This window comes from Antechinus flavipes, chromosome X (genome assembly GCF_016432865.1).
Source record: "Antechinus flavipes isolate AdamAnt ecotype Samford, QLD, Australia chromosome X, AdamAnt_v2, whole genome shotgun sequence".
Classification (NCBI taxonomy): domain Eukaryota; kingdom Metazoa; phylum Chordata; class Mammalia; order Dasyuromorphia; family Dasyuridae; genus Antechinus; species Antechinus flavipes.
The window spans coordinates 10,424,327-11,001,042 of NC_067404.1; the positions used below are offsets into that span (position 1 = coordinate 10,424,327).

General features: G+C 41.9%; 5 protein-coding genes across 13 annotated transcripts in view; all 5 read left to right on the forward strand.

Moving 5' to 3' along the window:
* The first annotated feature begins 45,868 nt into the window (after positions 1-45,868).
* ASB12 (ankyrin repeat and SOCS box containing 12) lies at positions 45,869-50,304 on the forward strand. Of its 3 annotated transcripts, XM_051968440.1 has the most exons (5): positions 45,869-45,887; positions 45,983-46,028; positions 46,569-46,756; positions 48,176-49,018; positions 50,011-50,304. In XM_051968440.1, exons 4-5 carry the CDS (start codon positions 48,199-48,201, stop codon positions 50,142-50,144), a joined length of 954 nt encoding a protein of 317 aa, XP_051824400.1. In that variant the 5' UTR covers positions 45,869-45,887; positions 45,983-46,028; positions 46,569-46,756; positions 48,176-48,198; the 3' UTR covers positions 50,145-50,304. The 3 variants fall into 3 exon arrangements, with proteins under 3 accessions (XP_051824400.1, XP_051824397.1, XP_051824399.1); XM_051968437.1 differs by lacking the exon at positions 45,869-45,887 and having other exon boundaries at positions 45,915-46,028; XM_051968439.1 differs by lacking the exons at positions 45,869-45,887; positions 45,983-46,028 and adding an exon at positions 46,038-46,166.
* Positions 50,305-54,122: 3,818 nt separating this feature from the next.
* AMER1 (APC membrane recruitment protein 1) lies at positions 54,123-77,780 on the forward strand. Its single transcript, XM_051968108.1, has 2 exons — positions 54,123-54,215; positions 71,043-77,780. Exon 2 carries the CDS (start codon positions 71,124-71,126, stop codon positions 74,190-74,192), a length of 3,069 nt encoding a protein of 1,022 aa, XP_051824068.1. The 5' UTR covers positions 54,123-54,215; positions 71,043-71,123; the 3' UTR covers positions 74,193-77,780.
* Positions 77,781-155,982: 78,202 nt separating this feature from the next.
* On the forward strand, positions 155,983-157,207 carry LOC127542563 (V-type proton ATPase 16 kDa proteolipid subunit c-like). Its single transcript, XM_051968275.1, is given in 2 exon segments — positions 155,983-156,446; positions 156,449-157,207. Coding segments are annotated over 2 exon segments (456 nt in total). The 5' UTR covers positions 155,983-156,103; the 3' UTR covers positions 156,562-157,207.
* Positions 157,208-204,144: 46,937 nt separating this feature from the next.
* ARHGEF9 (Cdc42 guanine nucleotide exchange factor 9) lies at positions 204,145-448,277 on the forward strand. Of its 7 annotated transcripts, XM_051969023.1 has the most exons (13): positions 204,182-204,685; positions 218,833-218,896; positions 238,204-238,345; positions 245,281-245,390; positions 363,400-363,579; positions 396,380-396,571; positions 401,370-401,549; positions 406,072-406,304; positions 412,433-412,562; positions 422,600-422,731; positions 432,419-432,662; positions 434,414-434,482; positions 444,460-448,277. In XM_051969023.1, exons 3-13 carry the CDS (start codon positions 238,297-238,299, stop codon positions 444,639-444,641), a joined length of 1,701 nt encoding a protein of 566 aa, XP_051824983.1. In that variant the 5' UTR covers positions 204,182-204,685; positions 218,833-218,896; positions 238,204-238,296; the 3' UTR covers positions 444,642-448,277. The 7 variants fall into 7 exon arrangements, with proteins under 7 accessions (XP_051824982.1, XP_051824983.1, XP_051824981.1 ...); XM_051969021.1 differs by lacking the exons at positions 204,182-204,685; positions 218,833-218,896 and adding an exon at positions 230,296-230,490; XM_051969025.1 differs by lacking the exons at positions 204,182-204,685; positions 218,833-218,896; positions 238,204-238,345; positions 245,281-245,390 and adding an exon at positions 308,023-308,123.
* Positions 448,278-575,016: 126,739 nt separating this feature from the next.
* Positions 575,017-576,716, forward strand: part of LOC127543051 (vascular endothelial growth factor receptor kdr-like) — a 194,835-nt gene continuing 193,135 nt past the window's right edge. Inside the window, exon 1 of the mRNA XM_051969017.1 lies at positions 575,017-575,260. Within this exon, the coding sequence (XP_051824977.1) occupies positions 575,194-575,260 (67 nt within the window). The 5' untranslated portion in view covers positions 575,017-575,193. The remainder of the gene's footprint in view (positions 575,261-576,716) is intronic.

The window sequence follows — 576,716 nt, forward strand, 5'->3', positions numbered from 1 at the left end:
TTCTGTTTCTGAAAAGAGAGTCATAAGGCTACAGTTGGTCTTTCCCCACCCCTCAGCCTCATGGGACATGTTTCTTTTCTTGGGAAAAATTACTTGATTTCTTCAAAGTGCTGGATGTTGCTGATAGGACAGTCCCTGAGCTGATGGATCATGGGCCTTGAGCCTGGGCCTATTTTTCTCTCTTGCCTATTTTTCCCATTCTCAGTGCCTGGATCCACACCCAAAGCAGAGTCACAAGGCCACAGGTAGCTCTTCCCCAACCCTCAACTTCATGGGACTTGAGTCATTTCTTGAGTCATTGTTTTCTCTCAAATGTGGGAGGATGCTGATGAGAGAATCCCTTAACAGAGGGGCTTATGACCATGGCCACCCAAACAAGGGACTCTTTTCCTAGAAAAAATGAGTGGAACAAGGAGGGAGAAGAGATTTGCAACTCCCAGGAATGAGTCTGAAGGCAAATGTCTACTGTAAAATTTAAGCTCCTTGAGGACAGGCACTGTATTTTTGTCTTTCTGTCTGCACTCTTAGCACAATGCCTGGTTCATAGTAGGATCTTAGAAATGATGAATGTGGAGAGAATGTGTGAAGATTCATATATAGGAATAGAGAGAGAGAATGAGCACTCATATATGAAAAGAAAGAATATATGAATTATATAAATGGATACATGGAAAGAATGTGAGTGCTCATATATAGGAATATATAAAGAGAATCTGTGAGTCCATATATATGAATATAGAGGGCAAATATTGTACTATAAGTATTACATAAATATATATAAAATACATAAGCATATGCAAATATAGAGATAATATGTGAGTACTTATATGTGAATATATCCTCTATATTCATGTGTATATGTTTAGTTAAATATATTCATTTAATCTCTTTGTGAATGTGAATATTTATGAATTCTTTCTATATACAGGGTTATAGAGGCAATAAATGAGTACTCTAAACTTAAATATATGGAAAGAATATATGAGTACTCATTCTTATGAATCTGAAGAGGCAGCTAGGTGACTCAGTTGATATGGTAACAGTCTGTAGGATCTGAATTCAAATTAGGTCTGTAGGACCTAAGACACTTACCTGGGCAAGTATCTCCATGATACTTGGGCAAATCACTTCATCCTGTCTGCCTCAGTTTCCTCATCTGTCAAATGAGCTGGAGAAGGAAATGGCAAACCACTCCAGTATCTCTGACAAGAACATCTCAAATGGAGTCATGGAGAGTTGAGCATGACTGAAAAATAGCAACAAGAGAGAAACAATGTGAGCAATCATGAGTAAGAATATGAAAAGTCAAACCAGTTTTATTAATGGCACAGAGGAATGGGCATATGGGGGCATCAGGCTTCTCTCAGGTTCTACTTGCTCCCTCTCTATGATTCCAGGAATGGCAGCAGTTAGATAAACCCACTGCAGGCCCCTTAGGGAGTGTAAAATGAGACCCAGAAGGTCATATGAGGGCAGGGGAGCTGACCCATGATCCAGATATAATTGGAGCAGGGTAGCCAGATTTGGGATTCCTGACTCACAAAAGTGGATGCCAGAGTCACTGCCTGTCTCTCAGCAGGGGATCCACCTTGTCCAGACTCAGCTCTGCTTGGCCTGTGGCTCTCTGAGTACTTCCAAGGTCTGAAAAAGGATATCTGGCCAGGGAGAGGGGCGGTGCTAGAGATGCCTGGGGAACAAGAGATGGCCGAGGACCTATCTAATGCCCACCTGAGGCTCAAGTGCCTCAGTAGGGGCCACAAGTAGCCACAAGTCACACACTAGAGCTCCCCTAACCATTACCCAGGGAAGGGAAATGGTCCACAACTAGTCACTACTGGACCTTAACTTTCCAGACCACTGGACCCTGAAAATGTTCTGTCCAATGGGAGGTGAGAGGCACCTCTGTCCTTGTAGGCAGGTTCAGAAAGACCTATGGATTTTATTCCAGACTTTAGGGTTAGACCACCAGCAGGACTTGCTAATTGGGGGCTTCCTTAAATGAAAGCATTAGGCTAGTTTTCTCTTCTGGATGGAATAATTGGATGGAAGTGAAGTCTGAATGGGCTAGTAGACTTTTATAGGATGAAAGGATACAAGAAACCACAAAGGTCATCTGGTTCAACTTTCTTATTTGGGAAAAAGGATAACTGTGATCAAGAAGATGAGAGGAATACAAAAAGCCCTTCTAGAAGAAGATTCAGATGGCATTTAGCTTTCTTTTACCCATAAGCTTTTCAGTGGTAGAAGCACAAATATTCCATGGAGTTGGATCATTCCTTGGCCCAGCCAGAAAGTAAATCAGATTTTATATAATTACATGAAACATAAATGTCACTTAGAAGCTAACTGCAATTTGAATGCACCAGACAAGACAAATCCTTTCTTGGATTGGCCTTTTCATGAGTGCTACCCCATGTATGGGACATGACATGTGAATTGCTAATTAATTTATGGAATAATTAGTGGTGACTAAAAGAATGGAACTACAAGGGGGTCCCTCGGGGTCAAGTGGGAGACAAACAGGCTGGGTTCTTTTGATACTCTCTAGGAAAGACCACAATGACAGCAAGAGGAAAGTAATGCCAGAATCACTAAGGTACTAAAGGTACATAGACAAAGGGCTTGGGGTGTCGGAAGGCAGAAGGGATGGAGATGGGAGATGGGAGTGGGGCATGATGCAATAAACACAGGTAGTCTGTGAGGAGAAGAGAATGGGAAAGGGGAGAGTCACATTACAATGGACTGGAGTTGGAAGCATATGGCAGCATGGTGCAGGGTGAGGTCTCATTTTTATAAGGTTTTGGTGGGGGACAGACTAATTGTTATCTATACCACCTTAGGGCTAATTTATTAACACAGCTTCATCCTATCAAAGCTGTCAGCAGCATTTAGTGTTCTGCTGGTCTAACTGTGGGGGTCTGGAGCTTATCCGAGACTTACAAACCATGGGCAATTAACAGGACCAAGGAGTCCTTGTAGCAAGGCCTAGGGACTTCTCTTGATTTAGCACAAAGTCTCAGGATCTGATGTTAGTTCATTGATGAGACAGTTTGCGTGTAACCATTATGCTCCTTTGATCTGTGAGACAGTATGTGACTTTTAGATTCTCCTTTGAAATCTTTCTGTTATTGCTATATACTGGCTATTTATAAACTTATTCTATGAACTAAAAGGCAAGAAGGTCTAGAACAAGATAGCTTTGACACAATATGTATATGAAAGATGCAAAAACATATAGGTACCATGAGTAGGCAACATTTTTTCAGAGTCAGGGTAAATTTCAAATATCTGTTTTGATTGCAATATAATTTCTATATTCACCATTAAAGATTTTGATGTAACTTGCATTTATTATAATCATTGAGTACTTACAGATTATATTATTTTTTTAAAATTTGGATCTTATAACTATTAAATTTCAGAAAGCTCTGCCATTGTTTATTGCTCATTTTACTCCAAGCACATAAAATAATAAAATATTTGAATTGTTTTAAAAAAAATGAGGAGGGCAGGGACATGTCCAAGACACAGCCAGAAAAGGACAGAGCCAGGCCTAGATCCCTGGTCTCTCCGGCCTGCCACACTAGCTGGCTTCCATTTTGGCCTCTCCCTCCTCTGACAGCCAGGCTTCATGGACTGAAAGTCCCTGGGAAGATGCACCCCAGAAATAAATTATCACCTTCACTGAGACTTGGGCAAATTACCCACAAAGGTAGGGGTTCTGGAAGTTTTCAGTTATCACCATGGGGACTAAAGGACAAAAAACCATAAGCCTCTGGCTTTAGGCCAGCCTTGGATACACAGTTAGCAAAATGAGTTTGAACAAATCTCATACCCTCCCTGTGTGAGTTTTTTTCCCATTTGTGAAATAAGGGAGATAACCCTCACCAGCTCCACTTATAACTCTCCCTATTTAAACATTTTTCTAGGACTCAGAGGTGGAAGTCTAGGCAGGGTTCTTGTCTCCTCCCTTGAAAAATCAGTCTAGTGGGGGAAGAAAAGAGTGCCTTTGACATGGTAAATATGGTAGTGGTGACAAAGAATTGGGCAGAAGAGAGAACTTTGTGACAAAGGGATCAGAAGTCTCATGGAAGGGAGCAAAGTGGAGCTTCCAATGATGGAAAAGAAAGTGGAAATTGTTGACAGTACAAAGATGGGGATTTTAGGCAGAGCAGAGGACCCAAGTTGGTATGCAGGGCTTCAAGGGAGTCCAAATAGCCCCTTGACCGGAGTCCATGTGCCCTTTCTTCTCCCACTCTGGACAGGTCTATCAAGTTTTATCATCCAAGAGGAGAAGGGTTCTTGCCCAGTCTGTAGAGATTTCAATCACAAAATGTATCTCCTTTCTGCAAACAGACTGAAGAGGAAGAAGATGAAGCCAGAAGTTAATCCAGTTGTTTGTCAAAACAGAAATATAGAACAGCTTCTCTATTCACCGGGAATGATACAAGCACTCCAGCAACAGCTCCAGCTCCTAGATAATTATATCCTTATTAGAGAAAAGAATGATATTAATCTAAAGATAAAAGAAAGCAAAACAGAGGGAAATGTGGCCTACAATAGAACCTCTCCAATCTACCTATTCCCATCTGGAATTAATGATTGAAAAGGGGGTTGTGTTGAAGAAAAAAACACACACACATCCAATACATTAATTTCATATAGAATTTTAACTGAGAATTTCTCATAGTAGGGGGGTTAAAGGAGGTTTCAAAAGTGCCTTAGCAACATTTGACTGACTTATTAAGGGGAGAGACCTGGCTCCAAGGGCCAAATAAATTTAGAACAGAAACTTACTAGTAACATCTCATGCCAAATTAAGGTGGGGTATTGGGATTTAGATTTTTATAGATGAATATTCACATATTCTTTCTATATATGTTCACATATATAATATTCATGTTTATTCTACATATATATGCATACTCATATGTTGATATATATTCATAAATATGAGGACTCATATGTTCTCTCACATGGAAAGAAACAGCCTAGAATTTAAGGAGAGTTCAGAAATATCCAATGGGAGGCAGAGCCAAAATGGCAGAGTAAAGGCAAGAGCTCAGAGCTCCAACTAAATGAAATTGCCCTAAGAGTATAGAAGGGACCAGCTTGGAAAGAGGATGACAAAGAGCTGAAGAAGAGAAGAACTGTTCAAATTTTGCTAGAATCCTGGTCTAGGATAGCAGTACTCTAGCAAAGTCATTTTCTCTTTCAGAGAAGGCTTTTAGTTCTTGAGATGGATTTTTAAATTTAACAAGCCATTGTTCTAAGATTGGGGTCCAAAAGGCCAAAAATCATTGTGGCCCTCAGGGACTTCAAATTTATGTTTTCATATGATCTTGGCCACCATACTTGCACTTTGCAAGCTCATTTAAAGCAGAAGCTCCAATTCTCTTCTCACTCCCTCTTGCAATTCTTCTTCTCTTAGAGGGAATCTTTTCCAGATATGGGAATGCAAGAGAACCTAACTTCTTCCTTTATAAAGGTAGACACACCAATATTTGTTCCAGAGAGGAAGGAGGCTTTTGGATAACCCCTTAGAGGAAGAACTATAGGAATCCAGGGAAGTAATCTACACCACCCACTTCCCCATTAAAAGTGAGTTCTACCAGCTACACCCAGGGAAAGAACTCTGGGAGATGACTATGAACCACTACAAAGAATTCCCAATCCCTCTATTTTTGTCCGCCTGCATTTTTTATTTCTTTCACAGGCTAATTGTACACTATTTCAAAATCCGACTCTTTTTGTACAGCAAAATAACTGTTTGGACATGTATACTTATATTGTATTTAATTTATACTTTAACATATTTAACATGTATTGATCATTTTGCCATCTAGGGGAGGGGGTGGGGGGAAGGAGGGGAAAAGTTGGAACAAAAGGATTTGCAACTGTCAATGCTGAAAAATTACCTATGCATATATCTTATAAATAAAAAGCTATAATAAAAAAGTGACTTCTATATAAGTCTTGATAATTAATTTAATGTTAGAACTCTGGAATCAGTAGATTTCTATCGGCTGGCAGATTCATAATGTTTTTTATTCTATTTAAACAGATCCAGACTAAGTTCTTTTCAGTTGCCATGCCCCCTTCTGATCTTGTGCTAAGCTTATTATCTACTGAAAGCCTCAAGCCTTACTCACATGGATTGGTATTGAGCCACAGCTCCCTCACTCTCTACTTGTCAAGATAATTTTCCTCTATTCTATATCATTCTAAACTTGGATTGAATACCTGAAACTGCTTAGAATTCTGTTTAAAAAGGTGAACCCAGTAGGGAAGACAAACTTCCCATAGGGACCATCCCACCTCCAGGAAGCAAACACAGAGTTCGGTAAGTTGTTCTAATAAAAGTTAGAGGAGCTCTAATAGGGCCTCAAATGGGCCTCTTGTAATTCATCCTCTCTAGCTATATCATGTTCTCCTCTATCCTCTTTTGCCAAGATAGGAGATGCAATCCAGCAGTTCTGCTTGGGATGCCTCCCTCTGTCAAAAAATGGAACCTCCAACACACAGGAAAAGGAATGAGAACAGCCAGCCTGTCATCCTGAGGGATAAGGTCACTAACATTTGTTGACTTTCATCTTCCCCCGCTCCCCAAACAACCACAAAGAAAGAGCCAGTTAAAATATTAGGAGACACGATGTTTTCCAGAGCTAAGACTCAATAAGAAGGTTATGCCTTCAGCTTGGCATAACAACAATCCTTTGAGCTCACTCTCTGAATGATCTCAGTCATAGCAACGAGATTTTTTCACACCAGCACCAGGTGGCCTCTGAACTTGGACAGCATCTATAGTACCCATGTTCCAGTCATGAAGCCCTACTATAAATCAAACCTGTGTCATTGTTGCCATTTCCCTTCATTGTCAGGACCACAGGCATAGGAACATAGCAGTCTCTGCCCTCTAGGAGCTCAAATTCTACCTGTGACATTAGCCCCAGAATTCTCCTTGAGCTATTTCATTCAGGGGCTGCAATTCTCGTCTTACTCTAATTCCAGTCATACCTTTTGAGAAAATATTCTCTAGTTAAGGAGTCCAAAGCCACATATCCCATTAGTTCAAAGAGTACCCTATCAGGAACCTTCAATACTCTGCTGCAAAAATGAATCTTTCCCAAGAAATAGAACAAACCCCATGAAGAAAGACCAAATATGACCTTGTGATATTCTTCACAGGAGTTGTGTTGGTGAATCCAACCACAGTTCCACCAAACCCCATAGTTTATTGAGATCCATGAATGCAGTCAGCAGGATCTACTTTTATTTCACTTATTTTTAAACATTATTTCATTTTTATCAATATCCTTTTTTGCCATCACATTCATTTCTGAAAATATGGCTCCAACTTTCCCCACCCAACAAGGCTTTGTTACAAATATTGAAAAAAGTGACTCAGTTCAGTTTAGTTCCTATGGTATTTGGTTGTATAGCTCTCTAATGTGCTTATCATATAATAATGGGGTTTTGAGTTATATTTGACTTATCCTCCCACTAGGCCACAAATACTATGAGGTCAGGGACCTTTTTCTAAACTTTCTATTTCCCACAATACCTAAGATGATGGTTCTGCAAAGGACCAGTACTTAACATTTATTTAGGCCTAGCCATTTGGTATTGGACTAAAAACGTAGCCAAAAATGGGTATACCCTTAGTGGATAGTATATATAGGTAAGAAAAACTGGTTCATGTATCTGGTATCCCAAAGTATAGCTTTAAGCTCTTAAACCTTTAGAAGTTTAAAGTTTGGGGTATATTTCAAATATTCATGTGATGTTTGGTCATTTTTTCAGTAGTGTCTGACTCTTTGTGATGTCTTTTGGCAAAGTTACTAGAGTTGTTTACCATTTCCTTCTCCTGATCATTTTACAGATGAGGAAACAGAGGTCAACAGAATTAAGTGACTTGTCCAGGATCACACAGCTAGTAAATGTCTGAAGCTGGATTTGAAATCAATAAGAAGAGTCTTCCTGACTCCAAATCCAGCACTATAGCTACTGAGTCACCTATCTGCCCCCGCAAAAAATACTCATATTAATACTTTTTTGAAGTAAAGAAGTAGAAACAGAATAGAGTCCTGTTGATTGGATGGATGAATGATAGGAAAAAGCATTTATTCAGTGCCTTTTATGGCCTAGCATATAATAAGTACATAACAAATATTTATTATTGATTACTATATGTCAGCATTGTGCTAAGCACTTTAGAGATATTATTTCATTTAGTATTCCAAAATAAATGCTATTATAATTCTTATTTTACAGCTGAAGAAACTGAGGTTAAATAACTTGCTCTGAAGGTCACATAGCATACACTCACACAGTAAATACCTGAGAACAGACTTGGACTCAGGGTTTCCTGACTCCAGGCTTAAGGCTCTATCCACTACACTATGTAGCTGCCTTATGAAATCTGATTGCAATAGAATATTGTCATGCGTAAGAAATGACAATATTCTATTGCAATCAGATTTCATAAGAATATTGTCATGTGTAAGAAATGACAAGTGTGAAGAGTTCAGAGAAACTTAGTAAACTTTACAGAATAAAATAATCAGAATCAAGAAAATAATATGAATCCTGACTGCAAAAATCTAAATGGAAAGGAAAAAAGTAAACCTTACATGTTGTATCATTTAATAACCAAGCTTGGTCCTGAAAAACGTTAAGAAAATACACCTCTCTCCATTTGGAGGGGAGGGATTGTGAGTGATGAATACTGCATTAAATGTCATACTTTTTTTTTTTTGCTTTTTTCCCCATTTTTAATGAAGAATGACTTTGTTGGATAAGGATTGGTGGGTAGCAGTTCTTTTTGAAGTGATCAACGTGGACTTAGTTTTGTGTGACTATATATATTTGTTACAAGAGCTTTGTTATTTTTATTTTTTCAATAGTTGAGGATATGAGGAAAGGAGATTTTTTTTTTCTTAATTGAAAAAATAAAATTTAATTTTTAAAATATCATTTACCTTTGAATTGTATGTTTGGGACTAAGTGAATTAATTTGGGACATGGAAAATTATTTGTGCCCTCCCTTTGTTCATTCTCTAAGTCCTCAAATAAACAACCAGCTGTGGGGCTACTCTAATTTGAAATAGGGATTGTTTTCAGAGAATAAACAATGCATTTGGTGGTTAGAAGAGGCCCAAACCACATATTTTGATTTTCTCTCTATTTGGGCCTTAAAATTCAAGGAATTGAGAAGGCATGGTTCATATTGCAGAACTCTCACAGTTTCATCGCCATCAAACAGATGTACTGAGGTAGTAGTAATGACCACATTGGTCAGATAATTGTTTAGCACCTATGTTGTGGGGAAGTAAGCAATTCCAATAGCTGAAATTCCATTTCTGTGTGTCTGTAACATTGGAGGGAAATGTACTCAAGCCACCTGCCACTGGCTTAACTACTGACCGGCCTCTTCATGCTTGTTACTCATGTAGAGTTTTAATGAGATTTTACCAGGGCCTACTACAAACCCAAAGGAAGTCTGAAAATCTAGGAATTGGTCTCATTCCACTAAGGAAGTCTAAGACATCATTGGGATTGAAACTTTTCCCAGCGTGTACATTCATCTTTCCTTCCCTACTTTTAAAGAGAAAGAGAGAATCAGTGTAAGATGAGAAAGTATCAAAGAATTGCTTTGCAAGCAAACTCATAGAGACTGAAGCTCAGCTTGGATTTGTCAGCGTTAACTAAAGGGCTTGTTTCTCAAGTCTTTGTCACAGACTGGTTTTCAGAAAAAGTGACTTTAAGGGCAGCTAGGTGTTGCTGCAGTGGATAAAACACCGGCTCTGGAGTGGGGAGGACCTGAGTTCAAATCCAGATTTAGACACTTAAGACTTCCTAGTTGTGTGACCCTGGGCAAGTCACTTAATCCCAATTGCCTCACAAGAAAATAAAAAGGAAAAAGTGGCTTTGCCTAGATAGCTAGACTCCAATCTAGAATTGGTAAATTTGTGTAAAGTGTTTTCTAAGGAAGGTGGAGTTTTTAATGATTATTTGGGGAAAGCAAAAGATACCCTCAGGGAAAGGAGTACTTCATGTTACTTTAAGATGTTACTTTGTACTCCCTTAAAGTGAGTGACTGGTGTCTCTTTGTACTTTCACCTCTCTACTCTCCCTCATTCTATTTTATGAGTAGATACTATTTCAACAAATTGGGTTTCTTTTCTGAAGCATTAGATATGCAGCTGGCTTTGGATGTAACCATTTGAGAACAAAGCAGACATGGAGAAAGCCAAAATGTCTTTGAGCAATTTGTACAGAATAGCCTGTTAAGCTGTTAACAGCCTGTTAATCTCTGTACAGAGAAACTTCTCCCACCTCATTAAAAAGTGGGAGGGGAAAAGTGGAAAAGGGAAGGGGTAGGATAAATAGAAGGGAATACAGAAATTGAAAGGGAAAGGCTTAAGAAAAGGGGAGGGACTCTAAGAGGGAGGGAGGGATCCTAAAAAGGGAGGGCTGCGTGGTGCTCATAAGTTTAATACTGGGGAGGGGAATAATGGGAAAAGGAAAGAGAAAAGCATAATCTGGGGTTAACAAAATGGCAGGAAATACAGAATTAGTAATCTTAACCATAAATATGAATGGGGTAAACTCCTCCCAAAGTAGAGGCAGATAGCAAACATAGCAGACATAAAGACCTCAAATTCAAATGCAAAAAGGCAGAAATAGTAAATACATCCTTTTCAGATCACGATGCAATAAAAATTACATTCAATAAAAAGCCAGGGGAAAATAGACTAAAAAGTAATTGGAAACTAATAATCTCATTTTAAAGAATGAATGAGTGAAACAGCAAATCATAGACACAATTAATAATTTCACCCAAGAGAATGATAATAATGAGATGACATACCAATTTTATATCTCTTGAAACCTACTTGCATAAAATAGAGAAAGAGAAAATCAATGAATTAGGCTTGCAATTAGAAAAGCTAGAAAAAGAGCAAATTAAAAACCCCAATCAAAAACTAAACTTGAAATTCTAAAAATAAAAGGAGAGATTAATAAAATTGAAAGTAAAAAAAAACTATTGAATTAATAAAGAAATCTCTGTACAGCTGAGAATTAAGTGACTAGAGAAGACAAGGGAAGACATTTCATAGTGTTTGAGATGGAGAATGGAAGGGAACATCTTCTCAGACTCTTTAGATCACTTCTTTATTTTGCAGATGAAAAAATGGGACTTCCGGCCAAGATGGCGGAGAGGAGGCACATAGCTGTGTAGCTCCACGTTTTCTCTCACTATCCATTCCATTACAAGCCTCTGAATTAATGCTTGACTGAAAAAAAAAAAAAACCACAAATAGTTACCAAGAGAAGCCATCCTTGAGATTCACCAAGTAAGGTCTGTTTTTGCGCGAGGGTGGGACGGTTTTAGATCGGGCACAGGCGGCGGGCAGTGGCAGTGAGAGCACAGCAGGCAGCTCACAGCCAAGCAGAGTGGAGCAGGGGTGGGGTGTGATCGCAGCCATCTCTGCAGAGAGAGCTTTGCTACAGGATTAGATACTTTGCCCCGGCAGCAAGCCAGCAGCCCAGCAGAGAAGCTAAAAACACGAGGGGGGGCGGGAGTGAAGAATACAACCCCAAACAGCTGGAGTCTCTCGGGACCTGGACACCCCTCCCCCACAGTGTCTCAGCATGCTCTCGGAGTCTCAGAGCGCAGGCGCAGCACAGCCCTACTAGTGCCTCGCTAGTGCCTCGCTGCTGCCCCCGCAGTCTGTAGAGGAAGCTCGGTAACACCACCCAGCCCCTCCCCCCCAAAAAAGCAGACTCCATTTAGGGGTTTTTCTTTTTTTCTTTTTGCTAGTTTGTCTTTAATTCTTCTCTGACAAAATGAGCAAAAAATTGAAGAGGACTTTAACCCTTGACAGCTTCTATATGGATAGAGAGCAGACTCTAAACCCTGAGGAGACTAAAAACAGATTGTCTCCAGGTGAATCCCCAAAGGAGGAGATCATCTGTTCCTCAGCACAGATGAACCTTGTAGAAGAAATTAAAAAGACTCTCACAAGAGAGCTAGAAGAAAAATGGGAAAAGGAGAGGGAGGTTTGGCAAGAGAGCCTGGAGAAATCATCCCACTCAGTTAAAGAGAGAATGGATAAAGAAATAAAATCCTTGAAAAATAGGATTAGTGAACTGGAAACAGAAAATAGCTCTCTAAAAAATAAAATTGGCGAAATGGAAAAAAATTCCATAGAACAAAAGAACTCAATGGGACAATTAGAAAAAGATATTTAAAAAGTGAGTGAAGAAAATACTTCACTGAAAATCAGAATTGAACAATTGGAATTGAATGACTCAAGGAGACAAGAAGAATCAGTCAAGCAAATCCAAAAAAATCAAACAATGGAAAAGAATGTGAAATACCTTCTGGGGAAAACAACAGACTTGGAAAACAGATCCAGGAGAGACAATCTGAGAATCATTGGATTCCCAGAAAAGCATGATGAAAAAAAGAGCCTGGACACTATTTTCCAGGAAATTTTCAAAGAGAACTGCCCAGAAGTCATAGAAACAGAGGGTAAAATAGACATTGAAAGAATTCATCGATCACTTACTGAAAGGGATCCTAAAATCAAAACACCAAGAAATATAGTGGCCAAATGCCAGAACCTTCAGACGAAGGAAAAAATATTGCAAGCAGCTAGAAAAAACCAATTCAAGTATCGAGGAGCCATAATAAGGATCACCCAGATCTAGCAACATCCACATTAAAGGATCGAAGGGCCTGGAATATGATATTCCGAAAGGCTAAGGAATTTGGTATGCAACCAAAAATAACTTACCCAGCGAGAATGAGCATCTTTTTCCTGGGAAGAAGATGGACATTCAACGAAGTAAGCGAATTTCATCTATTTTTGATGAAAAAAACAGAACTTAACAAAAAGTTTGATTTACAAATATAGAACTCAAGAGAAACCTAAAAAGGTAAAAATAAATCTTGGGAACTATATTTCTGCTATAAAGATACATAAAGAACACATGTATAATTTGTTCTAGAGACTAGAGGTGGAAAGGACATTGTACCAGGAAAAGGGTAAAGTGGGGGTACTACATCTCATGAAGAGGCAAAGGAAACCTATTATATCTGAGAGAAATAATGTAGGGGGGTGAATATAGTGGGTATCTTACTGCCTTCAGAATTGGCTTTAAGAGAAAAATTTTAGACATATTCAATTTATGGTGAAACTTCTCCCACCTCATTGAAAAGTGAGAAGGGAAAAGTGAAAAGGGAAGGAATAAGCTAAGTGGAAGGGAATACAGAAACTAGGAGGGAAAGGGGTAAGATAGGGGGAGGAACTCTAAGGGGGGGGGGGAGATACTAAAAAAGGAGGGCTGTGAGAAGCAAGTGGTGCTCACAAACTTAATAGTGGGAAGGGGGGGAAGGGGGAAAGAAGGGAGAAAAGCATAAACAGGGGTTAACAAGATGGCAAACAGATGAAAAATGGAGACTGAGGTTGTGACTTGCCCCAAATTGTTTAGTCATGTTCAACTCTTCATGACCCTATGGCACCATAGTACACCAAATTGGCCAATTGGCCATTGGCAAGGATACTGGAGTGGTGTGCCATTTCCTTCTCCAGCTCATTTTACAGATGGAAACTGAGACAAACAGGATTAAGTGACTTGCCCAGGATCACACAGCTAGGAAGTGTCTGAGACTAGATTTTGAACTCAGGTTTCCTGATTCCAGACCCAGCATTCCATCCACTGAGCAGCACCAAATTACTCAAATGTAAGCATTAGAGACAGGATTTAGAGGCAGGATTTAAAGGCAGCCTTTCTGTCTCTAGGCCATTATTTATTCCCACTCCACATTACTGCCTTGGGGCAATGGGCTTCTGATTGGTTGATGCCAGCTTGTTTGATTTGGTTTGGTTGCAATTGTGATTTTTAAATGCTTAGAACAGCCTTTCCAAGACTAAACTTCAAGGCATTTCAGAGTAAAGCATGGCATGCCCCAAGAACTCTGTACTCTTCAGACCTCAGGACTGATGAGAGCCTGTGCCTTCCCTGGCTTTTCCTTGGTCACAACAAGGTGTGGCTCCTTCAGGTATCAGTGCACCTAGAGATGGTATATGACATGCTTAGAGTGTATCCTAAGATTTTCCAAGGATTGATATGCCTTTGATGTTTATTGGGAGATGAATCAGAAAGAATTTTTGAAGAGCCTGTTCTGTGCTTCAACGATACAAAGACAAAAGCAAATATTCAAAAAGCATCCATTCTAAGTTGGGGCTGAGGTGAATGAAGATATGGAACCCATAGGGTGCCAAATAAATGTAAAGGTAAGTGGGGAGGAAGGGCAGGAAAGGCCTCATGTAGGGGTTGTCCTTTGGCTGGGCTTTGAAGGGCAGGAGTCTATTTCAGGTTTGGTGACAAATCATATCAGAGATGAAATGCCATTGGGTGCCAAGAAGACCATTCTAGCTGACCATAAATTATGTTTTAAAAAAAGATGAACAGATAAGTAATCTAGAAAGATAGTTTGGACACAGGTTGTGATCTAGTACTCATCCCTCCTCCATATGACAGTTTTCAAACACTTGCATTCTGCTGGATGGAACCTTCTGGGCCTTTGACAGCAGATCACCATCTCCAAGTCCTTCAAGTCATCTTCATGTGGCAGGAATTCAAGCCTCCTGATCATCCAGGTAGTGCTGCTCTAGACTGTCTATTGTTTTTCTGTCTTGATAATAAGCACCCAGAATGGTCCATGTTCTTACAGATGTGGACTGAACAGGGCATATTACATTGGGATGATTACCTTTCTAATCTTAAATAATAGGATTGTTAAAACCAAATTCTTTGGTTTGGGAGTTTTTGTTTTAGGGTGTATGTGTGTGTTTTGTGAAGGGGGTGGGTATGAGGGGAAGGAGGAGTGGGTGTAAAGTGTTGATGCAACTTTGAGTTTGCATTCCACTTGAAACTCCAAATATTTTTGGATGAACTATTACTTAGCCACATTCCCCCTAAACTGGTTCTTGGACAGATGGTTTTGGGAAACCAACTGTAACAAGAACAGGCCAATAGGTCAAGCACTTGGTGCTAATCTTAACAAGACAAGAAATTCTCTGTGATCAAAGTTTGATTTCTACCTTTATTTTAGCTTCTTAAGAAAGCTATTTGTTTTTGATCTGCTTCTCACATCCGAAAGGAGGCAAGGATGAAAAGGGTTTTTAGACTAGAGAAATGCTTTCCTCGTTGCACTAGAGAAACTAAAAATAATTGGTTTGGAAGTAATTCTGGTAAGCTTTGATGATCTGAGAAGAATAATCAAAAGGTGGGGAAGAGAACTACACTGGGAAGGGGATAGAAAAATAGAGGAAGTATATAGAAAATTATCTCATATAAATGGGGTACACAAGTAGAAATCTATACAAGGAAAAGACTAGGAGGGAATGGGTGACTCTTGAACCTCACTCTCATCTACTATAGTCAAAGGAAGAAAGAATGCACATACATACACTGTTGAGTATAGAAATACATTTTATTCAGGAGGAAAAAAGATTAAGGGGAAAGAGTTAGAAGGGGGAAGAGGAATGAGGGAGAGATTAGTCTGAAACAAAGCAAACTTTTAAACAGGAAATGGGAAAAGAGAGAAGGAAACTATGAAAAAATATCATGTCTGATTTTTTTTTGTGTAGCATGATAATTATGGAAATATGTGTGGAAGAATTGTACATATTTAACATATATTGGATTACTTGCTTCTAGGGGAAGGTGGAGGAAAGAAACAGAGAAAAAATTTGGAACACAAGATTTTGCAAGGGTGAATGTTAAACTATCTTTGCATATATTTTGAAAATAAAAAGCTATTATCTTAAAAAAAATAAAGAAAATGTTCATCAATTAAAAAAAGAAGAATATCATGAAAGGAAATACATGGTTAACAATAATAACTGTGATTGTTAATGGGATGAACCCACCTATAAAAAGGAAGAGAATAGCAAAACGACTTAGAATCTAATTTCAACAATACATTATGTTTTAGAAATACATTTGAAAGACAAAGATACACACATGATTTAGATGAAATCCTGGAGCAGAAATTATTATGATCTGCAGGCTTCCCTTTGTTCTTGGGCTTTGCCTAGTTATTCCATTACAGACTTCCATCCTGGACTGGAGGCTAGAACCAAAGATTAAAGACATAGAATTACTATCTGCTTCTGAACTTGTTCTTTGTTCAATACACAGATCAGGCCTGCTAGTGACAGCTTTTGAACAAGGTAGTAGTGTCAGAGCTGCCAGATAGTACTCTACACCATAGTTCCTGGACCATGCAGTAGTTTAGGAATCCCTTGGGATCTCTTTTTGCCCCAGTGGAATACATAGTGCATGTGCATAGCCAATTTACCATTATAGAGGCTAATCAATATTGCAGAAACCTGAATTAGAATTATACTTCTCAATGCTGACGATCAAACTTTATTTACTAAAAGCATGCAAACAGTAGTTTAGATCAACTATTAGACAATAAAAACATAAACCCTAGTAGAAACAAACCACAAACCTGATTTCTTAGTGCTCAGTAGAAGGTGTATCTCCTACCAGTGCTCAAGGATAAGGACTCATATGGATATTCTTCTCAGGCAGAGGCCATGTTGCTCCCTCTGAGGTGACTGGCTACCAAGTAGGCAAATCTTTATCAGCCAGTCAATATATCCTATAAACATGGGGTGGGAGTGGGTAATGACTTGAGTCTCAAGTGTGGGGAGCAAAGGAGCCATAACCTACAAGTGGCTTGACCTTAGAGCAAGTTAAAATTCAGAGACTCCAGTTGGTTTCTTATAAGTCTAGTTATGAACATTAGTTAATTATACCCAAGTTCTCATTAATGGCTACAAACTCAGTTTGTTTACTAATTAATTTGATAGCTGTCTGATGATGAAAGCTAATAGTGTAGTTTATCAGATTTTCCCATTGGATGTCTGCCCTATCAATCAATCAATCAACGTGTATAAAGCACCTACTACATACCAGGCACTGTGTTAAGCACAGGGAATACAAAAAAAGAGACAAAAAATTATATAAGATATATAATTATATAAGATAAATAAGGAATAATTCATGGAGGAAATAATAGAATTAAACAGGGTGGTTGGCAAAGACTTCCTGTGGGAGATGGAATTTTCTTTAGATTTAAAGGAATCCAGGTAATCTAGTAGGTAGAGATGAAAGGGGAGAGTTTCCAGACATGGGGTTTAGAGAAAATGTTCAGAACTGAGAGATGAAAATTTTTGTTCATGGAATAGTAAGGAGGCTAGGCTATTTCAAAGAATACATGTTGAAGAGAAAGGTATAAGAAGACTAGGAAAGGAAGAGGAGTCTAGATTATGAAGGATTTGGGATGCCAGAGAATTTTGTTTTTGATCCTGAAGGTGCTAGGAAGTCATCGGAGTCTATTGATTAGGAGGGTGATATGGTTGGGCCTGAAAATCACTTTAGTGACTGAATGGAGCATGCGTTGGAGTGAGGAAAGACTCACAGCAGGCTACTCCAATAGTCCAGGCAAGAGGTGATGATGGCCTGCACCAGAGTGGAGATATGTCAAAGAAGAAAAGGAAGAATATTCCAAAGATGTTTCATGCTTATCAGCTACTTATAAACACACACTTATTATTTGCCAACTTATACAACAATATGTTTATCTTAATAGTGAAAGATAAGACATGAAAAACAAACATCAAAACACTTCAATACAAAATGGTGGGTTAATAGTGAGTTATATTAAGGTAATAAATATATTCTCACTACATTCTATCCTCCAATTGCTGATTATCCCTACAGCCTTTAGAATGGTCCATAAATAGCATTATAATTATCACTGATACAATCCAAATAGCAACCTCTCTTATGATTAGAACATATGGTACACACAAGCAATAATATTATGCTTAGTATTAACATAATTTAAAATATGTTTTTAGTATGTTTTGATCCTAGGTCTTCCTATTTGTCTCATGATATTTCATGGCAAGCCCTCTATAGATCAAATCAAGAACTGATATAAGAGAATGTTACAAAATCTCTTCATCTCTTCCCATCTCAGTTGATGCCCTGATACTTTGTGTTTGGTCATTTCTGTCATGTTCCTCCTCATTTATCTTTCTCTATGCCAAGCATAGCTAAAGTCTTTGATTGTCTGCATCACCACTTGGTGATACTTAAGCAATACTGTTGTATCTTGGTGAGGTTTTCTTGTGTCTCTAGCCAGCCCAAAGATTGTATGTAACCCCTCTATTTCCAATGGAGTATCTAAGTAGGTGACATTGCCCACTGACATATTGGCGATATTTTATACTTTTGTGTATCTTGCTTCTCATGACTATGATTTACAGAAATGGTTGGATATCAGACAAACATGAATGAAGCCATTCTTGGTTGCAAAGGGCTGCAAGAAAGTGCCATGAGGTGCCACACAAGATAGGATATATGAGGAGATATTAAAGAAAAGCAGCAGTAGAGTCAAGAAGTCACTGATGATGAAATCATAACATTTACACATTTGTTACAAAGAAAAAAAAAGAACTTGGCAGATCTTTCTATGGAAATTTGGCTTCAAAGGACCAGAAATCATTTATCAGGGCCAGCCTGCATTATACTTCTCCACTCCAGTGGTTTCTACTAGCATGAGCTTCTGGACTTTGCTTAGGGTGGGGAATTGGAGGGAGAAGGGTATTCTACCACATTCTGACTCTTTCTGTAAGAATTTATTCCTTCTTTTTCAAATCATCAAGAGATGAAACAATGATTTTAAACTCATCTTCCAATCCAGCATGTTTTCCCTTTAACCTGTTATTCAACTAACTCAGTTTTTCTAAAGACTGTTTTCTAACTGGTAACCTTTGTATGCCCTAAGATTTGATTCACTTGAGTCTTAAGCATTTTTCTATCACCTATACAGCCTGGGAATTATAAGATAGGTGGAAGTTCCACATAATGGCCTGAGTTTTCATCCAGTCCTTAACTATATGTACTGTGAAATATGATCTGTGATTACTCTCAATCATTACTGTCTGAATATAAGAAACAACAGTGCTAGCCCTTCAAGAGGGGAGTCTATCTTTGCCCTGTATGTGTACAGATTGCAATATTTTTTGTGGAGCTTATTAGTGGGTAGGCTAAAATAATCTATGTGTTATACTGTCCTAGGAATTCAGTTGTTGGTAAGAATTTCAGTAAAGGCCTAGGCATTTTTGCCCTTCTGTCAGATGGGTCAAAAACTGCCTTTCCTATCTTTAGTCCCAGTTTATTATCAGTCTAATATTTGAGGGGACTAAAGACCCTTCCAAAGAAATTTAACCTGTTTGAGTATTGTCCTTCTCTGATAGCTTAGAAGGTATGTCAATGGGATCTTCTAAAAATGGCTTACCCATATATCCTTGTCACTGGCTCTATTGAGTTTAAGTCATTTGCACTTCAGCACCAACTGGTACAGAAAGGTACCATCTATTAAGCAACTTCCTATCCCCTACTAGTTGTGTGTGTGTGTGTGTGTGTGTGTGTGTTTTGTTGTTTTTTTTTTTTTTTTTTTTGCTGAGGCAATTAGGGTTAAGTGACTTGCCCAGGGTCATACAGCTAGGAAGTGTTAAGTATCTGAGGTGGGATTTCAACTCAGGTCCTCCTGACTTCAAGGCCAGTACTCTATCCACTGTACCATCTAGCTGCCCCTAGTTAATATTTTCTATGACATTTAATACTTTGTTTTTTTAAATCACATCTCCTAACTAATGTGTTATCTGTATCAGAGCTTCTTAAATTTTTTCCACTCTTGACTCCTTTTTGCCTGAGAAATTTTTATACAACCTTGGGTATATAGATATATAAAATAGGTATGCAAACCAAACATTTACTGATAATGAATCATAAAGAAATTTATTTTAAAACAATCCTTTACTATACATATAATTTTACCACTTATTAAAGATGAAAGAAAATTTGCTAACTAATGAGATTGGTGTGCTTATTTATTTTTACATAAAGAATTAAATTTTGGCTGAATATTTGATAACTTTTACTATTGCCACATTTTTTGCAACCCTCCACTTTCAGTTATGCATAGGTAGCAACCTACAATTTAAGAAACTATAAAATCATGCATATCCTTTGACATAACAATTTAAGAAGCTATAAAATCATGCATATCCTTTGACATAACCACTACTAGGCATGAATCCCAAGAGATAATTAAAAAAAAAAAAGGAAAATGTCCTATATGTATAAAAATATTTATAGCAGCTCTTTTCTAGGGCAGAGAATTGGAAATTGAGGAGATGTCTTTCAATTAGGGAATGGTTGAATAAATTGTGGTATGTGATTATGATGAAATATTATTGTTTTGTAAGAAATGATGAGTAATATGCTCTCAGAAAAACTTGGTAAAATCTACATGAGCTCAAGCTAAGAAATGTACTGCATACAAAGTAATAGTAATGTGGGATGATCAACTGTAAATGACTTTGCTCTTCTCAGCAATACAATGATCCAAGACTACTATGAAAGGGACTTATGATTAAAATGTTATTTACATCCAGAGAAAGAACTGATTGTGTCTAAATATAGACTGAAGCATACTTTTTTAAAACTTTCTTTTCTTGAGGGTTTTTTTTTGGGGGGAGGAGGATCTATGTTTTCTTCCACAACATGACTTTTATGGGGCAAAAGAAGCTTTGGTCTATATAATGCTGCCTATATAAGGAGACTATATCAATTGTATCTATGTTTTGTCTGCACAGATTATGATAGAATGCTGGTTTTTACATTTCAAACTATTCTTAACTTGCAGAACAGATAAAAACCTTGAATGGGCTGGAATGAGTCTTCAGGGCTCTCATATGAATCCTTGGTATGGACTTCCTTTGGGGTAATATAAACATTAATCCCACTAGGAATAAAGCATAAATCTTATTTCTGGGCTTGCCAATAAGCAAACCTCAAACCGATACTCAACAACAAGGTTCCTTCCCTGACCAGAGAGAATTCATCTGTCTCCTTGACTGAGTTGGTTGGCTGGCAAGTTGTCAAATACATATTGGTCAATCAGCACTGTCTTCAAGCAAACGTGGAGTGGGTGCTCAAGTTTCAGGTGTTGGTAACATAGAAGTCAGGCTGAGTTCTGATTCCAGAGCAGCCTGAAGACAAGGGCTTTCAGTGGGGTTCTTAAGAGTTTATCTATGAGCATTACCTGGTCACACCCAACTTCTGACTGGTTTACCAATTAGCTGGTTTACCAATCAATTTCATTAATATCTGATAACAAACTAGTTATCTCTGTCATTTTGATTCCCCCTCTTTGAAATACTTCTAATTAACATTTTGCATACTATACTGAAAACACTGAAAAAAAAAAACTATTAAACACTACAGTAAGCAGACAGCACATTAATTAATTAATTAAGAACTCAAACTTCTCCTTCTTCTGGATTGACCACTTGGAAAGGCAGAGTTGTTTTGTCTCTTTCGGGGTCTGGTGTTTGAAATATTTCAGGAAGTGGACTTGGAGGAAGAGAGCTCATATATTGTGGAATGAGTTGCTGGGAATAGGCTATCCTGAGGAAAATGTTCATGGCGATGTTTATTTGATGTAGCCATCAAATGAGCCTAGGCATCTGAAGGATGATTCTGTGATAGGCCATAAAGTAAGAATGAATAAAACGTTTGAAAAAGAGTGTCTATCTTCTGAGAAGGCTTTCATGGCACTGGGCTGGATGAGTACAGAAACGGTCTTGTTCTCATAATCCAAGAGGATTTCCCCACAGACGGACCAATGAAATAGAAAGCTGTGAAAGTACAACTTGCATTAAAAAAAAAAAAAAAAGACTCCTTCTATGTTTCTGGTATATTGCATTATCTCTTGGGTTGATATTTCATCCACTGTTAATGATAAGCTTTTTCAAATTCTTCACTTGACTATTTAGAGCTAGACATCTTTCTTTTACCTCTTGGTATTGTTTGCTTATTTCTTCTTAACTTCTGTGAGTATAGTTTTCTAATGGTATAGTCAGTCTTAACACAATGATTTCTCTGTTGAGAACAGAAGCAATTCTTTTAACTTCTATATTCTCAGGAAAGAGATATTTGGCCAGAGCAGAGTCCCTCTGGAGTTCTCTTTTTTTCATAGCCAGCTCTTCCTTTTTCTCTTGGAGAGAATTTGTATTGCTCAAGACTACTTTCACAATGCAACATAGATTTGTGTTTGGTGTCTACTTCTGACCTGGAACCCCAAAGCAAGAGCTCCCCCCTCGTTTAACTTAACCTTTCCCCACCTATGGATCGCTCCCTAGTTTTCTTCCCTCATCCTTTGCTTCCCCCTCCATCCATCCCTCTCCCTTTATTTCTTTATATATATTGAAGGGTATTATATTCTTCATGGTATATATGTAGTGTTTGTTGCCTATTGAACCCATTCCCGATATGAGTAGGTTTTCGGAACTACATTCTTTGGACTAGAGGAAGCATTTTTTACTTCAGTATCATCCTCTGAAGATGAACCCCAGTCTTCCCTGTTCCCATAGTAACTTTCTTACTTTTTTAATGAGAAGTATTTAGTGTAAGCACCTCTAATCATGGGGTGGAGGATGGTGCCTCTAGCTTCACTTCAGCTCTCCCCCCTAATGTGGAACGCCAAATCAAGAGTTCCCCCTTCTTTCAAGTGCCCACAGCCAACAGCAGTCTTCCTGCCCCACAGCCTCTGTTGTGTGCAGGCAGCACAGCTGAGCCTGGCATTTCTAATCAGCAGAGGTTCCCTCAATCTGCTCAGACTCAGATCCCTGACTCTTCTCACAGTCCAGAAGATGAAAGTTTCCCTGATTTCTGCTCAGGCTCCAGTCACCCAGCTAGCCCCAGGGGACCCCATTTGGTATTTGTGCAGAGCTAGCCTAGAGGTTATTTCACATGGGTTAATCCCAGCCTGGGGGCTTTCTTTAGATCTTCTAGGGTTGTATCAGGAGGATTCCTGTTCTGCCCACAAATCAAGCCTTCTTGACTTTTCACCAGTCTGTATTTTCCCTGAGATGCTAATTTGTTCTATTTGTGGGGGAAATCTGAAGAGCTTGAAATTTACCAACCTACTCGGCCATGTTCCCAGAATCCTCCTCCAAGGTATTTTACTAAATTTGAAACTTGATAATGTTTCAATTTAAACTCTACTTATCTATTCAGTATCTATTTTCAGTTATCTTCAATTCATCTCTCTCTTTTAAGCTTTCACCTTTTCCTCAGCCTACTTCATCTCTCCTTTAATTTCTTGAGCTTCAGCTTCAAGAATTGAGAGCTCTATTGAATGGTTTTCTTTCTTTCTTCCTCAAGATCTTTCATTTCTGAAGTGTTATTTATTACTTAAATTTTTATTTCTTTTAAACATTAATAATGTCAATAGCTTCTTGGTTTTTCCTGACATCCTTATCATATAAACATACATGTTAGTGAAATGCTGACAACTGTACTATTTTATTTCTTTTCTTTCTTTTCATTTCTTTCTCTAAGTTACTTATTTCAATTTCCACATTACACAAATAAGTAAATCTCAACTTTTTACAAAAGGACTGGCAACCATCAAATACTTCATCACCACAGGCAGTTAAAATTTTGCTGCAGTTCTTGAGGAGTCCCTGAACCTACATCAGTATATAAGTCAAAGAGTTACTTTTTTTTTAATTCATATGTCTTTTTATTTTATTTTTTAATTAAAGCTTTTTATTTACAAAGCATGGGTAATTTTTCCAACATTAACTCTCGCATAACTCCTTCCCCATCTGGCAGGTAGTCCAATATATGTTAAATATGTTGAAATACATGTTAGATACATCCAGCCATTCTGGAGAGCAATTTGGAACTATGCTCAGAAAGTTATCAAACTGTGCATACCCTTTGATCCAGCAGTGTTTCTACTGGGCTTATACCCCAAAGAGATACTAAAGAAGGGAAAGGGACCTGTATGTGCCAAAATGTTTGTGGCAGCCCTGTTTGTAGTGGCTAGAAGCTGGAAATTGAATGGATGCCCATCAATTGGAGAATGGTTGGGTAAATTGTGGTATATGAATGTTATGGAATATTATTGTTCGGTAAGAAATGACCAGCATAATGAATACAGAGAGGCCTGGAGAGACTTACATGGATTGACGCAGAGTGAAATGAGCAGAACCAGGAGATCAATGTATACCTCAACAACGATACTGTATGAGGATGTATTCTGATGGAAGTGGATTTCTTTGACAAAGAGAAGATCTAACTCAGTTTCAATTGATCAGGATGGACAGAAGCAGCTACACCCAAAGAAAGAACACTGGGAAATGAATGTAAACTGCTTGCATTTTAGTTTTTCTTCCTGGGTTATATATACCTTCTGAATCCAATTCTCCCTATGCAACAAGAGAACTGTTCGGTTCTGCAAACATATATTGTATCTAGGATATACTGTAACCTATTCAACATGTAAAGGACTGCTTGCCATCTGGGCAAGGGGGTGGAGGGAGGGAGGGGAAAAATCGGAACAGAAGTGAGTGCAAGGGATAATGTTGTAAAAAATTATCCTGGCATGGGTTCTGTCAATAAAAAGTTATTTAAAAAAAAAGAAATACATGTTAGATCCAATATGTATGCATATTTATACAGTTATCTGCTTGCACAAAAAAAAAATCAGATCAGGAAGGAAGAAAAAGAAAAACTGAGAAGAAAACAAAACAAAATGCAAGAAAATAAGAACAGAGAGAGTGAGAATGCTATGTTGTGTTTCACTCTCTGTTCCCATGGTTCGCTCTCTGGGTATAGATGATTCTCTTCATCACTGCCCAAGTGGAACTGGTTTGAATCATCTCAGTGTTAAAGAGAGCCACTTTCATCAGAATTGATCATCATATAGTCTTGTTTCTGAGTATAATGATCTCCTGGTTCTGCTCATTTTACTTTGCATCAGTTCATGTAAGTCTCTCCAGGCCTCGCTGAAATTATCCTGCTGATCATTTCTTACAGAACAATAATATTCCATAACATTCATATACCATAATTTATCCAGTCATTCTCCAATTGATGGGCATCCATTCATTTTCGAGTTTCCTGCCACTACAAACAGAGCTGCCACAAACATTTTTGCACATATGGGTCCTTTTCCTTCTTTTAAGATCTCTTTGGTGTATAATCCCAATAGAAACACTGCTGGATCAAAGGATATGCACAGTTTGATAACTTATCAAGAATAGTTCCAAATTACTCTCCAGAATGGTTGGATCCATTCACAGTTCCACCAACAATGTATCCCATCCCAGTTTTCCCATATCCCCTCCAACATTTGTCATTATCTTTTCCTGTAATCTTAGCCAATCTGAGAGGTGTGTAGTGATATCTCAGAGTTGTCTTAATTTTCATTTCTCTGATCAATAGTGATTTGGAGCACCTTTTCATGTGGCTACAAATAGTTTCAATTTCTCTATCTGAAAATTGCCTGTTCATATCCTTTGACCATTTATGAACTGGAGAATGCCTTGAACTATTATAAATTTGAGTCAATTTTCTATATATTTTAGAAATGAGGGCTTTATCAAATCCTTTGGATGTAAAAATGTTTCCCCAGTTTACTGCTTCCCTTCTAATCTTGTCTGAATTAGTTTTGTTTGTACAAAAACTTTTTAACTTGATATAATCAAAATTATTTATTTTATGATCAATAATGATCTCTAGTTCTTCTTTGGTCACAAATCCCTTTCTCCTCCACAAATCTGAGAGGTAAACTATCTTATGTTCTTCTAAGTTGTTTATAGTATCATTCTTTATGTCTAGATCATGAACCCATTTTGACCTTATCTTGGTATATGGTGTTGGGTGTGGGTGTATGCCTGCTTTCTGCCATACTAGTTTCCAATTTTCCCAGCAGTTTTTGTCAAATAGTGAATTCTTATTCCAAAAGGGGGGCTTTTCTGTTTGTCAAATACTAGATTGTTATAGTCATTGGCTATTTTGTTCTGTGAGCTTAATCTATTCTACTGATCAACTAGTCTGTTTCTTAGCCAGTACCAAATGGTTTTGGTGACCGCTGCTTTATAACATAGTTTTAGATCTGGTATAGCTAGGCCACCTTCATTTGATTTTTTTTTCATTAGTTCTCTTGAAATTCTTGACCTTTTGTTCTTCCAGATGAATTTTGTTGTTATTTTTTTCCTAGGTCAGTAAAATAGTTTCTTGGGAGTTTGATTGGTATAGCACTAAATAAATAAATTAGTTTAGGGAGTATTGTCATGTTTATTATATTTTCTGCACCTATCCACGAGCACTTGATATTTTTCCAATTGCTTAGATCTGACTTTATTTGTGTGTAAAGTGTTTTGTAGTTTTGCTTATATAGTTCCTGACTTACCCTTGGCAGATAAATTTCCAAATATTTTATATTATCAACAATCATTTTAAATGGAATTTCTCTTTGTATCTCTTGCTGTTGGATTTTGTTAGTGATGTATAAGAATGCTGATGATTTATGTGGTTTTATTTTGTATCCTGCAATTTTGCTAACGTTGTAGATTATTTCTAATAGCTTTTTAGTTGATTCTCTGGGTGGGCTTCTCTAAGCATATCATTATATCGTCTGCAAAGAGTGATAATTTGGTTTCCTCATTACCTACACTAATTCCTTTAATCTCTTTCTTGACTCTTATTGCCAAAACTAGCCTTTCTAATACAATACTAAACAGTAGTGGTGATAGTGGGCAACCTTGTTTCATCCCTGCTCTTATTGGGAATGATTCCAATTTATTTCCATTACATATGATGTTTGCTGATGGTTTTAAATAGATGCTACTGACTATTTTAAGGAAAAATCCATTTATTCCTATACTCGCTAGTGTTTTTAATAGGAATGGATGTTGGATTTTGTCGAATGCTTTTTATGCATCTATTGAGATAATCATATGGGTTTTGTTAATTTGGTCATTGATATAGTCAATTATGCTAATAGTTTTCCTAATATTGAACCAGCCCTGCATTCCTGGTATAAATCCTATTTGGTTTTGGTGTATTATCCTGGGGATGATTTTCTGTAATCTCTTTGCTAATATTTTGTTTAAGACTTTTGCATCAATATTCATTAGGAAAGTTGGTCTATAATTTTCTTTCTCTGTTTTTGTCCTACCTGGTTTAGGTATCAGTACCATGTCTGTGTCATAAAAGGAATTTGATAGGAGTCCTTCATTCCCTATTTTTCCAAATCGTTTATATAGTATGGAGTTAATTGTTCTTTAAATGTTTGGTAGAATTCACATGTAAATCCATCTGGTCCTGGGGATTTTTTCCTAGGGAGTTGATTAATAGCTTGATCTATTTCTTTTCCTAAAATGAGACTGTTTAAGTAATTTATTTCCTCTTCTGTTAATCTGGGCAACCTATATTTTTGTAGTTATTCCTTTATTTCACTTAGGTTGTCAAATTTATTGGCATAAAGTTGGGCAAAATAACTCTTGATAATTACTCTAGCTTCCTCTTCATTGGTGGAAAGTTCTCCCTTTTCATTTTTGAGACTAACAATTTGCTTTTCCTCTTTCCTTTTTCTAATCAAATTAACTAAAGATTTATCTATTTTGTTGTTTTTATCATAAATCCAACTCTTAGTTTTAGTTGTTAATTCAATAGTGTTTTTTAATTTCAATTTTATTAATCTCTCCTTTTATTTTTAGAATTTCAAGTTTGGTATTTGATTGGGGGCTTTTAATTTACTCTTTTTCTAACTTTTTTAGTAGCAAGCCCAATTTATTGATCTTTTTCTCTATTTTATGCAAGTAAGGCTCTAGAGAGAGAAAATTTCCCCTTGTTACTGCTTTGGCTGCATCCCACAAATTTTGGTATGTTGTCTCATTATTGTCATTCTCTTGGATGAAATTATTGATTGTATCTATAATTTGATGTTTCACCCATTCATTCCTTAGGATGAGATTATTTAATTTCCAACGACTTTTTGGTCTATTTACCCCTAGCTTTTTATTGAATGTAATTTTTATTGCATCGTGATCTGAGAAAAATGCATTTACTATTTCTGCCTTTCTGCATTTGATTTTGAGGTCTTTATGTAAAGATTCCATGAACTGCCAAGAAGAAAAGTGTATTCCTTTCTGTCTCCATTCACTTTTCTCCAAAGATCTATCATATCTAGTTTTTCTAGTATTCTATTTACCTCTTTAACTTCTTTCTTATTTATTTTGTGGATTGATTTATCTAGTTCTGAGAGAGCAAGGTTTTTAAGGTTTGTAAAGCACTTTACACATATTTCTTCATTTGATCTCCCAACAACCTTCAGAGATCTCCCACTATTATAGTTTTGCTGTCTGTTTCTTTTTGCAACTCTCTTAACTTCTCCTCTAGGAATCTAAATGCTATGCCACTTTGTGCATATATGTTTAGTATTGATATTGCTTCATTATCTACGGTACCCATTAGCAAGATATCAAAGAGTTACTTTTAATAAGCATCACTGACTCTATGACCCTCCTATCAATGAAAATATTGGCCATTATTGCATCATCTATTTCTAAAGCTGTGAGAACTGTTGGAAATTCCAGGTGACAGGCCACTCTGTGACCTCATATACCTCATAACAAACACTGATATGATTATCTGTGATGGTAGAGAGTCTGATGTATAAAACCTTTTCATCAGCCCCTGAAGAACTTGCTCAACATTGTGGATATCACCCAAAAAGGCAAGAAACAGGCCCCTTAAGCAGTATTCAATAACCAAGGAAGATTTAAAGTCACAGAGATGAATGCAAGCTCCTAGTGTACTTATAGAATTGAGAGTAAAGTGCCTTTGTCTAGAGGTTTCTGCTACTGCTTCAAGAAAAGCCAGAATCTGGGATTCAAATCCTTGTAACTGCTCAGATTTAGTCTTCCCATTGGTTTAGCTGTCTTGTTCCTCATGCAATATTTGCGCCATTTTTCTTTCCTAATTTGAAAATGTTCTTCATCAGGTAATTGAATGTAATTGTTCTATAAGAAATGATGAGCAGACCAGTTTCAGAAAAGCCTGGAAAGATCTACATGAACTATTGCTGAGTGAAGTGAGCAGAACCAGGAGAACATTGTATACAGTAGCAACAAGATTATATGATGATCAACTGTGATGGACTTGGTTCTTCTCAACAATGCAGTGATTCAAGACAATTCCCATTTCCCAATCCCAAAATCAATCAATTTCCATCCCAAGTCCCACCATTGTACTTACAGTACCTAACATTATACCTGAGAAATAGTAGGCACCTCATTAATGCTCAATCACTGACAACTCTAATGACTAAGAGATATATTTGATTCAGCCCTCCACCTCTCTAACTAGAATTCTCATCCCATGGCTTTAGGGTCAGTGGACATGACTGTGAAATCCACGTCAAATTTTTATTATGTTATTATTATTGCATTCATCTCTGTGACTTTGAATCTTCCTTGGTTATTGAGTCCTGCTTAAGGGGCCTGTTTCTTGCCTTTCTTGGTGATATCCACAATAATATTATTATTATTCAGAAAGTCCCTATCCTTTCCAGGTCTCTTTATTCATATGTAAAACGCCAAACACCCATACAAAACAAGAGCAGAGTTGAATTGAGGCAAGCGTTACTCTATGGGAATCCTTCCCACTGGGTAGATCTCAGCAGTTGAAGTTTGTAAACACAGCTCGGGCTATTTCAGTAATCTGGTCAATTTTTTTTGTCCGAAGGTACTTGCCAAGAGATGATTTTTTTTTTAACAATCGGGTTAAAAATAGTCTTCTGTCTTATCTTGGGCTTATCCCAATGGCTGTATATGTACACATAACCTAGGAGAGTTGGCAGCCTGCCAGATGTTTAGGATTGTTGTGGAGAGCCTGGTCTTCTCCCATGATTGTGCAGTCTGAATGCAGTTAGTTGTTCCCATTTCTTTGTGGTTTAAATAAAAATCATTACATTTTTTTGTGGTAAACATTTGTGTGTGTCTGGGTGTATGTCTATGTCTGTGTCATTGTATGCTGGTGGTGATTTCTGTGTGTGGTCCTGCATTTTCTTGGCTAATTCTCTCAGATCTCAGAATTATTCTGAATGTGTTCTCCAGCATAATGAAGTGAGAAGCGTGTTAGACCAAGGAATAAGAAGGCAGGGATTCAAAGGTCCTCTCTGACACGTCCAAGCTGAATGGCTTAGATAATGCCCCTTCACTCTGAGCCTCATTTTCCCCACTATAACATGGGAATGAGTTCATCTCTTTGCCCATTTCTCATAATGGTTGTGTAAAGCTCTGTACAAATAGAAAGGATTATCATCATTCTCATTTAAAAATACAATAGACTTTTTGCATTCAAATAGTAATAGCTATCATATATATGTATATGTTTATGTGTGTATATATGTATATATATTTTAAGGTTTGTAAAGCACTTTATACATATTTCTTCATCTGATCTCCCAACAACCCTCAGAGATTTTGTTATTATTGTTCAGCTGTATCCAACTCTTCATGACTCCATGGAGGGTTTTCTTGGCATACTAGATACTAGAGTGGTTTGCTATTTTCTCCTTCAGCTCATTTTACAGATGAGAAAACTGAGGCTGTTAAGGACCATGCCTAGGTGAAGGGGCAGGAGCCTCCACAGCTGTAAATAATGAACACTTGAAGGAGTTGCAAAGCAATCTTTAACACAGAGATTCCTTGTGGATTGGGAATGAAATATATTGGAGGCAAGAGGGAAGAGGAGAGAGGTCAGAGAACGCAATTGCCTCTCAGTCTCCTTGCATCATCATCATCCTCTCACATGTAGAGATCCATTCTACAGGTCTGAGTTAGACCTCCAGCAGCCACTGGCAGGTGGCTCCCATATCACAACATGAGGCAAACAGGGTTAAATGACTTGTTCAGAGTCTTACAACTAGCAAGTATCTATGGCCAGAATTGAACTCAGGAAGATGCTTCCTCACTCTCAACCCAGTGCTATGAGCCATCTAGGTACCTCTTAGAAATAGTAGTTGTTAGGTATTATTCAATTCACCATAAACTTTTTCAAACCTCCTTTCAAATTAGCTACAAAACCAATATTAAGGCCCATACAACTGCAGAGGAAATGGCATGACCTTGTTTAACCACCTATGGAAAAAAAGTTTTCTATAAAGATTGAGGGTAAAATGATCCAGTAAAAATCCTATCCAAGCCTAGAATCCATCCACTAGATAATCTACAAACACTTTTCTGCTATTTGTGGCACTAGAGGCCAAAGATAGCACAAGGGGAAAGGCTCATTTTCTTCATAGGAAAATAAGAAACATTTTTAATTTCACAGGGCTGCTGCCAATCTTAATGCATTGGAGACTTGTAGATAGCCATATCTGTACACCTAAATATTTATATGTCTCTATATGCATAAATATATAATACATATGTCTGTATTACAGACATATGTATACGTGCACATAATACACTCAAAGACATATACATGCATATAACTATACATATAATGTGCACATGCATGCACATATACACAAACACAGATGTGTACATGTGTACATATAGAACATAGAGTCATGGGCAAATACATGTGCACATAAATGTATGGATACATGTAGCATGCATGTGTGGCACATGTGTACGTGCCCACATGTGAACCATGATTCTGCATATGAGCACACTATGCACATTCATGGACATAAACATATAGACCTATAAAGTGCATGCACACATAAGTATGCCTATAACACATACATATACATATATACACATACATAGAGATGTATAAGAATACATGTGCCCATAAACATACAAATATGTGTAACATGCACACACATGTACATGCATATACCCACACATAAACACCTGCATGTAAATGTATCCACATATAAAGATATATACAAATACACATGAATATACATAGAGCATGCACACATACAGACATATAAAATACACATGCACATCAATACAAATATATCTATAGCATTCACATGCATATACATATACACATACATAGACCTACACATAAACACACAAATGTGTACGTGTATACACATACACACATTCACATGCAGAGGCTTCTATAAATACAATGCAGATAAACATATGTACATGTAACCTACACACCTAAACACACAGACATGTGTTCATGTATACACATACACTGTGTTGTAGAGATGTATACAAATACATTTGCACATATACTTCTAACACAATGCATATACATGTACATATACATATACTAGCACATGAGGAAGACAGAGAGCAGCATGACCAGGGGAGTCAAATGACTGGTATCACATCACCTACTCACTATAGGTAGATGCAGACAGAGATAGCTCAGACCTTCCTCCCAAGATCCCCAGGAATAGCAATACCACCCCAGTACCCTCCAGGACAATGGCTCTGCTTCCAAGCTGATCCCTGCAACCATCATCCCAGTAGTAGTAGTGTCCCCCAAACCACCAATCCTTGAACTCATTGACCTAACATCTACTGCCATAAGTGCTACAGTCACCTGCCTCCTGAGGAGACATAGCTCCTGAAGGCCCAGAAAAGAAAGTTCTCATCTGTGAAATGGCTCAATATCAGAAATGGATATGGTTTTCCCACTGCAAATGTTAGCTCCCATGGATTTAACGACCAAATCACTATGCAGGTAAACCTCAGGTCTATTTTTCCAGCCCTAATGTCTACTATGACCTCCAGTCTTGAATCTCCAGCTACATATTGGACATCTCCAAGAGGATGTATTCAACATGTCCAAAATATTGAACTCATTATTTCTCCCCTCCCCACCAAACACTCCCCCCTTCAATTCAATAGGGAATGTCAATTCCCTGTTATTGTGGAGTTTGCCACCATCCTGCCAGTCAACCATAGTTCTAATCTGGGTGTCACTTTTGACCCCTCGTTCTCTCTCACCCATCCCCGCCCCCATATGTAATTCCTGCCAAAATTGGTCATTTGTACCTTCCTCCTCTCTCTCATCTAATCTTCCTGTCCTCAGATACTGCCACCAACTTGGTGTGGCATCCTCTATACCTTGTGGGTAAAATATTACACTAACCTGCTGGTTGTTCTCCCTGCCTCAAGTTTCTCCTCCACTTTAGCTATCAAAATATTCTTCTCAAGGTTAGGTCTGATCATGTTAATGCAGCCTACCTCACTCAATAAACGCCAGAGTTGCCCATTACCTCCAAGATCAACTATAAAATCTTGTTCGGTATTCAAAAACCTTCATCACTCCCTCCTACCTTTCCATTCTTCTTATACTTGCTCCCCAATAGTACTCATCAATCCAGACACATTCTCTTGGCTCCAGACTTTTCTCTGGCTGTCCCAAAGTCGGGAACATCTCTCTCTCCTCACCCCTGCCTATGGATTCCTCTGAGTTCCTTTAAGTACCAACTAAAATCCCATCATTTACAAGAATCCTTTCCCACACCACCCAACCCCCTGCTGTCTTAATTCCTTCCCTCTGTTAATGAGCTCCTCCTATTTATCCCTTATAGAGCTTGTTTGTACAATTTTCCCTTCCACATCTAAACTTTCCCCATAGAGATTTCAATATATCACATAAGAAATTAAATGAGAATTTAATTTAATAAAAGGGGAGTTTTATGGAAGCCACAGACAACTCACAAAGGCTAGTAAAAGACACAGAAAAGTTTAGAAATTCAAGAATATATAAAATACATGTATGGTATTATGTAATATCAATCCAAATTATACAGTTAGATACTGTAAACACCCCATGAAAGAAAAAGAAAAAAAAAATCAGACTTCTTCTTTGGTACAAAGGGAGGGTTAAAAAATTTTACAAGGATTTTTCAGATCAAGTGACCACCATGCTTCTAACCCCTGAGATGAGGAAGGGATAACTGCATATATTTGTCTGCACATCTTCTCCCCCATTAAATTGTGAACTTCTTGAGGGTAAAGGCTGTCTTTTGCCCCTTTTTGTATCCCCAGTTCCTGTCACATAGTAGGTACTTTACATGTATTTATTTATTGATCATTCTTGACTGAATAAAGAGGATGGATCACCTGTGCCCTATAAACCACTAGAAATTTCTTTGACTTTCTGAGATACCTCCTTTTTGTATTTTGTCCCTATGAAAATATTGAGAGTAAGAACCATGAGGCTTTTCTATTTGTATCCTCAATGTTAGCGCAGTGCTTTACACACAGTAAATGTTGAAAAGGTTTTTCATTCATTCATCCACTCCTCCATTCATCCATTCATATGTTGCTGTTGATTTTTTACATCTGCAGGTAATCTTAACCATTACAGCTATAGTTGCACGGAAGAGTCTATTGGATCCAGGTCTCTGTGTCAGAGGCCCACCTCAGTTTCCATCACTTATTCTAGGACTGTGTGACCTTGAGCAGAATGGGGATCATAATCTTTGCACTCTGGGGCTATTGTGAAGAAAAGCTTTTGCAAATCTCAAAACACATTATTGATGATATATTACATATAAATGTGTAATATATTTATTACATAAATATATCTGATGCTTTCTGCAAGATAAAAACAACTTTCCCATCCTGCTTTCTCTATAAAACTGTAGGAGGGCTAAAAGAGAGGAAAGATGTTTTGAAAATCAAAACCTTCCAAGAGACTCCTCTTATCCTATTCAGTCTTCTCTGCTACCAAATCTACCAGAACAGTTGACTAACAAAATAAAGGGAAAATGATGGATGGACATTAGTTTTCTGTTCATGTCTATCCCCTAAATAGCAACACTAGAGCTGGGAAAAACTAGAGTCATCTACCTGCTCAATGACTTTCCTATTGGGTTCACACTTTAACAAAATAATCCTCAGTTACATGTGTCTGTGGGACTGCCAGAAGGCAATGTGGAGTAGTCTCCCCTTGCTGAGCCTCAGTTTTTCTCTCCTATAAAATGAAAGGATTGAACTAGATGATCTTGAGACCTTCTAGCTCTGTATCTGCATTGAGGTGGGATTAGACTTGATAGCTAAATTATCTGCCACCAAATTTATCTACGCACATGTTAGCCTTTGCCTTTCTTCTTCTTCTTTTCAATATACAATTTAAGCTGCTCATTTTTAGTATCTTATCTGTTTCAAGTTTTAGATATGAAAAGTAAGTCTGAGAAACTTGAGATGACTTCCTCAGTCGTACAGTCAGGAAGTGGCAAAGCTGAAATTCTTTGCTTCCACTGGAATTTAAATGGAACACTGTAGTTCAACATGTTGGAGTCCAGCTCCTGTAGTGACTTTTACCAGAGCCAGGAGGAGAGAGTCTTAATTATAGACTCATCAAAGTTTATTGATCAGAGAGACAAATATATATATATATATCTCAAATGCTCATAGACTTGATACAAAGTACACTCTTTGACATTCCTATAGTTTTCTCTAACAATCATGATCTAATGAAATGCAAATGATTAAGCCCTGGATCTTGGTTAATTAGACAGATGCAAATAGTTGGGATACACATCAGGGTAAAATTTATCATACCATTGTCTTAAGTATCTTTCTCCTATACCTTTAGTCTCTACTGTGGGCTCTTTTTCCTGTCCTAAATTCAAAGGTTTGCCTTTAATCCAAAGAGTAGTGTTTGCATTTTGCTTCAGTCGCTAGATTATTCGTTCATTACATTGACAAGCAGTCTCTGCTATTTCAATAAGGGAATTTTGGTGAACCAAGTTACTGTAAGACTCAAAATTTGGAACCGCAGTCTTACTTTTGGCCCTCTACAATTCTTCCCTTTTTAAATTAAAAATGAAGTCTATGGACTTCAGTTCTCATAGTTGAGAATGATTGCAGAACATTCCTGACAGCACAAGGGGCTAAAGCCAATCAGTAGCAAAATTAAACATGCAAGAGGAACAAAATGCAAAAGCATAGAGATCAGCTTGTTTACAGGATTTATTTTTTTAACCATTCAAATATTTGGTTAGCTACACTATCAGGATCAATTCCATGAACACGGCTTCTTGCCATGTTTTTTGCTAAAAAGTTAGCTGTCATTGAGATTCCAAATTGCTCACATAATTCCCTAACCATATTAATGATTGTTCCACTAAGTTTAATTCTTGTTTTAACTCATAATCTATATTAATTTGTTCTAAAAAGCTCATGATATACTTTTTGCTGATTTCTGCAAATTGAGCAGTCTGAACAGTTTTTGTAAGAGCTGTGGCTGAAACAGCAAGTGTTGTAATAGTTGATATATCTGCTAGAATTCCATCAGTGAGTAATCCCACAAATCTCTTCTACTACTATTATTTTCTAATTTTCTTTGATGTTGTCTCAAACCTGTTCACCTGCTGATTTATACCAATTGTGATTAATCTTATTAGACATTATCACATAGGATGGATGTTTCATAATAACAACCATAGGTATGGAATGTGACAAACATTTGAATAGAAGTAAGACATTGGAATAAAATACAATTGTAACATTTTACAATATATCCTTCTAACACATTCATGATTCAGATTCTAGTGCCATTCCTTAAAACAGTATCTGCAGTTAGAAATATCTGTGGTTATTTTTAAATATGCCGTACAGTATATCTCTCAGGGGCTTGAAAACATCATGGACTCCTCTATCTGAAATGTGAAAAGTTGGGCCACAAATACATTGAACAGAAGACCCATCCAGAGACTAGATAATTTGGGGATCCATTTACCACTCAATTCCAATTCTCCCCTTTTTAAACAAATGGGGCTCAAAGTCCTCTGGGAGCCAGGGGGATGGTCTCATCTTCTGAAACTGCTTCCTACTGAGAATGGGAGTAGATTTAAGTCACTTGCAGGGTCCCATCGTTTTATGGAGGGGGTGGCAAGTAGGAACTGACTGAAGTGTCCAAAGGTTGATTTAATTCCTTGAAGCTGGGCAATGCAGCTGTAACTGACCAAAATCTAGACTACAAAACAATTCTAACAAATACAGGGTAGGATGATCTGAGATAAAAAGACAAGTCCACAAGAACTTCTATAAGAAGTATATTGAGCAGCAATTTTTAGGTAATGAAATATTTTTGTTACACAGGACATACAGTATATATCAGTCTTTAAGATGTTTCAATTTTAGTTTTAAATAAACCATAAAATAACAGTTCATTCTCATGGACAATCATCTTAATTGTTCTTACATTAGTTTGGAAACCTATAAAGAATTTATTTCACCAAACATTTATATATATAAAACAAATAGATGACTAGGCCAAATACTCATTCATCAAATTATTTAGGATATACTGACTACATATTTTCATATTGAAAACAACAAGATATTATATACTTGAATTTGTGTTGACCATTTGCTCTTATCATAGGAATTTGTCATAAAAGGAAAATATAAAGGTATGATAATACCATCAAAACTGATTCTTCAGTGTTGGAGGGGATGCAGGAAAACTGGGACACTGATACATTATTGATGCAGTTATGAACGGATCCAACCATTCTGGAGAGCAATCTGGAATTATGCCCAAAAAGTTATCAAACTATGCATATCCTCTGATCTAGCAGTGTTACTTCTGGGCTTATATCCCAAAGAAATACTAAAGAAGGGAAAGGGACCTGTATGTGCCAAAATGTTTGTGGCAGCCCTGTTTGTAGTGGCTAGAAGCTGCAAAATGAAAGGATGTCCATCCATTGGAGAATGGCTGGGTAAATTGTGGTATATGAATGTTATGGAATATTATCATTCTGCAAGAAATGACCAGCAGGATGAATACAGAGAGGACTGGCGAGACTTACATGAACTGATGCTAAGTGAAATGAGCAGAACCAGGAGATCATTATACACTTCAACAACGATACTGTATGAGGATGTATTCTGATGGAAGTGGATTTCTTTGACAAAGAGAAGATCTAACTCAGCTTCAATTGATCAAGGATGGACAGAAGCAGCTACACCCAAAGAAAGAACACTGGGAAATGAATGTAAACTATTTGCATTTTTGTTTTTCTTCCCGGGTTATTTTTACCTTCTGAATCCAATTCTCCCTGTGCAACAAGAGAACTGTTCGGTTCTGCAAACAGATATTGTATCTAGGATATACTGCAACATATTTAACCTATATAGGACTGCTTGCCATCTGGGGGAGGGGGTGGAGGGAAGGAGGGAGAAAATCGGAACAGAAGCTAGTGCAAGGGATAATGTTGTAAAAAAAAAATTGCCCTGGCATGGGTTCTGTCAATAAAAAGTTATTATAAAATTTAAAAAAGAAAAATAAAATAAAATAAACCCATACAAATAAAAAAAAAAAACTGATTCTTCAGGTCTCAGCCTGAGAGCACACACATGACAAAATAAAACTTCCTTAGTTTAGATTGATAGCCAATTCTAATAGTTTCATTTTATCAGACTCAGGAATGATCACGTATGAAACAAAGAAACAGAATTGAGAAACTGAGTCAAAAGGCTCTCACTTTGAGCAAACGCTCCCAACTCTTATCCTATCAGAAACTCCTATTTGTTCAGGGTCACATTTCTCTAAGTAGCTTATGAATTTTTTCTCAAGTGATGGGTGACTGACTTAATGATCAGGCAATTTAATTCAAAATTCAAAAATAATATATCAATTGCTGTCCCAAGAGGTTTCATCTCCAATATCAAATTCTCCTAACTGCAACTTAAGGCTAGATAAATTATCTCTTTTCCCAAAGTTCACCAAAAGTTTACCAAATTCAAACACATAAAAGATTGTTTAACTTGTTTTATATGTTAAACTCATCCTAGTGTAAAGGATTGATCATTAAATGAACTTACAGAATTTTTGTATATAATTTCCTTATTATATATGTTACTACATCTCTTAAAACAAGCTCTTCTCTCAGGGCTGATGCCCTTACCTATCCTTAAAGTTTAAGAAAACTGACAAATTTAGAATTAAAAGGTTGGGCAGGGGCCCCAGGAAAGGACTTGAGCTGTTTGTTACCCAATCCCCACCCTTCACCTTGTTTTGATGGGCTATGCTGTATACAGTAATTATCAGATTTAGATTTAACATGATGACAATAGTTCCAAATAACTTAGTTAACAATTTTTTTTTATTTTTTCCTGATAATAACCGAATAGTTTTGTTGTAATTTTTCTATTAATTTTGTAGTGGCAGTGAAACATACCAAATTCCTTAATTTACATTTTAAAAATAATTTGAGATAGGATGAACAAGGTTAAATAGACTTTTCATCTTCTTAATAGTTGCCACATCTATTCTGTCTCCAAACTGCTGAGCTGAGAAGTTCTCAGAGATGATTTTCGTTGCCTTAAATAATTACTTTTTTATTTAGAGAGAAGGCAAGGCAATGTATGTGTATATACATATACATATATATGTAGATATACACCTACACACACACACACACACACACACACACACACATTTTGTTATTATTGTTGTTATTCTTGTTGTTGAGCCAAAACAGATTTTTGAGATTTATATGACTTTAATTCATGAAATTTCCTAAATATCAAATATTCCTGACAAACTGAATTTCCATTTTGAATATTTTCCAATTTTACACAAATCATTTTTCCTTGGTGAGCCAGGAAAGAGTTAAGATGTAATGTGTGTGTGTGTGTGTGTGTGTGTCTGGGCTCTGAGAAGTCTTATTCTAGATAACTCAAAAGCAGGCTGATTTTTTGACAGTTTTTAAGTTAGCTGTGAACTGCTTTTCTGTTTTCCTAAATTTAATGCAAATAGATTACAATTTATATATTCTTATAATGGGCTTTGATTAAAGTTCCTTTAAACCACTTTTATCACCATATCTCAAATAACAAATCATATTGCATTATGCCTATTTTCTTTTTCTCCCTCTTATCCCTTCTTCAGGTCAGGGAAGGAAAAAGAAAAGAGAAAAAGATTCTATACACTATCCTCCTAGGCCTAGTGAGGTCCTCATTGAATTTGCTTAATGTAATTTACACACCCAAAAATTGTATCTCTCAACATTAGCATTGCCTATTGGTCACATCTAAAAACCCATAGAGTTATCAAAATATGAAGCAATTTAACATTCATATAGCATTTGTTTTTGTTAATATTAGTTGTCTTTACAAATCAAAAAATTGGTCAGATATAAATTAATTTGCCAGAGATTACGTAGCGAGTCCCTTCCTGTAATTGAAATAAAGAATGGAGAAATTACCAAAAAAGAAAAGATGTTCCGTGTCTTACACACTCCACCACGCTGCCATGCTGAGTGCTGCCAGGGGCATCCAGATTCTTCTCAAGCAATTGATGGACAGAAGCTGATGAAGCTGAGGTGGCTGGAGACAGGATTCAGAGAATGGTGGAGTTTGACCCCCACCCCATCTGCATTCCTCCGACCTTGCTTGGGCAGGGATTTTTTTGCAAGATTTTTAGTCTACAGCTATTAAGGCTTTTTCTGCAATACTCTAACATATGAGAGAAGTTAGGAAATAATGATAAGGATGACAGCAATCCCTCCAGAATCTCACTCCCACCTGGAGTGGGAGATTACTCCAGACAAGATTAGATTCAAAGAAAACTTAGTAAAAACTGCTATTTTCCTAATTGTTGTTTTTGACTAATTTCCAAATTCCATAATCAATTTTCTCAAAATTTTGAGACTTTACTAGGGCATTTTGCTCACAAAACTTTTGAGAATCTGTAAGATATTATTTTAATTTTATTTTCTAATCACTTTTTCTGTGCATTTTTTCAACCTTTGGCCAGAGTTTTTTAATTCACAGAAAAAAGATTAGACCCTTTTTCAGGAAATTTTTCGGCATACAAACTACAGCACAGAGGTTTTTTCTGGCTGGTTGCCTATGACTCTTTTCAGGTAACAAAATCTAGCTTTACACACACATATGACATGGATGTTCTGCCCAGAAACAAACATAGACACAAACAAAAATGACATGGAAAAGAATTGTCCCAACTTTGTATAACGCCATAAACTTGAAAAATAAAAAACATCTTATCCAGTTATTATCACTTGCGCACCAGCATCACCTATTCTTTTACACACTCACACACAAAAAACATTACTATTAAGAAATCTTTTAACCAGCAGACTCTTCAGGACTTGGGCTATTTCAAAAAAACAGAAAATTTGCTATCTGAAAAATATTAAGAAGATCTTGAGTGATATACAGTGTAGTAATAATTGCATATAACTCCTGCTGTGTATTTTCAATCGAGGTATTAAAAAAACATATTTAGTAATAGTGTTCAAAGACAAGGGTAGGGAAACAGAGATCTTGAATGAGGTTTTCATTGCTATTTTTATTGCTAAGGAGGGTTTTTACAGAAAAAGAGACAAGGGTCTTTTTAGATAAGCAAAAAAGTTTTGGTATTGCTGGGTCATCTTAAGTTTAACGATTTTTTTTTTAAACCCATTTTTCCAGGGGATTTAAAGCATTACATTTAAGGATTTACAATCCACATAAATGGAATACACAAACAAAAAGGCTAACTTTTGTTAGTTATGGAAATATCCATTGATGCCTAATCAGGAATTGTAATTAGTAGCTAAAAAATATTATCGATTAGACTTTAGTACCTATTCAATAGAACTTGCTGATCATTAAAGCTCTTTGAATCAATATCACCACCAATTGAGGACAAACAGAAAAGCCCTTCTGAGACTGTTTAGCCAAATACGTTCATGCTGTCCAAGTAACAAGAATTTATTGCTCTTCCCACTGCTTGCAACTATCCTAGCTTTCTTGGTAAGATTTCTTTTAGAATTTGGATTAGGAGATCTTTGTAAAATTTGAAATAATTTTGTCAATTCATGTGTTCCCAATTTCAAATACAGTTTTATAATGTCCGGGCTAGCTTTCTGGAGGTCCTCTGAAAGGGCTTTGGTCTCAGCAGGATAGACACCACGAGAATAGACAAGGATAGAGTCCAAAGTCTTTATTGTCTCTTACACAGTCTGTGTCTGTCATAGTCTGACCCAGTCTCAGTCTGACCCAGTCTCAACCAGTTGCCGTCTGAGTCTGACTTTGTCCCCAGTTTAAATACCCTATTACAATGACATCATTACCGCGTACTGAGTATAAGCCAATCTAGAGTGATTATATCATTATAGCGTACTAGATATATGTGAACTAGAGAACCATTATCTCATAATGATGAGTTAACTCTTGTTTCTGAGTTAACACCTTGTTTCTTCAGAGTTCCAGCCCTTTACACAGTTTTATTCAATTACTATCCCTCACTAATTCCTGAAAATCATTTAGAATAACCAAATTATCCCCTCTAATTTCCATTTTAGAATTGGCGTAAAACCAGCGATAGATTGCATCCAGAATACCTCCTTTCCTGTGTTCCCCAAAACCTTCACCATTCTGATTTTTTTATTTTTTATATACATATTTTTAAAATTTTATCTTTGTGCTTTTCCTATTTTTGTAAGGTATTCATAATAGTGTACTGTTTTTCTTCCCCTATGAATTTAAGAAAAATGACCATGGTGAGAAGTGGTATAGAAAAGAATACATATTTTCTTAAAAATTCAAAATAACCTTAAACCTTGGCAATGTTTGTAAACTGCACCTTAAAATAAGACCTAGCATATCTAGAAGGAAGTGGACTCGAGTGGGTCTCTAGTGGGAAGAAAATATGTTCTCTGTTCATAATTAATGTATCTATGAGAATTTGAAAAAAATTTAAATATTAAGTTTTTCTGATTTTTAAGCAGTCCCTTGAAAGGTGGAAATAAGATATTTTGATTTATAATTTCTCCTTAAATTAGCATTAGCATTTTTTAAAGGCAGGTTGTTTCAATGGAGTGTTAAATCATATCTCTTTACTGATAAAAAAAACTGGCTAGCATCTTTAATTTAAGTTGGATTATTTAGATCAAGAGCTAGAAAGACTATTAATATTTCAAAAGGAATAGCCCTTTCTCTTTCTTTTCGCTCCCTTAAAGTGTTTCCTGAACTAGTTCCGTAGGTATAAGAATTTGACTTTTCTTCGGGTCTGTGTCTATGAGAGAGATTCCAATAGGAAGCCTAATGGAGGGGAGAAGGCACTACTTCTTCCCCTCTTCCATCATTTAGATTTCACAATCTCTGCCCTCCTGTCTTCCTCCGAGGTACTGATAAAAGAATTTACTTTAAGGATTTAAGGGAACTGTCTCTGAGGGTTGGAGAAATACACCAAAATAGAGAATACAGGAATTGGAAGATCTCCCAGTTTTTTTTCTTGTAATTAATTAATACTTTCAGATACTATTCTCAGTCCCTGCTATCTGATTGATTTTGCTTTATTCCAAATTTAATATGTATACTGTATTAATAACAACTGGACAATAAATAATCTCATAAATTTTATCTTGTATATATTCTTATGTGAGATCTGATATCTTATATTCTATATTTATTTGATATTTGATACCTTTCCCCCGCGTCAGCCTGGTGATAAAACATTTCTAATGCTAAATTATTTCCACTGATAAAGTGCCTGTTGGTGATCACCTTTTTTCCCCCACTTTATCCTCACTTTTTGTTATTTAATTCCCCACTTACTTGAATTGTTCACACGTGTCTAAGTGGGCATCCTTCCACGGAAGCTCTGTCCACGTTCCATTCCTGGTTCAGCCACCACTGTTGGAGTCCAGCTCCTGTAGTGAGATGAAAGATGTGACAACATACCAGGGCTGGGCAGAGAAGTCCTGTTTTTGGACTCTTCGAAGTTTATTGATCAGAGAGACAAATACATATACCTCAAATGCTCATCGGTTTGATACAAGTACACTCTTTTAAAATTCCTATAGCCTAACAAAATTCTGCTATGCAGGACCAGGAGATCATTCTATACTTCAACAACAATACCATATGATGATCAATTCTGATGGACCTGGCCCTCTTCAACAATGAGATGAACCAAATCCGTTCCAATGGAGCAGGAATGAACTGAACCAACTACACCCAGCGAAAGAACTCTGGGAGATGAGTAGGAACCACTACACTGAATTCCCAATCCCTCTATTTTTGCCCGCCTGCATTTTGGATTTCCTTCACAGGCTAATTGGACACTATTTCAGAGTCTGATTCTTTCTGTACAGCAAAATAACGGTTTGGTCATGTATACTTATATTGTATTTAATTTATACTTTAATATATTTAACATCTACTGGTCATCCTGCCATCTAGGGGAGGGGGTGGGGGGAAGGAGGGGAAAAATTGGAACAAAAGGTTTGGCAACTGTCAATGCTGTAAAATTACCCATGCCTATAACTTGTGAATAAAAAGCTATTTTTTTAAAAAGTCTGCTATGATGTAAGTGATTAAAACCCCTTAAGTCACGGATCTTGGTTACTTAGACAAAGATGTAAATAGTTGAGATCCACATCAGAGTCAAGTTGTCTCAGGTATCTTTCTCCCAAATACCTTTAGTCTCCTAGTGGACATTCTTTCCTGTCCTAAATTCAAAGCTTTTAATCCAAAGAGTAGTGTTTGCATTTTGCTTCAATCATTAGATGATTAATTTATTATATTGACAAGCAATCTCTGCTTACAGTAGTAAAACTCCAAACCTGGACATCAAAACTTCCAGCTATTTTGGTTGTTCCTTAACAGGACTTTAGTAACATATCAACAAATGAGGGAACTAAAAGACTGGAAGATCCTAGATTTAGCCAGGACAAAGTGCCCGACTTGTTAGGTTAGGACTAGAATTGTGATTCCTTCATCCTTTCATTGGTGTCCCCGTGAGTTTTGCTCAGTCGTAATGACCAGAGGAGAACACGAGAGATTTTTGTGAGCTTTCAAGCAGCTTGGGCCAACACAGTCTGTACTTTAGAAGAATAGAATCCTAGCGCTTTAATTTAGATCCTAAATGTCATCTACCATGGACAGGTGTGAAGAGGAGAGAAGCAGCCCAGGGCACTGAGTTGTCCTGTCTGACTCACCCTACCGTCCTGTGGGATTTTCTTGGCGAAGATGCTAAAGTTATTTGCCATTTTCTTCCCCAGTGGACTAAGGCAAACAGATTAAGTGACGTCCACAGTGACAGTTACACCGCTAGTGTTTGAGGCTGAATTTGAACTCGGGTCTTCCCTGATTCTCGGTTCAGTATTCATGGAGCTATCCAGCTGCCTTTCTGGGACATGTGGAGAGCCATTCATATGTGTCAGATCCTTGGGACTCCTGAGGGAGGACAGAAAGTTGGCAACTTTCCATCTCTCCATTTCTCCATCAAAGTCGGGAGGAAGGGCTAGCGTCCCGTTCAGGTTGAGGGTTGAGGTCACCAGCGAGAGTTGAATGGGACCTAATCACTTCCTCTCTGAGCGGTTGACTCCTGGTGGGATCCAACGCCCCCTAGGAGGGTGGGAGGTCATCAGGAGGCTGTGAAGGTAGCCGTTTTCCAGCTGACGGAGCGGGATAGTGAAGCCCCTTGCTGGCTTTCTCGGGGTGTGTATGAGTTAAGAGACTTTTTAGGTGTGTTTTTAATGGTTTTCTGACTTTGGATCAAACGGACCAGGGCTGCCTCGGCCCCCCATTTCTGCTTTTCTTGATATCCAGAACTTTAGGCGAGGCGCTGAGGTGGGGGGGGGGGGTTGGGCTCGGCTTGAAGAGGGGGGGGGGGGCGGGGAGGAGGCGAGAGGCAGCCAACTGTCCCAGGCGCCTTTGAAGTTAGGAAGGAACCTGATCAGATTGGGGGTGGGGGATGCCGACCCCAAGCTGAGCTCGCGAGTTGATCGGATTTTATTGGGTACACAGAGGAACGGACGCGTGGAAGGCGGCGGAGGCGTCGGGCACCTGTCACGATCCCACTGCTCCTTCAGATGTCCCGCTCAGGGAATCTCAGGAGTAAAATAAGCCAGCGGGCTGCCAGGCCACGGGGAGGGAGGGGGAGAGGGCGAGGGGGCAGCTAAAATTAGCCCCGGAGGGCGCGTGGGGGAGGGGTGGGGCTCGGAGCAGACAGGCAGCCCGACGGTGAGTGGGACATGGGGGAGGGCGGGTGAGGGGCTACTGCCTCACAAAGGTGGACGCCGACGTCACTGACCGTTTGCACTACACTGTTTCCACAGTGGGGTCGGCCTTGCCGGGACTCTACTCTCCTTGGCTTGCGGCTCCGTGAGTACTCTTGGGACTGGGGAGAGGTTCTCGGACAGGATCGTGGCGGGGTACCCGACCCCGACACGAGTCTCGAGCTGCGGGGACCGTTAGCAGCCGCCCGACGGCCGTCCCGAGAGCCCCAGACCCGCGCCAACGGTGGAGAAACGGGACCTTTCAGACCCTACGGGACTTCACGGTCCACCTCTGAGACCGGAAGAGGGGAGCGGGGTGCCTCGGGCTCCGGGAGGGGGAGGGATGCCCCCAAAGATCCATGGGTTTTATTGAAAAGTTTGGGGCTCTAGCACTTCCTTTGAGGGGAATTCCGGGAAGGAGAGCGTTAGAATGGTTTTCCCCGAGGGACGTCGGGAGTGGGAGAGGGGTGGGAACGGGACTGGTAGGCTTTTAGAGGGTGGCGGGCTGAAAGAAACCTCGGAGGTCATTGGATCCAACTCCCTTGTCTTACAGAAAGGGAAACTGAGGCCCAGGGAAGAAGAGGGACTGGAGCGAGTCCCCATAGCCAGGGAGTGGTAGAACTGAGGCTTCTTTCTTTCCTGCCAGGCTAAGTACTGTCTTCACTACGTCCCGAGACATGACCACACTGAAAGGCTTGTGACCTAGCTGTAGCTTTTACTGTTTGCCTTATCCTGTGACCTCGGAGGGAGCTAGTGAAAGCTCGTTTTCATCTGACCATCTCCCTCTTCTGCCAGCTGAGGTTCATGTGCTGAAGATTTCCCCTTTCCCCACAGGTACTCCCCAGAAGGAAGTCACAGGTCCATGGAAATTTGGGTAGGGGTTGGGGAGAGTAGGGCTACAGTTATGACCCTGGGAGATAAGTGGAAGGCAAGGCTTTGAGCCAGACTGGGATGCCTACTTCCCAAGGTGAGCCTGAGCAAATTATCCGCTCTCCTTTGAATGGGTTTATGCCATTTGTGAAATAAGGGAGAGGCCCCCCGATGAGGTCCCGGATAACTAGGTGGGGTTGGCAGAGAAAGCCTGAAAAGTACTGAAAGGTTATTCCCTGAGGCTGGCAGGGAAGGGTGCTGACAGGGATCGGTTTAGCCTTACAATCCCACCCCTGTGGAGATCACCACCCCCATCTTCCTGTATCCAATCAGAAAACCAAGTAATGGTGTCAAAGCTCCGAAGTTAAATTTCCCCTATAGATCTGCCCAAGATCTGTGCCATCTTTGCTGAATCCCTTTTGGGTTAACCTACCACGGTATTCTGCCTCTTGGTCTTTCATCCCATCCCCTCCCTCATGCCTCATAGTGTTTTTTTCCTTGTCATAAGTAACTAACTTTTTTAAGGTGCTCAACTTCTCTATGGTTTTAGCCTACCAGTCAATGGCATACTCCCACCTCATGGTGTATTCCCTTTCTCCCGCTTAAATGAACTTGTCTTTTCCCTTGTCGTTTCCTTGCTTATATAGTTACCATGCTCTTCCAAACCGATTTCATATTTACCACTCCTGGGGCCTATTTTATCATTTTATTTCGCCTGTAACCTCTTAGAAATGTCCCTTTTGGCAAGAAGAAAGTTCTCGTGAGTTCTTCACATGTAAATTGCTACTGAACCCCAACATTTGGTGCCAAACTGCATCATTTGTACCCATCTCAATCTCATCGACCCCTCCCTATTGTCATGATCATCCTATTTGAATACTTAATTGGGACTTGGAGGTGAAAGCCAAGGAAGGTCCTTGTTTCCTCAGGAAGCTCACAGCCTAATGGGGACAAGAACCACGTGCATATGGCTGGCATCTGTGGTGGCCGAGAGCCGGACACAAGAGAGAGCCCTTGTGATGGCGATGTAAAAGAGGCTTGGGGGAGGGGAGCAGCATCAGAGTTGGGTTTTCCAGAATAGGAAAGAAGGTAGAAATTTGTAGAGGGCCAATAGTGAATAAGTCCATACACAGGAAGACTCTGGTCCAGGTATTACTTAAGACCTGCTCTCTAAGGACTGCTCAGATCTCCCCCTCCTGGTTCCAAAATATGAAATCCATAACCACGCTCTCAATATTCATTGGAGCTGGACTCCCACAGAAATTGTCAACAGAAAGGAGATGGGAATTTGGAGGCAGAGCAGCCCAGCCTGGACTGCAGAAGGAAGCCCGAATAACCCCTTGACCAGAGTTCATGTTCCCTTTCCTCTCCCACCTTGAGCAGGTCTCGCGTATCCTGACACCAAGATGAGAGGGGTGGTTTTTCAACCTGCAGAGATGAGCCTCATGGACATCACTAAGATATTCTCCCTGCTGCAACAACCTGACGAGGAAGACAATGCTACCGAGAAGCAAGAGCTGAGTCAAATCGTTTGTAACAACGACGCCAGGACCTTAGACCAGCTCCTTCACCATCAGCGCTACAAGCGCTTCATCAATAGCCGCAGTGGCTGGGGTGTGCCGGGTACCCCACTACGCCTGGCTGCCTCTCAAGGCCACCTTAGCTGCCTGAAAGTTCTCCTGGCTCATGGGGCAGAAGTGGATAGTCTGGATGTTAAGGCCCAGACACCCCTGTTCACTGCAGTCATTCACGGGCATTTGGATTGCGTTCGGGTCCTGCTGGAAGCCGGTGCCAGTCCTGGGGGGAGCATCTATAACAACAGTTCCCCAGTCCTCACAGCTGCTAAAGATGGTGCCAGTGAGATTCTAAGGGAGCTCCTGGTTCATGGAGCAGAAGTCAATGTCAAGGCTAGGGTACCAGATTGGGCTTCTAACATTGCCTCCTGCTCCGGGCCTCTTTACCTTTCAGCTGTCTATGGTCACCTGGAGTGCTTCCGTCTTCTTCTGTTGTATGGAGCTGACCCAGACTACAACTGCACAGATAGACAGCTACTTTCACGGATACCCAAGCCACGCACACTGCTAGAATTCTGCCTACAGCATAACTGCCCCCTTGAGTACATCCAGCTGCTTGTGGACTTTGGGGCCAATGTCTATCTCCCATCTCTCCCACTGGAGAAGACAGACCCCGATGGGGAAGGTGTGGCTCTACTGATGAGAGAAAGAAGTGAGTGAGAAGGGGAAAGAAAGGGTTCCCAGGGCTAGTCTTAGGCACTGTTGGAATGGGAGACCACCACCCTCCAGTTAGGGCCCCTGGGACATGTCCCCAAGCTGAGACTCTGTTACTTGCCAGAACTTCCCTGGGAACCACAACAACTCAGAATCCATTCCAAGGGAACATGTGCCGATTTTTCAGCCCCCTTTTCCTCTAAGTGGTTAAATCTTGAATCCAACTCTTACTACTTTTGTGATCTCTGGAAAGTCATGTAGAAATCTTTCTGGGCCCCCGTTTGATCTACTGTAAAATGAGACAGTTTGACGTGATGATCTCAAAGGTCCCTTTAAACTTTAAGATTTCTAGGAATTAGAGCAAAGCTTCTTAAACTTTTTCTACTTCCACCCCTTTAAGACCAAAAGTTTTCACATGTTCCCGGATATATAGGTATATAAAATACTATACAAATCAAACATCGACTGATAATAAATCATAAAGAAATTTATTTTTAAACAATTTTTGATAGCTATATATAATTTTACTATTTATAAAGACAAAAGATATGCTTGTTTATTTTTACATGAAGAATGACATCTTGGCAGAATATTTGATACCTTTTAACTGTTGCCAAATTTTTTACAACCCCCACATTCAGTTATATGACTTACAGTTTAAGAAGCTTTGGTTTAGACGATTTAGTCCTGAAAGAGACCACAGACACCACCTGGTTCCCAGCTCCCTTATCGTATGAGGAAAGAGGTTAAATGATTTGCTTATGGTCATTAACTAGATCATGTCAGAATCAGTAATAGAATACTGGATTCTTGAACCCCAAATCCAGGGCTTTCTTTACCTTTTTTTTTTTTTTAAACTCCTCTTTACTTTAAAAAAAAAAGTAGCTTGGGATTAAGATAGGTAGAAAGCTGACAAAGGGAGTGAATTGAAGAATGTAATAAGGATGTGGGAAAACTGTCTTTCCTCAGCTCTGTTATCTTTTTCTTCAGCTCAACCCAAATCCCTGATGTCACAGGCTCGTCTTGCAGTCCGAAAAGCTCTTCAGTGCTCTTTTCAGGTCAATCTCATCGACCAGCTAGATATCCCACCTGTGTTGATTAATTATCTCAAGCACCAGTCTTAAGGCGAGTGGGCTGTGGCTGATTTGGGAAAGCAGAAGCCCGGGGCTCACATATTCATAAGCCTATCCACCCTGAAAAGGAACACCTGTCATCTACCTGGAGCTGATAACATTCACTTCACTTTTTCTGTGTCAATAAAGGTGCTAAAAGGTAGACTCGAAATGGATGTATACTTTCCTTACCCCCTCCCCTGCTAACTCCATGGCTAAGAAAAAATCCTGCCACTATTGAGTTGGAAGCAAGAACTCCCAAAATCCACACAGACCATCTCCCTTTTCGAGATATCTTAACTCTGGTTTGGTAAAGTGCCTCCTCCCCCAACCACCCATCAAGTGCACTATTGGTCCACAGTAGATGTGTGCATATTGATTTTGCTCAGATTTCAGAAACTCTGGAACCCATCATCCACAGGCCTTGTTGCCTAGTTTCAAGGGGAAGCCTCCCCTGAAAATAATGGCTTTTATTGTTATAGCTCTTTCCTCATTATGAGTGTGATGGGAGGTAGCCGATGACATTCCTCTCTCCCTTTCACAGATAAAAAGTTTCACTCCCAAGAAAGTTGTTGTGATTTGCCCAAACTTCGTTTTCAAGGCAATATGTTGTATATAGATGAGTTCTAGATTATCTTTTCAGAACACAGGTTAAAACCCCTTCCTGGCCATTTCTCACCTTGGGAACATCAGGCAAGGCCTGTCCACTTTCCAGGCTTCAATTTCTTCTGTAAAATGAGGGAATTGGATTAGATGGTCTCTCCATCAGATCCTAAATGTCATAACCAAGGCTTGAGTCCATGTCTACGATCCCCCTCCCCATTCAATATAGACTTCAGGGGAGTCCAAAACTATAAACTCCTTCCTCCACGGGCATCCCCCTCAGGTTGATGGGCCCTTGCAGTCAGAACAGATGTGACTATCCCAGCTGTAGTTCCCCTCCACAAACTCAAGTGAAGTTTACCAAAAGGAAAGCTGGGAGGATCACCAAAGATCCTGGATAGTCCATTCCCTGCCTCAAAGCACTATGGGAGCTATTTTTATTATTTATGACTATTGTTGGCAACCGTAGTGTCTGGTCTAGCGCCTAGGTCTGATTTCCATCTCTGGTCTTATTCAAAAAGATCACAAAGCCACTGTGCTTGGCCTAGTATTTTCTTTTTCCAAATATACATATAATTTTTAACATTCATTTTTGTGAAACTTTGTGTTCTGAATTTTTCTTCCTTCCTTCCTTATCTTCCCCCTCCCCATGACAGCAAGCAATCTAATATAGATTAAATATGTGCAATCCTTTTAAAAGTATTTTTACATTTGTCATGTTGTGAAAGAAAAATCAGACCAAAAGGGGGAAAAAACCCAAGAGGAACAAACAAACAAACAAAAAGGTGAAAATCCTATGTTGAGAGACATATTCGGCCTCCATAGTCCTCTCTCTGGATGTGGATGGCATTTTCAATCCCAAGTCTACTAGAATTGCCTTGAATTACTGAATTGTTGACAACGGCCACATTCTTAACAGTTGATCATCACATAATCTTGTTATTGTGTATGATGTCCTGGTTCTGCTCACTTAACTCGGCATCAGTTCACGTAGGTCTAACCCCCTCCACCCTGGCAAAGGAACCTCATAACCCAAATAAAGAAATGTGTGGTACGGGGTCTAAGACCTCAGAGTTTTGAATGAGTGTTGGAGTGTGGCCACATGGAGTCACCGGCAGCCTAAATGGGCCTGTCTCATGCCTTAAGTCATTCACCAACATAGGTCCGGTACTTTTGCTCCCAATTTCTAGGATGAATGCCTAGGATTTCAATGGATCCTTCTTTTCCTTCCTTGGCCTCGCACCTGGGCAAATCTTTGACTCAATGGCCCCTCTTGGGCTGCCTTTGGAAAAATACGCAGCCCCTTTGCTTTCAGTGGAGGACGTTGATAGGAGGGGAGATGTCCCTGGGGCTAGATAATGTAGGCACAAATCCTGGTTGGGTTACTAACCTTCTCTACCCAGCCTGCAGTTGTAATCAGTTTAGTCATAGTACTAATCCTGGCCACCAGGGGCCAGAGTTATAGTTTTGTTTTTTTCAGGAACAGAAACTCACTAGTATTTTATATATATATATATATATATATATATATATATATATATATATATATAGAGAGAGAGAGAGAGAGAGAAGAGAGAGAGAGAGAGAGAGAGAGAGAGAGAGAGACAGAGAGAGAGAGAGCGAGCTTTTTATTTACAAGTTATATGCACAGGTAATTTTACAGCCAATTTTTCCCATCCTTCCCCTCACCCTCTCCCCCAGATGACAGGTTGACCAATACATAGAAACTCACTAGTATTAAGGAAGGCTGGGGGAGGCGATGCTCTTTTTCAGGAGAAAATCGTTTTTTATGTGCTTAGCTTATGATGTTGCCAAAGGAGAGAGAACCAGACTCACTGTTGGGGGATAATTTGAAGAGTGGCGACCACTTTCACGGGTCCCACTTCCTAAAGAATGCTGGGAAGGAACAAGAAGGAGAGAAAGGGAAACAAAGTCAATTTGTAAACTGAGGTCAACAAAGGAAGTTTTCGGATCCACTGGACTGGTCTTCTTGGCCTAGGTAGTAATTGCTGAGCCTTGATTATTGTTCCCTTCCTGCTTCCACTGACCATTCAGACTATCTAGAAGATATTCTAGCACAACTGGGGAGCTAGGTGGCCAGAACCACCCCCTCTTTCCGAGTTCAAATCTGGCCTCAGACACTTTAACTGTGTCACCTTTTTCAAGGCGCTTTACCCTGTTCACCTGAGTTTCTTTATTTGGAAAATAAGCCGGAAAAGGAAATGGCAAACCATTGAAGTACCTTTGCCCAGAAAATCTCAAACGGGGCCATAGAGTAGGACACAACTGAACTGCGAAGCAGTTTCCTCCAGTTGAGGAGTAGCCCTGGGAGAGCCCTTGGGGCTCGTTGAATCCACCGGCTTCATTTTACAAAGGAGGAAACTGAGGCCGGGACAGAGGCGAAGTAGCTCGACCCCTTCTCGACACTCACTCTAGCTACCCCCCCCCCCCCCGGGTTCAGAGTTTGCACACTCAAGCTCAGCGCTTGTTGGACTGGTCACCGAGGTGTCTTCCCACCTAGGGCCTCCTAAACAACCGGCTCAAGATCACAGGGGTAGGGGGCGCCCGGTGGGGCCTAAGGATGCCGAACAGAGTGAGGTTCAAGAAGGGATGCTGAAACAAATGCAGGAGCGGAGGACGGGCAGGGACTGGCCTTCGGATGGAAATCTGGGGGACTCGGGACCCCGGGGGCACCCTCTCATCTCGACGTAGTCGAAGACAGGTCCTGGGAGGCAGCCTGGCGGGGGAGGGGAGGGGACCCGTGCAGGGACCTGGGCCCGAAGAGGGGGAGCTAGCCGCAGGGTGTAGGGAAAGAACCGGGGCCGAGGCGGGTGCCCGCCCGGCGACCGACAGGCGCGGGACACACAGCACTCCGCCGAGCGATCGAGTGGCCGGCTCGGGCCCAATTGCCGGCCGGGGCCGGGAAGGGAGCTGGGAAGGAGCGAAAAAGTGAGGGGCGCTACCAGAAGGCCGCACGTCCGGCAGTTGGCCGGGCAGGTCAGGGCGGAGGGGGAGGGGGGCCAACTAGCCGGCTTTGGTTCCCCCCACCCCCCAACTCTTGCTGATTTGCATTTAAAGAGACACACACGGAGGCTAATAGAGGACAGGCGGAGGTTCGTCTAGCTGCAGAGCCCATTGGTCCCGGCGCCCGCCGGTCGGAAGGAGGGGAGGGGAGGGGAGAAGACGCTAGACGAGGGGAGAGGAGGGGAGGAGACGGGAAGGGAGGGGAGGAAACGGGAGGGGGGAGGAGAGAGGTCCCACCCAGCGACTGTGGCGCCGCGGAGCTGAGCGCTGGGAGCTGGGGGCGGGGAAGCTGGCCCGAGCCGCTGGGGGAGGAGAGGAGAGGAGAGGAGAGGAGAAGGGAGGGGAGGGGAGGGGAGGGGCGGGGCGGGGCGGGGGCCAGTGCCGGAGGTGACGGGAGCTTCGGCGGCGGCGGCGCGGGAGACAATGCCCGGGCGGGGAGGCGGCGTCTGCGGCCCGGTAAGTAGGTTTCTCGGGAGGGCAGCGGGGAGGCTTGGCCGCACCTGGGGGCGGGGGCAGAGGTGTGGGGAGATCGGGACCCCACGGGACTGCCGCGGAAGAAGGGAGCATTCCGGGAAAGGGAGGCACACCCACCTTCCCTCTTTTGCTTGGCCACGGAGAGCCTGAAGGCCCGGGACACGCGCGCACACACGAGCATGCACACATACATGCGTGCACACGCACACACACGCGTGTACACCCACCCACGGGAGCACACACTCAGGGACACACCCACTGTGACCTGAGGCAGAAGGCACACATGCTGACATGAAGGAACCAAGAGACACATGCACTTCTCGGCATAGATGGATACGAGCGCGCGGGCGCGCGCGCACACACTCACACACACACACACACACGCACACACACGCACACACGACGGCTGTAGAGACAGAGTCACTGATTTGCTCGGAGGAATTCCCCCCTCCCCAGACAGTGGAAGGACAGACATTCAGCCGGCACAGGCACTGAGAGAGGCACAGACCTGGAGACAGAAGCATATACACACACTCAGTCAAAAGGCTGCTGTTCCCTGGACAGATTCTCCAAGTCTGAGGAGGTGCACTCTGGGAAGCGGTTGGGAGCCCAGAAGGACAGTGACACCCCCCCCCACTGGGACAGGTGCACCCTTCCCTGCCCCCCCCAAAGCCAAGGGCCCTGGAACTAGAGCAGGGACCCTGAGCTCTCCTGGCCTCTTAACCTTTTGTGAATACCGTCGTGCAGCTTTGTCCTAAGTGACTTGCTGGAGAAGCTGCTGAGGCTTCTCTGGCTTCCACCACACCCTTCCCTAATCCCTGGCATATGTATCTCCCTGCCCCCTTCTATAGCTGACTGAAGCCACCCCTCGAGCAGGGTGGGATGGGAGGGGGAGTGCTCCCAATTGATCTCTCGTCGAGGCAGAATGCTCCTTAGATTGCTGTTGGCCCCTCAGGTACAAATCTAGGGGGAGGTGGGGGAGGGAAAGAAGCTAAGTGAGAGGTAGAGAGAAAGGGATCCCTTCTCTATGAAAAAGGAAGAGAGCAGAGTTTTCTAAATGTAGTGAAGACATCCCCCAGTACACATGTCTACTGGGGGATATCTTCACTCTTGAGATTCCCCTGGACTTTTCCTTCAGCCTCCTTTTTCAGGGTCAACTGTCTGCCTCTTTGTCACCTCAATTCCTGCTGGAGTCTTCAGTTAATTGAGGTTCCCCCTTCTCGAGAGATTTACCTTGGCTTGGGATAAGGCACATCTGTTGGAGGAGCGGCCTGCTTTTTGTAGTAGCCCAGAATGTTGGAGCTGGAGGATTGCTTAGAGATCACCTAGTCTTGTTTTAAAGATGGGAAAACTGAGAACAGGACTCATCCAAGGTCACTGAGTGGAGTAAATTGCAGACTTGGGATCGGAACCTATTGTCTCAGACACCACTAGTCCCGCCCTCTTTTCTGTGTGCCACAATCCTGCCTGTATATAACTTCCATTGAAATAGGAGAGCTGGCCTTGAGAAGGGAAGAGAGGGGAGGGGCTAAGGAGGCTGCCCTTTTTTTTTTGCCTCCCAAGTTTCAGGGAGGTGTGCCGTAGACCTCGCTCCAGACGCAGGGCCTGGTGGGACAGAAGTGTGAGTACCCCTTTGTTCTTGGTGGGTACTGGCCGGTGCTTGATCTGGGAGCAGCTTTTGAAGGTGGATAGCCCAGGTACGTGCTAAGGACAGAAGAGGGCAAATAATGCTCCGTGAACTAAGACTGAACTTGGCTTCACACCTTGGAGTGATCTAGAGTCTTGAGACACCAAGTGATGATGGAAATGGCATTCACTCCCCTTGGATCGGGAGTAATGCTCATTGGTTCGTATATTCTGGAACCATCATAGCAGACTGTGGCCTCTTCCAGGCCCCAGAAGACTAAAGCCTAGAATATTTAACTTCTATCATATTGCTTGCTGTCTTGGGGAAGGAGAGGTAAGGGACAGGGGGAGGGAGAAAAAATGAATGTTGAAAACTATCTTTATGTGTATTTGGACAAATAAAATACCATCGAGGGGGAAAAAAGACCGAAGCCTAGAGCAGGGACCCGCGGTCCTCAGCAACTCCTTGCCACCTGACAACAATTCTTGTATTAAGCAACTCTTGTGTATGGTGTATGTGGCAAAGATAGGGTTCCCATATTCTAGGAGGTGATGTTGTAAACAGGTGGTTACAAGCGTAGGTCCGGAGAGGGATGTTCCATATTCCAAGTGCGTTATTAGGAACCAGAACAGAATGCCCTGTGAGGTCTGAGGGGCAATGGCATTACTGATAGGCTGGATGAAGAGGGCTTCTTAAAGAAGCTGGCCTCGGGATTGAGGTTGGAATAGCAGAAGAGGACTTAAGTAGGGAAGGGACAAGTGCCTATTGTGGAGAGCGGAGTATATGATCACCTATGATAGCACACCAGTCCAGTGGAGTGGCCGACTGCCCGTGGCGGAGGCCGATAATGCCAGAATCGGACATCAAGGAACCGACAATGGTTCAGACAGCCATACTAGAGGCTGGATTGGAGGCTCCTGTCCATGGGAAGACTGTTAGATCATTGCTATCCTTCAGGTGTGTAAGTTACACTGAACCCTGTTAGGCTTCTCTAATTGATCACACTCTAGAGAGTGTGATCCGATAGAGAGGCAGAGGATGATGGTTCCTTTCCCTGTGCCTCTGTTTCCCCTCACCCCCAGTAGGATGAAGGGGTTAGACCAGATGACCTATGAAGTTCTGGCTTCAGATCTAGGAACCTAGAATCCTAAATCACTCTATGGGACGACCTACGTCCCATGTAGCGGTTAGGAGAAAACTCTGGCCAGTGTATTAGGGTCAGCCTTCAATGGGCCTTGGCACCATGCCGCCCATAACAGGTACTCAATTAAAAACTGAATTGAATATCTCCTTTAGGATATTGGAAAAACTGAGCGGACAGTTAGGACCCTCCCTGAGATAGGTAGCCTGAGTATTCTTGTGCTATTCAATAAGCCAGTTTCCTTAGGCTCAGGCAGGAGGCTCCCTGCCTCAAGTCACACAGCTACTCTGTTCCGACCTTGAAGCAGGGCCCTTTTGAATAAGCTCCCCTGTCTTGTTTGGAAGGTCACTAAAATGCTGACTGAGAGCAGTACAGCTGTGCTGAGTTAGACAGATGTTGTTTCACAAACACATCATGGTGGACAGAATTTGAGGCCTCCAGGAAAATGCTGCTCTCTCAGATCATTGCTAGTTTGTGTCTCTCCCTAGTACCGGAGAGCTTCTGCCCCACGTGGGAGCCTGAACTTCTCCCAAATAAGGGCTTTCTTTTATCACCGACGTTGGGGAACTTTGGACCAATCAAAGTGGGGGAGGGGAGCCAAATTACATCTCCTAGGACTTCTTGGGAAACTATCCTAAGTGTCACTATTGAGTGACCTGCCTGCCCCCCCACCCTCACATTCTTTGAACTTGCCCCCTCTTTACTAGACAATTAGCTCCAGGTATCCTCAGTTAATGAGGGAGGGGGAGAAGAAAATAGTTAGAAGCTCCCACCTTCTGGTGCAAGAATTGTGTAGCAGTGTCTAAGAAAGAACAAGCTGTTTCATTGGTAGCATTGGATCATTGGATCGGGATTCTCTCTGAGCCTCGGTTTATTCAAATGAGGATTTTGGCCTAGGCACTCTCACCGAACACCCTTCTGGCATTAGCGTGACCTTGAAAAGCAGGGAAGTGACCCAGATTACCTGGCAGACTCTTCAGTGTTCCAGGTGCTTCCAACTGTTAGTATGACATTCTGAAAGTGTGAGCTACTGAAACTCAATGGGATGATCATGAAAGTGGGAGTCATGAAAGCCCAGAGGTCATTTTGTCCATTCCCCTGCATTGGGCCCTAAAAACCAGAGCTGCCAGGTGAAGGTAGGTGTGAGCTATTGGAAGCCATGTGGGCAGTTTAGTTTCCTTCCGACATCAGGAAAGCTTCTGACACTCAGTCCCTTGTCCTGTGGTTTAAAAATGAATTTGTTCTTTAGGGCAGATGGAGACAAACTGTTCACTGTGTTGATCTAGCACTTCTCCAGAGTAAGTCATAGAAATGGACTTTTAAATTTTCATTCATTTATTTTTTGAGATGGACCTTTTTAGAGCTGGGAAAGGATCTTGGTGATGAGACAGCAAAGGCAGAACCCTGGGTTTGGGGTCAAGGACTGGCCTCCGCACCTTGGGCAACTCATGTGTCAAACCCCGACCTGAACAACGAAGGGGTCGGCTCCGCCCCCCCGACCCTAAGGGTCTGGTCTAGCTCTAGCTATCCTTTCAGCTCCACAGATCACTTAAGTCTCAGGCTCTCCTTTTACAGAACACGTCGCAGGCCCAGAGACCACGAGCAGTTTTGCCCACAGTCACACAGCCACCGAATGGTGGAGCCGGCCACAACTAGAATTATTCAGCTCAGAATCTCAAAACTTTTTATCTGTACTTGAATGTCTTATTTTTCTGACCAGTGACTTAGGAATAAAGGAATTTCTAGTAGGGAGAAATCAGATCTCTAGGCTGGAGAGAGAAGGAAGCAGAATGCTAAAAAGAGAATCTGGAAAGTGTTGGGGGTTCTTTTTGTAGGAAGAGGGCAAGCTTCTCAGCTGCCAGTCTTCTGTTTCCAGAGCAGGGTTCAGGCTGCAAGTTTTTCACTTGGAGGGGCAGCAGCTTCAGAACAGGCAGGGATCTCCAAGGTCATCTTAATCTCCTTTATTTTCATGGAGGAAGAATTCTGAAATCCCAAGAAGGAAGGTTATATGGTGACCGTGTCTTGAAGCGGGTCTGAGGAAACAACATGATACAGTCAGGAAAAAAAAAAGCTAGCATTGATGGCCCTCCATTCCTGCCTCCTCTCTGTGTGACCTGTTGAGCCTCAGAGACCTCCTCTTTACCTAAAGGAGGGGCTCGAACTCAATTTGGGGGCTTCTGTCAGCTCAAGGATCCTGGGCCACCACATTCAAACGCTTTTTCCTCAGCCCCAAGCTCCCTGTGATATGAGGAAGTTTGAAAAATGACAAAATGACTTGTTTGGACTGGTGGTGAGGAAGGAAGAATCCACTTGGCAGGAGAAGGTCGATTTCTATGGCTGGGACTCCCTCGGGTCTCCAGTGGCCACGTACTATGATCTGCAATCCCTTTTCATCTCTTGAGGGTTGGCTTTGCGGGGAACTGTGTGGATGTGTGTGTGTGCGCACGCGTGTGCGTGCGTGTAGGTGAGGAAAGGTGGTGGTGTCATTCAGTTATGTCCCCCCATTTGAGGTTTTCTTTGCAAAGGTATTAGATGTTCTGCCATTTCCATCTCCAGCTCATTTTACAGATGAGCAAAATGAAACAAACAGAATAAAGTGACTTGCCCAGGATCATACAGCTAATGAGTGTCTAAGGCCTCATTTGAATGGAGGGGATCGGGTCTTTTTGACTCCAGACCCAGAGCTCGATCCCCTTGCTCTCCCAAGGGAAAAGCGGGTGGGTGTATAAGTGGGTGGGTGTTATGAGTGTGGGGTAAGTATCGATGGGAGATTGTGGGGGCCGTGTAAGTGGGGCGTGGATGAGTAGGGGGTGTGGATGTGGAAGCCGTATGTATGGTGACGTGTGGCTATATTTGGGGGGGGGTGTATGAGAGGGTCTGTAAGCACATAGGTGGCTGCATAGGTGAAAGTACATGTACGTATGTGGGTGAGGCCGGGACAGTGTCCCACTCTGCTTCTAGGCATTAGTTGCCTCAGCCCCTCCAACTTCTTGAGGCCTTCTTTCTTTACTGAAAAATCCATCTTTCTTTGCTTTTTTAAATAGTATTTTATTTTTCCTAACAGATGCAAAGACAGTTTTCAACAGAATCCATCTGACAGCCAGCAGGGGGGGCAGGAGAGGGCTGTCCTGCTTGAGGACCCCTCCTGTGGGTTACCCATAGGTGGTCTTTAGAGCCTAGGAGACAGGGGAAAGCAGCTGGCCTAGCCACAGGGATGCCAGGACTTCAGAAGGGTTGCTGTTGCTTAGTAGCTGTGCTACGGACTCTGGGAAAGATGCTTCTCTATCTGATGTTCAGTTTCCCCTTATGTTAAATAAAGGCATTGGCCAAGCCAAGCTCCAGGTATAGCTTCTTCTTGCTGTAGAAGGAAGTGGCCCCACTGCCTCAGGAGAGAAAGAGATTGGGAATAAACCAACCCAAAAGTGAGGGGCAACTGAACTGATAGAGTCTGCCCTGGGGAGGGGAGGGGCGGGGGCTCATGCCAGACCGCCAATGTCAAGGCCATTCATACTTAAAGTACAAACACATAGGCAGGAACCAAAATGCCAGGGATGCACCGAGTTGTTTCCAGTGGCAATCATAGCCCTCCTGGATCCATTTCTTTACTCAGTAAGCACTTATTAAGCATCTGCTGTGTGCTGGGCACCGTGCTGGACTCGAGCGATGCAGAGACAACAGTGAGACAATCACGGTCCTCACTGGGAGCTGCCACGTGCTCACAGACAGATAAATAAAGATGGGGGATGGGGAGGCCATCGAAAACTAGGAAGATGACGAAAGGCCTGTCAAAGGACTTGAGGTGGAAGACTGAAAGAGGACAGTGAGGGCAGGGAGAATTCTCTTGGGAGAGGTTGAATTTGAGACGCCCATAGGAAGGTCAGTTGGAGATGCCCATAAAGCCATTGGTGATAGATGCCATTTTTAGGACCATTTTTGGCCTTCTCAGCCAAGCCTGGTTGTCTGGGCCTACACTCCCTAGAGGCCCAGTAATATTGCAGTGAAACTCCTGCTAAGATGAAGTCAGTCCAGTAGCCTATTTTGACACCAAGTGAAACTGAAGGCCAAAAAGCTCTTCTTTTTTAAAATGATTTTTATTTTATTAAATATTTCCCTATTTTATTTTAACAGGCATTAAAAAAAATTCTGATTCTCTCTCTTCCTCCCAGTCCTCCTCACTTCTCAAGAAGACAAACACATTGAATTCAATAGTACACGTGAACATATGCCAAACACATTTCTGTATTAGGTATGTCGCAAAAGAAAACAAAACAAAACAATAAAGTTTATTTAAAAAAAAAAAAAAAAGCAAGGCACATCCCTTCCACTCTCCAGCCTTGGGTTACCCCATCTTTCAAATGGGAACAGTAACCCTAGCCTGTCCTGCCTGCAGATGACATGGGTGGAAAGCATTCTTGAAAATGCATATGGCCTCCGTGCACAGCTCAGTCTAGCTGCTCGGGTGCCCCTGAGCGTTGGATTTCAAACGTGAGCACCGCTCCAAAGCCCAGGTAGGTGGGACTCACCTGGACTTCAGTGCCAATCCCCAGTAGCACGAGATAGATATCTGCCTTTGGTGTTTCCTGAGAAGTTAAGCCACAGACCCATGAGCCCATCCTGCCTCTGCCAAGTAGTAGCTGTCCCTTTTCATCTGTGGGCCTCAAGATTCTGCCTCTTTAGAAGGAAGGACATGGACTAGCTTACCAGAGGCCACTTTGACCCTGAAAGTAACTACCACCTGGTTGTCTGGGCCTACACTCCCTAGAGGCCCAGTAATATTGCAGTGAAACTCCTGGTAAGATGAAGTCAGTCCAGTAGCCTATTTTGACACCAAGTGAAACTGAAGGCCAAAGACATTTGGTGTTTTGCCCAGCCCCAAACAGCAAGTCAGGACAGGGCCAGGATTAGCCCAGCCTACCTTCCAGGCCCAAGGTTGCTTCTTGCTTCCGTGTCAAACTAAGGTTGCAAACTGGGTTAGAGATTTTGCTACCTCTTTGGAGACGAGCCGAGGCCAGATTTAGCCAAGTTTGGCGGGCCTCTGTAGAATTGCTAAAAGAATGGTGGTAACTGGTAGACGGTCCACCATCTCCTCAGAAACCATAGCAGGTGAATTTAGAGAAGACGGGAGAAAGAACTGGCTGAAGGTGCCATTCAGCACGGGGGCCGGTGACCAAGGAACACTGCCAAAGAGATGGTTTGAGAGCAAGCTTGTCTGGAGGTGGCTGGGTGAGATGATCAGGGAGGAAAGTGTCCAGATTTGGTGATTCTGGTTCTGTGGAAACTATATATAGACAACCTCAGGCCTGCCCAAAGAGCCAGGAGCTCTCAGAGCAGGCTCCAAAGCTGAGTGCCAAAGGATAGAAAGGGCTCCAATCTGTTGTGGCCACATCCTGGCTCTGCTGCCTGCATTGTGAGCCTCCCCCCCAATCCAGGGCAGGACACCTCCCTCTTTGAATTTCATTTCCTCCTTTGCAAAATGAAAGGATTGGGCTACACCTTTTCTGAGGGCCTTTTCAGCTGGAAAATAGAGGATTCTGGGATGTGCAGGAAATCCACAGCTGGGATCACTGCCAAGATAGGATGTGCTAGTGTACTGGGGGCTGTGCCCAGCCAGCACAGAGCCAGCTCAGGGTAGGTGAAGGAGAGGCTTTGGCCTCCTCCCTCTGTCCCTCCCTTCCTTCCTTCTCTCCCTCCTTTCCTTCTCTTCCTCCTTTCCTTCTCTCCCTTCCTTCCTTCCTTCCTTCCTTCCTTCCTTCCTTCCTTCCTTCCTTCCTTCCTTCCTTCCTTCCTTCTTCCCTTCCTCCTTCTTTCTCTTTGTGGACCCCAGCCAGCTTTCCCCCCTTCCCCATCTCCCTTGTGGCCCCTGCTCCCCTAGAGTCAGCAAAATTCAAATTTAAATCTAACCTCTGACACCTGCTAGCTGTGTGACCCTGCACAAGTCACTTCACCTTATCTAATTTTGCTCATCTATAAAATGGGAATAATCATAGGAACTACCTTCGAAGGTTGTAAGGATCAAATGAGACAGCCTGTCAAATGCTTGGCAAACCTGATAGCACTATTTAAACACTAGCTGGTATGGTTACTAGTTAACAACTCTAGTCTAACTCCCTAATTTTCAGATGAGAAAATTAAGGCACTTAACTTTGCTCGAGGTTATCCAGTCTAAGAGTAGAATTTGAACCCAGGCCATCTGACTCAAAGTCCAACACTCTACAGTGCCCCGGTTTCCCCCATTTCCCCCTCTGGCTCAAAGACCATCTGATTTATTATTAATATCCTCTAGGATCTACAGAGCACTTTAAAGTTGGCAAAGCACTTTATATAAGTTATGTCACTTCATCCAAGAATTCCAGGAGGTAAGTGCTGTTACTCTCCCATTTTACAGATGAGGAAACTGAGGTACTCTATCCACTGAGACACCTAGCTGCCTGCTACTACCGTAACATTGGTAAAGTGTTTTTTAGGTTGGCATCTGGGCCTCTTCAAGCTTTGACTAATCAGCCACAGTAACTATGCTAGAGTATCCCCCTACTGTGAGAAACTTTGGTCTTTGGTCCCTCTTGAGTGTACACATGGAGAATCCATCAATATGGCCTTTGCATTTTTCAGCCTCTTGGAGGGAAGAAGGTCATGGATGATTTTAGGCCTGAGAAAGGCCCCGTCCGTATTGTCTCCAAGCGTATGAGCCCATTGTATACAGAGACCCATGTGAAGTACACTTGCTTTGACAGGTCTGGAAGCTCATCTGGCTAGGCACTCTGCTGGTAGAGATTGCAACCCTTCCCCCGCAACTCATTTTCTACAATCTTTGTCTCTGTCTATCCACCTCAGCAGGGTGCTGGCTCACCCCTGGAGTGGCTTAGTCTGTTTAGATATGTGCAACCCAGAGTCTGAATTTCCACAACTCTAACCTGCAAAATGTTAAAGCGAGTCAAGCAACATTTGAGGTTTATTGGCCCCCCTCCCGCCGTGTCTGCCTGATTCTCCTACAAGTACGTGCAGCCAGAGCCCTCCTCCTAGCAAATGGTAGAGCCTAGCCTTGTTTTGGGTGGTGGCGTTGGGGAGAAAGAAATGAATGAAACCATGCCCTACGACTAGCTCTAGTTCTCCTTTCCTTGTGCCAGCCTCATCAGACCAATTAGGCTTGTTTCGATCCCAGCAGCTGGACTAGAACCTGGACTTCGTCCAGGGACGGCGATGGCGTTCCTCTTCCTCTCTCCCCCAAAATTGGTTTGAGTGCTTTTTCTTTGAACCGAATGCCAGTCAGCATGCTTGCGCCTGTCTCCCGTTTGGGAGAGGCGAGGCCGTCCCGATCTGCCTGATTTTCCTGCAAGTAAGGCCTGCACGGCCAAATCCCTCCTTCCAGCAAGTGACAGAGCAGAGCATTTCTTTGAGGGGGGAAAGGACGACAAGCTCTGATATTGCTTGACTTTTATTTAAAATTTCGTTTTTCCCATTTTTTTAACATTTGTTTTTAAAACTTTGAGTTCGAGTCTCTCCTCCCTACTTCCCTTTTTCTTCCCCTTCCTCCCTCCACCCCCCCCCCATTGAGAAGAAGCATGTAAAGTTATGCAAAACAATCCAGTATACTCTACATAGAAACTTTGATTATGTTGATGAATGTGGTTGTGGTTCCCTTGGCCTGTATAACTAATCCAACAGCCTTAGAGTGAAAAGTGGCTATGGATCCTAATTCTTCTAACTTGCTGTGGGACTTTGAGGAAGGCCTTTCCCTAACTAGGATCTCATGAACCCTGAGCTTAGATCTAGTGTGGGAAAGACCACCGAGTCCTTCATTTTACAAAGAAGGTCCAGGGAGGAAGTAATATGAAGTCAAGATTCAAACTTGAGTCTTGATTCCAGATCTAATGCTTTATGCTACTTAAGTACTCACACCCGATGTTTCTGAAATGAAGGAATTCTCAAAGGGTCACTGTAAAAGACAGATCTAATACCCCCTTCCTGCTGAAAATTCTGTTCCTAGTTAAATGTGGGAGTCTTATCACCTTGGCAACTGACCATAGGCCTATCACTGCCTATCACTAGGAGCACGACTTTGTCTCCCTCTTAGAGCAGTTCGCCCTTCCCCTCCCCCAGATTTCTGGGTTTACACTGTCCCCAGAGATCTAGGACAGCAAAGGAGTCCTCAAGGGAAACGTGTTGCTTGGCTGTGTAGCCCATTGAAAGAATCTGGCTCCAGAAATGCAGGAAATGATCGGTCCTCCTCCTCTACTTCCCTTATAATCCTTGGATGGCTCCAGATTGTTTGGAATGGACCGGGAGGGAAGTGATAGGGTAATTTTCTAATAGTTAAGGGTCTCAGAAATAGTGTGAGATAATCTGCAGGTTGGGGGAGGGTAAATTGCCACTTGAACAACACAGCCTCAGGACACCATTCCAGAGGTAGCCAACATTTATGTACGTGGAGAACCATGCCGTTCTTTCCTCAGAGCTTAGATGGAGGATAGACATTATAAATAATTTTAATTGATAATGTTTTTCTCTGTCATATTGTAATATTTACATTCTCCTCAAATCACCTGCATCAGTTCTTAGAGATCTTCCTCTGAAGTTGTCCATTTTGTCATTAATACTACATTCACGTGACATCATTTGTGTAGCCATTGCCACTAGGCCAGCCCCTTAGTTTTCAATTTTTGGTGACCGCGAAAAGAACTACTAAAAACATTTTTGTATATATAGATTCTTTTCCTTTTTGATCTCTTTAAAGAATTTGCCTAGCAGTGGCATTTCCGGGTCAAAGGCCAGGCACAGTTTGGGAACTTTCTGGGCATAATTCCAAATTACTTTCACAAAGTGGCCAGACCAATTCACACCTCTACCAACAGTGTACTAAAATTTTGTCACCTTTGCTCATCTGATGGATGTGAGGTAGAACCTCAAAGTTGCTTTCATTTTCATTTCTCTAATTATTAGTGATTTGGAACATTTTTGATTTGTTGATGGTTCAGATGACTTCCTTTGGAAATTGCTGGTTCATAGCCTTTGATCATTTATCTCTTGGGGAATATCTTAGGCTTATAATTTGAATCAGTCCCATATATATGTCCCTGTGTATATCTTAGCTATGAGACTTTTTATCAAACAAACTTTTTGCAAAGATTTCTTCCCCCATTTGTCATTTTCCCTTCTAATTTTAGCTGTAGTATATTTGTTTATACAAAAACTCTTTAAGTTTTGTATATTTCAAAATTGTTTATAATTTAAAATTTTTGACCTTAATAAACAGTTCCTAGACAAGCATTTCCACATACTAAGGAAAACACCAAAAAAGGATTGTATATGAAACTGAAATTTCTTCTCCATACCTCTAGCTTTTTAAATACATATATCTGTATATATATACAGATATATTTATATTATAGTTTTTTATTGACAAAACATATGCATGGGTAATTTTTCAACATTGACCCTTGCAAAAACTTCTGTTCCTACTTTTCTTCTCCTTCCCTCCACCCCCTCCCCTAGATGGCAGGTAGTCCCATACATGTTAAATATGTTAAAGTATACGTTAAATACAATCTATGTATACATATTTATACAGTTATCTTGTTGCACAAGAAAAATCGGATTTAGAAAGAAGTTAAAAATAACCTGAGAAGAAAAAACAACAAGCAAGCAAACAATAACAGAAAAGAGTATAAATGCTATGTTGTGGTCCACACTCATTTCCCAGTGTATTTTCAATGGGCGTAGCTGGTTCTGTTCATCACTGATAAATTGGAACTGATTTGGATCCTCTCATTGTTGAAGAGAGTGACATCCATCAGAATTGATCCTTATATAGTATTGTTAAAGTATATAATGATGTAGTTCTGCTCATTTCACTCAGCATAAGTTCGTGTAAGTCTCTCCAGGCCTCTCTGTATTCATCCTGCTGGTTATTTCTTACACAACAATAATATTTCATAACATTTATATACCACAATTTACTTGGCCATTCTCCAATTGATGGGCATCCATTCAATTTCCAGTTTCTAACCACTATGAAAAGGACTGCCACAAACATAAATATATATATATATACACACACACATACACATATACATACATATATATATATATATTGAAAAATTAAATCTGTTAGTTTCAGAGCTGTCTTGCTTATCTATTCAATCACCTTGAATCTCTGCACTTTGGAAAAAAGAAAAAACTACCTTTGTAACCAATAAACAGAGCCAAACAAAGCAAAGTCACAGTGACTGTGTCCACACGTTTACTTCTACACCTCGAATTTGTCACCTCTGTGTCAGGAAGTGAGTATCATGCTTCATCATAAATCCTCTAGAAGCATGGTTTATCACTGCATCCATCAGAGATCTTGACTCTTTCAAAATTGTTTACTGTTAAGGACCATGCCTAGGTGAAGGGGCAGGAGCCTCCACAGCTATGAATCATAACACTTGAAGGAGTTGCAAAGCAGCTTTTACTAATGCAGGTGTTCCTTGTGGATTGGGAATGAAATAAATTGGAGGCAAGAGGGAAGAGGAGAGAGGTCAGAGAACGCAATTGCCTCTCAGTCTCCTTACATCATCATCTTCCTCCTCCTCCTCCTCCTCCTCCTCCTCCTCTCACATGAAGAGATCCATTCTACAGGTCTGAGTTAGACCTCCAGCAGCCACTGGCAGGTGGCTCCCATATCACAACACTTTATCTTTTCTATTATGTTATTATTGTATAAATATTGTCCTGGTTTTCCCATTTAAATTTATACTTCTCCAGGACTCCCTGAAATAATCTTTCCTCATTTCTTGTGGTGGCATTGTATTCTGTTTATATACCATGATTGATTCGGCCTTTTCCCAAGTGACAGGCACTCCCCCCCCCCCCTTAGATTCTCGTTCTTTCTTTTTCATTTTCCCTCCCTTTGGGATCAAGACATTTGTTTTGCTTCTTGTTATTCTCTGCTTTGATATTTGGTATTAGCTGCTCCATTGCCATCTCTGTCTTGTTACCTGTTGAGTTTTGTTTATTTCTTACCAAACTTGTATATGTGTTCAACCCTTCTTTATCAGTTTCAGATAACAGTGAGCTTTTGATGCATTCTCTCTTCTTCTATGTTTGTGTACTTCTTGTGTACTCCAGTGATAGAAATAGTTAAATTCTACCCCTTTCTTTCTCCTTCTCATACTGGTGTACTCCCTTTACCTTCCCTCTACATCATCCTCTTAAATCCCTTGGGACAGAACCAATATATTCTCCAATTTTCTGCTTTTCCTATTTGGTCTCTTTCATATCCTTTGAAGAGGTTCTGGAGAGAGATCCATTTCTACTCCATTAGCATTGCAACATCATACACCTTATTCCAGTGTTTCAAATACATTTTTATTTCTAGCCCTCTCTTGATCCTTATGTTGGCATTTCAAAGTTCTCATTCAGCTCTGGTCTTTTAATCAGAGATGCTTGAAAGTCCATAATTCCCATAAAAGTCTACTTTTTCCCCCAGAGGATTATACTCGCTTTGCAAGATAAAGTGTTCTTGTGCATAAGCCTACATCTTTTGCCTATCTCCTCTCATTTATAGTAAAAGCTTTCAAGTCTTGTGTGTCATTTCCGTAATTCCTGGATACTTAAACACTTTCTTTCTAGCTATTTAAAGTACTTCTTTGCCATAAGAAGCTTTGGATTTTTGCTCTGACGTTCCTAGTATTTTTCCTGTGGAGAATTTTTTTCAGGAAGTAATAGGTGAATACTTTCTTTACTTTGCCCTATAATCCAAATAAATCTGGATTTTTTCATTTATAATTTCTTGAAATAAAGGGTCCAGGGATTTTTTTTTTTTTAAGATATCTCACTTTGACCTGTTTTCTAGTTAGTCATTTATATCTTACATTTTTTTCAGTATTTTGATTTTTTTACCTTAATATATTCTTGGCATTTTTAAAAACAATATTTTATCTTTTCTACTTACATTTCTAGTATTTTTCCTGTGGGGAATTTTTTTTCAGGAAGTAATAGGTGAATACTTTCTTTACTTTGCCCTGTAATCCAAATAAATCTGGATGTTTTCATTTATGATTTCTTGAAATAAAGGGTCCAGGGATCTTTTTTTTTAATATCTCACTTTGACCTGTTTTCTAGTTAGTCATTTATATCTTACTTTTTTTTTTCAGTATTTTGATTTTTTTACCTTAATATATTCTTGGCATTCTTAAAAACAGTATTTTATCTTTTCTAATTACATGTCTAGTATTTTTCCTGTGGAGAATTTTTTTTCAGGAAGTAATAGGTGAATACTTTCTTTACTTTGCCCTGTAGTCCAAATAAATCTGGATGGTTTTCATTTATGATTTCTTGAAATAAAGGGTCCAGGGATCTTTTTTTTTTTTTTAGAAATCTCACTTCGACCTGTTTTCTAGTTAGTCATTTATAATATATCTTACTTTTTTTTTCCCAGTATTTTGATTTTTTAACCTTAATATATTCTTGGCATTTTTAAAAATAGCATTTTATCTTTTCTAATTACATGTAAAGATGGTTTCATTTTCAATAAGATTTTGAGTTTCAGATTTCCCTTCCTCCCCCTCTACCAAACAGCAAGCAGTCATAGGTTATCCATGTGCAATCATCTAAACGTATTTCCACATTAGTCATGTTGTAAAAGAAGAAGGAAAACAAAAAGGGAAAGCCACAAAATTTTTTTTTAAAAAACAGTGAAAATAGCATGTTTCAATCTGCAATCAGATTCCATAATTCTTTCTCTGGATGTGGATAGCATTTTCTACCAGGAGGCTTAATATTTCTTATGACTTTGTGGAGTGATTGATTTCTAATTTTCAGAAAGTACATTACTCATCTAAAGTTTACCTGTTACGTTCCAAGATGTTTATTTTCTTTCTAATTCTTTGTTCCAAAATTTTGATTTCACAATCCATGGTCATCACAGCTCAGGAAATCTAGGGTGAAGATGATTCCATTTAAGATGAGCTACTAAACCCAGCCCAGACCAAATCTGGGAAGGCTTCACAAAAGAGGCAAAAGCTTTTTGGGGTTTGTTCAGTTGAGACGAACTCTTCATGAACCCATGGACCAAAGGGTCTATGGGGTTTTCTTGGCAAAGAGACTGGAGTGGTGCCATTTCCCGCCCCAGTTTTACGCAGGCGGGGCTTAAGTGACTGGCTCAGAGTCACACAGCTAAAAAGTAGTGGAGGCTTCATCTAAATTCTGCTCTTTCTGATTCCACTGAAACACCTCTCTAATTTTCTCCCTCCCAACCAGGAAAGCTGGTATATAGGCTAACCTGGAACCAATCAGTAAACTAGCATTTATTAAACACCTTCTATGTGCCAGGGATACAAATACCAAAAATACAAAAACCCTGTCCTTGGAGCTTACATTGTATCTGGGGAAAAAAAGATTGTGTTGATAAGAAAATACAAAACACACACTGAAGTAATTGGGGGGACTAGGGAGATACTAGCAACCGGGAGGATTCTGGAAAGGCCTCGTGTAAGAGGTAGTGCTTGAGAAGAGGGTGCCGAGGTCAGGCCTGCACTTCAGGAAAATTCCTTTGGCAGCTGTGTGGAAGGTGGACTGGAGAGGAAACAGCAGTTAGCCCGGAGGAAGCTATTACAATAGTCCAGGTGAAAGGTGATAGGGGCCTGAACTGGGTTGGTTATGAGAATGGAGAGAAGGCAGATGGAGGAGATACTACGGAGGTTGATTTGATAAAACTTGGAGAACAATTGCCCTGTTGGAGCCTAATAAAGACAAGACTCTGGTTTTTCCAGGTGCTGTGCCCTTCAGTGATTACTCCAGCAGCCAGTCAGGCCACAGGGATGGCCTTGATGGAAGGGAGGGGAGGAAGATTGCGGTGGGAGTGTAGGAGGCACAGCTGCCTGCGGCTCGGTGTAGAATTTCACTGCTTTGGGGCCTAGAAGGGGAGAGACAAGAAGGAAAAAAGTGTAGAGTAAATGAAGGTTTTCCCTAACATTGTGCTTAATTTTGCTCAAGCTGAGACCACAGAGCCTGGACGCTTTCTCACTACTGTCTCTGTCTCTCTATCTCTTGCCTGTTCCAGAGCCCTCCATGAGATGTCCTAACCAGCGGCCCGGGCCCAATTCCAAGGTCCCCGTTTCACACCTCATTGGTCCCTGTCACCATGGAAACATACAAGGATGCCCATTCCGAGGAACTCACCAAGACGAAAGGAAAAGCAGCTGGTAGGGAGCAGCAGGGCAAAGGAGCAGAAAGCAGAGCTCTTGGGCAAACACCTGAGCTTGAAGGCCCTGGTTCTGAACTGCCCCTAGCGGGGCCAGGCAAATTCAAGAAGACGGCACTGAAGCTTTTTGGTGGCAAAAGAAGCATCTGTACTCTTCCCAGCTTTTTGGGGGGTGGCCGAAGCAAAGGACCAGGGAAAGGAGCTGCAAAGAAGGGGCTGAGCAAGAGTAAGACCCACGATGGCCTACAAGAGGCCTGCCAGGAGTCAGACCCACCATCTGTCAAAGGAGCTAACCACAATTCACCCCTGGCTTCGTCCCCCCACTTGCTCCCTAGCTCCCTGAACTCCCATGGAGCCCTAGAGACAGAAACTGTACTCAAGAAATCCCTACCCAGTGGGCCTGAGAAGCCCAGACCAGAGAGGCCTTCAGCTGCACCCCGGCCAAAGAAAGGATTGAAAGGGTTATTCAGTAGTATTCGCCGCCACCGTAAGTCCAAGGCCCTCGAGCCTGCGCAAAGTTTTTCAGACAAAGAGGGACTGGGGCCACCCAAAGAAGGATCTGGGGAGCCTCTGGGCTCAGCCCCTCAGCCCATCACCAAGGATGAGTGCTCGCCTCTCCTGCCAACAAAAGCTAAAACCGTTGAAGTCCAAGGCCCAGAACTAGACCCTCTTCCACCGGTCACCACAGAGCTGTTCCAGGAGAACCCAGAGCAACTCTTGTCTGCCTCCAGCTCTGTGCCTCTGCCACTTGAAACTAATCCTGAACCTAGTGGGCCGGGAGATTCCCCCGGCCTGGAGGTGAGGGGAGATGAAGACGAGGGAGAGACACCCTTAAGCCTCTCTGGGGACCAGCTGAACCTCCTATTTGGGGATGTCACATCCCTAAAAAGTTTTGATTCCTTGACAGGCTGTGGAGACATTATTGCAGAGCAGGACGTAGACAGCATCAGTGAGAGCGTCGTCTCTGCAGAGCGAGGACCTGGGCGAGAGTCTGCCAAGCGGAGCTCCTGCTTAGTCACCTACCAAGGAGGTGGTGAAGAGATGGCCATGCCTGAGGAAATGGAAGAGGAGGAGGAGGAAGAGGAAGAGGAGGAAGACGAAACCATGAGACATTTGTCTGAGAGGGCTGATTCGGCACAGGAAGAGACCGCCATGTATTGCCTCACCAGAGAGTTGGTCCCCCACAGCTGCTATCTATTTGAGGGGGCCCAGCCATATGCTAATCCTGAGCCTGCGGAGCTCCTGACTCCCCAGAGTGATCAGCAAGAGTCTGCCCCTAATAGCGATGAAGGTTACTATGACTCAAACACCCCAGGACCAGAAGATGATTGTGGTGACGGCCTGGGCCCTACAAAGAAAGATCGCTTGCCACGGGACAGCTACAGCGGGGATGCCCTCTATGAGTTCTTTGAGCCTTGTGACAGCCTCACAGACTCCCCGCCAGGGGATGAAGGCCTGTTCGATCCTCCGGGCCCTGGTCACGAACTTTTTGGCAATTTCTTGTCTTTTGAACATTTTCCCCCCAACAAAGAGCTGGACCCATTTCTGGGCACTATGGAGACAGAGGAGGAAAGGTTGGTGGCCATTCAAAGGCAGCTGCTTTACTGGGAGCTCCGGAGGAAGAGACAGGAGCCCCAAGAGCCCTATCCCCAGCGGGAAAAGCCCGATGAAGAGCATCACAAGAGGCTCCCGGGCCCTTGCAGGAAGGGTCCAGGGGGGCCACCCCTTGCCGGCCGGAACCTCAACTCAGTCTTACCCGTTGCCCCGGTTTGGAGGGATTTCTCCCCTCCAGAAGAATGTTATGAGTGGAAAGACCAAAGCAGCTGCCTGCTTCAGCTCTGCCCAGGTGACCAAGTATTTGAGTCGGGTCCAGAGGAGACTGGCTTTGAGGGCAGGTCCCCAAATAGGACCTATCATGCCTACTTGCCCGTGGAAAGCCCAGAAGTAGATCCAGAGGAGCGGGAGGAAGATCCTGCCATGAGCTTCTCCCAGGCCCTGGTAGAGTTCACGAGTAATGGGACCCTGTTCTCCAGTCTTTCCGGCAGCTCTGATTCCGATTCTTCTTTCGCCCAGAATCTCCCAGTGCTTCCGCCCATGGTGACCTTTGACATTGCCGATGTGGAGCGGGAAGGAGAAGGGGAGTGTGAGGGCCCCCCCGAGTTCCCTACCAATGAAGAGGACTTTGACGTAGGCTACATTCCCAAGGAGGCCTTGGACGACTTGGACGATCGCTTCTTTTTTAGTTCTTTCCGAGGCTTCCCGTGGGGAGTGGGCAGCCTCCCCAGGCACCTGGGTCTGCCTGGCCTGAGCCCTCCCCCCCTTCCACCTCCCGTGACCCTCAACAGGAGGAGCCGCTCCCTGGACACAGAGACCCTGGAACTGGAATTGACTGGCTCTCAGCTAGCCCCGACTTACATGGAATCTGCAAAGCTGGCAGAGTCTAGGGAGGGAAGGTGGGAATGGGAAAGCCCTTTTGGCTCCTGCCTAGAGCCCCCAGAAGCATATGACTGGCCAGCCTGGACCCACTGTTCCCCATCAACGGGGCCTGAGCATAACTGGCAGCAGTCAGATGTGGCTAGAACCCCATTTGGGTCCCCGGCCTGCTATGGCTCCCTCCAGGGGCTAGCGCCAAGAGACTCCTGGAATCCGGGGCCCCAAGTTCGGCAGCAGGCCGTCCGTCCTTCTCACCTGGACTTGGAGGGGGGCCCGTTCTGGAATCCTCAAGCACATTATACCCAGGCTGAGGCCAAGAAACAGGCATTCGTGATGCCCCTAGAATCCAAAGGGCCTACCAGAGGCTTCTCCTCTAGTCTTTCAGCCAAGTGCAAATCTGTGGGTGTCATCCAAGGGGTACCCCTCTCCCCTCAGGGCTGGGAAGAATACCCCAAATGGTACTCCTCCCAGTCTCGGGGTACCACTACTAATCAGCCCAAAGGAAGGGGCAACCATGGCGTTCCTTTTCCTCCCAGTAACCCATCCAGTGCCATGAATGTGAGCACAACCAAATAGCACCTGCTGCAGCTGCTGGGGCCTAAGCCTCTAGTGCTAGGCCCAGAACATAAGAGGTGCTTGCCGTTGAACTCAAAGAGTATTTTACCCCACGAAAGCTATTTTAAGTTGTAAAAGTTCTTTCCTCCATTGGCTGTATCATACGGAATATATATATCCCCATCAGAAAACAGATGCGCCCCTATCTTTTTCTTTGTCCTTTTTTTTGTTTTTTTAAGATCCATTCAGGGTTTTGGCTGCCATGCCTTCATACCCACAATGCCTACCAAGTCAGTGATGTTGCTTTCTTTGAACCTGCCACGGCACTGATTACCAGCAAGGGACCAGCCCCTCTCCTTCCCCCAACACTACCTATTTGATGTGGTTTCTCAACGGGAAATTATGGTGCAATTCTCCCCCTAATTCAGCATATTTGCTACCTTTGGCTCAAGGGTGAGAATATCCCCACTGATCTCTGACCCCAGTGTCCTTCGAGGGTAGGAAGCTGGTTTCTAAGTACTGTTCCCCTAGGTACAAGGGAGTCCACCTTGTAACCTGGGCTGTGGAGTGACTTGGAGTGGACAAAATCCCCATTCCCTGGTGGGGGGATTGGACTCTTCAAGATGAAAACAGGAAACGAGTCTCTTGCAGGCATCACCCATAGAAGCCTTTTCCCTTCAATAAGCTAAATGTTGGGGTCTAGCTAAGTTCCTTTCAACATTTTCTCCTGTTTTCCTCAGAAGAAAGTTTTCATAGTCTCCTCACAAAGAACATACTCTCCCAATTAGAGTATGGGATCGTGAGATGGCCTAAATTAGACTTTGCTGGACTTTGAGGTGTTTTTCAGTGGTGGTCATGTCATCATGTGGTCATGTTTTTCAGTGGTTGGTTGGTTGTCATGTCGTCATAGGGTAGTTCAGTTTGGTTTGGTTTTTTAGGAGAGTGGAAGGAGAGCTAAAGATTTGTCCAAGGCCTCGTTAAAGAAGAAAGGCCCCTTGAGAGGTGGGAGGTGCAGTCCCTTGGGTCCAGCTTCCTGGTATGTTGTCCTGCAAGCTTCACTCCGGTCAGAAGCCAAAATCATGCCCTGTGAGGACCTGTTGTTATTTAGCCGGCTGGCACCAAACTCTGCCCTTGCGTTGGCTACCAAAAGCATCTCTGGCTTCTTCGTGTCAGAAGAGCTTTTATTTGCCAATTCGTTTGGCCTCAGCATCACCAAAGACCATGTGTCTCTCTCCCTCCCCCCTCCCCATTTCTTCCATGCTGCTGCACCAAGAATTGCATGAGTTCCACTTTTCAAACCAATCGGTTCCCCCTCCCCTCTTGTTTCTGATCATTTTTTAACATCTAACTAAGTTATAAGTGATGGCGGGAGCTCCCTGGCACAAGCCCATTAAGGGAGTCTTCTTGGTGCTGCAGTGGGGGAAAAGAAGGGTTTGAAGTCAGAGCTTCTGATTTTGAAGCCCGTCTGCCACTTCACTTAGCTATGTGACTCTGGGCAAGTCACTTCCCCTCTCGGTCTCAGTTTCCTCATCTGTAAAATGAGGGGGTTGGATTGGTGGTTGGTTTGTGATTCTCTGAAACCCCATGCTGAGCCTCTCATTATTCATGGGAATAGGGCTCTGAGTAATTCTGCTTGAGTTTCTTTTGAATTGCATGCAAGATATTAGTCTTCTGGGTGTGTAATGACCCAAATTCTGACTTATTTCCCCCTCCCCCTACTTGGATCTGGAAGGATAAAGTTACCGGAGCTTTCTATTTGGAGAAGGCTGCCTGCACAGTTGTTGCAGGATGCCAAAGGGCCCGGGACTGCCATAGCCTGCATCATCGAGCTTGGAAGTAGTCATTGGTCGAGGATCTGGTCACTTCCCTTTTGCCGTTCGGGTGTTCTTGGATGGATTTAGCCAGTTGAAGGATCATGCCTTTCGATGGCAACAAGCGAAACTAGTGCTAGCTGATGGTTTGTGCCGCCAGGGCCTTTCCTTCTTCTTAGTGAAGGCCCCACCCCTGTTAGGAGGCCTTGCATTCCAGAAAAATGTGCCCACATTCCTCTTCCCTGGCCTCCGCCCAGTGCTTGTCCGGGGAGGCGGGAGCTGAAATACGTCTGGCTGGTCTGGCAGGAAGTCACCAGTCTCGGCCCACTCGGGCCCTGGCTTTTCCTCCAGGGCAGCCGAAGTTTCTGTCTGCTCATTTGAACCCGGTTACCTCGGGCTCCTCAGCCCATGCCAGTGAAAGGCAAGCAGCCAGCATGGGAAAAGAAGAGAGGAACTGGGTGGGAAGTCCTTTGGAGGATTGCCAACAGAGAAAGAGCTGGGAGCCCAACATACAGCGCCAGTCACTTGGGATGAGTCAGTGCTATCCTTAAAGACAGTTGGGACTCCAGCTGAGACCTCTTTTCTTTGCTTGGGCCTGAGACGAGACTGGAAACAGGAAGAATCCTATGCAGGAAAGAGCAGAAAGCCCACCTTTGGACTGCATGATTGAATGGAAGCCAAAACAACCAGTTATGTTAAATGCACATGCTCAGCCCATCCTCCTTTAGGATCTGTGGCTGCTCATTGTCCTTGCCAGACACATTTGAGCCGTTAGAGGCTCACTCTTCATCCAAATGGTCTGTGCTAAAAGGGCAGAAGAGGAGCCGGTACCTTGGGCCAGCTCAGGTCTGAGAAATGAATCCCCTAAGAGCCCTGTTCAAGTAGATCACGCTTGGTAAAGTAGGGGCCACAGGACAACTGGAGGAGTCGATTCCAGACTGTTGGTACTGTGACAAATGATTAATCCTGAGATTTGAGACCATAGAATTTAGTGTTGGAAAGGGCCCTTTGGGTAATCTAGTCTACCCTTGTTTTCTACGTGAGGAAACTGAGTGCATACGGTGACTTGCCCACGTTGCAGAGCCCCAAATACAAATCTTTTCACACTGCCTCAAGCTTTGACGGATAAGGAGGAAGACATCGGAATAGAAAGTGCTTGCCCAGAAAAGTGAAGGAAGGTCATGTTTTCTTTGCTGGCTCTCCCCAATCCATTTCGGAACATCCAGCTAGACTTCCTGCTCCAGGTACCCTCCAGGTACCAAAAGTCCAAAGCATCGCATTTCGAATCAGAAGACCTGTGTTTGAATTTGCACTCTGGTACTTAATAGTTGGGCAAGTTCCTTTCTCTCTGGGCCTCAGTTTTCCTTTTCTGTAAAATAGCAAGTTAGGCTAAATGATCCCTAAGCATCCTTTCAGCTCTAATAGTATGATTTCATTATGGCTTTGCTTCCCTTTCCAGTCTGTATAAGGCATCCTGCCTTAGCACCCACTTGGAGTTTTCCCATCCCCATTCCCCAAACCTGAAGGACATCTCAGCCGGCCATCTTTTGCCCTATGGAAAATGAGCTTCTTGGCTCTTTTCCAGGAGCCAGGCAAAGTGGCCAGTCTGCCCACATCTACACCTCAAATCAAGTAGAAAGCCAAGAGCTTGCTCTGAACTGGGGTCTCTAAAACACTCAGGTGTTTTGGAACGGGGGGGAGGGAAGAAAGGGCTTGGAGGGCGTCCACTTCACCTTATCCGGGGGTATGTTACATCCAAGTTGCTTTTAATATATATATAAAAGGCCAATTTTATCTATTTTTATATTGTTTGCATTTTATATTCATGGGAAATGTTTATCGACGGTTCTTTTCTTATATATTTTATTTTTAAGCATTGCTGTTTACAATTTAAAGACAAAGTCAGCAGACATTTCTGCTTGTACAAAGAGGGTGTCTCAATTGCCTTCAATCCCCACTTTGCTTTCCCTGGGCTTCTCTTTCCCAATCTGTGAAATGATCCAGATAGACTAGAATTGACCTTTAAGTCTTACTTGGCTCATGATTCTGTGACTAGTGTTGTATCCCCCTAGCCCCTGTCCCCACTATAGCATGCTGATCCCCTTGTGATTCCAGCAGGGAATGCCCAGGCACAAGGTACCTGTGTGGTACCTGAGGAGGGGTGGTGGTCTAATTTGGTGGAGAGATTTTGTTTTTTCATTTCTGATTTTCTATTGTTATGGTGTGTGTGTGTGTGTGTGTGTGTGTGTGTGTGTGTGTGTGTGTGTGTGTGTGTATGTGTGTTTGTTGTAGTAGTAGTAGTAGTAATAGTAGTAGTCCAGGAAATTTTCTGACCTCCATGCCCCTGTCCCCCGCTTCCCCTTGGTCTTATGAGCTAGAATGCCCAGGACACACTTACTTGGTGAATCCCTAAAACATGTGTTAGCATTGGTTTTGGTTTTGGTTTTCTGCCATTCTCAGAGGGCATGGGCTTCCCGCCTTAAGATGGCTTTTCTGGATCAGATATCTGCTCTCTCACCAAAGGGGCAGGAATTGGGGAGATGCTTCCTCCCACACCCCTCCTCCTTTTCCGGGAGTTGGCTCTGAAAAATCCATCTTGTTTTTTGGTGTCGGCTCTTACCCCACAGCCCACATGGGAACGAGATTTGGGGACCAGTCACCACCTGCTTGCATTTTCCCTGTTTCCCTTGGTCCCTTCCCCGTCCCTCCCTGCTGCAGCTTGATTATGGGGTGGAGAGAGTGAGAGTTCTGAAATGAATGTTCTTATTTCAGTGTTCAGATTTTCCCTGTTTCACCCAGGGGATGGGAGGGAAGTTGATTGGGAAGGGCTGACGGAATACAAGTGTATATTGGAGGGAAAGAAAGGAAACTTAAATAGAGTCTCCTGCCTGGACCCCTTACCCCTACCTTACCTCCTAACCCAGTCACTGGACTTAGGTTCTGTGAGCTCACAGTGAGCCTGCTGCTTTGTCTGAGGCTTTTAGGTGGGTTGGGTTGAAACCTGAAATAAAGAGATTTGACCATCTTAAGCTTCCACCCTCTCCCAAACAACCCCCCCGCTTAAAGTGCTCCATCTTTAACACGGCTTCTGAAATCAATTCCTTGACTTTAGGTGCTCTGCTTAAGGGCCTCTCCTCCCCAACGAACTTTCCCCAGCTTGATTTCTTTTACTCTTGCTCCATCTTTTAAACTTTCTGACTTTTCATAATGAATGTTCATTTTGCAGATTCTAATAAACTTGTGGGTTTTAGAGAGACCGCTGAGTTGTTGGTATGCCTTCCTGTCACTCCCACGGGTCGACATTCTGGGCAGAACTTTTGGAGAAGGCTGCAGAGTCCATCTGAGTAGCTTTGGGACTGTAAGAAAGGCACTGAACTTCAACTCCTGCCTGTGTTTAATGCCACCTGCTGGCAGTATCATGATGGCTGGGAAACTTGGAGGGGGCAACACAGGAGAGTAGGCTTTGGGCGCTGTCTTGGAGATCAACTTTGAATCTCAGCTCTATCCCTTTCGTGAACATGTGACCTTAAGCGAGTCACTTCCTTCCCTGGGCTCAGGACTCTTCTGGCTCAAGCTAGAATCCTATGTTTAACTACCTAACTACCCGTTTCCTCACTGATATCATAGGAGTACCGGGGTACTACCGGAGTACCAGGTCTTTAAGAGGCCAACCTTCAAACTATCTGCTTCACCACTCTAGGCCTCAGTTTCCTCATCTTTAAAATAGAGATAACACTCCTTGCTCTATCTTCTTTGTCATAGGGAAAGAGCATCAAAAACCGTGAAGTGACATGGAAACGTGCCATCTTCGTTATTTTAAAGGAGCAGGCGAAGAGGACAGCACGTGGCCACAGCACAGGGAGTCAGGACTGGGCCGGGCCAGATTGTCCAACGGGGAGATGGCTGGGAAGTAGCATGGCACAGGGGAAACTGTTAAATGGGATTCAGGGAACCTGGGTTGAAATGGTGACTTGGCTATATTCTAGGTGATTCTGGGCAAGTCACTTAACTTTACTCAGCCTTTGTTTTCCTTAGCCAAAAAGGAAAGGAGTTGAGTCATTTGGCCTGTAAGGCCCCTTTGAGCTTTAGATTGAAGATTTGGGGCCCTCTGGGTTCATTTCAACAATCATGAGGTACTCTGGTTGCTGCCTGAGAGTGGAGCTAGTCAAGGGCAGGCAGACTAACACTGACAATTTTGAGCTGTCTACCAGCTATTAGAAACAGATGTGGAAACAGCCAACACCTCCTCAAGACATTTTCCTGTTTCCAAAAACACTTGTTCCTCTGGCTAATTTCCTCCATCTTGTCCCCAACTTCTACCTTCTACACTCTTATCCATCTTCATCACTTCTTTGTTGTGATAGCATTCCCCCACACATATGGATTTATGTGCATCTCAGCAAAACAGCTGGGAGACAAAGCTTCACAAATAAATCAGAATGGTGATTCACAGCTACACGAAGATGGTGTTACACAAATTTTATCTGTGTCCTTTTTAGCTAGATTTCTGCAAGGAGATATAAGGTGAGGGAACTGTAATTGCCACAGATTATTCTCACCCTTGCCACTAGAAAGTCCTGGACCAGTGCCTGCTAAAATGCCAACTCCCACAGTCAGAAGCAGGTGGAGGGAAAGACCTCCACAGTCAGTGATCTGCCCAGAACACTTCAGCAAGAGCAATAAACCCCCAACTTGGGATAAAGGATTCTTGGAGTATAAGAAAAATTGAGGATTTGAGGTACCAACTGAAGGACCAGGTCTTTCAGCCACCGAGCAGCTGCCTCTGCTCTCTGAATGAGTCCCAGCCCCAACTGAAGGCTGCCACATCCTGCAGTGAAAGAGAACGGCCTGGCCTCTATGCCTTTCCCTCTTGTGCCCAGGAACAGGAGGGGTGCTGAGCTGGGAGGGTAGCTGTCTTGAGCCCTCCTGGCCTAGTAGATGCTAACCTGGAGCCCGTGGGGGTGGCCCATTCTTGGAACCTTCCTTATTCTTCACTGGCACTGCATAAGCTCTGACCACTTTCTAAGGTCTAGGAATAAAGTGGGTTTGAGGAATGGTCAAATTTATGGTTTATGCTACTCAATGGAAATCCCTTCACTGTTTTCAAAGAAAAAGCAATGAATATCAGGAAGTCAAAGAAGCATAGGAAAACTTCCATGCACTGAGGGGAAATGAAGTGAGAATAACTAGGGAACAAGATGGGATCATCAACTCATAGATTTAGGACCAGAAGGAGCCCCCGAGACTATCAAGTCAGATGCCCTTATTTTTAGTCATGAAGAAATTTAAGTGATTTGCCCAAGATAAATGACTGAGAGAGAATTTGAATCCAGATCTTATTCTAGTTCTCTATTAGACTATACTGCCCTTAGACCACACCCACTACAATAGTGTTGAGTGTAAAGTACTAAAAACATAAAACAAAAACAAACCACATAAAACTAGACAGAAGACCTTGTTTTTGTTTTGTTTTGTTTTAAGGATTTGATCATGCTTATATGATTCATAACTTCCCCAAATTATGATGACACATTTTTATAACGCTTTTAATAAGTGGTAGCATATTTTATAAGGTTTTTTCCTTTAATATTAAAGATAGTTTTCAACATTTGCCTTTGCAAAACCTTGTATTCCAAATTTTTCTCCCTCTCTTCCCTTCTCCCCACCCAAGACAACGAGCAATCCCATATAAGTTAAATATGTGCAATTCTCCTAAACATAATTCCATATTTGTCGTGCTAAGCAAGAAAAATCAGACTTTTAAAAGGGGGGAAAAACAGGAAAAAAAAATCCAAGCAAACAACAATGGAAAAAAAGCTGATCCACATTTAGTCTCCATAGTTCTTTCTGGATGCAGATGGCTGTTTCCATCACAAATCTGAGGATCTTGTTCTTGGAGCAGCCTAGAGGTTAATTTCACTGGGTAGAAGAGTATGTGTAGGAGAGTTAGCGGTAAAACTGGAAAGGGAAGAGGGGGCTGAATGATAAAGGACATATTGTATTTGCTCCTAGAGATCTTAGGATTCAATAGAGTTTATTAAGTAGGATAATGACATGGTGGGCTCTGTACCTTAGGAAAAATCATTTTAGTGTCTGAATGGAGAACATATTGGAGGGAGAAGAGACAAACAGGCAGACCCTCCAGTAGCTATTGCAGTAGTTCAGGTGTTAGGTGATGAGAGCCTATATCAGAGTGGTGGCAGGAGTGTCAGGGGAGAAAGGGGGAGAGTATTAGAAAGATGTTTTGAAAACTAGATTTGGGCAACAGAACCAGATATGGAAGGTAGAACATAGCCTCAGAGTCAGCAATACCACTAGCGGACGTACTCCAAAGAGATCAAAGAAAGGAAAAGGACTCATAACATATAAACATATTTATAGCAGCTCTATTTCTAATAGCAAAAATATCCTGGAAATTAAAGAGCTATGCTATTGAGGAATGGTGAAATAATATGAATGTAATGCAATATTAAAATAGTATCATAAGAAAATAGAGTTTCAGAAAAGTGTGAGAAGATATAGATAACCTGGTGCAGAATGAAGCAAGCAGGACCAAAAGAACAAATTATATAGTGGTGACACCATTTAAAGACAATCCATTCTGAAAGATGATTCTTCTGATTGATGCAATGCCTGACCATGCTTCCAGAGCTCTAGTCCTCAACCATACTCCCCTCTCCTGAAAAAGGGAAGGGATGAACTCATGCTGCCCATTGAGCCATGAATATGATCAAGACAGTTTCTTTCCCTAAATTCTAATTTGAAATAGAGCTACTATTTTCTTTTTCTTTTAATTGTTGGTCATGGGTGAAGGAAGTGGGAAAAGAGAAAGAAAATTAGTATTGATTCCAGATATAATAAAAGTATATGAAAAAGAAAATGGAATAACAGAACCAAAAAGATGTGACCCCACCTTAGCTATACTCCTTTAGCAAATAATCTTTTAAATTACATTCTTTTTATTTTTTTTCTGGGAAAAGTGAATGCTTTGAGAGAATGGAGAAAATGGCTAATTAAAAAATCTAACAGAAAAAAGAGAGAGGGAATGTCGGAGCTTTTTAGTATCCTTATGTAAACAATCAATCTAGGGGAAAACATACCTACCAATCACAATGAATACTCTAGCACTTACACTTCTAAACATCTAAATGGCCAAAAATTAAGCTCTATTAAAGCAAATGCAGTCTCTGGGCTGAGCAGACAGATGTGTTTGGGGGGGGGGGGGAGTTTGATTTTTAATGGCACTGAATTATGAAACTTTGGTTAAATGAAATCTACCTCTCCTAAAAAAGGGAAGGTAGGAAGAAAGGAAAAAAGGAAGGAAGGAAGGAAGGAAGGAAGGAAGGAAGGAAGGAAGGAAGGAAGGAAGGAAGGAAGGAAGGAAGGAAGGAAGGAAGGAAGGATGGATTATAACACAGATCTTCCTGATTCCAGGTCCCCATACATTATGTCCCATTCCAGGTTCCTATCTATCACACTACACTGCCTTTCATATGCAATGACAATAGCAATGTAACTGGAAAGAATAAAAAGTTGTTAGGTGATGAGAACCTATATCTGCTTAATTGTATTAATGTATAGGCTTATCCTATAAGGAGAGAAAACAAAATGTACAGTCAGTCAACCCAATAAGGCACAGGTGTTTATGAAGCACCTACTCTCTGGAGAATATCTTGTTCCTTTCTTCATGAAGGTGAGGAACTTGGGCTTGGAACCGGGGTGTCAGCTCATTTCACAGAGACAGGAGGCTAATGATCAGAAATGTTTTTTTGTAAAAATAACAAAATATTACAAGGAAATTTTTAAAATTAATACTATATATGTGGAGGGGCGGAGCCAAGATGGCAGAGAGGACACATGCTTCTTTCTGAACTCGCAGGACCCTCAACTAATTAGCAAATCCAGCCTCTGAATTAGTTCTGGACTGGCAGAATCCACGAATATTAGGAGTGCAGCACACTACCAGCAGAAGATAATTTCAAAGATCGTCAGAAAAGGTCTTTTTTGGTTGGGCATGTGTTGGCATATAAGATCCTTTTTAATTTCTTCTAGGAGGTTCTTGTGTGGGGACCAATTTATATCACCCTTTGGTGCTTTGTTTGGAGATAATCTGCTTTTATTTTCCTCCAGGTTTGAAATCTTTTTTTCTCTTTCACCATTAAAAACTATCTATGGTTAGAGTTCTCTTTACCTTTTTACTCATTATCAAAGAAAATAAACTAACAAAAAAACAAGTGCAGTCTGCTTTTTTGGGGGGAAGGGGGGCTGGATGGTATTACCAAGTTTCCTCTACAGACTGCAGGGGGTAACAGTGAGGCACTAGCAGGACAGCAATGGTTGTACTGCATCTGCAATCTGAGACTCTGAGAGCATGCTGAGACACTCCAGGTGGGTGTGGCCAGGTCCTGAGAGATCGTAGCTTTTTGGGGTTATAGTCTTTACCCCCTGTGTTTATAACTTCTCTGCTGATATACTGGCTTGCTGCCAAGGCAAAATAGCCACACTGTGGTAAAGTTCTTTCCACAGAAAAGGCTGAGATCACACCCCCACCCCGCCTCTGGTCTGCTCAGTGTGAACTGCCTGCTGTACTCTCACTGCCTGCCCTCAGTCTGCATCTGATCTGACCATCCCTGCCTGAAAGCAAAAACAGACCTTTTCTGGTGAATTTTGAGGATATCTTCTGTTGGTAATTATTTGTGGGGTGTTTTCAGTCAAGCACTAATTCTGAGGCCTTGTCATGAAATAAATTCTGAGAGCAAAGATGGAGTTTAAGTAGATGTGTGTGTACTTTCCTCCATCTTGGCTGGAAGTCCGATCCAACTTTTTTTTTTTAATGAGTAAAAAGGCAAAGAGAACTCTAACCATAGATAGTTTTTATGGTGAAAGAGAAAAAAAAAAAAGATTTCAAACCTGGGAGAAAATAAAAGCAGATTGTCTCCAGACAAAGCCCCAAAATGTGATATAAATTGGCCCCCACACAAGGACATCCTAGAAGAAATTAAAAAGAATCTTTAAAAAGAGCTAGAAGAAAAATGGGGAAAGGAAAGGAAAACTTTGCAAGAGGGTTTGGAAAAGGCATATAACTCATTAAAAGATAGATTTGATAAAATATAAAAAGAAAACAACTCTAGAGGGGAAAAATTGTGAAATGGAAAAGGAAAATAACTCCTTAAAAAACAGAATTTGTGAAATGGAAAAAAAAAATTCCATAGAACAAAACAACTCATTTTAAAACTCAATTGGACATATACAAAAAGAACTTTTAAAAAAAGTAAATGAAGGAAATAATTCACTAAAAATCAGAACTGAACAAATGGAAATGAATGACTCGATGAGACAACAAGAATCAGTCAAGCAAAACCAAAAAAATGAAAAAATAGAAAAAATGTAAAACACCTACTTGGGAAGACAACAGACCTGGAAAATAGATCTAGGAGAGGCAATCTAAGGATTATTGGACTCCTTGGAAACCATGATGAAAAAAAGAGCCTACGCACTACTTTGCAGAAAATCATCAAAGAGAACTGCCCTGATATCATAGAATCAGAAGGTAAAATAACCATTGAAAGAATTCACCGAACAGCTCCTGAAAGAGAACCCAAAATTAAAACTCCAAGGAATATCGTGGCTAAATTTCAGAACTATCAGACCAAGGTAAAAATATTACAAGCAGCCAGAAAAAAAACAATTCAAATACTGAGGAGCCACAATAAGGATCACCCAGATCTAGCAGCTTCTACTTTAAAGGGCCTAGAATCTGATATTCTGAAAGGCAAAGGAACTTGGAATGTAGCCAAGAATAAACTACCCAGCTAAACTGAGCATTTTCTTCCAGAGAAGATGGGCATTCAATGAAACAGATGAATTCCATTTATTTCTGATAAAAAAGAACAGAGCTAAACAAAAAATTTGACTTCCAAATATAGGATTTAAGAGAAGCATAAAAAGATAAAAAGAACTCTTGAGAACTGTATACATAGAGAGTGCATGTATAATTTGAATTTGTTGTTATAATATAAAAAGGAACTAGATATGGAAAGGGGATTGTAACAGAAAAAGGGAAAAGTGGAGGTAAAATGATGGAAATTACATACCAGGAAGGGGCAAATAAAACCTATTATAATGGAGGGAAAGAAAGGAGGGGAATGAACATTGTGTGAATCTTACTTTCATCAAATTTGATTCAAAGAGAAAATATTAGACATATTTGGTTTGCAGAGAAACTTCCCTCATAGGAAAATGGAAGGGGAAAGGGGGAAAGGGAAGGGGTAGGCTAAACAGAAGGGAAAACAGAAATAGTAGGAAAAAGGTATAAGAAAGAGGGAGGGACTCTAAAGAGGGAGGGCTTCTAAAGGGGAAGGGCTGCTTGAGACAAGGGGTGCTCATAAGTTAAATACTGGGGAGGAGGAAAAGGGGAAAAGGAAAGAGAAAAGTGTAATCTGGGGATAATAAGATGGCAGGAAATACAGAATTAGTAGTTTTAACCATAAATGTGAATAGGGTGAACTCTCCCATAAAGCAAAAGCGAATAGCAGACAGGATTAAAAGCCAGAATCCTACAATATGTTGTTTACAAGAAACACATTTAAAGCAGAGTGATACATACAGAAAAAAAGTAAAAGGCTGGAGCAGAATCTATTATGCTTCAGGTGAAGTTAAAAAAAAAAAAAGCAGGAGTAGCCATCCTGATCTCAGATCAAGCAAAAGCAAAAATGGATCAAATTAAAAGAGATCAGGAAGGAAACTATATCTTGCTAAAGGGTATCATAGATAATGAAGCAATATCAATACTAAACATATATGCACCAAGTGATATAGCATGGAAATTCCTAAAGGAGAAGTTAAGAGAGTTGCAAGAAGAAACAGACAGGAAAACTATAATAGTGGGAGAGCTCAACCTTGCTCTCTCAGAACTAGATAAATCAAACCAATAAATAGAATAAATAGAATATTAGAAAAGTCAGGTATGATAGATCTGTGGAGAAAATTGAATGAAGACAGAAAGGAGTACACTTTCTTCTCCATAGTTCATGGAACCTATACAAAAACTATTTATGTATTAGGACATAAAGATCTCAAATTCAAATGCAGAAAGGCAGAAATAGTAAAAGCATTTTTTCAGATCATGATGCAATAAAAATTATATTCAATAAAAGGCCAGGAGAAAGTAGACCAAAAATTCATTGGAAATTAAATACTCTCATCCTAAAGAATGAATGGGTGAAAGAGCAAATCATAGACACAATCAATAATTTCATCCAAGAGAATGACAATAAGGAGACAACATACCAAAATTTGTGGGATGAAGCCAAAGTGGTAATAAGGGGAAATTTTATTTCTCTAGATGCATACTTGCATAAAATAGAGAAAGAGAAGATCAATGAATTGGGCTTCCAACTAAAAAACTTAGAAAAAGAGCAAATTTAAAACCCCCAATCAAATACCAAACTTGAAATTCTAAAAAATAAAAGGACAGATTAATAAAATTGAAAGTTAAAAAAGTATTGAATTAATAAATAAAACTAAGAGTTGGTTCTATGAAAAAAACAACAAAATAAATAAACCTTTAGTAAATTTGATTAGAAAAAGGAAATAGGAAAAATCAAATTGTTAGTATTAAAAATGAAAAGGGAGAACTTTCCTCTAATGAAGAAGAAATTAGAGCAGTAATTAGGAGTTACTTTGCCCAACTTTATGCCAATAAATTTGATAATCTAAGTGAAATGGAAGAAGACCTACAAAAATATAAATTGCCCAGATTAACAGAGGAGGAAGTAAATTGGTTAAACAGTCCCATTTTAGAAAAAGAAATAGAAGAAGCTATTAATCACTTCCCTAAGAAAAAATTCCCAGGACCAGATGGATTTACATGTGAATTCTACCAAACATTTAAAGAACAATTAACTCAAATGCTATATAAACTATTTGAAAAAAATAGGGAATGAAGGACTCCTACCAAATTCCTTTTATGACATAAAAATGGTACCTATACCTAAACCAAGTAGGACAAAAACAGAGAAAGAAAATTATAGACCAATCTCCCTAATGAATATTGATGCAAAAATCTTAAATAAAATATTAGCAAAGAGATTACAGAAAATCATCCCCAGGATAATACACCATGACCAAGTAGGATTTATACCAGGAATTCAAGGAGTTCAATATTAGGAAAACTATTAGCATAAGTGACTATGACAATAACCAAATTAACAAAAATCATATGATCATCTCCATAGATGCAGAAAAAGTGCATTTATTTTAACATATTTAGCATGTATTAGACTACTTGCCATCTAAGGGAGGGGGTGGGGCGAAGGAGGAGAAAATTTGGAACGGAAGGTTTTGCAAGGGTCAATGTTGAAAAAATTACCGATGCATATGTTTTGTAAATAAAAAGCTCTAATAAAAAAATTAATACTATATATGTGATATTAATCTAGACAATCTCCAAGGACCTGTTCAGCTCTAGTGGCTCAGTTCTTCAGATGCTGTCACCTACCTCCAGGCATAAAAATATACAAATCTTCTCCTTCTCCCTCTTCTTTTCCTTCTTCCTCTTTTCCTTTTCACTTTTTCCCCTCTTCTTCCTCTCCCTTTTTCTTCCTTCTCCTGTCCCTTTCTGTCTTTTCCCTCTCCCTCTTTCCTTTTTCTCCTCTCTGCCCCACCCCCACTTCTTCATTCTGGGCCTGTGTTAACCAAGTCTAGCATTCTCAGACACATGAGGTCAAAGCTGCTGCTGCCAAGGCAACCTGGTTAAAAGCAGCCTAGGAAAGATCTTGAAAAGCACAGTGATTCAATAAAGTAAAGCTCTTACTTGGCCAGGAGCCCATGGTGTCCCTTAACAGCATTTGTAGAGAAAGACTAAATGGTCCTGAGGACCCCCATCATTGAAAATCCAAGTGTAACCTTTGAGAAAGTCATATGACAACATATTGTGGAGACACAACTGGCATCAGTGGAAAGAACCCTGGTCTGGTAGTTGCTCTGTGGTCTTGGGAAAATTACTTTCTCTGGATTTCAGTTTTCTTCTCTGTAAAATGGGCATCATCCAACCATGACCTGGAAAGGATGTCAGAGCATCTTGATTAGAATTCTAGATCATTAGTGACAGAAGAGAAAGTCTATTTCAACCCCCTCATTTTATAGAGCAGAGTAAAAGAGCTAATTATGATTTTAAATCTCTAGAATTGCTGGAAAGTTGTTTCTTTCCTCAGTCTCCAATCTCATTCTCTGGATCTCTTTCTCTTATTCTTATTGCATCTAATTCTGCCTTCAAGTATCAAGTGGATTGTCAAAAATTCCTTGATAGCTTTGAAGACCCATATTATAGTCTTATTTAAGTCATCTTTTCAGGCTCACCTTTCCCTTTTGCTTTGAGTTATTTTCTATGCAATTGATATTACATTTAGCACTATAGTTATCCCTCCACATTTCAAGAGTTAGGGTTTTGGTACCTCATCAATCTGGAAAATATGCATAAAATTTTCAGCCCTCCCTTCGTACCAGAGAAGAAGTCAAAATGATTTCTTTTACTTTTATGGAGTGTTTACAATACCTTATTGTGAAAGTTGGGTTAACAATTCCAATTGTTCAGTGATGAAGATAGTCATCCACATCCAAAGAGAGAACTGTGGGAGCTGAGTGTGGACCACAATATAGCATTCTCCACTCTTTCTGTTGTTGTCTGTTTATATTTTGTTTTCTTTCCCAGTTTTTTTCCTTTTTGATCCAATTTTTCTTGTGCAGCAAGATAACTGTATAAATATGTATACATATATTAGATTTAACATATATTTTAATATAGTTAACATGTAATGGACTATCTGCCATCTAGGGGAGGGGGTGGGGGAAGGAGGAGAAAATTTGGAACAGAAGGCTTTGCAAGTGTCAATTTTTATTTATGAAAAATTACCCATGCACATGTTTAGTAAATAAAAAGCTTTAATTTTTAAAAAATAATAATAATAAAAAGAAAGTTCGGTTAAGTATTTGGTCATAGACTCTGTGTTATCTGCCATGTTTTCTGGGACTTCCACAAAACTCCCACTCAATTTCTTATGTCAATCTGCAATATATTGAAATCTTGATGAGGAAAATTGTAATGTGCAAGGAATAACTTTAAGTTCCATCCTGTTACATTCAGCCCATCACAATTTTTTCCTACTGGGCAGGCAGGTCATCGTGCCTGGAAAATAACAGAAGGAAGCAATTACCATGGGGCCCACTCCAGCAGGGGTCCAAGCCAGTGTGCTAAACTGATTCAACTCCAGATTTGGAAAAAAGTTGTTCAGATTTCCAGTTGAAAAACTTGATTTGTATCAAGGAAAAAAATTCTTTTTTGTACAATGAAGGGGTTGGGGAAAGTGATTTCTAAACCCTGTCTTCCCACCTCCAGCTCTAAAATCTCTCATGATCCTTTTTGAATCTTCCCCTTTCCTGCTCCCTCCCTTCTCATATTACTGTGTTTTCACTCATCTACCTTGAGAAAGGTGTTAACTTTTTTCTGTTAATGATCTCTCTTTGGAAGTCTAGTGAAGCAAACGGATCTTTCTCAAAAAACGTGTTTTTAAATAAGTGAAGGAAATGCTAGATTTTAGTAAATAGTGAGTTGAAAGCAAAGTTATGGGTTTGGGGTTTTGTTGTTGTTGTTGTTGTTTTGCCCATCCAAGTTCATGGAGCTCCCTGAAACCCATCCATGTACAGGAACCAGGTTAAGAGCCTTGAAAGTAGAATTATGTGGATTTTGGAAGATGAAGAAACTATGGGAAAGGAAGGTTGGGGTAGATGAGAGCCTGAAAGAAGAAGTGGGGGAGAAAATATTAATTGGTTAACTTGATAATTCTGGGCTGAGGAGAGTTGGTTCTGTATAACCACTTTCCCCTGCCCTCTTTGGACTTCTTGAATGTGTGAATCAGAATGTCTGAGCCGAAAGGAAACTACCACCATCATCATTTACATTTGCACCATACATACATTAATTCTGTTTGATCCCCTTAGATTATAAGCTCCTTGAGGGAAAGAACTGTCTCATTTTTGGTCATGATCAGGGCTTAATAAATCTTTTTAATACATTCTTAGACTGATTTTTCTTACACTTTTTCCATCTCTTTTGGGTCCCATAAATTTGGTTCTCCACAGAAGGCGCTACATCCAGAGTATTCTCTCTGCAGTAGAATAGGAATGCTTGGCAATTAGTTCAAGAAAAGACTTCAGTGTCTGGTGTCTTATTCTGCCAGGTGACCTTCAGAATCTTCCTAATACAATTCAAATGGAAGCGATTCAGTTTCCTAGCATGGCACTGATATACTGTCCAGGTTTCACAGGCATACAACAATGAAATTGGTTTGCTAGCCAGTTTAATAACTCTTTTCTCCTACATTTTCCTTTGGAACCTCCCAAACACTGAACTAGCTCTGGAAATGTGTGTCAATTCCATTATCACTGTGGCCATCCCTGGAAAGTGTACTGCCAAAGTAAGTGAACTTACCTACAGTATTTGAAACTTCATTTGCTGTAACTCATGGTTCCACACATCCATGGTATGGTGCTGGCTGGTGGAAGACTTGTTTTCTTGATGTAACTGTTAAGCCAAAATTGGCACAAGCAGCAGATAATCAATCCATACTTTGTTGCATCTGAGCTTCAGAGGTAGCACTGACAGCTACACCTATCAAAAAAAACACTGGGAAATGAATATGGACAACAACATAGCATTTCCACTCTTTCTGTTATTATTTACTTGCATTTTTGTTTTTCTTCCCAGGTTATCTTTACCTTCTTTCTAAATCCGACCTTTCTTGTGCAGCAAGATAACTGTATAAATATGTATACATATATTGTATTTAACATATACTTTAACATATTTAACACATATGAAACTACCTGCCATCTAGGGGAGGGGATGGGGGGAGGGAGGAGAAAAGTTGGAACAGAAGTTTTTTTAAAGGTCATTGTTGAAAAATTGCCATGCATATATTTTGTAAATAAAAAGCTATAATAACAAAATAAAATTTAAAAAGGTAGCATTGAGTGCACAATCATCTACAAACAAACAAAAAATCATGCACACAACTATAATAGTACAATAATTATTTTTGTACATATGGATCCTTTTTCTTTTTCTTTGAACTCTTTGGAGTGGAAGCTTAATAATGTTATTGATTGGTCAAGGGGCATGCACATTTTGGAAACTGGGGAGGAACATGGTTCCAAATTGCATTCCAGAATGACCATACCAATTGACAGCTACATCAAGAGGGATTAATGTCTTTTTTTTTGCCCATAGCCCCTCCAACATTTGTGGTTTTCTTTTTTAGTCATCTTTACTGATTGGATGGTATGAGGTAGACTCTAGGTTGCTTTAATTTGCATTTCTCTATTAAGCATTTGGAGGATTTTTTTTAATCAGGCTGTTCAATAGCTTGGATTTCTTCCTTTGAAAAGTGCCTGTTCATCAAATTGTGCATACTCTTTGATCCAGAAAAAGACACACATGTACAAAAATGTTCATGGCAGCCTTTCTGTAGTGGCAAAGAACTGGAAACTGAGTGGATGTCCAACAGCTGGGAAATGGCTGAATAAAGTATGGTATATGAATGTTATGGAATATTATTGTTCCATAAGAAATGATCAGCAGAATGATTTCAGAGAGGCCTGGACAAACTTACATGAACTGATGCTAAGTGAAGTGAGCAGAAAAACATGGTACACAGCAACAAGATTATGTGATGATCAACTATGGTGGATTTGGCTCTTTTCTTTTCTTTTTTTTTTTTTTTACACTTTTTTTTATTAAAGCTTTTTATTTTTCAAAACATATGCATAGATAATTCTGCAACATTAGCTCTTGCAAAACCTTGTGATCCAGTTTTCCCCCTTTCCCCCCATGCCCTCCTCTGTATGGCAAGTAGTCCAATATATGTTAAACATGGTAGAAATATGTGTTAAATCTAATATGTTAGATTTAACTGTACAAGAATATATTAGATTTAGCTGTACAAGAAAAATAAAATCAAACAAGAAAAGAAAATGAGGAAGAAAATAAAATGCAAACAACAAAACAAAAAGAGTGAGAATGTTATGTTATGAACCACATTCAGTTCCCACAGTCCTCTCTATAGGTATAAATGGCTCTTTTGATCACAAGACCATTAAAATAAAAATAAATAAAATTTTAAGCAAAAAAAAAGAGAGAAAAATGAACTCTTTATCAGAGATATAAATTTGATAATAAATTATTAAATATATAAAATTGATATAAATTTCCTCCTCACGTTCCTGCTTTGATTCTAATTTTTGCTGCATTGGGTTTTTGCCTTTCCAAAAACTTTGACTTCATGCACACAAAATTATCCATTTCACTTCCTTTAACCTTCTCCATCTCTTGTTTGGTCATAAATTCTTCCTGTACCCCAATCTGATAAGTAATTTTTCCACACTTCCCTAATTTACTTATTATATTACACTCTATGTCTAAATCATGTACTCATTTTGACATTATCTTAGTATACAATGTGTCATGTTGGTCTAGGCCTAATTTGTGCCAGGCTGCTTTCTAGTTTTCCAAGTCATTTTTGGCATATAGATTTCTTGCCCCTGAAGTTTGGATCTTTGATTTTATCATACACAAAGATATTATAGTCATTTATTACTGTGTTTTATGTACTTAATCTAATTGATCCACCCCTATTTCTTTGCCAGGACCAGATTGTTTTGATGATTACCTCTTTATCATATAGTTTGAAAACTGGTACTACTAGGCTGCCAATTTTACAATATATTTTTTTCATAGATTCCTTTGATATTCTTGAATTTTTTTCTCCCAGCTGAAATTCACTGATTTTTTTTTTTTGATTCTAGAAAATATTTTTGGTTTTATTGATAGGGCACTGCAAATTGGTAGATTAGTTTAGGTAGAATTGCCATTTTTATCATAGTGGCTCAGCCTACTCATGAGTGACTGGTAATTTCTTCAATTATTTGAATCTATCTTTATTTGTGTAAAAATATAATTGTATTCATATGGTCCCTGGGTTTATCTTGGTGGATAGAATCCCAAGTATTTTATATTATCTACATTTACTTTAAATAAAATTTCTCTTTCTATCCCTTAAAAAATAAAATAAAAAGCTATTGTTTTTTTTAAGTGCCTTTTCACATCTTTTCATCATTTATCAACTGGAGAATGGCTCTTATTCTTATCGATATGAACAATAATCCTTTATATATCTTGGAAATGAGCTCTTTATGAGAGAAACTTGCTGTAAAGATATTTTTCCCATTTACTCATTTCCTTCTAATTTTAACTGCATTGGTTTTGTTTTTGCAAAACCCTTTAAATTTCATATAATCAAAATTTTCCATTTGTAATGATCAGTCTTTCTAACTTCCCAACCCAAAAGGCTAGAAACACTTCCAGAGTGGCTTACAAAGCATTAGTGTCTGTGTAAAGTTAGAGGGCTTATCATAGCAGGGTAGATAGAGGAAGATCAAAGGTATCTGGAATCAAAGGAACATGACTGGGAGGGGCTGAGGACTTGAGAGAGAAAACAAGGCTACCTCCCACATTCCCTCCTCCACTTAAGGCAACTATACTCTTGCTCTTTTCCCAGCCAAGTCCCCATCCCACTGACTACCAAAAAGTCTCTCTTTCAATGTAAATAAAATAAATAAACTTAGATTCTGCAAGCATTGCTTAGTAAACTTCAAAAGAGCTAAGCTTCTGAAATGAGGCCTCTCCTTTTGGAGAGGAAAACCTATTGCAATCAAGCCTCTGAGAACTAATAGACTCTTGTTATGAGGAGAAAAATAGCTGAAAGTTTCTCACTAGCCCGATAACTGGCTGTGAGAAGGTTACAGTCTTATAACAGAGTTATAATTTAAGGTTTTAAGATAAAATAGTAATAACAGAACCTACTCTTATGGGGAAGAGGTGGCACCTTATCTGATAACTACATGGCATTGTGTCCAATGGAGGCTCCTCTGGTAGCAATCTGTATCGATCATGAATTCAGTGGCACTCTATCAAAGCATAGCTTTGTGAAAGCCTCAAGAAAACAATCGTAGAGAGTACATACCACATAGAGACCAAAGATATCAATAACCCAAGTTGTGAGTTATCTTCCAATGAGAAGAGTGGAGGAGTCGAGGTGGAAGGGCCCCCACAAGAGACACATGTAGCCAGAGTACAATACATGGACAGGCATCTTAAGTCATTGAGGGCCACTGATGGCTCTTGTATTTGTGAGAGTATGTCCTAGGCTTAGAGAGGAAATGTTTTTATTGTTGTTTTTCTTACTATACCATTCCATTACTGCTTTAATCATTTAAGCATTTCATTAATACTTTAAGGCATCACTGCTTTCAATTAATTGTGTTCTGGCAGATGAATTAAAGTTAATCCTCCGGTGGACTCATGCAGACCCACAGAATACCTTGAATCTGAAATCTGGCACCTAAAGGAGAATGTCTCAACAATTAGAGTCATTCTTAAGGTAAATGGGTTCCATAGTAATGAGATACCATTTCTGAAAGTTTTTACTCAGAGCCCTATGAGCTCTTATTAGGGATGTTGTAGAAGGCTAAGGATTAATCTAGCTGATATCTGAGGTTGCTTCCAGCTCTGAGATTGTGTGATTGCTTCAATTCAATGAATGCTGGAGCTGGAACTAGACCACACATTTCCTGACTGTTAGTACGTTTACCTTTCTCCTGTGCTATGTGCCCTTCAAGCTTCGTTCATTGTTATTTATTCTTTCATTAAAAACAGATTAACTACCTACTGAATAAATAGCTCCTTTGGGGGAGGTAGACAATTTTGGCTCCTAAATGATGCTTGTTTTCTCATAGTTCACAGTGCACTAGATAGATAGGACACAAGCAAACACGTGTCACGGTTGTGCATGAACACATGATATGATAAATGCATTTGAAAGCTTTAAAACAAAGTATCCTGTGAGCTCTCAAGAGGTAGCATCAGGGCAGGTTTCCCAAGGAGTTGGCATTAGAACTGGGCTCTCAAGGCAGAGATTCTACAGCTAAGGAAAGGGAGCAAGGAAATTCCAGGCAGAAAGCTTATGTGAGGAAAGCATGAATGTGGGAAAGTACAATGTGTTTTTAATGACAAAAAGGAGTACCTTTGATGGAACACAGAGAATATAGCAGGGAATGAGTGATAGGAGCTAAGTCTGGAAAGTAAGTACACATCCAATTGAAGAGGCCTGGAAATTCCAGGTAGAAGAGCTTAATTGTTAGCCAGTTTCCTGCAATTAAGTCCTGCAACAGGCCTCTTTCTATTTCTGGCTGGGGGACTCCCATCTGAGGAAGCCTCTGGATAAGATCTGGGATAACTTCCAACCAGCTGTTAACATCATCAGCAGTTCAATTTCCCTGAGTATGAATATTTCCTGGTCTTGTGACAGATGAGAATGTCTAACAGGGACTTACGGCCTCTTCCTTTAGAGCTGGAATAGATCTGTGAGAATCTTCTTTTTCATTCCCACAACTGCTTGGGCTGGGGGATTGGAAGTAAAGATTGCTTTCCCTATTCTTCAGCTGGGGAAACTGAGGTTTGCAGTGAGTTGATGATGGACAGAGAATTCTTTTGAGTTGGTGAGAAAACAGAGACATGAAGGAATAGGAAGAATCAACATGAGAGTCAGTGTAGTGGAGAGAACATTGGATGACTGGATTCTAATCCAAGTTCTGCTATCAGCTAGCCAAGTTTGTTTCCTATTTCTGGATTTGGTGTCCTAGACAATGATGAGGATGAGTAAAATAATCCAAAAGTTTCCTTTCAGCTTTGAATCCTTTATAGGACTGTTCGTTCCCAAGTGGAAAAGAATGGAGCAAACTAAGAATTCTTTATAGCCAGTTTTCAGGGGGGGCTGATGAACTGATTCACCCTGCTGAGGTAAAAAGTGCTGGTGTCTAAAAGGTTCCTCTCTTGCACAAAGAGCACAGAGAACATGGACAAACCTCACCTCCCTTTATTGCCGCCACCACCATCATCATCAAGCATTTTTAAATTTACCTACTGTGTGCCGGGCACTGTGCTTAATGCTGAGGATACAAAGACAGGCAGAAAATAGTCCTTTCCCCCAAGGAGTTCACATTCTACTGGTAAAGACAACATGGTAACAATAATGAACAAACAAAATATAGATGAGATAAATGGGAGGTAATCTCAGAGGGAAGGCTCCAGCAATCCCAACTGGAGATTTGACTGGGAATGTACTTTTATGAAAGATTCCAACAAGGGAACTCGACCTCTCTTTCTTTCTTTCTTTTTTTTTTTTTTTTTTACCAACCACAAGGTCTAAAGATAAGTCTCTGAACTCCAAATAGCTGGCATGAGCATGTCCTCCTGAGTAAGACCCTATCTGGGATTGGCCTATTATTCCTTCGAATAGGGATTTATGGGGTCTCAAAAAGTAAAAGAACCCCCAGAGGTGCAATAACCTAGCTTGAGAAGGAGAGAGCCCTAAGATGATGTGCCCCCAAAGAGCAACTTTTTCATTGGTTACACGCAGCAGCCAGAAGTGCATTCAGTGATCCCCAAGGATAGAATTCAAGAGGGGAGAGAATGCCTCAGTTTGAAGGGACTTTTGATACTTCAAATCTTCCTATATTTTCCAGTAAGTATCTAAAAGTTAATTGATGTTACTTAATTGGGTAAATGATATCAAGAAGATGTCACCAGATAATAATAATAACATTATTAATATTTGCATATCGCCTACTCTGTGCTAGGCACTGGTGCTAAGTGCTTTACAATTATTATTTCATTTGATCCCCACCACAACTGTGGGAAACTATTATTATCCCCATTTATAGAGGGGAAAACTGAGGCAGACAGAGGTTAAGGGACTTTCATAGGATCACACAGCTAATAAGCAGCTAAGATTGGATTTTCTTTCAGGTCTTCCTGACTCCAGGCCTGGACTAATAGCTGTCCTAATAATTGATGTAATTGATATTAGGACAATAAGAAGCAGAAATTGATATCAGGTCTGGGCTGGGTCTGACTTAGGCCCATCCCCTCATAATTTATGTTTGATATTGAAATTATATGAGGAAGAGAGAAAAATTTGGAACACAAGGTTTTGCAAGTGAATGTTAAAAACCATCTTTACATGTATTTTGAAAAATCAAACCCCAAAACAAAACACATATATATACACACACAAAACACTCCCACACACAAATTACACCTACATAAATAATAGTAATAAAAACAAAACTATCAGTAAAAAAAAAAAAAAAGAAAGAAAAGAAATTAAATGAGACACTCACTTAGCAATTAACAAAGGGAGATTTATCTAGCCAGAGCAGGAGAAAGATTTTCATCAAGAGTAGGCACTAAGGATACACCGAGTTGATTCCACTGAGTGAAGATCCCCAGTGTTTTGAATTACCCATCATGGTCTATCAGCCAAGGATCAAAGATGACTAGTAAATGATGTCAACAACATGAGTCTAGTATCTTCTGAGTCCATCAGATCTTGATATGTTGGAGAATTAGCTAACTTGCATAGGATAGGGATGGAAGTTTAAGTTATTATTGTTCTCATGGTATATTAGGGAGGAACACTGGGTTGGGGGTTCAAGCAGAAAGCGATTGAAGAACTCCATTACCTCTTGGGGTATCTCTAGAACCTTGAGGTAAGGGATATAACTAGACTGGTTACCTGAGGTAAAGCTATAACTACCTGGTCTGAAGAATGAGCCCAGAGCCTGTTTTGGGGGCTACAAGTTGGGACTTATCTGAAATCTTATAACCCAACTTTTAACTGCCTTCAGAGCTGGTGTGCCTTGGTTAGCTCAGCCTACCTGTGGTACAGAGTCTCCCAACTCTGCTACTTACTACTCATATGACATTAAGCAAGTCATTTACTCTTTTTAAGCCTCAGCTTCTTCCTCTATAAAATAATAGTAAAAACAATACCACCACCACCTATATAATAGTGCTTACTGTGTGCCAGGCACTATGCTAAGATCTTTACAATCATTGTCTCACTATATATATTCTCATGAGAAGTCTGGGAGGTAGGTGCTATTATAATCCTTATTTTACAGATAAGGAAAACTGAGACAGAGATTAATAATAATAATAAGAGATACCATTTATGTGGAGCAGTGAGGTGATGCAATGTCTAGAGTGCCAGGCCTGGAGTCAGGAAGACTCATCTTCCTGAATTCAAGTCCAGTTTCAGATATTTAACTAGCTGTGTGACTTTGAACAAACCACGTCACCCTATTTACCTCAGTTTCTTCATCTGTAAAATGAGCTGGAGAAGAAAATGGCAAATCACTTTGCCATTTAGTATCTTTGCCAAGAAAACTCCAAATGGAGTCGCAAAAAAGTTGAATGTAACTGAAATGACTGAAGACAACATTTATATAGATAGCATTTACTATATGCCAAATACAGTATTAAGTGCTTTATGATTATTATTTCATTTGATTCTCACAACAACTCAGGGAAGTAGTTACTATTATCATGCTCATTTTACAGATAAGAAAACAGAGACAGTCAGAGATGACTTGGCCAGGATGACCCAGCTAGTAAATGTCTGAGGCAGGATTTGAGCTCACATGTTCCTGTTTCCAAGTTCAAGGCTCTATCCACCACACCACTTAGCTGCCCAAAAATGAGGACTGAAATTGGGCTGAAATTCTAGTAGTCCTTCCAGCTCTAATATTCTCTGTCTAACTGATTACCTATAAACAAATGGATGGATAGTGACGGTTCCTCCTCTGATATCTGGGAAAGAATATAGAGACAAACCTGATGTGGTAGAAAGAGCCTTGGATTTAGAACCAAAGAACCAGCTTCTGTCTCCTTGGCATCTGTATGAACATACGTAGGTTCCTTCACATCTCTTTAATCTCTAAAATGAAGTGAGTTGGATGAAATAAACTCTCCAAGGTCCCTTGTAAATAGAAATTCTCTGATAGTTACAGGATATAGTAAGGGGGAGAAGGGGAGGGAATAGTCAACCAGGTTGGTGAACTTTTCTGTATGGCTACTAGTGCCAGGGTCTGATCACACTATTGCCACACTGGAGTCCATAGTGCTAATCAAAGAAGGGGAGCAGGGAATGTATAAGAAATGGTGAGCAGGTTAATTGCAGAAAAGCCTGGAAAGATTTACATGAATTGATGCTGAGTGAAGTGAGCATTGGACGCAGTAACAGTAACACTGTTTCTGTGATGGTTTTATGTTAGAATTCTTACAAAGTGCTAAGTCACTGGAATTGCTAGAGACAAGAATTATCTTTTTTTTTAAATACCTTTTTATTGACAGAACCCATGCCAGGGTAATTTTTTACAGCATTATCCCTTGCACTCATTTCTGTTCCAATTTTTCCCCTCCTTCCCTCCACCCCCTCCCCCAGATGGCAAACAGTCCTATACATGTTAACTAGGTTACAGTATATCCTAGATACAATATATGTGTGCAGAACCGAACAGTTCTCTTGTTGCACAGGGAGAATTGGATTCAGAAGGTAAAAATAACTGGGAAGAAAAACAAAAATGCAAGCAGTTTATATTCATTTCCCAATGTTCTTTCTTTGGGTGGAGACAAGAATTATCTAATTTATCATGGTACTTAACAGTTCTCTAGTTCACTAATGAACTTAGTACTTAATAGAGTTCACACCTTTAAGAGAGAATATATAAGCTAGGAGCTTCAACCAGGATTGAGTTCAGGAGATTCAGAAGTCAGAAAGCACAAGGCCACTCTTGGAGGCGGAGTCAGATTCATTCCAACTTCCACCTTTGTGCTGGCTGGAGACATTCGGAAGGAGCTAGAGGCAGAAGAAGCAGAGGCAAAGGACTAAAGGTAAGATCCGAAAGGCCTCCAGAAAACTAGCCGAGCCCCAAGTGAAGGAGAAAAGACTCTGAAGGAGACAATAAAGGATTTAGACTTTAATAGCTGGCTGCACTTGTGGTGATTATTACTCTGAAGTGAAATGAAGGCTGCTCCCAGAAGCCCCCCAAGAAACTTGCTCCCAGAGAACTTTATATTTTAGAGAAGAGAACATTATAGTTTTAGCTTTTCTCATCAATACAGTGATCCAAGACAATTCCAACAGACTTGAGATATAAAACGCCATCCCCATCCAGAGAAAGAACTATGGAGTCTGAATGCAGAACAAAGTAGACCATTTTAACTTTTTTTTTTTTGGGGGGGGGTTATGTCTTTTCTCTTTTGTTCTATTTCTTCTTTGTTAATATGACTAATGTAGATATATATTTAATATAATTGCATATGTATAATCTATATCAGACCGTCTTAGAGAGGAAGGAAAGGGATGAGAGAGAAAATTTGATACTTAGCATCTTATGAAAAATGAATGCTAATAACTATCTTTACATGTAATTAGGAAAATTACTAAAAAAAAATAACCAGCATGGAGGAAATTGGAAGTATACCAGTCAACACTAAGAAATGGGCAGTCAGATGAGCTAGAGAGGGCATCAAATATGAAAGCAGGGCAAAAAACAGAAGTTTCCAACTAAATCTAGGGGTTGAGATAGCCAAAGGTATGATTCTAACCTTAAAATACAAGGATTCTATATCAGGTAAGATAGGGAACTAGCTTCTAGTGGTGGAGAGTAGGAAGGGGATCAGGGAAGACAGGGTAGGAAGCAGTTTTGAAGTAAATTAAGGGATTTTAAAAGTTGGGAGGGGAGGAAAGGAGGGAGTGCATTCTAGGCCAGTAGAGATAGCCTTTGCAAAAGCACAGAGTTGAGAAATCTAGTGTAGGATTTAAGAAATAGCAAGGAAGACAATTTGGAATTAGTCTCTAAATGCCAAAGAGAAGCCCATATTTGATCCTAGGAACAATAGGGAGCCCCTGGAGTTTATTGAGCAAAGGAATGGTGTGATTAGACTGTTGAGGACTACCATTTTGGCAGCTATGATATATATGCCAATATTATGATAGGAACTTGAGGCACAAAAACCAGTTAGGAAGCCCTGACCTGGGATGGGGAAAAGGCTGTGTAAGTGAAGAAGACACATATCAGAAAGTTGTTATAAATAATCCTGATGTGGGCTTCTCTCCTTCTGAGACTGCCTGTAACCGGTTTATAAAAGCAGGGCAAATTCATGCATTGGGAATCACTATTATTAAATTGGTATTTCTGTGGCCAAGCTGATGATGTTGACAGAAGGGAGAACCAGAGAGCCAGGTGAAACTTTTTAGCAGAACAATGAGTTTCTGGGAAGTTTGGTGACCCAGATAGCTTTTCCTGGGTTTTGCTTTTAGTTTCTCTGTGTCTTATGTGTCCCTAGGGATAGTCTTGCATGTGGAGATTGTCAAGTGAACCAGAATAGGCCTCTAACCTGTGGGTAATCAGAGTTGAACAGAACGGGTCAGAGATAGGAGAGTCAGGAATCTAACAACTTTAATGTCAGAGTGAGGAAAATGGCTTGCAAACAAGGACATATGTGCCAGAGCCCTTCTCCTAGTGGGGAGGGGGGCACTTTAGTGTGGCCAAATCTCAATACTTATACCTATGGCTACCTAGTGAGCTAGAACCCTGACAATGAGGGGTAACAGCAACATGACAGGTTTGATTCATAGCAGAGCTTCATGACCAGAAGCAATTCTGAGATTTTGATGTTGCTGAGATCACCCAGGGGGTGAGTGGAAAGGACTGTTGTTATGCCAAACTCAGGGCAAGCCAATACTTGTTGGGCTTTAGCTCTGGAAAACAGGGTATCTCCTATTATCTTGACATTTTCCTCTTTTGGCCAAATAGAGAGGATCTGAAAAAAATCCTCCCCTTATGGCCAATAAAGGAGAGGCAGGTATAAATCAAGATGCCATGAGATGCCAGTTGAACAAGGATTAGATTTTGCTTTGGGTGTTAGTTCCTTGAGATGAGCTATTGGGGAAGTACATCCCAGGTATTCTTGTTAAACACTGTTTGCTTACAAGCAGAAAAAGTGGGGGCAAGAATGTAAGGAAGGAAAATGCCAACACACACTTGAAACAGAACCTTGGATATTGGGCACATAACAAAAGAAAAAAGAAAGGAATAAAAAAATGAGAACAATATACTCAGCCCTTGCCTGGAATCTTGGGACAGCTGTCTCATCTGGATGTTGGCTGCTTCAGGGTCCATACTAGATGAACTTTGAAGTCCCTGAAGGGTTCTGCCATCCACTCAGGGGCAGGGGCTTTCTTTAGATGATGGAGGAGTTCACATGCACAAGTTTGACAGCTGTGGGAGTAGTCAGAAGAATTTGGTAAGGGCCTTTGGAAGACATAATGAGTTAACAATTGTGAGAAAACTTCTTTTATCAGTCTTTGAATCTGAGTTCCGGGTCAGCATAATTTAGGTCTTCAGTTAAGAGTCTCTAAATCCAGCCACACAGGGCTAGGTTCAAACAATGCAATAAAGTTTTTCTCACAATTCCCATAATTGCTTAATTACATGAAATCATGTAGAAATCAAACTACTTTGAAAGCTCACAATGGATTGAGAAGAGATGTTTACAAGTCCCAAAGGTAACTTAAAAAACTTAAACATAAGCACCTTAAAACAAAAGACCAAAGCAATACAATAATTATCACCAAAAGTAATTAACATCAAAGCTCCTAGTATCCCACCCAGTAACCCATTCTCAACATCCATTTAACTAGTACATTCTGAGTCCCAAATGTCTCATGTAATTATCTGGGCCCTATATATCTTTTCTTGTTCTCAGTTCCAAATCTAGAAGTTCCTAGGTAATTCTGTTAGTAATACCATCACTTAAATTTGGTTCTTCAATCTTGAAACCTCAGAAAATTTCAGTTTTTATACCACTTGCTGTTTCTATCCTTTTGTAAATCTTTAAAACTTTTATGAGGGTCCAATTGCAAAATGACTTGTTTTGCCTTTTAAAATTATCAGGTACTTTAATAATAGGGAAATAATTTCACTTTCTTTACTATTGTCAATACAATTTATGTGTAAAATCCTTAATCCAACCTTGAGAACTTATTACTAAAAAAAGGCTGAATTTCCATGATAGGTAAATTTGGAAGCCAGTCAGATACATGTATATGGAGTTCTATTGCTTCTCCATATTTACTATTCCATTTAATTAGAACATTGTTTACATCTTTGTCTTGTTTAGTTTGTCTAATCATTTCTCCCTTAGGATGATATCATTTCAATATTATAATTTGGCCACAAATATATGTTAAAATTGTAAGATGTTCATACTCATGTTCCATTACAGTAACTCAGAGATGTTCCGGTGCTTACAAAACTTCTTGATTATGGAAATTTGCTATAAAGAAAAAGAAGAGACATAGTTATAAAATGTCATATATCAAAAAGGGGAAATCTCCCTTATCGCTGATTCCAGGCATGAGTCATATTTAACAGCCAATCATGTAGCCAGTGTATCTAAAGCAAGCCTCAGGATTAACCACGTGGCAATTTTTCTCTTCAGAAAAGAAATAGCACAATGGAGAAATAGAGTTAGGAGGATCCTACCTAAGCTGTGTCCAGACCATCCCCAAAACTTTTTTTTCTTTTTTTTATTATTATAGTTTTTTATTTACAAGATATATGCATAGGTAATTTTTCAGCATTGACAGTTGCAAATCCTTTTGTTCTAACTTTTTCCCTCCTTCCCCCCACCCCTTTCCCCAGATGGCAGGTTGACTAATATATGTTAAATATGTTAAAGTATAAATCAAATACAACATAAGTATATATGTCCTAACTGTTATTTTGCTGCACAAGAAGAATCAGACTTGGAAATAGTGTACCATTAGCCTGTGAAGGAAATCAAAAATGCAGGCGGACAAAAATAGAGGGATTGGGAATTCTACATAGTGGTTCATGGTCATCTCCCAGAGTTCTTTCTCTGGGTGTAGCTGGTTCAATTCATTACTGCTCTATTGGAACTGATTTGGTTCATCTCATCGTTGAAGAGAGCCACGTCCATCAGAATTGATCATCATATAGTATAGTTGTTGAAGTATATAATGATCTCCTGGTCCTGCTCATTTCACTCGGCATCAGTTCCTGTAAGTCTCTCCAGGCCTTTCTGAAATGCTCCTGCTGGTCATTCCTTACAGAACAATAATATTCCATAACATTCATATACCACAATTTACCCAGCCATTCTCCAATGGATGGGCATCCACTCAGTTTCCAGTCTCTGGCCATCACAAACAGGGCTGCCACAAACATTTTGGCACATACAGGTCCCTTTCCCTTCTTTAGTATCTCTTTGGGGTATAAGCCCAGTAGTAACACTGCTGGATCAAAGGGTATGCACAGTTTGATAACTTTTTGAGCATAGTTCCAAATTTTTTCTCCAGAATGGCTGGATGTGTTCACAATTCTACTAACAATGTATCAGTGTCCCTGTTTTCCCACATCCCCTCCAACATTCCGCATTATCTTTCCCTGTCATTGTAGGCAGTCTGACAGGTGTGTAGTGGTATCCCCAAAACTTTTCCCAGTCACAGACCTTTAGTGTTTCCAGAGTGCAATACATGCCATTTTCTACTATTGGCTTCACAACAATTCAGACAACTATCCTTGTAATCAAAACTCAAAACAATATTAAATTACAGTCCCCAAAATTTTTACCTTAAATAGCAAAATTTCACTAACTGCAATTTGGGGCTTGAATATCTTTCCTGATGTTTTCATAACAGTTAACATTTCATTTATCCTTTACTTATAAATTAAAACTACCCATGTTCTGGGGCAGGGGTCCTCAAATTTTTTAAATAGGGGGCTAGTTCACTGTCCCTCAGACTGTCAGAGGGCCGGACTATAGTCAAAACAAAAACTTTGCTTTGTGGGCCTTTAAATAAAGAAACTTCATAGCCCTGGGTGAGGGGGATAAACGTCCTCAGCTGCTGCATCTGGCCCGCGGGCCGTAATTTGAGGACCCCTGTTCTGGGGTTTCAAACACACACACAGCAAAACCTTATAGTTGATTCCTCATTAATATGTTGAAGCTACATCTTTAAGCCATCCTATATACTTTTATAATAGACAATAATTTTGAATGAAAATTTGGTATTTTATATTATTATCTGCTTTATAACAAAATATACTTCACTAAATATTTCAGTTTTCAAACATCTGTTTTTTATTACATCCTTTTAAAAGTTCAATTCAGTTGCAACAGCATCCAGATTAAAAAGTTGTTTTACCTAATAGCATTTCTATTACAATGGTACCTCATATTTCCCAATATAAGAATTTAGAAATACAATAATAACACAAACAATAAACTTCAGATGAAATCAATTACATTTTTAAATATCCCATATAAAAATCATTAATCTTATTGCCTTTGTCCTTTTAAAAACACTTCAGTTATTAGATATAGAACAATTAAATGTAATTAATGAAAGAAATCATATTATTTTTATCTTCACAAAAACCCTGGGAGGTTGTTACCATTATTATTTTTCTCTTTATACATCAGGAAACTGAGACAGAGATAAAATAACATGCTTAGATTACACAGCTAATAAATTTCTGTGACCAGAACAAAGGGTGGGCTTACCAAGGTTAGAAGCTGCCTACTTCTCCCCCAACTTGAACTGCCATGCTAGGTGCTTTCAGCGGCACCAGGACCTGCCCAAGCAGCAATTGGCAGGATCTGCTGAGGACTGATACTGCACTGCAGACATTGAGCTTTTTTTGGGGGGGTGGCAGAGGGCACTGGCTACAGAATGGGAATCCCAGAAGCTGGGGTGGCTGGTGCCAGGAACTTTCCAATGGTGGTAATTCCTGGTGCCAGAGCAAAGTGGATGCTGGCCATAGGGCTTTTGGATTAAGTGCTGCTGGAGCTAGAACCATTTGCAGCTGTAGAGTGATCAGAAGATATTACACCTGGGTGATGCTCCCAGCCTTGACTAGAGGGGCCAACTGTAGGGTGCCTAAGGGTATAGGGCCACTGGGGCTACTGCCAGTGGGGGAATGCTACTGCAGCTGATGACCTCCCTTCACCAGATGAGCCCTGCACAGCTGGAGGGACAGAATGTGATTTAAGTTTTGCTGCATTTTTTCCAGCATTTTTTAACACCTGTATTTAGAAATCTGATCTGAAATGAGAGGAGTTAATGGGAAGAGGAAGAGGGTCTTTGAACTGGAGGAGTTACAAGAGATCTCGGATTTAAACAACTGTTTGAAGAAGGGATTAACAAGAGGTTGCTATAAAGTACAAAAAAAATTTGCAGCTTTTTTATAATAACCTTTTGTTTTTCCAAATACATGCAAAGATAGTTTTCAATATTCACCTTTGCAAGACTTTGTGTTTCACATTTTTTCTCCCTTTCTCCTCCCTTTCCCCTCCTTAAGACAGCAAGCTAATCAATATAGGTTAAATATGTGCAATTCTTCTAAACATATTTCCATATTCATCATGCTGCACAAGAAAAATCAGATTAAAAGAGAAAAAAAAAACACAAGAAAGAAAAAAAAACAAGCCCAAGCAAACAAATAACTACAATGAAAGATGAAAATACTATGCTTTTATTGACATTTAGTCTCCATAATCCTCTCTCTGGATGTGGATGGCTCTGTCCATGATAAGTTTATTGGTATTGCCTTGAATCACCTCATTGTTGAAAAGAACCAGGTCCATCACAATTGATCATTACATAATCGTGTTGTTGCTATGTACAATGTTCTCCTGGTTCTGCTCACTTCATTTAGCATCAGTTCATGTAAGTCTCTCTAGGCTTTTCTGAAATTGTCCTGCTGATTATTCCATTACATTCATATACCATAACTTATTCAGCCATTCTCCAACTGATGGCAAGTTCCTTGCCACTACAAAAAGGGCTGCTACAAACATTTTTGCATATGTGGGTCTTTTTTCCTTTTTTATAAATTCTTTGGGATACAGACCCCTAGGGACACTGCTGGATCAAAGGATATGTATAGTTATAGCCCTTTGGGCATAGTTCCAAATTGCTCTCCAGTGCTGGGACAAGGCATCCTCTACCCTGGAAGCAGAGCCCTACTTTAACAAACAGTTAAAAGTCAAGTAATAGACTGAAAAATTGAGCAAACAATACCAAAAAAAAAATTCTGACCATAGAAAGTTACTATGGTGACAAGAAATGTCAAAACATACTGAGAAGAAGATAACAAATACAAAGTTCCTACACCCAAGTCTCCAAGAAAAAATCTGAATTGGTCTCAAGCCATAGGAGAGCTCAAAAAGGATTCTAAAAATTAAGAGAGGTAGGAGGGGAAATGAGAAGGAAAATTAGAGTAATATAAGAAAATAATGAAAAACAAGTCAACAGCTTGGTCAAGGAGACAAACCACATATGCACACACATGCATGCATAAAACACCTTAAAAATAGACTAGGTCAAATGGTAAATAAAGTACAAAAAGTCAATAAGGAGAAGAATACCTTAAAAAGTAGAATTGATCAAATGGAAATAGTACAAAAGTTCACTGAAGAAAATAATTCATTAAAAATAAGATTTGGGCAAATGAAAGTTGATTACTTTATGAAGAATCAAGAAACAATAAAACAAAACCAAAAGAATGACAAAATAGAAGACAATGTGAAATATCTCCTTGGAAAAACAACTGACTTGGAAAATAGATCCAGGAGAAGTAATTTTAAAATTATTGGACTACTTGAAAGCAATGATCAAAGAAAAAAAAAGCCAAACATAATTTTTCAAGAAATTATCAAGGAAAACTGCCCTGATAATCTAGAATAGAGTGTAAAATAGAAATTTAAAGATCCACTGATCACTTCCTGAAAGAGATCTCAAAATAAAAATTCCAAGGAATATTATAACCAAATTTCAGAGCTCCTAGGTCAAGGAGAAACTATTACAGCAGTCAGAAAGAAGAAAATTCAAATATCATGGAACACATCAGGAAAACACAAGGCTTAGCAGCTTTTACATTAAAGGACTGGAGCTCTTGGAATATGATATTCCAGAGGGTAAGGGTGATAGGATTATAACCAAGAATCATCTACCCAGAAAAACTGAGTATAATCCGTCAGGGGAAAAATGGATATTCAATGAAACAGAGGACTTTCAATCATTCTAGATGAAAAGACCAGGGCTAAATAGAAAATTTGACTTTAAAATATAAGACTCAAGAGAAGAATAAAAAGGTAAAGAAGAAAGAGAACTTATAAGGGACTTAATACTGTTTATATTCCTGCGATGGTACTTGTAACTCATAAGAACTTTCTCATTATTAGGACAATTAGAAGGAGTTATATGTAGACAGAAGGCATAGTGTTAGTTGAATGTGAAGGGTTGATATTGAAAAAAAAATGAAAGGAGTAAGAGAGGAACATACTAGGAAAAATGGAAAGTAAGAGGTAGAATGGGGTAAATTATCTTACATAAAAGAGTCAAGAAAAAAACTTTTACAGTGGAAAGGAAGAGGGGTCAGGGAAGGGGAGTAAGTAAACTTTGCTCTCATCAGAACTATCTCAAAGAGGGGATAACATACACACTCAGTTTGGTATAGAACTCTTTTACTCTACAGGAAAGTAGGAGGGGAAGGGGATGAGAAAGGGAGGGCAGTAATAGAAGGGAGGGGAGATTGGGGGATGGAGTAGTTGGAAATAAAACACTTTTAGAAGAAACAGAATGAAAGGAGACAGAAAATCAAGGAAACAGGAGGAAAACAGCAATAATAATTGTGAAAAAAATGAAGAAAAGTCCTCTGATAAAGTCTTCATTTCTCAAATATATAGAGAACTGAGTCAAATTTACAAAAATAAGCTATTCTTTAATTGATAAATGATCAAGAGATATGAACAGTTTTCAGATAAAGTAATCAAAGATATCTATAGTCATGTGAAAAAATATTCTAACTCACTACTGATTGGAGAAATGCAAATTAGCACAATTCTAAGCTTCTATCTCATACCTATTAGATTGGCTGATAGGATAGAAAAAGAAAATGACAAATGTTGAAGGGCATGTGGAAAAAATGAGACATTAATTCATTTTGATAGAATTGCGAACTGATTCAACCATTCTGTAGAGCAATTTGGAATTATGTACAAAGGGCTGTAAAACCATGCCTTTGACCTAGGTCTGTGCCCCAAAAGAGATTTTTTAAAAAGAAAAAGGACTACATGTACAAATATATATATATATATATATATATATATATATATATATATATATATATATATATATATATATATATATAATAGTCTTTTTTCCAGGGATGCACATCAGTTGGGGAATGGCTGAACAATTTGTATACCACTAATTGTGGTTATGATGGAATATTATTGTGCTAGAAGAACTGATGAGCAGGATGCCCTCAGAAAAGCTGGAAAGAAATGCAAACTGATGCAAAGTGAAATGTACTGTGTACAACAGTAAGATGATCAACTGTGAACGACAGCTATTCTCAGCAATTCGATGATCCAAGACAACTCTGTAGGAATTTTGATGATAAATGATATCCATACCAGAGAAAGAACTGATGATATCTGAGTACAGATTGAAGCATACTTTTTAATATTTTCTTTATCTTTCCCCAGGTTTTTTTCTTGGTGTATGAAGTTTCATATTTAAAGTAATTGTCTCAGTAATTGGGACTAGATTAAATTACAAGAAGAGAAAAAAAAAATAAATGAAAAAAAATACTGACATGTTTCAGAAGGGAGTGAGTTCCTGGAATTCTCCCAGAATTCTTAGGAGTTCTTCCCTGTAATCTTCAAATAATTAATCTTCAAAACTCCCAAATATGCTAAAATGTTTTTAGCAGTTCTACAAATTTTGATTATTTGAATTTATTTCCTCAATTCTAACATAACCTAAGTTGAAATGACAGAAGGAAAAGTATCTAATCTAGTCTTGCTTACTGGGACAATTGCTTTAAAAATGAAAGTTCATTCATCTTTCCCAGTGTTCTAAACTCTTTGGCTACAGCCTTTAGAAGTTTTTCAGGCTGGCTGAACTTTAAATCTTTCAAGGTAACCAAATGTAGTTCACAACACAGACGTGACACAGATATTTTACTTTTTACAAAGATTCAAACACAGACAAAAAAAATAGGACAGAAACAAACACAAAGAATTCTAACAAAGCACACAATTACAATTTTAAGTTTAAGCAACTGATCTGAGGCAAACAGTAGTGAAGCATGCATACAATTGAAAATTTAACAGGAGATGATGTAAAGGAACAGGGGCAAGCAGAGAGGACAATTAAGAAGAAGTGTGTAGTTTAAAAATGATATTCTTCTCAGAGTGATCCAGAATGAATTTGAATGGGACTGATGGGATGAAGTTTTCTCAAGTTTGAGACTAGACCTAAGTCACATGATACCAATTCCCAGGCCTTGAACCCAAGGATGCAAGAAGTTAGTGAAGTTACAGGAAGTACTGTGACCCAAGAAGCAGACAACATTGGTGACCAGAATGGTTACATCCTTTTGGTCTATCCAATGAAAAGGCTTGGGTATTTTCCTATTTAACCAGCTGTTCCACTTCTGGCTGACCAGGTTCAGGAGCACATGGTCAGAGCTAGGATGCTCCTGAGTGTGCTGGGCCTCTCCCTGCAGGGACTAAATAAATGCTTTCTCGTTGTTCCTGAAGATGTCTCTGATTAGTTAATTTGGGAAAGGGGTCTAGCACCTGTCCCACACAAATTGAACTAAGGGAAGGGCCCTGGAGTTTTACTCACGAAGAATGTTGAGCTCAACCAAGATGGTGCTTGGAGGGCTAGAAAAGGGACAAGGGCAGAGGATTCACCAGCCAAGATGGGGTTGGATCCCAAAGAAATAAATCTCTGGTGGTACCTAGTCCATTCTCACTGGCACTAGAGAGTCTAATGGTCTGGTTTTGTCTCTAATCCCAATTCTGACACCAGTTAACGTCAACTGGATCAGAGCTAACCTTTAACTTGTGGGTAGACAGAGCCAAAAAGAGCAAGCTAGAAACAGGAGAGTCGGGGATCAAACAAAAGTTTAATTTTAAAATGAGGGAAATGGCTTATAACCAAGGACATATGGTCCAGGACCTTGCCCCACAGAGGAGTGGGAATCTGCTTTAATGTGGGGAGTTCTCAATACTTAATACCTATAGCTATATAGTGAGCTGTAACCCTGACAGTGAGAGGTAAATGGGACTGATTGGATGAAGTTTTCTCAGTCTGAGTCTAGGCCTAAGTCATATGATCCCTATTCCCAGAGCTGGAAGGTCAGACCCTAAACCAGTGACAGGAAGTTACAGAAAGCAATGTGACCCACAGGAAGCAGATGACATTGGTGACCATTGATCAAGGATGGTTACTTCCTTTTAGGCTTGGGTCTTTTGCTATTTAAATCCTGACAAGCGATTGGCTAAAGTGACAGGGAAAGACAATGCGGAATGTTGGAGGGAATGTGGGAAAACAGGGAAACTGATACATTGTTGGTGGAATTGTGAACACATCCAGCCATTCCGGAGAGCAATTTGGAACTAGGCTCAAAAAGTTATCCAACTGTGCATACCCTTTGTTCCAGCAGTGTTTCTATTGGGCTTGTATCCCAAAGAGAAACTAAAGAATCAAAAGGGACCTGTATGTGCCAAAATGTGTGTGGCTGCCCTGTTTGTAGTGGCTAGAAGCTGGAAAATGAATGGATGCCCATCCATTGGAGAATGGTTGAGTAAATTGTGGTATATGAATGTTATGGAATATTATTGTTCTGTAAGGAATGACCAGCAGGATGAATACAGAGAGGCTTGGAGAGACTTACATGAACTGATGCTGAGTGAAATGAGCAGGACCAGGAGATCATTATACACAGCAACAATGATACTGTATGAGGATGTATTCTGATGGAAGTGGATTTCTTTGACAAAGACTCAATTTCAATTGATAAATGATGAACAGAAGCAGCTACACCCAAAGAAAGAACACTGGGAAACGAACATAAACTATCTGCATTTTTGTTTTTCTTTCTGAGTTATTTTTACCTTCTGAATCCAATTCTCCCTGTGCAACAAGAGAACTGCTCGGTTCTGCACACACATATTGTATCTAGGATATACTGCAACATATTTAACATATATAGGACTGCTTGCCATCTAGGGGAGGGGGTGGAGGGAGGGAGGGGAAAAATCGGAACAGAGGAGAGTACAAGGGATAATGTTGTAAAAAAAAATTACCCTGGCATGGGTTCTGTCAATATAAAGTTATTATAAAATAAAATATTAAAAAAACGAAAAGAAAAGAAATGACCAGCGGGATGAATACAGAGAGGTTTGGAGAGATTTACATGAGCTGATGCTGAGTGAAATGAGCAAACCAGGAGATCATTATATACTTCAACAACAGTACTATATGAAGATATATTCTGATGGAAGTGGATTTCTTTGATAAAGAGACCTAACTGAGTTTCAATTGATAAATAATGGACAGAAGCAGCTACACCCAAAGAAAGAACACTGGGAAACGAATGTGAACTATCTGCATTTTTGTTTTTCTTCTTGGGTTATTTTTACCTTCTGAATCCAGTTCTCCCTGTGCAACAAGAGAACTGTTCGGTTCTGCACACATAGATTGTATCTAGGATATACTGCAACATATTTAACATGTAAAGGACTGCTTGCCATCTGGGGAAGGGGGTGGAGGGAGGGAGGGGAAAAATCGGAACAGAAGTGAATACAAGGGATAATGCTGTAAAAAATTACCCTGGCATGGGTTCTGTCAATAAAAAGTTATTTTAAAAAATCCTGACAAGCTTGTAAGGTTCCACAAACACATGGTGGGAGCTGGGATGGCTCCCAGGTGTGTGTCTGGGCCTCTCCCTGCAGGGACTAAATAAATGCTTTCTCTTTGTACCTGAAGATGTCTCTGATTAGTTAATTTGAGGAAGGGGGTCTAGCACCTGTCCCACACAGAGGTAACAGCGACAATGTGACATGTTTGCTTTATACTAGAGTTTTGTGACCAGAAACAAATCTTGGATTTTGATATTACTGAGATCATCCAGAGAGTGAGCTCAAAGGATTGTTGTTATGCCAAGCTCAAGGCATAGCCTTCTTATTGGGCCTTAGCTCTGGAAAAAAAGGGTGTCTCCTAATATCCTGACAAGGTGTGAGTTTTAGGCACAATTTACACCAAGAAATTGGGCAGTACTGACTCCCTGTCCCAAGGTCAGCAGCAACAGCTGGCCCTTCAAAACACTCTCTGAGTTTTTTCTGATTTTCTCAAATGTGTCCAGGTCAGAGGCTAGGGGATTGTGTAAATCCTTGGCAATCCAAAGTGACAAAAAGTGATGTGAGTTCGAATCCTGGCCACATGGCAGCTGGTCTTACTCTCCTCAACTCCTGTCCTATCAGTTGACAAGTTATCTCTGTCACTACTGCTTTCACTCACCTCCATGGAATTTATAGGAAAGGAAATGGATTCTAAGAGGCTAAGTGTTTGGTTTGCCGTGTTTCACTTTTTCCTTCTCCTCATGATCACGGAGTTCTGGCAGTGTGCTTGGCAGTCAGGACTTCCTGTGCCTTTCCTAGATATCTCATGTGGTCTGAAATCAGACTCTTTTGATTTCTAGAAGGACATCTAAGGAAAAGTCTAAGTGGCAACAGTATGAGCTCATGTGGCCCATACTGAATTAGATTCACCCCCTTCTTGTCCCCTCTGGTCTCCAGGTGCATGCACCTTTGCTAGGATCCTTGCTTCCTGAGGTCAACAGAAAAGATCTTCTCTCTCTCTTTTTTAAATATATTCTTTTGTTCAGGTTTTTCTTTTTTATAAGGCCCAGGGTCACACAGCTAGGAAACATTAAGTGTCCAAGGCCAGATTGAAAGTCGGGTTCTCCTGACTCCAGGGCCAGTGTTCTATCTACTGTGCCTCAAAGACTCTCTCTTTAGCAAGATCTACTATTCTTCCTGGATTGGGATTTCCTTTCATTTAGCTAGAAAGACCTTTCATGGATTTTTATGTGTTCATTGATTGCCATCTGGTGTCCAATGTGCATTACCACATCCCTCAAGTTTATGTAAAATGCAGTAAATGCTCCCCCAGGTCAGATCATCCTAAAGGATCAGAGAATATTGGCACAGAAGGGAATTTTACAGACCAACTACTCCAAACCCCTAATTTTACAGATGAGGAAACTGAGGCCAGAAAGAGGAAGAGACTTATTCACAATAACATAGTCAAAATTTAAACTTAGGTCTTCCAATTTGTCACTTTGCTTCTCACTTGAAGATAGACTCTTCAAAGAATTAAAAAAAGACCAACACTTGAAGGGCCCTTGGAGACCATCGTAGCCAAATTCCTACCCAGTGTAACCTCCTTAAGAGAGGACTACATAATTATAATATCTCTGGGAAGAGCCTTGGAGTCCTTTAGTGTGAGTCCTTGTTTCTGAAGAATTAGCCTCTTGATAATAACCACTTAATAAATGGTTATCCTGCCTCTGCTCTATCATGAAGTCCCCTGCCTCTGGAGCCGAGCAGTTTTCTTGGAGAAAACTCTTGGAGAAAATGGGGTCTTCTGAGAGACTTGCATTTTAGTTTTCAGTCACAATCTCCCACCCTTGACTTCCCAAGGTCCTGGGCCTCAGTCTTTGCCCTGGGGCTTTCCCAGTCCCCTCACTAGTCCAAGATCCTATACACTCACACCAGCTTTTGGGGGGAAATTTCTTTCTAGTCACTTTTTCTGGACTCATTTCTCAATGGTTAGCATATTCCCACCATTTCAATGATTCCCCCAGATGAGAGATTTCCCAGCCCTTATTTTCCACTTCCTTACTAGGTGGCATTTAGGTGGTAAAGTGAATAGAGCTTCTAGCCTGGAACCAGGAAGTTCACCTCCAAAAAACACATCTTTTCACATTACTCACACATCTTTCCCCTCTTCATGCTATCCCTCTTCAATGCCATCTCGCAGGAAATAAATGGCCTGTTCTTTGCTCGTAGCACCACCTTGCCCCCAACATAAACCATTGATTCTACTCTAGCATTCTTGTTCTCCCTCTCTCTTCCTTTTAATGTCTTCCTGGATCTTTCCTCCTTGCAAGATGGTGAGAGTTTCCCACTGAGAGCAGACAGAAGCTACCAGAAGGTTGCGGCCACTGAACTTCTTCATGATCTCCCTTTTTCTCTGGGAGATGGCCCCAGGAGGGCCAGGTGCTCCTGGCTTAGCATGGTACGACCCTTCCTTTCTACTTCCAGCTCCTCAGAGTCTCTCTTCTATTCTAATATGGCTGCCTCTTCCAGCACATAAATCATCCCCTAAATGAAATGATTTCATTCTCTCTTAGCTAACCTCCTTTCCATCCACAAGTTGCAGAGAAGGTGCCAACCTGCCTTTTAAAAGGGAATTTTCTCACCTGAGAGTTCCGTATTCCAACAATATCACAGTTCTACTCCTGTGCTCCTCCCACCATAGTTATACCCACACTCTGTAGAGAGTTTGTGAAGCTCTATTAGAAGGTTCCCACAGTTCTCTTGGTCTTTTAGCCTGGTCGGAGAAATGAAATTGTCTTTAGTTGTTTGTTTGTTTGTTTGTTGGGGGGGGGGTGTTTTTTAATTTAATTTTTTCCAGGCTGGTTCTGTTTCTGGCTTCCTCTTTCTGGGAACAGAAAGTGCTGCCTGAGGAGAAAGTGCTGCCAACCTTTTACTTGAGGTCACTCACTCTAGTCAGTTTCACTCTCCCTGCGGGTTTTACTTTCTCTTTAGGTTAATCTTCAATTTCCTAGAAGGAGGAGCAATGGGCCAGATCCCTTGCGTTGGAAAGTGCCAGCCTCCTAGGAAACTTCTTGAGAGCAGAGTCTTTAAGTTCCTATCTTTTTATGTCTCCCTGTGAATTCAGTACCTGGCAAACAGTAGATATTTCAGAAATGCTTGTTGAGTTGAGATTGCGTGGAATCTCTGTCTCTGTTTTTCTCAGTCTCTGTCTTTTTCTGTCTCTCTGTGTGTCTATTTCTCTGTCTTTGTGTCTCTGCCTCTGTTATCTCAGTCCTCTGTCTGTGTGTCTATGTGTCTCTCTGTCTCAGTTCTTTGTCTCTCTCTGTTGTATCTTTGTGTAATATCTCTTTTTTTCTCTGTCTCTGTGTATCTGTTTATATCTATTTCAGCGTCTCTCTTTCTGTGCCTTTGTCTCTTCGTGTTTCTGTTTCTGTGTGTGTCTCTTTGTCTCTGTATCTTTGTTAGTCTCTGTGTGTTTGTCTCTCTTTTGTCTTTGTCTCTATGTCTTTCTCTTTATGTCTCTGTGTTTCTCTTTTTATATCTCTATGTCTGTCTTTGTTTCTTGCTATCTCTGTCTTTTTCTTTCTCTGTGACTGTGTCTCTGTCTCAGTTCTTTGTGTGTATCTCTGTGTCTTTCTGTTCCTATGTATACATGCCTCTCTATCTCTGTGTGTCTCTGTTTCTGGTCTGTTTTCTCTGTCTCTGTGTAGTCTCTCTGGCTTTGTGTTTCTGTTTCTCTGTGTATGTGTGTCTCTTTGTTAGACTCTGTGTGTTTGTCTCTCTCCTATCTTTGTGTCTTTCTCTGTCTGTGTCTCTGCCTTTTGCTTTCTCTGTCTCCGTCTGTCCGTCTCTTGTTGTTTCTGTGTCTCAGTCTCTCTTTGTCTTTGTTATCTGTTTCTCTCTGTGTGCCTTTTTCTGTCTGTGGAGTTGTCTCTTTTTGTCTCTGTGTTTCTCTCTTTATGTCTGTGTCTTTCTTTGTTTCTGTCTCTGTCTCTGTGTTTCTCTTTCTCTGTCTTTGTCTCTATCTCTCTCTTCTCTCTGTGTATGTTTCTCTCTTTGTGTCTCAGTCTCTATCTCTTTCTTTTTCTATTTTTGTGTCTCTGTCTTTCTGTGTGTGTCTGTCTCTTTGTCTCTGTGTGTATCTGTCTCTGTTTCTATCTCCCTGTGTCTCTGTCTCTGTCTCTGACTTTCTGGGGTTTTTTTGTGTCTCTATCTTTGTGTTTCTTCCTGTATGTACGTGTGTATCTGTGTGTGTGCGTGTATCTCTCTGTGTGTCTTTGTCTCGTGTTTGTCTTTCTCTGTCTCTCTGTTTCTGTCTTTGTCTTTGTCTGTCTGTGTATCAGTCTGTTTCTGTGTTTGCCTCTCTTTGTCTTTCTGTGTATTTGTCTATCTGTTTCTCTCTGACTCTTTTTGTTCCTGTGTGTCTTTGTGTGTTTTTCTGTCTGTGTGTTTGTCTCTGTTCTTCTCTGTCTCTGCCTTTGTTCTCTGTCTCTTTCTGAGTTTCTGTGTCTCTGTCTCTGTCTCTATCTCAGCGTGTCACTCTTAGAGGGTGTTTTTCGGTGTCTCTGTGTGTCTCTGCATCTCTCTCTCTCTCTCTCTCTCTTTCACACACACACACACACACACACACACACACACACACACATTATTAAAGTTCCATCATAATATTCCATCACCCAGCCATTGTTTCCTAATCTCTAAAGTAGAAGGGCAGAATTGGACTAAGGTCCCTTCTGGCCTAAGTCCTGCAAAAATAGCAAATGAAAAGGGGAGGGGGAGGAGCGGTAAAGAACTCGTCTGTCTGCAAACAAATGTTTCCTGTTTGTCTTCAAATTCTCTTTCCAGTTCTTTGAATGTGCCCCTCGTGCTGACGACCAGAGACATAGAGGCTCAGCACAGGAACTGCAAAGTCCGACTGGAGAAACGGAAAAGAGCATTACGTTCCTTTCCGGAAAGAAAGGAGCTCCCGTGCTCCTGAGTGTCCGTGCTCCCGAGGAGCGCCCGTGCTCCTGAGTGTCCGTGCTCCCGAGGAGCGCCCGTGCTCCTGAGTGTCCGTGCTCCCGAGGAGCGCCCGTGCTCCTGGTGAGCGCCCCACCCCTTGGCCCACAAACACACAAACACAGAAAGAGGAACATGCACCATGCGCACATACGCAAACGTGACATACATTTACGTGCAGCCACACTCCCTCATATATACACTCAGAAACACATTCACACATACATCTACATATTCACACACATGCACTCACACATGTACATACACACACACACACACACGTAGGGCTGTGCTAAGGAAGTGGCCAATGTCCTGGAAGCCTCTCCCCTGAGTGTTGGGTTTGTAGTCAGCCGTCTGGGTTGCAACCTTTCTAGGTCCGTTTCATGCTCTGTAAAAATGAATGTTGTCTGACTCCGAGTTACAAAGAAAGGGCCAAGATACAGAGAAAGGAGTTTCCTGACCTGCAAGTTCCCTCTGCCATTGCCGTTACAGTCAACCCCACCCGATCGTAAAAACAAACTCCCCCCAAAATCCTCGCATGTAGAAAAAGGTTTCCAAAGCAGAACACTCGGTTATCCGACTGCTTAGTGATTTTTATTGGCTTGGGTTTGGGGAGGGGAGGAACTGCTCTTACTTTAAATTTTTCTTTCAATTTTCTTTCTTTCTCCTCAGAGTTCCCTTTCGCTCTAAGTCAATATCCCTAGGAGGTGGGGAAAGGGAAAAAGGGAAAGTACTCAGTCAAGAAAAGAGGGTGATTTCAAGTATTATTGATGTAATATGATTTTGTGGTCCCCTGATTTTCGGGGGGCTTCTGTTGTGGCAATAAGTCAGCGGTTCTCTATCTTCTAGCTTTGGAGTCCGCCTCAGGAAAGTCCCACCCCCTATCCGACCGATTCTGACCATCCCTCAGTCAGACAGCTTCTGGCCTCAGGATAGTCCCACAGATCAAACTCCCACAGCGAGTAGAGCACTCTTCACTTCATTGCTGACTGGCCATCTTGTCAGAGAGAACCAAATTCCAGACTCATACAATGAACATATCTATGATAAAAAGCTCGATAAATGTCTCTTTGCTTCTGTTGCGCTGCTAATTTTTTTTAGAGATTCAGCCCTATTTTGTAGCGGCCTTACAATTACAATAAACTTTGCCCCTTGACTAGGAGATGGGTTCAAGCCTGAAAATTCTGAAAACTCAGTTTCCCCATAGGGGGCTTCCTCTGAGACGTCTCAAAACACTGGTCTGTGACCCCAAACTTTTGGGTCCCCTTTCCCAACCTCAGCATTATAACCACCCCAAGAGCTTCTGTTTCTTTAATGCCTTCGAGGTTGTTTTATAAAGTGTGTTAGCCTAAGGCAGCATCTTAAAAAGAAAAGGTCCAACTCAACTCCACAGAATCCTCCCAAGGTCCCTTTGGGGACCAAGGCTCTATAGTCCTGATTCAAATGCAAATAAGCCTGGGGGAGGTAGTGTCTATCTCTCTCACACTCACCGATTCTTTCGGGTCTGTAAACATTCATTAGATACTTAACTGGACTCTGGGCCTCCTGTTCAGCCTCAGGGAAGTACAAAGGTAAATATTAACACTAGTGACTCCTTTGTTCTAGCACTTAAAAATTTACAAAGCATTATCCTCAAAGTAACCCCGGGAAGCTGCGGTATGAACATTATCCAGGTATTCTACCAGCTCAGACTCAGGGCAGCAAAATGGATTACTCAAAAAGGAGAGGGAGGGAAAGGAGGATTCATTGGTTCTGAGATCCAGAACCCTCAAAGGCAGGCTAGCCCCCTTCCTCCTACTTGACAGATGGGGAAACTGAGACTAACAGATTAAGTGACTTGTACAAGGTCACTTAGTATCTAAGGTGAATTTTGAACCTGAGACTTTCTGTCTCCAGGTCTACCATCCTTTCAACTGTGTTAGGAAATATCCAAGTTTTGGAGTAGCTAGATGGCATGGTGGAAAGATAGAGCATCTGGAGTCAGAAGAACCTGACTAAAACGCAACCTCAAACACTAGATGTGTGACCCTGGGCAAGTCACTTGCCTTGCAAAAAAGAAAAAAAAAAGGAATTATCCAAATTGGAATATGAACCTAGGTCTCCTGATGCCAGGGTCAGCTCCCATTCCATTATATTATTCTGTCTTTAAAAAGTCACAGGGCCCTGCTCACCATGATTGAGGTTTGCTAAATTCTAGTCAAGTCGATTTAGTTGACTTATTGCAGGTGTGTTTGCCTAAATTTATTTTGGTCAGCTTGTTATAATGTTTGCAAATGCTTGCTTGAGCTGATATGAGCTCTCTAGTGTAATGTTTGTACAAAGCATTTCATTTTTCCCAAACCCATCAGACCTTCATAAATTAAAATTTAGATTCTAGGTTCAAATCTACCTTAGTTAATGATTTTATGAAAAACCACATATTCCCTCACAATAAGGAGATTTAGAGGTAAGTAATCAATTAAGCCAGAAGGGGTTAAAGGTTTCTAAAATAACTAAGGAGACTTGGTTTACCTCAGGCTTTCTCAATCAATAAATAGAGATAGCTGGTTTGGACACTTCTTGGATATCTCTAGGCCATTAAATTATTAGTCAGGTGCTTCTCTAAGCAGTTGAGTAAAGGTCAAGGGGTTATCTCTTAGATGTTTTCTGCTGGAAGAGCAAGAGACTTAATGATTAACAGATCTTTGGTGCTAAGTCTTGAATTACCCAAGGTAAACTCTGAGAAGTCCTCAGTTTCCTGTTGCGCTCAAGTGGATCAATTCACAACTCCATCAACAATGCATTAGTGTCCCAATTTTCCCAAGAAAAGGGGAAAGGACCTACTTGTTGTTTTGTTTTGTTTTGTTTTAGGACCTACTTGTACAAAAATATGTATAGCAGCTCTTTTTGTGGTAGCAAAGAACTGGAAATCGAGGGAATTCCCATCCATTAGGAAATGGCTGAACAAGTTGTGGTGTATGATTACAATGGAATACTATTGTATTATAAGAAATGACAAGCAAGTTGCTCTCAGAAAACCCTGGAAAGACTTACATGAACTGGGGCAAAGTGAAGTGAGCAGAACTAGGAGGACATTGGACAGTGTCACAACAATATTACAGGATGATCAACTGTGAACGATTTCTCAATGAATTCTCAACAATACAATGATTTGAAGGAAATCCCAAAGGTCTCATAATGAAAAATGCTATCCACTTTAAGAGAAAGAACTGCTGGCATTTGAAGGTACATTCAAGCATTCTTTGTAAACCCTATTTTTCTATTATTAATTTCATTATATATTTGGTGTAGGATAAGATGGAGTCTAAAGTTCTTTCCAGCTCTGGATTTAGAGTTCTGAAATCCCTTCTGTAAGCCTCAGTTTCTCCCTGTGTAAAATGAGATTGATAAAATGGCTCTAGGTTTAGAGTCCCTTCCACTTGCCAGGCTTCAATTACCTCTGTAAAGGACGGAGGTGATTTAAATGGCTTTTGAGGTCTCTTTCAGCTTGGGATTTAAGGAACTATGTGTGACCTTGGGAAGTCTTTTCAACTCCCTGCACCTCAGTTTCCTTCCGTATAAAATGGGGAGTTGGATTAAGTGATTTCTGAGAGCCCTCCCAGGTCTAGGTTTTGTTCTATGTGTAATGTGGGGGAAATGATTTACTATTTTGTTTGGGAAAAATTATTATAGTGTTGAAATCCGGTGTTATGTGATTCAGTCTTATCCACAGTCAGAATATGTCCTCGTATCACTAATATTCTAGGAATACTGGAGAGAACTACAAGGCATTGTGAGTTCCCTGGAACCTTGGATGCACCCCAAGCCTTCTTATTTAGGGTTACCATGTCCAAGATGATGGTCCCCCCAAGCTTGTGTTTGGGGCTCCCCCAGGCTTTGGAGCTACCCCAAGCCTTCTTGTTTAAGGTTATCATGTTTAATACTTATGATGGGTGGTCCCAAGCTTGTGTCTGGGGTTTCTCTAGGCCTTGGATGCACCCCAAGCCTTCTTGTTTGGTATTACCATGTTCAATACTTATGATGGGTCCTATGTGGGCACCTTGTCTAAATTGTCTAGAATGTAAACCTTCCAGAGCCTGGGCAAGAGGGACCCATAGCTCCTCTCCAGCTTGCTCTGTTCTACCAAATGACCTAATGCATTTCTTTCTAAAACAATTTCCCATGTAGGATCTTGTTCTCATGATCTTAGATGAGTCCCTCCCCACCTCAGGGACTCAGCTTCTTCCTCTAAAAAAGTAGGGGATTGGATTAAATGGCCTCTGAGTTTCCTTCTAGCTCTGGACTTAGAATCTTTGAGACTTTAGCCAAGTCATTTTTCTTGCTTTCACTTCAGTTTTTCTCCACTGCATAAAGAGGAAAATAGATTAATGTTCTCAGAGGTCTCTTTTGAATCTTGATTTAGGGTCCTATGTATGATCTTGGCCAAGTTATTTCTTCTCTCTAGGTTTCAGTTTCCAGCTTTGTTAAAAAAAAGTTCAGACTGGCTGACCCCTGAATTCCCTTCCAGCTTTAGAATTCAGGTCTCACTTTAAGTGAGTCCTTCTGTTCCTTGGGCCTCCTCTAAAATAGAGGAGTTGGCCTCTGACCTCTCTTCAAACTCTCGATTCAGGGTCCCATGTGAGGACAAGTTCCTTTACTTTCCCAAACCTCACTTTTCTCCCCTAAACAACAAAGCAATTGGATTGAGTGGGTTCTAGATTAGGATACCATGAATGACTCTAACCAAGTCCTTTCTACTCTCTAGACCCCAGTCTCCTCCTCTAATTAAAGGAAGTTTTTCCATTAGCTGGCTTCTGCATTCCCTTTCCACTTTAGATTTCAGGTCCTATGTGTAACCTTGGATATGTCCTTAGCCCTCTCTAGGCCTCAGTTTCTTCCTCTGTAAAATGATAGCTTGTATTAAGTGACCTCAGAGTTCTAGATTCAGGATTTTATATTTGATCTTGAACAAGTTTCTTCAATTCCTTGGGCCTCAGTTTCTTCGTCTGTGAAATCAGAGAGTTGGATCTCAGAGGTCCCTCTGAATCTCAGTTTATGTGTTAATTTAAACTAGCCCTTTTCCCTCTTGGTTTCTAGTGTCCCATGAATAACTTTGACAAGTCCCTTCTTCCCCTCTTCTCCTCCATCCTGGAGGATTTTCGCAAACCCTGTAGGATGATGGATTTGAATGAAATGGTCTCTGAGGTCCCCTCCAGCTCTTACATTGTTTTCAGAATGCCTCTGGCTCTGATGTGCACTCAACTTCTAGACATATAACTTCATGGTTTGCAGGCACATTTGCTCTGCCTCGCGTACCAAATTTCCTCTGATCATTGTAAATCCTGTGAAGGGATCCAGGATAAAGGCTGAGTGCAGAAGGTGCCTTCTAGGGCTCAATGAAGAGGCACGTTCCATCCATGGCCTCCCTGGGGGTCTCAAGATGCAGCTTGCCAAATCTCATCTTCCCTATAATGACTATAAATGGATGAGGCTGACTGAGCACTCCACCTCACTTAAATAACACAGCCTACCCTTATTACCCTTACCAGACGAGAATATATTTTTTAAAATTTTTCCACGGAATTTTAGTTTTCCAAATACATGTAAAGATAGTTTTAAAATATTCATTTTTGTAAGACTTTGTGTCCAAAATGTTCTCCCTTCCTCCCTTACCTCCCCTCTCCCCAAGAAGCAAGTAATATGATATAGGTTAAATATGTGCAAGTCTTTTAAACATTATTTCCATATTTTTCATGTTGTGCAAGGAAAATTACACCAAAAAGTTTAAAACCATGAGAAACAAACAAAAAGGTGAAAACACTATGCTTCTCTCCATATTTGGTCTTCATATTCTCTGTCTGGTTGTAGATGGCATTTTTCATCCCAAGTCTATTGGAATTGCCTTGAATCACTGTATTGTCGAGAAAAGGCAAGTCCACCACAATGGATCATCATATAATCTTGCTGTTACTGTGTAGAATATTTTTTTGGTTATGCTCACCTTACTCAGCATCAGTTCATGAACATCTTTCCAGGCTTTTCTAAAATCAGTCTGCCCATTATTTCGTTTAGAGCAATAATATTCCATTACATTCATATACCATAACTTATTCAGCCATCCCCCAACTGATGGGCATCGGCTCAGTTTCCAGTTCCTTGCCACTACAAAAAGGACTGCCACAAATAGAGAATACCTTTTTTCCAATGAATCAGTCACAGGCATGAAGGTAACATATAGAGTCAAAATCTATGGTCTATATGTGTGGAAAGGTGAAGAACTTAAAGATTAATCACATATAGATCAGAGACTGTTAGCTAGAAGTAGAGCAAGCCTATAGGCCCCGGTCACGTGATTTTTAGATAAGGCCTGGACTGCGTTCCATTGTCCAAAGAGGGGAATAAAGGTTTATGTGACCAATCACAACATACAGAGGGTGGGATTTTGGGGGTTATTTGTCTAAAATGTATAAAAGCTGTGAACATTTTCAAGGGAGTGGCCCTCTCCTGCTGTGAATTTGGCTCATAGACCCAGGCTGGGGTCCGCTTCTCGAGATTCTAATAAATAATTCTGCTTTCTATGAGTGATCTCTGTAGTAGTCAATTTGGGTAGGTCTTTTTGTCCCAAACATAGATACTATCAAGTCAGTGTGGTCAGATTCTCTGGAATTTGAATGTCCAAACCTTGTAAACCTCAGAGGGTGGGCAACTGATATGCTTCTTCATGTCCCAGTAATGGCTGGCAGAAGTGTCTACTTAGGAACCAAGGACCAGACACATTGATGACAGGTAGTCTAATGATTCTATAAGGTATTAACCTAGTCAACACTGACTCCCTACAGAAGGGCGGGCCTCTTGAGGACTAGTAAAATCATTTCCTGTAGCCATAAGGTATCTTTCTAAGCTCAGGTCTCCTTCCAGATTCTTTATGAATTTGTGAAAGAATACTTTTTTTCTCTTCTGTGAGAAATGAATATTTCTCTCTTATATTTAATAATCAAGTATTGAATCAGACCAAGGTTTTTCCCCCGCTTCTCTACTTCTTCATCCAGGAACCAGCCAGTAAATCTCTTTTGAGATTTACTGAGATCAAGATCTAAATGAACAGTAAAAGAAAGTTTGGGTTAATTGGTGTATTCCCACTCTTTGCATTTGCTCAGACAGATTTGGGGAAAGCTTGATTGTCTCTATTATCAAGACAGGTGATATGCAAATTAATGTCTCTTTGACCAATATTTGAGAGACCTAAATCACATGCCCCAAGATAGTCCACCTCCCATTTGATTAACCAATCAGAGTTGACTAGACACTCCTCAGGAACTCCTTAATCTTCAAAGGATAAATAAACTGTGAGCACATCAATATTAGAGGCCTTTGGTCTAAGAGAGATGACCAAATGACCATCCTTTTATTAATAACATTCTGGCTTTATTAATAAAATTATTAAATTACCCAGAAACTATGTCTCTCAGTTTTTAAAAATTATTACTCTTCCATGAAGGAAGAAGTAGCAGTGACTTTCTTTTCCCCAACAAGTTAGTTCTAATAAGGAATGGAAAAATAGCTAGAGAGCTCATTCGAAAGAGAAAGAATACTGGATTTCAAATCAAAAAGACATAGATTTGAATTCAAGGTCACTTTCTTCTCTGGACTTTGGTTTCTTCCTTTATAAAATGAGGCAGCTGAACTTGAAGGTCTCTAAGGTACCCCTTCTAAAGCTATGCATCTATGACCCCATGACAACTTTGCCCCTTGCTTTGCTCTATCTTGATCTCCACTTCAATTTGCTTCCCCCTTGACTAGCTCATTGACTGCACTACTTAAGGACCTCCATAGCTTCCCATTTCTACTGGAGCCACGGAGTCATCTCATGGGCAAATCTCGATTCAGAAAAGACATCTATTCATTCCATTTCTCCTTCTTGCTTACTCCAAAGTTAGGATCTTCATTTTCTACTCATCCCCTTCCCCTCCCCCAATTCTTTTCATATTGTAAAGCTTTTGGAATGAATTTGATCCAAGACAGGGAACCCATGTTTCCCACAAGTGAGCACAGTAGAAAATGACCTAATATATGATGAGTATTAAAATACATTTTTAAAAATTCTAATGCAATACTTTTTGCATCAGAAAACAACTGGAAGGAAATTGATTCCTCATCTTTTAGGGAATGGTTGAACAAATTATGGTATATGAGGGTAATGTTATAATATTAGATCATAAGAAACAATCAATAAACACTTATTACATGCCTACTATATGCCAAGCACTGTGCTAACCAATGGGTTAGAGAGAAAAAACAATCCTTGTCCTCAAGGAGCTTATGATCGATTGGAGGAGACAACAAGCAAACAGATGTGTACAAATAAGCGAAATACAGGATAAATAGGAGATAATTACTAGAAAAATGGAACTGGAATTAAGAGGGGTTGGTTACAATGAACATGAAGAATTTGAAGAAATCAGAAAGACTTGTACGAATTGATATAACTTGAAGTAAACAAAACCAGAACAATTTATACAATGACTTTGGTCATATAAAAGAAAGCAGCATCACATAATGAAGGACTGGCCAAAATCCCAGAACTTATGGACCTGAACAGAGTGTGTTACTTTACTTGGATGATGCAATTTCCCATGTGGAAGAAGCTGAGGAGCTGACTTCCATGTAAGGAAAATGCTGTAAGGAGACTTTGGATCATGTATAAACATTTAGGAAGTAGTTCTGATCTGCTACCCCTGGGCAGATAGAACCCTCATTCATTGACCATAGCTGTGGAAACTTCATGAGTTTTAAGTCAAACCCAACCATACATCTCTGCTCTTGGTTTGACTCCTTCCCTGACGGCATCTGATGAAAGATAATGTTGACGATTGCAGATTAGAGGCAGCAACTCAGCTGAATTCCCAACATTCCTCTCCAAATGACTTTAAAATCACACCTCTATAGGAGTCCAGCTCCAGTGAATAGGAAGAGTGTGGATATGAAGATACATGAGTTAAGCATGATCTGTCTAAATAGTACGTTCATTGATCTGAGAGGCAGAATTTATTATATACTCTTTAAGCTCATGCTCCATTAATTAATACCAGGATTAAGCCAGTATTGCATTAACATCAGAATTAAGCCAGTATTGCATTAACACCAGCTACCTCCAGGTGACACTATGTACATTCCAGGATTAATGTATAGCTTCATTACTTCAACATTTCAATTTGACAGGAACTTTAAATAGTAAGTAGCGGTAACAATAGCAGTCATAAATAGCAGCAACTAGCAGTAACAATGTACTATCATAACAGAGTCATAAATAACATAGTTTGTGATGTCTTGTTTCTGTAACATGCATTCTTCACCAAGATTAACCTAAATTTATCTTGAACATGTCTTTCATTCACTGCTGTGAGAAATGGTGTGAGACAATGCTTTGAATTGTGTGCTCTTACAAAGAGCAGGTCTCAAGTAATACCTGGACTGGGCTCTTCCTGTACATGAAAAAAAAACTTGACTGGTCCTCTGCACACCTCAAATCAAATTTTGGAGTGGCAGAGCCAATAAAGGGTGAGGATGAGACATTTTTCTGCCTTAAAGAACTTTAAGAAGTTGGCAGAAAAGATCTATGGCATCAGGATGGAGGCCTGTCTGGAGCATATAATCTGCAGCAACAACAGTGGCCACAGAAACAGCAGCAACTTCAGAAACTCAGACCAGAGATGATAAGGGGAATCAGACAAGTCATAAAGGGATGACTTTGCTGGCACTGGGTATAGCTGATACTGACTGGCAACTCCATTGCCCATACACAGTTCTGGATCACAGTTCTATAGTGGAAAGAAGTACTTGTGGTCAGTCACAAGGAAACAGAACCCTTGGTCTCAGTTTCAGGGCCAAAAGGAGCACCAGCACTTTTTTTTTTTATTTTATTTTATTTTATTTTTTCAGGGGCCTTTCTTTGATAAAAAACCAGAGCATAGACCAGGAGAAAAGTGAGCACATCTCTCCTCAGATGACACCATCTTTAAAATACCAGAACTTTCAGATGCCCAGAAGTAACTTTGAAAACAGCAGTATGAAAAAAGCCTAACACTTCAGACAGTGCCCCTCCACTTCCAAGTGACTAGAGCCCAACTTGAATATAAATTTCAAAGTCAGGCTGGAAAAACAAACAAATAGCAAAAAATGCTAATTAAACCCAAGTCCATCGAGAATTCCTGGAAAACAAGAAAATATTTTATTGATCTAGAAAAAATAACAACAAAATTCATATGGAACAATAAAAAGTCGAGAATCTCAAGGGAATTAATGAAAAAAAAATCAAATGAAGGTTGCCTAGCTGTACCTGATCTAAAATTATATTATAAAGCAGCAGTCACCAAAACCATTTGGTATTGGCTAAGAAATAGATTAGTGTATCAGTGGAATAGGTTAGGTTCACAAGACAGAATAGTCAACTATAGCAATCTAGTGTTTGACAAACCCAAAGAATCTAACTTTTGGGAAAAGAATTCATTATTTGATAAAAACTGCTGGGATAATTGGAAATTAGTACGGCAGAAATTAGGCATGGACCTACACTTAACACCATATACCAAGATAAGATCAAAATGGGTCCATGACCTAGGCATAAAGAACGAGATTATAAAGAAATTAGAGGAACATAGAAAAGTTTATCTCTCAGACTTGTGGAGGAGAAAGAAATTTGTGACCAAAGATGAACTAGAGACCATTACTGATCACAAAATAGAAAATTTTGATTACATCAAATTAAAAAGCCTTTGTACAAATAAAACTAATGCAAACAAGATTAGAAGGGAAGCAACAAACTGGGAAAACATTTTCACAGTTAAAGGTTCTGATAAAGGCCTCATTTCCAAAATATATAGAGAACTGACTCAAATTTATAAGAAATCAAGCCATTCTCCAATTGACAAATGGTCAAAGGATATGAACAGACAATTTTCAGAGGATGAAATTGAAACTATTACCACTCATATGAAAGAGTGTTCCAAATCATTATTGATCAGAGAAATGCAAATTAAGACAACTCTGAGATACCACTACACACCTGTCAGATTGGCTAAGATGACAGGAAAAAATAATGATGAATGTTGGAGGGGATGCGGGAAAACTGGGACACTAATGCATTGTTGGTGGAGTTGTGAACGAATCCAACCATTCTGGAGAGCAATCTGGAATTATGCCCAAAAAATTATCAAATTGTGCATACCCTTTGATCCAGCAATGTTTCTATTGGGCTTATATCCCAAAGAAATACTAAAGAAGGGAAAGGGACCTGTATGTGCCAAAATGTTTGTAGCAGCCCTGTTTGTAGTGGCTAGAAACTGGAAAATGAATGGATGCCCATCAATTGGAGAATGGCTGGGTAAATTGTGGTATATGAATGTTATGGAATATTATTGTTCTGTAAGAAATGACCAGCAGGATGAATACAGAGAGGACTGGCGAGACTTACATGAACTGATGCTAAGTGAAATGAGCAGAACCAGGAGATCATTATACACTTCGACAACGATATTGTATAAGGACATATTTTGATGCAAGTGGATTTCTTTGACAAAGAGACCTGAGTTTCAATTGATAAATGACGGACAAAAGCAGCTACACCCAAAGAAAGAACACTGGGAAACGAATGTGAACTATCTGCATTTTTGTTTTTCTTCCCGGGTTATTTATACCTTCTGAATCCAATTCTCCCTATGCAACAAGAGAACTGTTCGGTTCTGCAAACATATATTGTATCTAGGATATACTGCAACATATCCAACATATAACGGACTGCTTGCCATCTAGGGGAGGGGGTGGAGGGAGGGAGGGAAAAAAAATCGGAACAGAAACGAGTGTCAATATAAAGTAATTATTAAATAAAAATTTAAAAAAAAAAAAAAGAGAATTCCTGGAAAAGTTAAAGAAAGAAATGAGTGGTAGAGTAATTATTGGAAAAAATATTGAGGAAAATAACATCTTAAAAACCAGAATTAGACAAATGGGGAAAGATACAAAACTCACTGGAGAAAATAATTGCTTAAAAATTAGATTTGGGCAAGTGGAAGCTAATGACTCCATGAGACATCAAGAAATAAAGTCATAAGTATGAAAACATAAAAGAAAATGTGAACTATCTCATTGGAAAAACAATTGACCTAGAAAATAAATCAAGGAAAGATAATTTAAGAATTATTGAAGTACAAGAAAATTATGATCAAAAAAAGATACTAGACATTATATTTCAAAAAATTATCAAGAAAAACTGTCTTAGTATCTTAGACAAAGAGGTTTAAATAAAAATTGAAAGAATTCACTGATGACTTCCCGAAAGAGATATCAAAAAGAAAACTCTCAAGAATACGATAGCCAAGAAACTGGAAAATGAAAGGATGTCCATCAATTGGAGAATGGTTGAGTAAATTGTGGTATATGAATGTTATGGAATATTATTGTTCTGTAAGGAATGACCAGCAGGATGAATACAGAGAGGACTGGCGAGACTTACATGAACTGATGCTGAGTGAAATGAGCAGAATCAGGAGATAATTATATACCTCAACAACGATACTGTTTGAGGATGTATTCTGATGGAAGTGGACCTCTTCGATAAAGAGAGCCTTAATTGATCAAAGATGGACAGAAGCAGCTACACCCAGAGAAAGAACACTGGGAAATGAATATAAACTGCTTGCATCTTTGTTTTTCTTCCCAGGTTATTTATACCTTCTGAATTCAATTTTCCCTGTGCAACAAGAAAACTGTTCAGTTCTGCACACATATATTGTATCTAGGATATACTGCAACCCATTCAACATGTAAAGGACTGCTTGCCATCTGGGGGAAGGGGTGGAGGGAGGGAGGGGAAAAATCGGAACAGAAGTGAATGCAAGGGATAATGCTGTAAAAAATTACCCTGGCATGCGTTCTATCAATAAAAAGTTATTTTTAAAAAAAAAAAGAATATGATAGCCAAACTTCAGAGCTCCCAGGTCAAGGAAAGCCAGAAAGAAACAATTCAAATATTGTGGAGTCATAGTAAGCATCACAGAGGATTTAGAGATATCCACATTAAAGGAAAGTGGTGGTGGAATATGATATTCTGGAGGGCAAAGGAGTTAGGATTATAACAAAGAATCACCTATCCAGAAAAACTGGGCATAATTATTTGGGGAAGGAAGGAAATAGATATTTAATGAAATAGAGGACTTTCAAGCATTTCTGATGAAAAGATCAGAGCTGAATAGAAAATCTGACATTAAAATACAAGATTCTTTGAGAAGCACAACAAGATAAACATGAAAGTATATCATAACAGATTCAAAAGATTAAATATGTAACTCACGCAAGATTTACCATGATTAGAGCAAGCTACAATCAGAATTACACAAGACCTTAGCAGCCACTACACAAAAAGATCATAGATCTTAGAACATTACATTTAAAAGGGCAAAAGAACTGAAGTTGCAGCCAAAAAATAATTCACTCAGCAAAGTTTAGTATAATCCTGAAAAAAAATAGACATTTAATTAGGTGAAAGACTTTCAGGTTTTTGTGGCCAAAACAAAAACAAAAATAGAACATCATAGGAAAATTCAACATATAAGTTCCAAGAGAAATTTGATAAACATTAAAGGTCAAACTTCTTATATGTGAAAATGTATTAAGATTGTCTAGTACTTGTGTAGTTTAAAAGAAAGGTTGGAATTGAGTTGAGTATGATTGGGTAATTCTACAAAAGAAAATTGAACAGGAAAAGGTAAAAGGGAATAATTATCTCATGCAAATGAAGTGTGAGAGGAAGAACTGATACAGAGGGAACAGGTAAGGGTGGAGGGCTTGTAGTACTGGAACTTACTTTCATCAGATCTGGGTTAAAAATGAAGCAATATATACATCTAGAATGTTATAAGAATAGCAGAATGGATTAAAAAATCAAAATGGAAACATAGCAGAGTAGATTAAAAGTCAGAATCTCTCATCTGCCAGGCTGTATCTTGGGCACTAAAGTCATGGATATACTGAAGACAAGGTAGAACTAGAATGCAACAGTATTGCTTCTGGCTTCCATTCTCAAAAGGTACACCCAAAATACAACGAGGAACTTGAGATATTATACAAGGAACTACAAATGAAATGGAAAAGTTAATATCAACTACTAAAGGAATTTGTAACCTAGAAAATTATTATCGTGTAAATGGAAATTATCAAACACTTCTTTTCCATACTTGGACCATGACCTATTTGTATGCAGTTTCCCATAAGCTTTCAGAAATGTACAAATAAGAAATACTCCTTAAAGTCATCATTGGTAAAGAGCTATGAGAAAATCAGGATCTCATGTTAAGCTACTTGTCTATGCAGTTGTATCAGCCCAATATTGAGAATAGCAGGCTTGATAGAGGAAAACATGCTATTTGAAACTAGACATTGAGCATTATTTTTCCAAAATCATTTCATTTTTAATCCCAAATTCCCAATACCAGAAATGAACCTTTTTTTCCAGGTCTTATGATAGAAGCTTGTTTTGACTTCATGCATTTTCTTCCAGGGTCACTATTCTACTTCTTTTCTCAGTTGCAGAATGAATTGCTTCAATTTCACCTTATGAATCTTTTATCACCACTCTGGTAGTAATTTTCAAAGTTGATGTTAGTCATCCATTCAGAACTTAATGTTAAAACCATGACCCTCCTTATTTGACAAAAAACTATTAGGAAAACTGATCATATATTTGGCAGAAAAAAATGTTTAGATTAGCACTTATTCCACAACAAATTCCAAATAGATTCTCAATCTTCTGTTTTTTAAAAATATTATAGCTTTTTATTTACAAGATATATGCATGGGTATTTTTTCAGCATCGACAATTGCCAAACCTTTTGTTCCAACTTTTCCCCTCCTTCCCCCCACCCTTTCCCCCAGAAGGCAGGTTGACCAATACATGTTAAATATGTTGAAGTATACGTTAAATACAATATATGTATACATGTCCAAACGGTTATTTTGCTGTACAAAAAGAATCGGACTTTGAAATAGTGTACAATTAGCCTGTGAAGGAAATTAAAAAATGAGGCGGGCAAAAATAGAGGGATTGGGAATTCTATGTAATGGTTCAATGTCATCTCCCAGAGTTCATTCCCTGGGTGTAGCTGGTTCAATTCATTACTGCTCTATTGGAACTGATTTGGTTCATTTCCTTGTTGAAGACAGACACATCCCAATCTTCTGTTTAAAAAAAAATAACATCCACACAATGAGGTGAAATCAGGAGAATGAAATTGTGCCTTTCACAATTATAAAGAAAATTCTAAACCAAAGGATAGAGGTATTCAAAAAAAGAAAATAGATATTGAATTACATAAAATTAAAACACAGCACAAACAAAACCAAGAGAAACTAGATTGGGAAAAATAGTTTAATCAAATAACAGAATAAAATCTGCTATAGGAAATTGATTTTTAAAAAATAACCATTTCCTACCTAAGTGTTCAAAAGATATGAACAAATGATCTTCAGAATTAAGAAAGGCAATTAACAAACAACATATTCCATTAACATGGTTGTAGCAATATACTGGTTTCACCTTATATTAAATTGGCAAACGTGGGGAAAAAACCCCCACAAAAGAGCAATGCTGAATGAGCTAAGAGGGAACTCCTCTTCATACATATTGGTGATAGAGCTTTGCACTGGTCCAATCATTCCAACAATTTTTGAGAGAAGTCACTAAACTATTTGAACCTTTTGATCCAGCTGTCTATTTTCTACAAGGTATATAACAAAATGAGGTGAAAGAGGGATGAATTGAGGGAGAGTCCCATATTACTAACAGCATTTTTTGTGTGTGGAAGAAACAACAAATGTGAGTTATTCAGAGAAACTAGTGAAGATTTGTGTGAACTACTGCAGAGTGAAGAAAGCAGAATCAAGAGACATGTTTCATGGAAATAAAAATACTAAAAATTAAAAATTCAGATTAAGATAAATAACTAATATTAATCAGAAAACTGACAAAATGTGTTTTTTTTCTTTCAAGAGAAGGTTAATGAGTCTTATGGAATGTGGAAGAATATGTCAACAATGTACTAGTTTTACTTGCTTAACTGTTTTTGTTACAAAGGGGGTCAGAGCAGAGATAAATATCTAAATGCTGGGTTTTTTTTAAATCAATAAATTAAAAATCAGAATCCAACAATATGTTGCTAATGAGACACACAATTGAAATAAAGCGTTAGAGTAGAATTTGTTATGCTTCAGCTGATGCAAAAAAAATAAAACCAGGATAGCAATAATGACCTCAAATTTAAAGCTAAAATAGATTTAATTTAAAGAGATAAACAGAGAAGCTATATTATGATAAAATGTACCATAAACAATGAAGCGATATCAATACTAAGCCTATATGCACTTCTATGGCCATCTAAATTTTAAAAAGAAATGTTCAATGAATTAAAAGTCGTTAATGTTAAATGAATTAAAGGAAATAGTAGTACTGTAATAGTGGGTCACTTTAATCTTCCCCTCTCAGAACTAAATAAATTTAACAAAAATAAATTAGAAAAAAGTCAAGGAAGTGAATAGAATTTTAGATAAACTAGATATGATAGATATCTGGAAAGAGTTGAATGGAAATAGAAAAATACAACTTTTTCTCAGTAGCATGTGGTACATTTACAAAAGTTGATCATATAGTAGGGTATAAAAATTTTATAGTTAAAAGTTAGAAATATTAAGTGCTTCCTTTCCAGATCAAAATTCAATAAAAATTATATTTAACAAGGGACTGTGGAAATATAACCCAAAAACTAATTGGAGACTAAACAATCTAATCTTAAACACTGAGTAAATTAAAGAACAAAGTATTGAAACAATAATTTTATTAAAGAGAATGATAATGAGATAACATATCAAAACCTATGGGATATAGCAAAAGCAGTAATCAGAGAATAATTTCCTTTAAATGCTTTACATTAATAAAATAGAGAAAGAACAGACCAATGAATCCACTATGCAATTTTAAAAAACTAGAAAAAGAACAAATTAAAAATGTATAGTTAAATACTAAATTGGACATCCTAAAAATTAAAGGCGAAATTAATAAAATTGAACATTAAAAAAACTATCGAATTAATAAATATTACCGGAAGTTGCATTATGAAAAAACAATAATATAAATAAACCATCAGTTTAAATGATTTTTAAAAGAAAGACGAAAACCAAATCACTAGTATTAAAAATGAAAAGGGTAAATAAACCACTAATGAAAGTGAAATCAAAGCAATTATAAGTTATTTGCCCAATTATATGCCAAAAAATTAACAATTTAAATGAAATAGAATATTTACAAAATTATAAACTATCTAGATTAGCAGGAAAGGAAATAGAATATCTAAATAGACCTATTTAAAAAAAAAACCATTGAGCAGGTCATAAATGAGCTTCCTTAGAAAAAAGCACCAAGATCAGATTTATTCACAAGTGAATTCTATTAAACATTTAAAGACCAACTAAGTCCAATATTGAATAATTATTTAGAATAATAGGTAAAGCAGATCTACCAAATTTTTTATGAAATAAATGATAATGATACCTAAGTTAAGAAAAGTAAAAACAGAGAAAGAAAATTATAGACCAATTTAACTAATGAATATAGATGCAAAAATCCTTAAAGGAAACACTGGCTAAAAGATGACAACAATATATTACAAAGATTATACATTATGATGAAATGGGATTTGTACCAGGAATGCAGGAATTTTTTAACAAAAGGAAAACTATTAACATCATTGATTATATCAATAATAAAAGTAACAAAAACCATATTTTATACCAATTGATTCAGAGGAATTATTTGATAAAGTATAACACTCATTTTTATTAAAAATACTTGAACATTTAGGTATAAATGGTATAAATTAAATTGAGAAGAAGCATTTACCGCCCCCCCCAAAAAAATCAGCAAGCATTATTTGTAATGGGGTAAGCTGGAAGCCTTCCCAGTAAGATCAGTTGCAAAACAAAGATTTCCATTGTCACCAATGTTATTCAATGTTGTATTGGGAATCTTACCAATAGCAATAAGAGAAGAAAAATAAATGAAAGAAATCAGAATAAAAAATGAGGTAATAGAGCTATCTCTTTGCAGATGATATAATGATATACTTGGAAAATCCTAAAGACGCAACTAAAATGTCAATTGAAATAATAATTCTAACAAAGTAGGAGGATATAAAATAAACCCACATAAATTACTAACATTCTTATATATCACCAACGGGACCCTGCAGGAAGAGAAAGTTAGAGATACCTCATTTAAAATAATTCTAAACAGCATAAAATACCTGAGAATAATACATGCCAAGACAAACCCAGAAACTATATGAACAAAATCATTTTTAAATGCTTTTTATATAAATAAAATCAGATTTAAATAATGAAGAAATATTAATTGTTTATGTACTCAAGGACAATATAATTTAAAATAACGATTTTATCTAAGTTAATCTATATCTTCAATGCCATCCCAATTTAATGATGAAAAAATATTTTGCTAAGTTAGAAAAAAATAATAACAAAATTCATTTAGAACAAATGGTCAAGAATATCAAAGAAAGAAATATCTAGTAAAGAGGTTTAGTAATACCAGATCTTAAACTATATTATAAGACAATTATTATCTTTTTTTTTAAATTATAATCTAGGTCTTTTTTTATTATTATTTTTAAATAACTTTTTATTGACAGAACCCATGCCAGGGTAATTTTTTACAACATTATCCCTTGTACTCACTTCTGTTCCGATTTTTCCTCTCCCTCCCTTCATCCCCTCTCCCAGATGGCAAGCAGTCCTTTAGGTTACAGTATATCCTAGATACAATATATGTGTGCAGAACCAAACAGTTCTCTTGTTGCACAGGGAGAATTGGATTCAGAAGGTAAAAATAACCCGGGAAGAAAAACAAAAGTGCAAGCAGTTTATATTCATTTCCCAGTGTTCTTTCTTTGGGTGTAGCTGCTTCTGTCCATCCTTGATCAATTGAAACTGAATTAGATCTCTTTATCGAAGCGATCCACTTCCATCAGAATACATCCTCATACAGTATCGTTGTTGAAGTATATAATGATCTCCTGGTTCTGCTCATTTCACTTAGCATCAGTTCATGTAAGTCTCGCCAGTCCTCTCTGTATTCATCCTGCTGGTCATTTCTTACAGAAAAATAATATTCCATAACATTCATATACCACAATTTACTCAACCATTCTCCAATTGATGGGCATCCATTCATTTTCCAGCTTCTAGCCACTACAAACAGGGCTGCCACAAACATTTTGGCACATACAGAAGACAACAATTATCAAAGCTATCTGTACAGGCTAAGAAAAAGAAAGGTAGATCAGTAGAATAAGGTAGCCATACAATTTACAACAATTAATATGGTAACCTAGTGTTTGACAAATATCAAACTTAATATCAGACTTAAGTGCTCAGGACAAGAGTTTATTATTTGGTTAAAAAAATCATTGGATATTGTATCTAGGATATACTGCAACATATCCAACATATAAAGGACTGCTTGCCATCTAGGGGAGGGGGTGGAGGGAGGGAGGGGAAAAAAATCGGAACAGAAACGAGTGCAAAGGATAATGTTGTAAAAAAAAATTACCCTGGCATGGATTCTGTCAATATAAAGTAATTATTAAATAAAAATTTAAAAAAAATTATTGGGAAAGCTGGAAAGCAATCAGGCAGAAATGGGGCATTAGAAAAATATCATATGCTATTTCTCTAGATAAAATCAAAATAGACACATGGCCCAAATGTAAAGGGAGATGTTGCAAGAAAATTTGAAGAACACGGAACATATTACCTATCAAATTTGTGTATAAGTGAGCAATTTATGAACAAGAGATAGAGAGCAGTGTAAAATGTAAACTGGATAATTTTTTCTAATATTTTATTTTATTTAATAATAACTTTATATTGACAGAATCTATGCCAGGGTAATTTTTTTACAACATTATCCCTTGCACTCGTTTCTGTTCCGATTTTTCCCCTCCCTCCCTCCACCCCCTCCCCTAGATGGCAAGCAGTCCTATATATGTTAGATATGTTGCAGTATATCCTAGATACAGTATATGTTTGCAGAACCGAACAGTTCTCTTGTTACACAGGGAGAATTGGATTCAGAAGGTAAAAATAACCCGGGAAGAAAAACAAAAATGCAAATAGTTTACATTCATTTCCCAGTGTTCTTTCTTTGGGTGTAGCTACTTCTGTCCATCATTGATCAATTGAAACTGAGTTAGGTGTCTTTGTCAAAGAAATCCACTTCCATCAGAATACATCTTCATACAGTATCGTTGTTGAGGTATATAATGATCTCCTGGTTCTGCTCATTTCACTCAGCATCATGTTCATGTAAGTCTCTCCAAGCCTGCTGGTCATTTCTTACAAAACAATAATATTCCATAACATTCATATACCACAATTTACCCAGCCATTCTCCAATTGATGGGCATCCATTCAATTTCCAGTTTCTAGCCCCTACAAACAGGGCTGCCACAAACATTTTGGCACATACAGGTCCCTTTCCCTTCTTTAATATCTCTTTGGGGTATAAGCCCAGTAGTAGCACTGCTGGATCAAAGGGTATGCACAGTTTGATAACTTTTGGGGCATAATTCCAGATTGCTCTCCAGAATGGTTGGATTCGTTCACAACTCCACCAACAATGCATCAGTGTCTAAACTGGATAATTTTGATTAATCAAATTAAAAAAGATTTTTTTACAAAAAAAAAAAAAAAACCAGTGTAGCCAAGATCAAAAGGAAAGTAGAAAACTACCCAAAAAATTTTATAGTCTGTTCCTCAGAGAAAGGTTTCGTATATCAAATATATAAAGGACCCCATCAAATCTATAAAAATATAAGTCGTTCCCTAATTGATAAATGATCAAAGGATATAAACAAGCAGTTTTTGTATAAAAAATCAAAACAATTTAGTCATATGAAAAAATGCTCTAAATCATGATTGATTAGAGAAATGAAAATTAAAACACCCTTGAGATATGCTATAAATATCATATTGATTAAAATGATAGAAAGCAAAAGCAAGAAATGTTGGAGAGGCTGTGAGAATTGGGGACATTGATTCATTGTTGATGGATCTGTGAATTGATCTAACCATTTTGGAAAACGATCTGTAATTATGGCCACAGAGTTATTAAACTACCTGTACAATTTGACTCAATAATACTACTATTAGATCTGTTTCCCAAAATGATTAGGGAAAGAGGGGGAAAAAACCTATGTTCTTTTTTTAAGTAAAGCTTTTATTTACAAAATATATGCATGGGTGATTTTTCAATATTGACCCTTGCAAAACCTTCTGTTCCAAATTATGCCTGCTTTCCCCTACCTCCTCCCCTAGATGGCAAGTAGTCCAATACATGTTAAATATGTTAAAATATATGTTAAATCTGATATATGTGTATGTATTTATACAGTTATCTTGCTACATAAGAAAAATCGAATCAAATCAAAAAGAAAAAAATAAGAAAGAAAATAAAATGCAAGCAAACAATAATAAGGGGAGTGAGAATGCTATGTTTGTGGTCCACATTCAGTTCCTACAGTCCTCTCTTTGAGGGTAAATGGTTCTCTTCATCACTGAACAAGTGGAACTGGTTGGGATCATCTCATTGTTGAAGAGAGCCACGTCCATCAGAATTGATCGTCACATAATCTTGTTGCCGTGTATAATGATCTCTGCTGATTTCACTTAGCATCAGTAATCATATAAGTCTCTCCAGGCCTCTTACATGAACTGATGCTAAATGAAATGAGCAGAACCAGGAGATCATTATATACCTCAACAATGATGCTGTTTGAGGATGTATTCTGATGGAAGTGGATCTCTTCGATAAAGAGAGCTAATTCAGTTTCAATTGATCAAAGATGGACAGAAGCAGCTACACCCAAAGAAAGAACACTGGGAAATGAATATAAACTACTTGCATTTTTGTTTTTCTTCCCGGGTTATTTCTACCTTCTGAAGCCAATTCTCCCTTTGCAACAAGAGAACTGTTTGGTTCTGCACACATATATTGTATCTAGGATATACTGTAACCTATTCAACGTGTAAAGGACTGCTTGCCATCTGGGGGAGGGGGTGAAGGGAGGGAGGGAAAAATCGGAACAGAAGTGAATGCAAGGGATAATGCTGTAAAAAATTACCCTGGCATGGGTTCTATCAATAAAAAGTTATTTAAAAAAAAAGAAAGAAAACAACTACCAAAACTTTTCCCACAAATAAGAGTCATATCTAAACAATTTGAAAAATCACAATTGTTCATGGATTGACTGAGCTAATATAATTAAAAAATGATAAATCTGCCTAAAAAAAAAGTCTCTCCAGGCCTTTCTGAAATGATCTTGCTGGTCGATTCTTACAGAACAATAATATTCCATAACATTAATATACCATAATTTTTTCAGCCACTCTCCAATTGATGGGCATCCATTCAGTTTCCAGTTTCTAGGCACTATAAAAAGGCTGCTACAAACATTTTTGCACATGTTCTCTCGTTTAAGATTTCTCTGGGATTTAAGCCCAGTAGAATCACTGCTGAGTAAAAGGGTATGGTTGGATTCATTCACACTTCCACCAACAATGCATCAGTGTCCCAGTTTTCCCACATCCCCTCCCACATTTGTCATTATCTTTTCCTGTCATCTTAGAAAATCTGAGAGGTGTGTAGTGGTATCTGACAGTTGTCTTAATTTGCATTTCTCTGATCAATAGATAACTTGTTTTTATTATTATAGCTTTTTATTTATAAAACATATGCATGGGTAATTTCTCAACATTGACCCTTGCAAAACCTTCTGTTCCAACTTTTTCCCTCCTTCCTTCCATCCCCTCCACTAGATGGCAGGAAGCCCAATACATGTTAAATATGTTAACGTATATTTTAAATCCAATATATGTATATATATTTGTACAGTTATTTTGCTGCACAAGAAAAATCAGATCTAGAAATAAAGAAAAAAACCTGAGAAGGAAAACAAAAATGTAAACAAAATATAACAGAAAGAGGGGAAATATTATGTTATGGCCAACACTCATTTCCCATAGTTCTCTCTCTGGGTGTAGCTGATTGTCTTCTTTACTGAACAGAGTCATCTCATTGTTGAAGAGAGCAACATCCATCAGAACTGATGATCGTATAATCTTGGTGTTGTCGTGTATAATGATCTCCTGGTTCTTCTGCTTATTTCACTTAGCATCAGTTCATGTAAGTCTCTCCAAGCTTATCTGAAATTATCCTGCTGGTCGTTTTTTACAGAATAATATTCCATGACATTCATACACCACAATTTGTTTAACCATTCTCCAATTGATGGGCATCCATCCAATTTCCAGTTTCTATCCACTAAAAAAAGGGCTGCCACCAACATTTTTGCACATAGGGGTCCCTTCCCCTTCTTCAATATCTCTTTGGGATGTAAGCCCAGTAGAAACACTGCTGGATCAAAGGGTATGCACAGTTTGATAACTTTTTGAACATAGTTCCAAATTGCTCTCCAGAATGGTTGGATTTGTTCACACTTCCACCAACAATGTATCAGTGTCCCAGTTTTCCCACATCCCCTCCAACATTTGTCATTATCTTTTCCTGTCATCTTAGACAATCTGAGAGATGTGTAGTGGTATCTTAGAGTTGTCTTAATTTGCATTTCTCTGATCAATAGATAAAAAAAATGAAACAGCTTTTCCTATGGATACAAATAGTTTCAATATCTTCACGTGAAAATTGTCTGTTCATATCCTTTGACTATTTATCAATTGGAAAATGGCTTGAATTCTTATAAATCTGAGTCAATCCTCTCTATATTTTAGAAATGAGGCCTTTATGGGAACCTTTGAATGTAAAAATGATTTATTGCATCCCTTCTAATCTTGTCTGCATTAATTTTGTTTGTACAAAAACTTTTTAACTTAATGTAATCAAAATTATCTATTTTGTGATCAATAATGATCTCTAGTTCTTCTTTGGTCATAAATTCCTTCCTTATCCTATGATCTTCAAATTTGTTTATAATATCTTTCTTTGGGTAAAAATTGGTGAAATGGAAAAAAATTCCATAGAACAAAAAAACTCAATTGGATGATAAGAAAAAGATATTTAAAAAGTGAGTGAAGAAAATACTTCATTGAAAATCAGAATCGAACAAATGGAATTGAATGACTCAAGGAGACAAGAAGAATCAGTCAAGCAAAACCAAAAAAATCAAACAATGGAAAAGAATGTGAAATACCTTCTTGGGAAAACAACAGACCTGGAAAATAGATCCAGGAGAGACAATCTAAGGCTTTGGCACAAAATAAGAATGGAAAGGCAGCATGACTCCAGATTGTGAAGGGCCTTGAGTGTTAGGCAAAGAAGTTTGAACTTTGCTCAAGAGGCCATAGGGAGATACTAAAGGCTTCAGTGAAGAGAAATGACATGCCCAGATCTATGGATAAGAAAGATTAGCTTGTAAAGAATGGGATGTAGTCTGTGATGGACTCAGCTCTTCTCATCAAGGTGGTGATTCAAGGCAATCCCAACAGACTTGTGATGGGAAGTACCATCTGCATCCAGAGAGAGAACTATGGAGACTGAATGTGGATCAAATCATAGTATTTTCACCTTTTTCATCATTGTTGCTGTTGAGTGTTTTTCCTTTCTTCTATTTTTTCCTCTTTTGATCTGATTTTTTTCTTTTTTTTGCACATGATGAATATGGAAATATGTTAAGAATTGCACATTTAACCTTTATATATTTCAAGACTGACTACCAGAAGGAAGGATGCACCAGCATTTGGGCCATGATAGTCCCCTTGCCTATGTAAAAGGGGCCCCGAGGGGTTTCAGAGCAGAGTACCCAGGAGACACACCAGAGCAAACATGATCTAAAGCAAAGGGGAGCAAAATGAAGTAGTGCCCAATGGTATTAGTGATTTTTGACCTTTCTCTCAGAGTTGCTCTAAGAATCAAAAGAGAATTGTAAAGTGCTAAGCATAGTTTCTGGCACACAAGGTAGGTGTTTAATAAATGCTTGTTTCCTTCTCTTTTGTCTCTTTCTACTTCTAGAGGGGAGGCCCCAGCTGCAGGGGAGAAAAACTGGAACCCTGTCCTAGAAGATGATGAACTTTGAATACCACATGTCCACTAATTGTTCCTCGCTATCCTTGAGTAGGGCTAGAGCCAATGCCATCACCCTGTAGACACGGGGCTCAAAAAAGCTCCTCAGTGGTTAGAAGTTAAGAACTGCTGCCACATACATCTATTTAGTACCAGCTTTCCATGCCTCTTCATGGGCCTCTCACTCCCCTTGAGAAGGAAGTTTTCAGAGCTAGGCTAAGGCCAGGCTGGACAAAGGTACCTAGATAGCTCCTGTTCAGAAGTGGGTTAAAAACCTGTACAACTTTTTCCCTTCTGTGTCCCACACATCCAGAACATATTCTTTTGGTCTTCTGAGACAGCTCTGTGGGCCTGGTAGCTATTAACCAAGAGTCTAAGAACAGCTGTCTCCTGCTATTCTTTCTGTCTTCCAGATTTCCCTATCTTATAGATAGGCAAATCCAGGAAAGGAGCAATGGAGTGTAATAGAAACAAGATTATGTAAGTGGCCATTCGAGAATTACAGAATTGTAGAGTTGAATGGACCCTCAGAACCCATTCATTTGAGCTCCTACATAACAGTGTCCTTGTTGGTAGCCCATTCCACTCTAGGATTCTTCTTTATTATAAAGTTTCTCCTGACAGAAGATGAAATTGGGCCTTCTGCCCTTCTGCCCCTCATTCCTGGTTCTGCCTTCTGAACCAAAATAGCACAGGGTTAATGTCTCCTCTACATGAGAGGAGATATCTTCAAATACTTAAAAACATCTATCACATCACCCTCCCTTCAAATCTTACATGTCCTTCATTGACAGATCATATAAGGCCCTAGATGTACAGTTGGAAAGGACTGCAGAGTTCATCTAGGCTGAGATGAAAGAAGAGAAAGCTAAGTTAAGTAACTTGCCTAAGGTCATACACATAGTAAATAGCAGAGGTAGAGTTCAAATCCAGCTCATCTACCTCTACAGTCAAGAGTCTTTCTATTCTGCTTTTCATGAATGATTGCAGATCCCAGGACTTGCTCATACTCTTGATATCTAATAAACACACATACTCCCAATTCTACTTCATCAGAGCCACCAAGAAGTTGAAAGTCAGAAAGGCACCATGGATCAAAGTTTCTTAAACTGAGTCTCAATATTATTTTGATAGCTTTTCATTTTTCCAAATCCATGCAAAGATAGTTTTCAACATTCATCTTTGCAAAACCTTGTGTTCCAAATTTTTCTCCCTCTCTCCCTTCTTCCCCCAAGATAGCCAGAAATCCAATATAGGCTAAATATGTGCAATTCTTCCATACATATTTCCATATTTGCCATGTTGCACAAGAAAAATCAGATCAAAGGGGAAGAAAAGAGAAAAAAACAACTCAAGAAAATAAACAACAACAAAAAGGCATATTTCAGTCTCCATAGTTCTCTCTCTGAATGCTAATGTCTCTTTCCATCACAAATCTATTGGAGTTGCTTTGAATCTGGATCTCAGTATTGCATAAGATCACATAACTAGATGTAGGGGTCATGAAAAATTTGGCAAACGTAAAAGGTTTCTGAACACAACCACCAAAAATTGATTCAAAATCAAATGCATAATGAATCCAAGGTGTTTCTGGCAGTACTTGCCATGTTGTATCATGTGACTTCACTGCAGTCTTGGTTCTGAACATACAACATCTGTGCTTTGCACTGTGTATGCACAAATGCTGCCAGAAATACTTTGGGTCAGATTTGAGACAAGGTTATCTAAAAATTTCTCAGGTGAAAAAGGGTGGCAAGTGGAAAAATTAAGAATCCCTGCTATAGGCAACTTCATTCTTTTCTTATCTTCAAGTGACCAGTGACCACCACCAAATATTGCACTTCCTTCATTTTAGTGGCAGATTTGACCTGTTCAGGTGCCAAAACGTGGTGTTTTTGTTCTTCTTTAAAATATAATAAATAATGGTTTTCTCTGGGGGAGTGAGCAGGTTTCTCGGGGAGGTTTTCTGGAAGCAGTCTTAGTTTCAGTTGACAGTAATAATCACCCAAATGCAGCCAGCTGGTAAAAATGCAAACGTTTATTTTCTCCTTCCAAAATAGCCCAGTTAGTTGAGGCCTGTCTCTCTGCTTGGTTCCAAGAGCTCTTGCAGCTTTGTCCTTTGCTTCAGCCTCCAGAGCCAACACCAAGTTGAATCTGTCTTGCTTCTGAGAGAGGGCTTCTGGCTCTCAATCTCCCAGAGTGCTCCTCTCCGATCCCAGTCAATGTTCTGAAGTAAAACTCCTCACTCAGAGAGGGCTTCTGGCTGAACTCACTTGATGCTCCTCTCTCAATCTAAATTCAGCGGAACTCCCGACTGAGTCCACTTCTTATATATCATCTCCCAAAGGTTGACTCCTCCTTCTGAAGGCACACCTGAGGGAGGTGTGAATTCACAAAGTTACAAAGTTTGCTTTGTGAATCTCCCATACTTATGAACTCTAATGAGTACTGAACACAAGCATTGTGTTCTACTTAGCACCTTGTTTCAGGTTCTGGACCAAAACATCTCCTTGTAAGATCAGATCAATGATACTGAACCATGCTAAATTAGAGAATTATTGTCTCTATCAACTCTAATGACTTAACAATTTGTAAAGATTCCAACAGGTAACAATGCTCTCATTATGGGGACCAGCCAACACAACACAGGTCAGGGCTAATTATTTGAGAGGTTTGCCTAGTCGCGAATTTGGATGCCATACTTCTTAGGCAGCCTCATGGCTGCATTCTTGTTCTTGTTCGGCTCAATCAGTATGTCCATGGTGGAGCCTCTACAAACTTGGCCACATAATAGTGGCTGCTGGTCTCCTGGGATACACAGAGAGAATATGGATCTGGGTGGAGTTGAGCCTGATAGAGCCAAAGAAGTACTGGGTTGCAAGTAGTGGTACCTTTGTGGTTGCCCCCATATAAAAAAACAGGAAAAGATAAAGAATGAAGTCTTCAGCCCATGTCCTCAGATTCCTCTCTGTCTTCTCATCTTTAGACAATCAGCAAAATCATCAATCAAGGTCCAATTTGTAGCATTTGTCAATTTCCAAAATATAAATGCCCACGTTAAAAATTTATCAATCGAAGCAGCTACACCCAAAGAAAGAACACTGGGAAATGAATATAAACTGCTTGCATTTTTGTTTTTCTTCCCGGGTTATTTCTATTTTCTGAATCCAATTCTCCCCATGCAACAAGAGAACTGTTTGGTTCTGCACACATATATTGTATCTAGGATATACTGTAACCTATTCAACATGTAAAGGACTGCTTGCCATCTGGGGGAGGGGAAAAATCGGAACAGAAGTGAGTGCAAGGGATAATGCTGTAAAAAATTACCTTGGCATGGGTTCTATCAATAAAAAGTTATTTTAAAAAATTTATCAATCTACTTTTCTTAGCAAACTTGTTTAAGCTAGTTCCAACACATCCCTGGGAGCATTCTTCATCTAGAAGCATGGATCGATGCCTTTATTTTTTTATCACTGATAACAGTAATAACTGCAAGTAACATTGATAACAGCACAGAACACTGAGGCACTCCACTATGATCTCACCATCATATAGTTTGAGTATGATTGAAGCCCTATAATGATTTGCCATTCTGTGGGTGCTTTCCAACTTACCAATAGCTTCCCCAAAATATAGCTTCCAGAAGTGCATCTAATCATCCAGGAGTGCTAAGATAAGAAGAAGGGATGGGAGACCATCATCTCCTTCATCTAGATGCTCTAAATCTCCTAGTTCAATCTTAGATGGAATTTGCTTTTTCTGCACTATTATTGAATTATTAGCTCCCACTGAGCTTTTGGCCCAGGTCTTTTTCAGTGATGTTGTTTAGCTACAGAACCCCATTTTGGACTTGAAAGAGTGATTTATTGTTTATCCCTATTCAATTTCATCTTAATAGATTTCACCTTATGTTCTAGGCCTAGACATCAGAACTTCTTGGGATTCAGTCTCTTCTAGAAAACCACCTGACTATACTCTCCAGTTTTATGTCATCCACAAATCTGGTAAACATTTCATCTCTTTATTCTTTTCTTAAAAACCTAGAAGTTTTTTTCAGAAGTTTTCAGAACTAGGCTAAGGCCAGGCTGGACAAAGGTACCTAGGTAGCTCCTGTTCAGAAGTGGGATAAATGATAATGAAGAAATATTCATGTTCTGTTCTTTCCCCCTTCCCCACTCCCCCTGATCTACATCAACCCCCATTGAGAAGCAAAAAAGAAAACCCAAATGTTTGTGATACATATGCCAAGTCACGTAAAATCAATTCCTATATTGGCCCTGTCAATAGTCTGTCTTGAGGCAACTAGGTGGCATTGAAGTGGATAGAGCACCAGCCCTGGAGTCAAGAGGCTCTGAGTTCAAATTTGGCTTCAGACACTTAATACTCCCTAGCTGTGTGATCCTGGGTAAATCACTTAACCCCAATTGTCTCACCCCCCCAAAAAAAAAAGTCTGTCTCATTTTGCTCTCTGCCTAGGAGGTAGGTCATATGTAGTAGGAGTACACTAGCATATGTTTAACAACCAGCTAGCTTAGAATTCATGGCTCACTTTTACATTATTAGCATTTTCTCCATCACGTCTAGAGAATCAGCAAAACCATTGATCAAGATCTGATTTGTAGCATTTGCCAATTTCAAAAATGTAAAAGCTCGTACTAAAAATTTAATAATCTACTTTTTTCAGCAAACTTGTTTAAGTTGGTTTCAATACACCTCTAGGAGCATGCTTCACCTAGAATCATGCATTTGTCCCTTTATTTTTATTATTGATAACAATAATAGCCGCAAGTAAAAATTGATGACAGCATAGAACACTGAGGCACTCTACTGAGGGCTTCTTTCTAAGGTGATCAAAACTGTTTTTGAGAACAGTAACTTGACTGTTAGTTAAGGTGTTTTTCAGTTGTATTTGACTCTCTATGACCACATTTGTGGTTTTCTTGGAAAAGATTTTGGAGTGGTTTGTCATTTCCTTCTCCATATAATTTTACAGATGAGAAAACTGAGACAGAGTATAAAGGAAAAATGCTTAACCCTGGGCAGTCACGTCATTTGCCAATGCCCTAGTCCTATTCTGCACTCCTTTACATTGCCAGTCTCTCCTAATTCCCAGGGCTTCAGAGAATCCTCTGGCCACTGACTTTTGCAGTGTAAACCAACTTTAACCCAGCTTACCTCATTCTGAGGTCTTCAGAGATCTCTGGCTACAGTTTCACAAACCGCAGTTTTAAACCAGTACCACACTCAAGAACAGCCACGTGCAAACTTAAAGTCTTTTTATTATACTTGCTCACATATTGCCCTGACCCTTTGTTGACTCCCACGTGGACACCAGGTCTGTGAGACCACGTGTTCACTACCCGCTTCTTTCCTCTCAGCTATCCATCCTCTCAGCTATTCGAGGAAAAAGAGGCTGACCTCTTCCTATACTGAGCTTAAGTAGAGTCTGTGAGGTCAATGCACAACCAGAGAGGGAGACGTCTCCCATTATGAAGCTATCTCAGTATGACCAGGGTCCTTTGACCCTAACAACAGAGTAAAGTGACTTGCCCAAAGTAATACAGCTAGAAAGTGTCTGAGGCTGGATTTGAACTCAGGGAGATGAGTTTTCCTGATTCCAAGCCCAGCACTCTATACACTATACCACCTAGCTGCCTGGAGTAATATGCATAAAAAAGATTAGGATAGGTAAAAAGATATGGGAAGATCCATTAAGGGATTACATGTTAGGAAACTCCTCATTTCCCCTCTATACCTCCAAATTCACTTACATCTCCATAATTCTCTCCTTCTTTCCCTCAAACTCAAAGGAGGCTTTGATCCCATTTTCACTGCCAATATCCTTCAGGGGCTTGCTTCACTAGTTCACTCTTTCTCTTTCCCTCCCTCTCTCTTCTCCTCTCCTCTCTCTCGGTCTCTCTCTTTTTCTCTATCTCTGTGTCTCTGTTTTTCTCTTTGTTTCTGTCTCTCTGTCTCCATCTCTGTCTGTCTCTGTCTCTTTCTCTGTCTCTGTCTCTTTCTCTGTCTCTACATGTCTGTGTCTCTGTTTTTCTCTTTGTTTCTGTGTCTGTGTCTATGTCTGTATCTCTCTCTCTCTCTCTCTCTCTCTCTCTCTCTCTCTCTCTCTCTCTCATGAGTGCACGCATTCTTCTTCCCCTTCCCCTTTCCTCTTCAGAGTGCATTTAAATGCATGTATGATGTGACTCCACTGCAATACAAAATCATATCTATATTTAAGTATACAGCCATGCCAAAGTTATTTTAAAACAACTGGTCTAACCTGTAAAGGAAATTCATAGAAAAGACTGGCTGTCAACTATGACTAAAGGCAGAATTATTTTTAAAAAAAATATATTTTGATGGCTGTCTTTTTTTTATATCTTTTAGATTTCTCCCACATCCCCCTCTTCCCAGAGAGCCATCTATTATAACAAAGGATATTTTTAAAGAAAAAGAGGAAGAGAGAAATAATTTAGCAAAGCTGATCAATTCATTAAAAAAAATAGCTAACATTGTACAATATTCCACATCTGGCAGTATTCCCATAAGGGGAGAATTTGTAATTAATCAAAGTATAGAGGTAATCCTCAAGGATAAAATAGAAAATTTTAATTACATAAAATTGAAATGCAGCTAGAATTAGAAGACACACAGTTAATAAAAGAAAATCTTTACAATAAATATCTCTAGAAGTTTGATATCTAAGATATACAAGGAATTACTACAAGTATATGAGAACAACAACCATTTCCCAATAGATAAATGGTTAAAAGACATTTTTAAAAGAAAACAAAACCATATGCAGAATTTAATCCAAACATATAATAATTTGAGGACTGCAAATTTAATTGATTTTAAGGTGAAATTCCTGCTTACACCCATCAAATTGTCTAAGGTGACGAAAAAGAAAATGGCCATTGTTAATGGATCCATGGGAGGACAGGCTCCTTTGAATGACAAACAATGAATTTGTCTAGCCAGTCTGAAAAATGATGTGGAATTATACCCAAATACCTTTTGTTCCAGGAAGTGAAATGCAGAAAGGGCCCATATGAAGGAAAAAGTTTCAAAGCAGCCCCTTTTGTGTTAGCAAAAGACTAGAAGCAAAATTGATGCCCATAGATTGGGGAAACAGCTAAACAAATGGCAGTACACAAATGGAAGAAAATTTACAGTTCTTGCTTAATATAATAATTAATGCAACTAATATAACTAGTTATATAATTTATAATTATATGATATGATTAATTAATATACTATAATAATTATTATAATTATGCAAATTTGACTTTTCATTAAAAATTTGGAAAGAAATGTGTGTTCCAAAAATCCACCTATGTTAACACTACTGCCCAGAATTGTGTGCTCTCTCTCTCTCCATTCCTGTTCCGTGGCTCCATGTTCTGAAGCCTCCCACCCTTTCCTAAGACACACACAAACACACACGCACATGAAACCAAAGAATCCTCCAAGTGAAAGCAGAAAAACTGATGCTCAGAGAGCCCACTACCACTGGCTGCCTCTTCTACTGGCTTGGCTTGAGACTTTCAGTATTGAGAAGGGACCTTTGTTCCCTCCTGTCTACCCTGTCTGACCCCAGAATGTGTGTCTACCATCGTCACTCTGGTGCCACCTGTCTTCTCCTGTCTGTGTATGTGAGGCCCCCACATGTCTATCCAATCCCTCCTCCTTCCCTCACACACTGAATTCTTCTTATCAATTCCAGCCAAGTCCCTATATGGCTGGCCCCAACACCCATGTCTTCTTCCTCTTGCTCTCGCTTCTCTGTCCCTGAGCCTCATGTGTCCATTGACCATGAGAAAGCACCTTCCTCCACAGTTTATAGTCCCCTTTCTCTCTTCCTCCCTCATTCCCTCCCTTCTCTAAGTGCATCAGCAAATTCACATTACTCTGAACAGTTCATTTATGTAAAGCAAGAACTGTCCATGTAACTGTGCTGTAAGAAATGATGAAGAAGGCAGTAGTTGCCAGCTACGGCCATTGTCAACAATATTCCCTTTCTCATGAGAAAAATAGGCTTTGCCTTATTCTTTTAGTGTAAAGTCCTGATGCTTTCCACTGATTTTTGGATTTTTTTGAGAAGTCTTTACATTTTATTCTAATAAGGCTTAAAATACATAAGACTTTTGGGACATCGTGTGTGTGTGTGTGTGTGTGTGTGTGTGTGTGTGTGTGTGTGTGTGTGTTTTTCTTAAAGCAGGAAGGAACTGTTTTCTTTACTATAAGTTGTGGTCCCTTTAAGAAACTATTTCCTTTGATCTGTGATCCCTTTCAGAGTCTCTAGCCATTCCTGGGGAAGGCATATCCCCCCTCAGATAAGTTATCTTTCGGGGATGCCACAGCCTCTGATTCAATTAGAAATCCTAGTCAAAAAGCACCCCTTTGCAGTATTGTTCATTCCAATAGGAGATCCGGGCTGAAAACTGCTAAGAATCTAAGCCTGGAACCTCGGCCCCACTAAGATACCCCACTAAGATACCCAATATAACAGCTTCACTCAACCACGGTCTTTGCAGATGACCTAAGCACTTTGCCAGGACCCTTCTGCCCACTGAGAAAGCATTCTCAGTGCCAAAACTCCATTTCGTTAATAGATCTCTGTCACTATAGAAGTCAGCCCCTTAGCAAACTGATTTCTATCCAACAATAAACTTTCATTTTGCAACTAATATTTGGGAATGAGTGAATTCTTTCACTCCTAAACCTGCGGCTGAATTAAAGGGGATTCTTAACAACTCTCTTATTGTTACTAATCTCTTGACTACCAGGAATTGAGACCGCTCAAACCGCATCATTCTTATCAAAGAGATCCAGTGGAATCACAGATCATAGTTATATATTTCTCTACATAGGTAACTCTCCTTTTAAAAAAAATGAGAGAGATTCTTGTATATATATATGAATATGTAAAATAGGTACGTAGGTAGGTATCCTCAGCTATGGTTTGCACTTTGATTGTTATAAGAGTCCTCAAATTCTGCCCTTGACTCCAACCCCCAATCAGGAAGTCTAAAAGGGGCTGCAGCTGGTTTCTATATTAAATAGTCTTTTACTGACCTTACCCTATTCAGAGAACAGATGGTGAGGAAGTGAGACACCCCCCTTTCCTTTCCTCCCCCCTCCTCAAGCATCCTCAACAGCCCAAAGCAAGATACAGTAGCCTTAGGCTGGGGATCATCTTCACCTCAAGGAACTCAGAGCAGAGGCCCCTTGATACAATTCAACAAAGACCACATTCCTGCTCAGCAGCCTCCCTGGAAGCCGGGTATGAGTTTTTCCTGGCTGGCTTGGCAGTCCTGAGCAAAACAATGTTTTAGTATGAGAGAGCCCAGGTCCACATGCTTAAAATTAGCTGGAATCATTTGCTAGAGGCAATGCTAGCCATTCTTCTATAAGAAAGCAGCATTGTCGTACAATGGGAAGTGTCCTGGATTTGGAGTCAGAAAGAATCGGGATTTGAATTTCAACTTTACCATTTACTTTACCTGAGTGATCATGGTCAAGGTATTTCACTTTTCTGGGTCTCAGTTTTCCCCTCTGTCAAATAAAGAAGTTAAACTAGATGATTCTTGTTATGAGCCAGAACTCTGAAACAAGGATTTTTACAAGGTGTTAAGTCAGTGGGATTGATAAAGACAATGCTTATCTAGTTTAGTGTGGCACTTAATAGTTCTCTAAATTCAGTATGATTGATTTAATCTTACAACAAATAATGGTTTCCTAGTGATAGAATGATTGGTTTATACTCAGTGTGGAGCATATAAGCTGAGACAAACTCAACCAAGGGAGGCAGAGACAGATTCATTCCATCATCCACCTTTGTGGTGGCTGGAGGCTGAAGCAGAAACCCTTGGACTCAGACTCACTTCATCTCACACCACCTTGGTGGCTTGTCCTGCATTTTCTCCACTGAAACCAGGTCCCCTCTGAAGGCCACAAGAAAGTTAGCTGAGCACCGGGTGAAGGAGACAATAAAGGATTTGGACGTTAACACCTGACTATTCTTGTGGTGATTACTGAAAAGAAGGCTGCCCCATAGACCTCAAGAAAACCATCACAGATTCTAAGATACCTTCCAGCTCTGAATATACAGGACTTTGAGTAAGTCACCCCACATATACAGTGGAGAATCACTGAAGAAGGAGCATTGGCTTAAGGGTCAGAGACTCTGCCTTCCTCTTTTAGTGTAAAGTCCGGATGTGGAAGTAAAAGCCTTTTTTTAATTTTTAATTTTTTAATTACTATTTTTAAATTATTTTAATTATTCCTTTTTTATTTATTTTTAATTTTTAATTATTTTATTTTTAAATTATTATTAAAGCTTTTTATTTTTAAAAATATGCATAGATAATTTTCAACATTCACCCTTGCAAAACCTAGTGTTCCAAATGTTTTCCCTCTCTTCCCTCCACTCCTTCTCCTAGACAGCAAGTAATCCAATATATGCTAAACATAGGCAATTCTTCTATACACAATTATCATGTTGCACAAGAAAAATCAGATCAAAAAGAAAAAAAATGAGAAAGAAAACACAATGCAAGCAAGCAATAACAAAAAGAGTGAAAATGCTATGTTCTGATTCACGCTCTCTTCATCACAAGACCATCGGAACAGGTCTGAATCATCTTCAGATGATTCACGTCCATCAGAAATGATCATCGTATAGTCTTATTGTTGCCATGTGTAATATTCTTCTCTAAAATTTAATGTTGTCTGGGAGCAGGTTTCTTGGAGGGCTTTTGGAGGCAGCCTTAGTTTCAGTTCAGTGTAATCACCCCAAATGCAGCCAGCTGTTAAAGTCCAGATCCTTTATTGACTCCTTCAAAGTTTTGTCTTTTTTCCAGGGCCCGCTTAGCTTTCTTAGAGGCCTATCTCTTTCCTTGGTTCCAAGAGCTCCTGCCACTAGTCCTTTGCTTCTGCCAGCTTCTGCCTCTAGCTCCCTCCAAATGCAAAAGTTGGTACTTCAGTCTCCAGCCAGCACAAAGGTGGAAGATGGAATGAATCTGTCTCCTCCTCTGAGAGCTTCTAGTGGGCTTCTGTGTCTGACCCTGAGAGCTTCTTTCTTATATGCTCCACATTGAGTATACACCAATCATTATATCACTAGGACACCATTATTTGTTGTAGTATTAAATCAATGCTAAACTAGATTTAATCATTGTCTCCTCAATTCCACTTACTCAGCACTTTGTAAGAATCCTAACAGCCATGTACAATGATCTCCTGGTTCTGCTCACTTCACTCAGCCTCAGTTCATTTGAGTCTTTCCAGGAATCTCTGAAATCATCCTGCTGATCATATCTTATAGAACAATAATATTTCATAACATTCATATACCATAACTTATTTAGCCATTCTCTAACTGATGGGCATTCACTCAGTTTCCAGTTTTTTGTCACTACAAAAAGGGCTGCCACAAACATTTTTGTACATGTGGATCCCTTTCCCACCTTCATGAACTCTTTGGGATACTGGCCCGGTAGAGACACTGCTGAATTAAAGAGTATGCACAGTTTGATAGCTCTTTGGGCTTAATTCCAAATCGCTCTCCAGAATAGCTGAATCAATTCCCAACTCCACCAACAATATATTAGTGTCCCAGTTTTCCCACATCCCCTCCAACATTCATTATTATCTTTTTCTGTCATTTTAGCCAATCTGAGAGGTGTGTAGTAGTACCTCAGAGTTGTCTTCATTTGCATTTCTCTAATCAATAATGATTTAGAGAACCTTTACATGTAATGGCTTTAATTCTTATAAATTTGAGTCAATTCTCTATATATTTTAAAGATGAAATATTTATCAGAATCCTTGAATGTAAAAATCTTACTAAAGAAGGGAAAGGGACCCACATGTGCCAAAATGTTTGTGGCAGCCCTGTTTGTAGTGGCTAGAAGCTGGAAAATGAATGGATGCCCATCCATTGGAGAATGGTTGGGTAAATTGTGGTATATGAATGTTATGGAATATTATTGTTCTGTAAGAAATGACCAGCAGGATGAATACAGAGAGGCCTGGAGAGACTGACATGAACTGATGCTGAGAGAAATGAGCAGAACCAGGAGATCATTATGTACCTCAACAATGATACTGTTTGAGGATGTATTCTGGGCCTCTCGATTTCACGCCGTCCCACCCTCCTGCCCACCCTCCAGTCCTTTACCCACTACCCAACCCCGTGCCCTTGCTTCTCTCCCTTTGCCCCATCTACCTTCCGGCCTACCGACCCCGCGCAGACATGTCTGAGAGTCCGGAATACGCGTCCTTCTTCGCTGTCATGGGCGCTTCGGCCGCCATGGTCTTCAGCGCTCTTGGTGCAGCTTATGGTACAGCAAAAAGTGGAACAGGTATTGCAGCCATGTCAGTTATGCGACCTGAGCTGATCATGAAGTCAATCATTCCCGTCGTCATGGCTGGTATCATCGCTATCTATGGTCTGGTGGTGGCTGTTCTCATCGCCAACTCTCTGACACCAGGAATCACCCTGTTCAAGAGCTTCCTTCAGCTGGGAGCAGGCCTCAGCGTGGGCCTGAGTGGGCTGGCAGCTGGCTTTGCCATTGGCATTGTAGGTGATGCTGGTGTTCGGGGACAGCACAGCAGCCCCGACTATTCGTGGGGATGATCCTGATTCTGATCTTCGCTGAGGTGCTCGGCCTGTACGGCCTGATTGTGGCCCTCATTCTCTCTACAAAGTAGATCCTGTTTTCCCATTCTTCCCAGTGCCCTACCCTACTCCCACTTCCCTGCAGCCACAGAGTATGATGTAAAGACCTGTCTTGAACCACCCCATCCCTCCCAATTCGCTCCAGAACGAATGGCCTGACACTTGGTGCAGTTGTCCAGTCGGTAGTTGGTCTTGTAAATGCGCAATGTCTTAGTGACTCTTCTGTCTATGTCGCACCGCACCAGGTTGGATGGCACCTGGACTGGGCCTGCCTGAGGCTGAGGCCTCCTGGGTTCCACCAGGCAGCCGTTCAATCTCCCTTACCCATTTGCTGTTAGTACTCTGTGTATAAAGATGAATTAGAATTGTCATTTTTCTCTTCACTGGATGTTTATTTATAAAGATTTGACATGTTCATAACGTTTATGGAGCAAGAATTTTCAATTTCCCATGCTATATATTAATCTTAAATATAGGTAGATTATTGCACTGTGGGGTTAAATGTCAAGTGCTGAGAATTCCTTGGATGTGATAATTTGAAATTCACAATTGCTGTAGTGTCCTGGTATTAGTAAAAACTGTATGACTTGGGAACATGTTGACCATATGTTTCCAGCGGTGCTGTGTAGCACGGGGTCAGGGCTCACAGTGATGTTTCCAAATAAAAATCTGACTGGAGGGGCAAAAAAAAAAAAAAAAGAGGATGTATTCTGATGGAAGTGGATCTCTTCGATAAAGAGAGCTCATTCAGTTTCAATTGATCAAGGATGGACAGAAGCAGCTACACCCAAAGAAAGAACACTGGGAAATGAATATAAACTGCTTGCATTTTTGTTTTTCTTCCCAGGTTATTTCTACCTTCTGAATCCAATTCTCCCTGTGCAACAAGAAAACTGCTCGGTTCTGCACACATATATTGTATCTAGGATATACTGTAACCTATTCAACATGTAAAGGACTGCTTGCCATCTGGGGGAGGGGGTGGAGGGAGGGAGGGGAAAAATTGGAACAGAAGTGAGTACAAGGGATAATGCTGTAAAAAATTACCCTAGCATGGATTCTGTCAATAAAAAGTTATTTTTTTAAAAAATGAGAATTTCAGGAAAAAGAAAAAAAAAGAATGTAAAAATCTTTTCCCAGTTTATTGCTTCCTTTCTAATCTTGCCTGCTTTGGTTTTGTTTGCACAAAAACTTTTTAACTTAATATAATAAAATTATTCATTTTGCATTCCATAATGTACATCAATTCTTCTTTGGCCACAAATTCCTTCTTTCTCCACAGATTTGAGAGGTAGACTATCCTTTGTTCTTTTAATTTGTTTATAGTATCATTCCATTTCTAAATTATAAATACAGGGGCAGCTAAGTGGCAAAGTGGATAGAGCACCAGCCCTAAAGTCAGGAAGACCTAAGTTCAAATTTGTTCTCAGACACTTAACATGTCCTAGCTGTGTGACCCTGGGCAAGTCATTTAGCCCCAACTGCCTCAGGGGAAAAAAAAGAAAAGAAAAATAAATCATAAACATATTTCAACCTTATCAACCAAGGTATAAGGTGTTAGGTGGGGATCAACGCCTAGTTTCTGCCATATTATTTTCCAACTTTTCCAGCAATTTTTGTCAAATAGTGAGTTCTTTTCCCAAAAGCTGGGGTGTTTGGGTTTATCAAATGCTAGATTACTATAGTCATTGCTTATTGCGTCGTGTGAACCTAACCTATTCCACTGATTGACTACTCTAATTCTTAGCCAGTATCAAATGGTTTTTGATGATTGCTGCTTTATAATATAGTTTTAGGTCTGGTACTGCTAGGGTACCTTCATTTGCATTTTTTTCATTAAACTTTGGTTCTTCTAGATGAACATTATTATTTTTTTCTAGCTCTGTAAAATAATTTCTTGGGAGTTTGATATGGCACTGAATAAGTAGATTAATTTAGGTAAAATTGTTGTTTTTATTATAATATCTCGGCCTGCCCATGAGCATTTGATATTTTTCCAGTTGATTAGATCTGACTTTATTTATGGGAAAATGTTTTGTAATTGTGTTCATATAATTCCTGACTTTGCCTTGTACCCTTTAGTTTTATGTATAAGGCCTTTTGCCTCTAGCAGGAGATCTTTTTTTTTTCTCCAAGCTCTTTAGATCATTGAATAGAAGCATCCTAGCTAGTTATCTGGTCTTCTCTGCTCTAATCTCAGATATATCACTCACTACCTATTGTAACTTTGGGTAAAATGAAGGAGTTGGCTTCTAAGAATTCTTCCCATTTCAAATCTAGGATGCTGTGATCCTATAACCTCACTGGATCTCAAACCTCTGAGGATCCTTTGAGTTCTTAATCTATGGTCTTTCGAATCAGAGATTTTCCTATAGATAGTGAAGGTCTTTGCCCAGATCTCAGAAATGCAGATGTTTTGAAATTGGAATCCAACCCAGAAATGTTAAATTCACAGCAAATGAGCAGTGCCAAGAAAGGCCTAGGGTTTGAGAATGTCCCTGAAATGTTATGCAGTTTTATCTCTGACTTGGAGTGAACAACTGGAACAAGTTTTCAGATGACACCAAACTGAAACAGTAAAGAAAAGGACAGAGAAGGTGGGATCTATCCTATGGAGATCTTGATGAGTAGAAACAATGAGACAAGTCCAAGAAGATGAAACTTAACAAGAATAAATGGTAGTTCTCCATAATGAATGAGATGGACACCATCTAGAGGAAAGTGTTTGGTTTTGATAAGTTGAAACACATCCAGAGGAAGGGTATCAGGAAAGAAGAGGGCTCCAGACAATGCTGTCAGTTGAAGGAACTAGGAATGTTTATTTTTTTTTATTCTGAACATAATAAACACTAGATAAAATGAGCATTTCCATATAGAAGAGTAGACAATGAGGATTATAGAGCAGATAATGAAGATTATACACAAAACTGAGAATTTGTTACATATAGTTTGTTGTTTGGTTGTGTCCAACTATTCATGACACCATCTGGGATTTCTTTTTTTTAATAAAGCTTTTTATTTTCAAAACATATGCACAGATAATTTGATAGCATTGATCCTTGCATAGCCTTGTGTTTCAGATTTTCTCCTCCTTTCCCCCCACCCCCCTCCCCTAGATGACAGGCAATCCAGTATATGTTAAACTTGTTAAAATATATGTTAAATCCAATATGTATAAACATATTTATACAATTCTCTTGCTGCACAGATCAAAAAAAGAAAGTAAATGAGTAAGAAAACAAAATTCAAGCAAACAATAGCAAAAAGAGTGAGAATGTTATGTTGTGATCCACATTCAGTTCCCACAGTCCTCTCTCTGGGTGTAGATGGCTCTCTTTATCGCAAGATCATTGGAACTGGCATCAATCATCTCATTGTTGGAAAGAGTCATGTTCATCAGAATTGATTGTCAATATTATACATATTATAATTATATATTATATATGATTATATATTATAATATAATTATATGTCATATATAATGTTATATTATAATATAATAAATATACATATAATTGATCAATATTATACATATTGATGTTGCCATGTACAATGATTGCCTGGTTCTGCTCATTTCACTTAGCATCAGTTCATGTCTCTCCAGCCTCTCTAAAATAATCCTCCTTATCATTTCTTATAGAGCAATAATATTCCATGACATTCATATACCATAATTTATTCAGTCATTCTCCAAATTATGGGCATCTATCAGTTTCCAGTTTCTTGCCACTACAAAGTGGGCTACCACAAACTTTTTTGCACATGTAAGTCCCTTTCCTCTCTTTAAGATCTCTTTGGGATACAGGCCCAATAGAACACTGTTGCATTAAAGGGTATGCATAGTTGGATAACTTTTTGAGCATAGTTCCAAATTGCTCTCCAGAATGGTTGTATCAGTTCACAGTTCCACCAACAATGTATCAGTGTCCCAGTTTTCCCACATCCCCTCCAACATTCGTCATTATCTTTTCCTGTCATCTTGGCCAATCTGAGAGGTGTAGTGGTATCTCAGAGTTGTCTTAATTTGCATTTCTCTGATTAATAATGATTTGGAACACCTATGATTAGAAATACTTTTAATTTCTTTATCTAAAAATTAACTGTTCATATCCTTTGACCATTTATCAATTGGAGAATGGTTGAATTTTTATGAATTTGAGCTAATTCTCTATATATTTTAGAAATGAAACCTTTATCAGAACCCTTAAATGTACAAATGATTTCCCAATTTATTGCATCCCCTCTGATCTTGTCTGCATTAGTTTTATTGAACAAAAACTTTTTAACTTAATATAATCAAAATTATCTATCTGGTGTTCAATTATGAGTTCCAGTTCTTCTTTGGACACAAATCCTTTCCTCCATACATCTGAGAGGTAAACTATCCTTTGTTCTTCTAATTTGCTTATAATATCACTCTTTATGTCTAAATCATGAACCCATTTTGATCTTATCTTGGTATGTGGTGTTAGGTGTGGGTTGAGCTCTAATCTCTTCCATACTAGTTTCCAATTTTCCCAGAAGTTTTTGTCAAATAGTGAATTCTTATCCCAAAAGCTTGGGTCTTTGGTTTTGTTAAATACTAGATTGCCATAGTCATTGACTATTTTGTCCTGTGAACCTAACCTATTGTACTGATTGACTACTCTATTTCTTAGCCAGGACCAAATGGTTTTGATGATTGCTGCTTTATAATATAGTTTCAATTCTGGCACAGCTAAGCCACCTTCATGAGCATTTTTTAAATTAATTCCCTTGAAATTCTTGACCTTTTGTTTTTTTCAGATGAACTTTGTTATTTTTTTTTCTAGATCTGTAAAATAATTTCTTGGGAGTTTGATTGGTATGGCAATAATAAGTAGATTAATTTAGGTAGTATTGTCATTTTTATTCTATTTGCTTGGCCTACGCATGAGCACTTGATATTTTTCCAACTGATGAGATCTGATTTCATTTGTGTGGAAAGTGTTTTATAGTCAAGGTCTTCTTAACTCCACTCCTGACACTCTATTCATTGTGCCACCTAGCTGACTACATACAGTTTATTTTTCCTTTTAAGTAACTAAAAAATTCAATATGTAACTTCCAAAGCAGTCCTGCTTATCTGTGTTTATATTCTTGTTTGAGAATTTTTGAAAATGCTTCAATGACCCTCTTTTCATTTTCTTTTCTTTTTTCTATCAACCTTATTGCTAACCTTCCTCTCCCTTCTACTCTTCTCTCCACCAAATAAAATAAAAGTAAACCTCAGTAACAAATATGCAGTTAAACAAAACAAAATCCCACATTGACTGTGTCTGAAAATGTAGGGTTCTTCATTCTGAGTCCATCGCCTGTCCTTCAGAAGGTGGGTAGTATGATTCATCATTTGTCCTTTGGAATTTTGGTTAGTCATTGTACTCTTCAGAGTTCTTAAGCTTTTCAAAGTTATGTATCATAACAATGAAGTTGCCATTTTATAAATTGTTCCCCTGATTCTGCTTACTTCACTCTGAACCAATTTATAGCTTCTCAAATTTCTCTGAACCCACAAATTGTGGGTGTTTAGATTAAGAAAAACACTTTGAGGAGATTTTTGAGTTATCTTCAAATATTCAAGGGCTGTCATGTAAAAGGGTATTTAACTTATTCTGTTTAGCCCTAAAGGCAGAACTGGGGACCAACAGATGGAACCCCCAGAGAAGCAAATATAGGCTTGATGTCAAGTTTTCAAACAAACAATCCTTGCTGTTCACAAGTAGAATATTCTGCACTAAGAGTGGGATCAACCATTTGTTGGAGATGTTATGAAGAAGATTCTTGGTATGTAAGGTCTCTTGTTTCAAGTAGTGGTTCAGGGAGGAGGATCAGGATGATTTAAGTGAGTAGAGATAGAAGGACCATCTAAGATGTTTTGAGTCCAGTGAAAAGTAGTAAGATAGACAAAAGATCTTTATCTCCCCACCATAACACTAATCCTGGAATTGAGTCTCCTAGAGATGGTATAAGAGCACTCTAAGGGGATATTAGAGGGCCAACAGTGAAGTTATCTAATGATGACTGTGATTTCTATGAACACAAGAAGCTGGCTTCCATCTCTGTCATCATCCAACCATTCTGTCTTCCCAGTCACACTAAATATCACATAATCATCATATCGTGGGCATACATATGGAAGGAATATGAGAGGTTATTTATACCAAACAATCTAATCATTTTGCAAAGGAGGAAACTGAGGCCAACGAAGGGAATTGACTTGTCCAAGATTTCCATTTGGAGGCTGAATGGCCATATGAGGATTCTGAAGAACCAATTCTTGCAGTGGGTGGGAGATTTGACTTAATTTCCACCAAAGTTTCTTCCAATCTTGAGATGTATGACTGTGTGATTTTATACAGGGTAAGTAGCTGTTTACCAATTGCTTGAGGCCTTTAGGTGGAAGCTAATTCTATACAAACAGAATTTCTGCATTGGGAAAAAGAGAGAAAATCTCTTCTAGCTTCAAGATCTTAGGGTTCAATTTTTGAACCTTGCCCATCAGATTTGGCTCAAAGAGGAAATAGCATACACACTCAGTTGGGCATAGAAATTTATCTTACCCCATAGGGAAGTAGGAGAGGAAAGAGGGAAGAAAAGGTAAAGGGGTTATAGAAAGGAGGGTAGACTGAGTGAGTAGGTGGTTAGAAACAAAACTTTAATAAGGAGGGCCAGGGTGAAAGGAGAGAGAAAAGTATAAACAGGGAAAAATAGGATGGAGGGAAATACACAGTAATCATAACTATGAATATGATAAACTGGAAACAGCAGAGTGAATTAAAAACCAGAATCCTACAATTTCTTGTTTACAAAAAGCACATTTGATGGTCTCAGAGGATATGAACCGACAATTTTCAGATGAAATTAAAACCATTTCTAATCATGTGAAAAAAAACGTTCTAAATCAATGCAAATTAAGACAAGTCTGAGGGTACCACTTCACATCTTTCAAATTGGCTAAGATGACGTAAAAAGATAATGATAAATGTTGGTGGGGATGTGGGAAAACTGGGACACTAATACATTGTTGATGGAGTTGTGAATTGATCCAAACATTCTGAAGAGCAATTTGGAACTATACTCAAAGGTTGATCAAACTGTGCATATCCTTTGATTCGGCAGTGTCTCTACTGGGTCTGTATCCCAAAGAGATCAGAAAAAAAGGTAAAAAGACCCATATGTGCAAAAGTGGTTGTAGCAGCCCTTTTTTGTAGTGGCAAGAAACTAGAAACTGAAATTCCCCATAAATTGGGGAATAGCTGAATAAGTTATGGTATATGAATACTATGGAATATTATTGTTCCATAAGAAATGATCAGCAGGATGATTTCAGAAAAGCCTGGAGAGACTTATATGAACTCATGCTAAGTGAAATGAGTAGAACCAAAAGAACATTGTATACAACAACAAGATTTTGTAATGATCAACTGTGATAGACTTGGCTCTTTTCAACAATAAGGTGATTCAGATCAATTCCAATAGTCTTGTGATGAAGAGAGCCATCTGCATCCAAAGAGAGGACTATGGGAACTGAATGTGCATTGCAACAAAGTATTTTCACCTCTTTGTTGTTGTGTGCTTGCTTGTTTTTTCTTTTTCTCTCATTTTTTTCCTTTTGGATCTGATTTTTCTTGTGCAGCATGATAAATGTGGAAATAAGTTTAGAAGAATTGCACATGTTTGACCTATATTGGATTACTTGTCTAGGGGAGGAGGGAAAGGGAGTGAGAAAAATATGGAACACAACATTTTGCAAGGGTGAATGTTGAAAATTATATTTGCATTTATTTTGAAAAAAAAGCTATTATTAAAAACATTTTTAAAGCACATTTGAAACAGAAAGATACATACAGAGTAAAGGTAAAAGTGTGGAGCAGAATATATTTTACTTCAGCTGAAGTAAAAAACAAAGCAGGGATAACAATCCTGATCTCAGACAAAGCAAGGGCAAAACTATATCTAAACATTTATGCACCAAATACTAGAACATCCAAATTCTTAGAAAAGAAGCTAAGTGAGTTACAAGAATAAATAGCAAAACTATACTAGTGAAGGACTGCAACATCCCCTTTTATCAAAACTAGATAAATCTACACACACACACACACACACACACACACACACACACACACACACACGAAGAAAGAAGTTAAGAAAGTGAATAGAATTTTAGAAAAGTTAGATAAGATAGACAGTTGAAGAAAATTGAGTGGAACTATAATAAAGGAATATACCTTTTTTCCAGCAGTACATGGCACCTACCCAAAAATTGACCATGTTTTAGGACATAAAAAGCTCATAATCAAATGCAGAAAGACAAATATTAAATGCTTCCTCTTCAGATCATGATACATAGAAATTATGATAATAAAGGATCATGGAAAGATAGACTAAAAATTAATTGGAGACTAAATAATCCTAAAGAATGGGTTGAACAACAAATCATAGAAACATTCAATAATTTCATTAAAGAGAATTACAATGATGAGACAACATACCAAAATGTATGAGATGCAGTCAAAACAATTCTTAGGAGAAATTTTACATCCCTAAATGCTGGCATGAATAAAATACAGAAAGAGATCAATGAAATGGGCATGCAACTAAAAAAGATAGAAAAAGAACAAATTAAAATTTGTTTTTAAACAAATTTAAACAAAAAAATACAAATAAAAAATTTTGAAAATCAACAGATTAATAAAATTGAAAGTAAGAAAACTATTGAACTAATAAAACTAAATAAAATAATAAAAATTGTGAAGAATAATGAAAATGAATTAAAAATAAGTAGGAGCTAGTTTTATGAAGAAAAAAACCAATAAAATAGATAAATCTTTGGTTAATTCCATTTTTAAAAAAAGAAAGGAAAAAAAAAACAAATTTCCAGTATCAAAAATGAAAAAGGTGAATTCATCACAAATGAAGAGGAAATTAAAACAATAATTGGAAGCTATTTCCCCAACCATATATCAATAAATATGATAATCTAAGCGAAATGGGTATTTACAAAAATATAAATTGCCCAGATTAACAGGAGAAAAAATAAAATACTTAATCCCATTTTAGAAAAAGAAATTAAATGATCCATCAATGAACTTGCTAAGAAAAAATCTCCAGGACCAAATGGATTTATAAGTGATTTCTACCAAACATTTAAACAATTTATTCCAATAAAAATAGACAAAGAAGGGATCCTATCAAATTCTTTTTATGACACAAATATGATGTTAATATCTAAACCAAGAAGAATCAAAACAGAGGAAGAAAATTATAGAGCAGTTTCCCTCATGAATATTGAAGCAAAAATTTAAAGCAAAATATTAGCAAAGAGGTTACAGCAACCTATCACAAGTATAAATCACTGTGGCCAGGGGGAAGCAGGGTTGGTTCAATATTAGGAAAACTATCAACATAATTGACCATATCAATAACAATGGGATACAGACCCAGAGAGACACTGCCGAATCAAAGGGTATGCACAGTTTGATCCACCTTTGCTCCAAGTTGCTCTTCAGAATGTTTGGATCAATTCACAACTCCATCAGCAATGTATTAGTGTCCCAGTTTTCCCACATCCCCACCAACATTTATCATTATCTTTTTATGTCATCTTAGCCAATTTGAAAGATGTGAAATGGTACCCTCAGACTTGTCTTAATTTGCATTTCTCTAATCAATAGTGATTTAGAAAGTTTTTTTTACATGATTAGAAATGGTTTTAATTCCATCTGAAAATTGTCGGTTCATATCCTCTGAGACCATCAAATGTGCTTTTTGTAAACAAAAAATTGTAAGATTCTGGTTTTTAATTCACTCTGCTGTTTTCAGTTTATGGTAGCCTTCATTCCATATAACAAAACTAACAGAAATCATATGATTATCTCAAGAATGCAGAAAAACTTTGGACAAAATACAGCACCCATTCCTATTAAAAATACTAGAGAGCATACAGATAAATGAAGTTTTTGTTATAGTGATAAGTCGTAACTGTATAAAACCAGCATCAAGCATTATCAGTAATGGAGACTAGATAGAAGCATTCCCAATAAGAGCAGGGATGAAACATGGATGCCTATTATTACCTATTATTCAATATTGTACTTGAAATGTTAACTTTAGCAATAAGATGAAAAAAATGAAATTGAAGGAATTAGAATACTATTGGCAATGAGGAAACAAAACTATCACACTTGGCAGATATGATGGCATATTTAGAGAATACTAAAGAATCAATTAAAAAACTACTTGAACTAGCTGTGTGATCTTGGGCAAGTCACTTAATCCTAATTGCTTCAGGAAAACAGACAAACAAACAAACAAACAAAAAACATTTGAAATAATCATCAGCATTTCTTTATATGATCAACAAAGCCCAGCAGCAAGATTAGAAAGAGAAAGTCCATGTAAATAACTGTAGACAACATAAACTATTTGATAGTCTAACAAAGCCAGGAACTAAATAAACACAATTACAAAATTACTTTTCACATAAAGTCAGATCTAAACAAATGGAAAAATATCAATTATTCATGGGTAGACCAAGGCAATATAATAAAATAAAAAGGACAATTCTAACTGAATCTTTTTATTCAGTGCCATGCCAATTAAATTACCAAAAGTATTTTATAGAGCTAGAAAAAAATAATAAAATTCATCTGGAAGAACAAAAGATCAAGAATATCAAAGGAATTAATAAAAAATGCAAAGGAAGGTGTCCTAGCTGTACCAGATCTAAAACTATATTGTAAAGCAGTAATCATCAAAACTATTTGGTACTGGCTAAGAAATAGAGTGGTGCATCGGTGGAATAGGTTAGGTACACAAGACATAGCAATCAATGACTATAGTAATCTATTGTTTGATAAACCAAAAAACTCCAGCTTCTGAGATAAGAACTACTATTTGACAAAAAACTGCTGAGAAAATTAGAAATTGTATGGCAAAAACTAAGCACAGACCAACATCTCGCACTCTATACCAAGATAAAGTTGAAATGAGTACATGATTTAGACATAAAGGATATTATAATAAGCAAGTTAGGAGAGCAAGGAATAGTTTACCTGTCAGATCTATGGAGAAGGGAAGAATTTATGACCAAATATGAGATAGAGAACATTATGAAATGCATTACATTATACATTTTGATTACATTAAATTAAAAAGGTTTTATACCAACAAAACCATTGCATCTAGGATTAGAAAGAAAGAAGGTGGTGCAGTAGATAGAATACCAGCCCTGAAGTCAGGAGGACCCGAGTTCAAATCTGGTCTCAGACACGAAACACTTCCTAGCTGTGTGACCCTGGGCAAGTCACTTAACCCCAATTGCCTCAAGTGGGGAAAAAAGACAGAAAGAAAAAGAAGAAAATTGGGAATCAATTTTACAGTTAGTGTTTCTAATAAAGGTCTCATTTCTAAAATATATAGAAAACTGAGTCATATTTATAAGAATTCTCCAATTAATAAATGGTCAAAGAATATAAATAGGCAGTTTTTAAATTAAAGAAGCTAGCTATAGTCATATAAAAAAGTGCTCTAAATCAGTACTGATTAGAGAAATGCAAAGTAAAACTACTCCGAGGTACCACCTCACACCTATCAGATTGGTTAATATTTTCAAAAAGGAAAATAATAAATGTTGGAGAAGATGTGGGAAAATTGGAACAATAATGCATTATTGGTGACAAAGGGGAAAAGGAGTCACATTGACAAAGATTTTTGTAGTAGTTCTTTTTCTGGTGGCAAAAAACTGGAATACTCATCAATTAGGAAATGGTTGAACAATGGAATGCTACTGTTCTTTAAGACATGATGAGAAGGTGGATTTCGGAAAAACCTGGAAAGACTTACATGAACTGATGCCAAGTTAAGTGAGCTGAACCAGGAAAACATTGTATAGCAACATTGTACAATGATCACACATGATGAATTTAGTTATTCTCATCAATACAGTGATCTAAGACAATTCCAATGGACTTGTCATGGAAAAATACTATCCACATTCAGAGAAAAAACTATGGAGTCTAAATGCACATTGAAGCATACTATTTTCTTTTTGTTGTTGTTGTTCTTTTTTTTCTCATGGTTTTTCCCTTTTGTTCTGATTCTTCTTTCACAAGTTCACATGATTAATGTGGAAATATGCTTAACATGATTGTACATGTGTATCCTTTATCAGATTGCTTGCTATCTTGGGGAGTAGGGAAGAATGGGAAGGGAGAGATTAAAAAATCAGAACTCAGAATTATACAAAAATGAATGTTGAAAACTATCTGTACAAGTATTGGAGGGAAAATAATATGAAGTGTAAAAAAATGAAATAAAAAGATTTTTTAAAATTCTAGGGCTCACATCTCATAGGTACCTTGGAAATGATTTTGTCTCATTTCTTAATTTTACAAAGAAACTTGAAAGGAATAAGAGGTTGATAGATTGGTAAATGAGTAACTGTAGGCTTGTATCACCGACCTTGTCAGCCCTCTCCTTTTCCATTCACAGCAGGAAAAAAAATTGAGTCCCAGGTAATGACTGGAGGATATAGAGAAGCTGGCAATCTTCCCTGTCATTTCTTAGCTTCAAAAGGAGAGAGGACAAGAGAGAGAAAAGGTCAGGGGAGGCAGCCTATTAACCATCATGGCTGGGTAAGCAGGTATCTGGGATCCCTTCCCATCATACTCCACCCCATCTATGAGCTTACTTCATACAAGGAAATGTTTGTTTGTTTGGTGGGTGACTCACCACTGGAGCTGTGAGAAAAGGAACTCCCTGAGCAAGGGGAATGGGCAGAGCCCCAAGTCATGGAGCCCAGGCCCTTTGCAGAAACTCAGTGCAATAGAGTGATCCAAGATAGGAAAGGATGATAAGGTCGTTTTTCCCCTCACCACAGCCCACCTCCAGCAGCTAAACGTGCCCAAGTGGGCTTTTCCTCTCTCCCTGGGGGTCATACTTCTGACTTGGGAATGAGTGGGACCAGACAGAACTTCTCTGTCCAGTGTTTGCCTTTTGGCGGCAGCCCTTCTAGCAGAGCATCTAAAACACAGGTAAAGACTCTCCCCTCCTAAGCTGACTGACACATACATTCCTATACCACGCTAACTCTGTTGAGCAGACCTTTTGGTCTTCTCACATCAAATACTGAGGAAAAGGAAGGAAAATACAAAATTACAGAAGCTTGAAATGCAAAGAGACCTAAGAGATCATCTAGCTTAACTTGAGAATCATGTCTATACCACTTACAACCTGAGCAAATCAAGGAAACTTTTTGTGTCTCAATATCCTCCTTTGTAAATTTAAGGGGTTGAATTGATTAGATGACTTCTGGGATTTCATCCAGTTTTAGATCCATGATGCTATGAGTAGCTATGAGCAAGCTCCTTAACCTCTCTGAGCCCTGGTTTCTTCTAGAAATGAGGTGACTAAACTAGATGGCTCCTAAGGTAAAGCGATACCCCTATGAGCCCATTAACTTTAACTTAAAGTCTCTGCTTTAAATTGATTTCTATTGCTGTCTCCCCTGGCATTTCATCCCTTTTTTTGGACAGCTCCAATGGTTAAGAAGTTTTTCCTGAGTCAAATCCAAAATGGAAACTTTGTTCCTCATGTTTCCCTCTGGGATCATGTAGAGCTGATCTAACCCTCCTTCACGTGACAGCTGTTCAAATACTTGAAGGTAACCATCATGGTACCCCTAAATCACATCTCCCTTAAAACTGAAATCTTCCTCAGTCATCACCCCCAAAACCAACCAAATTAAAAAAACAACTCACAGGAGTTTCTGTACTTTCCATATTGAAAATGGCAGATTTTAAGAGAGGAGACATAATAAAGGGTACATACACTCTCTTCTTAATAAGAATGAATTGAGTACTGATGTGGCAATGATGGATATCTTGGCAGGAAGTGACCCTTCCATCTTGGAACCTATGATAAAATAGAGGAAAGCTGGGTATCAGCACCCATTAGTTGAGAGTGGACTTCATCTAAAAAGATAGGTAGCATTTATGGACAGATGCATTAAGGTTAAAATCACCTAGCTCAGGACACGAAGGAGGTCATAAGAATGAAATTTTGTCAAGTAATTTTTTGTTTATTTATTTATGGGAGGTGATTGGGATTAAGTGACTTGCCCAGGATCATACTAGTAAGGTTCTGGGACCAGATTGGAACTCAGGTTCTCCAGACTCCAGGGCTGGTGCTCCAACCAGTACGTCAGAGGTTCTCAAACTACAGCCTGCCGTCCAGATGCGGCAGCTGAGGATGTTTATCCTCCTCCCCTAGGGCTATGAAGTTTCTTTATTTAAAGGCCCACAAAACAAAGTTTTTGTTTTGACTCTAGTCCGGCCCTCCAACAGTCTGAGAGACAGTGAACTGACCCCCTATTTAAAAAGTTTGAGGACCTCTGCGTGACTATGTCATCTAGCTGCCCTATTTTGTTAATTAAGAAATCTTCATTTCTTTTAAAAATATTATGTTTGCATTTATAGCTTTTACTTTTATATCAAATTTACATCTATCCATATCTAGCTTGCAAGCTATATATCACAAGTCAGTTTGGAGGCTTAAAAAAATTCTTTCCATTTACATTAACATTATTATTGAGTATGCTGCTTACCTAGTACTGCTTAAGTCCTTTGGTATCAGTTCATGTTTCTTTGAATTCTTTTGGGGTGATAGACATATCACACATACACACACACACACACATATAAAATATAAAGAATGAAATTTTGATAACACAAACATCCTTTTTCATAAGGTAGCAGTGATAGGTCTAAAGAGGCTTAATGTATCTGGAAAAGGAACTCATCAAACAATTTGATTTTGAAAAGATATACTGAAGATGAGTGCTGGAGAAAGTAACAGAAGTTGATTCCAAATAGACAGGTAAATGAGAGCGATGTCAGGCACAATCAAATGAGCTTAGGTTGTGGAGAAACAACAAAGGTCAAGAAAAGGAAATTGGCAGAAAGTGCTTGAATTGGATTTGTTGTGGTTGGGGTTTTTTTTATTTGAATTTTAATTTTTTATTATTATAGCTTTTTATTTACAAGATATATGCATGGGTAATTTTTCAGCATTGACCCTTGCAAAACATTCCGTTCCAACTTTGTGGTTGGGTTTTTGCTTTTAGCCACATTATTTAGTGCATTTCTCTGCCAAGGAGAATAATCTTTGGATTCAAAAGGATGGTTCAGAAATGGTCAACAGGAAATTGAAACTGGTAATGAGATTCTTGGGTCATCATCAATGAGCTTTGACTGATTGGAAAGCATGAAAGAAATTCTCTAGGACTGAAGAAAAGCAAATATTTTCTTGATTTTCAAATGTAAACCCGCTTTGTTCACCAGCTAGTGGTGGTGGTGGAGGTCCTGCATTCTCAAAGAGGACTATTGACATCCAAAAAGGTGATGTTTTTAAAAGGGAGGTGGAGTTGTGAAAAACTGTCAGCCTCACTTTCTTCACCAAAGTCATCAAAGTCCAGTGGCAAAGCAAAGGTCAAAATGACTGACATTGGGAGGAGTATTCTGGGAAGATGGCAGAGTAGGTTAGTAAATTTTAAGCTCTCCCGAGTTCCCCCAAATTTGTGCCTTAGGGTGAACATAGACTGGTTAAAAATCAAGAAAACTTGAAGCAGAACAGGGGTCTTCGGATATAACCCAAGAAGATCTGAAGAAAGACCCCAGGGCTGGAGATTGGCCTGTCTGAAGTGCAAACACCTCCAGTCTAGCTCCATAGAAGTTTCAAATGGGGACCCCTCAAGCTAGGTGGGTGTGGCTGGAGCCTCAGCAGGAACCAGAGACTTTCCCCTCTTGGACTGTTTATTGAATAGGAGTTTGAGTGCCAGAAGATGAAGTGAACCTCAGCTGATTAGGAATGCCAGGTCCAGCTGTGCTGCCGAGATGCAGCTTGGGGTGAGAAGGAACCAGCACACAGGGGTGCAAGGGCAGGGGGCCAGGGGTACTACTGGCTATGGGCACTTGCAGGAGGATGGAGCTCTTGGTTTGAGGTTCCAGATCAGAGTGGAGAGCTGAAGTGAGCTTGAGACACCATCCCCCTACTTCATAATTAGAAGTGTTTACACTAACACCTCTTATTTTTAAAAATGAACTGGCAAAGAAGAACCCCACTATTGAAACATATATGGGAACAGGGAAGACCAGGGTTCATCTTCAGAGGAGGACACTTTCCTAAAAATAAGCTTCTATTCCAAAGAGTAATATGAAATGGCTCCCTGCCCAGAAATAATTTATAGAAGAACTCAAAAAAGAATTTAAAAATCAAATGAGAGTATTGGTCAACCTGCCATCTGGGGGAAGGGGTGGGGGGAAGGAGGGGAAAAGTTGGAACAAAAGGTTTTGCAACTGTCAATGCTGAAAAATTACCCATGCATATATCTTGCAAATAAAAAGCTATAATAAAAAAAATCTAAATCAAATAAGAGACACTGAGGAAAAACTAAAAATAAAAAATAAAAACCATCCAAGAAAAACAAGATTTTTGGGGGGGAAAAATTAACCAACTGAAAAAGGAGGTAGAGAGTCTCAAAGACGAAAATAATTCTTTGAAAATTAGAATTGGATACGGAGAAGCCAGTGAACCTATGAGAGATCAAGAAATAACAAAACAGATGATAAAGTATGAGAAAATAAAACAGAATGTGAAACATTTTATAAGAAAAATGACAGATCTAGAAAACAGATCAAGAAAAGAAATATGAGAATAATTGGACTTCCAGAAAGCTGTGACTAAAAAGAACCTTGACACAATAATGCAGGAAATAATCCAAGAAAATTGTCCTAAAGTGATAGAACATGAGGGGAAAGTAGAAATAGAAAAAAAAATCCACTGATCACTACCTCAGAGATGCTTTGTGGAGAACACACAGAAATATTACTGCCAAATTTTGAAAATCCCAGATTAAATAGAAAATTTTGCAAGAAACAAGAAAAAAACAATTCAAATATGCTGGAGCTACAATTAGAATTATACAGGACTTATCAGCAGCCACAATAAAGGACCACAGGTCCTAGAATTATATCTACCAACAAGCAAAAGAACTAGGCTTGTGGCCAAAAATCATAACTAGCAAAATTATCTATAATATTGAATGAAAAAATGGACATTCAATGAACTTGCAGATTTTCAGGACTTTCTATCAACCAAACCTGAACTTAATAAAAAATTTAACTTATAACTTTAACATATTTAACATGTATAGGTCTGCTTGCCATCTAGGGAAGGGGGTGGGGGGAAGGAGGGGAAAAGTTGAAAAAGAGGGTTTTGCAAGGGTTGATGCTGAAAAATTACCCATGCTTATATCTTGTAAATAAAAAGCTATAATAAAAAAAGAAAATTTAACATATAAGAGCCAATATCAAATAACAATTTCAAGCAACTCAACATGGACAAAGTTCTTGTTTGTTTGTTTGTTTCACATGGGAAATGTATACCATATGTTTAAGATTGACATCAACAATAAGGTAAATCAAAAGAAAGATTGAGGCAGAGTTAGGGCAAAAATAGTAAATATGTTATATAAATGAGGTACAGAGGAAGAATAGGCAACAGAAGCATTAGAAGGGGAGGAGGACTTGTAGTTCTGAAAAACTACTCACATGGGGTTCAATAGGCAACACTACCTATATAGCATAAAGTATATAGCATATATATAAAGTATATAGCACCCTCCAAAATCTATAAAGAAATAAGGGGGGTGGACAAAAGGGGAAGCAAAGGGTGAGGGAAGATACCATCCAAGGAAGGGTATCCTTGGATGGGGGGAGGTTAAGTAATAGCAAGGCAAGTTCAGGAACAGAATTAAAGTAAAAGGTCAGCAGGTATAAACATGATATGTATGTGAGTATGTGGGGTGTGTGTATGTGTGTGTGCGTGCACACACATGCACTGTGCACGTGTGTATATGGATATATCTACATATGTATACATAAATATATCTTAAGTATAACTTGCTTGGCGGGGGAGGGGGGGGAAAGGGAGGGGCAAATAAAGTAAAAAAAGGTGAGCAGCAGAGAACCAAAGAACAATTTACAAGGAAGAAAAGAAAAGATGGACACTCATGAATATAATTTCTTCTACTAATATATATATATATATATATATATGTATACTTTCTTGAAGTGGTGATTTATTGTTACAAATTTTGTAACTGTAACTTTTTTGTAAATTTTGTAACAACTTATGTTCTGCTGGGCACATGACAATGTTCTCTTTTGTTTTGTTTTAATATTTTTTTTATTCCTTTTCTGTTTTTCTTATTCTGTTTTAAAAGAAAAAAGAAAAAAAATCAATTTTGCAGCTCTGAGAAGAATGGTCTGGAAAGGGAAGAGATTGTGAGATAAGGAGACCAGTTGGGTTGCTATTAATCTAGCCCAGGTGAGAGCTGGTTATGTCAGGAATTAAGGAGGTGGATGTATGAGTAGAGAGAAAGGAACAAATACAAGATATTTTGTGGTGATAAAATTGACAAGATTTAGCAATTGTTGTTGTCTGTTCTTCATTCTTGAAAAGGACCAATAGCATCAGGTAGATGATGCCATGACATGCAAGTGAATTGGATTAAAGTGAGGGAGGGTTGTGCAAGGTTACCTGCCTCACTTTCCCCTCCAGAGTCATCCAGGTCCAGTGGCCAGATATAGATCAGGACAACTAAAGATGGCCTGGATGCAGTGGGAGACCTTGGCCTTTTTAAACTAGTCTTTCCCAGGTCTGTATCTCAAAGAAAAAGAGGGAAAAGGACCCACATGTGCAAAAAATGTTTGTAGCAGCCCTTTTTGTAGTGGCAAGGAACTAGAAATTAAATGGATGCCCATCAGTTGAGAATGACTGAATAAGTTATTCTATATGGATGGAATGGACTATTATTGTTCTATAAGAAATGATGAGCAGGCTGATTTCAGAAAAGCCTACAAAGACTCACAAAGATGCTGAATGAAATGAGCAGAACCAAGAGAATATTGTACATAATAACAACAAGATTATGTAATGATCCACTGTGATAGACTTGGCTCTTTTCAACAATGCAGTGACTCAAAACAATTCCAACAGACTTGTGATGGAAAGTGCCATCTGCACCCAGAAAGAAAACTATGGAGACTGAATGTGGATCAAAGCAAAATATAGCATAATATTTTCACCTTTTTGTTGTTTGTTTGCTCACTTCTTTTTTCTTTCTCATGTTCTTTTTTCCTTTTAATCTGATTTTTCTTGTGCAGCATGATGCATATGGAAATATGTTTAGAAAAATTGCACATATTTAACCTATATTAGATTGCTTGATGTTTTGGGGAGGGGAGAGGAGGGAAAGAGGGGAAAAGTTGGAACCATAATGTTTTGCAAAGGTGAATGTTGAATACTATCTTTGCATGTATTAGAAAAAAATAAAATATTTTTAAAAGACTTGGTAAAAATTGAGGCAAAAAGATGGACTAGTTTGATTTCCAAAAGAATCAATCTGGACAGGAAAGATCCTCAGAGTTTCTGGCCAGAACATAAATAATTGAATATTTACAGGGAAGTCAGGAAGAACTGAAGGTTTGGAGCAAAAGATGTTGGGCTCTGTTTTCTACAGGATGAGTTCAAAATATCCACAGAACAACCACTTAGATATATCCAACAGGCAGTTGGTGATTGAGAACTGTAGGTCAGGAGAAAGAATAAGGGCTGCATACGTGCAATAAGGAGTCATTTGCATAGAGATGACAGTTAAATCCACTGAGAATTAAAAATACCCCTAAAACAACAGATGAAGCTGAGCTGATCATTTATACATGGGGGCAAAATCTAGATGATGACCCAAAAAGGGGCCTGAGAAGTAGTCAGAGAGTTAAGGAGAACCAGGGGAACAAAAAACTAGGGAGAAAGACTGCCCAGGATCGTCCAGAGATAAAACTTTAAGTTCTGTGGCCCATTAGGTAATAAAAGGCAGAAATTATGTTCTGCAGATGTTCAACAGTGTTGGAATATTTCAAAGAAGTTAAGAAGCATGGAGACCAAAAAGGCCATTGGTCTTCACAATTAAGAGATAATTAGAAACTTTAGAGAAAGCAGTTTCAATTGAGTATTGGGCTAGTAGTTGCACTGCAAGGGACTGAAAAGTGAATGGAATGTGAAGGAGAGGAATCAAAAAGTGCAGACAATCTTTTTAGGGGTTTGAATATGAAAGGGAGAAGTATAGGACAGTAGCTTGAAGGGATGGCAAGGTCAAGTGAAAGATTTTTAAGGATTAGGGAGATAATAGATGTGTTTGTGGGGGGTCAAGAAAGAAGCCAGCCCACAAGGAGATATCAAAAATGAAAGAAAAAGAGAACAATTGGGGGGCAAGCTCAAGTAATTCTTGGCCAAAGAAAGCCCATCATTTTCTCTGAGACCAAAATGAAAGAGGAAACGGTGAAAGATGATGACGAAGGAATTTAAGGTACAGACTGGGAGAGAAGGAACTTGAAATGAATTGCCTCTTATTTTCCCAGTAAAGTAGGAAGCTAGATCCTCTGATTCTGATCCGAGAGGGATAGTATAGTAGAAGAGGTCTGAAGTTTGGAACAGATACTATGGAGAACATGATCGAAAGCCACTAAGGGTGTAAAAAAGGATTTTCATGCAGCAATGACTCAAAATTAGATTAACATACATTAGTAGAGAACCTAATGGGCGTAATTGCATGGTCTTCTCCAGGTAGCATCTGAGCAGGAACAGTAGGCAGATAGTAGGGATAGTTAAGGGTTGGGATTTGGTGAGAAGGAAGGGAAAAGAAGCCAGAGTAGGAGCAGTTGGAAGTTCTGGAAGAACAGAAAGAAGGCCTGGAGGGATGAGGGCATCACAGTGAGGAAGAATAGGAAAAGTGAAACTAAAGAGAACTTGAAGAACAACAAGTTATTTTTAGAGAGAAAAATTTCAGAGTTCTAGATCATGGAGATAAAAAAATTAGAAGTGTGCAAGGGTTGGCATAATCATGCCTGTGAGTAACTAAGGTAGAATAAAGATGAAAGTCCTGGGAGTGGAGGACACTGTTGAACTGAGAGGCCATGGTGAAGTCTCCAAATATAAAAATTAGGATTGAGGTAGAAAGGAAGAGTGTGGGCTTGGAACTCAGCTTCTTCACAAAGTAGAGAATAATCTGGAAGTTAGTGGATGACGTTGACAAGGAATAAGAGCAGATGATAAAAGCTGAGCAGCGTGAACCTCGGGAGAAGAGAACTTTCTGAATGATGGTGACAAAAAAACCATCTAGAAGTGGGATTGAAAAGCCTTGAGTTCATCTCCTCCTCCTTTTGGTCTTGTGCTTGAGGGAAGGAGGATAGAAGAGAAGGAACACCCGTACTGGAAAGGTGGCTAGGGATACAGTCTGCTGGGGAAAACTGGAGAATGGTAAAGGAAGATGAGAGCTCCAGGATTGGGGAGGGTCTTTTAATGATATAGTCCATATTCTGGAGGGTTCAGTGAGAAAGGATCATAAAAATTATACAGAGGGAGGAGGGCTGAAGAGGGTTGAAAATGCAAGAGCCATAGATTAGAAGAGGATTTGCATCTCAGCAAAAAAAAACATGGGCTGCTAAGTGATGAAGCAGATAGAGCTCTGGGTCTGGAATAAGGAAGATCTGAGTTCAAGTCCAGCTCAGACAGCTGTGTGACTCTAGGCAAGTCACTTCACCCTGTTTGCTTCAGTTTCCTCATCTATAAATGAGTGGGAGAAGGAGAAGCAAATTACTCCAGTATCTCTGCCAAGAAAAGCCCAGATAGGGTCATGGAAAGTCAGATATAACTGAAGAAAACTTAATTACAACTGCTAAACAACAACAAAAAAGCACAAGGATAAGGGCCATGGACATTGGAAAGCTCCCTAGGGTAGGAAAGGAGCCGGCGGTCCTGCAGGATCCTGTGATAACTGGGGGCCTTTTCACCTTCCTTTCTACCTCTATTTTCATACCTTTTCCTCAGTACTGGACGGTCCAAATCCAGACACTTCTACTTTCAGCTTCTGGTCTCAGTGTTTCTAGTTACATGACATTAACTTCTCTGAACCTTATACTCTTCTTTTTCAAAATAAGGCTAGCTTCTTTTGCACTCATTTGTTCCCATGTTTGTCATAAGGAAGATCTCTTGCATCATAATTTTAGGGGGAAAAACCAGTGGTTTTGGAGCCAAGGACCTGGAGTAGAATTCTGCCTCTATTGTTGATTTTCAACGTACCCCTAAGTGTGAAGTGATAGGAAAAGGTTGGATTCGGAATTAGGAGACACTTAGCAGCAATATGGTCTCTCTCTGAGCCTCAACCTCATCTGGCAAGTGGGAATAATTCTCTTTTACATAGAATTCTTATCTTTGTAAATATGAAAGCATGATAGAAATGTGAATTGTGTCACTGCTTCTCTGAGCCTCAGTTTCCCCATCTGTAAAGTGAGGTTGATTTCTAAGATCTTTTTCCAGTTCTGAAGCTAAACTCTGTAAGAGTGGGAACTAAAATGATTATATTCTCTTAGTGTCACCGGCCCATCTCATTGACACTGAACCCACTCTGTACTTTCCTGGGTCTCCATCATCTTCTTCAGATAAATATATGCATGTCTACAATGAAATCTCTTTCTCTTGGCCCCAGGCTCAAGAATTCCTATCTACAGTGATGCTTGGTGGGATAGGGGATGGCTGGGGGAAGATTCTGACCAGCATAGGCATAAATGAACACTTAGCAAATCATCCCCCAAAGGCCCTTAATCTAAATCCTCTTGGAGATAACAAACAGATGGGTATACAAATGGGAAAAACAAAGCTTGTTTCCCCCCCCTATCTTTTGGCTTGTGGACCACTCTCAGGATTCTGTCTAGACAGAGCTGTCCATAAGTGAGCTATGACTGAAGCATCATTGTTGCTATTGCTATGATTATTATGACTGATTTGCAACATACTTACTTTGTGCCAGGCCTTGTAGAGGAAAGTCCTGAGGCACGGCCCGACCACACTGCAACTGAGGACATTTTCAGAGTGCTGTTCTATCTGGTCAAGGACTGAATTGAAATATTTACTAAAAGGAGCAATATGACATCACCTGTGCTGCAGTAGATAGGCTAGCCACAAGGCCAGGTGAAGGGCAGCTAATGAACTTTATAGGTCAAGACTGGAAAAGAAAAGATGGGCAACTTGGGGAGGGGGAAATGTTAAAGTACTTGAAGAGCCATTGCTCAGGAGGGAGCTTTGATTTGTGTGGCTTGGCCCAGGAGAGCAGAGCGGAAGCAGTGGGGAGAAGAGATGGTGTTTGTAGTCCCAGCTGTTAGGGATTGCTGTTAGGATAGTCTAAAAGAAACACCTGAACAAGACAAAAGTAGGTCAGTTGTGCTATGTTTAAGAGTAGGCAGAGAGGCCTAGAATTCAAGGAGGTACCTAGGCCTTGAAGAATGGCTGAACAAGTTGTGGCATATGATTGTGATGGAATACTACGGTGCTATTTAAAAAATTGATGAGCAGGATGCTCTCAGAAAAATCTGAGAAGACTTATATGAACTAATGCAAAGTGAAATGAATAATACCAGGAAAACATTGTACACTATAGCAACAATATTATAACAATTATAACAACCAGATGTGAATGGCTTAGCTATTCTCAGCAATACAATGATCCAATACAGTCTCCAAGGGCTTAAAATAAAAACACTATTCACCTCCAGAGAGACAACTAATGAACACATTGTAGATTGAAGAATAATTTTTTCATTTTCTTCGTTTTCCTGTTTTTGGTTGAGACATGGTTACTATGGAAATAGGTTTTGCATGATTTCACATGTGTAAAGTGATATATTGCGTGCCTTTGCAGTGGTGGGAGAGGGGCAAGAAAGAGGGAAAATTTGGAATTCAAGTTTTTTGATAAAAGAATGTTAAAAAATAAATAAAAATTTTACAAAGAGTAGACATAGAAAGAGATTTCCCCAGGATCCTTTCCTGGGGAACAGGAAAGGACAGAAAGATCCTTTCCAAAGAGTAATCTAGGGAAGGGCCAAAGCCAGGTCAGTGTGCCCATGGCTAGTGATTGGATCAGGAGTTAGAGACAGTCAAGACTGGGTTCATTCAAGTCTGCTTGTGAGCTTCCACTTTTGCCTCTGAAGCTCTCTTTTCCACCAGACAGAATTGGACCAGATGATCAGTGCCTAGTTGAGCCCGTCAGTTGCGGGTACCACCCAGCACCAGAGAGCATTCTGGGATAACCACCAGGCTCTTAGAGAAATGATCACCACGCTCTCATTGGCTCTATCTCTTTGTTGTCAGTTTCATTTTTCTTCCAATGGTTTACATAAATTATCTAATCAGAGAAATAGCCTAAAATCCACATTTTAACCATGGGCACTTTCCTTTTTGTCCTATTTTATCTTCACTATAATTACTCGGGCTTCTATGTATGTGTAGAACAAATATTTAGTTGTATTAATGAAAACATAGTCAAACAGAAAGTTCAGCAGGTTCAGCATCAACTCTCATTCACTAGTCCATCCAACCACAAGCTTTAATCTTCCAATTTGTCAGAGAAAATATAGCTGTTAAACATTTTTTTCTTTTTTAATAGTTTTTATTTTTCCAAATAGATGCAAAGTTTTCATCATCCACCTTTGCAAAACATTGGGTTCCAAATTTTTCTCCTTCTCTTCTCCTTTCCCCCCTACACAAGACAGCAAGTAATCAATATAGGTTAAACATATGCAACTCTTCTAAATGCATTTTCATATTTGTCATGCTACACAAGAAAAATCAGATCAAAGGGGGAAAAAAAACAAGAAAGAAAAAAAATAAGCAAACAAAAAACAACAACAAAAGGTGAAAATATTATGCTTTGATCCACATTCAGTCTCCATAGTTCTCTCTCTGGATATGAATGACACTCACCATCACAAGTCTTTTGGAATTATGTTGCATCACTGCATTATTGAAAAAAGTCAAATACATCATAGTTGATCACTTAATCTTGTCGTTACTGTGTACAATGTTCTCTTGATTCTGCTTATTTCATTCAGCATTAGTTCATGCAAGTCTTTCTAGGCTTTTCTGAAATCAGTCTGCTCATCATTTCTTATAGAATAATAATATTCCATTCCATTCATATACCATCACTTATTCAGCCATTCCCCAACTGATGGTCATCCGCTCGGTTTCCAGTTCCTTGCCACTACAAAAAAGGCGTCTACAAACATTTTTGCACATGTGAGTCCTTTTCCCTCTTTTAAGATCTCTTTGGGATACAGACTCAGTAGTAGCTAAACATTCAGAGACCCACTTTGCCTCTAGCTGCAGAAGAGACAATATTTGCATGGTCAGGAAATCCCTTAATGTCGTCTCAGAAACCCAGTTCGTTGTGGCTTCTGATCCCATCTACTTCAAAGGCAGCAGTACCAAGCACTGCTTTCCAAGTCAGTCAGCCCCCCAGTTTGTTTCTCACTGCTCTGCAACTAAACTTGAATCTGGTCCAAGTATCCAAGGGCTAGGGAAGTCTTAGCACACATAATAAATAACTGGAGGACATGATAATTTGATTCTGTCCCTATGTGGTACATCTTACTTCTATTCTGTCTTCCTCTTCAGAACAACTGCAGCCTCTCTCAATACTTTCTTCCTTCATCCTAAGCCCACCTCTGACTTCAAACCAAGCAGGTGAATCTGATATCAACATAGCAGGAGAACCAGAGGGACAGATACATCAGCATTGCAAGATTTTCCTTAAAACAAAACATAAGATCCATCAGGAGAGGAGGAAGAAGCAGATGCTCTTACCTTTGCTTCCCAAGAAAGAGACACACAGAGAGAAAAATAGAAAAGGAGAGACACAGAGACAGAGGTGAGGACAAAAAAGACATAGACAGAGAAAGAATTGGAGAGACAGAGACAAAGAAATAGAGAGACAGAGAAAAATGGAGACAGGAAGAGAGGGAGACAGAAAGACAAAAAGAAAAAGAAAGACAGAGACAAAGACTGAGACAGACAAAAAGATAGACAGAAAGAGAGATGGACACAGAGACAAGAGAGACAGTGACAAAAGTAAATAGATGAAGACCCACAAAGCAGAGAAAAACAGAAGCAAAAAAAGACAAATATACAGAGAGACAGAGAAAGACAGACATTCAGAGAAAAACAGAGACAGAAAGAAAGGGAGAAAGAGAAAGACAGAAAGAGAAAGACAAACAGAGACACAGAGGGAGACAGAGACAGAGAAATACAGAGAGAGAGACAGAAACAGAAAAAGAGACCGAGACAAAAAGAAAGACAGAGAGAAAAAAAATACAGACAGAAAGAGAGGCAGAGACAGAGAAACAGAGAGAGAGAGAGAGAGAGAGAGAGAGAGAGAGAGAGAGAGAGAGAAGGAGAAAAGACAGAGACTGAGTGAGAGAGAGAGAGAAAAGAGACGAAAAGAAAAAGTAAGAGACAGAGAGACAGAGACAGAGAAAAGACCAGTCAGAGACAGAAACAGAGACAAAGAAAAAGATAGAAACAGAAAGACAGTGAAAGAGAGAGAGAGAATGGGAAAGAATGAAATAATAGAATGACAAAGAGAAGTCAAGACAGATAGACAGAAAGACTGACAGATAGAGAGACAGACAGACAGAGACAGATAGAGACAGAGAGACAAAGAGAGAAAAAGACAGAGAGACCAGAGAGAAAAACAGAGACAGAAAGACAGAGAAAGAAAGTAGTGATAGAGATGGATAGATAGACAAAGATGAGAAAAAAAAACAGAAACAAAGAGAGACAGAGAAAAGAGACAGAGACAGACACACATAGAGACAGAGAGAGAGAAACAGACAAGATAAGGTTGAAATGAGTTCATGATTTAGATATAAAGGGTGATACTATAAGCAAATTAGGAGAACAAGGGATAGTCTACCTCTCAGATCTATAAAGAAGGAAAGAATTTGTGGCTAAAGAAGAACTAAAGAACATTATGAAATGCAAAATGGATAATTTTGATTATATTAAATTAAAAAGGTTTTGTACAAACAAAACCAATGCAGATAATATTAGAATAGAAGCAAGAAACTGGGAGAAAAAATTAACATGCAAGGGTTCTGATAAAGGCTTCATTTCTAAAATATACAGAAAATTGACTAAATTTATAAGAAAAAGCCATTCAACAATTGATAAATGGCCATAGGATAGAAACAGACAATTTTCAGATGAAGAAATTAAAACATTTCTAGTCATAAGAAAAAAAAATGCTCTAAGTCACTATTGATCAGAGATATCCAAATTAAAACATCTCTGAGGTTCCACTATATACTTCTTAGATTCGCTAAGATGACAGGAAAAGATAATGACGAATATTGGAGGGGATGTGGGAAAACTGGGACACTGATACATTGTTGGTGGAATTGTGAACTGATACAACCATTCGGGAGAGGAATTTGGAATTATGCCCAAAGGCCCATCAAACCGTGCATAACTTTTGATTCAGCAATGTCCCTACTGGGTCTGTATCCCAAAGAGAGCATAAAAAAGGTAAAATGATCCCCATGTGCAAAAATGTTTGTGGCAGCCCTTTTTGTAGTAGCAAGGAACTGGAAACTGAGCAGATGTCCATAAGTTGGAGAATGGCTGAATAAGTCACGGTATATGAATGTTGTGGAATATTGTTGTTCTATAAAAATAAATAAATAAATAAATAAATAAATAAACGACCAGCAGGATGATTTCAGAGAGGCTTGGAGAGACTTACATGAACTGATGCTAAGTGAAGTGAGTGGAAACAGAACATTGTACACAGCAACAAGATTATGTGATGATCAACTCTTGATGGACATGTCCCTTTTCAGCAATGAGGTGATTAGGGTCCATTCCAATAGACATGATGGAGAGAGCCATCTGCATCCAGGAAAAGGATTGTGGGGACTGAATATAGATCACAACATAGTATTTTCAACTTTTTCTGTTATTTTTTTGCTTTTTTTCTTTCTCTTTTTTCCCTTTTTGATCAGATTTTTCTTGTACAGCATGATAAATGTGGAAATTTGTAAAGAAGAATTGCACATGTTTAACATATATTGGATTATTTGTTGTCTGGGGTAGGAATTGGGAGGAAGGAAAGAAGAAAAGTTTGGAACACAAGGTTTGGAAGGGTGAATGTTGAAAACTATCTTTACACACATTTTCAAAATAAAAAGCTATTAGTAAAAAAAAGAAAAGAAAAGAAACAGCCTTGTTTCCTAGGCTGACAATTTGGCAGGGGACCCCTTATGTTTGGTCTCTCTCACAGCAACGGGTTGCCCTACTTGATGTCTCCAAGAAACAACATGGTTTCCCAGATTAGCAATTTGCCAGGGGCCCCTAATGCTTTGTGTCTTACTCAAGACAAGGGGTAGCTCTACCTGCTCTCTCCATGAAATAGGTTATTTTCCCAGGTTGTATTTGTCAGGGGCCTCTTGTGTTTGGTATCTTTCTCAGAGCAGGAGGTAGCCTTACCTGCTCATTCCAGGAAAGAGCCTGATTTCCCAGGCTGGCAATTTATTGGGTCTACTTTGTTTTTCATGTTTTGCTTGCAGCAGGGTGTAGCTCTTCCTGCTGTCTCTAAGAAAACATCTGGTTCACCAAGGTGGCAATTTGCCAGGGGCCCCTTGTGTTTGGTGTCTTGCTCTCAGCAGAAGGTAGTCCTATCTGCTCTCTCCAGACAACAGTCTGGTTTTCTGGGCTGGCAATTTGCCTTTTGTGCTGGGATTGGAGGATGCTCCATTGGTCTGCTCTTCTACTGAGCCAGGACCTAGGGTCTCAGTTGTTCATCTGCTGTAATTAAGACCCTCCCATTGGCTTTCCTGAACACCATCTGAGCTGGGTTGAACACCCCTTTCACCCCAATAAGACTTACCTTTCTTAAAATCCTTCCAGTCTGCTTGAGCTGGAGAGTGGTTTTGTTCCATCAGATTCTGTTCAGAGGCTTGGTTTCATGTAGTTTCCAAGGGAAATCGGAAAAGCTCGAGAAGCTTCTTAGCTTAACTCTGCCATCTTGGAGTAACCATGGCATGTTCATCCATGAAATGTTCTATAGAGATAGGGATTAGATGGGTGATCTAATGCCTAGAAAATTCCCAGATAAAGTCCCTTTTTAATGCAGAGTGGCACCTGCTCTGCCATTGAGAATTTAGTCACCTCAAGCAGTGGTGCTAAACTCAGATGGAAACAGGGCCACCAAGCCTGCATACAAAATGATTGACTTAGAAAACCACATATTGATATTATCTGTATTTTACTGTACTTTTATTTATTTTGTTGACTATTTCCCAATTACATTTGAATCCGGTTTGGGTGCAGTAACAGTGTTACAAGTTTCATGACCTAGAGCAACTTGTCCAGGCTCACACAGCCAGAAGTGAAACTCAAGACTTCCTACCTTGGAGGTCAACTCTCCATCCCTTCCATTAAGCTCCTCTCATTAGTGATCATCTATATAACTAATAATATTCATAGTAATGAGATAAGAAGCAAACTCTCTTTTCAATTCAAAGTTTCTCAAAACATGGTGTCATTGCTGATATTGCTACTCATCATTATTTTTTGATCACTAAGTGAGCTTGAGATTTTGTTTTTACATCTACCAAAGAAAACCCAATTTCCCCCAAATAAAGTATAAAGAATGGTAATACAATTCACATCGTTTTATGGACAAACTAAAAAAATCCCTCCCTTCACCCTAGACAAAACATAATATTGTCATTCATATAACAAGTCTATTAATAATTTTTGTTAATAACAGCTATAGGGCTCAACTGAATAGAGCTCTGAGATTGGAGTCAGGAAGACCTGAATTCAAATTCAGTTTCAAATATGTTCCTAGCTGTGTGAGCCTAGACAAGTCACTTCACCTTCATCTGCCTCAGTTTCTTTAACTGTAAAATGGGGCTCATAGTAGCATTTACCTCCCACGATTGTTGTGAGAATCAAACGAGGTAATATTTGTAAAACGTTTAGAACAGTGCCTGACACGTAGGCGGTATATAAATGCTTGTTCCTTTTCTCTTCTTCAGATGGAATAATATATAATTGTAATAATACAATGTAACATAATAAATAATATAACATTGTAATTATGCTATATAATTACATATAGTTATAGTTATATAAACATATTACATAATAATAGAACATGTTCATCCATAGCAAATAGGTTCCCTATTCATTCATGCTTAGAAAGGTATTAAAATGTATTAAAATAATGTATTAAAAATAAAATTAAAATGGCTTCAGTAAAACAGTCAAGTGACTAATAAATAAATCTTTATTTTTATTTCATTTAGAGAACAAGTAATTTTTTTAATTTAAAAATATTTTTTAAAATATATAATCATTCTGAGTTTTTCATAAATGTGATCATTAAGTATTTTGTTCAGTTTTTCAAAAACTTCCACCAAATAATGCAAGCATTTATTAAGCACCTACTATATACAATATTTATTTTTGAGAGTACTGTGGACAGCATGGAGGATCAAATCAGTCAATACTTAAAGAAATTAATTCAGATTATTCTTTGGACCTGGAGTCAGGAGTTCTCTTCCTGAGTTCAAATCCAGCATCAGACTTACTAGCTGTGTGACTCTGAGAAAGTCACTTTACTCTGCCTCAGTTTCCTCATCTGTAAAATGAGCTGGAGAAGGAAATGGTAAACCACCCCAATATCTGTGCCAAGAAAACATCAAATAGGGTCATGAAGAGTTGGACACAACTGAACAACAATTCTTTGGAAAGACAAATATGGAAGCTGAAGCTTAAAAACTTTGGTTACATCCTGGTAACTGGGACTCATTGGAAAATACCATGATGCTAGGAAAGATTGAAGGCAAAAGGAAAAGGGGATAGTAGAGGATAAGATGGCTAGAGAGTGTCATGAAAACAATGAACATGAGCTTAGATAGACTTTGAGAGACAGTGGAGGATAGAAGGGCCTGATGTGCTATGGTCCATGGGGTTATAAAGAGTCAGACACAACTGAATGTCTGAGCAAGAAAATGTACAATATTGAGAGGTAGTGTGGTATATGGGATAAAGAATCGACCTTAAAGACAGGAAGCCCGGAATTCACTTCTTGCCCCTTCTGGCTGTGTGTCCCTCGGCAAGACATTTAATTTCTCAGTGACCTCAGACAGCTCTCTAGGATAATAAGTTGCAGATAAAGTGTCAGTTTGAATTGAAAGGAAAAAGTGGATGTTATGGAAAATTATTGTTTCCTAAGAAATGATCAGCAGGATGCTTTCAGAGAGGCCTGGAGAAACTTACATGAACTGATGCTAAGTGAAGTGAGTAGAACCAGAAAAACATTGTACAGAGCAACAAGATGATCTGATGATCAACTGTGGACTTGGCTTTTTTCAATAATGAGATAATTAAGGCCCATTCCAAAAGAATTGTACAGCAACATTATATAATAATCAACCATGATAGATTCAACTCTTCTCAGCAATATATAGTGATCAAAGACAATTCCAGGATATTTGTGGTGGACATCCAGAGAAAGAACTATAGTATCTGAATGCAGATTGAAGCATACTATTTTCACTTTTTTTTGTTCTTTATTTTTTCTCTCATAGTTTTTCCCTTTTGTTCTGATTCTTCTTTCATAACATGACTAATGTGGAAATATGTTTGACAAGATTGTACATGGATAACCCATATTAGATTGTTTGCTGTCAACAAAGCCCAAATGATTAATAATAAGAAAAATGCAAAAATAGAACTCAGAGGTTCCAATTTACAACTGTTAAATTGGCAAAAGTAGCAAAAATAAGGATTAAGAAATGTTGGTTGGGCTTTGGGAGGACAAGTACCTTAATAAAATGCCAGTAGTATTCACTGTGAATTGGTCCGACCATTTTGGAAAAAAATGTGGAACTTTACCTACAAACCCACTAAAATGTATAATTGATTCCCAATTTCATTAGTAGATTTGTACGTATCCCAAAGAGATCAAAGACATTGGGAAAAGATCCATATGTACAAAAATAAATTATAATAATTTTGACTTTTTTCTGGCCAAGGCCTCAAAACCAAGGTGATATCCATCAATTGGGGAATGACCGAACAATTATAAAATATAAATATATTTATTGATCTACAAGAAATTACAAAATTGGTGGCACTGGAAAAACCCGAGAGGACTTGCATGAAATGATGTGGAGTAAAGTGAACTGAGCCTAGAGAACTATTTATAAAACATCACCAACATTATAAAGAAAAACAACTGGGAAAGATGTAAGAGTTATGATCAATGCAATAACGATTCCAAAAGACTGATGATAAATTATGCTTCACACTTCTTAGCAGAGAAGTTATTTACAAGTTTTATTACAAACAAGGCTTTTCTCTTCCTTCCTCCCTCCCTCCCTCCCTCCCTTCCTCTTTCTTTCTTTCTTTCTTTTTTCTTTCTTTCTTTCTTTCTTTTTTCCTTCTTCCTTTCTCCCTTTCTCCCTCCCTCCCTCCCTTCCTTCCTTCCCTCCTTCTTTCTTTCCTTCCTTCCTTCCTTCCTTCCTTTCCTTCTTTCTTTTTTTTCTTACTCTCCTCCTCTTCCCCCGGTCTTCCTTTCTTTCATGGGATACTATTGGGGTTGGGGGAGAATGCATTATTTATGATGGTAACCAAAAAAAAAAAAAAAAAGACAAGATATCAGTGACGCACATAGAGAAGAAAGTTCACTATGATTAAAAGGTTGCTATGGAAACTACTGCATTAAATTTAATATTCACTTAAAAAAAACAAGCCATACAATTCTCTTTTCTAGTTCTTTGTATAAGGAAATATTTATGTTTAAACTCATAAGAAAGAATTTTTTTTTAAAGAAGCAGCAACTCTGAAGACAGAAACTTAGCTTCAGATCTGATGCTAACTACCTGTGTGCTCATGGGCAAATCTCTTCCCCTTCATGGGGATGGAAGTTTCCTCCTCAGTAACAGAAAGGGATGAGGTCTGTTTCTGCCAGCCCTGTCAGGTCTAGTCTTAGGTGGCAATAAATGAGATGAAGGCCTTGACAGCTATGAATGCTAGGAGTAATCTCATACCAGTCATTTTAGCTTTATAGAACTCAATTTCTGCCTAGGTTTTAAAAATGGGTATGATTTTATGGCTTTTGAGGATCCTGCCACTTTTAAGTCTAGAATCCTCAGCCTAATCTAGAACCAGTTATTTTGACTCTCTAGGCCTTAGGTTCAGCCTCAGTCATTGGAGGAGTTTGGACTACAAGGCCTCTGAGTGCCTTGACAGCTATGAATTTAGCTTTCTATCATGATCCTATAACATTGAATTTAGCTCTTTTGGCCTCTACTGCTCCATAACAGGAGAGGACCAGACTCATTGGCCTCTGAGGTTCTCAGGTATGAGTCTAGGCTCCTATGTGTGCTATCACACCAGTCCCTTCAGTTCTCCGGCCTCCATTTCCTCCTCAGTAAAACAGAAAGAAGTTGGACTCCTTACCTCTGAGGGTCTTGTAGGCTATGAATCTAGGATCCTAGATGTGATCTTACATTAGTTACCTCAACTCACTAGCCTTCATTTTCCTCCTTAGTAACAGAAAAAAGATTGATTCCAAGGCTTTTAAAGGTCCTACTACCTCAAGGTCCAAACAACTAGTTTCTTTATCTCTCTAGCCCTCAGTTTCCTCCTCAGTAACATGAAGGGGCTGGACTTCAGGTCCCTGGCGATTCTAAATGTAGAAGTCAATGAATGATCTCACATCAGTCTCTTCAGCTTTCTAGGCCTCAATTTTGTTGTTTGAATATTTGCATGATTGTTTCTTTTTTGAAATAAATTTAAAATATTAGCCTACCAAAAAAATTATGATTAAAGTTGTGGTTAGTAAGGTTAGGGTGAGTTTGAACAGCCTTGTCATTTCAGCTATTTATGATTTCTCCTGAATAACTTCAAGGGGTTGAACTCTGGCCTTTAAGAGCCAGGTTGGCTCCATATCTAGGATTCTAGGAGTGATTTCATACCAGTCTCTTCAGCTCTCTAGGCTAATTTTTTTGGGGGGAGGAGGTAAGGGTGATGGCATATTTGCAAGCTAATTCCTGCTTTGGCAGGATGAATACAGAGAGGACTGTCGAGACTTGCATGAACTGATGCTAAGTGAAATGAGCAGAACCAGGAGATCATTATATACCTCAACAACGATACTGTATGAGGATGTATTCTGATGGAAGTGGATCTCTTCGATAAAGAGAGCTCATTCAGTTTCAATTGATCAAAGATGGGCAGAAGCAGCTACACCCAAAGAAAGAACACTGGGAGATGAATATAAACTGCTTGCATTTTTGTTTTTCTTCCCGGGTTATTTCTACCTTCTGAATCCAATTCTCCCTGTGCAACAAGAAAACTGTTCGGTTCTGCACACATATATTGTATCCAGGATATACTGTAATCTATTCAACATGCAAAGGATTGCTTGCCATCTGGGGGAGGGGGTGGAGGGAGGGAGGGGAAAAATCGGAACAGAAGTGGAATGCAAGGGATAATGTTGTAAAAAATTACCCTGGCATGAGTTCTGTCAATAAAAAGTTATTAAAAAAAAAAAAAAGAAGAAGTTTAGTGAATTGCTAGGGGTCAAACCAAGCCAGGAACCAAAATAATTTACTGTAATTGTGTTTGCAGACTGAACCTAGGCCCATTCAGCCAAATTCTGCCTTATTGTAATTACTATAAAAAGGGCCTTTATTTCATAAAGTGTTTTCATTTAAGTTTTTTAAAGATATTGAAGTCAGTTGCTTAAGTTTCTGATCAAATTCATGAAGACAGACAATGTCTCATGCATGTCCAAGGATTATCCCAAATAGTTTTCAAAACATTTTACTCCTTAGGAAGGGAGAAACCAACTATTTCCTCCCTCTTAGCTAAATTGATCAGGAGACTGAACTGAGGTCAATTAGACCTTCTGAGACCTTCTGATGGATGATCTGACATAAATATCATTCCAGGGGCTAATTTCAGTCAAATAATGAGATCTGCTATCATTAAAGTTGAAATTATAATAGAAAAAAAAAGATAATTCCTGCTTTGGGAATATCATAGCCAAGTTTCAGAGTTTCCAAATATTAGAAAAAACAAGAAAAAATTAAATATCATGGAGCTACAATAAGAATTATACAACTTAGCAGTTATTATGTTGAAGGGCTATAGGTCTTAGAATACAGTATTCTATGGAGCAAAAGAGATGGGGTTAAGACCAAGGATAACTTAAATATAGTCCTGAATAGAAAAGAAAATGTATATTTAATAAATTAAAAGACTTTCCGGTTTTTGTGACAAAAACTTAAGGGAAAATTCAACATAGAACATCCAGGAGAATTATATGGTAAATGTCAAAGAGCAACTGGGCGGGGGGTGTATTTTTGCTTTGAAGTAAATTTTAAAACATGACATGAAAAAAGGTTCTAAATCCCTATTGCTTAGTTAACTGCAAATTAAGATAATTCTGAGGTACTACAGAAAAATATAATGATAAAGGCTGGAGAGGATGTGGGAAAATTGGGTTGGTGGCATTATGAAATGATCCAACCATTCTGGAGAACAATTTGAAACTATGCCCAAAGGGCTATCAAACTGTACATACCCTTTGATCCAAAGTGTCTCTACTGGGTCTGTATCCCAAAGAGATCATAAAAAAGGGGAAAGGACCCACCTGTGCAAAAGTGTTTGGAGCAGCTCTCTTTGTGGTAGCAAGGAATTGGAATTTGTGGACGCTCATCTGTTGTAAAATGGCTAAATAAGTTGAATATAAGAAATGAGGAGCAGGTGGATTTCAGAAAAACTTAAGACTTACATGAACTGATGCCAAGTGAAGTGAGCAGAAGCAGAACATTGTGATGGAAATTTATGATGGAAAATGCCATCCACATCCAGAAAAAGAACTATGGAGATTGAATGAGGATCGAAGCACAGTATTTTCATCTATTTTTTGGGTGTTTTTATTTTTTTTTCTTTCTCATGATTTTCCCTTTTGGTGTGATTTTTCTTGCGTACCATGACAAATATGGAAATATGTTTAAAAGGATTGCATATGTTTAGCCTATATCAGATTGCTTATTATCTTGGGGGAAAAAAGAGGTAAGGAAGGGAGGGTTAAAAAATTGGAACACAAAGTCTTACAAAAATGAACGTTGTGATATTTGTGGAAATATGTATAGGAGGATTGCACATGTTTACCGTATACTGGATTACTTGCCATCTAGGGGAGGGAGTGGGGGTTGGGGGAAGGGAGGGAAAAAATTTGGAACATGAGGTTTTGCAAGGGTGAATGTTCAACATTATCCTTGTATATGTTTTCAAAATATAAAACTTTAATAAAAAAATAAATTAAAAAAAAACAAAAATGAATGTTGAAAACAATCTACCTGTAATTAGAAAAATTTAAAATATTATTGAGAAAAATATAAAACTAAAAAAATAAACAAAACACTCAATGTCAAGATAAAAAAAAATGAATTTTAAAGAACATGAGCTGATTAGCCTCCCCAAAAAAATTCAGTTAGGTTTCAAGCAGTCTCATTATTTTGGCTATCTATGGCTAAATTCTCTGAGTAACAGCAGGAAGGTTAGACTCCAGGACCTCTGACAGCACTGCCACTTCTTTCGTCCAGAATCCTAGGCCCAATCTCCCATCAGTCACGTTGACTTCGTAGGCCTCAGTTTCTGCTGGAGAAACAAGAGGAGGCTGGCCTCCAAGGTTTCAGATCTTAGAGGAATTTAGGATTCTGTGGTTTATTTCATACTAATCACTTCAGCTGCCTAAGCCCCCATTTTCTTTTTTTTAACACACAGGGACTGAAGACCTTGCCACTGTGAATCTTGGATTCTATGGGTAATCTTATACTAGTCTTTTTAGCTCTTTAACCCTCAAAAAAAACTTTTTGGGGAGGTGCTGAAGCATTTGCAAGATTATTTTTACTTTAAAATCAATTTTAAAGGTATGCTCTATAAATACAGAAGACTGATTAGCCTAGTAAAACATTTAGAGTTCCTGTGAGGGCCAGAGTGAGGTTTAGGATTGGGATTATTTGAAATAGCCTCTTCATTTAAGCTCTTTACCTCTGAATTCTCCCGAGTAAATCTCAATTTTTGCCTAAATTACAGTGAGTCCATGGCTTCTCATAGCCCTGCCACCTCCGAGCCCAGGATCCTAGGCCTAATCTCTCACCAGTCATTTCAGCTGACTAGCCCTCAGCTTCTCCAGAATTAATTTCAGGTACTCGGTCACCAATATCAGAGAGGGCCCTTCCTGCTTGGATATGCTTGGATAATAGTACACAATTTATATCAACTTTCTAGGCCTTGATTTCCTTTTCAGTAACCACGGGGCAAAGGATTTCTTTATTTGAGAGTGAACCGCCAGCCTATTTCTGACCTCATACTGAGGTGATCATTTTCCCTTTCAGTCATTTAGCCTCTAAAATGTGAGAGGGACCTCCCAGGCAGGGTGTGGGTAATCTCACAAATGTCATCTCAACTTTCAAGGCTTCACTTCCATCAGTAAACTTCATGTTTTAGACATTAATATCAAAGTGGGCATTAAATATGTTAGAGGGCCCTCCCCGCTAAGACATGGGTAATCCCACAACAGTCATGTCAAACTTCTAGGCCTCAGTTTCACATTCAGTATCAGCAGGGTATATAAACTCCATTATAGAGAAAAGAGAGTCATCACAATAGAGGGGTGATATCACCCCACTCACTTCAGCTTTCTAGGCCTCAACTTTTCTATCAGTAAGTTCAGGTATTTAGCCTCTAAAATGTGAGAGGGCCCTCCCAAGCAGGGTATGAGTGATCTCACAGATGTCACCTCAGCATTCAGGATTTCAATTGTTCTATCAGCAAACGTATTGTTTTAAACAATTGAATTGGACAATTTGACAAATTTAGACAATTCGAATATCAGAGAGGGCCCTCCCTGCCAAGACATGGTGATCTCACCATAGTCACTTCCAATTTCTAGGGTTCAGTTTCATGTTTAGTATCAGCAGGGGATATAACTCCATTATATAAGAGGACCTTGCCACAAAGGAGTGATATCATACCAGCCACCTCAGTTTTCCAGGCCTCAGTTTCCTTTAGGTATATTCAGGTGCCTAGAAACCAAGGCCTGAGAAGACCCTCACTGTCAGCAAATGGATATTCTCATACCAGTCATCTAAGTTTTATAGACCTCAGTTTCCCTTTTGGGAAAATCAGGGGATATGACTCCATTATTTGAGAGGACCCCGCCAGCCTATGAGTGATCTCTTCACTTCAGCTCTCTAGCCTTCAATTTCTTTTTTTGATTGTTGTAGTTTGAATTTGCATGATTGTTGCTTTTTAAAAATCAATTTAAAATACCCCAGTTATTTATAAAAAAATTATTAATAGAAAAGACTGATTAGTTTACCAAAGAAATTCAGGGTTACTTCTGGAATGACGTGGTACAGTCTTGTCATTTCATTTCTCCCTGTTTGAATTCTTCTAAAGAACTGTAGGGGGCTGGGCTCTATCACGTTTGGGGGTCTTCATGGGTGATGTCACACAAACCTCTCTCGGTTGATCAAGACTAATGAGGAGTAAAATCTGCCTCTAGCTTTTCCACCAAGAAGGAGCTGGACAAGAATCTAAAGTGCATTAAGCTTCCTCTGCACTTTCCAAGAGATGAAAAGCCTGGCCACAAGGCCGTAGAGGTGGTGGCTGCTCAAACAGAGCCAAAAAGTGAAACCAGCTCTCCCCATAAACAAGTCGTGGCCAGGTCCTCCCTTATCATCTGTCCTGGGTCTGTCACACACAAACACACACACACACACACACACACACACACACACACACACACACACGGACTGGCAGTAGGGATCAAGGCACAGGGCTGGGGGGGAAGGGTTTCATGGTTCCTGTTGACATTTCCTACCTCAAACCAATTACTCGCTCCCCTAAGTCCCCTCTCTTTGGTCACAGTAGTGGAAATGCCATGTGTGGTTTAGCCACAGAAAGATCTGATTCAAGATGGGGAATGGGAACATGCTAAGAAGTGACCCCCAGAGGTTACTGCAGTTATCTCCACGGTAGGGCAGCCCTCCCAGGGGGCTATAGTCATTCCAAAAGACCCAAAAGTAAAACATAACCTGGGATGGTGAATGTACTGCCAAAGTGCTGCCAAAATATGTCTGTGGTCTAATATCCCAACAATCTGTCTCTTAGATCCTGTTATTTATCCTTTAAGCATAACTGCAGCATCCTTTTTTGTTCTGTTTTGTTTTCTGTAAATAAAGACGTGGGGTGCAGGAACAAAAAGAGACAGATTCTTGGTAACCTTGCCAGAGCATTTTCTGCTAAATGACCAGATTACAAAGGGTTAAAAAGCGAATGAGAGAAGTAGAGCTATTGAAGGGAGACAGTTTTTTCTAGCTGTTTGACTGTGAAATGAAAAAGAGATATAGTACAATAGCTTCTGAAGCCAGGGGACAAGAAAAGTTTTATTTTTTAAGGATGGGAGAAACTTAGGCATGTTTGTAGGTAGCAGGGAAGGAGCCAGGACATGAGGAAGGAGAGAAGGTGGTGGTACGGTGGGACAACAGGACGGGAGGGGGGGGGAAAGGGGGGTCAACATCTCTTTGTCGAACCCTGGAGCAAAGGATTAGAGAATGGAGTTTGATATATAAAATAGAAAACAAGGTATAGCACAGGAATTAATTTCTCTTTAAGGCAGATGTTCTTTGCTTAAGAGGGTGACTAGAGGAGAGACTTTATTATTAGTTGCTTCATATTCTTTGTGATCCCATTTGGGGTTTTCTTAGCAGAGATACTAAAGTGGTTTGTCCTTCATCAGCTCATTTTACAGATGAGGAAATTGAGGCAGAGTGAAGTGACTTGCCCAGGGTCATACAGGTAGGAAGTATCTGAGGCCAGATCTGAATTTAGGAAAATGAGTCTTCCTGAACCTCGGCCTGGCAGTTTATCCACTGTGCTCTTAAGGTGGTAAGCTGTTGTGAGGAGTGAGAGTTAGTGCAAGAATAATTAAGGAACGAATGTACTGTACTAAGGGCCTAGTTGGAACCACAGAAATCTGTAATGTGTGACTCCCTCCAGTTGAGCTCAACAACATATAGGATGATTGTTGTTGTTTGTCCTTCCTTCTAGAAGAGGACCAATGATGTCAGGAGGGTAATTAATGTCTTGACTTGCAAGTGAATTGGATTTAAGTGAAGCAGAGCTGTGCAAAGTCATAGCCTTGATCTCTCCTATGAAGTCATCTGAGTACAGAGGCAAGACATAGGTCAGGAAGACTGGAAATGGCCCAGAATACAGTGAAGACCTTGGCCTTTTTAAGCTAAGGTCTTTCCCAGGTCTCAGTTTGCCTGAGGCAACACCCATTCGATGAATCAAGGCTGGGTTGTCTCTGTTATTGTTTGTACTTCTCTTGTCAGGGAGGTGATGCCATGACATGCAAGTGAAATTGGATTTAAGTTAGGGAGGCTGTGCAAGGTCACCTGCCTCATTTTCTCTTCTAAAGCCACATAAGTCCAATGGCAAGATATAGCTCAAGAGGACTGGAGATGGCCCTCAAAGGCTAGGTAAGAATTAAGGCAAAAGATGGCCTAGTTTGGCGTCCCAAAAGAATCAATCTCTGTCAATATAAAGTTATTATAAAATAAAAATATATATATAAAGAATCAGTCTGGGAGGAGAAGATCAGTGTTTCTGGCCAGAACAAAAATAATTGCATATTTATACTCCCTCTGAACCACCAAAACTCAAACAATGGCCAGGTGAGGCTTGGACGAAGACCTATTAGCCAATCAGTGAAAGAGTGATTTGGGATGAAGGCATAGCTACTCAAAACCAGAGCTCATTACCTAACAAAATGCTTACTTAGTTTTATTCATCAGCAAAGGAGTAATCCAAACTAAAGGCATTGATTCATTTAAATAGCATAATAAGAAACCTTTCCTCCTCAAAACCTCAGGTATTTGCTCCCCTGAATGTACACCCAAAGAAGGAAGGCAACCAACATTTCTGAGCACCTTCTATGCGCCAGGCACTGAGCTAAGCACTTTCTAAGACCATCACAGCCTTCGAATCCAGCTTCATTTTCTTTCCTTCCTAATTTAACCATGTGGACAACCAATTCAACATTACATTATTCTCCAGTCTCCAAGTCCCCACCCCTTTGTCCTATCATGCCTTGCCAAATTTCAATACTTCCACCAACTGGATTTTCTATCCCACATCCCTGCATCCGGGACCATCTCCAGTCCTCCTGATCCACTTGATCTAGATGGCTCCAGAGAGGAAAGTGAGGCACGTGGACCCACAGATTTGAATAGCTTCCTGGAGATATCTCTGTGCCAAGTTGAAGGTGCTTCTTTAGTGTTACATTATTATTATTGTCATTATCAAGGGAATTATGAATATGTATAATAATAATGTGATTTTATATGATAAATATATTTTTCAATACACATTCATCTCATGCATTATTCTATCATTTATTATTATTACATTTATATGTTCTTAATATATTATTCTATCTATTATTATTATCACATACTGTATTATTAGTGCAATCCCGGACTCATTCAACCCACTCCCACAAAGCACTAGTGTCTTGGCTCCCACAGTGTGGCACATAGTAGGTGCTTAATAAATGCTTGTTTTCTTCCTTCTTTATGTGTATTTGGAGAGCACCCAGAGGATGGGAGTTTGAGGGTGTTTAAGGGAGCATCACTGTGTATGCTGAACTCTTCTAGTATTATGAGAGCATGAGCTGGAGAGGAGAGAAAGACTTAGAGCTAAGTGCTGAATTCATTGAAGAAGGAAGGGCAGTGTGTGAGGGAGGTGTGCATGTAGGGGAAGAAGAGATGGGAATCCTACTAGGTAAGTGCTACCAGTATCCCCATTTGTGGACAGGGTGCTGGCCTGGTCAGAAAGACCTGAGTTCAAATATAGCCTCAGACACCTACTTACCATTTGACTCAAATTGCTGTAAAATGGATATAATTATAGCACCCACCTCCTACTGTTATTGTGAGGATCAAATGAAATATTATAAAGCCCTGAGTGCAATATCTGGTCCATAAATAAATACTTATTCCCTTCTCCTTGTATCCAAGGAGAGAAAGACACTTGAGAGTCAAAGCAAGCTCAATCTATATTAGTACATTAGTATTAGTATATATAATATTCTATATTGTATAGAACTCACATTTTACAGATAAGGAAAAAATCAAATATCACTTGCCCAAGCTCACACAGCTAGCAGAGTTGGGATTTGAACTCAGGTTCTCTACCTCCACAAACCAAATTCCTCTCATCCTAGATTCTTCCAGAAAGATCAATCACAAATAGTGACCCTTCTGTGCTGAACGGAACCAGCTACACCCAGAGAAAGAACACTGGGAAATGAATGTGGGCTGCGTGCATTTTTGTTTTTCTTCCCAGGTTATTTTTACCTTCTTTCTAAATCCGATTTTTCTTGTGCAACAAGAGAACTGTATAAATATATACACATATATTGTATTTAAGATCTACTTTAACAGGTTTAACATGTATGAGACTGCCTGCCATCTAGGGAAGGAGGGGAAAAGTTAGAACAGAAGTGAGTGCAAGGATCAGTGTTGAAAAATTATCCAAGCATATGCTGTCAATAAAAAGCTATAATAAAAATTTTTTTTAAAGTTAGGAAGATGTTTAACACTTCCAATATTCACTCTAGCTCCTTGAAGCTTAGTTCTCACTGCATAACTATGCTGTGTATATTTGCACACAATCTTATCTTCTTATTAGAACACAAAGTCTTCATGAATAGGGACTGCTTCGTTCTTTGTACTTGTATTCCCAGCACCTTGAACAACGTCTGGCATTTAGAAGAGGCTTAACAAATATTAATGGATTTAGCTATGAAATGAGTATAAATATGCTTGCATTACCTACTACACAGAGCAACGTTCTGTCAACATGAAAGTGCCATATAAATGTGAGCTATTGAAATTAATATTGATACTTCTTTTACCATCATAATTAGGCTTTATCTAACTCTGAGCCACTATGCAGAAGTATATCGTTAGCAAGATGTTTAACATAAAGAGGGAACTGTTCATGAGACATCATTGTTCAAGGTTCATAGGAAGAATGAGAAGTTTACATGCATTGCTGTGACTTTTTTTGAATTTATTCAAATTTCTTTGCAAAGCAGGGAATAGATGAAAAGTTCTTCTCTTTTCTCTATAATCTTAGAGACATTTTAGGCACCTCTGCTGACCCAGAAGTAAACAAATAAATCACTCTTAGGTAGGCATTCTGGGGAGGCTGATCAACAATTTCCTCATTTAATGTAATTATCACAAGGCTTACTGATTTGATTAAATTGATTCTGGGGGGAAACTTTAGATTTAAAGCACGGAATAAGAAATTAAAGAAAGGACCCGTGTATTGTACTCAGATAAAACGTTTTTTCTGATTCAGGGCACACAAACGCTAATGAAGACAATAAGAACATTCCTTTTATCTGACCGCAATCAGATGGGAGAGATGTCGCCACCTGTCATTGATCTTCCTAGTTTGTACTCTATCTCCGACGCTTTGCTTTCATGGCTAAGCTTTCGCAAGTCGTTCTCCCATTTGCTGTAGTTGGATTTTGTTCTCTTCAGCAACTGCAATGTCCTCCCGATAATCCTCAGAATAAATAAGTCATAAAGATCAGAATGTTTATTTTAATGCATTTACATATGTATTAATAGAAAAAAATCCAATTTATGGTGTTTACTTTGGAATAATTTTATTTATGAATAATTTCCTAAAAAATATCCATTCTTATCATTAAAGAGAGTTGCTTTATTTGTAAATACAATTATAAACCTCTATGGGTAGGGATATAAGATGCTTAAAAAACAAACCAAAACAAACAAATAGCGATCCTGATTTTCCTTCTTTGGGTATGAGCCTGTCCTGCTGCCAACTGGCTTCTTTAATTTGTCATTCATACTGCTGAGGGAATAGTGATTCTTCTGTCAAGTTATACAGATGTATTTGCATTATTGCCAGTTGCAGCATTCTAATTTCTCTAGTAAAAAGCATAAGATGTGGCATGGAAGTCAGTTTAGGACATTTTTAAGTCGAGCAATTAAATCTAGCACTCAGGTGTAGGTCTTCTCTTCCAGAAGTCTTGTGATACCTCAATTGGAAGAGACTTCGGGAGGTATGGGATCCACTCAGTCCCCTCAGGTTGCAGAGGAACTCAAGTCTCAGTGAGAGGAACATGGAGTAAATTGGTAACAGAACTCAGAGCTAATAGTAAAACTCAGACCTCCAACCCCACCATCCTTTCTCCTCACTACTCTCTTCTCTAGGGCCAACTGTGATGGACAGGGAAGGGTATTTACATCTGGGTTCAAGAATGATTTGGGTCCTGCTTCCAAGGCTTCAGACTTGTTGATCTGGAGAATTAGAGAAACTTTTCCTTTTTTCTTTCTTTCAAAGGGGATTAAGAAACTTCGAGCTGTGATTAACACTCAGGGAATCTGCCCTCCTGGGGTGATGCAATCACAATTGCAGCTCAATGGGGAGTACTTTTGCAGAAGAGCCAAGTTTCTGCTCCTAGTTGGAAGTTTTCTTGGACTTTGGAGATCTTGGGGCAGAGGCGGTACCAATCCCTGGGATTCAGGCTCCCTTGCAGCACACACATCACATACACATATACACACATACACACAGACTCACCAACTCACCCATTCACCTACACACACTCATACATACACATTCACATACACATATACACACGATGCATATATACAAACACTCACAAGCTCACACTTGACACATACACACATAGACACTCATTCACACATACACATTCACACCATACACATACTACAGGGTTTCCTGCCCCCTGGGTAGCCTGCAGCAGAGTGCTTTGCTTTCAGGAGATTTGCAATTAGCCTGATGAAATGTTGGGCTACAAGTCTGAGCTTGGCCATCCCAGAGAGAGATTGGCCCCATTGCACCGGGTTGACAGCTGGAGGGAAGGGGGGGAGGGAAGAAAGGAAAGAGAAGAAGGGAGGGGGAAAGAAGAGAAGAGAGAAGAAAAGGGTCAGGAACAAGAAAAGGGAGGGGTGAAGAAAGAAAGGAAGAGATAAGAGAGTGAGAGAGAGGGGAAGGGGGAAGCAAGAGAGAGAGGAAGGAAAAGGAATGGGGGAAAGAGAAGGAGGGAAGGGGAAGAGAGGAGAGGGAGGAACATTTTGGGATCTCTATTATTGTCCAAATGCAGATGATGCCCTGGGATCTCTCCTGAGCTCCAGTCCCCCGACATCAATTTTCTTCCACTGGATCTGTCTTTTACTCTTAGTAGTGTACCTCACCCCACCCTATGTACTTAACTCTATTATCCTCCTAACTTTCCTTTTTGAACAGGGCACCACCATCCTCCCAGTCACCCAGGTTCACTCCACCTTCCTCACTTTTCACATCCAATTGGTTGTTCAGATCTGTTTTTTCTCCCTCATGTCTTTCATTCATTCTTTTCTCTCCACTCATTCCGCCACCAGCCTAGGTCAGGCCTTCGACACCCCTTGATTAGACTTCTGCAATAGTTTTTCCCCAGCTTTCTGTTTTCCTCTGAATTTTGGTTGCATTGGTTTTGTTTGTACAACTTTTTTAACGGTGTCACCACGGGGTTCTCCAACTCCAGAATTTCCTGTCATTTTCTCTCACCTCTACTATGAAATAAAACGATCCATCTGGCATTTAATATTCCCCCCTATTCGTTTCTACTGGGATCTTTCTGGGTCTGTAACACACCAGTACTTGTCAGACAGTTTTTCCCAGTAAGAACTATCTGGTGTCTTCAGTTCAGTGCTCATACAGAACATTCCATTCTGTCTCTTCACTTTTGCACTGAGGCACAAGTGAGGAGGAGGCACAGGTGAGGAGGGAGTGCATTCTTATTTAGCACACTGGAGAATCCCCTTCCCTTCAAAGCCTAGTTCAAATGCCTTCTTCCCAGCTCTCTCATCTCCTTCCCACTCCCTTAAAGATGCCCCTTTAAAAACAAGCTTAAAGCTTCAGTCACTTTAAACTGCACTGAGACTCCGCAGGGGTCCTCAAACTTTTTAAATAGGGGGCCAGGTCACTGTCCCTCAGACTGTGGGAGGGCCGGACTAGAGTCAAAACAAAAACTTTGTTTTGTGGGCCTTTAAATAAAGAAACTTCCTAGCCCTGGAGGAGGGGGATAATCTTCCTCAGCTGCCGCATCTGGCCCGCGGGCCTTAGTTTGAGGACCCCTGCTAGGGACACCCACGATTTATTTTGTATATACTTATTTGGGCACAAGTTGACTTTTCCCTATAAAAACTGATTTCTCAGAAGGTAGGGCTTGTTTGTGTTTTGTCTCAGACTCCCAGCATTCAGCAATAGGAACTTACTCAATGATTGTTGTTTAGGGGAAAAGAAGATTGGAGAGGGCAGGAAAAGAGGAAGAAGTGGAGGAGGGAGGAGGAAGAAGGGGGAGAGAGAAAAGAAAGGAAGTAAGGAAAGAGGGAAAGAAGGGAAAGAAGAAAAGGAAGGGGGAAGTATAGAGAGGTAGAGAAGAAAGAGGTGGTGAATTAGAAGGGAGGAAAGAGCAAAATAAAAGAGTGGGAGAGAGAAGTGAAAGCCTGCTGCCAGCACCAAGGGTCCGATTCACGGACCCAGCAGCTAGGAAGTGTCCTTGGGTCAGAAGAATCCCAATTCAAGATGGAGAGAGATTGCTAGATTGTGTGTGTGTTTGAAAACAACTCCTATCTCTAGAGGGCAAGGAGGGTCACAGAACATGTTCTCCACAATCACCAAGCCACGGTGTGGTGAGTACAATGGTTATTGCACGGGCTGAGGAGGGCTAGGAGCAGATTGCTCGCCAGGAATGGAACCTAAGCTTTCCCATCCGACTCTCTTTACCCCTAGCTGGGAGTAGGTGCCAATAATGACATACAACAGAAAGGACAGGGGGGGAAAAGGCCTGGGGATATCTGCAAAATTTAAGAAATGACAGGGAAGGGACAGGCACTTCCATTGAGTGAGTCAATGGAGAGAGGAGGGGGGAGGGGATGAGAAGGAGGAGGAGGAAGAAGAGGAGGAGAAGGAAGAAGAGGAGGAGGAAAGGAGAAGGGGGAGGAGGAAGATGAGGAATGGAGGAGAAGGGGGAGGAGGAGGGGGAGGGAGAGAAAAAAGGAGAGGAAGGGGAGAGGAAGGGGAGGGGGAGGAAGAGAAGGAAGGAGAGTAGGAAGAGGAGAAGGGGAGGGGGAGGAAGAGGAGGAAGGGGAGGTTTAGGAAGAGGGGAGAGGGGGAAGAGAGGAGGAATTACTCGAGGGGCGCCAGCTCTAGCCGCTATTTGTCTCAGGAAAGCTGGCTCGGAGCCAGACGCAGCCTACCCGCCCCGGGCCTAGCCTCCCCGGGGCCAAACGGGTCCGGCCCCGGCCCCGCCCCCACCCCGTGGGTCCCTCTCTCTGCCCCCGCAGCCCTTTGTCATCCCCAGCCCACCTTCCGGCAATTGTGACCTAGAGGGGCGGCCCCCGCGACGGCCGCGGTTCTAGGAAACTGGCGTGCTAGGCAACCATCCTGACCCCGCCCCGCCCCGCCCCGCCCATTCCGCACAGCTGGCCCAGCAGTCCCGCAGGCAGCCGGTGTTCGCTCTGCCCCCGGCCGGGACCCCGATCCAGCGCTGGCCCTGGCCACCTCAGCGCTCACCCCAGCGCCTCGCCTTCGATGAATGGGGCTCTCTTGGCGTCCCCATCTTGCCGGAGCTCCCGCCGTCTCCGGACTGTCGGCCCGCGGGGCTGCTCAACGCTCCTCGGTCGCTTCAGGGAGTTCTCGGGCTTCAGCTCTCGGGTTTTCGAGGAAGGCGTCTCGGGGGAGAGAGTCGGCCTCCCACCGCCCGACCACAAGTTCTGAAGAGTCTTCCGGAGCCCGAAGTCACCGCTCCGACGGGCACAGGAACAGGGATCGAGAGAGGAATCGAGAAAGAGACCGTGACCGTGAACGAGACCGTGAGCGTGAGAGAATCCGAGAAGAAGATTGGGAGAGAGAACGTGAGCGAGAGCTAGAGCGAGAGAGGAACCGGGAGCGGGACCGCGACGGCGACGGCGACGGCGAGTTAGGAGCCGGAGATCGAGGACGCCCCCAAGCCGGAGCAAGTTATCACCGGAGGTAGCGCGTCCGCCCTCGCGGGTCCAGCTCCGGGGCCCGCTCGTTCGGGAGTTGGAAGGAGGGAGGGTGGCCCCTACGCGCCCAGCCCCGGGGTGGGGAGTGGGGGTGGCGGGACTGAAAGGTGGGATGGGTCGGAGGGAATTAGGGAGCTCCCAAGCTTCCGACTTCCATAGATTATGGCAGATGATTCCTGTTACGAGACGGGACGGACTCGGTGACCCGGTTCCCACCTTCTCTCAGATAAGGGACTGCGATCGCAGAGTGATCTCCCCGGCCCTGGAGGCTACGTAGCCGAGTTTCACGCAGGCACTTTCCTGTCGGGTGCTTCTGGGATGCGCCGGTCCCTTCCCTGGCACGCTCCCCCCATCCCACCCCCATCCCAGGCTCCCCGGCTCTCCCTCAGAAGCGTTCCTTTTGACGCCAGTTAGCGCTTCTACCCGGAAGGCCCGGAGGAATCAGACAGTCGAGGGCAAAGCCTACTGTTTTTGTTTTGGCTGGGACCGGGGATAGGAGCTTCGGGCCGGGAAGAGGGGGCGGATAGGGTGAGGGCGGCCGAGGAGACTGAATGACTTATGCCGTTGGAGCGGGAGTGGAGCTGAAGGGGTGGGGGCTGGGTAGGCGGCGGGTCAGCTAGCGGCTGCGTGGGGAGCATAGGTGAGCAGATAATAAGTAGAGGAGTAGAATGGGAGTAAGCTGACTCCACGGGGTGTCACAGCATTGGAGTCACAGGAATCCAAGTGGGAGCAGCCGTCCAGGAAAGCCAGTGAGCCGTGGCTGGCCGGGGACTAGGACTGAGCCGGAGAAGCTAGGGGACCGTGGCTTGCCATCTGGGCCTCTGCGGGAAAGACGTTGGGGGCATTTCAGAGCCCCCCTACCCCGGGGACAGACTAGGGGGGTCTCACGCATGCAGGGGAATTGCGGGGACGGGAGCGCTGGAGAGATCCTTGGACTTCCTTGAGCCTTCCAGCTAGGCGAGCCCCTGACGTGGGGCCTTGCTGTTTGGCCACGGGACAGGATGTTGGAGACAGTAGTGGAGGGGAAGAGGGGAAATTAGCAAATTTCCATGCTGCATTAGTGCGCCTGTTCCTGCCCACTCCCCAGGATTTCTTCCCCGCCACCCTCCTCCCTCCCCACCGTGATTCCCTACCCCCTCCCATCTCCCCCACAGTTGGAAAGCCCAGGTTTGAATTCGGATGACTCAACGGTTTAAGTCGTGGGGTCTAAGTAGTCGTTCTATTGGTTCGGAGGAGCTTTGTTGCGCAGTCTTTAGCAGTTCCTTACTCTGTGACCCCAGGCGCATCCGGGCCAGTCTCTGGGCTGCCACCCTCTTCCCTTCCAAACCGAGTGTGCATGAACTCAAATCACAGTCTGCACAGCTACCTCCTCAAGTGAATTCCAGCTTGCCTGTGTTCTGTTCCCAAAGTCCTTCTGCCTCTGAGAGTCTGGCTTCTAAGGCTCACTACCTGCTAGCCTACATTGTGGATGTGAGGAGGTAAGAAAAATCAAAAGGGGCTCGGCCGGCTCCCCATTTTGACTTTTGCTTCCACAATAGAGGGCTGAACCAATTGGAGTTTCGAGCCCCAAATGATCTTCGGGTCCTGTGAAGACACAGGCCACAAAATTGGGGAAAAGCATCTTGCCTCCTTGGTCTCCGTGGGGAAATCCTGCCTTGAAGGTGCTGTTACCTCATTCCTGGATTAAGGAACTGATCCCTCCTAGGATTTCTCCCTAGGCCTTTCCTTCCAGACCGCCTGGTGGCCACACAGATCTCTTAAATCAGATTAACTCCTAGCCCAGTTTTCAATGGAAAGCTGAACTTCCAAAGTGCAGCTGGGCCCCAAAGGAAAAAGCAAGTCGGGGAGGAAAAGCACAGACTTGAGAATTCCAACATTTGGATTTGGCTTGCCCAATCCTACATCTATCATCTACAGCTGGAAGGGACCTCGGAGACCAGCTAGGCCAGATCTCTCAATTTATCCAAAGGGAAACTGAGGCCCCTGAGGGGAATTGATTTGCCCAGGGTCACAGATATAGGTGGGATTTAAATCAGACCCTCTGATTCCAGGGCCACTAGCACTTTGTGGCTTCCATCCAAGGCCCGATTGACTACTCGTATGACCATTCCAACCTCTGTGACTTGGTCAGGGCCCTTCTTGAGCCTTAGTTTCTTCATTCATAAAATGAATAGATTGGGCTAGATAACAACACTTTTTATGATAACATAATAATTGGGGGAAAAATAAAGAGATGCTCATTTGTTGGATAATGGCTTGATGCATTGGGGTATTTGCTAGGTATCCTTTTTTTGGGCTGGTTGCTCTTTACAATTACATTGTTCGTTAGTATTTTATTTTTCTAATATATGAAAAGATAATTTTTAACATTCATTTCGTTCTAAATTTGTCTCCCTCCTTTCCTTATCTCCCCTCTCGCCAAGACAACAAGCAATCTGATATAGGTTAAATATGGGTGAGTAGATAAACTTGAGTTCTTTCTAGTTTATGATCCTGTGATCACTCTAGACATCAGTTTCTGCCTATCCAAAATGAGTGTATTTCTCTTCTCTACTTCACTGCCATCTAGGGAGGAAATCACTCTGTAAACCTTAACTTTTTCCCGGAGAAATGGGGTCTAAATGAGGTGATTCAGGTCAATTCCTTGTGATGTGACTTGTGATAGAGCCGTCTGCATTAGGAAAGAGGACTATGGGGACTGAGTGTATACCACAACATAGCATTTTCACCTTTTTTTGTTGTTTGTTTGCTTTTTTTCCTTTCTTTCTCATTTTCCCCTTTTTGATCTGATTTTTCTTGTGCACTATAATAAATGTAGACGTATGTTTAGAAGAATTGCACATATTGAACCTATATTGCATTACTTGCTGTCCAGGGGAGGTGGGAAGGGAGGGAGAAAAATTTGAAACAGAAAGTTTTGCGAAGGTGAATGTTGTAAATGATGCATGTTTGAAAAGAAAAAGCTTTAATTAAAAAAATAAAAAGGGTGGATGTTGAAAACTCTGCATGTATTTTGAGAATAAAATACTTATTGTTAGAATTTTTAAAAAGAAAGGGGGTCTGTTTTGAAAAGCGGTGTAGAGTGTAAGCATTCATTGTTCACACGTTACAGATGGTGAAATTATGGTTCAGAAGGGGGGAGTGACTTGCCAGGATCCGAGCCCCACCCTATCCTAGGGAACTTTGATGAAGGTGTTGATAGATGACAATTCTTGAGACTCCTGTTCTGATTACAGACCTGTTAAGTCCAGTGAACTGGGTTGGCTGCCCTACTTAATGCCAGTCCCTCCCTCTCTGGGAACAAGAATGAGTGGCTCTGGATTGAGAGCTTCATGGTGGTTCCCAATTTCTTGGTGGAGGAATGCTTGGAGTAGTTGGCAGTAGCTGCCATCCCAGGATGAGGTGGGGTCTGGAGGAAACTGGAACTTTTTGGATTACTTAAAGGATCCTAGATCCAGAGCTTGATGGAGTAGTTCCTAGAGGCTAGCTAGGCTGAGCTCATTTTAAGAGGAAGAAATTGAGGCTTAGGGAAGGCCTAGTGCCCAGCACACAGGTAGTGCTTAATAAATGCTCCTTGCCTTTGGGTAGCATTGTTCCTTATGTTCTTGCCAATTTCCCCATCCCCCTCAGTGAGCCTTTGTATTATTTCTGTCCCCCTCTCACTTTCAGGACTATGACCTTAGGCAAACCACATCTTTTTAAGTCTCAGTTTTCCCTCCTGTGGAAATCCAATCCAGTAGGGAGAAATTCTTGGCCATAGTGATGGGGGGGGGGGAACCCTGAAACTGTCCCGACTTTTGGGGTAAACACTTGAGAGACTCTCCTTGAAGGGGTAAGCAGAAAAAGAAAAAAAGATCAACACAGTCCTCGGTCAATCTACAAACATTAAAACACCTACTGTGTAAACCGGGCACTGTTAGGTGCCAAAAGTGCACCTTTAAAGAGCTGACGTGAGAATAGAGATCATGATTACTCACATAAGGAGAAAGCTTGTAGTCAGTACCCATTTTGTGAATGTCCTCCCACTCCCTTGGAAGCAATTGAAAGGAGAATGGCAGATGGACTGAGTTTTGAAAGAAGCTAGAGATACTAAGCGATAGAGGAGAGTAGGGGAAGGGGAAGGGAACATGGGGGCCAACGGGTGCAAATGCTGTGCAGGGCTGAGGATGGCAAGTGGGCTGGTTTGGCTGGGTTCTGGGGGAGGAGCAGCACATATAACGGGCCTGGAAAAGTGACTAGAACCAGATTGAAAGGATTTGAAATGCCAAACATAAAGATAGCCCTTGATCCTAACAGTAATAGGGACCGATGGACAGGCTCCCCACTCCTCCCTTCAGCTGGAACTCCAGCCCTTTCTTTCTCCTTCACTTCCACTGCCTTTAGTTGTGCCTCAATTTCTTTTCCTGTCGATTCATTTGTTCTTTCTTTGTTTTGGGGAACTATAGTTACCGAACGTGAACCAATCCAATCTCTGTTTAAAAAAAAAAATCTAGTTCTGAGACACCCCCCCCCCCCCACACACACACACCTTTGTTGGGAATGTCCTCAGCAATTAGGAAAGTGTCTCTCCTTCTCCATTTCCTCTCCACCCCAACTTTCATCTTTGTGTCTCTATGTCCCTCCTTGGCTCTCCTTCCTCTGTCTGTCTCTGTCTCCACTGTCTTTCATTATCTCTGTTTCTTTCCTGTCTCTCTTGTCTCTCTGTCTGACTCTCACTTTCTGTGTGTTTCTCTTTCTGTCCCTGTCTTTCTGTTTCTTATCCTCTCATCTTTTTTCTTCTTTGTCTTCTTTTTTTTTCTGTCTCTCTTCTCTCTTTGTCTCCCTGTCTGTCTCTGTAGCCTCTCTCTGTCTCTCTCTATGTGTATGTCTCCTGTGCCTCTTCTTCCCCCCCTCCCCCATTACACGTGGCTTCCCATTTGTCCCATTTGGAATAATCCATATATAGGCATATACAAAAATCTATACAGAAATAATGACCATTTGGTTTTAGGGAGACCAGTATCTTAAAGTGACAGAACGAAACATTAGTAAAGCATTCATTTCGGGGAGGGGGAGAGGGGGGGGAAGGGGGACTACTATGGAATTCCCTTGGGTTCTGTGTCTGTATCACAATGAGTAACTACCTCCCTGGGGCTGCCCGCTCTAGTCCGTTTACCCAGTCAAGACATTTACTGTCTCTTGAGTCCTCTTCCCCTTGGATGATGATTGAAGACTCTTGGGGGCAGGGATGGGAAAAGGAGCTCCTGCTTCTCTGACTGACCAGCTTTGCTCTCCCCTCTTTTGTTTTGATACTGAAGCTTTTCTTTTGGGCACCTAAACTATTTTAAAATGTCTTATAAATAAAGATACAAAAAAAAGTCAGAATTAGGATTAGACTTTGAGTAGCTTAAGCCATTTCAGTGATCTGTACCTCAGTCTCCATAGTGACCAACTGCCGGGAGGTTAAACTCCATGGTGTTCATGTTTTAGAAGGGGAAAGAGATAGATGGAGAAGCAAGAAAGAGAGAAACAGTGAGATGGAAAAGAGAAAGGAAGATGGGAAGGAGTGAGCTAGAGATGGAAAGAAAATCAGAGACACAGAGGAAGGGAGAAGAAAGAGACAGGCAGAGTAAGAAAGAGACCAAAAAAGGAAGAGGGAGAGGGAGAAAGACAGAGAAAGGAGATGGGGAAGGGACAGAAAGAGAGTAGGGGAGACAGACAGACAGACGCACACACACACCAAGAGACAAAGGCAGACACTGAGAGATAAGTCAATGAGACAGAGAAGGAGGAAGATGGGAAGGGGGAGAGAAAGAAAGGATGCCAGACTGTCCAGCCAGGGCTGCATGCAGAGAGCAGGGATCCTCTGTGGTTTTTTATTTTCACAATGATGGTAGTAAAGAACCAAGAAGAACAATTCTTTGGTAGAGCTGGATCCTGGGACTTTTCTGGAATTGAGATCCCCAGGGGAGGAGCGTTCCTCTGCCTAAATTGGTCAGCTTAGAAGCCCCTTGCCCAGGGTCTCCCAGCGAGGAGGGGTCAGAGGCAGGACAGCGCCTCAGGTCTTCCCCACTCTCAGGGCAAGTCTCCAACCCACTACTCACCCAGTATCCACTCTTCACACTCTTTCATGCCCCTCACAGAGTTTTTACAGAGCATCTAAATATTCTGTACCCTAGTTATCGATAATCTCCTAATTGCTTAATTAGTATAGCAATAGAGCTGCTGGATTTAGCCCTGTTGACCAACCTTTCCTCCTGGATCCTTTCTCCCATCTGGATTTCGGTGGCGTTTCTCTTTCCAGGTTCCCTCCTAGCTGCCTGGCCCAGCTCTCTCAGGATTTTGTTAGTTTCGATTCTTAGAACATTCTTGCTTCCCAACCTCTCTCTCTCTCTTCTCTGTCTCTCTGTGTGTCTCCTTTCCTTTCTTTCTCCTCTCATTTCCTCCGTCTCTATTTGATTTCTCCTGAATCCTCCCTTCCCTATCTCTGTCTCTTTCTTCCTCCTCTCTCTTCCCCCGACACAGAGTAGATTTGTTATTCATGTTGGAATCATTTCTGAATCAGTGGATCGTGTAAAAGCGGACCAAAAACTTGTTAAAGCAAAGTTTGAAATGAATATAATTAGGATATAAATAAAAATTATGATGGGCAATTGAAACAACTCTAATGTGACCTGTTTAAACCATTTAAATTTATTATTATCCTCATAAAATGGGGCTAATAATAGCACCCACCTCTCAGGATTGTTGTGTGGGTAAAATTACACATACACATGTGTGTGCATACGCAGCGCATATTGTGCAGCTCACATGTACATACGGGTATGCGTAGCCCATGCATAACGTATGTACGTGTGTATACATATGCATTTGTCTATATATACCTGTCTATGTATATACACAGAAATCTCTTGGTGCCATTTTAAACTTTAACGACTTCAAGCTCCACTAAACTTTTTGGAATATCATCTCTTTCCCTCTCTTTCTCTGTATACACGTGTGTATATGTACATGTGTGTGTGTATGCACACACATATGTACAGAAATGTTAGTCATTCTTTTTAGTGGTAGTGTTATTAATAATAACATTTTCATGCCCCCAAATGGGATGTTTGGAGGGAAGGTGGCTTTGAGGAGAGGAGGCTTTGAAAGATTGGGAGGTCACCCAATATGAAACCATAATAAGAAGTAATTATTAATAATAAACAAGTTTAATAATTAAAAAAACTTTAATGATTAACAATAATGTTTATAATTAATAAGCCAAAACAAGAAACATTAATTAATGATTATGCTATCAAACCCTAATAATAAATAATGCTAACAATAAGAAACAATGATTAATAAACAATTTTAATCGTCAACAAATTTTAATGATTAACAATAAATAATGTTAATAAACTGCAGTAAGAAATAATAATAAAAACCATGAGAAATAATTGTTAAAAAGCAATTTTAATAACTAACAAATTATAATAATAATGTTAATGATAACCCACGATAAGAAACAATAGTCATTATAGTTAACAGGCCATGATTAATAATAAGCAACTTTAATAATGAAGAACTCTTTATAATGTTAATAATTAAATCACAATAAGAAACAATAATTGATCATTATAATAATAAACCTTAATAAATAATTATTAAGAATTAGCACACCTTAATGATGGATAGTAAATACTTAACAAACTTCAATAAGAAACAATAATTATTAACACACCGTAATCAGAAATAATTATCAATAATAAACAATTTTAATAATGAACAAACCTAATAATAATAAAAAGAGCTAACATGTCTCTGGTGCTTTAAGGTTTGTGTAGCACTTTACAGAAATTGTCTCATTGGGAGACAAATATTACAGATGACTAAACTGAGGCAGGCTGCAGTCAAGTGACAATCTAGGGACACAACTAGAAAGTATCTGAGGTGAAATTTGAATTTGAGACTTTATGACTCCAGTACTCTTGCCCATTGTGCCATTATATCTCCCTAAACCTCAGTTTCTTCATCTGAAAAAATAGGTGTGGTAATGGTTGTCTTAATGACCTCACAGGCTTGTAAGGAAAGTGCTTTGCCAAATTCAAGAGCTCTAAAGAAATGGGAGCTTTAATAGTCATGATTATTATTATTAACACCAACAACGACAATAATGAAGGGGGAGTGAAAAAAGGGGCCCGAAAGCAGCCTGGATTTTCCAAGTCATAATTTGAGATGGAAGGAATTTGGCACTCTTGACTACCAGGAGGTTTAGAGCTAGAAAAGGGTTTAGAGATTGTGGAGGCCATCCCCCTCATTACACAAGGGAGGAAGCAGGCCTAGGGAAGCGAAGGGACTTCATTCCCACCCCACCCCCATTTTAGTACTGGAGAGAGTGAGAGGAAGGCCAGCCTACAGTTAGTCCCAAGGAAGCCAACTCTCTTATGGAAACATCAATGGCGATGGGAGGGAAGGATCTGGAAGGCCAAGTTGTTGCCCTGCCCAAGTCCTGGAGATTAGATGAATGCTTCTTTTGGATTTCCCTGCCCTCCGTTCCCCCATCCTGGGGGACCAGGGCTTTAGAGGAGCTGAATAATGTATAGCCAGGGGTGGGGGCTTAAGTCTCCCATCCTGTCGGGACAGGCTTCCAACTTAAACTAGGCTGGAAGCAAGACCTCCCATTGTTCTCTGGACCTTCAAGGTTGGGAGAGAATGAAGGGGATGGGTGGAATCTCCAGAGTCCTAGAGGTTCCAATCTTCTGAGGGAATTCTGTTCTGTTGGGAGCCAGGCCTTGAGGGCCTGTACCATTAATGCTTCTGTCTTCCTACCTCTTGCCTGGAGCCGAGGGACCCTAACTTCAGTGCCCCATATGGGCCTTGAGTTTGCTGCTCATTCCCCCCCCAATCAGAGCTCTTATTCCTCAGCTTCTCTGCCCAGGTAGGTGGAAAACATTGAATTAACTGACTACTCCGTGGGCCTAGGCCCTCCCAGTCCTTCAGGGGAACAGTGCTTGTGGCCCTCACTGATCTTGGTCCTGTCTCACAAGGTCAGCTTGTAATCCCACAGGGGGATGGCCTTCTTAGAACAATCCAGTTCATTGCTACCGACGTTATCAAGTACTTTCTAGGGTGCTGGGGATATAAAACTAAAAGACTAATTAGGCCCTGCCCTCAGACAGCTCAGCTTCAGGAAGGGGATACCCTATAGTGTGGGGGTGGAGAGTGAAGGGGAAAAGAATCCCTAACATTTTCTGATCCAGACATTTTTTAAGTGTCTATTGTGTGTTGTTTTCTGGATACAAAATTGAGACAGGCCCTGACTTTATGGAACTTACATTCTACTTGGGGGAGGAGGAGATATTTGTTCACAGATAAGGGCCTAAAGGACACACACACACACACACACACACACACACACACACACACACACACACACACTATTTTAAAAGTTGGTAAGTTTTAATAGCTTTAAAATTTCAGTTTTGATGTATCCTGTATGAGATAGCAGGTTTCTCTCCTCTCTAGCCTCTCGACACCCTCCGCCCCCTATCTGTCTGTCTGTCTCCTGTCCAGACTAGCTGTCTTGCATCTTTTATCTCTTCCTTTGTCTCTCCAAAGGAAATAGGCCGCGATACTAAAGTTGAGAAGTCCGAAAAGGGCTTTCTGAAGGAGGGAGGAGTTGAGTTGAGCTGTGAGAGGAACTTTAAGGGGCAGAGGGGAGGAGGAAAAGGATTCCAGGTGTCAGGTACAACCTGTGCTAAGACCCGAAGGATGAAACGTCTTCCGTAAAGAACAAGAAGTTTGTCAAGACCGCTCTGTCTGGAGCTGTGCCACCAGTCTGGAAATGGGCGATTGTGAAGGGCTTTAAATGGGGCCAAATGAGGAGTTCAAGCAGAGGGGGAAAGGAGGCAGCCACTGAAGCGTTTTGAGCAGCGGAGTGTCATGCTCAGCCTTCTACTTAGAGTGGACCAGTTTGGCTGGTGTTGATATGAAGGATGGATTAGGTGGTTTCTCTGCCCTCCCCCCCCCTTTAGAGCTGACTAAATTGGGGTACCTGGTCTCAAGGCAGAAGCAGAGACAAGAAGGGCTCCCAGAGGAAAGACAAAGAGAAGGTGCTTCTTGGGGCCTCCTGATAAAATGTCACTGCTAGAGGGATTAGAGCCTCTCTGGATGAAATGCTCCTTTTTAGAAATGATGGAATCAAGCAGCAAAGAGAAAAAGTGACCTCAGGGTCACATGGCCACAGATTGCCCAGTTTTAATCGCTTTTAGATCTTATGGCCACCTCGGATTCCCAGAAGGTAGTGGAGGGCAATAGAAATCATTCCTTCATTTCCCTACCTCTCCTTATTCCCATGTTCCATTCTCTACCCCCCATATCCCCTTTCCTTATATCCTGTATTCCCCCATATCCATGTCCTAACCCTCATGTCCCCATCCCATTTCCCTACTCTTCATTTCCCTGCCTCGTGTCCCCACCCGCATCTCCTTACCTTCCATTTCTTTGCCCTCCCGTATTCCCACCGCCACTTCCCTACCTCTGTATCACTCCCTCACTTCTCTGCCCTTTCGTTTTCCAACCCCTCGTGTCCTTAGCACCCCATTTCTCTTACACACCCTTACTCTGCCCGGAAGAGCCTGCGCAAAAGAAAGCAGCAGGCTGAGGGAGGCCGTGGGAGCTGGGAGGTAGACCTGCCTCATCCTGCCCTGTTCACCAGCCCTGGTTGGCAAGGAAGAGAGCTGGCGGACCAGCTCAGTGAGGTCTCGGGGAGTGGGCGGTAAGAGAGGCTGTTCAGCTAGAGCCTCGGCGTGCTGGCTGCCCTTCCAGAAGCTCCAGGCTCTAGCCGGACCTGTAGCACCTCGAAGGTGCCGGCGAGAGCAGCGTCTGTATCCCCTCACCTTTGGCCTGGCGAGAGGCAGGGCACTTGAGGGCCACAGTTGGGCCTAAGTGGGAGTGAGTGACAGAGGGAGGAGATAGAGGAGAGCTTAGAAGCTGTGGAGACTGAGCTTGTTTTAGAGAAAGAGAAACTGAGGACTAGACCGGGGAAGGGATTTATCCAAGGTCAAACACTTGTCCGTGGCAGGGAAAGGATTTATAACTTTAGAGCCTGGAAGGACCTCAGAAACCATCTAGACTTGTCCCCTCATTTTACAGAGGAGGAAACTCAGACCTAGAGAGAGGAAGTGGCTAGCCCCAAATCACACAAGGAGTACTATCAGGAGGCAAGGTCACTCAGCCTCAGAAAGCAACTCCACTTCCTGCCCCGATTCTGGCCACTTCCTGTCCTTCAATCCCCTTCCGGAAAGGGCTATCACCTGTCTGCCTGAAGCTCTCTATTTGCCTCGAGAGTGGCAGCCTCAGTGGGAGCTAGGGTCCTCTTGGAATTGTTCTGGGCCTAGGCTAAAAGGAGCTTCCCCTTTACAGGGAGGTGCCAAAGAAAAGTCACGCCTGCTTCCTTCTCTTTGACTCATATAGAAAATGCTTGAGAATTCCAATTCAGTTGGTATCATTTGAGAACCTACTATGTGGTTCTATCTACGTAGTCAGACTTGGTGTTTTGAGAAGAGAGCTAGTCTCTGAGGTAGGGGATCCGAGGCTTGCCGGCTTTGATTCTGGTTAAGCACCTTACCCACCCTGGGCCTCAGTTTACAGAGAATAACGGGGTGGGACTCAGTGGTCTCCAAGGCCTCTTCCATCTCTAGGTCTAGGGTCCTGTGATGACCCTGGCAAATCACTCCAGCCTCTGCAGTCCCAGCTTCCTCTTCTGTACGGTGAGGGGGCTGAACTCCAGAACAGTCAAGTCCCTTTCTGTCCTAACCATGGGACACAACTCCTGCCCTCGGGAAACCGGTGGCCGGCCACAGAGCATCTGCTAGACACGAGGTTATGTGCTACGGATTGAGGCACTGGTCTTGGAGTCAGGAAAACCTGGATTCAGATCCCTTCCCTGAGCCTCAGTTTCCCCTTCTGTCCGATGAGGGCTTGAAATGTCTGAGGTCCTTTCCAGTTCTAGAGCTAGGGTCTTGGTGTGACCCTGGATAAGGGACCCTTCCTTTCCTTGGCCTCAGTTTCCCCGTCCCCATAAATTAGAGGATTTGGACTAGACTGGGGTTCAGGGTGGACTGAGAGAATCCCTATAGGTGTCCATCGGGAAAAGAAAATGGCCCCGGGCAGCAAAGGCTTTGGCTGCTGCCTCATCATGCCGGTCAGTGTGTGCTGAGCCGTTGGATGGCTGCGATGAGCACTTTCAGGGCCTGTTATAGGTGCCTCGTCCACTCCCTTCTGTTCACTAGGCCTTGGGCTTCCCCCTCCGTCTTCTCCAGGGTCCTTCCCCTGGATCTTTCCCAGAATGTTCTAAGTGACAAGAAAAGAAGGCAAGTCAGCGGCCCGTGTTTATCACAGAAAGCCTTCAGCTAATACAGCTACATCAGAGTTACTGGAAGCTCCCGCTTCAGATACTCTCTTGAGTGGCAGGTAATATGATTCCCAATTTACTGATGAAGAAACTGAGGCTCAGAGAGGAAAAGGGATTATCGAGATTCACCTCACGAGTAAGTTTGAGAGTCGAGATTTGAACCCAGGTCTCTCGTCTGAGACATCCTTTCTGCTATACCGCCATCATCATCTCCCCGTATATGAAGTCGTCCTCTGAGGAGTCTTCTCCAACTGGAATGGCAGACGGTTTTCCAAGTGCTAGTCGACCCTCCTCGCCTTGAACAAGAGTATTGAACGTTATTGAGCAGAACAGTTAGGCCTAATGTAAGGAAGCATTTCCTAACGGTGCTGTCTCAAAAAGGTGGCCCGCTGTGGGAAAGGTAGTGAGCTCCCCGTCACCGGAGGTATTCGTGCAGTCTGAATTTTTCACTTGTTGGAGAAGTTCGAAAAAGAAATGGCTTTTAAGGGGCTCTTTGAATTGAGATTCTATGATTCTCTCCAGGAATGTGTTATGGGTTGTTTTGTTTTTTGGGGGGAGGGGGCCGTGGTGGATGGAGTTTGAAATAGTCAGTTGCAGTTTCGATTCTGTCCGGCAGAGGACAGTGGTGTGACGTTTGCTGCAGCCCTCTTCCTCTTTATTGGCTTTAGAACGCGCCCATCCCACCGCACCAGTCTGATCGCTGCCCTACTACACTGGTGCTATCATTTTGCCAAGGATGCTGCTAGGGCCCTTGGGAGTGTGTGTTGGGGGAGGAGGCACCCACTCACCCCCTCAAGGACGCCTTCAGCCTTCCTTACACGTGAGTCACTTAGCCCTTGGCTTCCTGGACAGCCTTGGTGGGCTAGCTGCCTCCCCAAGAACCTGCCAGACCCAGAGGGCAGGATGGCAGAAGGGAGACTCGAGGCACAGAAATGGCTTGGGATAGAAGGCCATCGAATGAGTCCAAGCAAGAGGTGCCGAGAGCCTAAAAAGGTAACCCCGTTCGCAAAGGGAGAAAGGGGGCAGATTTGCGAGCCCCTATAAGAGACCCGTTGGCAGCCAGAGGATGCAAGTGTGCATGAGAGAGAGCCGCTGCCGAACGCTATTACGCGTAACATGTCTTTTCAAAGAAGCTTATAATCAATCCTCGTACTGCTTTTGAAACTGTAGAGTATATGTTCCTTCTCTTCTAGATTTAAAAGTGCTTTGCTGGACCTTTTTTCTTTTCTTTTTTTGGGGGGAGGGGGCAATATTATCACTAGTCCCTGTCTCTCGCACCAATGAAAAAAAAGAAAAACACAGTCCTTTCAGCACATATGCAGTCAGGCACACTCTGTTCCCGTGTTGGCCGTGTCCCAAAAGGTACGTTGAATCCTGCATCTGGAGTCCATGGCCTTGCTCTCAGGAGGATGAGCAGCTCAAGTTGCTCTGTCTTTGAGCTTGTTCTCTGCTCTCCTTATCTCTTCCCGCCCGCCCAGAGAGCCCGGTCCCGATGAACGGGAATACCCTGATGGCTTGCACCTATCGGATTCATACTCCAAACTTAGAATGCCATTATATCGAATGATATATTATTAAGTCTACCAGCTCAATAATAAGATGCTATGTCAACTCAGAGGGAATTTGTCCTTCACACTGATGGGGAAGGACTGTTGGCCGGTCCTCCCAAGTGATAGGGCTTCTCCACTTCCAAATGAGCATAAACCCCACAAAACTCTGTGTCCTTACTTATACAAGCGTGTTCTTTCTATCAATAGGTTGTGAACTGCGGGAGAACCAGGGACCATCTCGATTCTGCCTTTGTGTTTCCATCGATTCATAGTAGGTGCTTGTATAAATGCTTGTTTTTTGGTTTGTTTTTTTTCCTAAATCGATATGAATGTTTTTGAAATGAAGGTTTTTTAAGCACGGGTTATTTGGAATAACATTGGTCTAATGGGAAGGGGGAAGAACAGATGACTTGTCCAGCCACCCAGAGTGTGTTCCCCTTTCCTAATCCAAACCGTGGGTGGCATTACAAGTTGGGAGGTGGGAGGCTCTGTGGAGGACTCTCCGGGAGAGAGAAGATCCCTGGTACGTTAGGCCATCCCAAGCTCACTTTATTTTTGAGTGCAGTCCAAATCCCGACATAATCAATCATCCCCTTAGTTCTCTCCGTTCCACGTCTTCTGACATTCTCGGTTCTATGAAAACAGCTCTCGTTCCTCAGTCTGTGGACCTCTACGTACGGCACATTCCCTTCCTTACACCTTACCCACTCTGCCTCCTCCACTTCCTTCGGGTTGACTCTAGGAAAGCTGCGGATTCCCCATCCGAATCCCTGGCTCTAATCCGAGCCCCCCCGCCGTGGCTTTTCTTCCTAAATTTTCAATTCATCTCTGGTGCCGATTCACATTAGGACCTTAAGCAAATTCCTTTGTAATAATGGCAAATGAAAATAATAATGGTGCCTTCAGTTTTTCTAGGTCCATTCTGGGAAAGAGCCTCAGACTTTGCTAGATAGAATGTTATCTGATCTTCATAGACTCCCTAGGGATACGGGGATAGATACTAACTTCTCAGTTACTGCTCAGAGAAAGCAGATTCAAAGAAGCTGAATTTCTTGCCCAAGGACATACATAGAAACTTAATGCATAAGCATCTGGGACCGGCCTTGAGTCATGAGATCCTAGATCTAGAGCTGAGAGGGAGCCTAGAGGCCATCGGTCCAGTCTCCTTGTTTCACAGAAGAGGAAACTGAGGCTCCAGGAGGAAAAGATCCAGAATTCAAACTCACACTCTGACTCTAAATCCCATCCTCTTTTCACCAAGCCTATTCTCCCCTTTGCTACTCTACATTTGGCAGCCGTAGAGTTCTAGCAGATAGATGTCTGGGTAATTGAAGTTTCCCATCGCTCCCACGTTATTTACGATCTCTTTTATGAACTCTGCATCTATTTCCCCTTTCTGACCAAGTGGTCCGTACTCTACTCCGATGACAATATTGTTTCTGTTTCCATTGGTGTTCACTCAATTCTTTCTATCGTGCTTCCTCCTGATTTTTCACCCCTGATTAGTTCATCTTAAGAGACATTATTGCTGAAACCCTTTTACTTATTCGGGTCCTTTTGGGTTAAGTTGTGTGCATCTTCAGAGCTTTATTTCAGGAATGCCTTTCCTCTCCCCAAGTCTCAGGGGTGCCCATGAGAGTGAATTTGTCCTGTGGCTTGTAATTCATATTTTGGACATTTGAGTAATGGATCCTTTCTCTTTTGAATTTTTGCTTGTGGGACTTTTTGGGTCTCTGCTGCTAATCTCCTTTTCTATACAGTAGCTTCTTTCTAGAGTTCGTTAACTTGTATATAAACATAGGTAGGTTTTCCTCCTACCTTTTTTTTTTCTTTTTGTTTAAAAGCCTTTTATTAGATTTGCAAGATGCCAGGCAAATGTTTTGTTTTGGTTTTTAAGAATAAATCTTTATTGTATATATTGTTATGTTCTAGTTTTACATTGCCTAAATTTTCCCTATATCCTTCTCTCACTTTTTCCTAGAGAGCCATCCCCTTTAACAGAAGGCTAGGTGTTTTGGGTTTTTTTTTTTTATTTTAGACAAATACAAAAATTGAAAAGGAAAAAAAAATTGCCACGTGCACAGCAGAACATAAGAGGATTTGACATAAAAATACATTTGCATTACAAGAAAACCTGGATAATATATACTACACATTGTTTTCAAAGCTGCTCACTTTTTCTCTGCTTCCTTATTGGTTTTCTTTTGTTCTCTGCTGTGTGATTTTTACTTTACTTTTTTCTTTTCCTTCCCCCATCCCACGCTAATGAAAGTTACAATTGAATGTGGATATGTATACGTGTACATAGATATCTGGAAACATACATATACATATGTTCACTCACATACATCTGTAAGCTTGTACTGAGCTTATTTCCTCCTATTAATCTGTTTTTTAAAAAGTGGATAAAGCACGAGCCTTGAAGTCAGGAGGACCTGAGTTCAAATCTGCCCTCAGACACTTAACACTTCCTGGCTGTGTGACCCTGGGCAAGTCACTTAACCCCCATTGCCTCAAGGGGAAAAAAAGTGGATAACATCTTCCTTCATAAGTCAGATTCAGCCTATGTTTTTCTAAAGCAGCCATTTCTTCATTTCCTACACCTCAGCAATATTCCAACCCAATCGCATCCTATCTGAGAGATTGTCTGTGAAAGTTTTATTTCCCCCAAATTTCCATGTTCCTTCTATTCTTTTTCTACTTCAACAATGCTCTCACCTTATAATATAGTTAAGATCTGATACTGCTTAATCTTCTTCCTTTACATCTTTTTCCCCTGATATTCAATTATTTAGACCTGTTTTTATAAAACATAGTGTTATGTTTGTGTCTGTTTTGATATTTTATACTGTCTAGGTATTCTAAATGTTGCAAAACAATATTGATATTGCAGACACATTGTATAGTTTTATTTTTCACTTTTGATTAAATCTATTTTAACTTTAACTTTGAGATCATAATTACCACCTGGGCTTTTTTTTTTTTAACATATTAAATCCTATTGCTGCCTTTTATTTTATCTTTGGGTGTCTCTTTCATTTTTATGTTTCCTGAAAGCAACTTATTTTTGAATTCAAAATTTGAATCCACTGTTTTTGTTTTATGGGTAATTTCATCCCATTCACATTCTAAGCTACAATTATTTATTGTGTATTTATCCTTCAAGTTATGTGTGTGTGTGTGTGTGTGTGTGTGTGTGTGTGTGTGTGTGTGTATTTTTATGTATATATATCATGCCCAAAGAGTCACAGGCAAGGGTAGAAGACAGAGGCAGGGTGACGGAGTCTTTGATGTTCTGATCGTTCATCCTTTCTTTCCAAAGAGGATGTCTCGACTTCCACATAAATTGGACTTCAGTGAGGCAGAGTTGCACCAAGTTGTTAGCGTCACTCTCTCTTCCTGAACCACTGATGTCCGGGGGCGGGACAAAAGTCAGAGTGGCTGATAGTGTGTTGGCGGGCAGTGACTGACCTTGGTGTCTTCCATGCTTGGAGCTCTAAGTGCTCCACAGCACCTGCTTCGGCAGCCTTCAGAACACATTTTTCTCATCTGTCCATTCTGCCAGGGAAGGTCTCCGTGTGCTTGGGCTAGACAACCCCCAGAGCTCTATTCTAATACGGCCTCAGACACTTCCTAGCTGTGCGACCGTGGGCAAATCGGTTCACCCTGTCTGCCTCAGTTTCCTCATCTGTCAAATGAGCTGCAGAAGGAAATGGCAAAATACTCCACTATCTTCCCCAATGGGAAGTGAAGAGTCAGATCTGACTGAAAACAACTGAACAACAAGGGGGAGGAAGTCTGGATTTGGAGTTGGAAGATCAGCTTTCAACTCTTGACTGTCTCTATTAATTATGCAACTTGGGGAAGTCACTACTCTGTAGACCTCAGTTTTCCCCTTTGTAAAAGGAGAGAATCTGATTCGCTGAACTTTGAGGTTCCTTCTGGTTCCACGATCTGTGGATCTATGATCCTTTCTGAGCAGGACTACGGAATCTCCTTCTTGGACGGGATCTTAGAGATCATAGAGTTCATCCCCTCCCTTCCACATTTTAAAAAGGAGGAAAGAGGTACAAGGGAGGACAAGGGACTTCAGAGTCATCTAGTCCAGCCCTCATTTTACAAATGAGGAAACTGAGAACCCCCTTCTCCCACAGAGATGAAATGACTTGGCCACGATCATACAAGAGGAAGCATCAGAAGTGGAGTTTGTGCCTAGGCCTTCTGAGTCCCATGGAAGCCGTGTGGCAGAGCTTCCATTTGAGCCCAGCTTTTCTTGGTTTGGAGCCGTGGCCAGAGAGAGACAGAGAGAGGTCTGATTGATGTCTTCATGGATAATACAGGCCTGCCCACCTGTCAGTATCACACTGCTCCCCCACCCCCTCACCCTCCTTCCCAATTCAGGCCCCTTTGACTTTAGAAAAATTCAGGAAATCCTAAACAATCAGCCGGGTATCCGGCCCCAGGGTCCTCGGCTCTAAATTTTCTGGCACGTAATAGGATGCCCAATTTTAGAACCTCATTGTTTCACAGAGAATTTCAAAACCGAGAGAAAGGGAACAATGAGACAATAGCCAAGAGATATTAAAGCTGTAGCTTCATTTAGTTTCAGCCCCATCTGGTGAATGGATCTGGGGCCATTATTCATTTCTGGGGAAAAAACAGCAGGGGGCGGGGCCCTGAGAGTGAGCCAGAAGCAGGAGTGGCCCCAGTGGTTTTGTAGCTTTCATAGACTGTTGGGGGCATCGGAATGTACCTTGGAACATGGAATGGCCGGTCTGTTGGGATCTTAGACTCTGAAATGCGTGAGCTGGAAGGGACCCTAAAGCGGAAAGAGTGGCTGTTTCTATTCCAGAGCAGCAGTATCAGAGTAGAGGGAGAGCTGACAGGAATTAGGAAGATGCAGCTTCACGGCTTGCTCTAGACGTGTGCTATGTGTCTAAGTCTTTTGAACTCGTCCCACTCTGAGCAGCTTTCTTAGCTGAAGAATTACAGCGAAGGCCCTGATTGTCTTTGTTCCTTGGGGGGAGATAAGCCGATTCCAGAATCGGAGCTCTTAGCAACTCTCATTCTTGCTGGTTGAGTTTTGCTTTCAGACTGCCCACCCAGCTGGGTATTGGAAACTTGGTATAACTGCTGTACCCCTGAATATCTCCCTCCCCATCCTGGGCCTCAGTTTCTTCTCCTGTAAAATGTAGGAGTTAGACTAAATGATATCTAAGGGCCCTCCTGGCTCTGACACGCCAGGTTCTAAGTTCCCTTCAGCTTTGAGCATCTGTGTTCTAAAGGGCCTCCCCAGCCTTGTCATTTGGCTGTCTGTATCCCTTTTAGCTGGAGTGTTGATATCTTGATGCTGCTGAGCATTGTATGCTCCTGAGACAGGAGCTGGTGGTTTCTTATAGAACAATAATATTCCCTAACATTCATATGCCACAACTTATTCATTCTCCCACTGATGGGCATCCACTCAGTTTCCAATTTCTTGCCACTGCAAAGAGACCTGCTCCAAACATTTTTGCACATATGGGTCCCTGTCCCTTCTTTAAAATTTCTTTGTTGAGTCAAAGAATATGCACAGTTTGATAGCCTTATGGGCATAGTTCCCCATTTTTCTCCAGAACGTTTGGATCCCTTCACAACTCCACCAACAACGTATAGTGTCCCAGTTTTCCCACATCCCCTCCAACATTCCTCATTACCTTTTTCTGTCATCTTAGCCATTCTGAAAAGTGTCTTCAAATGAGCATTTTTCTAATCATTAGTGATTTAGAGCCCCTTTTCATATGATTAGAAATAGTTTTAATTTTTTCATCTGAAAATTTTCTCTTCATAGCCTTTGATCATTTTATCATTTGGAGAATGGCTTGAATTCTCATAAATTTGAGTCAATTCTCTTTATATTTTAGAAATGAGGCCTTTATCAGAACTTTTGAATGTAAAAATGTTTTTCCAGTTTATTGCTTCCCTTCTAATTTTATCTACATGACTTTTATTTGTACAAAATCTTTTTAACTTAATATAATCAAAATTACCTATTTTTTGTTCAGTCATGATCTTCAATTCTTCTTTGGTCACAAATTCCTTCCTTCTTCATAGATCTTAGAGGTAAACTATCCTATGTTCTTCTAATTTGTTTATAATCTCATTCTTTATGTCTAAATCATGAACCCATTTCGACCTTATCTTGGTATACGGTGTTAAGTGTGGGTCCATGCCTAGTTTCTGCCATACTAATTTCCAATTTTCCCAGCAATTTTTGTCAAATAGTGAGTTCTTATCCCAAAAGCTGGGGTCTTTGGGTTTGTCAAACACTAAATTACTATAGTCATTGGCTATTTTGTTCTGTGAGCCTAACCTATTCCACTGATCGACTACTCTGTTTCTTAGCCAGGACCAACTGGTTTTGGTGACCACTGCTTTATAATATAGTTTTAGACCAGGCACAGCTAGGCCACCTTCATTTGATTTTTTTTTTTCATTAGTTCCCTTGAAATTCTTGATCTTTTGTTCTTCCAGATGAATTTGGTTGTTGTTTTTCCTAGCTCTGTACAATAATTTCTTGGGAGTTTGGTTGGTATGGCACTAAATAAGTAGATGAATTTAGGTAGTTTTGTCATTTTTATTATATTAGCTTGGCTTACCCATATATGGGACCTTTCTATCTGTCTTTGAGCTCTTTGGGGTATATACTCAGCAGGATGTCTGGGACCAAGAATAGGAAATCATCTACTTATTCGCTTTTCAAACATGACTTCAAATTGTTTTTAAGGTGGTTGGAGTGATTCAGAACAACTTTGATGTCAGTTTATCAGTGAGCCTGTTTTGCCACAGCCTCTCCAACATTGGCATCTCAGCCAAGTGTTCAGTGCTCTTGGGTTCTCTGAACACTGGGCTTTGTTTGTTTGCTTCTAGGCAGTGCTGTTCACTTCTTTTCTATTTTTGAATAACCTCCAATTATATTGTTCTTTTCTGCTTTCTATTATCTGTGAGACTCAGTTTCCTCATCTCTGAAGTGAGCGAGAAGGTAAATTCTTCCCCATGTCCCTTATTCTCTCAGATGTGGTGCAGGATAAATGAAGATGTTCCCCGAAAGTTCCCAGCAGCTCTGAAAGTCTTTGTTTTTTGGACTGACCCCCGGCCACACAAGGCCTCCTTCTGCTGTTCAAATATCTATCTTATCATATCTCTCCTATGACAGCCAGCACCCAAATCATACAGAGACTCAGTCCAAACTGCTCATTGTTTATTTGTTCAGCTCCCTGAGGTGATAGTATACTTCAGAGGAACAATTATCCCGGTTCTCTAGGTTGAAACATCTGTTTCCTCTTTCCCTTCTTTTCAAGAAGAACTCCACTGTGGGCCTCATCATTTTCCTTCTGTCTGGGGCTCCAGAAGCCAACTGCCTTAGTGTATCGGGTCAGTCTCTAGGGGCCGGTTCTCCCTTCTGCTGGAGATTTCTCTTTGTTCTCTGGCTGTGATTTGTCTTCCTTCGCCTCAGTTTTGCCTTTCACTCCCTAGCAGGACCCAGCTCGGAGCAAGGACGAGGCCTTTGTGTTCCTTAATGGAAAATTGGGCTTCCTGTGGATTACCGTTCCCATAAGGCCTTTGAGATTTTCCTGTGCCACGTAGTTGATCCTAAAAGGAATGCCCCTTGATCCAGAGACCATAGAACGGAGACTGGAAGGGCTCTTAAAACAAAGATTATCTTTGCCAATTCTGACATTCTGTGTTCTAAAGTCTTCTTTTCCCCACCTTCATTCTATCTCAGCTCTGATACATTCTGTTCTAAATCCCTTGAAGCTCTCTGGTCCCCCCTCCCAGCTCCAACACTGTATTCCAAGATCCTATCTCTGCCATGGAGGTCAGTTTTCTCAGTATCAGTTCCTGAAGTGGGTTATAGCATCGCATTCCCTCCTGAAATGGGCAAGCAGGAAGGGTTTCCCTGTAGGGGTCCTATGAGTCTCTGCCCTGTGGTGTGGGGAGTCCCTAAGGGAGGGGACCAGCTTTCTTTAAATGGAAGTCTTGTTCCCTGGGTGGGAGCTTTCCCCATAGAGGCTTCTGGAAGTAGTCTTCATCTCCTTCCCCACTCTCCCAATTTTTATTAAAGCTCTGAGAGACGCTCTTTACTTTTTTTTTTCTGTGAAGCAGTTGGGATCAAGTGACTTGCTAGGGGTCACACAGCTGGTAAGTGTCATCTAATGCCCCATACTTGATTTTTTGGTAACCCAGGGCCTAGCCCTAGGCCTTGCACTTTGTAAGAGCTTATAATTGATTCTCTTTGAGTTATCAGTGACTGATCGTATCTAGTCTGCCCCTCAGGAGTATTTATATTTTAAGAGCTGATTTTTAGCTCACCTTCCTCCAAAATAAATGTCTTCATTAATTAAGTTTTAATTATTGATGCTTCGCTAGATGACAACGCCAATAATAACAACACAGTCTCACCTTACTGAGCCAGGCCACATTTAATCTTCCTACTAACCCAGGGAAACTCCAGGCTAAGGATTATTATTCACAGGGACAGCTAGGTGGCATAGTGGATAGAGCACCAGCCCTGGAGTCAGGAGGACCTGAGTTCAAATGTGACCTCAGACATTACAGTTCCTAGCTGTGTGGCCCTGGGTAAGTCACTTAATCCCAACTGCCTCGACAAACAAACAAAAAAAAAGGATTATTGTTTCCATTTTCCTGCTGGGAACTGAAGCTGACACAGTTAATAGATGGCCGATCGAGGTTCTCATTGGAGAGAACATTGGATTTATGGTCAGAAGACTCCAGGCTCAAATCCATGTGTAACTTTGAGCCAATTGCTTAACTTCTTTGGGCCTCGGTTCCCTTAACTGTAAACTGAGGCATTTTCAGTTCTCTTCCAACTCTAAGCCCTGTGATCCTAGGATTTGGACTGGATTTTCTGAAGTATGAAGCTGATATCTCTGAGGGAGAAGGGTCAGCACCGGCCAGGGGGTCTTGGGGACTCGTGTTTACACAGGGTTTCTGACTCTAGCTGGGCGATTGGGAGTTTAGCCTCTTCATGACTCATACAGGATTACGGTAAGGAAGGCACTTGGAGATGCAGCTGGGTGATCCCTTTCAGTGGTCCTTGAAGCATGGACTGTGGATTCTTGGGGTCCTTAACTCTTTAAAGGGGGCCTCAATGGAGAAAGTAACACAGTAACAGCAACACTGTGGGGTACATCATCTGTGACATGCAGTGTCCCATGCAGTGATCCAACACGATTCCAATAGACTTGGGGCAGGAAATGCCATCTACATCCAGAGAGAAAACTCTGGAGACTGAATGTAAATTGAAGCATACTATTCTCACTTTATTTTTTTCATGGTCTTTTTTTCCTTTTGGTCTGTTTCTTCTTTCATAACAAGACGAATAAGGAAATATGTTGAACATGATTTTACATGTATAATCTATTTGGAGTTGCTTGCTGTCTTGGGGATGAGAGAAGGAAGGAAGGAAGGGAAAGAGGGAGGGAGAGAGGGGGGGAAGAGAGGGAGAAAAGAAAACTGGAACTCAAAATCTTACAAAACTGAATGCTGAACACTATCATTACATGTAACTGGGAAAAAATATTAAGTAAAAAAAAAAGGGGGGGGGTCCTCGAGGTTTTAATTTCAAATCTGGTAAATATTGATAGATAAAAAAATAATAATAAAATAAATATTGATAGATAAGACCCACATGGGGAATCCTCAGAGGAGTACTGAGGCCCCAGAGTTTCAGAACTACTGATATAGTTGAGTGCTGGGCCTGGAGTCGGGAAGACCCGAACATTAATCTGGCTTCAGATACCTACTGGACAAGTCACTTAACTGCTACTTGCCTCAGTTTCCTTGCCTTATAAATATCATCTGCCTCCCAGAATTTGTTGTGAGGATCAAATCAGAGAGCGTGTTTTAAGTGCTTGGCGAATGTTACAAGGCTAGAGAAAATATTAGCTGATGTTACTTTTTAAAAACTTATAACGCGATAGACAGCAAGATGATATGTTATTATTGCTATTTGTACTGCATTGTCAAAATACTAATGTCCTGGGAGGATTTGGGGAGGATTTCACCAAGATGAGCCCAATGCATCTGTACTTGCTGCCTTCTCTAATATCATTCCCTTTTTTTTTCCTTCTAAAGGAAATACCCGGAAGTCCATGACTTTAGGACCCTTCCCTTGCCCCTTCTCTGGTTATCATGGAGCCCCTTGATGGCTGCCCCAATGTCCAGTCTGAGCATGCACCCAATGGGTGTGCAGGCCTGATCTTGAGCCAGGCTAATGCAGAGATAGAAGTGGCTGGTGCAATGGAGCTCAGCGACCTGGAGCTCTCTGCTAAGGCAGACAGTCATTCAAAAGAAGAAACGAGCTGGCTTAAGAAGAGAGCTAAAGTCAACAAGATTTGGAATTTTGTTAGCCGGAAGAAAGGGCCTCTGGTCCAGGGGAAGAGGCCCCAGTCCATGATTGTCTTGGGAGGCCCTGTAAAAACATCGGAGAACAAACCCAAAATCACTTTCATGGACCGGATGAAATCCATTAAGAGACTCCGATCATCTTCCAGTTTGTACAAGAGTGCCACTCAGAGGAGTTTCAAAGCCCAATCTGTCCATGACTGTCTCAGTGACCAAGAAGATGGTCTTTGGCAGAAGGACCTTTACAGAGTTAAGAGGCCGTCAGATAACCATCGTTATCGTCACTCCTATGCTGGGCACACAGAGGGCCTGGCCTGTTTTGAAGATGTGGAGTTGAGCGCCCCGGTCCCCGAAATGAAAGCCAGCGATGCGAAGGGCCTCCAGGATGTCGACACGCAGACAAACGAAGCCAAGGAAACGATCCATCCCGCGGCGCCGGAGGACGCAAAAAATGAAGATCTGAATGTCGTATCCCACTCCCCGCGGGCTGCCCGGGACTGTCGGAAGCGGTGCCAGACCCTCCCCCAGGATAACCGTCGCAGGAGGACCTCAGACGTCTGGAACTACCTGAAAGGGATCTCACTGGTGAGCAAAGAAAACCCTAAAGCCACTGACCTGGACGGCGATTTCCAGGACACGAAGGGCGCGACGGGGAATTCGACTCTATATTTGGACTTTGAGTTGGGCCGTGAAGAAAGCCCCAGCCAACTGAGAAAGGAAAGCAGTACTAACAAGGCCACACACTTTGGGGGCGTCTTCAAATTTTTTACCAACATGGCAGAAGTGGCCAGAAAGTGGCGAGGGTATTCCCGAACAGCTTTTCAGGAAGAAGCCAAATCTTCATCTCAGCTGCAGGAGGTCCCAGTTTCCTTCCTGAAGAGGCTGTCACTTCAATCTCCTGACTCGGGGATTTGGGATCATTCCGGTCTGCAAGCGTCTACCTGGAGAGGTGCTGGACAGCAGGGTCCAGATGCAGAATCTGTCCATGTTGCTGCTTCTTCTTTGGGACTGCATGGTGAGACCCAAGATTTGAGCCAAATTTCTTGTTCCCAGCCTGACGTCCCTCTCTTCTCTCCCTCGACCCTTCAGAACGATGATCACATTTCAACAGGCCCTTCTGCCCATCTACACATCCATGAATTCTCAGAGGTTCAGTCTTCTTCTCAAGACTTTCATGAAAAGCCTCAAACTACAGACCAACAAACTCTTAAAGAGTCCCCTGAACCAAACCAAGCTATCGGATCACAGCAGACTGTGGGTGAGTTGGCCTGTGAAGAGGGGCATACTCATGTCAAAGAGGAAGAGGAGGGGGAAGAGGATGGCCTTAGCCAGACTGAAGAACAAGACTCTTTCGAGCTCGTGGATGAAGCAGGCCATTTGAAGTACAGCCCCAAGTGCCGCCCCTTCCAGATGAGCCTGTGTACCATTGTGTCCCTTACTGAAATCAACAACAGGAAGGTAAGATGGCTGACTTAGAGCATCACCTCTGAGGCTGTGGCCGGTCCTTTCACTGCATGCTCTCTATTTTAAGGGCCTCTTCTGGACACCATCCAGGCCTCGCTTTATTTTATTTCCTACCATCTTCCAACTTTGGCTTCCTACGTGCTGCATTCTAAAACCTCATCTAGCACTAACCCTCCATCCTTCTGTGACTTTGGCTGTGCAAAGCTTTTGAAACCGCAGCATCACCTTTGGTGTTAACACCTCCTAGATCTTCCTCCCATTCTGCTTGACCTCTCCGAAGCCTGCCCATTCACTTCAGGCCTCAAAGGATCTTCTGGAGGTCATCTATTTTTGTCCTTGCCTCTTAGCAGAGAAGCTCCCAAGCCAACCTAAAATGATGAGTTTTTCCTCCTCTTAGAAATTCAGTCAGATCATTTGAAATTGGCTCTGTGCCTGCTCTCTGCCCCACATCGTGTCAGGAGGAGAAATCAAATCTCTTCAGTTCGGGAGTCGCTGGCGACCAGGGAGCTAGCAGTAAGGAGTGGGGAGAAACCAATTAGGCTCTGAAGGTAGAACTGAGCAAGCGGAAGGGCTAGGCTGTGGAGCGTGGTTATTTGGTAACTTTTCCCTTGTGAATGTGGTGTCTGTGTGTCCATCTATGGCAGCCTGGTGTCTTTTTCCCTGCTTTGCTCTGGAGTCTTAGGTCCAGTGTTCACCAAAGGCCTGGGTGGTGGTGACCGTCCCAGACCGATGACATTCTGACCCTTTGAGCGTTCCTGATTTGTAGGCTACCGGCCCCTGGTCATCCGTGCTCTTGGTACCGTGACGAGAAAGCCACGTCTCCCTCAGCATGCTCCCTAATGGAACAATTAAAGAATGGTAGAAGGAAATAGGCAAAGATGTACCCAGGGAATGGGAAGGGCTATTGAAAAAGGAAGAAGGAGATTGTAGAAAAAAAATTCAGGTATCCTGGAGGAGGTAGGACCAGACGCATGGGCGTTTAAGCATGGATTAGGGGAAATACTAGGGCATTCTGCTACTCTGGTGTTTTGGGGGAGGTCTGAATGTGGCTATCTCATGCAAGATTCCCTATGTGAGGATATGAGAGAGCAAGGAGTGGTGGGTTTTTTCTTCCCAAGGCAATGGTCTTCCTTTATGAATAGGACAAAGAGTCACCTAGGAAGCTTGGAGTGAGTGAGTGGGTGGCTGTCGATGCAAGGAATTATTAGAGTGAGCATTAACAGACTTGCAGAATCAGGAACTTAGAAAGCATGAATTTGAGGAGTAGGAAAGCTCTTGACATATCTGCCGATTGGGCACCAAGCTGCGGAGACCTCCAGTGAAGAGAGCCCTATCTCCCTCCCCGGCCCATTCTTCTTTTGAAGAGTTCTATTTCCTCCCATGGAACCAGAACATACTCCCTCGAATTTTCTATCTCCTGGTTCTAGCTCTGGAATCCATTGGAACATAGGTCATCCTTCGTTCCCATGATAGCCCTTTAGGTACTTGAAGAGAGCTCTCATTTCTCCCCCTCTGAGTTTTTTCTTTTCAAGTCTAAGCGTTCCCAGTTTCTTCCATCGAACTTTGCGTGGCAGAGTTTCCATTCCCAGAAACATCCTGGCCATCATTCCTCAGGACATGCTCCCGCTTGTCCATGGCCCTCCTAAGATGTTGTGCTTCCCAAATGAAACTCAGTACTCCAGATGAACTCACTCAGATTTTCCTGCATCCAGGGCCACGGCTCAATCTAGCGTACCATAGCATCACTCCTTTTTGTCATTTGGAAGTCTTAAATAAGAGATTTACTCAAGGTTACACAGTGTGTGGTCGAGGCAAGATCTGAACACAGGCCCTCCAACTCCAGAGGCTTCAGACAGGGGGAAATTCAAGAAAGCTTCTTGGAAGAGGGGACATTTGATTAGGCTCCTTGTCAGTCATGCAGGGATTCAGCAGCAAAGAGGAGGGACAGCATTTCAGGCAGAGGGGACAGTATGAGCAGAGTCAGGGTCATCAGAGGGCCTATAGTCAAGGCTTCAGAAAAAGGCTGTCTGACTATAGTGCAGGATGGAGAGAAAACTATAGGAGGTAATGTTGGACAGGTCCGTTTCATTTAATTACCCCTACACACACACACACACACACACACACACACACACACACACACAAAACCCTCCCTCCACATACACATCCCCACCCCCAAACACTATCTCCCCCCCCCAACACACACACACACACACACACACACTCACTCTCTGCTACCTCCAAGGATAGTCATCAACATTTCCCCACCCCTTTCGAATTCAGTATAGGAACTTTAGGAAGAAGTCTAGTTCTGCCATCTACTGGCTTCCTGGGGAACTTCATGTATTGTCAGTGATGGCTGAAGAGACCATCTTGGGGTCCACATGGACACTTCTGTGTTCTCAGCAGGATGCCGGGCCCTCCCTGGCGGGAACAAAGGTCAAGTATAGAAAGGACTGAATCCCAAAGAAGCGTGGCATGAATTGGGAGCCGTGTGGCAACTGGGAAAAACAAAAATAAAATCAACCAAAAAACAACGAAGCCCTTGTAATCCATGTGTCTGACCAGCTGTGGCTATGTCTAAAAATGAACTCCTCATTCTGCACCTTGGGTTTCTCACCTTTGTCAAGAGGTGTCTTCCTGAGTCTTCAAGGGTCACTCAAATTGACTTGGGCTTCCCATCTACCTGTTTCAGGTGGTCAGTAAGCTCTCTGCGTATCACACATCGGTCTCCCCTCTGTTTCTCCATGTGCCACCAGAATTGTTTCTCCATGTGCCTCCACAATTGAATTCCCAAGAATTTCCCATTGCTTCTGAGCTGGTGTCCTCTTTAGGGTTTATTCCATAAGATTCCATCTATCCTTTCCCTGGATACTTTGAAATCTGCTCTTCCCAGATCGAAGGTCAGTAGTCAGCCATATGAAGGCTTTTCTCTCCTCTGTCACAGACTCGGAACTTGACTGAGCATTTCCCCCAAGATCCCTTGCCATTTCTGCTTCATCAAACAGCTCTTCCTCATGAGTATAAATCAGATCCAGAATAGAGCTTGACAGTGAAATGTTTGGTAAGGAGGGAGGTGAGATCCAACCTCTCTTCTCTGGAACCTGTATTGGAGATTGCTTCATTTTCATTTTATTTACATCGTTGTCGTGTGGATATCATTCTCCTGGGTTTTCTTATTTGCTCATGGGAACGGCTAGAAATCTTCCCATATTTCTCAGACTTTTTCCCGAGTTATAACATTTCATTCTGTCTGTCCATCCATTTACCACTTAATAATCAGATCCTTTGTTCCGACTCCTTTGCCACTGGTGCTGCCCTGAATCTTGTTTTTTCTGTCTCATACCCCTTGGGTATTCCTATGCTAGTAATGGGATCTCTGGGTTAAAGGACGTAAAAAGTATAGTCGCCTTTCTTCCCATGATTCCTAACGGCTTTCCTAAGGCTTGTTAGCATTCACAACTCCACCGATAACGTATCAGTGAACCTTTCTTTCCACAGCCTCTCCTTCCTTTCTCTTGTCTCCTTTGCCAGTCTAATGGGTGTGACGCGAAACCTCAGAATTGTTTTCCTTTGCGTTGTACCTTGTCGTGAGCAATTTCGAAGAGGTTTGCGTGGATTCCTTAAGAGTTCAAAGTTCTTCTTTTAAAGACTTTGTTAGCCCGGTGTGATGGTGCCCACCCAGAGTGGCTGAGGTTGGCAGCTCTCCGACTTTCTGAGCAGCTCTCGTCTAGGCTGATGGGTGGTTGTGCTAAGTCTTACCAATCTGCTAAAGCCCCCAAAGTGGGGAAACCCCCCGCGAAGCAGTCAGACAGCCCTCAGATTGCTCCATCCTTGCACCTCATGTTCTCCAAGCAAAATAATCACCAGTTCTCTTTATCAAGACCCTTGAGCAGCTGTGGAATGCAATTGACAAAAAATGGCTTTGGATTTTTGAGGACTTGAGTGCAAATCTCATCATCTCTATTGCTTAGTACCTGAGTCATCTTAGGCAACTCCCCCTCCCTGGTCCTTCTCTGTCAAATGGGAGAATTGGACCAAATGGCCTCTGAACTCCCTTCCAGCTCTAGCTCTTGAGGCCTAACCCTTCTCCCATCCTCTTCACCCTCCTCTAACTGTTCACTAGCTTTTCAGTGCCCGTCTTAAACTGTGGAACCTAGAAATGAATATAGGACTCCATCTACATTTAGGCTGTGTTCAAAGGACACAGAATGTTAGAGCTTTCCACAGATTTTCAGGGTTGAAGAAGTCGAGAGAAGAGGTTAGTGTGGTCTAGAATGACACTGACTAGCTGTGGAACGCTGGCCAAGTCAGTTACTGATTCCGGGTCTCAGTTTCCTCATCTGTAAAATGGGAATAATAATTGTACAATAAACTCCCAAGTCTGTTGTGAGGATCACACGAAATGATGCATACCAAATATGTTCCAAACCTATCCAGGGTATCCCCCACATCAGCTATTTTTAGCTATTAACACTCTGGGACTGCAGTAAAGCTTTTGGGACACCCTGTACAAATTAGACATGCTATTTTTTGCTTCTTTTCTAGATGAGGAAACTGAGGCCCTGCTATAGGGGCCTATTCTGTGACAGGCACAGAATTCCACAGATACTGAGATTTGAACCCAGGAACCCCAGTTCCCAGTCAAGTGATCTGCCAGCCAGCTTGGTTAGCATCTGGTTGTCATGAGGGCAGTTGTGAGGCCTCTGCACGGTGAGAGTTCACCGCTTGCTGTTGACTACACGATGGGCCCTGAGGAGGGGACAAGTGACACGCTTCCCTTCACCGAAGAAGCTTATAATTTTATTAGGCTCCCAGGGACTAATGCAGAGAAGAGTGAGACGGGACTTTGAGTTGGGTGACGAGGAGTTTATTAAGGAAGCTTATCACATCAAGGGGCCATAATGGGCACCGTGGCCAAAGCCAATCTCCGGTAAACGCAGTCAGAGGATGTCAGCCTTGGAAAGGCCCTTAGGTTACAAGATGTCAAATATCTGAATTTTCTTTCTACTGGAGGAAGGGACTCAGTGGTTGCCCAGCTCAGCCTATAGGATATATCCCCAAAGTGCCTGCCCAGTCTCTGCCTGAAGCCCCCCGGGGAGGGAGAGAAGTCACCACCTGAGGGTGTTCCCGCAACTTCATCCAGAAATAATGGCCGGTATCTTCCTCTCTGGACCTCTCACTAAATGCTCCCCCCGCCATAAGTCAAGAGCTCAAGAAGGGACCTCAATGGCCATCTGCCCCCCCCATCCCCCATTTTGACAGAGGAGGCCCAGGGAGGTAGTTGTTTGCCCAAGCTCTCCCAGATAGTGTCTGCTAAAGAATTCAAACGTTGCTCCTCTAGCTTTTGAACCAAAACTCTGTGGTGATTGAAAGCGTTCAAAAGACACTTAACCGTTTTATTGATAACGCCAGCATTTGAATAAAAGGATGGTCATTTGGCCGCCTCTCTCTTAGGTGAAAGACAATGGTAACAGCTGGCCCACCGTTTTTTTTTAATGCCCTTTGAAGAGTAGGTGTTCCCCAGGGTGGTGATCCACCCTGATGGCTTAATAGTTATCGAGAGAATGGGGCTGGACCTGAACTTTATGTTATCTACTTCTTAAGTTAGCCCCCAGCCTAGAACAATCTGTTCAAAGAGTTTATGCCCCATCCCAGGCTTAAGCAGAACAAATGGCTCCCCGGCTTGGGTGGGGTCTGTCAGCGATGGCCTTCAAGGGACTTTAGAAAAAAGAGGGGAAACTCCAGATTGCCCCAAATCATTGCTTATTACTAATCATTTCTCTCAGCTCAACTGCCAGTGCCAGTGGCTTCTTAATAAAAACAGATCACCAAATTTGACCGTAAAAAGGAGATGAAAAAATATATATATATGTATATGTATGTATATATATATATATATATATATATATATGCTTCCTTTTCTTCTTCGAGGTAGACTATGGGTATAGAATACTGCATACGCTGTCTGACATGGTTGGGATGTGGTTTAACTCATTTCTTTCTGGGGAAGGGAGAGTTCGATTCAGAAATGAATGTGATGCAAAAACAAAGTTCTCAGTTAAAATAAGAGTAAAATGAGTAAGAGGTTACAGGGCCAGGGCCTTACTATTTAAACAGGGCTTACTGTGGACCTGAGTAATGGAAAGAGCTCTGGGTTTAGAGTCGGGGAACTCCAGTCGTCCTTAGCTCTGGGATTTTAGGCAAATCTTTTACTATCTCTGGACCCCACTTCCACATTTGTAAAATGGGTTAATGACATTTGTGCAATCTGGTTTTGAGGGTTGATCTGAAGAAGTTCTATAAGAACCTTGCTGACGGAAGAACTGGATTGTATCTGGCAGAAGCATTATGGCCTAGTGGGTAGAGATTTTGCCTCAGAGGCAGGAAACCCTGGCTCTCCTGTCCTAGTGACATCAACAAGTCTAGGCCCTCCAAGGTCACAAGGTAAGAAAAGTGGGAAGACCTTCTCAGACTTGTACAGATGTTGTGTGAAGAGTTAACAATAATTGAAGCTGCTAATAATCTGCCTCTGTTTGACTGCCTTTCAGTTGTCTGCAGCAGAAAGTTTAGCAGGAAGTCAAATGTTAGAGTCAGGGGCCTAGATCTGAATCCCAAGTTTCTGACTTAATGACTGGGATAAATCCATCCCTACTCTAAGCTTTGAAGACCTCCTCTATGGAAGAGGAGGGGAGGTGATCACCCAAGGCTTTTGGGAAAAGTAAAAGAGGTGCCGGAGGCCAGAGAGCTTTGAGCATCTGAGCGAGACCCATTTGGCCTGTGACTACTTGGATGTAGGCACTACCAGTGAGGAAACGCCCTTTACCAGTGAGGAAACGCCCTTCTCCAGTGCAGGCCATCCCTTCTCTGCAACTTAATCTGAGTTGCCTAAAGTACTGACGGGTAGGTGACTATAACTGGTCACACAGCTAGTGTGTGGCAGTGGAATCGAGCCGAGGCCTTCTTGACCTGGCCCGGGGGGAGGTCGGCTCTAGCCATCGTACCATCTTACCTCTCATATTTGTAAAAAATACAGTCATGTCATCCACACTGCAACTTTCCCTATTGCATAACAGATCAAATGGGAATTTTATTGGGGGGGGGGGTTGCAGAAGCCTCAAACATGTGAACGTTGGCAAACAACACAAACAAGGTTTAGAAACTCATACTTTCCAAAAGAAAAAAAAAAAGATTAAAAAACAACCACCACCCCAATTGCCTCACAGAAGAAAATAAAGACTTAAAAGAAAGTCCTAATTACACAAAATATGTGTCTAATATTGTATACTTTTAACATGTGTTATCTTTGAATACTATCATAATTCAGATTTGTTTCCTTTAGTACAAAGGGAAGGCCAAAACCTCTTATGTAGGTTTTCTAGATTGTGCCGCACCCCTGACCCTGCAATGTGGAGGGGATAACTGTATATGTATGGGAGTGATTAAGACTAAGAGCTGAGAGGGACCCAGCCTCTGTATCAAAACTCAGGGGCCAAAGGAGGCAGCTTGGCAAAAATGACTGAGTCTTGTGGCTTGACCCCAGGCTGTGTCCCCACTATCCTTCTTTGACTTTCAATGCCTCCCTCACCTCTGAGCTTTTCCCCCTTCCTCTGTGCCCTGCCTCTTCCCACTTCCGTTCTCCATCCGTCTCTCCTTCCCCACCCCATTTGGGAGCAGATTGGTAACTGGCATGTCCTTGCTTTGCAGCCATCTTGCCACCCTCCTCACCCATCACCGTCACCGCCATCCTTCAAGGTTTTGGATCGATGCCATTCTTTACCCCTTTCTCAGAGTATACCCATGGGGTTGGACCAGATTGGCTGGAGGAGACGCTTGCTTCTCAACCCAGGTAGGTCCCCTCGGGTCTCGGCGCTTTGGACACGTTTGGGTGGGCCGAGACCGTCCCGTATCCCGTTCGTCCCCCGACGAGAGCGAGTAGTCGTCGGTAACATTTAATAGTACCTACACGTCAAGGTAGCGTCGGGGACTATGCTAAGTGTTTTCCCACTGTTACCTTATTTGATCTTCACAACAACCCTGTAAGTAGGTACTCGTATTATTTTCATTTACACTTGAGGAAACTGAAGTAAACATGTAGAGTGACTTGCTGAAGATCACCTAGCCAGTAAGTATGAGGCCAGATGTGAACTCACATCATCCCGATGATAGGGCATCAGACCTGGAATCAAGTCTGTTGTCACTTGACCTTATTTGCCTCGATTTCCTTATCTGTAAAATAAGCTAGAGAAGGAAAGGGCAAATCACTCTGGTATCTCTGCCCAAATGGGGTCACAGAGGGTGGGCTGAACTACAAATAGCTTCCTGACTGTAGGATCAGGACTTATCCCCTGCCCGGCCTAACTGCCTTGGGGTAAATTCATCTCTCTGCACCCCCTTCCCCAGAGCTGTTTGTGCTCTCCAAAGGCAAGAGCAAGTGTTTGAGAGTCCTCCGGCTTGGATTCTCATCCAGGCTCTGCTATTAACAGGCCTTGGCACTTTAGGGATGCTTGTGGGCCTCTATAACAGAAAGGACCTGGACCAGTTTGGTTTTTTTTTTTTTTGATCATTCTTCCAGCTCCAAATTTCTTTTGTTCTAAGGCTTTTTCCACTGTGGACATTCGGAGCTGCTAAGCTCTTGGCTCTCAGGCTGGAAGGGACCTTTGAGGTCATCTAGAACAACTCTCTCATTTTACCGAGAAGAAAACGGAGACCTGTGGTAGGGGAAGGGGAGGGGGAAAGAGTCGACAGAGCTGGGAAGTAACAGGTGGAAGCTGTTCAGCTTCCTTGGACTGTGAGGACCTTCGAGTCCCAAGTGTAGGCCTCTCTCAGGAGTACTTTTTCAGATGCCAACCCCTCTGGGAGATTGAATGCACTGCTTTCTTGTCTCTGAGTAGGAAACAAAATGCAAAAATGGCCTTCTCTGAGAAGGGAGGTAGGTATGGGCTTGGCCTTGGCTTTGAGGAAAGAGCCTGGATGTGTAGGAAAGGATTAGTCCCCCAAAGGTGAATGGAGATCAAGCAGGACTTAGAATGGCTAGAGAGAGGGGCAGGCTTAGAGACAAGAGGACTCAGGTTCAAGACCCGCCTGTGACACATCTTTGCTGTAGGTTGTCGCACAAGTTTCTGACCCTTTCAGTGGCTTGGGCCCAGTTTGAAGACTCAGACTTGGAGAGCAGGGGCTTATGGGCTTTGGTGGAGGCAGTTTCCTCTCTGGGAGCTCCTCATACCAATGAGACCACACATGTGGCCAGGCTAAAAACAAAGAGAACATGGAATAATAAATTCTACTTCTCTATTTTGACATAAGGTATCCAAAGGGTTTTCCTCAGTACAACCTTGTGAGCTAGGTAGTGACGCTAGAGCATTATCCACTTGCATGTTAGAGGCAGAGTTGAGAGAGGTTCCATTAGATTGTAAGCTCCCCGAAGGCAGGAAGAGTCTTTTGTCTCTCTCCAGCTCTTAGCACACTTCCCGGCATCCAGTCTAAGGTCCATTCGAACACTGATTTGAGGTCTGTGACCCAGTTCTTCCCCCAAAGTTGACGGGTGTTCCTCACGGGTCTCCCGTTGGCCCCCAAGTAGGCCAGAAAGTGTTCGTAGCATTGGTTCGGCTACTAATATCCTGATACCCACCAGAAGCTGGGAGTGGGCCCCAGTAGAAGGCCCGGTAGGGCTAGACTTAATCCCCGGTTAAAAATGGGATGGGATGAGGGATGTTATTTATAGGTCTGGGGTGAGATGCATGCCCCTGGGAGCTGGCAGGCCCCACCACCATCGCCATTACCATCACCGTCAGCTTAACAGCTTGCTCTCACCTTAAGGATATAAGTGGCTCCCACGTAGCAGCTTCCCTTCTCGAGGTCCCAGCCAGACACCCTTGGCTAAAAATAATCCTGGGGAGGATGCTGACATCAGAACCCTCTTTGGGAAGCCAGCTTCTATCAGCTCCTCCTTTCCGGGGCCCGCTCCAACTGGGTGGGTAGATAAGTGCCCGCAACTGGCCAGTGTGGATGATTCAAGCCTGTGCTATTAGAGAGATGATTTCCTTATTATTAGCCATAATTATATAATCGACAGTTATCGTGTCGTTCTATGAATCCTGTGTATGATAAAATGATGGTGTCGAGAGGTGTTTCTGTAGCCCTGTGAGATCCACAATATTTTCTCCATCTGGAAGATGTAGCACAGTCACAGACCCTAAGAGCCAGAAAGGGCCGCAGAAGCAATGTTCCCTATCACATCCCTGACCGGTGCCCGCAGCCCCTTCAGCTTGGGGCTGATGTTCATCCCAAAGGTTTTCCACCCATGGAACAAAAATTTGCTTCCCCATAATTTCCACTGGCGGCCTCCTATTCTGCCCCAGGGGGCCACGCAGAACAAAATCACATCCCCCATCCACTTCCAGTGCTTCAAGTCATAGCATGCTTTCTCTTCCCCTCCACCTCCACCGCATGTGCCGTGGCATCCGCAAGAGCACCCAGTGCTCCGGATGAGGTCCAAGCCCAGGACCAAGAATTGAGGGAGTTTCATTGTTATATTCCTAGAAGCAAGCTCTGATCTTCCCAGTGTAACCAGAGCTCACATTAGCTTTTGCTGCTGCCACATCTCATTGTTGTCTCCTGTGGAGCTTGCAATCCACTAAGAACCTCAGATTTTTTTCAGATCAATCATGTCTCTCTCACATTGTGCCTCTGACATCATTTTCTTTTCTTTTTTTTTTTTTTTAATAACTTTTTATTGACAGAACCCATGCCGGGGTAATTTTTTACAACATTATCCCTTACACTCACTTCTGTTCCGACTTTTCCCCTCCCTCCCTCCACCCCCTCCCCCTGATGGCAAGCAGTCCTTTACATGTTAAATAGGTTACAGTATATCCTAGATACAATATATGTTTGCAAAACCGAACAGTTCTCTTGTTGCACAGGGAGAATTGGATTCAGAAGGTAGAAATAACCCGGGAAGAAAACAAAAATGCAAACAGTTTACATTCATTTCCCAGTGTTGTTTCTTTGGGTGTAGCTGCTTCTGTCCATCCTTGATCAATTGAAACTGAATGAGCTCTCTTTATCGAAGAGATCCACTTCCATCAGAATACCTCCTCAAACAGTATCGTTGTGGAGGTATATAATGATCTCCTGGTTCTGCTCATTTCACTTAGCATCAGTTCATGTAACTGACGCCATTTTCTTGAACCCAAATGTGATGCTTTGCTTGGACCCCCCATTGTTTCATTTCATTTGATTCAGCCCAGTTTCCTGGCCTGTCCAACTCCCTCTGAATCCCTGCCTCTCTTTCCCATCTTTGTCAGCTGCCATTTGGATGAGGCTGCCAGCTCAGCCAGGCCTTTATTTCAAGCATGGCTGACAATGTTAAATAGCTCAGGGTCCAGCACTCGTTCTTGGGATATTCCATCGGATACCTTCTTCTAAGCTGATACTGAACTTCTAACGGCCCCTCGTCGAGATCGTCCATGCGTGCAGCTCAGAGCCCACTCACTGGGGCACATCTAGCCTCTGTCCCCCATCTTTTCCACAAGAATAGTGTGAGATACTTTATCAAAAGCTTGGCGAAGGTCTGGGAAATTATGACTGCTTTATACCAGCAATCTGCTGGTACAGTCGACACGTGAACGGGAGTGACTTGTGGTTTTCCAGCGTCTCTTTGAAGACGTGGCCGGGCCCCGGGCTTGGTGTCAGGAAATCGGGGGTAAATGATTGGACCAGATGACCTGTGGGGTTCTCTTCCAACCTGAACTCTAGGATTTTGTGACCTATGGTCAAAGTCTAAGTACAAATCTTTTCATCTGGGACAAAAACAGTTTCCTAGTTCTCTGGGCCTTCTCTCGTCCCCAGAGAGATGGAGTAGCAGCAGCAGAGGAGCAGGTTAGATGGGGAAGCACTGTGGGGTCCTCGAGCTTCTTCAGATAGATGGGCCAAGCATCCTTGACAAGGGGGAGGGGGCGCTTCTGTGAGACCTCATTTTTCCTAAGGAGTGAGAGTCCTAGAGAGCCACGGGTACCTTGAGCAGGGGATCCAGGCTTCTTTCAAGAAGGGGAACTGCTCCCCTCTACCAGGAATTTTGCTTGAGTAGGCAGGGACGTGACCTAGATCACCTCTTTTCTTACCCTCCCCTCCTGCTCTGAAAATAAGGCTATTCTGGAGCGAGGGGTGGGTAAGATGCCAGCCTGAGGCACCTTAGACCCAGAAATTCAGGGACCAAGGAAGCATGGCCTCCCGGGTGTCCACTCTTAGGGTCCAGCCCGCTCTGGTGACCTCTGTCCCACCCACCTCCCAGCCTTCCAGGCTCAGAATGTCCTGACGTACAAAGCACGGCACGCTCCGTGCTGGGTTTTCTGAGATCATCCTTCCTACGAATGCCTTTTTTTTTTTTTTTCTGAGGGCAGTTATGTGGGCAGTACAGCCTGTACTCAACCAGGAATGTACTCCAAGATGGGGGGCCCAAGAAGATGACGAATCCATCCCAGAGGACACAAGGCTGGGATGCTCGGCCGACGGCTTCAGTTGAGCAGGCGGGAGATAACCGAGGCCGTTCTCCCTCCAGAATGTCTCACGCCCCAGAGAGTGGGGCCCCAAGGGAGGAGAGAAGAGAAGGGGGAGGAACAGTTTGGACAGGGGAAATGATGGGATGCTAAAGAGGTAGTGTAGTGCAGCGGCTAGAGAAGTGGCCTTCCTTCAAGAAAGGCTGGGCTTCCACGTTTGCCTTGAGCACCTCCTGGCTAGCTGACCCTGGGCACAGCGCTAAGTCTCTCAAGGTCCTAGGCAAGCTTTTGAAAGCAGAAGTTGCAGGGAAGGGACTCATCTGTATTGGTGGAAAGAGTTCCCTATACAAATGAAATCACAAGTTGGGTTGTCATCCTATGTAGCGCGTATTATGGGCCGGGCAGTATGCTAAGTTCTTCACAAATTTCATTTCATGGGGTCTTCACGACAGTGCTGAAAGGCCTGTATTTTCTGTTTTACAGATAAGAAAACTGAGGCAAATGAGATTAAATGACTTGCTTAGGGTCACACAACTAGTTTAATGTGTCAAGAGGTAGGATTTGAACTCAGGTCTTTCTGACTGCAGGCCTAGTACTCTGTGCACTGCTGCCCCCTAGTCACCTGCAAGAATGGCTCATACTTTTTTAGTGTTTCAAGGTTTCCAGGGTAATTTCTGCCCAAAGATGTAGGGGGAGGGTGGAGTTACTTCTCTCAGAGAGAAGTAACTTACCTGTGGTTACACAAGTCATGTCACTGTTCTCACTCCCATCACATCAGTGCTAAAGGCAGAGAACTTAGAGATCGCTGGGGCCCGGTCCTCATTTTTACAGTTGAAAAAACCCACCGAGAGGTTAAATAATTCGCTCCGAGTCGAAGGTGCGATTGAAAATCAGCTCTGCCATTCCGAGTCTGATGTGCCATCGTGTGTGTCCCCCGAGGCACTTCCTTGGCGGCCTGGTGATCGAGCAGGATGACTGCTAACCCAGGAGGGGCGGGAGCCTCCCAGCTGGCCAACCGTGTGTGACCACAGGCCTGTCCTTTAACCCTGGGAGCCACATTTTTAGTATCAATGCCTGGCTCTTGGGAAGTTCCAGCTATGAGCTTCTCACTGGCTTTTTAGTTCCCTCCTGCCGGCCCAGAGGTGGCCCTTTCTTTTCATGTTATTCCTCGGCACTCAATCTCGGGCTGTCGACAGACTCACCGGACTCCTGATGCCAGAAGACCGCTGGGGATGTGGGATGTCACTGTCCTCTCTCTTGGCCTTCATTCCATCATGTGAATTCCCTTCTAGGTGTGACATTCTGTGTCTTTACTAACAGAAGCGTGCTTCCTTAATGAAGAAAGCACTGGACTGGGCAGGAGGCCAGATCCACCATGGTGCCTAGTCCAGTGTGCCATGGCACGTAAGGCCTCAATAAATACAAATGTGGAAATAGGTTTAAAACGATTGTACGTGTATAACCTGTATCAGCTAACTTGCTGTCCTGGGGAGGGAGGAAGTAACGGAGGTGGAGAGAAAAATCTGGAACTCCAAATCTTACAAAAATCAACGTTGAAAACTATCTTTACGTGTAATCGAAAAAATAAAATATGATTGAGAAAAGAAACAAATGAATACTTGCTGATGGTTTGGTTGAAGACCCGGCTCGGCTACTTCATAACCCCAACCTGCCTCTGCAGATTTCTTCCTATTTACTTCCTTTCTTGTGCTCTCCGAGCCAGCCACACAGGCCCGCGTGCCGTTCCCCACTCATGACGTCCCACTTCCCTCTCCGGATTTCCACTTTGGCCGCCCCAGTCCTACGAAACCCATCTCCCTTATCTGCCTTTCTTCAAAGCTCCTCTCCAGCTCCCTTCCCACGGGAGCCACTCTATCCCGGCCTCCCAACTGCTCAGACCTCCCTTACTAAATCGCTTTGTATTTATGGCCATATCTCCCTGGTTGTATGTGATTGTTTATGAACGCGTCTCCCGGCTAGAACGGAAGCTTCCCGAGGGTGGAAACTGTTCTGTTTCGGTGCTGCGTGTATGTAAATACACATAATACTTTACATAGTATGTGTTGAGTAAATGCTTCCCGTTGATTGAAGTCAAAAGGCCTAGCGGTGGAATCCCAGCGGTAACCCCGGTCCCACAGTTCGGCCTTCATCTCCTCCCCGGCCGGACTAGCCTCCGAGGTCCCTTCCCGCTATCGTTCTGGATTCGGCGAGTTCCCTGCACCTCAGCCGAGCGAGTTGGACTAGATTTCCCCAAACAAACAATTTCTCTGCTTTGTCCCCACAGCAGGTACAGTCCTGAACTCCAAGACCCTTGAAGTCCAGAGGGAAAAACGAAAGAAGAGACAGCACTGGAAGCCTCTAAAACCAGGGGCCGAACAAGTACTCGTTAACAAAGTAAGGACTTACTTCTTGTTCCTCTGGGGGCCCCGGCGGGCGGGTGGCATTTAACGTCTCAAGGCTTTTCTCTTGCTGGCCACATTTTAAGCGCCAGCCCTTCCGGCATTAGAAGTAGAGGTGATTTTTAAAATGGCTTTCTGAGTTATTATATGGAGAGCATTAACCTTTGGGGCTTTTTTTTTTCTCTGAAATGAATTTCTCTGAGAGACAAATCTGAGTCCTTTTATGGACCCCCACCGCCCACTCCTGCCCTTGACTTTGGCTGCCTTCCCCAAGCAGATGGGGAAACTGTGAGATTTCAAGCCCGAGGTTATTTGGCCGGTTTTTAGGAACATCCCGCGGGCTCCTGGCTCTCTTCAGAACTCCCGGGTGATATATTTACGGGCCCGTCTCTTAGGGAAATATCAAGGCAAGCTGGGAGTTCCGAGGGTGAGCGTTAGCAGGACCGTGTGCTTGCCAGTGTGTGTGTGTGTGTGTGTGTGGACCCGTGCGTGTGGTCTTTCATATGGCTGTCCGTGCGTACGTATTTATGTATCTGTTGTGGAGTTTTGTATGTTCAAGTATCCTAATGCGCACACGTCTCTGTCCGTTGTCTCGGACGACACGGGGGGAAGCTCTGTAGCCAGGTGGAAAGAGAAAGAAGTTTCCCTAGAGACCGAAGAGCTGCATTTTGATCTTGCTGCACCATCATGAGTATGAATGACTTCATCTCCCCGGGACTTTTCATATGTTCAGTGAGCATTCTGGACTAGCTGGCTTATGAAGACCCTCCCTTCCAGCTCTCTATGTCAGAGCCTCTGGTTGTGTGTGTGTGTGTGTGTGTGTGTGTGTGTGTGTGGCCTTCTACATGCTATATCGATGTGTGCCTGTATCCATCTGTGTGTGTATTCATGTTCTCTGTGTACATGTGAGAGCATTTGTACATGTAGACCCTGCGGTGTATAGATTTGTTGGAAAATATCCACCTAAAATCCTTAGAAATATGCACGTGGACGTATGTGCTTGCATGGGTACACGTATGTTAGAAAATACAAGCTCCAAGTCCTTAGAAATGACTGGCTGAAAAAGCAGTGCTCAGACAGACAATAGTCTCCCTCGGACTGCTCTGCACAAAGGACTGGGACCGCTCTGTTCCCTCGGAGCCAAAGGGCAAGAACACTCAGGCCCACTTTGTCTCCAGATTTCACGTAAGCTGCTTTCTCCGCGTCTGTCCTCCTCGACCTCAGAACTGTCAGGCTGCCTCAACTTCAGAAAATTACCGTATGTACTTGAAAACAGCATTAAGTCATAGGAGGTTTGAAGTTATCTTGGAAAGACAGAGACTCGGTGACCTGACAAGCAGGGCAAATCTGAGGGGAGCTCGGGAGTTTGAAAGCACGGGCGGATTTCTTAGCGTCTACTAGATCAAATGCTCGTACCGGACAAAAGGGGAGGTTGAGGCCCACACAGATGAAGCTACTTGTCTGAGTCTCTGCGTTAGAATTTCAGAATTCAGAGCCGGGTTCCCAGATTTCCCTGCTCTTTTCTTTTATAATGCACCAAAGGCACCAGACCTCTGAACCGGCTTAAGATGAGCAGAAAAAGTGGGAGGATCCAGAAACCTTGAGCACCCAGCCCTGGTTCCCGGGCCCCGGGCCCTCGTTCCGGGAGAGCGGCCAGCAGCCAAAGCTTACTTTCCTCCGAGATGTCTCAGATACTTCCTGAGATGCTGATTTGGAGGCGTCTCCCTCTCTCGGGGCCTCCTGGGGCTGGTTGATCTCTTAAGATTCCTTCCATGTCCAAATGCTCCCCTCTCCCAGCTTTGCCGGATTCCTTCGGTAAACAGAGGCCAGGAAGCCGATTTCGATGAGCTGTTGAAGGGAAATCTCCCCGATGATTAGACCTGGCCTGAAGTGGAATAGAGGAATAGCAGAAGGTAGATCGGCACATGCTAGGGATACTGGCAAGAGCGTTCTTGGCTTAATGCCTTCTCCCCTCAGAGGGTTGGTTGAACCTCTGCCAAGTTGCAGGGCATCGCCAGGGGGTGGCACTGTGGGGAAATCTCAGTCATTCTACAGATGACTCGGGAGCTGAGGCTCCTCTGGGCCTGAGAAGTTACCGATATGTTCAGGGACACATAGTCAGGACTCGAATCCAAAGCTGCTGTGATGCTTAAACTTTTGCTGTTGTTTAGTCCTTCTAGTCACGTCCGACTCTTTGTGTCATCATTTGGGGTTTTCTCGGCAGAGATACTGAAGTGGTTCTCCAGCTCATTGTACAGATGAGGAAACTGAGGCAAGCAGGATGAAATGACTTGCCAGAGTTCTATACGGTCAGCAAGCGTGTGAGGCTGGATTGGAACTCCTCTTCCTGAGCCCAGACCCAACGCTCTATCCACCGCAGTGCCACCTAGTTGCCCTAGATGCCTAAACTAGCAAGTATAGAAATGAGATGTGGCAGTGTTCTTGATGCCAGTGAAAAGAGAGCCGTGGAGTCTGGTGAGGAAGGGTTGTTATTAAGAGGGGTGGCAGGAATCACCGAAGGCTTCCTAAAGGAGATGGCATTTGAGCCGGGCTTTAAAGGGTGGGATCAAAAGCTGCAAGGGACCTCAGAGACCATCTAATCCAACCCCCTCAGAGGAAACTGAGGCCCGCGGATGGCATAGGATCCTCATACGGAAAAAGATCTCAGAGGTCTAGTCTAGCTTACTTTAAAGAGGGGGAAGTTGAGTCTCATGGAGTTGAAAAAGTATGTGCAAGGGAGAGCTAGGTGGCTCAGTGGATAGAGCACCAGCCCTGAAATCAGGAGGACCTGAGTTAAAATCTGGTCTCAGACACTTAACAATTCCTAGCTGTGTGACCCTGGGCAAGTCACTTAACCCCGATTACCTCAACAAAAAAAAGAAAGAAAGAAAGAAAAAAAAAAGTTTGCCCAAGACCACACAGAGCATCCTAAATATAGTGCTAAAAAGAGACCATAGAAGCCATTGGGTCCAATCTATGCATGTTACAGATAAAATCACTCGGGTATTAAGAGATAAGTGACTTAGCCAGGGTCCTACAGCTAGGAAAGGTCTAAGGCAGGAAGTGAACCCTCGTGTTCCTGACCTCTTAAGGTCTGCCTTGTCGTCACCATAATGTAGACAACTTCAGGCCTGTGACCCTCCTGGATCCTCGTGATGCCCCCAGCAAGAGGAAGGGCAAATAGAATATCAGAGGGACAAACAGCTTCCCATAAGTCCAGAACATTATCAATGATATTCCAAGAGATTGTCCCCGCCTCGTCCGGTCCCTCGGGAGTCGCAGAAATGTATCTGTGTGTCGGGGGCCTCTCCCCGGCTTTCCCTCCTGAGAAGTATGGAAGCCAGCCCCCCCATCCCCGATCCAAAACCAACTCAAACTCGCTCCCGCCCCCCCAGGAAGTTAAATTTAGCCCGGCTTCTTTCTTCTCTGCTGCTAGGCTGAGAAAATATTTTTAAAAACTAATTCATTAATTACTTGATAACTGTAGAGTGCTTGAGAGGAGTGGGGGAGGGAGGTTGAAATTCTAAATCGGGCCCTAAGCCACTGATTGAGCATGTGACTTTTGCGGGCCCTTTTGGGACGGGCCCTTTTGGGACGGGTCGGCCGGAGGGGGACTCGGCATTGACATCGTGCCCCTTCCGGGAGGATTTTAGCTTTTCCCAGCTCCTCCATTCTCTCAACCTCCCCCAACTCCATGAGTGACCTTGGGGACAGATGAGCCACTCTGCTCTCCTCATGTAGAAGGAGGCGTCTGACCTCCAAGAAGTGCCCGAATCCTGGAGATTTGCCAGGTGGGGGGTTAGAGACTTAGTCTGGATTTCCCAAAGACCAAATTAAAACCCTTCCTAGTCACTTTTACCTAAGTGACATAGGCTCCGCTGGGTAATGGTCCCCATTCCCGGAGATCTTTAAGCAGAAACCGGCTGCTCCCAGCCCAGCACCATTGGAGAGGGCGTTCTCGAGCAGGCGCAGTTCTGGCTCCAACTCATACGCCATGATGGTGCGGTTTGGTTGAGTTTGGGGTTTTTTTCTGTCAGTACCGAGAGGAAGCATGATAGAGTGGATAGACTATTAGGCCGGGAGTTGGCGATACTAGTTCGAATCCAGCCTCGGGCATTTCCTAGCTTTGTGACCTTGGGCAAATCAATTCATCTCTGTCTGCCTCGGTTTCCTTATCTGTAAAATGAGGATTTGCCCTTCCTGATCTAGAATTCTATGGACTTGAGGGTTTCAAATCACGTCTTGAGAGAGTGAGAAAATTCAGCTTTGAGGCAGATTTCTCTACCTATAAAAATAGCCTCTCCAAAGGGCTGATGCCATGGGGTGAGGGTGGGTGTCGCTGAACCTCTGTATTTGAGGGAGCGGTGGCTTGTCTTGGGGGTGTGAGGATTGGCAACTCTTTACAGAATAGGAAACTGAAGCTTACGGGAAGTGACTTGTTCAGGGTTACGCTCATGTAACTACGGTGAAAATCTCATCATCCATGGGGGTACGGCGCTGCTTTGATTCAAGAGACAGTTCAAGGGAAGCAGCCTAGTAAACATGCCCTCCAATAGTTTAGGTTCCAGTCCAAGCTCTATCATTTCTGGTCTATGTGACCCTAGACCTTCAGCCTCAGTTTCCCCTTCTATAGAATGGATCTGAGGTCCCTTTTGGTTCTAGATCCATGCCAGGTGATGGAATCCGTGGTTTGGGGAAAGGGGAGGGGGAATTCATCTTCTGTGGCCCAATCGCTCTGAACTCGTTTCCTCATTTATTAAAGAGGGATGATGATAAGAATATTTGGAGCACCGCATGTACACCGGTGCGGGCGTGTCAGGAGCCTTAAATGAAGATTATGGATATCGACTGGGCTATAAACCCTTGAAGCCGTGACTGGCCTTCGTCAGAGTAAATAATAATGGCTGATCTCCTGCAGAGGGGGAAACTGAGGCCCATGGTTTCAAAGCATCACCTTGCTCATCCTGAGTCAGAGCTGTCCCCCTCCCTGAAGCAGAGGGGGTTTTAGACATCTGGAAAGCACTGGCACAGAGAAAGTGTTTAATAAATGCTTATTCCCTTTCCATATTGAGTGGGGAGGGATGTGGAATATGGAGGGAAGGAGTCGGTCATCTTCCCGGCCTCCTGAAATGCTGCTCGAGTCACTCCGGCGATGCCGGCGGAGGAGCGTGTTGGCAGGGGTGGCCCGGGGCAAGCTGGGGTCTTCAGCCGTACCTCGGCACTGGGCGGCTCAGCCTCGAGCCTCGCTCTGAATTTGGAAGCGGGGGTCCGGGTTCGAGTCCTGGCTCTGCCTCTCTCTAACCGTGTGAGATTGGGCCAGGCTTCTCTCCTGGGCCTCACTTTTCTTTTCTGAAAAATGAAGTATTTTGATCATCACTAGGGTCTCTTCCAGCCTTTAAATCTCTGGTCCTATCAATCAATGAGTTGGGGGAGAAGTGTGATAGAAAGAGCCTGGATGGTGGAGTCCAAGTTTCAGATCCCATGTGACCTGAGAATGTTCTTTCCCCTCCCTGGGCCTGTTTCCTCCAGACTCCCGAGTCTGGATTGGACCCTTCCAGGTCTAGCCCTAGTATCTTTTGGTCACTCTGGTTCAGGAGACACGATTAAGCACCTTCTGTGTGTCGGAGGGTGCCGCGCTGCCGTGGCAAAGAGAGGGGAGGAGCCTGAAGTTGGTTCGGGTGCCCACGTCCCCGGATCCCACTCCTTAGGACCTCATGTGAGCGAGGCTGCTCGCCATAGGCAGGGAGCTGGCCCCAGCTGAGGCCTTTGGGGTGGCCTCCGGCTCTCACTAACGGGCCCCTCCAGAGCAGGAACCCAGAGGTCCTGAGAAGCTTGGGAAGCCCTTCAGGTGGGAGGGAGGGGGGCCGGTAGCAGCCAAAGCTTCTGGTCCTTTGCTGGCCCCTGGCTGAAATTCCTGGAAATTCTCAGCCGCCTCATGGCCTAATTATGGCTTGCAGCTGTTGACAGGTGTGCGTGACGGCCACGACTTGGCAGGGGGACGGCCTCCACTGGTTTCAGTGACTGGGCTGTCTATTGGGGGGGGGGGGGCAGGGAGAGAAACGGGAAGCAGGCCGGAGGACTTGAGTGCTTGGTGATAACTGTTCTTTCTGTGTTTCTGTGTCTTCCCTCCCCTCTCCTTTCCCCCAACCAAAGGCCTCTCTGCGCTCATTCTTTTCTTTTTCAATTTCTTAATCTTTCCAACCTTGTCTCTGGCTTAGTGGAATTGCTCATTTAACCATCTTTCTGGACTCTAAACCTCAATTCACTTTTTCTCTTGTATTCTTACAAATCTTTTCACTTTGACTTTCTCATTCCCCCTCTTCCTTTCTCCCTCTCTCCCTCCCCCCCTCAGCCCTATCCTTCCCCCCTCCCCCCTTCCCTTCTCCTCCCCCACCCCCAACCCCTCCTCCCTCTCCCATCTTCCCTCTCCCTTCCCCTTCCTCCCACCTCCTCTCCTCCTCTCCCCCTTTCCTTCCCGTTTCTTCTCCCTCTTCTGTCCCTCCTCTCCCCCTCCCTCCCCTATCCCTCCTCTCCTTCCCTTTTCAGCTTCCTCCTCTCACCTCCACACCCCATCCTTCCTGACCCCCATCCTCCCTCTCCCTCCGATCCCCCATTGTCCTACTCCCTCAACTTCTCAGACACTTCCTACTCATTCCCTACTCCCCTATCCTCTTCTCCCTCCCATCAATTCCCATCATTCTTCCGCCTCCCTCTCACCACCCATCCCTCCTTCCCCTCCCCGCTCTCCCTCTCCTCCCCCTCCCCGCTCTCCCTCTCCTCCCCTCTCTTCCACCATCTCTCCCTGGACCTCCTTCTTCTGCCCTCCGGTTGCCCCTCTTCCCTCCCCTCATGCCTCCCCCCTTCCATTCCCCATGTCCCTGAATCCTTCCCATTTCTCCTTTCATCCCCCCTCCCCCTAACTTCTCCCATTACTCATCTCCCTCCCTCCTCCCAAACCCTATTCTGTTTCCCTTCCTTCCCTCCCTCCTGTTCCCCCGATCCCTCCTCTCCCTTGCCCTTTACTCCCCTGCTCCCCCCCCCATTTCCCTTTCCTCTTCCCCATCCCACTCTCCTCCCTTTCCCCCATCTCATTTCCCCTGTCTTCTGGTCCTCTCTGATCCTTCCAAGTTGCCTCTCTCTCTCCTCTCTCCCTTTTTCTGTTTGTCTCTTCCCCTTCTGCCCCCCCATCCTGCTCTATTTCTGCTCACATCAGGGCCTGCAGAGCATAGAATTCACCCAGAGACTGCCTGCCCATCGGCTACCACCCCTCCCTGCCCGCCCATCGGCTACCATCCCTCCCTGCCCGCCTGCCCTCAGGGATCACCCACCAGTACTACCATGCCTCCTTCCAAGCTCCAGACCGCTTGCTACCTTGCTTGCTTGCTTTGTTTTCACGTCACCTGACTCGGGCGGCAGCAAAGGACGTTGGACCTCTAGGGAGGCGAGAAGGCCAGGGCCAAGGATAAAGCGCTCGTGGGGGACTGGCCCGGGATGGCCAGCCCAGGAACCACCCTCGCAGTACAGTGTGTAACTAACCGTCCCGGGGACTCATCCAGCTGCTGGGTAGCCTGTCTCTCCATCTCTAAGGCTCATTTCTTTACACTGGAATTAAAGTATCCAAACAGCCTGTCTGCTTTCTTTTCCAGGGAACCAGAGGTTCATTTGGACACCCCTGCCGGGGCGGCCACATCGAACCGTCCGCTGCCTGACACTGGGGGGAGGGCACCAACTGTGGGGAACGTGGGGGAGGACTTGGTGAGAACGGGCTGGAGGAAGAGTGAGAAAACGGGTCGGCCGTTGGAGGGCTAGATTGGGGAATGGCCAGGGGAGGGGGGAGGGGGGAGTAGAAGGACCTGCTCCCTCCATTTCCGTGCTCTTAAGCTTCCTTCTGTCTCCCTGAAGGGCCCTCCCTGCTCTGCTAGTCCCTGGAGAAGGTCCCTCCCCTATCCCCACTTTTGTTTGTGCCATTCTAGGTCCTTGGGCCCCTTCCAGGCCCGGTAGGCCGATTCTTCCACTTCTCTGAGAGTAGCTTGTTCTGTAACTTACATAACAGCTTCCTTGGGATTCGTGGTGCTACTCACTGTGGCAGAATTCTTAAGAAGACGGTCCAGCTCGGCCTGCTCTCTAAATCAGCATGACCCAGCCCCCTCCACAGACCGAGCTCAGCCTCCCCCCCCACCTCCGTGGGCCCCTGTAGGCCCCCACATTAAGCCTGTGCCTGAGACCCAATCACAATTGTTCTCAGGCTCTGCTGGGCTGGGGCTGGGGCGGGGGTGGGGGACCACTGTTACCCCAGAGAAAATGCAGAGGCCTAGTTGAGCTTCAGGGAGCCTCGGTTGAACGTCACTTAGTTTAGAGGGAGCCCGTGCTATTGTAGAGGAGAAACCGTCTTCTCCTCCAAAGAAATAGATGTCGATTACCCATAACGATTGACACCTCACTCCCGGTGCGGTGTCGGCAAGCGGCGGGCGTACAAACACTCGGGCCGTTTGGGTGGCATGGAATGGGAGAGAGCGTGGAGTCGGGAGAAGGCTGGGGCAGGCGAGAAAGCCAGCGTGGAGGCTGGGCCCTCGGTGTTTCACACTGGGAAGAGCCTTTGGAAACTCTCAGGGCCAACCTGATGCCCAACACGATCACCTTCCAGAGAATCCCAGCAACTGGTCATGTGGTCTCTTGAACACTTCAGTTGATGTGGAACTCTCTACCTTAAGACATCCTGTTCCATTTGGAGATAAATTATGTTGTTCTTTCCCATCCTGCCCCCACAAAAAAAGCCTAAATCTCAGCCTCTCTCTTTCTCCCTCGCTCCCTCTTTGGAACTTCTGACGCCAAATGTCTAATTCTGCCAGTCAGACCTTCCAGTACTCGAAGCCGGCACGAGGAGGGGTAGGATCACCCTGTCGGCCTCTTGTCCGGGGTTGTAGCTCTTGGTGAAATGGAGTTTGAAGATTGGCTGTGAATTGCAAAGAGGCGGAGTGATACAGTGGTGAGAGACCCAGCCTCGAAGCCCGGGAGCCTGGGATTCAAGTTGGGCCTTTACCAATCCTAGCTATGGGACCTGGGAGGGCGAGGGCTTCACCTCTCAGTCGCAGTTGCGGAGGTGGTGACGGACTACATCCCTTCCCTGGGAGTTCCAAGTAACTTGACGGGCCTAGTCCCCGTCGCGTTGCGGATCACCAAACTTCTCGAATGACCCGATTTCTCCCCGAAACTGATGTCCATCTTTCAATATTCTCCCAAGAGGTGGGCTGGGTGCTTACTCGGTTCATTCCATGCCTCAACTTCTCCCGAGGGTGCTTATCAGGGGGTGTGAGACTATGTCAGTTTCCCAAGTATTAAAATGAATATCACACAGTGGGAGACGCACGGTGGGTGGCATCAAGCTGCAGCACAGAACCAGTGGGGGATTTTGAGGATGTCATGAGGGAAGCAGATGAGAGGAAGAACAGATGGTCTGGTCACATGGTGAGGGTGAGGGATGACAGGCAGACAGACTCAGTGCTTCCCTGGTACCTCTGTCATGTCAGGAGAGAAGGCCTCGGGCATCATATTGAGCTCAGGGGTGGATGTGGGCAGCAGCCCCCCGGGACGCGCGGGCGGGCACGTTGTCGGAGGAGGGCACGTGGAAGAACGGGGAGGTCCCAGGTGCGCTGCACTAGCTGAGGTGGAGACTGAGGATGGAGAGAGACATATAGCCTCAGTGACCGTGGATCTGATCTCCAAGAATGACGAAATGCATCTGACAGCACCATTTCAGACCACTGAGCTCTCCTCCTGATTCTGTCACTCTTGAGCTCCGCGGCCTCGAGCAAGCCATTCCCCCTCTCTGTGTTTCCGTTTGTTCATCAGTAGCGTGAGGGAGCCAAATTGGATGAGAGCTAATGTCCATCCGCTCCGGCTCTAGGGGTCTATGTGAAGGGGCCATGTTCGGGTCTGTTATTTTCTCTTTTACAGTCCCTGATGGTCCCTATCAATGTGCGTTCTAAGTCTCTGAGCCCCGCCATTCCTTAAGCTCCTTAAGATGCTGCCCTTTCGGCTGTCGGGTTCAATGATCCCGTGCTGGCGGCTCCCCGATTTCCCGATGCCCTCCGTTCTCAGGTTTCTCCTAGCTCTGAGGTCTTTCCTCCTCTGCCATGGGAGTCCCAAGGTGGCTTCCAGTTGTGGCATGGAATTCCAAGTAGGGTGGCTCGGTGCCAAGAGCCCTCCCTAGGGCTGCAAGATGCCGGTGACCCAAAGCCCCCGGGGTGGCAGCGGTTTACCTGGCAGCCCTCTAGGGAGTTGGCCGGAGGCGAGCGGGTGGCCTCCTTTAGTCCTCTGAGGGCAGTGTTGCCGGGAAGGAGAGGAAGTCTCAAGAGAATTGAGCTCTCAGCAGGGATGCTGGATGGGTAAAGCTTTCTGAGGAAGAAGCCATCCCATTAGCCTCACAGGCCCGGGCTTTTGAGCCCCAGTCCAGGCCCTCGTCCTGCTTTGATTGGGCTGACCTTTTTCTCCAAGGTGAACTTCCTGTGCTGTCAGTAGAAGGGAAGGGAGAAAGAAAGTCGTCTAATCAGCCCACATGAAGGTAAGGGTTAGCTTGGGGAAATAAAAGCTCTCAACGTTCTGAAAGCCAGGCATCAGGAGCTCCAGAGAAGGCCAGCCCTTGGGAGCTAGGATAGGGTGTAGAGGACCCAGTGAGCCCCATGCCGGCAAATGCAGGGCAGACTTGGGGAGCCGGGATGACGATAACGGAGTGCGGTCAACAGACTGGAGGAACGGCAGGGTGGCTGGGGCTTCTGGCTTGACAACTGCGGGTCCCCAAGTGGGCCTTAGGTTCATCTTCATCACTTCCCGGTCTCCAATCACTTTCCTACTAAAGCGCCAGGGCCTGGGCTGGGTTTGGGGGCCACAAATGCAATGAAGGAAGCCATCGCTCCTCCCAAAGGAAAGTGTTCTCATTGCAGACAATGAGAACACTATGCACATAGTATGCCCAGTAAAAGGAATGATTGCGCCAATCGGGGGAGTTGGGGAAGAAGGGAGGAGGGGTGAGCTCTGGCCTTGGAGGAAGCCGGAAAGGGTTCCTGCAGAAGGGGGCACTCGGAGGCAGACGGATGAGGCAGAGGAGGCAGTGCATTCTAAGTGGGAGGGCTGACCTGTGCCCTGGCACTGGGAGATGGAATTGTTGGGGTGTGAGAATGGAGGGTTGAGAGATCCCTTAGCAGCAATGGGATCCCCTTTGGCTAGTTGCAGGTTTTGTGAAAGAATTCGCAAACCCCGATGAATACAGGCTCCAGGTTTGTGGCAAGAATGGGTTTATTTATGCTTAAAAAAAAACAAACAAAAAAACCCCAGCTTTCTTAGAGGGCAAGATCCTGTTAAGACTATTGCAAAGATGGGTTTACATTGAGAAGAAAATCTCTTCATCAGTGGGCAAAATCCTGTTAGGACTTCGGCAAAGGTTTACACCGAGAAAGACTCTGCGGGCTGAGTCCAGAAGGGCCTTCGCAAAGATTCGGGGTTCAGAGTAGTCTTTTATTAGCCGATAGAAAGAGAAATTGGGGCCGGGTCATGAAAAGTTTGCATACTTTCATATTTTATCCTGAGACAATAGTGAACCATTGAGAGAGGCATGGGGTGATGGGGGAGTGAGGTGTTCGGTGAAATGCTGAGGTGGCAAATTTGGACCTCCTCTCTGGTTCAGGAGCTTTAAAAGAAGCATGACAGAGCTAGCCTCCTTTTCACCGTGCATTGGCCCTCTCCCGCCTCCTTCCTATGACTTATGATTCATCCAAGAATGGCTTCGATGCAAATTTTTCAGCATTGTCTACCAGAAAGTGGAACTCCCTATGGGTGAGCTAGATGGCACCATATTGGCTAGAAGCCCTGGGCCTGGAATCAGGAAGATCTGAGTTTAAATCTTGACCTTAGCTACTTACTAAGTGGACCAGTCATTTAACTCTTTTGCCTCATTTTCCTCATCTGTACAATGAGATGGAAAAGGAAATGGCCCACCACTCCAGAATCTCTTTCCCTCAGAAACTCAAATGGGGTCATGGAGTGTCAGATGTGACTAAACAATAACAACCCTCTAAAATTAGCAGAGGATTATGAGATCAGATATAATTTTTTTATTATAGGTTTTTATTTACAAGTTCTATGCATGGCTAATTTTACAGCATTGACAATTGCCAAATCTTTTGTTCCAACTTTTCCCCTCCTTCCCCCCACCCCTTCCCCTAGATGGCAGGATGACCAATACATGTTAAATATGTTGAAGTATAAATTAAATACAATAGTAGTATACATGTCCAAACAGTTATTTTGCTGCACAAGAAGAATCGGACTTTGAAATAGTGTCCAATTAGCCTGTGAAGGAAATCCAAAATGCAGGCGGACAAAAATAGAGGGACTGGGAAGTCTACGTAGTGGTTCATACTCATTTCCCAGAGTTCTTTCTCTGGGTGTAGCCGGTTCAGTTCATTCCTGCTCTATTGGAACTGATTTGATTCATCTCATTGCCGGAGAGGGCCACATCCATCAGAATTGATCATCGTATAGTCTTGTTGTGACGTATAGAATGATCTCCTGGTCCTGCTCGTTTCACTCAGCATCAGTTCATGTAAGACTCTCCAGGCCTTTCTGAAATCCTCCTGCTGGTCATTTCTTACCGAACAATAATATTCCATAATATTCATATACCACAATTTATTCAGCCATTCTCCAATGGATGGGCATCTACTCAGTTTCCAGTTTCTGGCCACTACAAAGAGGGCCGCCATACACATTCGTGCACATACAAGTCCCTTTCCCTTCTTTAAGATCTCTTTGGGGAGATCAGATATTGAAAACTAAAACTTATTTTAGAGATGGCTTTTTATTTTTTAACCAGAAGAGGGCCAAAGCAATAGCTTGTTCTGATTAAAAAAAAAAAAAAAGATATAAAATAATGATCATAATAGGTGGTATTGCTAGCATTTCAAAGTTTGTACACTTTATGTATACATATATACCATTTCATTCTCACAACAACCCTGGGAAATAGGTGCTATTGATACCCCCATTTTACAGATGAGGAAACTGAAGTGGCAATGGTCAAGTGACTTGCCTAAGGTTACACAGCTAGTAAGTACCTGAGGTGGGATTTGAACTCGGGTCTTCCCTACACAGACTGCTCTGTGCACTCTGGCATCACACCTGGCTGCTATATCAGAATATTGTAGATTTAGATAAAGGCCAAAGTAATGACTTACTCTGATAATAATAGCATTTATAGAGTCCTTTCTTATAAATGTTCTCATTTGATTCTCCTAAGGACCCTGGGATGTAGTGCTGTAATAGTCCTCGTATTCATAATGATCCCCTGAGGTAGGTGCTGCTGTTATCCCTATTTTACAGTTGAGAAAACTGAGGCAAAGGTGAAATGACTTGCTCAGGCTCACATAATTAGCAAGTATCCGAGGCAGAATCTGTCCGTGATTTAGCTACTGCGCCACTTAGCTCTTATGTCATAGATTGATCTAGAACTGGGAGGGCTCTAAGGACTAGAAGTCCAAGGGCCACTTTTCACTGATGAGGAAACTGAGTCAGACAGAAGTTGAGTGTCTTGCCCGGGATCACACAGCTTGTAAGCGTCTGAGGCAGGATTGGAATTCAGGTCTTATGACTTCGGGTCCACTTTCCTGTCCATTACGCCTGTGACTAAGGTCCCCCAAACCAGAGGCAAATGTCATTGGGAAATATTATGTCGTTTTTCCAATCGATATATGCCCCCAGAGAACGCTGCTTCTCTAGAGCCCGGTGCACCCTTTGAGTTGGATTCCATCGTTATACCAGGCTGACTCGAATGCTAAACGAAAGGGATGCTTGTGACTTTGTTACACCATCTTATCAGCGTATGAACATTTCTAGGTAAATCTGGTTCACTTCTTTTGTTCCTCAGTCGCAGATTAGGATCGGAACCTCAGTCTACCATGAGCCAAGAGCCTTCTGTTGGTCTCAGATGGGTATAAAAGGGCGTATGAATAGGAAATTCACTCTGCTGTCCCTTCCCAGGAAAACAACGACAGTATAACATTAGTGATGCGAGGTGAGCAGGCTGGTCACCAGCCTGAGAGTCATCAGCCTCCTGGGGCTCAAACCTTCGCTTGCCGAATGACATGGCTAGTCATTTCCTAACTCTGCCTCTCAGTTTCTTCATCTGTAAAATGGATCGATAACGTCTGGACTACCTGTTAGGAAATGTGTGATATCAGTGGGACTGGGTTCTCATTCCCTCTGCTCCTTTCTGATGCCATCCTTTGCATTTCTTCTTGTGTCCAACTCATCTCGGTGATCCGCGCCGCTCCCTATCTGTGCTCTTTCTGCTGCCGTTTGGGTGACTTGGAATTTGGATTCTTAGAGGAGACGGCGTTCCATGACGTCTAGCCCAATAACCTGACCGGGAGAATATTGCTTTTTAAATGGTGGGCAGGCTAAGGGACCCCCGGGGTCTCGTCTAAGAGCTCCGAATCGACGAGCCTCTGAATTTTATTTCATGAGATAACTCGAGGGCGTCGAAATCACCGCACGGTCGTCCGTATAATCGGCCAACTGTCCCTCTGATTCAGCGACCGAGTCTAAGAGACGGGTACCCAGTGGCCAGTTGTATGGGTGAGCCATGATGGGATAGTATAGGCCTCCTTCATCCATATGGATAAGAGTGTTAGGATGAATCGTTTTAGATTGTTGAGCATCCCAGTGAAGAGAAAGACCTCCAGTGGGTCTTGAATGCATGTGTGACTCTGGGCAAGTCATTTAACATTTTAATGACCCGGGTAAGTCTTTATATGTTGCACGTAGCTGATGGAAATGCGTTGTGCATCATTTCACAATTGATGATCACATTTCTTGTCTTCTCGGTAGGCGAAGGTGGGTGAGCAGAAAGGAGAGAATTCAGAACTCAATTAAAAAAAAAATGAATGTTAAAAGAAAATGCCAATCTATATCATTAGAGGGAGTCTCCTTGACAGGCATTATCTTTGGAAGTGTCTGCCTCTTGTGGCCCACTACGCTCCCGAGTCCCCAGACCAGATTAAAATGGAATATGTGATTCTCCAAAGTCAATATGTGGCCCCCAGGGATCCTTACGTATAACTCAGTGGTCCCCTTTCTATTTGAGTTTGACATCATGGCTCAATCCCAATGAAGTGATAGGTCTAGGGGGGAAAGAGAGAGAAATGGATCCCATTTAGAAGTCTCTGCAGCGACCTTGGGCTTGCCCATGGTCACCACACGCAGAGACATCTTGAGGATCTCACCTTCCACAGGGAATCCTCCCTCTTTGATTTGGACTCTCCGCAAGGCATCTCCCGTGACAGCAATGAACAGCTTTGATGAGTGTGTCTCCCTCTGATTTATTCCTTGTTTAATATCATAATTAGAGAGTCATTAAACCAAACTCTTGTGTTGTGCCAAACCAAGAATCCCATATGATGTTAGCATATATAGTGGAGGCATGTTCTTGTATAAATCTTAAAGGTGGCATTTTGTTCTCCCAGATTGAATTGCTTACCCAAAAGCAGTAAGTACAATGAGATCATGGATTTTCCACAGCCTTCCAGACAGTTGTGTGGCTGTAAAAATGTATTCTTGTCAGAGACATCATTTGGGAAAGCCCGCCTGCTCTGATCTTGTTTCTTTTTCTTTTTCTTTTTTTTAATTAAATAACTTTATATTGATAGAACCCATGCCAGGGTAATTTTTTACAACATTATCCCTTGCACTCACTTCTGTTCCGATTTTTCCCCTCCCTCCCTCCACCCCCTCCCCTAGATGGCAAGCAGTCCTATATATGTTGACTAGGTTACAGTATATCCTAGATACAATATATGTGTGCAGAACCCAACAGTTTTCTTGTTACACAGGGAGAATTGGATTCAGAAGGTAGAAATAACCCGGGAAGAAAAACAAAAATGCAAACATTTTATATTCATCTCCCAGTGTTCTTTCTTTGGGTGTAGCTGCTTCTGTCCATCCTTGATCAGTTGAAACTGAATGAGCTCTCTTTATCGAAGAGATCCACTTCCATCAGAATACATCCTCAAACAGTATCGTTGTGGAGGTATATAATGATCTCTTGGTTCTGCTCGTTTCACTCAGCATCAGTTCCTGTAAGTCTCTCCAAGCCTCTCTGTATTCCTCCTGCTGGTCGTTCCTTACAGAACAATAATATTCCATAACATTCATATACCACAATTTATTCAACCATTCTCCAATGGATGGGCATCCATTCATTTTCCAGCTTCTAGCCACTACAAACAGGGCCGCCACAAACATTTTGGCACATACAAGTCCCTTTCCCTTCTTTAGTATCTCTTTGGAGTATAAGCCCAGTCGATCTTGTTTCTTCATCAAGGCTAGATTCAATATAAGTATAGATGGCGCTTGGAAAGAATTCCTAGTGATGAGAGAGTAGGTGTATTTATTGATTGCCAGTTATTAATGTCTTAATCAACCCATTTAGAAAAATGAATAGTAACGCATTTCCCCCCAATCATTTGGGATGTTGCGAATCAATCTTTCATTATCTTTAAAATTGTACTGCCTCTATCACAGACCTCTCCTGGATATACTTGCTCTGCTCTGGCAGCTCTTTCTATCTTTCTTTCCTTTAGTATAATTTCTCCATCCTTATGCTGGGGAGTGGAGGAGATGAGAGTGGAAACCATAAAACTAGAGCCCAGATGTGTTGGCTACACTATCACTTATGGATAAAATAATTTCTTTTTTTTTTTATAATTAAAAGAATTTCTTATAGAAATCTATATTGATCTTTTCTATTTCTTTCTTCCTTCCTCCCTCCCTCCTTTCTTTCTTTCTCTCCCTCCCTCCCTTTCCCTTTCTTTCCCTCCTTCCCTTTCTCCCTTCCTTTTTCTTTCTTTCTTTCCCATCTTTCTTCCTTCCTTCCTTCCTCTTTCTTTCTTTTTTCTTCCTTCCTTCCTTTTTTTCTTTCTTTTTTCTTCCTTCCTTCCTTTTTTTCTTTCTTTTTTCTTCCTTCCTCTTTCTTTCTTTCTTTCTTCTTTCTTTCTTCTTTCTTTCTTTCTTTCTTTCTTTTTCTTTCTTTCTTCTTTCTTTCTTTCTTTCTTTCTTTCTTTCTTTCTTTCTTTCTTTTTCTTTCTTTCCCACTTTTCTGTCCTTCCTTCCTTCCTCTTTCTTCCTTCCTTCCTTCCTTCCTTCCTTCCTTCCTCCCTCTCCTTTCTATGTTCCTTTCTCTGTCTCTGTCTCTGTGCTTTCTGTCATCTTTTCAGTTTCCACCTTGCTATCTCGGCTGTTAGTATGATTTGACTTAATTGGGTCTCAATCCAGGCTTTCTATAAAGTTGTATTTCTCTTGCCCATTTTTCATTGTTTTAGAAGGTAGTACTGCTCAAAACCATCCACTATCCTCCCCTCAAAGATTTTGCAGATCAGTTTATATTCTTACTGGTGTTGCCCTTGAAGATTGTATTTTCTGTGCCCTTGACTCCTTTCATTTAATGATCTGGAGCCATATTTTCCAATGTTTTTCACTGTGCTCTAATCTGCTCACCTTGAAGTCAAAATAGCTAGTAAAATATGATGAGTTTCATTTGAAAGATGTAATTGAGTACTCCATAGATTTCTTTCACCTCCATGTCCATTGTAACATCTCCTTCTGCCTCAACTGCTGCTATCTTCTTGGCGATCTTGTTGCTTACTCTCATCACAAGAAAAGATGAATTAGCAAGTGATTACAATGGATATTTCTTCTTGCTTTTGGAAGCGTGACAAGACCAACCCTGCCATGGCTCTTATTTACCACTTTAAGGAACACTTGTGAGCTTGTCTTCCATTTAACTGCAACATGTATCTTCTGCTTTTATTGATCGTGAAAATGTCCATCTTGATACAGCTCAGTTTCTCTAATGTTAAGTTGACTCCCTGGTTATTGAATAAGGATCTCGTCTTCAGAGTCATCATGCTACATGTCCATAGATCCAGGGGGCAAAAGAAGAAGGGAGGGGCCTAGGGCTGATGACCATTTGGTGTTTTCCGGGGTTTAATGGCCAAAGGTGATGACCTAGTTTACTGACGATCAGTGCCTCAGATGCTTTTGTAAACTAAAAAATTAACAGAAATACACACTATCCTTGATGTGATTTGAACACCTGTTAGTCACTGACGGTGAACAAGTAGAAGAATCAGGTGGCAACTCTTTTTTTTTTTTGGGGGGGGGCAGAAAAAGGCTGAGGGATAGGCAAGCAGATGGCCAGAGGGCATTTTGGTGAAACTGAGCCAGACAGGACTCTTTCACAGCCTTAGCTCTTGCAAAGAAGTCTTCTTAGTTGGAGGGGAGGGGAGAAGAAGGGGAAGAAAGTAAAAAAGATCCTTTCTGTACTGAAGCTTTTGCTACCTGCTAATTACCTAAAGGAAATGAGATAAAATAGCCATTATTCCAAATTGAAGTGCTTTCTTCCTGTCTGAAGACCAGGGACAATCCTGCTGGGTTCAGACCATTCTGACCCGAAACCAAGCTTTTAGTGGGGAGACATGCTTTTAAAGGAGCTTGAAATTCTAAATGAGGCTGGTTTCCTGTGGCTCCTAACTTTGCCGGACTGACGTGGAATCCTTCGGCTTTTGTGATGTGCCAGTGTCAGAGGACCCAGCTTCAAGCTTTGCCACCTACTCGCTATGTGGTCTTGGGCAAAGGGTTTCCTTTCTTGAGCCCGAGTTCCATTTCTACGAACTGACCCCTTCCCAGATGATTTTAAAGGGCCCTCCTCATCCAAGTCAACCCAATCCACCAAGTATTTATTCAATTCTTACTTTGTACCAGGCACCCTGCTCCATGTCAAAGAACAAAAGCAAAAAGCAAACAATCCCCGTCTTCTAGCTTTCGTGTTGTTAAAAACGAAAACTTCAGACCCAAATTCTGGGAGTGAGTGGACGAAGGCTCTGCAAGGTTTCTTGCAAGAAATGGATGTTGTACCCCTTTAAGAAAGCAAAAAAACAAAAACAAAAAGCCATGAAATTTACAGAAGCCAGAACCGGCAGTCGTATTCCATAATCTTGCCCTGCCTCCTCCTCCCCGCCTCAGAACTTCCACCGGAAAATCTAATATTTCACAATGATGAGATTCGATTAGGGAACCAAGATGATGAGATTAGGGTTAGGGTGGTCAGGGAATTAAATGATGAGGTTAGTGGCAGGTTCGAGGTTTAGGGAACCAAATGGAGAGGTTTGGCTCCCCTAAACCCCCTTGGGATTCACTCGAGGTAGGGGATTGTGGGAACCCCCTTCTGGCGACGCAGAGGTCCTTCGAACCCGAAAAGCTAGACTGGCGAAAAGTTTATTATTGGCATTGAGAAGTCAGCCTTTGCTCAGCATGAATAGAAAGGCTGAATTCCTTAGTGGCAAGGTCCTGACAGAGAAGTAAAGTTTCTAGCAGAGAAATCCCAACAGAGAGGTATAAAGTCTTATTAGGGAAAGAGGTGAGGGAGATAAAGAGAGGGTAATGCTGAAAGAGAATGTCTTTTCAGCAGGCAGAGGTTTCCTTGGCATAGCCTGGCACGGCATGGCATGGCATGGCATGGCATGGCAGTCCTCCCCAAGGACTGAGTTTAAAATTGGCTCTTTTTATAATAGAAGCCTTGGCTACAAGGGGAGCCTGCTCCTGATGGGGGCTGGTGGGTGGAGTTTGAGCTGGAATCAGAATAGATAATCTTGGTATGGAATGGGTGTTGCTTCAATTCAACAGAGTCAATCCGCCCCATGTAGATAACAGAATGAAGCTCTTTGTTCTGTTTCCCTCGGGCTGGGTATTTTACTGAGGCAGGGTTCAAGGAGACTTTCTCCTTGAAGGAGTTTTAGCGTTTCAGGGCTCCCTCATCCACAACACTCCCATTACATGCACTCCTCGATAGGTTTCCATGTTCCCCTTGCCATATCATATGTTCCAAAATGGCGGCTGTCTCCTCCTTGAGGGAGGAGAAGTTAATATACGTGAGGCTTATTAAGCATGCTCAATTTAGAATTTCTCTTGCTCAGAACATAAACCCGGGTCATTTGCGCTCAGCCTGCGCCTGCCGTTCCTTCTGTCGGACCCCTACGAGACATCCTTTCATTCTCTTCAGCCAGGATGTACGGACCCTGAAACTTTGGTCACGTTCTTTTCTGCCACTGCAATGGAGAAGGAAGGCCGGGAGACTCTGAAACTTTTCAACTGTGGAAAGAAAACCTTACCATTTTGCTTCTCGCGACGTTCCCTCGTTTCAGTGGTGTCTAACTCTTGGCTTTTCTTGGCAGAGATACTGGACTGTTTTGCCCTTTCCTTCTTCAGCTCTGAGGAAACTGAGGCAGGCAGGGTGAGATGCCTCGTCCAGGATCACATAGCAGGGAATGTCTACGGCTGGATTTGAATTTGGGTCCGTTCCAGGAGGCCCAGCGCTCTCTCCCCTGTGCTCCCTAGCTGCTAAGTTACTATTGGGGAAGAGGAGGGAGGGGAAAGACAGGTTTAGCTAGTCATCTTTGTTGGATCAGCTAAGGAGCACCACAGTGCACAGAGTACCTGGACCTGGAGTCGGGATAGAACCAAGTTCAAATGGAGCCAGACGTGAGCTGTGTGATCCTGGGTAAGTCATTTAACCTTTGTTTACCTCAGTTTCCTCATCTGTAAAATGGGCATAATTATAGTACCTGCCTCTTAAGGCTGTTGTCAAGTATTTAGCATAGTGCATTAACCGTTATGTGTCAGGCCCTGGGCCAAGCCTAGGGGGTACCAATAACAGGAAAAAACAGGCACTCAGTTTTACAATGCAGTGGGGGAAGACTAGACAGAAAAGGAAACGGAATTTCGAGCCCTGTCTAAAAGGAGGCTGGGCAGCTAGTCAGATAGAATCCTGGGTCTAGAGTCAGGAAGTGATTATTCAGTGGTGTGTGTGTCTTTTCATGACCCCACTTAGGGTTTCTCTGGCAAAGATAGGAGAGTGCTTTGCCCTTTTCTTTGTCAGCTCATTTTACAGATGAGGAAACTGAGATAGACAGGGTAACATGACTCATCCAGGGTCGCATACCTAGTAAGTGTCTGGGCTTGTATTTGAACTCAGCTCTTCCTGACAACTAAGAGGCACAGTGGATCAAGGCAAAGGGTCGTCAGCCCGTTATATGCTTTATTATATGTTTTATATACATATATCTGTATATGATATAGATGATATATTTCTATTTGCAACCCTATATGTTGAAGCCCTTTCCCATCAGTCCTGCTAAGAATCCCCTTATTCTATCCTAAGGAGAAAGGGGATGAAGACATATTCTCCTCATTCGGGGAGCAAAGGAAATGTCTTCCCGAAGGTCATCCGGCCAGTAAGCAGTGCGGCTACAAGGCAGAGCTGACAATTCCCAGAACAGCGCCTGGATCGGGCCTTGTAGCAACACCAAGAACACTAGACATGCATTTAGTGCCCTGGGTCTTTCTCTTCAGCGGAACACTGGCCCTGGCTCAACATCGGTTTCTTCATCTATAAAATGGGAATAATTCTATTTGCTCTGATAAAGAGTTGGCCTTAGAACCGGGAAGCGTTAGATAGAAGTGCTGTCTATGTGACCCCCACGCTGGGCACTTAACCACTCCCTGCTCTAAACCACAGCCTATCCTAGCTCCACCACAGAGGCAGAGGGAGTTTCCTCATTGAGGTGGTAGTGTAATGCCGGAGAAACTGAGGCAAGATAGAGGTTAGAGAGTTAGAATGATTTATTTGAAAGGGAGAGAGTTACTGGGACCAAATGGATCCATGGTTTGGTCCCAGGGCTGAATGAAACTATCTCCTCCAAGAATTCGGCAGCCAATGTGAGTTCCTGATGACATATATACACGTGGCTCAGACGCAGGGGTAGACTGAGGCAGGGGCGGGGGCAGCGAGCTGAGAGCAGGATCGGGACTCTGACAGGGTGGGGGGAGGCGTTCTGATAAGTAGGGAAGGGCTGGGGTCATGATGTCTAAGACAGAAGGTCTTTCTCCTTATCTGGATCATCCTGATTGGGAGGGAGGGGTGGTTTTGCAGGATCGAGCACAGAACAATTCAGAGAAACCGAGGCAGGACAATTTAGGGAAACTGGGTCAGGACGATCAAAGAGAACTGTGGCACAACGGTAGGTAGGTGAAAAACTTCGGGCCTGAAGTCAAGATCAAAGGTCACCTCTCACACTTACTGGCTGGGGAACACTCTGAGCTTCCGTTTTCTCCTCTCTGAAATGGGAATAGCCCTCCCTCCAAACTAGGAAGAACACCATTGAAATTCTGCCTGTTGTTTTTCTTAGGAGTGAATCAAAGCAGACTTTTTTATTCTTTGACCTTTTCATTACTACAAAGGAGGCCATTGGGGAGGCCAAAATATATGGGAACGTAGTTATGATTTAAAAACCATAAAGACATCAGTGACCAAATGAACAGAAAACCAAGGAATGGACCCATTCGATTTAGCAGCTGGGTAGCAGGCTTCCTCTCTTTGGGGACTGGCTAGAATAAGGAGTGCTTAACTTGGGGCTTCCGTTCTTTGTTCTCTATCTGTCAGTCACTGGAGGGGCTTTTATCAAGTCGGGCCTGGTAGATTTCTAGGCTTTGTGCTGAATTCTGGGAAGACAAAGACCAGAACAAAAGAGTGCCTTTGGGAGCTTGCATTCCAATGAGGAAGATAGACATGTAAATAAGGGGGCATTTACAAGATACTGAGTGGAAGCTGGGAAGAGGGGAAGGCCCCGGCCGCTGGGGACTCTGGGAAAGGTCTCCTATGGAAGTGGGTTTGGGGCTGAAGCCGGACTCTCTCAGAGGCCCGGCCGAGGAATAGTACGTTTGGTGGTGATGGACAACTGGCCCAAAGCGGGAAGGTGGGAGATGGGGCGTTATTTTTATGGAACACCAAGAAGATTGGTTTGGCTGGATCATTGAGCACATGGAGAGCGGTGTAAAACCGGAGTAAAGGCCGGGTTATGGAAGGCATCCAAAGGTAAAGAGAAGATTTTCTATCTGATTCTGGAATTTGGGGGCTTATGGAAGAGGGGCGAAGGGGGCCCAAAGCAGACTCGTGCTTTTCTAAAGTCACTTGGCCAACTGTGTGGAGGGGCGGCTCAAGGCTCAAGTGCGGTAATTAAGGTTTGAGGCAATGAAGGGCTTGCACCGGGGTGCTTGGCCCATGGACAGGAGAGAGGATAGAGGAGAGTTGTGAAGGTGGAAAGCATGAGGCTTGGTAAGGTTGGGTGGGTGAAGTGAGGGCAAGAGATGAGTGGAAGGTGGCCCTGAAGGTTGACAGCCTGGATGACTGAGAGGCCCTGGAAAACAACTGGGAAAGTTTGGAAAAGGCGGGGAGAGATGCCGTTTTAGCCAGTTCCATTGGACTTGCTTAGCTGTCCAATCCCAGGTGCTGGTCATGGCGTGTAGAGCTTTGGTGAGAGCTTAGGGCTGCATGAGTAGGTTTATTATCTGCATAAAGATGGGAGTTGCACCAGTGGAATCTCCAAATGGGAGAATATAGAGAAAAAAAGAGGCAGGAAGCAGGGCGAGTCAAACAGGAAAAGGGTCAGTGCTGTAAGTCTGGAAGGAGGTCCCGAGGGAGCTGAGGAGCTTCCCAGTGACAGAGTTCCGGGCCTGAAGTCAGGAAGACCCGAATTCAAAACTGGCCTCAGACTTTAACCGGGGGACCCCGCGCCAATCATTTAGTCTACATTCATTTCAGTTCCCTTTAGAAATGTAGAGCTTTTTGATTCTTCAAAAAATAGGCAAAGATGGTTTTCAACATCCGGCCTGGCAAAGCCTTGAGTTCCAAATTTTTCTCCCTCCCTCCTTACTTCACCCCTCCCCTAGCCAGCCCAGTCTATAACCTCAGTTTCCTTAGCTGTCACATGGAGATACCGATACCTCCCAGAGTTGTTAGAAGGGATATTTAGAAAGTGCTTAGCGCGGGGCCTGTACGTAGTATCCGTACGTAGTCCTTAATACATGTTTACTCGTTCCCTTTGCTTCCCTACTACCCTTCCCCTCCGTCTCTTCAAGCATGTGTCGTTGGGATGGGCCATTAAGAAATCCTTGGTTAGAATAATTTTGGTTAAAGGATGAAACCGACGGCCAGATTGTTGAGAGTGAGAAGAGGGGAAATGGCGATGCCAAATGGAGAAGTTTAGCCGAGAAGGGGAGGAAAGTTAGGGGTTGATACCCGGCGCCCAATTTGGGCTTTTCATTCACGTTGATTGCAATCGTCGTATTTTGTTTTCTTGGTTCTGGCTAAATTCACTGCGACTTCCTTTTGTAAATACTACTAAGTGGCCCTTGGGAGGCCCCCCCCCCTCCCCCTCCCCTACACCTTTCCTTGCGCCTGAATCTTCGGAACTAACACTTCTCTGTTCTCTGCCTCAGCTATAGTGGTGGGCATTTTCTGCTTAGTAGGCTAGCCCCCAGACACTGCTCCCTGAATGGCCTCCACCATGGGAGCCATGCAGAGACGTGGTTGTGTCAGTAAAAGAAGCCGATGTGGAGACAGCCCCACAAAGCCGCCAGGTCCACCCTAACCATCTTCCCTTCCTCTAGAATTCATCTTTTTCTGGTTTCTAATCGTTTTTCTAGCTTTATCTAGTTGTGGAACCTTAGGCATACCTCTTCTCAACCCCTGAAGGGCCTTCTCGCTCTAATTCTATGACCCTTTGAATTTTCTATTCCTCAAAATCACTGTGGACACCCAGTGTCTCTCTGCCTCTCTTTTTGCCCTTTCATGGCTCCCTCCTGCTTAATTCAGACACCTCAGTTGGCATGTAGCTCTTCAGTCAGCTTTAGCCTACCTTTCCAGCTGTGTCTCTCACCTCCTCTACTTTCCAGCTGTGTCTCTCACCTCCTCTCCTTTCCAGCTGTGTCTCTCACCTCCTCTCCTTTCCAGCTGTGTCTCTCACCTCCTCTACTTTCCAGCTGTGTCTCTCACCTCCTCTACTTTCCAGCTGTGTCTCTCATCTCCTCTACTTTCCAACTGTGTCTCTCGCCTCCTCTACTAGGCCACACCATAGCGCTCTCATTCCTGGCTCCCCACCTTTCTCTGTATTTGCTTGGCTCCCAGCATCTCCCATACTTGGAATCCTCTTTTCTTGACTTTTCAGGGGAAACTGACCTCTCCTCCACCTCATCTTTCTCTGGGCACTCTGGACCCTTGCTTTGTCTGTTACCCACTGCCCTGCTTTCCTTATGTAGTTACAGCCATTGTGGACATGACTATGTTCAATCACTCTTTGGCTCTACTTCTAGCCTCTTGCTTTTCAGGCCAAGATGCTTTTCCTTGCACACCCGCCTCCACCCCCACACACCTTGTGTTGTTTCTTCCACTAAAATATAAACCCTTTGAGCAGAGGGACTGGTAGGATGGACAGACATGAGGGAGTGAGTACAGAACAGAAGTGGGCTTGGGAAGAAAGATAAGAAGTAGGTATTAGAGTATATGAGGTCTCCCTTCTCAACCCCCAATTCCCACCATTTCTTTTTTAGATCAAAAACTCCAAGATACTTCAAGCATCTTTGCTTGGTTTCCCCTGAGTGATGTTTTGTACATAGTAGGTACTTTGTGTTTGTGAAATGAATAAACAAATGTTTTGAAACCCATTAACGGGTGTTCCCAATTGGTTGAGTTAGGCACTGCTGGGTTTTTATGATCACTGATTCTTCATTCCCCGCCTCCCCAAGAAGCTTTCCAACACCTTTCTAGCCACCGAGACTCACTCTGACCCCGGCCCCAGGGCCTGGTCAAACATTGCTTCTCTGTCCTGCTGCCTTTCTCACCTCTGGAACAGGGAGTAAAGAGGGCCCCTACTCACTGCTCTGCTCTTCCCCAGAATCTTTGCCGAAGGTTGACATTGAATGCTCCCCAGAGGCTTAATCAGAATAACATCCGGAAGGAGGAGGCCTGCAATTCATCTCTCCATCCTGCAAAGGCCCAATTTTTTTCCCTCCTCTGCTGCTTACTAGACTAGAAAGGGGGAGTTTTAGTCCTAATCGGGCTGATTACAAATGGTTCCCCAAAGTACCTGGGAGCAGAAAAGGGTTTAGGGAAAGGAGAAAATCTGTCTTTTTTTTTTTTCTTTTTGGATGTCCTGATTATGTAGAATATAGCATTGGAGTGGTGGGTGGCACAGCTGAATCCTGCCATTGGGTAGAAAGGATCTTCTGGAGGCCTGGATTGGAAGTCAGAGAATCTCAGAGGCTTAGCATTGGAAAAGCCCGAAGAGTGGCCAACTTTGACCTGAATCCATTGTAATTTACCCTTGAGTTGGATGGTCAGATAGTATTGTTAAATAATATTTGGAGATCTGGCTTGTGTTGTAGTCTCTCTACTCAGATTTTTTTTCCACAAAAATTAGTTTTTTAGTGTTTTTTTCTTTTTAAATTTTGAGTTTTAGATCCTCTCTTTCACTTTTCTCTTGCAAACTGACCCATCATTCTTTGCACAACATTAGGTGATTTAGCATTTTGGATTATCAAAGGGGAAGAAGAAGAGAAGGAAACAAGAATTTGTGAAGCATGATTAATATTTTTTATTATGGTGTTTAATGTATGCCAGGAATTGTGCTTTACAAATTATCTCACACCGGAGAGGGAGACGCTCTTATTATCTTCATCTTACAGGTAAGGAAACTGAGGAAAACAGTTAAAGTGCCTTGCCCAGGGCCACACAGCTAGTGTTGGAGACCGAATTGAACTCAGGTCTTCCTTACTCCAGGCCCTAGAGCTCTTTCTCCCGCATTACCCAACAGCCTCTAGGACAACAACCACCTTCCAGATCTTAGCAGGAATTTTGGAATCGGGATTTTGTGCCACTAATTCTCCTCTTTGACACTTGGTAGTTTACAAAGTGCTTTCCTCACAAGGCTCCGAGGTAAGTGGGACAAATGTTGCAGGGTTTCCCAGAAGTCTAAGTGACTTTTTCTGCTATTAAAACTTCAGAGGTGGCCTTGGAGTTGAGCTTTTAAAGGAGACTAAGAAGCTGAGGTGAGATGAGGAGAGCACGCCAGGCATTGCAGAGTCACGGACGTAGGAACCACATTGCCATGTCTGGGAATCCTCACGTGGCCATTTTAGCTGTGAGCCAGTTCACAAAGGGGTGTAATGTATAATCAGCCTGGAAAGGGAGATTGGAGCCAGGTTTCGAGGACCTTAAGAAGCCAAACAGTGAAACGGGCATTTTCTGCACTAAAGTGTGAGATTGATTGATGGGCTCAGAACGGTGTTTTAGGAAATCCAGACATGCTCCAAAAGCAGATTAAAAAGGAATTGGGAAATATTTACCAAAATAAAGAAAATCACATCAAAACATAATAATATCTGGTTTTCTAACTTCCTAGCTCTTTCCTTACAGTGGAGTAGCTGTATCTATTTGAGTTTGACATCACTCACCCGGTGGGTAGAGATGGCAAAGCAATTAGGAGCCTATTGTGACCTCCCCAGCAGGAGATAAGGACGGACTCTTTATTGTTGTGGTTGTGATGGGACTGGAGAGAAGGGGAAGGGGCCTGGAGACGCTATGGGGGAAAATTTGGCGGTGGTGGTTGAGTTGTGTCTGAGTCTTTGTGACTTCCCATTTGAAGTTTCCTTGGCAGAGATACTGGAGTGGTTTTCCATTTGCTTCTCCAGCTCATTTTATAGATGAAGAAACTGAGGCAAACAGGGTGAAGTGACATGACCAGGATCACACAGTTAATAAGTGTTTGAAACCAGATTTGTACTCTATTTCCCGGGCACCTAGCTGTATTTTGAGAACTGATTGGATTTGGGTGAGGAGCGAGTGAGAATAAAGAAGTGAGACTCCCGCGTCACCGATTTTGGTCAGCTGGCATTCTCTGTGTCTGTGGCTCTGTTTCCCTGCGATAGGTATTCCTGGGGAAGAGTCTTGTGTGGCAGGCACACTGTGCTGTGAGCTGCCCGGGGTCTGTCAGGGGTGGTTACATCCTTGCAAACAAACATTTTCTAAATAAATTCTTATTCCCTTGGACTGTTAAGAAAAGCGGGGGAGGTTGTTGCTGGACCCTCGTCAGAGAAACGGGAGCCAGCAGCCGGTCATTGACCTGGGGAAGGTCAGAGAGGGAGATTGGACTCCATGGATCACATGACCTCCTGTGGTCATCTTCTCCATCCCTTGAGGTGAGGAATCACTGAACTGCTAGTGCTTCTAATCCCACAGATTTGCTTCGGGAAGAAGCGAAACTGATGTGTTGGGGGCCAGAGCCAATTTCCAACCTTCACCATTTTCGATTTTAATTTCTTATTACCTCTGGGCGGAGTACCTTCCCAGGGTCATTTTGGCAAAGAAATCTTAACATGAAAATGTGTCTTAATTGGTGTTTCAATAGCCCTTCAGGTTTTCAGGGTGGTTGGTAATAGTTTGCAAGTAATGAACCTGTCCCGGCTCTCGTCTGTCCGCTTCCTTCAGGGACCTTCAGGAGAATTAGAGCATCGGAGATTCCCTCATTTTACAGATGAGTAGTAAACTGAGGCAAAAAAAAACGGAGATGACTTACTTACTTCAGGTCCAAAATAGGATCCTTGACTTAGAGCCAGAAGAGACCTCAGAAGCCATTTAGGCCAACCCTCATTCATGTTACAGATGAGGAAACTGAGACCCACTTGGGGAAAGGGACTTGCCAGGCTGATCCAGCTACTAAGTGGCTGTAGTTGGGTTTTCACCCAGATTCACTGCTCTTCCCAGTACCCCGCTTCAGCTATTCTCCTCCTTTAAGAGGCTGCCCCAGATTCCCTTCAGAGTGCCCAGTCTGCTGGACTTCTTGGAGGCAGGAGGCCCGGATTCTAATGTAGCTCTGCCTGGGCCCCACCTTTGTCCCCTTCTATCGGGAGCTGTTTCCTCTCTCAGCTGCTAAGAGGAAAGGCTTGTCTAAATCTTCAGGAAATGTGAGCTGTTTGTTAGTATTCCGGGCTCCCCAGGACTGGAGAGTGCATGTAATCAAAACAAAGAAACCTCTCGAGTAAGTTAGCTTGATTACTCGGGTTGAAAAGAACCAGACACAGGCCTCTGATGCCTTGGCTTGATTCCCCAGTAGAGGGAGGGTCTCCCCCGGAGAGGGAGGGTCTGCGCACTAACCTGACTTCAAAGCTTTTTGTCTGTGGCAGCAGCTCCTTACCCACTTCTTCCTTGGTTGTTTCCCTCCCCCACCTCACCGTCAGTACCTCACTCTTGGAGGAATCCAAAGCAACCAAACAGGCCGCCCCGAATTTGGAGAATTCAGCAGCTCTCGCCCCCACACCTTTCTTGTTCTCTAGGGGCACAATGTACTCACCCGTGTTCCCTCCTGCCTTCCTGTCTTCACAAGCTCAGCTAATTAGGCTCAGGAAATCTTCTCCTATATGTACCGGCTTCCTTTCCTGCTGGTTCACTTAGATACCAGGATTCTTCGATGGCTGGGGCTTTGATTGGTGTGGGTACCCTCTCCACTGGGTCCCACCAAATCCCCACCATCGTTTCTCATTCTGTGATGCTTGCCCAGGGTTTTTGGGCATTTTTCCAAAGAAGATTCATCCAGTGTGTTTGAAACCTTTCCGGCTTCTTTTAATATTTTGTGGCTGTCAGTAAGGTGTGTGAGCTCGCTGTCTTTGATCCCTATCACTCATATCTCTCCGATCTGTCAGCCACTACCTTGGCACCGGTCCTCGGCCCTCTCAGCTGCGCTATTGCAATATCCTGCCGGATGGTCCGCCTGCCCGTCTCTCTCCTCCCTCCTCTCCCATCCGTCGTCTAGCTACTGCTCTGCCAAAATGATTTTCCTAAAGCTCAGGTCAGATCGTGTCATTTCTTCCCCACCCCCCCACTCAATAAACTCCAAGGCTTCTCTCTGTCTCTCTCTCTCGGCATCTCTTTCTTCCTCCTCCCTCTCTTCTCTTTTCTATTTGCATCTCTCTCTGTCTCTCTCATATCTCTTTGTTCTCTCTCTATGTCTCCTCCTCCTTCCACGGATGACTCAGTGGAAGTGCCTGTCCCTTCTGTGTCATTTCCTAAGTTTTGCAGTTATCCCGGAGGCCTTCTTTTCTGCCCTTTTTGTTGTATAAGTCATCGCTGGCACCTGCTCCCAGTGACAGAGATGGCCCAGTGGGGAGGCTTGGTTTCCAGTCCTGGCCCTGACAACAGCTCATCTTCATCCTCAGCCTGTTTCTTCATGTGCAATAACCATTGTACTCACCACACCGTGGCTTGGTGATTGTGGAGAACGTGTTCTGTGACCCTTCCTGCCCTCTAGAGATGGGAGCTGTTATTAAAAACACACACACATCTGCCATCTGTCTCCGCCTAGAATCGTGATTCTTCCGAGAATATGGTGTTCTATGATTCATAACCACAGAGCGTCCTCGGGAGAACATTGGTACTAAGGGATGGCTTGGGGGGCACCAAGCATCTCGGTTTCATTAAAATGTCTGCACACTTTCTTCAATATGATCTAGTCTTATCTCCTTTAAAAAAAATCGTCGCTATCTTCTGTTTTGACAGTCTTTCATTTCCTAGTCAGAGATCGCTCCCTTTCTCTGCCCCTCTCTCCCCATGCAGTCATCCCTTATCACAAAGAATATTTTAAAAGGGTGGGGGGCAGTTCAGCAAAACCCATCAACAAAACATATTAAGTGAGTCTGGGATATAAAATGTTCCATTGCCATAGTTCCCTTCCTTCTGCTAAGAAGGTGAATTTCTTGCTCTTTCTTCAGGACCCTGCTTGGCCGGATTCTGAGGTGGGTCTTTTTCCTGCCCCCACCCCTTCCTCCCCCACCCCCACCCCGCCTCCGTTCAATTCACATAGGCCTTCCCGTGATCCTTCTACTCAGCTCTGGGGTCAGCTCATTGTTCATGGGACTGGCGTTCTGGGCTAGTATGAAGGGGTTATTGGGAACCTGTGAGACTGGAAACTTTTGGAGGGCAGGAACTGTTTGCTATTTCCATTTTGTTTAACCTCCCCTCCCCTTCATCCATCCTCGGGCTCCCTCACCAAACCCATCCCGTCCCCTAGCCCCTTGGTCTGTATAATCTAGGTACTTGATTGATATTTGTTAAAATTTGGCAAGCGCTCTGTAGAAGAGCTTGGGCAGATACTGAAGCTACAGAGACAAAAGTAGAAAGAGGAACTTCAATTCTACCGGAGGGTAGGCTGGGTTCAATCAATCCAGGGACAAGTAAATGGATAGAAATTTGTGAAAGTGGGTGGGTGGGGCTCCTGGGCTGGCTCAGGAGGGAAGATTAGGATTCGGAATCACAAAGAAAGGGAGCGGTATAGGATGACCTCTGCCCCATGTGTGAAGGTGGGGGAGATGGAATATTGAGCTTGGGGGAACATCCCGATTGACTTAAGAGAGTGATAGCAAATATCTGAAAAGATCCGTGGCAGCTCGATTGTGCAGTATCTTAAGATTCAGTGCTGGACCAGCTTGTGTGTTATTATAGAGTATGGAATCATTGAAATGAGTGACACTAGGCCTGGGCTTTAGGGAGATTCTTTTGGAAGCTGGATGGAAGATGAAGAGCCAGGGGACCATTTAGGAGGGCAGCACGGTACTTCAGGCCAGAGGCGATAAGGATTTTAACTTGTTTAGTTATGTCAATCTGACTCTTTTTATGATCCCCTTTAAGGCTTGTTGGGCAAGGATACTGGAGTGGTTTGCCATGTCCTTCTCCTCATTTTACAGATAAGGAAACCAAGGCAGACAGGGTGAAGGGACACGCGCAGACACTCAGCAAGTGTCTGAGGCTGGATTTTTGAACTCATTACAATATTTCTGATTCCAAACCCAGAACTCCATCCATTGCAGTGCCATCTAGCTAGAGTCGGGTTAGGGTTAAGGGTTAGGGTTGGGTTGGGTTGGATTGCTTAGGGTTGCTGTCAAGGTAGAACGGTCTTTCAAAAAGCCTGGGTCGTTGGGTTTGGGCTGACTTCCAAGATGCCTTTGGAGTTCTGAAAAGGGCTCTGGCTGTCTGGCTCGTAGGGGATCACAGGCCTCCTGTTCTGATATCCCACCACATTCATCATCATAATAACAATTCATTTTTTAATGATTTGGGGTTCACCAAGTGCTTTCCTCACAGTGACTCTGAGGTAGCTAGTGTGAGTGTCATTTCCATCTTGCAAATGGGAAAACAAGGTCACAAACTCTTTAGAGTCCTAGAGCTAGAAGAGATTGTCTCAGAGCTCAGATAGTCCAACTCCCTGATTTTACAGAGGAGGAAACTGAGGCCTAGTGAGGGGAAGGGAATTTCTCAGAGTCACACAGCTAGTATAGGCTTGCTGACTGGGTCAGGTTTTAGAACTCCATACTACCTCTAAAGCAAAATAAGTTGCCCCAGTTCACAGAGTTTGTGATGGAGCCATGACTCATAAGCTGATTCTTCCTCAGGCATTTTATAGACATTTTTCTCACTGATCTCTTCCATCAACCCTAGGAGATAGGGTTACATTTTATACATTTATTTATAAAATTTCCACTTTATACATGAAGAAACTGAGGCTCCCCACTTAGAAATTTAGAACTGAATGGGACATTGGAGATCATTTCTTCCAACCCTTGTCATTTACAGAAGAGGAAACCAAGGGAAAGGAACTTGTTGCTGTTAGATTTACATATGTCTTATTTGGGAAAGGGTCTCTTAAGCGATCTGGACTAGAATCAGTTAACTGTGTATTAAGCACACTATTTGAAGACTCAGGCAACTGGGAGGAGGGGGCGGGGGTTGAGTTTCTGCTCTCCAGAGAAACAAAAATGTGAATAGATTAGGATCCCAAATGACTGGCACTGAATGATAGAGAATTATGGGATTGGAATGGAAAGGCCCTTTCAGGCATCTCTAGTCCACCTCCCTCATTTTACAGAGAGAAAACTCAGGTCCAGAGAGCTTGCGACTCACACTGACAAATAAGTAGCAGAACTGGATTTCACTCCTCAGTCTTCTGATCTAAATCCAATTTAATTCTTCAAGATCAAACCTTGCATTTTAAGGTGACAAAGTCAAGGCCCAGAGAGTCTGGCTGATTAATTCTTGTGCAGTGCAGAGTGCTGACTTGAGTTCAAATTTAGCTTCTTCTACTTACTACCTTAGGGACATTGGGTAAATCCCTTCCACTCTCTAGGTCTCAGTATTTTGTTTTTCTTTCTATAAAATGGAAAGACACTAAGGTTCCTTTCTAGTTATAGTCCTAGAGTGCTTTGACCTCTATGTAAAGATTCCTCTTATAAAAAATGAGGGCCTCCAAAGTCCCTCCCAGCTCTAGAGCTAAGAGTCTGTATGTGTGATCCTGGGCAAGTCATTTTTCCTCCTTGGGCCTCAGTTTCTCTTTCTGTAAAATGAAGGGCTCTTATGTTTTCTTCTCATTCTAGATCTGGAATTCTATTCCATGATAAAAAGGCAGAGTTGGAAGGCCTTAGAAGTCATTTATTTCAGCCAGCATTTTACAGGTTGTCATTATAGTCATCATTAGCAGGAACAGCAATATTGATGGGGATGAACTCTGAAGCCGTGTCCCCTTTAAAATGTAAAAGAAGGGAGATTGGGAGTCTCAGGCCCTCCTCTGGGAAATCATATTTTCCCAGACAAGTTAAGTGGCTTCATTCAATAGAAGATCTTGGTCAAATGGAGGTTACCCTCCATTGATTTTTTGGTAGGGCTGGCCCAGATTTTCTTCAGGATTCAGTTGGAGATCTGGGCCCTTCCTATTGAATGGCTTAAAACTCCCAAGATAAGTATTCTCTTTTCAGCTGGAAATCTAAGCTTGGGGGCATTGGCAACATTGAAGGAATCTCATTCAATGGAAGCCCTGGCCCCAAACTTCTATTAAAAAGACAACTCTAAAGCCCAGATCTTTGCAGAAATCCGAAGCAGGATTCTGCCTTGCCAAGGAAGCTCTCTTCTTGGCACAGCTGCCTTCCGGGACTCTTGCCCACTGTGAAGATACCCTCTTCTCAGGGATAACTTTTGTTACTTCTCTGACAGGACCTTGCCACTGAGGAGTCTGTCTTCCTAGCAAAGCTGGCTTCTCAGTGCCAATAAAAATCCCTTTTGCCATTCGGACTTTTCGGGGTCGTGAATTCTTTCACATTGGACCTGCGTGCTGACAGAGGGGATCCCCCACCCCGATTCTCACAGCTCCCTGCACTGCTCACTAATCGCATCAATATCAGCAAGCATTTAGTTTTTTAATATTTAATTTTAATTTCTCCCAGTTACATGTAAAAAACATTTTTTATTCTACATGTACATTTATTTTATTTTTGCATCTTTATGAATCGTGTTAGGAGAGAAAAATCAGAATAAAAGGGAAAAACCATGAGGGGAAAAAAAGGTAAAAATAATGTGCTGATGTCTCCATTGTTTTCTTTCTGGACGGGAGTGGCGTTTTCCATCCAAAATGTATTGGGTTTGTCTTGGATCTCTGAATCGCTGAGAAGAACCAAGTCTGGCATAGTTGATCATCCCGGGGTCCTCAGAAAGCATTTATTAAGTGCCTCTTGTCTGTCTGGCCTTGTGCTACCGGTAATGTAGCTGAGGTACAAAGAAAGACCAAATCTCAGATATTGCTCTCGAGGCGCTTCCAATCGAAAGGGGAGAGACCAGAGACAAACTACTCTGAAGAAACAAACTAGAACTAGGATCAAAAAGAAAGATGGATCTCATCCATCACTTAAACTAACCAGATTATTTGACAGATGAGGCAAGTGAGGCAGGGGCAGGTGCTGTGACTTGTCACTTGGTTAGTGGGTAGTAAGACAACCATTTCATACTTCAAATCTAGTGTTCTTGTTAGAAAGCTTGAGTTCTCGGCCAGGTCTATCATATCCTTGATGGTTGGATGACCTTGAACACTTCGGTTCTCCTTGGCTGCCTTTGTTTGGATTCTTCATATGTAAAATAGGGCTAATTGTGCCTGCACTCCAGGTCTCTTGGGAGCGTTATCAGACAAGCTCTTTGGAAATTGTGACTCTCAAGGACAATGCATTATTAATAGGTTTTATTATAGCGTTACTACATGCAAAAATGTTATTATTTTTGCTCAGTACCTGGAATAATAACAGAGAGGCAGTCTTGAAATCAGGAAGATCTGAGTTCAGATCCTGCCAATGAATGACCCATGCTGGCAGTTTTGCTCTGGACAAGTCCCTCATGTCTCAGTACCCCTAGGAAGTTTGTTAAGACTGAGTTGGAGGGGGCAACTAGGTGGCGCAGTGGATAGAGCACCAGCCCTGAGGTCAGGAGGACCTGAGTTCCCATCTGACCTCAGATACTTAATACTTCTTGGCTGTGTGACCCCGGGCAAGTCACTTAGCCCCAATTGCCTCAGCAAAAAGATAAAAAATAAAGACTAAGTTACAGGGCATTGGTGGAGGGCCTTTCCATTCTGGGATGTCACTATTCCAACAGCATAGCTTGGGGACTGAAACAAAACCAATAAGACTACAGTAATAGCAGAAACCCTGGCCACCCCTAGGAAGCTGTGGCAGTCAGCGGCCAGGGCCGGCTTAGGTGGCAGCTCTAAACCGGTTCCCAGGGATCTGCCATTCTGGAGATGAGGCGAATTTGCATAATTAGCACTTGTGCAGGAGGAAGAAGAGAGAAGGAGAGGAAAGGAAGCAGCCACCCCCCCCTCCCCTCCCCAAGCAACAGCTCTTCTCTGATGAGGTCTGACATGTGGAGACAACACCCTGCCAACCACTCGGCTCCCTGGAACACTCAGCTGAGGAAGCGGGTTGTTTTAGAAGGTGAAAGTGATAGGGTGGGGGAGGGGAGAAGAAAAGGAGGAGGGGAAATGGGGAGGGAGGAGACCCAAGGGGGTCCGAGGAGAGATGCATTGTCAGCCTGGACATCCAGCAAAATAAAGTCTTTGAAGAGGAGCTGAGGCCTATCCCCTCATGGTCCTTTGAAAGATGACATGAAGGGCTCTTCTCCATGCTGTCCAGAGTCCTTCCCAAAGGACAGACAGCTTAAGCCATGAGCCACAGGCTCCAGAGAATTGTCAGCCAGACCTCAGTATTATTGGGAAGAATCTTCAAACCGGGTCCTGGCTTGGGTCACTCAGATGGGGTCCTGAGGGAAGGAGGAATGGGGGCTCAAGGGCTCCCTTCTGACTGGGTTGGGAGGAGGACCTGCTCCAGCCGTTGCTCTTCTCTGTGAGTCTCCATCTTCTCTGGTATAAAATGGAGGTAATTGTAGTTATACTGATGGAAACTTGTTAAACTGGAGAAGGAAGTGCTTGTGGGTGAGCGATGATGCTGTCATCTGGCTGATGGGTCTGAGAAGACCCAGGGCGTCGGATGGAAAGTCAATAAGAGGGGGAGGTCGACCCCAACTTCAGCTAGAAAGAGTGCTGGATCAAGGGTCTTGACGTTGCTACCTGCCAACTCCGCGTGTGTTGTGTATATAGAGTGAACACATATATGTGTTGTGTATATATGGGATGTGTGTCACGTATGTACTCACAGTATGTTTTGTGCATGTATACACTGTTTTGTGTGCACCTATATTTGTGTATATATGCATAATGTACATATATTATGTGTGTGTTATGTGCATGTACCTTGTGTGTGCATGTACATAGCATGTACTGTATGTAGTATGTATTGCTACATGTGTGTGTGTGTGTGTGTGTGTGTATATATATATATTATATATATATATATATTAATGAGTGATCTTGGGTAAGCCACATCATTTTTCTGGGCTCATGTTCCCTCCTGCGTCAGCAGTGAGAACTGATTGAGGTGACAAATCTGAAAGCACTTAATGGGATGCCAAAAGTCCCTGTGATTATGGCAGTAGCTGATGGCTACAGTGGGCGCAGGGAGCAGGGCTTTGGGCTATGGCTGCTCAATTGGTGTCTGCCTTGAAGCATGTGAGATGAGAGGAGGCCCTGGTCCGGATGCCCAGAGTTGTGCCCACACCACCTTCACAGACTCCTAGGTCTCCTAGACCTCTGAGGCCATCAAGATGAAACGGAGGCCTAGGGAGTTTCAGATCCTAGATCTAGAGCTGGAAAAGTTCTCAGAGGCTGTATCATTTAGTCCCCTCATTTTAAAGATGAAGAAGCGGATGCCCACAGAAAGGAAGGACTTTGTCCAGGGTCCTAAAGCTAAGTAAGTATCTGAGATAGAATTTGAATCTGCCTCTTTCTGAGTCCATGTCAAGCCTCCAGTCCATTCCATCACACTGCCTTTCTTTTCTTTTTTTTTTTTTAATTAAAAAAACAGAATAAGAAAAATAGAAAAGGAATACAAAACAAAAGAGAACATTGTCATGTGCCCAGCAGAACGTCAGAGAGGATTCAAAATATAGAAGAACAAATTACCAGTTCAAGAAAGAACATATATTAGTAGAAAAAAGTATATTCTGAGGGTCCATCTTTACTTCCTTATAAATTGTTATTTTGTTTTCTTACTTTATTCTTTTACCTCTTTTCATCCCCACTATGTCCAAACTGGCTATAGTTAAGAAAGGATATATTGATATCTACATATTTAGTTACATACATACACATATATATCCCCACACAGAGACACACACACGTACCTTACCTATCCCTGCTGACCGTTTGCTTTACTTCTGCTTTGAATTTGCCTTCTAATTACTTAGCCTCCCCCCACCACCATGAATCCTTCTCTTGTGTTCTTCCCTCACCCTTTGCTTCCCTATCCACCCATCCCTCCCCCCTTAATTTCTTTACAGATTTTGCAGGGTGCTATATGTCACACTGCCTTTCTTACCTCACCCCCCTTTGTAACCACCTATAAAAGTCATAAGTGATGAGTCAAGGACTCTGGAGATCATCACTTCCAACCTTCCGTTTCCTAGGTTGGAAAAAACTGAGGTTCAGAGAGAAGTGGCCCCACATTATTCCAGGTAGCACAAAAGGAAACAGGGCTGGAGTTTGAACCAAAGGCTCTTGACTCCAAAGACAGTATTCCATCTCAGTGAATTTCTATTGGAAGGAAGCCAGGAAAGGAGAGAGCATGTCATGCATGGCTTCAAATGGCAAAGTGAGGAGTTGGGAGGTTAGAAGAGCCCTGCTTCTGTGAGGTTCCAGTAGGGGAGTGACATGGTAAGCCCTGCACTTCAAGAAAATCACCTTAGCATCCAGGCACGAGGTGGATTGTACCAGGTTGAGGCTTGATGAAGGAAGACTGCTCAGGAAGCACTTAGGATAATATACAATGATGAGGGTCTAGACCAAGATGGTGATCCTGAGAGTGATGAAAGGATGTAGGATCAAAGGGTACGCAGTTTGATAATCCTTTGGGCAGAATCTCCAGAATGACGAACTCGGAGATCCCTTTCATTTCTAGATTCCTGCTCCTATATGGACCTTGAGCAAAACCCTCTTCTTCTCCAGTTCCCAGTCAAGTGGAATTATGAAGTATTGACTCTGGTCCATATGAAATATTGCATGGTGTCTGGAGCAGTAGTTCTAAGAGTTCATGTCTTATTTTCCCAACAAGCAAACTCATGCTGGGGAGTGATTGGCTCTTCTGGGTTATTCAAGGCAGACTCTTGTTAGCATCAAGCTGATAAGGAGATCCTTGATAGTTCTTTGTTGAATCCAGTTCCTCCAGATTATAGAATCATGAATTCTATCATGAAAGTCAAAGGCCTTTGAATCCAATCATTTTATGTCACAGTAGATGACACTGAGGCCCAGGGGAGGGAAAGGGACTTATCCCTCCCCACCCCCACCTCAGGTTCCATCACAGATCACAGATTTAGAGCTCGAGGGATTTTCAGAAGTCATTGAGAAGAACTGAGGAGGATTTTCTCAAGATCAGATGAGTGCCCAGCCAATGAGTGATCTCCATAGTCTACTTTCCTCCTCCCTGAGCATTTATTAATTGCTTACTTTGTGCCATGCTCCACGTTCAAAGACAAAAATAAGATAGGCCCTGAAAGAATTTACATGGAAGGGGGGATGGAAATCAAGGTGGGCAATATGGGCATATATCAATATATCCAAATTACAGAAAAAGAACTACCTGGCAGATGGGGGAGGGGGATTCACTAGCTCTGGGTGAATCTAGTATGGCTTCTAAGAGCTGAATGTGGTGTGTGATGGTCAGTCTAGTGAGACAGAAAATTGTGCAAAGGGCTGTAGCTGTAGCTGTAGCCAAAGTAAGTCTCAAATCCAGGTCTCCCAGGCCTTGGTGGAATGCTCTTTGATAGCCCCTAATTCCTTACTTAGTTCCTGTGACAATTTCTGAGATGGAGCACCAGCCCATCCTGAGTTCTGTCCTTTAGAGATGAAGTGCTCACTGATTGACGTGCCCCAAGGTAAATTTTTTTTCCCCTCTGCTTGGGGGAGGAGGGAGACTCTGTGTGTGTGTGTGTGTGTGTGTGTGTGTGTGTGTGTGTGAAGGAGACCACTTTCTGCTTGAAAAGCAATTTTAGAGAGAGGTGTGTGTGTGTGTGTGTGTGTGTGTGTATGCCTGCGCGCGCCTTGTCCACAGGCTTAAGAAGCTCTGCAGGAGTGGGTCTTTCCACTGAGCTGAGGCCTTAATTATCTCCAGAAGAGAAAAATCCTTGGTGATTGAGAGAAAACAATGCCTTTTCAAACCTAATATAATTGGAAAGGATGGAAAAACCCAGCTCTCTGAGCCTGACCTGGATGCAGTGGCTGTAGAGGGCATCACCAGGGCCGGGGTTGGTGGTGAGCATTAGTTGCAGAATTATTATTGAATTGTCTCGTAAGCTTCTGAATTGGGAAGAGAATCCCTGAAGGTACCTGCATGAAGAAAAGGGCTGGCACATAGTAGGTGATTCATAAATGTCGATTGATTAATTGGAGGGAAATTGTGAGCTTGGGGCCTGTTATGTGGCAAGAGGGAGCCTGGAAACCAGGCTCTGATCCTGATTCAGTCCCTAGCTGTGTGGCCTTGAAGACAGGAATAAGGCTTTCTGTGTTTCACCTTTTTGTCTGGAAAATAAATGGGTTGGGCTAAGTAAGGCTTCTTGTCCTTTTGTGTTATGGAATTGAATTAAGTGATTTAAAAATTCATTAAATTTAAATATGTAATTAAACACATTTCAAGGACTAGAGGTCTAGAGGCTTCCTGGGATCACCTTCTGGATCTGATATTCTGGACTCTATCTCTAAGAGTCTCTCTTCCCCTTGCTACTTGTGTGATCTTAGGCAAATTATTCTTTTTCAGGTCTGTTTCCTTCTCTGTAGAATGATATGTTGAAATTCAAGAAAGTTCCCAGAATCTTGTGACTTCATTGTCAGGAAGATGGGCGTTTGGGATCTAGCTGTTTTACCCAAGCCCTCAAATCATATCACTCAGGATCTGAATTGAGTGCAGGAAAGAATCTTAAAGATTATCTAGATTGAAAATGAGGCCTAGAAAGGGAAAATGTCTTGCCTAAATTCACCTCTCTACTTGCTAACTGAGCTCAGGAAGGGGGAAGGGAATCCTAAGTTTCCCTGGTCATCTAGGGCTCCCCAGGGCCAGGGGCCAGGCTGGGAGGAGTTCAGAGGTGCTTGAATCCCATTTATTCCTGCAGTACATCCTACCATAAAGAGCCCTGGCTTTGGAGTTCTAAGACTAAAGTACTGGCTTTGACATTCCTTTCAGCACCTTGGACAAATGCCTGCTCCCTGCTCTGGTCCTCCTCTGTAAGATACAGGCTTGGCACAACCATATGGCACGCTAGAGAATTAAAGGAAGACCTTGTGACTGAGAACTAGTTCATGAAACCGGAGCCCAGACTGAAACTTTTTTGGGTACATCGCTAATGTGGGAATTTGTTTTGCTTAACTATACATGTTTGTAACAAGGATTTTTTTTTTCTTGTTTTCTCAGTTGTGGTTGGGAGAGTGGGGAAGGAAAGTGGGAAGATAAGAAGGCAGATAGGACTTTTTTTTTTTAATTTAAAAAGCAATACAGGAAGGCTTAAATAATTGAATAGCAATTCAGTAATCATAGACGTTTTCTCTGGCCGTCCTTCATGCCTGAAATACCCTCATCTCCCTCTACAGGCTTCCCTTATTATTTAAATTTTCCTCTATTTCTTTTAAGTCCTAACTAAAAATCCCATCTTCTCCCTTTCCCAAGCCCACTGAATTGTAGAACCTTTTCTTATTAATTATTTCCTATTTATCTTGCATGTAGCTTGTTTGTACATAGTTTTTCGCTTGTTGTTTCCCTTATTATATTGTGAGCTATTTGAGAGCAGAGATGATCTCCTCTTTGTATTCCTAGTGCTAAACACAATGCTTAGCACATTGTAGGTGCTTAATGTTTTTCCTTTGACAGACTTACCTACTATGTGAAGGAGGCTTCTACTGAAGCCGATAGAGTTCTGGACTTGGAATCAGGAAGACATATCTTCATGAGTTTAAATCCAGCCTTATATATTTAATAGCTGTATGACTCTGGTCAAGTCACTTAACTCTATTTGCCTCAGTTCCTCATTTGTTTAAAAAAAAAATGAAGAAGGAAATATGGTAAACCATTCCAGCATCCTTCCCAAGAAAATGGAGTCACAAAGAGTTAGACATGACTGAACAGTGACCACAAACCATGCAAATATAATAAATGTGAAATTAATTATTTACAAATTCAGTACCATATCAAACTACCATTTTAATCATCAAAGTAATATTTCATTGAATTAGACAAAATAGTTTTCTTCTGCTAAGAAAGCTGAAATCAGTTTGGTAGAAATTAGGATTAGAAAAACATTGTGTGTGTGTGTACATACATATATAACTATAGATATACATGAGTATGTGTGTGCATACACCTGCATACCCAGCCCATGATATTATATACTATCATGTCCAAGTAGATACATGCCATAAATATAAAAGACTGCATTATTTAAAACCATTTCTAACTTTAGCTAAGAGGGAAATTCTTAATTAAACTTATGGTTATTTAAATCTACAGTGGACAATATAGATTACATAAAATAAGAAAATTTCTACAACTTAAAAGGGGAAGTTAATTGGGAAAAATCTGTATTTTCCACCTGTCAGATTGGCTAAGGTGACAGGAAAAAATAATGATGAATGTTGGCGGGGATGTGGGAAAACTGGAACACTGATGCATTGTTGGTGGAGTTGTGAACGAATCCAACCATTCTGGAGAGCAATCTGGAATTATGCCCCAAAAGTTATCAAATTGTGCATACCCTTTGATCCAGCAGTGTTTCTATTGGGCTTATATCCCAAAGAAATACTAAAGAAGGGAAAGGGACCTGTATGTGCCAAAATGTTTGTGGCTGCCCTGTTTGTAGTGGCTAGAAACTGGAAAATGAATGGCTGCCCATCCATTGGAGAATGGCTGGGTAAATTGTGGTCTATGAATGTTATGGAATATTATTGTTCTGTAAGAAATGACCAGCAGGATGAATACAGAGGACTGGCGAGACTTACATGAACTGATGCTAAGTGAAATGAGCAGAACCAGGAGATCATTATACACTTTGACAACGAAATTGTATGAGGATGTATTCTGATGGAAGTGGATTTCTTTGACAAAGAGACCTAACTGAGTTTCAATTGATCAATGATGGACAGAAGCAGCTACACCCAAAGAAAGAACACTGGGAAATGAATGTGAATTATCTGCATTCTTGTTTTTCTTCCAGGGTTATTTTTACCTTCTGAATCCAATTCTCCCTGTGCAACCAGAGAACTGTTCGGTTCTGCACACATATATTGTATCTAGGATATACTGCAACATATCTAACATATATAGGACTGCATGCTATCTAGGGGAGGGGGTGGGGGGGGGAGGATTGGAACAGAAATGAGTACAAGGGATAATGTTGTAAAAAAATTACCCTGGCATGGATTCTGTCAATATAAAGTTATTATAAAATAAAATAAAATAAAATATTAAAAAAAAAAGAAAGAAAGATAAATCTGTATTTTCCAGGTAAGTTGTTTTTCCAGTGAGAAATTTCACATTTTCTTCTATTTTTTTTCATTCTTTTGATTTGATTTTATTGTTTCTTGATGTCTCGTGAAGTCATTAGCTTCCATTTGCCCAATTCTAATATTAAGGAATTAATTTCTTCATTAAGTTTTTGTACTTCTTTTTCCATTTGGCCAATTCTACTTTTTAAGAACTTAATCTCTTCAGTGAATTTTTTGGTATCTTTTTTCCTTTTGGCCAATACTGTTTTCCATGGCATTTTTTTCTTCACTGGATTTTTGTGCCTCTATTATCAGTTAGTCTATTCTGGTTTTTAAGGTGTTATTTTCATTGATATCTTTTGGTCTCTTCTTTACTAAACTGTTGACTCATTTTTCATTATTTCCTTGTATAACTTTCGTTTTGATTTTTCTTCTTCCTCTCTTACTTGATTTTCAAAATCCTTTTTGAATTCTTTCATAGCCTGAGATCAGCTCTTTCAATTTTTTCTTTCAGGCTTTGGATAGAGCAGTTTTGACTTTGTTGTCTTCTTCTAGGTTTATGTTTTGATGTTCCCTGTCACCATACTAACTTTCTTTAATCATAATTATTTTCTGTTGTCTGTTCATTTTTCCATTCTATTTCTTGACTTTTAACCCTATGCTAAAGTAGGGCTCTGCTTCTAGATTAGAGGGGGCACTATCCCAGGCTTCAGGTTTTTTGTGCAGCTATTTTCTTTTTTCTTTCTTTTTCTTTTCTTTTTTTTATTATATCTTTTTATTTACAAGACATATGCACGGGTAATTTTTTCAGCATTGACCTTTGCAAAACCTTCTGTTCCAACTTTTCCCCTCCTTCCTCCCCCCACCCCCCCGCCCCTAGATGGCACAATACATGTTAAATACGTTAAAGTACGTGTTAAATGTAATACATGTATACATGTTTATATAGTTATCTTGCTGCACAAGAGAAATAGGATTTATAAAGAAGGTAAAAATAACCTGAGAAGGAAAACAAAAATGCAAGCAAACAACAAGAAGAGTGAAAATGCTATGTTGTGGTCCACACTCATTTCCCATAGTTCTTTCACTGGGTATAGCTGGTTTTCTTCATTATTGAACAATTGGAACTGATTTAGTTCATCTCATTGTTGAAGAGAATCACTTCCATCAGAATTGATCCTCATATAGTCTTGTTGTTGAAGTATATAATGATCTCCTGGTTCTGCTTATTTCACTCAGCATCAGTTCCTGTAAGTCTCTCCAGGCTGCTCTGAAATCATCCTGCTGGTCGTTTCTTAACATTCATATACCACAATTTATTCAGCCATTCTCCAACTGATGGGCATCCACTCAGTTTCCAGTTTCTTGCCACTACAAAAAGGGCTACCACAAACATTTTTTGCACATGCGGGTCCCTTTTTGAGCCTAGTTCCAAATTGTTCTCCAGAATGGTTGGATGCATTCACAATCTTGTGTAGCTATTTTCTTTCTTTCCTTTTTTAAAATTATAGCTTTTTATTGACAGAACATATGCGTGGGTAATTTTTACAACATTGTCCCTTGCACTCAGTTTTGTTCCTTCCCTCCGTCCACTCCTTCCCCTAGATGGCAGGCAGTCTCATACATGTTAAACATGTTAAAGTATATCCTAGATACAATATATGGGTGCAGATCCATACAGTTCTCTTGTTGCACAAGAATTGGATTCAGAAGGTATTATGCAGCTGTTTTCTTTTTTTTATTATTATAGCTTTTTATTTAGATGTTATATACATCGGTAATTTTCCAACATTGACAATTGCAAGATCTTTTGTTCCAATTTTTCCCCTCATTTCCCTCCCCTCCTCTCCCAGATGGCAGGTTGACCAATACATGTTAAATATATGTTAAAGTATATGTTAAATACAATATACGTATACATGTCCATACAGTTATTTTGCTGCACAAGAAGAATTGGACTTTGTAATAATGTACAATTAACCTGTGATGGAAATCAAAAACACAGGCGGACAAAAATAGAAGGATTGGGAATTCTATGTAGTGGTTCATACTAATTTCCCAGAGTTCTTTCGCTGGGTGTAGCTGGTTCTATTCATTACTGTTGTGCAGCTATTTTCAAAGATGATTATGTGGACCTTTAAATTCTTGGTTCTTCCAAGGTGGTATGATCTAAGTAGAGGTGTTTCTTGTACTCTCCTGGCCTATGCTATGGTCTGTGAGTGATCACAAGCACTCTTTTCTGCCCTGGAACTGTGACCAGGGTCCCAGCTCCCATAAAGTCACTACCCCTGGTGTAGGAGTGCTCCTTCTCTCCCTGAAACTGAGACCAGGACTGGGAATCGGATCCAAGTATAGGCAATGCAATAGAGTCCTGCCTCTGGTGCCAACAAGGGGAATCTTATAATTTCCTTCTGATAAGTTGTCTGACCCCCTTACTGTCTGTGAACTGAGAGGTCTGAAAACTACCATTGCTGCCACTGATTCAGTGGCTCCTAAGATCTGCTTCTGGTTTGCTGGCCTGATTTTACCGGTGCTGAACTGTGCTGTACTCTAATCCCAATGCAACAGACCTTTCCTACTGAACTTGTAAATTGTCTTGGGTTGGAAATTTGTTTTACCCCATTCTTTTCTGGGTTCTGCCCCTTTGAGAATTTTTTTGGAGACATTTAAAGCTGCTTGAAGGGGTTTTAGGAAGAGCTCAGGCAAATCTCTCCCTTTTCTCTACTATCTTAATTGTTTTAATTTCATCTTCATTGATGATAAATTCACCTTTTTAATTTTTGACACTGGTAATTTTTTTTCTTTTTAAAAATTAAATTAATCAGTGGTTTATTTTTTTTTCCCATAAAACAAGCTCCTACTTATATGTATTAGATCAGTGGTTTTCTTATTTTTAATTTTATCAATTTCTCCTTTGATTTTTTTTTTCAGGATCTCCAATTTGTTGTTTAATTGGGGATTTTTTAATATGTTTAGTTTTTTTTTTTTTTAGTTGCCTGCCCAATTCATTGCTTTACTCTTTCTCTAGTTTATAATGTAAGCATTTAGAACTATAAATTCTTCCTTAAGTACTGCTTTGACTAGATCCCATAAATTTCGGTATGTTGTCTTGTTGTCATTCTCTTTAATGAAATTATTGATTTTTTTCTCTCATGATTTGTCCTTTGACCCACTGAAATGAGGGTAACATTTCTTATACTATCTGCATCCCTGTGTACTGTTAGCCTTCATACACTGTTGCAGGGTGAACTTGTCTTCAAAGGACGATGATCAGGATCTCCAAATGTATCAACAAGATCCCTGAGAAGACATGAGTTATTTGGCATGGATGACAAGAGGAAAATGGCATATATTGGAGGGAATATATCAAGACAGGCACATTGGTGTGGTATTGTTTCATCAGGAAAGAAGTAGTCTAAGTGATCTGGAAAACAATTTGAAATTATGCTGGAAAAAACCCACCATGATACCCTTTGACCCAGCAATCTTTCCACTAGGCTTTAGAGGAGGAGAAAAAAAGAGTGAAAGGTCACTATGTACCCCAAAATATTCATAGCACATTTTATATTAGGGGAAAAAAGGGAAACAAATTGGGTGGCTCATTCAGGTGACTAGCATAGCTGGAAGGTACCCTACTTTTAGCCTCCCTGAGTTAATAGGTAAGGAATCGGACTCGGGAAAGAGAAATGATTTGTTCAAAGTCAGTCAACAAGTATTGATTTAAACATACTATGCTAAATCCTGGATATACAAAGAAAGACAAAAATCATGATTTCTGCCCTCAAAGACTTCCTATTCCAATGAGAGAGACAACATGCCAAAAAATTGTATATACGAGGTACATATCCAGTACAAATAATAAGTGACCTGTGAAGGACGGCAGTAGGAGTTGGGATAGAAGGAAAGCAGACTGAAAAGAAAGAGAGCCTTCAGAAGACAGCCAAGAATTGGAGGTGAGGAGGGAGAGTATTCCAGGTATGGGGTATAATGAGTGTTTGTTGAGGAAGGTAGGATGTCATGTATGAGAAACGGCAAGAAGGCTGTAGCTAGAAGGCATGGTGGAGGGTCAAGTATAAGAAAATGGGATGGGGAGAAAGGGACCTGGCCATAAAGAGCTTTAAGTGCCTAGCAGAGAGTTCATATTAAATTTGGATGTAATAGGGTGTATAATAAGGTGCCACTGGAGTTTTCTTGAGTAGGAGTGGGGCATGATCTAGGCAACATTTTTTAATACCTGCTAGGTGCCAGGCACTGTGGGAACCTCCAGGCATTCTCAATTTAATATGCAAGACAGCATGCAAATAACTGTAGATAGATAGATAGATGACTATATGTAGATAGATGCAGGTGTATATATGGGGAGAGTGTATACATGTATATGTGATAATAGGGAGATTATTTCAGAGGATGAGGCAGGAAATAGGATTGGCTGGCCTCTGGGGTCCCTTTCCCCTCTTGTTCCTAACTTTCTTCATAACATCCATCAAGTCAATGTTATAGGCTTCTGGTGCCTGTTCAAAAGGAGTAATCATCCTTTTCTCCCTCGGGCCTCAGTGTCTCCTGGAAAGTCAGGTGGGCTAGTGACTGGGGCAGCTCTTGAAGAAGCTGTGAGATTTGTATGTGCTCTTGAAGGTGGGGAGGCAGCAGCTATTGTGTTCTAGTTTTTTTTGTTTGTTTTGTGTGTGTGAGAGAGAATCATGCCAGAGAAAGGAAAATTGTACAGGGATGAGGCCTACTTTTCTCAACTGGTGGTCAAGCTTATGGGTTTTTATCCACTATCAAGAATTGGCAAGTTTTCTTTCCTTTTATCTCTCTCTCTCATTCTCCCTGTCTCTCCCTTTGCTTTATTGCCAAGGAGGCAAGCCAGTCTTGGGAAGAAAGGGATTATTTACCTCTTCTTTCCACGGTACAGACAGGGAAACTGAGGTTCACTAAGGCCAGATGACTTCTCAGAACAGCAAAAGCAGTTTTCCCTCAATGGACCTCAGTTTCCTTACTCGTCAAATGGAACATTTGGAGTAGATGATTTCTGAGGTTCCTCTGATTCCAATAGTCTGTGCATTTAAGTCCCTCACAGCTTTGCTGTTTTGACCTGTTTGAAGGGGAAGAGGTTCCAAACAGTAGCCAGTAATGATGCTCTGATCAAGTGACCTATTTGTAATGAGAGGGAATCTTTGCCTTCTTTGTAGGCAGCAAGGAAGAACTCGGTAGACATCAAGAGAAGGAATGATCAAGGAAGTAATTTGCTGGAGAAAATTGGAGAGGATAGAATCAAGATTCTGTACAGAGGGGTTGTTCTTGGCAAAGATATAGGCTACCAATGCAGCTTTTGTTTGTCTTTCATTCTCAAAGAAGACCATGACATCAGGGAAGTGTTGCCACAACACGCAAGTGAATTGGATTGAAGGGAGGGAGGGCTGTGCGATGTCACCTGCCTCATTTTTAGCCCCAGAGGCGTCTGGGTCCAGTGAGATGAATGTAGATCAGGATGGCTGGAGATGGCCCTGGATGTAGTGGGAGACCTTGGCCTTTCAAATAACATCGACAAGCTACCGCTGCACTTGAAACTAGAGTGAAAGAGACAGCAGGGAAAGAGATCTCATGAAGGAATAAGGAAAGAAGGAACTCTTAGCAAATGGCCTGAATTTTTTTCACTGTAATATGAGGCAAGGTCCTCACCTGAGGTGATGTGGAAAGGGGGTGCCACGGGAGGCTTGAGAAAAGATGAACAGACGATATCATTAGTGTGACAGCAAATCGTAAAAGGGTTGCTTGGACCCGAGGGCCCAGTTGTGATTATGTAACAGAATAGAGTTGAACTGATTCACCAGAATATAAAGGTAGGGAAGAGAGGAGTGTGTAGGCAGTACAGGGGTGATGGCCTGGAAAAGAACCGAAGAAGAGAGATTTAAAGTCAGTGAAAACAAAGAACAGGGCTGGCGATTTGGGGGCAGAAGGAACAATTATGTTCAGATAAAGGGATGTCTAAGTTTATGACCATGGGATATATGGGTGGTGACAAGAGCAAAGGTTATGACTTTCTCTGTGTAAAGGGGTAGAACAATATATTATGGGAGTCGAGTAGACCAAAGAACTGGAAACTTAGGGTAAGTGGAGGAGTATGTATGTACATATTGAAGTCCCTAGTATGGAAGTAAAAGTTGGGGTAGAGAAAGACAGAGCACAATTCATTGAGGAAGGAAGGAGAATGAGTTGGAGGTCAATAGATAATGACTATTGGGATCTAGTTTGTCGTTCAGTGGTTTTATCGGTTGTGTGTGGGTCAGAAACCATTTAATAAAAAAGCTGGAGAGATCTCTGGAAGCAAAGATGAATTTTATTATACATTCTCCTGAGAATCGGGCAGACAATGGAAGGGAAGAAGCACCACCGTAGGGGGCAGGGTCGACACTTTTAATCCCTAACGCAGATTCCCCCTCACACCACTGATCCTCATCCTTATTGGCTGAGGATCTTACATTCTAAACGCGGGAACTACCCAGGAAGTTGAACTTGACCAATAAGAACATAGTTGCCCATATTTGGTTGAAATAGGGAGGATAGCAAGAAGGGGACTTAAGTATGCTCTTAGGGTGATAACAGGGAGGAGATTTTAAATATGACCATAGGAGACTAGCAGGGAGGAGACACTTTAAGTATGCCCTTGACTTAATGCTTAAAGTCCTTCAGGCCTACTCAAACTTTGAAATAGATGAAGCCTTACTCGATTTTCACCACTGTCTTGAAAGATCTCATCTTATCTTGTTCAGTTGTGTCCAGCTCCATGACTCCGTTTGGGGTTTTCTTGGCAGAGATACTGGAGTGGTTTGCCATTTCCTTCTCTAGATCATTTTACAGTTAAGGAAACTGAGGCACATAGGGTGAAGTGACTTGCCCAGAATTACATAGCTAGTGTTTTTGATTAGAACTGAAAAGTTATTTTCTTGACTTCAGACGCAGTGCTCTATCTACTGTAACGCCACCTAGCTGCCCCTTGGGATCTAGATTGCCTGATAAATTTCATTTTAGTAAACCTCATAGGAGAAGTCTTCAGATGGTAGTGGTGAAGGAAGATGCTGGAAATGGTATTGGAGAACAAGGGGTATTGCCAACTCTCACTTCAAGCCGTGGGGAGGTGGCGGACATCGCTGTAAGTGAAAGGCTAGTACAGAATTGTGTGTCATCAGGAGAGAGCCAGAGGTCAAACGGGGAGGAAGTGAGAGAGGAAAAGGTTTAAGATGGAGGCAAATAGGGAAGAATGCCTGTAGTGAAGAGAGTGGATCTGGAGTGGGATTTGGGGGGCAATAGGCTTAAGAAGGATGGAAGCGAAGGAGGTGGCAATAAGAAATGGGCTTTGTGCCACAACGGCCAGGGGTTCTGAATCACTGGGATTCGGGAGAGCATGAGGAATCATTGAAGAATAAATGAGTCCAGGCAGAGTAGCAATGGCCAGAGTATAGTCTAGGAATCCTGAGACTCTTCTAGAGGAAGGAGGTCCTCAAGGTCAAAATGATTTTTATAATACTCTTAAGAAGTCTTCATTTCTAATATGTAAATATTGATTAGCATAACACATAAAGCAAAAGAACTTTGGGAGGCTCAGTTTTGAAGCATATAAAGCCCTCAGTCTTGAGATCCAAAAATTTGAGTTGCTTATCTTATCCAACTCCATCATTTGAGAGAGAAAGGAACTAAGGTGGAGAGTAATTCTTTCCCTTTGTCCCACCCTCTCCCCTATATTCCAGCCCCTGACCTGGAATAGACCAGGTCAGCACTGAAGCAAACAAGGGATCCTCACCCCTGTCCCTGTAGCTTATCATCTCAAAATCCCCCAGAAGCGGGTGGGTCTTGTCCAGGAGCACATGTTAAGTGGCCGGGCCTTGATCCTTAGACCCTAAATCCAATATCTCCATGTCCCTCTTAAAGCTATGTAATCCCCTAAAGCAAAGTTTTTTAAACCCCATGTAACTGAATACGGGGGTCATGAAAAATTTGGCACCAATAAAAGGTTTCTGAACACTGACCAGAAATTAATTCAGAACCACACATGATGAATCTGAGGCGGTGCTGGCAGCACGCGCGTGTTGCATTGCGTACTTCACGGCTGCCTTAGTTCTAAATACAACATGGGACTTTACATCGTGCGGGCACAAATGCTGCTAGGAACATCTGAGTTCAAGTTCTAGATGGGGTCAAGTAAACATTTCTCTGGCAAAAAAAAAAAAGGGTCGAGAGTAGAAAAAGATCAAGAGGCCTTGTCCTTAAACAGTAGCTATACCCAAGTTCTAGGCTAGGGGCCATAGGTGCCGCAGGGAGGCTGGGCCACGCCAATTGTCCTTTAGCCTTCACTGGCTCTCCAGGTGCACCTGCCCTGGACTGGAGGATGCCACACAATGTTGGCAACGGGGAGGGCTTATTCTCGGTCTGGGGAGTAAACGGACCGGTGACAATCAATCAGCCTGTATTAGACCAAAGTCTCTTGTGCTCACTCCTCCTCCCGGGAGTAACGTATTTGTCCCAACGGTTCCAGTCGTTGCTCCTGTGAGTGGTTTGGGCATCTGGAGCCAGAAGGAACTTTCATCCCTCTGGACCCGCTTCGTTATTTGCCACATGTGGCCAGTGGAATGACGGGGCCTGTGAGAGATTCCAGAAACAAGAGCAAGGAGAACCCAGATGCCAGCAAGTAGCGTTTTCAGGTACCCTTTCTGCTTATCTACATCCTGTAAGTCTGTGATTAAGAGGCCAGTGACCAGAGGTTCAGCTTAAACCAAGGTTTCTCTCCATCGGTCTGGTCTGGGGCAATGTGGCCCAGTAGCTGTGCAATTCAAGGGGTCTGCCATCTACACAGGGATATCCAGGCTGGGTTAGCAGATTTCACATGAAGCTGCTATTTGTGTTTCTGGAGTTTAATTCACTGGTAGGTTTTGAAGTTTCCGTCCCTGAAATGTGACCGGAAGGAACCAGGAGAAGAGTAATTATTAGGCCTATGTCATTGTCCCTTGCTTTGCAAGCTAGATTGTTTTAGCCAAGTTGGCAGTGAAGAGTTCCTCTGGAAATACATTTGTGTTATTGACTCAAATGGAAGAATCAACTAGAGCATTTGTTGAAAAAAAGGGGCCCTATCCAGTCTCCACGATACCTAGGAAGTCAAATCTGCTTCCTTGTGGTAAGGGACTCTTGTTTCTTTTGCTTATTGAACATTTTGGTGATAGTCATTGGAGGCCATGGCTTTTACTTCCTATGGACCCCTGGGTGTCTCACCGGTTCTTCTTCCTTCATTTCCACTCTTCTCTACAGTGGTCTCCAACTTGGAGGACATTCAAAGGTAACTTTCTCTCCTTCCTCTTTGAATTACATTGTTTGGCTGACGGGTAGATGAATGGACATTATTTCCCTTTCCCATCCTTTTGAGTTTAAAGTCCTTTGGACTAGATGGGCGGGTGAATGGATGATGGAGTGATCGGCGTTCCCCCTTTCTAACCCACCTTTTCATTGGACTGGAAGTTCGTAAGGTCCGAGTTTGAATCGCACCTTTGACGTTTGTTGCCTGGGTAACCCTGAGCAAGTGAAAGTCATTTCACTCTGTGAGGCTTACTTTCTTCTAAGAGAAATCAAGAGAAAGACAAAGAGAGACAAAAGCAGAAACAGAGACGATGAGAGACACAGAAAAAGAATCAAGGACAGAGCCAGAAAAAGAGACAGGGAGACAGAGACACAGGCAGAGAGAAAGAGAGACAGAGACAGAAACAAAGAGAGATAAGACAGACAGCGAAATTCATGTTGGTAGGTTATGAAAGGTTGCTGTCAAGCTGGAAGAAATCCTCTAGAGAGAGGCGGGATATGTGCCTCAGTTTTCCTCCTCGGTAAAATAAGGAGGTTTAATGGGAATGTCTTTCTGTGGCACATGTTTAATCAGATTTTAGACACATTGAATCCTAGGCTTGATTTCCAGGCTGGGGTTCCTGTGCCACCCTTCTGCCTTACTCGTAGGACAATAGCTAGCATTCACGTAGTGCTTAAAGGTTTGCCGAGTACTTTACAAACATCCTCTCATTTTATCCTCCTAGTGACCACGAGCAGTAGAGGTTGTTGTCCATTTTACAGATGGGAAGTCTGAGTCTTGAAGAAGCAAAGTAATTTGCCTGGGGCCACACAGCTACTAACCATCTGAAGCAGGATTTGAACCCAGGGCTCCCTGAAAGTCCAGTGGAGTATCCCCTAAACCACCTACGTGCCCCTAGGTAGACACAGGTCTGATACACAGGGGCTAGCCTCGGGATTCTGGGCCACGGAGCACTAGGCTCTCTGGTCTCCGGGTAGCGACTCCGGCCTTCTTACCACCTCGGCTTCTTTGTCCTCTGCACATTATTAAACTGTAGCAGCCCCCCAAGCTGCGCAAAGCCTCACATGACCTGGCAGACTCTGTGCCTGAAAGAAATTAGGTCACGCCTTAAAGAAACCATTACCTAATTCTGTTGGGTGGCTCCTCATCTCCCTAGGATTGCAGGCCACTTCCGGCTGAATTTCAACCTTCCCTTCCTCTCTCACCCCCCCCCCCCCCTTCCCCTCCCATCTTTAAGGTTCTAGAGTACTTCCCCATCCTTAGGATCATAGAAGGAGTCGTTTATATTTACATCTAGAAGGAAATTTAGAACAGAAAGACTAAAAAGGATTTTAAACATAGAACGTATCTTGGTGCCAGAAGGGCCTCAAAACATAAAACAGCAGGTCAGAGTCGGAAGTGTCCTTAGAAATCCTTTCGTCCAACATTCACGTATAGGAAGAGAGCCCAGGGAAAGTGGGTTGTTTGGGATTTCACTGGTAATTACAGCTCCCCTGGGACTCAATATCTTATATGTTCCCCTCAGCATTCCTGGTATGTAAGTTGGAGCAGGATTTTTCTCCCCATTTTGTAGATGGGGAAAAGTAAGGCCTGAGAAGGAAAGTGATTTTTCTTAAGCTCCCCAAATCATCAAATCTCAGCATTAGAAAGGACAGAAGAGGCTAAACAGGCCAACCCCTGCCTGACTCAAAATCTCCACGAGGAGAAGTCATCTTCCAGCCCTCGCTTGAAGACCTCCAGGGGAGGGGGAACCTACCACCTCCCAAGTCAGCCACATCACCCTTGCCTCTCTGCAGTCTTTCTTCCCTCTTGCAGTTCTACTGTTGGGAGCCAGGAAGAGCAATTCTAGTCCTGTTCCCACACAGTGGCCTATCAATAGCTGAAGAAAGCTTTCTTGAGCCCCCTGAGTCTTTCATTCTCTAGATTCTGGGGATCATAGATTCCTCACAATAAGAGACTCAGAATTTGGCCCAATTCCCCTTCTTTTTATGGATGTGTAAGCTGAGGCCTTGGGGAGGCCCTATGACTGGCCCTATGACGGCTCAATTCATCCTGGAAAAGGGAACAGTTAGCATTTATCCAGATACTCTTGTGTGATAAGTCCACCTGAGATGTAGTCATCACTGGAGATACACAGAAAGGTAAAAGGGACAGTCCCTGCCTTCTGGAAGCTCACAGTCTAATGGGGGGAAAAGGAGAGGGGGAGATGGCAAATAACTCTGAATAACCATTATAGGCAGGATAATTGGAAATCATCAAGAGAGGGGCCGCACCCGAATTAAGACGCTTGGGAAAGGCTTCCTATAGAAGGTGCTTCTCCAAGGAAGCCAGGGGCAAAGGCAAGGAAGGAGAGAATTCCAGCCTTGGGGAACAGAATTCCTCTAGTGGCTTTATGGGTGTTTCATTTGAGGCCTAGCAAGAGGCTCATGCATGGGTGGGGAGGTGGGAGCTACAAGAAAAGTGGAAAGAAAGGAAACAGGTTGGTGAGGATTAAGAAGAGCTTTGAATATTAAATAATTTGTTATTTGCTCCTGTAGCCCAGGGCTTCTTTTTCCACTTATGACCCTTTTCTCCTGAGAAGTTTATATGCCCATATACCTGACCCTGGGTATAGAGGCATATGAAATAGGTTTACAAATCAAACATTTACTGATAAGAAATCAGAAGTTCCCAACCCCCACATTCTGTTATGAGACCCCCATATGGAGACACGATCCAGTTTAAGAAGCTGGGTTGCAGGTAAAGGGGCCTTCACTTTCTAGGAAAATCACTTTGGTGGCCAAATGGATGATGGGCTTGTTGGGGTACTTGGCACATGTCAAGGTGTTGTCTTTGAAAGAATTCAGGCTCAAACCTTCTCCAAATCCAGCATGAGCGTTTACTGGATCGTGCAAGCTCTCTCCTCGAGAAAAAGAGGCAGCCCAGCACAGTAAGGAGAGCAGGGATATTGAGAAGGGAAAGGAAGAAAGAACAGGAAAATTGGGCAAAATGGGAAAACTGAACAATCTCAGGTAAGATGGGCATGGGAAAAATCCCTGTGATTATGTATCTCTCAGATAGGATATGCATGGAAAAAGTCCTTTTGCTCTACTAACAGAGACAGAGACAAAGATAAAGAGAGAGACAGACAGAGTAAAGATAGAGGGAGATAGAAAGACAAACATCAAACACAGAGAAAGAGAGATCGATGTGGCAGCCCTCTTTGTAGTGGCCAGAAACTGGAAACTGAGTGGATGCTCATCCATTGGAGAATGGCTGAATAAATTGTGGTATATGAATATTATGGAATATTATTGTTCGGTAAGAAATGACCAGCAGGATGATTTCAGAAAAGCCTGGAGAGACTTAACGAACTGATGCTGAGTGAAACGAGCAGGGCCAGGAGATCATTCTATACTTCAACAACAATACTGTATGATGACCAAATCAGTTCCGATAGATCAGTAATGAACTGAACCAGCTACACCCAGAGAAAGAACTCTGGGAGATGGCTAAGAACCACTACATAGAATTCCCAATCCTTCTATTTTTGTCCACCTGTATTTTTGATTTCCTTCACAGGCTAATTGTACAATGTTTCAGAGTCCGATTCTTTTTGTACAGCAAAATAAGTTTGGTCATGTATACTTATTGTGTATTAACTTATACTTTAATATATTTAACATGTATTGGTCAACCTGCCATCTGGGGGAGGGGGTGAGGGGAAGGAGGAGAAAAATTGGAACAAAAGGTTTGGCAATTGTCAATGCTGTAAAATTACTCATGCATATAACTTGGTTTTTTTGTTTTTTGTTTTTTAATTTTTATTTAATAATTACTTTATATTGACAGAATCCATGCCAGGGTAATTTTTTTTTTTTTTTTTACAACATTATCCCTTGCACTCGTTTCTGTTCCAATTTTTTTTTTCCCCTCCCTCCCTCCACCCCCTCCCCTAGATGGCAAGCAGTCCTTTATATGTTTGATATGTTGCAGTATATCCTAGATACAATATATGTGTGCAGAACCAAACAGTTCTCTTGTTGCATAGGGAGAATTGGATTCAGAAGGTAGAAATAACCCGGGAAGAAAAACAAAAATGCAGATAGTTCACATTCGTTTCCCAGTGTTCTTTCTTTGGGTGTAGCTGCTTTTGTCCGTCATTTATCAATTGAAACTCAGTTAGGTCTCTTTGTCAAAGAAATCCACTTCCATCAAAATATGTCCTCATACAATATCGTTGTCGAAGTGTATAATGATCTCCTGGTTCTGCTCATTTCACTTAGCATCAGTTCATGTAAGTCTCGCCAGTCCTCTCTGTATTCATCCTGCTGGTCATTTCTTACAGAACAATAATATTCCATAACATTCATATACCACAATTTACCCAGCCATTCTCCAATGGATGGGCATCCATTCATTTTCCAGTTTCTAGCCACTACAAAAAGGGCTGCTACAAACATTTTGGCACATACAGGTCCCTTTCCCTTCTTTAGTATTTCTTTGGGATATAAGCCCAATAGAAACACTGCTGGATCAAAGGGTAATGCATATAACTTGTAAATAAAAAGCTATTTAAAAAATTCTTTTAAAAGAGATCGAAAGACAGAGATTGAGTTTTTGAGGCTGGTGCAGCAACTAGATGGGCATGGGGAAGGATTTTTTTATTCTAGTGAGGCCCATGAGAAAGAGTGAGTTAGGATGCTGGAGCCGGGGCAGCAGCTAAGATTCCATCAGATTGGAGTGGGGAAGAGACTTGAGACAGGGGGTGAGGGCCTGCACTAGGCTGGGGCAGTGTCCGAGAGAGAAGGCAGTAGATTTGAGATATGCTGGTTGTAAAGGTAAAGAAAGGCCTTGGCAAACACATTGGCTATGGAAGTTGAGAGACACTCGGGGGAGATTGGGAAGATAGTGATGTCCTGGATAGTAATAAGGAAGTTGGGAGGGGTGTGAGTTTAGGAGCAAAGTTAATGAATTAATTTAATTAAGGCAATGTTGCATTTAAGATGCCCATTCAAAATCCAATTGGAGATGTTCAGTAAGTAGACAGAAATGCAAGGTTAGAAGTCAGCTGAGAGCAGGATAGGTGAAAACCCTAAATGGCCCAATCTAAAAACCATAAATTCAAATGCTGATTAAGACAAAAGTTTGTCTGGAAGGCCACTGACTGCCAAAGCTGTCACCAAAAGAGAAAGAAGGCTCCCTTTTCCATAAAAGCCTTGCCTGTTTCATTAATAAAGGCCATTCAAATTCCATTTCCACTCAAAAACAGTTTACTGGGGCCCATTCTTTTGTTTGCTTCTTTGCTTTGTTTTGTTTTGTTTTGCTGAGGCAATCGGGGTTAAGGGACTTGTTCAAGGTCACACAGCTAGGAAGTGTTAAGTGTCTGAGGTTGGATTTGAACTCAGGTCCTCCTTACTTAAGTGCTGGTGCTCTATCCACTGTGACTGTGACACCTACTTTCTCCCTGGGGCCCATTCTTTTTTTGTTGTTGTTGTTATTTATCTTTCACTTTTTTTTTTTTAATTATAGCTTTTTATTTACAAGACATATGCATGGGTAATTTTTCAGCATTGACCCTTGCAAAACTTGTTCCAATTTTTCCCCTCCTTCCCCTCACCCCCTCCCCAAGATGGCAGGTAGACCAATACATGTTAAATATGTTAAATACAATATATGCATACATATCCATACAGTTATTTTGCTGCAGAAGAAAAATCAGACTTAGACATAGGTAAAAATAACCTGAGAGGGAAATCAAAAATAAAGGGATCGGGAATTCTACATAATGGTTCGTAGTCATCTCCCAGAGTTCTTTCGCTGGTAGCTGGTTCAGTTCATTCCTGCTCTATTGGAACTGATTTGGTTCATCTCATTGTTGAAGAGGGCCAGGTCCATCAGAATTGATCATCGTGTATTCTTGTTGTTGAAGTGTATAATGCTCTCCCGGCCCTGCTCATTTCACTCAGCATCAGTTCATGCAAGTCTCTCCAGAGGGCCCATTCTTATTGATTCACTTTGCTTGGTGTCTTGGGCTGAGTCCATGGAATACGTGCTGGGTATGTTTGACAGCCATCAGCATAGAGATGGTCATTAAATCCATGGTAGCTGATGAAATTCCCCAAATGAAGTAGTCTAGAGAGAGAAGAAAACAGGGCCTAGGACACTTTTGGTTAGAGGGTGTGATCTGGAGGAGTGTCCAGCTAAGGAGAAAGAGCCATCAGAGAGGCAGGAGGAGAACAGGGAGAGAGGAGTGTAGGAAAAACCTAGAGAGAAAAGGGTATCAGAGCAGTTAAGGGGAATGAAGATGGAGAAAAGGTCATTGGATTTGGCAACTGAGAGATTATTGGCAATTCCGTTTTGGTGGAATGATGAGATTAGAAACTGGATTGTAGGGAATTGGGAAGAGAGTGAGGTAAAGGAAGTGAAAGTGCTTAAGGGAGATGGAGAAGGCCTTGGCCTGACAGGAGAGATGAAACCATGATGGATCAAGGGAGGGGTTTTTGAAAAGAGGGAATGCATGGGTGTGTTTATAAAACAGTAGTAAAAGAGCCCAGAGACCTGGAAAGAGTGGAGATTAGTGAGAGAGTGGGGCTGCGAGAAGGAACCATCTATGGAAGAATTTGCCTCGGCAAAAAGAAGGTCCCCTTCTCCTGTGAGCTAGGGGCGAGGAAGAGGAGGAGGAGAGGGAAAAGAAAGAAGAGGAGGGAGAGGAGGAGGGAAGAAGCAGCTCGCTCTTCTCCACCTGGCTGCATTTTTTTTTTTTTTTCCATTAGGAAGTGAAGGTTTTGAATCCTGGCAGCTGACTCAAAATCCAGAGAGGCTGGTTTCCCTTGTATTAAGGCTGCCACTAATTACGTTTATTTGAAGCTGCATGATGTGTTCCTTGCAAGGCTGTGTGTTCCATGAAGTCCCGGCCCGACACCTAGCACAGGGCCTCACTCAGAGGGGGTCTCGGCAAACTGTTTTTGAACAGAATGTTATTCTTCATGGCCCTTATTAATGAAAATCCATTTTGACATAAAGGCTGAGGAGAGAGGACAGACAGGGCTGTTCCGGGGAAAGCCAGCCTTTAAACCTTTCTCTTTGTGTGACAACGCAGCAGAGGATGGTTTTTTCCTAATTAACCTTTGGATTCCTGGTTTGGAGGTTGGGCCATCCACGTGAATTTGTCTCATTTGCTCCAGAGTCACTGTAGGCCTCCCAGCCCCTTGCAGCAGCCTTACTTTTCGTGGGGAGCTCCACTGGAGGCCAGGGGCCCTCTCTGGGCCATTTATGCCAATGAGGAGTGGGGGCAACAAGTAGCATTGCAGGCAGTTCTAGAGATGGCATAGACCGTGATGTCCAACCCCTTCATTTTACAAAGGAGAAAACTGAGGCTCGGGGAGGTTGTTAATAATAATACCAATAGCTCCAGGGAGCTGTTTGTTTGAATTCATCCATGACAGCTGATCCAATAAGGGCTCTCTTACGATCTCCTTACTTATTTGGGTAGCACCTATCCATTAGTTATCTTTGTTCTGTCGTTTCTAATGGCGCAAAGTCATTTTCCTTTGCCCATGTCAGGGAATGTCTCATGTCTCAATGTCTCTTCTAGTCTGTCATGTTTCTGATAAGAGTTGGTAAGCGTGCCTTGTCATTATGGGAGTTCTGGAGTCTCTCTTGGTTTGTGTTGCTTGATATCACTGGAAAATGTTCTCCCGTTTTGCTCACTTCATTTCGCATCAGTCGATAGAGATTTCCTTGGAGTTCTCTCAATCCATTCCTTTTGTCATTTCTTATGACACAGTGATACTCTATTATATTCACATACACCAAAATTCGTTCAGCCGTTTCCAGTTGCCGAGCACCCACTTTGTTTCCGATTCTTTGCCATTTCTCAAAATGTCGCTATAAATATGTTTTTACATGGAGGACCGTTTCCTCTCTCTTTGATCGTTTTGGTGGACCGGCTTAGCGGTGGTCTCACGGGGTCGAAGGACGCGTTCCGTTTAAGTGACTTTTTTGGGCACGGTTCCAAGTTGGCCGACAGGCCACGGCCGTCCTCCCGCGTCCCCTCGGACAATCGTTGTCTTCTACTCCGTGATCTCGGCGGATGTGATGTCCACGTTGCCGGTAGTTTTGCTTCCGGTTTCTTCTTTCCTACGCCTTGCCGTATCATGGCGGTGACCCAGGGTCGTCTGAGGCTATGATAGTGGAGCCTCAGCTCCTACAGGTCCTACCGGTTGGGAAAGCTTTGGGTAAGGGCCAGTGGAGGCCTGGACGTATGCCTGGTATCCAGTGATGACTAGCCTAGCCGAATTCCGAGAGGCTTGTCACCAGGCTAGCTGGAGAATGATGGATTTTTCATCACTGTACCTTTCAAAAGCCAAATTTCCGAGAGATGGGGAATGGCGTTTGGCAGGGAGAGCGCCGGTGCCTAGGAAATTACCCATCCTTGAAAGACTTTAATGTAGCCTGCAAAATAGTCCAGTGGAAAGTCTTCTAAAAAGAAGACTCTCATGGTTGTGGAAAGGTAGCCCCCCAAACTCCAGCCACTCGGGAAGAGACTGCGCCGCTCTAGGCCGAGTGGGAAAACCTAGAGTAAACAGCGTCAGTGACAGTCACAAAACAAACACTTGTTTCCCTCGAGGAGCTTACATCTCCTTGCCCTCTCCTCACTCATCCCCAGGCCCAGGGAGGAGGAAATAGCGGGATGGGGAAATGGTACTGGCAGAGCCTCCGGAACCCCAGGCAGACGTTTTCCTCCATGCGATCTCTGAAAATGTCACCCAGGATACTTCCCTCCAGAGTGTACACGCTGACTTCTAGCTGGGAGCTGGCCTCGGGAGGATCATTTTCTCTTTGGCTCTTTGCCCTCTCCTGGAATCGCTCCAACATCTTTAGGCTTCCGACTAGGTTTCCCCAAATGTGGGGAAAAGGAGCCCCCAGCTCCTGCAGAAATCAAGGTAGCAGCTGCACGTTAAGTATGGGCTGGCCTCTATTTTGCTTCACAGAAATGCTGAAGGTGCAAAAACTCCCAGGAGCCCATAAGGGGCTGCTGCAAATGCACGTGGGGTATCGAGCGCCCCCAGAAGGGAACGCAGCTTGAGGCTGCTGCCCCAGCAGTATTTTGATATTCTTGTGAAATCTGTCCAGAAGGGAGACGGCAGGAAAGGGAGAGGGAGAGGGAGAGGGGGATGGACGCTCACTTTTATAGGCCATTGGTAGGAATTGCCCCCTTTCAGCTGGCCAGTCCCTGGGAGGGAGGGAGCAGCACAAGTCTCCGAAACCCCCACCAATATGGCGTGGAGAGAGGTGCTCCTTTCACGCCTCTGAGCAAAGAAAAACTGTTTGGGGAGCTCACTAAATTAAGGAGCCCTGTGCTCCCTCCTTCCAGAGGGTCAGAGAGTTTGAAATTGGAAGGGAATTGGGAGGTCCGGGTGAGGAAGAGGAGGCCGGCCGGTAAAGCCAACTGTCCAAGGTCACGCAGAGCGTCGGCAGCAGGATGGGAAGCGCTGTCCTGGATTCCAAATGCAGTGCCCTAAAACTTGCTGCTGTCAGCTAAAGCTTTCACGGCCTAAATCGCAGCTCTCCAGTGCTTTCAGCTCGGGGCTGATGGCTGCCAGCTGGTGGCACACCGGCTCCAAGGGCAGCCAGCTCAGACTTAGGAAGACCTGAATCCAAGTCCTTTAGGCACTTCCTAGCTGAGCAAATCCCTTGCTACCAGGGCTGTCTGCCTCAGTTTCCTTAGCTGCAGGATGGGAATCATCTACCAGTGCTGTCTGCCTCAGTTTCCTTAGCTGCAGGATGGGAATCATCTACCAGTGCTGTCTGCCTCAGTTTCCTTAGCTGCAGGATGGGAATCACGTTAGGGTCTCCCTTGGTTTTGCAGCCCTTGACAATTCAGGTTTCTAATCCCAGCCTAATGACTAATGAGAACAGTACAGAAACGAGCTACCATAACCTGGCAGGAGGGAAGCTCTGGGAAGGTCGGGATTGTTGGCTTTGTTGTCTCTGAACCCCCGGGAATCCAAGCGGTAACCATGGGGGATGGCGGCCTTTAACAAATCTTTGTGGTCAAACAGCTTCGAGGAAAAAGGTCCCCCCACGTACCCCCTTTTTATAGGACCCCCCCTTTCCCCCATTATCCGTCCCCCCACTGATTTGGAATCTGGACACAGTCCAGTAGGTGAAGCTTGCTAGGTGTGTGACCCTAGACGAGTCCTTGCTTTCTGTGGGCCTCAGTTTCCCCGTCCTCCTAGCGACCTATGGTGGGAACTCCGGGCGGAACAGTGTGTCCGGGTGGGGGTGGGGGAGAGCTGTCCGGGACGCAAGGCCAGAATGGGATGGGGTGGTGCTCCCCCGCCCTTCTGCTCGCCCAGCTCGTGCCTCCTGCTTCCGCTGGCAGCTCGATCTCTGCCAGTCGGGACTCGGGGCTCGGCGGCGGCGGCGGCGGCGGCAGCATTGGCGGCGGCAGCTGCTGCAGCGGCAACAAAAGAAGAAAAGGGAAGGAACCATGCAGTGGCTGCGGGGCGGCCCCGGAATGGTGAGTGCGGGAGTCGGGGCTTCCTCCTCCTCCTCTTCCGCTGCTTCCATCCCGCCATCCCCGCATCCGCCTCCTCCAAGGCCGCCGCCGGCCGCCGGGGCCATTTTCCGCTTCTCGAGGCCCCCGGGAGCGCTGCGCTCCGGCCGGCTCGAGCCGGTGGGCGAGCCCGGGCAGGGGAGGGCAGGGGAGGTCGCGGAGGAGGGGGCCGGGCCCCGGGAAGGGCATTAAGCGTCCCCTCTCCCCTCTTCTCCCCCCCACCCCGATAAGTGCCCAGAAGAAAGCCGAGGCTGGAATTCTCAACCGGCGGCCGCCCCAAGGTGGGAGGCGGCGGGTACTTGACCCCCCACCCCGACGCCTCTCCTTCTGGCCGTGTGACCTTGGGCAAGTCACTTCCCAGTCGGGCCTTCGCCTTCTCCTCTGCCAAATGAGAGTAATAATCCTCGTCCTCCGCTAATTCTGGCTGTGGCCAGAAAAGGCTTGAGGTGCCAAAGGAAGGGGATTTATTGTTATTCTAATGGAGCGCGGGGGTTGGGCTGGCTGCTCTCCCAGGTCCTTTCCATCCTTGCAGCTGATTAGTTGAACGGCGGGGGGAGGGAGGGGGCAGGGGTAGCCTCGGGAGTTCTGCGGCGGGGCGTGGGGGGCTAAGTGTTTGGGACGGGAGGCGGCGCCGCCGCCGCCGAATCGCCCGTCCCGGCTGAGCCCACAACAAAGGCGCTCTCCCGAGCGGGGAGCGCCGGGCTGGGAGCGCAGGCCCGCACTGCTCCGAGCCGGGCTGAGGCGGCCTTGCTGCCTGGGATCCGGAGCGGAGACCCGGGCCCGGATAGACATCCGCCCGGGCCCGGATACAGATCCGCCCAGCCCGTCCCCCGCCGCGCCGCTCTGGAGCATCGCCTCCATCGGAGATTTCGGCTCCGGCTGAGCCAGGGAGGGGGCGTTTTCATTCAACTTTTTGGAGGGGGAGGGGCTGCCCGGGGCCGTGTGCGTGTGTTGTATGGGCGATATCGGTTCGGCGGCCGCGCGCCCGCGTGGGGACGCGGACGTTCGGCCGAGTGGACGCTGGGCATCCGTCCCTCGCGGGCCCTCCCCCGTCCAGCCCTGCCCCGGGTCTCATCTACTCTCCTGGGCCAGAACGAGGCTCCTGTCTCCAGCCCCTCCCCTCTGCTTCCATCCTCCACCGTGGCGCTTAAAGGGCACATCGCCCGCTCCCCAGCCGCCCTCCGAAGCTGCCATGGCTTCCCACTGCTCCCGAGATAAAGCTGTTCCTCTCGTGAGCATGGAAAGCCCCTGCGATGTGTCTCTGCTCCTCTTCTCGGGCTCGATGCTACACGACTACAGCTCAATTTCCCGTTTGTAGTTCCCCCTGGATCCCTGAAGTGCCACACCTCCTTCAAAAGGCCTTTCACTGATTTCTCCCCCCTCCCCTCCCCACTTGTTAATGACAATCCATTATCATAAAATCTGACTCAGAAGGGGTCATGGAGGCCATTGAATCCACTCCCCCATTTTACAGATGAAGAAACTGAGGCCCTCAGTGACTTGCTCAGTGTCCTAGTTAGTGTGTGTCGGAGGTAAGATGTAAAACCTGTTTTCATGACTGCAAATCGAAGGCCCTGTTTCCTCCAAAATGTTTTTTTTTTTTCACTTAATAGTATTTTATTTTTCCAATGACTCGGAAAGATAGTTTTCAACATTTATTTCGGTCAGAGTTTGGAGTTCCAAATCCCGCCCCCCCCCCCCCCCCCCCCCCAGCCCCAAGACACAGCAGACGCAATCCGGGGAAAGAGCTTTGCAAACCTTAAAATAGTATAAAAATGCGAGCTATTAGGAAGCCCGGTGGAGTAAATAGGGAGCTGGGAGTCAGGAAAGCCTGGTTTCAGGTTCTGCCTGTGTGACCCCGGACAGGTCATTTTACTCTAAAGTGCTGTATAGGCAGCAAGGAAGGTTCCTGGCCCGGGAGTCCCTGTACCAGAGAAATTGCGGATGGGGTCCGAGCCCCGTGTCTGTCACGGCCACGCGCTGCACGTTGACTTGTCTGTATGTGTGCCGTCGTGCTCGGGAGATCACGCGTCCCTCTGGGGTACATAAGCATTGACCGAGTGATGGGGCGGACGGGTTTCATGCCCGTTTCCCTGCACGTGTGCACATGGCACATTAGCTTCATTGTGACGGCTGTCAAAGGACATGCGGATGTGTGCGGGGCTGTCTGGACGGGGCGGTGTAGTGGAAGAAGCCTTGGGTTAGGGGCAAAGGAGCTGGGTTCAAATCTCAGCTCTGCTCCTTCTTGGATAAGTCATTTTGTGTTTTGGGGTCTTATTAATCTCTTCTGTAGAATGGGCGGGCTTAGGTGACCTCTCGGGTGCCGGTGTTTGTAAGTAAGTGTGAACGTGCCGCCTGCACGGCCGTGCACGAAGGGGACGTGTGTGTACGGGGGCATGCGTGTTTATCCTAGTGTGCTGCTTTAGAGGCATGTGGTGGCATGTGGGCGTGTGACTGCCCGGGTGAATGCATGTGTGAAAGAGCCAGCTGGTGCATTGGCCGGGCCGAGCGGCCTCCGGAGCGGTGTCGGTGCTGGCCGGGCCCGTGGTCCTGCCCCTCGCGACGTGACTGGGATTTGACCTTGAGCAAGCAGGTCTCTTGACCTCTCGTGGCCTTGGTTTCCTCCTTTGTCAAAGGAAGGGCTTGATTTGGACGCCATCCAGGGTGCCTTCCGGCTCCCGGGGCTCCCAGGTGACCGGTGGCCTGTGCTTACTGTCATCGTGCCAAGGTCACCTCGGTCTGCCTTCCCTCTTCTGCCTCTCTGTGGTTCGATTCACCCTTTCCCAATCCCTCCAGCGTGGACTGGGCGCCGGAGGAAGCTGGGGGCTGGGCCTCGGGGACTGGCAGGCCCCGGCACGGCCGTGACCCGGGCAGGGGCATCGCGGGCTTTCGGGCGTTAAAGATCTACGCAGGCCCAGGGTCTCGGTTCCCCTTTCCTTCCTTAGAGAACCTGAAGGGGACTTAGGAAAGAGGCTGCAATGCAGTCATCAACTCTGTCTCTCTGTCCTTGGCCCGCTGTGATCCGCACCACTGCCTCCCTTTGGTTGGGCAGTGAAGAAAGTCCCACTCAAATTTTATTAAGTGTCTACCAAGGAGAAGCAAAGTGGCTGCAGAGGGATTGTGGAGGCCGTGTCAGGAGGAGGAGGGTTCTGCAATGTAATGGACCGTTTAGGGAAAGAACCAGGAAGGAAAGAAGTGAATGGATAAGTGAATGAATGAATGAAGGAAAATAATCAATTATGTGCTTTGTTGTGGTTAAGTTGTATCTGACTCTTCGTGACCCCATTTGGGATTTTCTTGGCAGAGACACTGAAGCGGTTTGACATTTCCTTCTCGGGTTTTACAGATGAAACTGAGGCCAACAGGGTCACGTGACTTGCCCCGAGTCACACGGCTAGTAAGTGTTTGTTGCTGGATTTGAACTTGTGAAGATGAGTCTTCCCGAGGTTTCGGCGGTGGAGACGATAGAAAGGTCCTTTAGGTAGAGCAGCAACGTAGATGTTAATATGACCAGAGTCTTTGACGCGATGTTCATTGTAAATCCGTACTGGATTCTGGCATCGAAACAGTTCCTTTAACAAAAGAGCTGGGTCCGAATACTGGGTCTGGCCCTTCCTGCTCGTGTCTTCTCGGATGAGTTCTTTCCCCCTGTGAAGCCGTTGGACTAAATCATCTCCAAGGTTCTTTCCAACTCCAGATGTGATGATTCATGCCCGTCGCCCGCCTCCCTCTCGGCCCTTCGTTGGGAGGGCTCGTTCTGGTGAGTGCCGAAGGAAGCTGGGACGGTGTTGACCTCGGCATCCTAGAGCTGGAACTGGAAGGAACCTTACAGGCCATCCACGCCAACCTCTTTCACATGAATAAACAGAGGGGGAAAGTGTCCGAGGTAGGTTTTGGTTTGGAGTGCGAGACCCTTTTTATTGGACCTCTCTGACAGGCCTGCTGATGTTGTCACAGGAGCCTTAAGCTTGGACGGACTCGGGAAATACAGGGCTCGATCCTCATGCCGACATCATTGTGCCTCTAAAGCTCACTTTCTGTGCCTGACAAACGAGGGGGTTCGTTCTCAGCGATACCTATCACCCAGAGGAACTGTGAGAACAGAGCTTTAGCATCCCTCGTATTTAAGGAATGGCAGCTGTCATTGTCTCCTTGAGTGCAGCCACTCCTCTGCGGCCCCAACTGGGCCGTCGCCCAAAGCTCCATTGAAAGGTGGTCTGGAAAGAGAGAGAGAGAGACGGTATCTTGGCAGGGCCCAGTTTGGCACGGACTTTGGATAAGGGCTCTGACAGCAGCGGCAGCTGCTCAGAGACCTTCCTTTCCAAAGACATTGGACCCTAGGGGGCCAGAATCGCCCGATTCTAAAGAATGCCTTTGACAGAGAATCCGGAACGGTCGCCAGTTCCGTGCGACCCCGTGCGTACGTGCCAATCTCAGGTTTGGCCCCGGTAGGGTAGCCGACCCCTCGGAGGCGCTGCCTTCGGCCCCATCTGGAGCGCTGTCTGCCTTCCCTTCTGGGCACTATATTGTAGAAAGGGCACTGCCAGACTGGAGCGGGTCCAGAGAAAGACGGCCAAGGGTAGTGAGGGGATCGGGCCATGCAGAAGAGGAGCGGCCCTTGGAACCGGGGAAGAGGAGAGTGACAGTTGTCCTGGAAGGTCTTTCCAGTCTACGAAGGGAGATCAGGTTTTTCCTGCATGGCCGCAGAGGACAGAAGTTAAAGCCGCAGGGAAAGGTGCCGAGAAGCTTTTTGTTTGGTTGGCTTTTAGGGTATTGAGGTTCTGCATAGCTCCCAAAAGCATAAAAGGCAGGGCCTGCGTACAGCATCGAGTATCTGCCGGCCTGGAAGGCAGCAGAGCTGGCTTTCAGTGCTTCTCTCGTCACCTGTGTGACTCCAAGAGCAGATCACTTCCCTCTGAGCCTCGGTTTCCTCCTCTGTAAGAGGGAGTTGGATTAGATTATCTAGAAGACTTTGATCCTAACCAGTAGACATAGGCTATGGTGGGGCATGGATGGTTGACGCTTAGCTGGTGAGTACTTGTTCCAATGATTCCATTCCATCCTGTTTCCCCCAGCAGGTCGCCCCCTCTCGCTGTCATCTCCACTCTCAGTGATTTTCAGTCAGTCTCTGTGCTCTCCCTCCTGTCTGCAAATATCCCCGTGCTCTTTCAGACGTCCCCAACGATCTCTTAGTTGCCCTTTCTCAATCTTCATTCTCCTTGACTTCTCTGTGACCTTTGACACGGTGGGTCACCCTGTCCCCCTTCTCTATTACTGTAGAGGGCACCACCGGCCTCCCAGTCCCAGTCCCTGAGGCTCACAAGCCAGGTGTGTTTCTGAACTTCTCGTTATCTCTTACCCTCCCAGGGCCCCGCTCTCGGCAAGCTTGGCGATTTCACCTTTGCAGCCATCTTGCAGATGTGCTCCTGTCCGACCTCGGGGACTGTGCCCCCAGCCCGGCACGGGACCTCATCACCTCGTAGCTCTATTACTGTAATTGCAGCCTTAACCCTATCCCTCCTTGCCCCTAACTACTGATTTCCCTGGCTTGTTTTAAGCCCACAGTGTTCTTCATTTCAGAGCATCCTCCCCTCTTAATGATTTCTTATTTCTCCTGTGCAGAGCTTGCTTTGTATGTATTTCCTCCCCGATTCGATTGTAAACTCCTTGTGGCCAGGGACTGTCATCAGTATCCCCAGAACTTCGCCTGCTGCCTGGCACATCTTAGTCACTTAATAAATGTTGATTGAATTAATGTCCTTGAGGAGCTTGGGATCCCAGAAGCTCAGAGAGAGGAGGACTCTGGAAAGGCAGACACAAATCCTGAGGAAAGGACCCCCGGCAGCGATCCCCTAGTCTCCCCTTGCTGGCCGCTGGCGATGCTGGGAAACTCCCACCTCTCCAAGCAGCCCCGGTCCCCACTCTGGACCGTGACCATTTGGAAACCTGCCTGATGTTGAGTTGGTCTGCGCTTCCTGTGTCGCTCCAGAGGAACGCTTGGCCAGGGTCATCCAGGGAGCGGATCTGGTCAGGAACGTGACAACTGAGAGCCACAGTCATGTCGAACCAGTGGAGAATCGCCTTTGTTCTGGTTTTCTTTCAGTTTCCTATCACCTTCGTTGCCGAATAGACGAAGTGATCGCGTTACAGAGTAGTGCGATTGAGTGCATTCATGAAATACACAGCTGGAAGGATCTGGGAGCATCTGGACAGAGAAACCATGGGCTGAATCCACTAAAAGTGAAATTCAACAGGGCTTAGTGTGAAGTCTGGCACTTGGGTATAAAAGATTAAATCCCGAAGTGTAAGATGGGGGAGGTAGACATGGTTAGGCAGCTGGTAGTCTGAAAAGGATCTGGGGTTTTCAGTGGACTGCAAGCTCAGTGGGAGCCAGCAGTGCCCAAAAATCTCATATAACCATGGTTTACATTAAGTGTTGGGATAGAACTTCCAGAAGGAGAGCGAGGCGCAGGGAGATGAACTGACTTTTTGGAAGTACCTTCTGCCCCTAAGGTCTCTCCCTTGATCGGAGGACTTTACAGAACTCCCACTTAAGCAAGGTGTGCGGGCCGGCCACCGTCTCATCGGACTTCCCCTCTCCTGCCCCTTCTGGCTGCCCTCTCCCCTTTTCATCTTCCTTTTATATATTCTTTCCCCTTCCCTCCATTAGAATATAAGTTCCTTGAAAGCAAAGACTGTCTTTCTTTTTCTGCTTATTTCCTGTTCTTAACGCGGTGCTGGAACAGAGTAAGCTCTTGATAAATGCTTGTTGACTGACTGAGTGACTTGCCCGTGCTCACAATAGGATCGTGGCCGTAGAGCCGGAAGGGACCTTCTCATTTTGGAAATGGAAAAACTGAGGCCCGGGAAGGTGAAGTGACTTGTTTTGCATGGGTGGTAAGCTTCCAAGGGGGGATTTGAACCAAGTTCCTCTGACTCCAGATTCCCAGAAAGCATTCAGCTACGCTGGCTGACACGAAAGTTGAACCCTCCAGCAAGTGCTGTATTTCAGGTAGTTCTCCATCTCTGCGCAGAAGGGAGAAGTGTGTATTTCTTCCCAGGGCCAAACTTGGTCAGGATCATTGCACAGTAGTCCACCTCAGTCAATCATTCCTTGTGTTGGAACGGTCTTGCGTCCTTCCCCGTTCGGAGAACTGTGCGTGTCCTTCTCTGCATCTTTCCTCTGTCCAGAATGGGACGTGGGACGTGGGACCAAGAGAATGAGGAAGAGGGAAATGAGAACAGGGATCGAAACATAATTACTGAGAACTGGCAGGGACCTCAAAAGGTCCTAGTCGGGAGGGAGAGACAATAGCTAAACAAATTGGGATAAATAAGACTGTTGTTTCACCGATACTTTAAAAAGGAAGAGGGTCATCCTTCCCATCATCACTCCCTCGGCACTTCGGCAGGTACGGAGTACTTGACACACTGCCTGACATAATACGGGCTTGGTGAATGTTGGTTTGCCTTTCAACGATCCATCGAGGCAGGCAGGGAGTGCAGCTAATATTTTCCCCATTCTAGAAAGGGAGGAAACAGACTTTGAAAAGTTTTAGGGATCACAGGATTTTAGAGCTAGAAACTTAGACCTTCCTCGCTTTACAGATAAAGTGGCAATTTGTAATTCGCCCTAAGCAGCTGGGTAGGAAGCGGCAGAATCAGGATTTGAACCCGCCTCTCCTATTTGTAAATGGCATGTTCTTTGCACCCTCGCAGAGCCTCCTCTTCTCTCTGTGACCAGCCTAGGGTCTCCTCACAGAATGATGTGAGAAATAGAGCCCCCGACTACTAGGCTCACTCAAATGTGCTCCTCGGATCATTTCTTCTCTTCACTCTTGTCTGGTGAACATTGCCCACCGATCAGAGGTACTCTCTTGTTTGTTTCACAAGGAAATAGGATGGAGAGCTAGAAGGGATCTCAGAAGATATACCTACTACAACTCCTCTCCCCATTTTACAGAGGGGGAATCTGAGGCCCAGAGTAGTGACATGACTTTCCAAGGTCATCCAGCAGCAGAGACAGGATGTCTTTGTTCTAAAATCCTAAATAGTATTTTATTTTTCCAAATACACGTAGAGATCGTTTTCGACATTCATTTTGGTAAAACCTCGTGTAACAACATCTAAAAGATGAAAAATACTATGTTGCGCTCCATATTCGGTCTCTGACTACGGATGGCACTTTCCATCCCGAGTCTATTGGAATTGCCTTGAATCACCACATTGTTGAGAAGAGTCAAGTCCACCAGAGTTGATCATCATGTAAAGCTGTTGTTAACATGTATGATGTAGGGAGACAGGATTTCAATCCGGGCCCTTTGGTGCCAGAGCCAGAGCTTTATCCACCGAGTCCCACTGCTTTTCTCTTCTGTTGCCATATGCTTGCCGACCTAGTGTTTCCTTTGTTCCTCATAATACTCTTTACCCCCTCTCCTCAAAAATCTTCAGTGGCTTCCCACATACAATTCAGACTCCTTTCTCTGGCATTCAAGACCCCTTATAATCTTGCCCTACCTCTATTTCCAAGCTTAACAAAGTCTGATTTTCACCACTACCTACCCTTTAACTGAATGGAACTCCACTCTGTTCCCTCCCCCCTTCCCAACATCCGGGGCGCCTTCTGACACAGCTTCCCATTCCTTTCTTTCCCAATTTTTAAAGTCAAGTTCAAATGCCACCTCCTCTAGGAAGTCTTCCTTAATCCCCTTGTTGTAATGGCCTTCCCCCTCAGGCACTGAGGGAGGGGACTGTGTAACCATGGGCCACTTAACAAATCAGTCCCCCAGGAAACCTTCAAAGAAAAGGATTTTTTTTTAAAAATCTGGGCTCATAGTCTCATGCCCTATCCCTTGATATATATGTATTTTTTAGGTCTTGGTTGTGTGGGCACATTTCTAGGTTGCCTGACCTATATATAGACATGCAGGATGTCTCAAAAGTTAATGTATGTTGACTATTGAGTCACTTGTGAGGAAGTGGGGGGAAAGTTCTGGCCTTTGGCATCAGAAGGACTGGCTTTCAGTCTACCATTTCCGAGCCCACTCCTCTTAACCTCAGTTGCCTTATCTGTAAAAATGGAGGTAATGCTTGTACTGCCTCTCATGAGTTTAATCGACCTGAAAATGAATTTAAATAGTATAGATTTTTACTGGAACAAAAGAATTAAGTAAATTGATTGCTTCTGGTGAATTGTAGGGAAGGGAACTTGAGAAGCTCCTTTTAGAGAGATATATGTTATATCTCGCGTTGCACTATGTGGCACTCTGCCCTAGGCCGTCATAGTGGCTCACTACCAAGAGCCCAAGGAGAAGGGAAGCTTTTGTGGGGGCAGGGCACCAGTTTCTCTTCAGTGGAGCTGTGGGCAGTCTGGGATTGTCCTTTTGGACAAGTTTCCCTCTAACCCTCTCGGCCTCTTGGGGGCAGTACCATAAAGAAGGAAAGACATCCCATTTAAGTGACAGGATTGGAGTTTGAAACTCCATCTTGCCAACTGTGTGACCACTTTGGGCCTGCTTTGCTGGGTGGAAAGAGTCCGATCAGGGTTTCTTTTTCTACTCTCAACCCTTTTTTGCCTGAGAAATTTAAAAATGACCTCAGGTATATTAAATAGGTCTACTACGCATACGAATAATAAATCATAAAGAAATTTATTTTTAAACAATTCTTTGGTATACAGATAATTTGATCTTTTCTTAAAGATGAAAGCAAGTTTGCATACGAATGAGATGGATGTGCTTGTTTCTTGTTGCAATAAAGAGTTAAATCTTGATACTTCTTACTGTTGCCGAATATCCTCACAATTCCCACCTTCGGTTCCAGTTACCCACATGGCCTTGTGACCCACAGGATAAGAAGCTTTAGAGTAGCTGATGACCTCTGAGACCCCAGCGCTAAATCAATTATTTTTCAGTGTCTTCTAATGCCTTTGTTTCCAGCTCTGATGTTCTCTGTACTAAGATTCCCAGGAAGAGTGTTTTTAGAGCTGGAAACACCCCGAAGTAGGACAAATAAACTAGCTGGAGAAAAGTATTCCGGAAATCTCTACACCTCGGGGTACAATGATTGTTTTATTATGAAAGCTACAATAAATGTTAATCATGCAGATTAAATGGAAAACTGTTGTTTGCCCACACTTTTGGAGAGCCCGTTGTTAAACATGTACCAGCAACCCCCCAGCCACAGGAAACTACAAGACCAGTTTATTCCATCCCTTTCTCAACCCCCCAAGTGAGAAGGGCCTTGCCAGGTGCCAGTTACTCATCCCTTAGTATGAATGAGCTACATGTGACCTCTCTCTTTATGCTGGATGGTTTTCTGAGCCCGATCTCTTCCTGCCCCAGTCAACAGGTGGGGTGACGGGAAGAAAGGACAGAAGGAAGAGCCAAAGAAGCATTTCTCAGGGACCTATTGTGTGCTAGGCGCTATGCTAAGCACTTTATCTCATAGAGTCCTTCCTGCCCGAGGTAGCTGAAATGGAGACACCATTGGATCTTTCCCCATTGAATGAAGTAAGGGACTTTTTCAGGTAACAACTGAAAGAGAGGAGCTCGTGCCAGCCCCTGTGAATCGTGGGAATAAAAACACCAGAAAGAGAAGGTAGGAAGACAAGAGGGAGCAGGGGAAAGTAATCATTGGTCCACTAGTCAGTCTATAAACATTCTTCTAGTTGCTTGTTGCCCCCACTGTGCCTCCTCATTGGCATAAATGGCCCAGAGAGGGCCCCTGGCCTCCAGTGGAGCTCCCCACGGGAAGTAAGGCTGCTGCAAGGGGCTGGGAGGCCTACAGTGACTCTGGAGCAAATGAGACAAATTCACGTGGATGGCCCAACCTCCAAACCAGGAATCCAAAGGTTAATTAGGAAAAAACGGTCCTCTGCTGGGTTGTCACACAAAGAGAGAGGTTAAAGGCGGCTGGCTTTCCCCGGAACAGCCCTGTCTATCCTCTCTCCTCGGCCTTTATGTCTAAATGGATTTTCATCAATAAGGGCCATGAAGAATAACATTCTGTTCAAAAACAGTTTGCCGAGACCCCCTCTGAGTGAGGCCCTGTGCTAGGTGTCGGGCCGGGACTTCGTGGAACACACGGAATGGGGACATTGGAGAACCACCAGCGTAGAGATGGTGGTTAAATCCATGGGAGCTGACGAGATTCCCCAGGTGAAGAAATTGTTCCCGCTCGTGACCCTTTTTTTTCGTGAGAAAGTTTTACGTGACCCCAGGTGTATGGGCGTATAAAATAGTATACACATCAAACATTTACTGATAATCAATCAGAAGTTCGTGACCCCCACATTTAGTTACAAGACCCCATATGGAGGTGATTCCAGGACATGCTCTAGAAGAGGATCCAGCCTAGGAGAAGAAGGAGTGGTTGGACAGGTAGGCGGAGAACCTGGGGAGAGAGAAGGTATCCGGCACTGTGCTAGAACCCAGGGACAGAAAAATTAAAAGCAAACTGCCCCTGCCCTCAAGCAGATGGGAGCCAAGGGGTATGTGTATATCGGGTGGGTGAATGAGGCACAAGGCTAGAAAGGTAAGTGAAAGCAGAGGGCCTTGAATACCAGAGTCTAGACTTTAGATTAAAAAAAAAAAAAAAAAAAGGCAGGATTTGGCCTCGCAGCCTGTTTTTCCTGAGATTCTGTCAGAATAGCTCTCTGGGCCTCAGTTTCATCACTTGTAAAACAAATTCATTGGACCAGGTGTTCCTTCCTTTCCACACTGAGAGTCAATGGGACATTTAAGAAAAGTGGCTTTAAGAGGCCGGCTATTTCAGTCTCCTGCCAAGAGGGACAGTGGACATCTAGGCAGAGTGATTGGCTGGCTGCTAGGGGAGGAGGTGAGACGGACAGGGGGAGGGTTCCCAGAACTCCTCAAGTACCAGAAAGCAACTACTTAACCCACCTACACACTCCAGAGCACCAGCACCCCACTCTCTACCCCCCACCCCCAGCCAAGCCCTTTTGGGCCTTTGGCTGCGCTCAGCCGGGAGCCCTTGGCTGGCAGGACTCGACGTTAATAGTGCGAGGGCTTACTATATGGGGCCTTGGCAAGGCAAGGCTTTTCTATGAAGGAGAGAGAATGGGGTTGTAGCCGAGGAAGGGATCTCAAAGGAGCATCTGTTGGCATCCCTTTTCTCCAAACAGAAATAGGCATACCTTGCCCATTCCCTGAGGCTGCTCCGGAGATGACAGAACCATTATAGACTCTAGAGACTGTTGAATCCAAGCCATTCCTTTGACAGAGAAGGAAACTGAGGCCCAGTGATGGGAAGTGGCTGGTCCCAGGTGACACATGGGACCATAGGGATTGTGAAGTGGAACTCCCTCAGATGAATGGAGGAAAATGAGGCCCAGGAAAAGGGACTTTGGTGCCCAAGGTCACACCTAAGCTCCAAGATCTAGAGCATGAAAGGACCTTGGAAGCCATCGAGTCCAACTCCCCTATTTGGCAGAGGGGGAAACTGAGGTCCAAGGAGGGAAGGGGACTTGGCAGGATTCTTCTCATGATCTGGTCTTTGTGCTTGGTCTAGCTCTCTCCCAAGGTTACTCAAATCCTTTGTTCTGGGGGCTTGGCTTCCAAGGTTGAAATCTAGATTTGAAGATTTGTTCTGGGATGGAAAGTGGGCCCGGAGAATAGACTCTGATGGGAAGTGGGGCTTTTGTCAGGCACTCTCACAGGAGAGAGAGGCTGTATGCCATAGTAGAGAGAGAGCCTGTCTTGATGTCAGAAAGACTTGGCCACCAGACTCGCCCCTGACATATGCTGTCTGACTTAGATCCATCAACTTCTGAATCCAAGTCACTCTCAAAGAATGATCATTGGTTGTAATCAGTCAGTTAACAAGCACTTATTAAGTACTTAATGTATGCCAAGAACTTTGCCAAAACTGGTTTAATGGAGTGCCTGGCTTGCAAGGGTAGAGGAAATGTCTTCATGTGGATACCCTAGCCCCAGTAAAATCACATCTCTGCCCCCCAAAAAAGCCATAGGAGACCAAGAGGCAGTGTGGCACGGGGGTAGCCAGGAAGACTTAGGTCTGATCCTTTCTAGCTGTGCGACCCTGAACAAGAGATTTCCTTTCTGAGCCTCCCTGGTTGCGCTGCCGAATCTCGAACTCTTTCTGTATTCGTGGGACCTGGTCGTATTCCTCTCCCGGCAGAGGCTTGTGGAGATGACCCACATACATCCCCACAGACTGGGCTGCCGGGCCCCGCCAGACATAGTTAAGTTTGGCAGGTTGGCAGCAGGGATGTGATTTTTTTTTTTTTGTCCATAGCAGCGCACGGATGATCTGTTTTGTAATCCCCACAATAAGAGACCAACCTTGTGAGTCTTCCTAAGGGAAGACGTAATATCAGCCTAGGAATCAAAGCATCCTATAATGCCCAGCTTCTGAAACTGGGGTTCGTGATCCCTTATGGGGTCTTGTAACTGAATGTGGTGGGGGGGGGTCACAAAGCTATGATTCATTATCAGTAAGTGTTTCATTTTTGGATACCTATACTTAGGTTTGCATAAAAATTTCTTGGGAGAAAAGAAGTCATGAGTGGGAAAAGTTTGGAGACATCCTGCTCTGATAGATGGACTGAAAGTGACCTTGGAACGATCCAGGCCAGCGACCTTCAAAGTATGGTCTTCTCAGGAGGGCCATAAGGCCAAGATGATTTTCCTAATAATTCCAAGATGTTTAATTTCGAATACAGTCAATGGATAGAGACAATCCACCTAAACACAAATTCTTTGGAAGGGCCTCAAAGGTTTTTTAAGGTTTTAAGCATTATCCTGATAGCAAAAAGTTTGAGATCAGATACCCTTCATATCCTTTGACTTCACTGAAGGGTACATGCAGATAATGCTCTAGAAGATAGCTTCAGGTCCAGCTTCAGACACCTGCCGAGTTGTGGGACTCTGAACAGGTTCTCGTTCTCGTTTAGGGGTGGGTGGCCTTCGTTCTGTGCTGACGGAGAAGACTAAAGTTTCCCCACCTCCTGATATTTGATACGGATTCATTTACTGGGGGGTGGGAACCCAGGGGAGGCACCCCTCAGTGGATTCATGCAGTTCTTGGGAAAGGGAACTTTGGCCTTGTTCAAGGGGGGTTAGCTACCAGTCTTTCCTGCCCGCTTCCCACAAGGCCCAGAGAAGATCACGTCGATTCCCCGGTTCCCCCCTCCCAAACTGAATGTAGGGAACGGAGTTCATCTTCAAGCAGTGCAGCACAGCAGGGCCTTGGAACTTACAACTCGAGACTTTAAGGGTCCTTCATTATGTTCACAGGGCCTTCTCTCTGCAGCCGCGCTAGCAGCATCTTTGGGCCGTAGCAGGCCCCAAGTCGCGGTCAGAAGATTGAAATCAGAGGATCTTAGATCTCCTGCAGGGAGAAATCTCAGAAACCCCATTTTACAGATGAGGAAACTGAGGTGCAGGGAAGAAATGGGACCTAGGTAAGACAAAACCTAGGTTCAAAGACTCAGAAAGGATCTAATCGACCTTCCTCACGTTACACTTGAGGAAACAGGTGGCACCTTGCTTCAGGTTATACAGTGAGTGGCATAAACTGTATCTCTAGGCCAGGCCTCGGTTTCCTTATCTGTGAAATGAAAAGAGTGGTCCTAACTCCCGAAGTCCCTTCCTGCTCTCAATCGATGAACCTTGGCTATTTTGTGCAAATCTCTGAGGGCTCGAGACACCCAATTTCAGAGACTATTTCTGCTACTAAGGAGCTATCTGAACAGGGCTGAAAATTGCAGCTTCAGTTTCTTCTTCCTCACAGGCTGGTGGTGATGCTCAGATAAAATGATTCCGTCAATTGTAAACAGCTCTTCTTCTTACGAAGGAAGAAGCTTCCCTTGAGGCTTTTGGAATCTGATCTAGAGCTGACCCCAGTAATAGACAAAAGGGTCAGTCCATTCCTGACCCACAAAGAGAAGAAGCGGGGTTAGTCACAGGGCCTGATTCAGGATAAAGTAGCCAGGTCAACACTTTCTCTTGACCCTCATTCATTTACTTTGTCCCCACTTGCCATGGGGAGAGTCCTAGATCTGCTCCTGCTGGACCCATGGGGCAGACCCGATTTCCTGACTGCAGGATAGCAGTTGGTCTCCAAATTTAAGAGCGATCACCACGCGTCAGATCTGATAGAAGCCCCGGAGAACATCGGGTTCGCTCCCTACAACGTCCCCGACAAATGATTGTTTCACCTTCTCTTGAATCCTTCCTGAGATGGGAAGCTCTCTGTCAAGGTAGCCAGCCCAACACTTTGGGATAGCGCTGCTCGTTAGACCTTTTTTCAGATCTGCTTTTGTACCTTCTGCCTTCTGCTGTTTGGCCCAGGCAGGATTAGATGCAGAACCCTGGGCTTTGAGTAGGGGGACCCGACTTTCAGCATCAGATCTGGCATGATCTAACTGAGGTATCATGGCAAAAATTCTTAGCTCTCTGAACCTCAGTTTCCTTATGGTAGAAATGACAACTCCAGCCCACTTCCTAGAGCTGCTGAGAAGATTCTGCAGAAAGATGCTTGGGTATTACTGACATGGGAGGGCTTTTTATCTCCGGGGGAAGAATACAGCCCTCAATTACATTCTGCTTTCTTTCTGCAACTGATTTTCTCTTTTTGGTTTCCATTTGTTAGGCCAAGTCCCCCCAACCCTGTAGAGGGGGCCCGTTCCTGTATGGGCCTTGGGGCTGATGGCCCTTCTCGGCAGGCAACCACTCTGCTTGGACAGGTTGAGCAGGCGGGGGGCACCTCCGGTCTCCCCTGGGACCGTCGGGGACAGCAATCACAGTAAGAATAGCAATAGCTACCCTGAAATGCTATGCCTGTCTCCTGGCATCCTCTTGTTCCTGGAGATCTAAGAAATACAGGCCGGGGGAAGAGAAAAGCATTTAGATAACTACACCTTCGGTGGCCAGCCACTGTGCCAAATGCTTTACAAATCTCATCTCGTTTGAGTGGGAAATGCTATTATTATTTCTATTTTGTAAGTGAGGAAACTGAGGCAGACAGGTGAAGTGACTTGCCAGGGTCACACATTTAAGTTAAATATCTAAACTCGGGCCTTTCGGATTCCAGGCCCGGTATTTTCTGGCTCACTGTGCCACCCAGCTGCCAAATAGGTGGGGTGACACACAGTGGCGAGCTAGCTCAACCCAGAACCCAGAGGATCGTTGGCTTGTCAAGTAGGACTGCAGAGTAAACTGCCTGTTAGCACAATATACAGCGACGCAGAAGTACCGGTATTAGACCAGCTGGAAATGCAGACGGGGCTGACCAGTAATATGGGTGGATCATGAGTGTGTGCGTGAGGAAATGATGCATGTGTCTGTTAGAAGAAAATGGGAAACATCTCTGACCAGGAATGGACCAAGGCTTTTCCTACTGGGTCTTGTTTCTTTGTCTGTTTTTGTCAGTGATATCCTCGGCTGGCCTTTTCTCTATCCTCATTTTCCTTGACCTGCAGTCCCAGCTTTTGACACTCTTGATCCATCCTCTCCTCCTTGATCCTCTCTTCTCTTTCTGCTTGTTCCTTCTCTCTCTCTCCTTTGCTGGACTCTTCTCTAGATCATGCCCTTGAACCATAGGTGTCTCTCAGGATTCAGACCTGAGGCCTGTTCTCCTCTTCCTTTAGACCACTTCATTCGCCGATCTCACCTACTCCCATGGATTTAATTCTCATTTCTGCCGCTGATGCTCCAACCCTCTGCTGAGCCCCGATCTTGTATCTTCAACTGCCTTTCCCATATCTCAACTTGATATCCAGTAGAAATCTCAGACTCAACATGTCCCAAACTGAACTCATTTTCTTTCTCCCCAAACCCTTTCCTCTTTCAAACTTCCCTGTCAAGGCTCAGAACTTCCACATCATCCCAGACTCCTCACTCTCACTCGGTCCACATGTCTGATCTTTTGTCCAAATTTGTCCTTTCTCACTTCATAGTCTCCTCTATGTCTATATCCTCTCCTCTCCATTCCCAGAGCCTTAGCCCTCCTTCAGGCTCTCATCACTTGTAACCTGTACTATTGCAATACCCTCCTAACTGGTCTTCCTGCCACATCAGCCAGAGGGATTTTCCTAAAATACATGTCTGCCCGTGTCACTCTCGACCTAATAAAATCCGGTAGCTCCATGGAACAAAGATAAACTTGTCTATATGGTATTTTAAGTTTTTCACAACTGGCCTCTGCTTTACCTTTTTTTTTTTTTTTTAATTTTTTATTATAGCTTTTTATTTACACGTTATCTGCATGGGTAATTTTACAGCATGGACAATGGCCAAACCTTTTGTTCCGATTTTTCTCTCCTTCCCCCATCCCCTCCTCCCGATGGCAGGTTGACCAATACATGTTAAGTATTTTTAAATTTTTTAATGCTAGCTTTTTATTTTCAAAACACATGCAAAGATAGTTTTCATCATTGACTGTTGCAAAACCTTGTACTCCCAAGTCTTCTCCCTAGCTCCCCCCATCCTCCCCTAGACAACAAGCAATCTAAACACGTGCAATTCTTTTAAACATATTTCTACACGTATCATTCCTGTTTTACCTTTCTCACCTTATTGCACATTAGTTTCCTCTACCCTGTGGTCTAGCCATACTGGCTTTCTTGCTGTTCTTCAAATATGGCATTCCATCTCCCGCTTCCATGCCATTGCTTCAGCTGTCTCCCACGCCTGGCACGTCTTCCCTTTTCACCGCACACCAGTGCTGCTTTTGCAGGAGCTCTTTCCTCATCCCTTCAGCTTTTAATGCCTGCCCCCAAGCCCTCCAACCCCATCTTCATTTGTCTCTGTTCTGTATCTATTTCTGTATTTATGTGTGTCCTCCATTAGAGTATAAGCTCTTTGGGGAGGAGGGATTGTTTACATTTCTATCTTTATATCCATTCCCAGGGGCCAGCACAAGGCTTGACATAGGGTGATTATTTATGAAATGCTTGCTGATTAATCGGTGACAGTTGGCAAAACACCTTAGGCTTTTATATCTCTCTGTTCCATGCTTTGCTTAATGATAATAAGCTCACCAAATTTAAATCACTCTGTTTTTGTATCTTTCAAGGAATCCTGCATGATTTAAATGCATGTATGCATAAAACATCTTTGCGTGGCACCTTTACCCAAAACTGACCCTATGCCAAAGAACTCGTTGGTAGATCCAGAAAGGATGAAAATGAAAGTCCAGAATTTTCTAATTAGAGAGAACCTCAGCAGTTGTCTAATAGGTTAGTGATCAATAGAGGCAGCCTAGAGTGCGCCATGGGGATCTTCTACTTGGGGAACACCTGGGCTTAAGACCTGCTATATACTGGCCGTACCAACCTGGGAAATCACTTAATCTTTCAGTGGCCCAAGCAACTCTTTGAGATGAGAAATTGCAAAGAAAAGCCACATCTTCGTTGGTAAAAGGACTTTTTTCTTTGGGAGTTCCCTGTGCTGGTCCAATCCAAAATGGTGGCGATGAAAACAATGATGATCAGAGGCTCACTTCACAAGGTTAAACTGTTGTCACATCTTTCAAGGAACCTTTTTCTTAGTCAGTAAGCACTAAACGTAGCGGGATCTTGTGTTCTCTACATCTTTCTGTCCCTAGTTGTAATGTTCTCTGGTTCCTGAGGGTCTCTGAAAGCAGCCTTCATTTCCGTATAGTAATCACCACAGGTACAGCCAGGTGTGAAAGTCCAAATCCTTTATTATCTCCTTGCCTGGGGTCCGGGCCAGCTTTCTTGAGGTCCTCCTGGTCTTGGTTTCTGTGGGAGAGGAGGAGGACCACCACCACCACCGTCTCTGTCTTTCCTAGTTCTGTCTCTCTCTGAGTTCACTCTCTTGTCATAGGTGTGAGTCTTGTGGAACTATATTAAGTATTAAGTCCATGGACTGAACTAGAGAACTCTTAGTCACCATGTTAAACTGGATAACCATTGTCTTTATCAATTCCAACGACTTAGCACCTTGTAAGAATTCTTATTTCAAGTTCTGGCCCATAACACCTAGTGATGGTCAAGGTGCATCTACTACAACATATTGCTTGTGAAACTCTACATATTCCTTTCTAATATTCCTGTCCCCTCGGTGCCAGGGGAGATTAATCTTCATTTAGATTGGCAAATAGGCATATGGGTCAGTAGTCATAGATTTGTGGGGTGTTTTTGTTTCTGTTTTTGTTTTTGTCATTGTTTTTGTCAATAATAATAGGATCTGAGGCTTTGTTACTGTTCCTCTCCCCCTTGAATTTTTGGTATCCTCTCCCAGATACTTTTTTCTTTTCTTTCAGGTACTTTGGGTCCCTGACAACCACAAATTGTATTGCCTGAAGCATGACTGTCCTTTGTGTATGTACTTGGTCTAACCTAACTCCTTTTCCCCTCTGTTTTCTTCAGTATGATTTATACTTTCTCCAGAAGTATATCAGGAACTGTGATGTGTTAACGGGGGTATATTGGAGCCAGCTTAAACCTCAAGAGCTGATAATTACATTTTCAGTGGAGACATTGACGCCAACTACAAATCAGGTCTTGTTTTGTTCATTGTCTAATCTCCGAAAATGAGGGAGAATATGTCCAGAGTAAACTTACAAGTTTGGCATTTTCAGACTTTTTTGGGGTGGGGAGAGTGACAAGAACCTCTTACCTTTACAAGAACATTTACCATCATACTCCTTGATGTCACAGTCCCACTCTGTGATTTATTGTCTTTGGGATCTATTGCCCTTGGGATGATACAAAGAGTTTATTATAGAGATTTTCCAGATCTTTTCCATCTTTCCTCTGTCTGTTGCTCTCCTTCCGGCTTTAAGCTGAAATGTCCTCAGGATAACTTTGCTTATTTGGGTCTGTCACCAAGGTTTCTTTAAATCAGTTTTTTTTTTTTTCCTTTTGCTGTCTCTGCTGTTTTATGAAATGATAGGTGCTAATAATCTTGCACATCCTTCTACATAAAATTTCACAAATGAGTTTATATTCTGAACTTGTTTTGCCCTTGGCTGCCCTCCACTTGGCAGTTCTATCAAGTGTTTGCTGATTGAGCCTCTCGTTAGGCTCTTTTGGTCTTCTCATTATGGCAGTTGATTTACATGAGTTATACTTCTATATGAAATAATTACCATCTTTGTCTATGTCCTTTCTTCCATACTACTTATTTTTCAGTGTCAATACTTGTTTAAGTAAGTAGATTAGAGTGTTAATTGCATGACAATCTCGTTCCTTTTTTTTTTTTTCCTGGCATTTTCATGCTGTTTTCTAACTTGCTCTTACTCTTTGTCTTTGCCGTGACTCGTCCGTGGTCTGACCTCTGCGAGACCGCCTCCTATGTCAGTAACGCGTGGTCTGGTAAAATTGTATCCGTCTGATTTTGGATGGTGGTTTGTGATTGCTCTGCCTGGCAGTTTATGATTCTTTTTATCGGATAAAGAATTCACGACATGCAGATGGGAAGCTTCTCTGGCCTCTCTCCTTCCTTATTCTAGAATGATATTTTCCACCATTGTCTTTCTAGCCTCCCATCTGTCCACCTTTGCATTGAAGTTATCGTGGCTCCGAGTGCATCCAAAATTGTTGATTTTGTTTGAAGGGCTTTATCGAATTTTTAATTGAATTTCTCTCTCTCTTCATCCTCGGCAACAGATGTCAGCGCATAAACCATGATTTTCGTGGTCTCCTTTTTGCAAAAACTACGCACGAGTGCCGCAAAAAAAAGATGATCGAGTGGAAGAGAGGGTGTTTCTTGTTGCTTTTGGCCACGTGCTAAAACCGATTTTGCCAATTCTTTTATTTGCCTTTTGTCTCCTGCTTTTGTTTACAGCGCAGATGTCCAGATCTGCTCGCTCCAGTCGTATGTCCACTTGTAAGGCATTGGGCAAGAAGCTCATTTTTTGAGGACCAGCAATTCAGTCGTTTGGTATTCATAGCCCATCTTTTTTTTTTTTTTTAAGTGTTATTTCTAGTATCATATGCCCATTATTGTGTTTTCCCCTGTTCTGCTATCATCACTGCAGTAACAGAAGGGGCTGCACCAAAGAGAGGGGTGTTGGGCATTTTTCTCTGCTTTGTGGGTTGCCATGGTCAAAGAATTCATTGCTAAGTTGGCCAGCTTAGTGATAGTGATGAGCCTTTCAGTTCTTAAATAGGCCGGTCTTTGAGAAGCAGACACAGTCTGTTGCTAGGCCTGAAAAGTTCTAGAGTATATAATTAGAATTTATGACTGACTTAATAGTCATTTGGGCTAGAGTGTAGCATGTATGTTATCATCCCTGTTTTGCAGATGAGGAGATTGGTCTCCAGGATAACGGCAGAACTGGGGCTCCAAGCCCCTAAATCAAATAATCTGACTTCAAAAATTCATCCTAGAACATGACCAAGGGTCCTCAGGCCTTTCCACTTAGGCTACGCTCTCATCATTGGAAGGTTTTTCCTGAGCTGATCCTCAGCTTACTTTTCTGTCACTTCTACCCATCCTGCTTCTTCCCAGTCACTGCTTCCTTGTCCAGATCTTCATCTATCATCCCTTTATATAATCCATTCTAGGTCCTTTGCAAACTCCATTCACTTTCCTTTTTTAAAAATTGAGACATTGGCCTTTCCCTGGCTTGCAGCATGCCTCCTGTTTCTAAGACAATGACTCAGCAATCACCCGTCAGTTCTCTAAGCACTTTGGGAGGCCGTGGTTTTGGAGGGAGGTTCTTCCAATTCCAAGGCTAAGCTGTTTTGCACTGGAGATGGAGTGTAAGGAAAAGAGAGGCCCTGACTGTAGTTGGGAAGCTAGTGCCCAGGTCCCTGAGGGAAGGGCTCTGGGGCTCCGGCTGCCCTCTTTTCTGTTGCTAGAAAGATGTTAATAACCCAGGAAGGATGGTGGCGGTGGTGAAGACCTGTACCTCCTCCTTGAAAAGAGCCCAGATGCCAGGAGACCCTCGGCAGCTCCTGAAGACATGGCTACTCCTGCTCTATTTTTCTCCCATGTGAAGTAGGCTGACTTACTGGCACTGAGCAAACAAAGGAATTTTATCATCTGAAGAGCATCGAGTTGTTCTGAGATGATTTCAGCTTGTAAGGGACAGTTTTCGTAGACTGAGGCACAGAGTTTGACTTGTTCAAGATCACTCAGCAGCAGAGATGGTACTACAGCCTTAGTAAATCGCTTGACCACCAGCCCATGCCACTGGCCTGATTTTTTTTTTTCCCTACCTTTAACCCAGCACAGCACATCTCAGGTCCTCTGGGTTTCCTACCCAGAATCCATTGGGATTTTGAGAAAACCTCCCAGTGGGGGCCCAAAGGATTACTACCAAGGTCTCTGGCCCCCTGGCACTCTTGTGACCCCCCCCCCTGGATTCCAAGTCTCTTCTGGGGCTTCTTTTGGGATGCCAAATTAGGATTCCCAGAAGTCCCAGTAACCATTGCCCTTCTGCCTCTTATCTTCTTCACTTGCTTCTTTTTTTCCCTTTTCTTTCCTCTCCCTCAGAAGTCCAGCTTACTTCTTTCTTCTCATCACCATTCTCCACTTTCCTATCTTCTCCAGCAAGGCCCACTTCTCTCTGACCTTTCTCCTTCTTCTCTTTCCTCATTTCTCTTCATCTTCCCTTTCTCCTTCCATTTGTTCTCTCCTCCCACCTTTCTGCTCATTTCTTCCCTCTCTTCCATATCTTTCCCTCTCCCACCCCAGGAAAAGAAATGAGTCCCAAGGGAAGGGACTTGCAGGACTGCCCACTTGATCACCAACCTAGAGCTGAAAGGAGCCTAATCATCTAGTGCAACCTGCTCATTGTACAGAGAGGGAAACTGAGGCCCCAGCTGAAATACTTACCCACAGGATCCTCCTGAAGATCCTAGAACTAGAGTTAGAAGGGACCTTCAATGTCAGCTAATCTCATTTTAAAGAAGAAACTGGGTCAAAGAGAAATGAAGGAATATGGCCCAGGTCTCACAAGCAGCAAGTGGAAAGGACCAGATTTGCGCTCAAGGCTTCTGTTTGCTTTTTCCATTTTGAACTGGGATTGTAAAGACCTGGGGGGGAGGGGGTTTGACTGCCCTGTACTGACTCAAGAGTTATAGCCTGTCATCTCTTCCCTCTCTCTAGTCATTCTTAGTGGTTTCCTATTTGTCTCTAACTGGGACCCTCCCAAGGTAACCTGAAAGCTGCCGTGTGTGATCTGAGCCTCCTTGCTCATTTTCTCTATCTCAAAAAGGCCAACAAGAGATCTGTGGGACAGCAGGCAAGAAATCTCCTGGCAAGAAATTCAGCTGACTTACTGGACATCTCTATTTGGGCTCTGGCCACTAGAGGACAGCCCAGGCACTCTTTCCCTGGGGAAAATGGTTGGCTCTTGGGATTCTGATCTGGGAGTAACTAGAGAAATTCATCATGATTCCTAGGTTAGCATTGTTTTCTAGATGAGAAAACTCCGTCCAGAGAGGGGCAAGTCATACGGTTGACTTTGGGACAGGGCTGTGACTCTAGCCTAAGGCTCCTGCTTTTCCCTACGCCATAGTTTCTGGGTAATGGTTCACAGTAGGGCCCAGGGCCATGAAGAAAAAGGATCGGACGGGCCAAAATAAACACGGATCCGAAAGGCAGCTTCATAGACACCCAGGAGAGGTTACCTCCCGTCCCCCATTCAAGGCTGGGCCTATCTAGCCTCTTCAAGCTTTGGTGGTAAGTAGTCCCTACAGGACTTGGAAACACCACAGGCGTGGGGTCAGGAGATCTGAGGAAGGACACTACCCGCCTTGTCATTAAGAAGTTGTATGTCCTTTTTTGGGCAAGCTACTTCACTTTTCAGCCCTCAGTTTCCAATCTTCTTCAAATGGGCCTGTACCTTACAGAATCCCATGTCGTAAAGCTTAACAACTATTTCCTCTGCTCTCTCCCTAAACTACCATTTCTCTCCACAAAACCCACTCACCATCCCTACTCCCCACTCCCCATTCCAGGCCCAGGGGCAGAACCCTTGCCCCTGACACACCCAAATCCCAGGTCTTGTGGAACCTGAACATTGTTGAGTACGGTTATTTTAGAATCATTCTCATAGAATCACCAACCAAACCTTTTTTTGGGGGGGGAGGGGGTGTAAATATGTGGCTCTGCTTGATATGAAGGACTTTGTTAGCCAGGAGCTACTGACACCTTTAGAAAGCTCCATTTGATTGGAAGGCAGGTGAACACATTCATCATCCATCTGGTTGGTCAATGAAGAAGCCAGGGATCGTGGGATAATTGGTCCAATTTTTTTTTATTGTTTTTAAAGCATTTTCATAGCTGAGAAACCCAAAACTCAGCTGAAATGGCTTGCCCAGATCACACAGGCAGCTGAGGTTTAAAGAAGAAAAGATTTAGTGTCAAATGGACTAAGTTTCAAATCCTAAGCTCTACCGTTTAGTTCTTGTATGACTTTGGACAGGGTCGTGAGTTTCTCCTCCCTTCCCCTGAGGAGATTGGCTTAGTTGATCCCAGCGGGTTCTGTGTAGATCTAGGATCCTGTGATCCAGGAACCCAGAGCCTCTGACTAAGTTAATTAACGTTTTGTCCACTGCATCCCAGTGCTTGCTGGGAGGATGCCAGTTTACTTCTCTATCGGCCCAATCAAAGGGTAATTAGGGACCAGACCAAGGAATCGGAGGGTGCATTTCAAGGCCAGAAAGAAATGTGTTTTCTACCGTCTATAGTGGAAGAGTCTATGTAGCATGCTTACAGGGCATCGGTTGACCAAATATTCCCCGCCTCCCTTGTCGGCCTGGGACCTTGGTTTCTTTTCTGGGCACTCTGTGGTAAAAAAAAAAAAATGCTGTGGCCTGGAGGGGGGCCCTTAGTTCCAGCCCTGTCAACTCAATCTCAGAAAATGTCATCTCCCTCTATGGGTCCAGATTTACTTAATGTAGTGAAGTGGAGAGGAAAGCCCCTGTTGGATCAGAAGTCAAATCGTTGCCAGGGAGAGAGATTTGGCACTTTGTGCTGCAAGGAGCCATAGCACCCGAGTGCAAATCCTCTCTTACTAACTCAGGCAAGTCATTTTACCTCGGTTTCCTCATCTGTCAGATAGAGTTGGAATAAATGAACTCCAATGATCCCATTACTTAGGACCTTAGGCAAGTGTTTTTCTGAGTCTGTTCCTCCCCAACAAAATGGAGGGATTGGACTAGATGGCCTCTGTAGGCCCTTCCAGCTCTGTCCTAAAGCCCCATGCTCATGGTTTGCGTATGTCACCTCACTTTGAGCCCCGGTTTCCAAATCTACAAAATGGGCCAGTTTTCAGGGTCTTTAAGCCATAGTCTATCAATGAAATTGCTTTCGTTGGTTGGTTCTCAGTTTCTTTATCTGGGAACTAAGGAGTTGGAGCAAATGCTCACTGTTATCTCTTCTAATTCATTCTCTCTTGATTGGGGCAGGGAGAGAAGCTGCTGGGTGGAATGGGAGCCTTGGGGCTTTATGGGTGGAAGTCTCGGCTTTGCATCCTGGGCCTCCACTTCCCAACGGCATGACCTTGGGTTGTCAGAACGTGGTATTTGCCGGGCGCCGGGCTAAGCAAGATAACGGGCCCCAGACCAAGCTCTGTGGACTGAGGGGCGTATCGGGCAAAACCCGAGCTCTCGATGGGAGGTCGTACTGAGCAAACCTCTCGTGGCTGAGCCTCGGTTTTCTGTAAAGAAGAGGGGGGTGGAAGGGATGCTCCGTCAGGGATCTACCGGCTTCCTTTGGCTCTGGGACCCTCTGTTGGCCTCAGTTTCCTCCCTTACAAAGTGACCCGGTTGGGCTCAGTATTCCCTTCTAGCGCTCTCTCTGATGACCCTAGTTGGACCTCAGTTGCCCGGTCTGTAAAAGGAGAGGACGGGACTCCACGGGCCTGAAGGGGCCCTCCGGCTCTGGAGCTTAGGACGCTCGGGTGACTCCCCAGCCGGGACTACCTTTTCCGTGCCCCTCTCTGGGCCTTTTTCCTCACCAGCCGCCGCGGCCCCGGCCTCCGTCCCGCTGCCTTTCCCAATCCTCCCCTCCATGGAAAAGCACCTCTTCAGTGGCTTGGGCCTTATGATTGACAGGTGGCCCTTCCCCCCTCCCCCTCCCGGCCGCACTAACCAATGGGGGCGCCTGTTAGTTTGCGTGACGAGCCGCTCCAGCTGTGGGGCTGCGCAGGCTGGGGGCCTCCGGGTGTGTGGGCTCAGGCGCTGGTGCGAGGCTGGGGCTGAGGCTGAGGGCGCTAGGCGAGGCAGGGCAGAGCTCGGTGGCAGCTTCGGGCTCGAGCGGGCAGCTGGAGGGCGAAGACCAGAGGAGAGGAGGGAAGGGGAGAAGCGAGCCGGGAACCCGAGCGGCGAGCTCAGAACCCGGGAGCCAAAGACGCCAGTGAGGTTTGCTTGGAGCTCCAGAGGGGAGGGGGGCCCAGAGTCTCGGGCTTCTCCTTTCTCTCCCGGGTTGGCCGGGCAGCATCTTCAGGTGCCGATCGGAAGTATGCTGGATTCCCCCGACTTGAGCGTGAGCTAAGCTTCCGCCAAGCAGCGGAGGAGAGGAGAGGAGAGCAGAGCAGAGCAGAGCAGCCTAATTTGGAGGCAGCGGGGGAAGCTAGCCGCGCGCCCTCTCCACGCCACGCCGCGCCACGTCGCGCCGCGCCCCACCCCAGTGCCCCCTCCATTTTCAGCCTCTCCCCTAGCATGCTGGATGTATGGACAGTTTGGCAGAGCAGAGATTGACGACTCCCAGCCTGCCGGCCCCACACCTGGAGCACTATAGTGTTCTGCATTGCACCATGACCCTGGACGTGCAAACCATCGTGGTGTTTGCTGTGATCGTGGTCCTCTTACTCGTCAATGTCATCCTCATGTTCTTCCTGGGGACCCGCTGAACGCTTGGACTGTGCGGTCAGTGGAGCTGCTGCTGCTGCTGCTGCTGCTGCTGCTGCTGCTGCTGCTGCTGCTGCTGCTGCTGCTGCTGCTGCTGCTGCTTGCTGCTCCGAGGGTTCCAGCCTCTGAATTCATCTGGAGGGAGACAGCGAGTGAGGAGGCGCAGAGACAGAGAGGGAGAGACACATACATACAGACACACACACACGAGACAGACAGAGGAGAAGCACAGAGACAGCTTTCTGCCCGGGGGGGAAGGCGCCTGGACTTTCAACATGGCCTCACTGTGATGTGTATGACGCTGGTATATTCTCTCCCTAAATCTTTTGTGGAGCCGTGTCTGGCGGAGGTAGCTAGGGCTTTTTTTGGATCTCCCCGGGCTGGGACTTCTCCCCAGCCTGTGTGTGGGTGCCGCTTGGCAGGGAGGGGGGTTGCGGGGGAAGGCGTGTGCGCCCGGCTCCGGTAATGGGGGCTCTGTGGTCTGGGGGTTAAAAATCCCCAAACTTAACCTTGGGCTTCTTCGGGAAATGACTTTCCATTGGCGAGTAACCGAGCTTCTGGAGGAGAGGAAGGAGGGGAGGGGGAATCGCCCGAGGCCGGGGGCTATGGGAAAGTGGGATCCGTTCGGACCAGCCGACGGAGCCCCGGCTTTCCCATCGCTCCCGTTCCAAAGAAAAGCGAAATCCCGAAAAATCCGTGGACGCCCGGCTCTTGATCCCCTCCCTTCCTCCCCCAGAGGAGCAAGGATTTTCCGAGAGACCAAGTTGGGGTGGGGGACGCTGTTGGGGTTTGGCACTGGCCCTTCTTCTCCCTCGAAATCTCGGTCGGCCGTCCAAGTTTTCGAGGGCTCCCGATCATTCCTGCTGGGGAGCAGCTTTTCTTAAAGTGCTCAATGTCAGATTTCCACGGGGAAGCCGCGGGCTCTCTTACCGTTCCCCCGGGGTGGGGATCTTGGCGAATGGGCGACGGGAGAAATCGACAAAGGGCGCTTTTCTTTCGCCTTTTCCGGCTTTGCGTTGGGAGGTTTGCATTTGAATTTCTAGCGGGTTTCCAACCCCCCCTCCCCCCTCCTAAATCCCGGTCCACCACCTGGATAACAGCCCCGGGCTCTGGGTAGTTCCGAGTTACTTCTTTTGCCCTGACTTTCTAGAAAATCAAAGGCCGTCTCGGTTATCGTCATTTTGAGAAACGTTTGGCTCGCTTGGTGGGCTCTCCGGCAGGAGGCTTCCCTAAAGCAAATGAATCTAGAAGGATCTGAGCTGGGGATTTGGGGCGCAGGAAACCACTGAGAGGTTGGTGGCTCAAGATGAGAAGACTTGAGAAATGATGACTTGGAAGCAGCGATTAAAATCGGGGCTTGTGCGCATAGAGGTGGCAGTGGTTATCATCGTTATTCTTCATTGTTGTTGTCGTTTCTTTCTTTCTGTTTTTTGGCCAGGGAGAGCTTTCTTTGCTAACTGGGAAATTCCTGCTTTTCTGATGCTGTTTGTTAATACTTGGGGGGGGGGGGTTATTTGCTTGTTTTCCTGCTGAGGTAGGCAGATTTCTCTCATTCCCTTTTGCCTATATGATTTGAGAGCATTATGGCTTGTGTAGAAATGAACTGGGCTCTCTCTCTCTCTCACACACACACACACACACGGTTCAGTGTCAAGTATTGGATGGACAGAGGCAATGAGTGAAAAGAGGCTCCCTAAAATGGGGCTCATACCAGGACCCCAACCAACAGGATTTCCACACGATTGGCTAGCAGCTGAATATGGTGGAAAGGGAACCTTCTCGAGCATTTCCAGTGGGATTGGTTGGGGGTGGGAGGAAGCTTGTTTCCCTTTTGGTGGCTATTCCTCATGAGGGAACTCAATCTAGGAACTTGGCTGGGATTAATTATGTATTACTCTTTGCTCCCCTCTTCGATAACTCTGGGACAGATGATTTGTTACTTGCCAAAGGAAGGGAATGGAATGGGAGTTCTTGCTTCCAGAGGTGTTGCTCTGATCAGGCAGATTTCCCGGCTAGGTGCTTTGGATTCTATTCCTTTGGGTGCCTGAGGCATTGCTGATGAGACAGGGGAAAGAAGAAAGGGACTGAATTGTAACCACTTTGGGGAGAAATGGATTGGTTTGGCTTTTTTTTTGGTTGTAAATGTCTGGCCAAATTCCTTGCCTTTTGCTTCAAGCTAGTGGAAAGAAAAAAAAGGGACGTGCATTTGGCGTCGGAGGAGCTAGATTCAGATCCTGATTCGGCTATTTTGTGACCCTGGGCAAGTCTTTCCTTTCCCCAAGCTTCAGTTTCCTTTTCTGTAAAATGAAGGGGTTGGACTAGCCCTAGATCTAGAATGTTGTGTCAAATGAGAGTTGGACAAGATGATTCCTAAAGTACCTTTCAACTGATATTCTGTGATTCGGGGCTCCCAGTCTCTGAAAGATTTTCGGTTTTTTCTTCCATATTCCTTTTTCCGGGGTGAGATGTGGCATCTGCTTCTTTCTCCAGCCAGGTTTGCATGAGACAGAATCCATCCCCCACCACTAACCAGGTGTGGAGACAGCCCATGGATGTGTCACGGGGCAGATCAGTGTGTGTGCGTGTGCGTGTGCCTGTGTGTGTGTGTATGTGTGTGTGTGTGTGTCTCAGGCAGCATACTGCACAACCCGTGCATGGTGAGTGCCACAGGGAAAGCCGGTCCTACCAGGATTTCGTGGCCTGCTGGACATTGGATCGGGGTCCTAGGCACAGGTAGGTGGGGGACCCTGGAGCTTTGGGCATATCCATTCCCCCTTAACTAATCTTTAGGGCAGATAATGAGCCTTTTCGTGGTTGAGGGCAGTAGAGGGCATTTCCAAATCGGTCATCTCCAGGGGGATGAGAGGCTTATTTCATGGCAGACAGATAGCAGGGATCTGGGCAAGGCACCCCTCAGTGACAAAGAAGGAAGGGAAGAAGTTTGTGGAACAGAGAAGGAAAAGTGGCCTGCCGGCATGGCTTGGCCATAGCACTATTCCTAAAGCTTGGAGATTTTCCCCTTGAGGTTCTGGAGGGTAGGTGGAAAGAGCCAGTGAAGAGGAAAATAATGAGGATTACATCCAAGAGGAATCTAGTCCTCCAATTGAAAAAAAACCAACAGAAATACAACCAACTCTTTCCTTTTTTTTCCCCCTTTCCTTCTCAATCAAATGAGATAATGTATATAAAGTGCTCAGTAACTGTAAACTGCTATGGAGATAGGAGTTATTATCCCTCCTCCCTTCCCCCCGTCTCTTCTTCCTCCTCCTGTAGTCCTTCCTCCCTCTCTCCTCTCCCTTCCTCCCTCTCTCCTCTCCCTTCCTCCCTCTCTATTTCTTGCTCCTTCTATTCCCCCTCCCTTTCTCTTTCTGTTCTTCCTCTCTCCATCACTCCCTCCCTCTCTTCTTCCTTCCTTCCTTCCTTTTCCCCCCTTCTCCTTTCCTTCCCTCCCCTTTCCTTTTCTTTCTCCCTTCTATTCCCTTCCCCCTCTTCTTTCCTTCCTCCTCCCTGCATTCTTATGGGGCTAATTATTAAGACTATGAACAGGGATGAGGTGGGGGGGGACAAGAAAGTGCCTCCCACTTTTCCTCTGGACTTTCAGGGCCCCGTTCGTTCTCCCCCTCTCCCCTCTCTTCGGACAGACCCTGGCTGTTGGGAGGTGTTCACCCTCTTGCTCCAGGGATTTCAGCTCCTGGCTCCTCCACCTCAGAATTCAAGAAAATGCCCTTTGACTGTATCCTAGCAACTCCCGCATCACTCAGCTCCTGCTGAGCTCTTGAGCCCGCCCTCTTAAAGACCCAGCCTCCAACGCCCTCCCCAACCCCCCCCCCCCCCCAGAAAAGGCTGCGGGGGTGGGGGGAGGAGTTGCTGCTGGACTTGGTGTCTGCTATCTGGAGCTGGGGGAGCCCCTGCCTCGTTGGCCCCTTGGAGCTTGCGCCTGCTTTGTAGAGCCCAGTTCCCCCTCTGTTTTTCCCTTCTCCCTGTTGGATTGGCCTACTTTATTACACGGTGTGATGGAAGGCTCTAGCAGGGCTTGCCTTTCACCCCATTTTGCTTGGGGGGGGCAGTTGATTCCCCCATGTTTTTCACCTGCTGTTCCGCCATCTCCATTCCCCACCAGTTTCCCATCAATTTGCACAATGCAACAGCACAGCAAAATAGGAAAAGCTTGGCTTTGGGGGTGGAAGACCTGGCTTCTTGTTACCTAATTAGCCACGTAACCTTGAGTAAGCCTCTTCTCCAGTCTGAGACTTGACGTGTCGTTTGTAAGACACCCCTTCCAGCTCTGACGTTTCAGGGACTCAGATGTTCCACGCCCCAGGCCTATTTTGGGGGGAATTGGGGCTAGTTAGAAAGGGAGGTCTTCCCTGCTGTACAGACTCCCCCGGCCTCCCATCTTGGAATTTGGTTTTTCCTTTTTTCTTTTTTTCAACCGGTTTCATCTTGTCGGGCTGAATGGCCCAGGGTGGCTCCCTAAGGGAGTAGAGGGACAGTAAGCTCTCTACCATCGAACTGGTGTGGTGGGAAGGGACGGGTTTGCCCACAGGAGCCCTAGATGCCGACTCTTTTGCATATCCCTTCCGGTCTTTGAAATTCACTGTTTTCTTGTGCAAAATCTGGGGCTTAGATTAGATGGGCTGGAAGCCTTAATGACTATGATTATGAGTCTGAATCATGGCTTCTCTGAGCCAGAAGGGGCCTCCAGGGCCAGCCCCGCCAGTCCCAACCTGAATGAGAATCCTCTCTGCCGATATAGATGACAAGTGGCCATTTCCTTTCAGCCCTCCAATGAGGAGGCAGCCCTTTCTACTCTGAGCTAGCTTCCACCCCTGTCTTCAGGCCTAACCCCTTTGACACCTTCCCCCCTATTCCTACAGATTCTGCCTTTGGGGCCCAAACAGAACAAATACGTAAAAAACGACAGGGTGGGACTAGATGGTCTCTGAGATCATTCAGGTTTTTTTTTGGGGGGGGGGGAGACTGAGTGAGTGTGTGTGTGTGTGTGTGTGTGTGTGTGAGAGAGAGAGAGATCCTGAGCAACTCATTCCCCTCTCTGGGCCTCCATTTCTCCCTCGTGAGGAAAAAAAGAGCCTTGGACTCAATGGTTTCTGAGATCTAGAGTTAGGGTCTTAAGGCACTGAGCCCTCTTTTTCAAAATAGCCCTTCAAACACCTACATCCTCTCCACGTCCCCTCTCTATTCTTCTTTTGTGATTGGCCTTTGCAATTTTGAAATTCCATGATTTCATGAGTGGAATTGAATAACTGTTTTTGCTTTTGATTAAGTACCTCCATTGGGCAAGGTGCCAGCCACTTTCAGGGGGAAACAAACAAATGGGAATGATTTACATCATCTTACATGGACATAAGATACTTTATATTTCTGGAGTACTTAAAACCCCATGGGATAAGCAGTACAGTTAAACTGTCTGGCCTTGCACATTAGAAAACTGAGACATTTAGAAGTAAAATAATTTGCTCAAATCACCATGCTAGAAGGTGTTAGAATGAATATTTTAACTAGGGCTCTTGAACCCTAAGTCCAGGTTTTTTTTTTTTTTTTCCATAGCTACCTGTGCCAAAGTTGTCGAAATGCTGTGAGGTTGGAGGTTGCTATTACTTGGAGTAGAATCAGGGAAGGTGGTGGTGATGGTGATGGTGGTGTTGGTGGTAGTGATGGTGGTGGTTTTTTCTTTCTCCTTGTAGGAGGTGGTAATGAGAAGAAATGTTGAATGATTGGAACTTTAGTGTTTGAGGCTTTGCCTACGTTGGGAGCCATCTTCCCCGGTTTCTTTGAATTTTTCATAAATTTTCATTTGGTTCGGTATAACATTCATGCATCACAATTTCCTCAGCTGTTCCTCCACTTTGTTTCTGGGTTTTTGACTACTGTGAAAAGTGCTGCTATAAATATTTGGCACGTTACTCTTTTATTTTCCAAGAATCCTGCTTGAACCCCATACACAGCAGTGGTCTGGGGAAATTGGACTCCCTTGGATGAGAGAAAAAGAAGGCTGAGTTTAAGAAATGGAGTAATATTTGTAAAAAGAAAAAATAAGTAAATAAAAGCTCAGTGCCTGGCACATAGTAAACACCATATAGATGCTTATTCTCTTTCCTTCCCCTTGGTGTAAATCAATGAAAGAAGGACTTTCCAGGGTCACCCAGCTTGAGTGTTTGGTGTAGGCCTTAAAGTCGAGTTTTCTTGCCTCCACTCTAAAAATTTAGGCCTGGTTTCTGGCTTTTGGAGATGGATTGGGGGAAGGGAGAGCAGATTCTGAGCACGCTGGCTTTCTCTGATGAATTCAAGTGGATGGTAAGGCAGGCAGAGTGTTATATAATCTGCCCAAGGGGAGTAGACCTTCCCTGGATCCACACACAGGGAGACCAGAATCTCGGAGGAAGCATCAGCTCACATCCACGGAATGGTGGACCACCCCATCCCTACTGGGATGCCCACCCCCCAGAATTGAGGGGGAGGGAGGTTTCCAGTTGCTGGAGGCCTATTAAGAGATTGGTGCTGATTGCCTGGCAAGCTTTCTCCTCAGTCTTTTGGGAGGGGAACCTAAACTCCAGCTTGCTCAGCTTCTAAGCTTGAATAGGGGGCCCCCTCTGAGAGTGTCTTAGCCATCCAAGGCTGCCCTCCAAGCATTGTAACCCCAAACAGAAAGGCCAGGGCAAGGCCCGGAACTTCATAGCTGCTTTTAGCTCGGGGTCTGTGAGATGATAGCTTTAGAGAACACGAGAACGCAGCATCTGCCCCTCTCGTTTGACATAGGAGGAAACTGAGGCCCAAGTAATGTAAATGACTTAACTAAGGTCACTGTCAGTGGTAGAACAGGGATTCATGCCCAGGTCCTCCCCTTCTAAACTACTACTTCTTTCCACAAACGATGTTGCTTTTCCCAGTCCGTTTCATGAAGGGTTTCATTGAAAGGTTAGTTTTCTGCTTCCAGAAAATAGTATTAACAATCAGCTATCCCTTTCCTCCATTCTCTTCTGGCTAATCTGGTAGTGGCCAATAGGGGTCCAGAGAGCCTTTTACAGATGAGGACATTGAGACTGGGTTACTGGGATGAACGGCTTGCCCACATTTAGTGTCAAAGCCAAAAGGGGGAAAGGAGGGAGGGAAGAAAGAAGAGAGGAAAGGAGTAAGAAAGGGAAAGGAGGAGAGAGGGAAGGAAGAAGGAAGGAAAGAGGGAGGAAAGGACTAATAGAATGTCTGCTGTGCTAAGTGGTTTTTTAAATAAATATCTCATATAATCTTCTCAACAGCTGGGAGGTAGATGCTGTTGTTACCCATATTTTATAGTTGACAAAACTGAAGCAAACAGGTAAAGTGACTTGCCTAGGGTCACATAGCTAGTAAGTATCTGAGGCAAGATTTGAATTCAGGTCACCTGACCCGGCTCCTGAAAAACTAGCTCTGTCAAAAATCTATGGTAGTGAGTTGTCTGTAGGTACATCAGGACAGCTCCCCTTTTTCCTATTCATGGAAGAGAGGAGAGGTGCCATAAGATGGTAGAAGAGCAAATGCCATGATTTTCCAAAAAAAAAAAAAGGAAAGCAGTCTGCCAAGCTGAGGGGCCCAGTGAGTTGGACTGATTGTGAAGAAAATTCTAGAAGGGGCCATTAAGGAGGTTAGTGAAATAGATTAGTTGGACATGGTCTGACTTCCTCAGAAATAGGCTCTGCCCAGCTAACCTCTTTGCTCACAGGACTGATCAGAGTAAAACTCTGTATGTCCTGAGTGAGCCCTGTAAAACTATGTAAAATCACCCCAAAATGTCTCCTTTCATGTCTACAAACCCAAATGGTCTTGCATCCTCCCCCAAGATTTCCCCTTTATTTGGGACTTCCCTTAGACTCATCAATAAAATGGGTCTGCAGAAAATGACTCTTGGGGGGATCACTTCTTTCTTGGGAATGCTGTGCCCTCCCAGAGAATCCCCCTTGGCGTTTCTTTAACAATCAAGCTTTTTACCCTAGCCTCTGGGGTTGGGGAGAACCAAGCTCACCCATTCCTGCCTCACCTCTTCTTTGTTACCCTCCTCCCTCATCAGGATGACTAACCTCACCTGGAGGCTGGAGCTACTACTTCCTGCTACTTCTCAGGAAGCAGTTGTTAAAATATTCAGCTTGAGCATTTATACCTTGGAAAGGACCAAACTGCTACCAAAGAGGGCTTCCCTTAAGAAAGCCACGGGAAAAATGTTGAGAATACAGATTAAAGTTCAAAGTATGTCAAATGACACCCCCCACCCTCACCCCCAAGAAATCGTTATTAAAACATTAACCAGCGGATGGATCACTGACTATGCTAGTAGCTGAAGGGAATTCTGGACTTGTCAGTTAGATTTTAGTGAAGCCTTTAAGTATCTCATCCTATTCTTTTGGAGAAGAATTAGACAGTAAGACCATCAGATGTGTTCAGGATTGGTTGGGTGGCTGGACTCAAAAAGTAGTTGGTGGTTCCAATGTCAGTGTGGCAAGAAGTTTCCATTGGAGTGCCCCAGGGATCTGGGCTTAGTTTATTTTTTTGATGTCTTGGATAAAGGGACAAATCGCCGCTTCATCAAATTTATAGATGACTCAAAGCTGAGAGGGAAAGCGAAGACAATAGAGTCAGGATCCAAAAGGATTTCAATGGGCTAGAGCCTTGAGCTGAGTGAGTGGAACATGATGAAAGTCTATAGGGATAAATGGAAAGTCTTTCATTGGACTCCAAAAAAATCAGCTTCACGATTTGGTTGGATCTGGAAGGGATGAGTTATATTGTTCTGAAAAGCATCTGAGGATTTTGGTGGGTAACACTCAATAATAACAGGAAGCTTAGGGCCGCGTTGGTCTGCCCCAGTAGGAGCAGATCTTCCAAAACCAGGGAGGTGCTATCCTTGGACTCTGCCTTTGTGGGACTTCTATGGAAGCTGGTGTTCGGTTTGGGGAGCCACAGTTTAAGAAGGATGTTGAGAAGTTGGATAATAGGCAGAGGAGCAGCAGCCTGAGATGGCTACAGGTCTTGGATCTATAGCATATGAAGATTGGTGGCTGGAGTTAAGGGTGTTTAGCCAGTAAAGAGAAGATTCTGGGGAGAAGGGCTGTCATTTGTTCTCCTTGGTCCTAGAGGATAGAACCCAGCCCTGGGAGGAAGTCCTTAAGAGGCAAATTCATGCTCTATCTGGAAAAGAACTTCTCAGGGTGGGAGGGACTAGCTGCCTCCTTTATAGGAGCAGAGGCTGGAGGACCCCAGGAGGCGGATGCTGCAATTCCTTTTCTATGGGACTTGAGTTTGAGAGCCCTGGAGATCCTTTCCAACTCTCACATGCTGTGATTCTCTGAATCAAAACAGGGAACCCATAAGACAGATACTTCCCCTAGAGTAAGTTTAGCTTAGTAGAAGCTCCATGAGGGTGTGGACAATACCATTTATTAACTTTTATGTTTTTCTCAACTGTCTGGTATATAATAAGTATTTAATAAGTGCTTCTTTACATGGCTTGTACAAAATTTATTGTTTATTGAATTGATCTGAATAGTCTTTAATGAGCCAATGAATGAATTTAGAAGTGATTATTTCTAATGACTTGCTTTCCGTCCAGCGCTGTGCTAACGGTGAGAGAAGAAAATATCCCCCCCAAGAAAATCCCCCCCCAAATCCAAGTAATCTTGGCCCTCAGGGAGCTTATATTCTAGTAGAGCAGACAGCACAGAGAGAGAAGTAGGGACTAGGTCATAGAAGATGGTGAATGGGAGAATGAAGGAAGGAAGGATGACTGAAGAAGGGGGACAATCTCTAACTGGAAATGGGTAAGCTCTGTCTCTCTATGTCGTCTGCATCTTCTCCATCCGTTCATCGGGGTTGGGCTTTTGGGCTTTTCCCCCAGTGGGGAGGATGGGATTTCCAAGCCAAGAGTTGATTCCTTTTCCCCAGCCCCAACCTAGGCACGCACATACAGCTCTGAATAGCTGCATAGCTTTATCTCTTCCCTATCTCTTGTAAAACAAAAAGAAACCTTGGGAAAGAGCCAACAGGAATTGGGTTTCTATCTTTCTACTTGGTTGGTTCTCACTGTGCCATGGTCAGCAACCCAGGCCTTTGGCAAGTCCGGCTGGGTTCCTGTCTCTTAGGCCCCTATTTCCAGGTATCTGGGCCAGGGCCAAGGCTTCCCACCAGTGTTATATTCATGTGGCAAGAGTCATTATTAATCCTAAACTATCGGGCAACTGCCTCTTTTGGACAGCGCCTCTAGTTGTCATCTCTGTTCTCATCTTCATTAAAAGCCATTGTTAAGGGCCTAATTAGACACGAGTCCAAGATAGAGCTGGGCTTGGACGGGACTACCTGCGCGAGGAGATGATAACGATAACTGATGTTCGCACGGCACTTAAACTCTTCTCATCCATTATCTCATTTGAGTCCAGTGAGGTTGGCATCATGCTATTTATTATCTCCATTTTCCAGATGAGGAACCCGAGGCTGAGAGAAATCAAGTGATTTAGCCTTGCTTACTTAGCTAGCAAGTATCAGAGGTGGGGTTTGAACCCAGTTCTCTCTTGACTCCAAATTCAGTGTTCTCCCTACCGTGCCAGGTGGTATAGTTAGGAAGGAAAGGGTAGCCTGCCTGGAGCAGATTTTGTACTTGTCAAACAAAGAAACTGGATTATCTGGCCTTGGACGTCCATTGAAGCTCCTTCCTTTCTCTAGATCTCAGTTTCCTCCTTTGGTAAATGAGGTCGGACTAAATGACCTTTAAAGTCCCTGCGTGTCAGTTCCCATAAGCTCTCTAGGCTCCAGCTTCCTTAGCTGTTAAAAAAAAAAAAATGGTGGAATGGGTCTAGATCCTATGGACAGTCCTCAAAGTCTCTTGGCAACTGAGAGCCCAGAACATTGGATTTGGCATCCAGAGATTTGGCATTTTTACTCTTGGTTTTACCATTAACGATACAACTTTGAAGACAAGAGGGCTTAGTCTGTCCGGTTTTCTGAATAAGTAGGTTGTTCCTGGCCAGGGGCTCTGAACCTTTGAATACTCTGGTGATTTCTTCTCAGAATCATGTTTTTCAGTGAATAAAAAAAAAAAAACAAAACAAAAGCAGGATTCCAAAAGAAACCCATCATATTTAAATCCCTCCCTTCCAAAAAAAAAAAAGTTAGTTCACAGACCCCCCCTCTCCTCCCCCCCCCCCAAGAACCCCTGGGTTAGAGAGCTTATCTTTAGCTTGATTTGCACTCAGACCTCTGAACATTCTCCAAGGCCCAACTTTCCTTTGAACGGAGCAACCCCTTCCCCAGCCCCACATTCTTGGTTCAACAGGTCAAAGGCTTTCTCCCTACCTGCCCCATATCTGATAAGGCAGCTTGGCTGGCAGTACTAACTAACCCTAGTGCTAGTGTGGATGGTGAGGTAACCACTGCCTCCTGCCTCACTTGTCTTTCTTGGCTCTTTGAATGCAGTCATTGTGGGGGCACTTGTCCAGGAGGCAGGTGGGAGCAGTGGCTCAGGAGGAGAGCAGAAGCAACGCCTGCAGGCGTTGGCTCTAAAAGGAGGCTGGCCAACTGTTGGAAGGATGAAGATGGAGATACCCAAGGGGGTGCTGTTCCAGATTTGCCCACATCTTTCTAACATATTTATTTTTGAATCTCTGAAGAGGAGGGAGCTTTGGGAAGAGAAGAGTAAAAAAGAGATTTCCTAATCTCGATCTGGAAGAGACTTTAAAGAACACTTTGTCCCCCATCCTTTTATTTGACAGAGGAGGAAACTGAGGCTCAGATATTTCCTATCTATTTGTTCAAGTCCCCACACCTAATCTAGATTTCAAACCCAGGTCTTCAAACTTAAAAGAGAAACTGAGGAAAGTCATGGGGTCAGAAAGCTGAGGCGGAAAGGAACCCTCAGGACCATGCCATTTAATCCCCTCATTTTACAGATGAGGAAGATGAGTTCTGAGGTGGGGGGTTGGGGGTGGTGGTAAATGATTATTTACCAAGGATACACAGATGTGAGAATTGACCCATAATCCTCTAAGATCCTTCTCAGCTTGAAATCCATGATTCTGTAATGGTGGCAGCTCAGAGAACCAGCCACTATGCCCTCACTTCCCCCACCCTCTTAGGCCAGCCAAAAAGGGCAGTCTTTGTGTTAAAAACCCATCTTGGTTAGGAGCAAAGCTGCTTTCCTGCCCTGTCGATGACCAAGCCTAGTGCACGCTCTTAGGAAGCAGGATGCAGCCCCCTCGAACCCCAGCTGGAACAACCGAACCTGCAAGCAGACCTTCCTTGTCTGGACTGAGTGCTGCCTGAGCCTCCGGTTCACTTCTCTGTAGCTCAGCACATAGTCACTGCTCGCTAGCTGCTAGTGACTGGCTCACTGCCTGAAGGCAAGCTTTGGAACTGAGCAAACTTCTTATTTTCCTTTCCTTTTCCTTCCCCACTCTGTCCCCTCCCTGGAAAGCCCATCTACAGGGAATGCTGGGAATCTTCTTAAGGTCCCGCTCAGGTAGCAGGGCCATTTTTAAGATTCTTTTGAGAGCTAGAAAGGATATAGGCTCCTAGATCTAGAGGCACGAGAATTCCTTCATTTTGCAGACAAGAAAATTGAGTCCCGGGAAGGACAAAGGACTTCTCCAAAGCCGTGAGGCTGATGAGTGGCCAGGCTGAGATCGGAACATAGGTCTTCCACCCACCCCCTTGTCCAAGACTTTCAGTATAGAAATGCTGCCAGCGGAGACTGAAGGAAGCAGAGCATCTGGAATGTCCAATGCATCGCTCTTGCTCTTGCTCTGGTGTGGGTCCTGCCAAATACTGGAAGGCCAAGGGAAATCAATGAGCTAAAGGGAGCATCTTCAGCTTTCTGATGGGCTATTTCAATGCAGATTTCATCTCTGGGCTAATGACTCCTCAGGCACCACTTCTGAGCTCACAGGGAGTATCTGCCAAGGACCTGGGCTGCAAGCCTTTGGGAGGCTTGTCTGCAGCCTCAGCCATGTAGTCAGTAGAGGAGAGGCTGAACAGGGCAGCTTTTTACTGCTCCCTCCACACTATTCACGCTTTTCACAGGTTCTGGTCTATACTTTCATTTTCTGTTTCATGGTCGCCTCCAGCTGAGACAGTACCGTGTACCGTGGGCTTCTGTGCCTGAACTCTCCTGTGTTCTCCCTGTCTTTCTATCACACCTACACACACAGCCCCCAAATCTCAATGCTGTTTTAAGTCATTAAAACTTAAAATGACACTAAGACTTGGGGGGGCACCCTGTATATAGAATAAATACAAAAGCGAATAAATTTAAGCCAGTCAAATCCCAGGTGGTTTGTGAGGCCGGGAACTTGTTGTGTGGATCCGGAAAGTCTTAAGAAAATGGTGCTTGAGCTGTGCCTTAAAGGAAGAGAGAGGTTCCATGAGGTAGAAACTAGGAGGAAGTGCATTCTGGGCTTGAGGGATGACCAGAACAAAAACATACGGAGTGTTATACGTGAGGAACAGAGAGAATACCAGTGGCTAAATTGCAGAGGGAAGGAAGGGGTATATTATCTAATGAGACTGGATGGCTGGATTCTGAAGGATTTCAAAGCTAAACAGAATCAATTGATGTTTGATTTTAGAGGCAATAGAGAGCTACTATAGTTGACGGGGGAGTGGAGTGAAGTGGTCACTCATGTGCTTAGGAAAAACCATCCGTAGCAACGCCAGATCATGGACTGAAATAGGGACAGATTTGTTGAAGCAGGGTGAATAATCTAGGTGAAAGAAGAGCTGAAACTAAGGTAGCATTGTAATTCTAGAGAAACTGAGGCAAGATAGAGATTAGATTTTTAATATTTTATTTGAGAGGGAGAGATTGTGCTGGGGGGGGTGTTGCTGATGTCTCAAAGCTTCCAGCAGATAATGTGTGTTTCCCTAGAAGTATATATATATACACGTGGCTCCAAATCACTGGGGTAGACTGAGGCAGGGGTGGAGTCTGAGCATGGAGAGCAGGAACAGACTATCAATCTGCTTCTGACAGGATGGAGGGTGAGGACCATAAATTCTTGATGACTTAGGAGGAGTTAGGAGCCAGAAAGTCTGAACTTCCCCTTATTTTAAGTTTATACATTTATAATTTATAACCTTAGAGTAACTAGCCCCAAGTTATATCAGTCCTAATGATCAGGAGGGGGATTGCAACCAGGGGGATTAAGGCAGAACAATTCGGGGAAACTGAGGCAGTATACTAAAAGGGAACTGTGGCACAACAGTATTTATGCTGAGCACCATGCTGAGTTCTGGGAATGGAGACGAAAGTGAAACTATCTCTGCCCACAAAAAGCTTATATTCTATTAATATCATCAATTCCCCTTTTAAAAAAAGTTTTTCCCCCTTTTTATTTAGAATTATCAACCAATGTACATTTCAGTATTGAATGAATTCAAAAGAGGATTGAATAAGAAAATGTGAATTCATAATAGTTTTTCAAAGCAGATATTAAATGTAACAAATAGTAATAAAACTGCCGGATGTATGTATGTGCTCTCTCCTGTGTATTTAATGCATGTTTTATTGATGCTGACTTTAAGGAAGAAACTGTTTCATTATGCACTAACTCTCCCACTCCCCAAGTAAAAGACTTCTCTTGTATTGGATAGATATAGCTGAGCAAAACAAAATGAAGACGTTGACCATATTTGAAAATTGTACATTCTGGGTCAAGATTGGTTGGTTACTGCATTGATTCTAGAGTTCTAGGGTCTTTTCAAGTTGTTTTGCACCATTTTGGTTGTGTTAGTTATTCTCTTGGTTCTGCTCATTTCTGTTGCACGAATACAATTCTCCCCATGTTTTCTTGAATCTCGTCATATTGATCATTTCTCCTGGCACAACAGCAAACCATTTCATTCATACCACTGTGTGTTGACCATTTCCGGATTTGTGGGTACCCACTTTCTTTCCAGAAAGGATTGCCGTTCATATTCTTGCACATATGGATCCTTAGCCTCCTTGGGGTATATGTCTAATCATAATATCTCCGTGTCAAAGGATATATACATAGAGTGACTTCTCGCGCATGGTTCTCAGAATGGTTGAGTCAGCTTTATGATACCACCAACAATGAGTACGTCTGACTCCCCACAGCTGTTTCCAACAGTTGCTTTTTTCCTCCTTTTTCATCATCACTAATTTGTTTGATGTGAAGTAGAACTTCAGAGTTGCTTTAATGACCATTTCTCTTATCATTACTGATTTAGAGCATTTGTATGTAGTATTGAGTTTCTTTTGAGAATTTCCTTCCATAATTCAAAGAATTAAGATTTCAAATCCTTCTTTTGAGAATTTCCTGTTTATATCCTTTTAACTGTATCTACTGGAGAATCACTGCTTTGTTTTCTTATGTACAAGTCTCGGTGCAGTTTTAAGTGTTCGTAACACTGGAACTTTTGGGGGCACCTTGTATTTGTAACAACATTTTCTTCACAGACTTTTATCGGAGAAATTTGCTGGAAGATTTCCCGATTTGTTTTTTTTTTCTAATTCTAATTGCATTTTATCACCTCTGTCCTTGTATACTCAAAAATTCCCTTCTTCCTAGCTATACTTATGAAAGGTACCTCCTTTCCATCTCTCTTGTTTTAGGCCATTTGCTAGTTTATATTTAGGACACGTCTCCATTTGTATTCTATTGTGGAACATGGTGTGAGATGCTGTTCTAAACCCGGTTCCCGACAGATTGCTTTCCAGTTTTCCTACTAGTTTTGGTCAGATAGGGAGTCTTTTCCTCAGTGAGTGGTAGGTACTCTGTCGCTTTTCCCTGGGATCCAAAGTCCAAGCCAAAAACCATTTAAGCCATTCCTTTTGCTACACCCTCCTAAGCTGCTGTCTTTTTAAGCAAAAGTCAAATAGATCAAACTCAGTTTGCCTTGAGGAGGAAAATCACATCAGGACAAATTGAAATGATGGGGTCAGTGTAATCCACAGTAAAAGGATCACATGATTTGGACTCGGGATGAAAACAGCATAAGACTTTGGCAAACTAAAGTCCATTCTGATTGAGTGGGACAAAGATGACGGATCGATGTTTAATTTGAACAAGAGAAGATGTAAGGGGAAATGGACTTTATTCCCAGTGGCATTGGCACGTGGTAAATGTTTAATAAGTACTTGTTGAACTGGTACTTAAAGGGCTGTCATATGCATGAGAGATTAGCCTTATTCTGCTTGGCCTCCAAGAAGAAAACAGAATAGTAGGTGCAGGCAGGTTCGGAGGTGCCAAGAGAGCCAGACAGGCAGGTAAATGTCGAGACAAACTTCAAAATGATTCAAGTTGCCCAAAAGTAGAACACACACACAAAAAAACCTGAGTTCCCCATCATGGGGCACGGGTTGGGGTAGGGATGAGATGTTTGGGGGAGAGTTGGAAGTCAATCAGTTAATTAATGAACATTTGTTAAGTGTCTGCTATGTGCCAGACACTGTGCTAAGCCCTTGGGATACATGCCAAAGACAGCCCCTGCCCTTGAGGAGCTTACCATCTGTGCCGTGTGCCATTGAACAAATCCCTTTCCCTCTCTGAGCCTCCTTCAATCTTTGTCAAATGAGGGCATCGGACTGGATGATCTGTGAGGTTCCCTCCCGTCCCTCAGGCTCTACATTGGAGTTTTGAAGGGTTCCTGCCAGCTCTGACATTTTTTGTTGTTGTTCTATGAGCCTTTCTAGATTTGACCTTTATTGTTCTCCAGCCCCCCTCAGCTCTGCCATTCCTTGCTGTAAGGCCCCTCCCAGCCTTGACCTTCTGTGATAAAGTCCCTCCCAGACCATTGGTGATCTGAGGTCTCCAAGTTCTCATCTGTTTTTAGATTTCTCTCAGGTTTAATCCCTATGATCATGCCTTTAAAATTGGATTCTGTTATTCTCTGCCACTTTTCCCCTTCTGAGCAGCCACTGCCCTTTGTCTCGGTAATTCAGGGGCCTGTGAAATTGTTCCACCATATCAGAAGGGTCCTCTTTTGGGCCTGACAGACCCAGTCCATTGTTTAGCCTTCATCAGCCTTCCAGTTCATCATGAGAGATATTATGGCCTATTGGTGGCTTTAGAAGATACGGAAGAAAAGCATACACCCTTTGGGTGTTTATTTGGTCCCAACAGATACATCTTGACTTTCCATGAACAGATTGGGATAAATGGGGCTAGCTTTTTCTTCATTGTCTATTCTCCTCCTCCTCCTCTTCCTCCTTTTCCTCTTCTTCCTCTCAGTGAAAGAGGTTAATGCTTGGGAACAAGCCAGTTGGGTGTACCTGGAGGGTCAAAAGCCAGCCCCGGTTCTTTAATGTAGAAAATGGATGTTACAGCCCTCACCCCCGCCCCCACAAACACACACACTGCCTAATGAATCACAGAGCATAAGGCCCAACCAAAAAGTCAAGATTTTGGCCAGGAAAAGAGGTAATATTTGCATCTTTTCTTTCAGCCCATTTAGAGCTATCTGCATTTGAATGAACTAATTATTTCACTCAAAAATGAAATTATTTTATTATGGGCAAAAGCAACAATCTGTCTCTGACTGGAACCAACCAGGCGTGAACTAAACTGGCTCGAAAGGGAGAGAAGAGGACATCAGCCCTGCTGATTTGGGGTCCAGGGTCCCTTTGACCTACGTTGTCTGGGGTTTGGGGACACAGCAGCTAGGTTCGGCTTAGAGAAACTCTGAGCTGCTCCCCATCCCAGCCTCCCCATTCACTTGCTCAGAGTGTGACCCTGGGGCAGTCACACACACAGCATCACTCTGTGTGTATCGTTTTTTTTGAACTGAAGAATGGGGATCATCCGCATCCTGCCAAATGGGGATAGTCATCCTTGACCCGCCTTCTTCCCAGAGTGTATCTTGTGGTGGAGACAGTCCTTTGAAAGCCTATCAGAATGGCAACTTATGGCAACTGGCAGTTCACATCGATTGACCACCTGACTTGCAGATTAATTTGTAGGCTCCACAGAATGCTAGAGGCCATCTCTCTTAAGTATTTTCTGCCTCAGGGGTCAAGGATCAGAGAGAGGTGGTTGTGACCCAGGCTTTGGGGCCTACAGTCTGAATCCTTTAATAATCTACCACCTCCCAGTTGTTGTGAGATCGATTCTCCAATTCTCCAGTCCGTCCTTTAATAAAGATCACTGCTTATCTATTGCGCCCATCCTGGATGACTCACACCCATGTTCTTCCATTTCTTTGATAACCTTTGTATCACTTTGTGTGGATGGCCAAATCCACTTCTTCAGAGACTTGAGTTTTCCAAGACTCTCTGCTGTACGAGAGCACTACAAAACTTGTGTGTGTTTGATTTGATTAAGTAGGTAGGGCAAGAATTATAGGCTCATTTTCCAGATGAAGAAACAAAGGTTCAGAGAGCAAGTGTCAAAATTGAAATTCCAGCCCCAGTCCGTTCATTGAATCCAAGGCTTTTTCTGTCCGTCTTCTCTGGGTTATGGTTTAATTGTAGACATTCCCTTAGGATCTTATGATTAGAAACCACTTACCATCCATGATCTTGTTGACTCTTTACAAGAGCTCTAGAGAGGGGACCAAGAAATTTCCACAATGAGAAAATCTGGGGATTGCCCTTTGGCCCAGAGAGAAGTAGTGACTTAAGTCATGGAGTTAGAAAGTAACAGAGAACCTTGATCAGAACCTAAGTTTCTTGGGTTCTATCCTAGGCCCATCAGAATTGGTCAAGTTGACAAGAGAGCCGATTTGGAATGAGGCAAGGGCAACAGGGAAAGACAGCTGTAGAGTTTGGTCCCGAGACTGGGTAAAATGATGGAGGATGCCAGACATCAAAACAGAGAGACCCTGGAGGCAGTGGGAAACCTGGCATTGGGCCAAAGTTAGGTCAAGATGTTCGCTTGGAAGTCTGCCTTAGAGAGGAGAGTTGAAGCTATAGAAACAAACACTTTCTTAGGATGCAAAGAAAATTAAGTGAAGATATTGGTTGATTTGTGAATTGAGGTGTCCAAAAGGTATGGGTCTTCATTCTTTGCCTTCATTCCCTGAGCTAGCCTATCTCCGCTTTCGGAATAGATTAACAGCAGTGTGGGAGTGAGTTAAATAGCTTGCTTGTCATCTAGAAATAGTTTAAAGTTACCATTTTACTTTTGCAAGACAGAGCAGTAAAACCATCTTGTCAAGAAGGCATAGAAGACTTGAAGAAGCAAGGTCCCGAATTCCCTTTTCTGAAGAAATGTCAGGAGCTAGAAGGGCCGTGGAGGGATCTGATAAAGGCCAATGGCCTCTATCTGAGAGGAGATGGAATAGAAGCTCAGATTCTGAAATGAGGTGATTTATCCAGAGTCTCACATTGGCTCAAGAGCTGGAAGCTACCTCAAAAGTCATCTAGTTCAACCTTTTCAAATGGGGAAACAAACTGAGGCTGGGCAGGGGAAGTGACTTCGTAGAACCCATAAGATGCAAAGCTATTGGTTAAAGGCGTTTCCTCTAATATTCTCATTGATACCCATTTTCCCAATGCTATGCTGCTTCCCAGTTGTTGGAACAACTGATGGGAGAGTAATCTAAGAAGGCACGATCAAGTCTCTGCCAGCTTTTGTTCCTTGATTTCCTTCTGTATCCTGTTAATTCGGTTTCACATACATGTACATGCCCTTTGTGATTATTAATGTAGTCTTAGCGGAGGAAGATATACTGTGAAAAAATGTTGGAGTGTTCTGTTCAGAGGACCCTTTGTTTCTTTGCTTTGTGGATTAGCCATCGCTTTTCTTTTTCTGTCTCATCACTGACACTAGCTTGTATGACCTTGTACAAGTTATTTCCCCTCTGAACCTTGGTTTCCCATTTGGAAAATGGGCATAATAGTACTCGCCCCAGTTCTATCCTGTAGTGATTGTGAGGTTCAAGAGATAATAAAGCTATTGCTTTATAAACCTACCAGTTTGTGGTGGCCTGGGGGGCGATTAAGCCATTATTTCAGTGCCTCGTTCTGGAAGCAAAGGATTCTTGAAGAATTTGAGTAATTCTTCCCTGGTGGATATTCTGTTCTAAGACTTTGGCATTGGGGAATAGTAGACATGTTCAAAGAGGTAGGTGTGTGTAAAGATTACAGCCTCAAACAATGGGCTAATATACATCCCTTCAATTAAAAAGCTCTGTATTTGGATTTCTCGAGTCAGCGACACAAGGATGACGTGGGGGTGTTCAGCGGCCCGTCTGAAGAAGTTCAGGGGGATTTAGTAAACTGAAAGTTCTGGATGAGGCAGCAATATGATGGCACAGCCCCCAAAGGGAAAGGAACCAGAATTGTATCTAGTAGCCAAGAATAAGGAGGTGTGGGCTCCTCTGACCAGCTTTAGTCAGATTCCAAGTAGAGAATTGTGGCCTTTTGTTGGCTCCCAAAGGGTAGAACCTGGGAGCAGTAGAGAGTTAAGTTGCAGAGAGGTCTGTTTTGGTTGATGTGAGAGAAAATTTCTTAATAATAAGAGTTATCCTAAAGTGGTATGGGCAGCCTTCAGTGAGCTCTTGTTTATTGGAGATACACATGTACTCAAATGAGGTTGGAGACAGTCTCATAGTCTGGTCTGGCTGACCTTTGAGATCAGACATTCTTTGGTTCTCTTAAATGGGTGCTGTCCCTTTTTCTGGGTTCCAGGGACTTAGCTTAAACCAGACCACTTGGTAGAGGATGAAGTTGGGGGTGAAGACTGTGTTGCTGCAAATATACAGGAAAGAATGGTCTTGTATCCTGGGTCCAAAGGGCAGCCCAAGAATAGAAGAAGCCCATCCTCTTCTCATTGTTACATGGCCCTCCCCACCCTCCTTGGTGACTTGGTAAGGTCCCACCTCTAGCAGCAGCCCCAGGGAAGTGGATCAGGAAGGTCAATGCAGTGGTCATCCTTCCTTTGTCCTGGCGACTCCCAGAGTGGCTAAGGTTAAGATAGAGTTTCCTGAAAGATAAGCCGAGTTGTTTTACAGACCTCCCCAAGCAGGAGAAGAACTCCCATCAATTTTTGATGCTAGAGTCTTGGGCCCTCATTCATTTCCTGCTGCCTTGCTCTTTTGGGTGGAGAAAGGTAGTTTTGCCACAATAAAAGACTGCCCCGTGGCAACCAGTAAAGAGTGGCCCTAGAAGCGATCCAGGTCAGCTCTCTGAAGGGGGAGGAGGAACCTGAAAGGTTAGAGAAATATGTCACTTTCCTGAGTAACACAGCTACATTCATGCCCAAACCAGACCTAGGTACTAAGTCTCCCTACTCTAGAGACCACTTTCTTATCTGACCTGCTCACCAAGGCCCTGCTGCATTGTTCTTCTTTTGGTAGTTTCTCCCTTGATATTAATGAAGGCTTCTTGTGAGTTCACAAAGCTGTAATCAAAAAGAAAGAAAAAGGAGGGAGAAGGCTTTTCTTTCCAAATGACTAGGCCTTCTCACCGATAAGTTTATTATAATCTGAACTGGATGAACTCAGTCATGGTGTGCCAATATTGTCACGCCTCAGGTGCTCCTGCTGCAGGCTCCAGATGACACTGGCATATCAATTCGGGAAGACCTTTCCCTGGCCCTCCTGCCCCTTATTTTCCCAGTGTTGCCAGGAGGTCAGGCTCAGGGCTGCCATCTTTTCTGTCTTGGGATTAATATTATAAAGACCGCTTGAGTTTTATTTTATTTTATTTTTATTGTCCTCCCTTCTGCTTGGTACTTTAAAAATGTTCATATTGCTGGCAGTCACCCAGAGCTAATTAAATATCTATTTTTCAGTGGTGGTCTTTAGCTGTAATACTAGAACAAATCAAAGAAGCTTTGCAAATCTGGCTGAGGGCTATTGTCCCAGATCTGGCTCTGGGTTGGCTTTACTGGCCACTGAATGACATCCCTTTTCCCAGAAAGTGCCCTCTCTCAGAGAGGGCTGGGAAACTTCTAGCATGGGATCATGGGTCCTAGGAGTATATCATCTCCTTAAGCGTAGGATCTGGCCCCTTTTTGTTATAGCCAGAGCACCTTGCCCAGTGCCTGATACAGAACCATCCCTTAATGGATGTTTGTTGAATTGAATCAAATTAGATGCATAGGATCCACGATCTAGAATTAGAGGGGACCTTAAGAGGCCAGCAAATATAACCTCATTTTACAGAAGAGGAATCTGAGGCACAAAGAGGGGAAGTGACTTGGCCAGCATCACTTAGCTAGTGTTAGTATCTTCATGGCTCTAAGTTCAGGGCCTGCCCAGTATGTCCTGCTGCCTCTAATTACAATAAATTGCTCAAGAGCTGGGAAGGATCTTGATAGTCACCTCCTCCAACCCCTTCCATCTTATAAATGGAGAGACTGAGGCCCACAGAGGAGAAATGACAGTCTAGATCAACCAGCAAGTGGAGCCATGTGGGCTTCCTGGGGCAGAAGGTGCTTGAGACTTGCCAGTTCTCTTGAACCTTTCTTTCCCTCCAATAAGCAGAATGAGGGAGGAAGAGACTTGGTGAAGCTTTTTTTTTTCAAGGCTCCCACACACTGAAGGAAGGCTGTCTCTACCCCACTGTCCCATGCCCACTGACATATTTATTGCCTGTCTGCAGCATGGGAACAGGAGGAGGAGAGGGAGTGAGGGACGAAAGCAAGGGCTTTGGGGTGAACAGCATGGAGTCTGGTCATGAATAGAATGAATTTTGCCTCATCACATTGGCATCAGAGCCTGCCCGCCCTCTGTGACAAGCACAGGTTCTGCCTACGTCCAGGACTGAACACCTGCTCCTTCTCACCCTGTGTCTGATTCCATGTCTGTAAGACTGAACTTGGTTGGTTTCTGCCAATGTGTAGTGGAAAGAGCTCTGGCCCTAGACTGGAAAAAACCTGGGGTCAAGGTTTGGCTGTGGCCTTTCCATGTGAACTGGAGCCAGACTGTTTACTTATCAGAGCCTTCATTTTCTCATCTTTAAAATGGAGATAATACCCTTTTTCTGTTCTTTAGTCAACAAGACTTGAAGCACCTGCTTTGTGCCTGGTATTAGTGCTAAGCTAAGAATACAGGGACAAAAGTGAGCAAGCCCCTGCCCACAGTGGGCTTACATTCTCTCAGTACAGTTTACATATGAAAGCCATAAGACTTGTTAAGGAATATATTGTCTTGTCTTGTTCAGTCTTTTGTTTGATTAAAAAAAAAAAAAAAAAAGCAAACCCAATAACAATAGAATTGAGCCCTGGTGAAGGAAGCTAGTTTGCCTTTGTTCATGACACCAATCCAGCTTTTGGGACTCCAATCCCTTTTCAGAAATGTATTGCAAAAAGCTGTAGGAATGGTGCTTTGCCCCAGGTTACACTATAGTTCTTAATTGGCATAGGCACTGGGAATCGGGTTTCCCAATGGCCGGTGGTTGTGCTTTGACTTCTAAATTATACTGTGAAATACTCTGAATGGTGGTTGGTGGCTGTTTCACAAACGATGCCAGTTGCTGATTGTTGTGGGTATCATTGTAAAGAGAGGGGCTAGGCCAGAGGAGCTGTGCACATTGATAAGGAAATAGTAGACTACAATTAAATGGTGGTTCTAGCACACACAATAGGCAATTAATAAAGTCAAATTCAGCATCAGTTCTCTTCTCTAAAATGTCTAGAGTCTGATAAGGGACCTACTTTGTGGTCCTTTTGCTTTCCAAGAGACAGCTCCCTACTGCTCCCAGCTTATCCAATGTTGATATCAGTGTGGCTATCGATTTCTCCTGCACACATCTGCAGACATAGCCAAGGCCAGGGCTAATGTTGTGCTTAGCATCTCTTTTAGTACTTTGCATGTGGCCAGTATTCAATCCCTACTTGGCTTCAAATTCTAGCAAGCTTTTCTCCATGTAAGCTGTGTGATCTGGGCCAAATCCCCTTGTATCTCTGAGTCTCAGTTTCCTCTTCTATAATTGGCTAAGAGGGTCTCAAAAATCTCTTTTAACCCTCTAGAATGAACACCATTTTTGGAGTTGGGAAACCATTAATTCTTTTTTTATATATGTAACTTTTTATTTACAAGATATATGCATGGGTAATTTGGTTGACCAATACATGTTAAATATGTTAAAATATAAGTTAAATACAATACATATATATACATGTCCATGCAGTTATTTTGCTGTACAAAAAGAATTGGACTCTGAAATGGTGTACTATTAGTCTGTGAAGGAAATCAAAAATGCAGGTGGACAAAAATAGAGGGACTGAGAATTCTATGTCGTGGTTCATAGTCATCTCCCAGAGTTCTTTTACTGGGTGTAGCTGGTTCAGTTCATTCCTGATCCATTGGAACTGATTTGGTTCATCTCATTGTTGAAGAGAGTCATGTCCATCAGAATTGATCATTATATAGTCTTGTTGAAGTATATAATGATCTCCTGGCCCTGCTCATTTCCCTCAGCATCAGTTTGGGTAAGTCTCTCCAGGCCTTTCTGAAAGCATCCTGCTTGTCATTTCTTACAGAACAATAATATTCCATAACATTCATATACCACAATGTATTCGGCCATTCTCCAGTTGATGGGCATCCATTCAATTTCTAGTTTCTAGCCACTACAAAGAGACTTGCCACAAACATTCTTGCACATACAGGTTCCTTTCCCTTCTGAAACCATTAAGTCTTAATGGTGATGAGCCCTTGAGCAAGTTACTCCTCTTCCTTCGGTTTTCTCAGCTGTAAAATGAGGACAATAATGATTCTAATCTCACAAGGTTATTGTGAGGAAAACACTTTATAAACTAAACACTATACAATAATGGGAATTCATTTTTTTCTAAGATCCTTTGGAATTCTTATTGATTTTCTAAAATCTATGTCAGATTTAAGCCTATGAATAGCAAGGGCAAAGATTGAATGTAATAATGAAAAAGCATTTATTAAGTATTTTCTGTGTGCTAAGTCCCGAGATACAAAGAAATATAAACATGAGATAGCACTCATGTGCATAGATTTTAATTCTAATAGGATAAGACAACATATGTTGGGGAGTGGTGACCAGGAAAGGAAATGTTTGGTGGGGGTGGGAGGGTGGAGAAGATTCTGGGAAGCCGAGTTGATCCATAATTAGAACAGCCAATTGACACACCCTGTCCAGGAACAATAGTGTTATGGTGATGTGGATTTGATTATTGACCCCAGAGAAAGACGCAGAAAGGTGGAGGTTGGGTATGGATATTGGGATGGCCAGAGTGGACAGCTGGCTGGGATGGGAGGTATATTCTGGTCTGATAGTCTCGAGCTGCTTGGCTGGAATGGACTAGTTGAGTTAGCTCTCATTTACCTATCAAAAAGGTTTGTTGCCTGGCACCTCTCCCAGGACTACTTTGCTTAGGAAAACAACACATCCCCGAGCCAAAACCCTACCTAGTCTTCTTTCATTCCAGGACAAATCTGCATATACTGAGGAGATAAGATTCATAGGGTCATAGATTCCTAGATCTAGAACTGGCGGGAACCTTCAAGATCTTCTGGTCTTACTCCTTTATTTTACAAAGGAAGAACTTGAGGCTCAGAGAGGAAGTGACTTGCTCAAAGTCAAATGGATAGAAAGTGACAGAGAAAGGCTCTGAATTCACATGTCTTGACTCCAAATCTATTGTCCTTTCCATTATACCACATTTGCCCTCAGCCTATGAAGAACACTGACTGGAGTCAGGAGGCTTGAGTTCAAGTTCTGATTGGTATTTATTTTCTTTTTCTCTCTCCTCCCCCCTCCCTGTCCCACCCCCTGTTCCTGCCATTATTAATCATATATTTAAAACACACACACACACACACACACACACACACACACACAAGATAGAGGATTTGTATCTCTGGATCTGTATCTATATCTCTGGATATGGATAGCATGTTTCATTATGAGTCCTTTGGAATTGTGGTGGATCAGATTGATAAGAGTTACCATTATGTCTTTCCCAGTTAATCATCCTTACAATGTTGCTATTACTACATTACTGTTTTTTTCTCCTGGTTCTGCTCACTTCACTCTGTATCAGCTCATAATTCCTTCACAGCTTTCTCTGAAACCATCCCCTTCATCGTTTCTTACAGCACGATAGTATTCCATCACGGCCATATAGCATAACTTATGCAGCCATTCCCCAATGAATAGGCATCCCCTCAGTTTCGAATTCTTTGCCACCACGAAAAGAGCTTCTATAAATACTTTTGTATATATAGATCCTCTTCCCTTTCCTTTGATCTCTTTGGGAAACAGACCCAGTAGAGACTTGGCTGTGATTATCAAAGGGTATTCAGCATTTCACAGCCCTTTGGGCATAGTTCCAAATGGCTTTCTAAATTGCACCAATAGTGCAGCAGTGTCCCTATTTTCCCAAATCCTCTTCTAGCATTTATCATTTTCCTTTTCTGTCATCTTGGTTAGTTTTTCACTAATTTTCTATAGGCTCTTGAAGAGGTTATTTTTCTTCCTCTCTGGCCTCAATTTCTCCCTCGTTTAAAAAGAAAATGTCCAAATAGATTATCTCTAAGATGTGTTCCAGCCAGAACGATATATAAATTAATTGATGAATCAGGTGATTGTGGGAGTCAGAAAAAAAATTGGGGCTCCCAGTTTAAAAAAAAAAAAAAAGGCAATGACACCAGGGGGAAATATGTTTAGACATTTGAGATGGAAAAGATCTGGAAAGTTTTGTGGTTTTTAATAAGGTCAGTAAGAATCAACGGTGACATGACAACCCCCACCCCCAAAACAAAAAAAGACCTTAAGCTAAGACATCATTTGGTCTAGGGGCCTAGTATCCTGAAGGAACCAACTTTGTCCCACAGTCTTTGCTCTGGTCAGATCACATCTGAAGGGCTGTGTTCATTTATTATAGGAAGTATTGATAAGCAGGAGAAAATCCAGAGAGGTAGAGGCAGAATATTGACAGATCTTGGAACTGTGCACTTAAAAGGATCATTTGAAAGAAATAGGAGTGCTAGCCCAGTGAAAAGAAGGCTGCTCTTGAGATATCTGAAGATCATTGTTGTTGACATTGTTTTACAAGGCATCTATCTGCTTGACCTTAGCTATCAGAATTAGGAACATCGAATAGAAGTTCCAGTATGTTTAGTGAATTCGAAGGGTAGAAGACCTGTGTTCAACTCCCAGCTCTGAAATGTACCGCTTGTTTGAGTTTGAGCAAGTCCCTTCCCTTCCCTCTGCCTCAGTTTCCTCTTCTGTAAAAGGATAGAGTTGGACTAACATGATTTTTGAGGTCCTTTCTAGCCTTAAGTCCAGGCCCCTCTGAAGTTGCAAAGAAGCCTCTTATACCATAGAAGGAAAACTTAATTTCTTGGACAAGCAGAGCTGTTTAAAAGTCAAATGGACTTGCCTTGGGCTATAGTGAGTTCTGGTTCTTGGAAACTTTGAGGAAGCTTGAAGGCCCTGCATGGAGCATGCTAGAGAGATTACTGCTCCCAGGCTTGGTTTCTCCCACCTCAGATTCTGTGATTCATCTGCCTGTAATCCTAACAGCAAGGGATGGCAGGAGTGAACTCTCAGGGCTCCTGCCATTCCCAGATTCTGGCACGCCTATTCCGATGGCCGAGATGCCATATGCTTGTTGTGCTCTTGAGGGCCTAGCCAGGACTGAGTATGTCTGAGAGACTGGAGTCTTCAACCTGGGCCCTTTCCTAACCGGTTCTGTGTTTCAGATGTACAGCCTTGATCTCTCCAGGGTTTCTTTGGGAGAGAGGCTGAGGGGAGAGGGCGGAGGGGACAGGAGGGGGAGTATCTCTTTGTGACCAATGTCATCTAGTCCTGATGGCCATATATCCTCATGCCTGGGTTAGCCTTTGACTTTCTGTGCGATTTTGGATGGGTCATTCATCCTTTTTCTCTAGGCTTCGGTTTTCAATCTGGAAAATCATAGGGATTAATAGCCCTTGGCCTTAGTTTCACCAGGCAGTCTCAGGGATCATTGAAAGGATATCTGCAAAGACCTCCAGCCACTGGCTCCCCATGCATTTGAAGAATGTGGGAGCATGTCATTTAGGGGGGGAGATCCCAGAAAGATATGATCAAGTCTATTCTCTAACATCACAGATGATGAAATCATTGCCAATCCCAAACTTAACTGGTACCAAAGTCATCCCCTCTGATTTTTGTTTATAAGGTGGATAGATGGGAATTTCTCCTCTTTTAGTAAACTTCCTAGAAGAATGAGGGGGAAACCAGGAAACTGGCTCATCATTAGTCAAGGTATCTCTTTTCCAGGTCTCAGTTTCCTCCTCTGTCAAATGAAAAGCTTGAACTAGCTGATGTCTAGCTCTTAAATCTGTAGGCATCTATGATCGCATCCTCTGGATGTCAGAGAGTTCACTTTGTTATTAGAGGGAACGGTCCAATTCAGTCATTTCTTTTCCCCTTCCAAATTCAGAGTAGGCCAGGGAGCTGGACAGTGGGGTAAAGAGTGATCATTTGGGTCTGAGCCTCTGCTTTTCTCTCTTCAGCTGATCAGCGGAGGTTCCATTGTAAGTGCTGAGGCAGTATGGGATCATGTCACCATGGCCAACCGGGAGTTGGCGTTTAAGGCAGGCGACGTCATCAAGGTCTTGGATGCTTCCAACAAGGACTGGTGGTGGGGCCAGATCGATGATGAGGAAGGATGGTTTCCTGCCAGCTTTGTGAGGGTAAGTGACTACTATCCCCCTGATTATTCTGGCCTGACTCCCCTACTTGCCCCTCTACTTCTGATAGTCTCTTTTCCTCCGTTCCTTCCATTTGTGGTCCATTCCTTGCTTTTTTCTTTCCTGATTTCCTTTCCTCTTTGCCTTTAATTTCCTCCACTTAATTTTTTATTTCTTTTCTCTCTCTCATCCTCTGTCTTTTCCCACTGTGACCCTTGTCGTGTTTGTCCTCGCTTGAGCAGAGAAATGTCATTGACACTACCTTTGTGATCTTGAATGGGTAGGCTACTTGGACTCTAGGCCTCAATTTTCTCCTGGAAAATGAGGTAGTTGGGCTAGCTGGCCTCTGAGGGCTCTTCCAGAATTTGAGCTAGAATCCTACCATCACTTCTTTTCTCTGGGCATAAAATTGCTCATCTATTCAATGAGTAAGTTAGAGAAGATGAACCTTAAAAAGGCCTTTCTAGCCATGAGTTAATTAATGTCCTATGGTTCTACCTGGTACGATGTTATAGTCTGAGGGGATCTTCCAACTCTGACATTTGACTTGTTTTAGCCTCCTTCTCCTCATGTTATTCCTGTCTCCTTTCTGAAATTTTTCTACCTTTTGTTTGTACCCTCCCTCCTTATTTGCTTTGTTCTCTGTCTTCTCCCCTTCGCCTTCCTTCCTTTCTTTTCCTCCTCCTTCCTCTCTCTAGCCTTAGTCTTCCTCCTTCCCCCAATTCCCCTTCTTTATTCTTCCCCCTTCTATTTTCTACTCCCATTTCTCTCCTCCATTTTTCTTCCCTCTTCTCACCTTCCTTTCCTTGATTCCCTCAGTTGCTGAAATGTCATCACCACAGCAAGGTTGTTTTGCAGCTGTCTTTCTGTCATTAATGTGAGTAGTGTAGGGCTTCTTCCCCTGAGGCACTGTACATTTTGATTGCACATACTTCTCTGTAACTCAGCTCTAGACAGTTTTGGAGGAGGGAAGCAAACAGCCTGAAAACCTCCCCGGAGGACTGATTCTCTTAGAAGCTGTGCAGAGCCTCACCTTCTCTTTTTTATAGGCCCTTAGTCTGAAAGGTCTAATACCCTACACTGACCAAAATGTCCGGAAAGAAATATCGCCCCAGCAGCTAGAGAACCCCCAAATGAGTATTACCATGGGCACGTCATTTCCTCGTCCAGGGAACCCCCAAATGAGTATTACCATGGGCACGTCATTTCCTCGTCCAGGCTCCAGTTACTTTGTCTTTAAAATGAGATTGGAGAAGATGCTCTGTTAGGTGCCTTTTATTTGTAAGGTCATAGTCCTTTACTATCTGAGGTTCCCTCCAGCTCTGGAGTTTTGTAATCCCATGAACCTCAGCTGCTTCTTCCCTCTGCTACGCACTTTAGCAGGGTGAGGTGAGGATGGAGTGAGCTAATTGATGCTCAAGAACATTAGAAAGCTAAGGGGCCCCAAGAATGGGAGCATTGTGGTCACTGTCTCAAAATCTCAGGGATGGAAGACAGCTCCTAGAACATTTTTAATTCAACCCCTATCCACCTGGAAATTCCTTCTAGGATACCCAAGCAAGTATTCACCTGCTTGGAGTTGTCCAAAGATGGGAAGCTTCCTACCTTCTGAAGCAGTGTTCTCTTCTTCAGTGGTTACTGGAGATCCAAACTAGAGATCCCTTCCTAGCAGAGTATCTACTGAAGAGGCAGCGTGGGGTATAAACAGGAAGATTTAGCCTTTATTGTTTCCTGAGGGCCTTGGCAATCTGTCTGGGCAAAGAAACCTGTGGACCTCTTCTCAGAGTCAGGTTTTTATTTTTATCTTTTAAAGGCAATTGGAATTAAGTGATTTGGCTATGGTCACATTATTAGTAAGTGGCTGAGGCTGGATTTGAACTTGGGTCCTCTTGATCCCAGAGCTCTATCCACTGTGCCATCATGTTTTTAAACACATAAAATAAAATACACAAGATTACAAATTCTTATTATTTTGAATAATATTTTCTATTATTCAATTTCAATTGAATTCTATTCAATTCAAATTCAATTGAATTCTATTCAATTAGGTTTTTGTTATTGTTGTTTTTACAAGATCCTAGATCCAGGTTGAATAGTGGAAAGAATGCTGGATCTGAAATGTAATTTGAATCGAGACTCTGATATTTATTATGTGACTATGAGCACTTCTCTTTTCTGGGCCTCAATATCCTCTTCTGCAAAAGGAGAGGCTCAAAGTCAGTGACCTCTTAACACCGTTCCAGCCCTAGACTTATTGTCCTCTGACACTGAACTCTAATTCTGAGTCTCTTTAGTAACACTGCCTTCTACCTTGTTCCCTAGTACAAGAAGGCCTTGGTAAAATACTAAACATATACTGTAAAATAGAAGGACATCTATCTGGCTTCCACTTTTTTTTTCCCCAGATATTATAGAGTAGCTAATTTTATTTCTTTTATTTTGTTTTGGTTTTTTGTCTCTCTCTTTTTTAAACTAATAGTATTTTATGTTTCCAAGTACATGTAAAGATAGTTTTCAATATTCACCTTTGTAACTGGCTTCCACTTTGATATTAGGGTTCCCAAATCTTTGTCTTAGTGGGCTAGGTTTTTTTTAAGCTATCGTTTATTATATTCCAGCTACTATGCTAAGTACTTTACAAACATAGCATTTGCTCCTCACAGCAACCCTGGGTAATAAGTACTATTATTATCCCTATTTTGCAGATGAGGAAGCTGAGGGATATGACTTGCTCAGGGTCATACAATTTGGAAACAGCTGAGTCTGGATTTGAACTCAGGTTTTCCAGACTCTATGCTTCATGCATTATTATGGTGCCATCTCCCTACCACGGCACCCCCACTTCCTAATTTCTGGATGTAGAGCCAGTGATTTCATTTCAGACTTGAAAGACTCCATACTGCCTCATGCGGTTGGGTATAGATAGACTGGAAGTCCTGAACCATAAGGCTCTTGGTTGAGGCTGAGGGAAAGCCAAGTTCTATGGTAGAGCAAATCTGTGAGATTGTTGTTCATGGGAAATTAGAGTATGAGATCCGTGAGCTATTATTAAAGTCTCTCAGACTCTACAGATCTTTATGGCTTCAAAAAATGTCAGTTAATGGTACATCGCTTTAATGAAGGCAAGATTGAATTAACCTGGAAGAAGAACATAGATGCTGAGAAATATGGGAAGGGGAGACATTTGTTTCTTCTGCTTTCCTTGGTCATTCCTAGAAAATCACTGTGGTCTGGTGGAAAGAACTATAGGGACAGGAGGCTGGGTTCAGATCCCGAACCTGTTGCTATTAATTTATCATCTTGGGCCCAAGACTTCATTCAGCCATGAAATGAAGGGATTACAGTGATCCAAAGAAGGCAGTTCCTTGACTGCTCTTCAATTTCCTCATGTGTAAAATGGAGGTGATAATTAATAGAGGCAATATGGTATTGTGGAAAGAGCCTAGATGTGGGGATTGAAATTTTCACTCTCACCCATCTGTATGAACCAAAACTTTTGTAAAGTAAAAGGTATTGGATTAGATATGTTCTGGAGGTCTTTTCTAGCTCTGACTTCCAATGATCCATTTGCTGGGTCTATCTCCCAGGGCTATTTTGAGAATGAATTGCACTAATGGGTAAGAAAGGGCTTTGTGACTGAGGAGTGATGTCCAAGTGGAAGGTACTGTGATTCTCCAAATAATGAGGAGCTGACGGGGCTTTAGAAATGTGCCTGACTCAATAGCCTCCTTCCTCAATCTCTCATGTGACTAGAGGAGCAGACATTGTCTAAGAGATGCTGGCTCTGGGGGGAACAGAAAAGGCATCGCTCGGATTGAGCCCCCCTCCCCATTGCTCCTGCCCCCCACTGCTGCCGGTGCCTAGCAATAGTTGGTACTGTTGCCATCCTCAGCACCAGACTCACTCATCTTAATGACCCATCATTCTAGCTGTCATATGATAATTGATCATAGCCTTTTAAAGCCTATTTCTAGCTTTAACACAGACCAGCTTCACAGGTGACAAATTTACTGGTCTCTGTAAATTGGTACCATAATGGGTCTCTAATCCATTCATGACCATTTACTGAGTACTTACAGCTGCCCAGCAGCATACCAAGCTCTATAGCAATGGGAATGGGGGAGGGAGGGAGGATATAAAAAAAAAGGATATAGAGTTAGAAGGGACCTTAAAATACAGAATTTCAGAGTCAAGAGGAAACTTGGAAATCAGAATGTCAGAGCCAGAAGATACCTTAGAATGTTAGAACTGGAAAAAGGTCTTTGACTAGAGAATGTCAAAGATGGTGCAACTTAGAACATGGAATATCAGAGCTCAGAGAGACCTTAGAACAGGTGCTGTCAGGGCTAGGAGCCCTATTTCTTTCTTTTTGTGTCTTCAGAATTTCATTCCTAGTTTCCCATTCCTAACTTCATTTAAATCCTTCAACATCTGCCTTTCCCCAGATCTAGGACACGTTAGACTGTGTCAAGCTTTTTCCCTCTCTTCATCGTGACCTTTAGGAGGGAGGGGTAGACATTGTTCCCATCCTTTCCACCCCAGACTCCTTTGTATTAAAAAAAAAAAAATTAGATCCAGTTTCGAGTTTCCCTTTAAAGGTTCCTTTTGAAAGATGAAATGTTCTTTGAGGCAAATCAAGAATGAGAGAGACACACAGAGAGGAGATTCAGACAATATCTAGATAATTGAAGTCTCCTAAGATGCCTCTGTGCCAGTTTTGTGATCTGTTTTAAAAACTTCTCATCTATTTCCTCTTTCAGGCCATGTGGTCTATGGTATACTCTGGTGACTGATGCCTTTCCCTCTAAGGTTAACTTGTATTTACTTTGTATGAATTTTGAATATACATATTCATACAAATGCATATAAAATTGTTTGCCTCCTCAGGGCCTCCAAGAACTTCTTGCTTGTTGTGGCCAAACCCAAAGGATTTTTACTACTGGCTCTTTCCCTAGGTTTTGAAACTTGTGAACTGCCCCGTCAGGTTCCTAAAATATGACACCCAGAACTAAGTCACGTACTCTAGATGTGGCCTGGCTAGGGCAGAGGAGACTAATCTTTGTGAGAAGATAGTTACAAATTGCAGTCATAATTAAATGGTGGTCCGGGCAGTCACTCCTGGAGCACAGAGACAAGCAATGATAGTGGACTGCAGTGTTTGGGAGGCTCGCTCAAAGTGGGGCTAGAATGGAGTCTTATAGAATGAGTAGAATTTGATTAGAAGGAGAAGAGAGGGGAGGAATATTCTTGGTTCCTTACTTGTTTACTCTGATAACCTGTCATGCATTTGTCATCCTCAAATTGATCTAAATCCTTGTTAAGAGTTTCAACCCCAACCAAATTCTGATGAGGCAAGTTTGCTTCTCTGGAGCCATAATGAGTGCAAATCTATTAGGAAACATTAATTGAGTGCGTCCTGTCACCCAGCTGAGTTCTATACAGGGACACATGAAAATTACAAGGCACAGACCATCCAATAGCGCAGCTAAAGGGGACTTTAGAACCTAGGGAAAAACACAAATCATAGACTGTTGCTACTTTCAGAGATGTGAGAAAGCATTCCCATATCATCATCCATAGATTCACAGATTATTAGAGGTTGAAGTAATCTTAGCGCTTATTGGTATCTTAGTCCAACTTAGTCATTTTTCAAATGAGGAAGCCCAGACCTTGAGAGTGGAAATGTTCATATTTGATGTTTCTTCAGAACAGAACAATAAAAAAAATAAAAAATAAAATTTTAACAAAATATCCTGTGTGACTTCTCTTCTGGATGAGGTCTATAGGTTTGGTGGTGAAGGAGGAAGGGATAGAGCTAGAGTGAGCACTGCTCAAAGCATGATGGAAAACAATAACAAGAATAATAGAACATAGGAAGATTTACTTTAGTGGAAAGGACATTACATTAAGAATCCTAGAACCTGGGTTTTATTTTTTAATAATACATTATTATATTTATTTTTTGTTGCTCTGTTCTCGACAAACATCCAACATAAGCATTTCCATGTTGAGTGAGGAAATCTCATAAAAGCTCATAATTCTACTGATGCAGTTTGCCTGTTTAAAAAAGATTATGGTGACCCTAACATAGTAGTCTAATATTTTTACTTGATTTTCTTATTATATTGAAAAGCCAGTGGTTTTCCTGGAAATAGTTTATGCCCTGCTGTTTTATTGAAACTATTCATTGTTTCAGTTGGGTTTCTTTGCTGATTCTCTGAGTGTTTCCAAGCATATTATCATGTTATTTGCTAGTAGGGACAATCATGACTTGTCTTCGCAATGCCTTTAATTTCTTTTTCTTGCTATGCTAAGTAACAACAAGAAAAGAAGGCATCCTTGCTTTATCCTTGTATTTATTAGGAAAGCTTCTAGTGTTTCTACACTTATATGCTAGCTTTTGATTTTAGATATGTAGTCTTTAATCATTTTTTAAAATGGTCGTTCTGTGCCTATATTTTTTGTTTTAAAAATATATCCATGAATTTTGTCCTTTGTCAAATGCCTTGTCTGCATTTATTGATCTGATGATGTGATTTTGGTTGTTTTTTAGAAATGATTATTTAATTGTCTCCTAATGTTGAATCATTGGTAAAAATCCATTGTGGTCTTGGAGATTTTTTTTTTTTTTTTTTTTTTTTTTGAGATGTTACTTTGGTCTTTTTACTGGAATTTTATTTAAAATGTTTGCAATATTTATTATTTATATTAGTGTATAGTTCTCTTTATTAGCTTAATTGCCTCCCAGTTTAGGTATCATTGCCATACAATTGGTTTGAGAAAATATTTTTAGAATAATTGTGTAACACTAGTATTGATTGCTCCTTATACATTTAATAGAATTCCCCTGTAAACCTGCCTGTTCCAGGACTTTGCTTTTTGTTGTTCTATGACTTTTTAAGTTTCATCTTCTGAGATGGGATGGTTTAAAATGTCTGTTTTATGTTCTTTTAATTGGAGTTTGCTATATTTCAAGAAAATCATTCATTTTAAATTCTTAAGTTTTGTTAGCATATTTACATATATATAGCATATATATACATAGCATATGTAGTAAGTTTTTTATTCTTCCTTGTAATTTTATCTTCTTTATTTTTTATTTTGATAATTTTGTTTTCCTTTCTCATTTTCAGATCAGATTAGCTAAATGTCTATTAGTTTTGTTAATCTTTTTAAAAGTTATCCTTTAGTTTTGTTGTGGGATTTTAAAAAATCATTTTTGTAGTCTTTGTTTTCCATCTTATGTATTTTTTCTCTAACGCAGAGGATATTCCCATTTATACTAATTTTGAATTTGTTTCTTTGTTAATTTTTTTTTCAGTTTTAAAAATTATACACACAGTTCATTAACCCTCTTTCTGTTTTGTTACTGTTCATTTTCTGGTATAGGATTTTTCCTCTGAAAACTTTTGGCATGCCATCTCATTAACATTCTCTTCCACATCATTACTATTTGTCTCTCTGATCTGTACTTTAATCCACTCATTCAGCAACATTTCTTTATTAAAATATTCTCCATTTATGTCTGAAATTTTTGTTTGTGTTCTATTAATTGCTGTTTTTATTGTATTATGGTCTATAAAAGAGGTGTGTAGTATTTTTTACACTTTTATATTTGTAATTTCTCTGTGCCTCGGGGCATGATTTATTTTTATAAACGTGCTGAGAAATATATATGTTCTTTAATGTTTTCATTCACAAGATATAATAAATATTTCAAATTTTACTTTTAACAGTTTGCTCAATACTATATTTTTCTTTTAGGTTTATCTTTCTGTTAGATTTATCCAGTTATGTGAAAGGAACATTAAAGCAACCTGTCATTATTGTGTTGTAATCTGTATCTTTTTGAAATTCAGTTTACATTTAGTTTTTTGGATTTGCATTATGTGTATTTGGTGCGCGTGCGCGTGTGTGTTTTGCTCTTATTTTATTGTCATTGGTTGTTGCTCAGTTGGATCCAATTCTACATGACTCCCATGGATTTTTGTCCATGGGGTTTTCTTGGCAAAGATCCTGGAGTGGTTTGCCATTTTCTTCTCCAGTGTGTCCTCATTTTACAGAGGAAGAACTGAGACAAATAGGGGTTAGGTGACTTGATCAGGGTCACAAAGCTAGTATCTGAGACTGGTCTTGAACTCTATCTACTGCGCCACCTATGTCATATAGTTTCTCTATTCAATTCAACAAACATTGAAGTTCCTACTATGTGCCATGCACATAGCTGAGGATACAAAAGCAAAAACAAGGCACTCGAGTAATTCACATTTTATCAGGCGAATTAGGTATTTCAAATAAACTTGAACACACATAAACACAAATGATAAGCATTCAAAAATAATTTCTGAGGGGAGAGTGCTACCACCTTGGGGACTCTCTTGACATTGTGAATTTTTATTATTGTTTTCTCTGATAGCTACAACTCCTGGAATCAGCTGAATTCTAGTAGATTTTATTCTAATCTCTTTTTCATTCAATACATGTCTATTTTTAGATGTATTTCTTATATACAGCAAATTGTTTAATATGTGTACTGCCATACTCTTTCATTTTAGTGGATTTCCTAATCCATTCACATTTAAATTTATGATTGTCAGGATTATTTATTCATCCATTTATTACTTTTGTATTGATTTTATCCCCTCTTCTCTTTTAAGTCAGCACTTGAGCCTGTAATTCATTTTATAATTTAATAACTCCTTCCCCATTTCCCATCCCTTGCTTCCACTTAGGTCCTCTTGACTCTAATACTATCTCTGGCTCCCTCCCGCATTTATTTATTTATTTATTTCTTCCCCTCTTTGTCTTAACTAAGGGTATAGTTGAAAATAACCCACCCTCACCCCGACCCCCTTCTCTTTGGTTTAAGTATCATTCTTTTTGCTTCCTTTTCTAAGAACTTTTCCTTTGCTTTGCCTTCATTTTTCTTTCCTTTTCAGATAGCCTAAATTTGATTTTCTAATACATAGACTAAATTGGTCTTATGTGTTTGTTCTTTATTCTTCCGTCCCTCACAAATTTCAACACTTTCCTTAAAATGATAGCTATATTATCTCATTTGTAGATCTTTTACTCCAGCCTTCTTCTTCTCTGTTGCACTTTTTTATTTGAAATATCAATTCATAAAGGAAATAATGTCAAATAGAGCCACTTTCATGTGGTAAGAGCTCTCTGTATCCCAAGGCACACGGGTCCCTTTATGCCTGTAGTCCTTCACTATTCTTGAGGTTAAGTTATACTATCTCTGCTTACTTCCTATCACTCTGGGTCTAATTGCTTTTAAGGTTTCATAATTTTCTCTCCTAGCATTTGATATAGTCCTAGGAGGCACAATCCTTTTTCTGAGAATGTGGTTTCCAAATATGCAAATCCCCCCTAGGCAAAACCCATTATAACATCCTTGTCTCTTACCACAAATATGGTCTATCCCCCTTACCCCATCATGGGAATATTCTTCAGTTGCACCCTTTCCTTTGCCTATAAAGGGCAAAAGACCCATTTTCCTTTGCGTGCCCCCTCCTCCCCAAGTCTCTTACCTCTCTTGCTTTTTCCCACAAATTAACTTTTGTTGAAAGAGTAAGGTCATTGGTCTCCCTTCTCTATTTACCTACAGACTTGATTGGGTTGCATTCAGTTTGGGGGCATATCTTGCTGTAGAGCTGCCCAGATTAGAATGTTAAAGCCAGAGCACATATCTTGCCATCTTTCCTGTCACTACATGTAACTCATATTCTCCTTTTCTCAGAAAAAAAATAACAATTCAATTAATATTACCATTGTTACTAGAAGGGGCATGATGGCTTCACTCCCAATTCTTGTGACAACCTAAACCAATCCTTCCACCTCTGGCCTCAAGCTTGTGAATATGTATGTGGTTCTCCAAGTGGAATTTAAGCCCTCTGAGGGATAGGACTATGTCACTTCTATATGTGTGGCATCCAGATCCAACATGGTTCATCATCTGCCATTTAATTGTTCTCTAGCTCCGCTCTGTCTTTTACCTTCTCTTGCTCTCTTATTGCAATTCCCTCCTCTGTTACCCCGCCAGCAAAAAATATTCATTCACTTGTGGAGGATCATAGGATTTGCAATGTTCATGGAATATTAATCAACTTTTCTTTTTTTCTTAACTCCTACTTCTTTCAGTTACCATTAAATCTTTGAAAACCCTTTTTGTCATTTGATGTCCCGTTTCTGTTCTTTCTTTTACCCCTCAATTCATTTTTTAAAAGTTTATGAATATGAGAATTTATTTCATAATCTTTTTTGATCAATAAATGCAATTGCTTTTATTTATCTTATGTTTATTCTTAATAAATAAGATTTTAATAAAGAGTTAATAAATTTCTTTTTAATAACTAAGATTTATTCATCTTATGTTTTTCTTTTTTGAGGAGTTTCCGAATAAGAAATAGGAATAGAATTTCTATCAGTGCTGCACAGTATTTTTCCTGCAACTTAATATCAAGGGTTGCCTAAAATACTGAGGGCTTAATGAACTTGCCTGGGTTTACATAGCAATTCTGTTTTAAAAGTGGCTTTAGTAGCTTCAAGCTTGACTTCCTAGCCACTATATCATGCTGCTTTTCTTGGGTGTTTTTAAGTAAATGTACTGCCTACTTCTACTATGTGGGTTGGGTTTTATTGTTTGTTTGTCATTTTTGTAAGAATGCCTCAATTGTTTTTCTTTTGGGAGGGCTATCTCTTTTTTTCCTCATTACTAGGCTCAGTTTTGCAGGATATTTTGGGTAGCAATTTGAACTCCTTTGCCTTTTGGAATAGAGAAACGATTCCATTGTCGTCTTTTGAGTTCTCATGATGAAGACATAATCCTGGGTTTTTGAGTTCGCTGTTCTTTCACCATAGAAGGTCTTGCAAAATGTGTTGCTTGTAATTAAAATTGTGAAACGTAAACTCCATAGAGTTCTAATGTGATGCCTTGTCAGGATGTTGGTGATCTTGCGTTATCAAAGATTGTGCTAGCGTACTATAAGCTTTGGCAATATCTACCATCCTGGAAAGGCTTCTGGTTTGTTCCTGGGAGCAGACTAAGAGTCTGCTTTCTAAGAATCAGCCTAGTTAAATATAGAGAGGGTCATCACAAGTATTTGTGGTGGCCACTTAGCTATGTGTTTTTTTGCTGTAGCAACTCATTAAACAACGTAACATCAAAGAGCCCAGTTGTGTTTAATGTTCTTCCACGACGGTTGTAGCAGAGAGGTAGACAAGAAAGAAGAGGGTGCTAAGAATATCCCTGTTCATATTATCTATAAACTGTAACTTGACCACTGAATGTGAAATCTTTGTCCAGTGATCAATGACAAGATACACTAGTGGAGAAACAAAATATATCAATCTTGATAGTCTTACTGTAAATGAAACCCGAAGAAAGAGAACTTGCAACTAAATTGAAAGATGGCTCTCAAGGACTCCTTAGAGAGACAAATAAAGGAATTGGCAGTAAGTTTTATTGTGTGTCCCAGAGCAGCAATAACTACAAAAAAAATTCACCATCAAAATAATTACAGTATTTATGCCAGTGCTGGTTGCAGAATGTGAAGAGGTAAAGAGGTATTTTGAAAGGAAGACCTTCTAAAATCAATAGATGTACTCTGATGTTCAATGACTTCAGTGTAGAGATGGGGATAGGCGAGCATGGTGAGAATCTGTGTGGGAAATAAGAAATGATATTGTTCAAAAATTTTAGACAAAAGCTGCAGTCTGTTGTATTTGTTGCTTTTTTTAAATTTAATTTTGTTTATTTTGTTCCATTTTAAGTTCTGAACTCCCTCCCTCTCTATCCTGCACCATTTGATACAGAGAGATAGAAAGAAAGACCAAACTTTGCATACTTTTTGTTTATCAGCTCTTTCTTTGAAGGTAGATAACATCTTCCTTCATGGATCCTTTGTAGTTGATTTGGGTATTTGTAATATTTAGAATAGTTTAGATTAATTCTTTTTTTTTTTAAGAGTAGAATCAGGATTCACTGAACCTGGTAAGTACCAAGTAACAGTCATAAAAATGAAAATTGATTATATTTTAACCTACAAAATGGCTCGTTTGCTGGTGTGGGAGTCATTTCTGAATCAACTGCACTGCTGACTGCTTAAAATCAGTATGTAGCTAAGGAAAAGAATGATAAGATGGGAAAATGGCGGTGTGATCAAAGTTGTTCATTTCTGAGCTATTTAAACAAGTTGTCAATCATGAAGAAATGGTAATTTATGGTCAGATGACACCAACAGCAATCATAATTAGTTTATGTGGAAGTTTCACTTGTAAAGTTAAAGAAAGAAAAAGGAGTCCAAAGTACGTTTATCAGTAACCACTTGACTTTCTTGCCATTCAAAGATGGTGACCAGAGGTACCAACTATTTAAAAATAATACTCATTTGTAAAATTTTATGAATTATGAGAAGACTTAAAAGTAGTTTAAAGTAAACTTGGCCAGAAACTCAAATAAGCAAAGAGATATTTAAGAATGTTAATGGAGGCAGATAAGTGGCACAGTGAGTAGAGTACTAGCCCTGAAGTCAGGAGGACCTGGGTTCAAATCTGGTCTCAGACACTTAACACTTTCTAGCTGTGCGACCCTGGGCAAATCACTTAACCCTAATTGCCTCAGCAAAAAAAAAAGAAAAGAAAAGAATGTTAATGGGGAGAGTACAACAAGAAAAAAGGGAATGAAGACAGCAAAAGTAACTGGAGTAGCTTAACTCTCTATAGAAGCGATAGATGTTGGAGGTGATCCCAGTATGGAAGAATCATTTCACAGGACAAGTGAAGGAGGAAAAGATTTTAAAATAGTGAAAGAAAAAAATCTCAGATCTTGCCAATAGCAGAAAAGAAGAAAAATATGGAGAACTCTTGACCTATGTGCCTATTTTTCCATCTATATTGTTTCCATGAGAATTATCCCTATATGCATCCAGATGAGGTTCTTTCCAGCCTTCCCCCACTCTTTCCCTCCCTGTTCCCCCCCCACTCTTTCCCTCCCTGTTCCCCCCCCCTCCCCCCCAAGCATAATTCCATGGAAGCCCATAGCATCATTCAATTGACCAACAGATACAAAAACTATTAGATCCCACTGTGTTTACTGGTTATAAGGGAAGAAGCATTTGATTTGGTAATGAAGTTCTTTAAGGACAGGATACGCTCTTTTTTTTACTTATATTTCCAGCATTTAACATGGTACCTGGCATATAATAAATAATAAATGCTTCTCGCATTTCTTTCTGCATAGAAGAGGAATCTGTATGCTCACCATTAGTGTTCACTATTGTGATGAGAGAGATCTCGCTCAGAGTTCAAGTTGAAGAGGAATTCTCTATGAATGGAATTCTTCCAGATGTTTTTATTTGAAGATGTAGGTAGGTGGTACAGTGGATAGAGTGCCAGGCCTGGAGTCAGATAGATCCAGCCTTGGTCATTTCTTAGTTGCGTGGCTCTGGGCAAATCATTTCCCCCCTGTATACCTCATCTGTAAAATGGGGATCATAACAGGGTTCCCAGGGTTATTATGAGGATCAAATGAGCTAATATGTATAAAATGCTTAGTACAGTGCCTGACACATAGTAGGCACTATATTGATGCTCAGTTTTGTCCCGTTCTGTCTGTCAATGGTATTATCCTTGTAGAAACATAACAACACAACTTCCTGAAAGAGATCCATAACCACTCGAAAGGTTTTGGTTTGACCATCCAACCTGAAAAAAAGAAACCAAGTGGGCAAAGATTGTCTATTGCCCAGATGGTGACTTAAAGAGATTGTCTATCGCTCCAGACTTCTGGAACAAAATGGACAAGTTAGAGAAGCTAAATGGGCTGGAGTGCCTTCGGGAAGTTCCAAAGCTTTCAGTTTCTCCTATAAACATAGGCCCACCCCTTCAATACCAGTATTCTATTGGTGATATCACATGGCTTCCAGGCATGGAACATAATAGTCTTTAAAGAACTGGAGATGAATATCATACCTAGAGCAGTACATGGTGGGTGTGAATAAGCTTTGACATATAACAAATGAGGAACTTCAAGGAAGAAGATTGTGTCATCAAGGAAATGTGTGCTGGAAGAAACAGACAAGCTGGTCATATGGTGAAAGTGAGCAATGCCGAGGAGACAACCCAGGTGTTCCACTGGCATATATCTATGATAGCAGGAAAAAATTAGAAAGGCCTCCAAGATGTTGGCCAGGTCTCCCATGGGAAACAGTTGCATAGACATATAGACAGGAACAGGTAGGTTCCACTCTTTGTCTTTGGAGTTATCATCCAAATAGAAGATTGCACAAATATATTTCTCTGGTGCATCTCGGAGGTTTTTTCCATGGACAACTTGTGGATTCAAGTAATTAGTGCTTTATTGTCTATATTCAAAATTCCTTGACCATTTGTTTGTGAAATGTGTTACAATTTGATCTTTAGTGGCGGGTATGGGTATGTGGGTGTTGTTTTGTTTTTCTGGAAGATTCATAATCCTTAAGTGATCTCTGCATCCAGACTTCAAGGTCGATCACTTTGGCATATATAGAATTTGTGTGTCCTCTTTTAAATTGGCACGTCCTCTAGTGTTTCTTCTGCCAAGTTTTCTTCAACTTAAGTATTTTTACGTTCCAAGTTTATTATTCACTCACTCAGAACCTCTACATTTTTTGGAGAGATTATTTATTGTGTCTATATTCCATTGTCCTCTTTAAAAAAAAAAAAAGTTAATGTATTGAGAGCTTAGATTTTTTTGATCCAATTTCATTCCTAACATCTCCTTTTTAAAATTTTATTTCTCATTTGAGCCATTCTGGAGTTTCCCACTGTTGCTCCATAATCCCTGGGGAGTCTACTAAATTCTTTTTGTTCTTGGGGAATTTTTTTTTCTTTTGTCTTCATTATATAATACTCATGCATAGTCTTTCAGCTTCTCTTTGAATTTTTGCTCGTTTTCCTTTTGTTTTTATGAGACATTTTCAGATTAATCATCTGCTCATGAATGACATTTTCCTTGGCCTTTTGGCCTGTCAGTCTTTTTCTTGTATTCCCAGTTTCTTGACAGTTTTTCTCTTTGTTCTTTGGCTCCTTGCATTTCTATTGCTATACGGATCCATTCAAAGCTGGGCATCTTTGGTTTCTTCATTTGGGAACCTGGCACATATCCTTATCCAGATGAACTCCTGGGAGCTGGGTCCCAGCTAGGTTTTGCAGCCCTTTCCCTTGGACAAGCTCATTCCTTTCCTCATTTTGGACTGTGTTCTATACTTCCTGAATTTTCCACGTTCAGTTGCTTCCCTTTTCCTTCATGTGTTTGGGTGGAAGCACCTACCACCGGTGGGGGGGGGGTGGGGAGCAAAGAGAGATGAGTGAGTGAGGTAGGATTTCAGATGACATCACAGTGCATGAGGGACCTTATAGAGACCCACACTGCCAAAGCCTAAAGCACAAGCCTGTAAGATTGCTTTTGCTGCCAGTAGTAGAATAGGTTTGAGAGCAGGGATTTTAAATGAGATCTCTAAAGAGTTAAATTCTTTTTCGGTATTTCAAACGATTTTTTTTCTGCCTACTTTCCTTTTGGATTCATCTTAATCACAATATTTAAAAGCAATGGCATGGTATAAAAGATAGTAGAACTTATCTTGAAACAGAGAAGACATACTGTCTTGTGTGAACCTGGACAACTCATTTAACTTCTCAATGCTCTAGGCAACTTTCTAAGAATAGGAGTTGCAGAGCAGGTGCCAGGCCGCAATGGTAGCGGTGGTGCCCTCTGCCGATGAAATCCCAGAGGCGGTCCCTATGTCTGGTATAGAATTTATTTTTCCGAGGTTTTGGGGGCTGCAAGTATTTAAGAGAAGCCATTCCTCCACTATCTTCTCTATCACCTGTCCGCTTTGGATCTGTATTTCCATTGTGTGGCACATAGCAGGTGCTTAATAAATACATGCTATTGTTGGAACGTAGCCTCTTTGGCATTCTCATCTTCTAGAAGTCTGCAGCATTTGACACTGTCGACCCATCTCTCCCTTTTCATTTGGTTGGATAACCTCTTTTTCTTTAGCTTTCGTTGTGTCCTGCTTCAATTCCTGCTTATCTAACTACTTCTTTTAGGGTTCTTTGATTGGTTCATCATCCCCTGGGGCTTTGGCCATAGTCCATTTCATTTTCTGCACATAGCCCTCCTTGGCAATCTCATCTGCTTCCACCACTTCCAATTAGCACCTCTCTGCAAATGGCTCCAATATCGCTCTTATTCAACCCAATTTTCCCTTTGAGTTCCAGCCTTCCATGCTCAGCTGCCTGCTGGCCATTTTCACCTGGCTGCTCCTGCTGGCATCTCAAAACTCATTTTGGCCAAGGTTAAACTCATCTTCAGTTTGCCTCTTCTCTATATCCCTGTTTCTGTTCCTGAAACTAAGCTCTTCTCAGCCCTCCGGTGTCAAAAACCTGGCAGTCATCTGTGTCTCTCACTTGCCCCATCCAAAGAATTGCCAAGCCCAGTCAAGTCTACCTCGCCAATATCTCTCCCAGCCATTTGCTTCTCTCCACCCTTATTACATTTTTCCCGACCTGTTGTCGTGGTCTTACACATGTTCTCTGTGCTCCAAGGCTCTGGCCTTTCAGGTATCCAAACAAGTTCCCAGATCATCTTCATAAGGCACAGGTCCAGCCACATTACTCTTCTGTTTAGGAACCTTTCTGGTTTCTGTGTCGTAGAGATAAAGCCCAAGTGAGCCTGGCACTGAAAGCCCTTCCCAATCCCACCCCAACCTCTCTTGTCAATCTTGTAACATACCAGACCTAGTCCACATTCTCTGTTCTAGTCAAATTGTATTCATCATTATTGGATTGAGGTCCTACCTCTATGGGCCCTTTTCTTTTTTGTAGCTCCCCGAAAGCCCAATACTCAAGCTATGGTATATGCTAACTAAAAGTGAATTGAATTGAATTATAGGATTATTTGATCAGGAGCTTGAAGAGTACTCTCAGGTCATTCTTTTTGTGTGTGTGTGTGTGTGTGTGTGTGATTTATTTTACAGAGAAGGAAAGAAATTGAGGCCCAGATAAAGGGTGTGACTAGGCCAGCGTTAGACATAGGATCATAAAAATATAGGCCTAGAACTGGAAGCGATTACAGGAGACATACAGTGCAATTTTCTGTTTCTCCCCTCCCACACCTCATTTTAGAGAGGAAGAAGCTGAGGCCCAAGATCATAGGATTGTGGACTTAGAGCTAAAAGGAAGGAAAAAAGCATTTATTAAGCACTTACTATATGCCAGGCACTATGCTAAGCACTATACAAGCATTATCTCATTATATATTATCTCATCCTTGGGAGGAAGGTGCTGTTAATATTCTCATTTTATAATCAAAGAAACCAAAGCAAACAAGCGGAATGACTTGCTTAGGGTCACACAGCCAGGAAGTGTCTACAGATAGATTTGAACCTGAGTCTTCCTGATTCTTAAGCTTAGCTCTCTAGGCACTGTGGTTCCACTGTGTCCCACTCTCCTTTTAGGGTTTTCTTGGCAGAGCTACTGGAGTGGTTGGCTGTTTCCTTCCCCCAGTTCATTTTACAGATAAGGAAATAAGGCATACAGAGTTAGGTGACTTGTGTGACTTAGATCACACAGTTAGTAAATGTCTGCCTAGTGCTCTGACCCCTGTAGTGCCCCCTAGCTGCTTTTTGAAGAGATCTTAGAGACCTTCTAAGCCAAACCCCTCATTTTAGAGATGAGGAAACAGATCCAAAGGGCAAGTGAATTGCTCATGGGTTTTTTGGGGTTTTTTGGAGGTGGGGAAGGGGAGGGAAGCAATAGAAAACTGGACTCTGCTTTCTTGCCTATTCCTACTCCCTCCCCAAGGTGACTGAGGACTGAGTTATCCCTTGGAAAGGTACAAAGATACTAATCCAATTTACCTGGCCACTAGGCATTCATGGGAGTCCAAAAAGGAAAAGTGGCATGATTGGGATGGGGAAGACTCCTGGAAACGGCAGGCTGCCAACTGTGACCATTGCCAAATACAGCATTGGCCAGTGCTGCAAGAGTTTTCTTGGGGCCAATTGGTTTCTTAAAGATGTCAGAACCACTAGAGTTAAGAGAGGGAGGGAGGCAGAGAGAGAGAGACAAGACAGAGGCACACACAGAGAGAAAGCGAGTCAAACAGACATATAGAGACACACACAGAGAGACGGCCAGAGATGGAGGGAAGGAAGGGGAGAGGAGAGGGAGACAGAATACCACACCGGTGCTTAAGATGTGTGGTGAGTTGAAGCGTATAGGCAAGACCACCGATCCTTGGTTTGTCATTTTGGGAAAGATATTGACACATCTCACCTCAAGTCAAGGTCATGCCATTTGAGGATTGGGCAAAGAAACCGGAGACGTTTGTAAACAACTGAGCGACTCATTGTACTGACTTCAGATGGTTCGTAGCTCTATGACTCTGGCCAAGTAACTGAAACTGTCTGCCTCGGTTTGCTCTTGTGTAAAATAGAGCTAATAATAACATCTGCTTCATAGAATTATTGTGAGGATCAGATGAAATAATGGCCAAAGCTCTAGGGTGCTCTGTGTGACCTTGGGCAGGTCATCATATTTTTCCTGGCTTCAGTTTTCTCCTCCATAAAAGGAGGTTGGACTGGCTGGCCTCTGCAACCCTTCCCAACTTTAGTTCTAGGATCCCGCCCTTGGGTGAGTATTTCAGTTCTATAGCACTCAGTTTCATCCTCTGACCTGAGCTCCTGGCCTCCACAGGCTTTTCCGATTCCAGATCTACGATTAGAGCATCCAAGAGTGAAATGAAGTATTTCAAGAAATGAGGAAGGGGTGTCCTTAGAGTCTGGTAATCACTGGTCTGGGCTGTTATGGGAGGGTTTACACCATTGGACAGGCGACTGGATTCGATGACCCAACCCTGAGTGATGAATTTTATGGTACCCCCGTTGAGTGCCCTGGAAATATTCTTTCTCTTAGTAGTGCTCTGTAATGCAAGCTGGGCCGGCCTTGTTGTCTCACAAGTGATTTGTCCACGGCCCTGCAACCAGTAAGGGACACAACTGGGACCGGTAGTAATTAGTCCATTAGGACTGGTGCTCCTGTGTGTGCTGTCTGCTTAGGATGGCCCGAGGACAGCTCTTCCAACCTAGCTCTTGAAAGCCAGCTTAATACCATTCGTTTATATTGCAAACCTTTTGTTTTGTCTTTTTCCCATTGGACAGAAGGAGTCTATCTCCATCCCAGTGATTGGTCAACCTTTGTTAGTGAGGCTTTCCTGTATTGAAGTCGATCAGAAAATATCACTAAATATTCTTACATACTAGGCCTTAATTTAGAGGCTACCTTAGCCATCCCTGCTCTGCCATTCTGTGTTCTAAAGGCCCTCCAAGTTCTGGCATTCTCTGTTCTAAGGTCTCCCCGGTCTAGACCCTCTCACAGGTGTGGTGGTCTGTGTCCTCCATTGTAGGACCACTCCCAGTTCCGGACTCTGCTCTGGGACTCCGTTCACGTACCATGGAATTGGATGGCCTCAGCAGGTCGATTTGCCGGAGTCTGTATCAGGCTCAGAAAGAGTAGGCTCCCACTCTTGCCAGGTTTTGAGCAGCCCCAGAATCGTGGGCCTGGACCGTGGCCCATGCAGCCCCTGGAAGGGCTCGGCCTCATCACGCTTGGCCACTTGTGAAAGAGCTGGACGCTCTTGTGCCGCGGGGTTCTTCCGAATCTGGGGAGCTGAGGGGCGGCTAATGAGGCCCCTGCACGTGTAATGGCAGGATGCACTGCCTCAGCTGCGGCGGATTAGCCTGAGCGAAATAATAACGTTGCTAGGCTCGTACAGTAGTCATTAGTTCTCATTTGCGGTCTAACAAATAGAGGAACACCGTGCTATGCACATTAACCTGAGAACAGATTGGAAAACTGCCTTTGTGAGATGGATTAAGAAAAAGCCATAATAACAGGCCCCCAATTTTCTCCATTGGTCCCGCTATTGAGTTACTTAATACTCCTAATAGGACAGCGGGGCTTATTGGCATGGCTTCTTTGTACAGAATAGACCTTTCCTGCTTTGCTTAGAATCCCAGAACATTTCATCCAGTCAGGGAGGGGGCTAGCCCGCTGAGGAGAGACCTCTTGGCTTCCTGCAGAGAGAAAAACAGGCTTTGGGATCCGGAGGTACGGCTCAATGGGGAGGGGCATCCAAGAATCACGTGGGGTCAGAGGGTGCTGAGAACAGAGCTGAGAGCCAGATGGGGCCTTACAATAGAGAAGGTCAAGGTTGGGAGTGGAGGGCAGAGGGGCCTTACAATGTCAGTGCTGGAAACCCTGCAAACACTTAAGTACTTTCTGCATCTTATTTCCTCTAGCTTTTTTCCAAAATGCCTATGGTACCGAATGAATAATTACGTTATCAATTTGGAAATGGCTAAGACTTTATTATCCTTCTAAACTTTTCCCCCTCCCCCAGTTTTACAGTTGAGGCCCAGTAAGCTCCAGTGACTCCCCTTTAGGTAAGGGGCCTAGCTATATGGAATTGAGGGTCTCTGTCTCTCTCTGTCTCTCCCCCCACCCCTTCCTACTTCCTCTCCCTCTCTTCTTTCTCCCCCCTCCCCCCCTTTCCCTCTCCCCTTCTCTCTGATTTAATTTCGTCTAAGTAGTCACTTTGTGGCTCCTGGAGTAATTGAGTTGTTCATTTGCATCTTCTTCTTCTTGTTTATCCCCCACAGTGCTTGCCAGGATCTGGTTTAGGCCTTCAGTAAATCCCTGGTGATTTAATCTAAGCATTCATTTCGGAGCTCCTTGACGAAGGTGTATTTACATCCTCTCCCAGAGCTCAGTAATTCTAGGGGTCACAGGCAGCCCAGCGGTGGAGAGCTAGGCAAGGCAGGAGACGGAGAGCTGCTCTTGGCCCCGGCCTGGGCTGGGTTTCCGAAATAGGGAGCCAGGTGTGCCATTACCCCAGTTGACCCCTCACCTCTGCTTTGAGCTTTTCCCTTAAGCAGCCTAGGCAGAAGCTACCCAAATCAGGCTGCTTCCTCTGGTTTTTATTCTTTCCCCCACTAAGCCTCTTGTGGTGGCGGGGGCGGGGATAGCCCAGCTGGCAAGTAGCTGACATTTGAATTGAAGGAGATTTCAAATCCATCTTTTGGAAACCCTTTCCTGGTCAGAGGGGAGAGCTTTCAGCTGTGATACCATTTGCCCACTCTTTCAGAGGAGGAGATGAAGCAGAACGATAGAGCTGTAAGAGACCATGACTGTTCCATGTTCTAAGTTCCCTCCTTCCTTCTAGGATACCTCCAAGGTTGGGCCTTCCTTGTTCCAAGGTCTTTCCCCCCCCCCCCCCCCCCCCCCCCCACCCCTGCTCTGGCCTTTAGTAGCCCAAAGAGCACTAGAAGTGAAAGGCACTTTTGAAGAGAACAAACTTTCTGAGTGGAAAGGAACCACAGAGATCACTTAGTGCAATCCTCCCATTTTACAGATGAAGAAACTTAAGTCCTTGAAAGACGTCAGTCACTCTCCATGATCACACAGTTTTTCCAACTCCAAAATCCAAGCTTCTTCCCATGACACCCCAGCGAGTATGTTGCCAAGAAGGACACAAGCCTAATGGAGATCCTACTCTAAGTCAGGCCTCCTTTCCTAAAGCCTCCCCCAGGAGTGAGACTTTTTGCTCTTTAGTGATTTGTGGCCCTTCGTTATTAGGACGGCCTCTGGGCCGATTCATGTGGTCACAACAGTGGTTCTCAAAGTAGGATCCAGAGAATCCTCTGAAACCCTTTCAGAGGGTGTACAAATTCAAGGTGAGCTCTTATTTCGAATGTGTAAATATAACCCACATAAACAAAAACTCTTTGGGCGGATCCTCAAGAATTTTTAATAGCGTAAAGATAGTAGGAACAAAAGTTTGAGAACCACTGGACAGCCTATAGTCCTGGTGGTACAGGCAGCATTTGAACCTCGGACTCCTAACTCCACGTTTAGTCTACTTTCCACCCCATCAGGCTTAAACCTTGACCCCTTAATGCCCTTCCTGTCTCTGGTCCTCAGTTGTACCATTAGCAAAAAGCCCCTTGCCCTCTCTTCTCCACCATTTCCTCCTTTGTAAAATGAAAAGGTGCTGGCTGGGGCCACCTTGAAGGCCTCCTTCAATTCCCAGTCTTTGATCAACAACCCGGAGGCCCGACTCTGCTTACAGACTGAGTCTGTAATCAAGGGTGCTGTTGCATTCGTGCGCTGGCGGCCCCCTGCTTTGATTAGTCTGCAGGCACTGATGAGAAGTGAAGGCTCCCACCCCCCCAGCATTCCTGCTGCCCTTAGCCTGGGGAACAAGGATGTTCACTCTCCTAGCACCGTGGGAGGAAGTCTCATTCTTACCCCCACACACACCCCTCCCCACCCATCCATCTGTTCCCCTTTATATTTGTCTGGCTGTCGGGGTTACCATAGTGACAGAGAAGGCTGGCCAGGGGCAAAATCATGAAGATACATGCGATGGTCTCAGCTGATTCTAGCCTCTGCCTTCCCTTGGAAACCTTCAGAGGCCCTCTATTTTACAGATGCACAAACTGACATGGAGAGATTCAAAGCGACTCGATTCCTGTCGCATAGGTAGCAGCAAAAGTCCTTTTTTGATGTCCAATCACAGTCAGAGATTTTTGAGTTGAAGAAGCCCATTGAGATCATGGGGTCAACCTCCTCGTTCTACAAAAAGCTCTAGAGGAGATCTGAACCCAGGTGTTCCCGGGTCTTTCCTCTTCCCCTCTTTGGATCCCTTCCAGGCTTTCCAGAAGAGAATCTCTTCCAATGCCTTATCTGCAGGTGACCTCCTCAGGATAGGGGTACATTCTGGAAGAGGGAGTTCTATGGGAACTTTGAGATTCTGCCCTGCCATCTTGTAAATGTGCAAACTAGAACCTGTTCTGTGATGTGGCTCCTGGATACCTGGGTTCTTTTTTTCCCAAGTGACAGTTGGCTAAACTAATCATTGAATGAGGTACTCAGATCATCTTCCTTCCCTCCTGAATTTTTTTCCCCCAGAATAGAATAGGGTCTGGCCTGGAATTTTATCAGGTGGTCCATGGATGCAGAGGCAGCAACTTTTTTTTGACTTAAAATTTTATAGCGTTTCATTGAAGGGTTATATGACTTGGCCAAGGTCTCACTACGAATGTGGATCGGAGGAGGGACTAGAACCCAGTTTGCTGAAGGTGCTGGCTATATGATGTTGAGCTAGTCACTTCCCTTTCCTGGGCCTCAGTTTCCTCTCCTATAAAATGAAGAAGGTTGGATTAGCTCCTCCAGGTCTAAAATCTAAGATCTCTTGTGGGCCTCAGTTACCCTCTTTTTAAAATGAGGGTAAAATGAGGCATGAAAGACTCCTTCCAGCTCTAGATAGAAGAACACACTCTTGAGGACCTTTCTGTCCTAGGCCCTTCAGTGTTCAGAGTCCCCTTCCATCTCAGCCATTCTGTTTTTTCAGGTCCCTTCTAGTTTGGGGTTCTGATTTCCATTCTAGGGTCACAAGTGAGATCTGCCGCCCTGTCCCAGCTCCTCTGAGCTTAGCAGACCCCAGGCCATCAGAAGCTGCTGCGTTCAGCCTGTTTTGTGTTAAATCCTTTGGTTTCTACAGGCTCACTCGATCTACCCTAGCATTGTGCAAAACTCAGAGAAACTAATGGCTTATTAGTGGGTGAGACTTTTACTGTTAAAAATAGGCCACCTCCTGCCACCTCAGCTGCGTCGGTGTTCGGTACTGTGATAATTCTTCTGAAGCAGCCAGTCCTTTGGCTGATCAGAATCCCCAGTGGGTTTTATTGATCGCACCAAAGGGCACTGGGTAGCATATGGCAGGTGTGATTCTGACCTTTCAGGAAGCAGAAAAAAAGAAATATGAGGGGAGTTTGACCCAGTGGGGTGGGACTTTCCGCAATCAGGTCTCTGAATCTCACTACTGTCGACCGGTAGCTCCCTCATCGAATGAGCCAGCCTTCCTTGTCATTCTCCCAAGTCTTGGACCCAAGACCAGATGGTAGTTGGCAGGACTTGAGTTCCATCAAAATCTGTGCCATGTTGGAAGAGGATGTACTAACGACTGCCCCCATTTCACCAATAAAGAAACTAGAAGTTCAAGAGGGAAGGAAACCTGCTTCTTGGGAAGCTTCCCCAGATTCTAGTCTGGAGCTTCTAACCAGAGCAAGCCCGGGACCCTCTTGAAGATATACTGCTTACCACATCACATTGCTCTTCACTCTCTATCCACAAGTCTGGAGGACCTCACCATCTATGAGAAATCCCTAACCCCTTTTTACCTTTCTAGCCTTTTTCCACTTTACTCCCCTTCCCCTACTCCATGATCTGGTGATACTGGCCTCTTACACATAACACACTATCTCCTTTATTTTTGTTTTTTTGTTTTCTTTTTCCACTTCATGACATTTTATTTTTCCGGTTACATGTAAAGATAATTTTCAACATTCATTTTTGTAAGATTTGGGGTTGTAAATTTTTTTTCCCTCTCTTCCCAAGGCGCCAAGCAACATGACAGTTTATACATGTACAATACTTCCCTATTTGTCATGTTGTGAAAAATCAGAACAAAAGGGAAAAACACGAGAAAGAAAAAAAAGCAACAACAAAAAAAGGAAAATAGGATACTTTGATCTCCATTCAGTCTTCATAGTTCTTTCTCTGGATGTGGATGGCATTTCTATCCCAAGTCTATTGGAATTGTCTTGAATCAATGCATTGCTGAGAAGAGCTAAGTCTATTATAGTTGATGATCACAATGTTGCTGTTACCGTGTACAATGTTCTCCTGGTTCTGCTCATTTCATTCAGCATCAGTTCATGCAAGTCTTCCCAGGCTTTTCCATCTCATTTGTACTGGCTGTCTTCTATGCCTGGAAAGCTCTCCTTCCTTATCTTCCTCATCCCCATCCTCTTCCAAATCCATATCCCACTCATATCCCACCATGTGTAGGAGACTTTTCCTGATTCTCTTTATTGCTTTTCCATTTGCTCTGTATATAGCTGCTATGTTCAGTTTTTTACATATTGTCTCCCTTGTTTAACTGTGAACCCCTTGAGGGTAGGGAACCTGTTTTTGCAATGATTATTTTTTCTCCAATAGTATTTCACCCCTCTCCCCTCCCAAATACATGCAAAGATCCTTCTCCTTTTTAACATTCATCTTTTCAAAACCTTGTGTTCCAAATTTTTCTCCTTCCCTCCTCCACCTCTTCTCCAAGGGTTATTTACACACACACACACACACACACACACTTATATCCACACACTGGAGACGTTTAACAAATGCTTGTTTGACTCAATGTAGCCTAAACTTGCTTTCACTTTCTTGGCTCCCATATCTCAATACTATTAAGCGATTGAGCTTGCAGTTCACTGAGACCCCCAGATGTTTTTCAGATAAATTCCTATTTGACCACACTTCCCCTTTCATGTCCTTTTGAAGTTTATTTTTTTATGTTCAAGTGCCAGACTTTACATTAATCCATATTGATTTTTAGCTTGTGCAGATGAGTCTAAGGATCCAACCTGTCAAAATCTTTTTAGATCCTGCCCATGTTATCCACCCTCCCAGCTTTGTATCATATACATATTTGATGAGGACACCATCTAGGAGGCAGTTAGTATAACAGGACTTAGAACCTGACTCCAAGTCAGAAAGACCGAGTTCAAATTTGACTTCCAATACTTCCTTGTTGTGTGATCATGGGCAAGTCACATAACTTTTGCTTTAGCCTCAACTGTAAAATGGGCATTATGATAATGCCCACCTCCCAAGATTGTTGTTGAGGTTGAGAGTCAAATGAGATAATTATACAGCATTTAATAAAGTGCCTGGCTCCTATTAGATGACATATAAATGTTTATTCGCTTGTCCCCTTCCATTTCTTCTCCCATTTACTCCTTTATTCAGCTTTTGGATAGAAATGCTAAATTTCAAAGAGTTAATATAGATGCCTAGGTGAGACCTCTTGCCCAGTGGTCATTGAATTGTCAAAAGCGAATCTTTGGATCTGTCCATTTAACAAGTCCTGAATCCATTCAGTTGGATTGTTGTCCAGCCCATATCTCTCCTTTTTCACGTGAGCAGCGTGACAGACTTGGGACAGGTCTTTGCTAAAAGCCAGACAAAAACATGTCTTCCCCATTCCTCTTATCTTCTTATAGTAACAAGGAAGGAAGAGAAGGAAAAGAGGGTAGAGAAAAGGAAGAAGGAAGGAAAGTAGGGAGGGAAAGAAGGAAAGGAAGGAAGGGAGGAAGAAAAATGAAGTGAAATTAATCTGGTGTGTTTGAGGAAACCTTGCTAACTCTTTCAGATCACTCATGTCTTAGCTAGATATTCCCAAACTTGAAGAGTTAGGGGCCTTTCTATTTTATACTTGATAACTTTTTTCTGTTTTGTTATCAATATTCCTTAGCATTCTAAAGACTTTTCAAACAACTAAAGAAATAAAGCATGTGGTTCTATCTCTAAGGAGCTCATATGTTAAATGCCATAGCTTGGTCCTTCAAAATATTCTTAAATTCCAGTCTTTATTAATGATCTGTTCTGGAATTTTCCCAGAAAATTGAATCTCAAGCTTACAGGCATAGAATTTGCACATTCTATTCTAGTCACATTTTGAAAATCAGGACAACACTTGCCTTTCTCCAGTCTGGCAGTACCTTTCCTGTTTTCCACAACCGCGGCAGTTTGGCTACTCCATCTGCCGGTTCGTTTAGTACCCGAAGCTGTTGTTCATCTGGGCCAGATGACTAATTCATCCAGGGCAGCTCTGAAGGGGCTGTCTTACTATTATCATCTTCCTTATCTTAGGGATTTTAATGGCTCTCTTAGCCGTGTTTTCTGTCATTTGTGTAGTAAAGGTCATTTTCAATGACAGAGGGAACAGGAAAAAAAGGCTTTTCCGTATAAGTTGACTTGTGAGTTCCCTGTGCGTCCACATTGACTTTGGAACTGTTTCCTTGTGTATTTTGGAAACTTCGTTCTCAAGAAGTTCCTGTCTTTGCAGGGCTTGGCTTTCCCCATAGAATTTTGGACATGGGATCCTATCTTTTGAAATCTGCTCTTCTAAAATTTAAGGGCATTTCCGATGATCTCCAGGGTCCTTTGCCTTCTCTTTCACAAACTCTAGGTGAACATGATCCTTTCCCTACAGGTTTCTCATCATATCCACTCCAGAATATAATTTCCTTTTATTGATTCCTCTAGCTTTGAACGATCAGATTATCTTGAAGCCAAGTTATTAGCTGCATTTGATAGAGCATTGTCTGAGTAATTGAGCTCTTTCATTATTGCTCCGTCATACCTCTGTCCTGAGCTTCTGTTCTCTTGACAAGATTGGCAGCACACTCCATTGTTTAGCTCGCTTGTGTTTCTCTCTATTGGTCTTCACCCAAATGTTCTCCACTATGATTCCTCCTGCTTCCTGAATTTCTCACACAAGTCTGTCTTCTTAATATAATCTTCCTTATAATTTTTCACTTTATTTTTCTTGTATTTTTTGTAATGTAGCTCATATGGAAATGTTTTGCATGATTTCCTATATATATAAAATACATGTCATATTGCTTGCCTTCCCAGTGGATGGGGGAGGGAGAGAATTGAGAATCCAGAATTCTTTTTAATGTGAAAAAAGAATTTTTTTAAAAAGAAATACATTTAAAAAAAATTTAATGCTATTTTTTCATTGTACCACACCTTTCTTCCTCCTTCTCTTCTCTCCTCTCCTCTCTCTTCCCTCCCCCCAGCCCTGCCCCACTATTTCCCTGTCTTAGTTTTTTGGAATAAAGTACATTCCTTATTCAGTCAGGAATTCTAGTCAGGTATCTCCTCCCATCATGTTTCAATGATCCCTATGTGTCCAATTTTCCTTTTTACATTAAGACTTGCTAATATTTCTTGCTTGTTGCAAAATCTTTTGTAATTAGTGTGTACTAATTTGAGACTCGGGCTTTTATTACTGGTTTCTTTCTTGGAATTTATCTCCTGTGATCTTCTTAGTGCCTTAGATGATATTCTTTGTCCTTTATTGTCATGGCTCTCTCAGTATCTAACGTGCTGTGTATATATAAGCAGTTTTCTCTTTTTTCCAGAGTACAATGCAATAAAAAATTGTAATCAATAAGGGAAATCTGAAACAATGATTCAGTCTCAAATGACAGCTAAGTAATTTAATTCTAAAGAATGAGTGGGTCAGAGTACAAATCAAAGACACAATATATAAATATATCAAAGAAAGTGATAACAATGAGGTAGCTAGCCTACCAATACTTAGGAGATAAACCAAAACAGCTCTTAGGAGAAATCTTGTCTTTAAATACTTTACTTACGTTAACAGAGAAAGAATAGATCAATGAATTGAAGATGAAACTGCTTTAAAAAAATAAACCCAGAGATTTATTAAGTAACCCCCCCCCATAAAACCAAGAATAGACATTCTGAAATCAATGAAAATATAAACCACATCAAAAAACCAAAAAGTTATTGAGATAATAAGATGACTAGCTAATTTTCTTTAAAATAAGTAAATTAATATGTAGTAATTGTGTATAAATATTATTCAATACATATACAATAAAAAGATAAAAATAAAATAGACTGACCATTAGTTTGTTCTGCACCCATCCACTCCACCCCCACAAAAAGAAAGAGATGGCTATCAAATTATCAAAATTCAAAACTGAAAATGGGGGGGGGGGTGGCGCAACAAATGAGGAAATAAAAGAAATTGCCCAAAATTATGTTGCAACAAAATTGAAAGCTTAAATGAAATAGATGAATTTTTTTTTTTAAATATGAAATGCCTAGATTAACAAAATAAGATTTTTTTCCCCAAAAATAACCTGAGTCAGAAACAGAAATTGAATAAGCTATAGATTATTCCTAAAGTCTAAGTGGTGGGGGTGAACCACCTAGCTTGATTTATTTTTAAGTGAATTCTATCGAACATTTTAAAAACAATTAACCCCTATCTATAGTCAACTAATAAGCATTTATGAAGCACCTACTATGGGCAGCCAGGCACTGTGCTAAGTGTGAGCAATATAAAGAAATGCACAAGATAGTTCTTCTCAGAACGCCCCGTCTGATGAGAAAAACAACATGCAAATACAGATGGCATTGCATTCTGTTAGAAGTCAGATGTACAGAATAGTTGAAGAGGAGAAGAAAGTGTCTTTCTCCTCCAAAAGAGTCCGATAGTTACTTTGAAGTTTTTATTCGTGGACTCCAATGAGTCTTTGCCCTTTATGTAACAATTCCCACCCAATTACCCCAAGATAGCACTTGGATGAGGCACTGTAAGTTGCATTGTTGTATTGTTCTTCATTTGTTTCAATCATGACTGACTCTCTGTGACCCCATTTGGGGTTTTTGGTTTGGTTTGTTTTTTTTTAGCAAAGATCCTAGACTGGCTTGCCATTTCCTTGTCCAGCAGCAACATATATTATTATACGTAACTGGTGCTTTGGGTTCATCCTTCTTGGTTAAGAGGGCAGGTTCTATTGATAATGAGGAGTCTTTGAGAAATAACAATGGTGAAAGTAAAACACCTGAGTAGAACATTGCTGGCTGGTTGATTTTCCTCCCCCTTCCCCCTCCCACCCCCTATCCCTGCCCCTGCCCCAAAAGAAATAACCATGAGTGACTGAGTGACTTGAGCTGTTGGAAAAGAAAATAAGTCTGCCCATATGGCTAAAAGGAGTATTTCCAAATTGAGATTATTGTACTATATTGTTTGACATATGAGAAGCAGCATTTTTTTTTTTTTATTCTTTATAGTCAGGTGGGACTGAGTTTATACCCTGAAGTTGACCCTACTGTTGTGTGACCTTAGGGCAAATCCTTGAAAGTCCCAGTGTCCAGGCATGGATAGTTCTCTGTTTCAGGCCTTTTATAAACAAATCTTTGTTGGATCATGGATACTTGTGGCATTCTGGTGAAAATATGGACCCATCCTTCTTAGAATTATGTTAGTAAAGGCATAAAATACATAAGATTGCAAAGGAATGCAATTATAAATAATTATCAAAATATCTTTAAAATGACTTCATAGAGAGAAACCCTAAGGTCTAAACTCTAAACTAAGTTGAGAGTTGGTGCTGAGCTAAGTAGTGGATCTACACAGCTACTATGTACTAAGTCCTGGGAATACAAGGAAAGACAAGAAGATAGTTCTTGCCCACAAGGAGTTCCCAGTCTCGTGAGAGAAGGCATTACTACTGCAGTAATCCAGGCATGAGATAATGAGGGCCTAGTAATGACATGGTCAAAAGAGAGAAGGGAGGATATTAGAAAGATCGATGCAAAATTGAAATTGACAGAATGTGGCAACAGATTAAATATGGAGAGTGGGGGGCGAGAGAGAATGAAGAATTGAAGATGACACCTAAATTGCAAGCTAGAATGACTGGGAGAATGGTGGTTCCTTCCTAAAGTAATAGAAAAGAAAGAGAGGAAATACTGAGAAAGAGGGCAAATTTTTGTTTTGGTTATGTTGAATTTAAAATATCTAGGGGATAATCCAATTCCAAATTTCCAATATAAAGTTGGAGATTGTGGTCTGCAGGTTAGGAGGTGAACAGACTTAAGAATCATCAGTACAGAATTTAATCCATGGGAAATGATGAGATCACCACCATGAAATAGAAGGAAGAAGAAAAAGGGCCCAGGACAGAGCCTTGGGGGACATACACCATTACTGGATCAAGATCCAATTTTGCAAAACATTTCATTTTATCCTCACTAGCACCCTGGGAGGTAAATGCTATTATTATTGTCATTTTACAGATAAACTAAGGAAGAATGTGATTCTAGCTCAGAATCACAGAGATAATAAATGCTTAAGGTTTTATTTGAATTCAAGTCTTCCCACATGCTTGTATATCCACTGAATCACTAGCTGCCTCTTCATTAGTGTCCTTGAAATTTCAATAGAATAGAGTATCTAAGAGAAGGGAGAGAGTGATCAGTAGCTACAGAGATGTCTAGAAAGATAAGGGTTGAGAAAAAGTTATTAGATTTGACAATAGATCTAACATTACAATAGTAGTGTTAAAGAGAAATTTCAGTCGAATGAAGTTGGAAGGCCGACTTCTGGAAAGAGTTAAGAACAGAGAGGAGAGGAAGTAGAGTCATCCTTTGTAGGTGACCTTTTCAATGAGTTTAATCACAAAAGAGAAGAGAAATGTCATTGTCAGGTCTTTCATACTTGTGTTTATTCTCTTTGGGATTATATAGAGTTGGAAAAGTAAACACATGAGTTAATAATTTCTTACCACCCCAGTCACTCTTTTTTTCAGTAGTAATAAGATCTATCTTCCCTCCTTACACACACACACACACACACACGTATTTGTCATCCTTTTCCTTTTACAGATCAATCCTCCAAGGAACTCAAAAAAAAAAAAAAAAAGGTCAGCATGTATCTTCTCTGTGTTTCATGGCATAACCCAACTGCTCATACTTTCTATTTTCTTCAGTGCCATTTTTATTTCCTCATGTAGCACATGAAGGGCTGTGACATTAGAGTCCAAATGTGGCAGCTGCATTGCTATTGAAAGAAAAAATAGTTTGCTATAGAAATCTCGATCTTTTCCTTTTTGTTTTTGTTGTTTGTTTTTTCATTGACCTTCCAGTTCCATTCTTTAGTGTTTGGTATGTTGTTGGTTTTGTTGTTCAATTGTATCTGACTCTTTGTGGTCCCATGGACCTTGGTGTTCTTGACACAGATAGTGAAGTCGTTCACCATTTTCTTCTCCAGTGGATCACCTTTATGTCAGAACCTTTCCCCTGTGACTTAACCCCACACAACATAGCTCATTGAGCTACACAAGCTCTTCCACCATGATCTATGGGCAATCAGAGATCAAGTGGCTTGCCCGAGGTCACACAGCTGGAAAGTTTCTGAGGCAAGATTTGAACTCAGGTCTTTCTGACACTAAGCCCAATGCTCTATTACCTGGGCCACCTAGTTACCTCTGATGTTTGGTATAATCTGGCCTAAATCAATTCATAGGATCATAATTGGGTCTTTTGGTAAACTTTCTGAAAATTTGTTTTTTCCTCTACTTCTTGCTCTTTTATAAGCTAATAAACAATCTTCCATCAGATTTTAAATATGAGTTTGTCCTTCTAAACTAAAATTGAACTTGGCTGCCACATCCCTTGTAGAGAAATTAAGAATTTTCTAACTCAGAAGTTTTTTAGTCCACTTTGGCCTTTTCTTGGTGGTAATTGATTTATTTGTTAAACTTCCTTAGAAAATTGTGACAGTCTATGTTGATATTTGTTCTGTTATCCATTTCTCACTTTTCAGCACCAGTAGTTTCTTTAAGTCATGTTGGAGTTGCATCAATTTTATAGTATATCTTCTCATTGTTATCTAATTTGGAAATGATGTTTTTATATTTGCTCTAATCACTTAGTAGTTACTATACATAGACTGTTGAGACTTGGAAATTGACTACCATCTTGTTAACTAGGCACCAACCACCAAAATATAATCAGTTCTACTTTTTATTATATTGTTTGGTGCTTGCCATATCCAACATCTCCAGTTTCCATCATCTAGTTGTGTCTTCTGTGTAATCAACAAGCCTTTGTCTCTGATCATGTTTCTACTCCTAAATCGTGTTTTCTAGCATTCTTTCCATTATCCTTCCTTTTGTACTGATGACATAATTAAAGTAAAGGTGGATTTGTTTCAGAGACCCTTGTGAATGGTGTGCCAATGGTCATTTTTGCCAGTTGTCTAGGTTGTAACCACTCTTGCTCTTTTTTCTCCTCTTAGCTGTGGGTGAACCAGGAAGACGGTGTAGAGGAAGGCACCAGTGAGGTACAGAATGGACATCTGGACCCTAATGCCGACTGCCTCTGCCTGGGCAGGTCACTGCAAAACCGGGACCAGATGCGTGCCAATGTCATCAATGAGATCATGAGCACTGAGCGTCACTATATCAAGCACCTCAAAGACATATGTGAGGTAAGCTAGAAGTATCCCATAAATGGCAGAAGGGTAGGGACCTCTTGAATGGGGGTATCTGGGCTCATGTACCAGGCCTACTTTTCTTTCATATCTGGAACAAGACATTTTCATTTCCTGGAGGCAATGGTTATAGAGGAAAGAGCCAGAGGACCTAAGCTTAAGCCTTGTCCCTACCAAGTCTAGGTGTGACTTTGGCAACAAAACCTAACTTCCGTGATCCTTAATCTCCTCCTCTGTATGGGGATAAGAGGGGAGAGAAAAGTCCTTTTTGCAGTAAATTGCTAGAGAAATACAAATTGTCATTATTCTTTGTGCCTTATCTTCTTCACTTGGAAAATGGAGACAATAAAAATTACCCTTGCCAGGAGCAAAATGTGCAAATCTGCTTGGGTCTTGGAACTCTATGACATGGTTCTCTTTCCTTTCCCAGTGTGATCTCTCAGACAAAAGGTTATATACAAGCTTAGGCTTATTCTAGAATCTGACTTTGCAACCCACAGCTCTATTCTAGGGACTTCTTTCCTCTCCACAATTTCCCTGTGTGATGAATGAAAAGTCTGAGAGATCAAGTTTGTGGGGACTTAATAATCAATTTATTAATTAGGCAAGCTAATAAGCAATAGATTGATGGTCATTGGCTTCTCTCAGTAAACAAAGACAAAACCATGGAGATCACTAAATGTTTAAGTACCTTTGGAAAAGTTGGTGCTCCTGATAGGTGAAAATCAACCCTGATTGTTGAACAGTTAATGAAGAAGTGGGCATTAATGAGGAGGTGGGCTAAAAGTCTTTAGCTCCTCCTACTGAGAATGTGACCTGTTAGAACTCAGCTTCCTCTAGCGATCTGGACAAAGGAATCCATCATGGATTTATTTCTTAAGGGAAGAAATTCACCTAGATCTTCTAATTGGGTAGAGTCCTGACCCAGAATTCATAGCCAGTACTCAGAGGATTTAGGCTATTTCGTCTATGAGCAGTGTCCTTCAGAGATTGATAGATCTGTAAGGAATGCTTCCTGAATGAAGAAACAGAAAGAAAAAAATCTCAATCTTAATTTAATAATTGGTTATTAACACAATAGAAAAACAAACATTTTTCTTACCTGCCTTGGCTTCTATCTGCATATCTCTATAGAAAGAGAGCTACATGGGGAACCAGTAGGCTCCAGTTTGGATCAGGTTTGTGCCTTCACTTGTCACCTTGAAATCCTGTGATCTGGATGCTCAGCTAGACACATATGTCCTTTCAGCATGGGATTCTGGATTTGAGGGCAAGTGTAGTTGACTACCCCTCAAATCCCCTGACCCAGGGCCTAGGTGTTTGTTCCTCTCTTCCCAAACTCCTCCTCTTCTAAGCCTCCATTTCTTTCTTTCTAGTTAGCCAATGGTTAATAGCTCCTGTTTCTCTAATGCTCCCCACTATGCACTATCTTGATCTCACGGTACCTTTCCGTGGTTCTAAATGACAGGAGAACCACTGAACTCTATTAGTAGAAGTTTTTTCTACTAAGAACTCCCTATGCTAATGAAATCACAGGATAGCCCCTCTTCCATTGGTTGGTGTTTTCTTCTCATTTTTTAAAAAAACATTCTTTTTAAATTTTGAGTTCCAAATTGTCTCCCTCCTCCCCATCCCACACCCACTGAGAAGGCAAGCAATATGATAGCAGTTATACATATGAAATCATGTAAAACATATTTCCATATTATCTGTATTTCCAAAAAAAGCAAGAAGAAAGAAAGTGAAAAAATTATGCTTCAATTTGCACTCAGAGTTCATCAGTTCTCTCTTTCTAGATAGATAGTATTTTTTCATCATGAGTCTTAGAACTGTCTTGGATCATTGTATTGGTCAGAGTAGCCAAGTCTTTCGCAGTTGATCACCATTATAACATTGTTTTTGGTGTGCACAGTGATCTCCCAGTTCTTCTTCACTTTACATTAGTTCATATACGATCTTGACATTGTTTTTCAGAAACTACCCTACTCATCATTTTCTATAGCACAGTAGTGCAATCATATGCCACCAATTATTAAGCCATTCCCCAACTGATGGTCATCACCTCAATTTCCAATTCTTTGTCACTACAAAAAGAGCTGCTATAAATATTTTTGCACAGCTAGGTCCTTTTCCTTTTTTATTTTTATTTTTTTATCTCTTTGGGATACAGAATTAGTAGTGGTACTGCTAGGCCAAAGAGTATGCAGACTTTTATAGCTTTTTGGGGCATTGTTCCAAATTGTTCTCTAGAATGGTTGGATCCACTTCACTGTTCCACCTACATTCATCAGTGTCCTGATTTTTCCCTCATCCCTTCTAGCATTCGTCATTTTTTAAAGTTATGAGGTATTTGTTTTTATTTGGCTTTCAACAGCCTTCCTTAATTTGTTCTCCCTTTAATTGCCCTCCCCATATCGCTTTTCCTCCAATTTCCCTGTTGAGTAAGATCGATTTCTATACCCAACTGAGTGTGTGTGTATATTCTTCCCTTTTTGAACCAATTTTGATAAGAGTGAAGTTTAAGCATACCCTACTCCCCATTTTCCCTTCTATTGTAAAAGTTGTTTGTATATCTTTTATGTGAAGAAGTTTTCTCCATTCTACCCTCCTCTTTAAAAACATCCTTGTTTCTCAGTCTTTTTTTTTTTTTAATCATTCCAATATAAATTGGCTCAAACCTATGCCTTTTGTCTATGTAACCTTTAAATTGCCCTAGTAATGATAAGGTTCTTAGGAGTTACATGTATCTTCTTCCCGTATTGGAATATAGACAATTGAACTTTATTAGGATTACTCTTTTATGTTTATCTTTTTATGCTTCTCTTGAGTCTTCAGCTCTGCTCTTTTCATTAGGAATTCTTGAAAGACCTCCATTTCATTAAGTATCCATTTTTTTCTCTTGAAGAATTACACTCAGTTTTAGTGGATAAATTATTCTTGATTGTAGTCATAACTCCTTTGCCTATTAGAATTATATTCTAAACCCTCCGCTTCATTAAAGCAGAAACTGCTAAATCTTGTGTATTCTGACTGTGAATCCATGATATTTGAACACTTCCTTTCTGGCTGCTTGAAGTATTTCCTCCTTGACCTGGGAGCTCTGGAATTTGACTGTAACATTCCTGGAAGTTTTTGTTGTGGGATCTCTCTTAGGAGATAATTAGTAGATTCCTTCAATTCCTCTTTTACTCTCAGGATTTAAAATATTGGGACAGTTTTCCTTGTTAATTTCTTGAAACATGATGTCTAGGTTCTTTTTTTGATGATAGCTTTGAAGTAGTCCAATTTGGGGAGGGGTCCATCTCTCTTTTTTTTTTTAATTAAAGCTTTTTATTTTTAAATATACATATGCATGGATTACTTTTCAACATTGACCCCTGCAAAACCTCATGCTCCAAATTTTCTCCTCCTCTCCCCCACCCCCTATCTCTCCTGGGTCTATTTTTCAGGGCAGTTGTTTTTTCCAATAAAATAATTCTTTTTTTTTTTTTTTTTTTTTTTTTTGTAGTCTTTTGACTACTTTGTATTGTTTCTTGATATCTCATGGAGTAATTAGCTTCTTCTACTATTACTACAATTCTAATTTTTAAGTAATTGTTTTCTTCAGTAAGATTTTTGTACCTCTTTTTTCCATTTGGCCAATTCTGCTTTTGAAGTTCTCTTCAGTGTATTTTTATGCCTCTTTTACTATATGGCCAAGTCTTTTTTTTTTTTTTTTTTTTTGGTTTAATTTTCTTCATTTTGTGCTGCTTTTATCAAGCTGTTAATTTTCTTTTAAAAATTTTCCTGCATCACTCTTATTTCTTTCCCCTATTTTTCCTTTACCACTCATCTTTTTCTTTAACTTCCAGGAATTTTTGCTGGGTTTGAGTCCAGTTAGTATTTTTCTTTGATGCTTTGTTTTTTAGCTATTTTCATTTTGTCATCTTGTTCTGAGTTTATGCCTTGTTCTTCCCTGTAACTTTTTATAGTCAAGTGTTGTTGTTGTTTTTTTTTAACCATTTGCTTATTTTTTCCAGCCCAATTTTTTTTTCAATTTTTAATTTGATGTTAAAGTTAGCTTCTGCTTACCACGGAGCTGGGGAGGCACTAATGTTAAACTCCAGACTTTTTCTTCATGCTTTTCTTTTCAAAAGGATCTATAAGTATTTGACGCTTCCTAGGTGGTACGATTCTGGGAGAAATCTTCTCTCCTGAACTGTAGTCTGAGTTTTGCCCAGGAAGGGCCTCTAGTCCCCTTCAACTCCACATACTAGTGCTTCTCTTTGCCTTGACTGTGATCAAGACAACATGCCTCTCCACCCTGAAACTACAACCCAGAACTGCATATGGATAATAACATCAATCAGCGCCAACTGGACCCAGTGCTGGTAAAGGATCCCCCGTAATCTCTTTTTGACCAGTTGTCCAACCCTCTCTCCAACTTTGGGCAGAGAGCCCTTGAAGCTGCTGCTGCTACAACCACTGTTGCTATCACTGCATGTGCAGGCTCTGAACAGACCTCTATTCTTGGCTACATACTTCTGACTTCTTAAGTTTTAATTAGATATTTGTTGCCTCTGCCACTTCAAAATTTGATTTGATTTGATGGTTATCTAAAAGTCATTTGGAGGGGAATGTTGAATTTAACTGGTGGCTATCCCTAATCTGTCATCTTGACTCCAATCTCCATTAGTTTCTAATTATAGGGCTTCAACTGGATGGCCTCTAGGATTCTTGGATGGAGTGTGGCCTGTTACAAAGGGGAGAGTTCAGTTGGCTGACTCTGGTCAATGTATCTTTCTTTCCTCTGCAGGGTTACTTGAAACAGTGCCGGAAGAGGCGGGATATGTTCAGTGATGAGCAATTGAAGGTGATTTTTGGCAACATTGAGGACATCTATCGATTTCAGATGGGCTTTGTGCGTGACTTGGAGAAACAGTACAATAATGAGGATCCACACCTCAGCGAGATTGGGCCCTGCTTCCTAGAGCATGTGAGTTCCTATGGGAAGGATCACCTTGAGCTGGGTGGAGGAGAGAGGCAGGGGACATGGGAGGCCCCAAAGGCCAGTTTTTTCCTTCTGGCCTATATACTCCTGGCCCAGAGTAAGGCAGTATCAAGTGGTTCAAGCTTACACTCAGCCAGGGGCTAGTGGGACTGAGGGTGGATCCTGGCCCCATTTCTCATCTCTTTTTCATTGGCCCTGTGTCCCTTGGGCATGTTCCTTCCCTGATCTAGCTCTGAATTTCTCTGTGAAATGGTGCCAAAAGTTGAAGCAACATGGGATCGTGTGTGATCCCATACCAGTCCATAACTTCTCCACAGTTAGTTTCCCTTATCTAAAGAATTATTTGGAATGTTTGTGGCGGCCCTCTTTGTAGTGGCAAGAAACTAGAAACCGAGTGGATGCCCATCCGTTGGAGAATGGCTGAATAAGTTATGGGATATGAATGTTATGGAATACTATTGTTCTGTAAGAAACTATCAGCAGGATGATTTCACTCTGGAGAGACTCGCATGAACTGATGCTGAATGAAATGAGCAGAGCCAGATCATTGTTCACGGCAACAAGATTATACAGTGATCAATTCTGATGGACGTGGCCGTCTTCAACAATGAGATGATTCAGTCCATCGTTCAATAAAGAAAAGAGCCATCTACACCCAGAGAGAGGACTGTGGGGACTGAGTATAGACCACAACATAGCATTTTCACTTCTTTTGTTGTTGTTTACTTGAATTTTATTTTCTTTCTCATTTTTTTCCTTTTTGATCTGATTTTTCTTTTGCAGCAAGATAATTGTATAAATATGTATGTCTTAAAAAAACAAAACAAAGAATGACTCGGTTAGACAACAGTACTTTGAAGGTCCCTTCCAACTCAGACTATTGAGCCCTAGAGGGAGCCAAGAGTCTGGACTCCTCCCTATAAATATTTCTTTTATCCCCATCTCTGCCCTTTTTCAGATAACTAGAGAAAAGCCAACATCAGCCCCCATTAATTCCTTGCCCTTGGTGGCCATCTTGATTTCAAAATGGTATCATTGTAATTCTGTGCATCCTTTGATCCCCCCTGCTAATGTAGTGGATCAGATGGTCTCGGTGATCCCCACATTGCTAATAACTCCCAAAGAATTTCCATTTAGCTTGAGCAGGCAATATCAATATCCTGATCGACCTAATTACTTTGCTTCTGAGCAATTGTAGACAGACGATGATAAGTGGGGCCAAACACATTCTGGGGGTCCTTAGAGAAATCCCAAATTCAAGTTGAACAAACAATTGGTATGCAGACCAGGCTCTGGGGAGCCACAGTCTGAGAGGGAGAAGAACTAGAAGCAATTGTACAGCTAGATTACTACTGGCTGGAGTATTTGGCTTGGAATCAGGAAGTTCTGAGTTCAAATTCAACCTCTGACACTAGCTGGGTCATTCTGGACAAGTTACTTCACTTCCCTGGGCTTAGGTTTTCTTCTTTAAGTGAGGGGCTGGGATATGATGGTCTTTAAGGTCTCTTCCAGCTCTAATTCTCTGTCCTTAAACTGGAAGGGACCATCTAGTTTAATCTCCATTATTGTATAGAGAAGGAAATCAAGGCCCAGGGAAACCCAATAATTTTGCCAAATTCACAGAATAGTAAGTCATCCAAAATGGGATTTGATCCCAGATTCTCACTCTCTTTAAGACAAGAGTACCCTCCTTGGTCCCTTTCTATTCTTCCTTCTTTCTTTTGCAGACCTGGAACCTCCTGGATTGGCCTAAGCTCTAAATGGCCACAGAGGCCTTTTCCTCTGGCTTCTCATTTTTTCCCCCTAGTTTTCCTCTATGACTCTTTATCTTTTTCTTTAACTTCCAGGAATTTTTTGATCCAGATAGCATTTTTCTTTGATGCTTTGCTTTTAGCTGTTTTCAGTTTATTGTCTTATTCTGAGTTTATGCTTTGTTCATCATAAATTTTTATAGTCAAGGTTGTTTTCTTCCTGTTTTAACTTAGACTGGATAGATCGTCTAATGGAGGTTTCACGTTGGGGTGGATTGCTCAATAAGATGGTGTCCAGTGGGAGCCTGCCGGAGCATTGGAATTAGGAGAAGTTAGTAATGACTCTACCTCCCCAGTCCAGAAGGCTGTCTCAGCCGGGGGAGTTTCAGGACACAAACGTTTTGACAACGCTTTCTGTTCTCCCTTAAAATGTGGCCTCTCTCATCATCTGTGTGAGCACTTCCCCAATTTGGGCCTTAATTAGAATTCCTTCTGTTCCTTCTCTTGTCCATAGTCTCAGTTACCGACCCTACAGATTTGGGTTTGTTTTTTCTTACTCACAACTTGGCTTCTTTTCCTGAGAGGTCTTCTCTCTTGGCCGCTCCATTAATAGACATTAATCGTAAGCAGAACCCATACCTAGCATACAGTAGATACTTAATAAATGATTGCCGCCCGATCTATTGGCAAGTGAGATAGATTGTCGATGTGAGACAAACTGTAGTATCCCTATCTCTTAGGAGAGCTAGAGCCAGTTTCCATCAGTGCTTAAGGTACATTAATGGGGTGAAGACTTAGAAGCCTGGGCCGAGAGGGAGAGTCCAAATGGCATGCTAAGTGAGGCCAGGATTTATAGGGCATTTAACAGCAAGGCCAGACAGGGAACAGGAGGTATTCTCAGCAGCCATTAAAAACCATGTATGCCGGTATGGGTTAAATGAATGAACATCACCAAAGTGATGTTTTCTTTCCCAACTCATTGGCTACATGGGATTGGGAAGGGCCTCTGGAGTCAGAAGACCTAAGGGAGAGAAAGGACAGGAGATGGAAATCTGATTCTTAATACCTGAATGACCTGGCTCAAGTAATTTCCCTTTTTAGGCCTCAGTTCTCTTTCCCCCAGCCCACCCCATAAAATAAAATGGAATGGCACTAGATGGCCTGGGTTCCCTCCCAGCTCTAGATCTGTGACTGAGAGGTAACTTCATTCTGCACAATCGGGCAGAACTAATTCTTGCAGCCCACATGTTGACTTTGAAAACCACAAATGAACATCTCCAACCCTTTCATTTTACAGAAAAGGAGACTGAAGCCTGGAGAGAGAGGGCCAAGAACTTGGCCAAAGTCACCACAAGTTGTAATATGTAGGACAGAGATTTGAATCCAGTGCCTCTGACCCCAAATCAAATGCTCTTTCCATCACCAGTACGCTGTTCATTAGGCCAAGTTGCAAATTGTCTTCAGCCCTCCTTTTCCTATGGCATTCTGGGAATGGTCTCCTTCCACCCCTTCTATACTAGCAAATACCCAGAGGGCATGGCCATGGCTTTTCCTATTTTCTGAAGGAGTCTGGGAACTTCTGCCTGCATCCAGGCCCAGATGTGCTCAAGCATCAGCTCAGTCAGACGGACCAGTGCATTCTGACCCTTTGTTGTTTCCTGGGGGTCCCCCACTTTGGGCTTCATTCTAGGGATGCCTATGGACCCTTTTTCAAAATATAATCCAGGAGATTGCAAAGGAAGCTATTTATATTGAAATATATGTGTTTTTAAAAGCCACATTTATGGAGTTCAGATTCATGACCGCTGGTCTATTCACAATTTCTCCAGGATCTGAGCAGCAGGAGGCAAAGAGGAGGGAGGAGAAGAAGGAATATGGCTTGGGCCAAAGCCTTGGTTGGCCAACTTGACTGTCCTAGAAGCTGCCTGCAAAGCTACCATAGGGCTTTAAAGAGCATTATTCCCATCTAGCCTAGATGGGCTGTGTTGGTGGGCCCTTAGAAAGGAGAGGAGGAGGAATTCAGCAGGCAGCATCGAGGAGAGAGGATTCTCATTGTCCTGACACTCTAAACCCTTCTGGTGGCATCGAATGGAGCCTCTGAGTGAGCAAAATAGTTTCTCGTGCCCTTGACCCTGAGGATACAGGTTTAGTCCTGCAAACATATTGGCCCCATGTTACCCAGAGTTCCGGGGCCTATTTATGGCTTTCCCATAACTCAACATAGAACGCAATGGGCATTTAAGAGTAAGTCCTCTCTCCAGGAGCCCCAAAGGTATGGTGCTTGAGCGCAGGATCTCACTATTTCTAAGGGTAGCCCAGATGCTCTGAGGGAATTGAGACCAGAAGAAGAAGGAGATGTTAGTGGGGTGTCAAATCTGACACAAAATTTCTGACCGGGGGGCTGCTATACTATAGTCCTTCTTTACTTTTTGTGTCATGGAGGCCTGTGGTTTTATTCCTAGAATGATATCTTTAAATGAATGAAATAAAATCTGTAGGATTACAAGGGAAATCAGTTATATTAAAATACAATCATCAAATATTTTTACAGCAACTTCAGGAACCACCAGTTAAGAACTCATGCTATAGTATAAAGAGTACCGGAATAGGTAACGGTGAATCCTTGAACAAGTCATTTTTCCTTCCTGGGCCTCAGTTTTCCCTTCTGTAAAATGGAGGGGATTAAAAGTCCCTTCCCGGTACACCAATCTGAGAGCCTCATGGTGCTTCCTCCCCTTGTCTCTTTTCCCCTGCAGCAAGACGGCTTTTGGATCTATTCAGAATATTGTAATAACCACCTGGACGCATGCATGGAGCTCTCCAAGTTGATGAAAGATGGACGCTACCAGCACTTCTTTGAAGCTTGTCGCCTGCTGCAGCAGATGATTGACATCGCCATTGATGGCTTCCTCCTGACCCCCGTGCAGAAAATCTGCAAATATCCACTACAACTGGCAGAGCTCCTGAAGTACACGGCTCAGGACCACAGGTAAGTTGCCTGGCCTGTGTAGGTGGGCCCCCTATTAAAGGGGGCTGGAAGGCTGGAGGCTTTGCTCCAAGCAGAGCCATACTAGGGTAAAATGAGGGATTGTGGAGGATACTTTTATGAACTTCTACATTCTAGTGCTAGCTTAAGCTGTGAGACCTTGGGAAAGTTGATCCCCCTGAGTTTGTTTCTTCCTCTGTAAAATGGGCATCATAGTGAATATACTGTCTGCCTCACTAGGGAGTTCGAAAGAGCAAATGAAACAATGTGCGTAAAAAAAGTGTGATGGAAGCATGAGCAGTATTGTTATTTCTATACGTTATGCTGCCTTCTAACCTGTTCTATCTAGGATAAGTAACTTGAACCTTAATGGACCATTGTTTCCTTTTCAGAAAAATGACTGAGCTGAACTTTAACACTGGATTTGCAGTCAGGAAACTTGGGTTCAAATCCTAGTCTTGCTATTTACTACTTGTGTGACCTTGGGCAAGGTCACATTTCAGGGCCTTAGTTTCCTCCTCTTTAAAAATAAGGAAGCTAGAGTCAAAGGCTTCTGAGGCCCCTTACAGCTCTAGATCTAGGGTCCATTGTGTGGCTTTGGGCAAGTCACTTAATTCTCGTCCTCATTTTTCTTCTCTGTAAAAGGAGGGCGTTGATGGCCTTCACTTCTGACACCCCCTGTTCTAAGACCACTAAGCCCGGGCATTTCCTTTTCTAAGTCCTCTCCCAGCTCTGACATTCGTTGTTCTGCCTTCCCCTCTTCTTCCCGCCCCCAGTTCTGACATCCCTGTTGCAAGGCCCTCTCACCTCTGACATTCCCTGTTCTAAGTCGTCCCCATGTGCCCCTCCTTCCCCTCAGTTTTGCCATTCTCTGTTCCAAAATCATTCCCAAGTCCTATTGTTTCCCGTTTTGAGGTTCCTCTCATAGTTTGGACATTTTATGTCCCAAAGTCCCTCCCGATCTCTATTCTAAGGTTCCGTGTCTGACACCGAGCCCTTCCAGCTCTAACATTGCATGTTCTCGGGCCCCTCCCTTCTCTGGCATTCTTTGAGTACAGGAGGTCAAGTCTGTGACCTCGGTCTCATTAGTACAGTTCACCACTCTGAGCTGAGCTAATCAGTTGAGACTAAACAAGCCAAAGGGAAGGAGGTGTTCTTCAGCCTCCTGTCTGATTCTCAGTGGGCCCCTGCCTGATTTGGTTTGGGCCCATTGTCTGATTTCCTCTGTGCTGCCTTTCAGCACTGGACATGGAAGGCCTCTGTGATTTGGTTTACGTGAAGGAATCCTTCATTACTTTCTTCCTCTGATTCTCCTGGCTGGCCTAGAATCCTGCTGCCAGTGTGAGCCTGTGTTGGACCTCTCTGCATACAACCAGACCACTGAGGCCCGGGCTTTCTCTGTTGCCCACCTGAGCACAGATCTCATGAGCCAGTGGATTTGGAGGTGCTTTCTATCTCTCTTGAACATACCCAGCTCAAAGCCCAGCCAAAAGGCATCAGGGAACCCGGGTTCATCTTCCACATGCCTTGCCTTTTTATGGAAGATGTAAAATGAATCTGCCGCCTCCTGTTCTGGGCCTCTTCCTACTCAGTAGAAAGCATGGTGGACTTAGGCCCAGGGATCGAAGGAACCAGCTAGACTCCTGGGATTGCCTCTGGTCGGCTGCACAGCCTCGTGTGGGGTGCTGACTTCCTCGCTTTTGCTTCAGATAATTTCCCATTTTCCTTCAGCTGTTCCTACTGAAATTGTTATCATCTTTTGTGATCTTGGTTTCTCTGTCTCGCTTTCCCCCGTCTCTGTATCTTTCTCACTCTATTTCTCTGTATCCTTTCTCTATATTTATCTTTCTGTCTCTTAACTCTCTTTCTCTGAGTCTGTCTCATTGTATTTCTTTCTCTCTCTCTCTCTCTCTCTCCTGCTCCCCCGCCATCTTTATCTCTCTCTGTTTCCTCTGTCTTTATCTCTGTCTATATCTCTTCTATCTTCACTTTTCTTTATCTCTGTCTCACTATCTTTATCTCTTTCTGGGTGTCTATCTCTGTCTTTCCCTCTCTCCTTCCCTCTCTTTCCCTTCCTTCTTACTCCCTGGCCAAGCAGTAGCTGCTGGTCACTCCCTTCCCATTCTCTTTAGGGGGCCATGATGTCAGCTGTCTGAAAGGCCATGGTTTATGGAATTGGGCAGCGGCAAGATTAGCCACGGTTAGACCTGGGCCCTTACCTGGGGGAGAAGCTAGCTCACTCTTCAGACACGGCACCTGTGTGTGAATATTTCCCTTCAATTTCTCCTTTGTCAAATTGATGAGGTCCAGGAAGTCATGAAAGTGGGGAGTTGTTCAGGCCATCTCCAAGTCAAAGGGTAGGGGTTGCCCTAGCTGGCTTCTGAGGTCTCTTCCAACTCTTGATCTAAGATCCTTAAGACACTGAACTTGAAGTTAGAAAAACTTGGGTTCAAATCCTGTCTCAGATACTGCTTGTATGATCTTGGGCAAGTCCCTTTCTCTCCCTGGGCCTCAGTTTCCTCATCTTGAAAATGAGCTAGAGAGGGAAATGGCCATTCATTCCAGGATTGTTCCCAAGGGAACCCCAAAATCAGACCACGAAGAGTCAAAAATGATTGAACAGCAACGCAGTGTCCCATGCAAGGTGCAATCGGTCCATCATTTAACATGCAGTTATTGAGTTCCTACTCTGTGCCAGTCCCCATGCCAGGCTACAGAGACAAAAATAAAGCTGTCTTTGCCCTCGAGTGGTTTACATTTGGGGAGGGGGCGAGAGAATACTACCTATTTGACTCCTGACTATGGTGGCCAAGGAAAAGAGAAAGCTCTTTTCCAGTTGTGGGAAATGGTACTTTAGGGTGGTCCATTGGAGTGCCTTTCTCCGTAGTAAAGAGCTGCCAATCATAGTTTTATTATGTTTGCCGAGCAAGAGCTCTGGAAGGGCACAGGGGTCACAGCAGGGCAGATGGTTAGATCCAAGTGCCTGGGATGGTTAGGCTTTGGAGTCCTGGTGAATGGATGGTGGTGGGTGGGTGGATGGATGGATGAAATGAAGTCAGGCCAGGGGGCTCAGAGACTGAAGTAAGTAACCTAGGTAGCTTTGCTGGAGGTCCAGACTAAGCACCAAGTAAAGCAAAGTGGAGGAAGCCCATTCCCCATTAGAGGTGAGGTCAGACATATGGAATAGAAAGAGCCCGGTGGGCACAGTCTATTAGACCTTGCTAGAAAAGCTAAATAGAATGGAGTTGGGGCCAGGGGGCAAGGGATTAGCTGGGGAAGGGGAAGGGGAAGAAGCCAGCCTGTATGGTGAGGAAATCCTCACCAAATCGGCCACATCTTTTTACCCTTTTTCTTTTCAATCTCTAGAGGAAAAAATGTAGGTGGGGAGGAAACAGTTCTTCTATTTAGAAAAAATTGGGGGTGGTGGTGAAGGTATCATCCCCCAGTCCAGTTATCATGAGCCTCAAGGAAGAGTCCAGGGCTTCAGACCACATCTATTCCTTTTGGCCTTCAGAGGACTGGCTCCCCGTAAGGTGTTCTTGTTCCAGGATCTGCTGAGGAAATGCCGATGTTATAGTTGCCGTAGGACTGGCAGTGGATGGGGCTGGGGTGACGCTCAGTCATTTCATGTGGGCTGTGTTAGGGAACTCAACACAGTCTGACAAAAAGGAATGCTGGATAGCTGCTCTCCCTCGCCATTGACCCTGGGGTGGTGGGAGAGTGAGTAGAATACCCTAGACCAGGGGTCCTCCAACTTTTTAAACAGGGGGCCAGGTCACTGTCCCTCAGACTGTCGCAGGGCCGGACTAGAGTCAAAACAAAAGCTTGGTTTTGTGGGCCTTTAAATAAAGAAACTTCCTAGCCCCGGGGGAGGGGGATAAACGTCCTCGGCTGCCGCATCTGGCCCGCGGTGGGGCCGTAGTTTGAGGACCCCTGTCTTAGAGCATAGAATGGCAAAACTAGAAGAGCCCTAAAAGAGAATGTCAGGCTGGGAGGGGCCTTTAATCTTACCTCCTCGTTTTATAATAACTAGAGCCGGGCGGATGTAAATGAGCGTGTAAGAGATTGCGATGTGAGTCAGCAGCAGAACTGAGTCTAGGGGTCGGGTCTTCTGCTTCTAGACCCTGTTCTGTTCCCTGGTAGGGGAGGAAGAGAGGGAGAAAAGTTCAGGAAGCTGAGCTTTAAAGATGCCTGCTCCTGGCGGCCTGTGCCATGGCGCCCGGAAACGGGATGTCTGCCCTTCCCTGACTTGGGGCCTTTGCTGGCTATGGGTTTGGTGGGGTTGGAGTGGAGGCCCAGTCTGTGCTCCAGAGGGAGGTGGCAGGGACACATCGGGAGTGCAGGAGGTTATCTCGGCTCTTTTTCTTCTGATCCAGTGTTGTTTTTGATCTAGCCCACCTTCTAGCTCAGTTGGAAAGGGTTTCTCTCCTCCTGAGAGTATCTGTAGCCACTGTCCAAATACTGTTATATCTTTCATAGATTCAGGCTTCAGACGGAGCCAGAGAACCCTTCCTGCCTCCTACTTGGCCACGAAGCTGCTCCCATCACTAGCCCAATAGTGTCAAACGCAAATAGAAACAGCTCTCTACAGGCTACATAACAACTTAGAAAATGACACATGAGCATTATCTGTATCGTACTGTATTTTTCCTTACTTTGTTAAGCATTTCCCGATGATGTTTCCCTCTAATTCTCTTGCACTAGCAACCAGAGAGTATGATACTTCTGGATTAGTTAGGAATTCAGGAGACTGGAGGCCATGAAGACTCAAAGGGACCGCTTTTGGCTTACTCACGGTTAGGGATTCTGGGAGATCCCCCTGGCCAATGTCCGCTTGCAGCCCCACTAGCTCAGCTGCTTCTTCCATATTCTTCTTATCTGTGAGGCAGCCTGAGAGTGGGAACGCTATTCGCAGGCAGGCAAAATGGTGGAACTGAGGGAGGGACTCGGGGAAGATACTGAGAGAAACCACGGGAGGTTTCAGAGGAGCCGGGATTGCCTCCTAATTTGGCTTCATATTCTCTGGGTGACTTCTAGTAAATGCCATAACCTCTTGGGACTCTAGCTTTCTCATCGGGGAAATAAGGGGCTTGGAGGACTTGGAGTTCTGAAGGGCCCTTTCAGCTCTAGACCCAGTCTATAAGAGCATAGACATTGGAACTGGAGAAGAGAGCCTAGAGCTGAACTCCCACTCCTGTGTACCTTCTGGAGGGAACTCAAGAGGTCCTTGAGGCTTAACCCTCATTTTACAGAGAAGGGAACTTGAGTCCCCAAGAGGTTACACAGTGCCTGAAGTCAAACGTTGACTCCCAAGTGCAAAACATTGTACCAGGGAGTCAGAGACGAAGCGAGATGAGGCCTGCCCCTCGTGGAACTTCCTTTCTATCAGTGGAGGCAGTGTATGCATTTGTAAGTATAAGGCCAGCACATTGTTGGCAGAGTCAGGCTTTCTCATTTCAAATCCAGGTCTCTCTTCACCGTGTACTGTTACTGCGTTGATTGTGGCCCTAATGCCTCCCCCGCCCCCCATCCCTCAATCAGGAGCGTTGGCCCCAGTGATGAAGGTTACTCTTGCCGCCCCAGTCCCCAAGTCCTGCCCGGAGCGCCTGTGATTTCCACAGTTAGCATTGAAGTTGGCAGCTGATAACTGCCAGGAGACAGTCCCCTGTGTCTTATTGGGCAGGTGTCCCAAGTGACACTTGGGACTTTCTATAGGAGATAGGCCGGCAGCAGGGGAAATGGGGAGAGTCAATGTCCACGTTCCCTATTCCCATATTCCTTTGTCTCCAAAAGCCCCTGAACGGGGTGAGCAGTCGGGAGGGAGCCTCCTTTCTTCCTACTTACTTAGTCTCTCTTGGCCTCAATTTCGTCATCTGCAAGATAATGGGACTCGTACTAGATGGTCTGTGAAGTCCCTCCTAGTTTCTACCATTTTTTGTTCTGAGGGCCTTTTAGACAGCACTGGTGTCCTTTGTTCTAAGATCTCTTTCAGCTTTCAGTTTCTTTGCTCTCAGGTTCCGTGCAGCTATGATATTGTACGTTTTACGTTCCGAGGCCCCTCCCAGCAAATTAAATCCAGTGTTTTTCCTCTTTCCCATATCCGCTGCCCTCCCCTTCCTATGTCTTCACAGCGACTACAGGTATGTTGCGGCGGCTCTCGCTGTCATGAGGAATGTGACCCAGCAGATCAACGAGAGGAAGCGGCGACTGGAGAACATTGACAAGATTGCCCAATGGCAGGCCTCGGTCTTGGACTGGGAGGTAAGCTCTTCCCGGAGGTAGTTGGGATTGAACCCAGAAAAAGGCCTAGAAGAAAGCAATGTGAGAAAACTTGTGAGAGATAGTAACGGGGTCTTTTATTTTTTATTTTGGGCACTTAATTGTATCTTTTTCCCAATTATACATAAAGAGTTTTCAGCATTCAAAGTTCCAACTTTTTCTCCCCAAGAAAGCCAGCAATCTGATAAACATTCTACGTGTATAATCGTGTAGAAATATTCCCACATTAGTCATGTTGTGAAAGAAGAATCAGAATGAAAAGGAAAGAAAAAACAAAAACAGAATGAAAATAGTCTGTTTCCATCTGCATTCGGACTCCTCCGGAGTTCTTTTTCTGGCTGTCATCAATATTTTCCATTCTAAGTCCATTGGAATTGCCTTCAATCACCTCATTGTTCAAAGGACCCAAGTCCCTCACAGTTGAATAAACGCACAATCTTGTTGTCATGTACAATGTTCTCTCGATTCTACTCACTTCCCTCAGCATCAGTTCATGTAAATCTTTCTAGGTTTTTCGGAAATCGGTCTCCTCATCATTTCTTATAGAACAGGAATATTCCATTCCATTCCTATGTTTATTCAGTCATTTCCTAACTGATGGGCGTCCTCGCAAGCCACTTCATAAGCATAACTTTCATCTCTAGACCTAGATGCACCCCCATTTTACAAATGAGAAAATTGAGACACAAGAAGATAATTTAATTTTAAATTCTCAAGTTTTATTAGCATATCATTATGCAGAGTGTTTTATTCTTTTTTTTTGCCATTTTGCCTTATTCATTTTTTATTTTGCTATCTTTTCTTTCAGATCAGGTCTCGTTAGTCTCTTTAAAGGCCATCCTTTAGTTTTATTTTGGTGGGGTTTTTAAAAATCGTTTCTGTAGTATTAGAACCAAGAATCACACCCAGATCCCCTACATCCAGAGTCATCCTTATCATCAAATTGTTTCCACAGTCGCACTTCAGAAAGAACGCTGATCCTGGAGCCTGAAGACCCAGGTTCAAATCCTTTCTCTGATGCTTATTACCAGTTCCTTCCCCTCTGAAGGGCTTCAGTTTTCCCCTTCTGTAAAATGAAGAGATTGGACAAGATGACTTCTGAAGTCCCTTCCAGCTCTAGATTTAAGATTTTTCTTAGTTCTCAGTTTCCTCCCCTGTAAAAATGAGGTGATTGGGCTAGATGCCCCTGAACTTCCTCTCAGCTCTACATCTGGGATCCAAGTGTAATTTCTTCTTTTGGGGGTGAGGACGAATGGGAGATGTGGAAAAGATGTGTACTAGCCCAGTCGTGTCAAACTCCAAGAGAAACAGATCCCTGCAGACTGCACAATGACTTGACATTATCTATGTTGGATTGTATTTTCCGATGACGTTTGAATCTAGTTCCCCTGCGCTAAAAAAGCAGTGAGTGTGCTACTTCTGGATTAGACGTTATTGCAATATTCTGTTCTCAGAACTCATTGTCTCGATCCATTAATACTGATGGCAGCTGAGCAACAGGCCTCCGGTAAAGTGCCCTGGAGATCTGTGCTTGGTCCTGTGCCATTTAACATTCTTATTAATGATTCAGATCAAGGCACAGATGGTACGCTTTATCAGATTGGCAGATGACACACAGCTGGGAGGGAGAGCTAACACACCAGATTTAAGTCAGGATCCATAAGAATCTTCACAGGCCAGAGCATTGACCTGAAGCTAATTCAGTGAAATCCACTAGGAAGGGAAAGGAAAGTCTTGAGCTCCAAAATCATAAGTAGAGGGTGAAGGAGGTAGAGTGAGTTAGGACCTGATCTGATCTGTAAATGATCTGGGGGTCTTAGTGGACTTCAAGCTCAACCTGCGTCTACGGCGTAATAGCCAAGGAAGCTGTTGATTTCTTGGGCTACGTCAAGAGAAACCTTAGTTTTCAGAAATGAGGTAACGACCCCTCTCATCAGATTATGAAGCATCGAGTCCGCTTCTGAACAGCAGTGTTTAGGAATGTCATTGATAGTCTATGGAGCGACCAGAGAAGGCACCAAGGCTAGTGTAGGACCTTTGGTCTACGTCATATGATGATGGGTTGAAGGAATTGGGCTTGTTTAGCTTGAAGAAGAGACAATTTGAGGGAACCATGAGAGCTGGCTTGAAGTTCTCTACAGGGCTCTAACGTGCAGGGGAATACAGTTTGTTCTGGTTGGCCCCAGAGAGCAGAATCGAGAGCATCTGGCACTTAACGTCAAGAGAAGAAGCTTTGACAAGGATCTGAATTGTCCCCAAGTGGGCAGAGCAGCCTCCAAAGGTGATAGGCTCCCCTTCCTTGGGGAGCCTTCTGGAAGAGGCTAGACCACCCCTTATCAAATGGGTCATGGTGGAGTTCCTTTTCCTATGTGGTTTGGATTAGGCGACCCCTGAAGTCCCATTGTCTTCCTTACTCTTAAATTCTATGGTTCTGAGTGCAAATTGAGCTGTTGGGCCCAGTTTTGCTAGCTACCTTTTGGGATCTTTGGGAGTTACTCTAGGTTTATGAAGTAGCTAGGAAGATGACACAAGCCCTTACAATTTGTATGTGTCGATATAGACAGGACTGGGGAAAATTTGACAGTGGCCCCGTGACTCTCATTTCTTGATTTTCTCGGCCACAGCGAGGTCTAATGGAAAAGGTATTGAATTTGAAGCCAGAGGACCTGGCTTCAGATCCTGGTTCTGTGGCTTAGCTTTGCCGTATTAGGGAAGTTAGGCCACGTGATGGGCATTGGATTTTTTCCCTCTGCGGCATAAAGTATATTCTAAACTAGTGGTGAACAGTTCAGATAGAAACTGCCCACCATATTGACTTAGGTAGCCATAAGTTTAATAAAAGTTATGTTTGATCGTGGTTTTTTTTGTTTTTTTTTAAACATATCCCAGTGACACTGGCTCTAATTGGCTGAGAGTCTGTCACCTCAGACCTTTTATCCTAAGGCCTCATACAAACTCTAGGGCTTCCAGTCCTCTTTCTTCTTCCCCCCCCCCTCCCCCCCCCCAATACTCCTGCAGTCTCTTCCTCCCACACGTAAGAGAGGAGCCATGAGAAATGGTGAAGACAATGAAGGGATCTAGGTGGCCCACAGAGGAAGGATTTACTCACTTTCTGCCTTTACCCTCTCCTTCTAACTCCTTCTCACACTGCCCACCTCATCTTGTTTTTGTGTGATATCCGGGCTTGTGTCCTCCTGCTGAGAAATGTCAGTGGCTCTCTTGCCATCCCAAGTAAAATTCAATCTCCTCTGCTTGACCTTCAAGGCCCTCCATATATCTCTGATACCACCTTCCCTTTCCAGCATTAACTCATATCCCTTTCCTCCACTTACATTCCAGTCCAACGAGATTCGTTACTATTTCCCAGACAGACTCAATATTTTTCCTGTTGCTGTGCCTAGAATCTTCTCCCTCTCCCTCTTTGGTCTATAGCATATCCTCTTGTCCTTTGCTCACTTAAATCCCTGCCCCTGTTAAAATCCAGTTCAAAGCCATTTTCTATAGGAAGTCTTCCATAATCACAACTCTCGTCAGTAGCAACCTCTCTCCGCCCCTTCCTCGGAGAGTGTTGGGTACCTCTTTACAGCCCCTGTACTGCAGTATGGGACGTTCCAGTTATCTAGCCTTTTATTCTGTCTCCCTATGAGTTCCATCAGGGAGAACCACAAAGTACCTCCACTTTGTATCTTCTTCTATGTCTGGCCCAGTGTTGTGAACCCAGTAGACATTTTCACAAATGTTTGTCAGCTGGATTTGAAATGCTTTCCGTTCTAAGTACTAGATAGAAACAATGAGAGCAGACTAAGCTTTTTGAATTACTGTGTTCCCTGCAAGGAGGAAGAAATCAAGGAAGGCTTCTGTTTGCCTGAAGATCAGGGCCATTGAGTATTGTAAACTCGGGGTGACAGAGCAGCCAGGAACGCTAACGTGAAAGCTTTTGCTTCGGGAGTGAAGAGGTGATGCTCCCATTGCCTGCTTCCCCGCTCACACCACAGCGGTTTTTAGTTCTGGGGGCCACAGCTTAAGGGCATGGCTAAGCTAGAGAAAACCAAGAAGAAGGGTCTTTAGGCCATACCAGTGCCAGCTGATTGAAGGACCTCAAGTCAAGTTAACTTCTTAACAAAGTTGTCCCAAAATGATGGATGGCGGGCCACCTTCAGAACTTATGTTTTCCTTCTGCTTGGAAATCTCTTAAGAAGAGGCCGGATGGGCTGCTTGTGAGGTCTGTAAGAGTGGGAATTCTTTCCGAGTCTGAGTGGGTATGGGTTGGATTAGAAAGCTGCTGAGGTCCTTTCCAGTTTTCCAGTTCTGTGATTCTATGCTTAGAAGTCCTTGAAGGATGATAGAGAAAGAAGGAAGACCAGTATTCCAGGATAGGGTATGACTTACAGACATAAAAGGTTCAAGAGCCAAATTCTGGCAAAAGTGAGGATGCTGGTTTCTCTGAATGAATGGATTAGGAGTGCTGAGGGGCCAGACTGGGAAGATCATTTGTGGAACGTGCTGTCACGGTTTGTGTTAGAAACCAAGACTTGCGGTGACAAGTCCATCCAAAGCAGCTACCTCTCAGATACATGCTGTGCTGCATTATTTAGTGTTTTGTTCTGGTAACCACGGAGAGAACCGGGAGTGATGGCATTACGAATTCATCTCACGGACCAGAGCCGTCCAATATGACAGGCCATAGAATAACATTAACCAGATGGGAGAAACTGGCCCTCCCTCCCAGGGAGGGGGTGGTCATGCTACCATGGAATCAAAGAAGCAACAGAATGTTCGCCTTGGAACGGAACTTAGAACAGAGAATAGAGGGCATCAGAGCAGGAAGGAGCCTTGAAATCCTGGCATATCAGAGACGGAAAGGGCCTTAGAACAAACGATGCTAGTGCTAGAAGGTATCTTAGACCGTGGACTGACTGAACTGGGAGAGCGTATCGGATGTAGAATGTCCAAAGTAGGGAGGAAGCTAGAACGAGGAATGTCAAAATTAGGAGGGATCTTATTGTATTTTGACAACTCATTTAAGCTAGCTTGGACTATTCACGTGTCCTCATTATTAGTTCAATTTACTAGATTTGTTTCAGCGTTCTAAGTCAGCCAGTGTTTTTTGGAATCCTTACTGGCATCTATGGAGTTTTGGATCTGTGATGATGAAAATAACATGGTTGGCGTTGCTTGAAAAATTAATAAAAATAAAAATTGGCAACTAAAAAACAAAACAAACCCCGGGACGGAGAACATCAGTGCTAGAAGGCATCTCAGACCATGGACTGACTGAAATGGGAAGGAGTGTTGAATGTAAAATGTCAAAGCAGGGAGGCACATAGAACGTCGGGACTAGAAGGATTCTCAGAATACCGAAATCCGAGCTGGGAAGAACCTTCAAATTTAGAATCTCATCACTAGTAGGAACCTTAGAACAGACAACATAAGAACTAGAAGTCATCTTAGAACTCAGAATGCCAGAGCTCCAAAGGACTTTAGAACACAGAAAGTCAGAGATGAGAGACCTCAGATCATAGACTGGGAGTTAGGAGAGAAACCATAGAATGGAAAATGTCTGAACAAGCAAGCGCTATAGGACTTGGAACGTCAGTGCTCATAGATACCTTAGAACATAGAACTCCTTAATTTTGCAAAGGAGAAAATAGGAGAAGCTTAGTTGGGTCATTGTGGATGAACATGGGGACCACCCCAGGGTGTTTCTATCTCTACCTTCTTGGGCTATGAAAACACAAGTAACTGCCTCCAGCCTTTCTGGTAACAGCAGCTCACTGGCTCAAAGACCTAGAAGGGCCTTCGGAAGCCAAATAGTCCAACCTCTAAATTTTACAGAGGAGGAAACTGAGGCCCAAAGAGGGTTCATAAGATCAAAGAGTTCAAGGTGGAAGGGACCTCAGAGATGATCTGGTCTATTCTCTAGTTTTATGAAAGACTATAATAATGACTAACATTTCTGTATTACATTCAGATTCTTAAAGCTCATTCCATACCTTCTCTCATTTGCTCCTGTGAAATACCAAAGAGATTCGTGTCCCCATTTAGTAAACCAAGGCACAGTTTACAGGCATCAGAGACAGAATTTAAACTCTGACCTCTCCTGAATGCTAGGGCTCTTCTCTTTATCTGTGTGCTTAGGCCATAGGCAAAGCCAAGTTTCAGGCCTGTGAGTGAACCCCCCAGTTAGCACCTCCTGGAATCGAATGGTGTAAATCTCTTCTTTGTCTTCTCCCAAAAAGGGGGGGGGGGGATTCTGAGGATGTGTTAGAGATTGTCATACTTACTGAGAACCAGAGCATGTCAGAGATAGAAGGGCCCCTCAGAACCCAGGTCAGACACTGGGACATAAGTACAGAACACAGGATGCCAGTATTGCAAAGAGCCTGGGAACACATAAGGTCAGAGCTGGGAGGAGCCTGAGAAGAGAAGATTAGAGGTGAGAGGACCTTAGAACAGAGGTCAGACAATATCAGAGCAGGGAGGACCCCGAGTCCCAACCGCCTCATTTTCCAGAGAAGGAAGCCAAAAGTTGAGTCGTCACACAGCTATAGCAGCCCCTCTGACATCCCATGCCACTAGGTAGCGAGCATCTGGGAGTCCCCAAACTCCTGCCTTACTTGCCGGAGGGAGTGAGGGGTGGGCGGCACCTCAGTGTACCACACCCCCAAGTGTCCAGGTGGGGCCAGAAGCTCTGCTCCACAGCCTTGGGGCTTCCATTTGCACTGGGATTTCCTGATTTCACTGTTGGGCAAGCAGAGAGAGGCCTGCCGGATGCCAGCCCTGGAGTATCAGCAGAGGAAACCCTGTCTTCCTGTCTGCCTCCCAGTGACTCTCACATGTTTCTGGTTGTTAGAAGCATCCTCATGATCGTTTCAACTTCATTTACCAAATGAAAAAGATCAAAGCCTTTAGAGCTTAGTCTGTCTTGCTGGGAGGAAGGGGGCGGGAGAGAGCAAGAAGCCAACCTTTCCCTTCCGCTTAGGAGGCCTATCTCCTTCCAATCTAGCCGGAGAAAGTCCATCGTCTCCGAGCTGCTCGGAGGCCATCGAGTCCAACCCCCTCCTTTGACACAGGAGGAAACTGAGCAACCCTCTTTGGAGCTAGCTCTAGAGGTAGAAGAGCCCTCCAAGGCCATGTGTCCCGAGCTCCTGGCAACTGACCTGGGAAGGTTGGGTAACTTGCCCAGGTTCCCAATTCCTAAGTGACTGGGCTGGAATCGATACCTCTCCTCTCCCCACTTCTCCCTTTCTTCAGCCCACTTACTTTCAGCTGAAAACTTCTTGGGCTCCATTCCTTCCATTGCTGAGCAATCCCTCTCCCTCTAGGCAGGCAGAGCCCCCGTATGAACAAGAAAAGGAAATCATCAATTGTTCTGCTAAGTAGCGATCGATGGCCAGTTCCTGATGGAGATGGGGGTGGGGGAAGCCATGGGAAGAGCCTGTTCCGTAGGCCTGCAGACTTCTGGGAAATTTCCATCTTTAATTTCCCTGCTGTTGGGATTATTTCGTGGAGCTGTCTCTTTGCCGCTGTTCATACTCATTAAATCCATTTGAAAGAAAGAAAGAGGGAACACGGCCCAGACAGCTGCTTTTTGACTTCCTTCCTTCTGAACATTTCTGCCAGGAGCCCAAGTTTCCAGCAGATTTTCAGGGCTAGATTTTGTGTGACTGTAGTTTCTTTCCCTGGCTCCCTTCTCCTCCGGCTTGATTGTGCAAAGCCCCTGGGCCTATTCCAGTTTGCCATTGAATGATTATCTCTAGGATAAAGGTTCGAGTAAACAAAAAGCCAGGCATGGTGGAGATGTCTTGAGCACTGATTTGAGAGCTTTGGTCGCCTGATGAGGCGGTCTCCTGGGACCCCGAGATCAGCTGGGACTGCATTGATTTCTCATTTTCCTTCCCTGATGACATCAGACGGTGTGGGGAAGAAGCTAGAATTCAGTCAGAGACTAGCAGAGCTGGAAGGAAGGAGATTAGTACACAGGGCATTGAAGCCAGAGATTCTGGGCAAACGTGTTGACCGAAGAAATGTCAGATGACATTTGACAGTTCTGTAAGGTCTCCAGGGGCATCTTTTCTGCTTTGCCATCCGGCTCCACCCTCTGGACCTAGCACAGCCATGGAGGCTTATGGAGAAGCTCTGACAGCTCTCTCACCTTTCCTTCACTATACAGGCCTCAAATACCGAATAGAGCTCTAGATTGCATTGTTAGAGGTACACTAGCGGGGGGGGGGGGTAGAGGGGGGTGTTGCATTTGGAAGCAGAGGATCTGGGTTTGAATGTCAGCTCTGCAAATACTCCTTATAGGACCTGGATTTTTTACTTTAGGATTATGCCCAGGATTGCCTTATAACTGTCCACACATTCTCTAACGGTGATGCATCTTTTCCACCTGCATTGCTGACATCAGAGGTCCTTCTTGCTGACTGCCATACCCGCTTCCTTCCCCCTCGCCACCAGGCCCTCCAAACTAGCTTCTCATCCTCTCCCTCCTTGCCTCGAGGCCTTCGCCACTTTGGATTCAGTTGATGAAGAGGAAATATTAGCTGAGTTCCAGGTATTCGGGCTCAGCTTAGAGCTCTGAGCTCCAGAACAGAATGCCCACTTGGCTTCTGCGTTTCCAGTGAGTTCCCCGGCCTTGGAGTCACTAGGAGAGGGAGGGGCAGCAGTGAGATGTGGGAGAAAGAGCATGGGACTTGGTTTCCAGTAGCTCTGGCTTCTAACCCTGGTTCCGTACTGTGTGAACAAAGATAAGGCTCATCCTCTTTCTGGGCTTCAGTTAACAGAGTGATGCACGATAGTCTTCAGGGCCCCATTCTCTGCTGTGAAGCCCCTCCCACCTCTAACATCCCCTGTTCCCAGGCCCCTTTCCCACCCACCCCCACCTCTGACACTCCCTGTTCTGAGGCCCCTCCCAGTTCCCATATTCAGTGACTACACATAGGATTCTACTTGCTCTTGGCTCCACCAAGGTTCTCTTACTCAAACTTGAAGGCTTGAGCCTTTCTTGGCATGGGGCTTGCAGCCTGGCCAGTTTGGCCTTGCACCTGCTTCTTAGCCGAGGGACGGGACAGCTGTGTAGTGCTCCCTGTGGGTGCTGGACCAGGGAGACAGTCAGTTGCAACCTCTCTCGTGTTCATAAGCAGATTTTAATCAAGCAAGGGAGGGGATCACTAATGATAAGAGGCTGAGGAGATTCTCCCTTTTCCTGCTCCCCTTTACTCATCTGGAAAGGAGAAAGCCTTCACCATCTGCTCAGATGGACAGGTTTCAAAGGCAAGAAAATGGTCCGGTCCGGTCAGAGCCTGGTGAGAACACTGGCCTAGGCTGAGCCTATCCTAGTTCCATCACTCAGTTTCTCTTGAGCCAAGTTGCTTCTCTCTCCCCCTGCCCCACCCCAGAAGAGGGAAAGGTTCCTAGGGCCTGGGGGGTGGGTGGGGCCGTGCAGTACTCATGGCTTCCAGCTCTTTGTCAGCTCTCTCTCCCCCACCCCCCCACCCATCTCCTCAATTCGAGCTCCAGTAACTCCAGGCCTTTGGCCCAGTATAAGAGACATGGACATTTCCTGACTCCTCCCTCCAGAAATCTCTTCCCTGGATAGAGGAAAGCGCTCCCAGTCTCATTTCTAAGTAACCCAGTGAAGCCGCCATGCTTGAGCCTGTCTGCAAAAGGGGTCTTCTCTGAGCTAACCTCACCCCCTTTCCACTCCCTAGGCCACCTTCCTTTCTTCTGGAAGCAGCCAAAGCCCCGCACTGGAAAGAGAACGGAGTCGTAGTTCCATTCTTCTACTCACTAGCAATGTGACCCCGGACATCCCCTGGGTCATCTTCCCCTCCCTGTGCCATTTCCTCCTTTATAAAATGAGGGGGCTCCTTTTTCCCACATCTGGTGGCACGGGCAGCAGGTTTGCTGGTTCCCTTCTACCCTCTGCATCTCGGGACCGTAGCGCCGATCCTCCTGGCTGAGGAAGGAAGCTCAAAGAGCTCGGGCACCGTCTGACCCGATTTTGTCTCTCTCAGGGGGAGGACATCCTGGACCGGAGCTCAGAGCTGATCTACACTGGGGAGATGTCCTGGATATACCAGCCGTACGGGCGCAACCAGCAGAGGGTCTTCTTCCTCTTTGACCACCAGCTGGTCCTCTGTAAAAAGGTAACCCAGCTCCGGGAAGCTCCTTCTCCTGCCTCCCTGGCGGCACAGAGCTCGGTGAGAGGGCTGGGCATTGTGGGGGGTGGGGGGATGGGGGGATAAAGGAGGGGGAGGGAGAGGGAGTACCCAAGCCTCAGCATCCTTTGCTGCAGCTCATCATGAATCTTTACACCCGTCTCGGTTCACAGCCCAGGGGCAGGAACTGCAGAATTGGCAAAGGGGAAGGTCAGGGGTCAGGGCTAGGTTGGAGAAGCCTTGTCTCGGATACCCCAGGCTCCTCTTTCTCCTCACTGTGTAGTACCTCCTTTTCCTACCCAGAAGTCTTTGTTTTCTCTACGATCTCCTTCCTCATCCAACGTGACCCCATTCAGGGCCTCCTTTTCCTCATCTGGATGAAGCTGATGTCCATAAAGTCCCTTCCACTTCTAAACCCTGCGATTCCTTGTCCCTTTCCTCCTTGGGATTTAGCTTAAATCTTGTGATTAGCCTTAGTCTTGTGAGTTAAAATCAAAGGATTAGAGTTGATCATCTCTCAAGCCCTTTCAGGCCTACTTATCCCACGAGCATCGAGCTGTTTCCTTTGTCCCCGTTAGCATTTTCCTCAGCCGTGGCCCCTGATAGAAGGGTTTGGACATCACTAAATGAGTGGGGGAAGGAATTTGTGAGGTGTGGGGGCTCTTCCTAGTGTCTCTGAAAGTCCTTCATGTAGATAGTGGCCTTATCTTCCTCTGGGAAAGACCTCATTCAAATGATTGGTGAGGTAAGTTTGGACAAGTGAGAAGAAAGGAAGGAGATACAGAGTAGCTCCCCAATCCAGAGCTGGAGGGAAATCTCCGAGGCCAGCAATTCTACCCCCTCGGGCAACAGAGGAGAAAATAGAGGGCCAGGAAGAGGAAGGGACTTGTCCAAGATCACATAGAGACTCTGATATCTAGAAGTTGGCGAGGTCCTCATGTTACTGAGGAGGAACCTGAGGCACAGGAGGAGGCCCTGGCAGGTAAATGCCTTCCTGTCAAACAGGACTTATCTCAGGAACCTCAAGCCACAGGTGAGTGACCGCTTCCTTTGGGAGACCGTACAGAGTGCCCCTGCTTTGGAACAAATGTCTCCTATTGAGAATCTCTTCCAAATTCTGGGGCACATTTCTTTGCCTCTGTTCGTGGTGGGTACTCATTTCTGGATCAGAAATTTTATTCTAAGCCCTCTTCTCAGGCTTGCAGGAGAAAAAAATCACGGTGGAGGGCTAGAAAAGTCCTAGGCAGTCACCGGTTTGGAGGGCTCACTCTGAAAGCTCCCTCCTCCACTCATTTTTTGCCTCCGTCCCATCTAGTCTTTCTCTCCACTCCCCGAGATGCTACGTGAAATGCTTGACTAGAAAATCACTGTGTCATAAAACTATCATTCTGATAATATCATTTTTTCCAGCTGAGGCCATAAATCCCATATCTGTTTTATAAGCTCTCTGGGGTGTGTGTGTGTGTGCATGTGCACATGTATCTGCACATGTACAATGTATGCGGTGGCTGAAGGTGTATGTGTCCTTTTCAAACAGCATCAGCATTTAAAGGATATGTCCTAAGCAAATGAGTTGACTCTTAACAAAGACATACTGATCTCTTGTTTTTACATCACCTTCATTTGGGAGTCTGTCCCCCCCCACTTCCTTACCCAATCCAAACCTCGAAGCAAAGGATTCCAAAGAAAAAGAGAAAGAGGAGTGCAGTCCAATGAAGGCACCAAATAAGCTCAACGGCGTGTCCTACCTTGGCAATGAAAAGTGGTCTGGTCTTGCTCTTGTCAGCACCCAGCTTCATCATCACCATTGTGCAGCATTCAGTTTTGGCCACCATTCTCTCCTATACATCGATATGGTCATCACATATCACTTCCTGCTTCTGCAAGTGTCACTCTTCAGCGGTTCAACCTAAATCTCTTGATGGGCTGACTCTTGACTCAGTCTGGAGTTGAGCCTGCGTAGGAGAAGGGCTGTGGATCTGTAACTGAGATGGTCACCAGCTCACCTTCTGCCTAGCTCTGCTCCCAGCACCCCACCAAGCTCCAGTTAGCCCATCAGGCTAGAGAGAAGACCTGCCCACCTGCAGCAAGAGCAGCAGAACAACCTCCTTCACAGGTCTTCTTCCTCTCTCACCACCAAAGCGTGTGGACACCTAGAAACAAACCAGGAAGAATGGCCAATGGACCTTGCTTCTCTCCTTCGGTTTGCTTTTGCTTTCTGAGTCCGCGCTACCATCTCTAACTTCAACACATTTCAACATGGATCGTGAAGATAGTCACTTCCTTCCCCTGCTCTTAATATCCATTTTGTAAAATGGAGCTATCGGACTAGATCACCTTTCAGACCGCGTCCATTTCTAATTCTGTGCGGATGCGACCTTCTGAGACAGTGGTGGAAGGGCCAAGACCAAAGGCTTGTCATCAGATAGTCTGGGCCCATAGCACACAGATCAGCTGGAAGCCAGAATGGAGCCACGTGAGATGGAGCTAAAGAAACCTAGCGTCGTAGCTGCCCGATGAGCTAAACCCTGGCTAATGTTAAGGAAAACGGAAGCATTCATCGCTCACCAGACATAGGAGAACTCGGGAGGGAGGTGAAGCCTACTTCTGCTGGGAAGCCTCTCCTTGCTGCAAAACGAATTAGTGACTTTCATCTCAGGGAAACACCAACCAGGGGCTTCCCCTACGAATCGGTACAACTTCCCACGAAGGCTACATCTAATTAACGTTTATGGGATTATGGAAAAGGACTTTCATTTGAGGCCTACAATAGGCCCCTTTCTGCTCAGTAATCAAGGACTAAGGTACATCTGTCCAAAGTGGCAAGAGGCGATCGGGCATCCGTGAGCTGGGCTTTTGGCCCCTTTGCCTTATCTTTCAGGTGATCTATCAGTTGAAGCCAGAAGTCCAAAAGACTTTCACTTCAAGTTTCCTGAGTCTTTGACGATTCAACCTATCTCCCCTATTTGGAATAGAAGTAGAAGACATGGGGAAAGGAGAACTGGACAGGAGGACTAACTGCTTCTTCAAAGGAAATGGATGGAGGAAGTGAAGGGGACACAGACTCAAATGATTACAATCTCCTTGCTAGGGCCCGTGGAACCTAGAACACAGAATATAAGAGCTGTGAAGGTCTTTAGAATATAAGATGTCAGAGCTAGAAAGGCCTCTGTTCTAAGGAAGAGAGAATTCCAGACCTGGAGGGAGCTTAGAGCATAGACTATCAGAATTAGGAGGAACTTTAGAACAGAGACTGTTAGAAGTGAAATCAGCCTTGGAACAGGGAATGTCAGGGCTGGGAGGGGACTTCAAACAAGAGATGTCCAAGTTGGGAGTCTTCTTAGTACAAGGGATGTCAGAGCTGGGAGGGGCCTTAGAATGCAGTCTGCCTAAGTTTTGAAAGACCTTAGAACATAGAATGTTAAAGCTGGAAGGAACCTTAAAGGTCATCTAGTTTAATCACCTTATTTTGCAGAGGGAGAAACTGAGATTCCAAAAGACGGAGTAAATCACTCATCTAAAGCCACACAGCTAGTTCCCAATAAAACCTAGATTAGAACTCGGGGATCTTGGGTTTGGAGATTCCCTTGATAGCCTTCCCCTTCCCCCCAACATATCTCTTCCTCTTCTCCAACTCACCTTCTTTTTCTTCCCATGGCCCATGCCCTTGGTCTACCAGTGGTACTGCTCAATCCCGCTGGAGGCCCTCAGGGCGGAAGAAGTGGCTGAGCCCTGGCCTAGATCAGATCAGCAGATCTCTCTTGCGTGCGGATTAGACATGGGGTGCTGGGAGGCCCGAGCTGGGCCTGGCTCCCTTACCAGCCATTCAGGCCAACCTCGTCACAGTAGTGACCCTTGTATGGCTCATGGTACTTGGCAGAAGCCAATCTCTAGGGCTGACTGGCCCTCCATGGCTGTGCCCGGTTGGCCACAGGATGCTGGTGGCAATCTCTCCCCTGCTCTAGTGGGCTCCTCCCTTCAGGACTATGCCGTAGCTGTTTGACTGGTGGTCAAGCTGCTTGTTGGTAATTGGTCCTTGATAGTTTCACTCCATTTTTCAACCCCTGTTTACTCCACACCCATCATATTCTTGAGGGTAGAGAGAGGAAATAAGGCCCAGTTCCTACCTTCAAGGAACTTACAGTTTAATAAGAAACTAGGACGTATATTTAAATAGATATATGCTTAAGCATAGAGTAAGCAAAAAGTACACTTAGAGGGTCTCAGGCCAAATGGGACGAGACATTTGAGAAACAAGGGCGCGATTTCACTTTGGGATAGGGAAGCAGAATTCGGGGAAGGCGTCATGAGACGAGTGGCACCTGAGCCAGAACTGAGTGGAAGGCAGTGGGAGTCCATTATGAGCATGAGGATGGGGGATCGGGGTAGCCAGAGTAAAGGTCAACAGGCAGCAGAGGAGAGGAGGCCAGCTAGACTGGAGCAGGAGTGTCATGAGGACGAATGGGCGATTAGGCTAGACAGGCAGATGTGGCCTTTACTAATGCTAAGGTGGAGTCAATGGGATGGCCTACCTGTTCTTTGTCCTGAAAAGTATGTCTATGCTTATCATCCCCCCCCCTTTCCCCTCCCCCCCCCCCCCCCCCAAAAAAAAAAAAAAAACCTTAGTCTATTAAGCATCTACTGTATGGCAAGCACCTTGGTAAGGACTCCAGAGACAAAAATAAGGCAATCTCTACCCTCAGGAACTTAGTCTAATGGAGATTCGATGTAACTAGGATGCCTCATTTTCAGTAGTTTAATCATAATAATAATAATAACACATTGTAAAGGGCAGGAACTCTGGAGAAATATACTTAAGGTTCAGTATGATTAATTTAATCCTACAAGGTGTCACCTCCGAGGAATTGATAAGACAATCTAGTTTAGCCTGGTGATTAACAGTTCTCTCGTTCAGTAGGATTGGTTTAATCCTAAACAAGGCGTTAACTCAGTAGGATTAAGATAATGATTCTCTAGTTTCCATGTACTTAGTGTAGTTCTACAAGATTGACACCCAGGAGTATTTAAACTGAGGGCAAAGTCAGCCACAGATTCCATCTTTGATCAGGCTCCTGGTGGGTCTCTTGCCTCCTGCACCTGGGGAGAGACTGGTTCAGACTGAGAGACTGAAGGAGACAGCAGAGACTTTGGACTTTATCCCCGACTATTGTCTTGTTGATTATTCTGTTGAGACCAAAGCTGGTCGAAGGCCCTCCAGAAAACTAACCGGGACATTACAACACATGACGAATAACTCTCTAAGACTCTTAACCTCATCCTGGACCACACCGACAGAGGGAGTTTCCTCACTGAGAATTCCTTACGTGAATGATACCACAGATCTACCTCAGCAAATAGTCTTTTTTTTTTTTTTTTAAAGAAGAATGTAGCTGACATGTGAACAAATGAAATCCATTATGTGCCAAGGACTATATCTAGAGGGTTAAGCACACTATATCCTTCACTAGCCCATTTTCCAGATTAAAAACAAGAAGAAGGGACAGGAAAGGGCTCAGCCAAAATGGCATAGCCCGGAACCTCAGGAACCTGACGTTTTCAGAGTCCAAGCTTGATGTGTTCTTCCTTGACTCCTGCTAGATTTGGGGCCCACTGGGGGAGGTGCCCGAGTACATGAATCAGAATCTGTTCTTAGGCCAGATGGGGAGAGAGGACATATTTACACAGAGAACAGGTCAAGTCAATGAGTAAGCATTTAGTAACTCCTACTGTGTGCAGGCACTGTCCTAAGGACTGGTGATCCCGGAGAGGCTCAGAGCTCTGTAGGAGCTCAGTGGAGGAAAGCTATCCCATGGGCTAGCATGCCTAAAGTTTCCCAGAGGCCTTACAAGTTGAATTGGGACCCAAGTGCTGGTCAGGTTTAAAAGAGGGAAAGTGTTGCAGACAGAATGATGAGTGTGAACAAAGGTTTGGGGGCCAGAAAACACCAATTTTGTTCTAGGCCAAAATTTCCACTAATGATATTTTGATATCTGGGGAAAAGGTCTTCAGGAATCTCTCATCCCTGTTACGAATGGGGAAATCGGAGCCACCGTGTCCTAAAAGACTGCAAGGAAGTGGGACCAAACAAGTTTGGTTTCAATCTTGCCTCTTAAGATTTGTGGGAACTGGCTTTGTTGGCCATTTTCATCTTAGCCGTTTTTAACATCAGAAAGGTGCTTGTGATAGAAATGATTTCTCTGTATCGAAACACCATTTACTGGGTGAATAAGTTGGGTGGGGGATCTGGGGGGATGATTTCCAGTTGAGCAAACTGTAGTACCCAAACGCGGACAACCAGGAGGCAACAAGTTGGAGCTCAGCAAGGATGTTCTAGAGGGGGCTGAGCTAAAAGCAGAACCAGGTGCTACGAGGAACTTTGCTAACTGCCTTCTGGAAAGAACCTTGCAGTCAGTTACTTGGTGCCTCTCCCTCCCTCCCCCCACTCCCCAATCGTGTTGTCTAGACAGTGTTTTCCTAGCCCAATTCAGAGTATATCGTGTGGGACAGGAGGCAAAGCTTTTATGGAGTTGGGTTATTGAACATCCATCTCTTTCTTCTTATCTCTCCCAGCTGTGTCTCTGCCGTGGAAGGAGATTGGATTAGTCTGACAGGAGCCTTTGTCCCCGTCTCCCCATTCACACACACACGGCACGCATGAGTGCGCGCGCGCGCGCACACACACACACACACACACACACACACAGCTCAGATGATTATAAGAATGCTGATTGGATCCTTCATCCTAGAACAGATCAATTAGCTTGCATAGAGCTTAGTGGAAAGAGGCTTTTGGTTGGAGCCCCAAATTTGCTGCTGTGTGGCCTTCATCAAATCCTGTGGCCTCTCTGGATCTCAGTGAAAGAAACATCATTTGCTCTACCTACCTCTAGAGACCGTGGGCTTGTTGCTAAATTTGAGAGAAGTCAGCTGCTTTTATTAATAAGCACACATACAGGAATCAGGATTCCAAACCAGGTCCAGCTCCTGGTGGGCTCTATGTCTTCCTTCCCATCCACCCTCTACCCCTTCCCTTGCCAGGCCTGTTGCGAACTGGAATGTGCTGTTCTATTGGGGATCCAAGTGACCCTAGCTCTTCCAATGTCTGTTTATGCCTCCGTCTCGGAGAACCGACATATCCCATTCTGCAGGCTGGGTGTCTTGGGGGCCGAACCGTCTCCCTCCCGCCCGCGTGCTTTTTTATAGCTGTACTCTCGGAGAGGAACACGGCCACGGCCGTGGTGGTGACTAAAAGACCAGAACGGTTTTTCCCAGAGCATTTCATCAGCCCCTGAGGCTGAGGGGTTGGCTCAGCTGTGCCAGGGGCTGGCCCTCCCAGACAGCTCAGAGGAGCCCACCTTCCCTGGAGAGTGGAAGGACTCCACCAACCCTCAGGTCTGGCCCAGGTCAGGGGGGCAAGACCATTGAGAGCAGGAGATGAGGTCTGAGTGACAAGTGTGCTCAGGTCAGTATAATAGGAAGGTTGGAACCAAGCTGTCCCCTTGAGTCAAAATGAATGAGCCTTTCAGACATATATAACTGCCTGGGAAGCCATAGGAAGCTGGAGTGGAGCGGAAGTTGGCTGGCTCGGTGCTGGCCAGCGGAGGAGACCTGTTGAGATGGCTTGGAACAGGATTTCCAGAGCCCAAACTTTAGTGAGGATTGGCTGTGAAAAGTGAGTGCCCTCAGTGAGAGGGGGGAGGCTGGGGTGCTGAGGCAGGGAAGGAAACCACGTGATGGGAGAAGCAGCTGAAGAAACTAGGGCCATTTATCCCAGAGGAGAGTGGGGAGACAGGTAGGAGAGCTATTTCAAAGGGGACTTTCATTTAGAAGAGAAAGAAGTAGAAACAATGGGGGAGGAAGGGGGCGGAGAGAGAACTTGCAGAGGAAGGTTTTAACTCTAGAAGTTTTTGAATAAGGAGGGCTCTCCAAAAGTAGATTCTTGAGCTAGTAAGTTCTTCCTTCCTAGAGATATTCAAGTAGAAATCATACGGCTCCTTGTTGAGGAAATTCTAAGAGATGATCCTTGATCGGTTACAAGTTGACCTCAATTTCCCATCTCCCCTAAGGGCCCTCGGCCTTCCTGAGGAGTCGGGGGGCGGTGACAACCTGTGTGTGATTGAAGCAGAGGGAGAGCAGGTGGCAGACGACACACGATAGCAAGTTGTTCGCGTGGTCCTATGTGTGCAATATAGCTGCCCTTTTTGTCCTAGTCTGTAGGCCGTGTCTTTCCACCCACACCCATGTAATTCCTTCTAGTGTTGTCATGACCCAGTAGAACTTGAGTCTGTGATTCCACAGAATTCCCCACTCTCAATCCCATGATCCCTTGAATTGCCTGGCTCTGTGATCTTGGCAAAGGAGACCTGTCCTGACTTGGGCACGTACTGGCTGTGTGATCTTAGATTAGTCCTTTTCCCCTTGGCACTTCAGGGGCTCTATCTGTCTAGATGACCTCCTAGGACCCCTTCCAGCTCTGATACTCTGTGATCTACTTCTCTTATCAATGTGCAAAGGATTGACCTTTTTACGTGTTTGTTTTGTTTTGTTTTGTTTTGTTTTTACCAGCTAGCTCCAGGCAAGTACCTATTTATAAGTGTACCTGCTATGCTGTGTACATGAAGATGATGCTGTTGACCCGCCATCAGTGGGGCATACACACACTTTGGGTTCCAGAGCTGAGCCATTCACAGTCTGCCCCCCCACCCCTCCCATCCCCCATCTGTACCTCCCCCCTCCAAGCAACCTTGCTTTATAGCTTTGCCATCTACACAGTGCTAGCCCCATAAGTGCTCTAGGAGGTAAGCAGGCAGATAAGTAGGTACAGCTAGGTAGTGTCAAGCTCAAGTGTCAAGATTGCCACAGAGGAAAGAACTGAAGTTCTCAGTCATCGGGACTATGCTTGGTATCCAGCAATAGGCCTAGGTTCTAGTGCTGGATCCTACATTTACTAGCTGGGCAAATGACTTCTCATGGTAAAAATAGCACACGTTTCTCTAACACTTTGTAATTTGGAGAACACCATACAAATGTGATCTCATTCGATCCTCACAACCACCCTGGGAAGGAGGTACTCTTATCATCTCCATTTTATAGATGAGGAAACTGAGGCAGGCAGAGGCAAAATGACACCTAGCTAGTAAGTATCTTGGGGCTCATTTGAACTTGGGTCTTCCTGACAATAGGCCCAGCATTCTGTGCATCATGCCATACTTCCCTCAGTAGGAGAAATACCTCATAGACCTAAAAGCTTTAAGAGAAATGGAAGATGTGATTCTATAAGCACCCCCCTCCCCCCACATTAAGGGACTTGCCCAAAGACACATGGATGGTAAGTTATTGAACATGGCCTTGAACCCAGATCTTGTCACTCCAGCTCCACCACTCTTTCCCTGGTATCCCGTGGCTTCTTGGTGGTGTGCATGCTCAAGCCTAGGGACTCCGTTCATTGCCGGGGACTCTTATTTTACCTCAGATGAAGCGGCTTAGACGAGACAAAGTTCGTTCCTCGGCCTCATTAGCCCAATCCTCCAGCCCATTGGGCCAATGAGGCCAGACCACTCGAAATGCTTCCCAGCTTTGTAAAATAAACCAGTGGTAGAAGGTTCCCTGTGTGCCTGCAGCATGTGATCACCCCCCTCTCCTCCAACAGAAAACCCTCTCTTCCTTTGCCTCTAGGACCTGATTCGGAGAGATATCCTTTACTACAAGGGCCGCATTGACATGGATAAGTATGAGGTGGTCGACATTGAAGATGGGCGCGATGATGACTTCAATGTCAGTATGAAAAATGCCTTCAAGCTGCATAACAAGGAGACCGAGGAGGTGCATTTATTCTTTGCCAAGAAACTGGAGGAGAAGCTTCGCTGGCTCCGGGCTTTCAGAGAAGAGAGAAAGATGGTACAGGAAGATGAAAAAATAGGTAAGAAATCCAAAGAGACTCACCTGGAATAGAGCTGTGGTTGGCAAGGGTGGGATAAGCCACGGAACCTGGGCTTAAAACATCTGATGCCTATTTTCCCAGTGGGGGAATATTCTCCTGCGAGTTGTACGTGGGGGGGGAAAAAAGAGTACACGGCCGGTAACGAAGTATGAGTCGGCAGAAACCTTGCGTGGATTCTTCTTCTTGATACAAGCTGGGTAGTTTTGGGTAACTTACTTCATTTCTCTGAGCCTCAGTTTCTTCATTTGTTAAATAATCAATAATACTTGCACTTTACCAGTTGTGTGAGAGAAACCCTTTAGAAACCTAAAAGCAATAGAAATAATCCTGGCTCTAGCTTTGTTGAGAAGTCTTCTCAAACTTAGTGGTTTCTTAGTTGCCAATAGTGATGAGGACTGGGCCTCTTTCCAGTTCAAATATCACTCTGCTAGGAAGCTTCACCTGATCGCCCAATCTCCATTGCCCACGCCCTCCATTTTTAACTACTGTATTTAACTTTGTAATATTTATTATGTAGATATTTAGATGTAAGATGTACAGAACAGTCTCTATGCATACACATATACACAAACACAGACACATATACATAGATAGATAGATAGATAGATATGGGGGAGCTGCCTGATGTGATTCCTGATTTCAAATCCTACCTCAGATGGCATGTGTTGGCTGTGTGACTTAGGCAAATAACCTGACCTCTCTGGGTCCCAGGCAGCATCCTAGACTATTAAGTTGTAAAACAGGTCCCAGTCTACATTGATAGAAGTTCCCAGTACCAAATCTCAAGTCCAGTCCCATCCCCTCTGGTTTTTAGCCCTGCTTGAACATGAGTCATTTGTGCTTTTAACATCTCAGTGCCTGGTACCGTGGCAGTTGTGGTGGCGATGGCTCACATAACATGATCTGCATTCTCTCCTTTACTGTCCCACCTTTAGGCATAGGTGATTGTGGGAACCGTTAGAAGATACCAAATTACTACTATTTTCCATTCTTTGAATAGTGCTTCGAATCTCATTCTCTCTTCACACAGCTGGAGGGGAGCCTTTTAAAAACAGCTGATTAGAGGATTTGTAATGTCACAGTGGCTGCCACACAAAACCTGATCCTCTGGTTGCAAGCTGGATCAATAATGTAGCAATTACCAGTTAGTTTGTATTCAGTAACTGCCAGGAAGTGGTGTGGTCCTAGATACTATATCCAGAGAATTATTTGGACCCAATCCCAAACCTTCTGGCTGCTTATACTCTACCACAGACCTTCCCTAGTGGACTCCATCTTTTACCTGTCCCTTCCCAAGACAGCGAGCAATCTGATATAGGTTAAATATGTACCATCCTTTTCCATATTTGTCATTTTGTGCAAGAAAAATCAGACCAAAAGGAGAAAGGGAAAAACCACAAGAAAGAAAAAAACAAACAAAAAGGTGCAAATACTATACTTTGATCTCCACTCAGCCTCCATAGTTCTCTCTCTAAATGTGATGGGCATTTTCCATCCCAAGACTATTGGGATGAAGGCTTCCATTTTCATGGCTGAATGGCTGTGCTGGCCTCAACTCCATCCCTGACATCAAAAGGAAAGTGGGTCACCCTTGGGCAAAAGCTTGGCACTGCTTGGGGAGAGGAAGGAGCTGTGTCTAGAGGGTTAGGATCCTTGGCTCCCTGCTCCGTTGCCAATGGCTCAGGGCAATTGTCTCACCACAGGCAACTTGTGCGTTTCCTCTGTTGCAGGCTTTGAAATTTCCGAGAACCAGAAAAGGCAGGCGGCCATGACTGTCAGGAAAGTCAGTAAGCAAAAAGGTAAGCCCCTCCTTTGGTCCAGGGTTGAAAGATGAGTCAGCAGCAGGTCTAGAGGCTTCCTGCCTGGTCTGTATCGAGAGAGGCCAGCCATTTAGTGTGTGCTCTTGTAACAGAGGTTTAAAAAGAGAGGGAATAAAACAGTTAAAACCAAACCCAGTGCATTGACTGAATCTGAGAGTTTATGCACTAGTGCGCATCGGTAGTCCCCCACCTCTGCAAAGAAGGAGCTACATACTCTCAGGTCCTCCCCAAGGCTAGGTTTGTGCTGCTTGTTGTCTTTCCATTTTTATTGTTGTAAATAAGATTCCCCACTTTGTTTAGCCAGTTCCCAAATGATGGGCATCTATTTTTATTCCTGTTCTTTGCCATTACAAAAAAAAAAAAAAAAGTACTAAAGGGAATATTCTGGTGTACGTGAGGCCTTTCTTTTCTATTGTTAGCTTCTGTGGGGTATATGAGGCCTAGCAATGTTATCTTTGGAGCAAAGAGTATGGACAGATCAAAGAAAGAAAAAAAAAAACAACACCCTTTTGAACTCATTCAACCTGGGACTCAACTTACACATTTACTCAACCTGTTAAACAGGAAAATGGGGACATAGCTTGACACATTTTAGACACCTTAATAAATGTTTATGGATTGATTAAACCAACATTTCTCCAGCTAGGGCAAGAGGAAAGACACCCTCCGTTCTGTCCCCAGCTTGACCATTGAGATCCACTGTCACTTTCCCAAGACCATGTGACTTCCAACTTCATCAGCCAACACTACTTTCCTTTCCTCAAGTGCTCATCTGATTTCCCTTTCTTGGCAAGCTTGCTATTAAAAAAAAATGCTCTGATTCCAGGAACTGGGATGCCAACAACCATGGAAAAAAGCCCTGAATTATTCCCAAACCCCATTCATTGAGGGGGCTAAATGCCTACGAATAGCCAATTTTTGCTTAAACTGTTGTATTTACTGTTTATCCTGAGCATTTTCATCTCCCTACCAACTCCTCTGGCAGAGCCATCAGCTCCTCCCATCTCTTCTCCAATACCGAGAGGCTCGACTAAATGGTGATATGAGTGCCGGACTTGGCGGCAGAAAAGCTGAACTCGGATCCAAGCTTTGTCAGTAGCTTTGTCACTGGTTCTGGACAAGTCATTGCTCTGCTCTTAACCCTCCGGCTATAAAATAAGCATTAATAATATAGTGCTCTATTTGAGTTGCTACCATGCTCCCTGACGCATACCCTCTCTCACAAATATACAGTGCCAGTGGAAAGAGTAGACATGTCGGTAGTGAAGCATACATGTAGGGAGTACATATGACCGAGACAGCTCACATCTCTGGAATTTTGGAGTGGTGATGTCCTTACGCAAAATATTCTCACTCTGCTGCCTACTAGGTTCAGTGTCTCCTGGGTAGTTTACTTCTACGAGCTCTCCTTTCCACAGCTCTACTCCCAAATGCCCACAATAATTCTCTCGAATCTATAGCTTGTTCTCGTCTCTGCTTCCAAGGGTCCCGCTCCTCATAACCATTTCCATTGACTTGCCACATCCAGCGAGGGAGGTGAAAAGAAATTCCCTCCCTCCCAATACAGGGTGGTATAGACACAAAAGTTACGCTCCACGAAGATGTTTTCTGCCTTGACTGTGCCATGATTACTATCAAGGGTGGCAAACTTACTGTTTAATGACCTGCCAGTGGCATGGCTAATCTTTAGCCAGCTATAGGCAAACTACCCGTCTCAGTTTTCATCAAGTAACCTTTATACTTTGTAAAGGAATATCAGTGAGTAGGTAATGCCTTTGTACCTGCCCCATTCTGTGATTTTATTTATCTACAGTGGGAGTGGGGAGATCGTCAAGCGTCAAGTTCCCTGTCCTCCCCACTGTAATAACACTCAGAACATGTGGTGTAGTGGACATTAAGTCAAAAAGACCCTGGGTTCGAGTTCACCTGTGGACCATCCTGGTTGTATGATGTGGGGCAAGTCATTTACCGGGTACCTCTTGGTACTTTGGACAGCTCTCAACTTGAAATGGTAGAGTTGCTACCAATCTGCATTGGAACAAGTTTTCTTGCTATGAGTTTCTCAGATCGATGAAACATCATTCCCTTCTCCCACAACCCCTCTCCCCCCCTCCCCCTCCCCCATACATACATAATATACATCTATAACATGTACCTCCTTGGTGATTGTGAAGAAAATGCTGTGATTATAAGGAACTTGAGAAATGCAGTCAGTCAGTTACCATTTGTGAAACACCTACTATAAACCCAGCTAAGAGCTGGAGATAACAAGAAAAAAAGGAAAAAAGCAGGCACTGCCCTCAAGGCTCTCACAGTCTGATGGAGGTTGGTCTTGTCCAATGCCCTTGAATTTAAAGGGAAAGTCTTTTGCTTTGAAATCCTTGGTTCTAACAGTATTCTCCCTCACCAAGGAAAGAAATGCTTTCGTGCAATTTAGTCCGAATTGGTCAGGCATCCACTGTGCTCACTGTGCTGGGTGGTTGAGAGGAGCTGGGAATGCTGAGGGAACAGCCAAGGTTTTAAATCAGACCCCCATTCCCACACAAAAGTATCTGGGGCAGTTTCAGAATAAAGACAAGAGAATAAACTGCTATTGTAATAGCCGGCACGGGGTCTGTGTTTGAGCCGTGCTTCTTGATTGTGCCAGGGGTCCTTCCTACCTCTACCAGTGCAGCCCAAGTGCTGGCAGCTTCTGTCATGTTAGAATTGCATCATGGAGAGTCCTAGGGACAGACTGCTTCCCAAGGCCAGCCAGCCATTGTGTCTGTCACTGGGAGCGACTCTACCTACCCCTCCCTGTTCGCCAGGCATGATAAACTATTCTTCCCTGTGATACCTTGGACAGATCCCTTGCATTCTCTGGAGGGAACTGGATTCCAGGTAACAGGTGTTCTCTGTATCACTTCCAGCTTTGACTTGCTGTGATGCTTTCCCTGGCACAATCTGGCCTGAAACTGCCCCTAGAATTACTGACCTCTTAATCTCTGGGGCCAGAGCCCAGTACTTACCTTTCTTGACCTCTGTGCAGCAGCTGACATTGTTGGCCACTCTCTCTCTCTCCTCCTGGATGTTGTCTTCTCTCAGGGTTGTCATGACTCTATACTCTCTTGAATCTTTTCCTATTTGTCTGGTCCCTCCTTACTTTCATTTGGGGAATCCCTGTCTCTGTCTCCTCTCCCAAACTCCTCTTTTCTCTCCTGAATTCTTCCCCCTCTTTTCTTTCCCCTCATCTCCCCTCCCTTTCCCTTTGTCTCTCTCTCCTCTACTCCTCCTCCTTCCCCTCCCTCCTCTCTCTCTCTCTCTCTCTCTCTCTCTCTCCCTCACACACTCCCTCTCTCTCTCCCTCTCCCCTTCCATCTCTCTGTCTCTCACCTCTATCTAGATAACTGATCTGTATATCCAACCCTAATCTCTGAGCTCCATCCTGAGTCCCCCACTCTATTGGACGTTTCCAACTGGAATTCCATAGACATTTCAGGCTCAACATGTCCAAAATAGAAGTCGTTATCTCTCCCCAAAAAACCATTCCTTTTTTTTTTTTTTTTAACTTTCTCTGTTTCTGTAAAGGGCGCCACTAGCATTTTAATCTCTCAAGATTCATTAGCCCAAAGTCATCCTTGAGTCTTGAAACCCCTTCACCCAGTGACATCCACTAAGTTGCCATGTCATGTCAATTCTACCTTGAAACATTTCTCATCTCTGAACCCTTACTTTACAAAGCTACCGCTGTTGAGCTTACAGGCTCTCACAACCTCTTGCCAAGAGCATTATAACAGCCTCCCAATTGGGCTTCCTATCTCATGTCTCCTCCAGCCCATCTCACACACTTCTGCCAAAATGATACTCTCAAAGCACCTAATTTTAGCCAAGTCATTTCCCTGCTTAAAATACTCAGTTTCTCCTTATTGTCCCCTTAGAATCTCTTATTTCCTTCAAAGCTCATATATGAGGACAGTATCAGTTTAAAAAAAAAAGAAAAGTAGATCAAAATACCTGACTAGAGAAGCAAGTAACCAAAAAAAAAAAAATGGAAATTGTCCAGTGTTTGATAAATGTAGAATACAAAGTACCCCTGCAAAAGAGTCTCTTTTTAAAAAAGAACTGTTGGGAAAACTAGAAAACAATTTGGCAAAAATTAGACTTAGATCAGCATCTTGTACCATATACCACAATGAGCTCAAAATGGATATGGGACCTGAATATAAAGGACATACCATTAAAAAAAAATAGAAAAGAACAAAATCAAGTATCTTTCATAACTATAACTGGGGTTGAAGTAGGGGATGGGGAAGAATTATTTTTTTAATAGCTTTTTATTGACAGCATATGCATGGGTGATTTTTGCAACATTGTCCCTTGCACTCACTTCTGTTCCAACTTTTCCCTTCCCTCCCTTCCCTAGATGATAGGCAGTCTCATACATGTTAAACATGTTAAAGTACATCCTAGATGTGCAGATCCGTACAGTTCTCTTGTTGCATAAGAAAAATCGGATTCAGAAGGTAAAAATAACCTGGGAAGAAAAACAAAAATGCAAGTAGTCCACATTCATTTCCCAGTGTTCCTTCCCTGGGTGTAACTGCTTCTGTCCATCATTGATCAATTGGAACCGAATTAGATCTTCTCTTTGTCAAAGAAATCCACATCCATCAGAATACATCCTCATACAGTCTTATTGTTGAAGTGTATAACGATCTCCTGGTTCTGCTCATTTCACTCAGCATCAGTTCATGTAAGTCTCTCCAAAACTCTCTGTATTCATCCTGCTGGTCATTTCTTACAGAACAATAATATTCCATAACATTCATATACCACAATTAATTCAGCCATTCACCAATTGATGGGCAGCCCTTCAATTTCCGGTTTCTAGCCCTTACAAAAAGGGCCACCACAAACACTTTTGCACATATAGGTGATGGGGAAGAATTCTTAACTGAACACGGAACAGAGATAAACATAAAAGATTAATAGACTTTTGTGGCTACATAAAATTGAAAAGCTTTTGCATGAATAAAATCAATCAAGACAGATTAAGAAGAGAAGTGGTTTCGTGGGAGAAATGCTTTGTATTATATCTGATATGCTTAATATGCAGGGAATTGACACAGACAAAAAACACCAAAAGCCATTTCCTAGAAGACAAAAGAGTTGAAGGATATGAATAATTTTCAAAGGAAGATTTGCCAACTATAAGTGATTCCATGAAAATAGGCACCATATCACCCCTAGTAAAAGAGACAAATACAAACAACTCAGCGTCTACTACTTCACAGTATGTCAGTTGGTAAAGATAAACAAACGATAGAACTAGTCGCTGCTGCAGGGGCTGGAGATGGACAGGTACAATGATACACTCTTAGTGGAGATAGGAAGGAGTGTGACCATTCTGAGTTTCAGTTTTGAATGAGGAAAGAAAAGTGACTAAACTGTCCATATTCTTTGGCTTTACAGTTCCACTACTGGGCACAAACTGGAGGAAGTCAAAGACTTCCAACATCCAAAATCCAAAGATTCAATAAATAATAAAATACTCTGTGTGTGGTAAAACAACAGTTAGAAGCTATCATTTGTGGAACAGCCGAAAAAACCTGTAGCATATGTATATGATAAAATGTTATTGTGCAATCTGAAATAATGAATGTTAGGAATTCAGAGAAGCAAAATAAGATTTACATGAACGGATGCAGAGAGAAAATAATCAGAACCTAGAAAACAATATACCAAAATGCCAATTAAAAAATCATCAGAAGAAAGGTGAAGTCTGAGTAATGGATGACCCATTATAATATCTTAGAGGGTATGTTATAAGAGGGATTTCTTGGATGTTTAGATTGGATCAGATGAACAATGAATTTTGGTGATTCTGTACTTTTGTAATGGACAAACCAATTCAAGTCCCGGAGAAAAGAAAGTGAAGCCATACTTCCCTTATTGCAGAGAGATGGGGAGTTAGTTATCAGAGCAGATGTGCTTTAACTTAATGGTTTTTATTTGATTGTATTTTATTTTCATGTTTATCTTTTTTTCACAAGTGGGCGTGGAGGGTTCAAAAGTAGGCATGAGAAATAACTGGTGTAAGGTATCGGTACTATATGTGTGTGTCTGTATACATACATACATGCATACATACATGTTGGTGTGTGGCAGCTCAATGATGCTGCAGTAGATAGAGCACTGGAACTGGAGCCAGAAAAACCTGAGTTAAAATTCAGCTTCAAATACTTTCTAGCTGTGTGACTCTGGCTAAGTCACTTACCCTATATTTGTCTTAATTCACTAGAGAAGGAAATGGTCAACCATTCTAGTATCTTTGCCAAGAAAACCCCGTGGACAGTACTGAAATGATATCATCCATGGAGTCACAAAGAGTTGGACACAACTGAATAACAACATACACACAAACACACACACACACGATGAGACACATTCATACTCCTAGGAATGTTACTTGTGTGTGTGTGTGTGTGTGTGTGTGCTCTGAGGCAATTGGGGCTAAGTCACACAGCTAGGAAGTGTTAAGTGTCTGAGGTCAAATTTGAACCCAGTTCCTTCTGACTTCAGGGCTGGTACTCTACCGCGCCACCTAGCTGCCTCTTATAATGTGACACCTTAAAGAAATCAGTTCTCAGAACTGAGAGAAAAACCACCTAATCCAACCAAGAGCAACAAGCCCCTTTATTTTACATAACTGACAAGTGCTCATTTGACCTCTCCTTGAAGTATTCTAATAAGGTATAATCCACTGCCTATCAAGGTAGCCATTCCACTTTTAAATAGTTATAATATTGAAAAGGTTTTCCCTCCTCAATTGATAAGTGGTCAAAGGATGTGAAAAGCAGTTTTCTGGTCAAATCCAAACAATTTGTCGTCATATAGAAAATGCTCCAAATCATTATTAATTAAAGAAATGCAAATTAAAACAACCTTGACATCTATCAGATTGTCTAAAATGACGAGAGGAAAGCACCAATGTTAGAGGGGACACTAATTCACTATGGAAATTGTGAGCCGATCCAACCATTTTACAGAGCAATCTAGAATTTTGCGGAAAGGATTGTAAAGCTTCCTATTATCCTTTGACTCAGCAATACCACTATTACCTCTGTTTCCCAAGATGATTAGGGAAAGAGGAAGAGAACCTATATGTTGTAAAATATTTCTGGCAGCTATCTTTATTGTGGCAAAGGACTAGAATTGAGGGGATGCCCATCAATTGGGGAATGGCATTAAAAAATGTGGTATATGATCATGATGAAATATTACTTATGTTATAATAAATGATGAGCTCAACGATTGTACAAAAACATGGCAAAGACTTGCATGAAATAATGAAAAGCAAAATGAGCGGAACCAAGAGAACATGGCACATATTGTCTTAAGAACACCTTTGAGAAATCAAGTCATTTTAACTATTATAAACAGCCAAATTAACTAACAAGACCTATGAAGGAAGATGCTATTTGCATCCAGAGAAAGAACTGATAAATAGAAGGATATATAGAATGGTAGCCATCTCTAGGGCAGAGAAAAAACTGATAAATAGAAGGATGTATAGAATGGATTTTTATATATATATATATATATATATATATATATATATATGTTTCTGTCTAATGGTAGCCATCTCTAGCATAAAGTAGGGTGGGAATAGGGAGAACAAAAGTTATATCATAACTTTATTATATATGTAAAAGGAAAAGCAAGTTGTACATAATTGATTTGCAGTTTTAAGCCTCTTTTCTATTCTGTTATGAAAATGCTTTTTTTATTTCTTAAGTTTAGATTTTGAAATAATAATTCATTAAAAAAAAAAAGTTTTCCCTTTTATTAAGCCTCTATTTGCCTGTATGACTCTTCCACTCATTGCCCCTAGCTGTGGTCTTTGGCACCAAGCAGAACTGATCTAGATCTCTCACCTCTCATCTTTCCCAGTAATTGAGCACAGCTACCAGGTCCCCTTCGAATCATTCCTTCCCATATTTTTAACAGTCTTCATGGAGTAGGAGCCTAAGGCCATTTTCACCATCCTGGTTGGCCTCTTGTGGCTAATTCCAGATTTTTTTTTTCATTTTTCCAGAAATGCAGGGCCCAGTATTGAACACAGTTCTCCATATTTGGTCAGCTACACAGTCAGTTGAGTAAAGCAGGATTATTGCCTCCATTGATCTGTACCTAACTGCATTAGCTTTTTCAGCTGCCATATCACACCGGTGACTCATTAAGCTTGCAGTCCACTAAAAATCCCCAGGTCTTTTTCAGATAAAGTGTTATCTAGCTTTATCTCCCCCATCTTGTGCTTGTGATGTTGATTTTCCAAACTGAACCATGAGACGACCATTATTCCTGTTTAATTTCACCTCATTTGATTCAACTCTAGCATGTTAGCTCCCTCCCAGCTTTGTACTGTCTGCAGATCTGATCAGTCTGCCATCCATGCCTTTAAGTCACTTGTAAAAATATTGCGGAGAACAGTCAAGGACTAGAGGAATGTTACTTCAAGTTGACATCAGACCATTCATCTTTGGATCCAGCCATTGACCGGTTCAGAGTCTACCCAAGTCTACCTAGCCTTAAGTTCTCTTTTCTTCACAACAAATTTTGTCAAGTGTTCTGATAAACTCTAAGCAAATGTCTACCAGCATTTTCCTGATCTACCTTATCAAAAAAGACAATTGTCTGACTTGGGCTGTTCTTGAGGATGCTTTGCTGTCTCTTTGTGATCATTCCTTTTCAAAATTTGGATCCTCCTTCACTCCACCCCCATCCCCTATAATTTTACAGAGTAGGAAACTAAGGTCCAGAGAAAGAAAATGACTTGCCCAGATCACCCAAGATCCAGTGCCACTGATCTATTGGCTGTTCCAGGAACGAGATCCTCCATCTTTTGGCTCTGGGCACTCTCGGTGGTGATCCCCTATGTCTGACCATCCCGGCTTCCTTTAAGTTCCAGTTAAAATCTCACAGCATTTCAAACACAGGATAAAATTCTACAGGAAGCAATCCTTTGGAATTCCAGCCTCTTCCTTCTGTTCATTAGTTCCTATTTATAATGTGCACAGCTTTCTTGTATATTTATTTGTTTGCCCGTTGTCTACCACATTAGATTACAAGCTCCTTGAGGGCAGATAGTAACTGTCTTTTGCCTTTTTTTGTATCCCCAGCATTTAACATAGTGCCAGGCACATAGTAGGTATTTAATAAATGTTTATTAATCCCAGATCTTGAGCTGGTAGGAACTTCATAAAACAATTAGTGTAACCTCTCATTTTATAAAGAAGCAAACAAGCCTGGAGAAAAAGGGACTTGCTCAATGTTAGTTCTAGTATTTGAACCTGGACCCTTTGATTACAAGCCGAGTATTTTTATCCCTCCGCCATGATTTGTTCCTTGGCCATCGTCATTTGGACAAATTATCTGGAAACAGGTGTAGTCTATTATAGAGAGCCTCAGAATGAGCTGGGAGACTCATTTGGCCGCTTTATCAACTCACCATATGTCTTCTCTTTTCTCTGGATCTCAGTTGTCTTACCTGAAAGTGTTTCCCCCTCCTTAGGGGAAGGAGGGAATGTGCCTTTATTTAGTGTTTACTATATGCCGGCCACTGTGCTACCCCAAGATGACAAAGATTGGAGATGAGACACTCTGCTGTTCACGCTCTGTGTCACTTTCCTTATGGCCTCGCTTTACTCTTCTGGAAAAGAGGTATGCATGCTAGATGATCTCTCGGGTCCCTTCCCAGTTCTAACATGTTATGGACTTAAATTGAATGCAAAAAAAGGCCACTTACACCCGACTTCTTACTTCGAATTACATCAAGCCTCCAGTTGCGTGATTAGGACAGCATTGTAATCTTCTAAGACGCTCTCTTCTGTAGACAAAGGCACAATGGAACTATGGATAGGGGAGGATTAAATTGACTTGCTGTTTTCCCCTCCCTCTTTTTTCCCTCTGTCTAGGTGCCAACTACTCCCGGGCTGTCCCTCCAGCTTACCCACCACCCCAGGACCCTGTGAATCAGGGACAGTACTTGGTGACGGATGGCATCACTCAGTCCCAGGTCTTCGAGTTCTCAGAGCCCAAGCGAAGCCAGTCGCCCTTCTGGCAAAACTTCAGCAGGTTAACTCCCTTTAAAAAATAGCGTCCAGTGGGAAATGTCAGATTTTAAGAATAAATAAAATTATATTTCTAGTTGGACCTTTTTTCGGAGAAGCATTGTTGCAATTAATATTTACATGCATACACACACACACACACACACACACACACACACACACACACACACACACTCACCCCCTGCGTATGTATATATGGAGAGAGCGAGATAGAGAGAGTGAGAGAGAGAGAAAGATGTACCGAAGGACCAAAAATGAGTTTTCCCATCGTTGGGGGAACAAGAAAACCTGTTAGTAGATAGGAAGATGTACCAATGATTTCTAACCATGTGATCCCACCTTGCCTTTTTTCTGTTCTCTCACTCTCTTCCTTTAACTTAAAAAAACAAACAACAACAAGAACAAAAAAAAAAAAAAAAAAAAAAAACACCTTGCCTTTTCTTGTGTCCCCCAAATGACTTTCTGGTTACCCTGTGGTTAATTCGCTGATCTGTCTTTTACAATCATGAATGTTCTTGTGTTTTGATTTTTTTAAAGACATAAATGATGATGATTTTCTTTGCTGTAGTTGGGTTTAGGGGATGGGGTTGGATAGTCTCCCCCCTTCTCACCTTTTAATTTGTCTTTTGAACCGGAAAGCGTGGGGGGCGGGGGTCAACCCCTTTCCTTCTCCCTCTGCCTCTGGCAAATATTTCTGAAGACTCACCCACCCCCCAAACAATATTTCTCCCAGCATCCTCTGTTCTCAATTGTGCTAGTCAGGATGTGCTCTATTGTGCCCTGTTGCATTCCACTAGGTATTTCTATTGCTTTTACTATTTTCTATGTGTTTGGGGGGAGGGGGGAGGGTTGTCCCACCAAAACTGGGGGAACATCAGGGTTTTCTGATCTGGGAGATGCTTCCTATCAAATTGGCTTCTGTGCATCTTTGATTCCCCTCTCTGGGCTTGCTGGGTGACCCCAGGATGTTGCAGATGGAGAAGGTACTGGGGAATGGGGTGGGGTCAGTCCTCCTTTGGCCCCTTGTCTTCTTCTTTGGGCAAACTGGTTTGGTTGTAGGATACTTTCCAGCCCTACCGAGTGCAAAATCTTTTTTTCCATAAGGTTTCTAGGCTCTGCCCTCCGGGGGCACGGCTGTGGATTGTGTGGCTTCGGCTCCTCCTTCAGCCTAGTTAAGAAGGCTGATGTCTGCTGTTAGACTGAGGAAAGGGTCCAGTTGTGACTTCCCCCCCATTTGTGGGCTGTGGGGGGGGCAGCTCTAGGCCCTTTGGGAGGCTACCCTGGTTACCCTACCCCACTGGGCAGGGACAACCAATGACTTCTCGGCATCTAGCCTGATGCTCACTGTCCTGGGAAGGGCCCGAGATGAAAAGTTGCCAGTTGAGAAAGATCAGAAACCTATCTGGACAGAGTAGAGGCCTTGGCCAAACAAATTGATTGCAATAACCCATGTGGAGGGAGAGGAGCTGCAAATGTACACCTTCTCCTCCCTCCTTCCCCTCCCTCGCTTTCTTTTTTTCCTTCTCTCTGCCTGCTCTCTCCTCTCCTCTCTCCCTCTATTTTATTTCCCTTTCCTTTTCTCTCTCCCACCAATATCCCTTTCTCTTTCGGGAAGTTTCCATCAGCTAACATAGTGAGTCTTTACTGAGCACCTGTGTGCCCAAGCCTGTGCTGAGCATTCAGGAAAACTGAGGCAAATAAGATCTGGTCTGTGTCCTCGGGGGACTTCCAATGTAGTTGGTGGAGGAGGAGAGAGAACAGGAAGGGTCCTATTAGATTCTGGGCCAGAGGAAGAGGAAGACCATGGTCTATGCTGGTCTGGGAGGTCAGGAACAGATAGATGCCTGACTTGGCTTCATTGGTAGAGTTCTTTCCGTTTGGGAGAACCCGGGTTCTCTTGCCGTAGTTTTCCCACTGGGAATGCAGCAGGACATTGTAAGCCAGTAGTCAAGATGTTGGGAAGTGGGAAGACCACACCACAAGGTAGTGTTACCAAGGCTGAGAAGGAAGTTTCCCAAGCTCCATGGTAGCTAAGAGGGAAACGTGAGGTTTTGATCTGGAGTGAACCTTGATTGTCCCTCTCCCTTCTGCGTTTTACAGAGGGGGAAACTGAAGCCCAGAGAGTGCCAAAGGTCACCAATCACAATTGGTAGTCAGGATTTGAACCAGGAATTAGCCTGCTACACAATAGCGAAGTTAGAGCTGGCAGAGCTTCCCTGGTTCAACTGTTTGTTCTGTGCCTTGAAAGAGAGCAAGAATAGAGTATTTTTGGGTGAAGTGGATGCTTGTCATAGCTCTGGTTCACATCATGAAGGTAGCTGAGCCTGAGCAGGCCACCCACAATCAGAGCCTGGCATCTTCCTTCCTGAGAGTGCCCCTGGAGAGCATAGTTTGGCAGAGCCTTACCTACTTGGTGTAGACACAACCAAGCCAGATTGGGCCAAAGCAGAAGGCAAGCCACTGAGGAAGGAGTGGGGGGATTAGCATGAAAAAGAGGGGTTGCAAGTTTTTCTGTCCCCTTAATGAGGCAGCCTTGTCTAGCCTTAAAAGCCTCAGGCCTAGCCAACGGAGCCCCCAAGGGTCGAATGCAGTATCCTGAGCAGGGGATGAGGGATGGATGCTCAATTCACTCATGTGATCTGGGCAAATGGAGTCTATTCCTCCAGATAGATTGTGCACTTTGGGCAGATGCCCACCTCACTTCCCTTTGGAAATGAGAATGAGTACCTACTGAGCAGCCTCCCCACTTAGGACCTGCCCACCTTCCCGAGGCCGGCAAGGCCCCAGTCCCCACCCACATTGCCTGCTCTTCAGGCTTCTGAGTCAGGGCTAATCAGCCCTGCCATCCTGCTCATCTCCTCCCCTGCTAGCCAGGGATGGCCACCTGTTCTAGCACCTCACTGACAGTATTGATTTGGCTTTTTTTTTTCTTTCTTTTTGCACTCTAGGGAAGGCCCCCGGGCCCATAGTGATGAAAGTGGGCCAGCCACTGAACCAAAGTGGGTTGGGCTGAGCAGCCTGGCTGCAAATGGGCTGGGCTGGACCAACTGCTATGTAGAAAATGGTCTTCAGGAAGCTCTCTCCCCCAATTTCCCTAGTGTTGCTATATTCCTCAGCCCACTTAACTGTCAGTTCCTGCATGGCATCAGTTGATTGTAGCTTTTTCCTGAGGAGACGGGAAGAGAGAGTCCCTGAGCTAGGTCCGGTTGGGTTTTGTTTCTTTTCTTTTTTTCAGTAGGGCACTCTGGCTAGGTGGGGGGTGGGGGAGGGAGTAGGGAGGGGGGTTGGGGGGGAGGGAAGGGGCCTATAGCCGTAACTCCAAAACACCTACCTAGGGCTCCATCTTGAAGGCACGTCACTGCCTCCAAGAGGAGGAGGTTGGCTGGGCCTAGGATGGAGCCTAACAGTGACATTTCTGTGCTCTTGGGTGGGCTGGGCTGGGTGGGCGACACTTGTTTTGGGCCTCCCCAGCTGTGTACATCTGCCAGTTTCATTTTTCTGTTTATATCTGACTGTTTGACCCTATCCAACAAATGTCCAAATTGTGTGTAAAAACAAAAATAAAATATGTTTAACAAAAAAGAGAGAGAGAGAGAGAAGTGTTGTGAAGACACTGAGCCTTATGAAAATATTTATGGAGCTAAATAAAAAGTCAAAAGATACTTCTGGGTTTGCCTCATTTTTTTCAATCATTTCCAAGACAAAAGCAAAAGCAAAAAATGCATATTTCACACCGGGGTCCCATGGGTAGGGACGCTTACTCTTCTGGTTGCAGGCATGGCTGGGAGGTGGGCTGGGGGTGGGCTCCCGAGCCCCAGGTTTGGCCTGGCCTCTCTTCTAGTGACACCCAAGCAGTCTCAGAACCTCACGGTGCATACGTGTACCCATTGACTACCCCAGCCCTTAACTCTGCCCTGATTTTGAGCCCAGCTTGGTCTCCTCCCCTCAGGATTGGACTAAAGGAAACCCCCTGCTGTCTTGCCCCTCTCCTCTCATGCCCCTCAATACAGATCCAGCCCTTCCTTGGGGCCTCCCCATTCCTTCCCAGACATTCTGGACTTCCCTCCCCTAGTTTAGCCCATGGCCCATCTACTTAGCATACTGTTCTCTGATGTCTAAGGTGGGACAAGTTGGGTGGTCAGTGGAGGTCAAGGACCCGGATTTTCTAGCTGTGTGACCAAGGGTGTCGCTTCAATTCTGAGTCTCGGTTTCTTCAACTGTAAAACTAGGGAGTTGGACTAGAAGCTATCCAGTCCAATCTCCTCATTTTCCATTGGAAGAAATCGAGACCCAGGAAAGTTTTTTGTGGTATGTCCAATGTCATACCCATGGAATCCTAGGTCTACAGATAGAAAGCACCTCAAAGGCCAACTTGATCTTTTCCACTGAAGGAAACTTGAGACCCAGAGGACAATGATTTGTCCAGGGTCACACATACACAGAAGACAGTGTACCAGGAGATCACCATAAGCCAACCTCCTCTACCTGCCCTCTATACTCACAGGAGTCCTGCCCAGCTCCCTAATTCAGGCACGGGCTGAGAGCACAATTTTGAAATGAACTCTGCGAATTGGAATAATTGCATGGCTGCCTTCTAAAGTTAGACCTCCTGATAGTAGAGGGTAAGCTTTCACCCCCTTCTAGAAGAATGGGCAGTATAATGAGAATTAAGTCTTCAATCAAACGAATCCAGCTCTATTGGTAAAGAAGCTGGCCAAAGCTCGGGCATAGAAGATTCCCATTTCCCTTAGAATCAGCCCATGTGGGTGACTGCCCACTTAATTTCCATGGAAAGTCAGCATTCTCTCACAGACCAGGGAGCTCTTGGTCCATATGAAACCTCCTTGAGACCTATTTGGAGAAAACATTTTTAGAAATACCGAGAAAAATGAGTCTCTGGGCCTTGTCCGTAGTCTTTCCTCTTTTCATTAGTCACCATTTCCCCTTCCCCCTCCCCACACTGTCAGGCTCTGCCAACATGTTTGTCACCAATTCATCATACCCATTAAGTGTCTTCTCTGCATTGGACACTGCACTAAAGTCTGGAGATACAAAGTTGACCTTCTGGTTCTCAAGGAACTTACAGTCTATTGGACTTACTTAGTATATTCAAATGAGCATATATTTTCCCATCCCATAGTGAAGGCTAGATAGATAGTACTGTCTTCCAGGCCCTTCTGGAGCACGTGGGTCATGTGAATTAACCTGAAGGATGAACTAGCTAGTGGGTACAGTGTACCACTCTATCAGGTGCTGGATTTGTTAACAGATAAACAAGAAAAGAAAATAAAAAACAAACAAAATCAAGTCATTGGCCATGCGTTCACAATTCAGCACCTACATCCACCACCTCTGCTAGGAGGCAAGAAGCCTGTGGCTCCATTAGTACTGCAAACTCATCGTTGAACACTGACTGTGCCTTTGGGCTGCTGCTTCTTGCTCACAATAGGAGAGATGGTAATAAAACAAGATGGGAGGCTGCGGATCTGGACCTTTCTGAGTTTTGTGTGTGGAGACTAGGATACTGGAACATTTATGTGTCCCTATGCTCTAAAGGAAGTATTTAAGGGAGTTTCCCAGACAGGAAGTCATTGAGTATTAGACTAATGACAAGTGGAAGCTGAGGTCCCAGACATCCTGTCAGCTGGCCCTAAAAATAAAGGGTTATAAACAAACACAAACTTCCACGGCCCTAAAATAGACAACAGGAGCGACTATTTCAGAATATTCCAGGCAAAAGGGTGGGGAAGGGCAGGGGATGGAAATGTCCTCAACTTCCATTATGACATACAAAAAAATGTCTTTAATCTGGCTTCAGCTGCCTTAATGTTGTCTTGCTTTACCTTATTGTCGTTGTTGCCTGAAAGTTCTCCTGGTTCTGCCTTCCTTGCCCTGTTCAAGTCTTCCCATTTCTTTCCAAATTTCCCTTATTTTCTTTTTCTTACAGTTCAATATTATTTCATTATTCTCACAAGGCAGTTTATTCAGTACCCTCCTCCCCAATTGATGGCATTTAATTTCTTTCCACCTCTCTGTTCCTGCAAAAAGAGCTACTATTAAGATTTTGGTACGTGAGTCCTTTATTTCTTTCTTTGATCCAGTGATCAGAAAGGTACCAGGGAGTACTGATATTATCAAAAGATCCCATGGAACTCAACAAGGTTGTGGAGTAAGCTTGGGGTGAACTGCCGCTGCCCATTGCTTCCCCATTTGAAGCTAGTTCAGTAGTGTTATAACCAACTCTTAGAATGAGAGGAGAATCTTTTATTCAGAGATTCTCTTGAGAAGCAGGTGCTCACAGATGAGGTATCCTGAATACAGAAGCAGAGCAAGCTTTATACTTAGTTTGGTTCCTTATCCCTCCCTTCAAGATTAGGGTTCGTGGGCTTTACAATCAGTTAGTTACAATTGGTCAGATTTACAGACATTCAATTGGTTGGATTTACAATTCTCTTTATTCACTCCTTCCATATGTCAAAAGGTTTATGCTCTGTCAAGCCCTGTTTGGGTTGGTTTATGCCTGGGCCCTTTTGTCAGGAACTTTGTTGTTTAGCCAGTTCCTTGACTCATATGGTGATCGGTTGGAGATATAGTAACAAAATATTTCACCCTACCCTTCATCCTGTTGTGACGATATCTATGAAAACCTAACCTCTCATACTCCTCACACTGATATACTCACAAAGAAGTCCAAGAATAAAAACTATTTCAGTCCGTCAATAAACATTTATTAGGCACCAACTATATGCCAAGTCCCAGGAAAAGAAAGAGGAGAAAACAGTTCCTGTCCTCAAGTAGCTCACATGGAAGGAGACAACATACAAATAGTTATGTACAACACACACAAGTGATTCTGGAAGATAGTGGAATAAGGCAGGAAATTACCTGGCTCTCCCAAATTCCCCCACTAACAATTTAAAATATCTTCCCAAACCGAACTTTGAGTGGCAGAAGGAATTAAAAGTCAGGGGAAAGCCGTTGTTTAGCCTAAAACAACTTGTGAAGGCATTAGGAAAAAGCCAACTTCCTGGGATAGTGGTTCACCTGATTGAACTGCAGAAAACTCTGAGCAGATACTTTCACTGAATCAACAAAGCCCTGGGGGCAACTGTGTCAGGACAGTAGCCTCAGTTTCAGGAACTTGCACCCCATAAATGTTAGGAAGTTTGGTCAGCTGATCAGGGGGAGATTTCAGGGCTCTAAGCATCAACTTCCCCCTCTGTCTTAACCAAAACCAGAAATTCTGCTTTTCTGCAAATGTCCACAGCCGGGAATTTGATGCTTACAGCCACAGAAAATACCATAGAGAGTAAAAATTTCTGTAGTAATTGCTGGGTCGTGGCTTAGATCAAGCTCCTAGATAGAACTCAGAAAAAAAAGTATGAAAAATCTGAAGTCTCAGACATCATTCCCCACACTTCAAGAATAGAGCCCAACTTAAACTAGTAGTTAACAGTCAAGAAATAGATTGCCAAAAAAATGAGTAAACAAAAGAGAAAGAACCCAACCATAGATAGCGACTATGGGATAGAGAAGGTCTATATTCAAACTTGGAAAAAGATAGTGAAGTCAAAACAATTACTTCTACTTCAAAGAAAAAAAGCACATATGTCAAAAGTCCAAAAAGAGTAAGAGCATAAAAGGGATTGTACAAATTAAATAAGAGAGGTTGAAAAAAGTTAGGGAAAAATAAGAGTAATTCCAAAAAAATCAAGAAAATTATGAAAAAAAAAGTTAACTCATTGGAAAAAGAGATCCAAAAAACTTACAAAAGAAAATAACTCTTTAAAAATTAGAATTTGAAAAAGGGAAAGTTAATGACTTCCTAGACACCAAGAAATAACGAAACAAAATCAAAAGAATGTAAAAATAGAAGAGACTGTATAAAATATCATTAGGAAAACAACTGACTTAGAAAACAAATCAAGAAAAGACAATATAAGAGTCTAGAAACTATATTTCAAGCAATCATTAAGGAAAGTTGCCCTGTATTTTTAGAAGTAGAGGGGAAAATAGAAATTTAAGAAACCAGAAATCCCCACCTAGAAGAGTAATAGCTAAGTTTTGAAACTCTGAGGTCAAGGAAAAAATAGTATAATAGAAAAAAAAATCAAATACTGTAGTTACAGTCAGGATAAGCAAGATTTAGCAGCTTATACATGAAAAGACTAGAGGTATAGAACATTATATTCCAAAGAACAAAAGAACTGTGTTTACAACAATAATAACTTTACTCCACAAAGTTAATCCTGCATGGGGGAAAATACTTAGTGAACTAAAGCACTTTCTGATATTTGTGAGGAAAAGATCAGAACTGAATAGAAAATTTGACCTACAAGAATCAGGAGAAACATAAGGTAAACATTAAAAACCAATCTGAAAGGGCAGATATAGATAAAAGACTTAGGGTTGAGATGAGTATGATGGGATGATTCTAAAAATTAAAATTGGGTAGGGAGAGGTAAAATAGAGCAATTATCTCACACAAATGAGGCATGAGTGGAAAAACTTGTTACAGTAAAGGCAGGAAAAGTTAGAGGGGTGATAATGCTAGAAACTTTTTCTCAGAAGGAATAACATGCATCTTAGTTTACAAAATAGAGGATGAGGGAATGGGATTAGGGAGGTTCTCTTAGAAGGGTGTGATATTAAGTAGAAGGGTAAGGAAAGATAAGGAGTACAGGTTAGCAGGGATAGGGTAAAAAGAGAGGAGAGAAGAATAAACAGTCAAAAAAATAGGATGGGAGGAAATACACAGCTAGTCATTATAATTTTGAATATGAATAGTACAATATGTTGTTTATAACAAACACATCAAAAAAATGTGAGCTATATATAGAATAAAGATAAAAGACTGGAAAAGAATTTATTAGACTTCAAAAGCTGATGCAAAGAAAAAAAAGTGGGGGTAGTAATCATGATCTCAGACAAAGTTAAAGCTTTAATATATATAATATATAAATATTATATTTAATTAAAAGAAATAAACAGGGAAATTACAATATGATAAAACATACCATAGATAATGAAATATTATCAAAAAGATAACAGATAATGAAATAATATCAATACTAAACCTATATGCAGTCAATGCTATAGCATCCAGATTTTTAAAGGAAAAAGCTAAATGAATTACAATGGTGATCACAAAACCATGGTACTAGGGGAGTTTAATCTTTTCCTCTCAGAACTAGATTAATCCAAGCCAAAAAAAAAAAAAAATATATATATATATATAATATATATATATATATATATATATATATATATATATAAAGAAGTCAAGAAGATGAATAGAATCTTAGATAAGCAAGATATGACAATTAATATGGAGAGAATTAAATGGGAATAGAAAAGAATATACCTTTTTTCAACCGTACATGGTATCCTTACAAAAACTGATCATATGCATTTATGTGTGTGTATATATAGACAGATAGTATATATATATATATATATATATATATATATATATATATATATATATATATATATATATATATATATTTCCCATGGTATTTTATTTTTCCAAATACATTTAAAGATAGTTTTCAACATTTGTTTTTGTAAGATTTTGTATTTTAAATTTTCTTTCCCTCTTCCTTTCCCCCTCCCCAAGAGAGCAAGCAGTCTAATATAGGTTAAATATGTGTGATTTTATTAAATAAATTTCCATATTTGTCATGTTGTGCAAGAAAAATCAGACCAAAAGGGAAAAAATCATGAGAAACAAACAAAAGCTGAAAATACTATGCTTAGATCCACCTCAGTCTCCATAGTTCTCTCTGGATGCAGATGGCATTTTCCATCCCAAGTCTATTGGAACTGCCTTGAATCACTGCATTGTTGAGAAGAGCCAAGCCCATCACAGTTGATCATCAGATAATCTTGCTGTTACCATGTACAAAATTCTCTTGTATTTTCTCACTTCATTCAGCATCATGTAAGTCTTTCCAGGCTTTTCTGAAATCAGTCTGTTAGTCATTTCTTACAGAACAATAATATTCCATTGCTCACATAGCATAACTTGTTCAGCCATTCCCCAATAGATGGGCATTCAATAAATTTGCAGGTCCTTGCCACTACAAAAAGGGCTGCTACAAATATTTTTGCACATGTGGGTCCTTTTCCTTCTTTTATGATCTCTTTGGGATACAGATACAGTAGCGACATTGCTGGCTCAAAGAGTATGCACAGTTTTGTAGCCCTTTAGGGATAGTTCTAGACTGCTTGAAAACTGATCATATATTAGGGCATTAAACTTTATAGTTAAATGCAGAAAAGTAGGAAATGCATCCTTTTCAGATCGTAATGCAACAAAATTATATTTAATAAGGGAAATAGAAACACAGGTTAAAAATTAATTGGGGACTAAACAATCTAATCTTGAATAATGAAAGGGTTAAGGAACAAGTTATATAAAATTACAATAATGAGACAACATACCAAAATTTATGGGACACAGCAAAAGCAATAATCAGAGGAAAGTGTATACATCAATGATAAATTTCGAAAAGAAAAATTTAAATCCCTAATTAAATACCAAATTGGAAATCCCAAAAATTAAAGGTGAGATTAATAAAACTGAATGTAAAATATCATTGTATTAATAAATGAAACTAGAAGTTGGTTTTATGGAAAAAACAATAAAATAGATATGATCTTTTTTTTTAAAGGAGAGAAGAAAACCAAATCATTATCAAAAATGAAGCATAAATATGCCATTAATGAAGATGAAATTAAAGCAATTATTATGAGTTATTTTGACCAATTTTATGCCAATAAATTTAAAGATGTAAGTGAATTGAAAAAATATTTATCAAAAAAACTTAGATTAACAGAAGAAAAAAATAGACTATCTAAATAAACCTAGCTTAGAAAAAGAATTTGAACAGGCAGTAGATGAGCTTCTTAGGGAAAAAGCATGGGGACCAGATGGATTCACGTGAATTCTACCAAACACCTAAAGAGTAATTGACAGAAGAATTAGAGGGGGGAGGAGGGCTGGTAATCCTACTCATATTGGGAATGAGTTAAAGAGTAAACAATACATACATAGGGGTGTGTGTGTGTGTGTGTGTGTGTGTGTGTGTGTGTGTCTAGAAAGGTATAAAAATCTTCTAAATTTATTAAAGAGGGAAATGGAATAGGATAAGGGGGGTATAGAAGGGTGTGTAGATTAACAAGATTGGGATAAAATGTATAGGTTAATGGGGATAAGATAAAGAGAGAGAAAGAGTGGAGGGAAGAGAATAAGAGATAGCGCTTTACAGGGGAGGTAGGTAAGTAATAATAAGACAAAGTAGCAGAGGAATCAGTAAGAATATGAAATAAAAGATATACACAAACACAATAACAATGATCTGGAGTAGAAGTTAGGGAAAAAAGGCAGGGTAGTAATTATTGATTTCAGACAAAGTTATAACTAAAATAAATTTAATCAAAAAAAGAAAAAATAGGGAAGCTATACTATATACCAGCCATATTAATCAATATTATTTTAAATTATTTAAAATAACTAGTCTAAGATTAGAATATTGCTGTGGTATAGGAAATGATGAGTTGATGGATTATTGTCTCATTTTGAATCTTCCCTTATGTTTTGCTATGCACTTGGCAATATATTTTTCCTTTTATGATTTTGTTTTTCTGTTTTGAAAATTAAAAAAAGAAAAGCGCAAATAACACCTGAGAGTTAAATTATTAAAAATCATTTTGTTGAGCTAGAAAAAAATTCCAAAATTTATTTGGAAGAACAAAAGGTCAAGAATATCAAAGGAATTTGTTGGGGGGGAATGTAAAGGAAGGAGGTCTAGCAGTATCTGATCTTAACCTATATTATATGGCAGTAATTATCAATACTTTCTGGTACTGGCTAAGAAATAGAAAAATGGATCAATGGAACAGAGTAGATATACTATGCATAGTAGTAAATGATGATAGCAACCTTTTATTTAACAAATGTAAAGATTTAAAGTTTTGGGATAAGAACTACTTGGTAAAAAAAAAAAATTGATGAGAAAAATGGAAAACAGTCTGTCAGAAATTGATTATAGGTCAAAATGGATGCATGACCTATAATCACCCAGTTTCTTAAACTGTGAGTTATGACCCTATATGGGGTCTTATAAGTGAATGGGGGGGTCACAAAATTATGTTTGATTTGTATGCCTATTTCATATACCTATGTACTTATTATCACATAAAAACTTCTCAATCAAAAAGAGGTTATGAGTGGGAAAATTTTAAGAATACCTGGATTAGATATAAAAGGAACTATCATAAGAAAATTAGAACATGCAACTTATGGATAGGAGAATTTATAATAAATAATATTTATTTATATTTATATATATTTATAATAAATGAAATATAAATATATAATTTTGATTACATTAAAATAAGACTGTTTTTGTACAAATAAAACTGTTGTGCTACAGTTCTCTTTTAATGTCCTGACCCAGTTTCCCTAATTGTCCTCAGTTACTCTGCCCCCAAATCCCAGGCTATAATCATTCCCTCTTAATGTTTGATGGGATAAAGGTCTATCCATTTTAGACATCATTAAAATATCAGGAGCCTCTCCAATACCTCCCTCCATTATGTCATCCTAGGTGCCTCCCCAAATAAGGTCATTCTCATTAGATCATTCCCATCCAAGTATCTCCCCCATTATGTCATCATTCTTGTTACCCTATAAAAGAATCTTGTATCTGACATTCCCTGCTGGATTCTTGGAGACGAAAGTCTCATTCAGCCCTGAGACCAAACCATGGATCCATTTGGTCCCAGTAAATCTTTCCCTTTCAAATAAAATATTAAATTGTTCTCTAATCTCTATTTATACAGTGTCTTGATCTCATATCTTAAATATATAGCGATTAACAGCTGGTAGGAAGAATTTACATTTTGTGTGTGTGTGTGTGTGTGTGTGTGTGTGTGTGTGTGTGCGCGTGTGCATGCGTGCGTGTGTGTGTGTGTGTGTGTGTGTGTGTGTGTGTATCTCATGAATTTTCCTGGGTCACATTTCAGAATTTATATATATATATATATATAATGGGAGCCAAAACTAGCAAAAAAAAAATGTGAAAAGAAACTCCTTTAGACAAACTCCTTATAGAATAGCATAAGGGAGAGTTTCCAACTGAACCAGGGGTGACAAAAAAGCAAGCAGTTAGGTTTTGTAATATCTGTTCTAAAACAGGGAAGGATAAATCTGGTAAAAAAAAAAATAATAAATTCTGGCCTTACTTTAAAAATTTGATTATCATAAACTGAAACATTTAAGATTAGTCTAGGTGATAAAAATCCAAAATGAACTAATTAAGTAATCACTTAAATGAATTAAAAACCTTTAAAAAGTCATTCATCATCTTCCTCCTCCTCCCTTTCTTCTTCTTCGTTGTCTTCTTCTTCTTCTTGTTCTTCTTCTTCTGGGGTTTGGGGGCTAGATTTTTTTAAATTTAAAAATATTTTTTTCAAAAAACTAGAACAATGTACTTTTTGTCCTGTGGTATTTTTACTTATGATTTCTTGAAATATAGCTCTGAAAAAAACGGGGCTTTAAAAAAGCCCATTGTGTTTCTTTTTTTTGTTTCTTCAATAGTATTTTTTATTACATGTGAAAATGGTTTTCAACATTCATTTTTGTAAGATTTCTAGTTCCAAATTTTTTTCCTTCCCCAAGACGACAGGCAATTTGATATAAATTATACATGTACAATCATTTAAAATACATTCCCATGCTTGTCTTGTGAAAGGAAAATAAGAAAAAAAGAAAAAAAATCAAACAAATGGTGAAAATAATATGTTTCGATTCACATTCAGTTTCCTTTGATGCAAATGGCATTTTCCATCCCAAGTCCATTGGAATTATTTTGGATCATTGTATTGCAGAGAAGAGTTAAGTCTATCATAGTTGATCACCACACAATCTTTCGGTTACTGTGTACAATGTTATTATTATTATTATTATTATTGGTTCTGCACACTTCACTCAGCAACATTTTATGCAAGCCTTTCCAAGGTTTTCTGAAATTAGCTTGATCATCATTTCTCTTTTTTGGGGGGGGGGAGGGGGGAAGAAATTTTTATCTTATTTTTAAAAATTGTAATAGTATTTTATTTTTCCAAGTACATGCAGAGATAGTTTTTAACATCATCTTTGCAAAGCTTTGTGTCCTGTTTTTTTTTTTCTCCCTCTCTTACCCCCTCGTCCCTCCCCAAGACAGCAAGCAATCTGATATAGGTTAAAGATGTGTGATTTTTCTAAACATATTTCCATATTCATCATGTTGAACAAAAAAAAATTAGATCAAAATGGGGAAAAATATGAAAACGGGGGAGGGAGGAAGCAAGCAAACAAACAACAACAAAAAGGTGAAAATACTATGCTTTGATCCACATTTAGTCTCCATAGTTCTCTCTCTGGATGGCACTTTCCCCCTCAAGCCAAGTTCATCATAGTTAATCATCTTGGCAGAATATCAGATTATTTCTATTGCTACCAATTTTTTTATGACCCCCACATTCAGTTACATGATGGGGTAACAACCCACATTTTAAGAAGCTTTGTCATCACATAATCTTGCTGTTACTGTACACAATGTTCTTTTGGTTCTGCTCACTTAGCTCAACATCAGTTCATGTCTCTCAAGACACAATAACATTCATATACCATAACTTATTCAGCCATTCCCCAATTGATGTACATTCATTCCATTTCTAATTCCTTGCCACTGCAAAAAGAGCCGCTTACAAGCATTTTTACATATGTGGGCCCTTTTCCCTCTTTAGGTCTCTTTGGGATACCGAACCAGTAGTGATTCTGCTGGATCAAAACATATGCATAGTTTTATAACCCTTTGGGCACAGTTTTAAATTGCTTTTCAGATTGCTGAATCAGTTCACAACTCTACCAATAATGTCCCAGTTTTCCCACATTCCATATAACATATATCATTGACTTTTCTTATCATCTTAGGTGTGAGATAGTACCTCAGAGTTGTTTTGATTAGCATTTTTTTAATCAATAGTGATTTAGAGCATTTTCTCTCTTTTTTAAATAGCTTTTTCTTTTCTTTTTTTTTTAATTTTTCCCACAAATTTATTTTATTTAAAGAAACAGAATAAGAAAAAGAAAAACAAAAGAAATGCAAAACGAAATGAAACAAAACAAAAGAGAACATTGTCATGTACCCAGCAGAATCATGGAGGATTCAAAATATATAACAACAAATACAAGTTCAAGAAACTATATATATATGTGTGTGTGTGTATGTATATATATGTGTATGTGTATATATATATATATATATACACATACATATGTATATATACATGCATATATATATTAGTATATTCATGAGTGTCCATCTTTTCTTTACTTCCATGTAAACTGTTCTTTTGTTCCCCTCTGCGCACCTTTTATACTTTATTTTTCCCCTTTTTATCTTCACCCCCCCTCCCCCCAGCAGGTTATAGTTAAGAAAGGATATATTTATACATACATATGTAGATATATAAATACACCCCCCACACACATAACACACATACATATTTTTCCTATCCTTGCTGACTCTGCTTTAATTATGCTCCTAACTTGCCTTGCTACTACTTAACCTTCTCCCACCCACAGATCCTTCCCTTGTCTTCTTTCACTCTTTGCTTCCCTGTCCACCTATCCTTTCCCCTTTATTTCCTTATAGATTTTGGAGGATGCTATACTCTTCATAGTATATATGCAGTGTTGCCTACTTAACCCATTCCTAATGTGAGTAGGTTTTCAGAACTACAAGCCCTCCTCTGTAATGCATGGACTAACTTCCTGGAGGCCTCAGGGTCAGCCAGAGTCAGGATGATTTAAAGTCCTTGGTTTTTAGGGGGAGAAGTGAAGGAGGCAGGCAGACTGCCACAAGGCTTGTCAAAGATCTCTCCTGGATTATGGGGTCCAGATTAGCCTTTCTCCTTGTCCTGCCCCCAAGTGACTCTGCTTCTCCCCCACCTAATTCTTGCCTACAATTATCTTAACACCAAACATTCAGCAAGGATCAATGATGAGAACAGCCATTATCCAAAATACATGCTAATAGAGCCATTGTCTCACATCAAATAAGTAATTAGCCTTAAGTGCTCAGCTGTCTGATTCAAGCATATCTTTTTGGAGTTTCAGCCCTTCTTTAATTCCTCTGCACCTCATTTCTGACATAATAACTATTTTTACCTTAACTCTATCCCGATCTTTCTTTTGAGCTGTCATATTATTGATATCAATTTTAAACATATACTATAAATTTGTCATATAAAAAAAATAAACAATTCATGCATGTTAAGTTCCTTGAAATTGATCTTTGAAAACTTTAGTTCTTATATGTTAAATTTTCTATTAAGTTTCGGTTTGGTTGAGAGAAAATCCTGAAAATCTGTGAGTTCATTGAATGTCCATTTTTTTGTTCAATATTATAGATAATTTTGCTGAATATGATATTGTTGGCCATAGTCCTAGTTCTTTTGATTGTTGGTAGATATGATTCCAGGACCTGCAGTCTTTTGTTGTGGCTGCTAAGTCCTGTACAATTCTAATTGTATCTCCAGTGTATTTGAATTGTTTTTTTTTTCCCTCTTTTTTTTGCAAAATGTTCTCTTCGATTTAGGGGTTTCAAAATTTGGCAATAATGTTCCTATGTGTTTTCTACAAAGGATCTTATTGAGGTGGTGATCTGTGGATTTTTTCCTATTTCTACTTTTCCCTCATGTTTTGTCACTCCAGGACAATTTTCTTGGATTATTTCTTGCATTATTTCGTTAAGGTCATTTTTTTGGTCACCACTTTCAGGCAGTCCAATTATTATATTTTCTCTTCTTCATCCATTCTCCAAATCTGTCATTTTTCTTATGAGATGTTTCACATACTGTTCTATTTTTTCATTCTTTATACTGTTTTGTTATTTCTTGGTCTATCATAGTTTCACTGGCTTCCCCTTGCCTAATTCTAAGTTTCAAAGTTATTTTCATCTTTGAGACTCTATCTACTTTTTTAGTTGGTTAACTTTTTAAAAATAAACTTCTTGTTTTTCTTGGATGGTTTTTATGTTTATAATTTTTAGTTTTTCTTCAATGTCTCTCATTTGATTTTTAAATTCTTTTTTGAGTTCTTTTATACATTCTCTCTGGGCAGGGACACATTTCACATTACTTTTTGGAATAGAAGAAACTCTTTTTACTTCATTGTCCTCCTTTGAATATGAACCCCGGTCTTCCCTCTTCTCTTAGTATGTTTCTATGATGGTGTTCTTTTTTTTTTTTAATAGCTTTTTTATTTAGAAGATATACGCATGGGTAATTTTTTCAGCATTGAACTTTCTGTTCCAACTTTTCCCCTCCTTCCCCCTCCTCCCTTCCCTAGATGGCAGGTAGACCCATACATGCTAAATATGTTGAAGTATATGTTGAATACAATATATATATATATATATATCATACATGTTATTTTGCTGCAGAAGAAAAATCAGACTTAGACATAAGGTAAAAATAACCTGAGAAAGAAATCAAAAATTCAAGTGGACAAAAACGGAGGGCGTGGAAATGCTATATTGTGGTTCATACTCATTTCCCATAGTTCTTTCACTGGGTATAGCTGGTTCTCTTCATTATTGAACAAATGGAACTGATTTGGTTCATCTCATTGTTGAAGAGGGCCATGTCCATTAGAATTGAGCCTCATAGAAGCTGAAATTCTTGGATTCATTGAACATAATGCAACTAATCCAAAGTAAATAAATATACTTGCTTCAAGAAAAAAAAAAAAGAATCAATTCTCAGCATCAGTTCCTGTAAGTCTCTCCAAGCCTCTCTAAAATCATCCTGCTGGTGTTTCTATTGGGCTTATATCCCAAAGAAATACTAAAGAAGGGAAAGGGACCTGTATGTGCCAAAATGTTTGTAGCAGCCCTGTTTGTAGTGGCTAGAAACTGGAAAATGAATGGATGCCCATCAATTGGAGAATGGCTGGGTAAATTGTGGTATATGAATGTTATGGAATATTATTGTTCTGTAAGAAATGACCAGCAGGATGAATACAGAGAGGACTGGCGAGACTTACATGAACTGATGCTAAGTGAAATGAGCAGAACCAGGAGATCATTATATACTTCGACAACGATATTGTATGAGGACATATTTTGATGGAAGTGGATTTCTTTGACAAAGAGACCTGAGTTTCAATTGCTAAATGACGGACAAAAGCAGCTACACCCAAAGAAAGAACACTGGGAAACGAATGTGAACTATCTGCATTTTTGTTTTTCTTCCCGGGTTATTTATACCTTCTGAATCCAATTCTCCCTATGCAACAAGAGAACTGTTCGTTTCTGCAAACATATATTGTATCTAGGATATACTGCAACATATCCAACATATAAAGGACTGCTTGCCATCTAGGGGAGGGGGTGGAGGGAGGGAGGGAAAAAAAAATCGGAACAGAAACGAGTGTCAATATAAAGTAATTATTAAATAAAAATTTAAAAAAAAATTAAAAAAAATAAAATCATCCTGCTGGTCATTTCTTACAGAACAATAATATTCCATAATATTAATATACCACAATTTATTCAGCCATTCTCCAATTGATGGGAATCTATTCAATTTCCAGTTTCTAGACACTACAAAAAGGGCTTCCACAAACATTTTTGCACATTGTAAGTCCCTTTCCCTCCTTTAAGATCTCTTTGGGATATAGTCCCACTAGTAACACTGCTGGATCAAAGGGTATGTACAGTTTGATAATTTTTGAGCATAGTTCCAAATTGCTCTCCAGAATTGTTGGATTCATTCACAATTGGTGGTTTCTTTCTTTGCTAATTCAATTTTTTTTAAATAAGACTTACCAGTGAAAGCATCTCTAATTTTGGGGTGGGGGAATGGTGCCCCTAGCTTCACTTTAGTACTCCCCTCTGACCAGGAACCCCAAACCAAGAGCTCCACCCTCCAGCAAGTGCCCACAGTGTGCAACATCTCTGACCCCTGCCTCTGCACTCCTGGTGTGCTGGTTTCTTCTCATACTGGTTGGTGTCTCTGCAACACAGCTGGGCCTGGTGTTACTAATCAGTTGAGGTTTCTTCAGTCTCCCCAAACTCAGATCAATCTCCTCAGGCTGTCTAGGAGGTAAAAGTCTCTGTGGTTCCTGTTGAGGCTCCAGACACACCCAGCTGGCCCCAGAGCTTCCCACTTGGTGTTTCAGAGCTAGTCTGGAGGTGTTTTACTTCACACAGGTTAATCCCAAGGCTGGGTCTTTCTTCAGATCTTTGGTTTTATCAGGAGAACCCCTGTTCTAGCCCAAATCTCCTTGATTTTTCATCAGTCTATGTTTGTTCTGAGATGCAAATTTGTTCTATTTGTGGGGGAAATCAAGAGAGCTTGAAATTTATCAAGCTACTACACCATCTCCCTATAGCTTTTTATTTTCAAAATATATGCAAAGATAGTTTTCACATTCACTCCTGCAAAACCTTGTGTCCCAAAATTTTCTCTCTCCTTTCCCCCTTCCCCTAGATAGATATACATTAAACATGTGCAATTTTTCGATCCATATTTCCACAATTATGCTGCACAAGAAACATCAGGTCAAAAAGGAAAAAAAAAGAAACAAAAATAAGCAAACAGCAATAAAAAGGTGAAAATACTATTATGATCTACATTCAGTCCCCACAGTCTTCTTTCTAGAAAGCATTTTTTTTTAATATGGCTATAAATGATTTTAATTTTTTTATCTGACAATTGTCAGTTTATATCCTTTGACCATTTATCAAATAGGGAATGATTTATATTCTTATAAATTTGACTCCATTCTTTATATATTTTAGAAATGCGGCCTTTATTAGAAACACTACCTATAAATTGTTTCCCAGCTTTCTGCTTCCCTTCTAATCTTGGCTGCATTGGTTTTCTTTATGCAAAGCCTTTTTAATTTAATGTAATTAAAATTGTCCATTTTGAATTTCATAATGTTCTCTAGTTCTTCTTTGGTCATAAATTCCTCCCTTCTCTACAGCTCTAACAGGTAGATTATTCCTTCTTCTCCTAATTTGCTTATAGTATCATCCTTTATGTCTCAGTCATGAACCCATTTTACTTTTTTTAGACCTTATTATTGGTCAATGCCTAGTTTCTGCTATATTATTTTCTAATTTTCCTGGCAATTTGTGATAGTGAGTTCTTATCCTAGAATCTAGAGTCTTTGCATTTATCAGATTACTATAATTATTGACTATTATATAGTGTGTTCCTAACCTATTTTGCTGATCCACCATTCTATTTCTTAGCCAGTACCAAATGTTTTTGAGGATTGCCACTTTATTGCCAGTTTTAAGTTTGGTATGGTTAGGTCACCTTCCTTTGCATTTTTTTTCATTAATTCCCTTGATATTCTTGACTTTTTGTGAATTTTGTTACTATTTTTTCTAGCTCTATAAAATAATTTTTAGTAGTTTAAATAGTATGGTATTGAATAAGTAGACTAATTAGGTAGAGTTTCCAGTTTTATTATATTATCTTGGCCAACCCATGAACAACTAGTATTTTTCCAGTTGTTTAGATTTGACTTTATTTGCGTCAAAAGCATTTTGTAATTGTATTTATATAGTTCCTGAGTTTGTTTTGGCAGGTAGACTCCCATATATTTTATATTGTCTACAATTATGTTAAATGAGATTTCTCTTTCTATTGCTTGCTGCTGAGCTATGTTGGTAATAGATAGAAATGCAGATCAGTTATATGGGTTTATTTTCCTTCAATTTCTTTTTCTTCTCTTATTCTTAAAGCTAATATTTCTGGTACAATATTGAATAATAGTAGTGATAATAGGCATCCTTGCTTCACTCTTGATCTTATTGGGAATGCTTCTAGTTTATCCCCATTATATATAAATTGCTCAGATTAACAAAAGAAGAAATAAAATATTTAAATAAACCCATTTTAGAAAAAGAAATCAAACAAACCATCAACGAACTCCCTAAGAAAAAATTCTCCAGGGCCAGATGAATTTAGATAGATGCCACTTATCATTTTAAGGAAAGCTCCATTTATCCTATGCTCTCCAGTGTTTATATTAGGAATAGGTGTTGTATTTTGTCAAGTGCTTTTTCTGCATCATTTGAGGTAATCATATGATTTCTGTTAGCTTTGTTATTGAATGGTCAATTATGCTAATAGTTTTTCTGATATTGAACCAGCCCTGCATTCATGGTATAAATCCCACTGGGTCATAGTGTATTATCCTACTAACAAATTGCTATAATCTCTTTGCTAATATTTTATTTAAGATTTTTAAAATCAATATTCATTAAGGAAATTGGTCTATACTTTTTTTTATTTTAGCTCTTTGCAATTTATGAGCTAGAGGCTCATGCAATGGTATCAGCACCATATCTGTGTTATAAAAGGAATTTGATAGGACTCCTTTACTTATTTTTCTAAATAATTTACATAGCATTAGAATTAATTGTTATTTAAATACTTGGTAAAATGCATTTGTAAATTCATCTGGCCCTGGAGATTTTTTTCTTAGGGAGTTTGTTGATGGTTTATTTGGTTTCTTTTTCTAAATGGGGTTATTTAAATGTTTTATTTCTTCTTTTGTTAATCTGGGCAATTTATATTTTTGCAAATATTTATCCATTTTAATTAGATTGCCAGATTTATTGGCATACAGTTGGTCAAAATAGCTCCTAATTATTGCTTTAATTTCCTCTTCATTGATGATGAGTTCACTCTTCATTTTTAATAGTGGTAATTTGTTTTTCTTCTTTCCTTTTTCAAAACAAATTAACCAAAGGTTTAATTTTTTTTTCATTTTTTCATAATACCAACTCTTAGTTTTACTTATTGGTTCAATAGTTTTCTTATTTTCAACTTTATTAGTCTTTCCTTTTATTTTCAAAATTTCTAATTTGGTATTTAATTGAGGATTTTTAATTTGTTCTTTTCCTAGCATTCTTAGTTGCATGCGCAATTCATTGATCTCCTCTTCTTTTTATTTATGTAAACATCTAGAGATATAAAGTAATGGCTTCAACTGCATCCCACAAGTTTTGGAATTGTCATTCTCTTGAGTGAAGTTATTGTTTCTATGATTTATTGCTTGACTCAGCCATTCTTTAGGATTAGTTAGCTTTCAATTAATTTTTTATATTTTCCATGGCCTTTTATTACATGTAATTTTTATTGCATCATGATATGCAAAGAATGCATTTAACTATTTCTGCCTTTCTGCATTTGATTATAAAGTTTTATATCCTAATATACAGTCAATTTTGGGTGTAGATGCCAAGTACCACTGAGAAAAAACTATATTCATTTCTATCCCTATTCAATTTTCTCCAAAGATTTATAACACCTAACTTTTCTAAAATTCTATTCATCTCCTTAATTTCTTTCTTATTTATTTTGTGGCCAAATTTATCTAGTTTTGAGATGGGAAAGTTGAGATCCCTCAATAGTATAGTTTTGCTGTCTATTTTCTTTCTGCAACTCACTTAACTTTTTCTCCAAGAATTTGGATGCTATACCACTTGGTGCCTCTATGTTTAGTATTGATGTGACTTCATTATCTATGGTACCTTTTAGCAAGATGTAATTTCCTTCCTTATCTCTTTTAATTAGATGTATTTTTGCTTTTGCTTGGTCTGAGATCAGGATGGCTACCTCTGTTGTTTTTTATTTTTTTCACTTCAGTTGAAGCATAGTATATTCTATTCCAGCCTTTTACTTGGATTCTACATGTATCTCTCTGCTTCAAATGTGTTTTTTGCAAACAACGTATCGTAGGGTTTTAGTTTTTAATCCACTCTGCTATCTGCTTCTATTTTATGGGAGAGTTCATTCCATTCACCACAGTTAAGGTTACTAATTTTGTATTTTCCTCCATCCTATTTTTCCCCATTTATACTTTTCTCTCTCCTTTTACCCTTCCCTCCTCAGCAGTGTTTTGCTTCTGACCCTCACCTCCTTCAATCTGCTCTCCCTTCTACCAGTTCTTTCCTTTCTTATTCCTTTCCCCTTCTACTTTTGATCTCCCTTCTGTGAGCCTTACTTCTTCCCTGTGCTGTTCTTTTCTTTTTTATAATATAAATGATGATTCTCTGGGAGCAGGTTTCTTGGGGAGATTTTCTGGAGGCAGCCTTAGTTTCAGTTCAGAGTAATAATCACTCCAAATACAGCCAGCTGGTAAAATCCAAATGTTTATTTCTTATCTCTTTCCCTTGGTTCCGAGAGCTCTCGTTGCTAGTCTTTTGCCTCTAGCTCAATTCCGAATGTCTCAAGCCAGCACCAAGGGGAAAGTTGGAATGAATCTGTCTTGCCTCCGAGAGAGGGCTTCTGTCTCTCAATCTCCCAGAGTACTCTGTGTCTGCCCCAGAGTGCCCTTTGACTCTGGGAGCTTCTTGCTTATATGAGCTCTCTAAAGGTGTGAACACAAGCATTGTTTCTATCAGTTCCACTTAGTACATTGTTTCAAGTTCTGGCCCATAACATCTCCTTGTAAGATCAGATCAATCATACTCAACCATGCTAAATTAGATAATTATTGTCTCTATCAATTCTAATGACTTAACAGCTTGTAAGGATTCTAACACTTCCCCTTGCTTTCTCCTTTTCCTTCCTACTTTCCTAGAGGGTAAGATAAATTTCTATACCCAATGAGGTGGATATTCCCTCCTTGAATCAAATCTGATGATCATCCCCTTCCCTTCTTTCCCTCTACTACTACTACTACTACTACTACTACTACTACTACTACTACTACTACTACTACTACACACACACACACATACACACACACACACACACACACATATATATATAAATTTTAAAATGTGTGGGTTTAGACCATCTCCAAATCCACAGGCAAAGACTTTATTATAGTGTTGACAGTGGTCTAATTTCCTAAAGGAAGTTTTTGTCCATTAACAATGGAAAGATGAGGATTGAGTTTCCTTGTGGAATTCACCATAATAAGGGGAAAGTTCCTAATGAATGATGCCATAATACAGGCAAAGTCCCCAGCAAACTTGCTGCCATAAGGTAGGCAGTTCCTAATGAACCCACAAAGAAATGGGGCACAAGTAGGTTCTTTTATAGGAAACAATAACCTCAGAGGTTGATATTATAACTTGGCCTTCAGATTGGATATGGTAACTGCAAAGTCATTTCAATGCAAGGAATCGGACAAGGAATTCAACCAGGGCCTACTTCAAAAAAGTTTCACTTAAGCCAACAAAAAGCCCACTTAAAGATGATTAAATTCAGGCCTTCTCCTGTTACTGTCCCTATGGGCCAAGAAACTATCATAGACCTTGTTGGGGTCTTATTCATCTCATTGTAAAAGATTCTTAGTAAGATTAAAGAAAGGATCATTTCACACTAATGATGGCTGGTTTGGGTAGTGGACTTCCCTGGAATCCAAGGCTGATTCTGTTTTGGTCTCTCATCCCAACCATCTCCACCTCTGTCTCACATACACCCGAAAACTTCAGATCAGCTCCTTAGAGTCCCTTATAGAATGCCCCTCCCTGATACCCCCCGAAGACAGCACCCATTGTTTTAAACCTCTTCCTCTCCTTATGTAATGGGCTGAAGCTCTTGAAGCTCTTGTTGCACTGAGGTGCCTCTTAGCACTTGAGGCTAATTAGCAATTGGACAATACTCTATTAATATATGCTTGGAGAAAGAATGACCCTGCCCACTCTCTGTGCAAGTTTGATGTGTTGTATAGGAGACTGGGGGGAGGATTTAGGGGGTGGAGTGAGAGAGGCAGAGCACTGCTGGCAGGGTTCCTGTTGCGATTGCTCTCACTTCGTATTGCCATTCCCCTTCACCTCTGCAAAGAATAAAGATCAAGGATTTTCCCTTATTCTGACTCTGGCTGATTTTAATATACTCTGGGTGCTAAACACGGTCATCACACCCTTGTCAACACAGTTGGTGAACAAGGCAATTGAGCTTTGTGGGCAGGAAGGCAGCATCGGCCACCCAAAACCCAGAGGTCATCATCACCTCTTCCTCTCAAAAACTGTCTGCAAGCAGCAGATAAAAACAAGATAAGTCTGAGCCTCTGGACTGCTGTTCATTCTCAAAGGTAAGAAAGAGAAAGGCTCTTGTACCAGATCAACATGACCAGAATATCTAGGTTTCTTGAGGAATTTTCCCTGTTTCCTTGAATTGTGTGTGTTCATGGGGGAGGCTTGTGTGGAAGCTGCCTGAATAAGGAGGGATTTGATGATCATGGAACTTCTCATAAGGTTATCAACAGTTATATCCTCGGCATCATCTTCAGAGCCCTTCCTATATCTCTCCATGGTCCCTATGAAATTCAGTCTGATAAGAGACCCAAGAGTGGTGGAAAGATACCAGATTTAATTGTATTCCAAACCTGTCTCTGGGATCTTGATGATCTTGGAGAAGACACTTCATTCTTTGATTCTTAACTTTCCCATTGTAAATTAACTTGGAGCAGAAAATTTCTCAAATCCTTCCAACTTTCAGACCCCTGTCATCCATCATCTTTTGCTAGTTGCCTCTCCCACTCCACCGAGCATCTAGATTCTAGACAGTTATTTGCACTAGTACTTGCAGGGCCTCAATTAAAAAAGGTTTGTGCACATAAATGCCTATGTCCACACGTGTGCACACATGCAAAAATAATCCATGCAAGCACATGTGCACCCACATACACATATGTCCCTGCTTGGTGCAGCTAAGATTATCTCTAGAATCCATCCCTTTGTAGGTGAGAAAATGATTCTTCCCACATTGTTCACTCCAGTTCTATACCTCTTTTCTCCAGTCATAATTCACATTTTATGCTGGGATGAAATTAGAGCCTTCCAAAGCCTTTCTTCTCCACCCTGTTTTCCTTGTATCTTCACCAGATAACTGCTGCTTAGGTGTTTTGGGAGGAGTGAAGGACATATTCTAAACCCCCAGAGAATACTTTCTTTAGTGTAATTTGCCCAAATGTAAATATCTATAGAAAAAGCATATTTAGAGTCTTGTTCATGGGAAGGAAGGGGAGAAGCAGGTCAAAAGAGGTTGTTAGCAATCAATATACACATGGCTTTCTGGTTAACTTTACCAGTGATTCTGTTTTATGAATAGTTGCTGTGTTTACATTTAAAAAAACATATACACATTCAGGACAGAATGTGAAAATATCTGAGCTGTCTGTAAAAATTGGCTCCTAGATCTAGAGATGGAAGGTAGTAAGGGGCTAAAATGGGACTGAACCCAGATCCTATAACTCTAGATGTGCCCTCTTTCCTCTTGCCACACATTGAGATGTCTTAGGGATATAGAATAATAATAATAATGACAAATTAACAGAGGAGACAGCTAGATGATGCTGCAGTTGATAAAGGACCAAGCCTGGAATCAGGGAGACCTGAATTCAAATCCAGCCTCAGATTCTCACTAGCTGTATGACCCTGGGCAAATCCCTTAACCCTGTTTGCCTTGGTTTCCTCGTCTATAAAATGAACTAGAGAAGGAAATGGCAACCCACTCTAGTATTTTTGAAAAAAATAACCAAACGGGGTCACAAAGAGTCAGACATGACTGAAAAATAATTGAACAACAAACAACAACAAACATATGACTGTTTCTGCTCCTCCCCATACTTTCTACCTCTCCTTCCCATAGATCAGATCCCCAAAATACACACAGAGTACACAGTGACCCTCAGCACTGTTTCTGCTCCAGGAGACAACCAACTCATTTGAACTTTACAATTTACTTATGCTTTCAATCCTCTTCCCTCTCCTCCTGTCTCCTCTGGTATTTTGTCTTTTCCATCACTTCCTTTTTTCCTCTAATTTCTAGTCTCTCCTAATATACTAGCTACTTTCCTACTATCTACAAACCCACCTGGATTTCCTCCATCCTTAAAAAATCCTTCACTGGACCCTTCAGTTCCTACTATTACCCTATCTCTCCCTTTTATAACTATAGGGGATAAATTTCTACAAAATTGTCAATCAGACCAGAACTGGCCTATAACTTGTGGGTGTCCTGAGCAGAACAGAGCAGGCTAGAGATAGGAGAGTCAGGGATCAGATAGAAGCTTAAGTAATAAGGCAGTCATATGGTCCTGCACAGGTTTTTTGCAATAAAGAAGGAACCACACCACAGAATTGAAGGAGCAATAAGACCTGCAATTAGCTATAGAGGTCTGCTGTCTTTTTCCTCATAAATAGTTGTTTGCCTTTGAGATGTGGACTTCTTGACCATCATAACCACTATCTAGTCGTCTGACAGTGATCAGGGAAAAAGTAGAAACTATGACCAGTACTCTTTGGAATTTGCAACCTGGAGACCAGGATGGCAGAGAGCAATGGTAGACTTCAGAAGCCTAGAGTGACTGAGACCAGCCAAGTACCCTCAGCTGGTGAGATGGAGGGAAAGACCAGTCACTCAACAAACTTCTTCAGTCTTTCCTTGATCAGAGTTCCCAATCCTAAGATGGAGCTAGCACTTTATACCTTTAATGCCTTTGATAAACTGTGAGGATGAGTGGTCCAGGACTTTCTTCCTAGCATCCTAGAGATAGAAGAGCAAAGATTGTTTGAAGGTAGATGGCTACAGTTAAATTTCGTCTCTTTTTGGCATATAACCATGGTACCTGGCTCTGTGAATGTGCTTGAGAAAGATTCTATAGATTCTAGTCCATAGACCTGATATAATTCCAAGATTCCATGAATTTGAATGGGGAAAAATTCTATATATTGATCATGATCTAAGTGAAATTTAGCATTTCCTTTGATTATTTAAAAACATGATTCTGTTATGAGGTCCAAGCCTGCCAGAGGGGGTCGTGAAGCACAAAAAGGATAAGAACTCCTATTCTAAAGGAACTATTTTTATGTTTCTGATATTTTAAATAATATTCCATGTCATCCTTTACATCAGAGGCATCAAACATATATATCCCAGTAGTTGTGTGCAGCTCACAATGCTCCTGAGTGTGGCCAGAACCTGATTAAAATGTCATTGAGACAATAGAAGTAAAAATACAATAGAACATAGATAACATTACATTTTAAGTCCTTATGTATGGATCTTTATATACAGATTAGTGGCCATTGTTTCTACTTGAGTAGAAACCACTGCTCTAGTTACATATAGAACCTAGCTAGTGACATAAATTAAAGCAACATGGCTCAAAGTCTAGGATGGAGGTAGTTTAGGTAGGTGTAAGATCAGCACTGTCTGGTGGTCAGGAATGATACTGCAATCTTATGGAAGACTTCTAAATATGTGTCAGAGAGACTCTGATGGCTGGTGGCTTGAGTAGAATGTGACCTCATGAACCATATAGTTGTTGAACTTCCTCACTGGATAATTAAAATAACAAAACTGCCTCTCCAATTCAGACAAACTGGTCTAACTTGCTGTTCCTCATATGTGACACACTATGCATTTACATTGGCTGCTCTCTTCTATGCCTTTGGACTCCTTCCATATCTCCACTACTTAAAATCTCTGGCTTCCTTTAAAGCTCAAGTCGAGTCACCTTCCACTTGCTAGTTCCCACCCCCATGTAAAATTGCTTTGAATTTACGTGTATATGTTATCTTCCTTGGCTCTGCTCTCTCATGGTTCTACTATCTTACTACTTCTCAATATCCTTTATTACGTGCTAATCTCAACTTTAAATCCTCCAATTCACTAAGGGAGAACATATTGCAAAGGCTTTATCTTTGTATCTCATATTTTCTGCCTTATTTTTCTCTCAATTGATGTGATCAATGGTTTTTTTTTATTTTTTTAATTTTATAATAACTTTTTATTGATAGAACCCATGCCAGGGTAATTTTTTACAACATTATCCCTTGCATTCACTTCTATTCCGATTTTTCCCCTCCCTCTCTCCCCAGTCCTATATATGTTCGATATGTTGCAGTATATCCTAGATACAATATATGTTTGCAGAACTGAACAGTTCTCTTGTTGCATAGGGAGAATTGGATTCAGAAAGTAAAAATAACCTGGGAAGAAAAACAAAAATACAAACAATTTACATTCATTTCCCAGTGTTCTTTCTTCGGGTGTAGCTGCTTCTGTCCATTATTGATCAATTGAAACTGAGTTAGGTCTCTTTGTCGAAGGAATCCACTTCCATCAGAATATATTCCTCATACAGTATCATTGTTGAAGTATATAATGATCTCCTGGTTCTGCTCATGTAAGTCTCTCCAGGCCTCTCTGTATTCATCCTGGTGGTCATTTCTTACAGAACAATAATATTCCATAACATTCATATACCACAATTTACTCAGCCATTCTCCAATTGATGGGCATACATTCAATTTCCAGTTTCTAGCCACTACAAAGAGGGCTGCCATAAACATTGTGGCACATATAAGTCCCTTTCCCTTCTTTAGTATTTCTTTGGGGTATAAGCCCAGTAGTAGCACTGCTGGATCAAAGGGTATGCACAGTTTGATAACTTTTTGGGCATAATTCCAGATTGCTCTCCAGAATGGTTGGATTAATTCACAACTCCACCAACAATGCATCAATGTCCCAGTTTTCCCGCATCCCCTCCAATATTCATCATTATTTTTTCCTGTCATCTTAGCCACTCTGACAAGTGTGTAGTGGTATCTCAGAGTTGTCTTAATTTGCATTTCTCTGATCAATAGTGATTTGGAACACTTTCATATGAGTGGTAATAGTTTCAATTTCATCCTCTGAAAATTGTCTGTTCATATCCTTTGACCATTTATCAATTGGAGAATGGCTTGATTTCTTATTAATTAGAGTCAATTCTCTATATATTTTAGAAATGAGGCCTTTATCAGAACCTTTAACTGTGAAGATGTTTTCCAGTTTGTTGCTTCCCTTCTAATCTTGTTTGCATTAGTTTTGTTTGTACAAAGGCTTTTTAATTTGATATAATCAAAATTTTTTATTTTGTGATCAGTGATGGTCTCTAGTTCATCTTTGGTCACAAAATTTCTTTCTCCTACACAAGTCTGAGAGATAAACTATCCTGTGTTCCTCTAATTTATTTATAATCTTGTTCCTTATGCCTAAATCATGGACCCATTTTGATCTTATCTCAGTATACGGTGTTAAGTGTGGGTCCATGCCTAATTTCTGCCATACTAATTTCCAGTTATCCCAGCAGTTTTTATAAGATAATGAATTCTTATCCCAAAAATTAGGATCTTTGGGTTTGTCAAACACTAGATTGCTATAGTTAACTATTCTGTCTTGTGAACCTAACCTATTCCACTGATCAGCTAATCTATTTCTTAGCCAATACCAAATGGTTTTGGTGACTGCTGCTTTATAATATAATTTTAGATCAGGTACAGCTAGGCCACCTTCATTTGATTTTTTTTTTCATTAATTCCCTTGAGATTCTCGACCTTTTATTGTTCCATATGAATTTTGTTGTTATTTTTTCTAGATCATTAAAATATTTTCTTGGAAGTCTGATTGGTATAGCACTAAATAAATAGATTAGTTTAGGGAGTATTGTCATTTTTATTATATTCACTCGGCCTATCCAAGACCACTTAATATTTTCCCAATTATTTAAGTCTGACTTTGTGTGGAAAATTTTTTGTAATTTTGCTCATATAATTCCTGACTTTTCTTTGGTAGATAGATTCCCAAATATTTTATGCTATCGACAGTTATTTTGAATGGAATTTCTCTTTGTATCTCTTGCTGTTGGATTTTGTTGGTGATATATAAAAATGCTGAGGATTTATGGGGATTTATTTTGTATCCTGCTACTTTGTTAAAGTTATGAATTATTTTTAATAGCTTTTTAGTAGAATCTCGGAGGTTTTCTATATATACCATCATATCATCTGCAAAGAGTGATCGTTTGGTTTCCTTATTGCCTACTCTAATTCCTTTAATCTCTTTCTTGACTCTTATTGCTGAGGCTAATGTTTCTAATACAATATTGAACAATAATGGTGATAGTGGGCAACCTTGCTTCACTCCAGATCTTACAGGGAAAAGTTCCAGTTTTTCCCCATTGCATATGATGCTTACTGACGGTTTTAAATATACGCTCCTGACTATTTTAAGGAAAAGTTCATTTATTCCTATACTCTCAAGTGTTTTTATTAGGAATGGATGTTGGATTTTATCAAATGCTTTTTCTGCATCTATTGAGATGATCATATGGTTTTTGTTTGTTTGGTTATTGATATAGTCGATTATGCTAATAGTTTTCCTAATATTGAACCAGCCCTGCATTCCTGGTATAAATCCTACTTAGTGTTATCCTGGGGATGATTTTCTGTAATCTTTTTGCTAATATTTTATTTAAGATTTTAGCATCAATATTCATTAGGGAGATTGGTCTATATTTTTCCTTCTCTGTTTTCAGTCTACCTGGTTTAGGTATCAGTACCATGTTTGTGTAATAAAAGGAATTTGGTAGGACTCCTTCAATCCCTATTTTTTCAAATAGTTTATATAGCATTGGAGTTAATTGCTCTTTAAATGTTTGGTAGAATTCACATGTAAATCTGTGGTGCTTTTCTTCTTTTAAAATATAATAGTTCTATCTGGGAGAGAGCAGGTTTCTCAGGGGAGGTTTTCTGGAGGCAGCCTTCGTTGCAGTTGAAAGTAATAATCACCTCAAAATGCAGCCAGGTGATAAAAGTTCAGATCTTTTATTTCCTCCAATATAGCCCGGTTAGCTTAGAGGCCTATCTCTCTTCTTGGTTCCAAGAGCTCCCTCTGAATGTCTCCAAATCCAAAGGTTTGTCCTTCAACCCAGCCAGCACAAAGGTGAATCTGTCTTGCCTCTGAGAGAGAGCTTCGCTCTCAATCTTGCAGAGTGCTCCTCTCCGACCCCAGTCAATGTTCCAAAGTAAAACTCCTCACTCAGAGAAGGCTTCTGGCTGAACTCACTTGACGCTCCCCTCTCAATCTAAATTCAGCTGAACTCCTGACTGAATATGCTTTTTATATATCATCTCCCAAAGGTTGACTCCTCCTTCTGGAGGCACACCTAAGGGAGATGTGAATTCACAAAGTTACAAAGTTTGCTTTGTGAATCACCCATACTTAACTCCAATGAGTAAAGGTGTGAACACAAGCATTGTATCAATTAGTTCTACTTAGTACCTTGTTTCAGGTTCTGGACCAAACATCCCCTTGTAAGATTAGATCAAGGATACTGAACCATGCTAAAGTAGATAATTATTGTCTCTATCAACTCTAATGAGTTAGCAGTTTGTAAAGATTCCAACATAAATCCATCTGGTCCTGGGGATTTTTGCTTTGTTTAGGATATTTACTTCTTCCTCTGTTAGTTTGGGCAAGCTATATTTTTGAAGGTATTCTTCCATTTCATTTAAGTTGTCGAATTTATTGGCATAAAGTTGAGCAAAGTAACTCCTAATTATTGTTCTAATTTCCTCTTCGTTAGTGGCGAGTTCTCCCTTTTCATTTTTAAGACTAACAATTCGATTTTCTGCTTTCCTTTTTTAAATCAGATTTACTAAGGGTTTGTCTATTTTGTTGGTTTTTTCATAGAACCAACTCTTAGTTTTATTAATTAATTCAATTAATTAAATCAATTAATTCCCAAAAATGGGAAAGTTTGGAGCAAAAGATAATGAATTCATTTTTGAACATGTTGAGTATAAGCTGACTATAGCATCAAGTTGTCTAATGATCAGTCAGAAATGTGAGATTGAAAGTTAATTTAGTTTCAATTTTATTGATCTCTCCTTTTATTTTTAGAATTTCAAGTTTAGTGTTTGACTGGGGATTTTTAATTTGTTCCTTTTCTAGCATTTTTAGTTGCAAGCCCAATTCATTGACCTTCTCTTTCTCTATTTTATGCAAGTAGGCCTCTAGAGATATGAAATTTCCCCTTATTACCGCTTTGGCTGCATCCCATACATTTTGGTATGATGTCTCATTATTGTCATTTTCTTGGGTGAAGTTATTAATTATGTCTATGATTTGCTGTTTCACCCAATCATTCTTTAGGATGAGATTATTTAGTTTCCAATTATTTTTTTTTGGTCTATTTTCCCCTGGCTTTTTGTTGAATGTAATTTTCATTGCATCGTGGTCTGAAAAGGATGCATTTACTATTTCTGCCTTACTGCATTTGAGTTTGAGGTTTTTATGTCCTAATATATGGTCAATTTTTGTATAGGTTCTATGAACTGCTGAAAAGACAGTGTACTCCTTTCTGTCTCCATTTTGTTTTCTCCAGAGATCTATCAGATCTAACTTTTCTAATATTCTATTTACCTCTTTGACTTCTTTCTTATTTATTTTGTGGTTTGATTTATCTAATTCTGAGAGTGCAAGGTTGAGATCTCCCACTATTATAGTTTTGCTGTCTATTTTTTCTTGCAGCTCTCTTAATTTCTCTTTTAAGAGTTTAGATGCTACAGCACTTGGTGCATATGTGTTTAATATTGATAGTGCTTCATTATCTATGCTACCCTTTAGCAAAATATAGTGCCCTTCCTTATCTCTTTTAATTAGATCAATTTTTGCTTTAGCTTGATCTGAGATCAGGATGGCTACCCCTGCTTTTTTGACTTCACCTGAAGCATAGTAGATTTTGCTCCAACCTTTTACCTTTAACCTGCATGTATCCATCTTGTATTATAGCCCTGATGCCCATCATGAACTTTTTCCTTTTCCTTTGGGTCATTCTCCCCATTAATTTTTAGAACCATATTGCCTCAACAGAAGAGACTTTTTTGTCCCCAAGATAGGCCTTAGTTTTAGGGAGAAGCTTGAAAGCACTAATGTAGTTTTCCAAAGGCAGTCCAGCCCACTCTCCTCCTCCTGGATAACTCTGGGCAATGTATATTCTTTTGTGTCTCTTTATTAGCATACTTTGTGGATGTGTGCTCTGATACTATATTTATTGAGGAGTATGCCTGAGCATACTCATGGGGGCAATATTCGATAACTTTTGTTCTGACTATGCTATAGTGATGCAACTTGAAGACTTTGGGTTTAGGAATATGCACCCACAGAGTACCTTGAATCCTGAATAATCATTCCCTGGTGTGACATGACCTATGATTGCATATTTGCTTGCTTGTTCAGTCATTCAGTCACATCCAAATCTTCATGAGCTCAAGGACTATAGCATACCAATGTTGTTCATGGGGTTTTCATGGAAAAGATACTGGAGTAGTTTATCATTTCCTTCTCCAGCTCATTTTATAGATGAGGAAACTGAGGCAAACAGAATGAAGTGACTTGCCCAGGGTCACGCAATTGGTAAGTATCTGAGGCCAGATTTGAACTCAAATCTTCCTGACTCTAGGCCCAGTACTCTATCCATTGAGCCACTTATCTGTCTATAATTACACATTTATTCTCCAATTGATGGTCATCTAATTTGTTTCCAGGTGTTTACTACAAAAAAAGTGCTACTATAAATATTCTAGCATATATAAAATTTTTCTGTCATTGTCCATCTTGTCCATCCTCTGAATTGCCTTTTAGACTTCATTTGAAATTGCTTCAATGGTTGAACCAGTGGTGTTCATTGTTCCATTCCACCAAAGTGTGTTGGCATCCCTGTCTTTCCACGGCTCCTCCAATATTGACTATCTTTTATCACTTCTGCCAATGGTTTATGTGCATTTCTCTTAGTATTAGTGATATGAAGCAATTTTTTATGTGGTTATTGAGAGTTTGCAATTCTTTCAAAAACATTTTGTTCATTTTCTTTGATCACTTATCTATTGGAAAATGACTCTTGGAGCAATGATGCTTCAGTAGTATATGTCTCTCTTTTTTTGCTCTTTGAGAAATATCCTCCTATTGTCTCTCAAAGCCCTTTGGGAAAGATTTCCCTGGGACAATAATAGTTCTTCAGTTTTTTTAGCATAACCTCATGACTTTGTGCTATTTTTTAGAGTCAAGTGGATGTGCTAAAGTCTAGTGTCACCACACTGACAACTGCAAGTTTCTAGGTGCCCTAAACTCCTGATCTAGGCAGAGCTTAATCTGGGTGAGCCCAGTGAAATCTGAGACCTGTCTACCTCCTGCCTATTGCTATGCACCACTCATTTTTGTCTGTTTGAGTTCAGGTCAAAATAATCAAATTCTTTCCCATGCCTCCTGTTTTTTTTTTTTTTTTTGTAAGGACAACGTTATTATGTTTTTTTCCTTGTTTAGTGGAAGGCCTGGACAATGTTGTGGGGGTTGAGTTTCCATTCCCCTGTGTGAAGAACTCTGTTAAGAGGAATTTGTTCTGTTTATTTAAGTTTGGCAATGAAATCCTTGGAAGGGCCAGGGACTATAGCCATGGGTGAGAACACTTCCTTATACTCACTAATTAGTTCCATCAGCTAATCATAGGAGTTAGAGATGGAAAGAAACATGATTTATTTGGAGTAGATAATCTAATCTAACTTTCTCCTTTTCCAGATGAAATAAATGACGCCCAGAAAGAAGTGCTTTAGCCAAGGTAAGAACCATTTAATCACATGGCAGAAGTAAAGTTCAAATCCAAATCTGCTGAGCATCCGTTCTATCATATCAGGTAAATATACCTTTTGAAGGGTCATATTCCAATAAACCAATATATTTCCATTGAACCTTTCAGTTGGACTATAGAAGTTGGAGCTGAAACTCAAAGTAGCCATCATTTACTCTGATCTTCTTATTCATCTTTATATTTTTATGCTGGCTGGTACTATGACTGGCAACAGTTGGTACTTAATAAATGCTGTTGAGATTGCACACATGAAGAGACGGAATCCCAGAGAACTGAGGTGACTTACCCACAATACACAGCTATTAGCTTATTAAGTGTCAAGTGTTTGAGTCTGGATTTGAATTCATGTCCTCTTGACTCCAGGACCAGTGCTCTATCCACTCCTGCCCTTGGTTTGTGATTTGAACCCAAAAACCAAGAGGACATGATGCTTTATTCTAGACAGATAATCTATAAAAGCAATTTGAAAAAAACATCTAATAGTAAGAGTACTAATGTGCATTTCTCTTAGTATTAGTGTGTATTTAAAACATAGACCCAAGGGGGAAGGGAAAGGGAACAAGTATTTTTCTGAGCACCTACTATATGCTAGGTATTGTGCTAAGCAATTTACAAATATCACATTGAATTCTAACAATCCTTCCAGGTGAGTACTGGTATGATCCACATTTTACAGTTAAAGAAACTGAGGCAGACAGAGGTTGTGTGACTTGCTCAGAATTACACAGCTAGTAAATATCAAGAGGCCATATTGAAACTCAAGTCTTCCTGAAGTCAGGAAGTGTTCTATGCCTGTGGTAGTATTTAGGTAACTGAGCCCGAGAATTTTATCTGAAAGAAGTTGATTTGGTGGGAGACCCATTTGGGTGGGATCCTCCCAATCTCATATGCCAAAGAAGACTTCAGGACCCTGATCCCTGTTTCCATTTTCTCCTTTCAGTGAGAAAGAAGGAAACTATTTTATGCAGAAAAATCTCGAGTCCATAGTCCCAATGACCTGAAGGGAGGGAAATGAGTGCTGGATCTAGAATTTAAGGACTTGGGTTCAAATCCTGCCACTTATTACCTGTGTGATCATGAGCAAGTCATGTCCTCTTTCCGGGCCTCAGTTTCCTCAACTGTACAATGAGGGGGTCAGACTCAAAGATTTGAAAAGTCCCTTGCATCCCTGAATCCATGATGCTAGGCTTCTGAGATGCTATGGTAAGGATGTCTCCAGTGCCCTCTGGTGTTCATTTCAAGTACAGCAAACATGTAACTGGCCTAGAACCATAACATTTCAGTTAGAAGAGCTAAACCAGGATTCTACTCTTTATTACTTCCCAGTGAAGAGAATGGTCCTCATTTTCTGGGATTTCTCTCCATCCATCTCCCCATCACATCTTCCCCTCTCCAACATTAACTAGTAGGGTTCCAAAAAGAATGCTGTTCAATGACCAAAACTGGCCAGAAGCATCTCCAGGGTATAAGAGACTGATAAAGGGAAATATGATGCTTGGGAAAACCTTGACTCTGTCCTGCTCTGGTTTTAGAACTTTCCCAGAGTCCAAGCACTCTGAACCATTTTTGTTAAGGGGCAGGTCAATTCTCCGAGAGCTTCCACAGCTGTGGATCACAGCATCTGAAAGAGTTGCAGGGCATCCTTTGCTGACACAGGTGTTGCCAACTGGGAATGAGATAAATTGGAGGCAGGGGAAGAGGAGGGAGGTCAGACAATGCCACGGCCTCTCAGTCAGAGAGGTCAGAGAACAGCAACTGCCTCTCCGTCTCCCTGTATCATCCCCTCACAAGAGGAGATCCTTGTTCTGGATTGGTTCTGCAGGTCTGGGTTGGATCTCCAGCAGTCACTGTCAGATGGCTCCCATGTATTTCAACATGCCATAGCCCTGGACATTTGGAGAATTTCCAAAGCATGGTCTGTCAGGGTTTCACATCCACAGTTGATGATGTCCCAGGTCACTGGGTGAACTGGCAGAGAAAGCCTGAAATACTGATAAGATTACTGAGGCAAGCAGGGAAGGGTATTGATGGGGATCTGTACAACTTTACAATTCCACTCCAAGTGGAAGTCTTGAGTAACCCCATCTTACTGTATCCAATCAGAAAACCAAGTTATATCAAATCCTTTAGGTTTCCCTAAAAAATAATATATATATTTACATATTATATATGTATATATGTACACATTATATATGTATAAATTTTATACATGTATGTGTTTATATACATATATATTTATATTATTATATATGTATGTTTCCCTGTAAATTCATATGTGTATGTGTGCATGTATATGTGAGTGTGTGTGTTTGTGTGTATGTGTGTGTGTGTTTGTATGTATGCATGTTTGTATGTAAATTTCCCCAATAAATCTGTCTATGGCCTGTGCCATCTTTGCTGAATCCTTTTGGGTTAGCCCACCATGGTTTTCTGCCTCCTGGTGTCTTTCTTCTTATCCCCTTCCCCATGCTTCAGGGTGTTTTTCTTCCTTCTTTAGCTAATTAACTCTTTTAGGGTACTAAACTCCTCTATGGATTTAGTCTGCCAATTAATGGCATATTCCCACCTAATGGAGTATTTCCTTTCTCCTGGTTAATTGTGAGTTCCTCTGGGGAACTTGTCTTTTTTATTGTTAAGTCCCAAATCTATTTCATATTTGCCATTTAGGGTGTCTATTGTATGTCTTAATTTTGTCTTCTCATAAATAAATGTCACTTTTAGTAAAAAGAATGGTCATTGTGAATTTGCCACATGTACCTTTCATACTAGGAATTGCTTTCCTGACCTCATCAGAGTCACTCAAGATGGCTCAAAGTGACTCACCTTAGAGTACGAAATAAGAGAAGGAGCTTCGCGTGTAGTCTTAGAAACACACCCCCCTTTCTTAGCAAGATATTTTGTCTCTCTCTCACCCTTCACCTCCCACCCCAACTCAGATGGCATTGAGACCATCTAATTCAGTTCCCACATTTTACAGATATGAGAAGTAAGGTCCCTTGAAATGGAGAGACTACTGAACATACAAGAAATCTGGGTTTATCCCTCCCTTCCTTAAAGAGGTGGAGGATTATGGGTATAGAACAACGCATATCCTATTAGATTCATTTGATGGTATGATTGGCCAGTTGTTGTTGTTTTTAATTCCCTTTTACAAGGGATGGCCCATTGGGTCAGAAAGACATGTTTTATTTATTTATTATTATTATTATTGGTGGGGCAATTGAGGTTAACCCAGGGTTACACAGCTAGTATGTGTTACATATCTGAGACCAGATTTGAATGAAAGACATAATTTAAGACATATAGAAACAATATATTAAGAAACTATTTTAGAAAAGAAAGAAAATAGAAGCAGAAATAACTATGATAAATTAATAAACGAACTTACAAAAAAAATCTGGGTTCATACCCCTCATCAGATAATTTAGAACCCCCGTCAAATAGAATCCTTCTTCATTTTGTCATCCTTAGTGAAATTGACGTGAGTGAACTCTGTAAAAATCTTGTAAAATCACAAAAACCATGTCCCCTTTAATCTGCAAACTCCAAATAATTTTACATCCTCTCAAGAGGGAGATAAGCAATGCCATTCAAAGGCAAATCAAACTCCTATTGATCTTTTGGGAAGTCACAGTCTCAGGAAAGACTTCACATTCAATTGAGAAATCCTGGTCTGATTATCAAACCTCCCCCCAAAAATAGGTCTTCTGGAAAGTATTCTTTGCAGATTTTCTCCATTGAGAAAATAGGCCCGCTAAGGGAAAACCTCTTAGTGAAAAATAAAACCTCCTATTTTTTGTCACAGCCTCTGGGCTGTGGAAATTCTTCACTTCCGAACCTGCGTCTCTGAGCAGAAGGAATGGCACTCATTCACATACCTCATCACCTGGTGTCCCATATGGGGATTTTTGAGAGCTGGCTGAGATAGGCTCCTTTCTTCTGACCTTTTCTATAGCGAGGATAGGCCAAACTCCAGGGGCACACTTTTTGGGCTGTCTGGAGCTCTACTCCCAAGCAGACTTTTTTGTCCGAGGATGCTCGGCCAGAAAACTTCTGCGACTTGACAAAAAGCCCCCTTACTTGGGGAAAGTTTTTATCATATCTTTCTCTCTTTAGGGTTGCCTACAGAGATCAGAAAGCTATAGAATTGGGAAAGCTTGGGGCAGGGCAAAAATGGGACAGTTTGCTTCTTCTATTCCTAAAGATTTTCTCTTAAAAAATAGAGACAAATTCAGCTCAAAAGATCTCAAAACAAAAGAGCTCATTTATTTTTATTTTTTAACTTTTTTTATTACAGCTTTTTATATACAAAACATATGCATGGGTAATTTTTCAACACTGACCTTTGAAAAAACTTCTGTTTCAACTTTTCCCCTCCTTCCCTCCACCTCCTCCCCTAGATGGCAGGTAGTCCCATATATGTTAAATATGTTAAAGTATATGTTAAATACAATATATGTATACACATTTATACAGTTATCTTGCTGCACAAGAAAAAAAATTGGATTTAGAAAGAAGGTAAAAATAACCTGGGAAGAAAAACAAAATAGGCAGAAGAAATTCTACATCTATTGCATGAACTTTACAGAGTCCAAAAAACATTTTGATATGGTGAGAGAAAGATTACATGAAATAAAGGAACTATGCGATGATGTGGATAGAGTACTAGACTAGGAATTAAGAAGATTTGAATTACAATTGTGCCTCAGATATTTATTACAGGTGTGACCTTGGTCAAATTACTTAACCTTATAGCCTCAGTTTCCTCATCAGTAAAACAGGGATAATAGCACCTATCTCACAGGATTGTTGTGAAGATCTAATGAGTTAACATGGGAAGCACTTTGCTACCTATTATCAGTATCATTTCTTTCCAACCATATACTCTCCATCATTTGATTTTTTTTCATTAATTCCCTTGAAATTCTTGATTTTTTTGTTTTTCCATATGAACTTTGTTGTTATTTTTTCTAGGTCATTAAATTAATTTTTTGGGAGTCTGATTGGTATAGAACTAAATAAATAGATTAGTTTAGGGAGTATTGTCATCTTTATTATATTTGCTTGTCCTATCCAAGAGCATTTAATATTTTTCCAGTTGGTTAGATCAGACTTAATTTGTGTGGAAAGTGTTTTGTAGTTTTGCTCATAAAGTTTCTGATTTTCCCTTGGCAGATAGATTCCTAAGTATTTTATACTATCAGTAGTTACTTTAAATAGAATTTCTCTTTGTAACTCTGTTGGATTTTGTTAGTGATATATAAGAATGCTGATGACTTATGTGGGTTTATTTTGTATCCTACAATTTTGCTAAAGGTGTAGATTATTTCTAATAGCTTTTTAGTAGAATCTCTGGGGTTCTCTAAGTATACCATAATATCATCAGCAAAGAGTGATAGTTTGGTTTCCTCATTACTTACTCTAATTCCTTTAATCTCTTTCTCAACTCTTATTGCCACAGCTATAATTTCTAATACAATATTGAATAGTAATAGTGATAGTGGGCAACCTTGTTTCACTCCTGATCTTATTGGGAATGATTGCAGTTTGTCCCCATTACATATGATGCTTCCTGATACCAACCATATACTCTCAAGTGAGATCCTTGGGAAGACCCTTACCCATTATCCTCATCAATAAGACTTCACAAATAAAATCATATTCTAAACTAGTGCCATCCTTGGTCAACAGGTTTCTCTGCTTGACAAGAAATTGAAATAATTATTAATGGAGGTTATAGATTCTTTTCCTTTCTTCTTTATGGTAAATGATTTACATTGATTAAGTTCTTTTGAGAAATGGTTTTAATCTATATCAATGTTCATTCCTCCATCTATTTTTTTATTTTTGACTGTTAACATTATATTTAATCAAATCATAGTGGACTTGTTCTATGCCTTTTTCCCTTCATTTTTATTTTTATTTTTTCAGGTTTTATATCCACTCTGATCTTTGCTCTATTTAGTCAATGGTTTGGCTGTACATAGCTGCTCCAGGAACAACTCCAACATCAATAACAAGTTGTTTCTTGTATGTTAAAATGTAATCAATCTAATTGTGTATTATGCTATTAGGTACCCACCACATCCATTGCCTCCTCACTGTTTTCTTGAAAAAAGTATTCATGCTATATGGGTGTGAGACTCCTGTGTAGTCGGCAGTTGCTCTCCTTTTTTCATTTCTTATTTCTGAATCACATTTTCCAACATCTTTTGGGGGGGTACTTTTTTCTTTTTGCCATCTTCTCTATGCCTACTTTTACATAGAAATCACTGAATATGAAAGTGCATGTTGATTTAATTTCGATGGGTTTATTGAGCTCTTCCTAGAATTCCACTACCTCCCCATCCTCTAAAACAGATGTTGATGCATAATTTGCAATTATCTTCACAGTGAAATTTTTGCAAATGCTTCTCATGAGCAGTGCAATACGAGATGACCCATGAAATGATGTTTCTTGTTGCCTGTAGACATATGATAAAGCCAACTCAGCCAACTTCCTCTCCAAGGAGAACCTGTCAGCCATCCTCTAATTTAACTGCAACTTCCTTTTGCCTTCTGGTTTCATTTATATCTAGAATGTCAAGATTAATATGACTCAGCCCTTCCCTCAGTAACTCCCAACTTACCGGCCTCTGGACAAGCATCTCGCTTTTAGAGTACCAACTGCTAAGTTCATGTACATAATACATGTACATAGATTCTTGACACCCTCCTCCTTTTCCATCCTCATTGCAGAAGGAGAAGGGGCTCACACAAGATCCAGGCCTCTACTGTTCTCTCTTCCATGGGCTTCCCTGGTCAAAGAATTAATCAGATAGTGGATAGCCCGCTGATGAGGAGCTTCGGGGTATATAACTAGGCTGTTCCCTAGAAAGCAAATACAGTCTGTGGCTGGTTCCCTGGAACCTTTCATGCCTTTCCAGAATGTAGAGACTTTCAGAGCTGGTGTCAGCTGGTATATCCTGGAGAATCCAGGGTCATCTCAGTGCCACAGCAAGATATCACAGCAGGACTTTCTGGAGGCAGAATTGATGATAGCATGAATAAGAGTGAATAACCCCCTGTCTTCAAGGAGCTTACAATCTGGTATACAATTTGTACAGACATGAAAGCATGCTAAAACATATGTCTATATGTAATATGTGCATAATAATGTAGACTGTGTATTCACATGTAGTATGAATCTATACAAGATGGATTCCAGGATGCCTAGAAGATAGTCCAGGGCTGAATCCACAGGTGTCTGGACCTTCCCCAAGTCTTCTGCCATGCCATGACTCTGGGCAACTCAGGGAAGATACCATTGACTAGCAACTCTTTCAAGTGGTTCTACAGCAGAGAGCGCAATTTTCTTCTTGAAAAAGTCAAAAGTCACTGCAGCCTGTTGTGTACATTGCTCCCCAAGCACATGCCATCTTTCACTCAAACAGTGAGGACATAGTTTTCCTGCTATGTTTCTTTCTCAGATAAATCTTCCACTCTACAGGCATTGGAAAATGACTCAAGTTGAATTCCCTGGTTTCTTTTGTCTGATAGGAAATCTCTAACCTAAACTTTTTTGGATTTACTCGAGTTGGTGGGTTCAGGGCTTCTTGAATGCTTTCTACCACTCCTATCCTTTTTCTTTTATGCAAGCTGTCACAAAAGATATGGATTGTTGAGGTGTCCAAGTATTTAGTGCTTAGTGCTTACTGCTAGCAGTGCTCTGAACAGGCTGGAATTGGCCCCTCTTAATGCTGATACCCTAGAGATGTTTGGTCGTCCTAGGCTGCCCAGGGCCAGAGTGCCTATTTTCTTTTTTCTTTTTGAATAATATTTTCTTTTTTCCCCCCAATTACATGTCAAGACATTTTTTAGCATTCATTTTTCAAGATTTTGAGTTCCAAATTCTTCCCCTTCCCTCTCTTCCTTCCTTTCCGCTCTTCCAAAAATGATAGGCATTTTGATATAGGTTATACATATGCTATTGTGTAAAACATATTTCTATATTAGTTACAGTTGTGAAAAAAGAAATAGATCAAAAGGAAAAATGAAAAAGAATAAAGTCAATGAAAAAGATATACTTCAATCTGCACTGAGTTCATCAATTCTTCATCAGGATGTGAACAGCATTTTCTTTCCAAATTCCTTTGTACTTATCATAGATGATTGTGTTGCTAAGAAGAACCAAGTCATTCATGGTTGATCATCACACAATGTCACTGATACCATGTAAAACGTTTTCCTTGTTTTGTTCATTTTACTTTCCATTACTTCAAACAAGTCTTTCCAGGTTTTTATGAAATCTGCCTGTTCATCATTTTTTATTGCACAATAGTATTTTTCTTCAATTTTTAAAAGCATTTTTGTTTGAAGTTTGAAGTTCTGAATTCTATCCCTCCTTCCCTCTTCTCACTCCCCAGTCCCTGAGGGCAGATGTGGCTTATATATGTGCAATCATGTAAAGCATTTCCATATTAATCACTTTACATAAGAAGATTCAAATAAAAGGGAAAGAAAGAAAAAAAGGAAGTGAAAAATAGCATGCTTCAGTCTATTCAGTATCAACTCAATTATCAACAGATAGTATGTTTCATTAATCCTTTGGGATTGTCTTGGATGATTGTATTGCTAAGAGAGAAGTCTATCATAATTGATCGTGACACAATGTTGCTATTACTGTGTACAATGTTCTCCTGCTTCTGCTTACTTCACTCTGTATCAGTTCATGTAAGTCCTTCCAGGTTTTTCTAAAATCTGCCTGAAAAATAGTATTCCATATTATTAGTATTCCAATAATATTCATATACCACAACTTGTTCAGCTATTCTCCACTTAATGGGCACCCCCTAGATTTCTAATTTTTTGCCACCACAAAATAGGGCTACTATAAATATTTTTGCATGTGTAGGTCTTTTCCCTTTTTTAATGATCTTTTTGGGATACAAATCTAGTAGTGGTATTGCTAGATGAAAGCGTATATACAGTTTGGTTGTCCTTTGTTTATAGTTCCAAATTGCTCTCCAGAATGGCTGGAAAAATTCACAATTCCATTGGCAGTACATTCATGTCCCAATTCTCCCACATCCTTTCCAACATTCATCATTTTCTTTCTTTTTTTTTTTTTAATCATATTAGCAACAGAGTGTCTGTTTTCTAGCCGACATCTCATACCTTCCCCAGGAAGCACGGAGCTTATGTTACTATAATCCAGATATGTCTTTCTCATTCAGCTGCAGAAATTAAATTATGTAGTATAGGTGTCTTTTATAAAATGCCCAGAATACAACTGTCACATGTTGTCAGCACAACAAGACATCATACATCTTGGATAAATAGATGGATGAAAAAATTATATTTAATGGCTAGAGTGATGGATTTGGAGTCAGGAAGACTTGTGTTCAGATTCTACCTCCAACATTTAATAGCTGTGTGACCCTGAATCAGTATCTTTACCTCTCTGACCCTCAGTTTCTTCATCTACAAATTGATGAAATTACTTTAAATGGCCTCTAAGGTCTCTTCCAACTTTGTCTATGACCCTATGCCAAGCACTGTTCTGAATGCTAAGGAGATACAAATTGTATTCTCATGGGGGAGACCTGCATTGACCTTAATGCCTACTACCTAGGATCCTATGAATCCAGGTTCAAAGGAACCAGAAAAAAATTGTAGGCAGAGATTCAGTTCTTTGGAACCTAGGAAACTCTATTGCTGCTGATCTAGTGGGTATTTGCTTCTGGCATGACCAATTAATTCTACATTCGTCTCTTGGGTGTATCCAGCAGGTATATATTCATCCAGTCCACAGATATAGCAGAGTTCAACTCAGCCTCTTTTCTTTCTCTGTTTTTGCTATTCCAGCACCCAGAACAGTGCCAGGAGCATAGTAAATGCTTAATAAAAGCTTATTAACTATCGATAGGACTGCTCAGATGAAAAGAATGACAAGGAACTATGATCGTGTGAGTACCAGGCTATCTACAAAGGCCTACTCTGCTTAGAAGCCCCTATAACCTACCTTTGAGGTGACTACCTGGAGCCTTGCAAGGTCACCTTGCCTTAGCATACCCACCCTGTCCATTCACTCTTCAACTTGCTGGATCAACTATATCATTTCTGAGTAAATGGGCGCCAGTTGTTCCCTCCTCTTACTCTATCCCAGGTACACTAAGAGCATGATATTATGTTGTTGTTGTTGGTGGTGGTGGTGATGACAGTGGTTCGTTTCAAAAAAGACCAATGATATTCAAAGGTGAAGTCTGGACTCATGTATGAATTGACATAGTGAGGCAGAGTTGCTAACAGTCTTCAACCTCACACTCTTCCTGAATCATCAAACTCCAGTCAGGACAACTGGTGATGGCCCAGAATGCCCAGCATTCAACCAACTCTTATTTGTGACTCCAAGAAACTGAAGCATATGCAGTGACCCACATCCCAGTAAACAGTCTTGGCAGAAGCTAAAATAAGTGGAAAATAACCAGCAGGCCTCAAACCCACTGTCTATCCCAACTACGTGAAGGTTTCCTCCAATGGAAGAGGTGGATGAGAATTTATTTCAACAGCAATGAAAGTTGATCAAGCAGATTCTGTGGCGCATTTAGAACTTGGTCAGTCATTGAAGATGATAACTTCCTGATCATTCCAAAACAGGTTTTTCCAGCCTTCTCATGCAGATATCTCCTTCTTGCTCTCTTGCTGGGAGATAGATAGGGTCTTTGCTAGTAGTGTGGTTCTCCCATCTGGGAATGGTTCCCCAGGAGCAATTGTTAAATTTTCAGTGCGATCATTAACATCCTGGAAATCTGCAAATCTGGCATCAATTTATTGTTTTATGGATTGTCTATACTTAAGAAAGTGATGGAGAAAATGTTAATAAAATGACTTAAACTTGAAAATGTGTCATTCTTTTTCTTGGAGAATTGATTGCCAAATATTTATTGTTTTATGGATTATCTAGATTTAAGAAAGTGATAGAGAAAATGTTAATAAGATGAATTAAACTTGAAAATGTGTCGTTCTTTTTCTTAGCGACTTGGTTGCCAAATATTTACTAACACCCCTCTGGTCTTTGCTAACATCTACATAAACTCTATCTACATCATTCTCCTGATCTATCAGTAACTCCAGCCGGAAAGGAAATGAATTTATTCTGCCATGATCTGTACCCGATAAAGTCAAGCTGAATCTGTGTAATCAGTTTTCTTTTCTATATATTCACTGGTCATCCCTTTAATAAATGGTATAGAATTTTGTCAGGAATCAAAACTGAACTCAATAGCCTATGGTTTGCAGACTCCATTCTTTTCTCTTCTTTTGAAATTTTTTTATTGATAATTTTTGTTTTTACATCATCTAATTTTGCTGCATGTTCCTCTTCCCTCTCAGAGAGACATATCATATAATAACATTTTTTAAAATGAAAAGTAAAAGAGAAAAACATCTCAGCATTCACCTCGTGGTGATCTGTATTAAAAGTCTAATTTTCCAGAGGGCATAGACAAAAGCAGTTCACCTACTTAAAGAAGCAAAGTCATTCCTAATATTGGTATGGGCCAGACAAAACATGCTGTCCTTCTCAACAAGCATGGATGAAATAGTGAAACCTGAGATCATTGACTGTAAGAGCTGGGTGGGCCCTTAGAACTGGGAATATCAGGGCTGGGATGGGTCTTAGAGTAGAAACTGCTGGGGAGCAGTGCTCAGAGGAGGGTATATCGAAATTGTCTTTATGAACATAGAAACTTATGGAGACATCGAAGAAAGCAGAAAAGGAGTCACTTAATAGTACATAGAGCCTGTCAGAGCTTTGGCTACAATAAGGCCCAAGGGCACGATTCCCTAAGGATCAAAGGAGTTACTGATGGCCGGCAACACTTGGAGAAAGGGTGGGGGAGGGAAAAAGGGTGGGGAAAGAGAGAGGGGGAGCAGAGGGCATGATTTTCCACCAGGGCCACTTGTTACTCATTTGTTGTACTTGAAAGACTAGATTCTGCTAATGCAGGTGATGCTGAGAGCGTCCCCTCAGGAAATAAAAGTTGCCTTACCGGTTCCTGATAAGTTCCAAAAAGCCAATGGTCCAGGCCTAATGGTAGGATCCTGAGCAGAGCACAGTCTGCTTCAGAGCCCCAGTGTATTCATTTTCAATAAAGGGACATGATTCTTACATCCCTCCTAGAGATGAGGGGAGGATTAAGGTTACTAAGGGATTGTTGCAAAAGTATCAAGTATTCTAGCTATGAAGAATTGCTCTAATGATGCACTCTCCTTCCCTTCACTTCCTCTCCCCTTCTCTTCCCTGTTTTCCAGACTTTTCTCTCTTATCTCCATTTTTCTTCAAGACTGCCATGAAGTACTGCTACTTTATACCTTCAAGGTCAAGTTTAAAGCCTATTGGTCTTCTTTAACTAGCTGAGTCCATACTTAGCTTTCTTTTTCTCAATAAGCAGGACGTCTATCCTTCTCCAATCTATGTGGTGGCCTCCCCCCCAAAAGCAAAGGGAGTAGAATCTATAAATAAGAGGCTGGTGAGTTTGTCTTTGATCTTTGACAAAATTTTGCAATGTAAGAATGGCTAGTAAATATGCAGAAAGGGAAGTAGCAATCACAAAGCACTAGCCTGGTTTCCTCACGGTCATACTAACAGTCCACAGAAATTTCCTGTTTTGACAGGGTTAATAGGTCAGTGGGGAGATCAAGGGCACACATTGATCAAGATCTTAGTAAACTTTGATAAAATGTCCTTTGTGATTCTTGTGGAAATCATATAGACAGAACAATGAATGTCAAGCAAGTGATAGCACAGGCAAGTGAATTTAGAATTGATGGAATGGCCAGATCAGTCAGGGAGTCTCCACTGAGATAAACTAGGGATCTGTGCTCTGATTGGGCTGTTTGACAGTGCTGGCTTGAAGAGAGTACAGAACTGGGAGAACTAGCTTGCACATTGATGGACAATTAGGGTCTCCAAAGATCTTGACAGGTGGAATGAGTGGATGATAATAACAGAGTTGAATTCAGTAAGTAGAAATGTAATGGGAATAAATGAAAAGTATGATGCTTGGGCCCAAGAATTCAACTACAAGATAGGTGAAGTATGGCATTCCTTCTGAAACAAGTTCTAGGACTCAAAAGTGTGACATGGCAACTAAGAAAAATATTGCCGTCTTGGGCTGCAAAGAAGCATATCATCCAGGAACAAGGAAGGGATGGGCATTCTGGTGTCTGTCTTGGTCAGCCCACATGTGGAGTATTATTTTTTTGTCCTGGGTGCCCAGATTTAGGAGGACCATTAATAAACTGAAGGAGATCCATAGGAGAGCAAACAGGATCAGGAAAACCTTTTAATCCATGCCACATGAAGATAAAAAAATCTGAGGATAGAGAAGGAAAGACTTTGTGGGCTACCTGCATAGAAACATCTGGGGGTTCCTCCTGTGAAGGAGACTTGTTCTACTTGGCTCCCAAGGGCAGCACCGTCCATAATATATACAACAAAATTGAGGCTTGATGCCCTGAAAGGCTTCCTAATAGAGAGAACTGTCCCTGAGTAGAATGGGTTACCTTCAGAGGTGGCAATGGGCTCCCCTTTCCTGGATGGTCCCAAGCAAATGTAGGGCATTTTCTAAATAGGTATGTTGTAGAAGAGATTCTTCGCTAGATTGAGGTTCGATTGGATGGTTTCTGAGATCTTTGAAGGTCTTAAGTGAATCTGTGGTCGAGTGGGGCCTAGAACACAGATTTCTAAATTCCCTCTCCCAAAACACTTTCCACCAGACTAGATGAATACATGTTTTTTGGAGAGGTCAATTTGATTGTGACAGAGAATGTGTGGAAGAGAACCATATGAAATAAGGCAGGAAAGGTAGCTAAAATACAGAATGTGCAGAACTTTAAAAATGTGAAAAGCCTTCTATAACCCTAGCCTTTCTCTGTCTCTGTCTCTCTGTGTGTTTGTTTCTGTTCTGTCTTTCTGTCTCTGTCTCTCTCTATCTCCCTATTTCTCTGTCTCTTTGTCTCTGTCTCCCTATCTATCTCTGTCTCTCTCTCTGTCTCTTGTCTCTCTCTCTCTCTCTGTCTTTGTCTCAATAATTTTTATCTATATATTCTTCCATATTCATATCTCTGCCATCTATTTCTCTATCATATCTATCAACTATCTATCCTTTCTATCAATTATCTATGTCTAACTCTTTTTCTATAGCTATTTCTCTCTTTCTCTCCCACTTTCCCTCCCCCTCTCTGTCTCTGTCTCTCTGTTGGTCTAATCTATCTCTCTATATCTATTTTGATTTGTCGAACTTTGTGTCACGATCTAATAAATAAATAATAAATATTATAGAATCTCCAAGGTTGAAAGGGAGGTCAGAGCCCATCTGATAGAATTTGAAACCCCCTCCGCCCCAAAGTGTTCTTTCTGCAACTAGCCCTCAACTGAGGAGGAACATCCTGCCTTTCAAGACAGCTCACTCCTCTCTGAGGCAGCTCTATTGAGGGGGTGATTCCCCTTCTATTAACACTGAGTTTGCTTCTTTGCAATTTCTCAACCTTGTTCTTCATTCTGTCCTCAGGGACAGAGCAAAACAATTTGAATCCCTCTTTCTTGACATAACTTCAAATCCTTGACTATCTTCGTTAACTGACCCTGATACAGCACAGACTTGAAATCCCTCAACATTTTCTCCGTCAGGAGTGTGCCAGAGTAACCTCTAATCAGCTCATAAAAGCTGCTAAATTTTCAGAGTGAACATTTCAACTTCAGAAATGAGCAAATGCTACAAAGCAGGACTTGGTTTGTTATGATTTTGTTGATTGTCTAGATTTATGAAAATGGAGAAAAATGTTAAGATAAAATCTCAAGGGTGTGTTATGTGAACATTTTTTCAGAAAACAAGTTAGGAAACATTTATCCTACACCTCTGTTCTCACCCTCTTCTGGATGTCTCCAGCTTATCTAGCTTGTCTTTCCTAAGATGGGACTAAACAGGGCAGAGAACAATAGGTCCATGACTTCCTGGTTTCCGGAAACTGTTTCTCACATCACAGTCTAAAATGGTACTTGTTTTATTGTTTGCCTACTTCATCAGCTTGTTGGCTCAAGTAAGAAATAAAATATCAATGCAGAAAAGATGAATGCTTTTATATTCTTGCAAAAATGGGTGCCTAGGTGAATAGACAAATCTTTGGGACTCCAAAGATAGCATTTTATTTCCTATCCTAAAGCACAACTCCCTCCCCTGATTCCCCAGTAATTGGATGTTACGGAGTTACATGAATCTCCACCCCTCCTTACATAGCCAGTCCCTGCTCCCTAGGAAATTACATTCCAGAAGGGGGAAGGGTAACAGAGGAGGGCTAAGGGTAGACAACAGAAGATCTTTTTCAAATCTCAGGCCACCACCCCTGTTTACAAAAGTCAGTCCCTGCTCCCAAGGAGCTTACATTTTTTGGGGGGAAGATAAACTTCATTCTTGATTATTCCTTGATGTTCTTGTAGGTTTCAGTTTTCTAATTTGTTTCATTTCTCCAATTTAATTTTCATAACTGGAGAAAACAAATGTCCATCTGTTTCTCAAAGTCGCATGCAACTTGCAATTCACTCTGACCTTCAGATCTTTTTCAGATAAACTGCTAACTAAACTTTCATTTGGGAATCTGATTTTTTTAAAAATACATTTACTTCTATTAAACTTAGTATAACTAGATTTGATCCAATGTCCCCATTGTCTAGATTCCTTGGGATTCTAAATGTCTTTCAGTATGTTAGAGATTTCTAACAACTTTATGGTCGAGATACACACATGTGTGTTTGTGTGTACATGTATATGTACACTGATGCATGGTATGGCATTTACTCTGAGTTCTTAAGAACTATTCCTGGGAAACATAAGCTTTGGCAGTTCTGACCAAGGTGGAAATGTTTTGAGCTCAGGTCAAGTGATAGACTGTCTATTAGTTGAGGACTACGCCTGAGAGAAGACTAAGCCAAGAGAAGCTCATATCAGGTTGGTCACCAAACAAAAAATTTTCTGGCCATGATGAATTTTAAAAAATCTTTTAAAAATAAATTTCTTAATTCATTTTAAACAAACAAATACAAAATGAAAAGAAGAAAAAAAAACAAAAGAACATTGTCATATACACAGCAGAACACAAAAGAGGATTCAATATAAAGCAATAAATTTCCATTTCAAGAACACCTGTATAATAAATACCACAAATTGAACTGATTCAACCATTCTGGAGAGCAATTTGGAACTATGCCCAAAAGGCTATCAAACCATTAAACCCTTTGATCCAGCAGTATTTCCACTGGGCTTGTATAATAAGGAGGGTAAGGGATCCATATGTGCAAAAATGTGTGTGGCAGCCCTCTTTGTAAGTGGCAAGAAACTGGAAACTGAGTGGATGCCCAGCAGTTGGAGAATGGCTGAATAAATTATGGTATATGAATGTTATGGAATATTATTGTTCTGTAAGAATCAATCAGCAGGATGATTTCAGAGAGGTCTGGAGAGATTTGCGTGAACTGATGCTGAGTGAAATGAGCAGAACCAGATCATTGTACACTTCAACAACAAGACTATGCAACAATCAGTTCTGATGGATGTGGCTCTTTTCAGTGATTCAGGCCAGTTCCAATGGTTTTGTGATGAAGAAAGCCATCTGCACCCAGAGAGATAGTAGGAACTGAATATGGACCACAACATAATATTTTCACTCTTTTTGTTTTTGTTTGCTTGGATCTTTTCTTTCTCATTTTTTCCTTTCTGATTTTATTTTTCTTGTGCAGCATGATATTTGTGGAAATACGTATAGAGGAATTGCACATGTTTAACATATATTGGATCATTTGATGACCAAGGGGGGGGTGAGAGTAAAGGGGGGAAAAATTAGAACATAGGCTTTCATAGGGGTGAATGTCAAAAATTGGCCATGTATATATTTTGAAAATAAAAAGCTATAATTTTAAATACATAAATAAACTCTACACATTATTTTCTAAGCTCCCCAGCTTTTCTTTGTTTCCCTGTAGGTTTTTGTTGTTGTTGTTTTCTGCTGTGGACTTTTTACTTTATTCCCAGACCTTTCCCTAAAAAAGGTTGCAATTAAATCGGATATGTGTGTGTATATTTATACACATACACACACACATATACACATACACACACACACAAAGATATCTATAAACATACACCTATACATTCATACATATGTACACTCATACATGTATAAGAATGTATTGTATTTGTCATCTGTTTCTCTGAAAGTGGATAGTATAGCATCTTCCTTCATAGGTCTTTCCATGTTTTTCTAAATCAACCAGCTCATTTCCCACAGCAATATTCCAGCCCAATAACGTCCAATAAAAATTCTGCATTCCTCTTATTCTTGGCTACATTGGTTTTATTTATAGAGGAAAAGTTTAATTTAAAATAAACAAAATTATCCATTTTACACTTCAACAATGTTTTCACCATGTAATACATTTTAAGGTCTGATACTACTGAATCTGCTCCTTTTGAAGTTCCTAATCTTTTGTTCTTTCAAATGAACGTTGATACTATTTTTTCCAACTCAATAAGATATATTTTTTTAGTAATTTAATTGAAGTGAAATTTAATAAATAGATTAGTTAGGTAAAATTGTCATTGTAAAGATTGGTTTTACCTAATTGTGAATAATAAATATTACCCCAGTCATTTAGATCTAACTTTCTTTCTTTTTTTTTTTTAATAACTTTTTATTGACAGAACCCATGCCAGGGTAATTTTTTACAGCATTATCCCTTGCACTCACTTCTGTTCCGATTTTTCCCCTCCCTCCCTCCACCCCTCCCCCAGATGGCAAGCAGTCCTATATATGTTGAATAGGTTACAGTATATCCTAGATAAAATATATGTGTGCAGAACCAAACAGTTTTCTTGTTGCACAGGGACAATTGGATTCGGAAGGTATAAATAACCCGGGAAGAAAAACAAAAATGCAAGCAGTTTATATTCATTTCCCAGTGTTCTTTCTTTGGGTGTAGCTGCTTCTGTCCATCCTTGATCAATTGAAACTGAATGAGCTCTCTTTATCGAAGAAATCCACTTCTATCAGAATACATCCTCAAACAGTATCATTGTTGAGGTATATAATGATCTCCCGGTTCTGCTCATTTCACTTAGCATCAGTTCATGTAAGTTTCGACACTGACTCTATTTCTTTAAAAAGTATTTTATATTTATGTTCATATAGTCCCTGTGTCTGTTTTGGCAGGTATATTCTCAGATATTTTATATTGTCTAATTACTTTTAATGGTCTAAAACAATATTGAATTATGCTGCTGGCACATAGTTTTTAGTTTGTTTATTTTTCTCTTTTGATTAAATCTATTTTAGCTTTAACTTTGTCTGAAATCATGATTTATCTTCCTGCCTTTTTTTGCATACTAAATTCTATTCTTGCCCTTTATTTTATCTTTGTGTGTATCTCTTGTTTTTGTGTTTCCTGAAAGCAGCATATAGTTGAATTCAAATTTTAATCCATTATCCATTTCTGTCTTATGAGTAAGTTTGTCCATTCATATTCTAAGCAAAATTACTTACTGTGTGTTTTCCTCCTTCCTATCCTCACTATCCTTACCTTATTTACCCTATTTCTTCTCACTCCTCTGCTTTATTTCTACCTTTGCCTTCTATTCTTTTTTTTTGTTTGTTTAATCATAGCTTTTTATTTACAAGATACATGCATAGGTAATTTTTCAACATAGACAATTTCAAATTTTGTTCCAACTTTTTCCTCCTTCCCCCCCACCCCTTTCTCCAGATGGCAGGTTGACCAATACATGTTAAATATGTTAAAGTATAAGTTAAATACAATATATGTATACATGTCCAAAGTGTACATGCTGTACAAAAAGAATCGGACTTTGAAATAGTGTACAATTAGCCTGTGAAAGAAATCAAAAATGCAGGCGGACAAAAATAGAGGGATTGGGAATTCTATGTAGTGGTTCTTAGTATCTCCCAGATACTTTCTCTGGATGTAGCTGGTTCAGTTCATTACTGCTCCATTGGAACCGATTTGGTTCATTGTTGAAGATGCCCTCTATTCTTTAACCTAGCCATTCCCCTAAGAATCTCTCCTTTATCCTCTCTCCACTATCCCCTTGCCCTCTTATTTCTTTCTGAATGTAGACTTTTTGTATCCTTCTAAATATATATATAGTTCCTTTTCTAAACCATTCCCAATAAAGTAAAGTTCCAGCATTGCCTGACCTCCTCCACCACTAGCATCTTCTGTATCAATTTTTTCTTTTCTGCCTCATTTGTCTGAGATAATTACTCCTTTTTTTTATCTCTCCCTAAACAATTGTATTTTTTAGAATCACCTCATCAGGCACAGCTCAGCTTAAGACTTTCTTTCAAACTATCTGAATAATGATGTCTGTCATAAGAGTATTTCTAATATTTTCACATAAAAGAAGTAAACAATTTCACCTTATTAAGTAACTTATGTTACTTGATGTTACTTTATATTTCTCATGGATCTTATATGTTGAATTATCCCTTAAATTTTGCTGTTTTTGTCCCAAATATTTGAAAGTATTTCAGTTCGTTAAATATTCTTTTTTTTTCAAACAGGATTATACTAAACTTTGTTCTATGAAACACAGAATCCAAAGACCTTCAGTGTAGTAGCTGCAAAGTTTTATGTAATGCTTATTGTAGATCCATGATATTTAAATTTTTTTTTTCCTTATAGCTTCCAATGTTTTCTCCCTAACCTAAGAACTTGCCTATTATATTCCTTTTAGTTTTCTTCCTGGAATTCTTTCAGGTAGTGATTAGTGTATTCTATTTCTGCTTTTCTTTCTAGTCTTAGAAGTTCAGGGCAATTTTCCTCAATAACTTCTTGTAATATTATATCAATATTCTTTTTAATCATAATTTTCAAGTAGTCCAAATAGTCTTATTATTTCTCCCCTATCCGTTTTTCAATTGATTTTCTTTTATTATTTCTTGGCATTGAAGAATGTGTTTAGCTTCCCGTTTACCAGTTCTAGTTTTCAAGGAGTTTTCTTCCATAACTTTCTGATTCTCTAAATTAGGGTGACTAACTTTCTTTTCATAATTTTCTTGATTTTTCTCCCCTACTTTTTCCTTAATCTTTCTTATTTGATTTTTTAAGTCCTTTTTAAGTTCTTCTAAGAATTCTTTTGATACTTGGGACCATTTGACTTTTCTCATTGAAAAAGGAGTGACTTTTTAATTATTAATTAGATTTGTTTGGTTATACATGTACATACATTTTAAACACATTTCCATATGAGTCATGTTGGGAGAGAAAAATTAGAAGAAAAAGGAAAAACCACGAGAGAAAAAACAGAAGGAAAAAGGTGAAAACCGTATGCTTCAATCCACATTCAGTCTCTATAGATCTTTCTCAACGTTTATTGGAATTGTCTTGGATCATTGAATTGCTGAGAAAAGCTAAGTTTATTATAGGTGATCATCACACAATCTTTTGCCATTGCTATGTACAGTATTTTCCTGGTTCAGCTCACTTCACTCAGTATCAGTTCACATAAGTCCTTCCAGACTTTTCTGAAATCTGCTTGTTCATCATTTCTTACAGAATAATAATATTCCATTACTTTCATATACCACAACTTTTTAAATATTCATCAATGGATGGGTATCCACTCATTTTCCAATTCTTTGCCATCACAAATAGAGCTGCAACAAACATTTTTGCACATGTCAATCCTTTCCCCTCCTTTATGATGTAATGGCACTACTGAATCAAAGGGTATACACAGTTTTTTTTTTTATTTTGTTTATTTTATAATAACTTTTTATTGACAGAACCCATGCCAGGGTAATTTTTTACAACATTATCCCTTGCACTCACTTCTGTTCCCATTTTTCCCCTCCCTCCCTCCACCCCGTCCCCCAGATGGCAAGCAGTCCTATATATGTTAGATATGTTGCAGTATATCCTAGATACAATATATATTTACAGAACCGAACAGTTCTCTTCTTGCACAGGGAGAATTGGATTCAGAAGGTAGAAATAACCCGGGAAGAAAAACAAAAATGCAAATAGTTCACATTCATTTCCCAGTGTTCTTTCTTTGGGTGTAGCTGCTTCTGTCCATCATTGATCAATTGAAACTGAGTTAGATCTCTTTGTCAAAGAAATCCACTTCCATCAGAATACCTCTTCATACAGCATCATTGTTGAAGTATATAATGATCTCCTGGTTCTGCTCATTTCACTTAGCATCAGTTCACAAGTCTCTCCAAGCATCTCTGTATTCATCTTGCTGGCCATTGTATGCACAGTTTTCTAACCCTTTGGGCATAGTCCAAATTGCTCAAGAAGAGCCGTTTTTAGCTCCATTATCTTCCTCTGAAGATGAACCCAATTGAATCACTTCCATTTGAATTGTTTTAGGAAGATTCTAAAGATCACCTGGAAGGATAAGATACCACTCATTAGAGTCCTTTCTAGAACTAAAGTGCCAAGCATTCAAACACAAAGAGTGCAACTCCACTAGATGGGCCACACTGTTTGAATGCCAAATGTTCGCTTGCCAAAAAGACTATTTTATGGAGAACTCACACAGAACAAGTGCTCACAAAGTGATCAGAAAAAGTGATATAAGGACACTCTAAAGGTCTCACTTAAGAACTTTATTATTTGGGACAGCTAGATGGTGCAGTAGATAGAGCACCAACCCTGAAGTCAGGGAGACCTGAGTTCAACTCCAGCCTCAGACACTTAACACTAGCTGTGTGACCTTAGGCAAGTCATTTAACCCCAATTGCCTCACCAAAAGAGAGAGAGAGAGAGAGAGAGAGAGAGAGAGAGAGAGAGATCACTTTAGAATTGTGATTATATATATATTTTTCATAATTATAACTTTTTATTGACAGAAGCTATGCTTCGGTAATTTTTTTACAACATTATCCCTTGCACTCCTGTTCTGATTTTTCCCTTCCCTCCCTCCACCCCCTCCCTAGATGGCAGGCAGTCTTATACATGTTAAATTTGTTATAGTATATCCTAGATGCAATATATGTGTGCAGAACCAAACAGTTTTCTTGTTGCACAGGAAGAATTGGATTTAGAAGGTAAAAACAACTCGGAAAGAAAAACAAAAATGCAAACAGTTTACACTCATTTCCCAGTGTTCTTTCCCTGGGTGTAGCTGCTTCTGTCCATCCTTGATCAATTGAACCTGAATTAGCTCTCTTTATCGAAGAGATCCACTTCCATCAGAATACATCCTCAAACAGTATCGTTGTTGAGGTATATAATGATCTCCTGGTTCTGCTCATTTCACTCAGCTTCAGTTCCTGTCAGTCTCTCCAAGCCTCTCTGTATTCATCCTGCTGGTCATTTCTTACAGAACAATAGTATTCCATAACATTCATATAGCACAATTTACTCAACCAATGGATGGGCATCCATTCATTTTCCAGTTTCTAGCCACTACAAACAGGGCTGCCACAAACATTTTGGCACTGTATGATATATTCTAACATGTTTAAATAAATAATTATTGGATTGCTTGCCATCTAGGGGAGGGAGTGAGGGGAAGGAGGAAAAAATCTGAAACACAAGGATATGCAAGGGTCAATGTTGTCAAATTATCAATGCATATGTTTTGAAAATAAGAAGCTTTAAACATTAAAAAAAAAAAAAGAATTGATTGTATACCATGGGAGACCCTAGTACAAGACTGCTCAGCATGGTGTATCCTCATCAGAAAAAGTGTTGTGCTATATGAGTAAAGCAGGATTGAATTAGCTCAGAAGAAATATGTGATACACGAAGTTAACGAAGGTACCCAAATAGGGAGTATTTGTGTCCAACATGACAGAGCATTCTGAGCTCATTTGATCATCCACAGTTGGACACACTAACTTGACTCTAACATAGTGAGATCAATTGATTTCTTTTTCCTTTGTTTAGTCATTTTTATTTTTATTTTATTTTGTGATCAAGTTTGATTCCAAGGCAGGGGGAATAATGCCCCAAGCCCCAGGTCTTTCTTATTGTTATTTTTTGAGATCTTTCTCAGGGTCCAAGAGAGGATCTGAGGAACTGTAATGAAACCTCTGCCATCACATTGGCCCACCTAGAAAATGTGTGAGAAATCCCCCAAATAGAAAGATTTTTGTCCTGAAAGTCAGGAGACTCTAGTTCAAGTTTCAGTTTTAGAGTCATCCTATTGCACAAGTAGGATCCCATATTCTCTACCTGGGGGGTCCCATTGGCATCTCTGCTCCAATATGCCCTAAAAAAGACTCATGTTTTTGAAACCCTTACCCTTCCTTTCTTCCACACTTTCCTATTCATGTTGAGGCGTTCTTTCTACACTCTTTCTCAATGATCTTATCAGTTTCCATGGCTTCAAAAATCATATCTGTTCATCTGATTCCATTCCTAACCTCCTTCCTCAGCCACATTATCCAGCAAATGATTTCACTCCCTGTGGTCCTTCTTGTGGCTGCAAACTATAGCTGTCCTTTGTGCCCTGGAACTGAAACCAAGGACTCTGCTCTCCTGCAAGTGCCCACAGCCAGCAGGGTCCCCACCTCTCTGCCATTTCACTCACTAGGCCTGTGCTAGCTCCTTCTCCCCTGCGCCAGCCCCAGCCCAGGGAAATTGGGAGGAAATTTGGAAAACTGAAAGTTTTCTGACTTACTCGGCCATCTTCCTAGAATGCTCTCCTGGCCACAATGATTCCTAAAGGCCATTTCCTAAATGGCAGGGGGCTCAAAATTTGCTTCTATGGCAGGAGTACCAATGCCAATAGCAAAGATTCCTGGAGTATTGAAGATATCATCTTCAACTCATTTTTGGGGACCAGCTGAGGGTCTATTTCCTAAGCTATTACCCACGTTTCACCAGTACTTCACTAGAAGTACTGTGACTGGTTCTTACCTGCCGGGATTTGAATTTCACAAAGAGATGTTCTTGGGAACTGAGGAACTTCACAAAAATTTATGAATAGGGTTCCCTATTTGGTTCAAAATACAAAGGGTGTGGGTGGGTGTGGGTGGGTGTCTGTGGATTTGGTAGCAGTGGTGGTGATGTGATGTGGGGTTAGAATTCTGTGGTTCAATAAATAAGGTCAAATAAGGGAGAAAGAAAGACAGGTCCTAGAAAAAAGACAAGTCCTCAGGAGCCATTTCTGCCCTACTGAGCCCTGACTTGTAGATAGTTCTTCTCTGATCTCATGAAGACATGGGCCATCCTAAGGGCCCTCGGCTGTGGGGAAATAGTTCCTCTGCCCCCACTTTGTAGAACCCTCTGTATCCCTCTTGGCATCTTGATCCCATACTATAGCACCATGAACATGTCTTTGGAACCGCTCCGAATGCTGAGAAGTTTGTCCTGCCATCAAGCCCAAATAGGATCCTCTGAACATCCCACTAGTTGTTCCTAGTTCTGCTTTTAAAGACCAGGCAGAGCAAGGCTAACTTTGATTATACTCATCCCTACCCCCAGCCCAGATCAAACAATAGTGTATCTCACTGAAGCCCGTTTACATGTCCCCGAAGCCGATGACCCCAAGGATTAGTGGGCGCAGCAAAAGAACAGTGCCCCGGGCAAGGGAAGGGCTGCGGGCATCGAGGTACTTTAATTGCAATTGGATTCTCAAATGTAGAACGAGTTGTTTAGTAGTTACAGTGTTACAATCAGCTGGGAGCCATCTCAGGCCTGTGTTCTCTACTTGGAAAAGCATATGGAGTCAGATTCTCTGTGTGTTCCGCTTTTGTCTCAGTCCGTCTTTGTCTCTCCTCTACGTGTCCCTTTCTGTCGTGTCCTGCTTTCGAAAGCCCCCAAGTTGGGGGGACAAAACGTACCGTGCTTTTTAGAGCCCCACGCGGGGGTAATTAAAATATCGTGTCCTGCTTTCTGGAGCCCCCCCGCGGGGGTGCTTAAACTATAGCATCTTAAGTGGAGAAGTGATGAGGCGAGACTCCCGATGGTTAAAATATGGAGCCGGTTTATTCTAAATCCTCTCCCCCTTAGAGAACCTAATCTCCTTATATAACCAAAGCAACACTGCGCATGCGCCAAGTCTGTACTGCGCATGTGGGACTGCGCACGAACAACCTGCTATTGTACGTAGTTTGCCACCTGCTCTCCCTCTCCTTCAATCACAACACAGATTGGCACCGCCCCCCGACTCCTCGGAAAGGCCGAGAGCCCTTAGGGGAGAGAGGGGGAGCCGAAGCAGACATTGTCAGCCGGTTCCCTGTCTATGGCGCTCTTTACCTTTCCTCACTCCCTCTCCCACCCCAATGTTTTATCGTCTTTAGGGTAAACAGCTCCAATCCTTTCACTGATCTTTATATAGCATAAACTTGAGACCCTCCCCTATCATGGTCACCCCTTTCTGACACAAAAAAGAAACTCGTTTAGAAATCAACAGAGAAACAAATATACATGAGATGATAATGATATTCTATCTCATTATATAGATTTATTATTATATGATACAATATTAATATTATTCAATAGTAATGTCACATTATAATATAATATTCAATGTCATGAGAATGTAATGTTAATAATAATGATAGGGGCCACTTTTAGGGCACTTGAACTTTTTGAAGTATTTTCTATATGCATCACCTAGTCCATAACTTGCAGGGTAGATCCCCTAGAGAATGTCCACGCTGGCTCATTTTATGGGTCGGACATCTTCTAAAACTCTATGGAGGACATAGTTCAGAGAAAAGGCAGCTAGGTGGTGCTTCAATGGCTGGAGTGCCAGGCTTGAAGTCAGTTCCAATCTGGCCTCAGAAACTTACCATCTATGTGACGCTGGGCAAGTCATTTCACCCTATTTGCTTCGTTTTCCTTATCTGCAAAATGAGTTGAAGAAGGAATCCGCAAAACCACTTCAGTATCTCTGTCAAGAAAACCCCAAACGGGATCATGAAAAGTTGGACACGATTAAAATGACTGAACAACCACACAGTTAGAAAAACGACAATAAAACAAATCCCTCATAAACCTTGGACACAGTTTCCTAATATACAAATAATAGGAAGAGTGGATACACAAAAGAAATACAGAAGGAGGTCCTCCTATGCAATGAATATGTGTTGCTAGAGTAGAAACTTGGAGGGACACACATACATGAAGCATATGATCATGCCTGTGTATGGAGGGACACTTCCAGGGACATCATCCTACTGTGGACTCTACTTTCTGCTGGCTTCATAGTCACCACCTGATGCTTCTTCACTGAGTACCATTCTGCTAGATAACTGCCCAACTGGACACTGCGCTCCTGCTGCATGGGGAGCTTACCTCTGCCTTCACACTCCAGCTCAGCTGAAATCCTTTGCCATTTCTTCCTGCAGAGAAGATTAGGGGCTCCCTATTCCCTCTTGGCAGACAGCTTAGAAGCCAATTCCCTCTCTGGCTCTTTTAGTAGAGTCAGAAGAGCCTTGTAAGCTTAAAATCAGTAAGAGGAAAGGATGGTGGATTTGGAATCCAAGACCTGGCTTTGAAATTCCCACTTCCTTCTGCCTTCTGCTTTTTTCTTAGCTAATAGTGAACACCCCTTAGACTAGAGGTGTCAAACTAAAGTGGAAACAGGAGTGGGGGGCACATCTTGACTTAGAAAACCACAAATTAATATTATCTGTGTTTTATTACATTTTTACTTGTTCTGTTAAGAATTTTCCAATTGGATTTTAATTTTATTTGAACAGCAACTTGGCTAGAAGTTTGAGATGCCTTCATTAGATTTCCCACTCTTCATTCTGAAGATTCCCAACGTTCATTCTAAAATCTACATACTGGATACAGGTTATTTGGCCAAGCAGATCTGGTCTTTGGGAGGGCCCACTGTTCCAACCCTAAGTATCTTCCATTATTCTGTGTAGAATGGAGGGGGCGAGTAAGGCCCAAAGCCAAGCTCTAGGGACAAAGGATCACCTCTTCTAATTGCTTGATTGCTTTACCGGTGAGCCCTTTTGTGTGCAGCCAGCTAAATCCCAGAGTGCTTTACATATACGTTATCTTGCTTGGGGCAAAGTAAAGGAGGATGCTAAAAGTAAAGGGAACCTTAGAAGATACAAGGTGGATGCTAAGAGGAATCTTTGTGATTATTTGGTCCAATGGTGTCAAATAGAAATGGGGGCCAGGTGCTGAGGACCCCTGAGGATGGCCTATTGATGTAATGCTTATGTAATCCTCTGGTTAGCTTTCTGGTGTTTTGGGGACCAGCCTTGGTTTCAGCAGAATAATCACCACAACAATAGTCAGGAATAAAGTCCAAAGTCTTATTGTCTCCTTCAGTCTCCCAGTCTGCGGCAGCAGTCTCAGTCAGCCAGCCAGTCAGCAATCTGCACATCTCAGTGTAATGTCCTGCTTTCTAGAGCCCCCAAATTGGGGTGGATTAAAATACAGTGTCCAGACTAGCTCTCTGGAGGATCTTGGGACCAGCCCGATCGGATCCTTGGTCTTAATAGAGAAGTGATGAAGGCAGGAAAGCCAACACGAGGCTGGTCAAGTCTTCTCTGTGGCTGAGTTTGTCCCCAGTTTATATACTCTATTACAATTACATCATTACAGTATACTGAATATGTGTGAACTAGAGAATCATTCCATCAGCATGCTAAATAAGCACTAAGTATATGTAAAGATAACCATTGTCTCATTTATTCCACTGAGTTAACCCCTTGCTTCAAGTATATTTCTCCAGAGTTTGGCTCTCTAAAGACTGTTTTTAAATGTTATCGATATTTATTATGTTTTTATTTAGCTTCTTAAATAGCTCCCGATGACAATTTAATCTGGTTTAGCTATTCTCCATGTTGCCAGTGGATCCGGCATGTGATACCTGTGATTTAGTTCATTTGCTTCCCATCCAAAGAAGGGAAACAAATTGGGAGGGAAAATTCATTAAGCAAATAAGACATTTATTAAATACCTAAACCTGGTAGTGATTTAATAGATCCAAAGTTGACATTGAAGTCAAGAAGCCTTGGTCCAGATAGATACTAGCTTTATATTCTTCCCTGATGAGTCACCTAACCTCTCAGAGTTCCAACAGAGTCCAAACAGCAGAGTGATTATTGATCTGCACTGATTGATAGGGAATTTCCTCATGAGAATTCCTTAAACCTATGAAATTTGTTGGTCTAGTGAAAAACCATGCACACTGCTCACCCAAAGTGAAGTTTGAACCCCGGCCCTCTAGTCCCCAGTCCAGGATACTTCCCATTTGACATCATGTCCCTTTGTAGTGAAGAAGGGAAGGGGGGAAAGGGAAAACCAGCAACAGTGAAACTGACTGCCACAAGTTTTCGTTGTTCTTCACTGTATGACCTGTCATATACCAAGGCCCATTCCCTGGCCTCCTGCTGGCCACAACTACCTCTGGGAACCACGACCCATAGGTCCCTGTCAAGTGGATCAACACATGGGTAGGGAGAGCCCCCTGGCCAGCTCTTCCGTGGTCTAAGCCTGCTAATCCTGGAGGCTGGCTGGAAGGCTTCCATCTGTCAGGAATATTGTGTCCTGGGAAGAACCGGAGTAACTTTGACTCCTGGAAAGGCAGTCTCAAAATAATTGTACAAAATTGGGTTGCTGGGATTTGAGGCCAGCCTCAGATCAGTCCCTGGAAGGGCCCTATGGAGCACAGTATGAGGATTGGGTAGAAAATATCAGCCCCGTTATTCCAGCCATTATCACTTTGGCACCAAGGCAGCAAACAATAATATTTAGACCTTTGCAGAAAGTATGTCTCACTAGCTTGTTATTTACTGAGTAGTCTGCATTTCCTGGCTTCCCCTTCAGGGCTTGATCACAGCCCAGCCTCCCCTTCCTGTGCTAATTCTGGACCAGCCTTTACAGACAGAATATGGCCCGACGGAGCCCTAAATATTGAAGAGAAAATATCAAAGGAACTTGGTAAGGACATCATGGTGTCCTCTTGTCTTCCTCTTAGGTCCATGATCTGAACAATTACCACCTGTGTTCTAGAAGAGACATGTTACCTGTTCTAGGGGCTTCATAGAACCACAGGATGTCAGCACTAGAGGGAACCTTAGAACAGAGGATATCAAAGCTAGAAGGAACCAAAGGACATAGGGTGTCAAAGGCAGTAGGGACATTAGAATATAAAATATCTGGGTTGAGAGGGGTCTTAGAATATAGGATGCTAGAGTTGAGAGAGGTTGCGTAGGTTCAGCTCTTCATTTTACAGGGGGAATTGACTTGTCTGTAGCTGTATGCCAAGTTTGTGGTGAGTCAAACCTCAGCTGTCTTGCTCCCAGGTCTGTGTTGTCGCTTCTATAGCGCCCATGTGCCCACTGCCTTGGCCAGAACATTGTCCTGGTTATCATGAGTGGAAGTGATGTCCAGGGGAATGGAATTAGGGTCGACAGCTTGGGGTTCAAGTACTAGTTTTGGTGCTTCCCATCTGTGGGACTGTGGTGCTTACCATCAGTTTTTTCTTCTGTAAATGGAAATAATCATAGTGATACTGGAACTCTTTGTTATATTGTACTCTTTGTTAAAGAATTATTTTGTAACTCTATGTTCTTGAGAAATAGAAGTTTTGAACTCTTAGGGCAGAGTATGGCTTTTGGGCCCCTCCCAGTTCCTCACTTGAGTTCCATCCTTCAGGACTCCATAGAGTCAGGGGAAGTGGGAATAGCCCTGCTAATATTATCCAGGGAACAATGAACACACTATTTAAACCCTCTGAATCTCACTTTTCCTCATCTGCAAAACGGGTCCAAAATCTTTACAATGCCTACTGCACAATGTTTTGGGGAGGAAAGTTATTTGCAAACTTGCAAACCCAGAAGAAACGTGAGCTCTGAAAAGAAGGGTCACGGTGCTCTCCCATCTAATGGACAAGGGAGCTATCTTACCAGTGAGACTTGAACCTCAATGCCTTTGGGCCCCTCTGCCTTTTAAACTAGATAATCTCAAGGGGTAGAACATCAGATTCTGTACTTGGCTGATGAGGGAACTTTCCAATTACAGACCATAATGACCAACCTATTTATAAGTACCTAGACTATCAGAGCTGGAAGGAAACTTTGATGTTCTCCAAATCCTTCATTCATACAGGATCAGAGGAGCTTAGATCTAAAACTGGAAAAAACCCCAGGGACCACTAGTCTCTCTCATTTTACAGAGGAAGAAACTGAGTTTCAGAGAAGCAAGGGACTTGTTCAAGGCCATGCAAATAGTATGTGCCAAAGGCTGGATTTGAACTTGTCTCCTGACTTTAAACCTCAAGATCTAGGTGGTAGATTTGGCGTCAGTCTCAGTTTCTCTGAGTTGGTCAGGACCTCCAAGGCCATCTATTCTGAGCAAAAGTTTTCTCTTCCCTTCTACCACAAAGGGGCAAGCCAGTCTCTGCCTGAAGACTTTCAGTGAAGGGGAACTCAGCACCTTCAAAGGCAGCTCATTCTAGTCTAGGACTGCTTGATTTGTAGACATATTTTCTCTCACAATCCTAAATTTGCTGTTTATTTTTCCTTTTAAGGACAACATAATGTGTCGTAGGGTTCCTTTTCCTACAGGACGTGGGAGAGGTTTGCCTTGCTGACAGGAACATCCTGCTCCCTCCTTGGGCTGCTTCAAGAGCTCAGGCTCCACCACCCTGATATGACTTGTATTTTCCTTGTTTTATTATTTTATTTTCTCTTAATCACATGTAAAAACAATTTTAAACATTTGTGTTTTGCAACTTTGAATTCCAAATCCCCTCCTTCCTTCCTCTCTCTCCTACTAAAGAAGACAAGCAATTTGAAATAGATTGTACATGTGCAGTCATACAAATCATATTTCCATATTAGCCATGTTGTTAAAGAAAGCACAGATCAAAACAAGAAAAAGAAAAATAAAGTTGAAAAAGTATGTTTCTCTCTATATTCAGACTCCATCAGTTCTTTCTCTGGAGGTGAATAAGATTTTCCATCACGAGTCCTTTGGGATTGCCTTGGATCATTGAATTGCCGAGAAGAGCTAAGTCTCTCATGACATCATGCCGTACTGTTGCCGTTACTGTGTTCTCCTGGTTCTGCTCACTTCACTTTGCATCAGTTTATAGAAGTCATCCCTGTATTTGCTTTGAATATATTTTGTGTATCAGAGTCCCATGAACTATCTGGTTAACCTAAGGCAAATCACTTTAACACACTTGGGCCTTGCTCTAGATGGCCTCTGAAGCTTCTTCCACTCTAGGACCTTATCCTATCTTCCCCATCTTCTTATACATCAATCCCCTTCCTTTATTCTGCATTCAGCCAAGCCGACCTTCCTCTTTTTTCTCCCACACGGCACTCCAGCTCCATCTCTGGGCCTTTGCACTGGTTGTCTCTCCTATCTGGAATATACTTTCTCCACATCTTTATCTCTTGAAATTTTTGGTTTCTTCTAAGACCGTTGAGCTAGCTCCAAGCTTCCTCTCCGGGTTCCTCCAACCGTCCCCTCTAAGGTTACCTTGAATACATCTGCTGTGTGTAATATTGTTTTTTCCTGTAGAACGTTAGGGCAGAAAGTTTCACTCTTGTCTCAGTGTATCCCTCAAGCCTAGCACCGTGCCAGGCACATAGCAGATGCTTAATAACTGGTTGTCAAAGGATTGATTGAAGGTTTTGTAATGGTTTAGATAGTAAGGAAGGCCTGTAGCAATGAGAAGAGAAAAGAGTGGGTGGATGTAAGAGATGTTAAATGAGTGAAATTGGCAGGATTTGGTGACTCTTGGCTAGGAGAGGTGAGAGTAACAAGAGAGTGGAATCCCAGGGAACAATGAAGCTTCCAACAGAAATAGTGGTCAGATGATTTTGATGAGAATCAATCAGTCGACACTTATTAAGTGCCTACTATGTGCCAAGCACTATGTGCTAAGCAATGGAGATACAACATGAGGCAAAGGACAGTTCCTGCTGGAAGGGAGCTTACCATCTAGCAGGGGAGGCAACATGCAAACCAATACACGCAAAATAAGTTAAGATAAGTTTTCAAGATAAACAGGAAGTAATTAGCAAAAGGAAGGCACTAAAATGAAGAGGGGTGGGGGAAGGCTTCCTGTAAAAGGTGAAATTTTACTTGGAATTTAAAGGAAGCCAGCAGTCAGAGTGGAAGAGGGAGAACATTCCAGGCCTTTGGACAATGAGAGTAGGGGAGATATGAAGTCTGGGTTCAAGCAGAAGAGGGAAAAGGACCCTGAAGGTTTAACAAAAGCATCCTGAAAGAGAGAAAAATACCCAGCTAGGAGGCACTTAGGAGGATGTCCACATGGAAATAAATAGTTTACGGGTACCTCCAAAACAAGGCTTTTGATTGTGAGATTCTTGAAGGAAAGAAAATTGGAAGGGGTGGGGAGCATGAACCTTCTCAGGGTTCTAGCTTTAAAGTGGGAAGGAACCTCAAGTGGGTTTCATCCCATCATTTTAGAGTTTGTTCTGAATAATTCACATGTTCACTTTTGACCTGTCAATTAGGTATACAATATTGGGACCTCAGAGTTCCATCTCTCTGTCGAGGGAACCCATCTGTCTGAACTCATTGGTTTTTCAATGGATGATTTAGAAACTGACTTTTTCATTTATGTAATTATAGTCATTGTATGCATTGTTTTCTGAGTTTCTCTTTGGCTCTTTTCTGTTCATATAGATGTTCCCATGTTTCTTTGGATTCCATTAGATTAATTTATTCTGATCATTGATTTCAGATGAAGCACAAAAGAGAAAGGTCAGCAAAGGTGTTCACCACTAAGAAGGAGAAAATCCAGTGTCAAGTCCTGGATGGAGAAGGGCTTCTAATGGATAGTGAAATCCACCCCACCACATGTCTGCTCATCTAATTCTATCAAACCCAGGACCACTGTAGCTCCTGGAAGAAAGCCAAAACCACTCCAAAAAGAAATCGGTTTAATTCTCTCCTCAAGAAAGAACAAGTGAATGAAGATATGCCTATGGAGTAGACTTCAATCCGCTGTTGCATGGACAATACAGAGAACTTAACCCTCTTTCTCTCTCATCTATTAATCATCTATCTTTCCATCTGTCTGTCTATCTATCATTTATCATCTATCATCACTCATCCATCTATATCTATCATCTATCTGTCATTTTCCATCTATTTGTCCATCATCTACCCCATCCATGTATAATCATTCTGTCTATCATCTATCTTGAGTATCTACTAAAAATGGATAATGAATTAAGCCTAGAATTAAAAGGGAGGAGGAGACAAATTAGAGTTAGCCTTTGAGAAAAATGGTGAAATTCTTTAAATGACCCTAAACTTCTCCCAGAAACAAAGCTAATCTTTTGAATAACATACTTTGTTTCTTTGTTTGTTGTATGTCTACAAACATGAAATGCTACAATTTCTGAAGAACCAAAGATGGAGTATCACACGGAGGACAAAGATAGACGTGTGGAATGGGTCAGAAGGGCAGAGTATATAAATAAGGAACCGACAAGAGAAGTGGAGTAAAGGGTGTCTTCCAAGAAATGGAGGAATCAAAAAGATGGATTGAGTACATGGCAAAAACAAGGAAAAACTGATGGTCAATCTGTGCTCCCATGATCAAAAGATCATGGGAGGCCATGGTAAACTCGAATGAACTCAAGAGTGGAGGGGACTTCTGAGGACCATCATGTCCAATCCTTTCATTTTACTGGAGAGGAACCTGGGGCCCAGGGAAGAGACAGGACTTGCGGGAGGTCATACAGAATACTCTAAAACCCAGTTCCTGACCCTACTTGGTTTCTCTCTCAGGTCCCTCTCTGTTCTAATGCCGAGTCCCAAATGTACTGCCAGAGCTACCAAGCTTATCCTCCCACTTGCTTGCTCTTATTTCCTCCCTCCCAAGTTAGAGTTGGGTGAACTCCCTGAACACATTTTGACCACTGAGTTTTCTTCCATGCTTGATGTTCCAAATCACCAATGAACATAGAGTTACTTGGTGACTACTTCTTGACCCCCCTGGAAAAAAATTATAGATATTTATGGTTCCTCCATATTGGAGGCAGGAAGTCACTCTTGAACAATGTCTTGTATATAGTTGCTGTTTAGTCTTTTTCTGCTATTAACTGACTCTCCATATAGATATCATTTTATTGAATTCTCACAACAATCCTGGGAGGGAAGTGCTTGTTTTTAACCCCATTTTATAGTTGAGGAAACTGAGGGAAAGAGCTATTGAGTGATTTGTTCAGTCACACAGCCTAGGAAGTGTTGGGTCTTCCTGACACTCAGGCTCAGCACTATCCCATCTAGCTGCCTCTAAGCAGGGCCTAGTAGACACTGTACCTGTGATGCCATTGATGTATGAAATTCCCAAGGCAGCTGGTTACCTCCTCTTCACCATAAGAGTCCCAGAGAGGTACCCAGAGCATTGAGAAATTCACTGAGCAGGGGCTCAGTGAAGTGGAACTTGGACTCAGTTCTTCCTGGCTTGGGAACCGGCTCTCTATGTACCAGACCTCACCGCCTCTCACACACAAGTGCCTCACATACAGTAGGCACTTAATAAATGTCATGGAATCGTACAGCCCCAGATTTCCTCCAGCATCTCCTTCCTGTTCTCCTCTCTGTCTCCTCCCTCCCCCACCTGACCCCAGAGTCACTCCTGCTTCTTACAGGCAACTTTTGGAAAGGAAGGTCAGGCCTGGCTCAATTGATTGTATTTTGTTTACTCTTTTGGCTCCTACTGATAATATCTGCTCCTGAGAAGCTCCCCCGCCCTTTGAGCTGGCCTTGGCCGCCAAGACTTCTTCATAGTTCTGTGTTGTTTCCCCCCAGAGGACTCAGGTCTGGCCTGAAGGGTGAGGTCAGCATCGGGCCCATCAGGATAAGAGGTATCATTCTCTAGGTCCAGGGAACAGAACAGAAGGTTCTCCTTTGCCTCCCTGTCTTGTCCCCAGGGCACCCCTCTAGACATCGACCCATACCATATTAAGCTACACAATGTCAGAACATCTTGTAAACTTAGCAATGGCCTTCCTCCCTGGGAGAGAAAAGAGAGGCATAATACTGAGACCCGAGAAGCTTGGAAAGGGAGGCCTGTACAATTGCAAATATTCAGCATTGCTCTCAATGGCTTGAATAAAAGCAGAGATGAACTCCTGATTCATGACTATAGTTGAGCTGACCCAAAGCTGGGAGGGATGGTGAAAGTATCAAAAAATAGAGTAAGGATCAAAAAGATCTCAAAGGCTGAATCAAAAATTGAAGGATAAAATGTGGTCTCTGACATTTGATCTCAAAAATTCAACTTAGCCCGTGCAAGATGGGAGATGGCCAGACACTAGACTGGACTAGATTTTAATTCAGAGAATCTGGATTCAAGTCTTGCCTCTATCACTTATTATTTTCACTTCTTTGGAACTAGCTCCCTCTTCTTTTTCTTTTTTTGGTTCCTTTTTAAAAATTTAATAATATTTTATCTGTTCCAAATACATATAAACATCATTTTCAACATACATCTTTATAAAGCTTTGCGGTCCAAATATTTCTCCCTTCCTCCCTGTCCTACCTACCCCCTTCCTAAGACAGTAAGCAATTTGATATAGGTTATACAAGAAACAGAACAAAAAACATGAAAAAACAACCCCAAAAATCTACTTCACTCTGCATTCAGTCTCCACAGTTCTCCCTCTGGATGCTGATGGCATTTTCCATCCCAAGTCTACTGGAATTGCCTTGAATCACTGCACTGTTGAGAAGAGCTAAGTCCATCACAGTTGATCACATAATCTTGTTACTGTGTACAATGGTTTCTTAGTTCTGCTCATCTCACATCAGTTCGTATAAGTAATTCCAAGTTTTTCTGAAATCAGCCTGCTCCTCTTAGAATTCCTATACCATAATTTATTCAGCCATTTCCCAACTAATGGGCATCGCCTTAATTTCCAGTTCCTTGACACCACAAAAAGTCAGCTCCCTCATCTGATAAAGGAGGACCTCTAAGGACCTTTCCAGCCCTGGTTCCATGAGTTTTCGATCTGGTTTAGATGAAAGACAGCTGGCATTTCTAGTAGGGAAGCTAAGACCAGTGGCTGTTTTCCTAGAGCCAGAGGGCCCCATTCAAAAGAGGGAGGTGACCATCGTGCTCTGTTTAGGCCACCTCTAAAATATTGCATTAAGTTTGGGGCACTGTGGCTTGGAAAAGATGTTGATAAGCTAGAGTGCATATCCAATGTAAGACAGGGTAGGGAAAAGATTTGACCATTTTGTATAGGGATTGGTAGAATGAACTGGTGGATTTTAACCTAGAGAAGAGAAAACTCGGAGTGAATGAGAGCTGATCTCAAGTACCCTGTGTCTTCAGAAGGTAGGAACAATGGGTAGAAGATAAAAAGAGACAATTTGGAGAGACGATAAATGTTTCTGATCATTAGGACTGTCTCAGAGAAGAATGGACTGATGCCAGATAATCTAGATCTGAAAGGAATCTCTAGCCTAAACCACTTATTTTAGAGAAGAAACTCATCCCCAGAGGAGAAATGACTAATCCAGGGTCAAATAGTGAATCATAGATGTGGAGCCAGAAGGGCTCTTTATCTCAGAGGCCATTTTCCCCAATCACCTCATTTTAGAGAGAGGGAAATTGGGATTCAAGGGACTTAAAAGATTCACCACACAAATAGTAAAAAATCAAAGATAAGATTTAAATCTAGGTCCATTGTATCCCTAAGATAAAGATTCCCCATCATCTCTAAGGTAGTGTGATTCCTTGAAATGATCCCAATAGAGATAAAATGGAGACACAAGGCAAATGAGAGCCTTGGGCACAGGCCTATATTATCACCAGGAACATAATTGATTTTATGTAGAAAGGAGCTAAGGCTTATTTCGTGCAACATTTTATAGAGGAGGAAATAGGCCTACGAAAGGGAAATGTCTTGCCCACCATCCCCCAACTATTAAAGCTCAGAATGAGTTGAGGCTTGTGAAAAGTTTTAACAACAGTCAGAAAAACTTTTTAACATATGTTTTGAACAACAATAACCCAGAGGGATAGGCCTGATGCTCAGAGCAGATGTTTAGGAGATGTCAGAGAGAAAGATGAATTCCTATTTTGCTTCTGCTCTCTTTCTCAGAGAGAATATTCTGTAAAATTGGGAAAGTGAGGGGATGTGGTTAATCTGAAATGGATCTGAAATCCAGGATTAGCATGGCAATATGAAATCAAGTCAAGGTCAAGTCACCGGGCCCAGATGGATAATATGCCAGGGCACTACAACATTTGCCAAGGTGGAAACAGGATCACCTTTGGTCATTTCCAAGTAATAGTGAAGGATGACAGAAAACTAGAATATGGCAGCTGGGTTAAAGTTGGGCCAATTTACCTTTTTAAGGTAAATTCTGGAGGCTATTAGAATAGTGAACTTCATGACAAAATTATTTTTAAAAAATTTTTATTTTCCCCAGTTACATGTAAAATGCAACTTTTTTTTGGTTACATAAGTACATTTTCTTTTACTTATTTCCTTATGAATCATGTTGGAAGAAAAAAATCAGAACAAAAGGAAAAAATCACTAGAGAAAAAAAAAGAAAAAGGGAAAAAAGTGAAGATGCCACGTGTTGATGTACATTCAGTCCCCATAATTCTCTCTCTGAACACAGATGGCATTTTCCATCCAAAGTTTATTGGAATTGCCTTGGATCACTGAACCACTGAAAAGGACCAAGTTTGTTGGACATAGTTGATCATTGCACAATCTTGCTGTTATAGTGTAGAATATTTTCCTGGTTCTGCTTATTTTGCTCAATATCAGTTCGTGTAAATCTTTCCAGGCTTTTAAAAAATCACCTTGTTGATCATTTTTATGGAACAATAATATTCCATTACTTTCGTGTACCATAATTTATTTAGCTATTCCCCAACTGATGGGCATCTACACATTTTCAAATTCTTTGCCACTACAAAAAGACCTGCTATAAACATTTTTGCACATGTGGCTCTTTTTCCCTCTTATAATTTCTTTGAGATACAGATCTAGTAGTGGCCCTGATGGATCAAAGGGTACGCACACTTTGATAACCCTTTAGACATAGTTCCAAATTGCTCTCCAGAAGGTTTGGCTCATTTCACAACTCCACCAGCAATGTATCAGTGTCCCATTTTTCCCACATCCCCTCCAACAATTTATCATTATCTTTTCCTGTCAACTTAGCTAACCTGAGAAGTGTGAGGCGGTATCTAAGAGTGGTCTTACTTTTATCAATAGTGATTTAGAATATCTTTTCAAATGACGATAGATGGCTTTAATTTCTTCATCTGAAAATTGTGTGCTCATCTCCTTTGACCATTTATCAATTGGGAAGGGACTTGTATTCCTTGACAAAGTTCTTGAACCAGCTTATGAGGCCTTCTAAGATAATGCACACTATGACCCCATATTCATTTACTAGAAATCATGGCAGATTAACTTCATTTGAAAGGCAGTGTGGCATAATGAGTAGGAGAGTTAGGCATACCTAGGTTCAAGACTTGCTTTTGATGTATATGAGCTGTGTGACCATGGATAGACAAAAATCTCTTAAAATCTCAGTGTCTCATTCCTGAAAAGTAACAAGTTTATTAAATAAAACAAACATTATAAATAACAAAAGGTAGCCAATCTATACCAAAGGAGGGAGTTTCTCCACCAGGAGTACTTCCCATTGAAGAAAACACAGGTCCAGACTATGTCTTATATCAAGTTAGACTGGGAAATTAGGAATATTCTAGAAATTCAAAATTCCTATTCAATGAATGAGCTAGGAGAAGTAATGCCAAGTTTAAGTAATATGCAACCGTAATCTAGTTTGTATAGAATATCAGGTGAGAGAAAGGAGTTACTACAAAATCACTCTGGAAAATTTAGTTGGAGCCAGACCAAGGAGAGGTCAAGGAGTTCATATTTTATACTGAGTATAATAAGTTGCCATTGAGAATTTTTTAAGCAGGGAAGTGACACAGTCAGAGCTATGCTTTGGAAATATTAATTTGGCAGTTGTATGGAGGATAGCTTGGAAAAGAAAGAAAGCAGAGATAGGGAAACCAATTAGCAGGCTAATGTAATAATCTACTGTGTAAGGTGATGAGGACCTTGACTAGGGTGATGGGAGTTGAAGTGGAGAGGAAGGCATAGATGTGAGATATAGTGGAAGTAAAATTAAGATGACTTGGGAACAGATTAAGAGAGAGGTGGCAATCAATGTTGAATAAAGGACTACTGATGACTTCAAGGTTGTCCATCTCAATGACCAAAAGTATGATAGTACCCGCAAATGAAAGAGGGAAGTGTGGAGTCAGGGTTCCTTTTGAAGGGAATCAAATGAGTTCTACTTTGAATATGAGTTTGAGATGTAAGTAGGACATTAATATAGAAAGGTATAACGGGCAGCTGGCAATGAGGGCCTGGAATTCAATATATAGATTGAGGAGTCACCACCAAGTGAAAAGTTGAAATAGAACTTAAGCACTGCATGGTAAAATCTAGTTATGTGAACCAAGAACATGCAATTTAGATAATGCACTCAGACTTTATGCTGAATGGAACAAGAGATAACCAAATGGAAATGTAAAATCTCATACTTTGTTTGAAACAGATCAAAGGTTCAAGGTCAGAATGAGGGAGATGTAGATTAATTGCAGTTCAAGTGAGAAATCCAAAGGACATTTATAAACATGATAAATTCTGTGGGAAAACTCATTGCAGTTGTAAACTTCCTAAAAAGAAGCTTAGTGTCCAAAAGAAGAGAACTGAGTGTCTTAGCCAGGTCAAATCATATTCAGTGTATTGTTTTCATTTCTGGACAATGCATTTTAAAAATAATTTAAAAAATTTTAATCTTAAGTACAAAATTGCCATGTGCACAGCAGACCATAAGAGAGGATTCAATATAAAGCAACAGGTTTCCATTTCAAAACAACCTATAAAATAAATACCCTATATTTTCATAGCTGTCCAGCTTTTCTTTGCTTGCTTTTTGGTTTTTTATTGTTCTTTCTTTGTGTGGACTTTTTGGCTTTATTTCCTCCTCCTCCCCCAAAGATGGCTACAATTAAGCATGGATATATAGACAGATAGAAAGATAGATAGATAGATATAGATATCTATAAACATTCATATACACTCATACACATAAGACATTTCCTTCTGTTAAATGTTTCTCTGAAGGTGGATAGCATCTTCCTTCATAGGTCCAAGACTTTTCATATTTTTCTAAATCAATATTTTCTACATCACAGCACTATTCCAACCCAATCACATCCTGTCTGAGAGATTTTCTATGAAAGTTCCCCTGCCCCCCAATTTCCTGCAAACCTACTATTCTTGGCTACTTAGGTTTTATTTATAAAAGATTTTAACTTAAAATAATTGAAATTTTCCTTTGTACATTTTAACAATATTCTCCTTTATAATATATAATATAGTTTAAGATCTGGTACTGTTGAATCTACTTCCTTTATTGCTTTCTCCCCTGGTTTTTTGAAGTTTCTGACCTTTAACTCTTCCAAATGAATTTTGTACTTTTTCTGACTCAGTAAAATTTGTTTAGTAATTTAATTAGGATGAGATTGAATAGTTAGTTAGACAAAACTGTATTGGCATTGCCTATCCATGAACAATAACTATTACTTCAGTTATTTAAATCTGATTTTATTTGTATAAAAAGTGTTTTATGTTTACGTTCATATTATTCCTGTGTCTGTTTCAGCATGTACACACTCAGGTATTTTATATTGTCTAGTTATTTTAAATGGTTTAAAACAATATGGAAAAATACTATTGACACATAATATAGTTTGTCTATTTTTCACTTTTGATTAAATCTATTTTAACTTTAACTTTGAGATCATGATTCCTCTCTCTGCTTTTTTGCATACTAAATTCTATTCCTGCCCTTTATTTTACCTTTGGGTATATCTCTTTTTATGTTTCCTGAAAGCAACATATAATTGAATTCAAATTTTTAATTTGCCATTCATTTCTGTTTTATGGTTAAATTAATCCCATTTACATTCTAAGCTACAATTACTTGTGTATTTTCCTCCCTCCTATTTTTTCTCACTATCCTCACCCTATTTATGCCATCTTTTCTCACTCTTCTTTTTTATTTCTACTCACTACCTTACCCTCTTATTCTTTAACTTACCCACTACTCTAAGAGCCTCTTCCTTATCCTCTCCTTCACCCTATCTCCTTGCCTTTTTATTTCTTTATGAATTTAGAAGACTTATACAGAAGTTTATATATATATATATAATATGTATATGTATATGTATAATTTCCCTCTTTCACCCATTCCCAATAAGAGTAATTTTCTAGCACTGCATAATTTCTTTTTTATCTCTTCCTAATTAGTTGTATTGTTTTTAGAATTACCCCATCATATGCAGTTCAACCCAAGCCTTTATTTAAAAACCTGAATAATGATGTCAGTAATAAGATTATTACTAGTTTTTTTCACATATAAGAAGTAAACAATTTGACCTATTGAGTCCCTTATAACTGGTCTTTATTGTTTACTAATTGGATATTATATGTTAAATTTTCCCTTAAATTTTGCTGTTTTTGTTATTAAAAATATGAAAATATCTGTCCATTTATTTCATTCATACTTAACTTTGCTGAGTAAATTACCCTTGGTCGTAAGTCCAGCTCTTTTGCTCTACAGGGTATAGTATTCTAACATCTACAATCCTTCAATATAATAGCTTGTAGTTCTTGTGTAATGCTTACACCATGATTATTTTTTTTTTCTTGTTGCTTCCTGTAGAGAACCAGAACTCTGGAGAAGTATACTCGAGACAAGGTGTTAACTCAGAGGAATTGATGAGACAAAGGTTATCTAGTTTACATATACTTAGTACTTAGCATGGTGATGTAATAGTTCTCTAGTTCACACATATTCAGTATGCTGTAATGATGTAATTGTAATAGGGTATATAAGAACTGGGGACAGGAAGTCAGACTGATAGACTGGTAGACTGCTGAGGGAGATTGGGTCAGACTATGACAGACACAGACTGTATAAGAGACAATAAAGACTTTGGACTCTATTCTTGTCCATTCTCATGGTGTCTATCCTGCTGAGACCAAGGCCCTTCTGGAGGACCTCCAGAAAGCTAGCCTGGACATTACAGCTTCCAATATTTTCTCCTTAATTGGGAGTTTTGAAATTCAAGGTATGATATTCCTACAGAAATATTCTTCCTGAGTTCTCCTCCTGGGACCTTTTTCAAGTGGTGATCAGTGGATTTTTTTCCCCTGTTTATACTTTGTCTTCTTGTTCTAGAACTTCAGGGAAATTTTCCTGTTGGAATTTTTACAAACTGCTAACTCATTAGAGTTGATAGATTATTGATCTGATTTTACAAGAAGATGTTTTGGGCCAGAACCTGAAACAAGGTACTAAGTAGAACTAATTGATACAATGCTTGTGTTCACACCTTTACTCATTGGAGTTCACACGTTTGGGAGATTTCAGGGTTTAGTATGAGATATCTGAATTCACACCTCCCTTGATGCTCTTAGGGCCAGAGAGCACTATGGGAGAAAACCCATAATCCCGCTCTCTGATATATAAGAAGAAAGCAGAGGCCCAGTGAAGAGAGTTGAGCTGAATTAGATTGGAGAGGAGCACTCTGGTGCAGACACAGAGCACTCTGGGAGATTGAGAGCCAGAAGCCCTCTCTCAGAGGCAAGACAGATTCAACTTGGAGCTGAATTAGAGGCTGAAGAAAGCAGAGGCAGAAGCAAAAGACAAAGCTGCAAGAGCTCTTGGAACCAAGCAGAGAGATAGGCCTCTAAGCTAACTGGGCTATATTGGAGACAATAAAAGATCTGAACTTTTATCACCTGGCTGCATTTGGGGTAATTATTGATCTGAACTGATACTAAGGCTGCCTCCAGAAAACCTCCCTGAGAAACTTGCTTCTCCCAGAGAGAATCATTTTATTATTTTAAAGAAGAAAAACGCCAACATTTTCCTTTGATAATTTCTTGTAATATTGTATCAAGAGTCTTTTGTTTCATTGTAAATTTCAGGTAGTCCAACTATTCTTGAATTATTTCTCTATTTATTCTCCAGATTATTTTTCTGATGAGATGTTTTACTTTGTCTTCTATTTTTTCATTCTTTTGATTTTTAAAAATAACTTCTTGGTGTCTTAGAATGTCACTAGCTTCCCTTGCCCAATTCTAGTTTTCAAAGAATAACTTTTTTGATAAGTTTTTGATTCTTTTTCCAGTTGGTTGACTTTCTTTTCTTTCATTGGCTATTTTGCTTTCTGATTCTAGGATATCAGGGCAGTTTTTTTTGACGATTTCCTGAAGGTAATATCTAGGCTCTTTTTTTAATCATAGTTTTCAGGAAGTCCAGTAATTCTTAGATTATCTCTCCTAGATCTATTTTCCTGGTCACTTCTTTTCCCTGGTGGGTATTTTACATTTTCTTCTATTTTTTCTTTTTTCTTTTTTGATTTTGCTTGACTGATTCTTGATGTCTCATTGAGTCATTCATTTCCATTTGTTCAGTTCTGATTTTTAGTGAATTTTTTTTCATTTATCTTTTTTAGTTCTTTTTATATTTGGCCAATTGAATTTTTATTTTTTTTATTTTTATTTTTTTATTTTTTTAATTTTTATTTAATAATTACTTTATATTGACACTCGTTTCTGTTCCGATTTTTTTCCCTCCTTCACTCCACCCTCCCCCCTAGATGGCAAGCAGTCCTTTATATGTTGGATATGTTGCAGTATATCCTGGATACAATATATGTTTGCAGAACCGAACAGTTCTCTTGTTGCATAGGGAGAATTGGATTCAGAAGTATAAATAACCCGGGAAGAAAAACAAAAATGCAGATAGTTCACATTCGTTTCCCAGTGTTCTTTCTTTGGGTGTAGCTGCTTTTGTCCGTCATTTATCAATTGAAACTCAGGTCTCTTTGTCAAAGAAATCCACTTCCATCAAAATATGTCCTCACACAATATCGTTGTCGAAGTGTATAATGATCTCCTAGTTCTGCTCATTTCACTTAGCATCAGTTCATGTAAGTCTCGCCAGTCCTCTCTGTATTCATCCTGCTGGTCATTCCTTACAGAACAATACTATTCCATAACATTCATATACCACAATTTACCCAGCCATTCTCCAATGGATGGGCATCCATTCATTTTCCAGTCTCTAGCCACTACAAACAGGGCTGCTACAAACATTTTGGCACATACAGGTCCCTTTCCCTTCTTTAGTATTTCTTTGGGATATAAGCCCAATAGAAACACTGCTGGATCAAAGGGTATGCACAATTTGATAATTTTTTGGGCATAATTCCAGATTGCTCTCCAGAATGGTTGGATTCGTTCACAACTCCACCAACAATGCATTAGTGTCCCACTTTTCCCGCATCCCCTCCAACATTCATCATTATTTTTTCCTGTCATCTTAGCCAATCTGACAGGTGTGTAGTGGTATCTCAGAGTTGTCTTAATTTGCATTTCTCTGATCAATAATGATTTGGAACACTCTTTCATATGAGTGGTAATAGTTTCAATTTCATCCTCTGAAAATTGTCTGTTCATATCCTTTGACCATTTATCCAATTGAATTTTTAAATGAATTGTTTTGTTCTCTAGATTTTTTTCCATTTCACAAATTCTGTTTTTCAGGGAGTTGTTTTCTTTTCCCAATTCACAAATTCTGTTTTTCAGAGAGTTTTTTTTCTTTTTCCATTTCCATTTTCCAATAGTCAAATCTATTTTGTAAGAAGTTATATGCTTTTCCCACTTCACTAAATCTATTTTGTAAGGAGTTTTCTTCAGATAATTTCTGTTTCCTTTTCCAAACCATCTTGCAAAGTTCTCATTTCCTTTTTCCATTTTTCTTCTAGTTCTCTTTAAAGATCCTTTTTAATTTCTTCCAAGATAAGCTGTGTGACATCGGCACCAATTTATACCACCCTTTGGAGCTTCATCTAAAGATGATCTGCTTTTAGTGATCTCAGGGTGTGAAATCTGTTCTTTTTCACCATAAAAACTGTCTATGTTCAGAGTTCTTTTTGATTTTTTGCTCTTTTTTTTTGAAAGTTGAGGTCTACTTTTTTAGGACAAAGGGGAGATTATCCAAGCTTCCTCTACAAGTGGCAGTGGCTATGCTGGGTCAGTTCTGCCTGATTTCCAGTGCTGGATGGGCATGGCCAGGACCCGTGAAATTGTGATGTTTGGGGGTTCACTATTTGTCTTTTGTATTTATGTTGGATGTCTTATAACTAGTCTGCTGATCTACTGGCTTGCAACCAGAGCAGAGTAGCCAATACTGCTCTAGATTCTTCTGGGTTAGATTCTCCTGGGTGTGGAACCCACACCACACTGGGACTGTGCACTGTCTGCACTTGGAGTCTGTGCTTGGCCCTCCTCTCTCCTTGCCCAATTGAAACAAACCTTTTCTGGAGATCTTTGAAATTATCTTCTGCTGGTAGTTGGTTACACTCCCAATATTCGTGGGTTCTGTCACTTCAAAAGTAATTCAGAGGCTGGATTTGCTGTTAGTGTGAAGGTTGTGGGAAGAGCTCAGAAAAAGACACATGTCCTCTCTGTCATCTTGGCTCCAACCCTGGTTGACTTTCTTTTCATAATTTTCTTGGATTGTTTTTATTTTTTCCCCTAATTTTTCCTCAGTCTCTCTTATTTGATTTTTAAATCAAATGCTTGGTGCTTGGTGCTTGGAACCAATTTGACTTTTCTCATTAAAAAAGGAGTGGCTTTTTTAGTTTTTAGTTCCATTATCTTCCTCTGAATATCAACCCAGATCTCCTTTATTCCCACAATAACATCATAACAATAACAACAAAATTGTTTGTGATCAAATTTTAATTCTGAGGTATGGGGAATGATGCCCCTCAGGTCCTTCTTACTATTATTTCCTAAGGTATGTTCTAGGACCTAATCTTGGGTTCCATTTCTAAACCAAAGCTAGGACCCCAACCACATTGTTTTGCTTTACTCCTGTGGCTTCAAACTAAAGCTGTCTTCTCTGCCTCAGAATTGAAACCAGGGATTTGCTCTTCTGCAAGTACCCACAATCAAGAGGTTGTGACCCTTACTACTGAACTCATCAGATGTGTGCTAGTGTCTTCTCCCTGCAGTCACAGCTCTGTACTTGTCTGGCCAGCACAACTGTGCTTGGCATCCCTTAATAGTGAAAAGTCCTCTAGTCTTCTTCTACCTGCAGCCTGGAGATATTTGCAGGCCAAACTTCTGCCCCTGAAGATTGGGTCTTTCCTGACGTCTTCTCGAGTTATTTTAGGAAGACAATTGCTTTACCCCATGTTTATTTTTGATACTTTGAGGGGATGTTCTGTCTTTTTTTATGGAGGAAAGTTGGAGAGCTGAAAGTTTTTGACCTACTCCATCATCTTCCCAGAATCCTTTTGGGCAACACACTTTAGGAAGAACATTGACCAACTGGAGAATGTCCAGTGGAAGATGACAAAGATAACTTTGGAAACAATTCATTTTAGGGCATGGTGGAAAGTACTGAGAAAGTTTAGCCTGGGGAAGATAGGACTCAGGAGGACATAACTGATATCTTTGAGGTTTTTAAGATTAGATTTACTCTAGGTAGCTCTAGAGAACTTCTGTTGTTCAGTCACTTAAGTCACATTTGTAACTCCATTTGAGATTTTCTTGGTGATTTGTCATTTCCTTCTCCAATTCATTTTACAGATGAGGAACAGAGGCAAACAGAGTTAAGTGACATGCCTAGAGTTACCCTTATAGTAAGAGTCTGAAGTCAGATTTGAACTTAGGAAAATGAGATTTCCTGACTCCAGGCCAGAGGCCCTATCCACTGCAGTGCCACCTAGCCTTGACTTCTGAGAGGTCCATTGACTTGGACCATTAGGAAGATATAGGGGAAACAGATTTTGACTCTATGCAAGGAATTCTATGAATATCTCATATTCTCAAAGAATATGAGAAATTCTCAGATATCATATCTCATATGATAGCTGGTTAAGAAATGTTTTCTGATTGATTGATATGGAAGAACTTCCTAAAAATTCAAGCTGTTTGAAAGTAGAATGGAGGTAATGAGAGCAATCTTAATGATGAGGAGGAGGACAAAGAAGATCATATGTCAATTTCTTCTGGATGAATGAGGTTCAATCACAGATACATAAGTAGAGAATAAATTATATATTAATAAGTTATCTGACGTAGAGGAGAGATTACTAGATTAGGAGTTAGAAAGTCAGATGTGAATTCTGACTTTCCTACTAACCTTGAGCAATCACTTAAAACCTCTCTTGGCTTTAGTTTTCTCTTCTCAACCAGGACTTCTTCATAATATTTTGACTTTTGTTTCTTTGTTTGCTTTTTCTTTCTTGTGTCTTTTCTCCTTTTTGGTCTGATTTTTCTTGCCCAACATGACAAATATAGAAATATGTTTAAATGGATTGTAACCTATATCAGATTGTTTTCTGTCTTGGGGGGATAAGGGAAGAAAGAAGAAAAAAATTTGAAATGCAAAATCTTACAAAAATGAATGCTGAAAACTATCTTTTGGATAGAAGCAGCTACACCCAAAGAAAGAACACTGGGAAATGAATATAGACTGCTTGCATTTTTGTTTCTCTTCCCGGGTTATTTATACCTTCTGAATTCAATTCTCCCTGTGCAACAAGAAAACTGTTTGGTTCTGCACACATATATTGTATCTAGGATATACTGTAACCTATTCAACATGTAAAGGACTGCTTGCCATCTGGGGGAGGGGGTGGAGGGAGGAAGGGGAAAAATCGGAACAGAAGTGAATGCAAGGGATAATGCTGTAAAAAATTACCCTGGCATGGGTTCTATCAATAAAAAGTTATTGAAAAAAAAAAGAAAAGAACACTATCTTTAAATGTTCTTAGAAAAATAAAATACCATTGAAAAAAATAAAATAAAATATGCAGAGCTTCTTAAACTTTTTCCACTTGTGACCCCTTTTTGCCCAAGACATTTTCATGTGATCCTGAGTATATAAAATAGGTATACAAATCAAACATTTACTGATAATAAATCATAAAAATGCTTTTAAAACAATTATTTGGTCTACAACTAATTTTACCATTTGTTAAATATAAAAGCAAATTTACAGACCAGTGAGATGAATGTGCTTGTTTATTTATACATAAAGAATTACATCTTGGCAGAATATTTGATACCTTTTACTGCTGCCATTTTTTTTTTTGTAACTCCATAAGGGTCACAACCCTTTAAGAAGTTTTAATTTAAGTTTAAGAATTTTTGATTCATAAAATGACAGAAATGGGACTAAATGACATTGAAGGTACTACACAAAATTCTTCCAGCTTTAGATGGATAACAATGATGATGATAACGATAATGATGATATTGGTGATGATGATGGTAGTTCATTAGTCCCCTGAGATTCTTCTGCTCTGATTCATTTTCACTCTCTCCAGTAGTGCTGGACCCCACTCCTACCAACAACCCAAGGCTTTCAAACAGCATTTGAACAAAAAACAGTAATGAACATAAGAGGAAGCAAGAATCTCAGGGCCTTTAGTGAAGCAACTTAAAATCATTCTCTTACAGATGACAATTGTTTCTTGCTTTCTTTTCTCTGGAGTGGCTTGGTCTTGGTGCCCAGAAATTCGTTGCCACCAAATGGGAAAGTCTAGGAGATGTCTCAGCAGCTCTTGTGCCCTGTGATCACCAGTTCCATGGGAGGTATAGATACAGAAATGTCATCTGCTAGTCACTCAAACATACAGTCTCATCAGGTTCATGAGACCTCCTCTTGCTTCTGTTACCTATTTGTCATTTGGCTTGCTTCAACAACTTCTGGTCATCCAGCTGACATTCATCTTGCCTTGCCCAGGAAGTGTTTCATCCCTAATAGGTCCCATGACTCAGAAGATTCTATATGTATACATTTGATTTTCCCATCATCATCTTCATTTTCTAGGCTCTCTGTTCAACACTTTTTGAACATTCACATTTATTTCATAGCATTATGTGAAGGAATCTTTTCTTATTGCATTATTCTTTCTGCTGTATACCCTACATGGACCTCTCCTCTTCTTCCATTTCTCTTCTTCCTTATTCTCCTTCCCTCTCCTCCTTTCTCCCATTCTGCCCCTCAAGGAGAAGGAAAGACAACTATATTCCTTTCTTTTTTTAAAAAAAACTTGTTATTTAATTTTAAAAACTTTTTTGGGGGGAATTGAGATCGAAATCCTCTTCCTTCCATAAGCCTATTGAGAAAGCAAGCTATATATATATATATATACATATATATAAATTATATGTGTGAAATCATCCAAAACATAGTTCCATATTAACCAGTCACAAAAAGTAAGAAAAATAAAGAAAATGAAAAATTATGCTTCAATTTACATTCAGAGTACATAAATTCTCTCTCTCTTTAGGTGGATAACTTTTTTCATTATGGGTCCTTGGGAATTCTTCCAGATCATAATATTGATTAGAATAAGTCTTTCACAGGTGATCATTTTTTACAATATTGCTGTTAATGTGTAGAGTGATCTCCTGATTCTGCTCACTTCACTCTGTATAAATTCATGTGTGTTTTTCCAAGTTACAACAATATTTCATCACAATCATATATCACAAAATTTTCAGCCATTCTCCAACTGATGGGTATCCATCATTAATTATCCCACTAATTTCTAATTCTTTACCACTACAAAAAGAGTTGCTATAAATATTTTTATACATATAGATCTTTCTTCTTTGACTCTTTGGGATACAGATCTAGTAGTGGTTAAAGAGTATCCACAGTTTTATAGCCTTTTCATCTATAAATTGTTCCCTAGAATGGTTGGAGCAGTTCACAACTCCATAAACAGTACATTAGTGTTTATATTTTTTCAAATTTTCTCCAGCATTTGTCATTTTCCTTTTCTATTATGTTAGTCAATATGATAGGTGAGAAGTGAAATGTCAGAGTTGTTTTAATTTACATTTCTTTAATGAATAGCCTGTGAAGGAAATAAAAAATGAAGGCGGACAAAAATAGAGGGATTGGGAATTCTATGCAATGGTTCTTAGTCATCTCCCAGAGTTCTTTCACTGGGTGTAGCTGGTTCAGTTCATTACTGCTCCATTGGAACTGATTTGGTTCATCTTCATTGCTGAAGATGGCCACATCCATCAGAATTGATCATCATATAGTATTGTTGTTGAAGTATATAATGATCTCCTGGCCCTGCTCGTTTCACTCAGCATCAGTTCATGTAAGTCTCTCCAGGCCTTTCTGAAACCATCCTGTTGGTCGTTTCTTACTGAACAATAATATTCTATAATATTCGTATACCACAATTTATTCAGCCATTCTCCAATTGATGGGCAGCTACTCAGTTTCCAGTTTCTGGCCACTACAAAGAGGGCTGCCACAAATACTCTTGTACATACAGGTTCCTTTCCCTCCTTTAAGATCTCTTTGGGATATAGGTCTAGGAGTAACACTGCTGGATCAAAGGGGATGCACAGTTTGATAACTTTTTGAGCATAGTTCCAAATTGCTCTCCAGAATGGTTGAATGTATTCACAATTCCACCAACAATGTACCAGTGTCCCAGTTTTCCCACATCCCCTCCAAGATTCTGAATTATGTTTTCCTGTCATCCTAGCCAATCTGAGGGGTGTGTAGTGGTATCTCAGAATTGTCTTAATTTGCATTTCTCTGATTAATAATGACTTGGAGCATCTTTTCATATGGCTAGAAATAGTTTCAATTTCTTCATCTGAGAATTGTCTGTTCATATCCTTTGACCATTTATCAATTGGAGAATGGCTTGATTTCTTATAAATTAGAGTCAATTCTCTATATATTTTGGAAATGAGTCCTTTATCAGAACCTTTTACTGTAAAAAATATTTTCCCAGTTTATTGCTTCCCTTCTAATCTTGTCTGCATTAGTTTTGTTTGTACAAAAACTTTTCAGTTTGATATAATCAAAATTTTCTATTTTGTGATTAGTAATGATTTCTAGTTCTTCTTTGGTCATAAATTCCTTCCTCTTCCACAGTTCTGAGAGGTAAACTATCCTGTGTTCCTCTAATTTATTTATAATCTCATTCTTTATGTCTAGATCATGAACCCATTTGACTTTATCTTGGTGTATGGTGTTAAGTGTGGGTTGATGCCTAGTTTCTGCCATGTTAGTTTCCCATTTTCCCAGCAATTTTTGTCAAACAGTAAGTTCTTATCCCAAAAGCTGGGGTCTCTGGGTTTGTCAAACACTAGATTGCTATAGTTATTGACTATTTTGTCCTTTGAACCTAACCTATTCCACTGATCAACTAATCTATTCCTTAACCAATACCAAATGGTTTTGGTAACTGCTGCTCTGTAATATAATTTTAGATCTGGTACAGTTAAGCCACCTTCATTTGTTTTTTTTTTTTTTTTCATTAATTCCCTTGAAATTCTTGACCTTTTGTTTTTCCATATGAACTTTGTTGTTATTTTTTCTAGGTCATCAAAATAGTTTTTTGGGAATCTGATTGATATAGCACTAAACAAATAGATTAGTTTAGGTAGTATCGTCATCTTTATTATATTTGCTCACCCTATCCAAGAGCATTTAATATTTTTCCAATTGGTTAGATCAGACTTAATTTGTGTGGAAAGTGTTTTGTAGTTTTCCTCATAAAGCTTCTGATTTTCCCTTGGTAGATAGATTCCCAAATATTTTATGCTATTGACAGTTATTTTGAATGGAATTTCTCTTTGTATCTCTTGCTGTTGGATTTTGTTAGTGATGCATAAAAATGCTGATGATTTATGTGGGTTTATTTTGTACCCTGAAACTTTGCTAAACTTGTGGATTATTTCTTATAGCTTTTTAGTAGAATCTCTGGGGTTCTCTAAGTATACCATCATTCATTTGCAAAGAGTAATAATTTGGTTTCCTCATTATCTACTCTAATTCCTTTAATTTCTATTTCATCTCTTATTGCCGAAGCTAGCATTTTTAATAGAATATTGAATAGTAATGGTGATGGTGGGCAACCTTGTTTCACTCCTAATTTTATTGGGAATGCTTCCAGTTTATCACCATTACCTATGCTTGCTGATGGTTTTAAATAGATGCTACTGACTATTTTAAGGAAAAGTCCATTTATTCCTATACTCTCTAGTGTTTTTAATAGAAATGAGTGTTGGATTTTATCAAATGCTTTTTTCGCATCTATTGAGATGATCATATGGTTTTTGTTAATTTGGTTATTGATATAGCCAATTATGCTAATAGTTTCCAAATATTGAACCAGCCCTGCATTCCTGGTATAAATCCTACTTGGTCATGGTGTATTATCCTGGAGACGATTTTCTGTAATCTTTTTGCTATGATTTTATTTAAGATTTTTGCATTGATGTTCATTAAGGGGATTGGTCTATAATTTTCTTTCTCTGTTTTCGTCCTACCTGGTTTAGGTATCAGTACCATGTCTGTGTCATAAAAGGAATTTGGTAGGACTCCTTCATTCCTTATTTTTTCAAATAGTCTATATAGCATTGGAGTTCATTGTTCTTTAAATGTTTGGTAGAATTCACATGTAAATCCATCTGGTCCTGGGGGGTTTTTCTTAGGGAGTTGATTAATAGCTTGTTCTATTTCTTTTTCTAAAATGGGACTATTTAACCAATTTACTTCTTCCTGTTAATCTGGGTAACCTATATTTTTGAAGGTATTCATCCATTTCATTTAAGTTATCAAATTTATTGGCATAAAATTGGGCAAAGTAGCTCCTAATTAGTGCTCTAATTTCCTCTTCATTAGTGGAAATTTCTCCCTTTTCATTCTTAAGATTAATAATTTGATTTTCTGCTTTCATTTTTTCTAATCAAACTTACCAAGGGTTTATCTATTTTATTGTTTTTTTCCATAAAACCAACTCTTAGTTTTATTTTTTAATTAAATAGTTTTTTTTTTTTACTTTCAATTTTATTGATCTCTCCTTTTATTTTTAGAATTTCAAGTTTAGTGTTTGATTGGGGGTTTTTAATTTGCTCTTTTTCTAGCTTTTTTAGTTGTAAGCCTAATTCATTGATTTTCTCTTTATTTTATGCAAGTAAGCTGCTAGAGATATAAAAATCTCCCCTTATTACCACCTTGGCTGCATACCACAACATTTTGGTATGGCATCTCATTATTGTCATTCTCTTGGGTGAAATTATTAATTGTGTCTATGATAATTTCACCCAAATACAGTTCTCCAGCATTCTTTTTACCTTTTTATGCTTCTTGAGTTCTATATTTGGAGGTCAAACTTTTAGCTCTGGTTTTTTTGTCAGGAATAAATGAAATTCACCTATTTCATTGAATGTCCATCTTCCCTGGAAGAAAATGCTCAGTTTGGCTGGATAAGTTATTCTTGGCTGCATTCCAAGTTCTTTTGCCTTTTGGAATATCAGATTCCAGGCCTTTCAATCCTTTAATGTGGATGCTGCTAGGATCCCAAGTGATCTTTATTGTGGCTACTCGGTATTTGAATTGTTTTTTTTTTTTTTTTTTCTGGCTGCTTGTAGTATTTTTAACTTGGTCTGATAGTTCTAAAATTTAGCCACAATATTCCTTGGAGTTTTGATTTTGAGATCTCTTTCCATAGGTGATGAATTCTTTCAATATCTATTTTACCTTCTGTTTCTATAACATCTGGACAGTTCTCTTTGATGATTTCCTGAAAAATAGTGTCTAGGCTCTTTTTTTCATCATGATTTTCAGGGAGTCCAATAATCCTTAGATTACCTCTCCTAGATTTATTTTCCAAGTCCGTTGTTTTCCCAAATAGGTGTTTAACATTTTTTTGGTTTTGCTTGACTGATTCTTGGTGTCTCCTCAATGTTAGGATTCTTACAAGATGCTAAGTCAGTTATCTAATTTAGCATGGTACTTAACAGTTCTCTAGTTCACTAATGTACTTAGTACTTATTAGAGTTCTACAAGATTCATTCAGAAGTCAAAAAGCACAAGCCCACTCTCGGAGGAGGAGATGGATTCATTCCATTTTTCCACCTTTGTGCTGGCTGGAGGCTGAAGTACAAACTTTTGGATTCAGAGACATTCGGAGGGAGCTAGAGACAGAAGATGGCAGAGGCAAAGGACTAGAGGCAAGATCTGGAAGGCTTCCAGAAAACTAGCTGAGCCCCAAGTGAAGGAGATAAGATTTTGACGGAAACAATAAAGGATTTGGACTTTAACTCCTGGCTGCATTTGGGGTTATTACACTGAACAGAAAAGAAGGCTGCTCCCAGAAGCCCCACCAAGAAACCTGCTCCCAGAGAACATTATATTTTTAGAGAAGAACATTACAAGTCATTCATTTCCATTTGTTAAGTCTGATTTTTAATGAATTATTTTCTTCATTTACTTTTTAATTTCTTTTTGTATTTGTCCAATTGAGTTTTTAAATGAGTTGGTTTTTTTTCCTATGGAATTTTTTTCCATTTCGCCAAATTTTTTTAAAGAATTATTTTTTTTCCAATTTACAAATTCTGTTTTCCTTGGAATTGTTTACCTTTTCCAATTTACTAATTCTGTTTTTCAGGGAATTGTTTTCTTTTTCCACTCTATCTTTTAATGAGTTACATGTCTTATCCAGATCCTCTTGCAAAGCTTCCCTTTCCTTTCCCCATTTTTCATCTAGTTCTCTTTTAAGATCCTTTTAAATTTCTTCTATGAGAGCCTTGTGTGATGGGATCCAGATCATATCCACCTTTGCGTCTAGAGACAAACTGTTTTTAGTGTCTTCAGGGTTTGAAGTCTGCTCTCTCTGCTGACCTACTGGCTTGCTGTCAGGTCAGAGTAGCCAAGACTGTGGTAGAGTTCTCCCCAGAGGTTTTCCACCAGCAGAGTCCACACCCTGTCCCCCCTCAGGTCTGCTTAGCGTGAGCTGCTTCCCCAGCTCTCACTGCCTTCCTGAGGTCTGTGCCTGGCCTAACTCTGTTCAGTCCCCACGCATGAGCAAAACACCTTTTCTGGAGAATTTTGAGAATATCTTCTGTTGGTAATGTGTTGTATTCCCAATATTTGTGAGTTCTGACAGTCAAGCACTGATTCTGGGGCTGAATTTCATTAAAATAGATTGAGGGAAAAGGAGAGTTTAGGAAGATGCGTGTGTCCTCTCCACCATCTTGGCTCCGTTCCTAAATTTGTTTTTTAAATTTTATTTTGATAGTATATTATTTTTCCAATTACATATAAAGATTCTTTTTAACATTATTTTTGTAAGATTTTGAGTTCTATTTTTTTCTCCTGACCTACTTAAATTATGCCCTTCCCACGACAGTAAGCAATCTAATATAGGTTCTACATATACAATCAAATTTTAACATAGTTTCATATGAGTCATATTGGGAAAGAAAGATTAGAACAAAAGAGAAAAACCATGAGAAAGAAAAAAACAAAACAAAAAAGTTGAAAATAGTATGCCTCAATTTGCATTTAGTCTCTTTTTTTCCTTTTCTCTCTCTCTCTCTCTCTCTCTCTCTCTCTCTCTCTCTCTCTCTCTCTGGTAAGACAATTGGGGTTAATTAAGTAACTTGCTCAGGGTCACAGCCAATAAATATTAGGTACCTGAGGACAGATTTGAACTTAACTCCTCTTGACTCCAGGGTTGATGCTCTGTTCAGTGCACCATCCAGCTGCCTCTATGCATCCACAGTCTCCTAGATGTAGATGACATTTTCCATTCCAAATCTATTGGAATTGCTGAGAAAAGCCAAGTCTAACCCAGCTGATCCTCACACAATCTTGTTGTTGCTGTATACAATGTTCCACTGATCCTACTTCACTCAGCATCAGTAAGTCTTTCCAGGCTTTCCTGAAATCAGCCTGCTCATCATTTCTTATAGAACAATTGCATTCTATTACATTCACCTTCCATAAATTATTCAACCATTCTCCAACTGATGCTTCCAGTCTTTTTACACCTTACTCTCCTATGAGTAATTTACAATCCATCTATCCTGGCCTCCTGGCTGTTCCTCATCCATAACATTCCATCTAAAGACTGAGTCTTTTCATTCTATGTCTAGGTTGTCTTTCCTTCTTCACCTCCACTTCCTGGCTCCTCCAAGACTCAGATCAAGTCTCACCTTTTTCACGTGCCTTTCCTAATCTTCCTTGTCCCTTGCCTTCTCTCTGAAAGAGAGTAGGTACATCATTTCTATATGTACCTATGTTTTTACCTGCTCCTCCATTAGAAGGTGAGCTCCTTGAGATCAGGGCCCGTGTTTTTTCCTTTCTTTGTACACTCTGCACTTCATAATTTGCCCAGCACAGGATAAGTGCTTAATAAATGCTTGGTGCCTGCCTGCACTCAGGAGTCTTCTCTCCTCACTCTTTCTGTCATATGAGCCTTGGAGAAGGAAAAGGATAGAGGGAAGGATTTTCCAATAGGAAACTGTATCTAGTCCAGATGAGGAGGCACGAGATAAATCAGCTGTGTGGAAGCAGTCCTTGTTTATTTATTTGCAAAAACACTACAAAACTCTTCCTCCTAGAAATAGGGACTATTTATTCCAAGGCCATATGGGATCTGTATATTTTATAACTCTAAAAAGGCAGCTCTTCAGAGATTGGGGCCAGTTTCCTGAGAGACAGTACTTCCCCTCCTGACGTCTCCATTTACAATTCAGAACCCTTCACTTAGATGCTTGCTGAGCCTAGGTTTGTGTTAAGAGGATCAAAGTAGGGCTGGGGGGGCTGGGGAGGAAGGCCAAAGGAGTCTGCCTGAGCAACATCAAATGGCCTTCCTGTGCATCTCTGTTTGTTTAGTATAGAGGATGCAGTGTTTTGAAGGATGTCCCTGTCTGGCACCAGTGGGCCTTGTCAACTGGCTAGCCCAGCTTTGAACCTTCTGGCAAAGGTAAACACAGCTTTTGGGGCCTGGGAGCAGGACTTGGTTTAGACCCTCCTACAGATGGGCCACCCCATGATTGTCCTTAACCGTTGAAACAGCTTATGCCACCTCTTCTCTCCAGTGTAAAACTTGCCCTTTGGCCCATTCTTCACTCATTCTGAAGAAGTTCCTGACAGTTTGGGAGAGACAGATGCCAGTGAGGCCTCCCTGCATTTAGATCATCAGGAGCCTCCGAGCAATGGAGTACTAGCTCATGTTACCCTTTTCTTATCTTGAGGAAAGAAGCCCAGTTTGGAGATTTGAGAACCATCATGGGGTCGTAAAATTTGGAGATGGAAGGACCAGAGGCTCATAGATCTAGAGTTGGAAGAGATCTTCAAGATCATCTAACCCATCCCCCTCATTTTACACAGGAGGAAACTGAGACTCAGAGGGGGATGGGACTTGTCTAGAGTCAAACATTAAACGTCCAGGACTAAAACTCCAGGTCTTTGGACTTGAAATTCAATAGGATCTCTTCTACCCCACTTTCCCATTTCCTCATCATTAAAGTTGTAACATAGCTTTTGGAACAATCGGACGGTCATGCTGCCGCCATATGTATAAACACAGCCTAATGAAAACCGCATAGATGCCAATGACATCAAGGACATAGAGACAGCAGAGCAAAACCATGAAATCACCTTCATGCAAGTGAACAGTGAATATATACAATGAAGGGTGTTCAGGGCAAGAAGGGCACTTCCAGATCTGTCTGTCCCTTTTCTTCATTCCATTCTATGCCTGCAGAATGGTTTGATCAGAGGAGATGCGGATTAGACCTCACAGTGCCACAGATTTTCTCCAAATTAAAGGGGACCTCAGTCTAAGTCACATATTCAGACCAACCTTTCTGCAATACATCATCTAACCTCCACTTGGAGACCTCCAGGGAGGAGAAACATCACATGTTGAGACAGCCCATTCAACTTCTGGAGGACTTGAATTATTTTCATTTTTACTCATTATACCAGGTCTGATTTGTGGGGCCAAGAAGGAAAAGAAATATCAAATCTTTCTTCCATTTGGCAGGCTTTAAAACATGCCCTTCCACCCATAGCTCTTGTCTCCTCTAGGTCAGAGCTTTCCAGGTCTTTCAACCAAAACTCATCTGGAATGATCTCCATTCCCTTCTCTAACTCCTAGTTCTGCCACTTACTCTGCCCCAGGTAATCTTTATTAGTGGGATGCTCAATACAGTGGTATAACTTAGACATTCAGAAAGTCAGGAATAAATAGATACAGGAGGAGAATAAAGACGGATTGCCTGAGTCCTGTCACAAAATGGAAGCTCCAGGAAGAATTCACTTCATAGGAGAAGGGGAAGGTATTCTTGGATGAACAGGTGTAGGATACTAGACTACTCCAGAGCAAGGAACCTCTAGTTACTAAGGGAAGTTCCAGGATGAGCCAACAGTAGAAAAGACATGTTTTATAGGCCAGAAACACAGGGATGGGGACAGGAAAAGAATGAAGACCAAAAAGAAACAGTCGCTGCTCTCAAGATGCTTATATTCTAATGTGAGGGGAGACGGGAAGAAACATATATACAGAGAAGCCAATAGAACATATATATATATATGTGTCTACCTATACACACACATATATGTATACATATATGTATTAAGATAATTTCTGCTACTTAGGGAGGGAATTAGAAAAGGCCTCTTGGTGCGGCTAGATGGCACAGTGGATAGAGCATTGGCCCTGAAGTCAGGAGGACCTGACTTCAAAGCTAGTCTCAGACACTTAATACTTCCTGGTTGTGTGACCCTAGACAAGTCACTTAACCCCAATTGCCTTAGCAATTAAAAAAAAAAAAGGAAAGGCCTCTTACAGTCTTGAAGAAAGCTTGGGAGTCTTTATTTTCAAAATGATTTTTACTGATATCTTTTGTTTTTGCATCAACTACACTTCCCAATATATGTATCCCTAGTTCCTTCTTACAGAAGAGAGGCATCTTTTGTAATAAAGAATTTAAGAGACAGAGATAGAAAAAGATGGGGGGGGGGAGAAGGAAAGGAGAGTCAGAGAGACAGAGAGAGAAGGGAGGATGGAGAGAAAGAGAGAAAGAAAGTTAAGCAAAATTAACCAAACACATTAAAAAGTCTGATGTTATATAAAAGGTTCATTATCCATAGTCCTTCACTTCTGCAAAAGAAAATAGGTGATGAGCTGCCTTTGCTTATCTCTTCTTTGGGGCCCCAAATTGGGCTGTTATCATATCACCGACTTCAGTTTCCATTGCTTTGTGGCTGTCAATCTATCTATGGATATACTGTGGTAGTCTTTGTACACTTTGTTCTCCTTCTACTTACATAGATTTGCATCAATTCATATAAGTCTTCCCATGGGAAGCAAGGGTTTCTCAGGGGCCAAGGCGAGGAGGGAGTGAATTCCAGCCACATGTAAAAGTTCTGGGGGAGAGATGGAATCTTGAACCTACAGATGAGAAAGTTCTATGTGGAAAAAAATTGATGCTTTTCCAAAACTTTTTGGCAACTTAGATGGCATGAATATTTTAAATTTGCATAAGCATTTTGTAAAAAAAAATCATGTATTTTTTTTTTGTTTGTTCTTTTATCTGGAAAAAAATGATTCATATGTTACGATTTGTGGGAAAAGATAGCCCTGAAGTATTCATTTGTATATATTATAAGAGTATCAGAAGTAGGCCAGTTTAGCTGGAATGTACCAGATTAGGAAGGAATTAAAATGCCAGATGGTGAGGTTTCTATTTATCTCTCAAGGCAATAGGGAGCCAGTGAAGCTTCTTGAGGAGGGAATGCACTTTAGAAAAATCCTTCTGAAAGCTGTGTGTAGAGCAGAGAGAATGAGGTGAGAGATTGGAGGCAGAGAATGTGTGAGTAGAAAGAAAAGGAGGAACATGAGGTTGTGGAGGAAGAATCAGCAAAGCAACAGATTGAGTGAGAGAGAAAATAAAGTGGAGAATGAGTCTGATATTGTCAAGTCATGTGGAGCGGCTTCCCCAGGAGCAGAGAGAATGAGTTCTGGTTTGGACATGGTAAGTTTGAGATTCCTGGAAGGTGTCATTAAGCACCTGCTATGTGTCTGGCTTTATTCTTGACACTGCCAGGGATAAGATACCCAAGACTGAGATCCTGTCCCCATGGGATTTACAGTCTAGTTCATGGGCCCATAGGATAATAAGGAGTCTAGATCTAGAATTGGAAGAGCCCTCAGAGGCCTCGTTTTAAGAGAAGGAAACTGAGGCCTAGGGAGAGATGGAACTTGCTCACAGTCATACAAATAGTTCTAGGTAGTATTCAAACTCAAGTCTGTTGACTCGAGAACCAGTTCTTTTCCCACTGTACTGGGCTGTCTCCCTGGAGGACAAAACATGAATAAGTCAGAAGAAAATAAAAGGTTTTCCGAGTAAATTAGGAAAAGAAATTTCTGTGGCCCAAACAAAAGAATCCTTGAGTGGACATATTCCTGTCCTGAATCTCTGATTGAACTCAGTAATTCTTTAGAAGATATACCAGCCATCCCAACATCCAGTCCATCCTGATATCCGGGAGATAGACCGGCCATCCTGACATCTGGGAAACAGACCAGCCATCCCGATGTCTGGGAGACAGACTGACTATCCAACTATTCATGTGATAGGCTGGTCAGTATCCACCTGGATAGGCTCTGCAGGAGACTCTGCTCTGTTGTCAGAGATTTCAGGAAAGCTTAGAAGCTTCAGGAAAGGCAGCCTAGACTGATAGAGAACCAGCACTGGAGCCAGGAAGTTCACATCAGTAGAAGGCATTTCCTCACCAAAAGTTCCCTACACTGCTGTAATTAAACGTTTTATAATATATATATCCATATAAAGTAATTGATAGGAAAATATAAATTTATATTCTCAATAGCTCTTATTTCTAAAGTGCCATATAGTTTAGAAACTGTTTTCCTAACATTTTTACAGTTAAAGATTGTGATAAAGGCCTCATTTCCAAAAGATATAGAGAATTGACTCTAATTTAGAAGAAATCAAGCCATTCTCCAACTGATAAATGGTCAAAGGATATGAACAGACAATTTGCAGATGATGAAATTGAAACTATTACCACTCATATGAAAGAGTGTTCCAAATCACTATTGATCAGAGAAATGCAAATTAAGACAACTCTGAGATACCACTACACACCTGTCAGATTGGCTAAGATGACAGGAAAAAATAATGATGAATGTTGGAGGGGATGCGGGAAAACTGGGACACTGATGCATTGTTGGTGGAGTTGTGAATGAATCCAACCATTCTGGAGAGCAATCTGGAATTATGCCCAAAAAGTTATCAAACTGTGCATACCCTTTGATCCAGCAGTGTTACTTCTGGGCTTATATCCCAAAGAAATACTAAAGGGAAAGGGACCCATGTGTACCAAAATGTTTGTAGCAGCCCTGTTTGTAGTGGCTAGAAACTAGAAAATGAATGGATGCCCATCCATTGGAGAATGGCTGAATAAGTTGTGGTATATGAATGTTATGGAATATTATTGTTCTGTAAGGAATGACCAGCAGGATGAATACAGAGAGGCTTGGAGAGACTTACATGAACTGATGCTGAGTGAAATGAGCAGAACCAGGAGATCATTATACACTTCGACAACGATACTGTATGAGGATGTATTCTGATGGAAGTGGATTTCTTTGACAGAGACCTAACTCAGTTTCAATTGATCAAGGATGGACAGAAGCAGCTACACCCAAAGAAAGAACACTCGGAAACGAATGTGAACTGCTTGCAGTTTTGTTTTTCTTCCCGGGTTATTTCTACGTTCTGAATCCAATTCTCCCTGTGCAACAAGAGAACTGTTCATATTGTACCTAGGATATACTGGGACATATTTAACATGTATAGGACTGTTTGCTATCTGGGGGAGGGGGTGAGGAGAGGGAGGGAAAAATCAGAACAGAAGGGAGTGCAAGGGATAATGTTGTAAAGAAATTTTTTTCAAAATAAAAAAAAAGAAACTGTTTTCCTTATAATGAACTTATAGAGTGAATAGAGTAACTATCACTTGACAAATTAGAAAACTGAGGCACAATTAAATGGTCACACTGTTAGTAGGTAGAAGACCTGGGTCTTTGTCCCATCAGTGGAATTCTTCTCCCACTATGTGATGTCTCACAAACACAGGTCTGATTGTTATATGTGTAGAGCTTCCTCCATGAAAAATATTCTTCAGATTCTGTCAGGTAGTAAGTAAGGAGGGCCACTGGGCCCTAGAAAGTTAACTAGTGGAGTGCCAGCTCTGTCAGGACCCATGGAGCCAGAAAGGCCTTGAGCAGGAGTCCATTTATCCCTGTACATCCTCCATCTGAACACAGAATAACTGATGAAGAGAAGTTGAGCATTGGAACGTTGGCCAGCAGGGAAAGACTTTCTTGCCTCCAGCGACAGAAAACCAAATACTAAATACTGAAAAGGCCATAATTTAAGACAGTAGAAGGAGGCTGAATAAAAATACAGATTTTTGAACTATTAAAATAAAAAACATAAGCCTCATCTCTCTGAATCTGTCTCTACCTCTTTGACAGTAGAGAACGACGCTCATTTAGTCTTCTCATATATGCTGTGTGAGATGTAGCATACAGTTATCCCTTCCATATCACAGTGGTTAGGAGCATGGCAACTCTGCAGTCTGGAAAATCCATGTCAAATTTTTGCACCAGGGCAGCTAGGTGGCACATTGGATAGAGCACCAGGCCTGAAGGCAGGAGGACCTGAGTTCAAATCTGACCTCAGACACTTAATGCTTCCTAGCTTCCATACCAATTGTCTCAGCAAAAGAAAAAAAAATTTTGCACCAAAGAAGTATGAATTATTAGGGCATTAAAAGACAAAATATGTTGATATTATACAATATTCTATGCATATTTTGTGCATTTCTGAGTTTCTAAGCTTTTTCTGTGTTATCTGCTGATCTTTGACTGTCACCTGTAGCTTCCACACAACTTCCCCTAAATTCTCATTTAATTTTTCCTATCAACCCATGATATATGGAAACCGCAATGGGGAAAGTCATGATATAGAAGAGATAACTGTAGTCTTCTCAATGGAGACTTGACAATTGGGTCATTCTTGATATAAATGGCTTTGTGTCTCTGGCTTTGTGTCAGGGACTTGTGATTTGCTCAAGACCCGTCTCCCCCCACTTATCCTACAACCAAGAAAGTGACAAGATTTGGCCAAGTATGACCAGATAAAGATACGATTAATCTGGGAGGGAAAGTAAACTCATTTGTTGAGAAATTGGGGTTCAAAAAGATCACAGGATCTCAAAGTTGGGAGGATGCAAGAGGGCATCTCTCCAAAACTTGATCCAGAATTTCCTATATGGTATCGCCAACAAGTGCGTATCCAGCTTTTCTGTGGATTCTTCTAGGGAGGGAGAACCAAGGAATGCCTTTATCATTTTTCATTACTCTAATTATAAGGAATCATTTGGACGTAAGTAAGCTAACATTTAAAAGGGACAAAAGTAAAGTTGTATACTCGGGTTCAACAAATCACGTGTACAAACGTAGAAAGGGGAGGCACGACTGGACAACCGTTTGTATGAAATGCATCTATGTGTTTTGGGGGAGCTGCACTAGATAGGGCTGGGGTCGGGAAAACTCATCTTCTAGAATGCAAATCCAGCTTCAGACACTTACTAGCTTAGATAAGTCACTCCACCCTGTCTGCCTCAGTTTCCTCATCTGTAAAACGATTTGGAGAAGGAAATGGCAAAACACATCTCTGCCAGAAAATCCCAAATGGGGTCACCAAGTGTCAGACGTGACTGGAAATGACTGAACAACCACAACAATCTCAGCTGTGGGACATGGAAGTACCAAAAGTTCATGCTACTTTAGTTGAGTATTGGGGAAGTGATCTGGGTCCAGTTGTTCATCCCACACCAAGGCCACGCTGGTGTGTTGTGTTACTTCCGAACATAACATTCTGAGAAGGGTTTGGACAAACGAATCCGGAAGAGGGTAAGTGTGACAGGAAAGCCCTTTGAGATCGTGCCATATGAAGTTGGGATGAAGGAATGGAGATGTTTAGCTTGGGGAAGGGAAGGCTCAGTGGGGAACCTAATGGCTGTCTTCCAACATAGGAGAAGGAAGGAGAATGGTATTACTTGGTCTCACAGAACAGGATTGGGAACTGTGGCAAATTTAAACTCGATGTAGCAATTGTAGTCATCTGCCCCCGAGTGGAGCAGGCAACCTTGGGGCATGATATACCCCCAAACACTGAGAGCTTCAGACAGATGCTAGACAACTAGCTAGTGGGAAATGGGTAGAAGGGATTCTTTTTCAGGTAAGTTTGGGATCAGAATTCCCTTAGAACTCAAAGAATCCAGGATTCAGTGGGATTCACTTCCAAGTGAAAGTGCTCGGGACAGGAACGTTTTCTACGTGGTTCCCAGGGTGGCTCTGAAAGGGGGGTGGGGAAACAATTAAAGCTTGGTGAGGACTATTCTTACCATGTGATTCATCCTGGCCTCCTTCAACTTGGTCTTGGTGAAGATCAAGGTCAGATTCCTTGTGCCTACTGAAGAGAGCTGCCTCCAAGGCTGCTAGACTCAGAGAATAGAGTGAACCGAATGACCTGCCAAAGTGATGGGACCCTTTGCATTGCTTAGGGTTGCCTAGCAGCACGGGCTGAGCTCCCGCGCCAAGGAGAAGGAGACTCTGTGAAAGGCAGGCTGGAAACCACAGAAGCTCTCGAACATACACACATACACAATTAGCACCAACACATACAAAAACCACACAGACACACAAACAATAAACCTATAGAGATAAGTACACGAAATAACACAGACACAGATGATACCCAGGTGTAAAAAGAACACACACATAAAAATATATCTCCAGAGATAAATACACAAAACAACACACTGGCACACACACTCAAATAACCCCAACACATCCAAACAACACGCGCAGACATAAATAGTATTCCTACAGAGATAAGTAGACAAAACAATACACAGACACAGACACAAAGTTGTGTCACTAAGCCACAAAGAGATAGTTCTTCACGTGCTTCAGTGTTGGCTGGGTGTGCGATGTTGGGCATCTTGGAGGTGGAGGCAAGAGATAGAGACAGGGCCTGAAAATCCTAAACCTTTGGCCCTTCTTCTGGGTCTCGGTTTCCTCTTTTGTAAAATGGGGAAAAGACACCCTAGCAGGGGTCCTCAAACTTTTTAAATAGGGGGCCAGTTCACTGTCCCTCAGACTGTTGGAGAGCCGGACTAGAGTAAAAACAAAACCTTTGTTTTGTGGGCCTTTAAATAAAGAAACTTCCTAGTCCTGGGGGAGGGGGATAATCGTCCTCAGCTGCCGAATCTGGCCCTCGGGGCTGTAGTTTGAGGACTCCTGTGGCCTAAAGTATCTCCCAGCTCCAAAGTCTCTGCATCAATGTTTCTAGGAGCCAAAAAGCTTTCCAAAACGTGTGTGTGTGTGTGTGTGTGTGTGTGTGTTTGATTAAACAGATGTGGCAGGGTAGGGGCAGCAATATTCTGGTCCTCTGCTCTGGCCTGTGTCGCACAAACAGGGTCGTGGAAGGATTGTATCCACTCTTCGTATTTTTGTTGGTGTACGTAATTCTTTTCACTTCTATGCCAGGGGACTCGACTTGCCAAATGCGAGATTCTTGAAACATCGAATCTTCAGTTAGCTTGCCAGTGTCCAAGCTGAAATGGAGCGTGTAGAAATGAACATAAAACTCCAGGTATGCCTTCCCCAGCGCTATCACCTGCCCCAATCTGGACAGTTTGTAACCATAAATGCAGTTCAACAATTCTATTAACTTTTCTAGAAGCTACATAGTGCTAATAGCTCAACTCAGATCTCTAGGTCTTTCTGAAGCAAAATGAAACGAAGCCAGGTCTTTCCCATTTTCTATCTGGACAATTTCTTTTTCGAATCTAGTGTTGGAGTTTATATTTATCCCATGATATGACATGGTCTGGGCCCATCTTGTAGCCTCTTGAGACCTGCTGGATCCAATATATTAGCAGTTCCTCCTGGCTTCTTATGAGCTAAATATTTGATGAGCAGGCAGCATCAGGGAGGGACTTGATTAGAGTTGTCCCCCTCCCCTCCTACCTCCTTGTTTTGTCCAAGCACACTTAGCAGTAGTGGGCCACGGCTTGGGGTCTTGTAATGAGAGGCTTCAGGGCTGAGCCTAAGGCCCCATTCCTGGAAAGTCAGAAGGCATAGGCTTGATCTCACCCCATTTCTACAGACCTATAGCCAGGGCGAGAGCCTCCAATTTTAGATTCACCAGGCCTCTGGGGGAGACTAGGTCAGAGTTGACATTTATTTAAAAACCCATTGCCGTCCAGAATGATGATTCATTGTAGGCCGCTGAGAACTTGCCTACACTTGACTCCGAGGGCCCTGCCAAAAACTATGGACAGTATTTATTTATTGTTCAAGTTTGCAAAAGTAAGTGTGTGTCTGATCATCAGCTCTTGAGGGAGTTATCTCAGGTTCCGATCTGAGCCTCTTGCCAGCTCTCTGGCAGACTAAGCCCTTCCCACAGGAAGGCTCCACTTGCTGGAGTCCTTTAGTGCTTTGGGATGGGGGTGAATCCTGTTCTCACAAGGGTGAGGTGAAGGCTAGCTGGAATTTTCCATATTTCTGGGGGTTATTACCAAAAGGAGAAAAGTCAGTTTCGAGCTGTAGAGAATGTCAGTCCTGGAAGAGACCTTGGAACACAGGGCACAGAATGTGAGAGATGGGAAGGAGCACAATTCTAGAGTAGCAGCTGGAATGAACTTTTGTATACAGAACTTTGAATGTCAGAGCTGAAACATTCTATTAATCAAGAATTCTAGAGCTAAAAGGGATCTTAGAACAGAGAATGTCCAAGCTGGGAGGGGTCTTAGCACACAACGTCCGAGCTGGGGAAAGGCTTAGAACATGGAAAGTTAAAGCTGGATTGGGCTTTAGAATAGAGAACATTAAGGTTCAGAGGGACTTTAGAAGATAGAACATCAGCGCTTGGAGTACAAGTCACTTCCCATTCCGGTAGCCCAGACACCTATCCAAAACTCTATTTGTTTGTGGGCAGAGAGTATTCCTCATGGCAAGTTCCCCACACCCGAGAAATCGCACATCCAGTCGAAGATAAAGAATATGCCTCTGAGCTGACCTGAAGACAGGTGCCTTCTAAACTGAACAGCAATGACTTCTCCTCCCAGGGCCGTATTCTAGGTTGGGATCTTGGCCAAAGAAATGAGAGCTATTTATTATTGGAAAGTGACCGGGGAATTAATATATGATAGGGGCAGGGATTTAGAACTGCGTGTGGGAAAGGGTCTAGGCCAAAAATCATATATCCACATAAATCTTAGATTGCAGGTACCTCAGAGACAGAATCCAATCTCCTGATTTTATGGTATCTGAGACAAGATTTGAATCCAAGTTTTCTTGCCTTCAAGTCCAGGTACTTCAGAGTATGGGATTTAGAGTCAGAAAGACCCTCTCAGGCTGTGTAATTCTTGGGCAGTCATTTTAATCTGTTTGCCTTAACTTCCTCATCACTGAAAATAATAGTAGCACCAACCTCAGAGGGATGCTTACAATCAAAATGCAAAGCTTAAAATGCTATACAAATGCTATGCAATATTGTTGGTATAAGATGGATCTTTCTCATAAAAAGTAAATTCTGTGACGTCTTTGTGTCACCAGAGCCTACCACAGAGAAAGAGTTTTTAAAATGGCTTCTAAGTGATTGATTTCCGCTCCAAATCCCATGAATCTCTGACAGGTCAGGCTGTGACCTAGCAATTTACCATCACAAGTATCATAGAGGAAAATGAATTGTCTAGATTCTATGGGTTGCTTAAATCATTTCTTTCTTTCTTTCTCTCTCTCTCTCTCTCTCTCTTTCTTTCTCTCTTTTTCTTTCTTTCTCTCTTTTTCTTCCTTCCTTCCTCTCTCTCTCTCTCTCTCTCTCTCTCTCTCTCTCTCTCTCTCTTTTACTAGTATTTTATATGCAAAGATAGTTTTCAACATTCACCTTTGCAAAACTTTGTGTTCCAAATTTTTCTCCCTCTCTTCTCTCCTCCCTCCTCCCCAAGAAAGCAAGCAATCTATGTTAAACATGTTCAATTCTTCTAAACATATTTCCATATTCATCATGCTGAGAAAGAAATATCACATGAAAAGGGAAAAAAAACGCAAAAAAGAAAAAAACAAGCAAACCTACAACACCACCACCAACAAAAGGTGAAAATACTAGACTTTGATCACATTCATTCTCCATAGTTCTCTCTCTGGATGTGGATAGTACTTTCCATCACCAATCTATCAGAATCGCATTATAATCCATTGCTTTCTCACTGTGTTAATGGGAGTTAGTTGCTTGTTGTTCTTCATTCTCGAAAGGGAACAAAACACCATGACTCTGTTAGAGTCATTAGTGTGTCTGATTGTGGCAGCTCAGTACAATTTTGGAATGCTCTGCTACAGCTTGGGCACAAGTAGTCAATATCCATTTGATTTGGATTATCTAACTTTATGCATCTCACATTTCTTCTGAGCTGATTCAATTCTGCTTTGTTCATAGAGCACAGAACCTTCTCTAATGAGGGCACGCCATACTAGGTGGTCCTATGCAAGTGCCTTCCATGTCATACAATTAATTGTAAAGTTCTTAAGAGAGGAAAAAAAACCCCAAAACATTTCAATACAATTATTAAAAAGTTCTTAAGAGAGAACTTGAGAGTGTCCCTTTATTGCTTTTTCTGATTACTCTGTGAACATTTGCCCTGAGTTCTCCATTTGCAATCAAACAATATAGCCCAATGGAGATGTGCTCCCCTGCAGTAGAATTGAGTAGAGTTTGGCCATCTAGTTCAAGAAAGGACCTCAGTGTCTGGTGTCTTATCCTGCCAGGTGATCTTCAGAATCTTCCTAAGACAATTCAGGTGGAAGCAATGGATTCAGTTTCCTGGCATGGCGTTGGTAGACTGTCCAGGTTTCACAGACATACAACAATAAGGTCAGCACCACAGCTCTGTAGACCTTCAGTCTGGTTGTCAGTCTAATACTCTCATCTCCCACACTTTCTCCCAGAGCCTCCCAAGCACTGAGCTAACCAAGTGGTAACCAAGGGAGTCATTGCCAAGGAGCCAATAAGACCCTGGTTCTTTTTGCTTTATATACTGCAGGATCTTACCCTAGGAAGGATTCTCATAGGACATCCTCCCTAACCTGTAGCTGAAGATCTGTAGCACAGAAACAAGGACCCACCAAGTTGCCAAGGTGGGCATGAATACAGGCCATGGCTCTGGGTGCACCTACCCTTTCCAGAATTGTATTTCAGTAGAGGTAGTGCCAGTGTACACGGACATGGCCTTTACATGGTGAAGTTTGTAAGGAGATCTCTCTAGGATAGAGTACAAGACACAGAAGCTACAGGCCTGCTCTGGCTTGGGGAGCTCAGGTGTTCCTCTGCGCTAACTTCTCACTGCCAATTACCAAGTCCTTTTTGTCTCCCTCAAATCTCCTGCATACCACCCCCCTTCTAATACCATTGTTAATTTCCTCTCTACCTGTGGTGTTTTTCTTCTTTAAAATATATAAGATGGTTCTTTCTGGGGGAGAGGAGGTTTCTCAGAGAGGTTTTCTGGAGGCAGCCTTAGTATCAGTTCAGATCAATAATTACCCCAAACGCAGCCAGGTGATAAAAGTTCAGATCTTTTATTGTCTCCAATATAGCCCGGTTAGCTTAGAGGCCTATCACTCTGCTTGGTTCTAAGAGCTCTTGCAGCTTTGTCCTTTGCTTCTGCCTCTGCTTTCTTCAGCCTCCAGAGCCAGCTCCAAGTTGAATCTGTCTTGCCTCCGAGAGAGGGCTTCTGGCTCTCAATCTCCCAAAGTGCTCTGTGTCTGCACCAGAGTGCTCCTCTCCAATCCAGCTGAACTCTCTTCTGCGACCAGCCAGCCAAGTGGAATATATTCTCGAATAGCTCTCTCTTCACTAGCCTTATATCTGAGTCTTCTGAGAGAATGGGATTATGGGTTTTCTCCCAACATGCTCTCTGGCCCAAAGAGCTTCAAGGGAGGGGTGAATTCACAAAGGTACAAAGTTTACTTTGTGACCTCCCATACTTATGAACTCCAATGAGTAAAGGTGTAAACACAAGCATTGTATTAATTAGTCCTATTTAGTACCTTGTTTCAGGTTTTGGCCCAAAACATCAACTCTAATGAGTTAACAGTTTGTAAAGATTCCAACATCTACCCTTCAGGAATATTGCACAGCACTCCAGCCCCCAACAGGGCTTAGAATTTTTATGATCTCTCTCCTCTAAATTCATCCTGCATACCACTACCAAATTAATTTTTCTGATGCATAGGAGTGTTTTTTTGCTCAAAAAAACCCTTTCATTTCTGCTCACCTGCCTGGCACTCAAAGCCTTTGATAATCTCATGTTGCCCTAAATCTTACTCTTCCCTACCTCCACTTGAAGGTTTACTTTGGATGCAACTGTTTTCCCTCTACCTTTGCTGAATCCCTACCCATCCTTTAAAGGCTAAGGGCTGGAATGGCAATTTCACTGGAATCAGGAATTCAACCAATCAGTAAGCATTTATGAAGTGCCTACCATGCATTAGGCACCAAGGCTATGAATATAAAGAATGAAAACTGCCTTCAAGGAGTTTATTATACTCCATGTGAAATGCCCTCCACCACCAATGTAGGTTGGTATCTCCAAATCTTAGAGAATTGTCTAGAACACCAAGACATTATCGTGCTTGCTCAGAGCCACACAAAATGGAGACCTGAACCCTAGTTTTTCTAACTCTGAAGATAACTTTCTCTCTCTCCACTATCCCACACTGCCTTTTTCTTATCCTTTAAAACTCAGGTTTTCCAAGAATCTGCTCTGATCATTTTTCTCAGTAAATACCTTTATTTACATTTTTCATATGCTTTAGATATTTATATCCTTTATTATATAACATATGCTTTACTTGCATTTATTAAATTACTTATTTAAATGTTGTTTATCATATATTTACTTTTATTATAGTTATGTATATGTTTTACTCTCTTAGTAGATTATAAGCTCTTTGAGGGCAGGGATTGGCATCAAAATTTTGTAGCCTGCACAGTCCTAAACCTAATGCTCTGCACACAGTGGATGTGCAATAAATGTTAAGTTGGAGTAAATTTTCAATTTGCTGGTTATGTTATGGGGGTATTCCTTTTGTGTTTGAGTTAAATGAATAGGGGCACTAGGTGGTACAGTGAATAGAATAACAAGCATGGAGCCAGGAAGATGTGAGTTCAAATATAGCCACAAACACTTACTAGCTGTATGATCCTAGATAAGTCACGTAACCCCTATTTGCCTTAATTCCTGAACTGGAAAAGAAAGTGATCAACCACTTCAGTATCTTTGCCAAAAAAACACATGGCAGAGAACAAAAGAATAACCTAGGAAGAAGCAAAAGAAAGATAGTCATGAATATATCTTCGATCACTATATACATTTTCTTGAAATGGAAATTTATTATTACATATTTCAAATCTTATCTAATGTTCTGCTGGGCACATCACAATCTTTTTTTTCCTTTTTCTATTTTGTTTTTTCTTATTTTGTATTTAAGTTATTTTTATTTAGTTTTTTTTCTGTGTTCTTTATTTATTTATTGTTTTTAATAATTATAACTTTTTATTGACAGAACCCATGCCAGGGTAATTTTTTTACAACATTATCCTTTGCACTCACTTCTATTCTGATTTTTCCCTTCCCTCCCTCCACCCCCTCCTCCAGATGGCAAGCAGTCCTATACATGTTAAATAGGTTACAGTATATCCTAGGTACAATATATGTGTGCAGAACCGAATAGTTCTCTTGTTGCACAAGAAGAATTGGATTCAGAAGGTAAAAATAACCTGCGAAGAAAAACAAAAATGCAAACAGTTTACATTCATTTCCCAGTGTTCTTTCTTTGGGTGTAGCTGCTTCTGTGCATCCTTGATCAATTGAAACTGAATTAGCTCTCTTTATCGAAGAGATCCACTTGCATCAGAATATATCCTCAAACAGTATCGTTGTTGAGGTATATAATGATCTCTTGGTTCTGCTCATTTCACTTAGCATCAGTTCATCTCAGTCTCTCCAGGCCTCTCTGTATTCATCCTGCTGGTCATTCCTTACAGAACAATGATATTCCATAACATTCATATACCACAATTTACACAACCATTCTCCAATGGATGGGCATCCATTCATTTTCCAGCTTCTAGCCACTACAAACAGGGCTGCCGCAAACATTTTGGCACAGACAGGTCCCTTTCCCTCCTTTAGTATCTCTTTGGGTGTATTTAAGTTTTAAATAAATTAATTTAAAAGAAAAAAGAAAACCCCACATGACTGAAAAACTAGACTAATTAGCTTCAGATATCCCTTCCAGCTCTCCAATTCTGTGACTCTGTGAGCCAGTGAGGCTTGTCTGTGAGGATGCTTGAATGTGAGTGAGCTCTTGGTGGTTGGATAAGAGGCCTGGAGCTCAGAGAGTTTCTGGGCAATTAGCTGTTCCAGAGACCAGGCATAGATCTTCCCTGAAAGGGAATTGGCCAATCAGGATTTTAGTTCCAAGGTTCAGCCTGAACCTGCCAAGTCTGACTGTGGAGCTGAGTCTTGCTCTTGGGACAATGGAATCAAACAATGATTGTAGGCAAGTCACTTAGCCTATGGGATATCAATTAATGTAGATCCCTAGAGCCCTTGAAGTTTGGCAAGTCCAAGTAAAGACAATTCAATGATTGCTATTTTCTGTTTGATAGATCAGGGAACTGAAGTCAACATAAGAGCAGTGACCCTCCCTAACTCCTAGGGGTTTGGCGATGATCAAATGAGAGGATAGATACGACCATCCTTTGGAAACTGACATATTGTGCAAAGGTCAGGTATGGTGAATCTCCTCTGAGAGGTAGAGAGATGATCCCTAAGGACCTTCTGTGGCATTTTCTGTATCCTTAAAGGTCACATTAGATTGATCTCCTGCGAAAGGTGAGGAAGCTTCCATCTTCCCCAGCATGTAGAAGATCGGGGGAAGCTCCTCTTGTCATTTCTTAGCACTAGATTAAAACAAGTCCAAGAGGTTAGATGCCACCTTGAAGACGGATGACTACAGTCAGCATGAAGGAGGGAAATGGAAAGCCAGCAGTAGGCATGGGCATTGAATAAAGGCCATTACCACAAACCAGAGCTTAAACTAGAATGCAGCAAGATGGGGCTTGACTTGGTACACAAATGTGTAAAGCTCCCTTGCCTAGTGAGTAGGTGGTCCCAGACGATGGACAATTTAACCGCTGGCATCAGATGACAAAATATAGGATTAAATCCAGTCTTGTGTTTTGCATTCAAAGCCCTTCATACTGCAATACCCCTCCTTTCTTCTTAGTCTTTTTACACTTTGTCTCCCAACAGGGTCTCTCCGATACAATGCCATTGGCTTCTTAGCTATGCCATCAACTAGACTCTCCATCTCTGGGCACTATCTCTGACTGAAATGCTCTCCCTTCTTATCTCTACTTCCCCCCTGCACTGGCTTAAAGTCCCAACTAAACTCCCATTTCCTACAGGAAGCCTTCCCCAGCCTTCTTCATTCCAGAGCCTTTCCCCTGGTCATTATCTCTTACTGATTCTGCACAGAGCTTGTTTTGCATAGATTTATTTTGTTGTTGTCTCTCCCATCACATTGTAGACTCTTTGAGGGCAGGGACTGTCTTTTGCCTCTTTTTGTATCCCCAGAACTTAGCACAGTTGACTGGCACCTAGTAGGTGCTTAATGAATGTTTGTTGTTCAGTCATTTTTTTCAATCGTGTCTTCATGACCTCATGACCTCAGTTGAGGTTTTTTTTTTGACAAAGATACTAGAGTGGTTTGCCATTTCCTTCTCTAGCTCATTTTATAGATGAGGTAACTGAGGTACATAGGGTGAAGCAACTTGTCCCGGGTCATACAACTAATAAATATCTGAAACCAGATTTGAACTCAGGTCCTCCTGACTCTAGGCCTGGCACTCTATCCGTTGCTCCAGTTTATTGATATACAAAACCTGGCCTTGGGTGACCCAAGGCATTTTTTGCCAAATTGATTATCTATAATGGAAGGGGCTTCCTCCCACTCAGCCTTTAACTGCTGTTTCTATTGAAGGGGGAAGGAAACTGTTTCCTTTATAGAAACTGTGTTCCCTTTGTTGAAGCTGTGTTCTCTTTATTGAAACTGTGTTCCCTTTAAGATTATCACTCTGAAACTGTGTTCCCTTTATTGAAACTGTGTTCTCTTTAAGATTATCACTGTGAAACTGTATTTCCTATTGATCTATGATCCCTTTTGGAGTCTCAGCCCCTCCTGGGGAAGGCATATCCCCCCTGATAAGTTATTTTTCTGGGATGCCAGAGTCTTTGATTCAATTAGAAATCCTGGTCAAAAAGCCTCCCTTTGAAGTGTCATTAATTCCAATAGGAGAGCTGGGCTGGATACTGATAAGCATGTAAACCTGGGAACCTGAGTCCTGAAGTCTCAAGACTCCTTTTAAAGGGCAGTGTTGGACTCCCTCCTTGCAGAGGGCCAAAGCAGGATCATGACAGGCCAAGGGACCTTTCCTTGACTTAGCTGCCTGCTAGGACCCTCTGCAGGCTGAGAAGGCAGTCTCTTCTCAATGCCATACTCCATTTCCCTAATAGGACTTTGCCATTATGGAAGTCAGTCTCTTAGCAAACTGCTTTCTATCCAATAACAAACTTTCATTTTTGCCGATTAATAATTCGGGGTTTCATGAATTCTTTCATGAAAAACCTGCATTGACCATAAGGGGATTTTAACAACTCTCTGTCTCCACTGACCCCATCACTATGAACAGCCTTAAAATGATTTCACCCCTGCTCTTCTGATCTAGCAACACATTTCAAATGAAATGATACCCAAATCCCTCAGCAAAGCTTTGTGAAGGCAAAGTCTCAGGAAACTTCAGTTACAATGACAATTCTTCCTGATGGTATAAAGCTCCCATTCTCCTTTCAATATTACAGCTCCATTTACTTTATCAGCTGGGCCTTCTCTTTTTCCATTTTCTTTTTATTTTCTATAATATTTTATTTTTAAAATCCATGTAAAGATAATTTTCAACATTTGTTTTTGTAAGACTCTGTGTTCCAGACTTTCTCCCTTCCTCCCTTGTCTTTCCTCTTCCCAAGACAGCAAGTAATCTCATCTAGGTTAAATATGTACAATTCTTTTAAACATATTTCCCTATTTGTCATGTGCAAGAAGAATAAGACCAAAAGGGGAAAAAAAACCATGAGAAAGAAAAAACAAACAAAAAGGGAAAAAAATATTATGCTTTGATCCATATTCAGTCTCCATAGATCTCTCTCTTGATGGGGATGGCATTTTCCCTCCCAAGTCTATTGAAATTGCCTTGCTAGGCCTTTTCCAGTCTTTTGGAGGGAATCCTGGGCATAAATACATGAGATCGGGAAGCCAGAATTGAAGGGGTACAAGGAAGTTGATCATTTTTCTGAACCAACTTGATTCTCTAGAGTGTTAATATGTTTTTAAGGAAGATGTTTGGGGTTCCCACTCCTAGTTGGCAATGACATGACAGCATGGCTACACCACTTCTAATTCAATTGACCCTGTTGTGAGCTACAGTCAGAAGAATTCTGTGCGACATCTCCTGTTAAAGGTGTGAAAAGAACTGGAAAAGCAACTGTATCTCAGGATTATCAATTTTCTATCTTTTACAGGTGATCATTAGGGAAATTGTGGAGAGAACTCCTGTTCTAATACTAGTCAGACTAGATTGCCATATCTTTTGCAAGGAGTTAACATTGTGTTGGTGATTAGGGCAATCAGTGGGGCTGTTTGGGGGTGTGTGAGGAGATAGGAATGGGAGGATTCATTCCCTCTTGGGGAAAGAGGAGCGTGACCTAAATCAGGATGCAAAGAAGCAAGATCCAAATGCTAGGCCAGATAGAGAACATGCCCTTCTCTGGAATTTCAAAATGTCACGGGCAAAGACGAGTAGAAAGCCAGGAAGAGGAAATGGAAATCTGAGTTTGGGGGTCTGCAAGGGATCAGAAATATTAGATGATGCTTATTCTGACCCAATCTGTATGCCCCAAACATTGGCTTTGCATGGGAGTTGCATGCTAACCCTTTTCAGAATGATCTTCATGCACAGATATGGTTTTGTCATGCCTCTTTTTGCTCCAGACTGTTCATTAGCTCCCTATTTTTCACCCCAAGTGAAGTTCAAACTCAGATTCCAGACCTCTTGATTCTAGAACATTATCTAACAAGAAGGACCATTATCCTCCATCCAATTTCTTGTCTTCCTTAGTACTTGAAAGAGAACAGATGCCATTCCCTGCCATTAACAGGATTGTTAAGAGTAGAACCCTGGTCCCATGGTGCTACATCTCAGTACTATAGTTAAACCCTCAACTCTTCCTTTCCCAATCCCAAGGATGCTGTATTTTCAGCTGCCTAAGTGAAAACCATGCTCTTCCCTGTCACTATCCTCATCAGCCTCAGTCTAATCCCTCCCAAGTCTCAAACCAGCTCAGCTAGCTCATTCCATTGGATCCTCTGAAACTCATTTGTATGATTTCAATATTTTTTATTCCTCTTTTTACCAAGCTATTAATTTTCCTTTCATAATTTTCTTGCATTGCTCTCATTTATTTCCCCAATTTTTCCTCTATCTGTTTTTTTTCTTCTTGCTCTTTTTTCATCTTTCTTTAATTCTTCAAGGAATTCATTTGGGCTTGTATCCAATCTTCATTTTTCTCTGAGACTTTGCTTGCAGATGTTTTCAAGTCATTTCTTTCTTCTGAGTTTGTGTCATGAGCTCCTCTGTCCCCACAGACATTTGTGTTCAGGTGTTTTGTTTGTTGTTGTTTGCTGATTTTTCCAGCCTATTTCTTAACTTTATGTTAGAATTGGGCTCTGCTCACTCCTAAGAGGCAGGGTGATGTCTGGCCCAATCTTCTGACTTTTTCTCCTGCTGTTTACACAGCTACGTAGTTTTCAAACTTTTTCATTTTTACCCCCTTACGACATCTCATCCATGGATCTCCCTTCTCCCCACTCATATCGCTTTTCACCCAGACTATTGCTATAGCCTTCTAAGTCATCTCCCTGCTTCATATCTCTTTTCCCTCTTCAAACCATCTTCCACCGAGATGCCAAAGTGACTTTCTGTTGGTTTTCCCACTTCACAATTTGATTCAATGTGTTTTTAAAGGTTGTTTATAGGGATGTATTGGGGAGAACTCAGAAAAAGTTCACTTTATTCTACATCTTCAATCTCTTTTCCTCTTCTGGTACTTACTGAAACCTGGCTCCCTCCAGAACAACTTGCTGTATTCTTTCCCATTCTTGCTTATCTTCTTATATGTCTATTGGGCCAGGAGGAAGAGGCAGCATATTCCTTGCTTCCCATTGTCACTTCCAGGACCTCCTTCTGCTGCCATTACTCAGGAACTTCTTCACTGAGGGTCACTCTATTCAGCTCTCTCATTCTGTCTAGATCTTGGGGACTGTTATCTATCAGCTCCTGGGTCATTCTTCTTCCTTTATCAAAGAATTCAATGCCTGATTCATAATTTTCCTTTCTAGTTTAACTCCTGCCCTTGTACTTGGGAACATTAACATTGATGTTGATTTCTCCACAGACATCTTGCAAACTTCCTCATCTTCCTCAGCTCCCAAGACCTTCGCCTTGATTCCATCTTGATGACCCAGTGATGGCCATATCCTCGATCTCGACTTCATTTATAAATGTTCCATTTTCATCCTCCTGAGATTTTCCTAACCCACCCTAACCTATCACTCCATCCTTCCCTTGCCTCAGGCCTCCTAAGTCTCTTCTTCATCCTTACTGTGGCCATCAGTATCTCCCACCTTTATTGCTTTATTGAATTTTATTTTTATTTTTATTGCTTTATTGAAAACATTCACTCTCCTTTTCACTCTTGGCCCCGTTAACCAGTACAACCAGTCTACATCATTGCCTTCTTGTGTTATCACAGCTTTTGCCTTGCCAAATACCAATCCTGGATTGCCCCTATCATCATCCTTCTCTGCTCCCATTCACTACTGCTGGGATTCATCCCAACTTGATAATCGCCTGATCTCAATTGAGCCTTTATTCTTCCAGGTAAAGGCTCAATCCCTAATGGATTTCCTTTCCCCTGAAGGGTCTAGAGTCTGAGTTCAAATTTGACCTTAGACACTTTCTAGTTGTGTGATCCTGGGCAAGTCACTTTAACCTGTCTGCCTCAGTTTCTTTAACTGTAAAACGGAGGTAATAATAACACCTCCTCCCTAGGATTGTTATCAGACTGCTCCAAACCTCTTCTTCTCAACTTTTTCACATTTCACCCTTTCCATTTCTCTCACTAAATTACATGTCCATAGGTATTTCAAACTCAACATGTTCATTCCTTTTCCACTTCCCCACAAACCTGCCTCTCTTACAAACTTCTCTAGTCCTATCATGACCATCATTTATAGTCACCCAGGTTCTCAACTTCAGCTTTATCCTTGACAAGACTATATTCCTCAGTAGTTTTCAGTCCCATTTTCTTTTTCTTTTTTTTTAATTGTAGCTTTTTATTTACAAGTTATACGCATGGATAATTTTACAGCATTGACAATTGCCAAACCTTTTGTTCCAATTTTTTCCCCTCCTTTCCCCCATCCCTTCCCCCAGATGGCAGGTTGACCAATATGCTATGTTGGTTATGTTAAATATGCTAAAGTATAAATTAAATACAATATAATTATACATGTCCTAACTGTTATTTTGCTGTACAAAAAGAATCGGACTTTGAAATAGTGTACTATTAGCCTGTGAAGGAAATCAAAAATGCAGGCGGACAAAAATAGAGGGATTGGGAATTCTATGTAATGGTTCATAGTCATCTCCCAGAGTTCTTTCGCTGGGTGTAGCCGGTTCAGTTCATTACTGCTCTATTGGAACTGATTTGGTTCATCTCGTTGTTGAAGAGGGCCACGTCCATCAGAATTGATCATCATACAGTATCGTTGTTGAAGTATGTAATGATCTCCTGGCCCTGCTCATTTCACTCAGCATCAGTTCATGCAGGTCTCTCCAGGCCTTTCTGAAATCCTCCTGCTGGTCATTTCTTACCAAACAATAATATTCCATAACATTCATATACCACAATTTATTTAGCCATTCTCCGACTGATGGGCATCCACTCAGTTTCCAGTTTCTGGCCACCACAAAGAGGGCTGCCACAAACATTCTTGCACATACAGATCCCTTTCCCTTCTTTAAGACCTCTTTGGGATAGAAGCCCAGTAGTAACACTGCTGGATCAAAGGGTATGCTTCAGTCCCATTTTCAAGTCTTTTCTTTTTTACCCCCTCCCAACATCTCTCCCATGGATCCTCCTTCTCTCTACTTACATCACTTCTCACCTGGACAATTGCTTTAACCTTTTAAGTCATTTCCTTCCTTCATATCTCTCTCCAAAACATCTTCCACCCAGATGCCAAAGTAATGTTCCTAAGAACACAGGTCTGTCCATGGGATTCTCCTGCTTAAAACACTCTGGTGGTTTTCTATTTCCTTTATGACAACTGCAACATGCTTCCATTTGACATTTCAAACTCTTCATAATTTGGCTCCAGATCTGCTTGTCCAGGCTTCGTATTCCTGCTATTCACTCATTAGATGGTATAGTTGAAACTACATTTCTTGACGTGTTCCTCATGCACATTTCTAATCTCTATGCCTTTGCATAGGCTGTGCTTCATGTGTAGAATGCACTCCCTGCTTGCCTCCATCTTTTAGAATCCCTAGCTTTCTTTAAAACTCAGCTCAAGTGCCTCCACCTCCAAATCACCTTGCATTTACTTTGTATAAATTCTAGCTTTGTTTTTACACAACGAATACAACCTCCTCTGAGGCATAGACTCTCTCATTTTTGCCTTGGAATCCCCAGCACCTAGCATAGTGCCTGGCACAATGGAAAAGGACCTCAGAGGCCATCTAGTCCAACTGCTTCATTTTCTATTGGAGGAAGCTGAGGTCCCCGGACATTAAGTGAATTGAACTCAAGTCTCTGACTCCAGGTTCAATGCCACTTCCATTATATCACTCCAAGTCAAAGTTACTAAAGGCTTCAGGTTCAAATTCCAGCTCTTCTCTTTGCCGTGTGACCTATTTGCTCTCTAAAAATGAGGAAGTTGAACTAGTGAGAGTTCTTAAGCTCAGATCCGAGAACTCTGTTCTCTTCAAAGAGTCTGATAATTGCATTTAGATATCTTGGGTGTCCTTTCTAATACTGTGCCTTTTGCTGCTCTAAATTTATGACATTAAATGACAAAGAATATAGAGTTGACAATGCCTTACTTCAGAGGAGGACACGGGACCAGGCTGTGTTCTCAAGCTGTCATCCAATAAGGAGAGCTCCCTTTAAATCTTTAAATAATAATCCCATATTGTTCAGTCGCATTAGATTCTCCGTGCTCTGTTTGATGTTTTGTTTTGTTTCATTTTGGGTTTTTCTGGCAACAAAATTGGAGTAGTTTGCCACTTCGTTCTCCAGCTCATTTGACAGATGAGGAAACTGAGACAAAGAGCACTGAATGACTTGCCCAGTGACTACCTGCCACACAGCTAGTAAGTTTCTGTGGCCAGATTTGAACTCAGGAGGAGTCTTCCTGATTCCAACCCCAAACCCTATCCCTTATTCACACCTAGCTGCCCAATAATCCCTTACCTTTATATAATACTCTACAGTTAAGAAGTATTTTCATATTCTCTCATTCCACCTTCATAATCAATCAATAAGCATTTATTAAATGTCTACTATATGTAAAGTAGAAGCAGCCTCATACTTTGAGTAGAGCACATTGTAGAGTCAGGAAGATTTGGCTTCAAATGGTGCCTTGGAAAGCCCCTGGTTATGTTATCCAGCCCCTCAATTTCCCATATATAGGGTCCTTCTGTTCCAGGGACCCCTTATACCAAATAAAGCCTGGCTATGGAGGGAGATTGTGTCAGACTTTAGGGTTACAAAGACAAAAGAAGAAATACCATGCATCCTTCTACATCTACACAAGAGAATAGGAGAGGAAGTAGGCACTAGCAACTGAGGGAATTGAGAAAGTTCTCAGGCTTGGACTGAACTTTGAAGAAAACTAAGGTCTCTGAAGGTAAGGACAGAGTGTGCTTCAGACATGGGTAATAGCTGTGCTCTGCTGATAGTAATACAATGGCACGTATAAGGAATAGTAAGTTGGTACCATTCACTATGCCATATTGACGATGAAGGGAAGGAATATGTCTTATGCCTGGAGAGGTAGGTTTGGGCAACCTTGTGAAGGGGTCTAAATAATAATAGAGTGAAGGCTGCCTCCCTATCTGTAGCATAGGATGTTATTGGGAGATAGAACCCATTGTGATATGGGAGCCACCTGCCAGTGGCTGCTGGAGGTCTAACTCAGACCTGTAGGATGGATCTCTTCATGTGAGAGGATGATGATGATGCAATGAGACTGAGAGGCAGTTGCTGTTCTCTGACCTGTGACCTCTTTCCTCTTCCCTCTGCCTCTAATTTATCTCATTCCCAGTCCACAAGCAACACCTGTATCAGCAAAGGCTGCCCTGCAACTCCTTCAGATGTTATGATCCACAGCTGTGGAGGCTCTCGGAGAATTGACCTGCCCCTTCACCTAGGCATGGTCCTTAACAAGTACCAACATCCCCAGTCCGTTCTCCTCCAACCCTTCTCCAAGGTGGACTCGTGTTCCTGCCAGGAGGGAAGTTGGGACCAGAAGTTTGGACACTTGGCTCTGCTCAGAGAGAGGAAGTCCCAGACTAGGATTCTATCTATCCGTTTTCTTAAATATTATTAGTCTAAACTCATAATGAGGAAAGGAGGACCCAACCTTTATACCAAGACTTGGCTCCCTTCCCACCAAATACCAGTTTCTCAATGAACACATAAACCAATTAGCAAAGCAACCCATTTATCCAAATTGATAGCGAGACAGAAACCAGAGCAAGCAGACTTAGGAGAATATATACCAGAGAATCCAAAGTCAATGAGCCATCCCTTGGTAACTCGACTCAACCAAAAGAGAGAAGGAGATTTCATCCAAGGGGAAGTTCCCCAAAGTCTCCAGTAGAACAATCTGGGGACAGGGATGTGATGGAAATTGCTGGCTCTTCCCGTGTTGGTTTCTTTCCAGTCTTATTCTTTCTCCCTTCAGCAATGTGAAGTGGGGTTTGGCATCATCTTTCTTCTCTCTCTAAACTGGAAGGCAGAAATGCCTGAACAAAGCTCCAAAAAGGCTCTGGAGACTCCAAGAGCCTGGATCGCTCTTCTCTCACTCTCAGCTACTCTGACCCACCTCTCATACAGGCATGGTGTATTGCTCCCCACCAATGAGGAGAAAGTCTTGTTACTAATGGGCTTTGGAGTCAGGAGACAGTGATCTTATTATCAATATTAATCAACATTAATAATGATGGCACTTTAAGGTTTATTAAGTATTTTACAAATGTTTTCTCATTTTATTCTCATGACAATCCTGGGAGATAGCTACTATTATTAGCTCCCTTTCACAAACGAAGAGACTAAGGTTTAGAGAGATGAATTGACATGCCCAGGGTCATATAGCTAGTAAATGTTTGAGGCTGGGTTTGAACCCAGGTCCAGTGCTCTGTGAATTGTAGCATTTATTTGGCTGCTAAAAGAGGGCATTTGTATTTGATCCTTAGGGAGTCACTGAGGTTTGTTAAGCCAGCTGTGTGACAGTAAATCGGAAAGTGTATGTGTGTGGGAGGGAGAGAGAGAGAGAGAGAGAGAGAGAGAGAGAGAGAGAGAGAGAGAGTGTCTGATTACGAGTCTACTGCAAAAGTCCAAGTGATCTAGGTAATGAGGATCCAAACTAAGGGGGTTGTGTGAGTAGAGAGAAGGAGTCAAGGATCAACAAGAAAGACATTGTGGAGGCAGAAATGGGAGACTTGGTAACTGGATTTTGAGATAGGGAAGTACAAGTGAGATGTTGATTATGATTGGGAAGAAGATGGTGCTCTTGAGAGGAAGAGAGGTTGGTATGAGAGACAGAACTTGCACTGAATCTCCTTGATGTGGCACCTTAGGGTCCAGTCTTCCTCCTGTTCCAGATTTTCATCCTTTTACATCTTATCATCCCATGGAATTCTTGTCCATATCCTTCCCATAAGTTCTTCATGGAGGAGTCATCACCTCTCCAGGGGTGTACTCAGATTCTTTTAATCTCTTGGTCCCACAGTGCCTTGGAATCAGTTCAAATGGACATTCTGCAACACCCCAAGTACCTTAGGGCATGCAGTTCTACAGCATCACTAGGAGAAGCAAATACTTTTGGCCGTGCCAGAGACTGAACAGTTCACTTGTAAAATCCATTTCTCCTGAGGCTCAGATCATTTTTGAAATACATATTAAATGTAAAGCCTCACTCTAGATACTAGTATACTAGTATACTAGATACTAGATACAATGAAGGGGGAAAGTAAATGGTCTCTTCCTGCAAGGAACTTACATTCTCCTGGGAGGCAAGCAAAATCCCCCAGTTAGTAAATGAAGGAGATGATACAGATTGCTCCAGATTCCATTCTGGAACTCTTTAAAATTTTTTTCAATAATATTTTATTTTTCCAAATATATGTAAAGACAGTTTTCAACATTCATTTTTATAATTTGTCCAAACTTTCCCCCCTTCCTCCTTTAGACAGTAAGTAATCTGATCTAGATTTAATATGTGCAGTCCTTTTAAATATATTTCTACATGAAAAAGGAAAAATCAGACCAAAAAGGAAGTAAAGCACAAAAAAGAAAAAGAAACAAAAAGGTGAAAATACTACGTTTCAACTGCATTAAGTCTCCATGGTTCTTTCTCTGGATGCAGATGGCATTTTCCATTCCAAGTCTTTTGGGATGGCCTCGAATCACCTCATTGTTGGGAAGAGCCATGTCTATCACAGTTGATCATCACATAATCTTGTTGTTGCTGTGTACAATGTTCTCTTGGTTCACTTCACTCAGCATCAGTTCATGTAAGTCTTTCCAGGCTTTTCTAAAATTAGCCTGCTCATTTTTTCTTATAGAACAATAATGTTTCATTACATTCATATACCATATGGGCATCTATTCAGTTTCTAGTTCCTTGCCACTACAAAAAGAGCTGCACAAACAAGTGGGTCCTTTCCCCTCTTTTATGATCTCTTGGACATACAGACCCAATAATAACACTGCTGGGCACGCGCAGTTTTATAACCCTGTGGGCATAGTTCCAAATTGTTCTCTAGAATGGTTGGATCAGTTCACACTACCACCAATAATGCATTAGTTTCTCATTTTCCCATATTCCCTCTAACATTTATCATTATCTTTTGCTGTCATCTTAGCCAATCTGATAGATGTGAAGTGGTATCTGGTATTCTTTCTATTAAGCGCAGAATATTTAGAGTAAAGAGACCTTGAACAGCATCTAATCCAGTCTTGTCATTTTATGGAATGGAAAATTTTATTAAATGGAAAAACAAATGGAAAAACTGAGACCTGGAGGGGTCAGCAATCTTGGATAATGCCAACAGAAGAAAATAGTGAGGGGCAAATGTGATGAGTCTTTTGTTGGGAGCTCACCAAATGTTGTATTTCCAATTGGCCAGTCCCAGAGGGATCACTAGCACGCCCCAGACATACCCCGCCAAGGTCTCAAAGGCAGTGGCAGTTTGGTTTGGTAAACCAGGGACTGGAAAAAACTTGAAAATCAGATCCTCTTCATGGTTGGAGTATACCATTTCAGCCTCGCTTGCCAGTTTCAGATTACCGAGTAAGCTGCCAGGATTTCTTCTTGGTTTCTCAGAGACTTTTCAGGTTTCTCTGATCATTAGGGATGAAAGGGTTTATACGACATAGAATAAATATTAGAGCCGGAAGGGATTTCAGACAGAGAACATAGAACACCAAAAGTAAGGGACTTTAGAGATAATCTAGTTTAATCCTTGCATTTTACAGAAGGGGAAAGAGAGGCTGAAATAAATTAATTGATTTGTCCAGGGTCACACAACTAGAGAATCATGAGCTGAGATTTGAAAGCCAAGAAACATTTATGCAGTATCCCTTGTGTGACTGGGCATAGTAAAGTCCAGGGCTGGTCTTCTATTCCACATTTACCAAATCTCTCTGAGTTTCACTTCTGTCTCAACTAGCCCTGTCTATGGAAACCTGTCTTTAGCCCATGTTTGTAGGGCATTGCCCCACTTGCCCACCAAAGGAAAACAGCAAGTGATTGACCACTGCTTGAAGACTTGAGTTCTATTTGTTTTTCCCAGAGTGGCCTCTGACCTAGACTCGGAGCTCCTTGGGCATGCCAGTTTCTCACCCAGAGGACCATAGAGCCACACTCTTGGAAAGGGCATCAACAGCTTTCTAGTTCAACTGATTACTCCAAAAGGATTCCCTCTACTATATCCCCAACAAGTGCCCCCTGCTTGAAGACATACAGTGATGGGGAAACTATTATATTTCCAGATATCCCATTAGATCTTTGGGCAATTAATTGGCTTTCCTTACCACAGACTTAAATTTGTCTCTGATGCAGTGGGTAAAGCTCCAAGCTTGAAGTTAGGAAGAATCTTCCTGGGTTGAAATTAGGCCTCAGATACTTACTAGCTGAGTGTATTACTTAATTCCATTTGCCTCAATTTCCTCATCTGGGAAATGAGCTGAAGAAGGAAATAGCAATCACTCCAATGAAAACCCCAAATGGGGTCATGAAGAATCAGATACGACCATATAAGAAAACATATATATATATATATTCTCTCCACTATTCCTAGTTCATTCTCAAGTCTCAATTCTCTTTCACATACAATCCTTCAAATACTATAAGTTGATCACTATTTCCCCAGTGTTCCCTCAAACTAAGAAGTTTTTAAGTGTGTACTATATGCCAGGCACTGGGTTAATTGCTGGAAATTAAAAGAAAGGAAAAACAAAACGAATTCCTCCCTCAAAGCATCCACATTATACATGATAGGGAGACAACAGTCAAACAAATGTGGTTTTTAAAGGTTAAAAACCACCCTCATTTTCTTTCCTTTTTTCTTTCCATTCTTTTTGAATGAAAATCAGCCTTCTCTCCCTCTCACCTCCTCCTCTTCCCTCAACTCTGCCCTCAGAATTGAGAAAGCAAGACAACACAGAGAAAACAGAAAGAAAAAGTTCTTGCATATGCATATATATTTTATAAACATGTGTAGTCAGGCCTAATAAATTCCTGTATAAGTCAGGTTAAAAAAGTCTCGATATTCACTTGGAGCCCATCACCTCTCTCAGAATGTGGGCAGTGTTTTTCATCATGAGACATCCGGAATTGTATTTAGCCATTGGATCATTGGATTTCTAGGTCTTTCAAAGTTACTTATCTTTACAATACAGTTGTCATAGAAAAAGTTGTTGTCCTAGTTCTTTTCACTTCAGTCTCCATCAGTTCATACAGGTTTTCACAGATTTCTCTGAAACCACCCCCTTCATCATTTCTTATAGCAAACAATAGTATTTCTCATATTCATATACTGTCACTTGTCCAACGATTCCCCAATCGATCGGCATCCTTGTGAAAAGAACCATGTACAAACAGGATAGAGATGTTGGAATCCTAGTGTTAACCCAACTTGAAACAAGGTGATAACTCAAGGGAGATGTTAGAATCCTAGTGTTAACTCAAGGGAATTGATACAATGCTTATTGGTTCACACCTTAGAGGGAATCTTTACAAGGTGATAAGTCACTAATACTAATAGAAACAATGTTTGTGTTCACACCTTTAGAGAGCTCATACAAGCAAGAAGTATTTAAGTACTCATTGGAGTTCACACGTTTGGGAGATTTCAGGGTTTAGTATGAGATATCCGAATTCACACCTCCCTTAATCCCTCCCTCGAAGGGGAGGAGTAAACCTTTGGGAGATGATATGTAAGAAGCAGACTCAGTCGGGAGTTCAGCTGAATTAGATTGAGAGAGGAGCACTCTGGGAGGAAGCCCACAAGCCCACTTCTTGGAAGCAAGTCAGATTCATTCTACCTTGGTGCTGACTGGAGGCTGAAGAAAGCAGAGGCAGAAGCCAAGGACAAAGCTGCAAGAGCTCTTAGAACCAAGCAGAAAGATAGGCCTCTAAGAAAAACTAACTGGGCTATATTGGAGATAATAAAAGATCTGAACTTTTAGCACCTGGCTGCATTTGGGTGATTATTATTGATTTGAACTGATACTAAGGCTGCCTCCAGAAAACCTCCCTGAGAAACCTGCTTCCAGAGATTATATATTATATATTATATAATTATATTTTATATTAAAGAAAAAAAATACCACATTTTGGCACCCTATGTGGGGCTCTAGAAAGCATAGTATATTTTGTCACCTCAATTTGGGGGCTCAAGAAAGCACACTGTATTTGGCACCCTGAACGTGGAGCTGACAGGCCTCTCAGTGGATTTCAGTGGAAAAGCTCCAATCCTGATCCAGTGGAAAAGCCTCTGATCCTGATTCCATCTCATGACCCTCCCCCCTCAATTAATCCTTCATGGGTGGAGGTAGAAGGGGGAGGGAGAGAGCTGCCTCTCCTGTGAAGCAGAATATGACAAGATAAGAAAATGCATTAATTAAGGCAAAAAATGAAGAAGACATATCTGATTTTATAAATCCATATCCTCTGATTGAAAAGCTTGACTCTTCAGGTCAAAAAGAGAGAAAATACACTCCTTTTAATTTGGAAAAAATTAAAGATTTGAAAAGGGGTTGTACTATTTATGGGGCTACATCATCTTATGTTAAAATGTTACTAGATAATTTGTCTTATGAAATCTTAACCCCGAATGATTGGAAATCCATAGCTAGGACATGTCTAGAACCTGGACAGAATTTGTTGTGGCTTTTGGAGTTTCAGGAATTATGTAGGATTCAAGCCCGACGCAATAGGCAAACGGGAGCTATTGGACAAATCACTTTTGACCAACTAGCTGGTGAAGGTCAGTATGGAGAGAATTCAGAACAGATTTATTATCCCATATCAGTGTATGAGCAAATTTCTAAGGCTGCAATAAAAGCTTGGAATTCTCTCCCTGGACAGAAAGATGGAAGTAAAGCTTTCACAACTATAGAGCAAGGTCCCAATGAACCTTTTGCAGATTTTGTGGGACGTTTGCAAACAGCTGTCATAAGAACCATTGGAGATTATGCTGCCACAGAAATGATGACCAGACATCTGGCTAAGGAAAATGCCAATGAGGTTTGCAAAAGAGTTATATGGGGACTAGACAAAGATGCTCCTTTAGCTATATCCATGATACATAGGAGATAATTTCAGAGAAATACATTAGCATTAAGAGGGATGGAAAGAGGCTTCTTGTAGAATGTGAGATTTTAGCTAGGATTTGAAGGAAGCCGGAGGTGTCAGGAGGCAAGATGAGATGGGAAGAGTGTCCAAGATATGAAGGACAGCAGAGAAAATTTCTGGAGTTAGGAGATGGAGTATTTGAAGTTGGTGTTACTTAATTGGAGAGTACTTGGTGGAGAATAAATTGTAAGAAAACTAGAAAGGTCTGAAGGAGTTGGATTATGAAAGCTTTACCAACCCTTAGGGCACAGTGAATAGGGCAAGGGCCCTGGAGTCAGGAGAATCTGAGTTCAAATACAGCCTCAGACACTAGCTGTGACCCTGCCTCAGTGTCCCCGTCCATCAAATGAACCGGAGAAGGAAATGGCAAACCACTTCAGTATCTTTGCCAAGAAAACCCCAAATGGAGTCACAGCAATTCAACGACAACCAATTCTCAGTACTAAAATAGATGAGCCTTTTAAGTGCTCATTGGATTGAAATGGTGGGGATCAGGTGCCAGTTGCTAGGAGTCATCAGGGAGCCAAACCTGAGTATTGTCAGATCTGCTTATCTGGCAGAAAGTGATTGGATGTCTCCCGGCAGGCAACAGCCAGATCTGGAGAAGGCCCCAAGGAAAAAGACAACTTCACAGTCTGGCTAGAAGCCAAATGAGGGTTGCCCATCTATTGTAAGAATGCTGACCCTGTCTATCATAGGGTCCGGGTTTTAGGCTGAATTTTTTGTTTGTATGCAAAAACATGTAAAGAACATTTTCAACATTTATTTTTGTATGACTTTATGTTATTTTTCTCCCTTCCTCCCTTATTTTCCTCCTCCCCAAGACAGCAAATAATCTGATACAGGTTAAATCTGTGCAATTCTTTGAAATATATTTGTCATCTTGTGCAAGAAAAATCAGACCAAAGGAAAAAACCCCAACAAAGAAAAAACAAACCAACAAACAAAAAGTGAAAATATTATGCTTTGATCTACATTCAGTCCCCTCAGTTCTCTTTCTGGAGGCAGCTGGCTCTCTGCAATCACAAGTCTATTGGAATTGCCTTGAATCACCTCATTGTTGAAAAGAGCCAAGTTCATCACAGTTGATCATCACATCATCTTGCTGTTGCTGTGGACAGTGTTCTGGTTCTGCTTACTTCACTCAGCATCAGTCCATATAATTCTTTCCAATAAGCGTGTTTTTCGTTTATTTTTTAAAGCAGTTATCTAGGTTTATTTGTGCCTGCAAAAGGTCGATGTCACAGCACACCTCCCTCTTGAATGAAGTGCCTGCCATTTGCCCAAGGGGTCTTGGCTGGGGATACACTTAATCCCACAGCCGTCAGGGATGAGATGCTTCTCAGCTATCATATCCCCCAATTCATCAGCATTGAACTTAGTGAACCCCCATTTCTTGGAGTTGTGGGTCTTCTGGCCAGGGATCTTAAACTTGGCCTTACACAAAGCTCAAGAAGCCTGCTTTTTGATGCATAAAATAAAATACATTAAGGATTACATCAGAAACCTATTTTGATGAAATATGGTCATCAAGCTATTGTTTTTTAAAAGATTCCGCCCTAAAATTCATCAATTAAGGTGCTTGGAAGACCTCACACTTTCACCTTTCCTTTTCTCATTAACCAAGTAAAGAATCTGATTTGTCTTTAGAAATGATGATAATTCTCTGCCTGCCACGTCCATTGGACCGCAAAGAGGTTATCAGGAGGCAGATGTCCTGCTTCTGACACCGTGTGACATCGGACTCTTCCCCTTCCTGGGTCTCAGTTTGCCCTTCTGTAAAATGAGGGGGCTGAACCCAAAAGAGGGAGATGAAATAGCTTCCGAGGGCCCAGATCTAGGCTTCCACCATTTCTTATGATTAGCATCACTGTAGCCCCAAAAAAGAATGCCACGAGAATAGGACGACTAGGAAAGGTCAAAAGACCTAGGGAAAAATCCAATCAGATGCCTCCTCCTCCATCCTCCTTAAGCTGGGGGACAAGAATTCAGGATGTGTTCCTACCTCTCCCCTTCCCCCTTAACAACTGCATACAAACGGAAAAAAGTCAGCCTAAAACCCGGATGCTTTGGCTAACCCACGTCTGTTTCTGGTAGGTCTCCTGTGGTCCCTTCATCCAGGGCTCTGTGTAGTGTTAACTGCTTGACTGCCTCTCTGCTTTCTGGATTGTCTCCTATTTGCATAATAGGGCCCCCTTTCTCAATCTTTTCTATTGACAAAACACTCCCACTCCTGGAGGGAAGCAAGTCCTTTGACTAAGTTCAGCCTGTCCTGGATGCCAGAGCTCCCTTCCCTTTAAAATGACCTTATGTTTTCCTTCCCCTTCATTGTCAAATCGTCCCTTATCCATTTCTTCCCCGGGAACAAAGAATAAAAAAGAAAGAGTGAAAAAGAAGCAGATTAATAAAGACAATTAATATAGCCACCTTTTCTGATGGAATGTCAGTGCATACCCATGGTCCCCCTATTTCCGCAAAGAAGGGAAAGAGGCCCAATTCTCCTCTCTTTTTCCTGGGTCCCTTGTGATAGGAAGACTAATTAGCGGGATTCATTTGGTTGAAGAACTTTCCAATTGCTTTCCTAATCACTCAGAAATGCAGACAATGAAGTTTCAGAACTTTGATTTAATTTGTTTCCATATGAGCTGCTCCTTACAGTAATCGGGCCCATTTAACAGAAGAGAACATTTGAGGCTCAGAGAAAGATGCAAAATGACACGTGGCTAGTTAAGAGGCAGCTACGTGATGCCGTGTTGGATAGAGTGGGAGGTCTGAAGTCAGGAAGACTTCGATTTTAAATCCAGGCAAAGACATCTCCTAGCTGGGTGGCAGCTAGTCACTTGACCCTGTTTGCCTCAGTTCCCTCATCTATAAAATGAACTGGAGAAGGAAATGGCAAACCCTTCCTGTGTCTCTGCCAAGAATATTCCCGGTGGGGTCATGATTGAACAACAAAGTACAGCCCGAGACCAGGACTCCTGTCTGCCCAGCGCCCCGAGACACTGACTAGGAGCAGAGCAAGCCAGGATGGATATCGTGAACTGGGGTTCCTAGGAGAGGCCCCCGAGGTCATGGAGGGGACCGTTCTTTGTACAAGCCTCCTATGAAGTGGACGCAAGTGAGAAGGGATCATGGAATCCCTGGTTATCGGCTTGGAGCACGGAGTTGGAGTGGACTTGGGGATTCACCTCGTCTGATTCTCCGGGCAGCAGCTGGGCATCTCGATGGAGACAGCATCGGACCTGGAGTATGGAAGACCAGAGTTCCAAGCCGGCCTCAGACGCTTCCAGAGCAGCAAACAACAAAGCGCTCCGGCATCTTTGCCAAGGAAACCCCCACCCTGGCCAGCATTGGCGTGCTCTGGTCCCCGGGATCACAGAGTTGGACATGAGAACAGTAACGATCTCCTAATTTTATAGCAGAAACTCAGAGAAGGACAAAGATACCAAGGAGTAGAATTCAACTCGGTTCTTGTTCCAAACTCATTGCTCCTGAAAGTCAGGGCTGGGAGAGGCCTTGAGAACAGGGGATGGCAGGGCTGGGAGGGGCCTGAGAACAGGGGATGGCAGAGATGGACTGACCCTTTAGTCAGTCAGCTAGAAGAGAAGTTAGAAAAGAGAGTGCCAAAGCTGGAGGAGTCCCTGGAACCGAAAATTTCACCTCGGGAAGGGACCACAAAGTCCATCAGATCCAACCCTTTCATTTTCCAGAGAGGAAAATCCGGGCCCAGGGAGATGAAGGGATTTGCCCAGTCCCATCCCCACTTTCCACCACTACAAGCGAGGGCTAACCCACTCTAAGGAGTTGAAACCGGCCAACATGGACAGGCAGTAGTAACCCATCAAACTCTGAGCTTCCCTTTCCAAGGAATCCCAGGCTTGTTGGGTTTGGCTCTTTTCCTTTTGAAAAAAGCCTGCTGGGTGCAGAGCTCCTCACGCGCCGGGCCTTGGACAAGCAGCCTGCCCTTTCTCCTTTTAACTCTGACTCCCATGCTCTCCCTTGCTTAGTCTCTTTTCATGGGTGCCCCTTTTTCACGGGTGGCTTGCGGTTTGTGGGTGCAGGAACGGCCGTGGCAGCCAGGCTTCCCCCAGTCTCTGACCCAGACCGGTAACCGAGGAGCTACGGGATCCATCATGTTTGGGAGGAAAGGCTGGGCTGTTTAGGATCACTGGCCAGCTGATAAGTGGGGAGCCCAGGGTTGGCCAAGGACCAGGGGAGTATGAGACAGTGGGGGTAGCCGGGGAGTGGGGAACCCAGGGCCGGGCAAGGACCGGGGCAGGATGTGGCAGGGGGTGAGCATGGTTTTGTGGTCCCTCTTTCTGAAAAGTGAAGAGGAGTAACCCTCTCCTTGGCATCCATGGGAGGGACCAGCTAAGCCAGTGTGTACTCTACCAGGGTCCCCAGCTGCCTCCGGCTGGAGGAGGAGAGTGCAGGGAGCTGCGTTTGGAATCAGAGGCCCTGGGTTCAAATTCTAATGCTGGGCTCCTCACTTTCCCAGTAGGTCAAGATGGTCCTCTTAAAAACTTTTCCAGCTTTGATGTTCTTTTCTTTTCTTTCCCTCCCTCTCTTTCTTTCTTTCTTTTTAAAAGACACTCAAACAGAGCATGAGGTCCTAGTGTAGTGGAGAGCCCTGAATTATCACTGGGTTTACCTCTGGTTTGACCATCTCCTCTCCTATCACTTGTGAGACCTTGAACAAGTCACTTTCCTTGCTCTGGATGCACAATTTATTCTTTCCAAACCGTCCTCAAATTGACCTCTAAGGTACTTTCTGGTTCTGAACCTGTGATCTAGCTAATGGAATTCCCAATCATTTTGAAAAATTAAAAATGATAGAAGTTGAAACTGATGCACACAATTTATTGTAGCTATTTTCCTTCAGAATCCAGAAATTCTTATCCATTAAGAGTTCAATAAAAGGGTCATTTTTTTTTAATCATAAAAAAAAAAAAACAACTCCAAAGTAAAGGGCTGGAAACCCCCCCCCCCCATGTTGGGAAGGATTGAAGGCAAAAGGAAAAGGGGAGGACAGAGGACGGGATGGAGAGAGAAGGTCCTGGAAACAAAGAGCTTCAGCTTGGCCGCACTTCCAGGGGTGGTGGAGGATCTGGGGCTGGAGTGAGGAGGGGTGTGGGAGGGTGTCCTAAACAGTCGCAACGGAGCGGCAACACTGGACTCGGTGCTTCTCCACTGCAAAGGATTTCCCTCGCTGTGTGAGTGTGGAGAAGACAATTCCTTCTCTGGGCCTCCATTTTTCTTCTCTGGAAAATGGGGAAGAGTTGAATGTACATGGCCTCTGAGGACCTTTTCAAACAAAAAACACAGTGAGCTCAGACTAGAGGATGGATCTGTTATGGGTCTTCTCCTTGCTCCCCAACACCAATCTGCGACTCTCTCTGTCTCTGTCAGTCTCGTTCCTCTCTCTGTTTCTCTTTCTCTCCTCTGTCTCTATGAGTTTCTCTCTCTCTCTCTCTCTCTCTCTCTCTCTCTCTCTCTCTCTCTCTCTCTGTCTGTCTCTCTCTGTCGTTTGATTGTGTGTTCTTTTGGGGGTTCTTAGGAGCCGGACATAAAGGCCGACCAGAGTTCACAATTGCAGGGCAAAATCGGGGACCAGCAGCGGCTCCAGATCTCGAAGATCTTCCCGCACGCTCCGTCGGGGCTGTTCAGGACTTTCCCCAGCTCGAGCTGTCTTTGCCTGGGATCGCACGGCTGCCGCAGACTTCTGCGCTTCCCCCGATTCTCCAGGCTACCCCACCTCCCCGAACCCCCGCCCCTCACAACCCCGCGGCCCCAAGGAGGGGTGAGGGGGGATTCTGCTCTCAAGCCCAGCGGAGGGGAAATCAGCATGCTGGAAGGGGGGGGGGGAGGAGGAGGGACGGGGAGGAGAGACGAGGAGGAGAGGGGAGGGGAGGGGGCAGGAAAGGGAAGTGCCAGAGCCACCCCCACCCGGCCCTCGCGATTTCTCTTTCACACACCCCCTTCCCTCCCCCCCGCACCCGCCGCCGCCACTCTCCTCAGAGCAGCCTCTTGACCGGCCGCGTTCCGGCCAGTCTCGCTGCTGCCTCCCTGCCTCCCCGGCCGCCCGGACAGCCCTCCCAGCCCCTATCCCCGCTGGCCTCCCGGTTAGTCTTCTCTGCCCCCGTCCCCGCTGGCCGCCGTCTCTCCGCCTCCCCGGCAGCCCCAGCACCTGCGCCCGGGGCCCCGCGCCTCGAGCTAGCCGACCGGGGGGCACGGGCTCCCCTTGCCTCTCCGGGCTCGGCTCAGCCCAAACCCGAGCCCGAGCCGGAGCTCGTCCGGCGCCGGGAGACTGCGGTAGGCACGCTCGGAGCCGCCGCCACTCATCGGAGAACCGGCAGCCCGGGAAGGACCGCCACGACGACCCGGGAGGAGGGTCCCGACGAGGCGCCGGTGACCGCGGCCACCAAGGGGTCGCCGACTCGTGGCCGCAGCCGGTCCGGGTTGCCGGCGGGCCGCCGGCCGCACGGCCGCTGACCCGGGCTGCGCAGGCCAGCCTAGCCCAGCCCACTGCCCTCCGGGCCGGCCCCCGGCCCTCCCCTCCCTTCCTCCCCTGCCGTCTGAACCCTCCCCTCCCTCAGTCCAGCCCAGTCCACTCCACGTCGCGCAGCGGGCAGAGCGAGCGAGCGAAGCTCACCCCGAAGATGCTGCGGTCACGTTGTGGGATCGTCCGGGCCGTGCTGCTCCTGCTCTCCTGCCTCAGCGTTCCAGGTAAGGCGAGCGCCCGCACCTGTCCTCCGGGCCTGCCCTCTTGGGCTTCTCCCCTTCGGGGCCCCGGCGTGGGTGGACGCCAAGTGCTTCTGACAAGTGGAACAACTGGGACGGGGGTGGGGGTGCGGGGCGGGCGGCCACGCTTTGGGGCTCCCGATTGGCCAGCTGCCAGCCACCTGAACCTCGCGGCGAGGCTCCGCCGACAACTGGGGAGAAGAAGCCGTCGGGGCGGGAGACGGCCCGGGGCTGCTTAGGGAGAGTGCGGGGGGTCTCCCCGAGCTGGGAGTTAGTGGCGGGTTCGTGGGAGTGGGATTTTGGTTTTTGGGGTGTGTGTGTGTGTGAGGGGGGGGTCTCTGACACTCCTCCACCAGTTTCCTTTCCGTGCCCCCGATGTGCAACGTCCCCCATCCGGTACCATCCCTCCCCTCCCCCCCTTAGGAAACCCTCCTTTCAGTCCCAAACTGATCCATTCACTTGTATCGAGACGGACGCTCTGAATTCAAGTCCCAACGACTTCCTCGCTGAGCCTCAGTTGTCAGCAGCGGCTTCCAAGATCTCTTCTAGCTCGGATACTTAGTTTCATTTGTGGCCCGCGTCTTTCCGGGAGTCGCGTCCCTCCTATTCTGTAGTCTAGACAATCTGGGGGGCTTTTCCCCCTACCTTGAATGCCTGTGAGCGCACGGGGGCTGTGTTGTTTCCGGGCCCTCCTGGTGGGTCCCCAGTGAACTAGGAAAGGTCCGACTTGAAACTCGGTTCCTTTTGAGGAGCCGATCGGGGCGGCCAAGACATCCCGGTCTTCTTGAAGACCAGCCTTTTCTTGGCCCTTGTGAAGGAGGGAGGCGAAGGCCGAGAGGGCAGGGAGAGTCCGACTTAAATATGGCGCCTTTATGGAGGCAACTATTGAAAATATTTTGTCATTTTGATTGTTGGATATTTTCAGCCCTAACATGTTTCCAATTAAACTTAAAAAAAAAAAAATCCCGCTACCCCTCAGCCAGTTGAATTTGCTCCCAGAGCCAAGGCAGGTGCAGAAGAAGCATCGGGCCGCTAGGAGGCGCCAGCTGCCGCCAACTTCCCGAAGCAGCCTGGTGGAACGCCAGCTCTCCAGGGGCCGGACTAGCAGCACCTGAGGCCTCCCCCTCATTCCCCCCCCCCACCTGTGGCTGCTCTTGCCAGCTCCGCAGCTGTCACCCTGACCTGGAATTGGAGGCCAGAGACGTCAATCAAAGTCCTCCTGGATTCCAGGGTGAACAAACTAAGGCTTCAGTTCGTGAGCGCCCCCTTTCCACACTCCCCTCCATCTTTAGTCCATGAAATCCCACCCTATCCTGAGAAGGCACGTGCGTTTGAGCCCTTCCTCGCCCGTCTTTGATCTCTCCAATCTGGCCTGGGGGCGCCGGGATCTTAGAACTTGGAGGCCGGGGGAGGCGGGGGAGGGGGGAGGACCTGAAAACCC

Bases quoted from the DNA above. Each gene is read 5' to 3' on its own strand.
- AMER1 (XM_051968108.1), top strand. From the start codon at position 71,124: ATGGAAACATACAAGGATGCCCATTCCGAGGAACTCACCAAGACGAAA.
- ASB12 (XM_051968440.1), top strand. From the start codon at position 48,199: ATGAGAGGGGTGGTTTTTCAACCTGCAGAGATGAGCCTCATGGACATC. The intron at 49,019-50,010 runs GTGAGTGAGAAG...CTTTTTCTTCAG, and splicing joins TCTACTGATGAGAGAAAGAA to CTCAACCCAAATCCCTGATG.
- ARHGEF9 (XM_051969022.1), top strand. From the start codon at position 228,820: ATGGAGCCCCTTGATGGCTGCCCCAATGTCCAGTCTGAGCATGCACCC. The intron at 230,491-238,203 runs GTAAGATGGCTG...CTTGCTTTGCAG, and splicing joins CTGAAATCAACAACAGGAAG to CCATCTTGCCACCCTCCTCA. The intron at 245,391-251,548 runs GTAAGGACTTAC...CCCCAACCAAAG, and splicing joins AACAAGTACTCGTTAACAAA to GCCTCTCTGCGCTCATTCTT.